Consider the following 525,453-nt stretch of genomic DNA (forward strand, 5'->3'; position numbering starts at 1 on the left):
GCTCTGTTCTGAAAATTGAAAGGAATCACAACTCTCCACTAGTTTTCTGCTCAACCCCCCCCCACCCAATGTGGGCATTATTAATATACATGTTTACATGCACAAGCAATTCCTTTGTTGGCTGCCTGTTTATCTTGCCTTCATTTATGCTACAGTCTATACTGTCAGTTTACTCAACAGGGATCCTGTGGGTAAAACTGGGTAATGATTGGTTGTCATTGTGGCCTTGCTGTCAAGTGATTATATAAGCCTTGTTTCTGGTCGTTAATTGCTGTGCCTTCCAGCCCTTGCTGTTTTTTAATCCTATCAGCCTGCAAACACCAGGAGACGGGGCCCTGTAACAGCGTCTCCTAACATCACCTAGAGATGACAGCCATTGCCGAGTTTCTCAACAATGCCAGGACATTTCATCTAATTGAAAACAGTATTCTCTGTTCTCCCCAGAGAAATGCCATCAGTTGATGTATTTTCTGGACGCATATCATGGATCCATCTAGGATGCCTTCTTGTCTGAGTCTTTTGATCACTTTCCTTAAAAACTGAGACAGTTCTAGCATCTCTGCCTCATTTCGTGAGACATCTTTTCCCCTCTTAAAGCTTACATAACCCCTTCCCAGCAGCATATCAGAAGTGTCTGTGTCCTGGAACCCTCGCCAAGGCATTAGATCCTGAGACGTGGGAGAGCACCCCTGTGTCAATACTCACTCAGCTGTACATTCCACCTTGGTCTGGCCCAGTGCCCTGAAGATCCACCCCCAGGTATACTGTCCTGGTTCCTGATGACACATTTTGGTGAGGTATTGTAGCTTCTTTGTAAATAATTCTGTTAGTCTGTTCACATTATTGGCATTACCCCAGTCAGGTTATCAGGAGACTTGGCGGTGTGCTAGTCTAGAGTTTAGGAGCAAAAATGGGGCATAAGCTGTAAAAGGCAGGTGTTGTGCTGGAAAGGTATGTGCCTCAGTTGAATTTCTGCACAGACTTCAGTAAGAGGATGATATTGTCTAGCAGGATGAGTGGCCAATATTGTTTAGGAGTCTTAGGGGGAATCTGGATTTTTAATGGTATCATGTTCATCTACACACAAGCCCCCACCACGAGTTTCAGGGTCCCAGTTCTCCCCCATTGGGACCTTCACTTAGGCATAGGAAATATTCTCAGACTGTACATACAGCATTCTCTGAAGTTCTGCTACTCTCACAATCATGTTCTGGGCCTGGTCTTTGGTAGTCTGCCCTCTGGTCACAAGAAAAAAGGGGTTTGGGGTTTGTTTTTTTAGATGCAATCATGAAGGCTTTCTGATTTTCACAGATCTTAAATTTGTCATTGGTTAATTTGAGTCTGTCACTTTCTCTCTTCAATTTCTCCATTTTGCACTATGGTCCTTATTACTACTATTTCCCCTATATCTCCTAAGTGCCAAAAATAACAAACGACCCAGTGCAAATCCTTCCATCCCTATTTCATCCCAATTCTCCATGGGTAAAAACTTTAGTTACAAAGCTATGACTTAACAGGAGCATTAAACACTTCATTTACCACCATTGATGGGGTCCATTTTGCTACCTGGTCAATGAGTGATCTGGCTCCTGAATTTCATTCTTAAATCTGTTTCCTAGAACGATTTCTAGTACCTACTCTCCTTCCATTAGATTCCCTGTGATGAAGGTTTGTGTGCAAGTGTTTCAGTGAAGTGTGCAAATAATGAAGTGGGAAACATAGGACAGGAAGGAGGGGAAATCCAAGTTAAGAGTGAAATTCCAGATAAGGTCCTATGGTGGGTAGCTTTAGCTGATCATGCAGAGAAACTCTGGGATGCAGTTACATCTCAGACATCTACCTGAGACAGGGCATAGGGATCCATGTTCTGCATCCCTTAGTCATTGGCTAAGGGCAACCTGAGTGGATATGAGGTCCTAGGTACTTCTGGTTCTGGGAAACGTTGCCCCACTAACCCAAGAGTAGTGTTTCAAGAAGAGACATAACTGAACATTGTCGGAGAACAAAACTCCACAGAACTCCAAAGCTGGGTTGGGGCACACAGAAAAACATACCAGACTCCCAACAGGGACTGCTATATGAAATTATCTGTTTTATCGTCCTTGAAATAAAAGGACAGACTAAGGTCAGCTACCCTGAACTCAAGGCAAGCTTTAAAAAAAACCTTTTAAAAAGTAAATAAAAAGATGAACTTTTAATTTTAGAGCATTTTTCTACTTATATTATTGCAAAGATGGTATAGAGTTCCCAAATACCTTACATCCAGTTTCCCCAATTGTTAACACCTTACTTGTATCAGTACGGTACTGTCTTACTGTCTTAGTTCTGCTTGTCCAGCTGTAACAAAATACCACAGACTGGGCCATTTAGAAATAGAAATTTTCTCAGTTATGGAGGCTGTGAGAAAGTCCAACATCTGAAGTTCAAGATCAAGGTGCTGGCAGATGAGGGGCCTCATCTCCTTCCAAGATGGTGCCATGCTGTTACATCCTCTGTAGGGGAGGAAGGCTGTGTCCTCACAGGGCAGAGAGGGAAAGGCAAGAGAACCCAACATTGGATGAGTCTTTTTTATAAGGTCCTTAATCCCATTTAAGGGAGGACCTTATGGCCTGATCACCTCTAAAAGATGACAACTCTTAATTCTATCATCCTGGCCATCAAGTTTCAACACCTGCATTTTGGAGGGGACACATTCAAAACATAACAGGTAGATTTATCGCAATTAATGGACTGATAAATTATTAACTAAAGTTCATCCTTTATTCATATTTCCTATTTTTCTTTAATGCCCTTTTCCTTTGCAGGATCCCATTCAGGGTCTCCTGAGGCTCCTCTTGACTGGGGCAGTTTCTCAGAATTTCCCTGTTTCTGATGATCTTGACAGTTTTGAGAATTGTTGGTCAGGTATTTTGTAGCACATCCACCAATTAGTATTTCTGATATATTCTCCATGATTAGACAAGGTTATAGATTTTGGGGAGGACGACTTTAGAAGTAAAGTTCCATTCTCATCGTACTGTAACAATGGTACACACTATCAATATAACTTGTGGCAATTGCTTTTAACCTTGATGACCTAGATTGAGACAGTGCTTGTCCGGTCTCTCCGCTGTGAAGTTATTCTTTATTCCTTTCTATACTGTACTCTTCAGTGGAAAGTCATATAGAACCCATACTTCAGGAGTGAGAAGTTGTATTCTACTTCCTTAAGGATATGGGGTTGCTACATACATTTAGAATTTTTCTGAATGAAAGATTTGTCTATTTTTCCCCATTTTTTACTCACTTATATCAATATGCACTTAAATATTTTGTAATTTAGATTATAATCCAATTTTTTAAATCACATTGATTTACCTTTGGACATTGAGAGCTCTATATAGGTTGACTGACATGTCCCTTTGACACAGTTTTATTGTGGGTTTTTAAAATATTTTGGGGGTTGTTATATGTTTAATATTGTACAACATGCTTTTTGTTTTTAAAATTTTTAGTAAACAAGTAAAAATTATGGTGTATGTTTTGAAGTATGTATACATTGTAGAATGGCTACATTGAGCTAATTAACATATTACCGAACATTTTTTGTGGTGAGAACGCTTAATGTATGTACTCTTAGCAACCTTTTTTGTTATATAATAGTACATGTATGTGGAGTACATGATATTTTGAAACATGTATACAATGTGTACTGATCAACTGAGGATAATTGGATTATCTGTCACAAATGCGTATCGTATCTTTGCATTGGGAATGTTCCAGTTCTTTTCTTCTAGCTATTTTGAAATATACAATAAATTGTTAACTATAGAGTTAACTATAGTCACCTTACTGTACTATCAAACGATGGAATTTATTCATGCTAACTGTATTTTTGTGCCCATAAAACAACTTCTCTTCAGCTCCCCTGCTCCCTACCCATCTCATCCTCTGATAACCACTATTCTACTCTCTTTCCATCAGATCCACTTTTTAGCTCCCACGTAGTATGAACATGCAATATTTGTCTTTTTGTGCTTGGCTTACTGCACTTGATATAATGACCTCTAGTTTCAACCATATTGCTGTAAGTTACAGGATTTCATTCTTTTGGATGGCTGAATAATATTCCATTGTGCATATATAACGCATTCTTTACCCATTTATCCATTGAAGGCAATTTAGATTAATTTCATATCTTAGCTATTGTGAATAGTGCTGTAATAAACATGGTAATGTAGATATCTCTTTGATATGCTGATTTTCTTTGTTTTGGATATATATACTTGTCTCTTTATAGTTTTTGACTTAAAGTCTATTTTTATCTAAGTATAGCTACTCCTGCTCTTTTTGGTTTCCATTTGCATGAACTATCTTCTTCCATCTCTTCACTTTTGGTATGTGTGTCCTTATAGGTGAAATGAGTTTCTTGTAGGTAGCATACAGTTAGCTTTTTTTTTAATTCATTTAGCCATTCTAAATTGGTCCAACCAAAAGACAGTCTATTTATATTCAATATTATTTTAAAAACTTACTACTGGCATTACTCATTGTTCTAGTTCTCTAACTCCTCTCTTCCTTGGTTCCTTACTGTCTTTTGTGGTTAAGTGATTTTTATCTGATATTTTATTAATTTTTACTTTTAGTCTATTATAGGTTTGTTGCTTAATGGTTACCCTGGGGCTTACAGAAGACATCCCATAGTTACAAGTTATTTTACATTGGTACCAACTTTAATCACAAAGAAAAAAAAATACCCTATGCACATTAACTCCCTTCTCCCCACACATTTCAAATGTTTGATGTCATGATTTATATTTTAATATTGCCTATCTCTTAAATTATGAGTTATTTTTTCAGTTTTTAGTCTTTATACTGAAGATGTAACTGTTTTATACACCACGATAACAGTGTTACAGTATGACAATCATTAGTAGTCCTTTCTTTCAGTTTGAACAAATGCCTTCAACATTTCTTGTAGGACAGGTCTGGTTGTCATGAATGCTTTTCAAGGTTTTGTTTTTCTGGGAAAGTCTTTCTCTCGCTTTCATTTCTGAAGGATAGCTCTGGGTACCGTATTCTTGGTTTGTGGGGTTTTTTTCCTTCAGCACTCTGAATATATCATTCCACTCCCTCCTGGCCTGTAAGATTTCTCTTAAGAAGTCTGCTGCCAGATATATTGGATTTCCCTTATATGTTATTTGCTGCTTCTCTCTTGCTGTTTTCAAGAATCCTCTGTTTTTGACCTTTGTGATTTTGATTATAATATGTCTCGGGGCATTCTTATTTGGATTGAATGTGATTGGAGACCTTTGTCCTTCCTGAACCTGAATATTTTTGTTTCTCCAGGTTTGGAAAGTTTCTATTTCTTTATATAAGCTTTCTATCCCCGTTTGTCTTTCCCAATTTCCCCTTTATCCCTTTAACATCCCAAATATTTGCTCTTTGCTGTTGTCCCACAGATTCCATACATTTTATTAGTTTGTCTTTACTCTGTTTTTTCCCCCCGCTATTTAAGTAGTCTTTGAGCTGATTCTTCTATTTGATCAATGCTACTGTTGATGTTCTCTTTTGCATTTTTTTTTGTTTTGTTCATTGTATTTTTTTTAGCTCCAGGATTTGTCTATGTTTTTATTATTTTAATCTGTTAGATTTCTGAGTTCATTGCTTTTTTTGAAGTTAGTTAAGCTTCCTTAAAGCAGCTATTTTGAAATTCCTGAGAGATCACATATCTCCACTTTGGGGGAGTCTCTGGCATCTTGTTTTGTCTGTTTTTAGTGAATTCCTATTTCCTTGAATGTTCTTAATGCTTGTAGTTGTCAACAGTGTCTCCACATTGAGGGATTAAATATTTATTCCAGTCTTTTCAGTCTGGCTTTGTTTGTACCTGTCTTTCTTCAAAGGGCCCTCCAGGGACTATAAGTTAACTGCTGTCTTTCCTGAGCCTGAGACCACTGCAGCCATCTCAGCACTAAATGATGCTCTAAGCCAGGCTTGCCAGGGCCTCGAGGGCTCCAGTCTTGTTGCAGCTCTCTGGCCCAGATGAACCTGGGGAAGACCTAAGGAATATACTATGTGGAAATGCTGGCCAGATGGGTATGCTTCCTGGTAGGTCCCTGCACAGGTGGAATGGGGGCTGACTGCAGTAAGAGGGGCTGGAATTGAAACTAGGCCCCCCTCGGGGTCTGCTGTGGAAAGGAGGCCAGTGGGCCCATCTTGTTGGCTCACATGGGCATGTGTCATCCCGTAGGTTCCTGCACAAGTGAATTGTTCCTTGATTCCAACAGGAGAAACCATAGCTATACTGGGTCCCCTTGGGATCTGCTTTGGGATGGCTGCTGGAGAACGCAGTCCCATTGGCTCAGATAGATGTGTCTCTCCCAGCAGGTCCCTGCACAGGCAGGATAATTCCCTGACTGCAATGGAAGGGGCTGGAACTAAGACTGGGTTCCCTCAGGATCTGCTGTAGTATGGAGGTTGGTGAGCCTATCATGGAGCTAACAAATCCTGGGCTCCAAGATATGGGCGAGTCTCCCACCAGGTTCTTGTGTGAGCAGCTCTGAGCTAGGATCTCAGCTGAGGAGGACTAGAACAGAATCATAAGGAAACTTTCAGGTTCACTGTTAAGACTGACCGTCTGTGGGCAGAGGAGCCTTTCCACCAAGGCATTAGTGTGTGTGATTTTTTTCCAGACCCCTTGGCAGGTAGTTTGGTTGCAGGCTCAAGGCCAAACAGGACTGTAGCCAAGCCACTTGGGGAACTGGGCCGTCTCTGGGCTTGAACCTGGGAGAACAACTGGCAGATGGGCCACTGGGGTGCCAGCTTGTACTCTCAAAATGAGAGCCCTCTTAAGTCTTGGGTTCTACTAGGGTTTCACAAATTTCTACCTAAATCCCAAGGCTCCTGCAGAGACACTTGGCTGTGAATCTGTGTAGGATTCTTGTTGTTGGAGTACAGATACGAGTAGGTTAACTCCTATCCCACCATCTTGCTGATGTCACTACGTGATGTTTTTATATATATATATGCATAGTAAAATGATTACTGCAATCGAGCAAGTTACCAGCCATCACTTCCCACTGTTACCTTCATGCTTTTTATTTTGGACACTTCTTTACTTTCTAACACTCTTAAGGTACTCCAGGCTCATTTTGTATATTTCCTACTGCAGTCCTAGAATCACCCATTCTCCAAGGAGCCTTGATTTTTTTCATTAGATAATGAGACTCTGCATCCTCACCAGGAACTGGTATTTTCAGGTTTATGGATTTTAGCTATTCTAACAAATGTGTAGCAATATCTCAGTGTACTTTAAATGGCAATTCTTATGGTTATTTGCCATCTGCTTGTCTCTGAGGTGTCTATTTAGGTCACTTATCCACTCTTAATTGGGTTGTTTTATCCTTGAGTGTAAGGGTTCTTTGTATATTTTGGATATAAGCCCTTTATCAGATGTGTTTTGTAAATATTTTCTCCTAGAATGTAGCTTGCCGTTTCAGTCTCTTAACTTTCATGTGGCAGACATTTGAAATTTAATGAAGTCTAATTTACCTTTTATGGATCATGCTTTTAATATCATATCTAAAAACTCACGGAAACCAAAGTCATGTAGATTTTCTATGTTTTTTTTTTTTTTTTTGAGACAGAGTCTCACTCTGTTGCCCAGGCTAGAGTGAGTGCCGTGGCATCAGCCTAGCTCACAGCAACCTCAAACCCCTGAGCTCAAGCGATCCTCCTGTCTCAGCCTCCCGAGTAGCTGGGACTACAGGCATGCACCACCATGCCCGGCTAATTTTTTCTATATATATTTTTAGCTGTCCATATAATTTCTTTCTATTTTTAGTAGAGATGGGGTCTCACTCTTGCTCAGGCTGGTCTCGAACTCCTGAGCTCAAACGATCCGCCCACCTCGGCCTCCCAGAGTGCTAGGATTATAGGCGTGAGCCACCACGCCCGGTCAGATTTTCTATGTTTACCCACAAGTTTTACATTTTATATTCAGGTCTATAATCCATTTTAACTTCTATGTAAGGTATAATGTCTGTGGCTAGGCTTATTTTTTTGCATATAGATGTCTAACTGTTCCAGCATTATTGTCAAAAATATCCTTTCTGCATTAAATTACCTTGCTTCTTTGTCAAGGTTCAGCTGATTATATTTGTGCAGGTCAGTTTCTGGGCTTTCTGTTTCTATTAATTTGCCAACACCCTTGAGTACTGTAGTCTTATAGCAAGTCTTAAAATTGGTTAGTATGAGTCATCCAATATTCTTTTTTAATATTGTATTTGAAATTCTAGGACCTTATATATAAGCTTTAGAAATACTCTGGCATCTACAAAATAGGGTTCTGGGATCTTAAATGGTATTGTATTAAATCTATAGATCAAGTTGGGGAAAACAGACATCTTAAAAATATTGAGTCTTCTAAGTCCATTAACATGGAATATTTCTATTTAAATCTAATTTTCAGTGATTTATATTTTTCTGCATATAGATCCTTTATATGTTTTGTTAGATTCATATAAGTATTTCATTTTGGGGATATTATCATAAGAAGTACATTAAAATTTCTGATTTCAATTGTCATTGCTGGTGTGTAAGGAAAACAACTTACATTAAAACCTTGTATTCTAAGACCTTTCTCTGATGGTCAGTTTTATGTGTCAACTTGGCTGGACAATGGTCCTCAGATATTTGGTCAAGCATTCTAGGTTTTTTAATGAGCATTTCTGAATGAGATTAATATTTAAGTTGGAGAACTTTGGGTAAAGTAAATTGTCCTCCATAATGTGGATGGGCCTTATCTAGGCTGAATAAAAGAAAACACTGACCCCACCCCACCACACAACCAAAGCTACAAAGAATTCACCAGCAAACAATCTTCAGATCTGAATTTAAATATTGGCTCTTCCCTGAGTCTTAAGCCTGATGGCCTTTGGACTTGAACCGCAGCTCTGACTCTTCCATGGGTCTCCAGGCTTCCATTCTACCCTGGAGATTTTGGATTTGCCAGCCTTCACAATCATGAGTCAATTCCTTAAAATAAATCTTTATACAAACACCTACGCTATCCAGTCCAGTGTCCCTAGAGAACCTTGATTAGTAAACTTGCTATGCTCATTACACCAAGAGTTTATTTGTTGGGATTTTCTACATAGAAAATTCATAACATCTGTGAGAAGAGACAGTTTATCTTCCTTTCTAATCTTCATACTTTTTATGACCCCATTCTCACTATAGTGCATGGACTAGGATTTTCTAGTACAATGTTGAATAGGAATTCTGCATTTTTCCCCAAGTGTAGGGGGAAAATGCTCAGTTTCTCACCATTAATTACAATGTTGGCTATAAGATTGAAGTTCTTCATCAAATTGAAGAAGTATCCCTTCGTCCCTTGTTTCCTGAAAGTTTTTAATCACTAAAGCATGTTGGACTTCATGAAATGAAGTTTCTACAATTTCTATAATCTTTTTAGTCTGATGTGGTAAATCCATACCTTAAATAAATCCCACTTGGTCATGATATATAATTAGTTTGATATATTGTTGGATTAAATTTCAGAATTTTTACATCTACATGTGTGGAAGTTTGCAGTTTTCCTTTCATATGATACCTTTATCTAGCTTCAGTATTGTCTGACCCTCCCCACTTCCATCTTCTAAAGTAGACTGGTGAATTGGTACCATTGTTTCCTTAAATGTCTGATAAATGTCACCAACAAGTCCATTTGTTTGGTACATTCTTTTCTGAAAGTTACTAAATTTAATAGTTCTAGGGATGTTCAGATTGTTTCTGCTTAGGTGAGTTTCAGTGGTTTGTCTTTCAAGAAATTTGGTCAAGTTCATCTACATTATCAAATTTGTGGTCCTAATATTCCTTTATTATCCATTTAATGTTAATGAAATCAATGATAGCCCCTGGTTCTAGTATTGGTAACTTTTTCTTGATTAGGCTGGCTAGAGTATTATTGCTTTTATTGAATTTTTCAAAGAACCAGCTTTTGGGTTTTGAGTTTCAATTGTTTTCCTGATTTTAATTTAATTGATTTTTGCTCTGATTTTTCTGATTGTAGGTTTAAGTTTCTCATTCATCTAGTTTTCTGAGGTATAAGAGTTCAGGTTATTGATTTTTTAGACTGCTTCTTTCTAATATATGCATTTAATACTATGAATTTCCTCAGTACAGTTTTTGCTGTATTCCCAAAATTGATAAATTGTCTTCATTTAGTTCAAAATATTTTGAATTTCCCTTGAGATTTGAGCTATGTGTTATTTTCCAAATATTTAAAGATTATGACTTAAGATGTTTTATAGCTCAGAATGTGGTCTATTTGGGTGAAGTTTATGCAATCTTAAGAATATGTTTTCTACTATTGTGGGAATATATATATAAATTCTGGTTAGATCAAGTTGATTAAAGTTGACCTGAACAGCAGTATCATTTTCTACTTGGATTTTTCTTTTACATTGAATCTTTGTCTCATATTTTGATGCTCTCTTGTTAGGTCAATCCATTATATGTCATCTTTTTGAATTGACCCCTTTACTATTATGTAATGTCCATCTTTATCCCTGATGGTTTTCCTTAAAGTCTACTTTGAAATTAACATACCATGCCAAAAAAGAAAAGCTGGAATAGCTATTTTTCTCTACCCCTTTTACTTTAGATATATAAATATATTGACATTTTAAAAGTGGCTTCTGGAATAATGTAGACATTATTTGTAGACAACCAATAGCTAGCTGGATCTCACTTTCTCTACTCTGACAATTTCTATTATTTGGTATATTTAGACCATTTACATTTAAGGTGATATTTGTAATGTCTTTGGCTCAGGCTGCCATAACAAAATACCACAGACTAGGCAGCTTATAGATGTTTTTCCTCACAGTTCTGGAGGCTGAGAATTTCAAGATCTAGGTGCCAATCAATTTGGTTCTTGGTGAGGTCTCTCTTCCTGACTTGCAGACGGCCATTTTCTCACTGTTATACTCACAGGGTAGAGTGAGCATGAGCTTCTTCACTTCCTGGTGTCTCTCCTTGTAAGGGCACTAATGTCCTGGGCCAAGGCTCATCTTTATGATCTCATTTAGTCTTAATTACCTCCCTTTGGACCCTATCTACAAATACAGCCATGCTGAGAGTCAAGGCTTCTTCAATATATGGATTCAGGGGGCAACAGTTAAGTCCATAGCAAATGTCTACCATTTTTATAACCTGTTATAGCCATTGCCAGAACAATTGTTTGTCTTCAGTTTTAAATAAGCATTTAAATAAGTCCTTTTTGTTTTTTCCCTTATGTGTATGATACTTTAAAAGTTTTAATGTTTGACCTAGAGTTTACAGTATACACTTCAAAATAATCTAAATGCACCTCCAAATGACAGTATTTTGCTTCACATATAGTGCAGGTACTTTGTAATATGTTAGTTTCCCATGGATGTTATAACAAGTTACCAAAAACTTGGTGACTTAAGTTTATTCCCATGGCTTTGGAGGCCTTTAAAATCTGAAATCAAGGTATTGGCAAGGCTACATTCCCCCTGAAGACTCTAGGGGAAAAATTCTTCCATCTCTGATGGATCCAGGCATTCTTTGGCTCCTGGCTGCATAACCCCAATCTCTGCTCTGTTGGTACATAGAAAAGATGCAGAGAGAGGGCAATCTGTTATAAGGACATTTGTCATTGGATGTAGGGCCCACCCCACCTGGCTAATTCAGGATCTTATTTCAAGATCCTTAAATTAATTACATCCACAAAGACAGCTTTTCTAAGTGAGGTAACAACATTTATGGGGTCTAGTGTAGTATACAATAAGACATATTGTGGCTATAATAGCCATAGACCCAGGCATCTCTCAGGGCTGACACTGTGTTGCTTGGCAGTATGATGCAAGCCCGTCTGGGGATTTCCAACCCTGGCCTGGAAATTTCCAGGAGCCAAGACCATTTCAGCACAGATGTAACTCTCAAACCTTAAAACAAAGCTTACACTTACAAGAATAGCTTAAACTCCCTCTATGAAAGAAACACTTTTTGACTGATCCAGACTAAGTACAGGTATAAGAAAGAGGGAAGAATCCCCCACACTCTGAGAATGGTCTCCAGATACCCTTCTGTTCAGGCAATCATCTGACCCCTGACCACATCTGACCCATGCCACTGGCCTTCTCCACTATGTCTTATAAAAACGCTGTCAGAATAAACTGTTTGATCATCAGATGGTTTAAGACTTATCTTGGATCAGAACTGAACTGAAGGAGAAAAATCACCCTTGGGAAATCTGATTAACAAGGACCAGCCGACACACCTGAACACATCTGGATAGGAAGACAAGGACATGGACGTACATTTTGGGAGCCACAACACAACCCACTCTACAGAATAGTCTTAATTCCTCCCTCCTATCCCTTGTTTACATTGCTTTAATTCATTGTACTTATTTCTATGCTATAATAACTCAATATGTCATCACTAAACAGCCAGCTATCTTTTAAGTAAATTAGAAACAAAAAGGTTTTACCTTCACTTATTTCTTCTGATATTCTTTTTTTTTAATAACAGATCTGAGTTTAGGACCTATATTATTTTCCTGCTTGAAAGACCATTTCTTGCAATGTAAGTCTGTGGGCAATGAATTCCCTCATATTGTGTTTGCATGGAAAAGTATTTTTCTTCACTTTTGAGGGATATTGCTAGATATTGGGAGATTTCACTGGATATTGAATTCTAAGGTTTTTTGTCATCACTAAGTGTTTTCCTACACAGGCCCTAGTCTGTTTTGTGTTGCAACAATATAGACCAGATAACTTAATTTCTCACTGTGATTCCATTTATCCATTTTTGCTTTGTTTGCCTGTGCTTTTGAGGTCTTAAGAAATCATTGCCCAGACCAATGTCTTAAAACATTTCCAATGTTTTCATCTAGTAGTTTTATAGTTTCAGGTCTTTAATACATTTTGATTTGGTTTTGTATATGGAAAGAGAAGGGGCTTTCATTCTACTGCATATGGATAACCAGTTTTTCCAGCACTATTTATTGAAGAGACTCCTTTCTCCAGTGTATGTTGTTCTTGGGTGCCTTTGCAAAATATGATTTGACTGTAAATGCATGAATTTATTTCTGGTTTTGCTATTCTGTTTCACTGGTCTATGTCTTTGTTCCAGTATCATGCTGTTTTGGTTATTATGGCTTTGTAGTGTAATTTGAAGTCAAGTAATGTGACATCTCCAGCTTTGTTTTTGCTCAAGGCTGCCTTGGCTTGGCTATTCTTGGTCTTTTGTGGTTCCGTATCAGTTTTAAGATTTTTTTTTTTCTATTTGTTAAAAGGCTTCTGCATAGCAAAGGAAACAAAGTGAAGAGCCAACCTATAGAATGGGAGGAAATATCTGAAAATTATTCAATTGACAAGGGATTAATAACCAGAATATGTAAAGAACTCAATAGCAAAAGAAACCAAATAATCTAATTAAAAAGTGGGCAAATGATTTGAATAGACATATCTCGGAAGACATGCACATGGCCAACAGGCATATGAAAAAAAATGGCCAACATCACTAATCAGAAATGTAAGTAAGAACTACAGTGAGTTATCTCAACGTGGTTGAAATGGCTTTTATCAAAAATACAGGCAATAGATGCTGGTGAGGATGTGAAGAAAGGGGGTAATACTCCTATGCTATTGGGAACATAAATTAATGTAGCTATTGAAGAGTTTGGAGGTTCTGAAAAAAGTTGAAAGAACTGTCATATGATTCAGCAATTCCATGGCTATGTATACCTCAAAAGAAAGGAAATCAGTGTATCAAAGATCTGCACTTCCATGTTAAATGCAGAACTATTCATAACAGCCAAGATGTGGAATAAATATAAGTGTCCATCAACAGGTGAATGGATAAAGAAAATGTGGTCTATACACACAATGTAATACTACTCAGCCATATAAAAGAATGAAGTCCTGTCATTTTTCAGCAACACGGATGGAATGGAGGATGTTAAATGAAATAAGCCAGGCACAGCAAGACAAATATTGCATGTTTTCACCTAGAGACAGAACGATGGTTCCCAGAGGGTGAGAAGGGTAGTAGGGAGGAAGGGATAAAGACAGGCTGATTATTGAGTATAAAAATACAGTTAGAAGAAAGAGATCCAGTGACTGATAGCAAGATAGGGCAACTATAATTCATTGTATATTTTAAAATAACTAGAGTGGAATTGAAATATTCTTATCACAAATGGTAAGTATTTGAGGTTGTAGCTATCCCAATTATCCTGATTTGATCACTCTATGTTACATACTTTCAAAATGTCATACATGCCTATAACTATGTGTGATTTTTGTGTATCCATAAAATTAAAAAAACAATTTCTCAATTCTGGAGTCTGGAGAGTCCAACATTAAGGATGTATCAGCTCAGGTTAAAAATCGAAAGGAACGCAGCATGACAGCAAGAGAATACTGAACTTGTTTTAATAACAAACTTATTTTCATGATGACAAACCCACTGCCACCACAGCAGCATTAATCCATGCACTAGGGCAGAGCTCTCATAATCTAATGAACTCTTGAGGGTCCTACCCTCAACACTGCATTGGGGATTAAGTTTCTAACACATGAATTTGCGAAACACATTCAAATCATAGCATTCTGCCCAGGCCTCCCAAATGTGTTCTCACATGCAAAATACACTCCTTCCATTCCAATAACCCAAAGCCTTAACTCATTCTAGCATCAACTCAAGTCCAAAATCCAGAGTCTTATCTGAATCAGACATGGGTAAGACCCAAGGCAGGATTCATCCTGAGGCAAATTCTTCTAGCTGTGAGCCTATGAAATTAACAAGTTACATGCTTCCAAAATACAATGGTAGGACAAGCATCCAGGGTGAGGAACCTGCAGCCTCAAGGCCACGTATTGTTCCCTTAACAGAATCCAAACTTCATAAACACATCCCTTTATTAGAAGGATTTGTTCTATAAAATTTGGATTCAGTCAAAAGGCCACACCCAAGGATCCATGAGGCCAAATGTGGCTCTAAGGCTGCAGGTTAAATTTTATCATTCCAAAAGAGGCAAGAAGGGGTAACTGGTGCTAAGCAAGTCCAAAATCCAACAGGGCAGACAACAATAAGTCTTAAGGCTAGAGAATAATCCTCTTTGACCCCATGTCCCAAATCCTGGGAATGCTGGAATGGGGGTGGTCAGACCCCAAAGGCTTCAGGAAAGCCCCATTTCTATGGCTTTGCTGGGCTCAGGTCACCAATTGTGGGGTGAACTCTCAAGGGTTGAATTTTATGTCTACACAGTTGCATATTGGTGGACCTATAGTATTGTGGTCTTGGGGGCTGATCCCCAATTCCATTAGGCATTGCCCTAGTGGGGTCTGAGGTGGCTCCACCCATGACAAGTCTTCACCTGGGCCTCCAAGGCCAATTGTGACATCCTTTAAAAATCTAGGTGGATGCCACCATGGCCCTACAGCTTGTGCATTCTGTGCTTCTGCAGAATTAGCACCACATGAATGTCACCACGGTTTATGGCTTGTGCTTTCCAGAGCAGCAGGTCAGCCACACTCGGGCCTATTTGAGCCACAGGTGGGGAAACCAGGTAGCACTGTTCCAGAATGCAGAGAGTGGAGTCCAGAGAGCTGACCCTGGGCAGTGGGCCACTGGAGGGCTTCCTGGGCCCACCCCCCTACCCCAACCATTCTGTCTTCCTAGAGCTGGAGGCCTGAGATGGAAGACATAGCCTGGAAGATCTGAAATGCCTTCAGGGTCATGCCCCCACTCTCTGAAGTAGCACCTGGCTTCCTTCTAGCTAGGCTGATCTTCTTAAGCAAAGAGCTACTGAACACAGCCTTGGTTTGTGTACCTGAAGATGCCTTTTCACTCTTTACATGGCCAGCCTGCAGACTTTTCAACTCTGTTCTGCTTCCCTTTTAATTATAAATTCCATCTTTAAATGATTTCTCTTTCATCTTACTGTATGATATTAAGTAGTCACACGGCTTCAATATTCTGCTTAAAGACCACTTCTGCCAGATACCTACCTAGTCCATTGCCCTTAAATCCCACCTTCCATAAAGGCCTCAGGCATGGACACAGTTCAGTAAAGTTCTCTGCAACTTCATAGCTATTGAAGAGTATCTAGGTTCCAATATCTGGTTCCTCATTTCAGAGAGCTTGGAGTTACATTCAACATCTGTGTTTCTACCAACATTCTGGTCTCAACCACTTAAATTGTCTCTGAGAAGATTTAGACTTTCCTGATAGCTCATGCTTTCACCAGAACCTCTTACTGCTCCCTTCATGACAATCTAGGATTATTTCTAGCCTCTGTCCATTACCCAGTTTCAAGGCTGCTTCCATGTTTTCAGGTATGTGTTACATCAGCAGCTGCCTCCTTGGTACCCACATACCATCTTAGTCCATTTTGTGTTGTCATAACAAGATACCAGACCTGGTAGCTTATGAAGTTAAGTATCAAGATGCTGCAGCTGCTGATGGGCCTTGCTGATTTCCCAGAAAGCCAAGAGGATGAAAGAGTAAGACAGGGCCAAACTCACTTCTGTAACCAACCTATTCCTGAGATAATGACATTAACCCATTCATGAAGGTGGAGCCCTAGTGATCTGATTACCTCTTAAAGATCCCACCTCACTTTTGCATTATGGAATAATTTTTCAATACATTGATTTTGGGGAGACATTCAAACCATAGCAATGTTCTTTTGCTTTTGTTTTTCCATAAATTTTTTTAAAGTAATTCTTACCACTGCCTCTCTATCAGTAAATTGTCTTCCCCTTCAGCCCCTCATCTTGGCTCCTTTTTATATTTTCTATCTTTGCTTTCCTGCAGTTATAATGTGATGTGCCTACATATGGTTTATGGGTATTTGTCATATTTGGTGCTGTCTGGGATTGCCTGGATCTGTTTTGATATCTTTTAGAAATATTTCAGACATTATTCAAGTATTTCTTCTGCTGTTCAAGTTTTGCAGTTATACACATATTGCATCTTACAGAAATTGTCTGACAGTTCTTGGACATTGTGTTCTTTTTTCATCTGCTTTGTATTTTAGTTTCAGAAGATTCTATTCACTCATCTTTAAGCTCATTGATCCTTGTCTTGGTTGTGTCAAGTTTGATGAGCTCAAAGGCATTAGTTTCTATTAGTGTTTGATTTTGAGCATTTCCTTTTAATTCTTAACTTCTATTTTTCAGCTTACATTATCTATTGGTTCTTGCATCTGTCTACTTTTATTAGAGCCCTCATTAGTCTACTTGGGCTGCCAAAGCACCACCACAGAGGGGGCGGCTTGAATAGAAATTTATCTTCACAGTTCTGGAGGCTGCAAAGTCCAAGGTAAAAGTTCTAGACAATTCAGTTTCTGGTGAGGGCTTTTTTCCTGGCTGGTAGAGAGATGCTTTGTCCTTACATGGCCTCTCCTCTGAGCATGCTGGGACAGAGCGCTATGGTGTTTCTTATAAGGTCACTAACCCCATTCAATCAGGGTCTACCTTATGACCTCATTTAACCTTAAGTCTAGGCCCTATCTCTAGGGACAGCCACACTGAGGGTTCTTACCACTTAAATATGAATTTTGGGGGGCACACAAACTTTCAGTTCATAACAGCCTATAACATGTTATTTTAAGATTTTTGATCATTCTAACATCTGTGTCATAGGATGAGTCTGGATATCATGCTTGTTGTCCTTTTAGACCGTTTTCCTTAGCTTTGTGCCTAGATTTGTCATCAAAAGCTGGTTATATCTTGTCAGGTAGTAGGAACTGAGGTAAGTGGATCTCTCGTGTGAGGACCTGTGTTTATCAGGCTGGCATTTGGGCTTTTGATTTTTGGTGTTTTTTTTTTTTTATTTCAGCTTATGGGGGTACAAAAGTTCACGTCACATACGTTGCCCATGTACCACCCATCCCCCCGAGTCAGAGCTCCAAGCATGACCATTCCCCAGACGGGGCGCAACGCACTCATCATGTAGGTGCCAAAGGCTTCAAATTCCTCCAGCATCTTTGGGGGCTTCCCTCTTGACTTTGGGTTTCCCTTATTTCCTCAGAGTCTGTCTTATAGCTCCTTCAGCTACCGTCATCTTACTGGAGTCCTGTTGATGTGGTGGTTAGATGTGGAGGAAGAATCATCCTCAATCTTTCAAATAAGTGTCATTTAGCAGGTTTCTCTGGTCTGTGTCCTCCACAAGTATTTCCTCTATTGTCTCCACCCTAGGAGGGACAGGGCAGCTAGAGGGGCTGGCAGAGAACATTCTTCCCCCATGGCTCTGGAGAGGTAGCCTCTGTTATGGACAAGACTCTGGGTTTATTTCACAAGGATTATTCTTCCACCTTCTTGCCAGAGCCAAGAAGAAAGTCTTTCTTGGATTTCACTTTGAAAACCTAGTGGGATTCCTAAAGATAAAGCCTAAAGTGTGGGGCTCCCCTAAGACTGCAGCCCCAAGAGTTTGTCCCTCTCATGCCAGTCCACCCAGTTCCAAGCAATTTATTAGAGCTATCATACAACTTAAGTGCTTGGGTTCATGGCTCCAGCAGCAAGTGGGCAGATCTTGGCTGAGACTCCAGATTCACCTGTCTCTCTAGGTTTCAGGGTTGCAGTTGTCCTGAAAATTTAGTTCTCTAACAGGTACAAGCCATTGATTTTTAGCTTTTTTTGGGTTAAGAATAATAGCATGAAATTCAAGATCTTTATGTGTTGGAACTGAAACCAAAAGTCACAGATATCCTTTTTAAGTCCCCACCAAATCACATTTGAGACAAGTCCCCTAGTATAAGCAATTGATTTGGGAGGCAATCTCAGGAAGCAGGGATAGTGAGTGAATGGGACAGGCAAAGACATTGTAAGTTTATAGCAACATTGCCACCGCCATAGTCATCAGGGTCTGGCTGCTGCTGTGATAAACTGTGCTTCGAAAGGAAAAATTCAATATATCACTTTTCAAATCTAAAGAGCTATTCATTCTTCCATGCATATGTACAAATTCATATATATTTCTGTTGAGTCAAGGTGACAAATATTGACACCTGTGTCCTGTAAGCCTCTTCACATATGCTATCTCATTCCATTCTACTGAGTGTGCAAGACAGCATGTGTTATCCACCTTCAGTGACGCTGTGATCTCAGAATCTGAGTGTCATGCTCAAAGCAACACAAGTAGCATAGAAGTCAGGATTTGAACCTGTGCCCTTTCCCAGAGACTGCAGATGGCAGTGATGCTTCCTCTCCCCAGAGTCGTGGTATACAGTCTCTTCCCGAGTGGTCCCCATGAAAGCAGAGTCATGGCATATGGCCAGAACTTCAGTGCAGAATAAAATCTAGCATATGAATATATTCGTATATAGACATCTGAAGGAACTGTATTTTAACGGAGATTTTCTTTCACACATGTGTTTGCCAAACTATCCATAAAACCTTGGCATAAATGTGGCCCATTTATCAGAAGCCATGTAACTAAGATTCTTTAGGACAGGAACTGTACATGTGAACATTTATCTCTAAACCCTCGGCATCTCTAACACGGTGGGAACTCAATGTGGGCTTATGGATTAGTGGCCCCATTGTGTGAAAACAGTCTCAGATAGCATTACAGTGAAACGTAGTGTGCACTCTTGGGGAAAGAGTGAACAACGGAATGAATGTACTCAGGCTGGGAGTTAGAAGTTCTGTGTTCAAGGTCCAGTCATACCCACCAGCAAATGTCTGAGCACCACACAGTTGACCCTTGAGCATGGCTTGAACTGCACAGGTCTGCCTACACACGGATGACTGTAGGATACCAAACCTGCCTATGCAGAGGGGCAATTTTTTGTATATGTGGGTTCCATAGGGTGACTGTGAGACTCGAGTCTGCAGGGATTTTGGCATATGTGGGGGGCCTGAAATCAACCCCCCATGTGTACTGAGGGATGACTTCACTTGATCTTTATGGTTTGTTACCTTCATTTTTAACTTCAACACTGCAACTATTACTAAGTTACCCAGCATTGTGAGAATTGCATAGAATGTAAGAAAAACAACCACATCATCTACTTCCGAGCGCCCTGCAATACCTAGTTCCCATTCTTTCACAAAGTAGGACCTCCTTAAGTATCTGTGGGATTAAGTTGTGAAGCTGGCATCAGCTCCTTCTGAGAATGAAAGATTCGGATCTTGTATTTGGCAAACCCAGGAGAGAGAAATGTGAGCCATCTCATAGAAGTTTTGTGCCGCAATCTGCATTAAGATTCCGGAGGAGGAGAGGAAGCCTGCATCTTCCATTCTGTACCCGAATTGAGACACTCCGTTACAGGCAAGGGAGCCGCAGTGATTTCATCTAATGGCAGAACGTGATAAAGACAGGCCAGCTATGCGACCCAGCGTAATAAGTTGTCTCCTGATGCTTAAAGGAAGCTCGGGTGTGCAAACTCTACTCACTGTGTCTTGAGCGCAACAGAACTCATTCTTCATGGGGGAGGAGGAAACTAAGCTCCATTTGTTATTGTACAACATTAATTTTGTTGTTCGTTTTTATGGAGAAAAAAAATCCCATTTGCTTTTAATCTCAGTTCTGTCACTTTCTAGCTATGTGAACTTTGGAAGCTTATTTCACTTTTAAAGAAAGGCCCCCCTTCGTGTTCATCGGCAGTGTTATAGATATCATATGAGCAGTACCTTGTACCGTGGTTGCCATGTAGTAAGAAAGTCAGTTATTTAAACAGGAACCAAATTCTTAACCTCAATTTCATCTGTAATTATAATTATTAACATCTCTCAAATTTAATGGGAAAGCCTATAATTAGAGCTATGAGTTTTGCTTATCTACTCACATTTTCATGCACCTTAGGCTCTGTAATTTAGAATGTTAGATCTGTAATATCTAAGGCTGCTGCAAGTAGGCTCAGATGTTTCAGAAGTCTTTGTTTTATTCTTAAAACCATTAGAAGTATGTTATCTCTCTCCACCATTATAGATAAAAGAGCTGAGTCTTAAGAGATAAGGTAACTTGCAGAAATTTACATAGCTCTTATACAGCTAGAGTGATTTTAATTAGGTCTAATTCCCAGGCTACCCCTGCAACTGCACTGAATTTTCCCCTTGGAGTAAAGATAGCTTTAATTGAAATTGATCTTTAGGTAATTTCTTGCATTTCACCAAACTGTCAGACAAATAAATTCAAGCCACTTCTTTCTGAGCTAGTAAGCTACAGAGAAAGGGTATCTGGTGTAGAGTTAAAGGGATCTGGAATCAAGCTGATGCTTTTTATGTGAGTTTCATGCAAAATACATTTGCAAGCAGCCTAATTCTTAATGACCCTATGTGTAAAATAGAAACAGTATCTTTGTCTTAGATTTGAGAGGATTTAATTAGATCTAGGAGATATGTTTTAAAAATTCTAAAATGTTTTAAAAATTCTAAAACGTTTTAGAGACGAAAAATGAGATGCTATTCCTTTCCTTCCCTGTCTCTCATTTTCTCCATAAAAGAATGGGAATGGTGTCTATGGATCCATTGTTAGTATTGGGTTGTTAGAGAAGGGCTAAAATACATGGTTGACTGAAATCACTTGTTTTTCACTCTCTACCCCTCCAACATTTGACAGAGTCAGAAGGTAAGAGTAGAACTCCTGGTTTGTAGAATGTAGCTCTCCAAGTATGTAGAGCATCCTTTCCTTCCTGTTGCTCCCACTAACCCACACCAGTCCCTACTTCAGAAGCTCAGAGCAGAGGTTACAGCCTCAGGAGGCTGGAGAAAATGTTTGCAACAGGGTGAGGGTTTGATTCAGTTTAGAAAACATATCGAGGACTCCGTTATTCCCATAATGAAACCACAATGTAACTGAGGTGACAAGCATATAAATGGGTAGTTAAGATGCAAGGCCAAGAAATATAGAATTATATAGAAGTTTTATTATGGACTAATCTTCTCCCCCAAAGGGTTAGGACAGACATCTAATCATGGCTCAGATACTCAATCCTCAATTGGAACAACTGTTCTTCTACCTATCTTAAACCTCCAGCGAGTATCACATTTTTTGGTTTTCAGGATCTATTCTACCTCTTGAGATTATTGGAATGTTAAACAGGTAAGAAATCTGGCCTCTTGCCAGCATTCCATTTGAGGATCCTGAGACATGGGAATAATAGTCATTAGGTCCTAGGAAATGACATTTCACAGAGACCCTCGTTATCTATGCAGAACATAGTTCCAAAGCAGTCGATTGCAAGTCATGCTTGGGTATCAGCTTTTGCTTGCTGACTCCAGCAAGACAGTTTTATATGTAAGAGGCTTGGAAGAGACTGCAGTTCCCACGACCCTCCAATCAGATGCTTAATCTTTTAGTCCTCTGAACATTTGCATATGTTCTTCCCAGTGTAGAACTGGAATGTCCAATTGGGAAGCTCTTCAACTTTTAAATTTCAACTCAAGCATCATCTTCCCTAAGTCCCAATGTGCTTGGCAGGTGTTTTTAATGAAGGATTCAGACAATATTGTGATTGTTCAGTCACTTGCTTGTCTGCCCCATGGACCTAACTGCTTAAAGATGTTTGTGTTTTCACTCCTTGGTTCACAGTAGGGGTTCAAGCACTGCTTAATGATATGATGAATGACTATGAGAAATCTGTTTGAAGTGCTCCAATTTAGAGTTACAGACTTACTCCAGCCAAATTCCCAAGTTCTGGACCTCATGTCACTCAATCTGATGTGTCAGCAGCAGAGTTTACCCAGCGTGGAAGAGTCGAACAGATTTCAACATGGAGTCAGAAGACTTGTTTAGATTTTGACTCACAAACAGGCAACTAAGCATTTATATTATTCCTGTGACTCTCATGATCCTCATCTGAAAAGACATGCTGCTCATGCCCACTGGCTGAACTGATTTGAATACTGGAGTATATGGAGTATGTAGGGCACCTATTGGCTCATACAAATCCAAATTGAGACAGGGCAGGATATAGTCAGTAAGGTTATAAGTTTATATATAATATTTAAGGGTATATTTCTATTTTGTGACAGTTATAATGATCAATAAGGCAAATCTTCTGCAAAATATGTTGATGATATGATGGTATGCAGTGCTGAAAATAATTGTATTAGATATCAAAATAGCTTCTGTTATCATCTAAGTTTTCACAGTATCATAAAACAACTATTAACCCATTTTTACAGGTGATGTGTTCGATTCGGAAGGATTAAGAGCTAATTCCAGGAAACACAGCCAGTATTTGATGTTGAATTCTTCTCTTTACACAGAACTCTACTTTATCCTCACCATCTACTCAGTGCAGGTAAGCCCTGGGTCACAAGAGCTTTGACAGACACCTGTGTTGGACTTCAGGTTCATTATCTTGTTATAATAAGTGTTACAGTGGGTGGTCTCGAGGACAAATTGAGTGGCACATGGAGAGTTGGAGAATTAAGGTTTATTTGCTGGTGGGCTCAGAGGGGTTTTGCCACTAAATTTTGAGCCCCGTCTACCCAATTTTTCCTACTTTTATTAAGTTGGGGTGGTCTGAGGGGGTGGGGTCTCAGGTGACTAATGCCTGCCAGGTAATAGGTTAGTTGATGTATCAGGTAATAGGTTAGTATTATGTTGTTGCATAAGGTAATAGGATAGATGAGGGGCCAGGTAATAGGTTTAGTGTTATGTTGATGTATCAGGTAATAGATTAGTTGATAGGCCAGGTGATAGGTTAGTGTTATGCTAATGTGGGTACTTCCATGTGTGGTGGGGATCTCAGGTGGCTGCTGTGCCAAGTAATAGATGGGGTTTTCCTTATCAATCCGAACATGAGACACTAGGCTTATATACCATGATTTCAGAAACTACCTGACCCAAAATCATGAATATCTGCTGGGAGTTTGGAAGTTTTGACAAAATTTACTCAATCTACCCAAAGTTGTCTAGAGTTAATGACATTCCCATCTAAGTAGCAATAAGGTGCTGTTCTACGAAGAGTTTGACAACAGATTCCACATTTATCTTAACTCTGTAGCTTAGCAAATAAGACTATAGAAAACAGTCCAGATTATTTTCTTCAGGCAAGCCTGGTTGTCTCAGACCTGGCAATGAGGTTCTCAACTAACTCATTGAGAAAACTCCAAGGATAAAGACATATCTGTGCACCGACCTGTTCCACACTATGGGGTGTCACACTTTCTTTGTGTCCTCTCTCACCTATCAAGGCCCAATGTCTTTCATTTCAAAGACATGCCAAGTGCTGCCTTTCCCAGTCTATGCCCAATGGCAAAGCAGTTGCTGCACATTTTGGCTTAAACAGATATGGGCCCTTTCAACCCATTCCTACTTAAGCATTGCTTCTACCAAGATTGTCTGCAGTTCCTTCATCCTGGTTCTGTTACAGTCATGAAAAAGCCTGTGTCCCGACTTTATTCTTCCTGTCACAAAGAAATACATCACAGCTGTGGACAGAGCTAGCCCCAAGGATTCCCGAGTCTACAGACTGGGCCATGTAAAACTAGGTGTGCCCAGAACGGGAAGTGCAAGATTCAACCCTCCACTGTTCACATTGCCACAATAGACAAATATTCAGTTTGTCTGGATAAATGACACTTTAGGTTCATTTATGCCAAAATAATTTGCAGGAGTGTCTACTGGGATGTCAATATTTTTGCATGCACTTTTTTTTGGTAAGCGTGGTTAGGAAATCACTGAAATTTCGGATGCAGAAGGATTCCCCCAGTCTATGATACAGTCTCTTTCAGGGACACCTGCTCTTCCCTCTTGAGTTTCTCAGTCTTGGAAAGCAACCGGATTCTATGAACCTGTGGTCATCCATACTTACGAGAACCTTGACATATAAAACTGGCTGAAAACACACCCTTCTATTCTCTCCATAAGCATTTTCTTTCTGGATGCAGAACTGTGGTATAGAAGGAGCAGGATTGGTTTTCTGGCCATGTTGCCTCTGATCTGTCAGCTCAGCACTGAGATGGTGGGAAACAAACATGAAGCAGCATGGAGGACTGGACTGGTTCCTGTCTCTGGACCACTTGGGGGCTCAAACTGGTAGTAAGTATCATGACCAGTAACAGGCGCTCCCCCCTTCCATGACTTTTCTATCTGTAATGGATACCTGTGCTCCACCCACAGACACTCAGGTTGTCCCCAACTTCATTTTGAATCAAAGAATTCGTCTCCAGAGCCAACATTCATGCATGGGTGGGGCTCACTCAAGTCCACTTATGGAAAAGGCATTATCCCCTTGATTCCTGTCATCCTGTCCCCCTTTTATTATTTGATTCAATAGAACTTATGTGAGAACCAACTGATTTTTCAATTATACAGCAAGTCACAGCTCATATGAACAAAATGTTTTTAACATATGTAATAACTTTGGAAAAGAAAAACCAGCAGCAAAAGCTCATGGGCATCTCTCCACAGAGCAAGTTCCAGATCTTAGTAGTATATGAAGGTAAGAAGAGAGCAACAGTATAAGACATCACCGTAAGTGCCAGTCACCTGTGCTTAGAGTGCCTGCTGCTCTGACTGTAAACATGGAACAAGCAGAAGCACATGGGAATGGAAGGATTAGATGACATGTGACATCACTTACATACACTGCTTTGTGCCTATTAAGCTCATGGAACAAATTTTGTACCCAGCAGTTTAAAGCTGACTTCTTGAAATTTTTCTAGCCATGGTATCTACACATTTGCTGAAAGTCAGGAAATCTTCCATGGTACATGGGCCAATTCATCTACCGGTTGGTCTCATGGGGCTTCATAAGCCCCTTCTCCAATGTGCCCACTTCCTAACACAATTCAGTTTAATTTTCCCCAAAGACCAATATGAGGTTTCTCTCATCTTCCAGCCCCCAAACCCTCCGATACTCTCCTATCCAAGATTCACTCTTGCTGGCATAACTCAGTTACAGGAGTCTCCGTGAACAACCGCCTTGCATGACCCAGAAGCTGAAGGTTAGTAGGGCTGTGTTCTGGACCACTCTATAGGGCCATCCCTGTGGGGAGTTAGCTATGCTCCCAGCAAAGAATCAGGTCTCTCAGGCGGGGGTCGTCGCAAAGGATAAGGAAATAGAAAATAGAATATAGAAATAAAAGAATACACAGAGACGAAGGTACAGTTTATAAATAGATTTGTAAAAAAAAGAGGGGGGCTCAGGAGATCCCACAATATCCTCGTAAATTGTGTGAGCCCAAATGAAGTTTCACATCAGTATTTATGGGTACAGTGATTGGTTGCCAGGGGTAACAGATTTACATAACAGTTCATTTTAGGTGCAAAGTCTCCCAAAAGGCTTCTAGCGATCCCTTCAACTCTATGTGAACAAACGGTTACAAAATCTTTCTAGGACAAACTTCTAAGTTCTAAGATAAAACTATCACTTTAGCAGAAAAGTTAAACAGAGACATAGTGGCTCCATATTTCTTTATCTAGTTATTGTGAATTGAGACAGGTTGTTAGGAGTTAAGCATGGACTGTCCCCTTGGGCTAATTTCTTTTAGCCACAGATGTCTGTCTCTCCGGATCAGCTCCCCATCCTGTGGCTCCATGCAAACCTGCTTTTGTCATTCAAAAGCAGGTGAAAACCACAGGCTTGAGACTGCAGTATCGCCTTGGAAAGCAGCTGCTACTGACCATTGAGATGCCCTCCGGAGTTGAGGCAGCTTTTGATATGCGAACTAACATATTCACATATTCCTTCAGGGCAAAGCCTTGCAAAACTCATAGAAGTCATTTCTGTCTCTAATATAGTAATGTTAATCTAGTGGCCAACACGTCCCCATGTTTCTAGTTTCCAGCTTTTGAAGAAAGTGGCTTGATTAAACCACCCTGAGAACATTAGATCCACCACTCAGATCTTGAGCACAAGAATTCCAAGAATCCAGGAATCTTGGAAATGGGTTTTACCCTCCATAGCACCTGGGCACTGTGTCTGAGTTCAGAGCGTGTGTAAGCATATTAGAGGCATTCTTGTAACTTCTGTTCTCAGTTCTTGTCAAATCCCCAAACACTTGAGATTCAGGTCAGGATTACACACACTAGTACGGAGAAGGTCATGCTAGAGGTAGAGGACTATTTTAAAGCTCCAGGAAGGTTCTAGATTAATTCACATGAGACTTCCATGAGAACCAGGGAAATGGGATCCTCACATAGCTTGACTGAGATGAGAGCCTCACCTGTTATTTTTAGAGTAATCACAAAGGATTTCATACAAAAAAAATTGTTTTCTCTAGGAAGGAGCAAAATCTTTTTTCTAGGATCAACTACTCATTCCTGCATTTTCACTTTCTGCCTTCAGGTCAACCTATCTGCACACATGTGCATGGAACTGTTACAGCAAGTGTTACCATGAGTGGTCCTGAGGACAAACCGAACTGCAAACGGAGAGTTGGAGAATCAAGGTTTATTCTGCGGGTGGGCTCAGAGGGGTCTCGCCACCAAATTCTGAGCCCTGTCTACCCAATTTTTCCCACGTTTATTAAGTTGGGGTGGTGAGAGGGGTGGGGTCTCAGGTGACTAATGCCTGCCAGGTAATAGGTTAAGTATTATGTTGATGCAACAGGAAATAGGTTTAGTGTTATGCTGATGTGCCAGGTAATAGATTAGTTGATGGGCCAGGAATAAGGTTAGTAGTATGCTTATGCGGGTCTTCCAGGAGGGGTAGGGATCTCAGGTGACTGTGCCAAGTAATAGATGGGGGTTTTCCTTATCAGAACCTGAGAGCTGTATCATTTTCCAGTATAGCCAGTGGAGCTTTCCTTGTGGTCCAATTATCAGAGGCAGTTTTAAGCAATAGCTCACCCTGTATCCAACCCCCGAGTAGAATAAGAAAAGGTGCTATCAGCCTATCACAGTTAATCTGGCCCTTGGCTTCAGTGCAGTTTAACCAGGAAGGTGCCAACAGGCCTCTTTGCAAGCAGCACCCCCTATCTCTTGTCATAGTCTGGTTAGTATTGCTAAAGGAATACTGAGGGTGGGTAACTTATAAATACATATGAAAAAGGACAGGGAGCTATGGGTAAACTCTAAATGGCATAAGAGATACATTACTGGAGTATCTGAAGACAGGGCAGGAGGCAGAAGATCTGAGATTGGCCATAATATTTCCATATTTAAAGACAACTGTAAGCCAACACACATAGAATTGACCTCAAAGTGTAACATATGCAAACACAGGAAATTAAGTCAATGAAGCAAATCATATTAGCAGAGACTCAAATTAAAGTCCTTACCTACTAGTCAGAAAAAGCCAGTTTAGTGTATTAGTGGAGTTTCACATGGCAGGTCAGGATATTTTGGCTCTATTAACCAACAAGAGCAAGCAGACAGTCTTGCCGTTTCCTGGTGGGAAGCAGGAAAGACCTACCCCACCCACCCATGGCACCACTGGCTCAGAAGCTTCCTGTGAAATATAAATTGTCTCTTCTGGGCCTTAACAGCTTTCATTATCTTCCTTCAAACCTCACATAAATCCACAGCTTCAGTTTTATAATTAAGTCCTTTGACAATGAAATCTATAGGCTGGAGAACTATCTTGTTAACTCCTTGGTTGAAGTGAGTGACAATGAGGTTTTTCTACTGTTTCTTGGCCAGCTAGAAGTCTCAGACCACTATTCTCATAGCCACCCTCATTTGAAACAAGTCTCTGCCACGAGGTAAGAACACAGCTTACAGCAACAAAGCAGCCTCCATGTTTTCCAGCTTCTTATCCAAGGACTTAACATGTAGCCCGCCACAAAACAATGTTCTTGGAGACATCAGATGACATACAGATCACCTGCATATGCAGATCACCCGGCCCAACATTCCTCAGGATCATGCCCGGCCTGCCAAACAGCATCTCTGTTGGGTGAATGTTCTTTCCAGCATGGCAAGAGGCCTTTTTCCAGAAGAACCTCAAGCATGAGGCCTTCTTCCAACTTAATTCTCATCTAATTTCTTTAACCTCTGCTGGGTCACCCCCAACTACCACCATGACTTTTCTCTGTTCCATTCCTCATCTAGACACTTGTTAAGTGCAGTGTCAATTTCAGACAAACCAACTCTGAGTAACTGGCTGTCAGGAATGAGGACAAAGGGGACCAAGTAAAAACTGTGGTTCTTTTACTTGTAATAAGTTGTTAAGGAGGCACTTGGCTATGCTAGCTCCCTCTCAACAGTAGCACATTTCAAGACAAAACTGTTTTGAAAGTGCACCCAGAAAAGCCACTAAGATCAGTGTGGATTGACAACTTGGAGGACTCCCTGTGAGCTTCTGACCATACTCCTCTGCATGGGGACCATGGGGTGGTTTGGAAAGAGTGTGCAATAAAGAAACATGCCCCACTGGCTTTAGGAATTAGAGCCCAGAAGGAGCAGGGACAAGTAATCTCTCCTACTCTCAGGTATCCGGAGGGAGAGACAACATAGACCCAGTCCTAGCCTGTGTCTAAGTTGAGGAAAAACATTTACTTCTTGAGAGGGTAGCATCCAAGACACAGTCAAGATAACTTCACCACCCTTGCCTTCTGGGATGAGCATCATACACGTGTTCAACAGCAGTGATGGGGTCAGAGGAGCCAACTCAGATGAAATAGTTAGCTTCAGTCAAGTAGTGGATACACTAGCTGTTATAAAAGGATTGAGGGCAGGAAGTACATCATCTGCACTATCTTTATCACACTCAGATCTCATGCCTTCATAGTTTTATCTCTGATTTCTCTGCTTTCCTTCATCCTGGTCTCAATGTAGTAATTAAAGAGTCCCTGACCTCTGACCTCATCATTCCCATCACAAAGAAGCCCATCTGGGGGTAGAGTTGGACCTAAGGCATGCTGAGCCTACTACAGACCTGGCCATGCAAACCTGGATGAGTTCAGGAAGAGTGGAAGATTCAACCATCCACTGGTAATAATGTTGCCACAGTAGACAAACTATCTAGTTTGTCTGAATAAGAATTTTAAAAATCTTGTTTTGGTTTAGTGGGCCAAAGCGTCCCCTGGGATGGATTTTTATGTGCACTTTGTTGTATGAAGAGAATTATGCAAATACTTATCTGTGGTAATCCTTCTGCAACCAGAAGTTCAGTCTATGATACCATCTCTTTCAGAGGTACCTGGCCCCTTTCTCCCAAGTGTCTCATTTTGGAAAGAACAGGGTTATAGGGACCTGTGTTGGCAGTCTGTAGCTATGTGAACCTTGGCATAACTGAAAAAGTACCTTCTACTTCTGTCTGTATATAAACAATTTCCCCCTGGACATAGAACTATGGTTCTGAAAGAGCAAGATTTTCTGACTATGTCATCCCTGATCTATTTCCCAGCACACATCCCGGAAAGCCAATGTCAGACAGCATAGAGGAAAAGCCTGGCTGCCTCTTGGGGATACAACTAGCCATAATGGTTTTAATCACAGAAAGGAGAGTGCCTGCTACACCAACCAGGATTTCATACTCATAGTGGACACTTGAGCTTTACCCACAGCCATCCTGGTTGTCCTTAGTTTAACAAATTTAAGCTAAAAATTCATCCCTATCAGAGCAATGGCCAATGGAGACTCACTGAAATTCTTCCACATCTGGAAAGATCAGACCCTCACTGGTACTGGTCCTCCTGTCTCGTTATTATGTGGCTGAACAGAACCCAGATGAGGACAAACCGATTCTTCAATCTTACAGTGAAATACATGCTCATGTGCAAAACAGTCCTAGTACATGTAGTAGTTTTGAAAAGTGAAATCAGGAACAAAAGCTCATAGGTTCTACACAGGGTAAGTTCTGGACTCAAATGTACTAAGCTGAGAAAAGTTTATCACCATTCAGTCACCTGTGCTTACCCAGAGAGCCAGTGTGCTGACTAAGCACACAGATGGAAGTACACAGGAGTGAAAGTTTTAGGTAACGTGTAGCATCATTCATGCACACCACTGGTGCCCTTAGAGTCCATAGAACAAGTTTTCCATCCTGTGGTGAGAAGGACCGTCAGTGAATCTTTGAAATCTTTGCAGCCATTGTATCTACATACATTTTCTGAAAGTCCAACATAGGAAAGCCTCAATCCCATCTCAGCCAATTCATTTTCTACTGGACTCATGGGTATTCTCAAGGCTTGTCACATGCACATTTCCTACCATAACTCATAACTCAAAGTTCTGAAAAACTGTGACTCAACAAAAACTCAATGCCATTTGGGGGATGGGGATTCCTAGGTCATGTCTATCCATGGGACTATTTCCATTTCTCATTCTCAGCTTTGAGGAAAGTGGTTTGGTCAAGCCACACTGAAGACATCAGAGCCAACATCCAGAACCTGGGCACAAGAATTCACACACTGAGGGCATGAGTTTTACCCTCCATAGCATGCAGGCTCCCGTGTCACTGAAGTCAGAATGACCAGACTATTTGCACATGTGTAACTGAGGCTCCCTGTAACCTTCTTTTCTCCCATAGTTCTGGTCTCATGCTCAGACATCCAACAATTGAGGCAAAGAAAACAGGCAGTGAAGGTCATGATATAGGATGAGGACGTCTGTTTCCTAAGTCCATGATGGTTCTATAGTTCAATTCACACATCAGGCTCTTGATTTTTCACAAGTGTGACCTTCACACAGCTTAACTAAATAAAAGCATCACCTGCTATCTAGAATGACAAGAAAAGACTTGGCAGAGAAGTTTTCTTGTAGGATCTGGTACAAGGATTATTAATTTTCTGTTTTCAGATCCCCTACATACCTGATAGTGTGCCCACAGGTTGTCAGCAATACACCCTGGCCATGAAGAACCAGTGGAACATTCCTCTTATCATTGCCATGAACACCTAATATCTACAACAGGTCATCCCATGTATGTGCCCCCAACTGGAACCAGAAGAGATGCTTCCAGCCACACAGGCCATCTGGCTCTTGGCTTCAACACAGTTCATTTTTACCAAAGAGATGCCATTGGGCCTCTTTGGAGGACCCTTAGACTCTTGAAATATTATTTAAGATACCACCCAGTGATTTCAGTCTCTACTGATGATTCTCCAAGTTTTTAGAGGGCCTAAGGAAGCAAAAATCAGTTTTAGGTTTTCACTGTACTGAAGTATTAGTCAGTACAGAGATCTGTATGTCCTACACTGGCTTTTCCATTTATAGAAATCAATGGACATTGGAATAATGGCTGGTTTGGTCTTAGGTAATGGCATTTTATAGGGACTTTTGTTCTCTATGGACGACATAGCTCCCAACAGTCATTGGCTCAGAGTCATGCTTAGGCGTCAGCTTGCCACCCTGAGTGAGGCAGTTTCCCATCTGCGTGGCTGTGAGCAGTCTGCCGGCCATGTAGCCCTCCGGTCAGATGCCTTGATCTTCTAATCCTCTGAGCACTTGCACATTCTTCTACATGCAAACTTATCACCTGGAGTGTCCAATTGAGAAGCTCCTCATTTTTAGGACTCCAAACACAATATTCCCTGAGAAGCCTTCCTTAAGTCCCATTTATGTTACATGTCTTTCCAATGAAGGATTAGCCTGTTGTGACCATGCAAGCAACCTGCCTGTTTGCCCCTATGAACTATGGACACCTTAAAGAAAAAAAAAAAAAAAAAAAAAAAAAAAAAAAAAAAATCACTCATGTTCTTAGTCTTTGGTTCATAGGAGCCCAAATGCTACTTAAGATGAATGACCCTGAAAAATTGATTTGAAGTACTTTGATCTAGAGTCAGACTTAACCCAGACTACTTTCTCAATGGTTTGTACCTTCAGTCATATGATCTGACACGTCAGCAGCATTTTTATACCCAGTTGAGTGGGAAAAATTCCAACAAGGTATCAGACTGGTTTAGATTTTTGACTCAAACAGGCTTCTGAGCATGTTTATATGATTTCCCTGAATTTTATGATCCTTATTTTAAAAACATGATTCTTATGCCCCAACCTGGATGAACTGATTTGAGTGTTAGATTACATAAACCTGAGCATCCACCGTACCTGGCACATAGCCTGTGACATACAAGGCATCCCGTGAATGCAAACTATCTGTTCATAAACATCCAAATTCAAAGACAGTAGGACTTAATTAGTAAGGTTATAAACTTTTTATATAAATGAGGGTGCATTTAATTTGTGAAGAATATTCTAATGATCAGTAATGCAGGTCTTTGGCAAAGAATTGACAGTATAATGATATGGAGTGACTAGAATTTTAGTGAACAAAATAGCTTCTATCAAGTGTTTATTCTATACTGAGCATTGACCTAAAAGGCTACATGAATCATTTTCTAGTACTCAGTATCTTAAGATTATTAGCCTGTTTTTGCAGGTGAGGTGTCAGATCCAAAAGTGTTAAGAATTTTGCACCAGGCAACGCAGCAGTGAATTACTGATGGGTCTCTGATGCTCCTATGTCCTTTATACCACACTTTATCCCTCAGCAGATTCTGCACAGGTAAGCCCATGAGGCACATTAGGCTCAGTGAGACAGTTATGAGTTGGTCTTCAGGTTCATTACCTGAATATGAGACACTTAGCTTAATGATTACAGAATCTACTTGGCAAAAACATGAAAATCTGAATTTTTAGAGTTGTCAAGATGTTCTAACTACTCAAAGTAATACAAAGATTCAATGCAAGCCCTATCAACATCAAGGGTTCTTCTGTGAGGCTAACACCATTCTTAATTCTGTAGAGCTTGGCCAAGTAAGGTACAAAAGGTAAGAGACAGTCTCCACATTATTTTCCTAGGCACACCTGGGTCAGTCTTGACCTGATGAAGATGTTACCAAGATCTTTTTTTTTTTTAAAAACAATAGTTTCATATTTTTTCCCCACCCCCCCTTTCCCGAGTCAGCACCTTCAAGTGTTACCACTCCCCAAACGGTGCGCAATGCACTCATTGTGTAGGCATACCCCCATCCCCTCCCCCACCCCCCACCTCAGTCTGATGTCCAATTGTTACCAAGATCTTATATCGAAGAAACTCCAACATTAAAGGCTCACATCTGCACTGATCTGTCCTGGATAAGGAAGGGATGCCACATTTTTCTCATGTTCTCTCACATATCAAGTCTTATATTGGCCTGATGTATGTCATTTCAGCAAAGGGAATGCCAAGTGCTACTTTTCCTAACCCATGCCCAGTGACGGCAGTGGGTACACATTTTGGTTTAGGCTGATGTTAATCTCATTCCTTCTAAAACACTACCCTCTCCTCTAAGTTGTCTGCAGTTTTCACATTTTGGTTTCTATGTAGTCATGAAAGAGCCTCTTCCCTCTGACTTCATTTTTCCCTTCACAAAGAAGCACATCTGATCTGAGGGTAGCGTTAGCCCCAAGGAGCCCTAAGTCTGCACACCTGACTATGCAAACCTGGCTGAGTCAAAAAGGGAAGTCCAAGATTTAACCTTCTACTTCTAGAGTTGCCCAGGAGACAGCATCCAATTTGTTTTGATAAATGATTCAAATTTCTCAGTTGTCACCATTTTTGCAATCCTTTTTCCAATTCTGATTACATGGCAAAACACATCTGTGTACATCGTGCCTTCCTCTGCAACCACAATTTCAGTCAGTGATATAGTCTCTTTCAGGGGTACCTGTTCCTCCCTCCCTGCCAAATGGCTCAGTTCTGGAAAGAAACCAGATTCTATGGACCTGTTCTGGTTGTCTGTAGTTGTGTGAACCTCAATATAAAACTGATTAAAAGCACTTTCTCATGCCTATTAATAGGGTTCTCCTTTTGAGCAATAGTTCCATTCCTGCCCTGTCTGCTCAGCTCCGAGATCCCTGAAAAACATAAGGCAAGATCAAGGCCAGGCCTGGCTGCCCTCTCTGATCCACTTGGGGATACAGCTGGCCACAAGAACTAGCAAGATAGGAGTGCCCGTACCAGCCAGTATGTGTGATAACTTGAAAAGGAAACCAGGAGCAAAAGGCTCACAGGTATCTACAAATGACAATGAAGTTGAGAAGAGAAAGAACAGTTAAAAACATCACTGTTAAAGCCATTCAATGGTACTTGGCCACGGAGAGCACCTACTGGTCTGAGTCTAAGCACAGAAACAGCAGCACACAGGAGACAGCTTTGGATAACATGTGACATGGCTCATACATCGAACAAGTTTTGCACCAATTTAAGGAATTGGTGACTCCATACTTCAATGGATGCAAAGATTCCATTGATTTGATGGAGGTCCTATAGAGAGAAAACCTCCATCACATGCCACTCATCTTCCTGGTGGTCTCATGGGATTCACAAGACTCTTCTCTAATATCCAAATTTTCTAACATGATTAATTCTCTTGGAGGATAGACCCAAGGTAAGATAGTTCTCTTGCCTTCCAGCCCCCAGACTTTCAAAAGTTCTATCCAAGGCTCACACTCCTGCTGAATACAACTCAACCAATTACAAACTTCAGTGAAATACTGTTTATGACTCAAGAGAAGCTAAATGTTAACGGGGGAGGTGTTCTGGATCATTCCTTTAAACAGTGATTTCCAATTAAGTTTTCAGCTTTTCAGTAAGATGGTTTGATCAAACTACCCCAAGAACATTGGGGCCAAAATTCACACCCTGAACATAAGAATTCTTTCATTCTGGGCACGGGTTGTACCCGCTATGGCACCCAGGTCCTGTGTCTTTAAACTCAGAATCATGAGAATGGGCATATGCATGTACATCCATGATACCTTCCTGGAACCCCTCCACTCTTAGTTCTTTGTCTCATATTCTGAACTCCCCAAACATTTGTCAAGTCAGGGTTACCCATGCCGGCGTAGAGAAGGCCACACTAGAATATAGCAATTTTGAAAATCTTTGGTGGTTCTAGGGTTCAATTCACACACAAGACTCCCATAATAATCAGGGAAATGGGACCTTAACGCAGCTTGAGCAGTATCTCTTGTTTCTAGAGTCAAGAGATTTTTATGGAGAATTGTTTTCTATGAAGGAGACAAACCTTTCTCTAGGATCATACACTACTGATTCTTGTATTTCCACTTTCTGCCCTCAGGTCAAGTCACCTGCACAAGTGGGTGCACAAGATCTCAGACTATGTCCTGTCCTCACCCAGCAGATGAAAATCCAAGAAAAATGTTCCAGTTAGCACAGGGTTTCTAAAACCACAGGTCACCTGTATCCAACCCCAAAGTGGAACCAGAAGAGATGGTATCTTCATTATCACAATCTAGCTCTTGGATTCAATATGGTTCATTTACATTAAGGTGCCACAAAGCTGTTCTGAAAAAATCATTCTATATTTCAAAAAGGAGTAGGTAAAATGTCAAACAGTGATATTTCTTTCAGTCTCCACTAAAGATGCCCCAAAGGTTTTTAGGGTATCTAAGGAAGCAAAAATCAGTTTTACGTCATGAAGTATCTGAACAGAAAGCTCCATCTAGTAAGAAGATCTGTATCTCCTACAGCGGTCTTTCCATTTACAGAAATCAGTAGACACTGGAATAATGACCATTTGGTCCTAGCTAATGCATGGTACAGGGACCTTGCTCTCCATGGATGACACAGCTCCAAATAGGCATTGGGTCTGAGAGCCATGCTTGAGTATCAGCTTCAGCTTCCTGGCTGGAACAGAACAGCCTCACACCTGAGAAGCTGGGTGCAGTCTGCAGGCCCAGTAATCCTCCAAGGGAACGGAAGGAAGATCAATATTCAGGCATGGAGGAAAACAATCAGCACAAAGACAACCAAGCAATGATCATGGAGAATTTCCCTGAGCAACATTCATCTTTGAAGTGATTCTAAGCCACATGCAGGGTCTTTTATACCGAGTCCTTAGTCCCATGCTTCAGTTAAGGCCAGCCCTAAATTCTAGCAACATCTCCATGTGGAGTGTCATGTTTCTAGCTAAGTTTTGTCACCTCAGTAGATTTGCCAACTCTGGATATGCCCATACTTTGTTTGGCAGATCCAGAGCTTGCTTTGAGTCAAGCATGTTGACTTAATCTTGGTGGTATTTATCGTTGGCTAGAGTCATGAAGACCCCAATAACAGACAGGTCCTTTATTCTAAGGTAGTACCATCTTCTGATTTTTATAAGTGACCACACATATTCCCCACTCCTCTGTGGAAAAGCCTCATTACACAGTCTTTTCTTTTTGTATCTTCATTGATTAATAGTGGGTGAGAAGAGATACTTGGGTCTCCAGCTACAAAGAGCCACACTCTTTCCTTAAACCCACACCTGGCTTTTCTTAAACCCACACTGTCTTTAAGTAGGCTGCCATTAGCCATGTCTACCAACTCTGTCTTCCCCAGTGAAGGGAGGCAGTGTAGGAAGTGCCACTTCATCAGTCTTCCCTGGTGTTCTTCAGCCAAGAGTCTCCAATAGTCTCCCTGGAGCCTGGCCATGCATATGGAATTTCACAAAGCTAACTTCTTGCTGTACTAGAAACTACTGAAGGCTCTGAGACCTATTCTAAGTGAAAAATAGGAAGTAAACTGGGACTCAGCCTTCTTGACACAAATGCCAGAGACACTGGGCCAAAGAGCTTTTGCCACCCAAACTTCTACATGAGGCATTAGAATGTTCCTAACTGATAGTTTGCATAACAATCTCTCATTAAACCAGATAGAAAGTCAGTTGAATTTCCATACCTATACATGTCTATTTCTGTAATTCTTCATAGCTTTTTCCATGCCTGTACCTGCAGGAATTGGAAACACCACTTTCTACACTGAGGTTTGCCAGTAATCTTGTTGCAGGGAGGGGTGGAGAAGGGGAAGAAGTTAGTACAAGAACTTGGGTTTCTGAATGTAGACTCCACACCCAACGGTTCTGTTGGGTTATTTATTATCAGCCCAGGTAGCAAAGCTGAAAGACCAGGACAATCAATTATACCTTTTCATCAGACAATATTCCAAAGTGGTGAGAGTGTGTGCTGTCATTTTTTAAAATTAGTCTCCAAGTCAGGCTTGTCTATTCTAAAGATAAGGACACAAGACTAAGCATTACCCCTATTCAGCTTAAAGCCTTCTCCAACTCATCTTCATTGCTGTCCATCTTTTTCATTGTCCTAATGAACAACCTGTCCTAATGAACAGACTTAAGGACAGGTAAGAAAATTCAGTCTATTATTGATAGAAACTAGACCTGGCATTTTGGGAAGTGACAATACCTATTTTCTTCAGGACCTCCTGTATTGCCAGCAATCTAGAACAGGTTCCTGAAAAGCCCAGTGCAGTGTGAGTTCATTTGATAGGAAAACCATTTCATAGGCAATGTCACCTAGAGTCTTCTCATATTGCTGATATTGCTGGGGAGAAGTTTAGACCCAGGACCCTAAGTTCTCTAATGCTGTAATAAGAGTGCAAACATCAGAGTCTCTCACTATGCAACTGCAGGAAGACATTATCAACATTCAATATAACCTATAGGTTCAGAGACAAGGCATTGCATTTTTAGACTTGAAGCCATTGCTCTGGTTCTCATTTTACCCATTTGGAAGGGATCTGTGAGGTGGCCCTGACATAGGTAAAGCTATATGGAACTCCAAACATCTGGAAAGATTTCACATAAATGAATAAAGCTGAGTATTCTCACCTAAATCCTGATTAAAGACATGTAATTATATGGCACTATAGGCTGAGAGTTCATGGATATGCAAAATGAAATGTTGTTCCTGTCCTCAAACAGGGGACTCATCTGTGACTTCTCCCAGGCCGATTGGACAATTGGATCAGGTGGTGACAGAGCCCAAGGGTAGAGTCTTCCATTAAAGACTAATGGCAGAGTTATGCAGTCTGAAGCTAGAGCCATGGAGCAGATGCCCAGAAACAAGGTCTGAGCAGTGAGTAGGTGGTGAAGCCTGTCAGCAATTCCCTTCCTCCTGGCCTCAGACTCCTGCCAGGTTCTCCCCTTGGCTGGGCCTGGTTGGAAGAAAGCTGGTATCATACCCGGGAAACAAGCACAAAAGGTAACGTCCTTATTTTGACAGAAGAGAAGGAAAGAATATATTAGGAATCAGACAAGAGCAATAGCCATATAATAAGTACAGGTAAGCTGCTCGGACTCTGAAGTTGTACTGCGTGCCATTTAAGTGACATTTACCTATAATATGCAGTTCCAATATGAGGCTGGGGAGGGCAGAGAAAAAGCATCCTTGTTTCTCTGTACTTACTTTGAATCTAGATTTCAGATTAAAAGGAAAAGTCCAACCCAACTGTCAACCATCAGAATGTAGGTGAACAGTCCCCTACGTGTAAAAGGTAAAGGAACAAGAAGTCAACTGTAGCCAGACAGATGCAGAGAAGAACGTTAATTACTTTGTTATAACTGTATTCCATATGTTGAGGAGTTATGTTTATGCAATTATTACATATTCAAACAGTTATCACTGGTTCCCATGTTCCTTAAGTTAGGATGTAAGAGAAAAACCATCCAAATCAAATGTGTGGAGAGAAAATCTTAAATCTTCCCACTATAATTTGTATCCTATATATTGACCACAAATTAGATTTACAGAGGAAAATATTGTCAACTTGGAAACAGCAATAGTTGTCCAAAATGAGACAGAAAAATTTAAATATACATAAAAAAAGGGAACACGAGCAAACCCCAAGTGGCCTGATAGATGAATAAATGGATTACCTGAAGAGGAAGTGGTAGAAAAACCTGAAGATACAGTGGTCAAATTTTCAATATTAGAAGACAAATCAACATGAACAGAGGTAAACCTACAAGGTATAGTATGCATCTTAACACAGAGAACAAGTTAACTGAATCAATGAAGTGTCTCTTAAGATTAGCAGAGACTCAGTTCCTGATACCTTCTCTAATGAAAAAATGCCAATTTAGTGTCAATTTAGTGTCCCATGGCAGGTGATGATATTTTGGCTTTATTTACCAAGACCAAACAGATAATTCTATTAGGCGAGGAGCAAGGAAAAACCAGCAACCAGCTCTGAGCACCCCTGGCTTATAAGCTTCCCCTGGAATGGAAGTTGTTCTTCAGAAGAATGGCTTATCATCTTGATACTAACTCCACCCCTCACATCACTCCACAGCCTTCAGTTTCACAATCACTTCCTTTGATAGTGGAGTCTATAGGCTGAGAACCATTTTCCTAATCCTCTGGTTGAAATGAGTCACAATGAGGTTGTGTCACACTCACTTGTCTGGCTAGAAACCTCAGACCCCCATCCACACGGCTGCTTTCATTAGAAATAAGTCTCTTTCATGAAGAGAGAACACAGCTCAGGGGCAGACAGAAAGCCTTCGTGTATCTCAGGCTCCCAATTCAAGGACTCCTACTACCTAGCCTGCCATTAAGTCACGAAACAATGTTCTTGGCAACATCAGATGACGTCCAGATCCCCACGTTCCATAGGAATAAGTAAGCCCTTGCCGGAAACTGCCAGAGAGCTTCTGTTGGATAGATGTCCCTTGCACGACGGCAGGACGCCATTTCTGAAGACTTAAGCACAAGACCTACTTTTCCCCATTCAAGCTCTGACCTGGCATTTCTTAATCTCTCCTGGTTCCCCTAAATACCATGTCTGTTTTCTTTCTATCCAACTATGTACTTGTTAAATGTTGAGTAAACTTTACACAAATCAACTTCAGAAAAAACTGACTGTTAAGAGCAAAGAAAGGGGCAAGTGAATTGTGTGACTTTTATTCAATAATTCAAGGAGGCACTTGCTCTGCTGCCTCCTCTCAGTCCTTTGAGGAAAAGTAGTTTCAAAAACACAGTTAGAGAAGTAAGATCAGCAGTGTTGACCAGAACATGGAGGACTCCCATGTGCTTCTGACCATATCCTGTAGGAGATCCATGAGATGGTTTGGGGAGGTGCTATATACTAAAACAGATGCCCCACTGGCTTCAGGAATGTGATCCCTGAAGGAGCAGGAAAAGCAAGCCTCTGCCATGCTTAGGGATCTGGAAAGAAAGCTGACGCTGATCAAGTCCCAGCCTCTGCACCTAGTGGGGCAAACAAGACTGCTACCTCAAGAGGCCAGCATCTCAGACACAGGCACTGAGAATAACTCGGCACCCACCTCCATCCTGGGACAAGCATCACACACATACAAAACTGGTGACAGTGTCAGATGTGCCAACTCAAGACAGAATAGGCTTTAATTGAATAGTGTATATACTGAGTCTCATAAAAGAAATTGAGGATAGTAAATACATCTACCATGTCTTTTTCTCACTGGGGGACCTAAGAAACTCACCAGTTCACAGCCGTCTTTGGCCTGTCACCCACACAGGGCACAGAGTGGCCACAGACAACAGCCAACTGAACATGGGCCACCTTGAAACAAAAATTTTGGACTTTCTCACATTTTGTTACATTCTAGCCATGCGGGCACTAGACCTGCCTGTTAACTTATTACTCCACAGTCAAGGGGAAAATCCCACACAACAGCATCTATTCAATGATGAGTCTGACACCACATTCAACATTTATCTTAACTCTGTGGCAAAGACAGCCACAGAAGCTGTGAGAAGACAGTCTAAGTTATCTTCCTGGGCAGTCCTGAGCCAGCTCAGACACGAGGAGGATCTTACCAAAATCTTATAATGAGGAAACTTCAATATTAAAGGCTCAAATACGCATTGGCCTGTCCCGAACAAAGCATATCACTACTCTCCCGGTGTACTTTTTCACATACTTTATCTTGTTTCAGCAAAGGTTAAGTGCTGCCACTTCCAGCCCCATGTCCAATGGCAGAGCAATTGGTGCACAGTTTGGTTAAGGTAGCTAAGACTCATTCGACCCATCCCTTCTTAAATATTTTCTCCTTAGGTTGTCTGCATGACCTCATTCTGTTCCCTAGACAGACGTAAAAGAGCCTCTGCCCTCGAACCTCATTCTTATCACATAGAAGCACATGTGAACTGAGGGTTGAGCTGTTCCCAAGGAGTCCCGAGACCACAGACCTGACCATTAAGATGTGGTTGAGACCAGGAAGGGAAGCTCAAGATTCAACCCTCCGTTGCTCGTATTGCCACAATGGACAGATGTATTATGTTTTACACTAAATGCACCATAATGCCCCTGGGCCGTCAGCATTTTTGTAAGCACTTTCTCACTTCTGTTTACATGGCAAGAAATATATGTGTGGAAGTCCTATTCCTCTGCAATCACAGTATCAATCTGACATGTTCTCTTTCAGGGGTATCTGCTCCTCCTTCCTGTCAGTTTTGGAAAAAACTTTTGGACTTGTGTTGGAGTCTGCAATCATATCAAGTTTGACATGTAGGAGTTGGAAGCACCCTCAAAGTCTGTAACTGAGGTCCCTCTTTCCAAACCACAGTTCCGTTTCTGCCTTGTCATCTGATCTTCCTGCCCGTCACCCTAAAATCAAAACTATACTAGAGGATGATCTTCAAAGTTCATGGAGGGTCTCGGGTCCAGTTCACACAGGACACTCCCATGAGAAAGAAGTGGGACCTTCACACACAGCTTGACTAAGATGAAGTCACTTGCTATTTCTAGAATGACCAGGAAATATTTAACAGTAGTTTTTCTAGGTAGGATATAAGTAAGTGTTCCTCTAGGATCAGAGACTGCTTATTCCTAGGTTTTTGTACTTTCTGCCTTCAGACGCTCCCTCGTAACGTGCATGTTTGCATGCACACAGAAACTCAGATATTCACTGGCTCCACAGGGCCAAAGGAACTTCCATCAAGGTCTTGCAGTTAGGACCTGGTGCCTCAAACAGTTCACCCTGTATCCAACCAGCAAATAGAACCAGAAGGGGTTGATATCAGCCTTGTGGTCACTCTGGCTCTTGGCTTCAACAGTTCCTTTCTGATCAAGAGGATGACATTAGGTATCTTTGTAGTAATCTACATTGAAATAGGATATTGAAGTGCCAAAGTGACGTTTTGGTCTCCACTGAAGATATATCTCAGAGATTTTTAGATGATCCAAAAAAGCATAAAACAAAGTTTTGGGTTATGTAGTGTCCACAGAAAGCCCATCCAGTCTGGATATCTGAATCCCTAACTGACCTCTCCATTATGGACAGTGGGAAATAGTAATGGCTGTTTGGCCCAAGGCAATATCAGTTTATGGATAACCCTCTTCTTTATGCAGAGCACAGCACCAAGCAGTTGACGACTCAGTCATGCTTGGGCATTCAGCTTAAGCTTGCTGACTGGAGTGGAAGAGCAGCATGTCTGTGTGGCTGTGAACAAGCAACCCTCTAATCAGATGCCTTGATTTTCTAGTTCTGAGCACTTGCGGATATTCTTGCTATGTGCAAATCCTTCACTTGGATTGTCTGAGAAGCTTCTCATCTTAAGTTTCAACTCAAGTATCACCTTCCCTGGGAATCCTTCCTTAAGTCTCAAAGCACCTTAATACATCTTTCCTTGGAGAGACATGCAGACTGTATTGTGATTGCTCAGTAACCTGCCTGGTAGCCCTTCTAGACTATGAAATCCTTAAGGGAAGATTATGTTTGTGTCCTCAATTCTTGTTCACAGTAGGGGCTGGCTAAAATACTGCTTAAGGAAATAATGAATGACCATGAGAAACTGGTTTGAAGTGTTTTGATCTAGAGTCATAGACCTAACCCAGCCTACTTTTCCCCAAATGTTTGCACCCTAAGTCACTCAGTCTGGTTGGTTAGCAGCATCATTTTTATACCCAGTTGGGAGAATGGAACAAACTCCAATATAAAGTGTCAGAAGACTAGTTCAGATTGAGACTCACCAACAGGTTACTAAGAGCCATGTTTATATTCATTCTTGTGAATCTCATGATCTGTATCTGAAAAGACATGCTGATGCCCACTGGGTAAAGTGGTTTAAAAATTAGAGTATATGAAAGTTGAGTATCTAGGGTATGTGTCCCATAGCCTGTGACATAGAAGGGATTCCACACGTGTTAGCTATCAGCTCTTACAATTCCAAGTTCAGAGATAGGGCAGGGGTTAATTAGGACTATAAAATTTATATGGACACGAGGATATGTTTCAATTTGTGAGAAGTACCATTTCCCATGATTATTATTGCAAATCTTTGGCCAAAGATGGTATGATGGTGTAGAGCTGAAAAGAATTAAGAAAATAACAAAAATACCCTCCATTTATTGAATGTTTACCCTATGCTGGGTATTAATTGAAAAATACTACATGAAGTCATCTTTTAGTACACACAATATCATAGAGACTAACCCATTTGTATAGGTGAAGTGCCACAGATTTTGAAGGATTGAGAATTTTGCTTTAGGCCATGCAGCAAGTGACAGGCTTCTCTGATGCTGAATTACGGTCTTTCCACAGTATTCTACCTTCTCTTCAGCATTGATTCAGCACAGGTATGCCCATGGGGCAGGAGAGCTCAGTATTTCTCCTGTTGGGTTTCAGAGTTGTTATCAATAATAGGGACATTTGGCTTAATGGCTTTAGAAGCTGACTGGCCTGAACACTTATCTCTTAAAATTTTTAGATTTAATGTTGTCAAAGTTTCCATACAACTCAATGCAATCTAAAGATTCATTGCAATTCTTATCAAAATCCCAATGACATTTCACAGAAATAAGAATCCTAAAGTTTACTTAGAACCACAAAAGATCCCAGATAGCTAATATAGTATTAAAAAACAGTTTGAAATTAGAAAATGTGATCGCTCTATTATAAAACTTAAGTAATAAGACTGTATACTACCGGCTTAAAAATAGATACAGACCATTGAAAAATAGAAAACCCAGAAATAAACTCATGAACATATGGTCAATTTTCTACAAAAGCAACAAAAATACAAGGACAGGCACAGTGTTGTACACCTGTCTGTAGTCCCAGCTACATGGGAGGCTAAAGTGGGAGGATAGCTTGAGCCCAGGGGTTTAAGACAAGCCAGGCAACATAGTGAGACCCATTCTCTAAAAACAAGACACAAAAATACAGAAAGGGGGAAGGTCTGGCTCTTTAGTAAATGGTTTTAGAAATTCACATGCAAAAAGTGAGTTGGACCCTTCTCTTATAACATGCACAAAAATCAATTCAAAATGGACATAAGACCTGAAACCACAAAACTCTAACAGGAGAAAATTTTGACACCAGTCCCATCAAGGATTTTCTGGATTTGACACCATAAGCATAGGCAATGACACAAAAATAGAGGAATACAAATTAATTCTTTGCACAGCAAACAAAATGATCATCAAAATGAAAAGGTACCCTACAGGATGGAAGAAAACATTTGTAAATAATGTCCAATAAAGGGTTAATACCCCAAACATTCAAGTGTATGAGCTCCTTAAACAGAAAAAAATAATCCCACGGGGAAAAAAAGGGCGAAGGACCTGAACAGACATTTTTCCAAAAAAAAAAAAAAAAAAAAAAGAAAAAAAAGAAAAACATACAAATGGCTAATAGGTTACATGAAAAGACATATAGCCTCACTAATCAGAAATGCAAATAAGAACGACAATGAGATATCAACTCATACTTGTTAGAATGACAATTATCAAGAAGAAGGTGAGTATGCAAAAATTTTTTCCCATTCTGTAGGTGATCTGTTTATTCTCTGGACTGTTTCTTTGGCTGTGCAGAAGCTTTTTAGTTTAATCATGTCCCATTCATTTATTTTTGTTGCTGCTGTGATTGCCTTGGGGGTCTTCTTCATAAATTCTTTGCCTAGGCCAATGTCTGTAAGAGTCTTTCCTACATTTTCTTCTAGAATTCTGATTGTATCACGCCTAAGGTTTAAGTCTGTTATCCACCGTGATTTGATTTTTGTGAGAGGTGAAAGCTGTGGGTCCTGTTTCAGTCTTTTACAAGTGGCTAACCAATTCTCCCAGCACCATTTGTTGAATAGGGATTCTTGTCCCCAGAGTATATTCTTTCCTGCTTTGTCAAAAATTAGGTGACTATATGAGGATGGTTCTATATTTGGATTTTCTGTTGTGTTCCACTGGTCTGTGTCCCTGCACTTGTGCCAATACCAGGCTGTTTTAAGAACCACGGCCTTGTAGTATAGTTTGAGGTCTGGCAAATTAATACCTCCCATTTTGTTTTTGTTGCTTAAAATTGCTTTTGCTATACGGGGTCTTCTTTGATTCCATACAAAGTGTATAATTATTTTCTCTATGTCTGTAAAGAATGATGTTGGTAATTTAATAGGGATTGCATTGAATCTGTAGATCACTTTGGGTAGTATAGACATTTTAACAATGTTGATTCTTCCGATCCACGAGCATGGTATATTTTTCCATCTATTTGCAAGTTCTGCTATTTCTTTTCTCAGTGTTTCATAGTTTTCCTTATAGAGGTCCTTTACCTCTTTAGTTAGATATATACCTAGATATTTTATTTTCTTTGTTGCTATTTTGAAGGGTATTGAGTCTTTAATTTGGTTTTCCGATTGACTGTTATTGGCATATATAAATGCCTCTGATTTGTGTATATTAATTTTGTAGCCTGAGACTTTGCTGTATTCGTTAATCAATTCCAGGAGTCTCTTGGTTGAATCCTGGGGGTTTTCCAGATATAACATCATATCATCAGCAAAAAGTGAGAGTTTGATCTCTTCCTTCCCTATTTGGACTCCCTTGATTCTGCTCTCTTGCCTGATAGCTCTCGCAAGGACTTCCAATACTATGTTGAAAAGTAATGGAGACAATGGGCAGCCCTGTCTGGTTCCAGTTCTAAGTGGGAGTGCTTTCAGTTTTTCCCCATTCAGTATGATGTTGGCATTGCACACCGTTTGGGGAGTGGTAACACTTGAAGGTGCTGACTCGGGAAAGGGGGGGTGGGGAAAAAAATATGAAACTATTGTTTTTAACTTGCACTGTTCACTTAATAATTTATCATGAATATTTCCCATATTATTTCATATCATTGTACAAGAAATAATGTATACATTATGAGGACATACTGTATCTAACAAGATATACTGTTAGACTCTTTGATTCTGTAAAATTAAATTGAAAAAAAAATAAATAAATAAATAAATAAATAAAAAAAAAAAAAAAAAAAAGAAGAAGGTGAGGATGTGGAATAAAGGAAACCCTTTTACACTTCTGGGGAATGAAAGGTGATACAGCCATTATGGAAAAAAGCCTGGTGGTTCCTCAAAACATAGAGGTAAAATTACCATGTGATCCAGCAATCCCACTTCTGGGGGGTATAACTAAAGAAAATAAAAATCACTGTCTTGAAGAGATGTCTGTAAGTCTGTTCATTGTGACATTCATAATAGCCAATATGGAAACATTAAGTGCTGGTCAACAGATGTGTGAAGTGTTAGGTTCAGAGCCCAGAGGGAGACACACAAAGCATTAGGTGTAGCAAAATGCCGTTTGAGCATCTGGGTGCAGATGGGTGGAGGCCAAAAGAAATCCACCATGAGGGAGGGGAAAGCCTTGTGTTTTTTCAAGGGGAGTAAGCAACACCTGCAGAGATAAGGGAGGTGGGTAGCTTCATTCTCATCAGGGGGAATAGGAATGCCAGCATCGTTGCAGCCATTTGTGGTTGGACATAGATTTACAACCTCTGGACTCTCCAGACTCCTGTGGCTTTTGTATCACAGGCTTTACATACACTAAGTTTTCCATTAACTGCATTATGTCCTATACATACTTTTCAGCTTCCTACCCCAAGCCAACCTAACATGAAGAAAGTGTGGTATACACACGAAGAAATATTCCCCTTTAAAAAATTCCTGCCATTTGTAATATGGATGTACTGGGAGGACACTATGCTCTGATATAAGCCAGGCACAGGAAGACAAAACTGCATGATCTCATGTGGGGAAGTAAAAGTCAAACTCTTAATACAGAGTAGACTTGATTACCAGGGGCTACAGTAGCGAGAGAGGGGAGACATTTGTCAGAGGGTACAAACATTCAGTTATACGATGAAAGAGTTCTGGAGATCTATAATATGTAGCATGACAACTATAGTTAATTACATACTCAATGAACTAAGGTCTCAAGTATACTCGCCACAAAGATGTGACACAGATGGATGTGAGCTTGACTGCAGTGATCATTTCCCATTGTATACAAGCACCAAAATACTTAGTGCAACCTAAATGCATGAGATTTTTGTTTGTTAATTTTACCTCAAGAATTCTGGGTGAATACAAAAGGATAGTCATCTCCTAGGCCAGGTCATTAATACAACTGGACAGGCTGACATCAGATTTCAAACTCATTCAGCTCTGTCTCTACGAAGAGTCCATTAGGTCATTGATTACATTGACATGAAAGGGATGAAGAAATTGCAGGAGTGCAAATGCAGTGTTTGAAGGGTTTTTTCAGTAAGGAGTCCAAGTTTGAGGATTTCATACAACCAGAGTCTGGGTGGAAGTTTTTTGTAGTCTGGTAAAGTACTTGGAAAAAGAAACATAGGGGAAAAAAAAAACTGTAGACTCTTCCTTGAACTGAGCAGCTCAGGAAGCAAGTCAGCAAGCAGACTTCTCCAGATCTCACGAGACTAAGTTTGGTCACAAGGCTTATAGAAAGTCTGCTTGGTAGCAAAATCTTGGTAGAACACTCTTCATTTTTCTTAATATGGAAGGATTTATCAAGCACAATCTCCAAATTCAGCCTATTACACTAACCTTGTAAGCTCAACACATGAACCTGGGAGCTCAGGAGAGCCTGGAAGGAGAGACCTCAGATGCCTGTCCTATTGCGTTTGCTAAGTAGAACCACAGTCCCAGTTAGTCTGTCATCTGCAGCCAGGACCCCTAGACATTTCTTAGGGTCACTTTGAGGAACAAGTATACAATTAAAGTACTGCATGAGGTCATCAAAAGCTGTAGTCAAGGACCAGGTACTGTCATTTCTGTAGTGTACTAAAGGCATCTGATACTCTAGCTTTCCACATTTCCTTCATGTATCTGTTGACCAGTACTTAGTGTGTTTCCATATTGGCTGTTATGAATAGTGTTACAATGTACATGGAATGCAGACATCTCTTCAAGATGAGTACGTGTCTCTCTTTAGGAGAGACGATGAGAGGCTGCAGGAACTGACAGCATAGGAAAGGATATAAGCAGAAGGTTCCTCACTTTGAGGGACTTCTGCAGTGAGCTCTGGCTTCCCCGTCTCTAGGGAGAGGCATTTGAGTTCTTACCACACTGTTTCCCTTTCTTGCTCCAGTAATACGAGCCCAGATGGAGAAGGAAGAAGCAAGGCTCAGATTTCTAGGAGGAAAGATGCTGCTGTCCCAGTCCTAGCCTTTGCACCTAGTTGGGGCGAGTGAAGCAGTCATTTCTTGAGAAGCCAGCATCTCAGACACAGGCAATGGGGATACCTGCAGACAGGATGAGCTGTCTGGGATGAGCATTATAAACCAGCACAAGTACACTGAGTGGGTCACATAGGCCAACTCAAAGACTTAACAGGCATTCATCAAATGTTACATTTACTTGGTTTCAGAAGATCTAGGCCAGGAAATACTATGTCTTCATCTCATTGGGTGACCTAGAATTTTCCCAAGTGCACAGCTTCCTTTGGCCTCACACACAGGGCACATGGAGTGGCCATAGGCAATAGCCAAGTCCACATGGTCACCTTGAAACAGAAGTTCTGGGCTCCACATCTCACACGTCTCTTACTACATTCTATCCACATAGGCATCAGATCTGCCTGTTAACATATCACCCCCTGGTCAATGGAGAGTACTACATACTACACACCAGGAGTTGTTTCATAAAGATGTTGCCACCATATTCAACATTTATCTTAACTCTAGATTGGCAAAGAGTCACAGAGCTGCGAGCAGACAGACCCCAAGTTGTCTTCCCAGGCAGGCCTGGGTCAGCTCAGATTTGATGAGAATGATCTTGTCAGTCTCTTGTAATGAGGAAACACCAATGTTAAAGGCCCACATCTGATACTGATCTGTCCTGGACAAGGGATGCCACTTTGTGTCTTCTCACATAGCAAGTCCTATTGACCTGATGTATTTCATTTCAGAGAAGGTTCCTGCCCTATACCCGATGGCAGAGCAGTGGCTGCATATTTTGGCTTAAGCAGATGTGACTCATTTATTCCATCCCTTTTTAAACATTCTCTCTCCCCAGGCTTATAGTTCACTCATCCTGGCCCCTGTGTAGTCAACAAGAGTCCTTCCCCTCTGCCCTCATTCTTCCCATCACAAAGGGCCTCTGAACTGAGGGTTGAGCTGGTTCCAAGGAGTCCTGAGCCTGCAGAGCTGACCATACAGACCTGGGTGTGTCCAAAAAGGGAAGTGCAAGATTCAATCCTCCACAGCTAATGGCACAGTAGACAAACTTACAATTTGCCTGGAAAAGAATGTTTTAAGATCTTGTTTTAAATGTACCAGAGTGTCCCTGAATTTTCAGCACTTTTGCAAGCAACTTGTCAGAATATATCAGTGGTAGTCCTCTCTCTGTAAACACAACTTCAGTTTTTGATAGTCTTTTCCCAGTGTACCTGTTCCTTCTTCCCTAATGTCAGTTTTGGGAAGAGATTCTATGGACCTGTGCTGGTTGTCTGCAGTTATGTGAACCTTGACATTTAAAGAGTAAAAGCACTTTCTTCTCATGTCTATAAATAGATTGCTCCTTGTGACTCTCAGTTCTGTTTCTGGCCCTGTCTGTGATACGACTCCCCAGCACTAGGCTCACAGGAAACTCATGCGGCAGCATCAGAACAGGCCTGTGTCTCTGGGCCAGTCAGGGGCTAAAACAAGCCATGCTATCATAGGTTGGGGCAAGGGTTGGTCCTTGCTACTAGCCAGAACTCTCATCACAGATCTTTGAGATCCATCCATTGTCACTCTGATTGTTCCTACAAGATACTAGAATGGGAGTTCATCTCCATCAGTAAATTTTGGACAAGCGACTCAAGGCCTTTCCACATCTATAAGTAAACCCAAGCATGTTAGGCCCTCCTTGAATTCTCCTGTCATCTTTATTATATGGCTGCATAGGTGTTAGTTTAGAACAAACCATTTCTTAAATCCTGCAACAAGACCAGGAAGCTTATATGAAGAAAGCATTTCTAGTATATGTAACAGCTTTGAGAATGACACCAAGAACAAACCTCACAAGGTCATAGATTTGCCGGAAGGACAACTCAAGGGAGACTTCCATCTCTACTAGGCTGATTCACCTTCCAACTGGACTTGTGGAAATCACGATACCTCTTCAACATGATCACCTCCTATCACTGTTCAGCTGACTATTCCCAGAGGAAGAAGGTGTGAGAAAGTTCTCTTGCTTTCCAGCTGCCAGCCCTTCAAACATTCTCCTAAGACGCACTCTTTCTAATACAACTCATAGCTATGAGAATCTTTGAGACAATGAGCTGTACATTAATTGAGGTGTAAGGAGTCCTGGACCCCTGTAAGTGAGCAAATTTCAGTAACTTTTTCAGCTTTTAAAGGTGGCTTGGTCACATTATGCTGAAAACTTTGAAGGCAATATTTAGACCCCGAGCACAGGAATTCACTGAGGGCATGAGTCTCACTTTCCATAGCACCCAGGCTCCTGTGTCACTCAAGTCAGGGTGATGAGACAACTTGTTTATGTATAACCTAGGCCCTCCTCCCCCATAGCTCTAGTCTCATGCTCGAACATCCAACAATTGAGAGCCACAAAGGACACAGGCAGAGCAGAGAAGGTCATACTAGACATTAAGGACAAGATCTGAAGTTCATGAAGGTCCCAGAGTCCAACTCATTCATGAGACTCCTGTGAGAACCAGGGAAATGGGACCTGCACATAGCTTGATTAAAAGGAAAGCCACTGCTATTTCTAGAATGCCCAAGAGGGATTTGTCATAGAAATTGTTTTCTCTGAGGAGCCAAACCTAGTATCAGACTATTCATTCTTGAATTTGTGTCTTCAGAGCCCCCACCTGCATGTGCATGTATAACTCAAGACACAGTAGTATCTCCAGAGAGCCAACTGTATTTTCCCCTTGGTCTGGGAATTAGCATTCAGTGTCTACAACCACAAGTCACCCCATATCCAATCTCAAGATAGAACCAGAAGATGTGCTATTCTCCATATCATAATCTGGCTCTTGGATTCAACATGGTTCATTGATGTTAAGATGCCATGGGCTTTTCTGTAAAAGTCATTCCATATTTCATTTCAAAAGAGGCTAGGTAAATTGACAAACAGTGGTATTTCAAGTCACCACTGAAAATGCCCCAGAGATTTTTAGGGTGTCCAAAGAAATCAAAATCAGTTTTACATCTTAAAAGTGTCTCTACTAAAACCTGACCTAGTAAGATCTGTATCTTCTACAGTGGTTTTCCCTTTAGAGAGATAGGACCAAATGGCCATCATACCAGTGCCCACCCAGGTAATGCATGGTACAGGGACTTTGCTCTCTGTGGATGACTGGCTCCAAACAGGCACTGGTTCTGAGAGTCATGCTTGGGCAGCAGCTTCAGCTTGCTGACTGGAGCAGAATAGCCTCACACTCGAGAAGCTGGGCACAATTTGCACCCCAGCAACCCTCCAATAAGAGAATAGGATGAAGATCAACATTCAGGCACAAAGGGAAACAGCAAGCATGATGACAACCAAGCAATGGTCGTGGAGTATTTCTCAGAAAATTCAGCTTGAGATCACATGCAGGCTCTTTGACTGGGTCTTCAGTCCCATGCTTCAGCGAGGGCCAGCCCTAAACCCTAGTGACACACCAGCATTATGAAGTATATCTTGTTCCTAGCTAAAGTTTCAGCTAATCAGAGCCACCAACACCCCTAAGTTGACAATCTGGCAGATCCAGTGCTGGCTGAGCCAAGTGTGTTGGTTTTACCTAGTGAATGTCCCTCACTGGCTAGGGTTACAAAACTTCAACAGCAGACAGGTCCTCCACTCAGAGGCAGGACTGTCTGACACGTGATCATACATCTTCCTCACCCTTCTTCTAGAAAAATCGCTTCCTATAAACACTTTCTATTTACTCACTGAATACTGAGCAGTTAGAAGAGATTGACTTTCCAGCCACAAAAAGTCACATTTCTGAGTTTGTCATACCAGGCTTTCCTTATACTTATGCTGTCCTATTAGGTCCCTGATAAGCCTTGTGTCTGTCAAGTCTTCCCACAAGAACAAGGGTAAAGTAGGTGGTCCAAGATGGTGTCGTTTCATCAACCTCCCCTCCCCAGCAGTAACGTGTCCCCAACAGGGCCCCCACCCTGCTCTTGTGGAGGGGCTCCCATCTCAACCCATCCTCTGCCAAATCAGAGGCTACTAAAGGCCCCTGGTAAGGGTGAAATATGGAAAAGAAACCCTCTATTCCTTGATTCACGAAGGCCAGCTCCCACCACACCAAAGAGCTTTTTGCTATCCATACTACCATGTGAGGCATTAGAATGTTTAATTGTCAGTTTGTATAAGAAGTTTACCCTAAATTCTAATTAAAGCTAATTGAAAAAAATCAGCTGAATTTCTGTATATACATGTCTATTTTTATAAGTCTTCATAACATCTCCCAACCCTGTACCTATAGGAATTGGAAACACTTCCTACACTGAAGTTTGACAGTAGCCTTGCTGCAGGGGTGGGGTGGAGGAGTCATTACAAGAACTTGGGTTTTTGAGTCTCGATCCCACACCCAACAGTTCTCTTTGGGTTTCTATTAGCCCAGGTAGCAAAGCTGAGAGGCCAGGACAATTGATTAAACCTTTTCAAACAACACCTTAAGAGGTCAGACAGGGGTGTGTACTGTGTTTCTTCTGAACAGTCTCCCAAGTCAGGCCTCTCTGGTCTAGGAGAACTGGACACAAGACTAAGCACTGGCCTCTGGTCATGGTTCATTAGGACCAATTAGGACAGACAGCAAAGTCAGGCTCAAAGACAAAGATTAGTAGGAAAATAGACTAAGTGCCCCACGTATGACAAAAACTAGACCTGGAATTTACTTTGAGAAGTGACAAGACCTGGTCTTCAGGACCTTCTGCATCAGCAGCAGCAATCTACAATGTGCTGCTAAAAGGCACAGTTCAGGCTGAGTTTACTTGACAGGAAAGCCATTTCATAGGCTAAAATATACATACGGCTCCAAATGTCACGTAGAATCTTCTGTTAGGAAACCACCTAGTGTTTTCTGGGGAGAAAACCAAGCCTACAACCCTAGATCTTCAAATGGGATAGATTATAGTGAAAAGCCACTATGTGATACCATGGAATATGGCGAGTATTGACAATAAGGTGTTTTATTTTAGTTTCAGAGATAAGACTTTTAAACCAGAAGATATTTTCCTGGTTCTCCAACTTGAAGATGCAAATGGTAGCCCTGCCACATGGGTAAGTTACATGGACTTCAAAAGAATTTCATATAAGGAAAGGTGAACACTCCCCTCACCTAAGTCCTGATTAAATATAGTAACACATGGCACTGCAGGCAAAGAGTTCATGGGGAGTTCTGTCCAAGCAAGACAGAACTCATCAGATCAGTCACAGGCTGAATGGGTACCTAGATCAGCTGGTGTTTTGGAGCCCAAGGGTAGAGTCTTCCATTAGAGACTGACACCATAGTTTTCCTGTCTGATGAGGCTGGAGCTATAGAGTAGACCATCAGAAATAGAGCTCTGAGCAGTAAGGTGGTGGTGGAACACATCAGTACTTCCCTCCCTCCTTAGCCTCAGTCTCCTGCGAGGTTCTTCCCTTAGCTTGGCTTGGTTGGAACCTGGTACAGTACCCGAGAAACAGGTACAAAGTTAATGTCCCTGTTTAACAGAAGAGAAGGAAGGAAAGCATTAGAAGTCAGACAGGACCAACAGATGTATGATCAGTAAAATACAGGGTAATCTGCTCAGACTCCAAAGTCCTGCTTTGTGCCATTTAAAAGACATTTACCCATAAGGATGTGGTTCCAATACAAATGTCTATCGAGGAGGGAAAACATCCTTGCTTCTTTGGACTGTCTTAGTTTGAATCTGAATTTCAGGTTGGTATAAGAGGTCATCCCAATATTCAACCAGGAGAATGCATTAGAAACAAGTCCCCTACATGTACAAGGTGAAGGAACACAAGTTGATTGTAACCCACAGAAACACACAAAGAACATTAGTTTTTATAATTGTATGCCATGTGTTGAAGAATTATATGGTTGTCTAATTTTTACATGTTCATTTATCACTGTGTCCCAGATGTTCACTAAGTCAGGATATGTATGAGAATGTTCAAGTTAAAATTTTAGAGAAGTTAATATGCAACATGAAAATTAGTGGATAGGATGAAAAATATTGAAGAAAACATTAGTGAACTTGAACGTGATAGAAAATGTCTAGAATGTGAAAATTTGAAACTTATATGAAAAGAGTAACAGTGAATTATAGGCAAATTCAGTGGCCTAAGATGCATAAATGAGTACCTAGAGAGTAAAAGCAAAAAATTCTGGAGAAAAGTTGGCCAAAGTTTTTCCATATTTAAGGACAACTCTAATCAATTTGTATAGAAGCCAATATCTAAAGAGCAGAATATGCATCTTGGGTACACACGGAACAAGTTAATTAGAATAATGAAGCAAACTAAGATTAGCAGACACTCATTAAAGTATTTGATACCTAAATAGTTAGGAAATACAAGTTTACTGCATACGTTGTGTCTCATGGCAGGTATTTTGGCTCTGATTAATAGACAAGGCCAATCAGACAATCCTGTTATTAACCTGGTGAGGAGCAAGGAGGAAAAACCAGCTCTGGGCACCCTGGTTTACCAGGTTCCTATGGAGGGCGAGTTGCCCTTCGTCCAAGGGAGGAAGGGCTTCTGTCTTCTTCCTCCCACCCTCACATGACTTCATAGCCTTTGGTTACATGAGTACCTCTCCCCTTTGATAATGGAATCTGTAAGGCTAGAGAACTGTTTTATTAGTTTCTTGGTTGAAATAAGTCATAATATGGGGCTTTTTCATACCATCACTTGCCTGGCTGGAAACCTCAGACCCCTCCGCATCAGCACAGCTGCCCTTATTGGAATCAAGTCTGCACCATGAAGACAGAACATGGCTTAGGTGCGGACAGAAAGCCTTCAGGCCTTCCAGGCTGCCGATCCAAGGGCTCTTACTTCCTAGTCTGCCATCAAAGCCAAACAATGTTCTTGGAGACATCAGATAATATCCAAGTCCCCCACATTCCTTAATAATTAAGCCCTGTCTGGAAACTGCAAAATAGCCTTCCCTGGATGGTCTCTGCACCATTGCAAGAAGCCTCTTTCCAGAAGAATCTAAAGCAAGAGACTCATGTTTTCCCCATACAAACTCTGATCTAATATTCCTTTATTCTCTGCTGGTTTGTCTAATCACCATGTCTTGTCTTCATCCTGTCCATCATCCATGCACTTCAGTGTTGAGTAAGCGTCACACGAATTGACCCCAGTACAACTAGCTGTCGAGGGCAAGGAAGATGGGCCCAGCAAGATCTGTGGCTTTTTATACACAATTAACTCCTTGAGAAAGTTCTAGGCTCTGCTTCCTCCCTCTCAAGTAGAACATTTGAGGACAATTGAAGTTGTTTGGTAATATGAACAGAAAAGTCACCAAGATCAGCAAGACTTGGCAAGAGCGTGGAGACTGACTACTGCTGGACAACATACTGCATGAGAACCACAAGATGGCATTGGGGGTTATAGATTAGTGAGACAGATGTCCCACCTGCTTCAGGAATATGAGCCCAGATGGAGCTGTGAGAAGCAAGCTTCTCCTACCTTGAGGTGTCTGGTGGTAGAGTTGTCACTGACCAGTCCTAGCCTCCACAGCTAGTCAGGAGAAAGTAGAACAGTTGCCTCAAGAAGCCAGCACCTCAGCCACTGGCACTGAGAATAACTTTATCCCCATCCTGGGTAGAGAATCGTACACATGCTCAACTTTAATGACAGGGTCAGATGAGCCAACTCAATCCATGCTTGATTTTAGTATAGTAGTATATTTTCCTAGGTTTTATAGAGGCTCTAAGGAACTATGTCACCTACCTCGTCTTCATCTCATTGAGGGACCCAGAAACTTCCTGAGCACATAGCGCCCTTTGGCCTCCCACCCATGCAGGACAGGTGGAATGTACACACATGGGTTAAATGCATGTGGGTAACCTAGAAACAGAAGCTGTGCATCAGGTCTTGCTAATCCATTATTATATATTCTAGCCACATAGGTACCAGGACCCGCCTATTAATGTATCACTCTGCACCCCGGTCAAGTGGGAGTCCCACCCATCAGGGGCTGTTACATGGAGTTTGACAACATGGTCCACATTGATCTTAACTCTAGCTTGCCATAGAAGCTGTGAGAAAACTATTCTTAGAGCAGGCTTGGTCAGCCCAGACATGGCAAGAACTTATCGAGATCTATTATATGAAGAAAGCAACTTTATAAACTCCCATCTGCCCTATCCTGTCCTAGACAGTGAGTTCACACTTTCCTCATGCTCCCTCACACAAAGCCTTAACAGTCTCATGTATTTTGCTGCAGCAAAGGAGATAAAGTGCTGATCCTCCAACCTCACAACCAACAGCAGAGCATGTTTTACCCCAGGCAGGCGTGACTCATTCATCTCATCTTTTTCTGAACACTACCCTCTCTCCAAAGTCGTCTGCAGTTCTCTTGTCTTGGTCCCAATGCAGGCATGAGCCTCTGCTCTGATTTCAGCCTTTCCATTACAAAGGGTACAGCTGAACAGAGGGTAGAGGTGTCACTAGGAAGCCCCAAGAGTACACACCTGCCCATGCAAACGTCCATCAGTTCAGGAGAAGATGCACAAGATTCAACTCTCCACAGCTAATGTTGCCACTGCTAATTGGATATGTTATAGATAAGTGTCCTTTATTCAGATAAATATTGAACACATGAAAGTACCCCTGGTTTGAAGCATTTTTGCACATGCTGTCTTAGTTTTGTTTACGTGGCAAAGGACATTTTTGTTGAAGTCCTTTCTCTGCAACTAGACCACCAGTTAATAATGCAATCCCTTTCAGGGATACCACCTATTCCTCCTGCCCAAGTGCCGGTTTTGGAAAGAAACCAGTTTCTATGGACCTGTGTTGGTAGCCTGCAATCATATAGACCTTGACATTTAAATGTGACTCCTGTCTATAGAGATTGTTCCTTCAGAACCACAGTTCTGTTTTTGTCTGTCTTCTCTTATCTGCCCAGCATTGAAATCCCAAAAGCAAACACAATATGGCTTGGCCTGGACAGGCACAGCAGCTGTTCTTTCTGGTACACTCGGGTGCTACAACTGACCATGGACACCACCATGAAGTGCCTGCATCCAGCCAGATGTGCAATAAGTTTTAAGGAAGCCAGAGCAAGTCTTTAGAAGTTTATAATCTGAGAAGAGAAACAGTTTAAGATATTAAAGCCAGTCAGCGGTGCTTGGCCACAGAGAGCACCTGCTGTTCTCAATGTAAGTGCAGAAGCAGCAGCACACAGGAGCCAAAGCTTTTAGATAATGTGAGGTGGCTCACATGTGACTTTGCCCACTGAGCCTGTAGAAGTTTTACACCCAGTTTAGAGAACTGGTGATTTGTACTTCAATGGTTGCAAAGATTTCATAGATCTGATGAGTCAAACACAGGAAAACCTCCACTGTATCTCAGATGACTCATTTTCCTGGTGGTCTCATAGGATTCAAAAGGTCCTTCTCAAACATCCCCATTTCCTGACACAATTTAGTTTTCCCAGAGAATAGAAGCAAAATGACATAGTTCTCTTGCCTTCCCAGCCCCTATTGCCGTCAAATACTCCATCCAAGATTCATTCCTGCTGATACAACTCAATTATACAAACCTCTATGAAAACCAATTTTTTATGACCCAGCAGAAGTGTTACATTAGTAAGTAGAGTCTCACAAGTCAACATGCCCAGAATAAAAATAGCGGGAGTGTTCTGGACCACTCCTTTAAAGCAGGGCCATTTCTACATTTCTAGCTTTCAACTTTGAAGAAAGTAGGGCTGATCAAACCACTCTAGGATCAAAGCCAAAATTCAGATTCTGACACCATTCATTCCATTCATCCTGGGCATGCGATTTTCCTTCCATAGCACATGGGCTCACCTTTGAATTCAGGATGACTAGAATGATATGTATGTGAGGGCATTCCTGTAACTCCTCAGCTCTCCCATTATTCTGGTCTCATTCAGAAGTCCCCAGACACCTGTCAGGTTAAGGATACCTTTGCTAGTGCAGAAATTACCATGCTAATGGATGAGGACAGTTTCAGAAGTCCTTGATGGTTCTAGAGTTCAATTCATGCATGAGACTGAGAAACAGGGGAAAGGGACCTTCATATAGCTTCACTAAGATGAAAGCATCACCTGCTATTTCTAGAATAATCAAGAAAGATATCACAAAATAAAATGTTCTAGGAAGGAGTCAAACTTTTTTGATCAGAGATTACTCATTCTTACTTTCTGCCTTCAGGTCAATCTACCTGCACATATCTGCACACAAAACTCAAGTTATGACCATATACCCAATGGAACTTTCCTCTTGGCCTTGCCTTTAGCACAGGATGTCTTCAGCAATAGGTCACTCCATATCTAACCACCACATGGAACCGGAAGAGATAGTATTATGCAATCACAGTAGATCAGGCTCTTGGCATCATAGGTTTTTTTTTTTTAAGTAAATAAGTTGACTTCAAGCCTATCTGCAGATATCATCTGCCACTTAATTCAAAAAGGAGTAAATAAAATGCCAAGTAGTGACATTTCAGTCTCCCTCGAGGATACAAGATTTAGGGAGTTCAAAGAAGAATCAGGTTTAGGTCACAAAGTGTCTCCACAGAAAGCTTAGCTAGTGTGAAGATCTGTATCTGTGAATATCTGTATCTTCTACAGGCCCTTCCATTTGTAGACATCAGTGGGCACTGGAACAGTGGCCATTTGGTCCCAGGTGATATCTTATGGGACCCTTGTTCTCTTTAGACAAGATTTCTTTAAAGCAGTAGCCAACTCAGTCATTCTAGAAGATCAGCTTTAGCTTGCTGACTAGAGCAGAACAGCTTCAATTCTGAGCAGCTAGGGACAGTGTCTGCTGGCTGGGAGACTCTACAAGCAGAGGCTTTGATCTTAGTTCTGTGCATCTTCATATACTGTGCAAATTCTTCATCTCTAGTGTCTAATTGGAAGTTCCCTTTTCTAAAATTTCCACTCAAGCATAATCTTCCCTGGAGGACTTCCCTATGTTCCAATGTACCTTAATAAAATCCTTTATTGGAGAGACATGCAGACTGCTGTGATTGCTTGGTAAACTGCCTGTCTGCACCTATAGACTATGGGACATTTAAAGAAAGATGTTTGTGTCCTCAGTCCTTAGCTCACATTAGGAGCTCAAACATTGCTTAAGGAAATGACAAATGACCAGAGCACTTGAAGACAATTTCTCATGATCTAGAATCACAGGCCTAACCCAGCCAAATTCCCAAGTTCTGTACCCTGTGTGTCACTCAATCTGAGTGGTCAACAGTTTATACCCAGTGTGGGAGGGTGGGACAAAATCCAACAAGGTGTTGGAAGCCTTTCATTCACAATTTGACTCAGACTAAGTCATGTGTATATTATTCCTGTGAATCTTATCCTCATCTGAAACCATGATTCTAAAGTTCACCTAGGTGAAATGAGTACCTAGAGTACCTGGTACATTACCTGTGACATAGAAGGCATCCCATAAATACTATCAGCTCACACAAATTCAAAGGCATGGTAGGATTAATAAGACTATGAACTTTCTAAATAGATATGAGGATGTTTGTTTCCTTGGGAAAAATAAGTTATTCTAATGATCAGTAATACAGGTCTTTGGCAAAGGATTGATGGTATGCATGCAATGCTGGGAAGGATTGTATTGAATAACAAAGTAGCTGCCACTTATTGAATACTTATTCTGTGGAGATTCATCTATAACATTCCACATCAATCTTTTCATTTTCAGTTGTATGAGGAGATTAGAAGTCCATTTTACAGGCAAGGCACAGATTCAGGAGCTTTAGGAATTTAGCTCCATTCTACCCAACCAGTGACTTATGAGGTTTCTGATGCCAAGTTGTACTCTTTTCCATAGAGCTCTTGGTATCCACATTGGCATCAGTGCAGTTAAGCCTACAGTCCAGCAGAGCTTGACCAGACATTTCCATGTTGGGCTTCAGTTTCACTACCTGAATATGTGACACTTAAGTCATTTTTTCAGAAAATCCTTGGCTTAAGTGAGTATCATCTGGGTACTTAATACCAATATAGTCAAGATATCTGTCCTACCATGGCAACCTAGAGGTTTCATTAAGTCTGTAAAATGTCATTCTGGAGCTGTTCTACAATTTGCCTCATACATTTTATTCTAGCAAAGGAAATGCCAAGGGCTGTACATCCCAGCTCATACCCAGTGGTAGAGTGGTTTGTGCACATTTGACCCAAACAGATGGGATACCACCATACCACCACTCTATTCCTTCCTAAATGTCACTTCAAGTTATCTGCAGTTCTTTAATCCTGGTTCCTATGTAGTTACATAGCAGAGCCTCTGTCCCTGTGCTCCCCAAGGAGCCCTGATCCTGCAGAACTAGGCTCAATCAGGAAGAAATAGAATTCCTGAACAGACCAATATCAAGTACCAAAATTGAAACAGCAATAAAAAACCAAAAAAAAAAAAAAAGTCCCAGACCAGATGGTTTCACCCCCGAATTTTACCATACCCACAAAGAACTGCTGCCTATCCTGCAGAAATTCTACAACATTGAGAAGGAAAGAATACTCCAACATGTTTTATGAAGCCAAAAAATAAAAAATAAAAAATAAAATCACCCTGATACCAAAATCAGGAAACGACACAAACAAACCACCACCATCACCACCAACAACAACAAAACAAGCTACAGATCAATATCCCTTTGAATATAGATGCAAAAATTCTCAAAATCCTAGCAAACCAAATTCAGGTGCTTATCAAAAAAATGGTCCATCACAACCAAGTGGGCTTCATCCCAGAGATGCAGGGATGGTTCAACATATGCCAACCTATAAAAATAATTCACCACATAAATAGAAAAAAAGACCATTTGATCTCAATAGATACAGAAAAAGCATTCAACAAAATGCAGCACTCTTAAGATAAAAATGCTTAACAAAATAGGTATAAACAGGACTTACCCTACAAGTGATGAAAGCCATACATGATAAACACAGCCAACATCATACAGAACAGGGAAAAATTGAAAACATTCCTACTTAGAACTGGAACCAGACAAGGTTGCCCTCTATCACTGCTTCTATTCAACATAGCGCTGGGAGTCCCAGCCAGAGCCATCAGACAAGGGAAGCAAATCAACGGTATCCAAATGGAGAAAGAGGTCAAACTATCAGTCTTTGATGAGGATATGGTCTTATACATCTAGAAAACCCCAAAGATTCTGCCATGAGACTGCTGGAATAGATAAATAAATTCAGCAAAGTCTCAGGTTACAAAATCCATGTACAGAAGTCAGTAGCATTCCTATACACCAACAATAGTCAAACTGAGAACCAAATCAAAGACTCAATACACTTCACAATAGCAACAAAGAAAATAAAGTACCTAGGAATATATTTAACTAAGGAGGCAAAAGACCTCTACAGTGAGAAATATGAAACATTGAAGAAAATAGAGGATATAAACAGATGGAAAACCACACCATGCTCATGGGTCAGCAGAATCAACATTGTTAGAATGTCTGTACTAACGAAAGTGATCTACAGATTCAATGCAATCCCTATTAAGAATATCATTTTTCACAGATCTAGAAAAAATAATTCTAAGCTTCATATGTAACTAGAGAAGACCCCGTGTAGCAAAAGCAATCTTAAGCAAAGAACACATTGGGAAGCGTCAGTTTACTAGACTCAAGCTATTGCAACCAAAACAGCATGGTACTGGCACAAGAACAGACATAGACCAATGGAACCAGACTGAGAAACCAGACATGAAACTATCCTCATAGAGCCACATAATCTTTGACAAAGCAGACAAACACACATTGGGGATAAGAATCCTTATTCAATAAATGGTGCTGGGAAAATTGGATAGCCACATGTAGAAGACCGAAACAGACTCTGCACCTCTCACCTCACAAAAATCAACTCATGGTACCTAACAGACCTAAACCTAGGGCATGAAACTAAGAATTCTAGAAGAAAATGTTGGGAAAACTCAATGGCCTAGGGAAAGAATTTATAAAGACGACCCCAAAAGGCAATCAGCAACAAAGATAAATAGGACTTAACCAAATTAAAAAGTTTCTGCACAGCCAAGGAAACTATCATGAAAGCAAACAGACAACCTACAGAATGGGAGAATATATTTGCATGCTACTTATCCAATGATGGGCTGATAGCTAGAATCTATGTAGAACTCAGGGAAAATCAGCAAGAAAAAAAAAAACCATTAAAAAGTAGGCAAAGACATGAGCAGAAACTTTTCAAAACAGACTAATGGCCAATGTGAAAAAATGCTCAACATCTCTGATCAGGGAAATGCAAATCAGAACTACCATGAGATGTAACTCCAGTGAGAATGGCTTTTATCAAAAAGTCCCAAAACTATAAATGTTGGCATGGATGCAGAGAGATAGGAACACTCATACACTGCTGGTGGGACTGCAAACTAGTACAACCTCTGTGGAAAGTAATACTGAGATACCTCAAACAGCTACAAGTACAACTACAATTTGATCTAGAAATCCCATTACTTAGCATCTACCCAAAGGGAAAAAAGACATTTAAAAAAAGACATCTGCACTCAAATGTTTGTAGCAGCACATTTCACAATTGCAAAGATGTGGAAACAACCCAAGTGACCATCAATACTTGAGTGGATTAATGAAATGTGGTATATGGATACCATGGAGTTTTACTCAGACACCAAAACAATGGTGATCTAGCACCTCTTGTATTATTCTGGGTAGAGCTGGAGCCCATTCTACTAAGTGAAGTATCACAGGAATGGAAAAACAAGCACCACATGTATTCACCAAATTTGTATTAGCTGATCACCACTTTATGTGCACATACAGTAGTAACATTCATTGGGTGTCAAGGCAGGTTAGGAGGGGAAGGAGGAGATGGGTATATTCACACTTAATGGGTGTGGTGTGCACCATCTGGGAGATGGATGTGCTTGAATCTGACCTGGGTGGGGCAAAGGCAATATACGTAACCTAAGTATTTGTCATTTGTACCCCTCCCCCCAGAAGTATGCTGAAATGAAAAAATATAAAAGGAGGACATGCCTGGCTGCCTTTTGTTGCCAACTTGGGGATATAGCTGGCCACATTGACTATTAGAGGAATGCCTGCTGCTCAGCAGGACTTTGCATGCATAATGCACACCTAAGCTCTGTTCACAGCTGTCTTGGTCACCCCTGCCATAAGTTTAAACTAAAGATTCATCCCCATCAGAGCAACATCCAATGGGTGCCTCAAAGCCTCCACACATTTGGAAAAAGTCATTACTTCCTTGATTGCTGTCCTTGATTCCTGTCCCACCACTTTCATTGCATGGCTCAGGATCCAAGTGAGAACAAACCAATTCTTCAGTCAAAACCAGAACTCATGAATAAAATATTTCTAATATACGTCATAGCTTTCAAAGATTAAACCAGGAGTAAAGGCTCATGGGCTTCTCCACAGGGAAGGTTTTAGACTTCACAGGTATAAAAAGCCAAGACTAGAGAGCAGGAGTTTGAGACATGCCAGTCACCTATGGTAGAGTGCCCACCTCACTGACTAAGCACATAAGTGGCAGCACACAGGAGCGGAAGGTTTAGCTAGTGTGCAGTGTTACTACTGTACACTATTGGGTGCCCTTAGAGCCTGTAGGAAAAGTCTTGCACCCAGCATTTAAGGAGTTCAATGATGGTAGATATAAGGGCTGCAGAGATTCCACATGTTCACTGAATCCAACACAGGAAGTCTCCCACCATCTCAGCTGATGCACCTTCCACCAGGTGCTCTCATGGGGCTCAAGGCCCCTTCTTCGATACGTCCACTTCCTAATGTTTCATTTAGTTTTCTTCAGAGAAAAGGCAGAGACAGGACAAAGTTCTTTTGCCCTGAAGCCACCAGGCCCTCCAATACTCTTAATCAAAGACTCACTCCTGACACAACTGTTTTGTTATATGTACCTCTAGGAAAGTCTGTTCAAGACCAGCAGAAACAGAATGTTAATGGGGTGGGGGGAGGGTTCTCTGGACCACCCCTCTGAATAGGCCTGTGTTGGTTAATTTTAGGTGTCAGTTTGCCTGTGTTAAGGAATACCTAAAACACTTATGAAACATTGTTTTGGTGTGTGTGAGAGGGTATTTCCAGAGAAGATTTGTCTGAGTTGGCAGAGTGGGGAAGACCCTATTTTCTTGACATGCACATACTGTCCAGCCACCCAGTTGGCTGGGATCTGGGCAGAATGAAGAACAGGAGAAGAATTGGTCTCTCTTGGCTGGAATGTGCCCTCTTTCTTCCCTTGAATCAGTTCCAGGTTGTCCAGCTCTTGGACTCTAAGACTTACACTAGTGGCCTTCTGGGTTCTTTGGCCTTTGCATGTGGACTGACCCATACTACTGGCATTTTAGGGCCTTTCACTTGTAGACAGCCAGTCATGGTACTTCTCAGCCTCCATAATTGCATGACCTTATTCTCCTGATGAATCCCCCTCATGTCTGTTTTTATGTGTCCTATTTGTTTTCTCTAGAGAAAACTAATACAGATTTGGATATCAGGAATGATTCTAGAGGAGTACTCTTTTATACATGGGTTTAATTGGTTTTAGGGTTTCTGTAATTGACTTTCTGATTAGACCTAAAATTGCTAAGGACTCAGAGCACTGATAATCCATGCCAGGAACTATTTATGAAAATATGAAGTAAATGTATTTAATTCTTCAAATTCACTGTAAGAGGCAAGAAACTTGGTGACTCTGCATATTTTTCAGACACTTATGGAAAACCAAAGAATATGTTGGTTCCTCCTAACATCACTGGAAAAAATGATAAGGATGAGTTCAGGGATTCAGTTTCCCAACTCCAAGTAAATATCCTAAGAGCTTCTAAACATGACCTAAGTCACTCTTTGCTCCTGTAGCCATAGAGCTGAAATCAGTTTGTGTGTGTGTGTTGGGGGGAGGGGGGTGGAGTTCAAATGTAAGCCCTCATGTGATTGGCTGAATTGTGACATAGGTGAACTCTCAACCTCGCAGGTTGTCTACTATTCAAGCAAGGGCATTGGTTGGGAAAGATGGGATCCTATAAGTTGAGATGAAGACGCATGTGAAGATACTGATAGAGCTAGGGATGTTGGGTTTCCAAGTTGTGAAAAGTCTTGTTTACCAGGGGAGGTGATCTCCCCACCCCTAGTGGCATCACCTTTCCACCTGAGGGGAGAACCTCTGCAAGTAGGTACTCCATGAGCAAGTAGTGATGGCCTCCCTAGAGACAGTTACCAGGCCAGGCAATGCTGACTCCCCTCAGGACACATCCTTACCACCATTTTCTTCTAGACCTATAACTAGACTCAGGTCCCAGCAGGCACCTAAAGGTGAGGTACACAGTGTGACCCATAAGGAGGTGTGCTGCACTCCACAAGTACTTGTTTTCTAGTTTATACAAACAGAAATCCAGGGAACATGTACGGGAGTGGATATGAAGGATGATGGTGAAAGGAACAAAGTTGGGTCAGGCCAAATTTATTTGTATTGCCCCACTAAGCAGAGACTCTACATGCAATGTTGTAGCTTGGAAAGTTAGAAAAGTCACCATTTTGTTGAATGGCCAAAACATGGATCAAAAGTGGTGCACCGTGGCTAAGTTGAAAATGCCTGATCTCCCTTGGGTTAAAGTAGAGGAAGGGATTGAAAGGCTGATGGGATTGCAATGGTAGAGTGAATTTGTCACTTAAAACCTACTAACTCACACTGGGGGCAGGGGCAGAAGACATACCTTTTACTAATACTTTGAGAAATAGATTTGTGAGGGGAGCCCCAGCATCCCTGAAGAGCTCATTTGCTCTTCTGTAGGACTATGCACTACAATGGGAATCAGTCACTTAATCAGAGAACTTAAATGCAACAGGCATTGTTAGATCCTGGGGTGGCAGGGACCAAGTGGCAACACTCAACCAAAGGTGAGATGGATGTGCTTATTGCAATGGATGAAAGCAAAGTGACCATCAGAATAGTCTGACTCATGTAGATCTATGGCATCAGGTAGTTAATCACTGTTTCTAGAAGTGAAATAGACAGGAACCCTACTGATTTTATATTTGGTCTGTGTAACCAGAAAGTTTTTAAGTCAAGTGAACAAAAATCCAATTCAAATGGTAAAGACAGAATCATGGTCCCTCAGCTCTCAGACTTGAGCCAGTTTATAGGCCCAGAACCCCTTAAGTAGATAGGGTCCTTCCTAGAAGAGACCTGGCCTCCTAAGTACAGCACTGGAAGTTTGTACTATTTAATCTTTTTCCCATTCTTCCCCAGAGAAACCTACAGCCTTTTACCAGGGTAACTGTGCACTGGGGAAAGGGAAGGAGACCTTACAGGAGCTACTGAATGCTGGCTCTAAACCAAAATTGATTCTAGGAGACGTGAAACATCACCATGGCCCCCCAGTCAGAACAGGGGCTTGTGGACATCAGGTGATCCATGGAGTTTTAGCTTAGGTCCAACTCAGCGAGTCCCTTGATCCATCCTGTTATTTCCCCAGTTCCGGGATGCATAGTTGGAATAGACACACTTACAGGCTGGCAGAGTCCCCACATTGGCTCCCTGAACTATGGGTTAAAGACTGAGAAGACCAGATGGAGTCATTAGAGCTGCTGCTACCTAGAAGAGTATTAAGTCAAGTTTATCACATCTTTGCAGGGATCACAGAGATCAGTGCCACCATCAAGGACTTGAGATGCAGGGGTGGCAATTCCTATCACAGCTCCATTCAAACTCTCTTCTTAGGCCTGTGCAGAAGACGCATAGACCTTGGAGAAAGACAGTGAATCATTATAAGCTTAACTAAGTGGCGATTCTAGTTGCAGCTGCTGTATTAAGGTTTGATTTCATTGTTGAACAGATTAATACATTCCTTGGTACCTGGTATGCAGCTATTTATCTGGAAAATGACTTTTTCTCCATGCTTGTCCCTAAGGCCCACAAGAAGTTTTCTCCCAGCTGTCAAGGCCAGCAATATACCTCTTTGCTGTTCCGTATCAGGGGCATATCTGAGGCAGGACAGTATCTGTATCTCCATCCCTGTGTTCCGATTTGGCTCATAGGGATCTTGATCACTTTTCCTTCCCACGGGATATCACACTAGTCATTACATTAGACTTTTGGCTGATTAGACCTAGTGAGCACGAAGTAGAGCTACTATGGATTTGTCGGTAAGGCGCTTGGATGTCAGGGGTGGGACATAAATCTAGGATTCAGGGGCCTTCAACCTTAGTGAAATTTATAGGAGTGCAGAGGGGTGGGACACATTGAGATATCACCTCTAAGGTGAAGGATAAGTTGAGGCATCTGTCCCTTCTTATAACCAAGAAAGAGGCAATGCCTAGAGGGCCTGTTTGGATTTGAGGCAACACATTCCTTAATTGGGCGTGTTACTCCTGCTCTACTGAGTGAATTGAGGAGCTGCTAGTTTTGAGTGGGGCCTGTAACAGGAGAAAGCTCTGCTACAGGTCCGGGCTACTGTGCAAGTTGCTCTGCCACTTGAGCCACATGATCCAGCAGATCCAATGGAGCTTGAGGTGTCAGGGGCAGATAGGGATGTTATTTGGAACCTGTGGCAGGGCCCCATAGGTGAACTGCGGCAGAAGCCCTTAGGATTTTGGAGGAAGGCCCTGATGTCATCCGCAGGTAACTATTTTCTGAGACAGACAGCTCTTAGCCTGCTGCTGAGCCTCAGTAGAAACTGAACACACTTGACCATGGGCCACCAAGTTACCATGTAACATGAGCTGCCCATCACAAACTGAGTGTTATCTGACCCTCCAAGCCAGGAAGTTGTGTGTGCACAGTAGCACTGTACCAAAATGTAGTATAAGTGATTGTGTCCAAGTAGATCCTGAAGGTACAAGTTACATGAAAAACTGGCCCAAAAGGTCCATGGTTCCTGCTCCATGAATACCAGCCACGTGTATAGAAGAGAACATCCTAGAGCAACACGCTGCTTTGAAGTGGTTCTAAGCCACATTACAATACTTGCAGCGAGTCCTCAGTTCCATATGTCAGTGAATACTACCGTTAGAATCCTAGTGACCCATCTCTGTGTAGAGTACCTTGCTCTTAGCTAGTATTTCTAGCTACACCCTCCCCTAGCCCACACCTACAGCTTCATGAGAGATGCCCCCTCATCAGTTGACAGGAGAGAAAACTAGGTCCTAGCTTAAACTATGTCCATGAGATAGCAGAGGCACCACTGTAAGTGGACAGCTGAGCACTATCCCCCTCTTTCTGGGACACTCCTGAAGGAGAATAGTGAATTCTTGATGGGCAGAACTCCAGGCAGTGAACCTGGCTGTACCTTTTGCTTGGAAGGAGAAATGGCTAGATGAGCAAACATATTATGGGCTGTAACCAACATGTGGCTGGATGATCAGGGACTGGGAACATGATTGGAAAATTGGTGACAAAGAAATTTGGGGAAGAGGCATATGGACTTGAGTGGGCAAAGGGTGTGAAGATAAGTGTCCCATGTTGATGCTCAAAGGGTGACATCAGAAGACTAATAGTCAGGTGGAGAGGATGACCCATTCTGTAGCAGCTACTAGTCAACCTATTTTCCTAGTCACCCCATCGCTCAATGAGTTCATGAACAGAGTGGCCATGTTGGCAAGGATGGCCATCATGCATGGGCTTAGCAACACGGACTTCGATTCACCAAGGCCAACCTGGCTGTGGCCACCACTGAGTACCCAGCTTGTCAGCAGCAGAGACCAACACCGAACCCCAATATGGCACCCATTCCCAGGGCAATTGGCCAGCTACCTGGTGGCAGGTCAATTATATTCAACCACTGCTGTCAGATAGGGCAGCATTCTTTCTTTACCACAATAGTTACTGTGGATATAGATTTACCTTCGCTGTAAAAGCATCTGCCAAAAATGCCACACGTGGACTCTTAGGATGCTTCATCCACCATGCTGTGTGAATGGTATTTCACACAGCATTGTTTCTGACCAAGGAACTCACTTCACAGCCAAAGTGCAGCAGTGGGCTCGTGTTCATGGAATTCATTGATCTTACTATTTTCCATCATCCTGAAGCAGCTGGCCTGGTATTTAATAAGATGGTGGAATGGCCTTTTGAAGTCAGTTATAGTGCCAGCTACGTGACAATGCTTTGCAGGGTTGAGACAAGGTCCTCTAGGAGGCCGTATATGCTGAGTCAGCATCCAGTATGTGGTGCTGTTTCTCCCATAGCCTGGGTTTACAGGTCCAGAAATCAGGAGGTGGAAACAAGAGTGGCACCATCACCCCCAGTGACATACTAGTTGAGTTCTTGCTTCTGTTCTTGGAAGTTTATGCTCTGCTGGCCTACAGGTCCTCATTCCAGAGGGAGGAATGCTTCCATCAGAAGACACAGCAGTGATCCCATTGAGCTAGAAGGCCACTCTCCTCATGACTCAGTCAACAGGTTAAGGGAGTCAGTGTTAGCCAGGGAGATTGATCCAAACTACCAAGGGGACATTGAAGTACTAATGCACAGCAGAGGTAGCAGAGTATGTCTGAATACAGAGATTACCTAGGGAATTTTACTATTACTATACCCTGTAACTAAAGTCAGTGGGAAATTCACAACCCAATCTATATAACTACCCAATCTAGGCAAGACTATGAATGTCCTAGGACTCTTCAGAAATAAAGATTTCAGTCATTCCACCAGGTCAAGAACCATGACCAGTTGAGGTGGTTCCTGAAAGTAAAAGGCATACAAAATGAGCAGTAAAAGAATTGTTATAAATATCAGCCATCACCATGTTACCAGTTACAGAAGCTAGGACTGTAGTTGTCAGGAATATTTCCTCCCTATTTTAATATACACATTAAACAAAGCTATTTTATCTTGTAAGAAGAGATTTGACTTCATGTCAGTATATATTGTTAATTATGTATCATAGTATTTAAGTCACATGGTATCAGAATAGTTACTCAAGGACTAACTTTACCTTCTCTGGGGAAGGTGTTATTGCTTTTCTGGTTGTATGCAGAACAGTTCTATCATGTTTGATGTAACTATGACCTTATTATATTTGGAGACTAAGTATGGTTTTAAGATGTGTACAGGTGCCAAGTTGATAAGGGGTGGGCTTGAGATGGTTTTAGGTGACAACCTGACTGGGTTAAGGAACACCTAGAAAACTTGGAAAGCATTTTGGGGTGTCTGTGAGGGCATCTCCAGTGGAGACTGGTGTGTGAGCCCAAGTGGACTCATGGCTGAGTAGAGAAGGTCCACACTCAATGTAAGAAAGCACTATCTGATCAGCTAGGGTCTGTCTGCACAGAATGGGAAGAAGAATGGCAAGTTGATCTCCTCCTTTTGGAGCTGGGATATACTCTTTTCCTGCCTTTGAACAACAGAATTTCAGGCTCTCCAGCCTTTGGACTCCAGGACTTACACTAGTCCCCCAGGATCTTTAGTTTGCAGAAGGCTTGTAATAGGACTTCTAAGCCTCTATAATCACATGAGCCAATTCCCTTAATAAGTCCCCTCCAAGGTATCTGTATATCCCCCATCAGTCTCTCTCTGGAAAATATTGACTAATACAAAGGCCATTTCCATTTTTCCAGATTTCTACTTTTGAAGGTGATTTAGTCAAGCTACCTCGAGGAGCATTAGAACATTCAGATGCTAACCACAAGAACTGATTCACTGAGGATGTGTTTTATCCTTCTGTTGCACCTGAGTGCCTGTATCCAAGTTCAGGATGAATGATAACATGTATATACACACACACATAGGCCTTCCCCTAATATCCACCCCCATACTTCATATCATTTGGAAATTCAAACACATTTGATATTCAGGTCAAGGATACCCATGCCACTGCAGAGAAGGCCACACTGGAGGATGAGGACAACATTTAAGGTCTAGGAAGGTGCTAGAGTCCAATTCTCACATGGGGCACCTATAAGAACCAGGCGAATGGGACCATCACACATGTTGACTGAGATGAAAGCATCACCAGCTATTTCTAGAGTGACAAAGATTTGACAGGATTTTTCTTCTAGAAAGGAGCCGAATGTTCTTACAGGATCAGAGACTATACCTATTTGTACTTTGACTTCAGCTGAACCTATCTCTGTGCGTGCAGAGGACCCACACAGCCTGTTGCCAAACAGCCCATGATGCTTTATTCTTGGCTTTGCACTTGGTAAAAGACATCTACAACTGATCATTCTGTATCCAACCCTCAAGTGGAATCAGAAGAGGTGCTGTCATCCCATTAAGATAAATTTGGCTCTTAGCTTCAACTGTATTTTTTTTAAGCCAAGAAAGTACCACCAGGCCTCTTTCACAGGAATTATCTCTAATCCCATTTCAAAAAGGGGAAGGTAAGATGCCAAACAGTGATCTTTTATTCTCCACAGGACTCCCCAAAGATTTTTAGTGTGTCTAAAAGTATCTCTACAGAAAGCCCAACTACCATGCAGATACATCTTTTGTAATGGCCTTTCCATTTATAGACAGTAGACACTGGCATGAAGGTCACTTGGTCCCAGGTAATGGCATTTTAGGGGAACTCTTTCTCCATGATTGAGATAGTGCCAAGTAGTCAATTCTGAGATCATGCTTGGACATCAGCTTTAGGTTGCTGACTAGAGCAGAACAGTTTCATGTCTGAGAAGTTAGGGACAGTCTGTTGGCCAGGCAACTCTCCACGCAGACACCTTGATCTTCTAGTCCTCTGCGCATCTTCATATGTCCTGTGCAAGTTCTCCATCTCTAGTGTCCACCTAGAAATCTCTCATCTTCCAAATTCCAACTCAAGCATCATCTTCCCTGGGAAGACTTCTCTAAGTGCCAACACATATTAATAAGTCCTTCATTGGAGACAGAATATTTTGATTGCTCAGTAAACTACTAGTCTGACCCTGTAGACTATGGACCCTTTAAAGGAAGATGTTTGTGTCCTTAGCAGTGTGTAAGCTCCTACTGTAGACAAGGACTAAAGTGATTAATGACCATGAGAAATTGGTTTGAAGTGCTTTAGAGTCACAGACCTAACCCAGCCTACTTCCTTGAAGGTTTGTACCTTGTGTCACTCAGTCTCATGGGTCAGAAGAATCATTTTTATACCTAGTGTGGGAAAGTGGGACAAACTCCAACAATGTGTCAAGGAGACTTTCAGATTGTGACTCAAACAGGCTAGAGGCATGTTTGTTGTTTCTGAATCTCAGACCCTCATCTGAAAAGACATGATTCCAGTGCCCACTTAGATGAACTGACTTGAGTATATATAAAGTTGGGTATCTTGAGTATGTGGAGCCTAGCCTGTGATGGAGGGCATTCCATAAATGCTCACTATTAGCTCCTACAGATACAGATTCAAAGATAGAGGTTTAGTTAATAAGCTTGTAAGCTTTTGCAGATATGAGGATGTGCTTTTATTTTCTTATAAAAGAATGCCAGTGATCAGTAATGCAAATCTTTGACAGGATTGAAAATATGTGGAATGCTGAAGAGAATTACGTTGAATAGCAAAATAGCTAGATTATCAAATGTGTACCATATGCTGGGTATTAACCTAAACATCCTGCTTGAATGTCTTTCAGTATTCATAGCATCAAAGAAACATCTCATTTTTATAGGTAAGATGTCATAGATTAAGGATTAAGAGTTTGGCACCAGGCTAGGCAGACAATTACAGAAGTTTCTGATGCTGAACTATGGTCTACACAGCAGTCTATTCTCAGCATTAATTCAGTGCAGATTAAGCCCATGGGTCTGTTGGTCAGCAGAATGCCTCCCTGCTGGGTTTAGTTTCATTATCTGAATAGGAGACACTTGATTAGATCATGATTTCAGAATCTACCTGGCCCAAATATGAATATCCCAGTGATCGTGATTATATGAATGTATCAAGTTATCACATGTACCCCCTAAAATGTATGTATATCTATTATCAATAAGAAATGTCTGTATTACCCAAAGTGATCTAGAGATTTAATGCAAGCCATATCAAAATTTCAATCAGGGGATGTTCTACGAGGCTGATATATTCCACATTTACTTTAACAGTTTCTTGGTGAAGACAGATATACAAGCTTTAAGAGGACAAACTTAGTTATTTTCTAGGCAAGCCCAGATCAGCACAGACATGACAAGACCTTATCAACATTCTCTTGTATGGAGAAGGAGAAAACTACAATGTTAAAGGCTCACATCTGCACTGACCTATACTGGACAATGGGATATCATTTCCCTTTTTGTTCTTTCACATAGCAAGCCTTGGCCTGATGTTTCATTTCAGCTAAGGAGATACCGACTGCTGCCCCTCTGTACCCAGGCCTGATGGCAGAGCATTTGGTGAACATTTTGTGCTTAGGTGGATGAGACTCATTCATCTCATGCCTTCCTACACACCGCCTCTCCCCAGGTTGTCTGCATTTCTTCATCCTGGCCTCCGTGTAGTCACAAGAGCCTCTGCACTCATTGTTTCCATCACAAAGGATGTCTAAGCTGAGGGTAGAGTTTAGCCACAAGGGACTCTCAGCCTACAGACTTGACCATTCACAGACCCAGGTGAGTATAAGTGCAAAATTCAGCCTTCCGCTGCAAATGTTGCCACAGGGAGACAAGTATCTAGCTTGTCTTGATAGGGAATTTTACAGATGTTTTAAGTGCACAAAAAGCATCCCCTGGGTTACAGCACTTTTGTAAGTGCTTGGTCATGTAACAGAATTGAGAAGGTGAATAGCTGTGGGAGTCCACCTGCACCAGAATCTCAGTCTATGATAGTCACTGTCAGGGTGATCTGTTCCTACCTTCTAAGTCTCAGTTCTGTAGGAAATAAGATTATTTAGTCCTGTGTTAGTATGCTGCATTTATGTGAGCCCTGTGTAAGACAAGAAGCACTTTTTTTTCTGAACATTGCTCCTTATGAATCATAGTTCCATGTCTACCTGTATCACCCCCAATCTCTCTGCCCAGCACTGGGATCCCAGGCAGCAAACATGAGGTGGCATTGAAGACAAGCCTTGCTGTTCTCTGGGGTCACTTGGGTACTATAACCAGCTATGACAACTATTATGGGAGTGACAGTGCCTGTAACCAGGTAGGGCACTCACATCCATCAGGGCATTTGAGTTCATCACAGACACCTGAGCTCTGTTCACAGCCATCCTGCTCATCCCTGCCTTAAGTACCTTGAAAAGAAAATTGTCTCCATCAGAGAAGGCATCCAATTACAGATTCTGCAAACATTCTTTTGAGTATCGAGTCAGAACTTGTTAGGCCCTACTCAATTCCCATTATCTCTTCCCACTGCGTATATCATGTAGTTAAGTACGTCCTAGATGAAAACAAAGCATTTCTCTTGAATAATGCAATGAGATTGGGGTTCTTCTAGACACACTTCTAGTGTATAATAGCTTTTATGAAAATAAAACCCACAGCAAAAACTCAGGCTTCTTCACAGGGTAAGTTCTAGAAGTCAGAAGTCTATGAAGCTAGAAGAGACAAGACAGTTTGTCACCATTAAAGCCAGTCAGCAGTGTTTGGCCACAGAGTGCCTGGTGCTCTGAATCTAAGCACAGAAACAGCAGCACACAGCAGTGAAAGGATCTGGCCAACATGTGACAAGGCTCATGAATGCTGCTTTGTGCTCATTGAGCCTATGCAGCAAGTTTTGCAGTATTTAAGGAACCAGTGACTATGGAATCTTTCTGGCCACTGTACAGATTCTATGAAAATTCAAACCAGGAACACCTCCATCTTATCTGTTGACTGATCTTCCGGGTGGTCTCAGGATTTTGAGGGCCAGTCCCCCACATCCCCTTTTCTAGCACAGTTTTTTTCCCCACCCCCAGAGAATAGACCCAAGACAGTTTTTGTGCCTTCCATCCACCTAGGCCCTCAAATACTCTTGGGTCCAGGCTGATTCCTGCTGACAGTTTACTTCTACAAACCTCTACGAAAACCTGTTTATGACCCAGCAGAAGCTAAATATTAATGAGGAGGGGGTGTATCCTGGACCATCTTCATAAACACAGCCATTTCTACGTTTATTGTTTTCAGTTTTTCAACATGGTTTGATCAAACCCACCCTGAGAACATTAGCACCAACATTCACAGATCCTGAGCATAAGACCATCCTGAGTGTGGGTTTTACCCCTTCATAGCACCTGGGCTCCCGAGTCACTGACTCCAGGGTGATCAGAGCTTGTTTATACATATGAGGTCTTCCTATAACTTATTGTCTCATCCAGAAATCCCTAAACATTGCAGTCAGATCAAGGATACACTCACCAGGGCAGGTGGTCATTCTACAGGATAAGGACAAATATCAAAGTCTACAAAGGTTCTAGAGTACAAGTCCCATGTGAGACTTGAGAACAAGACTCTAAGTGACAAAATGGGAAGGGGTCTGTCTTAGTTGCTTGAGTTAGAAAGGCCAGCTCCCACCATTCCGATAACTTGATACCAGCACTATCACATGAATTAAAGTGTTCTAGTTTTTACTAAGTATACATTTCTAATTGAAACATTTATGCAGAAATTACCTGTTTTTGTAGTTCCTTACAGTATATGCCAGCCCCATACATACAGGAATAAAACAACTTTCTACATGGGCATTTGCTGTGGCCTTGCTGGTGGGGAAGTCATTACCAGAACTTGTAATCTGGATCTAGATCCTATACCCAACAGCAGTTCTGGTCATTTACTATCAGCCCAGGCAACAAAGCTGAGAGAAAGACTGTAGACCAAACCATTTCATTGGAAATAAAGTGGTCAAGACGAAGTTTAAGCTGTGTTAGAACAGTTTTCTGAATCAGGCCCGACTAGTCTGAAAGAAACAGACTCGAGACTAAGCCTTGCCCCCATCAGACTAAAGCCTTTTCCATTCCCTGTTCTCACTGCTATGTTCATTAGGACAGAAATCTCAAAGTCAGAGTCAAGTGCAAGTGGGTAACTCGGTCTATTTCCTATTCATGATAAAAAACCAGACCTGGAGTTTACTTTGGGAAGGAATATAACCTGGTTTCAGGACCTGCTGAATCAGCAATCTAGAACATATTCCTAAAAGGCCCAGGGGAGCCCGAGTTCATTTGATAGAAACACTAATTCATAGGCTACAGATGTGTAGGGGCCCAAATGTCACCTAGAGTCTATTAATGGGAAAATTGCTTTCTGGAAAGCAAAAAGCCTAGAACCCTAAGCTCTCTTTGATAGGTTAAAGTACAGACTGAAACTGCAGTGAGCCAGTCCATTGTCAATACTCAATATAATTCATAGGTTCAGAAACAAGGCATTGAGTTTTTAAATGCAGAATCCATTTTTGCTGGTTATTTTACCTATTTGGAAGGAATGCAAGAGCTGACCTTGAACATGGATGAGTTTTGTGGAATTTAGGCATCTAGAATAATTTCATGTGAGTAGAAGAAAGCTTAGCATTCCTTCACCTAATCCTGATGAAAGGTACAATGTGACACTACAGACCAAGAATTCATGGAAATGCAAGATGACCTGCCTGGCCTCCAAGAGAACTCATTTGTGACCAATGCCAGGCTGATGGACAACTGCATCAGGTGGTATCATTTGAGCCACAGGGTAGAATCTTCCACTGGAAACTGACAGTTATCCTGTCTGGTGAAGCTGGAGTCATGGAACAAACTCCCAGAAATGAGGTCTAAGCAGTGAGGAGGTGGTGCAGCATGTTGTCACTTCCCTTCCTCCTAAGTCCCAGTTCTCCCCACCCATTTCTCCCATAGCCAAGCTCAGATGGAAGAAAGATGGTACCAAATCTGGGAAATGAAGGCACAAAGGTAATGGTCCTGGGATTGACAGAGGAGAGAGGGGTGGATTGCAAGTCAGGCAGTACTTATAACCTGTATCAGTAAATTCAGGTAAGCTGCCCAGACTCCAAAGTTCTACTGCATGCCATTTAAGAGCCAGTTACACATACAGGTGCAGATCTGTGGGGAGGCTTTGAGGAAGGGAAGCATATTTGCTTCTTTGAACTATCTTAAATCCATATTCAAACTAAGGCCAACCCAACACTCAACCTTGAGAATGCTTCAGGAGCCAGTATTCTGTATGCACAAGGTGAAGAAAAAAAAATTGTAACCACAACAGATGCAGATAAGAAAATTGAATTATGTTACTTGTTATAGTTTTATTCCATGTTTTAAAGAGTTATGATATGGTTATGTAATTCCTACATGTTCAAGCAGGTATCACTGTCATGTTCAGTAAGACACAGGACAAGTGAACTAAAGCAAACTTAAATCTTGACATACAGCATGAAGATTACAGCGGATGGAATTATCAAATTAGAGGAAAATATTAGTGAACTTGAGGACAGCAATAGAAGATATCCAAAATGACATACAGATAAGTGTTAAATATACATGAAAATCACAGTGAATGGTGGGCAAACTCAAAGTGGCCCAATACATGCATAGAGGGCTTATCTGGAGGGGAGGAGGCAGAGAAATCTGAAGTAGTGGCCACAATATTCAATGTTAGAAGATAACTCAACCTGCACAGGACCAATCCCCAGGAGTGCAGAATATGCATCTTCAGTTCACACAGAACAAGTTAACTTGATCAGAGGAGTCATAAAGGTTAGTAGAGATAGTTCTTAACATCTACTTTTCAAAAAAATACCAGTTTGGTATGTCAATTGATTGCCCTATGACAGGTAATCATATCTTGGCCATGATTAAAAACAGTATTGTCTGATTGATCCTGTCAGTTATTTGCTAAAGGGAAGATTGAGGAAAAACACCAATCAGCTCTGAGCACTGCCAGATTACAAGGTTCTGTGGAAGGTAAGTTGCCCTTCCAGGGAGGAAGGGCTTCTGTCTTCCTCCTCAACCTTCATATCACTCCATGGCCTTTGGTTTCTTGATTACCTCCCTTGATAATGGAATATGTAAGGCTGGAGAATTATCTTATTAGCCCCTTGATTGAAGTAGGATACAATATGGGGCTTTTCATATAGTCGCTGCCTATATGGAAACCTCAGACCCTTATCCACACAGCTGCCACCATGGAAACAAGTCTGTGCCATGGAGAGTGAACATGGCTCAGGAGTAGACTAAAACCTTCAGGCTTCTAAATCCAAGGACTCTTACACTATATAGGCTTGCCAATAAGCCAAAAAACATGGTCTTGTAAACACTAGATTTTCCAGATTCCCATATTGCTTAGTTAGGCTCTAGTCTGGAAACTGCCAAATAGCTTGTCTAGATGGATGTTCTTTGTACCATGGCAAGAAGTGTCTATCCAGAGGAATCTAAAGCAAGGGACTGACCTTTGTCCCCATATGAACTCTAATATCCTTTACTCACCTAATTACCATGTCTTGTCCTCATCCTGTCCATCATATCTGTGTGATTCTTAGGTGTTGAGTAAGCCTCACACAAATAGTTTCATAGCTGGCTGTCCAGAGCAAGAAGGGGACAAGATATGTGGTCTCTAATTCAGTGTTCAAAGAGGTTCTTGGCTCTGATGTTCACCCTCTCAGTGGCCCACATAAAGCCAAATAAAGTTGTTTTGAAAACGTAGTTAGAAAAGTCACCAAGATCAGCATGGGCCAGCCAGAACATGGAGAACTGCCATGAGTTTCTGGCCATGAGATAGTTTGAAGAGATATTCCACAGGCAACAGGCCCACCAGTTTAAGGAATATGAACCCAGATGGAACAGGGACAAGAATATTCCTGCTCTTAAGTACCCGGGGAGAGATGATGCTGACCCAGTCCCAGCCTCCACAGCTAGTTGGGGAAAGTAAGACAGCTACTTCTCAAGAGGCCAGCATCTCTCAGACACAGGAACTGGGGACAGCTTCTACCACCACCCTCCATTCCTGGATGGGCATTTTTCACATGCTCTGTACTCTGGTGACAGGGTCAGTTGTGCAACTTGGCTTTGAGTAGCATATTTAGATTTCATGATAGAATGTGACAGAATGTACATCTATGTTGCCTTCATCTCATGGGAGGGCCAGAAACTGCTCAAATATACAGGTCCCTTCAGATTCTCACCCACACGTGGCACATGGAGTGGCTCCAGACAAGACCCAAATGCTCATGGGTCACCTTGACACAGAAGTTCCAGGTTCCACATCTCAGTCACTTTCCAGCCATAGCAGGCAGAAGAACTGCCTGTGAACTTTCATTGTCCCCAGTGAAAACAGTTCCACACTTGAGAGGCTGCCCTGTCAGGATGCAAACATATTCCGTGATTGTCAAGTCTGTAGATCAGCAAAGACAGCCACAGAAGTTGTGAGAAGACAGACTCCAAGTTATTTTCCTGGGAAGGCCCTGGGTCAGCCTAGACCTGACAAGGAAGACCTTGTCAACATCTCACATGGAGTGAGATTCCAGTGTTAAAGGTTCTAATTGACACTAATCTGTCCTGGATGGGATGACACAACTTCCCTTTTGTCCTTTTTCATAGAGAAATTTGTCCAATTCCATTTCAGCAAAGGTTACCAAGGGCTTCCCCCCAATGCACATCCAACAGCAGAACCCTTGGAGCACATTTCAGCTTAGAGAGAGGTAATGTATCTAAAGGAATGGGATGAATGAGTCACATCTGCCTAAGTTGTCTACGGTTCTCACATCCTGGTGCCTATGTAGTCATGAAAAAGCCTCCGCCCTATGGTCTCAATCTTCCCATCAGAAAGTAGCATGTTTGATCTGAGGGTAGAGTTGGTCCCAAGGAACCCTGAGCCTACAGATCTGGCCATGGAAACCTGGATGAGTCCAAGAGAAGCATGGAATTCAACCTTCCACTGTGAGTATTGCTGTAGTGACTGTCTTTGAGCCAAGAATCAGGCCTGGGTTTCAACTTTAGGTTGCTGACCTCAAGCTAGACAAAGTCCACATACCCAGCAACCCTCAATCAGGGAAGGGAACGTGACCAGGCACAGAGTGAAATAGTAGGTGCAGAGGGCACCAAGCCACGAGTATAGAGAATTTCCTCAGAGAAACCAACTGAAGTTTTTCAAAGCCACATTCATGCTCCCTTACCGAGTCCTCAGTTCCACTGTGCAGTTAAGGTCAGCCCTAAAACCTACGGTCCTCTCTGTGGTGAGCCTTGTACCTGGCTAAAGAAAGTGATCACACCTCAGACTTTCACTCTGGATGTGCCCCCATTTGGTCATTTGGCAGATCCAGTACTCCCAGTTAGGCACTTTGACTTTATCTTGGGGGATTCCATCATAGCTACAGTCATGAAGTCCCCAGTAGCAGACAGGTCCTTCACTCTCAGAACTGTCCCAGTATGCCATGCGGCCACCCATTGTTCTCACCCTTCCTGTTGAAAAGTAATGCACCCAATGGGTGATGCAAGAAACCTACATTTTCCTCATTGTCTTCTCATGTTTCCAATTTTCTTTATCATTGATTTGCAGATCATTGTTAGAAGGGACTATTAATTCTCTGGTCACAGAATGTAATACTGCTCTGGGTTTGTCAAACCCAGTTTCCCTTAGACATTTTCTGTGCTGTTAGCCTACAGCAGCCACCCTGAGTACATCAGCTCTGTGCACCTTCCCAAGTGAGTGGTAAAGCAGGTGGTTGACAGTACCACCCCATTGCCTGCCCTGGTCAGCATAAATGTTTCCCCACAGGGCCTGCTGCCTTGTCTTGCCTCAAAACCCTGGCATTCCAGAGGGTCTCCCTTCACAAAACCTGTTTCATGCCAAACCAGAAAATGCTGAAGACCTAGACTCATCCTAAGGGTCCAAATGGAAAGGAAACTGGGATCTAAGCCTCTTAAATCAAAGAGTAGAGACACTGGGCTGAAGGTATTTGTTGTCTACACTGCCATACAGGCATTGGGGTGTTTGATTTCTCGGGTATTAGGAAATGTATGTTAATTTCTTAGACCAGATAATCAGTTTTAGCCTCTTTGCACACATTTTTATGACTATATCATTTACCAATCCTGTATCTGCAGAAATAAGAAACACCACTTGCTACAGTGAAGTTTGCCTGTAGCCTTGCCAGGGGTAGTCATTACAAGAATTTGGATTTCTGAATCTAGACCCTATATACCCAGTAATTCCCTACCGGGTTACTTACTATCAGCTCAGGTGATCAAGCTGAGAGAGACCAGGAAAATAGACTATACCGTCTCAAACATCCCAAGTGGTCAGACAGTGTATGTGCTTTTTTTTTTTTTTTTTTAAATTGAGTCAGGCTTGTGTCCATGTCTTTAGAGTCAACAAGACTAAGCACTACCCTCATTCAGTTTAGTGCTTTCTCTATCCCCTGGGTCCTCATTGTTTTCCATCCCGATTTGTCCTAATGAGCAAAGTCAGCCTCAAGGACAAGGATTAGTTGAGAAAGTTTCCTATTAATGATGAAAGCTAGACGTGGAATTTTTTAGTGATACTACCTGGTCCCTCAGAACTTCCTGCTCCATCAGTAGCAATCTAGAACATGCTGCTAAAAGGCCCAGCACAGCCTGAGTTCATATGATAGGAAGGCCATTTCGTAGGTTAGTTACATAGTGCCCCAAATGTCACCTAGAGTCTTCTAGTATTAGGAAATTGCGTACTATTTCTGGAGTGAAATACACACCAAGAACCCCGTTTTCTAATGCTGTAGATAGAAATACAGTCTCACTCTAAAACTTCAGTAAGACGTTTTGTTAATGTTTAATGTAATCCGTAAGTTCAGAGACAAGGCATTGTGTTCTTAAATGGGAAGCCCTTGTCCTAGTTCTTTGTATCCACTTAAAGAGGGATAAAAAATCTGGCCCAGACACATGGATAAGCCATGTCCAACTCCCAACACCTGGAAGACTCATGAGCAAATAGAAGAAAAACCTGAACACTCACCCAGCCCTGATTAGAGACAGTTATATATGGCAGTACGCTGAGAGTCCATGGAAATGTAAGATGTTGTGTTTTGCCTCCAGAACAGGCCTCATTTGTGACCACCCCAGGCTGACTGGACAGTGGGATCAGGTGACAGTACTAGACTCCAAGGGTAGAGTCTTCCATTGGGAACTGACAGCACAGTCGTCCTATCTGAAGCTGAAGCCATGGAGCAGGCTCAGAAACGAGGTCCGAGTATTGAGAAGCACACTGGCACTCCTCTTCCTACCTTCATCCTCCTGCCAATTTTTCATTGGGTGGCCCCAGATAGAAGGAAGCCAGTACTGTACCTTGGAGACTTAGGCTCAAGAGGTAGCATCATTTGTGATTGACAGGAGCGAGGGAAGGGAAAGCATTGCAAGTCAGAGAAACACAAGCCAAGAGCCAAGATCTGTAAACATACGTTATCTGCTCAGACTCCATGGCACTTAGAAGAGATATTTATCCATAAGGATGCAGTTCCAACATGAGGCTGTTGAGGGGAGAGAAAAAGCATCTTTGCTTCTTTGGACTGTTTGAATCTGTATTTCAAATCAGTTTGAGGAAGAGGCCAGCCCAACATTCAAACCAGAAGAATGCACTGAGAACTGGTCCTCAAGGTAAAGGAAAAAAGTAGAATAGATGCAGAGAACACTATGTAATTAGTTATACTGGTATACTATGTGTGAAAGGGTTTTTCAAACTTAAGACATTTTCCCAGTTACAAGTCATGTCACGAGTGTCTTGAAGTCTTATGGTTCCACTCGTGAAAACTAGTTTTTGTATTTCAGCTTATTTTAGAGGTACAAAATTCAGGTTGTATATATTGCCCATGTCTCCCCCATCCCCTGAGCCAGAGCTTCAAGCGTGTCCATTCCCCAGACAGTGTGCATCGCACTCATCATGTAGGTATACACCATCCCCTCCCCCCACTCCCCACCTCATGTACTCACCAGCAAATTGGTTTCACTGATCAACACCTAAGTGCACATTTGGGAATAACACCAATTGGGTATCGGAAAACTAGCACTCTTGAGTGACTATGGCAACCTATGGAGAACTCCAATCTTTGGTCATAGTGTTAGGAGCTCTTGGGTTTCACAGCCTGACAAAACTTTTTTGGAATGACCAATGGTTATGTGCATTCAATTATCACTGTGTCCATATGTTCAAGTTAAGACATGTATGATGTAAAAAGATCCACAAATTTTAGAGAAGGCCAGGCATGATGGCTCAATGCCTGTAATCCCAATACTTTGGAAGGCCAAGGTGATAGGATTGCTTGAGGCCAAGAGTTAAAAGGCCAGCCTGTGCAACATAGCAAGACCCCGTCTCTAAAATAGTGATAGTAGCAGCCAGGCATGGTGGTGTGCATCTGTAATCCTAGCTACTCATGAGGCTGAGGCAGGAGGATCACCAAACCCCAGGAGTTTGAGATGGCAGTAAGCTACGATCATTGCCACTGCACTCCAGCCTAGACCTGGATCCTGTATCTACTAAAGAGAACTTTAGAGAGGAAGTCTTAGTGTGTAGGGTGACAGTTACAGGGATGAGATTAGTAGAACTAGATGTTGTAGAGGCAAATGTTGAACTTAAAGATATGGCAATAGGAAGTATCCAGAAATGAGACAGAAAAATTAAGTACTATACATGAAAATGGAAGTGAGTTATGTGCAAATTATGTGGTCTAATAGATGCATAAGTGGTGTACCTGGAGATTAGAATGCAGATAAGTCTGAGGGAATAGTGGTCTTCCAACATAGAAAAATTGCCAGCTAAAAACATAACAGACTCAAACTCCAGAAGTGCAGAATATACACCTTAAGCACACAAAGTTAACTGAATCAATGATATGAACCATAAGATTAGTAGAGACTTTTTAGTCTTTGATACCTATTATGTAATTAGAAAATGCAAGTTTATCAATTGTCTGAGGTATGTGATATTTGGGCTCCAGTAGCCAATAAGACCAAGCAGACAGTCTAGCTGTTTCCTAGGGGAGGAAGGATAACTAGCCAGCTATAAGAACTGCTGGTTTATAAGCTTCCCCTAGAAGAAAAGTCATCCTGCCTTCCTCCCAACCCTCGCGTCACTCTATAGCCTTCAATTTCTTTCTCGAAGGAGGTGATCTTGAATCTGTAGGCTAGAAATCTTATCAGATCCTTGGTTGGAATGAGTCAAAATATGAGGCTTTATTCATGTCATTTTCCTTGCTGGAAACCTCAGACCCCTACACACAGATGCCCTCATGGAAATAAGTCTCTGCCATGAGGAGAGAACAGGTCTCAGCAGCAGCCAGCAGGCTTCAGGCTTCATAGACTCCTGGCCCAAGGGCTTCGAGTACCTGGGGTTAGTGCAGAAAACCATGCTCTTAGAGATGTCAGACATCCAGGATCCACCATTCCTTAAGGTAACTAAGCACTGTCTGGAAACATCCAGATACCATTTGTTGGGCAAATGTTTTTTAGCACAACAAGGCTTTCTCCAGAAGAATTTCAAAAGCATGAGACCCATTCTCCCTCATATGAACTGATGTGATATTTCTTTAATCTCTGCTGGTTTCCTCAACTACTTTGTCTTCATCGATGCTTCATGTAGGTACTTGTTAAATGTAAAGTAAACCACACAAACCAGCTTCTGAATAACCCCGTCAAGAGCAAGGAAGCAGGCCAAGTGAAATGTGGTTTTCATTCAGTCAATTTCAAGAAGGGGCTTTGGCTATGCTTCCTGTTTTGAGCAGCACAGTCCTCAGAAAGCTTGGCTGGAAAGTCAGTAGGAGCAGCAGGGTAGAGGACACCAATCAGTTTCCAACCATATCCCGCATGAGCGACATTAGATGGTTTGGGGGGAGACACTACACAATAGAACAGTATAGAAGGCAAAGTATAGACAAGTTGAAACAGCGAGCATTTTTGTGACTACATCTGCTCATTTCAGTTTGAGGGAGCAGTCAGAACACAGGAATTTTCACCTTGATGAGGACAGGCAGTGGTATGTGCAAGCCTCAATGACTAATCTCTTCCCAAACCATTTCAGTATGTCAGAAGTGATTAAGCATCTAGATCCTTCATAGAAAGCTAAAGATAGAAGCAGAATCCGATTTTGATTGAAAAACCACCTGTCTTAGAAGGCTCAGACTAGCTTGCATGAATTCCACACAGCATCTACAGTAAGTAGAGTTGGCAACTTCCAAGTCATACATCTAGGTATCTCCTCAGAAGACAAACAGGAGGATACAGATGGTAATGTCTCTATTAGATAAAATTATTTTCTATAGGCTCAAGAAAAGGCAGAGTTTACCCAGAATGCAGAAGCAGGAAGACTATGCCACAGCAAGTCAGAAGTGTGACTACTCTTGGCTAGTCACAGACGTGGAGGTGACCAGAGCAGTTAGACTCTGAAAGTTTGTTCACACCATGTGTTCTCTGTGGAAGGACCTGGATGGAGAGAGGCCTATTCACTTCTACTGGGAAGTTGGGGTGGGGGGGTCATTGGCACAGTCCAGGATGCAGAATTAGGCAGCTCAGAAATGGAGGCATGATGTTGACTTCAAGGAAAGACCCTTTGGCAACCCTCTGATGGCCTCCATGGACAGAACCCTGAGCTGAACAAAGTCTGAGGTCTTGACTAACCAAATCCCAGCAACTTCTGCCATACAATTCTAGTGACACAGCAGTCACAGCCTGGTCCAGGACCAACTGGGCAACTAAACTCATTCTGAGATGATCCAAGGCACTTTGGAAAAAGTGTCAGTGGCTGGTCAGTGTGACAGAAGCAAAAGACAAAATGTAGACTCTTTGGAGGAGGGGAGGGTAGTTTACCCAGAGGCCTTGTTCGGTGTGATGGGTCTTGCTCAACTCAGATTCAGTCGAGTTACCCAGCAGATTCAAGTTGCACAATTGCCAGAGATGATAGGATATACAAGTCAGCACTTGCAGTTGCAGGACTGAGTGAAGGCTGTCACTGTGTGCAGTAGGTCCTCCCCTGCCCCATTAGCAGGTGCTAACGGCAATCTCTCACATCCGAGGATGTGGAACTGAGTTCTTGGGTAAGATGGCATATCCTATATCTCCTCTATGTGGAGACTCGGGGACCTTGCACCCAAGGCTGGGTGTGACCTTGACAGGGCTACTCTCCCTCTCGGACATGAGGTGCTTGCTCCCAGGAGAGCAGAACCCGACAGTATCTGGCTCCTGTTTTCCCAGAACAGGATGTGCCCGTGGATGTCAACACCTAGTACCACAGCCAGTGGCCATTGAGATCCTGGGGCTTCCTAAGGCTTCAGAGGCATATGCAGAGCAGGCCAGAAGTGCTTAGAGTTAACAAGGCCCAACCAATGATGGCCTTGGTTAATAAATACCAAGTCACTCTTGATCAAGACAAGGATCAGGCGGGTTCCACAGTGTCAGTCAAGTGAGTGACTTCAGGGTGCATTAAGTGGTAAGTTGTTTACCTCTATGTCTCACTTCCCACTGTCCTATATGTAGATGCTTGCGGGATAACCTTCCGCAACAAAGCCACACCCCAGTCCTTGCCTTAAGTTCTGCTTTCAATAGCATTTGGCACAGACAACAATATAACTTGTCCTGGGACTGTCAGAATAGGATTCAGAGATTGGCTCCAAGGTCCCCATGGCTGGTGAGTGCTGCAGCATCACCATTCCTAAGATGCTCGAGGGAGGGTGACAGAGACATAGTACAGGCAAGGTGATGTACAGGTTTGTATAAGGCTTGAAAGCACTGTGTTGTGTGGCATCTCCAGCAGCAAGAGCAGGTGTGTTGCAGGGCAGTTCAGATGCTCAGTACTTATTGCAGAGCTCTGGTGGGCCGGCTGAACCTTTACATGGACCTGCACCACAGTTCAGCACCTCCCAGTCCCTGCTCCCCAACCTGCCCTTCATGGGCATTTATCTCTAATAAGCATATCATACTTTGAAACTTGCTATGTGCATCTGCTTCTGCCAGTGTCCTCGTTTGCCCTAAATACAAAGTCTAGACAGTCTTAGTGAAGCCTATTGTGTCAGCTTTGTGTCAGAAGGCCTTGAAAATGGATTTCCTTGTTGCACCGTCTTTTATGGGTACCCAGAGGAGACAGCAGAATGAGGTTACTGATCTGTTCAAAGCTTCTGATAAGAGTTAGGTTGTGTTTTCTTTTGGCTTCAGAGAAGCTTTTCCAGTGATATCTCAGGAAAGGCTCACGGACAATTCTTGCTTCGACTTCTCAAGAAGCTCGAAAGATGATCCTTCCCAATGGTCAGAACTTTTCTGCCTCTCTAGTGCCGTGGGCCACAATCCCAATCTTGGAAGTAAGTTCTTGAGCTTTCTGTCCTCTTGTGTCCAGAGCAACTCGGCCTATGCAGACTTACCTATGTGGAGGCCCTGAAAGTTTTAGCTTCTGTTCCCATTTCTCCCAGTCAAGTTCATTTCTTCCTCTTCTACTTGTAACCCCATTTCATCTTTGGCTATCCATCTTCATGATATAGATGTATTTTAGGATCTAGAACATTTTTTCTTGAACTTGTGTCTTACATCCACACATTTGAGATGCCATGAACTAGGCAGACCATAATAATTCATAGTTTCCTAATGATCTGGGGCCAAGTAGTTCTGTAGAGACCAAAGTTGCAAAAGACACTGGGGCCAAGCATGACAAACTTCTCTGCAGCGTCAGGCGTCTAGATTGGCTTGTCTCTAGAAGGAAAGACTTAGGATAATGACAGGCAGACCATCAGCCCCTAAACTAGTAACTCAGGAAAGGGTTCTCAGATTCACACACAAGCTTCTGGAGTGAGGATGGTACCTTAATGCTAGGATGGCCTGAGAAATGTTAACCACAGCCTTCGAGGTTGTTTCTGGATCCGAGGGTTACAACCGTTTTTCCTTCTACCCCATTTTTCTCCTGCCCTTGCCTCCACCTTGGGCCAGCAGCAGCTCAGTGGCAGGTGAACTGCTCAAGGTCTGTCCACCTTACCGTTGGGGCCTACTAATGTCATCATTGATGCCAATGCAGATGTTTGGCTTTCTGAAGGCTATCTAGCATGTAAGATTCTTTCATCATGAAAGAAAAGATCAGGCACTTAACTATTCACTTACTCCACATTTGTCTCGATTTTTAGATTGATGAGATTTTTAGACATTCAAGTGACAGTTGACACATACATCCGAGTAATTTACTGGAGTTTCAGTGGTACCAGGGAGGCTTACGTTTCAGGACAGCTGGAGAGCACTTAGTTCCTTAGGATTCACACCTTCATGCAGCAGGGACTGGTTATCAAGACAAGTCTCACACTTGTTCAGAGACGGAAGATAAACTGTAGCAGGCCATCACACCACCCATCAGTGTGGTCCTGTCCCATCCTAAGGATGCACTGTTATCTTCTTCCACTATCCCTGTTTATACCTTCTCTAAAGGCAGGCAAAAAGCCTTGAAACTCTAGTAGAAAAAGTTGTTCAGTCTAACCTCAACCCTGGTTTTATAGAATCCATGCCCATTGCCCATCTTGTTCTGGATGTGAAGATCAGGGGGACTATCATCAAGGTGAGCTAGGAGACCTTAAATCCATCTTGCTGCTTTGTCCGGGAGCCCAGTGCCAGTGATGTGAGCTCCGTCTGGGTCCCATTCAACTCACAGCTGCCCCTGTGATTTTTCTGTCTGTGATGCCCTGCTACACAGGAGATGTTTATCTTCCATCTCTGAATTTGGGATCGTTTCCTAACTCATCACCCCAGATTACCCTCTTCTTCTAAAGTCACTATAATGTCTTTGTTTACCTGTTATATGAGAGCCTCTAGAAATTATACAGCCATTGTTAATATAAGAATGCAAGAACAGTTTGTGGGAAATTGATGTAACCTGGCAGCCAAGGAATGGACTGGAATGGGCATGTGAACGACTTCACTATACTAGTCAGTGGACAGGGTGCTAGACACCATTGAGTGAGCATGTACTATGTGACCACATTCAAAACACCTGAGCAAGTACAGCAAAGAACTTACTTCAATTTTTGCGTTAAGCTTGAATGTTCTTCTGTAGGAATTACTTACAGGATTCGGAAGGCTTTTGGGACAATGCAATGAGTGCAGAGCAAATAAAAGCATGGCACAAACTCTTGGAAGATGGTCCAGAATCTTTGAAAGTGATTCCCATTCTGGAAGGCCTGCAACAAGTAGAATACCCGAGAATGAATGTGTACACGGGTTAGGAGATGCTAGGAGAACTGAGGTCCCGAGGTGCCTGCTTTATAGGAGACTGAGGCATCATTGTCCCGTGTACAATGTTTCTCATATCTTGTGTCTTAAGTAAATGTCCATCTTTCATATTACATGGCTGGATACTTTCTGAAACTCATTTGTATCAACTCTTAAGATTTAGACTTGATTTTTCCACCCGACTTAGTACGCATGTTTCTATTTTTGTGTTATCTTCCTATATCATTGTAAGTGTACTGGATCTTGCTTTATAGCAAAGTATTTTCATGCCAGGAGGCATGCATTCAGATCCCTGGGCCTGCAAGAAGTCCCTGAGAGAACAAATAAGCTGAACACATCTGCTACAGATGATGTGTGCCTACTTTAAAATTAATATTAGCTTTCTCAGTTCTCTGGATTCTAGCAGTTGTGTTCTCATGGCCAGACAGGCAATATTAGCAACCCCAATAATAATTACCACCAAACTATGAATGAAGGACTGTGACTCAGGAAGACAACATCCCTTCTGAGTCATGGTGCCAAGGTTGTGGCTAAACAACAATACTAAGTTCAGATTCTCTTCAGATATGCACTGTGATAGGTTCAAGTCAGCACTAATGTTTGGGTTTAGAATAAGCAAAAGCCCAAGACAAGGATGGTATAATTCTGTCTAGCACAAAGTTGCTCAGTTCACAGGACAGTCTGAGAATTACCACTTCAAGATATCCAGAAGACTCTGGAAGTACAGTCCAAGTTCCCCCACCATATACTGAAATCCTTCACAAATTGGCGGGGTGCTCTCAGTCAGAGACAGATTACACACTCTAAAAAGCACATGATCAAGACTTTGCCTAAAGCTGTTTGATCTGCTTATTCCTCACCACCCCTAGGACAGTTTCTCTTAGTGGTCACAAAGTAATGGGTGATAGCTCTTGCTCTGTCAATACTGATGGCATCTCAATGGGAGATGTCCACTGAGATTAGACACATTTATAAGATTTACAAGGTTTATAATATTTATGAAGACACATTTATAAGGTTTTCTTGTTGCAAGAGGAAATACCTGCAGTTATCTCCTCCTGTTTATGGGGAACCTTTTAACTACCAAGTAGACCTGCAGAGTTTTAGGTATAACTACCTTCTTGCCATACCCTGCACTCACAGGAAGACTGAGCCCTTGTGTGCTGAACTGCGCCCTTGCTCAGCACATGCTACAGTTGCATTGCTCCTTTGGGCTGTTAAACATTTGAAGCTGTTAAGCTACAGGCTTAACTGCTCTTGGAATCACACCTGCTGCATTGGCAGTCACAAAATGTTGATGTCATGTTACTCCCTCCCAGGTGTGTGTATGGTTTGACCATTATCTCATACCTTTGGCCTGGCAACACCACTGTCCTCAAAACAGGCCAAACAGTGTTAGTCAATATTCAAGAAACTTCAGTTTTACAAATTCCATGTATGGAAACAAAGCAGAACAGGTACCCCTAGGAGTTAAAACTACATAGAAGTCAAAAGTGACAGATACAGAAATGGCATAGTTACGCCATGCCGAGGCCTAACACATGCAGGCAATTTCAGAAGGAAGAGGTTAGAACAAGTATTCAAGATGACGGCAAGTTCTGTAAAACTAAGGATGCCTATTTAGCTCCCTGCCTTTAGTAAAAGTATTTGCCTGTCACTTTACCAAAAGACTAAGACAAGCCTCACACTCTTCATCAGGATCATCAAATTCAACTCTAATCAGATCCTTAAAGTACCTGGACACATCAGAAGCCAGGGCTTGCCTTCATATCAAGTTGAGGTCCTCCCAGTTCAACTGTGTTGCAACCAGGGGAACTCAAACTACCTTGCCCTGATGCTGGCACTAGGTCAACATCAGCACATGACTGGAGACCACCTATTCATGGGCCATGCCCTTGAGCATCCATTTCCAATCAGAACAAGCCCCAGGGTAGCTAATCATCTTGGCATCGAGTCTGGCTATGTTTTAAGACTTGAATCCTTCCTTCTCATTTTTTGAGGGGTACAGGAAATGACTCTTGCTTTTAAAGAAGGTACTCAAGTATTGGTCAACCCAAACATGCTTCCAAGAATAATCCGAGAACTTTCAGACATTTGTGCGATTGAAGATAAGTTGTGAGGTTCAATTTCAGGCACATGAAGCTTTGGAATTTCCCCAGAGGAAATTCAAAGCGCCACTAGAGGAAGAACAGATAAAGTTCCAGGAAGAATTCTTAGAACTTGAGATTGAGACAGGAAAGATGCTTCCAGGACAAATTATCCCCCTTCAAAGGGGTACATCCTGCCACCACCTAGGAGGTGCTGTCCCTTTGTCAGAAGCATGGAGCTTCTAACCAAACATGGCATGTTAACTCCAGTTCTCACAGGACTCTATGATTGTGACCATCCCAGTACACACCCTAGGCCAACCTCATCCATCTCTAGTTTCTCCTTTTATCTTTTCCACCTCAGTATCTACTACTTTACATCGAGTATTTAGTTGTAGGGAAAAAGGGGTCATATTCTGTTCAGAGTGGGAGACAGCTACCATTCTATGGAAGTGGAAGTGAATTCCAATGTCTGTTACTTTGTCCCATTTTGGGAACATGTGCTATGGGATGACGACATGCACATAAATAAAATCCTATCAAGACAGTGTCGTGGAGTCAGACTCAAGTGGAACAGGCTGTAGTGGTGTGGTAGCCACAGGCTCCTTGAACGGAACTGTGCAACGTGTGTGAAGGAGATAAAGCCCGAGTTTAAGGGAAGCATCTAGGAGCTAAGTGGAAAAAAAAGTAAAGCTTTCCCAGCCTCCCACACGTGCCCTATCCCGATCTGTCACAAAACTTCTGTCATCTGATGGCTCTATACCCAGGGCCTAGAGCAGTGCCTGCACCTGCCAGGCACCAGATTTGCAAGTAAAAGGACGGATCTACAGTGCAGTGTTCAGAAATAGATAGTGAGTGTGCAAGTCTGGGAGAGGCCAGTGTTAGAGACAGGAGAGGCGGTCAAGCTACACATTTCCACTTGGGACCGATTTCAGAAAGTGAGAACAGAGCCTAGAACCCTGTATTAGAGCCAGCAGCACCCCTAGTAGGGCATACCTGCTTTCATTTTATAGGCAGGGGAGACGAGACAGGAGGGGCAGAAGTGTTGTGGTTTCAAGGCAGAGCCACACATCTGCACATTAGAGCAGCTAGCAGTGAAGGCCCAGTCTGGGATCACACAGGCTTCCCTGCTGTACTGCCAAGGACAGACCTGGACACTGGTCACAGAAGCCCAAGCAGAGCCTCCAGTGTCACAAGTTCAGGGACTTAACTACCTACATACAAGCTGGTTGCCTCTTTGTGGAAGAGGCTGAAATGCTCCCATGACAGGCCACTCAGGCTGCCTTTCCCAAGAAGGTTCCCTCCAGAACTAGGGTCAATAGCTAACGTCTTTTAACATAGTCACACTCAAGTCATCTCAGATGATCCTCTATTCAGCATACCTGGGTCTACAGAGGAGACCAATTAGCAGCCTGAGCTAAGGTAGACACATTAGTGGGAAGTGGGAACTCTAGGACTCACCGATGGCCCTAGACAAGCACAGGGTCAAATCCTCTACAAAGTTACTTGTATTACACCTTGAGAAAAATTCAGCCAGGAAGCCCAGGTTAACTTTTCTTAAGCAGCAAGATACTGTGCTTAACATAGAAGAAACTATGGTAGCATTAAATTCCTCAGAAATACTGGGATTATGGTCATCTGCCTAATAAAGATTTGCTACAGGATATGTGAAGTAACAAGGACTGTTGTACACTTCTAGGTAAGGATTTCATTTCTCCAAAACGTAGTTCATGCCATAGTCTTGTAGGGGTAAGTGGACATTGAGATGACATGCAGGAAGCCTTGCCACATATCTAACGCCACTGTAGGATTAGGCACCAGGATGGGAGCATTTCAGGTCCCAGCGACAAGCATTCACCATTCTGTTTAAGGAATTGGAGAATTTTAGTAGAAGTTCAAAGGAATAGCAAAGTCCACTGCTAGCCTCCTGCATGCCCACAGGTGTCTCTTGTAATCTGTGTCCCATGTCTAGGTAGTGGAGTCTCATTTGTAGGGAGATACTTGAGGGAAACCACAATCTTGACAAGAACCCAAATTCTCTAAGACACCTGCAACTTCTCAGTTCTAGAGACATCTGCCACACTAGAAGTCATTTGGTTTTCATAGCTGACCACCACTCTGCGCGTTTAAAACATAAGCTCACTGACCTCTAATTCATGCAATGGTTTAAGTTTGAACAGCCCCAGCACCCAACCATTTCATCAACTACATCAGGCGTCATAAAGTGGTCAGAAAACACCTGGTGCTTGTTTTGGGCACAGGGATATCAGCTGTCACCGTTTCAGAAGATAGCACAAGGTTAGCCATTTCACCAATTCTTCCCATGAAGGAATTACTGTCCTAGCAACCAACAGTTCATTTACAGATGGCCCCCATCTTGTTTCCTTCCTCACTAGGAGAAAAGAAGCCTAGGAAGATTTTTTTCCACAGGAGTCTTCCAGTTCTGCCTATTGTCCCCCTTCTCTGCTACTTTCCATACTCTCCAGTGGCCCTTGGCCAACCCCCACCCCAGACTTTGATTTTTAGGGTAAATTGAGGACTCCTGAGATCTTGCTGTTTCTCTCTAGCATTAGAGATTAGGTCTTCATTGCCCGTTTTTAAAGAGGTGACCCAGACTTCAACATGTAGTATACAAGATCCTTTTCCTAACGAGAGGAGCTTCAGAGGGAGGGGACCCTCTCTGAAGGCTGGTCGAAATAGAGCCTACAGAGCCAGCGGACTTCTGAGAGGCTTCCATGTCTGCGCCTGCAGTCACGGGGAAACAGGAGCAGGAGGGCTGCCAGGGAGAGCAGGCCAGAAGAGGAAAGGAGCAGAGGGAAAGCACCAGGAAGAGGAAAATCTGTCTTTAGGTCACAGGGGCCACCACTCCCAATCTCCTTGAACATCCACCCAAACCCACCCCAAGCCCTGCAGCAGAGTCAGGCACCCCCAGAACTCCCAACCCCTGGTGAGAGGGGCTGCCAATGCAGGCCTCCTGGCAACCGCGGCCGAACCCAGTGAGAAGGGCCGCCTCCGTCTCCTCCTTTTGTACCCTTGGGCTTGCTCCTCCCCCACAGTGAGCAGGAACAATGCCCACCTGGGCCTGGTGCCCTTTGCCTCCCTCTGCTGGGGCAGCTGGGGCCTTCCGTGGACTCAGAAGGACGGTGCTTCAATCACCTTGGCCCACCTGGAGAGGCAAGGCGAGGGAAACAGGCCTCAATGGCTCAGCAGCTTATTTCAGTAAGCAAATGAGCACCTTCCAGAGTGTGGTCCTCAACTACAGCGAGCTTCCGTGAGCATGGATCCTGAAGACATGCCACAGCCTCTACCCCACTTAAAAGTGGCAGCACTTCTAGTCCTGCACCTGCACCCAGAGCACCTACCTCCTGGAGCACCAGGCATGGCACAGCAGACATTTCCCTCGGCCACCCCCTTGCTGCAGACAGCACGCAGTGTTGCCTCCTGGGCTGTGTCTGTGCTGAAGGGACACAGATGCAGTGGGAGGTCCTGCATCATCCACCTTGGCTCTAGCAATGGGTCCTTTAACAAGCCCATTAAGCTCAGGTGTTTGTGAGCTCAGGGACAAGGGCATGCTAGGTTTGGCCTCAGTAGCTGGGTGTGCATCCTGCCTCATGAGATTTGACACCCGAGGTAGACAGGAAGAAAGAGGGACCAGGAGAGGGAGAAGGAAAGGCCTGACAGCTGGCAGAGGAAGAAGGGACCACCTTTGCCTCTGACCCCAGCAAGTGCACGAGGGGTGGCTCTTCCCCCTCCAGGCTTCTTCTTGGTATCCTATCTCCCGATTGCAGCTTTTCAGCTCAGTATCTGGCTTAACTTTGTAGCACAAGTCCAGTGGAGGACCTCTCAGGATCTTTAGGTCTGGAACAATGTGTCCAGGAAAAACAGCTGGACTCACTTTGAGCAGATACACATGCCTTTGGATTAGGAACACTTCGTAGGCAAAACCACTAATAAAATGTGTAGCTTAATAGTTTTACTTTGAGTTTCACTGACTACTAGAGGGAGTACTTGTGACAGACTGACGCAAGTCCCTGGCTGGTTTGGGGATCCCTGTCATGATTAGGAAGTGCTCCAGAAGTAGCAGCATTCTGGACTGCACAATGAGTATGTAAGCGTGTGTAGACAGGGACACCGAGGTTAGGAGGGAATGGGGGGACTTCTGACTTAGCACAAAGAAAAAAAAATTGAACTGAGCTATGTCCCTGGCCATGAAGGGACATCAGGGAATAGACAGTTACAGGATTGCCTCTAGCAAGATAGAGGCGTAGGAAAGATTTGGAAACCCCGCACGCTACAGTTTTTCTCAAGAATATACACTGAGGGCCACATAGAGCTTCTCTGTACTTGCAGTTTCCCACCATGACCACTGGTCAGATAAGGTCTATGTAAGATGTTGGCTGTTCTTGTGGCAGCATGTCACCATGCCTCACTTACAATGCCTTCCCCAAACAGCGGTCAGTTCGCTAGCACATCTTAGGCACATTCATGCTCACTCCAGTCATCTCGGAGGAGCCTCCACGTGCAGCCTGCCCGAATGCACAGAGAGCAGGTGGTGTGAGTTGCCAGGAGCCTGGGCTAAGTTTGAAGGCCGATGGTGAAGCAGGAACTAAGACTCGCTCCCGTTTACAGGAAAGCACACCACTAAAAGGCTCTAGATTGACTCAGAAAGACTGGGTGAAAATCCTTTTAACCCAAAGTCTCTTGTGTTGCTTTGGGCAAATTACAGCCAGAAAGCCCAGATTGCTCTTCTTAACACAGTAATATACCATTTAACCTAGAAGATATGGTGGCACTTTGTGTTACTGGGGTCACAGTCACCTGCCTACCATGTGAGGCTACATAATATTAGAAGTAACAAGTTGAAACTTGTTTCCCCCAGATGGAGATTCTGGATGCCCACAATATATTTCACTCCATACTGTATTACAGGGCTAAGGAGTATGACTAAGCTCACATGAAGTGAGTTCACCAAACCTAATGCTGGTATAGAACTAGGCAACATGATCATAGCACTTTGGGTTCCAGGCCAATATTAAGTAGAAGAAGGTGTTTGCCATACTGTTTAAGGAATGAGGATTTTAGTTGCAAGAGCTTTGGGAACAGCAAAATCCTTAGTAGCCCCTGCATGTCCACAGGTATCCCTTGTAGTCTTACCATGCTTTACATAAATACCTCATTCCAAAAAAGACCACACTAAGAGGAACCAAAATGTTGAATTAAGAACCAAAATTCTCTACAAAGCCTATGCTCCAGTATTTTGGGACATCCACTACAACAAGGATCATTTAGCTTGCACAGAGGATTGGCTACCACTTTGGTGGCTGAGCTTGCAATCACTTAACCTCTTTAGTACAAGTATGTAAAGGTTTGAGAAGCCTCTGGTACCTGGCCATAGTCCGAGAACTACAACAGGTGTCACATAGAACAAGGATAAGGTAACACCTGGTGCCTATTGGCCCTGGGAAAGCAGCTGTTACTTATTATGAAGGAGAAGAGTATTGCCCCGAGTCTTCTAAAGAAGGAGTGTTATTAATCCTTTCCTTTTAGGCTCACTGTTCTTACAGAGACAGCCCACCCCTGTCTGGTTCTACACTGAACAGAGAAAGTTAGAGGTCTTCCCCACAGGGACCTGACAATTATGCAGACTGTCTCTCCCTGCTTCCCCAAATCCTATTTCCCACGTTCTCTAGCAGTCTTGGCCACTGCCCACCCCCATGCCACACCACCAGACTTTGACTTTAGGGTAAATTGAGGCCTCCTGAGACCTGGCTATTTCTCCCTGAGAAGGTTAGGGACGAGGTCTTCGTTGCCGCTTTTTAGAGTGAGGCGACCCAAACCTCTCCCTATGCGGTACACAAGGTCCTTTTCCTAAGGAGAGGGGCTTATAGAAGGAAGTGGCTCTCTGTGCGAGGACTGTAGAAGTAGAGCCTACAGAGCCCATGGACTTCTGAGAGGCTTCCGAGTCTGCCCCTCCAGGCACGGGAGACACAGGAGCAGGGGGACGGCCGGGGAGAGCAGGCCTGAGGAGGAGAAGGACAGAGGGGAGAGCACCAAGAAGAAAGAGGCAGACTTGTCTTAGTGAAAAAGGAGAGTCACAGGGCCCACCACTCCCGATCTCCCTGGAAAACCACCCGAACGCTCACCCCAGAGCGCCCAGCCCCTCGCGAGAAGAGCCGCCAGTGCACACCACTTAGCAACCGCAGCTCAGCCTAATGAGACGAGCCGCCTCCGTCTCCTCCTTTTGTACCCTTGGGCTCGCTCCTCCCCCACAGTGAGCAGGAACGATGCCCACCTGGGCCTGGTGCCCCTTGCCTCCCTCTGCTGGGGCAGCTGGGGCCTTCCGTGGACTCAGAAGGATGGTGCTTCAACCACCTTGGCCCACCTGGAGAGGAAAGGCGAGGGAAACGGGCCCAATAGCTCAGCAGCTTATTTCAATAAGAAAATCATTCATCTGGGAAATTTGTGGCTCCCTTATTGAGCAGATAAAAAGAGTGATTTCTCCTTTGCATGTTGTATGGGGGTTGAAAGGACAAACAATATCACCTTATTTTGAAAGAAAAACTTCACTATGTGGTGGTATACAAACTTGGCCCCACTAAGTTGACAGCATTTGTTGGTGTTATGTGGTCACACTCTAATAAGGTCTCACGAGCTTTGCTAAGGTACCTATTGCCATTTGAAAATTATCTTTAAAATATGCTATGCCTCTTCAAAAATATTAACAGAATTCCCACAACATTCAAGTCAAGCCATCTTTACCTTGTTAGTCAAGGTAATGTACTCATGAAATTTACATTTCATCATGTCCCTTGAGTAAATGGACAGTTTGATGTATTACTGGAAATTCTTATTCAACAGTTTAATGTGAACTTTATTTTTAATTTGCTTTTATTGAGATGTTGAGATTAATCTACTTTTCTATTTTTAATAGATGTAACTGTCATATAATATCAGCCAGGTGACAGTTTACATTCCAAATAGTTTTGTGTATCTGTATGCTTTCATTAATCCATAGGAGTCATTTAATCTCGTAATTGGCCCACTGGGAAAAGGGTATAATCACTGAGCTCCACCCAAACACGTTTAATTACCTTGACATTTGTTTCTCTATCTGGGATTCTAGGGAGAGGCTTCCACGGGTAAACCCAGAACGTGAAGGGATTCATGTGATTGGCATGTGGAAGGCAGGTGAGTGATCCCACCTGACTGGCCACTCTGATTTTGCTAGTTTTGGGCCCCTAGGTTACTTCAGTCTTTCTTCACCTAGTTATCATATCTCACACGACATGTTCTTATAGCACCTTTTTAGGCAATGGGCAGGGTATTGTCATCTCCAGAGACTGGCAAGACATTGCAAACACCTGTGATCATGTACCTGCTTGGAGAGAGATCTGCATCCTCCTTCCTGCAGGGCCCACTGATGATGCCTGGCAGACACGAGCACCTGCAAGTCAGTTGGGTTCAGCCCAGTTATTCCACCTGCTATTTCACAGGTGGTTTCTAGCCCTTATGAGCCCACCATTAAACTTGGGACACCAATTCTACCATATTCTAAGACTGAGCAAGGCAAGGGCCCTGGCACTTCTAGGGTATGTCCAGCACAGGTTTAAGAATGCAGAAGTAAAGGGAAGAGGACACTATCAAACCTCCAAGAAATGTTGCTTCCTGCTCTTGCACACCGTAACCAGTAGGAGCTGAGGAGCTCTTGCCTCTATTTATCCACAGTGAAGAACTCTCAAATTGCTAAGGGCTTTTCCTCCAGATGTGTCCTGAATACTGGTCAGAATAGGATGTGGCCATGGAGATGGATCCATTGCTACCTTCTGGCAGCTTTAGGAACAGATGAGTATAACTATGGGGCCCCTTTGATGTCAGAATGACTATATAAACTAATATTCTTTCTGGAGTGAATGATATCTGTGTAATTAATGTTTTAGTTTGAGAAGCCAAAATAAATAGTAGATTAACACAGCATCCAATTTTAATGTCACTGAGTCCCTGGGTCCTAACTCCAGGCATAGAGTGGCTCACCTGTGGTGTGATCCCAGGAAATCACACAGCTAAATATAGGTGTCCATGGAATTTGCTCATTACTGAGAGCTTTAGGAAGAATTCCACACTAGCCTCTTTCTGTGGACAACATATCTCACCTACTACTGCTGAGACTCCTTGGGTCCTTTCTGAGTTCAGGGTAGACAGAGGAATAAGGGCAATAAATGCATGTAAGCTGAGAAACTAAACAAATCAAGCAAGACCCAAGACAGGGACAAAGTGGCAACAAACCATGGCATTTGTTTATTCGTACAAGCGCTGGAAAATATCATGCACCACCCTCTTCCCTGCAGGGCAGCGTGCCTCTTCAGAGCCACAGGCACTTTGGAGGTTGGCTCATGTATTTATTGATTTAACACATTTTTTGATCACTGCAACCCAGGGACAATTTATCCTACGCTTGGATTTCAAAAATGGAGAACTTATAACTTTCAGAAAGATTGTCACGGCACAGGGTGTCCAGGTGTTGGTGCTCCTTGTGGGAACACACTAGAGATGGCTAGAAGAAAAGGACACTGGAAGACCGGACCTCGAGCCTGGTCCACCCAGACCCTGCCTTCATGGCCAGTGTGTGTGAAATGAAGCCCTGTGGCCAAAGCATCTGAGGTTCCAGGCCTTACATGCAGGACAATGGCTCCCATGTGAGATGAGAGTTGGGAAATTGAATAATAAAGGAGGTGGGAAACAGCTGTCTGGCCATTAGTTGGGAGCTAAGAGTCAAGAGCTATTGAGCTCCACTGTTCTGGGACCTTTCAGTGTGTTTTCGTGAAGGCAGCCAGAGCCAATCAGCACGAGTAGAAAGGTTGTGACCACACCCACTTGTGACTTCACCATGTCCCTGGCTCAGATTTCAGATTTCAAGGCATAGCCAGGCTCTTAAGGGGCCAAAAGTAAGGTGTGGATTGGGGTGTGTTTCCTTCTGGAGGCTCCAGGGGAGATGGGGTTCTGCCCCCCCCCCCACCTTAGGGCAGCTGCCTCTTCAGGGCCCATGGGAGACCGTGTCTGCGGCTTTCACATCTCTCTCACCTGTCCTTCCTGCCTCTTGGCTTCTCCTCTCTAGGGTGCCTGGGAGTCCATGGAGCCCAGCTATAATATCCAGGGTTATTGCCCCAGCCTGGGACCTGGGGCTCCTTGTAACATAAAACAAGCGTCTTATAAAATGAGAGGGTGGAGAACAAGGGGAGTGGGGACCAGGGGTGTTTCCAACCTGGATTGGCTTAGGACAGCCCCAGCACCCTTGGTAACCATGAATCAGGTTCATGCCACATGCAAATTATATTCACCCTATCCCAAATTCTCCCCCAAAACATTCTACAGCAGAACATCAGCTGAAGCTCAAATGGACTCTAATCTTGATGGGCTTCCAGTCTACAACATCAATCTCCCCCTCTGGGTGAAGATCTGGAAGCTCATTATCTCAGTCAGGTAACAGGCAAGGAGTAAGCCAGTGGGGAAGGCTCCAGCACACTCCCGCTCCACCACCCACTTCCTCCTCCTCCTCTCTCTCTCTCTCTTTCTCTCTCTCTCTCTCTCTGTTTCTCTTCCTCCTTCCAGCTTTCTGAAAGGGACATGACAAGTGATCTACTGCCAGTGGCACATGTTGAGACAGGCACCATCTCTTAGCTTCAGATATTCAGGTTGAAAGAGGGGTAAGCTCAAAGGGACAGAGAGTGTCTTATGCGAAACCACCCCGAGCCTATGTGGGAAGTGGCAGGAGTACCCAGGTTCAGGAAACAGTCTGGGGTCTCTGGGGGACTCCTGGGTTGCAGGCGGCCCCCCCCCGCCCCCGCCCCGGGGTCTCCGCCCTGCCTCCTGTGTTTTCTGACCTGGTTTGCAGACAGTCAGCCCCACCCACAGTGGCCTCTGGCTGACTGTGGGTAATCATGACACTGAAACCCTAAATATTCTTATCAGATGTTTGTCTATTAGAAAGTCACCCAATCTCTCTGGGTTTCTCATGGATAGGAGAAAAAGGAGGCTAAATTATAGCTATAGCTGCATCAGGCTTCACTGTGCATCATCAGAATTTGTAGACGATAGATGTTGGTTTCAGAGATCACTTGCAGAGTTCAGAGTTGTTTCCTTGTTACTTGGGATCTTTCATTCTCCTGGACTTTTTGGATGTTATTTGTTCCAACATAAAGATGTGTTCTTATTAATCACAAAGGAACACTGTGAGTTTTGTAATTTCATGTCTATGGAGGATGATACAATATGACGTCACAGGTCTTTGCATTACAGACTTTTGATTAATATCACCTGTTTAGTGTCCCCAGAACTTGAAACTGACTCATTCAGAATTTTTAAAGGTCACCCTACATTTGGCAGAAGTGATTGTGTAATGAAACCTTAGAGACAATTTAGGTTGACTGTGATGTAGTACGTTTTGACTAAAGTAGGTCATTTAGGAATGTATCAATCTTATTACCTTTCTCTTTTGCTCTACACTTTCCTGACACCAAAGTAGCTGAATTTTCGCAAATCGTTTTCCTTTTGAAGATTTCATTCAGACTGTTTATCCTGAATGGGATGTCGTTCTTTCTAACACAATATCTACTGGCTCACACATTTCAAGCCTTACCTTCACTTAACTTTCTTTAACCGCCTTCCCTCTTACTACATCCAGTCTGTAGTCTCAGGATGACCCTGAGGTAGTCCTGGATGAAGAAATGACTTGGAGTATCAAGGTAAAAGCTAAACTGTTACAGGCTCCTCTGGTTGCCCAAGGGAATAAAAAAAAAAAAATAAATAAGATAAGCTGAAAGGAGCTCTGACTTGAGATTCAGGAATCACAGATCCTACCCATGGCTCCCCAAGTGAATAACATTGCATTTTTGATAAATTGTTTAAATTCTCTGATCCTCAGATTCCTTATGTGTAAAATGAGTATCTGGGCTGTATGATTTCTAAGGTTTTCTAATTCTAGCTGTTAGATCCTATGAGTATTTGAAATTTCATAATAACACATGATTAGTATCGATTTCATTCTTCTTACAAAAATAAATAAAAATAGAGTGGTGATGAATATTTCTTGGTTATTATTTGGAAATAAGTAACTAGGAAAAGAGAGGGATTACCCTGATGAACAATAACCTTGGATGCTGGGTTTGTTGACAGAATGCTTTAAAACATTGTATATATATTTCTGAAAGGAGAAAGAAACACAGATAGACAATGTGCTTGCAGCATGAACGTTATTTATAGCCATGCCCAGGCTAGAGTCCAAAATGTGACTGAGTGGCATGTGGTCTTGGATGTGGTCCATCCTCACCCACCCCTGCCCCAACCCTTGCTGAGACAATCCCTTGTCTTTCTCCTTGTCATTTGGGGCCACCTGTGCCCTGCCCTCCTTACCCTCTTCACCATGGTTACACCCTTCATCCTATTGGCTTGCAACTTCTTGTGGAAGTCTTGCCAAAAACCCCAGCAGTAATGGCACAGGGAGTAGGAAGAGCTTCAACTGAGCCAACAGGGGCCCAGAAACAAATTTAGAATCCACCACTATTTATCTAGTACCTGCTGGGTTGCAGCCCTTAGGGAGAGCTTTAAATATGCTGTCTCACACAACCCTGGGGTATAGTCATGCATTGCAGACTGATAATGGAGAATAACATTTGCAGTAGTTAAATCTGGTAGTTTCCCAATTTATTTTTTAAATAGACCTTTTGTTTTTTCCAAATGAAGCCTTATGTGGATACATCTATACGCACCTCATTAACTCATGCTCTTACATTTGCTTTATAGGTAACCTACCCAACAATCAATCACCCACTCTGTCTGTACAGGTCAAGTGTCCCTCCCTGGAAATTCTTGGGACCAGAAGTGTTTCAGATTTCAGATTCTTTCAGATCTGGGAATATGTGCAGTATACTTAGCAGTTGAGCATCCCTAATCTGAAAATTTGAAATCTGAAATGCTCCAATGAGCATTTCCTTTGAGTGTCATGTCAACATTCAAAAAGTTCTGGGTTTTGGAGCATTTTGGGTATTGGGTTTTTGGATTAGGGATGCTCAACTTGTGTTAACAGCAAAATGTTTTGGCAAAAGTTCATCCTGCCCTGACTTCAGGGTGGTCGTGATCAGCTCAGGTAGTCAAGGCTGATGGAAGCTTCTGGGGAAATTTAGGAGAGAAGTCCAATATGAGATACTCTCCCTTTTTATGGATCTAGTGTTTGTACATAAAAGATGGAATTGTCACAGCCTAAGAATGAAGCCACACAGTGCATGACAAAGTGAAGGGAGAAGAAAAATAACACATTGGTTTTTGATGATATCATTGAGTTACTAAGTCAAACAACTGTGAGATCTTCTATTACCTTTGGACTTAAAATTGTATGCAGTAAGAAATTTCTTTAACAAGTCCTTCTGAGCTAGGAGTCTACACAGAGCCCAGATTATCCTCACTGGGAGGGCCCCTCTTGGTGACTATGAAGGCAGCTGTCCTCATAGTGGCTAGAGGCAGCTTGGAGGAACCCTAGGACTCCAAGAAGTGAAGTCTGAAAACTGAGATAGTCCAAATCTTCTATTACAAATGTAACAGGATGAATAAATGCTGTTTATGGAAATTCATAACTTTGATGAATTGACCATACTCCATCTTCAGTAAGATTATTTTTTAAAAATGGTTATTAACTTTCAGTTTTTCCCTCATGCAATTGGCATGAATGTGAATATTGATGGGAACCTTATAAGTCATGTTGTTATGAGTAGTTTTGCTTTGTTTTATCTGTATAGGTTATTTTATTCCATTTTATTTTTACTACTGGTGTACAATTTAATTTTATTGTAGTCAGAGAATATTGACTGTATTTCAATTATTTCGAACTTTTTGAGGTTTCTTTGTCATGTAGTACCTGCTCAAAATTCCAAATGTTTCATATATATATATATGAAAAAGTAATTATCAGATGAGGTATATATGTATATAAATGTGTGTGTATATATATATATGCAATATATATATATAATTATTATTAAATATATAATTAATTTGTGTCAGCATGAGAAGAGATTTAAAATCCCTGAGTGAGTCTTGAGAGAAGTCTGCAGTGGCAGAATGCCTAGTCCTTTTTTTTTTTTTAAGTTGTCAGCCTTAAATAATGAGATTCAGAAAATATGACTAGAGTTTACTGAAGCACAAAGCTTGAAGATGACCACCCAGAAACACAAACTCCAGAGGGACGTAGTCAGTGCTTCAAAGCGGGGAAGCTGAGGTTTCCCTTACACAGGCAGAAATAGTTTTAGCAGGGTTGCAACAGTTTCCATACAGGGCCGGGATGTATGTTACAGTGATTTGATTAGTACCACTTGCTACATTCCAAGGAGGATTGCTTTAACATTTCATGAAAAGGAGTAATGTTCAAGGGAGTCTTATCTCTGGCATAGCTTGGTCATTCCTAATCATTTACAGGAAAAAGCAGAAGTTATAATTGCATACTATCTGACTTAGGCTACATCTCTGTCAAGATTTAGAATAATTTAAAGTTCCAAAAGCGTATTTTTTTTTTCTTGGAAACACAGTCTCCCTCTGTCACCCTGGGTACAGTGCAGTGGTGTCATCATAGCTCACTGTAACCTCAAACTCCTGGGGTCAAGCGATACTCTTGCCTCAGTCTCCTGAGTAGCTGGACTATAGGCGCACACCACCATGCCTGGCTAATTTTTCTCTTTTTAGTAGAGACGGTCTCTTGCTCTTGTTCAGGCTGGTCTTGAACTCCTGAGTTCAAGCAATCCTCCTGTCTTGGCCTCCCAGAGTGCTAGGATTAGAGGCATAAGCCACAGTCTCCAACAGATTTAAGTTTCAATTATTTAATTTCACGAACTATATACTAAGAATTTATTTAATATATTCAATATTGTAAACAAATTAGTGTATTCAACAATATTGGTAAAATCTTTTTATTGGTATGTCTCACTATCAGTCAGTAATGGTCAAAAATAAGTAAGAAAAAATAAACTGTAATGAAAAATATTTCATTGCAGAAGGGAAAACTGATTTATGAACATTAAACCATGATATAATTGTGATTTCAGAGAGAGAAAGTGGTGGTGGGGGAGAGAGAGCAAGAACTGCCTAGAAGGAATAAAAGGGGCTGTGGTGGCTTCAGGGTGGAGGTGACACTGATCTGAGTCATAAAGCAGGAGGAGAAGGAAGAGATTCATGGAGCAGCCCTGTGGGGAATGAGGTGGTGATGGAGAGAAATCAGACTGCAGAGAACACAGGACTTTTGCTTTACTTCCTTTAGAAACAAATTGTTAAAGTTAAAAAAGGAAGAGGCATTAAGAAAATTAAAAGACAAGCCACAGAGCCACAGGTTGGGAAAAATATTTGCAAAACATCTATTTTATAAAGACTTTATCCAAAGTATACTAAGAAATCTTAAAACTCAAAAATAAGAAAACAGACATGCAATTTAAAAAATTGGCAAAAGATCTGAACAGATACCTTTTCAAAGATGATATACAGTTGGCAAATAAGCGTATGGAAAGGATGTGAAATATTATATGTAATTAGGGAATTGCCAAGCAAAATAACAGTGATGTGCTACAACATGCATATTTTAATGGCTAAAATCCAAAAAAACTGAAAGTATCAAATGCGAACAAGGATATAGAACAAAAGGACCTCTTACTTATTGTTGGTAGAAATGCAAAATGGTACAGCCATTTTGGAAGACAGTTTCTTACCATGCTAACCATAGCATTACCATATAATCCAAAATTTGTTCTTCTGGTTATTTTCTCAAATGAGTTGAAAACTTATATCTACACAAAGACTTACACACAGGTGTTTATAACAGATTTATTTGTAAATTGCCAAAAACTGGGACAGCCAAGATGTCCTTTCATAGAGGACTAGATAAGCGAACTGTGGCACATCCATATAACAGAGTGCTATATAACAACAAAAGGAATGAACTACAAAGCCTCAAGAAAACATGGAAAAGCCTTAAATGCATATTACTAAGCAAAAGAAGCCAGTTTGAAAAAGTTCCATACTCTATGGCTCCAATGCTCAACCCTCATACCTTTTTGTACTTTACAATGGTGCATTTTGTTTTTACATTGTAACATAGTTATTTATATTCATGGATATTTCAATCTGTCATTTATAGCATGTTGTAAGGTGTAGTATACTGGAGAAACAGCCAAGATACTTTTCAGCTGTTCCTATCAAGAGCTGAAGCCCAGAACTGTCACCAATGCCTAGTCAAAGATTGGACAGTGAGCATGGAGACATTCAAACAATCATTTCCAGCCATGGAGAAAATCAGCTGGTTATGGTAACTGGCCCAAATTCACTTATGAAGAAATATAATGAAAACTGACATTGGTGTGTGTTCTGCATCTAATAGTTAACCAAACTTCGGGGTTCCTGAGGCCATGGCCTGAGCCCCTTTGTAAAGTAACATATCTTGCTGCATGTCGGACATGTGATGCTGGCCAGAAACCAAGATTCCCAGTTTTGAATAGTGAAAAATATAGGCCAGCTAGTGAATACATGTAGTATTCACCATTGCACCATAAGAACAACCCAGTTCTTAAAACTGAAAGTACCACCTTCACCTCTTGGCTGCCAGAAGACAGGTGCAGAGGCCTGGTGGAGGTCTGCTAACAGGATTAGACTGAGTGGGAAGAGAAAGTCTGGGTAAGCAATCTTAGCTCAACAACAAAGCCAAGAAGATTATTATTCCAAGTGTGTCCCATGAACACCATACACGAGAATCACCTGTAGAGTTCAGTGGTTCTGGGAGCTCTGTCCCCAAAGGCTGGAAGTCAGGAGGTCTGAGGGTAGGCCAGGAATCAACCTGCTTATCAAACACTCAGTTGCTGTGCACACGTGAAGTCTGAGATTGCAAACACTCTGTCACAAGGCTGTAGAGGGAGGCTGTGCATACTCAGCATGTAACAGGTGCACATGTCATGATATGAAATCCCTTTCTTCACCTTCTCCACACACTAGCCCAGCTCTTAGCACAGGAAGAGATTTTTAGGGAGCCAAGGAGAGGGGATGTTGGGAATGTGCGAACTAAATAGCGCAACCCTCCAGGATGCAGTGCTGTACTCTACCAGGAGACAGTGGGCTTGTCTTCTCCAGAGGAAAAAAAAAAAAACACCCCAGTCCACGCTGGATCAGAGCAGTAAGGTATCTATATTAGTTTTCAAGGGCTCCATTAACAAAATACCACAAGCAGGGTGGATTAAGACAGCAGAAATTTATCATCTTATAGTTCTGGAAGCCAGACTCTGAAATCAAGGCCCTGGCAGGCCATGCTCCCTCCTAAGCTCTAGGAGAGACTCTGGTTCATGTTTCTGTCTTAGCTTCCAGCATCACTGGCAATCTTTCTGCTTGGCTTGTAGATGCATCATATCAGTCTCTGTCTCCATCATCACATGATGTTTTCCTTTCTGTGTCTCGGTGTCTTTTCTCCTCCTTTTACAAAGATGACCATCACATTGTATTAGGGCTCACCCTAATTCAGTATGGCTGTGTCTTAACTTGATCACATCTGCAAAGACTGCATTCCTAAACAAGGTCACATCCACAGGCTGGGGGTGAGGAATCCAACATGTCTTTTCAAAGGACACCATGCAACTCATAATAGCATCCAAGAAGCAATGGATAAGAACACATTGCACAGATCACCACTTTGATCAACAAGAAAAACTATAAACCCAGAAGATGAAAATTCCTTGTGGGGTGATTAAGTTACTCCTGGTTCTCTTCATGTGGTATTTAGAAGCAGGACTGGTACCTTTAGATTGCCAATGCCCTTGAGGTTCTTGCATGAGAATGGACTATGGAATTTTCTGGGATCTGGGTGTGCAAAGGCTAGAAAAGGAGTGGCTTTTTATACCTCAAGCTATTGAAAGGGGTCCCATTGCTTACACTGTTTACTTAATTTCTTTGTGTAACAATCCTACAAGATTTTGTTTCAAATATTTCTCTGAATCTAAGCCTAGATTCTTTACAGGGCACCATACCCTTATGGATCTTGTAGTGATAAATAGGGTTAAAAACTGATTACTAAAGCACATGGCGGAAGGAATAAGGCATTCATTAAATAACAGACATTTTTGTGAGCCTGACTATTCTTGGAACCCAAATGAGCAAATGGACACCTGAAAAACTCTGCCATCTGGTCAGTTCTGCACAACTTTGGAAAAGGTATTCTAGGTCATTTTTGAAGATGATTTCCTGATTTCCAGGGCAGAATTTATCCAGCAAATTAGCCAACTGCAGATGCACCAGAAGGGTTGCAATTGGCTGGGTTCCTGCTAAGGAGACTTTGGCACTGCTACCTGGTTTTTGCCACTGGCAGCAAAAGCTAGCTTTGCATGCTAATGATCCTTTTGCCAAATATGTAATAATTTCCAAATAATTTCTCCATCAATAATTCCACCTGTTAGAAACATTTTATTTTTCTTTAAAGTAGGGCATTATGTCTTCTTTGTATCTTTATTTGACAAATTAGATGGGAGATTTTAATCCTGATCTCCTTATAATAATTTCTGGTGTTAAAATCTGTATCTCTATTTACAAGCTGTATGACCTTGAGCAAGTTAATTAATCTTTGCTTGAATCAGCTTCCTCTGGTGTGAAATGGAGCTGATAAATTTGATAAGGGAGTTTAATAAGATAATTCATGAAAAGCACAGGCACAGGCCTGCACCATAGTGAGTGCTTAATAAATGAAAGCTTTAGTTGATATGGTAGAACCCCACGATGCACAAATCAGGATAAAATGAAATTAGCAATATGCCTCTCTTCTCCATAGCAAGTTCACCCTTGTCATTTCACTAACCTTCAAATAAAGGTACTTCACTTTTTTATGTAATTGTATTTTTTTAATCTTGCTTATAGGAGTTTAATGGTAGTTTATTACTGATTCAGTATGTGAATGGGATAATATGCTTGGAAATAGACACAAAAATGGACAAGCCATATACATGAAATTTAGCTTTATGATTGGTTAAGTTTTCTTTACATTAACACCCTAATATCTATATGGCAGTTATTATTCCACCATCAGTTGTTTTAATAATATTATCTAAGGACACAATTCCTCAGCATTCTGTTATTAGTGGATAAAGGGTGCCTCATTAAGATTCTTTCTTTAAGGTGAATGTATCTGAACTGATATTCAGAAATATTGGTTTCTGAAGACTCATGGCTCTCACCAGCCCTACTGCTTAAAGGCAAAGATCAGTACCACCCTAAGGTGATGGCCCCTTCCAGAAGGAGCCATGATCAGCAACTGACTGTGAAGGGATACAGATGCTTCAACTGACAGCTGAGTGGCATCCCAAATCCAGAGCTCTCCATGGATTAGCTGAGACCTCAGTTGCAACTACACTGTCGGTTAGCTTACTCCTTTGCCATATCCTAACTTCTCATTTCTGAAAGCTGTGCAGGCTGAGGACAATCCCTAATAAATCTTCTGCCTGTGACTTTCTATCTTAATTTGTTTCTAAGGACTTTGCTTTAAGACTTTCATGTTGATATTCCACAAAAGATCACGCTGGTCCTTTCAATGGATGATGTTATTCTAAACGTCCCTGCTGAGCAGGCTGTAGCAAGCACCCCAGGTGATTTAGTGAGACATGTTTGTGTCAAAGGATTGGTGATAAAAGCAACAGAATTCCAATCGTCTGCTACGTGAGTAATGTTCTAACGGCCCAATGTTCTGGGTGTGTATAAGCACATTGCTTTAAAGAGAGATACCACTTGCTGCAGTTTCCACCTGACAACCAAGAAAGAGACACAATGTTTAATGAGTCCCTTTGGATTTTGTTGGTAACAGATACCACATTTGATGCTCTGATACATTTACCAAGTAGCTCATAAGATTATTAAGTTTTATCCCAGGCAGACAGCCAGAAAATATTCTTAGCAGATCCCTGCATGGTGCAAACTTTTCTGTTGCTTCAGTCTTCTGCTCTTGATCTTAGCCAAAACACCATGAAGCGATGTTGCTTCAGTCCTCTGTTTAGTAAATCTGGCAGTATTGGAAGCATCTAGGGCAGATGAGGGTGATATATGGAACCTCTAGAAAGCCCCCATTGTGAATCTCAGCAGAGACCTTTAGGGTTTTGGAGTAAAGCATGACTTCTTCTGAAACAATTATTCTCCTTTTGATAAGCACCTTCTGGTTTGCTGGGTCCTGATAGATATTGAATGCACGATCATGGGACAAGTCACTCTGAAGCCTCAATCCACCATCATCAGCTGAGTGTTACCTGAGTCAGGAAATAATAAAAACAATGTTTTGGTTAAATGGAATGAGATCTGTGAGACCAGGCTGAAGTCCATGAAGAGGGCATGGGTAGCCTGCATGAGAAGGTTGTTGACATGCCAAAGTTACCTCCTCCTGTGCTGCATAGTGTCCTCATCCACTCACACCAACAGCCTATGAGCAGCTCCTTAAAGCCAGGCAACATGACTGGGAAGGACTGAGGGTCTTTTTCAAACACTGTGCACAGAAAGTGAATGGCTGCTGCAAGATAGCCAAGCAGGGTGGCCCTGTAGGGCAGTCATATAAAGAAGTGATCTCAAGGGGAAGAATGTGAGTAGTATCTTTGTATGTTCATTTTGCAATGGAAAAGACACAGCCTATAGTGATGACAAATGGATTGATTGGATTCTCAGGGATTTTGAAAAAAAAAAACTACTTGAAGTTAAGTGACATATTGAGTAAAAATATATGGATGAACATCTTCCAAAGGGCACAGTGAATAAATACTTATGAACAACCTAAATGAACACCAGGGGGCATACCCTACAGGGCAAACTCCTTAAGCAAGTGACAAATTATATCAGTTAGGGACCAAACAGGAGACAGAAACTATACAGTATCTTGAAAATGCAAAGTTTAATATAAAGAATTATTAACTAGAATAGGGGATTATCCACTAAACGAAAAAAAGAATAGGAAAAAAAATACAGTAATGGCAGATATATAGAACAGACACTAACATTCAGATTGAGGCAGAGCATCCAAGGGAGGAACAAATCTGCAAGAACCCCACTCCCTGGTCAGGGCTTAGTTCTAGAACTCATTGGGAAAGATGCAGCCAAAGTCCACTGGATGACAGAAAAGTTCGTGGAGGTGCACAGTGTTGGAGCTTACTGGGAATCTGCTTTCTGGGACACTGGAAGGAACTGTCCACAGGGAGAGAGATACCACAAACATCACTGAGAAGCCACTGTTCTGGGGTTTGGGGAAAGCTTCCATGGGAAGGGCTGCATCAGTGGAACTTGCTAGGAAGCTGCCTTCTGTGGTGCCAGGGAAGCCCTAAGCCTTGGAATTCGTAGGGAGGATGCTCCTTGGGTGGTGCCCTGGGAAGTCAGCCCCTGGATTGTTGGGTAAATCGACATAAGAAGGTATAGCAATCTGCTGGTTACCACGTGCTTCAAGAGCCTGGGAAGACAGGCATTCTGGAGCCAGAAATAGAGGCCTCATCCACATGCAGTATCCCTCTAGGGCTGGCTACTGACAGAGCTTAGCACCGTGCCAACTGACACACATATTTAAAGGGTGCATCTCCATTACTATAGAACAAGCAAGGAAGGTTGTGTTTGGGTCTGAGAGGCAGTAAGTTGAGAACTAGCACAGTCCCCCCCCTTTGGCTACTCAGCTTCCATAGTCACCCTTCTATAAATATTTTAATTTCCATATAATAATGAAACAACTCTATATTTCCACCAAACAAGATACAGATATCCTTCTTACAAGTATGGAAGTTCTCGCAGGATGCATATTCCCAATGGCCATTGTGTCCATAATTGGCTGTAATAATTACTTCTCAATTCTGTCAAAGACACACAGTAGCCTTGTAGATTCTGTTACTAGTTGATTCCACAATCATGGGCCCATTGGTATACTTTGTCGGTGTGAAGGAATTTTTTTTATCACAGAGAATGTTGTTTGGAATGACAAGATGATGCATAAGGCATTCTTTGAATTTACAGGTGCTGGTGCTTGCAGAGGCATTACAGACAGAGAAGGAGAATCTACATACAGAATATGTGTCTATTTTGGTGAATTTTACAGTAAAACTTTTATTAAATCAGAATCTGAAACTCCCTTCTCAGCATTTTGTTCTCCTATGATATTACCATTGTCAAGAAACACACTGTCAAGAAAGACAATGCATGAACTCTTAAACCCCTCCATTATGGAAGAGCACCGATGTAAACAACATGTCACCAGGTGGCTAGATGGTCCCCCCTAAGAAATTGTGCCATATTGGGGGCTCATTTATGGTCTCCTCTTTTGGCAGATTACTTAGCAGTAGCACTAGTCAAGTCACCCTAGATTAGCAAAGTCCAGTGTTGCACTAGCTGAACTCATTGGGAAACTGTCTTTTGAGATGCTAGACATGCTCCTATCCACAAGAAGATGCCAGGCCATGGTACTCACCAGGAAGCTACTTTCTGAGGTGCCATGGAAATTATATGGGAAGTATCCCACTGCTGTAATTCACTGGAAATCTGCCTTGTAGGGTTCCAGGACATGCCATGCATAGGGAAGTGCTTCATCATGGAACTCATTCAGAAACCACTTCTGGGGGTGGTGTACTGGGAAGCTACCCTTTAGAGTGCTGGCGAAGTCACCTATGGGAAGGTAGCCAGCTGTGCTGGCTGCTATGCACTGCAGGTATGTGACAATATAAGCACACTGGAACTAGGTCTAAGTGCAGAAGCTCCTTCCTCCTGCACTGTCCCTTCTAGTGGCAAAGCATGACATTGTGTCAGTTGCAGGCAACAAGGGTTAGTTTGGAAATGAGGCACAGTAAACTGTTGTGGTCACATCATTCTACAATGTGCTCTTCCCCATAACCAGAATGTTTGTATCAAAGACAAAGGAGAGAAGGCGGCCTTGGTCTCTCTCTCTCTCTCTTTTATTTTTTTTACCATAAATTTCCCCGAAAGGGTGATTTTATTGATGGCTCTAGTTTATTCCCTCCCAAAAGACAAACGGTAACCAAATGAAGTAATTAACATAACCTCAAGATTTTAATGTCTTCATAATAAAACAAAAGACACTCAGAACTGGATCACTTGGCCCTTTCTCTTCTTATCACCTGCCAGTTCGAAATGCTTGCATCTCTTAATAGCCAGCATTCTCTTAGATCTGCAGTTGGGCTCGACACACTCAAGCCTCTCAGCACAATCTTCTTTGTAGTTTTAGCCTTTTTCTGGAAAATCGGCTTAGTCTGCCCAGCATAGCCACTCTGCTTCCTATCATAATGCTGCTTTCCCTGGGCATACAGAGAGTCCTTGCCCTTCTTGTACTGTGTCACTTTGTGGGGTTGGTGCTTGCCACATTTCTTATAGAAAGTCCGGCGGGTTTTAGGAACATTCACCATGTTTGCATGCGCGCTATTAGCAATGAAAAAGGTCTCTCTCTCTCTTATTCCTAGTAGTTTTGATTCCTAGGTACTCAACCTTGTGCTTGGTTGGTTTAGATGGCCAGTGCCCAGGGGAATGATGACTTTGACCAGGATTTACAGAAAAATTTTTATTAAATCTGAACCTGAAACTCTCTTCTAAGCATTTTTTGTTCTTATGATATTACCATTGTCAGAAAACACATAATATTAAGAAAGACAATGCATGAAATCCAAGAAATGTGCTTGGATATTTCTTAGATAACTCATGCCCCAAACCATCAGTCAATAGGAAGTTGTGGCAATTGATAAAGAAAGATCTGCTAAGGAGATTTGGATCCTATGTGAACAAAGGCCTCAGTCATACCACCAGAGGCTGTCAGAGTAGCTGGGAAAGACAAAAGAAGTCGAAGTGGAAGAAGGCTGTGATTTGTTAAATTATTCCTTCTGAATAGCTACCTAGGCAATAACCAGAATGCATGTTCTGTTAATTAATTTAACTCCTTTTTTTTCTCCCTACTACTTCACATAAAAATCAGTTTGTTGTCAACATTTTAAGTTTCATGTGGGAATTGAAAAATATTGACATTCTCTGAATCTCTCACCTTTAAAAAACTTTGTAGTAATCTACAAAATATGTGGAGTTTGAAATTACCTGGATGTGATATGTTAGCAGCAAGAGCATTACGAGAACCAGAAGTATCTGTGGGAGGTATTAGAGGGCAATTCCTGGTTCCTGGGCCATCCCTGTTGCCCACAGGACATGAGTCATCCTGCTACTTACAACCTCTGTAGCCTAGAATAAATCATCTGCTTGGAACCTTCGTTTGCCAATCTGTAAAATAAATAAAGAGACAACACGCTGAATGGGGTTATTATGAGGCACACATGATAAAATGTCTATGAAGGAGTTGGAAAATATTAGAATAGTATACAATTGTAAGTAGTTATTGATTTTTCATTGGCTTACAAAATTCTTATGCTCGAGATAGTTAACAGAGAGGCTCTTATAAAACTCTCACCTTGATGTCTGTATAAAACAGAGTTCTTATAAGAAAAAGCAAAGAGCAACAAAAAAGAAAAACAAAACAAAACCCCAATGAATAATTGTTTTCAATGGAAGAGATCATGCCCTTACTTTAAATATGTAGAAATATGCACTGATAACCTCCTCTCAGAGCTTACCAGAGGCTCCTAACAGCATTTTGGCTGCCAAAGACCCTTGTTTTACCATTAGCTCATTCAAAAGATCCAGGTGGCAGTTTAAAATACATTCTAAACCTGAAGCAGAGCCTTATTTGTGCAGGGCCCATTGAAAACTTGCAGATGTGTGAGTAACCCAGGAAATGGATTTGAACAGCATTTCCCATTATGGTATATTTTTACCTCCCAAATCCAAAAAGACCTATAAAACATTGTACCCTCTTTTGCGCAGTGCTACAAGGTGAAGCAAGTTTTCTCTACCATTAGAAGACTTATTCCAATTTGTGCTGTAGTCTAGATCCCTAGAAACCTCATTAAAGCAGCAAAGCACTTGCCCTCCTGTGGGATAAATGTAAGCCAAAAATCTGACTGTCCTAATCCCAAACTAACTGAGAACATTCAGTGATGTTTGGTGCCCAGAATTAGTGATAGTTCAGAGCCTGTGTCTAAGAGAATTTGTGGAAATTTCCCTTTTTCTGGGACACAGTTACCCTGGTCAATAGCCAAAGGTTTTTCTGTGGCCATTTTGTTTGTAATAATAACTAATGATGTTTTTAGTAACCTTTAATTTTATTAACAAGTTTAAGAATATATTTCTCTATAATTTTATACATTTTTAATCTCTGGATCCATTATTATACACCCCCTTTAAATTGCCAATTTGACTTCATGTATTTAATTTTAGTTATTTTCTTCTGAAACCTGGGAATATTTTGCATATTTGTTATCTATATTATTTATTAGAATCTACACAGTTTTATACCTCCTTTTCTCAGTCTTTTTACACAGCTTACTTTCCCATATCATCCTGTTGACTTTTTGTCTTATATTTTTCTTACGTCATGGTTTTCTGCTTCACTTTACAGAGGCTCTGTCTCCTTGTATTTTTTTTTTTTTTGAAAAGCCAAACCATTTAATTCCCATTGAAATGCAATTGTATTTCAGAGATAAAATAATACTTTCTTTATTCATCATTGAATTATGTAATTTTTTTCCAGATTGTATTTTTATCAGTAGACTGTATGAATGCTTCTCTTGGCATGCTGAAGTGATAGTCAGAAACTCTTCTCAGCCGCAGGTAGATGTCACCTTGATGTGTTTCTAGCATGTATACTCACAGGGAGCTGTCTTGGGTAATGAATTTTCTTTTTCTTTTCCTTTTCTTTCTTTTTCTTTCTTTTCTTTTTTTTTTTTTTTTTTATCTTGAGCCTCCTTGGATAGAGCACCCCATCTCTGTGGAATTTATAAACCAAGATCTAAATGATTCCTGGTGGGCTAATTGCCACTGTAGTGTTATTGTTCCCAGTCCCTCTCACTGGAAATATATGTATGTGCATGTGTGCATACACACACCTTAAAATCTAATTGCTTTTCTTATACCTATTTATCCATCTATCCGTGTAATAAAACAGGTTATCAAGACATAGAGTCTATTTAGATATTTCTAAGTCTCTTCTTATTAGTAAAAAGCTGGCTCCCATACTCCAACTCCTGCATGACAATCTAAGCCCCCTCTACCCTGCTTCAATATTAGACCTCGCAGACTGCCATTTCTGATCACCACTGGATGGGCCTTGCAGCCTGGTTTTGATTCCATTCTATGATCAATTTCTTTTGAAAGAAATTGGAGGAAGGAATAAAGGAAGGGAAGGAGGCGGTGTAGGAAAGAAAGTTGGTCTAATGAAATCTTACCTAACTTTCAAAGCTCAGCTCAGAGAAATCCTCCCTAGTCATTGCTATTTACAGTAATGTCAGCAGCATCTGCCTCTACTGAGATCTCCAAATACATACTGTCTGCTGCACAAGATCTAGCTCTTCTTGATGCATCTTGAATCACTGCTGTAGAAAATTAACTTTTATAGAACACCTGCCTGTGTCAGACTCTGTATTGGTGTTTTTAAATGTAATTTATTTTATGTTTTTCTAGTCTACATCCCCAATATACAAAATACACATAAATTGTGCACACTCATAATTTTTGAAGCACAGTCTGCATCCTCATTTTACAGATGAAGAAACTTGAATGACTTGCCCGAGTGTACATCATTTTAACCGTCAGGATAAAATAAATGATAAAACAACACCTTGAAAACTTGCCTACACTTTCAAAGCTACAATTCTTGTTCATACCACTTCTCCTTTGCAAGTCAGTTGAAACCCGGCCTCATGTCATGTTCACCAGGACCTGGGTAGAGGGAGCACCCTCTGTTTGGAACAATCGAGTGGCAAAGGGAGAAGATAATGTGGGGAAACAGGTATTGGCTTGTAAAGCGTCACACAGAGAGTGCACAGTTTCCTTATATTTAGTTAGTCAAAGAAAGGGATATGGCCAAGTTGGTTGTCCACGGGGTTGGGAAGTACAATTCTTCTCCTAGGAAGAAGTAATAAATATTTTTGAACAATATTATTATCAACCCTAATGGTAAATAGAATCTGGAATTTGAAAATAAGTTTTTTTCTGTCTCTAATCAGTGCACATTTCACTATTTGTTATTTATTTTTGTTAACTTTTAAATGTATACATGTTAAATACTAGTACTAACTACACTCTCTCTGACAGTTTAAGGGCAAGTTCTGTGTTCCTCTACTCTATAAATCTTTTCTAACCACTCCTGTCAATATCAGTTATTTTCTTTGTCTGAGCTCTTATTATTTAAGATCTATTATCCTTACCTTTCCTGCCCTGAGCTCTTCAGTAAAACTTGTGCATTATTCAATAGAACAAATACTCATCATTTCAGATCCATCATCATTCTTTTTATGCTATTTTTTGAAGTTTATCTATACACATACACATGCACAATGTAAATAGTTGAATTACTTTTTCCATTTTTTTTTTTTGTATGAAGACTAAAATCCTTGTGTTGTCCTTCAAGGCTCTGAATAGTCTGGCTGCCCTCTGTCCCTCCAGCCTTATATCATGACTCCTGGGCTCAAGCACTAGGTTCGCTGGACTTCAGATGTATGCACTTGCTGGGCTCCCCTCCTCACAGAGCCCCTGCACATGTTTCCCTGATGCCTAGAAGAGTTTTTTTCCATACCCCTCACTGTCCATTCTCAGAGCATCCTGTATTTTCGCTTCTTAACACTTAGCCCTGGTGAAGTTCTATGTCAATTTTGTGACCCTCTGATTATTGCCACCCCAACTACATTGTCAGTTAAACATGAACAGATAGCATGCCTATTTTTCCCCACCTTTTCATCACCAAAGTCTAACACAGTGTCTGTCACGGTGTAGGCTGAAGTGAACACCTATTAAATGAATCAATAAAGCCTTTGTGGATTGTGGCTGTAAAAATAAATTCTACTATTTCTGAGACCCTACCGAAATTAGGGCCTTTTATTATATACTACTGTGTTAGGCCGAATAATGGCCCTCCAAAGATGCCCAAGTCATAATCCACAGAACATGTGACTATGTTACTTTACATGCAAAAGAGACTTTGAGGATGAGATTAAGAGTCTTGAGATAGGGAGAGTATCTTGAATTATGAATATTACGATGAGTCTGATGTAATCACAAGGGTTCTTATAAGTGAAAGAAAGAGGCAAGATAGTCAGAGAGAGATTGGAAGATACTACACTGTCGGCTTTGAAAACGGAAAAAGAAACTATGGACTGAGGAGTTCAGGTGACCAATAGAAATAGGAATAGGCAAGGAAGTGAGTCCTTCCTTACAACTTCCAGAAGAAACACAGCCCTGCCAACACCTCGATTTCAGCCCCGTGAAATCTACTTTGGATTTCTGACATCCAGAATGGTGAGAGAATAAATTTGTGTTATGAGTCACTAAGTTTGCAGTGGTTTATTACCAGAGTAATAGAGAATTAATACATTTAATTTGGTTGATATTTCCTTTTCTTATGACCCTCACTAGGGTCCAGACTCTACAAATAGGGTCAGTATCTTTGGTACTCATCTTTGAAGCCAGCATGTGGTTGCATCCCAGTCAAAATGACCTCTCCAATGATGTGTTCAAATTTTGAGGTTTTACTCTTTTTTTTCCAGGGGAGACCTTTAGGCCTTTGTATGAATTATAGATAAAGAAGTGATCTTGAGAGGGCTTCTTTGTTTTACTTCATTTTGTATTAATCTACGAAAATAATCAACATATCAAGGAAAAACAATTCAGTCCATACATTATCTTCTAAACATGCTGTGGGTATTTATCCCTCCATAATTTTTTTGTGATAGTTCCTCTGCCTAGAATGCCTGTCACCTTCCAACTTTTCCACACTTGCCACTGCTACCCAGAACAAAGATTAGCAGAGTGCTTTACTCCACTCATGCATTAGAACTTATTAGAGAAAGTTTCCAGGAAATCTCAAGGCTATAACCAAGGTTGCCTTTAAAATATTTACTGCTGACTGCAGGAAGTGAGCTCACCAAGGAAACTGAAGGACTATGAGATACTGGTGTACCTGCAAAGATTCCATAATAGTCACTCAAATTCCCTGTCATGAATGATTGTCTCCTAATAGGGTAGTAAAAATTATAATGGAAACATAAAATGCTTATAAGTCTGCACTAAGAAAAAAACCTGGGCTCATTTTGGGTAAAGAGGGACTCATTTTTCATCTCTGCTTTCCTACTCATTATAGTATGTCTTACAAATTCAGTAATATGAAAGTCAGCTTTTTCCATCATATTAAGGATGTATCAATGAATTACGGCTTTGTGTTGCTCAAGGATTATGTTTAATCAAGATTTGCTTATTAAAATAAAGAAGAAATGATGAACCAGCTTTGACCTTTAGACTCTTTATGTTTGGTTTCAAATTTGCATTCATGTTCATCTTAAAGGAAGATTTTGGCATTGAAATAAATTGAAATTTGAACAAGTTTCTCCTTCTGCTTCACAGTTCACACATTTTCTCCTCTAAAACGCCTTCATACCTTCCTTCTGTACTAATAAAGTATACTCTAAGGGGGCCTGGATAAAGTGTCACACCCTCAAAGGGAAGCAAAGTGGGGATGTGGAAGAAACAAGCATGTTTATCAGGCAGGCTTCTATAATTCTCAAACTCGGTTGCTTGGGCTTTTACTTAAGGACAATATTGCTATTTATGCTTTCATAAATGTTATCCTTGCATCAACCCTGCAAAAAAAATTAGTCTTTCCATCATTTTCATACATGATAACTTGAAGTTTATAAAGATGAGGTGACTCACCCAGGGTAACTGCTGGCTAAGGTAGTGTGAGACAAAACTGAAAACTGCCAATCTAATCCAAAGTTTTTCTTTTCCCAACAATAAGAATAAAGCCAAAAGATGAAAAGTAAAATTTCCCCAAATCACTCCACGAGTTATGATCAAAGGAAGTATTAGAATGCAAACTTTTAGACTTCATCATCAGTATATTTTTCAGTACTTATGTCAAAGAAAATAGATATGGAAAAGCAAAGAGAATCTTGAATGTCATCTCATTCCTATTTTTACTGTGTTTGAGACCATTGAGGCCCCCCAAAGGTAGTAGGTAAAGACACTCATACAACTAGTTTAAATTTCCCATAACTGAGCCATAATACCAGTCATCAATTCTAATATTTGGTTGAACTGAATAAGTCTGAACTCTATCTAATGTTATTGACTTAATGAGGAATTAAAAAAAATATTATGTTATACACCCTTCCCCTTTATATTTATTCTAATTTATTTTCAGATTTTAAAAATACTATACATAACAAAAAGTAAATGTATCTCTTTATTCCATACCCCAATCTTATTTCCCTAATTAGATTAATAATTTATAGGGCATTCGTCCAGATTCTGTTTTTTGTGTTTATGAACACACACATGTACACACATGCACACACACACACACACACACACAGAGTTGGTGTTTTAAAGTACAAATGATATCATAACATACATACATTCTATGAGTTGTTGCTTTCCATATCATATCATTGCCATCAATGTCAGTGTTGCATATCTTCTTTATTCTGTTTCCAATTCTAAGGCACAAAGAGAATGCATTAAAGACCTACCTGTGGTAAGGTATATCAATGCAAGAACTTAAAGGCCCACATGAAGAAAAATGTCGAGAGTGTTTGCTAGTCTTTCTATTTTTAATAATATCTTGGACTTATCCACTCAGACTTAGTGATAAGAATAAGGAATTTTGAAGTCAGGAGACTGAGGTTTGAATCTTTCTATGCCTGCCAACACTAGGCAAGTTCCTGGGTTTCAATTTCCTTTTCTGTACCATGGGAATGGTAATACTTAGATCATTGGCACTTTTGCAAGATATAAATGAAACCTAGCATGGAAAGTTCCTGGCACAAAGAAGCACACATTGGTACTAATACACTCCTCTATTTCTCTCACAGGCTGAGTTTTCCCCTTCCCATCAGGTCATGAAATGCAGAGAATAAGTGTCATTCCCCTTTTTCTCTTCTTTAGATAACCTAGAATGAGCCTTGGCAGATCTGTCTCCACCTCCTCTCTTTTCAAATGATTCTCAACCCCAACAATCATTCAACACATCCGAACCTACTACCCATTGGGTTTACCAGCTTTACATAGTCCTTCACCTCCATGAAGTCCTCTTTGGGGTACACCCAGCATACGCGGCTTGGTTTCCATAGGCAATTATTGTAATCACTCCCTTGCATAAGCCTACAAATTCCCTCATCCTTTTCTTTCTCCATACTTACAAAGCAAAGCCCCAGCTTAATTAAATCCAAATTTCTGTTACTCCACTCTTGTATACATGCAGCTGAAAGTGGCTGAAGGGAAAACATTCACACACCCGTAACTGTGGTGATTAGTGACAAATTTAATTCCAGACCATGGACTTCATATGAGTCATAGAACACCCCAAATCTCATCATGTTCCTTTTCTACTTACTGTATCACCCATATAAACATTATATCATATCATCTCCTCTTTTATCAAACCACAAACATCCACTTCATCCATCCTTACCCTCACATCTCTTTCACCAAGAAAAAAGAAACAATCAGAAGAAATTTCCACAAGGTCACAGTGCCACTGCCTACCCACCAGGCTCTGTAGCCACTACTCCGATGTCTCTCCTGTGACCATGTTTGTCTCAGTTCAGCTCCTCGTTTTGTGCCCATGTTCCCATCCATTCTTTCCTACTCAAGGGCAATGCTCTGTCATTTCTACTCCTTTAATCTTACATCATTACTTTCTCTTATTCCACTAGATTATTGCCATCAATATATGCAGACATACTCTTATTTTCATACCATAAAATGTCATTCTTGACCTCACTTGTTTTCAGCTACCACTCCATTTTCTGTTCTCATACACAGGAAATAGTCTTTTTTTAAGTGTCTATTCACTCATTGTCACCAATTCCTCTATGCTCATTCTTTAAACTCAATTCAATAAGGTTTTCATCATCACTTTCCACCAAACTCTTGTGTCAAAGACGTCAAGGACTGACATGTTGTGAAACCTAATGATTATGTCCCAGTGCACACCTTATTTTATCTTTTAAGCGTATTTGTTCAGTTAATCCTCCCTTTTCCTTAAACATCTTCTATACTTAGCTTCCAGGTTGCCATACATCCAGTCTGTCTGCCACACACATCATTGCCGTTCTCTTAACTACTTCTCAGTGTGCTTTTCTGTATTGTCCTAATTATGCAACTTCCAACACCAGAGTGCACCAGAGATCAGCCTGAAGGTCTCTTCCTTTCCCTGCATTATTTTATCTAGTCACAAGGCTTCAAGTACCACATAACACTGGAAACTACCAAATTTTATTCTAGACCATTCTATTTACAGTCCAGACCTCTCTCCTTGATGCCAGTCTTATATATAAAATGACCCATTCAAAATTTCCAATTGAACATCTATCAGTTTACTCATACATCACAAGTCTAAATCTGAACTCCCAATAACCCCCCTAAATACTAGCGTTCCATGTTTTCCCCATCTCAGTTAACACCAACTCCAATTTTCTAGTTATTCAGACCAATAATGTTAGGGTCATTCTAAGTTATATTTCCATATACCACATCCCGTATATCAGCAAATTCTGTTAGTGCTACTTTCAAAGTGCATCTAGAACCTGACCACCTCTTACTTTGCTGCCGCTCTCCTCATAGGAACTCCATCACCTGCAACCTGTATCATTGCAACAGGGTGTTCTCTACGTTTTTTCCTTTTGCCCCTGTGTCTTATTGGCTATTCTTATGAGTTGCCAGAGTGATCCTGATAGAAAATGAAAGACGATATTATCAATCTGTTCAAGCTCTCCAGTGTTCTGGGTAAAAATCAAAATTCTTTCAATAGTTTAAGATTGTCATAAGAAAGAGTGAGTTTTAAAGTTCCACTGAGAAGAATTTTTCCAACTGGAAGAGTCAGAGAAGGCTTTATGTAAAAATGGAGTAGTTGATTTGACTTTTAGGATGGTCCACTTTGGGGAGGCACAGATATTGACAAGTATGTGCATTCAGGGTAGAGGAAATTGTACATATAGACATTCTAAAGAACTATAGCATTCATGACTTTTTAAGAAAATAACTGACTGTAGACCAATGAATGGTTTACTCAGTGACAAGAATAAAGGGTATATTTGAGTGAAATCACGAAAGGTCATATAAAATATTCTGGACTATTTTTGGTGGGCTATAGGGCATCATAGAAACTATTTTTTTCCATAGAGGAATGATATGATTAGCACTGTGCAACGTAATCAGAAAGCAACATATTAACTAAAGTAGCATGGAAACCCCAGTGAGAATATTTCCACAATAGCACAGGGGAGGGGTAATGTTCAGTGGGGACAAAGAGGAGGCCATAGGAGATGATGCACAATACATGCGGAGAAGTCATTGATGACACCATGAAGCCGAGCCTTGGTTATGGACAGAATAGTGGAGAAGCAATTATAATATTTTTAGAAATAGATACTAGCCTTCTAAACTACAAATGTGGCAGTAGGGTTGTAGATTAGTAGGTGATTAGAGGAATTATCTAGGTATCCTCACACTTGGTTACTCTGAAAATGAGAATATAATAATTACAACGTCTTCTAAATCTTGCTTCCTTATACTCATCTTTAGAGATATAGTATATAGGGTACTCGAGTCAGAAGTCTATTTTTCTGACTCTGTTGCCATGAACATACTGTGTTCACACAGCATGAAATTCAATTAGAATCCTTGGTGGCAGAATTGAGTGAATAAGATGGGTCAAAGTGATGGAGGAGTGAAAGATGACTTCTGGCTTCTGGCATTCTAACATTTCAGTTCATCATTTTAGAAAATTCCTCTTTATATCTGGCTTAGACAGCTTTCATACACAAAATATTATACAGAAAAACACGACTGGGTATGTACCTAGCAGTTGTCATTTAGAATATATTTTTAATATGAAATAGATGTGTCATGCAATAAAGAATCCATAATTCAAGTCAAGATATATTATACCTGTCAATATCATCCTATCTCTAAGCACCATCACCCTGTCATGGGAGATTAGATTCATCAGGAAGAAAATGTTCCCTTAGAAAATCACTCAGGCTACTACCTAATTCTTTTCTGTGGTATCATGACTTTTTTTTCAGTAAGCATTTTGTGGTTATGCAAGGAGAGGGATACCTGGCTCACAATCAATATAGTTCCTAAAAATGGTTGAAATTCATTTAGAAAATATCTAAAAATATACACCTGAATTACAATTTATTACTTGAAAAATAGATCTTTTTTTAACATGCTAATTTTCAGTTGCTCTTTTTTCTTTCAGCAATTAATTATATCTTATTTTATTGGAATCATCTTTTCTTTATTTTTTCAGCTTTATTGAGGTATGATTGATATACCAAAAACTGTACATATTTAACATTTACAATTTGATGAGTAGGACATTTGTATACCATAATCAAGGTAATAGATATATTCATTATCTCCAAAATTTTCCTGCTGTCTCTTTGCTTTTGTTTTCTTTTGGTAGTAAGAACACTTAACATGAGATTTACCCTCTTAACAAAATTTTACGTGTGCAGCACCGTATTGTTAACTATAGGCACTACACTGTACAACAGATATCTAGAATTTATTCATCTTGTATAATGATAACTTTATAGTAATTGAATAAACCCCCATTTTCCCCTCCATCAACCATTGTCAACCACTATTCTGTTTTTTGCTTTTATAAGTTTGATTATTTTATATACGTCATATAACTGGAATCCCGCAGTATTTGTTTTACTGTGACTGACTTGTTCCACTTAGCATAATGTCTTTCAGGTATATCTGCCCAGTCACATATTCTAAGATTTCCTTATTTTTAAGGGCTAAATAACATTTTATTTATCCATTTGTTTGTCAATAGAAATTCGTATTATTTTCATATGTTGGCTATTGTGAATAACACTGGAGTGAACATGGGAGTGTAGATATCGCTCCAAGATTCTGATTTCAATTATTTTGGATATATACCCAGGAATAGGATTCTGGATACTATGGTAGTTGTATTTTTAATTTTTTGAGGAACCTCCATACTGTTTTCCATAGTAGTACTCCCCTACTACTATAGGGTTTAATGCAATGTACATTAATATAGTAAAGAAGAGAAATATATGAAAACTCTAATAGAGTAGAAAATCAATTGATACAATAAAACATCTACTTATAATTTAGAAAAAATTAGAAAATTAGGAATAGAATGAATTTGCTTAATTTTATCAATGACATGCAAAACCATAGGCAAAATTACACCTAATAACAAAATTTTAAAAGCTTTATGACTGAAATTGGAAATGAGATAGGGATATTTAATATCCCCTTTTTTATTTCAAAATATTAAGGGAGGCCGGGCGTGGTGGTTCACGCCTGTAATCCTAGCACTCTGGGAGGCCGAGGCGGGTGGATCGCTCAAGGTCAGGAGTTCGAGACCAGCCTGAGCAAGAGTGAGACCCCGTCTCTACTAAAAAAAAATAGAAAGAAATTATCTGGCCAACTAAAATATATATAGAAAAAATTAGCCAGGCATGGTGGCGCATGCCTGTAGTCCCAGCTACTTGGGAGGCTGAGGCAGTAGGATCGCTTAAGCCCAGGAGTTTGAGGTTGCTGTGAGCTAGGCTGACACCATGGCACTCATTCTAGCCTGGGCAACAAAGCGAGACTCTGTCTCAAAAAAAATATATATATATTAAGGGAGTAAAAATGTTTTAGGTTACATAGATTGCTTTTGTTATGTTTGAGTCCTGGCTATAGATGTGCCAATCACCCAAATAGTGTTCATTGTACCCGTTAGGTAGGTTTTTGACCCTTCTCTCCTTCCCCTGCCCCCCAGTTGATTTCCACTGAGTTTTACCTCCCTCTATGTACATGTATGCTCACTGGACAGTTCCAGTTTAATAGTACATGTGTTGTTTGTTTTTCCATTCTTGAGATACTTCAAGATACTTTGGACTTTAGGACAATGGTCTCCAGTTCCATCCAGATTGTTGCTGTTGCAAAAAGTATTACTTCATCTTTTTTTATGGCTGAGTAATACTCCATGGTATACATACGCCACATTTTATTAGTATACTCATGAATTGATGGACACTTGAGTTGATTCCATAGTTTTGCAATTGTGAATTGTGCTACTATAAACATTCAAGTGTATATGTCTTTTTGATGAAAAGTCTTCTTTTCCTTTGGGTAGATACCCAGTAGTGGAATTGGTCGATCAAATGGTAGGTCTACTTTTAGTTCTTTGAGGAATTTCCATAGTGTTTTCCATAACAGTTGTACTAATTTTTAGTCCCACTGACAGTGTATAAGCATTCCTTTCTCTCTGCATCCATGCCAGCATCTATTGTTTTTAGACTTTTTAATAAACACCATTCTAAATGGAGTAAGGTGATATCTCATTGTGGGTTAAATTTGCATTTCCTTGATGATTAGGGATGTTGAGTATTTTTCATACGTTTATTGACCAAAGCCAGGAAAAGACACAACAAAAAAAGAAAAATACAGACTAATATCCCTTATGAATATAGATGCAAATATTCTTAATAAAATACTAGCAAACTGAATTCAACAGCACATCAAAGAATAATCCATCATGATCAAGTGGGCTTCGTCTCCAGGATGCAAGTATGATTCAACATAGGTAAATCAATAAATGTGATTCACCACATAAACTAAAGCAAAAACAAAGACCATATGATCATCTCAATAGATGCAGAAAAAGCAGTCAACAAAATCCAGCATGTTTTCCTAATAAAAACTCTAAACAAGCTAGGCATAGAAGGATATATCTCAGAATCATAAAAGCATATATGACAAATACACAGCCAACATCACACTGAATGGGGAAGAGTTGAAAGCATTCCCCCTAAGAACTGGAACAAGACAGGTATGCCCACTGTCACCACTTCTATTCAACATAGTGCTGGAAGTCCTAGCCAGAGCAATGAGGCAAGAGAAGGAAATAAAAGGTATCCAAACTGGGAAAGAGGAGGCCAAACTGTCCCTCTTCACTGATGATATGATCTTGTATCTAGAAAACTCCAAAGATTCCACCAAGAGTCTCCTGGAATTGATAAATAAATTCAGCAAAGTTTCAGGATACAAAATCAATGTACACAAACAAGCAGCATTTTTATATACCAATAACAGTCAAGCTGAGAGTTAAATGAAGGGCTCAATACCATTCACAATAGCTACAAAGAAAATAAAATAGCTAGGAATATACTTAACCAAGGAGGTGAAAGATCTCTACAAGGAGAACTATGAAACTCTGAGGAAAAGAAATCTCAGAGGATACAAACAACTGGAAAAATGTATCATGCTCATAGATAGATGTTAATAGAATCAACCTTAATATCCCCTCTTACATTCAATTTTTCATACCTGTAAGTTACAAAAAAAGTTATTAAAATTAAATTAGGAAGAAATAAAGTAGCCATTATTTATCAACACTATGATTGTATAAATAGTTCAAAATTGTCTACAAAGAAATGATTAGGATTAAAGGGTGTTAATATAAAATCTGTTCATTTTTATATATAATCAACATTACATTAGAAAACTAAAATTTAAAAACCAGTGCCTTAAGAGAGTATCAAAATATCAACTATCTAGTAATGAATAAACTAATAGAATAGAATCCTCTACATAGAAAACTACGAAACATTATTGAAATAAAAAGCGAAGTACTAAATAAAAAGAAAATAAATTTACTTCCTTTTAGAATTAAGCTATAACATAACATACTCCCAGCATAACAATGACAAAAAGACAGATAATCTACAAAGTTATTAATTTTTAAATTTACCAAAGAGAAGAAGTTGCAAGGCTACCATGTAAGCAATTCCCAGGGATGTCTAACTCCTCCTCTAAAGAAGTACAGGGCACACAAATTGTTTTCTTTTCCTTAAACAGATGTGACAGCGAATATAAGGAATGTAGAAAGGAAATAATTGAGTTTTAACGAATTCTTTATGGCTGAGAAGGAGAGTAAAAATTGCTGGGAGTCCTAGACATACAGGAATTATACACATACTCACTCGTTATTTTCTTTGAGACTCTGATAGGTACATAGGAGAAATTCTGCAGGGCAGAGGTAGGGGCAGAGCTTGGTTTTCTCTGGTGGCACAAGCATGAAGGTGGTAAGCAGCTGTCACTGACGGCACAAAATCCTCCCACATCTTGGAACACCCTGTTACAAAGGTCAGTTGATGCCAACGAAGGGGTAGAGACAAAAGCTGTCTGCCACAGAAAAAGGAATAGAAGATTCTTCTATCCCAAAATCCCAGGAAAAATTCAGAAAAATAGAAGGGAGGAATAGAAACACCATCCCCACTTGGTACTGATACCAGGCAAAACTCATCTGTCACCGGCGGAAGGGAAGGAAACCTGCTGTAGTGGGCTGAATTATGCCCCCCGAATATATCAAGTCATAATCCCTGGAACCTTCAAATGTTACCTTACTTGGAAAGAAGATCTTTAAAGATGTAGGTAAGTTAAGGATCTTAAAATACAGCAATTATCCATGATTATCCATACGGGATCTAAATGTAATTACATGTAGTCCTTATTAAATAAAGGTAGAGAGAAATTTGACTGCACACACATAGAAAGGAAAGAGCAGGCAGTGTGACAATGGAAGCAGAGACTTGAGTGACATGGCCATAAGCCGAGGATTGCCAGCAGCCACCAAACTCTGGAAGAGGCACAGAGCAGATTCTCTCCTAGACCCTCTGGAGGGAGCATGGCCCTACCAACACCTTGATCTCAAACTTCTTGCCTCCAGAACTATAAGAGAATAACCTTCTGTTGTTTTGAGCCACTGATCTTCTGATAATTTGTTACAGCAGCTCTAGGAAGCAAATACATCTGCTCACATCCAGACTCTTACCAGGATATAAAGCAGAGGCCTGCTGTGTCTGGGGAGAGGACAAACGTTGGCTTCCATAAGTGAAGGGGCAGGAATGCGAGAAAGTCCAAGCCCTGAGGTCAAGGCACATAGGTCCCGCCTAAGACTGAGGCTGGATCAGGAGAGCCAAGAAGCAACCCCACCCCAGCACGATGCTCAAGCCAGGTAACAAGCAGCACCCATTTAACACATGTGGAGGGGGAAGGGAAAAAGCAGACACCCCCACCATGTCATGTGGGCCTGAAGAGGCTTCTGGCAGCTGAGGGTGAATAAGAATCAGGCACCACACCAAAAATAAGAGGGCACTCATTATTCTACCCTTACGGGAATTTGAAGTCTGTGGCACACTGGGTGTAACTATAAGGACATGAGAACTCAAACCCAGCTTAACTACTGACAGCATTGATCCAACCCACCAATGTAAATGCTTGACAAGGAAAGGTGTACCCATTTATGAACATAAATATTGTTTACTTCAGTCTTATCCTGTTCTTTTACATATAATGGATAGTAGACAATCAAAAATGACAAGAAACACATAAATGTTTGGGTAGGTTGCTGAGGAACTGCTGTCAAAAGATGAAGTAATCAACAAAAGCATACCCAGAGATGGCCAAGACTTTGAATTAATACTAAATGTGTTTCAGGAATTAATGTAGCTTCAAAAGACATAAAATAAAAACTGGTAGAGCTAAAAGGAGAAACAAACAAATGCACAATTGTAGTTAGAGACATCCACACTTTGTCTCTGTAAATGATAGAACAAGTAGACAAAAAAATCAGGTAGGCTATAGAAGACTTGAATGACACTAACAACCAACTTAAACAACATTATTACAACAGCAGAATACACACTGCTTCCAGGTACATATGGGGCATTTACCAAGATAAACCATATCTGGGTCATAAAACAGATTTTACAAATTTTATCAAATTTAAAATGGATTGAAATCGTACACAATGTTATCTGACCATGCATCATTTGTCATCTATTGCTGTGTAGCAAATTACTCCAAAATTTAGGAGCTTAAAACTGCAAATGTTCACCATCTCATACTGTTCCTGTGGGTCTGGAATCTGGGACTGCCTTAGCTGTGGGGTTCTGACTCAGGGTCTCTGATGAGGTTTCAGCCAAAATACAGGCCAGAGCTGCAGTCACCCAGGGCCCACTCCCACATTCACTCATGTGGCTATTGGATGCCCTGGTCAGTTGCCAAGTTGGCCTCTCTGTGGACCCTCCGAGTTCGCACAACACGGCAGCTGGCTCTTCTCGGGGCCAGCAACGAGAACCACTCTGGTAAGACACGAGAGGGATCACCCCAGGATGTGAACACAGAAAATGGAGGGCCACAGGGGATCTTCCTGGAGGCTATCCGCTATCACCATATCTGTAAATAAATACCAGAAACCTATTTAAATACATAAAAAATGCATTGTATTTAAAGATTGAAGATCTATGTAGTATAAAGATTCCAAGAACACCCAAGTATAAATTTACAGGTTCATCTAATTCCAATCAAAATATGTAGCAAATGTGTTTTGATTATGAGATAATAATTAAAATGAAAGTGTTTATATGAGAGGTAATCCCAAGAAACACAGATTGGCAAACTGTCTATTTTAAAGATGCCAACTATGAGCACCCAAATTAATCTTTAGATTCAAAATAATTCCAGTCATAATATGTGGCAGATGTACCTTGAGATAAGAATTGAGAAAAGAATTCAAATGGAAATAATTTATTTGGGAGATAAGTTTATGAAATGCAAGTACAGGGCCATAGGGAAATGGGAAAGAAAAGAGAAAGCAGACAAAAAATTGTGGGTTATTAACCAAGTTACCACTGTGGGCAGCCCAGGGCTTAATCCAGTGTGGAACTCTGAGTGCCAGTGTAGACTGCAAGCCTCACTCTCATCATCCAAAAGGGAAAAGCAGCTGGTGTTTCTATGCATCAACTTCTGCCAGTCATTGGTGGAGGGGTGCCCCTAGGGATTTGATAGCATTAATTATTAGGCATTTCTAGCTTGTTTACACTGGCAGAGTGGCCTGAGAAACCCCTCAGACCTAAAATGAAAACAAAAACAAAAACAAACAAAACACAGATGGATGCTAATGGAGGTGGGCCAGTGTGCATAGAAATAGTAAGTTCTAGGAACATGGGCAGAACACCAACAACCACTACAAAATACCTCCAGAGAACCTCGCACACCCTCGGTGGCATTAGCTTTAGATGCAGCTGCAATGAACAGACCTGTGTGAAGACTCATCCTGAGTGACTGGGCATCTTAGCTCTGCCTCTGGACCGTATCCAACACTGTAGGAGTCCTCTTGGTCCACGTGAAAGCACAGCTCAGTCCTCTGGGCCAATTCATTCATAGGGAGACCCTCAAGTGATAGCTGATGAAGCCAGTGAGTGTGCGGTCAGGCATCCTTTCAGGTGAGCAATTCTAGAAAGTTCTTTGTTCATATTTCAAGAGGTCCTGCCGGAATCAAGCCCCCATTTCACACAGTCAGGACCATAACAAGGTGCCGTTTTTGGGCTTCCTGCTCTCTCATTCTTCCTTTCTGAGATTCTCTCCCTACGCTTCTTTGATTGTCCATAACCAGAAATAAAAGTTAATATTAAACTAAAAGGGTCTAAGTGAGTGACCATCATATGTATAAAAGATTACAGAAGCACTTACAATAAGGTTACTATAAGCACTTACCGTAAGGTTATCAACCTCAATGTGATTGTGGCAATTGCTGAGAAACAGTGTCACTATTGGCCATCAGCATTATCCTCATACTCACCCTGTTGAAAATGGCCTTTATCCCCACAATAATACGTTTTGTCCTGTTTGAAAAACTGCTCTTGAATGACGCATATCAGTTTTCATCTCTTCAGAGATGTTATATAATTACTATTAATAATACTTTGTTTCCAAGAGACAAACATGTTGCAGGTCTTCAGAGAATTCATCCTGGTCTTTGGGGCTTCCATGGAGCCAAAAATTAGATTTTAGTCAACTTTCATGCACTAGAGAATATGAGGTAAGATAAAGACCTTCTCAGTGGCCTCTGTCCCCCCTAAATAAGAATAGTTTTTATTGAAAAAATAAAAAGTCCTGACCCTCTCCCTAAGTAAATTATACATGTGGCAGGACATCAAGTAGAAAGCAAAATTTTCTAATGGGAGTTTTACCTCCAAAGATGTCTAACATGAACATATTTCTCTAGAGATTTTTTTTATATATGTATATACACAAATACAAATGCATATAAACATGATTATTCTGCATGTATAATGTGTATCACCTTTTTCTAAGTTAAAACTGTATTAGAACTAAATAAAACTTTGTGTGTGTGTGTATATATATATATATATATAAATGTACTGTCATTATTTTTAATGACTGATTTAGCAGTGACCATACATAAGTGCATCATATGCTATTTAGCCAACTTCTTTTATTATTATTATTATTTCAGCATATTGTGGAGGTACAAAAGTTTAGGTTACGTATATTGCCCTTGCCCCCCTAACCTCTTCCCCCAGTCAGAGCTTCAAACGTGTCCATCCCCCAGACAGTGCGCATCACACTCATTATGCATGTATAGACCCATCCCCTCCCCCCCACATCTGAGGGTGGAAATGAGTAAGGCCTGCTCTAGACTGTAGGACTCAGACAGCTCCACCCCCCACATGCAGACTTTTCTGCTGAGAGGACATTCCAGCCCCTCCCTGGCAGCTTTACCCAGAGGCAAAGAACAGACCTTTGACCCCTGGCAGAGTAGCCAACTTCTTAATGTTAGCAGTGTGGATAGTTTTGACTTTGGACTGTCATGAACAATGGTCCTCCTGAAAAGAAAATCTTAAAACCTTCCTATATAAGGCACCTACTTAATTTCACCTAAATTTAAAGTATTTTCTTTATATATAGATATTTATTATTTAATAAAGTGTGTACGTTGTTAACACCTGAAAGCAATATAGTCATACTTTGGAGATACTGTGGGTTCAGTTCCAGACCACTTCAATAAAGCAAGTCACATGAATTTTTTTGGTTTCCCAGTGCTTATAAACGTTTTGCTTATGCTATACTGTAGTCTATTAAGTGTATAAGAACATTATAGATGAAAAAACAATGTGTATACCTTAATTAAAAAATACTTTATTGCTAAAAACTGTTAATGTTTATCTGAGCCTTCATCAAGTTATAATCTTTTTCCCAGTGGAGGGTCCTGCCTCCATGTTGGTGGTGCTGACTGCTCAGGGTGGTGTTTGCTGAAGGCTGGGGTGGCTGTGGCAATAAGTTTGCTGCATCAATTGGTCTTGCTCCCACAGATGATTTCTCTGTAGCATGCAATGCTGTTTGACAGCATTTTACCCATAGTAGAACTTCTTTCGAGGTTGGAGTTAATCCTCTCAAACCCTGCCACTGGTTTATCAACTAAGTTTATGTAATATTCTAAATTCTTTGTTGTCATTTCAACTATGTTCACAGCATCTTCACCAGGAGTAGTTTCCATCTCAGGAAAGCACTTTCTTTACCCATCCATAAGAAGCAGCTTCTCATCTGTTCAAGTTTTATTGTGAGATTGTAGCAATTCAGTCAAATCTTCAAGCTCCACTTTGAATTCTAGTTCTCTCACAATTTCTACCATATCCGCAGTTACTTCTTCCACTGAAGTCTTGAGCCTCTCAAAGTCATCCTTGGGGGTTGGATTCAACTTCTTCCAAACTCCTGTCACTGTTGATATTTTGACCTTCTCTCATTAAGAATCACAAATATTCTTAATGGCATTTAGAAAACTGAATCCTTCCCAAAAGGTTATCAATTTGCTTTGCCCAGATCCATCAGAAGAATTGCCTACAAAATGTATTTTGTAAGCTATAGCCTTACAAAATGTTATTTCTTAAATAATAAAACCTGAAAGTCAAACTTACTCCTTGATCCATAGGCTGCAGAAGCGATGCTCTTTTAGGAGGCATGAAAACAACATAAATTCCTTATGCGTCTCCTTTGGAGCTCTTGCATAACTAAGTGCATTGTCAATGAACAGTAATATTTGAAAGGAATCTTTATTTCTGAGTAGTAGTTTTCGACAGTGGGCTTAACATACTCAGTAAACCATGCTGTAAACAAATGTGCTGTCATTCAGGCTTTGTTGTTCCATTTCTAGAGCACAGGCAGAGTAGATTTAGCATCATTCTTAAGGGCCCTGGGATTTTTAGAATGTAAATGAGCATTGGCTTCCACTTAAAGTCACCAGCTGCATTAGCCCCTGATAGCCTGTTCTTTGAAGCTTTGAAACCAGGCATTGACTTCTCTCTACTTATGAAAATCCTATATAGTATCTTCTTTAAATAGAAGGCTATTTTGTGTATATTGAAAATCTGTTGTTTAGTGCAGCCACCTTCATCAATGATCTTAGCTAGATCTTCTGAATAACTTGTTACAGTTTCTACATCAACACTTGCTGCTTCACCTTGCTCTTTCACGTTATGGAGATGGCTTTTTCCCTTAAATCTCACGCATCAACCTCTTCCGGCTTCAAACTTTTCTTATGTAGCTTTCTCACCTCTCTTGGCCTGCATAGAACTGAGGAGAGCCAGGGCCTTGTTCTGGATTAGGCTTTGGCTTAAGGAACTGTTGTGCTGGTTTGATCTTCTATCCCGACCTTGCTCTTTATCAGCAATAAGGCTATTTTGCTTTCTTATCATTCATGTGTTCACTGGAATAGCACTTTTAGTTTCCTTCAAAAACTTTTCCTTTGCATTCACGACTTAGCCCACTGGTGCAAGAGGCCTGCTTTTGGCCTATCTCAGCTTTCAGCATACCTTCCTCACTAAGCTTAACCATTTCTAGCCTTTGGTTTAAAGTGAGATTATGTGTGACTCGTCCTTTCACTTGAACACTTAGAGGCTACTGTAGGGTTCTTAATTGGCCTAATTTCAATATTGGTGTGTGTCAGGGAGTAGAAAGGCTGAAGGTGAGGAAGAGAGGCAGGGGAACAGCCGGTGGGTGGGACGTTCTGAACACGCACAACATTTGCCAGTTAAATTCGCCATCTTACATGGGCGCAGTTTGTGGTACCCCAAGACAATTACAATAGTAACATCAAGGATCACTGATCACAGATTAGTATAAAAGATATAATAATGATGACAAAGTTTCCAATATTGAAACATTATCAAAGATTACAAATATGTGACTCAGAGACAAGAAGTAAGCATACACCGTTGGAATAATGACGCCCATAGATTTGTTCAGTGCATGGTTGTGACAAAACTTCAATTTGTAAGAAATATACTATCTGTGAAGTGCAATAAAGGCTGCACAAAATGAGTTATGCCTGTGTATTACCCTCCCCAAATCACTAAAATGGCCTCTGACCGGCCTCCCTGGCCCCCTCCCTTCTTGTCCCTATTCTTCACACCAGCCAGAATAAGCACTTAACAAAATGGAAACCATCCCCTGTCTTAAAACTCTTCCCTGCTTAGAAAATACATTTTATGTTCCTTAGAAAGCAAATAAGGCTTTACATACATCTTTTTGCCTACCGTTAGCTTCCTATGGCTGCTATGACAAATTACCACAAATCAGTGGATGAAAACAACACAACTTTTTTTTTGTCTTACAATTCTGGAGAGTAGAAGTCTGACCCAGGTCCTACTAGACTAAAACCAAAGTGTCGGCTGGGCTGCTTTCCTCCTGCAGGTTCTCGGGAAGAATCTGCTCGTTTGCGTTTTTTAGCTTCTAGAGGCCGCCGGCATCCTTGGTTTGTGACACCTTCCTCAAAACCAACGATCCAGCCTCCCTCTCCCCCCCCCACCCCCCGCCTCCACTTTCACTTATAAGAATCCTTGTGGTTGCATTGGGCTCACTCAGATACTCCAGAATAACCTCCCCATCTCAAGATCCTTCATTTAATTACAATTACAAAATCCCTTTTGCCATAGAAAGTAAAATATTTGCAGTTTCTGGAGATGAGGAAGTTAGAACATGGAAATCTTTTTTTTTTTTTTTTTTTTTTTGTGGTGTGGGGACATTATTCTGCCTACCCCACCTGCACACCTCTTGAGCCTTATCCATTTCTTCCCTCCCTTCTACATTCTGTATTCCAGCTATCCTGATCTACGTGGGGTTCCCCAAAGCCACTACCCTCTCACACACACCCCATATCTCCACACTTGCTGTTCCATCGGCCTGGGACAGCTTCTCTTCCCTAAAAGGAGCACTCCCTACTTCTCTAAGACTAAGCCCAAGTACGACTCTCTCCTTGAACACTTCCAAGTCATCCTGATGTCCCACCTACAAAATCCCTCCTTTTGTTCACACAATTGCCTCTTCTACCCTCTTATGGCAATTACTGCACTGTATTGCAACCATTTGTTCACCTGTCCTAGAGGTCTTGGAGGAGCAAACTCGGTGTCAGTCATCTATAAATCCCCCGTGTCTACCATGGTCTTGGTGTGAAGAGACATTCAATAAACTCTTAACATATAAATGAAAGAATAAACCAGCCTCGTAGTCAGGTAGGATCTAGTCTGGTTGAATTAAGGTTTATTTGTTCATTCATTGATGCAGATCAGGTATTCAGATGCACGTTATGTTTACTGGACATGTATAACTTGGCTTCCTATGTTTTCCACTGAATCGTGCCTCACTCATTAGCTGGGGGAGTGTGATGTACACATTGCCTCATTTGCTCTTTACTCACACCCTGTGTTGTTCACGTCGGCACCCTCATTTGTACAGGTAGAGAAACTGGAACACAAAATGATTAAGAAACTAACACGTGTTCATAAAGTTTGTAACTGTGGATCCAGGATTTGGACCCAGGTCTTGATTTTATCAGGTGGTCCTTCTGCTGCACAGAAGCACAGCACTGCCTTGGCCAAAGATGGGCTGCACAATAGCGTCCTCGTTTCAGCCACTCACCCAAAGAACATGTACTGATGGCTGCTCCGGGCGACACTTTGTAGGAGACACCTGGACGACTGCATAGTCTCTGGCCTTGTAAAACTTACATCCTAGTTGGGTGGACAGTTTAGCAGTTAAACACCATAAATATGATGCCAGTTATGGAAAGGAGATCTGGGAGGCTATGGGAGGACCCAGCAAGATGACAACCTTAGTTTGGCGTCCCCAGGAGGGCCTTCTAGAAGAAATGTAGAGTCCCAGAAGATAGGTAGAAGTAAGCTCGGTATATATAATCATGATGAATAACATCCACAATTTATTAATACTGTAGTTAAAATGTATACCCACAAGCTCACACATGAACACACACAGAAACTCTCTCACATACACATAGGCAAACTAGAGTGTTTTTCAAGGTAATCCCCTCTCACTTCCTGGATTCTTACCTGCTGCTCGAGTGGGAGAGAAATTTTTATGAGTGTCTAATTGGAAATTGCCAGAATCCTGAGATTTGACTCGTCTGTGTACTTCTTCAGATTTACTGGGACCTACATGCTGGTGGATAGTTTTCTAAATGACATTTCAAAAAAATGTGTGTACCCCCATAATATCCTGAATTAAAAAAAAAAGAGTCTATGGTATTATTTGCTTTCATTCACTTAAAAATTCCTGGGGTTTTCATAAAAGTGTGGTAGGTTCACAGAGGTGTGTTAAATACTAAAGCCCTTTTTGGGTCTGGCACATGTGTATGTCTCATAAGTAAATGGAATGTAGATTCTCCCCTGGAGCTACCCCAAATCCAGGGAGATTAAGTATTAAAGCAGGGGTTGTATGGACATTGGAATAAATCATGTTACTTTTATGAAAATGTTCCCCTCTTCTGTACATGGGCAAAGAAAATAATCCCTAACTCCTAGGGCTTGTGAGACGGCGTGCCTGATGGCAAGGGAGCCAGTGTTCTCTCCACCTCTGCATCGCCTTCCCCCTGCCCACTGTCCCTCATTGTTCTGTTACACGTGAGACCTGCTCCCATCACCACCCGCCTCTTTCCAGCTTATCTTTTGACACAGAACCACCTGTTTAAGCAGTGGGGTTCCAATTTTAAAAATCCAAAACATCTATTTAAAGTAGTGTTTTTCAATCCTGACTGCACTTGGAATCGCTGAGGGAGCTTTTTATTAACAAACAAAATCTGCCCACAGGAGTGTCTCGCTTGGTCTGGGTTAAGGCGTAGGCATCAACTTGTTTTCAAAGCTCCCGGGGTGATTCTAATGCACTCCTAGCATAAGCACCATTGCCTAAGGATGGTCTTTCTCAACTCGTGACCAGAACGCACCTCCATCTGTGCTGCCTGGGGTGCCAGCTCAAAAGGAGGGTTTCTGGGCCCCACCCAAACAGCTAAATCAGATCCTCTGAAACTGGAGATCATGAATGTGCATTGTCATCAGCTCTCCAGTGATTCTTACTCTCTATAATGTTTGAGACCCACAGTTCATGTTCAGACCCCTTATTTTTTTTAATATGAGTAAACTGAGGCTGCAAAATGGGAAGAAACTGACCTAGGACACCGTGCAGGATACAGGGTCTTATCCCAGATATTGGAGATAAAATCCATCATTCATTCCAATGATTCTTATTCAAAGGGGGCAAGAAAGTTGAAAATGTTATTATCATTTGTGCAGAAAATTAAGCGCAAACTTCTTGAGTCAACTATAAAATCAAATAAAAGTTGTAATAGAAATATAAACAAGCTCCTAAAGACAATAAAATTTCAATGTTAATGAGACATATAAAATTGTTTTGCTGAAATAGAAAAACATGGCTGCTTGAAACATTACATGCACATGGCAATAACCTCTAACTGGGAGGTGGTTTAGATTTTGATGTTTTCCTTCTTCTCACTACTATTCCAATTTCTAATATTGAACACACACACACACACACACACACACACATTGATGGTGCATCTCACCATGATACCAGTTTGGTTTTACTTGACTAGACACAAACACACCATTTACATATTAAGTCTTTCTTTTTCATTTTTTCATTAACCTGAAATAATTAAATCAATATAACTGGACATCTCCCTTATCAGTACCACAGAATTTAAATTATTTGAGGTTTACAATAAATGTGCTTATGACAGGACAAGCCCCCCTCCAATGGGCATCTTTTGTAAACTGTTTTGGATAGTATCCTATGTTTATTGTTTCAGATTTCCTTCAGAGTCACTTTCCCAAATAGTATAACATCACATTAAGATTTGGGTTAGAACTATGTTTAAGTTATAAATTAATTTGGAACAAGTCATAATTCTCATAAAAGAGAATGAGCCTCTCCAGGAAGACAGACCAGTTCTCCATTTATTTTTACAATTTTTATTTGTTTTCAGATAGTGGGTCTCTAAATTTTTCACTAGGTTTTTTAATATTTCTATTGTTGCTCATATGACAGATAGTGTTCTAATGATATCAAAGATAAAAAGTCGAGACACATTGAAGTGGACATTAATCAATATCACCAATTTCACTCAAACCACTGCTTGAGGTTCACTCTACTGCATGCCCACCTTCATTAGTGTAGTTCGTTTATCTCCTTTGTATATATTTGAAAGTACTGAACATGCACATTTCTAAGACTATTGGAAAATCTGAACTTTTACTCCATTTCATAATTGGATCATCACCATTAGCCCCATTGCCCTTAAATGCCAACATTTTTATTACCCAGTGACTCTTCTTCCCAGTTGGGAACGTTGAACCATTGAACAATTTGCAGCAGGGCCTATAGTCCCAGGTGGCACCTTCTGGCTCTTCTGCTGAATCCCGTAGAAATTTGTCTCTGGCTTGTCCATGGCTGCTGCAGTCACCAGTTCCTTTTCAGTCTCCTACTTGGTCCTTGACAGTAGATGTCCCTTATGCTCCTTGGCAGGGGACCTGATGATGCTACAACAGTGATTCAGGATGACTGGGACATTGGCAGTGAAGGGGCCACAGCCAGGAGTTGAAAGGGATGGTGACGCTGCCTCTCATCACTGTCTCCCGGCCCAATGTCCACGATGTCCCAAGGGTCCCAATGCTGCCTCAGGTACTGTCACTTTCCCCCAGGGGGCCTGGTGTCTTTACTAGTGACAGATTTTTCTACCTGATTTGTCTTCTTTTTCAACTGGGAAGACAACCTATTGCTCCTCTGTGCAGATAGAATACCCTCTCCAGGCACCTCTCAGGTGCAATCTTTTCCATTTACCAGATGGTGGTTTTCACTCTGTTGCTCCATAAGCTGGCATCTCAAACCATTTCCCAGGTCTCTCCCAACATGTCTTTGGCTCAGTAGAAGGCAAGTTCTTGGTGATTAATATGCTGTGTATATAAACTGGCTTTAAAAAAAATGAGTTATACTAATTTCAAATAATGCTTATCTTTTTTTAAGGCTGGTCACTAATCAGACTAGGCAACCTTTGGAGAAGGAACTTGGAATTGTTTTGGCATATAGATATTCATTCACGATTATTGTGTAAATTATTCATTCACAATTATTGCGGATGCTTAGCCTTGAGGGGAAAAGAGTCATTATAGCTGTGACTTCTCCCTCCAAGAATTGAAAAGTCTTTCAGATAATTTGGGGGAAATACTTTTTGGATACTACCTCAAAACTTTGGCTTTGGACTAAGATATTCAAGCATCGAAAGTGATATTTCTTTTTATTTCATAAAATAAATTTTATCTCAAGGAATCTTAAAAATTAATCTGGCACCTTGGGAGGCAGTGAGTTTTCTGTCAGCTTTGGAGTACGAGTAGCAAACGGATGGATACCGTATAACTCTCGAGAAAAGCATTTGTTTGTGATTCACCTATTTTATCCCTTATAGCGATGACCACACTGTCAGTCACTTTAGAAACGTTACAAAAGACAGTCAATAATTCAGTCACTGAAGTCAGACAAATCTGAACTCAACCTGAAGCTCCATCACTCACAAGTAATGTAGCCTTTACAATGTCCTCACCAAGCCTCAGGTTGCCCTTCCATAAAATAGAGGCTATGCAGTTGTCCTTTTGCTTTTGTTGACATGCAGAACCAATTTTTAATCTCTGCTAACCTGGAAGCAGCGCTCATCCTCTGAGAGTTTCCAGAAATAACCCGTCTGCCCCACAGCCTCAGTGAGCATGCCAGACTTTCCTGAAGTTTCCGGGTAGAGGAGGGCTCACATCACGTGTGCATACACAGCGAACAGTTACAAAAATGGACACGTTCCCCCAAACTGCCTTCTCACCCACCCCTCTGCGGGGGAAGGTTTGCTGTCTTTTCCCCTTGTTTCTTTTTCCACCGGCCACCTCATGAACACTGACCTTGTGAGCTCCTCTATCTGCCAGATCCCAGCCCTACACCCGTCTTCGCGTCCCCATGACACAGAAGGTTGCGACTGTACTGTAGCATTTCTCCTCAACCCGTATCTCAGACCTGACAGGTGATCTGCACACAAGGGGCTCCTGGAATGACAGAGGCTCCTTCCTCGGAAGCCTTTATACCAGGACATTCTTTGTGGTTTCATTTCTCTCTCAGAATGCTTATACGCATTTGTCTTAAGTAAATAAAATACTCTCTCCATAAGAACAATTCTGGCCAATGACATTTTCTCAGTCTTAAGTCAATGAGTTGTCTATGCCTCAATTGCCTCATTCATAGAATGATTTACGATTGAGGATGTAAAATATGTGGCGCCCACTGTGTGTCTTCGTAGAAAGAGATAAGAAAGGAAGAGGAAGACGATTGCAAATGCCCAAAAACTGTTTCTAAATGAAGGAGGAAATTGGTGAATGACATAAGGAAATTTCAAGTTCAGCCAAAGCGCTTGGACTGAGGTGTATCCCCCTCAAATTCATATGTGGAAGTCCTCACAGCTTCCAGTGTGAGGGTGTTTGGGGTAGGGCCTTTGGGAGGCAATTAGGTTGAAATGAAGTCATGAGGATGGGACCTTCGTGTTGGGATTAGTGTCCTTATAAAAAGAGGAAGAGAGACCAGACTTGTCTCTCTCCCCCTGTTATGTGAGGATTCAGTGAGAAGGCAGCCATCTGCCAACCAGGAAGAACCTGACTATGCCTGCACCCTTACCTTGAATTTCCAGTCTCCGGAAATGTAAGAATGGAATTTCTGACAGTTAAGCCTCCCAGTCTATGGCGTTTTGTTATGGCAGCCTGAGCTGACACTCTGGGGGCACAGTTCACGTTCCTGACCACCACACAGCAGGTCTCACAACCCAGGAGGGACCCTTAACCTCACCTGCACTGGCCATTCTATATCCAGTCTGCCCACGGGTCCATGGTCCACTCTTTGCTGCTATTCTTTGTGCTCTGTGAGGTCGAACCCTAATGAGCAAAATCTTCTGGGGTCCTCCCCCTTTCACTTTTCTTTGGGGTTGGCCGTTGACAGCACTTACAGATGATTTGAGGGCAGAATCAAAGAAGGACGGGTTGTCTTTGGCTGCTCATTCCCTACTTTGGTGGCATAGTCTGGAAGAGGCTGTCCCCTCCCTACAGCTCCTTCGGAGGGCCCTCTCCGCATATTCCAGCTCTTTTGGTGGTCTGATTACCACACAGTGGGGGCAGTACTCACGGCTTAGCATTGCTAGTCTCAGGGGGCCCCAGCATCCTGGACCCGTTCTCTTATCACTTCCCTCACTTCTGGAACTACTTCCTTCTGTGCAGGGTTTTCAGTTGAGCCATCTAGATGTAACTCTGTTTCCTAAATACAGTGCTGACCCTGACAGATACTTCACCCAAAGCATATCGGAAAAACATAAAAGGTTGCTTGTTCCTAGATTACAAATTGAGTGACCAGTTTATTAAACAAAAGCTAAGATGAATTATGACTGTGTTGGAGAAATAGATTCTAAATAGAAGCTGCTTTAGCTTGAGATCCACAGATCTCAGAGTTCGAAAAGGCATTTATGGGTCACTTAGTTCAAGTTTTCCTTCAACTTCTCAGATCACATGCATAATCTGGTGGAAACAGAATGGTCTATGGTATAGATAGTTTTGGTTCAAATCCCAGTCTACATACGTAACTACTGATCTTGGGAAATACTTAAGTCATTATTAGTCTCAGCTTTATCATCTTTAGAATGAGTATAATGTATGCAGGTCCAAATCCCTTATTTAAAACCATGGGCCCAAAAATATTTCAGAGTTCAGAATATTTTCTAGAAGTTTAATATAATACAGGTTTTTTTTTTTATTTCACAATATTACCAGGGTACAAATGTTTAGGTTACATATATTGCCTTTGCCCCACCTGAGTCAGAGCTTCAAGCCTGTCCATCCCCCAGATGGTGCACACCACACCCACTAGGTGTGCATATACCCATCTCCTCCTCCCCCACCATCTGCCCAACACCCTATGAATATTATTACATTGATCGGTTAAAACCAATTTGATGGTGAGTACATGTGGTGTTTGTTTTTCCATTCTTGTGATACTTCACTTAGTAGAATGAGTTCTAGCTCTATCCAGGATAATACAAGAGGTGCTATATCACCATTGTTTTTTGTGGCTGAGTAGGACTCCATGGTATATATATCTCACATTTTATTAATCCACTCATGTATTGATGGGCACTTGGGTTGTTTCCACATCTTTGCAATTGTGAATTGTGCTGCTACAAACATTCTAGTGCAGATGTCTTTTTTATTGAATGTCTTTTGTTCTTTTGGGTAGATGCCCAGTAATGGGATTTCTGGATCAAATGGTAGTTCTATTTGTAGCTCTTTGAGGTATCTCCATATTGCTTTCCACAGAGGTTGCACTAGTTTGCAGGACTTCATCAAATTAAAAAGCTTCTGCACAGCCAAGGAAACTATCACAAGAGCAAACATACAACCTACAGAATGGGAGAAAATATTCTCATGTTACACATCCTATAAAGGGCTGATAACTAGAATCCATATAGAACTCAGGAAAATCAGCAAGAAAAAAATTAAACAACCCTATCAAAATGTGGGAAAAGGACATGAACAGAAACTTTTCAAAAGAAGATAGACTAATGGCTAACAAACATATGAAAAAATGCTCAACATCTCTAATCATCAGGGAAATGCAAATCAAAACCACAATGAGATATCACTTATCTCCAGTGAGAATGACCTTTATCAAAAAGTCCCAAAACAATAAATGTTGGTGTGAATGTGGAGAGATAGGAACACTTCATACACTGCTGGTGGGACTGCAAACTAGTACAATACAGGTTTTTAATATTGTGAAAGGCCCAAAACAGGCCAAGGGCAAGATTATAATTAAATTCATTACTGTTTTGCAGGGAGATATGAATATTCATAAGAACAAAATAAATGAAAACTATAAATAGTGTCATGCTGTTTCTAGCCAGGTTTTCCTACCAAATGAGTTACAAAACCTTGGGTTTTTACCCAACTTCCAGAGTTATTTTGTGACCATATTAATTAATGTATTTCCAGCCAGTATAGCACAATGTTGGGGATATGGTATGTACTCAAGGAATGTCAACTGTCATCCCACCAACGTCATTGTAGTGGCTATTCTGCACTATACAGTGACACAGTATCTTACTTGTGTTGAGGAGCTCTTTGGCATATTGTCAAATTCCCCCAGGGTACTGGTGGGGGTACTGAAACTCAGAGAGCAATATTTACAAGTTTAGGTAGTTGGTAAGTAGGTTTGGAATATGAGCTCAGACCTTCCATCTCAAAGTCCAGGCTCTTTTCCCACATTTATCCACTCATTCAAATGAGGAATAATATGCATGGTATAATCCCATGTATCTGGAAAGAAAAGCACACTATGTAGGAGGAGGCCTGGGAGAAAACACAGTAAGCTGTGCATGGTGAGTAATGGGGTGGGGATTGCTCATGTGCCCCAGAGGAGGCACAGTGGGGCAGGGATGCACAAGGGACTTGACCTAGCCCATGAGCTCTGGAGACTGGGGTAAATTGGTTTGCAGACAACTTTACATCCATCACATTTTCAAAAATACAGAGAAAGGTACAGACATGACCTATTTGGAAACTGGGCTTTTGTAGGAAGCGGGTGTGTTGCCCCAGGAGGCTGACCTTCCACGATCTCTGCTGTTTCCAGGTAGATTTGATTGTGACAGTCCGTCCACAGCAGCTTCAGGATCCAATAATCAAATTATTCTGGCAGAAGGACATTTAATTGCTAATTAGCATAAGGAGATCTTCCAGGTTTCCAGGGTTGGGGCCTGGCAAATGATAAAAGGCCTAGGTCCTAACTGGTGCCCTTCAAGATATTTAGGTGGGTTTTAGAGGCAGCCTGTCACATCTCGTTGCTGTGATAATTAGATTATGAAACAGAGAGGGGAGAGAGAAGGCAGCCGATATAACCTGTAGAGTCTCTGCCAGAGGACTGGAGTGGGTAAATTGGCAAAAGAGGTGACCTCCAGAGGGTCACATTCAACGTGAACTACAGACCCAGAGTTAGGAGCATTGACTCACAAAATGTTTGATGTCTAAGGGACCCTTTGAGGGAGTCTTATCCAGTGGCTTCCAAACGTCAGTCATTTGGTGTGCTTGTTTTAAAATGCAGGTTCCCAGGCCCTGCCCCTGCAAATTCCATGTCAGTAAACTTAGGTTTTGCCTGCAGGTGGGAGCTGGGGATCTGTATTTCTCCTGGATGATTCTGATAGACACACAGTTCCATAGTCACTGACCCCATTCAACATTGACATTTTGCTGATGGGGCAACTAAAATATGGACATTTGCCTGAGATTGAATCGTAACAATAGCAGCACCCACACTGCACCAAGCATTTTATGTACTTTGTACCTGGTACTATCTTCCTGGGAAGCCATGCAATGGGGGCTGTATTTCCCAATTTGACATATAAGGATACTGAGGTTCTGAGAGGACCAGGGACTTGACCATGGTCACACAGCTTGTAAGTGATCAACTTGAGAGGGCATCAGTACTTCTCAGAATACCTGCTCCCAAAGGGTGAATGCAAGGGCTTCTTCTCATAGTCCTTGACATCAGCATGGTCTGACCCATGCCTAATCCTAACCTTATCTACAACTCTCTCCACCTCAATCATGATGCTCCAACACTCTGGTTTTCTTTCAGTTTCTCAAAGAAATATGGAGAGCTCTTCTGATCTCAGGCCTTTTGTACATGTCATTAGGACTACCTAGCTAGCTTTCCTCTAATTCTTTACACGATTATCTTCTTTTTCACCCATGCTACAGGCAGAGTAATATTTGTGTATGGGTGCACACACACATGTACAAATGCACATGTACAAATGCACACATATACAAATACACATATATACATATATGCAAATACACATATACACAGATATACATATATACAAACACATACAAATATACATGTATATACGGATATACACATTCATACACACATATACACAAATATACACACACATATACAAATACACACAAATACACACATACAAATATACACAAATTTACATATATACAAATATACACATACCAATACACACAAATTTACATACACATATACAAGTACACACATATATATACAAATACACACACATATATACAAATACACATATACACTTAAAGCTCTTTAGTGACCTCCCAATGCACAGAGGATAACAGCAAGAATCCTTACCAAGACCTGTAAACCTCACCTCTCTCCAGACTTCCCCCAAACCACACTTTTCCTCACACCTTGGCCCGGCAACCCCTTGGCCTTTCCATCCTGGAAGCCATCTCTCCTGCTCCCTGCTAAGCCTTGACACACCTATGACCTTTTGACTTTGTTTTGTCTTAGGGTTTGGGACGTTATTTGTACCTCTCTTCTTTGAATTGATTGCTACTCAGCTGTGAGCATCACTTTCTGGGGAAATCTTCCTGATCTCTCTAACTGCACATGCTGCATGGATTTCCAGTGAACCTGTCGTTCACCATCATAGCCCTTGTCATTTCGATTTTTATGGGGGAGAGGATGGGTGTATACATACATAACGAGTGCGATGTGCACTGTCTAGGGGATGGACACGCTTGAAGCTCTGACTCGGGGGGTTGGGGTGGCAAGGGCAATATACGTAACCTAAACTTTTGTACCCCCACAATATGCTGAAATAAGAATAAATAAATAAATAAATAAAATTGATTGTTTGTTTCTACTAAAATATAATGTCATATTTTACTCACTATTAAGTCCCAGAAAAGTGCTTGGTACACGGTAGGTACTCAATGAGTACATTTATATGATCAAATTAATGAGTCACTTAAGCATATGCTTAACTATCACCTCTGCAGAAAGATCTTCCCTGACTGCTTTATCAAGTAGATTTCCCTATTGTTAATTATTTGTCTCATTCATAGTAATAATGACAAATTATAATTATTTGGCAAACTTTTAACTTTCCATCTCGCCCCAAAGGAATGGAAGTTGCATGAGGGTCCAGATGATGTCTGCCTTGTTCACTTCTAGAGCAGAGTTTGGCATATATTTGGTGCTTAGTGTTTACTTGTTGTATGAATTGGTAGGAAGCAGATTCTCAGTTCACAGTTTTCTCCACTCAGCACACAGCATCCAGCCAGCAGCCTCACCCTGGTGGCATTTGGACCGATTCATACTGTGATACTGGGGACATGATTTCCACCTTCTGGATCTTTATTTTTCCATGTAAAGAAAAAAGGGATGCAATCACATGACCTCAAAGTGTCTTTCTAGTGTGGACATTCAGAAATTCTGAGATTCACTATTTCTTACAATGAATAGATGATATTATAACTTCTCATTACTTTTGAAGGGTGCATACAACCCAATTCAGAGGTGGAACTTTATTTTTTAGACCAGTGTTTAGCAGCATTTTTCCCTCTCATAATGCACATGACAACTGAAGTCATGTTCAGAGTCTAATCCCATGAGGTGACCTGGATTTTTACATAAAATATACCGGAAGATAAATCATCCCAACTTTTATGACTTCACATCCTGGCAGGAAAGAGGTAGCACACATATATTTAAGGAGAATTTACATCAGAACAGTTTAGGAAAAGAATCATTGCATCTTGTGGGCAGGAGGCAGGCAGTCCAGGAGGGAAAGTCCACATCCCGAAGTTGGTGATAACGGTGAGCCATGGCACCGCCAGGGCTGGTGCAGGTGCAGTGACTAGAACACAGAGAGAGGCTGAGCTGTGCTTGCTAGTCAAGGAACACAGCCAACCTGCAGAGATCCTGCAGGGAGAGAGTGGAAAGAATAAACACCTTGACTTGACCACCTGCCCTCCCTCCCATCCCCTGTTCCCTATCAGCTCAATCCATCCTGGATGCAGAGGGCAAGGGGTCTACTGGTGCAATCTGCTCTAGGTCAGCACAGGTGAGCTTGGAGCCTGGCAGAAAGGGAGAGCGTGCATGGAGGGGGTGGTGTGGGGGATAGATAGAAAATTTACAGCACACCACTTTAAGGAGACATCGAAATGCAATCAAGAAGAATTTTATAGAGATAACCTTGAATTGCTCTATTTATAAAGTATACCATTTGCAAACATCAGCATTTTAACAGTTATTAGTCTCAAATTACTTGTGACACATTTCTAAATCATTTGAGGTACATCAAATAATCCTCACCATGTTGTACTGGGAACATTAGAGAGGGTACAGAAAAGATCATTTAACTGGAGCGTATATGACGTGCTTTGTTCCTGACAATATTTCATGAATGTAAAGATGTCGATTTGAAAAGAGTAAAATTATCTAAAAAATAATTCATTTGCAATATAATCTGCATATATTCTCTTAGGTTCACCTTCCATTACAGGTAACAAGAAACAGGATATATGACATGTATTTACACAATTTGCAATTTAATGAATTCAAGGGTTTTTACCCATCAACCATATAAGCATCTGAGAACAACTGCAATCCTTATATTATCAGGAAAAGCACCATTACGGCAATGAATTTTTGTATGATCCAACCCACACTTTCTATGCTGAATGGACTAGATTAATGGGGCATAGTGTCCAATTACTCACAATACTTCAACCATATCATTCTTCTATGCTATTCACTGTAGAAGATTGTTCTTCAATGATATTTTCACCTCTGATTGTGAGAGGACCAAAACGTATTAGGCAAACACTCCCTTCAAGAATTACTATCTATCATATATATGAGATGTGTGTGTGTATATATATGTATGTGATAGATACACACACATATATAAAATTTCATTACACATTACAATTCTATGGACATGTAATAAACCACCTCAATATATGCATTCTAGACACATACACATATACATATGAATTCTATGAATGCATAATGAACAACCCTAAAATTTAGAGGTTTAATTTAGCCAAAATAATTTATTTTCTTAGGATTCTGAAATTGGAGCAAAGCTCAAGGAGGGAGGAACTCATCTGTGGTAGGCAGAATAATGGCTTCCCCAAAATGTCCCATTCCTATCCCCAGAAGCTGAGCGTATGGTACAGCCTGTTATGCACCATGATGTGAAGATGGGGGATTATCCAGGATTATCTGAGTGGGCCCAATGTAATCACCTCAAAAGCAGAAGAGGAAGACAGAGGGAAGGTATGAAAGAATCAAAGTATGTGTTGCTGCTTTAAAGATGAAGATGGCCACAGGAGAAGAAATTGAATTCTGCCAACATCCTACCTGCATGTCCTTGGAAGTGGACCCTTCCTGGAACCTCCAGTAAGGAACTTGGCCAACAATTGATTTTAAGCTTTTGAGACCCCAGGCAGAGAATCTAGCTGAGCCATGCTATGCCTCAACTTTTGACCCAGGTGAACTGTGAGATAATAAATGGTTTTTTTTTTTTTTTTTTGGCTGCTAAATGTGCAGCAATTTATTATGGTAGCAACAAGAAAGTGATGCATGGTCTCTGCTCCTCTGACATAAGCTGGAGTGGACCGACTAGGGCTGGAAGACTCAATACCAGGATGGTTTCCTCCTGTGGCTGGCATATTGCTGTTGGGAGCCTACCTGGGGCTACCAGCCAGGACCTTGGTTGTCTTTGATGTAACCTTTCCGTGTGGCTGTTGGGCTTTTCACAACAATGTGGCTGGGTTCTGGAAGGGCGTGTTCCCACAGCCATCATTCCAATAGAACATAACCCAAAGTACATGTGCTTATGAAACCTCTATTTGCAAGACTAATGTCATATTGGCCATAACTGGCCATGCTTAGGTTCAGTGTTAGAGAGGCACACACAAGATGTGGATCCCAGAAAGGGTGGCTCATTGTGACCAAAATAACAGTTGACCACAGAATCCACTCTGGTCCTGAGTGATTCAGCTCTCTCCCACGTAAAAAATAGTATTGCTTTTACCCAGAAGCCATCAAAGTCTCATCCCCTAATGGCATCAGTCTTAGGCTTATAGTCCAGGGTATTATAATCATTCAAGTCAGGTTCCAATGCTGGCAAGTTTCCTCGGGTACACCTGCTCTCAATCAGAATAGTTCTGTAAACTAAAGAGAAAAGTTATCTGCAACTCCCCTGACATATCCAATATTAATAATGAATCAAGGACAGGAAAACTGAAATAGACACTTCAATCAAACAGGAGAAAATGAAAGACACCTGGCAGTCATGTATCCATAGCAACTCTGCAATCCAGCTGGGCACATGGCACGAGTTCCCTGCTTAGAGCCACATGCTGCTCTCGGGAGGGGTTCTCGATGGCTCTGGGCTCTTCACTCTGTCCTGTGAGTCCTTATTCATTTTCTATAGGAAATGGCTCCTGTGAACAGCTGAGTAGCTGTCTCAACCTGCTTCTTGCTCATTGAACATGGGAGGCTCAGAGGCTTCTTTTCATATTTAAAAATTCTCTGTTTCTTTTATTCTGGTTTACTTTTTCTATTGATACAAATTTCTTAACTTCTTCATGGGTTTTCTATGACTCTAACTGGGGTTCACTTAATTAGATAAAAGCCACTCCCCCCAAAAATCTCTTAAGTCTCTGGCTACATTGTGCACTAGGTACTATGTGAAAATTCCATTAAGATTCTTAGTCTATTCTTTTGAAAAGCTTCTGTTCATGTCTCTTGCCCACTTTTTTATGGGGTTGTTTGATTTTTCTTTTCTTACTTTGTGTGACTTCTTTGTAGATTCTTGTTATCAGCCCTTTATCAGATGTATAGCATGCAAATATTTTCTCCCATTCTGTAGGTTGTCCATTCATTCTATTTGTTGTTTCCTTGGCTGTGCAGAAGCTTTTTAGTTTAATGAAGTCCCATATGTTAATTTTTGTTGTTGCTGTGATTGCCTTTGGGGACTTCTTCATAAATTCTTTGCCTAGACCAACATCTAGAAGAGTTTTTCCAACATTTTCTTCTAAAATTCTTATAGTTTCATGTCTCAGGTTTAAGTCTGTTATTCCATCGGGAATTAATTTTTGTAAGTGGTGAGAGGTGTGGGTCCTGTTTCAGTCTTCCACGTGTGGCTATCCAATTTTCCCAGCACCATTTATTGAATAGGGGTTCTTTTCCCCAGTGTATGTTTTTGTCTGCTTTGTCAAAGATCAGTTGGCTATATGAGGATTGTTTTATATCTGGGATCTCTGTTCTGATCCATAAGTCTATGTCTCTGTTTTTGTGTCAGTACCATGCTGTTTGGTTAAAGTCTCTAGTCATCAGGGAAATGCAAATCAAAACCACAATGAGATATCACCTAACCTCAGTGAGAATGGCTTTTATCAAAAAGTCCCAAAACAACAGATGCTGGCATGGATATGGAGAGATAGGAACACTCATATACTGTTGGTGGGATTGCAAACTAGTACTTTCTACAGAAAGTAGTATGGAGATACCTCAGAGAATTAAAAGTAGAACTACCATTTGATCCAGCAATCCCACTATTGGGGATTTACCCAAAGGATAAAAAGTCATTTCATCAAAAAGACACATATACTGGAATGTTTGTAGCAGCACAATTCACAATCACAAAGATGTGGAATCAACCCAAGTGCCCAACAATACATGAGTGAACCAATAAAATGTGTTATGTGTATACTATGGAGTACTACTCAGCCATAAATATAGTGAACTAATACCTTTTGTAACAACCTGGATGGAGCTAGAGATCATGCTTCTAAGGGAAGTATCACAAGAATGGAAAAACAAACACCACATGTACTCACTATTAAATTAGAATTAATCAATTAACACCCATGTGCACATATGGTAGTAAAACTCAACAGAAACCAAGTAGATGGGAGTGGGGAGGAGGGGACAGATAAATTTACACGTGACAGGAATAGTGCATGCTACCTTGGTGATGGGCACACTTACAACTTTGACTCAAACTGCTCAAAAGCAAATAATGTAATCAAAATGTTTATACCCCCATAATATTCTGAAATTTAGGGAAAAAAAGATTCTTAGAAACCCTTTTATCTAGTTGAGAAGTTCTATGAGACGTACATTTAAGATTCTCAGGAGCCTTTTTGCCAAGTTGAGTCTAACAGGCTCCACCCTAGTTTTTTTAAGGTTATAACAAAGAGTCTCGTGGTTATTCCCTTGAACTAATTTCGACCCAGAAGCCATGTTTTATAGACAGTTCCTTGAATTTGATTTTCACCTAGGGGCCATTTCTTACATTCCAAATCTTTTGCTAGGAGAGATGAGGGATGAGAACTAATTTTATTTTTAAATGCAGCAATTTCTGGCTCCTTTATATTCTCCAAATTCTGCTTGAAAACTGAACATTTCCTTATTTATATCACCTAGCTATACTTTATCACAGGCAGCTAAAAAAAAAAAGTCCGTTGGCATTTTGAACATTCTGCCTGGAATTCTCCAGGTCAGATCTACAAGATTATTAGATAATGTTCTTTCTTCCACATTTCCCATGTGACAGTTTCATTACTTTCTCTGCTATCTCTAGTGCATAACTCTGATACCCTTTCATGCAACCTCCAGTTGCAATTTCTTTACTTCCTTTGCAGCCTCCCACTACTCAGTCCTAAAGCAAATGCCAAGTTTGGGATTTTTATAATGTCAGAAACTCATTTCTGATACCCATTTCTATTTTTACTGTATATCACTGCATAAACAACTGCCCCAAATATCAGTGGCTCAACACAAAAATAATCATTTTCTCATGATTCTGCAATTTGGGCAGGGCTAGTAAAGGTAGCTCAGCTTCCCTCACAGAGTTCCAGTGGGGGAAACTCAGAGGGGGCAGGGGATTCATTTCCAGAAGGCTCACTCACACGCTCGGCAAGTCAGTGCTGGCTGTTGGGGGGACCTCTGCCAGGGCTGTAAGCCAGGTCTCCAGTTCCCCACATGGCCTCTCCAGGTGGCCAGGTGGAGCATCTCACAACATGGCACCTGGGTTCTGACAGGAAGCATCCCCAAAACTAGTGTTCCTGGTAAATCTCAGCACCCACGATGCTGGCTAAGTTGCATGAGCAGACGTCAGTCACATGGCCGAGCCAAAAGTCAGTGTGAAACAAAACTACAAGAGTACCTGTGGACAAGCAGCATGATACAGTGGGTGTGTGTGTGTGCGTGTGTGTGTACATAATCTACCAAGGAAATTTTAATTTGGGTACAAATCTTAGAGAAAATAGGGTGAACCCAAAATTGGATGGAGTGCTGCTTCTTTAACCTGAATCACCTTTATGTAAACGCAAATGACCAAGAATAGCCAAGACAATCTTGAAGAAGTAGAGAAAACATGGAGGCTTTCCATTACCAGAATTAAGATTCATATAAAGTTTTCATAATGAAGACAGTACAGCAAGCAGTACAAAAATAAGCCTATAAAGGAATGGGATAGAATAAAATTTCTACTAACACACACCTATACACACACACATGAGCACACATTAATGCAATAAATGAATGATTCTGGATCAACGGTATACCCATATTTTAAGAATATTAATACTTATTCCTTCTTCATTTTATACATAAAATTCACTCGGGATAGATTTTTAGATCTAAGTATAAAAGGCACGTTGTTATAAATTCTAAAAAGTAACATTGGACCATGGGCTAATGCCATGGTATAGGCAAAGTCTTTTAAACAGGAAAAACATCCACTAACCATAAAGCATTTTTTTTTTAAAGATAAACTTGTTTAAGATATAATTAAGGATTTCTATTCATCAAAATGCACCATTAGTAGAGTAATTGTATAAGCCACAGGTGGCAGGATGATTATCTAACAAAGGACTCATATTCGGAATAAAGTAATCTTTTAAAAGAATAAGAAAAAGAATGATAATTCAATAGAAAATTGAGTAAGAGATTGAATAAGCACTTTGCAAAAGATTAAATCCGAAAGGGCAGTATGTATATGAAAAAGTGTTCAATCTCTTTATTCAAATGTAAATTTGAACCACAGCGAGATCCCAGTGAATGCCCTCCTACCTGGAAGGAAGGCTGAAATGCAAATGACTGACAACACTAAAGGCTGTGCGGATTTGTCACCTTAAGGCTCATGCTAAGCTGGTACCAGTGTAAATTGCTACAGCCATTTTGTAAAACTGGTTGACAATATCTGTAAAAACAGAACAAATGAATACTTTATTGCCTCAAAATTTGATTCCTAGGTAATAACTAAGAACCGTAAGAACATTTGCTTATCAAAGCCATGGGTAAGAATTTTCACAGTAGCACCATTTGTAACAAAACTGGAAACAACTCAATGTTCATATTTGGTAAAATGGAGAAGTGTGGTCTAGTCACACAATGTGACATAAGACAATGAAAAAGAGCTAAACATTGCCATACCTAACAGCATAGATATTATAAATCTCAGAAAGATAATGTTGAGTGGACAAAACCAGACACACTGAGGTACACACTGTATTTTGTACCATCTGGGGGTGTGTATGCACATGTATCCTAAATACAGGGAAAACTCATCTTTGGTGAGAGAAATCAGGATATATTAATAAGTGTTGGTGGGTTGTGGTTATCTTTGGGGATGTGGGCTGTCACTCGAAGGAAACCTGAAGGAGCCTTCCATTTTTTTCTTTTTTTCTAGAGACCAGGGCTTGCCATGTTGCCCAGACTGTCGGGAACTCCTGGGCTGGAGTGATCCTCCTGCCTCAGCCTCCCTAGTGCTGGGCCCACAGGCGTGAACCACCGCCCTTGACTTGGAGGTACCTTTGGGGTGTGTCACTGTTTTTAGTTTTCCCTCAACCTGGATGATGGCTAAATAGGTAATTTTTATTTTGTGAAAATTTACCCAACTGTTCATTTTTTATGTGAGCACTTTGAGATTTGACTTTATGCTCACATAAAAAGTTTATTTTTAAAATGATTTTTAGTTATGAAATATGTGATCATAAACTATTTCATGGCAATCCAATTTGGGGATGCTTCTGATGCTTAGGCTCCTTCATAAGCTATGTTTTGCCATCATTTCTTTATTCAGTCATCAAGTATCTACTGACCTGCTACGTACAAGGGCCTGGCTTCTACCCCAGGGAGACCTCAGCAAAGAAAACCAGCAGAAATGCCTTACTCAAGGGGCTTACATTTAATTCTAATGTGAGAGGACCTTGATAAGTGTGGGGTTGTTTTCAGTTGAAAAAACTTTGAAAATCATCCCTTTATAATACCTTCGTGCTCCACATACACACCCTGTCCCCGCCCCGCCCCAGTATATCAACTCCTTTCCGCCCATACCTTGAGCAATATGGTTATGGCTCCAGAAGTGACCCCAGGAAACAGACCTACTCGGGAATTGGATTCTGAAATTTTAATTGATTACATATTTAACACATGAACATCTAATCTCTTCACCAAGGAACAAATGGGACATTGATGAGCTATTGTGTACAGCGATGTGACGGGTACTCAGACCTCCTCCGCAGCTCACGTGATGTGTGCAGGTGGAGGGCGAGATGCTGATTCAGGAATCGGCCATAGCGCTCAGTAGCTGAGACTGAAACACGGGCTGGCAGCATCTGACCCACCGAGAGAACATATCTGGAGAAAATGACAGCCTTAAAGCCTTGAATTCTCAACACAGGTTACAGATAAAAAATCAAAATGTCTCTGTTGCAATTCCAAAGGAATCCCTTTTCTCCTGGAACTGCAGGTCGGATGTGAATGTGGCATATTAAGTCTGTTTGTAAAGGTCATTGGATTATAGTGACAGTTAGACGGATAATTCTGTCGGGTCTCTCTTGCCACGTCCAGGGATAGGATGGGGAGAGAGAGACCCCAAAAGATGGAACATTTGGGTGGATGCATGCAAGGTGGAGAATTCTCCACCCCCTCTGAACATTCCTTGCAGTGAAGACAGCCCTCTCTCATGTGTGAAGGAACCGGCCTCTCCCTGCGTTTAAAAAATTTTAAAAATTTAAATTAAATTAAAAGTATATTTATATGATTTTAGTTAATAATAATGTATTGTAACTCTTGAAGATTGCTAAAAGAGTAGATTTTAAGTATTCTCACCCAAAAAAATGACAAGTATGTGAGGTAAGGCATATGTTAATTAAGTCAATTTAGCCATTCTACAATATATACATATTTCAAAACATCATGTTGTACATAATTAGTATATATAATTTTTTATTTTTTACATTTTTATTGATAAATAATATTTGTACCCAATTCCCAGGCCCAGATCCCCTCCACAGCGGTAAGCCAGTTCCCTTTGAGAAGGAACCTCTGTGTGCGGCCACAGGTGTGTGCTGAAAATTGTCACCTAGACAGTCTTCTCGGTGGAATGAGTCTAGCAGACAGAAGCGTGCTCATGGATGTGTTGTGTTAAGGGTTTAGCTTTTACTTTGTGGGGAAAGGGTATCCGCCTTAGGATTTTGAACTAAGTGCAATGGCCCTGTCTGTGCTTTAGACAGTTATTCCTGCGCCCAGTTAGAGCGGTGCCTCTGAGACAAGGTACGTGGAGGCTTGAACTAAAGCAATGATTCTCCATATGGAAAGTAGGGATCGAATTAAAGAAACATTTAAAGATAACAATTGTCAAGCTTTTGTGTTTGGTTCGGTGTGAGAGGCTTAGAAAAGAAGCCAGAGATAAAGAATAAATTCAATGATGAAATCATAAAGTGTCAAGGGCCCTGTATATGCTCAGAGTTGCTTGAAATTTGAGAGCAAAAGAGAGTCACTGAATAATTATGAATAGGAGAATTAGATAAAGATGTCCCTGCAAATGGCAAACGATTCAGGATAGTGGTTACTTCAAGGTGGGGAGGGACGAGGATGACTGAAGGTGGCCCAGACAGAGGTCACTGTCTGTCTGCAGAGTCTTGATGCATGTGTATGTTTTTTAAGAAAAGGAAATGTGAAGCAAAATGGCCAAATGTTAATGTGTTAAGAGCTGCTATTGAATGCATTACATTATTTTTAGTAATATCTATATGTTTGAAGTACTTACAATAAAAAAGCAAAAATACATAAACAGGTTAAAGAAAATGTCTAAATGGCACACAAGAGTACACAGTGAAATGTGAGTTTCCTGTCCACCTCTAACCCATTCCCACCTCCAGCTACTTGCAGAAATTCACAGAGATATTCCTTACATAAGCAAGCATTTTACTAAGGGAGGTATACGAGGTGCACTGTGCTTCCCCTTGGTTTTTATTCTCACTAACCATTGAACCCCATCCGTCTCAATACTCAGCAATGCTTAGCAAGGCAGGGCAGGTGCCTCTCCTCTTCCTGACGCATTGAGGCCCTCCCCTCCCCGGCAGCAGGCTCCCACCCTGCCCCTCCCGTCTGCCCTCCAAGCCCCAGCTAGGCTCATCTTTCTAGAGCAGACCTCTGACCAAACATCTCTGAAGGTGGGACTTGGAGTCAGAGCACCTGCGTTTGACCCCTTACCAGCTGTCAAACCTTGAATGACAGGTTCCTGTGCCCTGCATTCCTCACTTCACATGGCCTCACTTCTCTCCTCTTCTCCAGGTTTGTTCTGAACCACGGTTTAATTGTTTGCTTGGCTATCTCTCTGGAAACCTCTGACAGCCCTCTGGCCACAACCTCCTTCTGTTCACTGATTCCCAGTATCTCCACCCTCACCTGGACAGTGACTTGTCATCAGACCTGTCTGCCTCCCTGGCTGCCCCTGCCACTCCCTGCAAACCTGTTGCCCCCGCACGTCCCTGCTGGGTCTCTGCAAATGGTGCCCACTCCCCCCCGCCCCCGTCCTCCTCACCTTATATCCAGCCTATCACCTGTGAATTATGCTACAAATCACACCACTTCCTGTTAATTATGCCACAAATATCTCTGTAATTATAATGAAGATATTACTAATAGTTAACATTTAATCAATAGTTAAGTATTTGGCAGACATCATACTGAGCACTTTACATGGATTAATTCATTTAGTAACAACTTTATGAAGTGGATACCATTATTCCTCCCCATTTACACATTAAACGGCAGAGGTTAATGTGCAGAGGTTCAATTGCGTGCCTGGTGCAGTAAGCAGCGAAGGCCCTTAATAAAAACTCTCCCTCTCCAGCTCTCACCCAGCCTCTGCACTGCAGCCCCCAACGTGAGCTTCCTAAGACAAAGGAGAGCTGCTGCCTCCCTAGTTAAAAGCATCCTCGCCAATTCAACACTCATCTCTCCAGCAAGACACAGGTGATCCTTCATCATCTGCATCATGCTTCCCCGGCCAAGGGGCTGCTGATACCCCATTTTCATGCCCAGAAATTCCTTCCCTGGCAGCACCTTCCTTCACAGGCAGGCCCGCCACTGGAGAGTACGACACCTGTGCAGCTCTTTGCTGCCCCCTGCTGGCCGGCCGGGGGTATTGGGGCGCCGAGGGAGAAAACCGACAAGCAGCTCCAGCCGGTCCTTCCACGAATTTTATACTGCGCAACATTTTCCTGATGCAGCTTAGTTGAGTGTAACGCTTTCCAAACTTAATCAGAATTCTCAGAGGTGGCACCCTAAATTCTGTAACTTCAGGGGGGGCCTCCACTGACTTCCGTTCCCAGGCAAGTCGGAAGAAATCAGGCACAGCAGCAGATAAGGGAGCCTGGGTTTGGGGAGCAGACGTCGGGTTCAGATCCCAGCTCGGCCTCGGAGCAGATCCGCCCGACAGACATGTCATCTTTCCGAGCGTTGCTCTTCATCCAAAATATGTGATTCATTGGGAGGTTTTGTGGCGTTTAAGATAATGTTGGCCAATTAACTCGGGTTTCTTTCCCTTTTTATGTGTAGAGAGAAAAGAGAATAAATACTAAGCATGATCAAAAAAAAAAAAAAAAAAAAAAAAAAACCAAAAAAACAAACAAAAAAAACCCCCAGCAAAACAAAGAAAATACAAATTATATAAAAAAAAAAACAACTGGCCATTATTTAGGCTTCCTCAGACTACTTAAAATTTCTTTCTTGTAACTGAGATGTTCCTCCTCCTCTGTTGCCACGCACATGTCTTGAGAAATGGTTGCTCTATACAGCAGAGCCCTGCTGCCTTGGTGAGGCTCTAGGGCTGTTTGGTGGGGAGGTGGATACCCAGGGCCGCTGGATTCCTGTGGGGGAGAAAGAGGATAAAATCCCAGAGGATGAGAAGCCTCGCGAAAGCGCAAAGGGCGGGTAGCCAAGGACCCCCAAAGAGGATCCTCCACCTGTTTCCAGGGTGCTTCTGGCCTGCAGCATCCGGCTGTCACCTCCCAGAGCTCCCCCCACCCCCCACCCACAACGACTGCTTCCTCCTGCCACGCCACCCTGACCGGGTCAGTTCCCAAGCAGTCCAGATTAAATTCTGAGAAAATGACTTCACCTCCAGTGACACATCATCACCTTGAAATGAGAAGAAAATTGGCCAGGAGATGACCCAGGCAGCCCTCCCTGCTTGGCGCCCTGCCTGCGGCTCTCATTTGCAGCACTGAGATTGCCTCTCTGCGCCTCTGCCGCCCACAGCACGACCTCTCCCCCTTCCCTGGGCCCAGGCGCTGGCCCAGAGGACCCCTGCGGAGGGGGCCCAGCCCTGGGCTCCTCTGCCGCCCTGTCCGGCTTCCCCTCCCTCTCTGCAGTAGAGCAAGGATGCTCAGTGCGACTGGTGTTTTCTTCAGACGAGCAGGCTCTGTGTCTTGTCAAGCCCAGGTCACAGGACAGTCACCTCCCAGGAGACGTGGGGATATTTCTGGGCTGGGTTCTAGCCCTGCTCCCTCTCCTGGTCCTGGGATTCTGGGCTGGAAAATACCATAGGGGCCTCATGCCCTCACTTTACTTCTCACACCTGGGTCCCTAAACCTTCCCCGTGCACTGGACGTCTTCTCACAGAGCCCACCGCACTGAGGATGCAGAGGCCCCACCGCCCACATGTGGGCCTTGCTGCAGGCAGCTGCCCACCCTCACCCCACCTCAGCCTCCACCCCCTACCTAGGGAGCAGGCTGTGTCTCAGAGAGAGGTGCGTAGGCATGAAGTGTTTGGTTGGGTTTCATTATTAGACAATTTATTATAGAAGACTCTGATTCTTACTCATGGACATCAGTTAATATTGCTGTTGTTATTATTATACTATCGTTATTGGTGTATCTACTGTTATTACTTTTAAAAGAATTGTATAATTACCTCATCTGCAAAGTGACTGCAATTATAACTACCTCAAAATGTTTTGATCAGCATTTAATAAGTAAGTATTTATATATTTATACGTGTGTGTGTATATATAAGCACCTGGCTCATAAGTGCTTATAATTATAGTGATTATTATTGAAACAACCCTATATGGTGGAAATCCTTAACCCTATTTTGCACGTGACAAAGGAAAATTACTCATTAAATACACACAGGCATGCACACAGCAGAAAACGCCGCTGGCCTGTAATTTGCGACCATCTCAGGCACACCCAGCTGTCTTCTTGCACCCAAGGGTAGAGATACCTCATGCAGGGGAAGAAATCTGGCCAGGTGAGGAGTATGGAGACCTTCCCGGCCCACTGCGCACTGGGGGGCAGTCAGTGCCCCTCTCTGTCCCCCAGTCAGGCTCCACCCTGGGACGGAGAAGGAGATAAATGACAATCACTGAGGAGACCTGGAGAGACTTACATTTGGGATCTGTTGCTTTATCCATAGGCTCCTGGTTCTGGTCTCAGCTCTGACAGTAGCTGTTTGACGACCACAGTGGCCACTCTGAATCTCTTCATATGGGAGTAAGCGCTCTAGGCTGCTTGAGCCCAAACAATCTTCCAGCTCTGTTTTCTACCTCAGCTGGAGCAGTTTTCAAATCATCCCAGTTAGGACCACGATGCCTCACTGTAGCAAATTTTCTGTTGGCTCTGCTTGGAATAACCCTCCCCCTCTATCTATTTCTGCTGGTTATTCAAACCATAAATTAAATTCACATCTGAGTTCATCCTGCGTTGCAGAAGTGCATACCTCCTTTTGTTCTCACTTTTTTGCACATACTTCTTAACAGGACATCCTGCTTTGGAAAACAGCACAGGTTGGGGTAGACAGGTGAGCAAAGCAGTTCACAGACCCCTCTCTGGAACAAAGGTGCTAACATGAAAATCTAGATTTCACAGTGAGCTAGCAGTGTGGCGTTGAGCAATTTTCTTAATTTCTCTCAGCCTCAGTTTCCTCTCCATAAACATGCAGATAGTCACAGTGGCTGCTCTAAGAGCTGTGAAGAGCAAATACAGGACAGCATGTGAATATCTGAGCGCAATTCCTGGCCAAGAGGCTGCCCTCAGTTCCTACCCACTCCCACCATCAACCTCACCATCATCACCATTAGCAAGACAGCATCTCCCCTACCATCATCATCATCACTATCACCATCAACATCACCATTGTCATTCTCTGTGCTCCCAGATCTAGTTTACTTCTTAGATTTTGGACCTCCCTGAAAGCCAGTCCATGTTTTGTTCATCTTTATGACTGTTGCAAAAAAAAAAAAAAAGTGTCCAGCCCTGTAGACAAAAATGTTACCTCATTCGGGGGCATGCAGGTCTACTGTAATTTATCCCATTTTATAGATGGGGAAATTGAGGCCCAAGGGGTGAACTGACTTCCCCAGAATCCACAAGTCATGTATAGCATAGCCGCGCTTTGTGTGCAGGACCCTGTCATTACACCACTGCTCTGTTTTGAAAGATGTATTTACAAGACCGGTATTATTTCTTTCCTATACATTTGATATAATTCGCCAGTAAGGCTACCTCAGTCTAAAGTTTTCTTTTTGACAAAGTTTTTCTCTTTTTCTGAAGCCTACACCCAGGGATTCCTCCTTTTTTCCCTACATTTTTACTAACAAGGCTTTTTTCATATCTAATAGATATGATTTTTAAAATATTTTGCCTGATTATATTGTTTTTTGAGAGAAAAACTAATATGTATTAACTGTCTACTATGTATTATGTGTGTTTATAGAAATACCTTAGCTTTCAGTCATTTGTTTTTAAGAACAGTTTTTGAAAATCTTGCATGGTTTTCTCTGTCCAAGTTCTTGTTTTTAATGTGGTAAAATATGTACAACACAAAATATACCATTTTAGCCATTTTAAGCGTACAAGTCAGTGGCACAAGTGCTTTCACACTGTTGTGCAAGCGTCGCCACCACTCGTCTCCAAAACTTCTTCATCTTCCCAAACTGAAACTCTGTCGTCCTGAAACAATCACTCCCCATTCCCCCTTCATTCTGTGTCTTCTTAATTCACTTAGCATAACGTCTTTAGGGTTCATCCAGGATGGACCATGTGTCAGAATTTAATTCCTTTTTAAGACAGGATAGTATTTCCTTGTATATACATACAACATTTTCTTATCCATTCATCTGTTGATGGACATTTGAGTTGTTTCCACCTTTTGACTATCGTGAATAATGCTGCTATGAATATGGATGTACACATATCTGTTTAAGTCCCTGCTTTCGGTATATACTTTGGGATATATACCTAAAAATGGAGTTGCTGGGTCACATGGTAATTCTGTGTTTAATTTTGGGGGGGACCTTAATTGTTTTCCATGGCAGCTGCACCATTGTACATTCCCACCAGCAATGCATGAGATTTGCAATTGCGCCACTTCCTTTGCCAGGCATTTGTCATTTTCTGCTTTGTTTTTGTTTTTTTATTTTCAGTAATAGCTGTCCTAATGGGTGTGAAGTGGGATCTCATTGTGGTTTTGATTTGCATTTTCCCCAGATTAGTAATGTTGGGTATCTTTTCATGTGCTTATTGACCATTTGTATATCTTATGTGGGGAAATGTCTATTCAAGTTTTTTGTTCATATTTAAATTGGGTCATTTTCTTGTTGAGTTGTAGGAATTTTTTTTATATATTCTCGGTATCCAATATTTGCAAATATTTTCTCTCATTCAGTGGGTTGCCTTTACATTCTGTTAATAGTCCTTTCATGCACAAAATTTTTAGTTTTACTGAGGTCCAATCTATTTTTTCCTTTAGTGTCTGTGTTTTTGATGTCATGCCCAATAAATCATTGCCAAATCCAATGCCATGAAGCTTTTCCCCTATGATTTCTTCTAAGAGATTTGTAGTTTTGTCTCTCATGTTTACATCTTTGATCCATGTTGAGCTCACTTTTGCATATGATGCAAGTTAAGGATCTAAATTTATTCTTTTGCATGTGGATATTCAGTTTTCCCAACACCATTGTTGAAAAAGATAGTACTTTCCCCATTGAATAATCTTGGTCTCCTTGTTGGAAATGATTGAACCACATTTGTGAAAATTTATTGTTGGGTTCTCTATTCTATTCCCTTGGTCTGCATGTCTGTCTTTATGCCTGTATCACAGTTTTGATTACTGTAGCTTTGTACTATAGAAAGTTTTGAAGTCAAGAACTGTGAGGCCTCTAACTTTGTTGTACTCTTCCATTTCTTTTTTCTTGGTAAATCTTGCTATGGAATTATTAATTTTGTTAACTTTTTCAAATCAAGCTTTGGTTAAGTTGACATGATTGTATTTCTCTGTTATATTTCATTGATTTCTGCTCTTTTTCTTATTCTCCTACTTAGAGTTTAATTTTTTTATGTTCTTAAGGTAGAAGCTTAGATAATTCATTTTAAACCTTATTTCTTTTGTAATATTGGCATTTGATGCTAGGCATTTTCTTCTGAGCATTACTTTTGCTGCATCTCAGCATTTTGAAATATTGATTTTTTTATTATTGTTTATATGAAAGTATTTTCTAATTTTCCTTGGATTTATTCTCTGACCCACAGGTTATTTAGAAGTTTATTGCATAATTTCCAAATAGAGCTTATAAGATATATTATTGTATTGATTTTAAATTTAATTTTATTGCAGTCAGCCAAATATCTTCTGTATGATTCTGAATCCTGTGATTTTTATTGAGGGCTTTTCTTTTGTAGCCTAATATTTGGTCTGTTTTGGCAAATGCTCCATATGAAGTTGAAAGGAATTTTTTTTCTGCATTTGTTGGGTGCTTTATTTCATAATATCAATAAAGTCAAATTATTGATCATGTTGCTCAAATCTTCTATATTCTGACTTATTTTTCTCATTCTTTAATCAATTACTCAACTACTGAAAAAAGGATATTAAAACTCCAATCACAATGGTGGATTTATCTATTTCTGCCTTTCGTTCTATTGTCATTTACATCAGTGGAAGCTCACATTATAGGTGCATATGCATTTAAGATTGTTAGTATTTATAATGAATCGATCTTTTTCATTATAAAATATTCCTCTTTATCTCTGGTAATCATCCTTATCTTGAAGTTTCCTTTCTTATATTAGCATAGCTCCATCAGCTTTCTTAGGTTTCTTAGTGATTGCATGGATACAAACTGTTTATATCTTTAGATTTAAATTATATTACTTTCAGCATATACTTGGATCTTGATTTTTACACACTATCATAATTTTACATTTTACATAGTGTGCATATTCATTTACATTGAATGTCATAATTGCTATGTTTAAGTTAAGATGCTCCATTTGAGCATTTGTTTTCTATTATTCCCATCTGTTCTTTGTTCCTGTGTTCCTTCTTTTGCATTTTTGGCTATTTATTGATATCACATTATTTCTGTGTTATGGATTGAATCCATTTTTCAACAGGGTATAATGCAGTCCTGTCCCCCACTTCTTGTGAATGTGACATTATATGGAAATAGGGTCTTTGTAGATACAATTAAGTTAAGAAAAAGTTAAACCAGATTTGGGTGGCCTCCAATCTGATGATTGATGTTCTTATAAGAGGAGGATATTTGGACACAGAGACAGAGACACAGAGAGAACACCATGTGACGATGGAGGCAGAATTTCTACATCCTGGCTGGACGCAGATGCGCTCAGAATGGTCACATCCTTATCTTAGTCTCCAAAGTAGGATGGCTCTTTCTCTAACCAATAACTTAGAAAATTAATCTTGGTTACACTTTCAGACATTTAGAAAATGCATAGTCTGGATTTATCATGCAGAACTTGCTTTGTTGAGTCACCAATAGCAATATGGGTTGGTAGTACTGAACAGACTCCAAGAGGTCATCAAAAACCAGCCCCCTCACATTTTGGAGTATAGAAATAGTGCCCAGAGGGCACAGAGGACTAGTCAAGGTCACCTGGTTACTTAGGTACAGAGTCAGAACTTCCACTTTCCACACTTTGATCTTTCCATTTTTAAGCACCTGACTCTTTGAGCTTCAGTTCCCTCATTGGTAAAATAAGCGACTTGGATTAGATAAATGGCTGGTCCCTTCCAGCATCATGATCTATTTTTTCCTTTTCCTTGTGCCTGCTGAAGCTTTCAAGGATGTCAAGGACACAATCCATGTTACATCATCAGAGGACCTTTTCTATTTCTGCTCACAAGTTTATCTTTAAGGCCATGCCTAGATCACAATTCTGGGGAAAAAAATAATAGCTTCTTGTTAAAAAAATAAACCAAAATAAAAATGACACAAATGTTTAAAAAAATTTTCTGATAAAATCCAAATATGTTTATATAAAATATTCTTTTGATATTGTCCAGTATAGCAGAAACACTGTAGTTCCCTAGTTATTTCACTCCCACAGATGGTCACCATCAAGAGCTTAATATATATTTCCCACAATTTTTATGGGCTTATATTACACTTTTGTTTTTCTCTCTTAAATATATATTTACTGATTTTCTCCCCTGTGCTAGAATACTCTGTTAGATACCAGGGCACAGCAATAACAAGACAGACAAGGTCTCTGCTCTCATGGGCTTTACCTTCCAGTGATGGAGACAGACAAGCAGCAAATAATGACTAAACCATAGCATCCCACAAGGAGAGGTGACAGAGTGCCTAGAAAGAGGGCTGCCTAGTCCAGAAAGCAAGTATCTCTTAGAAACTGAGGTCCAAATAATGCAAAAGAATCAGACATTTTAAGAAATGATATCCTGACTTAAAAAAAAAAAACAAAAACAAAAGAAATGAGGTAAATGTGAGCTGGTGAGAAAATGCAAAGACCCTGAAAAGGATCAAGTTTAGTGCACTCAGCCCCCAGCCAGAGAGGCTTGAATGTGGAGAGAGGGGGAGCGAGATGAGATACGGTGGGGAGGAAGGCAGGTGCCACGCCATGCAGAGCCTTGGTGGGTCAGTTTCCATATCTTTTAAGTGCAGTGCAAAGTAACTGGATGGTTTTAAGCAAATTTTCAGAGACTTACTCATAATTTAAAATGTAGTTAAATACGGACACATTTATAAAGCATGCTTATACTAAAATAGTATATGTTTATATATATATATATATATACACACACATTTTATTGAGGATATAATCCCTTATTGTTTTAGAAGAAGAGGATTTTCTATACACATTCTTCTGATGCATCTTCCAGTTAAAGTGTTGAACATCTTTGTCAGCTTACGGAGACCGCTCACAGTTCTTTTCAACAGCATTGCACAATTTTTAATCATCTTCTCTTTGAAGAGGTATGTTGATTTAAATGGTGCCCATATTTGTGTAAGTTCAATTTGCTCACTTAAGTTATTAATTATTCACTTCCTCATTCAATTATCCAGCAAACATTGTTTGAGCTTTACAAGGCCTGCCATGCTAGGCATTCACAGAAATATGAATGAGGTTCCTTGGCCTCAAGAAGCAGCAGCCTGGAGAAAGGAGGTCAGCTGTCTGCGACCCAGTGCCATCAGGTTCCATGAGGAGGGGGGGAAGTTTGCCCAGGCAGCAGGAGGGGAGCTCAGCATGGGGAGGAATCAAGCCACGAGACACTGGGGCTCAGGGGAGCAGACAGAGGGTCTGACTCCCCAGGCATCCTAGAAGATAAGAAGGAGTGGTCTGTAGGCAGAGGGTGGGACATTAACAGAGAGGCCCAACAAGTTGGAAGCACAAGGCACTAGGCCAAGCCTGAGCTAGACCTTGTCACCAAGCCACAAGGAGACACCATGGTGAGGAGGGAAACCCACAGCCCAGGTGGTTGGGACAGCTGGGTTCCCACCTTGCTTTTCCCACCAACACCCTCTGTCTTCATAGGTAACCCCCTTCCCCTTCTCTGTGCCTCAGAGTCCACATCTCAAAGAAGTCCTTTGGCTCTCGCATCCTGTGACTGTCAGTAAAAAGTCTGACATACCGTGGAAAATTTATTTGCTTTGACCGATCCTGAGCTCTGAAATGCTGCCAAATCTTTTTCCCGGCAGACAATACTGAAACAATTAACGTAATGAGAAATGCTGATCTCAGGGAGGGCATCTTCAACCAAATAAAGGGACTAATTCAATAATACTGTGGTTATAGATTCAAAGTAACAAGGAGGCGATGTGGTCCACAACCTGTGTGATAATCTGCTAGTCCCCCACAGCGCCACCTGGTGGGCGTCTAGCCTGGCTTGGCTGTCTACAGTGGAGCGAAGCCCCCCTTCTGCAGGAAGCGAAACTTCTCTCTTGGGTGGTCAAGACCAGCCCTTACTATACTAGAGACGATCTGCTTGTTCTAGAAGATTTGGGGTTGGTATGCAATCCCACCCTAAGCTACAGGGGTGTCTAAGCCCGAAAGACTACTTCCATCCTTCTCACTGTGTTGATTAGCCTAGGCCAACAGGTGCTTGAAATTCTCCTAGCCACAGTGAGCAGCGCAGGAAATCCTGAGAACCAGGCCCTTCAGCCTCTGTATTTATGGCCTGCAAATACAAGGCTTGTAAGCTGGAGTACTGCCGTGTTTCCCCACTGTGAGAAAAGGCAACATGAGAAGGAAGCAGATATAGGGGAGGGGCAGAGTAAAGAGAATTGCAGAGAAACAGAGATAGATCTGTTAAACCGATCCTAAATCCCACTTCTTGTATGTCTAAGTCAGTTTGATTTGGGACTTCTGTTACTTACAGAAAGATGTGTCCTAAAAGCTCTCAAAGAAACAGAGGCATGGTGTATGTGCCACATCCCTGTGGGAACCCAGCTCCTGGTCCAGGAGCTCCTGGTGCTCGGGGCTCGATGCTCTGGGTCAGATCCTGAGGCTAACTGGAGTCCAGAGCATTCTGGATCTGTAAAGTCTGCACATCTTCCATCCTCCCAGTTGGGTTTGTTCCACAACCGCCTCTGGGTATCTTATTTCACTACATGCATCCAGTCTAGCCCCCACCCTGAACCTGCAGAAAGGCCCTGCTTGGTCTTGTCCAGAGGCTTATTCTCTAGTCTTCCTGACCTATGCTATGTCTTTCTAGAACCTGACTACTCTGATCCACCCCCACCAGACCTCCCCCGCCCCCCGCTCCAATACAACCGTGCACCTGTCACCAGCTCCTGGTGTGCCATGTGATTCTGCCGGAGAGTGTGTTTCCTGGCCCCTGAGTCACACCCCAGAACTGCTTTTGCTTACTGTTGCCTGCAGGCCCTGACATAGAGGAGAAGGGCAGGGAATGGGTGATGCACGAATGGAAGGGCCATTCCTTGCCAGGCCAAGTCTCTGCACTGAACCCTTTCCATCCATCCATCCTATGATATAGAATCCCCAGAACCATGAAGTCAGATTCAGAGGTTTGTCCAGATGGTGCATTTCTTCAGAGACTGAGAAAAAAAGCACATCTCTTCAGTGGACAAGTGTAGGGCTCCCTGCTCTGTGATGCCTTGGGGATTGGCAAGTCATGGAGTTATTATTTGTTACAGTGGATTTGGGAAGAGACATGGCTGACACACTCCAGTTTAAGAAATGTGTCTAATTGATTTCAGGGGCATGGAGTAGCTTTTAAAGAATGCATTGCCAAGCCCTAGAAATAGATGTTTATATGCTTTTATGTCTCTATATTGAAGTGATGAAGTCTGCTGTGTTTCCCAGGACAGCTTTTATCACCTTCCTGGAGGGATGGAGATTATGCTAAGATGCAGGTTGCAACAGTGATATGCCACTGAGCTGTGCAGCTAAAATCTTGGGTTTTAAACTCAGCTTTACTACTTGGGAGCATAGATTATCAACATCTAAATGTGAGTTAGTGCTGAAATTAAAAAAAAGGGAAGGACCAGCTGGGCCTGGCTGGGTCCGGCTGAGTAGCCTGGGAGTGGTGGATGGGAGGTAGCATGTACTTACAGCTCCTGGGGCTAAGGAGAGGCCATTCCTTCTGGTGGCATTTGAGGTTCCTCTGGGAGGTCACCCTGTTAGATGGTTACACATAGGCTGAAGTGGCAGGCTGCACAATGGCCCGCAAAGACATCCAGACCCTGATCCCTGGAACCTGTGAATGAGACCTTATAAGAAAAAGGAGATTTCACAGATGCATTTTAATTAAGGATCTTGAGATGGGGAAAGTATCCTGCATTATCCGGGTGGGTCCTAAATGCAATCACAAGTGTCTTTTTCAGGAGGGAAGCAGAGGGTGATATGACACAGAAGACTGCAATGTGACACTGAAGCAAAATGCTGCTCACTGGCTTTGAGGACAGAAGAGGGATCAGGAGCCGAGAAACAAAAGGGATGTAGCAGCCCTGGGGGCTGGAAAAAACCAGGAAAATGGTCTTTTTCTTGGGCCTCGGAGAGAGTGTGGCCCTGAGGACACAGGGATTTGGGGCCAGTGAAGCTGATTTTGAGCTTCTGATCTCCAAAACTGGAAGAAAATGCATCTGTGTTGTTTTAAAACACCAAGCTTATGAGAATTTTTTACAGCAGCAATAAAATACAAATACAGCTGGCAATGCTGTTCGCCCGTAATCTAAAGCCTGTCAGAGCAGGTCCCGTGTGCGTGGCAGGTGCAGGGGTATGGAGACAAAGGGAGCCATGCACAGAAACTGAGCCTGAGAAAGAGCCAGCTTCCTGGGTCTGCGTCCTGGCTCCGCATACAACAGCTGTGTGCACCTCGGTGAACGACTTATCTCCTTTCTCCCTTTGCTTCTTCATCTGTAATGCAACGATAACAAAAGCCCTAGCTCAAAGGCTCATAGTGAGGATTAAATGAGCTAATAGAGGCAAAGCCCTTAGAACAGTGCTGGCTCCAAGTTAGTGCTAGATACATGTAGTTATTATTTGTTAAAGCTGGGAGACCGAGCTCATATGGGCAAACTACCATCCCAGGAGCGGTACAGGGCAATAGTGTGCAAATCAGGAGCATGTGACCTGCCCAGATTGGGGTCAAGTATAAGGGGTTCTGAGTTCTCCCCAACAAAAAATGCCTCCCTTTTGGTGGAGGCTTACAGCCTACCCTTGTGTACGTTTATGTCATGAGTTCCAGACACCCGGGGTCTGAGTCCAAGCGTTTGCCAAACAGGAAGGAGTGGAAGCAAGCTTTCATGCATTTGCTACATCGGCAGACATCAGGGAGCGCCTACTCTGCACCTGCTACTCTGCAACATAACACTTAGCTCCTACTGCCAAGGGCCTCATAACCCACCAGAATACAGAAGAAATGTGTAGAATCATTGTAAAGAAGATGGTATTTTAACATGGGACTGACTCCCCTAGAGCCTAAACGATGGGGCCAGTTGATGGCAGGTCTTTCATACCATGTAAGAAATTGTGAACTTTATTCCATAGGTCATGGGGAGAGATATTCAGGTTTGAAAAGGAGGGTGGTGTGTTTCCACTGTGTTTTATTTGCACGACTCTGTTAGAGGTGAGTTAGATGGTTCAGAGAAGACACACAGGGCACCACTCATTTGTTTATTTAAGATATGCTATTTCACATTAACTGTGTGCCAGATACTTACCATACCAGGTGTGATGGTTAATTTTTTGTGTCAACTTCCTGGATTCCAGGTCCAGGAATCCAGGCTGGAAATGGGAGTGGCAGCATCACCGTCACCCCTAGTGACCCACTAGCAAAGTTTTTGCTTCCTGTCCCTGTGACCTTGTGCTCTGCTGGCCTAGAGGTCTGTGCTCCAGAGAGAGAAATGCTTCCACCAGGAGACGCAGCAATGACTCCTTTGAACTGCAAGTGTAAGGGAAGGATGATATTCCACTCATCACTTTTAAGATCTTGCCATGTGGTTGCATGTTCTACTGGTTTGCTGCTTCTGACTGCTGTATATCTCGCAGAATGTGTTCACACCTAGTATCCATTTGCTACTCTATTGCCAGGCACCTGGGTCTTTCTAACGCCTGCTGCCAAACAAAGCTGAACTGAACATCCTTACATGTGTTTCCTGTACAGCAGTTCCTCTGCCCGAGCATCAGCTGTGCACCCCCTTTTTCGCACCAGTCACACAGTCTGCCCGGCTGGCCCACAGCGGTTCACGTGTGGTCCTCTTTTCCCACATCCCCGCCAATATCCTACGTTGTACTTTTTTGTAGTTTTTGTCATGGTATATAGTTGTACCTTTAGTTGTTAAAAGTGGCATTTTTTAATTACTGAGTTTAAACATTAAAAAATTTTCATTATTAAACATTTTAAATAAACATCCTAGTAGTTCAGACCTCCCCATCTGTCAGTAGGCTGCGTATAACCTCAGCTCATATTTCTACTCTGTTCAGTGTCTCTTATTTTTATTTTCAGGAATTCTATGTTTTATTACTGATATAAATCATGTGTCAGTTTCAGAAGCTGAATCTTTTCCTGGCTTGTCATTAATTTAATTTCTATAATTTTTAAAATAGGAATTCTGAGTTTTCACGCGGTGAAAATAATCCCTGCTTCCCCTGGGGTTGGTGCTTCCTGTTGACCTACTCTGTGGCTCTTCGCCTTAGTTGATAGCACCATCTCAGCTGAGCCGAACAACACTCGTCATCACAGACTGCTTTCTCTCCTTTTCTGCCCACCACCCACCACCAACCCTGCCAGCTTCATGGCCTGTGGTTGAATCTGTCTCCCCTCACCCTCACGGTGGCTGTCCTGGTGTGGTCTGCATCAGTCCTCCCCTGGACCGTCTATGCACAGCCTCTGACTGGTCGCCCTGCCTTCAGTCTCCGGCCTCCTCCACTCCATGCTCCCGAAGTGCTGGCTGCATGGTCATTTCAGACACACTTTCCAGCTGTAACTTTCTCTCTCCCGGAATCCCTCAGTGGGTCTCATGGCTAGTGCCATCTCCCCGATACGGCTGAATATCAGAATCACCGGGTGAGGCTTTTTTTCTTTCTAATCAGAATTCGTAGATACCAACACAGAATTACAGAATGACAATAGTAGGGGATATGGTTTGGGGAGCTACATTTTCAGTAGCTGAGTCTCATGCAGAGCTGTCTTTCCACTGTGCTCCATAACCTCTGTCCTCCAAGTCTTGAAGGTGGCATGCTGAGCTTTCTAGAACGTAGTACCAGACTCCTTGCTGACATCTCCTGCAATACCATAATAAATAATGCTCCAAGGCCATTGAGGGAATGCTGGGATATTTATTCTTTTATGCACTAAACCTTGAAAAACACAGGTTTGAACTACATGGGTCCGCTTATATGTGGATTTTCTTCCTCTTCTGCCAGCCTTGAGACAGCAAGATCACCCCCTTTCTCTTCCTCCTCCTCCTCAGTCTACTCAGCGTGAAGACAAGTATAAAGATCTTTATGATGATCCATTTATACTTAATGAATAGTAAGTATATTTTCTTAAAAACATTTTCTTTTCTCTAGTTTATTTTATTGTAAAAATGTAATATATAATACATACAACCTACACATTATGGGTTAATTGACTGTTTATGTTATCAGTAAGGCTTCTGGCCAACAGTAGGTTATTAGTAGGTAAGTTCTGGGGGAATCAAAAATTATACATGGATTTTTGACTGTGCAAGGGTTGGCACTCCCAACCCCCACATTGTTTAAGCGTCAACTGCATTTCCTGCTTCTCTGACTTTGCAAGCTTTGTGCTGTCCTTTTGGGATTATTTCCCTTGGATTCAACTTACTTTAATTCTTCAAGGGTTTGTTGAGCCCAGCCCATCTTCAGGAAGTCTTTTTCTGATCACTCATGGTCACACTTCCATTTCCCTCCCGTGGTGTCCCTACAGTGTGTCCTGACTCCACCTCCCTGGACACTCACACTTTTCGCTTTGCTTTTTAATAATTCATCTGTATGCCTGTTGCATGGTGTCTGGGTTCCAAGAGCAAAGGTCTCAAGAAAGAGAGAGTCTGCGCTATGGACTGAATGTTTGCATTCCCCCAAAATTCATATGTTGAAATCTAATCCCCGATGTGATGGTATTTGGAGGCAGAACCTTAGGGAGGTAATTAGGTCATGAGGGTGGAGTCCTCATGAATAAGATTAATGTCCTTATAAGAAGACGCCACAGAGCTAGCTGGCTCTCTTTCCACCATGAGAGGGTACAAGGAGAAGTTGGCAGTCTGTGTTAAGGAAAAGACGTAGACTATTCTCACTTATACTAGAAGAAGGTTTGTATATCTCTCTTCTTTATTATCTTATTATGATATCTCTCATACTCACAAATTTGCTCCAATAAAGAACATCATCTATAACATTTACAAATTTTATGAAAGAAATAAATATAGGGCTTAACTATTTATGATGTGATAATTTATGCTTATATACCTAGACCATTGACTAATGCAATGACTGAATATAATCATCTACTGCTTTTGTAAAATCACAATGATTTTATAATTATTGATTTTAATGATTGATGTCATTGATTTTAATAAAATCACAATGACAATTTATTCAGACATGACTGAATAAAAGAATATATACATGTGTAAACATCCATACAAAGAATATAGGTACCATATGTGCATAAGTGATAAATAAAAAATAAACCCATGAACCTAGCACCATAAGCAACAGCAGGAGCATTAGGTTGACCCAACGTGGATGCCACCACTCCTCTTACACTCTGCCTCCCCCAAAAGTACATTTCATTTTGAATTTTAAATTTGCTATATTTTTGCTCTTTTTAAAAATACTTTTACCTTGTGTGTGTGTGTGTGTGTGTGTGTATATATATATATTTATATTTTAAAAAATATGGTGTTTCATTTTGCTTATTTGGAGACTTTAAAAATAAGTGCTTTCAGGAGCAGAGTGGATAATTCTGAAATGAGGCCTGGAGAGAAATTACAGAGCAGTAACTATCTCAGAACCCTGGAGCTTAGGTTATGTCCAATCTCAGCTATTCGAAGTCAGTTAAAGGTAACAACAGCAGCATACATCTTGCCATGTAAAGTGGACCTTCAGGCTGGGCCTCTAGGCCTCCAGCTTAAGACCTTTGGCTTTGAGAATAAATCTGAACCCCAAGGCAGGGATGCAGAGGTTCCTATATGCTGTCCCCAACTTGCTTTCCAGCCTCCTGTTTCACTTGTGATACTAAGGATGTGGATCAACTAATTCTTCATATCCTGTCAATAGAGTTATAGATTTGTCCAAACACTATGGAATACTAAACACGATGCCACCTTTAGTAGTTAATACTAATTACTCAAGCTGCCATGTCAATGCTCTATGACTGAATGATTCCATTACAGATTATATGTACTCAATGGAAACAAATGCATATGGTATCTACAAATATGCACATGAATGCTTTCTGTATATTTATTTATAATACCCAAGCCAGGAACAGCTCAAATGTACATCAGCAATAGAAATGATAAATAAATCAATTGTATTATATTTGTTTAATGAAATACTAGAAAAATCATGACCCAGTAGTACCCTGGCATTTTCCATTACTGGCCACAGCATAATACATTCCATCCCATATATTTTTCTTATGAGATGTTGACACACCTGCACTGAGAGATGAATTTTTTTTTTTTCTTCCCTTGAAACTGGGCAAACTTTTGTAGTTGTCTCTATCAGTATAATTGTGTGACTTCCAACCAGTAGGCTAGGTCAAAAAAGGAGACAGGGCTTCTGCTTTGCTCTCTCACTTTCTCAGTACACTAAATTTTGCAACCCAGACACCATACTATAGGGAAGCCCAACACACATGGAGACCCCACACATAGGAGCCAAGGTCTCAGCTGTTAGCTGGAATTAACCACCAGACATTCAGTCGTCAGTGTAGAAGACTGAATCTTCCCGCTGAGGCCTCCAAAATTGTGGTGTTTAGACAAATATTCCATACTATGCCATCCAAAGTACAATGAATGGTTGCTTTAAACTACTGAATTTTGGGATGACCTGTTATACAGCCATTGTAACTGGAACAATGACACACAAAAAGGTGAATGGATCTTGCAAACATAATGTCGAGTGAAAGGAGCCAACAGAAAAGAATACCTACTGGATGAGCCCATTGACGGGCAGTTTAAAGTCAGGACAACGCATCTGCGGGGGCTAGAAGTCAGAGTGGTGGTTACCCTGGGGGGTGCACTGACCAGGAGGAAACATGAAAGAGGATTCAAAACGTGCAGGAATTTCCTGTATCTCAACCTGGGTGTTCGTTTCATGGGTATGTTCACTTGAAAAAAAAAAAAATTCATGAATCCTTACACAGCAGATCCAAAACTATTTCTTCAAAACCAAAGTTTACAAAAGCAAAAGCAAAAGCAAAAGTTTACAAAAGCAAAAGTGTCCTGACTGAGGTGGGCATGGAGCTCCTGGCGCCCACTGGCTCCGCACCCTCCTGTCCCATGAAGAACCACACAGGACTACAAGGGCTCCGTGTGGAATGCGGTTTGAAATCCTTGTGAGGAAGGTGTCCCTCATTCTCCACATTCCGTTGTCTTTGCATCTCTAAGATCCAGCATAGTGTCTGCTATGCAACCGCTGTGTGGTAAGTGCTGAGTTCATGAACAAATGAGTGACTAAAAAATAGCTTTTATTTTTCTATGGCCCTTACAAGGCTCCTTTCTGGTGGACTGAAGAGAAAAGCCTTTGGAAAACTTCTGGAACTGCATTAATTCTTTTAGACATTTTGGGAACACTTTCAAATCATTTGACAAATTACTGCCCATTTTGAAAATTACTATCTATTTTGTAATTTTCCTTCTTCCAAGTGGCCTCCCTTATTGTCTAATGGAAGCTTAGATTGTGGTTGTTTCCTGCTATTAGTCCAATTGCTATTTATGCAGCGATATTTGAGGCAACATCCTTGGAGGAGTGCTCAAAAGAGACACCAGTTGCTTTTAGGGTATTAATAAACAATTATGTTCTGTACATATTCTTTCTTTTGTTGAAATCCTACTGATTCTCAAAACTTGAATCAAATATCTCATCCTTCTTAATGTTTTTTTTTAAAGAGACAGGATTGGTGATCTCCATTAAAAATACACACACATATATGTTATTCTGCTAAGAAGAGGGCAAGAGACCTTAAAGGGAACAACCATTGAACACCTCTTATTCCCCGGGTATTGCATTAGATGGTTGAAAGCATTATTTATTTTATTACTACTGAAAAGCTTTCAAGGTAGATGAGATAATAACTATTATACAGAAAAGAAAGTAAGGCTGACTGTCCAATCAGGCCAGACCCTAAAATATGGATAAAATATACAAAACAACTACTTACAAATAGTTGAGCCCAACAGCGCAGAGCTTCTCGTTCGCCCACGCTTTCTCCCTGGAAACCACCTTCAGGCCATGGCACAGGAACGTGAAGTCCAAGTTGGAAGAGGCAGCCTCACTGGCAGAGGGGCGAGTGCAGAGGGGAGATGATAAAGCAGCTGGGACTGAAGAGCAGAGTTCCAGGGAGCAAACATGAAGAGGAAACCCTGGAAGTCTGCACAGAAGTTCCCCTCAGGCTGCTGTATAACTCATACACCACTACTCATGGGGAGTGACCCTGAGTAACTTGGAAATAGCTGCTGCTGGGAGGCTGAGAAGTGAATGGAATTTCTGAAGATCAAATACTGTTGAAAAAAGACTCTGGACCCAGCTGGAGGGCCAAAAATTTACCCAAGAGAAATGGAAATGTATATCTGCACAAAGATTGGTGTATGAATGTTCAGAGCAGCTGTATTTATAGTAGCCAAAAATTGGAAACAACCCAGGTGAATGGGTAAACAGAGTATGGTATATCCACACAACGGAATATTTTTCAGCAATAAAACTGAATAAACTACTAATGGGAGAAAAACAACATGGAAGAATCTCACAATCACTGTGCTGAATAACTAAAGCAAGACACGAAAGAATGCACACTATACGTTTCCATCTATTTATAATTCTAGAAAATGCAAACTATGGTGTCATAAAGCATATCAGTGGTTGCCTATGATGGGTGGAAACTGGTGGGTGGATGGAAGGACAGTCAACAAAGGCATTTTGAGGAATCTTTTGAAGATGATTGAAATGCTCTGTGTCATGGTTGTGGTGCATGTTTTTGTGGGTGTACAAAACTTTCAAAACTTATTAAATTATACATTTCAAATGGTTGTTATTTCTTTTATCTAAATTGCCTGTTAATAAAGTTAAAATAAAAAATAAGGAATAAAGGGCAGAATAATGGGTGAAAGAACATATGGGACACATAAAAAATAAGTGGGACATATAAGCAATATGGTAGATTTAAAATCAACTATATCAGTAATGACATTAAATGCATATAGACTACACACTCCAAATAAAAATAAAATTTGTCAAATTGAACATAAAAAACAAAGCTAACTATATGCCCTTTGCATGCAGCACACTTTAATACAAAGACATATATAAGTTGAAAGTAAAAGAATTCACAAAAATCAATATGCTATCACCACCCCCCCACAAAAAAAACTAGACTAGATATGTTGATATCAGACAAAGTAGATTTTAAAGAAAAAAAATTAGAGAAATATTTTATAATGATTAAAGGGTAAATTCAGCTGGATAGACAAATTATGTCTATAATAATAATGAATTTTATGCATCAGATTGCATAGCTTCAAATATATGGAGCAAAAATGATAGAATTAAAAGGTGAGCAAAAAATCTGCCATCACAGCTATAGACTATATAATACACTGTCTCAGTAACCCACAGAAAAAGCACCAATAGAACAAAAACACCAGAACATCTAGAGAAGATTTCAATAATACAATTAACCTAAAGGATGTTTATCAAACATGACATCTTCTGTGGTTTAGATATCTGACACTCAAAGCCTCATGTTGAAATCTTATCCCCATTATTGGAGGTAGGGCTGAATGGGAAGTATTTGGGTCATGGGGGCAGATCCCTCATGAATCTCACAGTAATGAGATTCTCACTCTTAGTGCCCACAGGAGATGGTTATTAAAAAGAGCCTGGCACCTCTCTCCTCTGTGTTGCTGCTTCTCTCATCATGTGATCTTTGTACATGCCAAGTGCCCTTCCGCCATGAGTGGAAGCTCCCTGAAGCCCTCTCACCAGAAGCAGATGCTGGCACCATGCTGTGCGTTCAGCCTGCAGAACCAAGAGCCAAATAAACCTTTTTTCTTCATAAATTACTCAGCCTCAGGTATTCCCATATAGCAACACAAAAATAGTGTGAGACATATCTAACAACTGCATTTATTTCAAATTGTCACGGCATATTTACCAAGATATAAAATAAATTTCCATGCATTTCAAAGGACAGAGATAACGCAGTGTGTATTTTCTGGTCACAAGTGAATTTAATTATAATTCAAAAAAGAGAGATGGTAACGAATTTCAAAGTATTGAAAAGCAATGCAATTCAAAATAACTTAGAGATCAAAAAATGGTAGCAATATATTAGAAAATGTTTTAAATGACATGATATAAAAATCTATCAAATCAAAACTCATGTTATACACCTAAAGAGGGGCAAAGAGGGAAATGTATGGCTTTAAAGGTATAAATTAAAAAGAAAGAATATTGAAAATTAATAATCTAACCTTACAACTCAGAGATCTTAAAAACAAAGTCAGCAAATTAAACACAAAGGAAGAATTAAGGAAATAATAGCAAACAAAATGATAAATTAACTAGAAAACAAATGAACAATGGAGAAGATCAACAAAATCAAAAGTTGGTTTTTAAAAAGATAAATTGTTAAGTCTCTAGCAACACCAGTCAAGAAAGACAGAGAAATACCAATATTGGGGAAAATACCAATATCAAGAATTAGAATGAGGAAAGCACAACAGATCCTTCAGGCATTGAAATGATTTTAAAAAAACAGGTTATTATGAAAAATATATGCTAATACTTCTGAAAATTTAGATGAAATAGGAAAATTCCATGAAAAAAACAATTTACTCAAAATGGAAGAAAAGGTAATAAAAACATAAATTGCTCTACACTGATTAAATGTGTTAAATCTGAAATAGAAAATGTTTTCACAAAGAAAACTTCAGGCTCAGATTGCTTCACAGGTGAGTATTTCTAAACATTTATGACAGCAAATATATTAATCTTATACAAACTCTTTCAGATAGAAAAAGTAGAAATACTTCCAAACTAATTTTATGCAATAAGAGTAACCTTAATGTGAAAAACTGACAAAAATCTTACAAGAAAGGAAAATTACAGGTCAACATCTCATAAACATTGACACTAGAATTCTACAAAAGATATTGTGAAATAGAATCTAGCAACTTACAAAAAAGGTAATGCAATTTGACAAAGGAGGATTTATTCCAGCAATGCAAGTTTTGTTTAATATTAAAATTCTAATCATTTTAACTTACACGTTAACTGAATATAAGAAAAAAATTATATGATCTTCCCAATAAACATATAAAAAGCATTTGACAAAATTCAATACCTATTAATAAAAAATCATCAGCAAATGTGAGTTAAATGTCACTTCCTTAATCTGATATAACATATCAGTGAAAAACTTTCTGCTAACCTTTTACTTAATGGTTAAGTATTGAATGCTTTCCTTCTGAGGAAAAGAACAGAAAAAAAGGATGTCTGCTATCCTCGCCTATAGTTGACTTTGTGTTGGAGACCCTGGCCAGTGCAATCATGCACAAAAAGTAAAGAAAAATTATAAGGATTTGAAAAAAATAGAGCTTCCTTTATGATGTAGAAATCACCTGCAGCTAGAATTAATAAGTCAATTAAGCAAAGATGCTAGAATCAAGATCTACATAAAAAAATTATATTTATATATTCTAGCAACAAAGAAGAGAAAAATAAACTTTATTTGCAATCACATAAGGATAAAAAAATAAATTAATTAATTAAAAAAAGACTGTTATTGAGAATATAGGAATAACTCCACAGAAATATGTGTAACATTGAAAAATATCAAATATCTAAGAATAAATCTAAGAAATGATGTGTAAGAATTCTATACAGAATAACACAAAATACTGCTGAGAAAAATTAAAGAATACCTAAACAAATGGACAGATAGTCTATGTTAAAGGATTGAGACAATATTATTAAGATTGTAACTCTCTTCCAACTCATTAATAGATTCAATATAATTCTAATCAAAATCCCAGAATATCATTCTTTTTATATTAGTGTTATGGATACCGATAACCAAATTCAAAAGTTGTATGGAAATGCTGTGAATATAGAATACCAAGGCAATATTTAAAAAGAAGTTCAAAGATTTTCAGGTTTCAAGACTTGGTTTGAAGGTGTAGTAATTAAGTCAGTGTGTGTGTGTGTGTGTGTGTGTGTGTACTCACACAAGACAGATTAATAGAGCAATAGGTTAAAATAGTCAGGAAACAGACCCCTACATAGACAGTCATTTGATTTGCAATGACACAGAATTTCACCCGGAAAGTCTTTTCAATTAATTTTGCTCCCCTCAAAAAAAAAAAAAAACTCCAGTGTCTATATGGAGAAAAATGAACTTTCCACCTTATCTCACAGTAGACAAACATTTTTAATAGGAGGAAAACCATAGACATAAGTCTGAAAGTGAAAATAAGCTTTAGAATAAAACAGTAGGATATCAACGTGATCTTGTTTTATGCAAATATTTCTTAAATAGGCTAGAAAGAACTAATAAGAGAAAAACAGGATAAATTAGACCTGGAGAAAACTATGAATTTCTGTTCATCAAAAGCCAACATTATAAAAAGTGATTAGTTAAGCCATGCCCTGCTGAAAGCATTTGTGATACATTCATGTCTTGTGTATCTCCATATCCCAGACCCAGCTCAGAGCCTGACACCCAAAAGTGCTAGGAAAAAGTGTCTTTTCTCCCTGTCCCTCTTCCTTCCCCCATCTGGTGGCTGTGTGCTTGTCTTACTGGCGTGAATTTCTGTACCAGCGAAGGGATCAAAGTTCCACTGCACCTGCTGTGAAGGTTTGAATCAAGGTCTGCTGCTAGTTGTGGATCCTTTATTTTGCAAATGTTCAAAAGGAACCTCTCAAAAGAACAAGGATGGAGGATGCACCTTGAATGCTCAAATACATGCACAAACCAAAATCCATGTAGCCAACAAGGTACATTCATCAAGGGAGCATGGACTTTGGAACCAAACAGATTAGGCTAAAATTCCAGGGATGGGATTTGTTGACTTTAGACAAATCCACTTGCCTCCTGAGTCTCATTTTCTTATCTGTAATAGGATGACTGTGCAGTAGGTTGTTTTTAATCATTAAAATACCAAAATATATTTTATGAAAATACCAATTCCTGTGAGGCTAATAGGTATTCTACATATAAGCTATTTCATTATTGAATATGTTTCAACAATTCTGAATGTAAATTATTTTTTTCAACTTTAAGACTCTAAAAAATAGAAAACTAGAAATATGAGATTTTTTTTCTAGTGAACACTGTAATTCTCCAAGCGGACTAGAGTATTGAGAATCTCTGACCCATGGAAACATTTTTCTATGATAAAGGACTAGTATTGTATGAACATACTTGGGGAAATGACAGTATAGAACAAAATATGTATTCCAAAACACTATTTGCTATTATGATTATTATAACTGTTAGTACCATTATTATTGTGAATATAATCATTATTAGGTTATTGTTACTTTGCAGCAACAATATTGCAATAGGTCTAAATCTAAATAAATCCAAATCTCATATCAAAATTCACAAAGCATAATTTTCCAAACAAAATTTTGCATGTTGAATTTTGCTTGCCTCATCTCTGAATTCTACTTGTTTTAGAATAAACAATATGGAAATAGACAAATCCCTTCTCCCCTTGCTAATTAGTATGATGGATTGTTTAAATGGGATTGTTTCACTACAGAAGAGATAAGGCCATTGCTTTTAATTAACAATATAGGGATTTGATTTGATGTAACAAAAAAAAAAAAGAAAAGAAAAGTCCTCAACTTGCCCATTTACCTGAGTTAATGACTAAAGAAGTCCAAGAAATAGCATAGCTATGGGCTCACATTTTCTCTTGTGTTCTTCATATGACAACAGATTTATACATACCACTTTGCATATTCATAATTGTGTTTTCATGACATGAGGCTGTTAAGAACGTGGACAGAAAGTGGTAGAGTCGCAAAATCCTGCAGTGCCAACCTTTTGTCCACTGCCTTCTTGAATTATGCTATTAATTCCTCAGAAAGTTTGAATCATAATAGTTGCTAGGTGATGAGTCATTTTCCATTATTCATGAGTGCATTTTTGCACAAAAACAACAGCTTCAAAGTGGCAGCATTTGTTTTACTCATTGTGATAGAGGCCCCAGACCACCACACTTCTGGCTCTATCTAGGCCTTGCACCATACCAAAGGCTGAAGGATGCATAGAGTCCCACCCAGCAAGAAAGAACCCAGGTCTGGAGGCCTGCCTTTGCATGCTTGTACGGACTCCTCCTGCTGTGGGAGCTAGGGAAAGGCCCTCTGCCATTCTCTTCTCCTTCCTAGCAGCATGTCAGGATGGCCTCAACACCCTCTAATTGCAACATTGTGAGACTCCATGATTTCAGTTTAACATGGAAATGAAACCACTGGGTTGGATGAAGAACATGAGCATATTCAGTCTGTCATGAGCCCTGACTATTTTACCTCTATTCAACAGGCATTTGCTGAACTCCTAGCTACCCAGTCCTGGGCTAGCCACTGGAGATTCGGAGAAGCTCACAATTGAGTTAGGGAGATAAACATATGCAAATAAATATAGTATCACACATGCAATAGTGAGTGAACATACTGCCAAAGAGATCAGAGAGGAGTGGCCAGGTCTTGATTAATACCGTTGGCTTCTTAATTTTCCCTCTACTTTCAATTTATGACCAACTGGAGAAAGGCAAATATTCACTCCTGAGCAATAACATAGGATGTCCTGCTTGTAGTTAGCCCACCCCACCTCCGGCTTTTCCATGCCACCAGCCTTCAATCAGGGTGCACTTGAAACCTTCCCTTTTTTCCATTGTAAAGCTTTCCACTCCTCTGTCTGCCAAATGTAAGAGACGGTAGCTGACTCCTTTGTTATAACAAGCCTAAAATAAACAGCCTTTGCTTCTTCTCATTTGGATTAAATTCATTTATTTCCATGGTACAGAGGCATACAATCATGTGTTTTGCGTAAAGAACTAAAAGGTGTGAGTATGTGTTTCTGTAAATGTACACATGTGAGTTGAAAGGAGAGTGATGCTGATGAGTAGGTGACTTTGGAGAAATAGGCAAGAATGAAGTCAAACAGACCTCTGCATGATGTCCTACTTCACTGATGCTGTACAATACCATTACCACAATCTTAGCTGCTTCAAACAGCACACACTTGTTATCTCAGTTACTGTGAGTCAGGAGTCCAGGCATACCTTATCATCAATCAAGGCATGAGCCAGGGCTGTGGTCTTCTTTGAGGCTTGACTGAGGAAGAAATAGCATAGCTATGGGCTCACATTTTCTCTTGAGTTCTTCATATGACAACAGATTTATACATACTACTTTGCATATTAGGCTATTAATGTTTCTTAGCTTATATGGTTGTTGCCAGCATTTGTTTTCTCATGGGTTGCTAGTCTAAGGGCCACAATTTCTTCCTGGCTACAGCTGGAAGTCACTATAGTAAGCAGAATATTAGCCACCGTCCCCCCCACCCCCACCCCGCCAAGATGCCTATTCTCTAATCCCCAGAACCTGTTACTTTATATGGCAAAAGAGACTTTGCAGATGTGATTAATGTTCAGGATTTTGAAATGGGGAGAGGATCCTGAATTATCTCTGTGGGCATAATCTGAACATATGAATTCTAACAGCAGAAAAGCTTTCCTGCCTATAGTCAGAGAGAAATGTGAAACAACAAAAATACAGTCAGACTGTATTTTGAAGATGGGAAGAAAGGGTCTTGAGGAAAGGAATGCATGAAGCTCCTAGAAGCTGGAAAAGATAAAGACCATATTCTCCCCTATGGCATACCTGAAGAACACAGCCTTACCAACAGCTTGATTTTAACCTTGTGAGACTCGTGTGGGACTTCTGACTTCCAGAACTGTGAAACAACAAATTTGTGTTAAGTCACTAAGTTTGTAGTCATTTGTTACAGCAGCCGTCAGAAACTAATACAGTCACCCTCAGTTCCTTGCCATGTGGTCCTCTCCATAGCGGTTCATGACATGGCAGCTTACTTCTTCAAAGCCTGCAAGAGAGAGAGAGTATCCTTGCAAGGTGGGAATTATAATCTTACGTAACCTAGTCATGTACATCCCATCATCCTTGCCAAATTCTTCTGGTTAGAAGAGAGTTCACAATTCTTGTCCACACTTAGAGAAGTGGCCACACAAAACCATTGATACTATGAGGTAGGGGAAATGATTTCTTGGATATGACCCAAAAGCAAAGGCAACAAAAGCAAAAATAGATAAATGAGATTATACAAAACTAAAAACTTCTGCATGGCAAAGGAAACAATCCACAAATTGCAAAAGCAACTGACAGGATGGGAGAAAATATCTGTAAATCATATATCTGATAAAGGGTTAAAATCCAAAATATATAAGGTACTCACACAACTCAATAGCAAAAATATAAATAGTCTGATTTTTCAAATGGGCAAAAGATCTGAATAGACATTTCTCCAGAGAAGATACGCAAATAGCCAATAAGTTTATGAGAAGATGCTCGCCATCACTAATCATCAGGGAAATACAAATCAAAACCACAATGACATATTGTATTACAACTGTTAGGCTGGTTGTTATATTAAAAAACAAACAAACAAACAAACAAACAAACATAAGTTCTGGGAAGGATGTGAAGAAAAAGGGAACCCTACACTACTGGTGGGAATGTAAATTGGTGCAGCCATTACAGAAAACAGTATAGTTGTTCTTTGAAAATAAGAAACAGAGCTACCATATGATCCAGCAATTCCACTACTGGAGTATATTCAAAAGAATTGAAATCAGGATCTCAAAGAGATATCTGCAACCCCGTGTTCATTGTCTCCATCCTTCCAGGCCAATCACAGCTCACTCCCTCCAGAGAGCACTCTCTGTCCTCTGCAGTCTCGGGTAGCTCTCCCAACTCTGGACTCAGAGAGCCTGTTAGCTGCAGCAGAGCCTTGACAAGAGATCATCTTCTGCCCTCTGGGGTTGCCAAAGGCAGAAACGTGAACAAGTGATTATAGTGAACTGTAAAACTATACCAAACGCAGGTATGAAAACGAGTCATTCTATGACCAAGAAGGGACCCACTTGGATAGGTGTGGGTGGGGGGTGATTGTTCACAACAAAAATCAAATCTGAGACTCATGAATGTTGGATAGTGCTGTCAGGGAGAAGGGAGACCACCTGGAGGGTACAGAATGGAACAAGAGCAAGAGCATCAACATATTCCAAAACCACAGCAAGCAAATGTCACTCACACTATAGAACGCCCAGGGCAGCTGCTGCCCAGGGCACAGGAGCCAGGGCCCAGTATTTCTGAAGCTGTGTGCTGGGGAAGATGACAGCACAGTTTGCAGAGAGGTCAGGGTGAATCCTGCATCATATAAATGCAGGAGGCATCGAGGATAATTAGTCAGCAGCGCTGGGCTCTCTACCTCCGGGCTGTGGCTCACACTAAGTGGTCTGAGCAGCCCAGGAGGCCGAGGACAGCCAGGCGGACAGGCAGCCAAGAGGCTGCAGGGAGCAAGCAGATGTGAGCAGCTCTGTGTTCTCACTGGGCCAGACCTTGGCCACTGTCTGGAATTCACTTTAAAACTTTGCTGGAAGAGCGTCAACTTTGTCAGTCACAGTGGACTTATGCAATGGCCTGCAGGTGGCTCCATATGGGGGGACTGGGGACTGGCATTCTGCTAAAGCTTTGGAGAAAAGGAATTATAACAAACACAGTACAAGAACAGCCAGCACCTGGTAGGTCTGCCTCAGCCCTTCTCCCAGCTCCAAATGTGAGCCTGCTCGTGTAGTTTACAGCTGAAGCATCACCAGTATGCATGGCCTCCCGACCAGCGGTGGCTATAGTACTAAGCATTTGACGTGCACTGTCCCATTAATACTAGTGAAAACCCCACTAGGGAAGTCCTGCTGCAGTCCCCATTTCACAAATGAGCAAACCAAGGCTGGGGACTTTCAGTACTTGCACATGGTCACACACTGTGAGCTGTTTTTGAACCCAGACCTAAGTGACTCCAAATCAGCAGCAGAAAGTCTGGGGGAAAGAGGAGAGGTCAGGGACCATGGAGGGCACGGGGGCAGGAGGGGAAGGAAACGTTCCCATACGGAAACATCAGCCTAGTCGGAGCACAGGCCAAGGGCAGATGGGCAGCTTCACTCTTCATGCTGGCGTTGGGCAAACCAGCTCACCCTTAGGCCTCCCATGTCCAGGGTGGGAACAGTAGCCCCTACTCTGGTTATTGTAAAAGAGAAAGAGGGAGAGTATGGTGAATTCCATTTGAAAACAAACGTAATACTGCTGTGTGCTGCAACATGGACGAACCCTGAAGACATTATGTTAAGTGAAGATACAGAAGGCCATCCTGGGCCATGTCATGCATGTGAAATGTCCACAATAGGCAAATCTGTGGAGACAAGGAGACAATAGTTGCCAAGGCTGGAGGGAGACGGAGTGGGGAGCGACTTTTAATGGGTGTGGGGTTTCTTTTGGGGGGTGATAAAGATGTTCTGATATTAGATGGTGGTGATGTTGCTCATCCCTGTTAATATATTAAAACCACTAAACTGTACACTTTAAAATGATGAATTTTGTGGTATGTGGATTATATTCTCAATGAAAAAAAAAAGTTCAATCTATTTTGCCGTGTCCCGGGCTCCAGATAGCTTTTCTGTCCTGGAGGAGGTGCTTGTAGCTTCCAGGGAAGGAGGAGGGGGAAGGGCACTCATGCTGTTGGAACCTGGAGCTGTGCCAGCACTTTGACATTCACGAAATCATTAACTTTTTGCCTTGTGTCTTTGAGCATGTATGATCATCCTAATTTTACTTACAGGAACCTGAGGCTTACAGAGAGGGTGACTTCAGTGGAAGGAAATGGGAAGATGAAGCATTCTGCAGCCCTAGTAAAATAAGGACTGTCAAGAGAACAAGGTTGCCGACCACTATTGCTATTAGTACAAATAATGACAATGTGGATAATAATATTGACTCCCAGACATGAAGAGGGTACCATGTTCTAAGCATTTCACGTGAGCCACTTGAGTCTGAACCAACTGTATGAAGCAAGTATTGTTACTCCCCTTATGGTCCTAATCAGTTAGGGATGCTCTAACAGACTACCATAGGCTGGGTGGCTTAAACAACAAACATTTATTTCTCATCGTTCTGAAGCCTGGGAAGCCCAAGATCAGGGCTCTGGCAGACCCGGAGTCTGATGAAGTCTTGCTCCCCAGTGTGCAGAGAGCTGTCTTTTTGCTGTGTCCTCACATGGGGAAAAGCAGACAGAGAGTCTGGCAGCCCCCAAAGTCTTCACTCATTCTAGCATTGGCTCTAAAGTCTGAAGTTCAAAGTCACATTTAAATATCATCTAAATCAGAAATGGGTAAGACTAGAGACATGATTCATCTTGAGGCAAAAATCCTGCCCAGCTGTGAACCTGTGAAACCAACTAAGTTCTGTGCTTCCAAAATGCAATGGTGGGACAGGCCAAGCATAGACGTTTCCATTCCAAATGGGAGAAATAGCGGAAAAGGAAGAGTTGAGCATCCCCAAGCATGTCCAAAACCCAGCAAGACATATCCCAAGCAACCTTAAGGCTCAAGAATAATCCTCTGGCTCTATGGTCTGCCTTCCCGACCCACTGGGTGTCAATGCCACCCCTGGGCTCAGCAGCAGGTGCCCACGTCCTGGCGCTCTGCGGGGCCCCACCGTGCTGTGGCTCTGTGACTTTCGGAGGAGGCTGGGAGGAGTGTAAGGTCACAGGGCCACTTGAAACCTAGAGGAATCCGGGGCAGTAGTGCCTGGGAGGACCCTGGCTTCAAACATGGGATCTTCTCATTGTCAGAGCCAAGACTAGGGTCAGGCAGCTAGCAGGTAAAGCCAGCTATTTTCCTAATTTTCCTGCAGTGTGATAAAGAGACACACTCTTTCTTAAGGAAATCAGTGATTATCCTCCACAATACAATGATAAACAGAGAACCGGTTGGTGGATTTGCCCGTTGTTCTGTGCGGCCTGTGAGGGCAAGCTGATTGTGTGTATTCATTCTCTAAATTGTCCTCCGCAGCTTGATAGGGGATTAAATTGCAGCGAGGTGCGGCACTCGGAAGGGAAGATGGGTCAAGGCCCTCTCCTGCACTCAGCCTCACGAGGCTCCCACTCACATCTGACTGCTGCGTCTGTTTCTCAGACATCTCCCTGGGGACAGAAGTCTGTGTGGAAGCTCTCCCTGTCTTCCAGAAAGAGAAGGAAGAGGACAGCTACTTAGTTGGGAATAGCTGTCAAATCACTTACGTTGTGACTAGAATTCTCAGTGTCAGAATTCTCAGTGTGTCTATCCTGTAGTCCTCACCAGGGCAGCACTTCGACACCAATGCCATTGTGACAAGAGGAGACAACAGGGGTACAGCCACATCTCGTATCTGCAAGTCGTGCAATGTTCACAAGGTGTTTATTCCATTCCTTATTCGACCACCCATGCCCTGCCTCATCTATGACAGTGGCCAGTAGCCACCTGTGCATATGAAATTTAAAATGAAATAAAGCCACAGATTCAGTCCCTCAGTTACACAAGCCACATTTTAAGTGCTCACAAGCCACATGTGGATAGTGACCACCACAGTGGACAGCACAGGTCTAGAACATTCCCAGGGAGTTTCCACAGAAAGCTCCATTGACTAGTACCGCCATCCACCCTGATGCAGCCAGAGCAAGGCTCAGGAGCCCCAAGGACAACGTCCCTGGCATAGGTTGCAAACCATTCCCCCAACCCATTCATTCCCAGTGCTAGAAATGTCAGCATTCAGAAAATGGTTCACTGCATCCCACCTGGCTTGGTGGTGAGACCCCCACCCTCCACACTGTGTACCAAGGCCATGGAGGCAGACCCCATGCATGGTCTACAAGGGTGGCTCCTGTCTGTCACCCTCTTCTCCTCCATCTACCTCCTCATGTCTTGGCACAAGCCATGCTGCTGGGACCTTTACCCACATACTCCTCCAGCCGGGCCAGCTCTTTCCCAGGGCCTGGCTGATGTTCAGTTATTTAGCCTAGAGAGAGAGAGAGAGAGAGAGAGAGAGATGGAGAGAGAGAGGGAGAAGGGGAGAGAGAGAGGTCAAGACTGTTCTCTGCTGCCTGGAGCTAACAAGCTCCTGGCTGTCCCAAACTTAGCTAAGGCCCAGTTGGTCTTCAGAGCGCTGCTTAATTGTTTCTTGGATTGGCCCCAGGGGCATCTGGCTCTTTGCTGGCTGTTTACAGATTTTCCACATTTTCTAATTGTGTGGCTCAACCTCAGGAAAGTAGCCCCAGACTCAGCATGGTGGCTGACAAGCAGCCAGGAGGGCCTGCGTCAGGCGCAGAAAGAGCCTATCAGAGCCGCGGTGAGGGAAGAGGGAGAAAGGATGAGTCGGGTAGCCTGGCCTCCACTGCCGTGGACAACAGGGCGACAGTTTATGTTCCGTGCATGGTATGCCGGCTGCACCTCAGGCCCCTCCCCTTCTCCCCTTGCTATCGCAATCCGCCCTCACAGTAACCATGGGTTGGGCGTTGCTATTTCCCCACTTTACAGAAGGTGACATTAAAGCCCAGAGAGGTTCATGTTTTGCCCCAGGAACCACAGTGTTTAACTGTCAGAGCTGCCCGAGTGAGTGACCTCGGTGACTGAATGATGAGACGCTGCAGGACTCTGCACAGACCCTCCCTTCAGCATCCCCGGGGTTTTAGCCGCGTCATCCCTGTGGTGCCTCTGGTCTCCCCCAGGCTGCTCAGCCAGGTACGGGTGGGCGAAGGTGCAGCAGTTGCAGCCTGGGAAGACCTGGGGTCCAGCCCGGACACTGCCCGTCACTCACTGGGACCTGGGGTGGCCCACTTTACCTCTCTATCCTCTCCCCAGCTCACTGATTTCTGCTTCATTGTTTGTTATTTACTGAACATTCAATTTGCTCTAAGTTTCCGAGCTTCTTAACATAGAAGTTTAGGTTATCGATTTTACAATTTCTCCCTAGTATTTGCATTAAAGCTGAAAATTCTCCTCTCATCACCGCTTCATCTACATCCTGTGACGTTTTTCTTGTTGTATTTTTCTTAGTACTTAGTGTAAATTATTCTTCTAATATCCTTTCTGACTTCTTTCTTTCTTTTTTAGGACCCACAGACTACTTATCAAAGCATTGCTTAATTTACCAATATTTGGGGATTTTTCTAGATATCTTAATGTTACTGTAATTGATTTCTAACTGAATTCCATTTTGTTCAGAGAACGTACTATGTATGTGTTCAGTACTTTAAAGTATTATTTAGACTTGTCTTATGCTGTGGCATGTGTTCCATATCAATAGTTCCCAGATGGGGACGATATGCCCTGTGTCTCCTATTCTCCCTCTCACTCTCCGGACTTTTTGCAATGTCTGGAAACACTTTGGTTATCACAACTGGGGCAAAGGTGCTACAATTATTGGCCAGGGATGCTGCTAACATCTTACAATACACAGAAACCGCCCCTTCCCACTCCCCCACCCACTGCCACCGCCGCCACCACCAAAGAACTATCCAGTTGAAAATGTTGATAGTGCTGTGGGAAATATCGTTTCAATATTCTATATCTTTATCAATTTCTGTCTATTTTTTATCAGAGAGTAGTATTAAAATTTCCAGCTATAATTGTGAATTTATCTTTTCTTCCCTTTTGTTCTGTTTTGTTTTATATGTTAAGAAGCTCTGTTCTTAAATGCCTGTGTATGTTGAATTGTTATGTATTCTTGATAAACTAAAACTTTTATCATTATAAAATGTCTCTTTTTATCTCCTTTTCTTCAACTAACTACTTTATCCAATATAAATAAGTTTTCTTAGGCTTACTGTTTGCATGACATATCTCTTCCGACTCCTACTTTCAAATTGCTGTGTCTCTATTTTTAAAGTATGTATATTATAAACAGAATATAGTAAGGTATATCTTTGTTTAATCTGGTTGGACAATCCTTGTTTTGTTTCTGGACTATTTAAATCATTTACACTTAGTGTAACTATTGCTATGATTTTCTATCCTGAAATTTGCCTTCCCTTTATCCCACATGATTTTTTATCCTCTTTCCTATTTTTCCTGCCTTCTTCATGCAAATCTGTTTTATCTTCTACATCGATTTTGTAAAATTTGCTTAATTTTATTAATTTGTACTTAGGAGTTCTCATATAACAGAACAGTTTCACATATACATTGTAAAGCACATTTATTTATGTCTACATATCATGGAATATATTGTATCATTGTTTCCTTATATTTAATATATTTTTCCTCTGGCTTATTATTAGATTTTTTTTTTTTTTGCTATTTTTTTTTTCAGCATTTTGACTATGATGTATCTAGGTGTGTTTTTCTGTATACTAATTCCGTTTGGAGTTATCTTGCATTTGTGGTTTGATAGCTTTTAGCAATTCTAAAAATCCCCAGCTAAAAGCTCCTATTTTTTCTCTGCATGTTTCAGTTTTATACATGTGATTCACCTGTATTTAAGTTCATTGTTCATTTCCTCTGGTATGTTGCCCTTAAGCCCTTCGGCTGAGTTTTTGTTTCTAATTTCATGTTTTTAATTTCTAGTATTTCTACTTTATTCCTTTTTAATAGTTTCTATTTCTCAAAACAATTTTTTCAACTGCTTACTCATGTCATAATTTTCACCTTTGACATATTTTTATATATTTTTTACAGTATCTGTTTTACAGTTTTAAAAGCCCAGCATCTGGGCAATCTCTGATCTGTTTTTATCAATTGTTTCTACTCTTGACCATGGGTCAAGTTTCTTGCTTCCTTATATGTTTTATACTTTTTGACACAATGTTTAACATTATCTGAAAATGAATAGTAGAGATGGAACTAAATGGTATTTACCTCCAGATAATGGCATATTCTTCATGACAGACTGCCAGTAGGAGAGGAGAGAGTGCTGAGTAGACCTAACCTCTATGTAAACTGAGATTTTTTTTACACTTTTATTTAGATTTAGTGCACAATTGGCTTCAATTATTTCAAAAGGGATAAGAAGACATTTCCTTGGACTCTGGGCACTGAAAAAAAAAATCTCTAGAAATCTCTTTATGCTTTATAGCCTAGCTGCCGTCTGTCTGTCTGTTTCTCTCTTTCTCCCTCTCTTTACTCAGATATCAGCTTTTGGGATCTCTTGGAGTTATTTTCTTCCGTCAGTCTTGTCCCAGGGTTTCTATACCTCCGGAGACCTCCCTCTGCCTTGCTGCCCTGGCCTCAGCCTCGGGAGCACTGCAGTTAGTGCACGGCAGCTGGGACTGCTTCCAAGGGGTTTCTCTCAGCTCTGTTTCCCTGCCTTCTGTCTTTCTAAGTCCCACCTTCAACTTTCAGAGGGTCTCTGCAGTGCACTCTATGGAGACTTAGTGTCACACTCAAAGGGGTTTCTCTCTGCTCTCCTGGCCTGCCACTGTGTGGCAGAGAAAGCACCAAATGAGTGTGAATTGTTGCTGTCACTCCGTGCATTGCTGCAGCCCCTGCAGTGCTCTCCCGTGTCTGCTGCATCCTTCTAGCTATCTCCATGCCCCAGCCTCATCACTTAGAGGCTCAGCTTGGTTCTCAATGAAGCTTCCTCTGTACTCCCAGCCTGGGATATCATCTGATGATTCTTTTAACCAGTCTCTTAACATTCTACATCTTAATCAGATCTGCTTACTTCTACGTCTCTTCCCAAAGGTGCACTTTTGAAAGACAGGGGCTGTGTCCGCTCGTCTATGTGCCCCCGGTGTCGAGAGCGGTGCCTGATGCGCGGTCGGTGTTCAGGACGTGCTGAGGCTGCGTTGCTAGGAGTTTAGTGCCGGATGAAGTCATCAAGGATGTCAGAGCTTCAGATTTATGTAGGCTGCTGAATCATCCTCCCAAACAAGTTTAACAAATTGGTTATCTTGGACATTTGAAGTAAAATTTAATATCCTTTTTTTTTTTATTGAGCAAGAAGAGAATCATTATAATGACGACTAAGAAAATCCTGGTGAGGTGACATTTAAAGGACATTGTCAGGAATCCAGCCCCCAGATCAGAGCCCTGTCATGTGACATTATCAAATTTGTAGCCATGTGGCCTCACAGAACTAAATAGGGCCTTGAAGTTGGTTCTACTGAATCTCTTCATTTTAAAGATGATGAAGACCAGGACCTAGAATGGTTTTTTGATTCTTTTCTTTTCTTTGTTCAAAGAAACACAGAAATTTGGTAGAAAAGCTAGGTCTGGAAACTGGAATCTTGTTTCTAGCCTATAAGACAATGGCTCAAAATATTTAGTGCAAAAAGTGCACTAATTATTAGTGCAACAATTCCCGCTGTACCCAAATTCCTGGCCATGCCCCAAGCACACATACTCTTGCCCTCCTGGGAGTGTCTGAGCTTGCACTGCTACCTGAGTCACTCTCCTGCCACCTTGCTCTTTGCATCCATTCCACCCATTCCCCACGAAGAATGCCATTCCCCACCTCTTCTGAGAAGCCCTCCCTGACACCCCCGTTATCAGTCCCCTCCTCTGGGATCCCACAGCCCTGCCCTTAAGTAGGCCCAGCACACATTATGCCAACCCCAGTGTCCATTCTCACATCTGTTTCTGCGTGGAAAACAAGGTCCTTAAAGGCTGAGAGGCTGCCTTTATCTCTTTATCTCTGCATCTGGGGCCTAGACCAGGGCCTGGCGGGCTCATGGTTGGGACTCAATAAATACTTAATAATAGAATAATCCAGCTCCTGCTCTGCATGAGGCATTAGTCCAGGCTCTTTACTTTCATTATCTCTAATCTTTATGAAACTCCTACCAAGAAAAGATTATTATACCGCTGTTACAAGAAAGGAAACTGAAACTAGGAGAGTTTGATTAACTTGCCTGAAGGTCAAACAGATAAAAGAAGACCATATTTGTAATTTGGTTCTTTTGATTCCATATCTGTTGTTCTTTCAATTATATCATAAGGGGACAGAGAGAGAGAGAGGGTGGGGAAGAGAAAGGGAGGAGAGAGAGAGAAATGTGAGGCACTAGTGTGCATATTGCACTAATGTGTACAGACGCCCATTTTGTCAGTCACAGGCCAACATTGTTTGCTGACTGTGTATAGGCAAATATATGTGCACCTCTCTGAATGTCAATATATATATGAATACATGAACGTGTCATGTGTGTACATACATACACAAACGTGGGATGTTTCTTACACATGTCTACATAAGAAATACCAGCCCTATTTTGATACCAAAAACCCTGCATCTTTCTGCTCAGTGAAGGCTGCATGTGCAGAACCCTGTGCCTATATCAGGAGCAAAGCGGGCACTCACACTCTCCCAGGGTCCACCTACTCAATCCCTCTCACACTGTCCTTGGATACCTAAGCAATGGCCACTGCAAACTTTCTGGTTTGGAGCTGTTCTTGATCAGGGCTGGAGTCCTTTAGTCTGACCTTCTGTCTCAGCTGCCACTGTGGAAAGCCATTAAAAAGAACTGAAATTAAATGACTGGTCAATTTAATTAATAGAACTGAGGGGAAAGTCAGTAAGCACCGGGAGGACAGCCTAGGCTGGGCACATTGTGCGTCATTGTCCCGGGCAGACAAGACTTGGAGTCATTTCTCTGCAGGAGGCAAACTCTGCACCCTTGGAGGACGGAAGTCTGCGGGGCTGGATTTGCCCGCAGACCCTCAGGAATCTGAGGCCACCGACACTCAGAAAAGGGGATGCACAGAGAAGTCAGGAGTGGTACCGCAATCTGAGCAGCAGGAAGAGGCAAGCCTGGAATTTGCAGTCAGGACCATGGGCCCATCTCTCCCCAACACACATCCTCTTCCCGTTCCTTCATTCGCCTCCAGAGAGACTGGGACAGCACCACGGTCACCCTGTACTTTTTCTTGCAGTCTTTCAGGGACACTAGAAAAGCTCACTTCTCAATCAGAGGGCCCGGGTGTGGCAGCCGTCTGCTGTATTTCAGGGATTGAGCAGTGTTCTCTTCTGGTCTTGCTTCAGTGAACGCCTCCCTCAGTCTCAGGCCTGCTCTTCCTCGGCACAGAGATCAAGAACCAAGAGACAAAGATGTTGCCTTTTCCCCTGAGTGTGGGAAGCACCTGGCTGGGGCTCAGAGGGCAGGTGTGCACTGCAAGTTTACTCAGACTTGAACTCGGTGCCTGGGAAGGAGGGGTCACGTTTCATGACCAGCAGATGTAGCCCAGTGACGCCCTCATGGCCACTTGGCAGACACTGAGGCTCCTGGGTCCTAGCACCCTCAGACCATCTCCTTCCTCATCCTCAACATCCCACCACCATCACTCCCACAGGTGATGCCCTATGGGCTCTTCCTCTCCCAAATATCCTGCCCCCTTGTGGTCTCCTGGCCCCTTCCTCCTTCAGTGTTCAGCTTCTTTGGAGCTTGTCATGTTCTCACTCACGTTTCTCCTGTGACGCACGAAAAGTGACCCTTCTTTCAAAGATGAGGAGATGGGAGTTTACAGACAAGAATGACCTGCCCAAAGCCACACAGCACGTTTCTCATTTGCTGCTGGGAAATCCAGTCAGGCAGGCCATGGGGCCCACTTATTTCTAACAAGACCTAGGGAAGTGCCTGCTTAGGCCTGGGCTGGGGCAGCCGGGAAATTGAGGCAGGTGCTGGCAGGGAACCCTGGCTTCCTTCTGTTTCTTGTCTTTTGAGAATGTGATCCCAGGACTTGCAGACTTCTTCTTGCAACTCTGAAGGGAAGATAAAGAGAATGGCAGAGGAGCCCACCCAAAGAGCCTATGCCAGGAAGCTGTAGGGCCAATTCTTCAATAGCCACCTGCAAACTCCTTAGGAAATGGGAATTGTCCTCTGGTTTAGCTGCAGGAGAAAGTAGTTCAATGATGCAATGGTTTTGCAATAATTTTTCATGATAAATAAATGAAATCAACCAAAACATTCAGCGAGTGGGGAATGATTTACTAATATAAAAAATATTTATATAAAGTAGATTTCTACACAGGGATTTAAAATAATATTTAGGATATATTTGTAATAATATTGATAAAGACTCAAAATTAAGTGATCAAACCATGACATATTAATTTTTAATGACATATTAATATTTATGTATTAAGGTATATTCTCAGTAATGTTCAAAATAGCTTTTTCTTAATTAAAACAAAGAGAAAAACATATCAAATTATTTGTTTGGAGTGAACATTTGTGAAGATTAAGTTTTGTGAAGATTTTAATTTTAACATTTAAGCTTTTTAGTGGACTTCAAATTTTCTATGGAACCTGTTTTGGAAGAAGAGAAGAAACAGAAGTATATACATATGAGAAAACCAAAAGCAAATATGTTCCTGTATCCACAGTTTCCTGGATTTCTTTAGGAGACTTTATAAATAAAATTATAAATATAAATTAAGTAAATAATTCCTGAAGAAGATTTAAGTATAAGTAAAAATGTGGAGGAATCAAATTTCATAACTTCAACACAAGATTAACCGTGCCTGCTGGTCGTTGAGAGAGGTGAGATAGTTTTTGAGACAGGCGTCCCACGCTGTGGGGAGGTCACGTGCAAAGCCTCTGGCACTTGTCGTTAGCTCACCTCCCTGACCTCTCTTCTATCCTCTCTAATTTACAACTGGTGAATTATGATCAGATTTGTTATGCCGTTCAGGAAGCAGGTGGTTTTCCCACGGAAAAAGTCACTCTATAAAACCAAGTAACTGGCGTCCCCCCAGGATCCCTGCCAAGGCCATCTCCCCAAACAAGCTTTCCTGACAGCTCTGCCTCACCACCCCGCTTTCTTCTTCTAACACATGAGAAATTATTATTTATGTACTCATCACTGACTTCCGCCTCCTAATAGGTATGTCCAATTAAAACCTGCCTAACAGATAATGGGGGTTCAGCAAATATTTATTGAATGAGTTATTCCTCGGAGGCCCTCTGTGCCCAGTCCCAGTGTTAGGTGCTGGGGATAAGAAGATGAAGATGATCCACATCCTATTTAGCATGGATTTGCTTGAGATTTCAAAATGTGAAGCATTTGGGCAGCAAGTAGTCACCAGACTGATGGGTGCACAGGTGAACTTGGAATTTAAGTTTCAATTTCATCCCTGTACAGAAGACTATACCCATATCACAAATGTGCTGGCACGTGACATATATACAAACATGCCCACATGTGTGTACACCCACTAATTGTCTGTTGCTCAGAGACCATTTCTGCTCATGGCCTGAGCTGAGGGGGAGCAGCCCCATGCCCATCGCCACCTGTCACAACCACCACCTCAACCACAGCCAGTTGGCCATGATGGGCACCCGGACTGGGTGTGGTCACCTGCAGGAAGCCAGCAACCTGTGGCTAATGCAGCTGGCATAGCAAATGAGCCAGCCAAGTAGCTTCTCCCTCTCAGGGACCCAGTAGGGACTCAGCAATGGGCTACTGGGACCAACACTGACGGTTGTGTAGAAAGGGCACCTTACATACTCCGCAAAGCATGGCGACGTGGTGTTGGTAATACTTCTGGGTTATGGTAGTTAAATTATGTGTCTACTTGACTGGGCCATGGTGCCCAGATATGTGGTCACAACAGCACAAGGAAACACCGTTAAACACAAAACTTTGCAAATATATTGTTGAAAACTCAGACAATGATGGATAAGGAGAAAGAACTGAGACTTTCAGTGCTACATGTAGAGAAAATGCCTCACCAATATTGACCTCCAAACACAGCACTCACATCCTCCTTATATGATGTTCCTGATAAAGAAGTTATGAGGAAGAGTAACCATGTTCTAAATAGCACAACCAATTAAATATTATCATCTTTATCTTAATGATCCTATAAAATTCTAAAACTCATGTTACCATAAGAAAAAAATATGATTTGTTGATCAAAGTAGACTGCCAGTAGATAATATAGAGGGAGGGAAATAAAAGAAGAAGAAATATTTCTTTCTGAAATTTTGATGATGAAAGAAGTAGAAGAGACACAATGATCCAGTGTATTGTTGCTGTTTCACGGTTCAGAGAAACAGAACCAATACGATGGTGATATATCTAGAAAGAGATGTGTTTCAAGAAATTGGCTCAAGCAATTACGGAGGCTGGCAAGTGCAAAATCTGCAGGGTGGGCCGGCAGCCTGGAGAGACCCAGAAAGAGCCAATGCTGCAGTTCAAGTCCAAAGGCCGTGGGGCTGCAGAACCCCCTCTTGCTCTGGGGAGGTCAGTCTTCTGTGCTATTCAGGCCTTCAACTGATTAGATGCGGCCGGTCCATCCACGTCAGGGAGGGCAGTCAGCTTTACTCAAAGTCCACTGGTTTAAATGTTAATCTCATCCCAGAACACCCTCGTGGAAACATCCAGAGTAATGTTTGACCACATATCTGGGCACCATGGCCCAGTCAAATAGACACATAATTTAACCACCGTAACCCAGAAGTATTACCAACTCCATGTCACTAAGCTTTGCGGGAGTATGTAAGGCTACCCTCTCCTTCAATGTTGGTTCCAGTAACCCATGGCTGAGTCCCTACTGGGTCCCTGAGAGGGAGAAGCTACTTGGCTGGCTCATTTGCTATGCCGGCTGCATTAGCCACAGGGTGCTGGCTTCCTGCTGGTGACCACATCCAGTCCGGGTGCCCATCATGGCCATCGGCTGTGGTTGGGGTGATGGTTGTGGCGGGTGACAGTGTGCACAGGGCTGCTCCCCCTCAGCTCAGGCCATGAGCAGAAATGGTCTCTGACGGGACAGGTATGAGCAGACACAAGAAGCAGTGAGTGTCATGACAACCAGGTGGGGGCAAAGTGCCCCATCTTCCGAAAACAACGTGCCGTCATCAGGAATATTATGCCGCACACTCACACAAAAGAGAGTGAGTCAGACGTGGGCTGCTCGTCAGATCTGCTGCCCTGGGACCTGGATGTGCCCTGAGCCCACCTGTGACTCACTGCTTAGCATCAGACCCCAGAGCCCGGAGTGCAACCGAGCTGGACCTCCCTCTGCATGAAAGCAGGGGTGAGCCGGCCCACAAGGGTGGCTTTCTGGGAAGAGTCCATAATGACTCAAAAAGCCTGGGGTGGGAGGATGTTTAGGTCTTCAAAATACTGCTAATTAACCTTCCCCGCTGCAGTTCACGGCGGCTGGATGTACCTTTCCCCACCATTCATAGTCGTGCGTTTGCTTTGGGGTTTACGTGAGGATGTTTGCAGACCTTAGATGGCAGTTCCTGCAACCCAGGCCATAGCCCTGGGCAGGGACCATTACCCACACAGCCCACCAGAGGGCCCTCTCCCGTCAGGAATGAGCCCGGCACAGGCGCTGGACTGCTGCTCCTCAGGCTGGACATCCCGGGCCCCCCAGCCCATGTGTCCTGTCTCTACCGGCCTTGGCTTTTGCATAAGTCCACGGAAAGAGCCCCATCCTGGGAGGCTGAGTCCACAGTGGTTTCCCTGAACCGCAGTCCCCATCAGCCTCCATTGGTAAGTGGCCAGGAGAGGCCCTGAGGGCCCTTCAGCAGGAACACTTCTCCGCCTGATGCTGGAGTCCCCTCCTTCACACCTGTCCTCTGAGCCTTCCCGGCCTCCCAGGGGCAGCTCACCGCACGCAGAGGCAACTCCATCACTTGAAAAGTAATTTGAGCACACTTGGCTTTTGCTGGGCACCTGCCATCTGCCATACGGTGCCAGGCACTTCGCTTTCCCCAGCGCTGGCCCTCCCAGTTGCTGCTATTGTCAAGTGGTGCTGACGTCTGCAGCAGGACAAACGCTGCGAGTTAACGATGAGAGATGCATGAATGGGGGAATAAGCAAATGAATTGATTGCAATCTACATTTTGCAGACAAGGACAGAGGATATAGTTGTTGAGTAAACTGCCTTCGGCCATACAGCCAAGGAAGTGAAACTCGGGGACAAACATTTATCAGACCTTCTCAAATTTGCCAGACTCTAAATCCAGGATTTGCACTCTGGCCTCTGAGATCCCTTGTTCAAACCCTTCGTGATTAGAGTGCTTTCTTCTTCTGGGCTGAAACCTGTCTCCCTGTAGCTTCCATCAACAGGTTCAAGGTTCTCTCCCTTGGTGACTAGGCAAAAGAAACCTGCCAAATGCTTTCCATATTAGATTCTTATTTATGTGAAAGAAGTGGCAACCTCAAGTGTTTTGTTTTTCTACATACAGACTCTGAGGCTCAGAGGAGGCAGCAGTCTTCTTAAATCACCTGCAAGTTCTGCACTTGAGTTTGGAACATTGAGAGCAGTTCCCTGGTCCCAGTGGAGGAGAAAAGGCAGGATTTTTTAAAGAAGGAACGGGCAACTCTTGGGCTGTTCTTGTGGATAACAATATCGTCTGAAAGAGGTTTAGGCTGGGACAGGGTAACTACTCCTCTCGGCAATGAGCAAGAGGACATTTGGAGAAGACGATTATGGCATTGGACGCACTGATTTTGCACCAAACTTCTGGGCAAGCAGAGCTGGGTCTCAGAAGAGCCTGGAAAGCTGAGGGACAAGAGGTACTTGGCCTTGGGGAATGGGCCAGCCTGGCTTCTATCGGGCACGTGGGAGCCAGCAGTGGCCCTCCTAGAATGCCCTGCTGGCTCTGGTATTTTGGTGCCTTCATGGCCCCCTTCCGTGAAAGGCCAACAACTACCTGTAGTAGCACAGCAGCAATGAGATGTGGCATTCTGGCCAGCGTCCTTCCTCCAGGACGGCTGTGTGCTCATGTCTCACCTCCCTTCCCTTGTTCTTCTCATGGTTTCGGAGCTCTAGGTCCCTTCAAGGAGGACTGGGAGGCTCTAGGTCCCTTCAAGGAGCACTGGGAGGCTCGGCTGTCCGGCCGGCCCCACCCCACCCCGCAGGCAGTCACAGCAGCCTCTCCGGATCCCTGTGGTGTCAGAATCACTTAACTGTGTTCTGTTGGAAACTGTGTTTCCAAAGTGATCTGTGGAAAATGGTTTAGGAGACACTGCCTGGGGGTCCCGTGCTCAGGAGAATATTAATGCTGCTGCATTTTCCCCTTACAAAGAATCTCTGGAAATTTGCTTAACTTGGTATTTCCCAAATCTTCATGTTGTCGTCATTGTTCTTCTTCTCCTCTCTGCCTCTTTCTCTTGCCCCTCCCTCTCCCTCTTCTTCCTCTTCCTCCTCTTGTTTCTTTTTTCCATGAAACATCTACTTACATCTCATAGAAGACAATTTTGGAGGCCCAGGGCTGGGGGTAGACGCACTCTCGCCAGGCAGGAGTCTGGAAGTTGTGGCATCCTCGTGCCTGGAATCTGGGTGCTGGGGACTGTTGGGGGGATGAGAGGGCATCCCCCTCCAGGGGCTCAGCTGGAGGGGACTGCATGGAGGGAGCCTCAGGCCTCTGCATTCCAAATCCATGGCCTACAGCCTCCATCTTGTTGAGAAACTGAATTTCTGCCTCAGTTTCCTGTTTGGTGCTTGAGCTCCTGTCTAGGACTGGGATCCAGAGTCCTTGACTGGGTCCCTGTGAGCTGGGTGGTCCCTTGAACTGCAGCGGCCCTCTGACCCTGTTTTAAACCAAATATTTGGAGCCACACCCATGCCTTGCTGGACTCTAGGCATTTCTACAGCCAAGGCCCCCTGCTGCCGTTCCTACTCACCTGGCTAGAATCTCTTATGGTAATTATTAAAATAAGAGCTGCAGTAGGTGCTAGATAGTCTACATGTCTTATTTAGTTTAATCCTTATAACAACAATGAATATTGTCCAGTATTTGCTTGATTTTCCAGATGAGGAAACCAAGGCTCAGAGCGTGCAAGCCACTGGCCTGAGCTTGTCCAGAGCAGGTGGATGTGTGTGTTCTTGCTTTGTCAGCCTGTGTGGAAGACTCCAATTTGAGCAGAACTCAGTGGGCGCCCCCGCAAGGTGGGGTCACCAGGAGTGGCAGGGAGGGCGACTTCGTGGTGTGAGGCTCTGCAGTCACACAGGGCCAGGCTCAGGGATCTGGAACTTGGTTTCCTGCTCTGCTGTCCCTGTCTTGAGATTCCCAGCAGTTTTGTCATTGAACTTGTGTCTCCTAAGTGAAGTCGGCTGGGACACTGGGGCATGCATGTGAACACAGATATGCCCAAGTTTCAACCTCCCCCTTGCCATTTAATTTGCATATTACTGGGATGTACTGTGAGCACAGCACTGCGGTGGGGGACTGGGCTCCAGGGGCTGGGTGAGCTCAAAGGGAGCATGAGGTATGTGCTTTATCCCTAGGACCAGGCACTGGTGGCCCCACAGGGTCATGCTTTCCTTTGGAACCAGAACTTGCTTTGGACAGGAAAAGGTGGCAATGGAGGTCTAAGAAACCTGGGCAACCAAGGGACCTGATGGGATCCTTTCTTTTCCTACCTGTTTCAGTCACCTACTTAAGTGGGAAATATGGCATAGAAGGCAGAGAATCAGTGGGGTAGCTCCCACTTGCTTTTCCATTCTGTCCTTCCCTACTGGTCAGCAAGACCAAGGTAGAGCATGTGTGAAGTGTGTGCACATGAAGATGTGAAATAAAAGCAATTGAGTTATTTTAACGCAGCACTTCTCCTGCCTGGTAAGAGCAAAATACATAGGCATGCAGCAAGCTACGAAATACACAGTGTGATTTGGGTAATTCTGTATGCGAGTTAAAGGCTCTTATATCTGCATTTAAAATTGGCATTGCACAATATAAGAATAGACAGTAACACTCATGCTAACAATGTAAAATTGTAATTTTTCTTTACTTAGAACAACAGTAAATAGCATATATAAAGCATGGTGATGACTGGAGAGAGAGAGAGAGAGATTGTGCCAGAAAGGAAACAAAAACATTTCAGTACATTTGAGATTGTGCCAGAAAGGAAACAAAAACATTTCAGTACATTTAACAGCATTTTTTTCCCTGCATTTTGGACAAGGCACCCTCTTCATCTTGCACTAGATGCCCTACAGTTTGTAGCTGGTCCTGGACAGAATATTTTGAAGTTGAAGAGAATTGGAGAGTTTTTCTTTAACCCTCTCATTTTACAGATGTGGAAACTGAGGCAGGACCAGAGAGTCGGTGTGAAGGTGGGCTGGCTGCCCTGGTGTCCTTCCTCACCCTGCCCTGGCCCCACGTGGCCCTGCCCCAGGCCTGCAGGGCCCACAAGCCCCCACCAGCAGGTTTCTTTTTTCAGAAGCAGTTGTGGGCCCAGCACCCAGGCAGCCCAGCATCCCCTAAGGGCCTGCTCTGAGGCTGCCTTTTCAAGTGCTTTCTGAGAGAGTCCCAGAAACCCCTGCCACTCCCCCACAGTGTCTTTAGCCATGTGAACCCCCATGCTGTGAGGCCCGTGGCCCACAGAACCTCTCATTATGGCTGACACAATGCACCAATGTCCCACCCAGCCTGAAATCCCGGGCTCATTCACAGTATTGTACCAGAGAAAGGAGCGTGCCTTTAAGTATGGAGAAAAGAAGGGGGCACGTCTTGCCTTGAGCATGGGGGAGGTGCCCACCTTGTGGTTCCTGGGGCCTCTGCTTTCCCACGGCTTTGGCCTCATGCGACTGGCTGTGAATCCGAAGGGCATGTCCGAGGCTGACCCGTTCAGGGCATCTTGGGTCAGTAGGAAAGAAAGGTGCTTATGTGGAGAGGGGGCTGGCCTGTGTCTACAGATGGCTGAGCTGGGGCAGGCTGGGCAGAGGGTGCAGGGTGGAGGGTGTGGGGTGGAGGCTGTGGGCTGGGCAGCAGGCCTGGGAAATGCACCCAAGGGCCCACTTTGGGAGCAAAGCTGTTGACTTTCCTTTAGAAAGATCTTTCCCAGCATGGCTATTTCTCCCAGATTAGAAGTATTTCGTTTGTTCAAGCCCCAACCAGATCTGCCCCTTCACCTCTTATAACTTCCCCCGCCTTCCTCCCACCCCCGCCACCTCTCTGACTGGCCTCCTGCTCTTGACTGGACGTGACAGTGAGAAAGCCCCCAGTTATCCCCAGCCTGCCTGGTTCCAGCCTCCACCTATCTCTTCCTCTGCCCCTGACCTCCTTGCAGCCTGGGCTCAGCACAGGCCTTGAGGCTGCTCCTGACTTGAGGCTGGAGGGATTTCTGCACAAGGAGCCTTGAGGCTCATCCTCACCCTGACATTGGGCTCACCACTCATGGGGGTCTTGCAGCCACTTCATTTTTATTTATTTATATTTTGAGGGGTGAAACTCCCTCCTCAATGTGTGCACCAGCCTCCTGGTGTACGAAAGGACTTAGATCTCATTTCAGATTCTGGCTTTCCACTTTCCGGCTGTGGGAATTTGGGTGAGTGTCTTAACCTCTCTGAACCTCCCATTCCCCCTTAGTGTTATGAGGATTAAGCGAATCAGCCTCTCTAAATTGGAGTATCTGGGGCTGGAGGCTTGGAATCTCTCTTTAATATCCCAAGGTGAAGACCAGACAGATTCTGGAGCCACCAATAAAATACATCCACCAATAAGTAGCAAAGAAGGTCAAGGGAGGAGCATAATCCTCAAGTTTAGGTCTTTGGTTACCAAGAAGGCTTCTTGTTCACAACGAATAGTGACCCAGGCAGGACCGCTGGCCCATCCTCTGGGAGCCACTGGTGCTGTAAGGAATGAGGAAAGGGCAGTGGGGGGAGGTGGATGGATGTCCCAGTGCCTCAGAGCCAGAAGGAAGGAGGAAGGCCCAGACCTGCCCTTTGCAGACCCAGACCAAGCTCTGCTCGCAGTGTCAGCTGCCGCTTCCAGGCCCTGTGACCTTGGAGCGGGCACCTTCCCTCTCCAGCATCGGCGTCTTCATCTGAAAAGTAAAAGGATAAACTAGTGAGGTGGTGCCTCCCAGTGTGGTCCAAGGACCGATGAGTAGATCAGAATCATGCGGGGACTTTGTCACAGGGCAGGGGATGGGCTGTACCCCCAGAACTCTGGGCCAGAACCTCTGGGCTGAGACTTTTTAAAGCTGGAAAGCGAGTCACCTAGAATTACTAAGGCCTTTTCTAGTGCCGATGTTCTAGGACATTGTTCTCCAAAAGGCACCTCATCGGTGTAGGAAAATGTGGAGCACGTATCCCAATGAATGTATTTTATTTTGTGAAGTATGTATGAGTGTGTCTCTAACTACTAACATATTTTGTACATCATAAGACATACAAATAAAAATGTTCTTATAAAAAAGAAACAGAAATTCAAACACAACAAAAAATCCACCATAAAGAAATAAGTAGGGACCTAAAAAATTTGATCATGTAAAATATGGAGTCATGTGAAAACATAGTTAAGGAAAAGCAGTGTTTTAATTGGTCTGAAATGTCATACTCAAAAAAAGCAAAACTTACATTATATGCAATGGACTGGGCACAAACAGAGAAAGTCTGAACCCTATGAGGTTGGTGGTCACTTTCTAGTGCACACCAGCCCCAGCCCAGAGAGGGCAAGAACTGCAGGTGCCTTGCTGAGAGCAGGGGCGGGGCCAAGAGTCATCAGGCACTGGCTTGGGGCTGCCCTTTGTTCTCTTTGTGCCCCTTTGTATCTTCTCACTCCCCCCAGGCTGCCTGAACGCCATGTGCAGATCACTCTCCCAAGACTGGCTCTGTAAGAGGGACACTTACGAAGTGCCAGGACGTGTGGCTACTTTCACATAAGGGATCTCATTTACTTTTGGAAAGTACATTGTAGAATAAGCATCCTTGAACCCATGTTACAGGTGCTGCTGTGTTGTAGGACCAGAGATGGTGGTTATATTGCCCAAATTCACATAGCCAAGTAAATGGCAAAACAGGGATTCAAAGAGAAGTCTCTTGACTCTCTACTCTGTATCCTGCAGGCGGGTGTTCTTCTTATTTAAAGAATTCTCACCAAGATTTTGCACGGTGGTCCCCTCCCCTGCCCTTGGAAGCAGAGTGAGGCCCCATCTAACCCCTTCTTTGTTCAGATATCCTAAGGTCTGGGTTGGTCCAGGGTTTGCAGCCTCCCACCCAACTTTACTTTCACTCTGCAAGAATTTGTCGGGAGTCTTTCCCACCCCCAGCTAAAGGAGGGCGCGTGAAAGCAGGGCCAGGCGTGCGAGCACAGGCAGTTTGTCAAAATAATTGATACTGCTAAGCAGAGGGCCGGGACAATGGATGCTTGCAGAGCAGATGGGGGAGGATGTGTAATCCCTATAATACAGACAGAGGCATGTAATTTAGGAAAGTGGATTTATTTTTCTTGAACAACAGGGATGGATAATGCCACTCCATGTAGCCAGGACTGTCTCTGGAAATTTCAGACGTTATTATTTCTCTGTCCTGCTTTTCCAGCTCTCGCTCTACAGGGGTCCATCATAGGATGTGACCCTGCAAGCCTGTCCACACTGGCCCCCTGGCCCCGGGCCCCTCACCCTCCACGATGCTGGACACAGATCCACCCTGGGCATGGAAGTGAGATGTCAAGCAAGTCTTCAACCTCTCTGGGGTTCAGTTTTCTCACTTTTGCAATGGGGATAAGAGTACCTACCATATACTCACTCATCGGTTTATTTCAAGTATATTTATGGAGCACCATCGCACGTCCTCTGAGCAATGCCAGAGGTGATGTGTGGACTGAGTATAGCAACCCATGAAAGTGCAGAGCAGGCAGGAGATGCTCCATGCTTGGGGCTCCTTTACTTGCCCTGTTTTCCTAAAACACCAGTTTATAAATCAGCCTCTCAGACCCAGAATCTCCCTGTGGCTTTTGAACTGCCCAGGATAAAGTCCATGTTTCTTTGTCAGACTCTAACATTTAAGATATCCAAGAAAAATATACCTATCAAAATCTAAGTTGTGCACACCTTTTGACCACATAGGGCAACTTTTAGGAAGCCCCTAGAACAACACAAAGTTCTTTATCGCAGCATGTTTAAAGACATGGGAATAACCCTCCATCAGCTGAGGTATCATGAAGCCAGTTGCAATTCTTCCATACACCAAGCTCAGAAAGCTCTACCTGGCGTGGCATCTGGCATATGCTGGGTATTTAATATCAGTGGAATGAAAGTACAAACAAATGCAATCCAAGGTGACCATGAACAGAATGAGGTAGATCTACGTGAAGTGACATTGACAAGTGCCCAAGATATATTATTGGGTGAAAAAATCAAGCTAGACGATAGGATGTATAAAGAGTATGCTCCTATTTTATAAAAAAGAATAAAATAGGAGCATACTCTTTATATGCTAGAGTGTCTATACTAGAGTAAACATCTTTGAATGCATAGAAAATGTCTGGGAAGCTATAAAAGAATTGCTTCAGCAGTGATTTTTTGAAAGATAAATGAGGACCCCTCCTTTGCTAATCTGCTTTATTTTTCCCCATTTAACAATATAGCATGGACATCTCTATATAATCATGACCATTATCCTATATCGCAATTTAAGTAATTTTCCATCTCTTTCTTAAAGCCATCCTCTAGTGTTGGACACTTTGATTATAGCCAATTTTTCACTCTTAGAAACAATATTGAGCTGAACATTCTTGGGAATATATCTTTGCTCATGAATAATACATTCCTGCAAATATAATTGTTGCCATTTTTATGGATGCTACTTCTGGCTGTCTTTGATCACTGCACACCATTTGATTGATTTGAAAATCAGAGGAGGGCTCAGCTTTTTCCTAGCTCTAAGACACAGTAAGTTAACCTCTGAAGCTCATTTTCCTCACCTGTAGAACGGAAGCATATAACTTGAGGCACTGCCAGCTAAGATGATGGCAGATGCCTGGGCGTGTGTAGTCACATCATTCTGCGGGTGGCCAGGAATCCTAGAAGGAGACTCAGAGAGGGCAAAATTGCTGATGTTGATATAACTCATTCCTCTCCTAAAACAGGGAAGCCCAGGGCATAAGGACCCCATGCAAGGGGAGAACCTGATCCAGGAATGAAGGATCATACCATCAGTCAGGGACACTGTTTCTTTGGCTGAATTATTTTGAATAGAACATGAGGCAAAACTCCGTTGTAACTAACTTTTCAGAAATCAAAGAATCTCAGTGCTAAGAAGGAAAAGTTTAAGTCATTTTTCAAGCTGGGACATATTATAGAAGATAGTGCAAGTCTCTGGAAGACAGACCTAGATGTGAAGTCAGTTTCTGCCCCTTCCAGCTGAGCAACTCTGGCAAGTTTTTTTTTTTTTTTTTTTTTTTGTTGAGACAGAGTCTCACTTTGTTGCCCAGGCTAGAGTGAGTGCCGTGGCGTCAGCTTAGCTCACAGCAACCTCAGACTCCTCGGCTTAAGCGATCCTACTGCCTCAGCCTCCCGAGTAGCTGGGACTACAGGCATGCGCCACTATGCCCGGCTAATTTTTTCTATATAGATTTTTAGTTGTCCATATAATGTCTTTCTATTTTTAGTAGAGACGGGGTCTCGCTCAGGCTGGTCTCGAACTCCTGACCTTGAGCAATCCACCCGCCTCGGCCTCCCAGAGTGCTAGGATTACAGGCGTGAGCCACCGCGCCCGGCCTCTGGCAAGTTTTTTAACAGCGCCCCCCACACTCTCCCACACCCCCGCCACCCCCAGCCCTGCCACCACCTGCACTTCCACATTTATGCGAGGAGGATGTCACGATCATCCTGCCAGGTGTGACGCACGTTAGAAACAAGACACGCCATACGGGGTCTGGAGAGTGTCTGGCACACAGGCACTTAAGCAATGGTGTTGGTATTGATATCATTGATACTATGATGTTGCTTTCTTTCCTGGAGAAGTTAGGGAGCCCCAGGGGGAGACATCAAATGCAGTCATGCCACAGTTCTTCCTTGCCCTGGGACAGGCCCTGTCTTGGGGACACAGATGTGGCAGAACGTCTTGCTCTCCTGGATCTTTTTCTGGCTGAGGAGACAAAGAATAAACATATCAGTATAAAATCTGAGGTCAGACAGCGCTAAGGGCCTTGAAGAAGAGAAAAACCCCATGAGAAGCAAAGAAAGATGAGGGGCTGGGGTAGAGGGGGTGGTTGGGGGGCCTAACTGTGGGGAGGGGCCTCACTGGGGAGGGGCCTCCACCCAGGCCCTGTGAGAGGAGAGGACAGGATATCTAAGGAGGGCTCCGGTCAGAGGGGGATTATGGAAATTCAGAACCGGAGGCAGGGCTGCTGGGGGCTTGAGCGAAGGCAGGGAGAACATGGTGGCTGGAATCACATTGTGGGGTCCAGCCACAGGCAGTAAGGTGGGCAGGGGCAGCAGACGGCTGGGGAAGGAATGTGGAGGCCTGGGCTTTGCAACTTCACTCTAGGTGTGAGCCACAGGAGGGTCCCAGCATCAGGGCAGGGAAAGATTGGACTACTTTGGGGGGCTTTTAGTTAACTAAAACTGAAAGCAGAGGAGACTTCCTCACTGCTGCCTGAGGAAAACCCACTTATTCAATTTTCAGTCATCACTGTTCTCACCCAGACACCTGCATCTGAAAGCTCAGAAGTGCCTGTCCTTACGTGGGTCCTCCCTCCCCTGGGACGTCGCTGTGGGACGTGCAAGCTCAGGATGGCTGAGCCCACCCAGGGCCCAGGTGTGGAACAAAGGCCAATGTTCTGAGACCAAGTGTTCCAGGGTGTTGTGATTATTTGCCCCATAATGGAAGAATCTGGCTTCTAAAAGCCCAAGAAACATTGCAAATCTTATTTTATGATTTTGCTAAGTACTGATGTGGGGTTTTTTTTTTATAAAAAATACATAATTTTATGGAAATAAATGGAGTATTTATTACGATAAGTAATGTGCTCTACTCTTGAAGGGAATATGTAACAAAACCGAAGGCAATTTTATTAAGTAAAATATTACAGTATTATATTATTTCAAAAACATATCATTATATTAGGGAAACCTACTGTAGTTTTCATCTCTGTGAAATGGGTGTGAAGGATGGTCGAACAGATCTCTGAGGAGCGTAAAAACCTAACACTTAATGATTGGACAAGAACAGACAAATTCTTAGCATTTATCACGCTGCTTCTGTGAGCATGGTAATTTTGCCAGATACTGTGGGAGACCCACATACCCCCGGCCCCATAGAGTTATACGGTCTAACTGAGGGAGACAAAATCCAAACCCACACAGAGCCAGCTGAAAACCCAAAGCACTACAGGCTGTCAAACAGGTGCACACTCCATTTCTTCCCTTCGCCAGACACGTATTGACATTTATAGGAGTGTGGACCAAGTATCCAACAATGTTTCAGGCTCTGGGCGTTTAACAGTAAACAAAGCAGCAACAACTGCTTCCTTCATGGAACTTACACTTCAGGTCAGGTTGAGGGTGAGGGTCGGGGGGCTGTCAGATAATTAATAAAAGAAAAATGTGATGGAAGGCGAGGTGCCCGTTTACAGAGGATAATGTTTATTGAGCACCTGCCTAGGTCGGGCTCTGTGTTGGGTGCAGAACGTCCACAGGGGTCAGGACAGGGCCCGTGGATTTTAGAAGCTCCCAGATGTGTAGACACGAGGCCTGAGGGGTCTCAGAGAAAGACGACATGGGACATTCTTATGTGGTTGTGTCGAAACGCCGTGCTCAAAAGAATGGGGGGTCATTCATGCAGGTGTGAACAGAGAGGAGCCAAGCCTTGAGGGACAAAGGGCCATGGCCAGGTAGGGGAAAACGTGATGCCGGAGGGGTGGGGTGTGGGTTTGGTTGCACGGCCTTCCCCTGGGCCTTCCTGGAGACAGCACAGAAGGGAGCAAAAAAATCTGTTCTTGAGACTCAGGCCAGCATTCAATTTGAGGGGAGCCATTTTACGTCCCAGGTTCTTCATGGGTAAAATGAGAAAATAAAACCTCGTGGGTTCTAAGCTCTTTCCAGCTCAACATCCCGTGGCTTCTGCGAGAAGTCTGCGTTTGCCCACTCCCAGGCCTGCCTCCCAGCAGGGCTCTCTGGTTCGCAGTCTTCATGGGTCCTCCCATTAGAACCTTTGCATAGTTCCTCACCAGCCGCACCTTTCTCCTCTCTGCAAACCTTTCTAAAACTTGTGCTTCCTAAGTTCCCTTCCCCTGGACTCCGTCAAGGATCTTAAATGTACCCTAGAATTCCTTTCCTAATGTAAGTGTGAGTTGCTAACGACAGTCGATGCCAGCTCCTGAGGATTTTGAACAATTTCCATTCATCCTCAGGGAAGATAAAACATACACAATAAAAGGCTTGGGGGCAACATTGAAAAGTGATGTAAGTCATTTTTCTTAGTTATATTTTATTCATAGAAAACAATCTGGAAAAATATATGGCAAGCGTAAATGATGATTTTCTTTTGGCAATAGGATTGTGAGTATTTGTCTTATTTTGGCTTCTCAATATTTTCATGTTTTTTTCACAATGAATATGTTTTCATTTTGAATTAAAAGAAAAAGTTCTATTCTTCCAGGAGGCTTCCTACACCACCTGAGCCAACTTTCACATTCTTTTTTTTCTCACAAATTCTTAGGAGCCCACACGCAGCTTGCAAAGTGTCCTCATTGTGCAAAATTATGTCTGTCTCTGTTGTGTTTCATATCTTCTTTCTCCCAGTGGATTATAAGAATCCAAGGGACGGGGAAACACTGTCCCTGTGGCTGCCTTGATGGCACTCGGAAGATCCATGTGACAGTCTTTTAGTGAGAATCTGCTCTCTGCCAGGCCTGGGGCACATGCTATGTCTTCGCCCTTCTGCACCTCATCTTTAAGAGTTGAAAATAGTAGTCCACACTTCAAGATGACAGCACTGAGTCTCAGAGCAGTTGAGAAACTTGCGCAAGGCCCTGAAGCTAACTCAGGGCAGATTAGGGCCTCCAGCTCTTACGCAGATAGTGAGGGATTCCGGGTCTCCTAGGGATGAAAGTGAGCGCTGTTGCCCCCATCTTTGTCCTGCCCCACCCTAATCTTGTCTCGAGCAACTGCCATACCTGGAGAGGAAGGAATACCCTACCAATCCACCAATCAGAACTTGGTGCGCCAGCTGCAAAAGAATGCAGAGGTGGCTCAGGCCTGTAAGCCTAGCACTCTGGGAGGCCGAGGCAGACAGATTATTTGAGCTCAGGAGTTCGAGACCAGCCTGAGCAAGAGCAAGACTTCATCTCTACTAAAAAATAGAAAGAAATTAGCTGGACAACTAAAAATATATAGAAAAAATTAGCCAGGCATGGTAGTGCATGGCTGCAGTGCCAGCTACTCGGGAGGCTGAGGCAGAAGGATTGCTTGAGCCCAGGAGTTTGAGGTTGCTGTGAGCTAGGCTGATGCCACGGCACTCTAGCCCAGGCAACAGAGTGAGACTCTGTCTCCAAAAACAAAAAAAAAAAAGAATGCAGAGGACTCTCTAGCCCACAGGCTAAGCAGCATAGGTACCATAGAGTCCAGAAATTGACCTACCTGCATGCGTAGTTAAGACTCAGGTCATGTGACACCCAACTATCCAATCAAAGTGGTTCCATGGTGACCTCTGAACCACAAGGGAGGTCCCAATCCAGTCACTATAAAACAAGATGCAGACCGTAACCAAGCACCCTTCCTTTTGCTCTCCCTTTGCTGCAACAATGGGGCCGGTCTTCATCTGTGGCGTATGTATCATGCTCTGTAAACCTGTATCTTGCTCTTGCCCTGCATCTTTCTTTCCTCAATAAACCTCATTTTCATGCTTGCCTAACTTTGGTGTGTCTGGTCATTCTTCAGCCATGGGCTTGCCAGGAACTGACATTTCAGACTAAAACCTGACACAGCTGTGAGCTTGTCCCTGGCCCCTGCTACCTCACAGCACCCCAAGGCAGGCAGCTCATGAGTGTTTGGTGTTTGAAACCCCCATCCGCCTGGGGGAGTGGGTCGCTTCCAACCATGTCAGTGTGGTCCTGTCACTGTGGTGAGGCTTCTGTACTTTTTAACCTCTCAGTCCTGCGCACCTTAAGATGTCAATCTGATACCTGATTGGAAACCTACAGCCAGTCATTTAGAGTGTGGCTTTCTCCTAGCCAATCATCGAGTCTTTTGTTCATTTATTTGTACATTTAATGAATATTGCTGATATTTTCATGCTAGGTGTAGGGATACAGCAGTGAACAAGAAGATACGCTTACTACCCTCGTAGAGATTAAAGTCAAATTGGAATGCAGAAAACAATATGTTTTTTTTGAAAAAGAGGAAGAAAAACAATTACCAAATTTGATAAGTGAGGATTTTTTGGAAGGGTGTGTGGTAGATGGAATTATGGGTCTCAGGAAAAACCCCACCACATTCACATTTCAGAATGTGAAGAGATTTCACCCATAATTGTGTTATATTATATAGCAGAAGTGGCTTTAAAATCGGGAGATTATCCGGGTGGGTGTAATCACGTGAGCCCTTAAAAGCTGAAAACTTTCTCTGGCTGGTGGCAGAAGAAACCAGCAAAAGACAACAGAGCCGTCCTGCAGTGGGCTTGGATCAGGAAGAAAGCGAACAGCTACCTGTGGGCAGCTGAGGAAGCTGAGAGCAGTCCCTGCCCACAGGTAGCAAGTACGTGGGGACCTCGGCTCTGCCATGGCTGGCGGGGGCCTGAATGAGGGGTACCAACAATCTGAGGGAGTTTGTCAGCAGGTTCTTGCCCAGAGACTGCAGAATGAAACATAGCCAGGCCAACACTTGCCAGCAGCCTTGGCAAACCCTGAGCAGGCTACCGGTGACAGACACAGGGGTTTCTATTTCCACAAAGAAGTAGGAATTGTGGCTGGCAATTACTTGGAAGTTATTCTGTTATATTACCCATGACATTAATTATCACAGTGATAGAAATGAGAAAAAAATTACATTATGGGGACTTATTTTTACTCTCTGTAAAATGTATATCCACCAATTCTTGTGTATAATGACATATATATGCAGATTTTCTATTCCTGTTTAATACATCTTAGAAATTTGAACCATTTGTCATCCTGGCAGAGAAACGGTCCCCAGGGGAAGGAAGTGAGACAGAGAATGTTCAGGAATCGTCTTTCCAGAGTCCCTGGCCAGCCTGACCGTTTGTGGAAGAACAAAGTGAACGAATGGCTCCTAACACTCCTCTTCTTTGTGGCGGAGCATGATGTTTTCAAAGCATGGATCCATTTTAATGAAGAGATTTGGTTTGAGGAAGCAATAGCAGAGAGTTGCTGGGAGTCAGTTCTCACACTCGCACTTCCTGCCTCCTCTCTGGAGCTTGTGCACTCAGGAGTGAAGGCCACTGCGGGGGAGGCCACCCATCTACGGGGCTCACCTGCACTTCTCCAACCCTCTGGGGTGTTTATTCCAGGTTCCTGGCAGTGGCAGCAGAAGGCAAGGCAGGGTATTGAGGAGCTGCCTGGAATGGAGTGTGGGGTGGAGAAGAGTAAGCTCGGCCTATTAGATAGATAGTTAGGATCTCTGGCTCTTCTAGGGATAAGGGTGCCCTGCTTTGGTGCTGTCTCGAGGCATTGCTCCACCTGGGAAGAAGGCTAAGGGTGGGCACTCCATTTTGGTGCTGCTCCACCCTTAATCCTATCCCGAGCAACTGCTACCCCTGGGGAAGGAGGGAATACGTTATCAATCTGGGAATTCCCCAGCCCAGGCATGCCAGGATTTGGAAAGTGACCTAGAATAACCTAAGGGTAATTATTATATCATTAGCTTAAATCTACATTGTGGTTCACCCCTGCTCCCCACGTGGGCTTTCTTAGAGGGAGCCTGTATACACAGATGGAATTTTGAGGACACCTATTGATCATCTGGTAATATCCCACTCCTACTGAGAGCCCACCCCCAGACTGGGTGGATAAAAGGAAACAATTTGAGAATGCAGTGAGTGAGTGGGCTAGCCAGTCAGAGAGAGTGAGTTGGTCTGTCTCTTTCCCCTCGTGGAGACAGACCCATTTTGTTCTACAATAAAGAGCTGCTCATGAGAAACTGCTTCCTGCCTGGGGTTACTACCTGGCATGGGTCCTGCTGGTGATTTTTCTAAGATGATAGTCTGGACTTGGCACTTTGGTGTGTCTGGTCATTCTTCAGCCAAGAGTACACCAAGAAGAGAGGATAGACCACCACCCTGACATGCCCACTGTGGGCAATTCAAAGGTGGTCGCAGCGGGCCTGGGAGCTGCGGTGAGGGGTGTGCTGGGCCCCGGGCAGGCCACAGTGCAGGGCCCACAGCACAGGGCAAATTCCCACCCTAGATCACAGGGTCCTCAGAGGGGAGAGGGGGTTCTGGGCACCCTGTCGTGGCCACCCCTCAAATGTTCCCAGCTCATTCTCATAGTTCTCACAGCATGTGCCCTGGCTGTTCCACCCCTGCACACTCTCTTCTAGTCCTGCCAAAATCTTCTTCCCTCATTTCATTTCTCTCTCTATTCAAAGGACACCTCCTCAAAGAGGCCTCCCAGACTCACCCCCACTTTATCTAAAGCAGGACGGATCCAGGGCATCTGCATAACACTGTCCGTTGTCATCACCCAGATGTACAGGACACATTGTGTAATTACCGTCCCCTTGTATGTGGTAGCCACCTTTGGTTCATCTTGTCACTGTTACTCCCCCAGTGTCTGGCACACACTGAATGGCACTGGCCGAGGGAAGGGGCCATGTAGGACCAGACAGAGATGTGCCCTGGGCTGTGATACTCAGGGGCCTGCCCAGGCTGAGGAATGGCCTCAAGGACGCCATGTCCAAACTCCTGAAACCTGTGACTATATGCTCCTTCACGTGGTGAAAGGGACTTTGCAGAAATGATTGAGTCAATGATGGCAAGGGATCTGGGTCACCTGGCAGTCCGAATGCCATTGTAAGGGCTTTTACAAGAGGGAGGCAGACAGAGATTTGGCTGCAGTATCTGGAGCTCTGATAAGGAAGCAAGAAGCTGGAGCGGTGGGCGGAGGGTCCACAAAGCATGGAATGCTGGAACCTTCTAGAAGCTGGAAGAGGCAAGGAACAGATTCTATCCTGGAGTCTCTGGAAGGAACCAGCCCTGCCAGCACGTTGGTTTTAACCCTACATGACTTCTTTTGAAGTTCTGACCCCTAGAACTGTAAGATGATAAATGCACTTTGTTTGAAACACACACATTTGGGGTAATTTGTAACAGAAGCAACAGAAACTCAAACCTAGACCTGAGACTGTGGGGCCACTTGGGAGTCACAGGGGCAGCATTCTCCTCTCACTGTGAAACCAGAGGTGGAGCCACAGTGGCAATGGGGGACCTGGCACACATTGGTGCACCATCAGCCCATGCCGTGGACACAGGTGAAATGAGGTGTCCAAAGAAAAGGAGGTCAGAAGAGAATTCCAGGTTCCAGCCAGACCTGACCACAAGGTTATTTTTTTTTTCCAATTTAATTCAACATTTATTGAGAACTACTAATGTCAGGTATCAGAAATGCAAAGCTGGATCAAATATAATCCAGACCCTAAAGGAAATAAATGTCTGGAGGGACGGAATCAGCTTTTAAAATTAAGGAAAAATACGTCGGCCATGGTTCCGGCAGCTGGATGGGAGGCGTCCGCCATCAGGAAAGGGCTCTGAGCTCCCAAACGCCCAGCACAAAACCTGCCCCTCCACAGAAGTCTGTCCCCACAGTCTTTCAGGGACCCCCTCGTGGCTGGGACTTGGCAGTTGGATGGGACTTGGCTGATGCACCCCACGTGGATTCCCGTGGGGCCACCTCAGGCGGAAGCTGCTCTTTTGGACCCAAGCTTCCTCCACCTCATGAAGATAAGCGACTTGGGGAATCTGCTGGCTGCTCTCTACTGCACGAGTATTCTAGTTCCCTCTCTCTCTCTCTCTCAAGTCCCAGAACTCTCCTCCCCACCTCCTCCCAGATGCCAGCAGGCTATACAAGGCCCCACACTGGCTGTGCCCCACCCTGCCAAGGTGCTTCAGTGACTCCTGAGCCCTGCAGGACCACTTACCTGCACAGCCTCAGCAGGCCCCGCCAGGCCCCAAGTCAGGGCTCCACTCCCCAATCCAGCCTCCCCAAGCCACAGCCCCTGGGAGATGACACCCAGGCCACAAGGATCCTCAACTCTACGTGGTCTCAATCCTTCGCTTGCCCAGGGAGGTGCAGCCCCTGCTGAGCTCCTGGTCCCCTCCCAGCCCTGACTCCCAGGCCTCCTTCTCCCCTCGGGGGTCCCTCCCACTCCTCAGTCCTGGGCCTCGGCAGCAGACATCTCCTCTATACTGAATCTAGAGTTTGTGCGCCTCATTTATTCTCCGACTCTTCTGTCTTCTTTGTGTCCTTCACAGCTACCTAGCTGGTGCTGGGCACCAAATGGGTGCTCAGTAAACACGAGTGGGATGATTTGCCATGAGGGGGGCTGGAAAATAAGGAAGGAGAGGGAGGAAGGGGTGGGACTGTCAAGAGCTCCCTGGTCATAGTCACAGGCCAGCCCCAGGCTGCCTGTTTATGAAACCGTTGCTACGCAGCAGGCAGCCATATAAAGATGCCCTAGAGTTTAGGACCCATCGGAGGGGGGGTGGGGGAGGCCACACGGATTAAGCTATGTTCTCATCCAGTTCAAAATACCCCTGCCTGGCTCATTTTTAGGAACAGTGCTCAGGAAGAAAAAGTAGAAGGGTGCCCTGAGCCATCACCTGTTCATGCTCTGCCTCTGGGGGCTGGGAAGCCCATTAGTAAGGGAGTGTCCTCACCAGACCCACATGGGCTGCCACGCCTGCTCTGCTGGGGGACGCTGGCAGGAGAAGAAGGCTCCCTCTGAGGCTTCCATGTCCTCATCCAAAAATTAGGACACAATCCATCAGCTCTCCCAGGGCTGTGACGGCCAGTAAGCAGGGCTAGCTGGAGAAAGAGCCCTAGTGCAGAGTGTGTGCGGGTCACCTGCGCTCACCTGCCCTGACACGAGTGGGGCTCAGCCCTGGACAAAGAGCAAAGCGCACCTCCCTCCCCACCTTCCATCCCCCACCCGCAGCCCCTCTGCCGGCTCCAAACTTTCCAAACTTGCAGGCAGCTGCCGCACTAGTCGGTGGGCTATTTCAGAACCTGCTGTAAAAGGGACCAAAATATCTGGTGAAGTCTATAATTGGACAGAGCTGTCAGCCCCTCTCCTGGGGCAGCCTCTCGGCTGCCTGGCACCTAACGTTGGCCTGGTCCCCCAGACTCCTCCGGAGGTCCCAGCGCACCTTCCCACCAGCGGCCTGGCGACTGCCAGGCACATCCCGCCTCTCTCCTTTCGCCTGGGGACCGCCCCTGCCCCGCGGGCCCCGCCCTCCTCGCTGTGCCCCGCCCCCGCCCCGCCCCGCCGGCTCCCCCCGCGCCGGCGCTTGGCTCTTAGCGGGGAATCCCGGCTGCGCGGCCAGTTTGCCCCTGGGGAGGCTCCAGACAGCTTTGTTCTTGGGCAGCAGCAGGGCTGGCTGAGACTACTGCATTTCTCCCCAAGGAAGTGTCTCCCCCTCTTTCTCTATTTGTCTGTTTCTCACACACTTCTTCTTTTATTCTGTAACTTCCAAGTCTTACCTTCTAACTGTATGCATTCAGTTACTTGTTTCAAAGCCAGCTCTCTCTCTTCGACCCCTGGCCTGGGGGAAGCCTCCAGACGCATTGCAAGTCTTGTCTAGAGATTAAGTTTGTTTGAGTTTGTGGGAGACGGTGGGTGGGCTGCTGGCAGGTGACCCCCAGGAGGGGGCTGCCTGGGGCTGGCGTCTTCTCTTGGAACTGTTTCCAGTGGACCTGGGCCCAGGACTGGAGCCCCAGCTGGCATTCCTGAGAACTTCTCCCTGACAGGTAAGACCTGGGCGCTCTGCTGCAGGTGTTGGAGGTCACAGGCTTCAGCTTTCACTGTCTTCGCAGGTGACAATGAGGGAATGAGAGGTGGGTGGATGCAGCCTGGAGAGAGTGTTCTCTCCAAACACAGATCATTTCTTTCTGAAGCCTGGACACACTTAGCTCTCTGGAGAGAGGCCACAGCTTAGAGTGCATGTGTCTGTGCTTTGCCTAAACTTTAGGGTAAAGTGGAGCAAGGTCTGTGAGAACACACCTGTTTGATTCTAGCTGAGCAGCCCCAGAAGGCAGGGGCCCAGGAATGGCCGCGGAGTCAAATGCCAGAGCTTTTCTTGGGGTTGCTACTTTTAAAGTTATTGAGATATACTGGCCTTTTTCGACTTTGCAGTAAGGAATCTGGAATAAAAGGAGAGAAAGATGGGGGGAAATAGATAGGGTTAGGGTTAGCCTCCCTTCAGTTTTACATTTACTCTCAAAGAACTTTGCCATCTTGATCTAAATGTAGATTTTTTTGGTATGTGAGTGTTTTACCCACCTCCCACACCCCTCTAGGTCAGAGAGGTGTTTTTGTTTTCCCCTTTCCCCCCTGCTTATCATATTCTGTAGCAGATCAGAGTTTCTTGTGTCATTTATAAAGCATAATTTGTATTAGTTGTGTTACTGGAAAATGTGCCTTCACTTCTCCCCACTCAAGGCGAGACTCAGAGATGACAGGTGGACACACTTATCAGGCACCCGCCGAAGGAGGCACCACCACTAGCCCGTCCGGGTGCTCTGTCCTGGGTCCCCCCTCGGAACTTGATTCCATTAGTTGTCATCTTTGAGAGCCCCGAGCTGGCACATCTGTGTCCACATGGCTCATTCCAGCTCCTAATCTATCTCTTATTGATGATTTACACAGGGCAGATCCTAGAAAGCTGAATACCACATCTTCAGACCCCTTCTAGTTTAGTTCAAGGGGTTGTTCCCAGGAAGTTCTAAATTGCAGGGCTTTGGTTTCATAGAGGCTTCTGACTGGGGAGCACTGCCCAGCTGCGTGCAGTAAGGTGCAGTTGAAGGGTGTGAGCTTTGCCGTTAGTCTTGGCTTCCAAGCCTAACTCTGTTGCTTTATCTAACTGCCTTGAGTCAAGTGACTGTGCCTAGTGAGCCTCAGTTTCCCCATTTGCTGAGTGCAGCTGATGGAAGGGACAGGCAGGAAACACGGGAAGTGTCTGGCACATGGTCAGCGTGCCTATCTCAGTTTGCTTCTGCCTTACAGACCTTGGTACTGTGGAAGGAAGCAGCTCAACCCCATCCTAGGTTTCCCTGTGGCTCTGCCACTGAGGGGCCACACAGCTGTTGGAAATTGACACCTCAATGTTGTTGGGCTTCTCTTATTAGGCAAGAGGTGGGATCTGATGAGAATATCCTTTCCCTGGGGATCTGGGAGAGGCCCCAGGGGATACATGGGCCCTTTACAATCTTTGGAGCAGAAGATTGATTATATCTGGTTTTTCTGTGGTTTGTCCAAATTTCATCAGAATCTGCAAAGGTTTTATACCTATAAAATGATTAAGCTCCCCACAGACTGATCCAGCCCATGGTTTTAATGCTTCATGGGTTGTTTTAGTTATTTGCCAACATAAAGTGTTCAAGAGACTTCACATACGAATCTTAACCTCTGGTTTTTCTTTTGGCTTGAATCCCTGCAAGGCCATCAGCAGCCGGGGTTGAGGGACAGCCACCCACTTTAGACAAGGCCTGTGCTCTCTGGTCATGCCCCGTTGCCTGGGCATCTCTAGGCTTGTTCTGGGCTGGATGATCTGGGTTATCTCTCTCTCTGACTCCAGCGTAAGAGGGTCACAGATAAGTACACATGCATTCGGAAGAGAGAAACCAGGATGTCCTGGGATTAGAAGCCATGGCTTTTTTTGAAAGACAAATACTACCACTGGAGGGTCCTCTCATGCAGAGAAGACAGTGGCTGTGGCCATCTAGAGGGCTGACCTGTGCGAGGGGCAGCTGATCAGCTCTCTTGGTCCCTGAAGGGTCCAGTTAGGAGGACTAGTGGGGAAGTATCACTGGACACTGGGTTCCAGTTCAGTTGGAAGAGCTGTCCATGGATAGGAGAGATGGACTCATTAGGTGGTGAGTTCCCCACTGTAAGAGGTATTCAAACAGAGAGTGGTTGGATGGCCATTTCTCTGGAATATTGGAGGGCTGATCTGAACCTGGAATGTTTGGGCCAGGTGAGATTTTAAGGTCTTTCCTTGCTTGAGATCCTGCAATTTCTGAGAACTTCCTTTCCAGTCTTCAAAGTCTATTAGCCCCTCTTGCCTCCTTCTCTTCCCTCGACAATGCTGATGGTGGTTATTGTAGAGGTTAACACAGGTTATGTGGTTCCCATGGGCCAGAACCTTGAACTATGTATGTGCATTCACATCTCAGTTTTATAAACAAGGAAATGAAAGGTCAGAGAGTTTGAATGACTTACCTGAGGACAGGCAGAGAGAATAAAGAGGAAGCAGGAATCAAAGCTCATTTTAATTTTAATAAAGGCCTTTTCCTTCATGTTTGGAATGATGCAAGTCTTCTGAGGAGAACCAGAAAATGAGAAAGGCCCAGAGGGATATTTTAGGGTAAGAAAGGTCTCTGAGGATTTATTTTAGCCAATCTCCTATTCAAGAATTGAAGACACACTAGGTAACCAGAAAAATTACTGCAAAATCAGGGAAGAAGCTTGGGAAGATGGGAAAAGTGCAATTCCCCATTTCATAGATGAGGGAACAGAGTCCTGAGTGTGGGAGTGACTTGCCTGATTTAGACTTGGAGTCAGAGCTGGTCTCAAACACAGGTCCCATGAGGCACCAAGACACACAGGGGTTGACCCTCTGGTCTCCCACATAGTACTCAGCATTATATGTGTGTGCACATGTGTGTCTGTGTGTACATGTTTGTGTGTGTGTGTGCACATGTGTGTGTGTTGGGGGCAGGATGATGCCTGAGATAAACAGCCCAAGGTTGGAGGGACCAGAATGATACCTCCTTTGCACAGGCCTTCTTGAATCAATGAGTGAGTGGATAAATGACCACATGCATGAAAAATTGAATGAATGAGTAATATGCTGTGACCATTCCTCAGCTTTACTATTTAGCTGATTTGGTCACTTGCTTTGTGGTTTTATTAAGTACTATTTTGTGTCGCTTCTTAACATTCCTGCAGGTGGGTGAGCCATGATGGGTGAACCATTCTCTTCATGCTGTTGCAGTGAGCATCTTTGTTTTTGTGCAATATTTCCCCCACTTGGCAATGATGTACCTCAGATTATTCCCAAGGAATAGGACTTCTGGGTCCAAGGCATGGGCGTTTTGGTGGTTCTCAAGAGGTATTAGGACTGAGCATCCATGAGAGGCTAAAAGCTGGGGTAACATCACAGCACAGAGAAGGGAAGTCCTGGCAGGTGCCCAGGGAATGTGCAGGGTGAACCCACCAGCCTGCTGTGCTCATGAAGATGCCCAGCTGGAAGCAACCCAGGCCTCCTGTGACAAACCCATGTGATGCTAGTTTCCTCCTGCTGTCCACTTGCCTTAACTTGCACACTCCCAGTTACCGGAAGCTCATTACTTCTCATTAACTCTGGCTAAGTTCTGGTAGAGATGAGAGTCTCTTTAATTTTTTTTTTTTTTAAGTTTGGCTTATGATACAATTTTTGAAAAAAAAAAAAAATACTGGCTCTTTTGGTTGGACCTATCGCTAAAGAGAAGCCTTTGCTTTAACTGCATGTTAGCTGGTCTAGGCCAGCAGGAGTGGGCCTTGGCTGCCTGGGAACTGAGTGGTGCACACTCTGCTCTTGATTCGACGAAGAAAAGAAAAAGCAAGCCAACCACAAAGATGAATTAAACAAACTCTCATTTAAAGAATGAGTATAAAACTTCCCTTATGCAAGGTTAAGTTCCAGAGATCTGCTGTATAACACTGTGCCTATATAACAATACTATATTGTACACTTGAAAATCTGTTAAGAGAGTAGATCTCATGTTAACTCTACTTACCATGAAGAAATAAAACAAAATAAAATAAAATGAAACATAACCACAAACTTCATTGTGATTATAAATTAAGAGTGACCACATGGGGTTTTGCCAAAAGATCATTATTTCATAGGCTCTTTACATTTGAAGGCTGTAGAATGACCATGGCGGGCACCTTGTCCAGTTCCCTTATCTGATGCCTGAATCCTGTCACCTCTCTCCCAGGTTCTTGCCCACATTCTCCTTGCCCACCTCCAGTGGCAGAGGGATTGCTACCTCCTAAGGCAGCCTACAGTGTGTTGTTGTATATCTGGTTAAAAGTTCTTTCCTTGATCCAAATGAAAGCCCTCTCCCTGCCACTTCCATCTCTTGGTCCTTATTTCATTTTTCCCATGGCATCTTCTGAGCTCCATAAAAACAAAAATAATGTGGCCCCTATCTGAGATTGAGTGCCAGTGGGTACCAGGCAGTATGTTGGACATTCTCACTCACGTACTTTACTCCTGTGAATTAGCTATGCTATACCCCCTTTACAAATGGACAAACTGAGGCTTATGGACATTTAGTCCCACAGCTAGTAAATGGTAGAATTGGGATTTAAACCCATATCTTAGTGCAAAGCCCATGCTTTTAACAAAAATTACAGACTGTCTTAAGTGAATAAGGTAAATGTATATAATTCCTATAAAAAATAGAATGTACTATTTGGGCAACTTTTTTTGTTTGCTATTCCTTGTCAGAATGTTTTAAATTATAAAAGTAATCAAAGCATATTGTTACAAACGGAACAATATCAGCGACCCTCCTGGTCCTTACTCTGCAACGTGACCAATAGTAACATCCTGGCAAATGTGCTTCCACAGCCTTTTCTGTATCCAAACATAAACATCAATCAAAATCCAGCATTTGAACAATTTGGGAACAATAACCAATGAATACTAAAAAACATGTTATTTTGGCACAATGTCAGGCCCCTAGGAGGCACCCATAAATAATTGAAGGGTTGTATTTTTATATATATTTTTTCTGGTTTAATGCTTGCTGTGAGATCCCATTGGGGGTGGTGCTGTGGTCCCTACTATTTGTGGCACAAGTGTGCCTTTGGGTGGGGGAGGGAGGGAGAAAGAAAAGGAGGACAGAAATAAATGTCTGTGTGGATAGGCAGGTGCTATGGTTTGAATGTGTACCCCCAAAATTTATCATCCCCAATGCAACAGTGTTGGGAGGTGGGGCCTAGTGAGAGGTGATTAAATCATGAGGGTAGAGTCCTCATGAACAGATTAATGTTGTTATTGCAGAAAGCAGGTTAGTTATTGCAAGAGTGCATTGTTATAAAGCGAGTCTGGCCCCTGGGGCCTCTCTCTGTCTCACGCGCTTGCTTCTGCCTTCTGTTTTCCACCATGGGGCGGCCCTCGCCAGATGCCTGCGCCATGCACTGGGGTTTCCCAGCCTCCAGAACTGTGAGCCAAATAAATCTCCTTTTATAATAAATTACTCAGTCTGGTATTACAGCAACAGAGAATGCACAATGGGCGGAGAGTGAGCAGACTAATGAAAGAATGAATGAGAAAGCAAATACATGAATGGATAAATGGATGAGTTAATGGATTAGCATCAACAAGTTTGATCAGCTTTTCCTGGATGATTTTTTGGGTGAAGGAGAAAGAAGGTGGGATTGCAGTGGTCCTTTGCTCAGATAGAACCTTTCAGGGGGCTGTTCTTATGTCCCTCTTGCTGAATTCTCCCTCCGATAAATGCTCAGACTGTTTAAAAACCCAACTTGGCTGGACATGGCAAAGCACGGGGGTAATGAGCAGAGCTCCCTCCTACATGCTTTCTTTTGGGGGACAAATCCAGGAGCTTCTTCCCAGCTTTGGCCTGGGAGTCCCAGCACAGTGGAGCCAAAGCCACAGGCTCCAGGAGGAAATGGGCTGGAGAACCCCATGTCGTGATGGCTGAGAAACTTCTCTTGCTATCTCTGTATTGGGCACATTTGTGACTCAATTTCCTGGGAAGAATATTCATCCGGCAGAGCCTCCCTGCCTGGCCCCTCCCTGGTGCAGCCTGACCTTGTCTGTGTGCTCATGCCCATGGAAAGATGGGGTCCTTGTAGGGTCGGAGGCTACTTCCTGGAAGAAAATAAGCATCCTTGGTGACTAGGATAAGAAAGTAAGTCTTGTGCCAATCCACATGCTTCCTCTGCTCTCAGAAAATGGAAGTTTCAACATTATTTTTTAAAAATTAGAAAAAATAAAAGAAAGCTCCTTCTTTCTAAGTTAAACATACAGTTCAGATACTCAACCCATTGATTCATTTCTCTCTGTTACACTGATAAATGGAACACCTGTTCTGTGCTCACCACTGTTCCAGGCACAGAAGGAAGACAGACTAGAGACATAATCCCTAGGTCTAAGGAGCTCAGTGGAGAAGACAGACCAATGAATAGATAACCTTCAATACAATCTGTGAAGTGCTAAAAACCAAGTGTCTATGGGAGCCTAGAGAAGATAGTGGCACACTTCCTGCCTGGGAAATCAGGGAAAACTTCACTGAGGGGAAGGCATGTATACTGGGTTTTGAAGGATGAGTAAGAGTTTGCTTGGCAAGGAAAAGATACCATCTCTGAAATACCAGCAGAGGCAATGTCAGAAGTTAGGAACAGATAATGCTGGTGTTTGAGGAGGAGAGAGAAGTCTTTGAGGTTGGAGAATAAGGTTTATGAAGTGGGGTGTGAGGTTGGGATCAGGTTGAGGCCAGCCTTGGGGAGCCAAGAGGAGTCCAGAAGCTGGGGTAGAACATGAAGAGACCAGTTTCTTCAGTGATACCTTAGCTTGGGGTGAGCAAGGCCCTTTGCAAACTCACAGAGTACAATAAACAGGGGATTTATAATCTGGCACAGACGTAGACATCTCACTCTCAGAAAGGAAACTGTCCTCAGAGCGTGTGTGGAGTGTGTGCCCCCAGGGGCAGACATGGGAATTGTATTAGAGTCTACAGGGTCTTGTAAGGCAGGGGTTCCAAATAGCCCAGTTGCCTGAGGTTGCCTGGAATGAAACAGAGTTCTAAACTGGGAAAGGGCATCTCAGGCCTGGGCTTAGGTCAGCCGCTTGGTCCTTCTTCAGCCTCCTTCCCGAAAGACAGCCGACCTCTCTGAAGCTCCAACATTTTAGGATTCTGAAATGCACTTAGGGCCTTGCAAAGTAGTGAACTCCTGGTTCTGGAAACATCCAAGTTTGAATGAATACATACAGGGGCAGAGAGAGGACTCAAGCATGGGCTGACGGAGAGTGTGGAGGTGCACTATGCTCCCTGATAGAGTTTTCTATATGGAGGTGCAGAAAGTACCATCAGCATGAAATAAGCACTAAAAAGGATTCTCTGGTAAGGACAGCTTTCTTTCATCAAGTGCTCATAGTTTATTGTCGATCCATCCATCTATTTAGAGATATTTTTAAGGCTGACATTGATATTTTAACAGCAGGACTCTAATCCTGCAAAGCAACCAATGAGGCAGATTAGTACCCTCTTTTTACAGACAAGGCAACTGAAGCTTAGAGAGACTCGCTGGGATCACACGGCCAGAGAGTGGGGAGACAGGGACTGTGCGGTGTCTTTGTGGCCCTGTGGCCTGTAGCTCTCCCACTGTGCCGTCTGTCTCACATGTCACAGGGGGGCACTCATTATTCTCCCCCAGAAAAAGGGGCACCTGCTGGGATGGCACCTCCAAAATCAGTGTGGATGCTGGAGCACTATTTATAGGTATTGCTTCAGCAGACCAGACGCCACTCAAAATAAATTAAACAGAAATATCTTTCTGTGTCCTCAAGACCCTGTAATCTGAGACAATCTCTTATGAAATGAACTGAAACATTGTACTGGGGGGGGGGGCAGGGAGAAAGAAGAAAAAATTGGGAAGAATTAAATACTGAAAATGTGAAAGAAATAAAAATGGGGTAATCATAGCTCTAAGATGTTCAAAGAATCTAATATAACAATAAAGAGATTTTTTTTTTGCACTGGTGGGTGGGGCCATCCTGTGAGGCCCGGTTGGCCTAGGAAGGATGCAAGGGTGGGGTCCCTGGGTGAATTTTGGAAGTCAGCCCTTGGAGGTGGAGGTTGAATGGGGTAATTCTGGGATAGCAGCTCTAAATGGAGTTGTCAATCAAGGATGAAAGGAGAGAAAGAGGAGACAGGACACAGCCGAGGCAGGAGTTTGAGAGGCACGGTTGCCCGCTGGGAGAGGCCGGGTGAGCTCCACAGATGGGGGGCTGCGTCTGCCAGGCTTTGCCAAGTGCAACAAGTGCCTGCTCCGTGGTTTTCAAGTGGAAGAACTCCAGCTTCCACTGGCTTAAGTTTAAGAAATGAGGGTGGAGAAACGTTTGTCTCATGTGACACAAAAACTCTGGGTACCTCTGGACTTTGGGCAAAACTAGGTAAAATGCTTAAGGGAGGCATCTTGTCTGATACCCTTGTTGTGCAGTTTCACCCTCCATCAGGACCCCCCATGTGATGGCACGTGGCCATCTGCATCTTCAAACTCAGCAACTCTAGTGGACAGGTCCCTCGCTACCCAGAAACCCATCCTCTTCTGGGGGAATGTGGAGTCCACGTTGGCTCAGTCTGGTCCCATGCCACCCCTTAGCCAAGAAAGCAGGGTGCAGTCACATGGACCACATCGACTGAGAGTAGGAGGGAAGTTTTCACCAAAAGCAAAAGATGGGCTCTGCTACCTGAACGGGGGAGGCCCAGAAGGGAAAAGCAGTCATGGGACCAGGCAGGAAGCAACCCCTGGGGTGCGGGAATGCAGAGGGGGACCAGGTGGAAACGGTCTCTGCACATTCCATGTCTGCACACGAGGCTAAAGTGCACAGCTGTTCTTGTCCGACCTCACTTAACACCTGTTAGACTCAACACCTTTGTGGACTGAAACATATGATTCACAATTTACTAGCGTTTTTGCTACATGTCACTTAAAACACAAAACTCAAACCACAGCATTCAAGGCTCCACAGTCTGTCCTGGACTGTACTTTCCATTTTTAACTTTATTCCCTCCTGGAGGCAGCTGCTAGTCCTCAGAGTGAAGCAGCACAGAATGTGAATCCAGCTTCTGCCATTTAATAACTGGATGGCCTTGAGCAATGCCCTGGCCTCGGGGGTTCAGTCTGTGAAAGGGGTCAGTAACCAACCACGGCAGGTGACTGTGGGCATCCATGTGGCCGAGTAGATAAATATCTTGGTTCAGTACCTGCTGCGTGGTCTATGCTCAATAAATCTTAATTGAATTCATGGATAAATCAGTTAATATTTGCAATGCCACAGACCTTGAGTGGATCAGTTGGGGGGGGGGACATTTTTCTTATTTACCTGACAGTCCTGTGAGCCTGATCCAGGGGTGGTTAATGGTGCTAATGCTAAAGTCACCACCCTGAACGACTGAAACTCAGTGGCATAAGAGAGTGAAGTAGTTTTTTGTTTCCCTGACCCCTGCATTCAACCACGTTTAATCAAAACCCCCTTCCCTGTGCCTTAACAAACTTTGACCACATCCTGCAACTTTTTATTCACCTTCAGGCATAGCAGAGACCAGTCCAGTCAGCTCCAGTGTAAAAGTGCAGTCCTGTGTTCACTGTGAAGCTCTCTGCCCTCCCATCACAGTGGAGGCTGAACCATTGTCCCGAGGGACCTGGTGGGGTTGGGGGAGGAAGTGGGCCCTTTCGCTCCTCCCTCTCTCTCCCTCTCTCTCTGTCTCTGCTTCAGTGGCTGCAGTCCTCTTTCAGTTGTCTTTGCCATCAAAACTTCACTATGTTTCAGGCCTCCAAGTGGTGGCTCTCTCATGGAACTTCCTCAGCTCCCCAACTTGGGGGGTCTCCTCTGGTTAGAACGAGATCTTCCTCTTCCATCCCTGCAGTGCCCTCCATGGCTTCTGACAGCTGGAGTGTCCTTGTGCAGACAGTTATCTCGGCTGGGCACTGACCCAGCAGCTCAAGCCTCTCTCCCCTCTGTGGTGTCCGTTCGACTCACGGGAAACCTGTTCCCCCTTGCCTCGTGGAATCGGGGCAGTGCAGATGCCCCCCTCTGCTCCCCTGCCCTCTCACCCCATCCTCCTCCCCATTGTTGGCACAGACCCAAGTGGACGTGCAGTCCGGCCACAAAAGGTCAGGCTGAGAGGTGGGCACAAGCCAGTCCATGGAGGTCTGTGACGAGGACTCCAGACTTTGTCCAGAGGCAGTGGGGGTTTCCTGCAAGATTCTTCTGCAAGTCTACAGATCACATTTGTGTGTTAGGGGCCTCACTGGGTCTTTGCAAGGATGTGTAGAAAGCCTTGGCAAGCTTGACCCTCAGGCAGGAGGCCGTGTCTGAGGCTCTTGGTGGCAGGGATCCAACAGCTGACGGAGGCTCTTTGTTCCTCCCCTGTTCCGAAAGGCTGGCTTCTTCCCATTCTCCAGATCTCAGTTTAACCATCCCCAACTGAGCGGAGACTTTCCTTTTACAAAGTGTGAAAAATATCCCACCCAAGTCACCTTCTATCCTGTGACACTGTTTCTCTGTGTTCAAATCACCTATTGCTCTCTAAAACTGTCTCCTTTGTTTGTTACATTGTTTAATTTCGCTTTTCTGTCTCTAGAAAGTAAGCTCTATGGAGACAGCGACATTGCTGCACCCAGTGATTAAAACAATGCCTGGCACACAGTCTGGGACTCAGTACATGCTTGTTGACAGAATGAATCAATGACAGTGGAGAGAAGTGAGGAAGTTGGTGGCAGCTTCAGAAGGAGGGTGTGCCTTTCACGTCACTTGGGGCTCAGGTTAACAATTCTTCATTGTTTTGAGAGTGGGCATTCCTAGCTGGCCACTGTGAGAGACAGGACTGGCAATCGGCCTCTTCTTAGGGAAGTGATAAAAAGTGGGAAAAAATAGAAAATGCTTTTGAATTCATAGCATGAAGGAGTTTAGGAAAACACATTTCTCACTTTTTCCATCTCCCCCGTCAATCAAATTAATCCTACTGCATTTTGGCAGCATAGGACTTAAGCTGATTCTATTTAAATCATCAGGATGTCTGAGTGGAGAGGAAATAATCACTGAATGGATGTTGTTGCTCATTAGCAGGACCAAGGACTCCTAGAGCCCGAGCTCTTTCCTTTCCTCCCTTCCTTCAAGGCACCTGATCAAGTACTTCTATTCTGCAGAGTGACAGAGACCAATCCTCCTGATTAAATGAAAAGAACACAGAGTTTAGGGTCATAATGGCCTGGGATTAAATCCCTGTTCTACCACTTCCTGGCTGTACAATTGGGCACATTCCTTAACTTCTCTGAACTTGAGTTTACTCAACTGCAGTAAGTGCTTTGGCAGCCCCTTGTGAATAAAGCAGTGTGAGTGAACCCACCAGCCCAGTTCTGGCTACTATTTATACTGTCCGTGTCATCGTTTGCTCACTATAACTGGGACCTCACAGTTGATTGCATCAGTTGCTGTTTTCATTTATTTACTCAATGAACAAATATTTTTATTAAGCATCAACTTCGTGTCAATGATGAGTGTCAGGGATCATGATAAGTTAAGGCCACTTTTGCTCATCGAGAAACTTATCATCCAATAGCAAAAAAATATTGATGCACGCAAGACCAAAATTCCAAGGGGAATAATAGCTTGCGAATCTATTAACAGTCAGCACTGACTGAACACTTGGGGGTACCATTTGTAACCATCCCTGGATTTTCCTGGCTAAACCTCATCTTCCTATATTCTTCCTGGTGTCCTTATAAGCCATTGAAAGGTCCCAGCATCTTCTCAATCTTCTTGTCCATAAACTGGCTGAAAGTGAACATACTCACTATGCTCGTGTTGGGCATGCGAAGGTGGCAAGGGAAGGCCTTGGCTTCTATGAGACTCACAATGTGACTGGACAATACAATGTGCAAAAATAAATGAAGGCTAAGAAGAAGAGAGAGCAGAAGAAGGAGGAGGGGGAGGAAGAAGAATAGAAGGGAAAAGAGGAGTAGAGCAGGAAGAGGAGAGAAGGAAGGGAGGAGGTAACAGTAGCAGAATAGGACTCACATTTGAGATTGATGAGAACAAGTAGCATTTCTAGCTCATCCTTGGGTCTAGCTGAGGCTGTGCATATAGCTGGGTGAGGAAGGCAGTAGGAAAACATGGAAATAATCTGTGACTAAGTATTAGGGTTTTGTTAGTTTTTTGTTTTTAAAAATTACACTGTCTACTTGTAGAGGATCTAGTGTAGAGGGAAATGAGAGAGCAAGAAAGATGAACAGTTAGGAGGTTTGCACAGTGCTCCATGCAAGAAAGGAGGCCTGGTCCAGGCTGACAGTAGTGGGCAGGGGAGATACCGACAGAGCTGTGCTGTGCTGGGGGGAAGAGCTGATAGGGCTTGGTGACGGGTTGGATGTGGGTATGAGAAGAGGAGCCGCAAGTGTATGAGGAATGCTTGCCCCAATCCCATGGCCTCTGGAAAGAGACAGGTGGACCTCCGGGGAGAGATGATCTGCTTGCTATCCATCCTGAGCAAGCTTTGCTTTTGCTGGAGGGAATGAGAATTCATGTTTCCCCTCTCTCCCTCTTGAATATTTGCTGGTGATTCATTTTTATGTTTGTGATGATGAACAAGGGGCTGTCAGGATGTTTCTAATTCTGGGTGAGTCAGAAATTCACAAAGATAACCCTGGGATAGGGCTGCTGTAAGGAGTTTTACCTGTCTGGGAACCTGTTTATTATGGGCACGCAGAGGATTCTTGCAGGGGCTGCAGTTCTGCCCTTCACTGTGGACTGAATGTGTCCTCCCCAAATTCACATATTGAAATCTAATCCCTAATGTGATGGGATCTGGAGGTGGGGCCTTTGGGAGGTGATTAGGTCATGAGGGCCCTAATGGGTGGGATTCGTGTCCTTGTAAGAGAGGCCTGAAAGACCCCCTCGCCCCTCCTGCCATGTGAGGATGCAGTGAGGAGACCACCCTCTATGAACCAGGAAGCAGCCCTCACCACACTCCAAATCTGCTGGCACCTTGATCTTGCACTTGCCAGCCTTCAGAACTGTGAGGAATAAATTTCTGTTGTTTAAAAGCCACCCAGTGTATGCTAATGTGTCACAGCAGCCCAAACAGACTAAGACACTATCTCTAGTTCTACTGTATTTTTTTTTCCAGAATGATAAAGGATTTTATTATTCAAAAATCTGCTCATCTGTTGAAGCTGTAAATTTGATTTAAGGGGAAATAAGTCATTGATTGATTCACTAGTTTTTTTTTAAACATATGTTCTATGGGCAAAAATGCTGAGCAGCAGGGACAAAGCTTGTTCTGAGGGTCCTCAGGACAGCCTTGGCTTTCAGGGACCCATGTCATTAAGTTGGTTAACAACTGGGGAAGGGTCTGGCACAATGCAGGGAAGGTAATAAGGTATATTGTAAACATTTCCCTTCTCCCCCTACCTCTTCAGCCAGGCCTAGGTTCAGATCTCCTTTCTGTTGCACACTGGCTACGTAACCTTCAGCAATTAATTATATGGCCTTCTCAGTCTTTGTTTCCTCATCTGTGAAACAGGGGTGATACTAGCTGCCTTACAGCTGATCGGCAAGGTTCCTTATGCAACTCATTTGGGGGACCGAGGGGCCTGGATGAATAATTGTTGAATGGATTGGATTTTTAACCTCTTTCATGCACTTTGCTCTATATCTTGTGCTTTTTTAAGAAAGGGATAAGTTTGCCCTTTTATTATTTGTTTTCATTTTGTTCATAAACTTCCTCATTCCTCAGTTTCCATTTTTTGCCTTCTTGTGAATTACTGGAATAATTTTAACAATTCCATTTTGATTTATCTGTAATGTTTTTGAATACATGTCTTCAAACAGTATATTTTTAGTAGTTGCTATAGGTATTGCAATGTACATCCATAGCTTAGCAGCCTACTGGTGTGGATGTTTACCACTTTAAGTGTAGAAACCTTTTATTTATTCAGATCCTGTGACCCTCCCCTTCAAAATACAAATAACATTTTTAGAATTTCCTCTATACACGTTGAGCACCGTATCAGATGATGTTATAAGTTTTGTTTTAATCATTTTTTTTTAAATTCATGAAAGGCATAATCTGTCATATCTACCCTTATTTTTACCCATCTTAGTGTTCCTGTTTCTTCCTGAAGTCCACCCGTCTTTCTCTTATCATTCATTTCTGTTTGGGAAACTTTCTTTAGTGATTCTTTAAGGGGAAGTCTGTGAGTGGCAAATTATCTTAGTTTTCCTTCCTATAAGATGTCTTTACTTCCACTTTATTCCTGAGTGGTATTGTTGTGGATGTAAGATTGTGGGTTGACAGTTCTTCTCTTTAAGCGCTTGAAGAATGTTGTGCCATTTTCTCCTGGTTTCTGTGGTTTCAAGTGAGAAATCTGTCATTTGTGTTCCTTTGCCTCTCTAGGTAATGTGTCACTTCTCTGTAGACTTTCAAGATATATATTTTTTGTCTTTAGTTTTCAGAAGTTTGATTATGATGTGTTTTGGTACATTTTTTTTAGGTTTATCCTATTTAGGAATAAACAGGATCTATAGCTTCTAGAATCTTAGCAAATTTGAGAATTTCTCATCCATTATTTTTGAAGTTTTTTTTTTTTTTTATTCCCATACCTTTCTCCCCTCCTTCTTGGACTGCTGTGATATTAAAGTTATGTACTTTGTTATTTTCTTAGAGATTCCTAAGGCTCTATTCAATTTTTTTTTTGTCAGTCTGTTTTATTGCTTTTGTTCAGATTGGGTGAATTCCATTTATTGTTTTCAAGTTTGCTGATTCTTTTCCCCGATTTCTTGTCTCCATTCTAGGCTTGGGTCTGTTGTGAGATTTTTAAAATGTTGTTTATTGTATTTTTCTGCTCTTTCATTTCTCTTTGGTGTTTCTTATATCTTTTATTTCCTTGCTGAGTTTCTATTTTTCCCATGTGTTTCATAAGTACTTGTTATAGTTCATTGAAGCATTCCTATGATTGCTGCTTTAAAAAATAGTTATTTCAGTGTTGGAATCAGTTCATTGGGTTTTCTCATTTAAATTGTAATTGTCCTGGTTCTTGGTGTAATGAGTAATTTTGCAATTGTATCCTTGATACTTTGGGTATTAATCTGTGAGACTCTGGATCCCATTTAATGGTATTGCTTAGCAGACAGTCCCCTGTTTAGGTGTAGAAGGTGCCCAGGTGGGGACTGGTGTTCAACTCCTTGCTGGTCTTTGCTAATCCCACCACAGCAAAATACACAGTTTTTTTTTGTGTGTGTGTGTGTGTATGTGTGTATATGTGTGTGTGTTTAAGGTAAAAGTATACCTCCACATAGGACTCTCTACCATAAAAATCAAATCTTGGATCAAGGTAGGAAAACTGAAGATACAAAAGTGCTATGGCATGCCACTTATATTACTAAGTGCAGTAATTGAAAGTAAAGCTTACTCTAGTGTCAGAGATGGTGTGTGTGTGGCTTCTCTCCCTGTTCTGACTGTTGCCTAAGCACTGATACCACTCAGAGCTCTGTCTTCTACTCCCTCTACACCTTTCCAGGAGTATCTCCAGCCCCAGCTTCTCTCCTGAGCTCTGGACCCCATGCCCATGTGCCTTTGGACTCTCCATCTGGCTGTGTTACAGGTGCCTCAAACTCACCTTGAGGTGTGTGCAGCCTAGGCTCATCATGCTGCCCCTCACTGATGGGCTCCCTGGTGTTCACACTGGAAATCGAGGCTTCCTTCCAGACACTGTCCTCCCTGTATTCCCCTGCTCCCTGCCAGTTACCAGATGTCATGGAATCTGCAGCTGGACCACTGTGGCCATGGCTGTCGTACGGAAGGTTGTTGCCATTTCTTTGGGATTGTTGCACTAGCCCCCTCCTTGGTTCCTCTAATCCATCCTTGTCAGCAGGGTTTCCTGAATCACATCAGTATGTGCCACTCCTGTGAGTGCTAACATCCACTGGCCCCAGGGGATCTCTGAGCAAATTCTGAACCCTTTCTCTGGGTCACCGCACAAGTCTCTGGGCTTCCTTTGTTAATGCTCTTTCTTCACACTTGAATGCTCCCTCCCCATGAATCCCTACCTCTGCTGCAGCCTGAACTTCCATCATTTTCTTCATCCCTTCTCCAAGCCACGGTGCTTCTTGCTCACCCCACGAGTGGTAGCACATGGGAGACGGGCTATTCCTGGTGAAGGCAGCCTTATCCTCCTGCCTACTCCCTACCCATCTTTCCAGACTCAGCTCAGGCATCACCTCCTCCAGGAAGCCTTGCCTGACCTCCCAGGCTTGAATGAGGAGCTTGTCCTCTCAGCTCTCATGATACTGTGCCCTCCCGTCTATTAGAGCACTGACCACATGGAAATATATGTACTTACTTGCTTGTCGTCTCTACCATTAGGCTGCAAGCTCCTTGGACAAAGTGTTATGTAAAAGGCTTAACATGATTTAGGGCAGGATTGAATCAGAGACTGGAACAATGAAATACCCAGCACTCCTATCCAGTCAGCATCCACTGAATTCTGTGAGTAGCACAGATGGACAGGTCTCCCCTCGATAGCAGATTATGACAATAATGGAAGCATTTTAATTTATTAAAATTACATACACACATCTCTGAAGTACAGGATATTTCTCCCATTTTATAGTTGCAAAAACTAAAGATTGGAAAATAATAGTGTGTCTTAAGTACCTCTTATGGCCAGGTAGGTTGTAAGTTTTTACATAGAGTAACTCATTTAATTAACTCCAACAAGCCTGTGAGATAAGTATTTTTATCCCCACTCCATACATGAAAGGGCTGAGGTCCAGAGAGGTTGAGTGAATTCCTCTGGTTTGCACAGCTAGCAGGTGGCAGGATCAGCATTTGTACACAGGGATTCTCATTGAGAAGCTTAATCATTGTGCTAGCTGCCCCAAGAGAATTCAGACACCTGTGACAGGTCCTGGCCAGCACATAGAAAGTACTTGGTTTATATTGTTGACTGAAGAACATTTGCTCCAAGTCACACAGAGTTGAGTTTCGAATCCAGGACACAGACTCTGCAATGAGCTTGGTTGGGCTCCTGGGCAGCCCCGCGGAGACAGAAGCCACCCCGGTCTATCTTCCCTGTCTGACCAGCAAGGACACTTTGTGTCTCAGGCAGCGCAGCAGGGCTGTGCCAGAGGCTTGGAGCTCAGCCCGTGCTCAGTGGTCTGGACACGGACGCACCACGCTTTTATGTCCCGACCAGATTCCTCCCCAGAACATCGCTCATCACCCCAGCAACACATCAGAGGTGCCTCATTCCACACGGCGCCCACATCCACGGGCAGAGGCCAGGCCCTCTGAGTCAGACAGAGCTCAAACTCTGTCCGCGCTGCCCTCGCAATGTGCCGAATCTCATTTTCTCTCTCTAAATTGCTTTCTGCTCAGTGTTTTTCCTCCCCCTTCCTCTGGGTCCCTGAATGGGAATGCTGGTTACCATGGCAATGGGCGGGCTTGTGGAAGGAACTCAGCTCAGTAAATTAATTGCCGGACTTTGGGGAAACTAATGGCAGAGCTCTGCCTCCCAGGGACAGGGGCGTGGCCTGCATCCTGCCAGCTTGGCAGCTAACCCCTGGACACCGCTCAGGGCTGGGTGAGGGAGAGACGGAATATTGGTGCCCCATGCTTGCTGGGGCTGCGGGCTGGGGTGGCTGGGGAGGGCGGAGGGCAGGGGCTGCCAGAAACCTCACATTTACTGAGCACCTACCCTCCGCCAGGATGTCTTCCGCATACAGAAATCATTTCTCCTGCAGAAATCATTTCTCCTCCAGAAATCATTTTGTGTAACCCTGCGCTCCTCCCTGATGGAATAGAGATCATCATTTTCTTATGGTTGAAGGGACTGAGTATAAGAAGTGCTCGTTCATGCTGCTAAGGAACAGAGCTAGGAGTCCACACCAGGCCTGCCTCACTCAGTGGATATTTTCTTAGGACCACTCCGTTTATTCCTGAGTAGAAGGCCATCTCTTCTCTATAATCTCCTTCAGAAGACAGAAGCAGAGGGAGCACTTCCTAACTCATTCTATGAAGCTAGCATGACTGTAGTACCCAAACCAGACAAAGACATTACAATACAAGAGAGCTACAGCACTATCTCTCGTGAATATAGATGTAAAAATGCTCAATAAAATATTAGCAAATCAAATCCAACAATGTATAAAAAGGATTATAGACCATGACCAAGTGGGATTTATCCCAGGTATTTAAGGCTGGTTCAACATCTGAATATCAATTAACATAATCCGACACATCCACAGGCTGAGGGAGGCCATTTTCTTCCCTCTGGGGTATTATCTGACAGTTTCTTCCCCATTCCCTTCTGATACCCTGCCTTCTCCTTCCTGTGAACTGTGTGATGCATAGTTTGGCTTTTGACTATGTCCTTTGCTTGTTTCCTTCATTGTTTCTGTACTTGAGAAATAAGTGTTTCTCCAGCCAGATTCTAGACGTCCTGGGAGAAGCAGCGTTGCTGAGTGATTGTGAGTGCGGGCCTGTGGTCGGATTGCCAGGGATTGAATCCTGGCTCCTAGGTGTGGAGTTCTGGGAAGGCTACTTAGACCCTGTTCTCTTCAGTTTCTTACTCTTGGGGCTCTACTGTTCAGATGAAGTGAGTTATTATGTACGAAGCCCTCAGAATGGTTACTGGTACTCAGTAAGCCCATAATACGCCAGTGGTTAGTGCTGCAAAGAGCATGGGCTTTGGTGTCCTGCAAACCTGACGCCAAGGCCAGCTCTGTCGACACCAGGGGTGTGTGCTTAGGAAAGTTATCTGTGCATCCTGACCCCCAGGCTGCTTTTGTAAAGTGGGAATACTGGGGCTGACTTGCAAGTTTACTGTGACCCTTGTCTATTTCTAGAACTTTCATCAGCCCAAACAGGAACTCTGTCAACTATCAAGCAATGACATGAGATAGCTTTTCATTTCCTTAGGTCTTCCTGAATTTTCGTTCATCAGTGTTTTGTAGTTTTCAGTGTACAAGCCTTGTTCCTCATTGGTTATATTCATCTCTAAGCATTTTATCCTTTCTGATGCTATTATAAAATGAATTGCTTTCTTAATTTTCTTTTGAGATTATTCATTGCTTCTGTACAGCAACAATCAATTTTTGAGTACTGATTTTGTATCATGTAACTTTGCCGAATTTATTAGTTCTAACAGTTTTCTGTGGATTCTTTGGGTTTTTCTGTGAATGTATAAGACCATGCCGTCTGCAAATGGAGATGGTTTTACCTCTTCTTTTCCAAGTTGGATGCCTTTTATTTCCTTTTCTTGCCTATCCGCTCTGGCTAGAACTTCCAGCATTATGTTGAACAGAAGTGGCAAAGAGGCATCTTTGTCTTGTTGCTGATCCTAGAGGAAAAGCTTTCAGTCTTGTACCATGGACTATGATGTTAGCTGTGGGTTTTCACATATGGCCTTTATTATGTTGAGGAAATTTCCTTCTAGTTTTAGTCTACTGTTTTCTTTTCTTTTTTTTTAATCATGAGAAGGTGTTTGATTTTGTCAAATGCTTTTTCTACAACAATTGGAATCACTATATGTTTTTCCTTACATTCATTTTATTGATGTATTACATTGATTGATTTTTGTGTGTTGAAACACCCTTGCATTCCCGGGATAAATCCCACTTGGTCATAGTGTCTAATATTGTTAATATGCTGCTTAATTTGGTTTGCTAGTATTTTGTTAAATATATTTGCATCTATGTTCATAAGGAATATTGGTCTGTAGTTTTCTCTTTTCTTATGTATTTGGGAAGATATGACAAACGTTCCTCTAAAAATTTGGAGTACAACTTTGATAAGGCCCAGTTTCTGCCATAAGGGAAATTATCAAATATCTTGAGCCCTGGGAAATACTGAACGATTATGGATGTTACCATTTACCTACCTGTCCATCATCTTTCTTATTTCACAAAAACATGATGGCTTAGTAGTTGTAGTTAATATTTGGATTTGTTGCATCATAGAGATTATGGGAGGAGTGTGGGCTTTGTGCCTGGCGGAGGAGGCCTGGGTTCAAGTCCCAGACCCTCTTCTAACTTACTGGGTCCCCTGGGGAGAGACAAAGGTCTTCTCTCCATCTCGGGCCCCTTCTTCTCCCAGTGGAAATGACGATGCCTTTCTTGAAAGGTCACATGAGATAGTGCAGCAATCAGACAGTGTCTGCCACATGGTATATAATGAATAGTAGTTATTCAATTACTTTCACAGCTCCTTGATGATGTCTATGTTCTTCTAAGGAATGACTCCTAGCCACCTCAAGATACATGACAGCATCAGACAGCAGCAGAGGCAGATGCTGGCCATTCATCATTACCCTTCAATCTAATATCTATGTAGGGGCCCATTAAGTGCTGGGAGCTGTTCTAGGTGCTAGGCAGCAGAATGGACCAAGTGGACAAGTCCTTGCCTCCAGACAGCTGTGAGGGCTGAGAGGGTTGGGCAACGAGCTTGACTAGCTAAGATTTTCTGTCCTTCTCCTGGACCCTCTGATCTGTGACCTTGGACTTCCAACTGCCCCTACAGGTTCCATCTGGGAGCAGTGCCTTTCTTCTTGTTCCTGCAGCTGCCTCCTGGGGCTCTGAGTATTGTCACTCAACTGTGCTCTGTGCTCTGGCAAGGTGGCCTTTAGTGCCCTGGTAAGAGGAGTGTGCTTTGCCCTCAAAGTGTCAGGGACCAGATTATAAAATTCATGTATCTGTCCTGAGATGAACCCACATGCCTGTACTCCATGAGGAAGTCCCCTAAGTACCATGCTCTGGCTCTCCCTCTGGGGCCTTGCAGATGCTGTTCCCTCTGCCTGAAATGATCGCCAGCCTTTTGTCCAACTGCATCGTACCCAGCCTTCCAAACCGGCTTGGAGGAAAGCTAGGAAGTCTTATTTCCCCTTGAAATGTTTAGGAGACACCTTCCCCCAGCCCCATGCTCCCCAAACTCCCTGCACTTCTTTCTCCCAGCGCTCATTTGATCCTATCCTGCTCTGGTGTGCATCTTACCTGTGTCCCAGTCAGCAAGAACACCTGCCTGTCCAGAGCAGACTCAGTGTCTTCTATCTAGTTCTCAGGCAGAATGGAGACAGGAATGGTGCCTGGATGACACTGTGCCCAGCAGCTGCTAGTGTCTGGGTTCTCTGAGTTCAGTATTCCCTGGTGGCAGCCCAGCAATCAGCCTCCCCTTCTTTCCTTCCTTCCCTTCTCTCCTTCTCCTTTCTCTCTTCCTTCCCCTAAAATGTGATCAGCCACCAAGCACCTGCTCTTTGCTGATCCCCAGGACTCCAGAAACCTATTCAAAGAGCCTCCAGTCTGCTGGGGGAGACAGACCGTGGGTGGATGATAGCAGCACGGCACGACACGGGCCCCAACTGGGACCCGTGCCAGGCCCCGTGGGAACAAATAAATGTTTCAACCTCAAGGGAGAAATGTGGCTGGTCCAGTCATCTGCTCATTCATCAGGGAGGTGGGGAAGGGTCAGAGGAGAGACAGGATGTGAGAAGCATCCAGACGTAAGCCCCCAGGCCTGCAGAGTCCCGGAGGTGCGGGAGACATGGTGGGATTCTGCTGGCAGAGTCTGGAGGACAGAGACAACCTGAATGGGCCATGAGCAGATAAAGGTCATGGACGGAATTTGTGAGTCATTTGATATTAAACGCAGACAGGGTCATAAATCTTTGGTAAAATGCATCTAAAAGGTGCTGTATTAAAAGCTGTGTTATATGTTGGCATTTGGTAAATACAGAGGGTAGGAGGAATGTTGGGGCATGAAGGCCTGGCTCACTGGGAGACGGGGGCGTCTCTCCAGGTATGGCTCTCCAGTGGCTGAGGGGTCGCAGGTGGGTCAAGGATGTCTAGACTCAATGTAGAGCAGGGGTCTGACTTCCCTTGGAGCACTGTGTTGGCTGCTTACAGGGTGTCCGATCCCTGCTCCACCTCTGCTGGAGTGTGACCTTGGGCAAGTTACCTCTGGCTGAGATCAGTTATACTCTGTAGAACGGGAATGACCACAGCTACCCCACAGAGAGTTGTAAGAACTGATTGAAACTAGATGGGCTCTACCTCCCTGAGGCCAAGCTGGGGAAGGATATGCCAGGACAGGGCTGCAACCTGCACAGAGCACAGGCGGCAGAGTGTGTCCTGAGAGCCACAAGAAATTCCAGTGATGGGAGGGTGGGTGTGGCATGAGGGGGAGTGGGTGGGCAGGGTCCCTGCAGGGGAGGAGGCTCAGGTAGCTGATTGCAAACGTGCACGTGCCTTCAGCTTGCTTCCCTTGTGTGTGTGTATGTGTGTGTGTGTGTGTGTGTATGTGCGTGCATGCACCTGGGTGCATGTGGTGGGGGAAGACAGACACACTGGCTCACATGTGTTTGTCATCGAGCGCAGCCCTGTTGATATCCAGGTTTGTGGAGGTTCTCTTCTGAGTCACTGGAACATTTTAAGTTCTTTTAGATTGCCGTTGATGAAAAGCTGAAATGTCAACATACTTAAGAAAAATGTCATAACAAGAGAGACACACAAATACATACACAGACTTTCACCCATGAGCTCACTCTTCCTCCTCTGTGATTTTTAAGTTTGCGAGTCCCCTCCTGGGCACTGTGGTGGCATGTGGTTCTGCTGCAGTGGACATGCCCATCCATGGGATGCAGTTCCATGGTCCTCTGTAGTCTTCCTGTTGATCATTGTAAATGCCTGCATCAGGTTGGCAATTTGAAAACAGAGAACAAATAAGCTTGCTTTCAACTTACTGCCTTGCCACCTGCTTAATATTTTTTTCTGTTTATTAAACTCTAAAACAAGTATTCTCTTATTATTTGAATCAGAATAACCCTTATGATGATTGCTTGCCTGATTGTCTTTGAGATAACGTCCCGACCGCTGCAAACACTGAGGTTCAGGAATCCTTTGGCCAATTCAATTCTTCATTCTTTCCCTTCTCTCATAGCTAGTTACTGACCTTGCTTTAGGTCCCTGAGTGAAGTCAGCTTGGATCACGCAGTTCCCGGGGCAGACAGTAGGCGAATGGACTATGAAAGTAGCAGCCCACCGCTAACAGAAGGGGCGCTCAGGCTTCCTGTGGAGACAGCAGAGGGGCGGCCCCTCAGCCAACAGGGCAGCAGGGGACAAGGTGTCCAGGAAAGACTATCTGCAAGGGGACATCTGAGCTGAGCACTGCAAGGGGCACTCAGGGTGGGTGTGGAGACTTCAGGCACAGGGAAAAGCTTCCATGAGGCAAGGACGTGTTGCAGATCTGGCATCAGTGGGAAACTGCTAGGAAGTGCAGGCTGGTGGGGCAGTCGGGAGAGGTGAGAGGTCGGGCTGGACAGGACTGGGCAGGTCATGGCAGGCCTGTGTGCCAAATTCAGTAGGGGATGAGGACGGCATTATGGAAGGGCTTCAAGCGGGATGGGGCTGCGGCATCCTCAAGCCCCAAGCCCCTCTCCTAGTCCTGTCTGCAACCCCACGTGCAACCCCAGGGCCTGGCAGGTCCTCGATACACACACTGCCAGCAGGGAGCACCGAGGGGTAGATGGGTGAACAAACGGAGGGGAGGTGACATTGGGCTTGCTCTTTAGAAGGTCACCCTGTTGGCTGTGTGAACAGCCGAGTCTGAGGAAGGAAGGAAGGTTGGGGCCTGAGCATGGGGAATTCCTCCCAGGAGGGGCCCAGAGGTTGCTTCTTATGGCCTTTCAGCTTGAGAACCTCTCACAAGAGACGTGTCTTTCTCCACACAGGCGATGCTCCAGTAGACCCCAACGGCGTTTCTTCCTGGCCTGGAAATGCTTGTCCCCAGGAAGAAGAGAGCCATGGCCAGCCTCCGAGGGAACACTGTGGCCTGCCTGCTCTGGATGCTGCTGCTGTGGGCTGGGGACGGCGGCTGCCAGGCCCAGCGGGCAGGTGGGGCCATCGCAGGCTGTGCCACTCTGGGGGCTGAGCAGTCAGTGTGCCTGTCCCTGCGTGTGCGAGTGTGGGGTGTGGATGTATGCCTGTGGGTGAGCTCACAACTGACCGTGTGAGAGAGGGTGTGTGTCAGGAGTCCGACAGTTGTGTGTGTGATAGCCAGCCGTCCAGCAAGGGCCTGTGTGAGTGAGAGTGTGAGAGAGAGTGTGTGAGGGAGAGTGAGAGAGTTTGTGTGATAGTGTCATTGTGGATGTGAGCGTGTGTATGTGTGTGTGTGTGTGAGAGAGAGAGAGACAGACAGAAAGAGAGAGAGAGAGAGAGAGAGAACGACCTGCCTTAACACACATCCTGATCAGTCATGCAATGTGTTCTCTGTGCAGGGTTTGGGCCTGGGGAGAGGGCAGGGGTCAGGACCTGGTTGTCTTGTCCTGCTCTGTGAAGGCTTTGAGACACATTCCAGGGAGAAATAGACACACTATAGTTCAGCCAGAAAAGGTGTCCAGGACAGTGAGAAAAACACGCCTGCGCAGTAGAGCAAGGAGCTGGGAAAGTTTCCTGGAGATGGGGAGGCCAGGGCAAGGTAGGGTTGAGACGTCACAGAATGGCTTTACTCTCCCATCTGTGGGTCCCTGCTGTGGGGGAAGGCACCAGTCAGGGCTGAGACGTGAAGGAGGAGTCCGGAACATAAGCCAGTCTGTGTGGCCAACACCTAGCACAGAGCTTGCACACTGGGGACCTCAGTACATAGATAGACAGGACACTTGTGGGCTGCCCACAGGGCGGCAGGGAGAGTACCCTTCACTAGATCTAGAGTGTAAAATGATGTTCCCATTTTACAGATGAGGAACTGAGGTAAAGAGAGGCCCAAAGCCCACGGCAGGTGAGGCTGGCAGAACACAAGATATGATGGGCTAAAACTTTTTTCCCTAGTCCTCAAAAAAATTAACACTATTTATTTATTGATTTTACAAAGTTCTCTCATGTGTTTTTCTTTGCCTGAGTCTCTCAAAGCCCGGCTGGCTGGAATAATTGTTTACATGCAAGGAACATGGGATTTCTGTGTCCATCGAGCCAACCCCAAACACACCGTTGATGTACAGGATTACCAAATTCACAAGTGGACAGGCCCTAGGGCCGTGTCTTCCATGCCCTCATTTCACAGAGTGGAAAATGGCAGCGGAGGGAAGCAGTCATCGGGCCCTGGTGCAGGTCTGTTCTCTCCATGTCACACTCGAATCCAGTCTGTTCCCTGGCCTCTGGGAGAAAATGTTCGCAGTGCTCAAAAGGGCCTCTTGGTGAGGCCTCCTGAACAAACGAAGCTTCTGTAGCCTTAAAACAAATTTGCTTTAGGATTACAGCCCACAGGCTGGGGCCTGTCTGGCCCTCAGTGGCAATTATCCTGAACAGGCTGGGACATTATTGTCCCAAGGACAAAAGAATGACCTTTTGTGTCAAGGAGAAAAACTCCCCAGGAATTATCTCTGAGTCCACACATCTGGGCAAACACACTCCAAAAGCTCTAATCCTGTTAGGGAATCAGTCCTGCTAAGGCTGGGATGTCACTCAGGGCCTAACATGCAGAGTGTAACTTGGATTTCAAAAACTAGAGGGAAAGGTAGGTGTGGAATATTCAAGAGTGGAATTGGCTCAGGCCAGATAGGGAAATGTTTGTGTGTGTGTGTGTGTGTGTGTGTGAATACATACAGCTTTAGTGTTTTTCTTTTTCTTTTTTTAAACTTAATTTATTGCTTGCACAGATAAAAACAGAAAACAGAATAATAAAACCCACTCATAGCTCTGCTTGCCAGAGGTAAACAGTATTTCCCTTGTGGTTTCTCTCATGCATACACAATTACACACACAGATGCACAAGAGCACAGGTTTCCTTTCCAGAAATTTTATCATGTTATACGTAATGTTTTATAAACAGCTTTTCCTATGCAACACTATATTGGAAAATGTATCCATGTTGATAAATATGGATACATATTTACAGCAATCAAGTTCAAGGCTGCCTAAGTTGTGCTCTGTGAATACATAGTGATCTTTCCTTTAATTCCATGTGGGTTGTCTCTAGGATTTTCTTGGTCATGCTACTGTGAACTTTCCTATATATCTCCCCCCCCCCATTTATCTGATTGATTACTTGGGGTAAATCACTAAGTTTGAAATTGGTGGATAAAAAGATTCCCTCCGAGATAAGACTCTGAAGCCCCTGAGAAAGAGTGTGACAAATCCCACCACCACTGGTTGAGTAGACAAATGCATTCTCTTCAAACTCTCATGCACCCTGGCCACCGCCAGTCCCGTTCACCCTTTCTGATCTGATATTTTAACAAAGTGGGGCTTTTTGTGTTTTGTTTTGTTATATTTTATTTATGTTAGCCAAATATTTGTGCCAGGTGTTCCCAGGGGCCTAGGAAGCTGCTACTGTTGGTATTCTGGAAGTGTCAAGACTAGAGCTTCTCGATGGTTTCCTTGTATATTTGCACAGCACTTTGGAGTTGGGAAAACACTTTTCTTCATATTATCTAGTTGTAAAATGGATGAGTGGCTCCTTGCACACGATTGCTGTGAAGATGAGAAATTAACTATATGGTGCCTTATTTGGTTTAATCAAAAGCATCATATATTAATAGTTCATATAAAATTTATATTATACAATTATATATATTCATAAAGCATATAGAACATCTATGAATTTATATTAAAATACATTGAATGGGATATATTTCATATGATTTTTCATGGTAAAATACTGTGAGCTGTTTAAATATTCAACAAGTGGGCACTGGCTAAGTCAGTCGTGTTCATCTAGCATATCACTAGATGCAGGGAAAACAACATATAATCACCGTGTCTGGTACAGTCCCATTTCCATCAATAACTGTATGGAAACAGAAAATAATCAAGTGTATACCCCATGGTTTAACAGTGTTTATCTCTGAGTAGATGGGAATGGGAGCACTGAAAACATCTTTTGATTGCCTTTCCTGAAATGAGCATGCATTATTTGTACTCTATTTAAAAATAATGAAAAAAAAATGAAGTGACTTTTTAATCAAAATGAAAGTAAAGAGATTGATGCATAACCGTGTTACTGAGGCTCAGACAGTTCAGGCAGCCCAAGGTCCCCAGGCAATGAGAGGCAGGGCAGGACCCTGTGACCACGGCTTTAGGCCTAAGGACAATGCCCTTTCCATGCCCATGTGCCCTACCCACCCTTTTTGTCACCCCTGCAGGTTGCAAAACCGTCCACTACGATCTGGTCTTCCTCTTGGACACCTCCTCCAGCGTGGGCAAGGACGACTTTGAGAAGGTGCGGCAGTGGGTGGCCAACCTGGTGGACACCTTCGAGGTGGGCCCCGATCGCACCCGCGTGGGGGTTGTGCGCTACAGCGACCGGCCCACCACGGCCTTCGAGCTGGGCCACTTTGGCTCCCGCGAGGAGGTCAAGGCGGCCGCGCGGCGCATCATGTACCACGGGGGCAACACCAACACGGGCGACGCACTGCGCTACATCACCGGGCGCAGCTTCTCCGCGCGGGCTGGCGGCCGCCCCGGGGACCGCGCCTTCAAGCAGGTGGCCATCCTCCTGACCGACGGCCGCAGCCAGGACCTGGTGCTGGACGCGGCGGCGGCCGCCCACCGCGCCGGCATCCGCCTCTTCGCCGTGGGCGTGGGCGAGGCGCTGAAGGAGGAGCTGGATGAGATCGCCTCGGAGCCCAAGTCCGCCCACGTCTTCCACGTGTCCGACTTCAACGCCATCGACAAGATCCGCGGCAAGCTGAGACGCCGCCTGTGTGAAAGTGAGTGCCATCCGAGGGCAGGGGTCCGGGGCGCACGGGGCAATGCAGCCCCTCGGGGAGGCCCAGCAGGTGACAGGTGCAGAGGCCACGAGCCCGCCCTTTCTGGGTTGCGCTGCACAGTGAACCTAGTAGCACGCCCACTCGCGGCACGTGCCTGTCATCAAAGGACATGGCTGTCTTCTACCTTCCTGGGGCAGAGGAAGGGGGCAGATGTGGAAAAGACTTTGGGATTACAGAGAACTGGCTTCTAAACTCCCACCCCACCTGTGAAATACTTGGTGACTACACGTCTCAGAATCTCATCTGTGTCTCAGATGGGAGCATCCTCTGCTTACAGGCCAGAGCTGTTGAAGTTAGCGCAGTGCATGCAAAGCTCTCCTGCAAGAGTCTGGCACATAGTAGTGTCTCCCAAGGGGTTGCGATGAGAGATCATGTAAGAAAACAGGCACTTACGGCTCTGTGAACTGTACCTGGCAGCTAGAGGCAGTCATTTAGAGATGGTCAGAGGCTTTTTGTCCCAGAGGCCACGTGCTGTGACCCAGTGCCCTCTGAGATAACCTGCGGTCTCTAACTTATTTGCCTGGAATCTGTTGATTGTGCCTGGGGATGGGGGAGGGGAGGCAGAGAGCCCATGGCCTTCAGGGCTCTGACCTGGAAGCCTGACCTCCAGGCTCCTAGTGGGTCATTCTGAGGACAGCCCTCTCTCCAGGACAGGAAGCATGGAGTGGGTTTCTCATCTCCATCCTTTCTCTAGCTTCTGCGTCTGCCCATTGCATTGAAATGCCATTTGTCGGTCTTGGGTGACAAAGGGATTACCCAGTAACTTTCCCCTCCAGGACCAGCAGGGGCTGTGCTTTGAGGGAGGTGGGGGCTGGGAGCAGAGTCTCAGCCTCTTGTCTTGCTCATCACTGCGGGGGACTGAACAGCCCTTGGCTGGGTGACAGCTTGGCCAGGGGCAGGGAAGACCTCAGGGGCTTGGTGTGGTGGTGGGAGGGCTGGTGGGGTAGGGGCAGCTGCGAGTGACTCGGCAGGCAGGCAGGGGCCTGGTCCTGGGGATGGGCCTGGCTTGCAGCCCAGCGAGAAGACGGCTAAGCCATTCCAGGAACCAGGGTGGCTCTAGGCTTCTGTACCACAATAGGGCTCTTTTCTCTGTGTCGACTCTTTCAATCTCCACTTGTTTATTCAACAGATACTTATTGGGGATCTACTTTTTGTGTGGCCTTGTGCTGATTTCTGGGGTTATAGAAAAAGAGAAGACATAGCACCTGCCCTCAGTGTGCTCATAGTCTAGAAGGTAGGATGCATAAAAGGAATGTGATGCTGTGCAGGTTAACTGGAATAAAGGTACCGGCAGAGTGTCATGAGCCGGGTCCTTGTGTGCTTGTGGTGGCTGGTGATGCTGAGAATGAGGGAGGGCTTCCTGGGGGTGGTGCTTAGGCTGTTAAGGAGGATCAGCAGAGCAGCCAGACCTTCGCTCTGATTGGACTAGGGTAGGTCATGTGACTGTTCCTAGACCAATCACTAGCCTAGGAGTAGAAATAGTTGAATAGTTGAACAGCAACCTCGTCTAACGGAGAAGTGGAGTTAGTTACCACCTCAGCTCCCTCGAGGAAAGGGGTTTGGTACGTGGAGGGGAACTGGGTATTACCAAGAGAAAGGGAAACCGATACAGGCCAGCCCACATCAGCACACATCCATCATGATAACATCAAGAACAAAATGGATTCTCTACAGCCAGGCTTCTTCAAATGCCCAAAATAGAAGTAAGAGTTAGCATTCAGTCATCTGAAGGGAATCCGTTTTGTAAATACAGCTGTGAGAGGAAGAGGGCCTGGTCTATTCTGGTGACAAATGCAACGAAATCCCCTCACAAGGGCTTCAATTAGAAACAAAGCAAAACAAAAGAGCTAACAGTAACATTGGAAAGCAGCTAGCAGGATTAAATCAACACCAGAAATCTCTTGGCACACAGAAGATTCCTGTGGGGGCCTCGCCTGAGTAGGAGCTTCTCTGAGTAGGGGCTTCAGACTGGCGACCTGGAAAATCACGGGCTAACGCTATCAGACTTTTTTGATGTAGTAATCATTCAGTTTGGTCCAACCCATTTATTCTGTTATTCATTCATTCAACAACTGTATGTTAATATAGCAGTCATTAGATTCAATCTAGTTCACTCATTCATTCAACGACCATGCATTGTATCAAACATCCATTCAATTTGATCAATCCATTCATTCATTCATTTGACAAATACACACTGAGTGATTTTTCTGCGCTGGGGCGCAGGCCAGGTGCCCAGGATGCAGCGATGGTTCTGACATTCTCTTTGTCCTTAAGAAACTCTTGTCTACTTAGTGCTGCAGGAATGTGGCAGACAATTACACAACTGAGTGTGTAATTTTATATATATATAAAAGTTTATGTTCTTCGTGTCTGTCTTTACACACAAGGATATAGCTTCACGAGTCTATTCCCTGTGGCCCTCAGTGCCTAGAAGAGGGACTAGTACATAGGATGAGCTCCTACATAGTGTTTAATGGAAATCAAGGGCAGTGCCTGACAATCCTGTGCTTCTGTTGTGATGTGCATGTTAGAAGTACTTGGCAGTCTATAGCCATACCACCCTGAACACGCCCGATCTCGTCTAATCTCCGAAGCTAAGCAGGGTCGGGCCTGGTTAGTACTTAGATGGGAGAAATACTTGGCAGTGACTTCTTTCACCCCCACAGCTGCAAAGAGTAAGAACATTGAGCAAATCTGAAATCATAGCCTACAATAACTGAAATACTTAAAGTGTCCATATTCTGATGAGCAGAGACAAATGGTCAGATTTGGAAGGTTGCTACAGGTCCAGAAAAGGCATATTGGCTGGGATAGGCTGAGTCATGCCAAAAATATCATCTCTAGTGGGATATGGCAGTGCACACCTGTAGTCCCAGCTACTTGGTTGGGAGGTTGAGGTGGGAGCATCACTTGAGGCTAGGAGTTCTAGAGCAGCCTGGGCAACATAGCCAGACTCCATCTCTTAAAAAAAAAAAAAAAAAAAAAAAAAAAAAAATCCCCTACCTCCTATGTTGAGACAGATGGGGAGGAGAAAGACCCTGACCTGACTCTACTCGAGATGAATAGAATTGAGGGAGTTTGCTGTTTGCTGGGCACCACATTGACAGCACTTGGGATTACATAATCTCACTCCATCCTCATCCAGCCCTGTGAGGCGGTTTGGACACTGACACTTTACACGCAGGACGCAGATGCTCTGGCCTATGCTGTCCAACATGTATGGCTATTGAGCACTTGAAACAGGGCTGGTCCAAAGTGAGAAGTGCCACAAGTGTAATGCACACACTGGATTTTATAGGAAGTGTAATAGGAAATTTTATAGAAAATCTGGAAAAAGAAAATGAAACATGTCATAAATAGTTTTATATTTATCACTCATTGAAATGATCATATTTTGGAAAAAATAGGGTTAAATACAATATATTAGTAAAATCAGTTTCTCTTGTGTTTTTTTTTTTTTTTTTTTTTTTAATGAAAATTTAACATTACCTATGTGGCTCCCATTTTCTTTTGGCTGTTGCTTCCCTAGAGGTGAAATGACAGCTGCAGGTGTGTCTGGCAGCCGGGTGGGGTGAGGTTGGAGGTTGGTGGTGTAAGAACAATGCATGTTGAATCTCCAATTCTTAGCCCTTAGACTTATTATTATCTGTATGATTTTTAGCACATTACCTGATTTCTGTGAATCTTAGCTTTCTCACATGTGAATAAATATCATTTCTATCCCTGGACACATATAGCAAAGCTACAATTAATATATGCAGTGTACCTAAAACAGGATGTGCTTAATCGATAATAATAGTCATTACCACTTCTCACGCTCCCCTTCCTGCCTCTCCTTATTCCTCTCCTCCTGTGATGCTGAGTTGGCCATGATAAACTGAGCTCTGGCTGCTTCCAAAACCCATGCACCTTCCATCTAGCTTGGCCACAGGAGGGAGGAAGGATAGCTCTGAGGGCAGCAGGCTCCCAGGTGCTACCTTCAGAGGCAAAGCTGGATCCAGAGCCAAGGCATAGGGAGTGAGGGGCAGCATCTGGTGCTGAGGTCTGTGAGCAGAAGCTGATCTGGTCTGGAAGCCCAGCTGGGAGAGACCAGATGAGCAGGGAAGGGTGTGGCATGAAACGGGAAGAGGTCTGGGGTTGGGCTGAATTTCCCCTGCTGTGGCCATTGCAGAGAAGCCCTCCTTTGTCAAGATGCTCCTGGGCCACCCGCAGGCCTCACCCATCCTTCTGCTTCTCAGGACCTCAGGGTGCCTCCATTCCACAGTCTGCCTAGAGTTTTGTTAGAACCGCAGCTGCACATTCTGCCCACCTAAGTCAGGACTATGGATAGGATAGCTTAGTGCTAGTGGTTTATCTTCATCTCGCACATTTACGACTTACTCTGTGCTTACACATGCCAGGGTTAATGTGTGTGGCACTCCTGTGTTGGAGCTTGCACGGTGATGCTTCTGGTTCGTCATTGAGGTGACCACAGTTAGAGGATTAGAGAACTTGAGCTGCTCCCCAGAGATGGCCCAGCTGGCAAGGAGCAGAGCAGGAGTTCCTCCTGCTGCTTTTGACCCTAGGTTCCAAGTTCTTACTGGGAAGTTATGATATTTAGGAGGCATCTTCAAATCCATCATTTTGTTGAAGTCTCACCATGTAGCCCCTCTAAGTGCGTTTTCTGGTTCTTCCTATTTTGTGACTAATAGTACTGAGGTATGGAGGGGCTAAATTCCCCATCCAGGATCCCAGAGAAATCATTATCCTCATTTTATAAATGAGAAAGGATATCTGCAGACATATGAGGGTAGTAACAAGGGCAGCAACAAGGACACCTGGTGATGTTATTAGAGATGCACTTCTGGTGTCCTGCTCTCTGTGACCTCCACAGTGGCCTCCCCTAAAGTCTTTCCTGGCACCGATGGCTCAGTGTCCCCTTGGATTTGGGCACATCTGGGGAAGTGCCTCCATGCCAGGGTGTCAGCTCCTGCATCTCCACAGCCTGACAGAGGTCCCTGGGGGACTCAGTCTCAGCCTCGGCTTCCTGCAGCATGGGGCGGAGGCTGCAGACAGGGCTCCACCCCACAGCATCAGCTGTAATTAAGAGCTTTCTCCACCCCTGGCTCTGAGCTGGCCACAGAACAACCTTTATTTAGCTTATCGGGCCACTGTTAAGTGAGTCTGTGGAATGCCAGCCGGCCGCAGCTGAGAAGGCCTCCACCTACTTCTATTTTGGGGACACTCTATGGTGGTCCGCTCTCCCCTGTCTCCACAGGAAGGCAGCTCTTTGCTGGATCCTGTCTTTTAGCTCTTGGATGTTTGGGCTGGGATGTTGATCTGGATTAGGGCAGAGAAGGAGCCTCGCCCAGCCCTCATGGTGTTTTTATCTCTCCTGGCCTGGCACACGGCCTTCCTCTCTCTCTCTCTCTCTCTCTCTCTCTCATTGATGTGTTCATAGTTAGCTACATTCTTGTTCTAATGAGAGTTTTGACTACTGGACACTACACTTTTCAAATAGACCAATTATAAGATCACTTAAAAATCAGTTTTATACTTTTTCTTTTTGTAATGAAAAGAAAAAAGTAAATCATACAACTTGTTTATGAAATTGGGTATGGACCAAATAAACATTTATAGATAACATCTCACAACAGGGGATGTTTTTACACATTCTTTATATATGTTACTGGGTTATTTTTTCAGTGCATATTTATTGAGCCCTAGTATATCCCAAGCATTGTTCTGAGGCATGAGGGTTACAGGACATACATGATACTACTTTTAAAGTGACACTTTCCAGAAAGGAAAGGAGGTTGACAATCAACCAAGTAGAGCAATGGGCGAGCTAATTTCCTACTGTGGTGGGTATTTGAAGATCAGCCAGGCCGTGGGACCAGGAACTCAGGTAGGAGATGAGTGGAAGGCCTGCCTGAGGAGAGAAAGATTCTCCAGCTTGGAATGTCAGGAACAACCCTGCAAGCCACGATGTATGGGCAAGCGTTCCAGGCGGGGAACAGAGAAGGCAAAGGGCCTGAGGCCAGGGTGGGGTAGGGGAGGGAGGCCAACAGCTCCAGGGCTCAGCAGGGGCGAGCTGTCCCCAGTTGTAGGAGGTAGGACTTGAGGCTCAGCTGTTGGCTTTCCTCTCCCTGGTTTGGTTCTCACAGCCAGGAGGGAGGTCCCAGGCCAGCCAGAGGCAGAGTCCACCTCAGGTCCCCTGCAATCATCTTCCCCTTTGAAGACAGCCCACAAGGCCCCAGGGGAAGGCTTGTAGACTGCTGCTGGCAGCTCTGGGTGGCACGTCTGGCCTGGGAAATTCTTAGGCACCCTCTCCCTCTGAAGAAAGTCTTGTAGAGTCATTGAAGAGGGCACAGCCCTGCTGATGGCATTGTCCCCAGGGACCATGCCTTCTTGACCACACTCCTGCTGCACTCTCCAAGTCCCTCTGCCTGGCTAGAGGCTCCACGGTAAACTCAGGATGCACACACCCCCTCATGCACACGCACCATGCACACCACACACACCATGCACACCATACTCCCCACGTACACACACACCGCACAGCACACACATTCACCACACATCACACACCTGTACACCCTCCACATACACACATACCCCACATATTATCCTCCATACACAATCCCTCACACACACACTCCACACACATTTCTCACACACCACATGCATGTACATCACGCACACATGTACACCCCCCACATACACACAGGCACCACACACACGACACACAGACACACCACACATGCACAGACGCACACATTTGGGAACATGTATGTGACCACACAGTGACCCTCCCAGCCGTTCCCTCTGGATGGACCCAAAGGCCAGGGAGGAACCGGCAGCAGCAGCAGCTGTGGGTTTGGAGCCGCCACGTCGATGCCTGTGGCTTGGCACTCGGGACCACGTCAGCTGCAAGAAGGAGTTCAGTCCGGGCCCCTTTCCCTTCAAGGTCACTGGGAGTTCCTCTTAGGCAAACTTATTATCACCCAATAGAAATAGTAATTGAATTACTTAATTCTAATTCTGTGCTATGAAATTTTAGGTGAAAATTACTGAAAATGATGGAAAACTAAAACCCACCCATCATTTATTTTTAATTTGTATACCTCAAGGAAGAAAAATAGTCTCCCAACTCTGCTCAGTGAGACCCAACCCTGGAGATGACCCTTGAAGCCATTTGGTTACTGTCCCTGTCTGAATCCTGTCTCTGCCTAAAACTATACGACCCATGTATTATAGCCAAAAGGAGCTTGTGCAGCACGAATGCTTGTGCTGTTGGCTCATTTCAGACCAAGGTGTGCAGCTCTAGCTCATTCTCTATAACAGACATGTGTGTCTCGTTTGGCTGGGGGGACCAGGGGCCATCATCTCTCCCATCACTCCCAACTTGATGAGCCTTTATTTTGCTTCCAGGCTGTGGTTTATTATGACAATACAACATGGGACTTTCTCATACTGAGCTATTCATGAACCTGTGAAGCTGCTTCTGCAGGTGGCTTCCTAGAGGAGGTTTGCACTGTCAAAGTAGCTGTGAATCACTAAGCGCACCTTGCAGAGTCTGTGAGGATCTAGCGAGCTGTGCCAGGAAGGCCCTTGGTATGATGATGGCCCTGAGCACATGCTCTTATTGTGTACATTTACACACACACACACACAATTTATTCATGTATGTATGAATGTGTGTGTGTCATGTATATATCACACAAGAAAAGTGACTAAGTACCTTTTACTTAAGGGCAGTGTTTCTGAACTTTATTATTATTATTATTATCGCTGCCCAAAGGAGCCTGTGTAAACATTTTTTTAATTGCCCCCCCCAACTGGAATTGCAATGTCACACATACACTATATGCACCTGTGTATGCTGTCGGGTAGGGTTGCACTATGGAGGGCCACAGATCATTGTAATGTCTAACAATAATCTCCCTCTGGCCCCTCTAAACTGGTTTTTGCACCCTTGGAGGTGACATTGCCCACACTGAGATGCCATGAGAGGCTCCCAGGATGAGACCTCAGGGAAGGCAGGGGCTGGAATCCTGTCTTCTGTCCCACAGAGGCTGTGTCTTTATAGCATTGGGTTCAGCAGGTGGACTCAGGTCTAAAAGTTTGGGCTAAATCCAGGCTTCTCTGTTTATTTTGGCAAGTTACTTTTCTGAACTTTAATTTTCCCTATAAAAAGAAGACGATGCTAATACTACTTACTTTCAAGAACAGAGGGGACACGTGCATACATGCTCCCTTTTTGGCTAGTGCCCCTCGCACATTAACTCTTGTTATCAGGCAGCATCGCTAAGACCACCAGGCTGACATCAGAGGGGCTGGAGTGGACCCCACCTCTGCCACTGCCAGCTGCAGGGCCTCGGCCAGGGGCTTTGCCTCTCTGAGCCTTGGTTTGCTGATCTGTAAAATTGACGTGATAGTTACCAAGCTGGTGAATAACAGATCGTGGTTCTTACTGTTATTATTGCTAAGATCGTTATCATACTTAATATTTTCATGATAAGTCTATATAAAAAAAACATGCTAAAAATCAATGTGGGGAGTTGACAATAACACGGTTGGATCTGAGCTTCTTATCCCAGGAAGGGAGTCAAGCAGAGTCTAGAAGTTCATCTGTCTTGAGTTCTCTACAGGGAACTGGTCTGTTCTGGAAGGAAGAACTTCTGTGATCTAATGTGTTGGACCACAAATGACAGCTCACTGGCCAGATCCAGCCAGGCACCAATTTTTGTAAATCAAGTTTTATTGGAATTTACATATTGTCTACAGTGCTGCTTTCACACTGGAGTGGCAAGTTGAGTAGTTGGAACACAGAGCACATGGCCCAAAGGCTAACGTCTTCACTCTCTGGCCCTTTGCAGAAGTTTACTGGCTCCTGATTATGTATTCTGATGTGATGACTGAGAAACTGGAGTTGCTGCCACTCCTGAGGTGCCTTTGGATATGTTTCATGGGGGCCTCGTGTCATGCCCAAGCTTCCCAGGTCCTGGAGGTCTGACTGTGCATGTCACATGGTGGTTTTAGTTTTTAGTTGATAAAGGGATAAGCTATAGTGGCCACAACTAAATTGATAGTTGCAAAAAGTATATATATGTAGACACAGACGATCTATATATACCTATGTCTCTTTAGAAATATACATCTATATAATTAAATTCATGGAGAAATTGTGCATTTCTGAGCATCTCTGATGTCCTGCAGCTAACCCTGTCCTAGCTGAACTTGTCTTACACTTGTGAGAGAGTGAGTGGGGACACAGGGTTACACAATGTCTCGGGACTTTCCAGAAAATGTAGTTGATTAATTGCGATGTTTCTGATACAACCTCATACTTACTGGAAGACTGAGGGAAAACAAGTGTCAAAACTTTATATTTTAGGTGACTTGTTTTGATGTGAAATATGTGTCTTGCCTTGTCCTTTTGTTTACACTGACTCTGGTTTCTTTGAATTTACCCACACACAAACACACGCACAAACACACACATAGTCATATGGGCACACTCACCGACATACAAACACACTCTCACACAGACACATGTGCTCACATACACACCCTGTAGATGTCCTCTCATTTACATGTATTCAGAGAAAACACATACATGAGCATGCACACACACACACACACACACAGACACTACCAAACCTAGAAAGGCATATTCAAGACAATGAAGACTCCTTCCCTCTGCCCCTCACCCTGGAACAGTCTCCTTGCATTTGCCCAGAAAAAAATAACTTTACTAAAAATCTGCATGTGCATTTTGAGTGTAATACCTACTCCGATTTTCTGGAAATCTGACCAGTCATTTTTGCTTGATGTGGTTTCAGACACATAGACAGGAGGTCTGCTCGTTTATTTATAAAAGGTTCTTATTTACATCAGTCTAACAACAGACGTGGACATGAATGGCCAAGGGGGTGGAAGGTGATTAGAGGTGCTTGTTGGCGCTGCCTTGAGGGAGTCTGGCAGGAGGGTGCTCAGGGCCTCCTAAGGGGCAAGTTATGGCACCCTCAGCACCTGCTAGTGTGTGTGTTTTCTGCTGCAGACATCTTCTGTCTCAGTCCCCCAAATCCAGGGCACACAAAGACGTCTTCTTGCCTCGTGCTCAGATTGGATTGAGAGTGAGACACTCCCAGGCTGAGAAGGGCTGAGCTGGTGGGATGTGAGGCTGAGTGTGGAGCTGGGCAGCTCTGTCCACCGCGTCTACGCATCTGGGCTGGGAGAGCTGGGGCAGACTCGCTCCACACTCTCCTCTGCCCTAACCGCGAGTAGCCTGGGACAAGAGAACATAGTGGGGCTGCATGCTACGTGCATTGCTATTTGTAACTCACAGATCAAGTTTAAAAAACATCCTAGCAAATATGTTCTGTCCTCCTAACTTGACAAATATACCCTCATAACAGCCTGGGAGGCAGGTTGGAATTCAGAATCCTTGGACTCCTTAAAGTGACATGGAAGGATATGGTGGCCCAAGGAGAGTCACACCGAAGCAAACGGAACAGAGACAGAGAGGAAAAAGCCTAAAGAGATGTCTATTCACACTGAACTGTTGACATTATTACCCAAGGCTGTGAACTTGGATCAAAGGTCTCATCAAAGACAGAGGCAAAGCTTTGTGGGAACGTTTCGGTGTTACAGCACCAGAAGCCATGTGCTGTCTTCCCAGGACAGTTTCCCACCGTACCTGGAGAAGCTCGTGAGTCTGTGTCCTGCAGCTGGTGGCGTCCCTGGGCTTGGCTTTCTGGGAAGGAGTTGGTGAGGGGGGTAGGGGTCAGCACCTGCGGCAGGCGCCGGGCTGGCCTGCCTCAGGGGGGCCTCCCTGCAAGGCAGTTCCTCTTTATTGACATCAGATTCCTTGTCTGTGAAACAAGAGGACTGGACTACAGGGTCGCTCAGACTTTCTCCTGATCCTGAAGTCTGATTCTGTGTGTCAGAATGTTAATTCCAGAAAGAAGTGCCCTCCTCTCTTGACCCTCACAGCTCACTCACTGCCAGCCTTTCCTCCCCGTTCACCTGCACCTGCCAGACCTTCAGGATGGGATGGCAGAGCTTCTCTGTGCCCCAGATCTGCTGCTCCCCTCTCTGAGCCTCGGGTGTCTCCTCTGTAAAATGGGGAGACTGCAGGAGCCCGCTGCACAGATGGCAGGCAGCAGTGGACGTCGGGGGAGGCCGTGTCTGGTTAGGGCCGGGGATGGTGTGGGCATGTCAGGGGCCCCAGAGAGAGCAGGAGGGCCACACTGCAGTCCTGCTTGGCACTGCCCGGCCCTCATGCCTGTCCTTGGAAACTTCTTACGTGAGCTAACCCCAGGGGGCCAGAGCTGTGGGGAGCTCTGGGTTTGGGCACTGCAGTGAATCTTGGCCAGGTGCCTCTGGGAGAGGAGGTAGCAAGACAGAGGTGAGCACTGGGTCAGTGGAGAAAGGTGGGGACAGGCGTGGGCAGAAGTAAGGGGTAGCCTGGGTGAGAAGGAGGGAAAGGGTGTGGAGACCATGCAGGAGGCAGACAGAGATCCAGCGGACAGAGAGGCTGTCTCAGATCTCTTATCAAAGAAAGGGGGCCAGGCGTGGGGTGGGGGAGAGGGGATGGCCACATGCAGGCAGACCCACAGCCGGCTGCCCCGGGCTTAGCCTTGGACAGGGGAGCAGGCCCCCCAGGCCTGGCCTCGCCTCCCAGCACTGGGCCTGTGGGCCTGGGCTCGCATGCCTGCCAGGCCAGGCCCTCTGCCCTGTCGAGAATGTGCCATTGGCAGCGTGCCCTAGAAAGCCCTGGCAGGGAGGGACCCACTGGGCCATGCTGGGAGTGCATCCCACATGCCACCCACACAAAACCTCCCCTCTCTCCCTCTCTTTCTCTTTCTGTTACTGTCTTCCAAGACCAAGTCCCCCACTGTAGAAATGCCCAAATACATTCACGTGCACTTCACACATATGCACACAGGGGCAGGCACACAGTGAACACTGCAGACACGCACACACACAGAGACACAGAGGAGCCCGCTGGAAATGCTCGCACACAAATGCAGCGATGAGGCCACGTCTCGCTGTGCTCTAGGGAACTGCGGGTGTCAGGTACAGCTGAAGTCTGCACAACTGCGGTGTCCTCCTTGTTTGGTCACCTATTCATAGGTGGAGGCCCTGGGGCCGAGTTTGCAGACCTCTTCTCTGTCCTCTCTCTCTATCTCTGAACCATCTCACCCACTTCTGGTGCTTTAAACACCATCCATGTGCCAATAACTTACACACTGAAATCCCCAGCCAGGACCCGTGTCTTGAAATCTGAAGGCCAGGCAGGTAGCTCTGGGTGCTTGCTGAATATCTATCTGACATCTCAAATGTAAAACGTCTAGAACTGGCTCCTGTCTTCCGGTTGTGCAGGATAAAGTGTTCTCTGTCCCAGACACTCCACGTCTGATCTGCCACCAAAGGCTGCCTAGTCTCTCCCCAACCCAGCACCACCACCACCGTTGTCCCCTCCCCCTGGACCCCTACAGTGGTGCCCTCTGGTCTCTGTCTCCCCCCTGCCCTGGCACAGCCAGCCCCCAGCAGCAGAGTGACACATCTTGCCACGGCCTGTCAGCCCCACCTGGCTCTGAACCCCACCTCGTCTCACCGCTGCTCCTCCCGATACTGACTGTCCCCCACTGTGTGTCTCTGCTCCCCCTACCAGGCCCTGGTCCAGACCTCCCGAGGGTCACTCTCTCCCTTCCTGCCTGCACCCTCCACTCCCCCTCACAGCCCAGTGACACCCCGCCCCTCCGGTCACCTGCAACCCCACCCTCTCATCCCCCCTGCCTCAGCATGTCCCCTGCCGGCATCACACGTGTCTGGGACACCTCAGGGCCTCACTCGATCAATGTCCCTCTTTTCCACTGGACGGCGGTTCCCTGAGGACAGAGGGCTGTCATTCTGCCCATTATTTTATGTCCGGTCCGGTTGAGGGCCAGGTGCCTAGGAGGCCTTCATTAAACGTGGAGTGAAAGGAGGTTTGGTTCCGGCAGGTCTGCTGGAACCAACGGGCTGCCTAGGGCTCTGCTGCCCCTTGGGTTCCCCTGTGCTCCCATCGCCTCCCGCACTGTCCTAGAGAAAGGTCCTCACAGTCTCTGGTGATACCTGCTGGTGCTCGGTCCACAGGCCATTCCCCAGGAGGGAAATGAGGTGGAGGGACCCCTGGGACTGGGAGGTTAGAAATCAGGGCTGAGGGGTGGCCGCTCACAGCCCTCCTCGGACAGTAACTGCCTCGGCCAGCCCCTGCTGCTCTCTGGCCTCGGTCACGTCCACCCTCACTCACCTGGGCAGCGGGGTCTCCTCATCGCTCTGAACTCCAAACTGGGCCCTGGGCCACGAGGCTCTCCACAGCCTGGCGTCCTCCAGTCTCTCTCCTCTCTCTCCTCCCGCCTCAGGGCTTGGCACTGCCCTTCCCACAGCGGCCAATCCCCCTTTTTCACTCTCAGCTCGGATGTCACTCACCTCAGAGGCCTTCCCAGCCCAGGGCCCATCCAGTGCCCCCCACTCCCGACGCCCCATAGCGTGGGTCCCATGGGATGGCCAGTTGCTTCTCTGTGTTGGCCTCTGTGTAGCTCCGTGTTGCTCTCTGCCTCCTCCACCTGTGCGTGGGCACCACAAGGAAAGGAGCCACCTGGCCCGTGTGTTCATGTGTTTGTACTTGTTCCGCACACTGGGTCATACATGCCAGGTACTTGGCAAACGTGTTGGCTGAATGAACGAATGCATGGGCACTTATTGGGTGGCAGACATCATGCCAAGAACTTCCCATCCACAATCCCACCTGATCTTTAGGACAACTGTGGGTGGGGGAAAAACACCAGCTCTCACCCCTGTCTTTGGGTTTGGAAACAGACACAGAAGGGGCAACTGGCGTGGCAGAGGTGAGGTTGGTCTGACTCCAGCGCTTCCTCCTGTCAGCCCCAGGGGCCAGGGTTCCCCTGCTGGCCTGGCCTGTTGCAGCTTCTCCTCAGGACAACGTGCAGCTCCTGCTTGGCTGGGAGAGGAGATGGCACTGGCAGGGCCTCCCTTGTCACTATGTCTTCTGACTCGCTAGTTCCCAACCAAGGGTCCCCAGCTGACTGCGGGAAGGGCCCAGCTGAGCTAGAGCTCTGCTCTTCACCCCTCCCACTATGCTGGGCAAAGAGGTGAAGGAGGGAGATGACCCTGGTGTCAGGAACCAGTGTTTGCAGTTGTTAGCGGGTCCAGGGGGAGGTTTTCTTGCTAGCAATATTTTCTCTACCAAATGTTTTACCAGACTTCCTCTAAACACCTACATAAACATTCCCACGAAATACTTGGCACCTGACCACACCCTCTCTCCAGCCCAAAGGAGCTGGGAGATGCAGATGGGCAAACCAGGGGATCTGGGGCTACTTGGGAAGCAGCTGGAGATCATATACTTTGACCTAGAGGAAAACTGTGAGCCAGGAATCTCCAGGAAGTTCCAGAACAGGTGGTGGAGGTGGACCCGTGCATAAGAGCCCAGTGTCTGGACCCTGGGTCATCTCCTTTTCATCCTCTCCCACAATCCACTTCCTTGCCCTGAGATGTGGTCAATTACAATCCCCTAAAAAAACCCCCCAAAACTAGGAATGCTATTTGTTCACCTATAAAATATGGATAATTGTAGCTACCCTGTAGGATCATGGAGAGGATTAAATGAAAGCATGTGTGTAGTATGTGTGAGACTCTGACACAGTGTAGCCACTCAGTAATTGGCTGGTTGTTATTTGTTACACCCAAGGTGCTTTCCGACGCTGAGATTGTGTGGATAGTGGTTGAGTGCTCAAATGTCCAAGTCTGACTCCCTTGGTTCTTGTTAGCTGTGTGATGTTGGGTAGATTACTTAACCTCTCGGAGCCTCAGCTTTCCCATGTGTAAGCAAATTAATCCTATAGTTGCACAGTGGGAAAAATCTTTCTACAAATATAAACTGTTCAAAGGCAGAATGGGCTTCCTCAGGAGGTGGCAAGCTGGCCATCTGCTGGTGTAGGCTTTTGAGACAGACTGGAGTCTCTATTGGCCAGTGACCTTGGCAGCTGACGAAGCCCTTGGAGAGGCTGCATCGTGCAGTGGCCAGGGACTGGATGCTGGAGCCATCGTGCTGACTTGGCCTTTGCTAACTGTGTGGCCTTGGGCGATTGACTAACTTTTTTATGCATTTCTTTCTACATCTGTAAATAATAGCACCTACCCTGCAAAGCTGTGGTGAGGATTCCATTCAATGTGCTAATGTATTCAACATGCTCGATACAATGTCTGGTGCACAGCAAGCCACCTACATGTGTCTGCTGGTCGTGGAGATAACCACATCCCCCCAGCAGAGCTGTTATGAGACTCAGAGACAATCAGCATAGCACACCAGGCATAGTACCTAGACATGTGGGCACTCAGTCCCTGGGAGCCATTAGGATTATAATCCTTATTAATGTTATCCCTAGGGACCTTGTGCCTGATGCAGTGTCTGCTGCTTCGCTAAAGTGGAGATGTGTGGACCATTCTTTGGCTGGCCTTGGAGCAGCAGAGGAACCGGGCCATGTGCCTTCTGGGCGTTTGATTCATTGCTCCCCTCCTCCGCCTCTTCCCCTGCCCACTTGGATGTTGTACATCTTGTCTGTGGTCAGCTGCATTCAGCAGCAGCTGCCACGGTGATGTGATGAATGAGCAGTGATTTCTCCCTGTCTGGTACCTGGCAGGGCTGTCCCAGCATCCTTCCCTGGCTTCTACCAGTCCTGCTGGTCTCTTAGTCTGGGGCAACATCTCTCATCCTAGATGCTAGATTCAAGTAGGCATTCATTCAAATGCAGACACTCCTCCTATCTGCTGAGTTTCTTCTCTTAGTTTCAGTTTACATCTGAGTGATAGGAACAAAATCTGCCTTCCAGGATGCTTATTGTAGGTTAAATCCAAAGCCAGATGACTGGCACACAACGGTGCTCTATCATTGCAGGAACCCTCTTTTCCCAACTGGAATGACTCTTGGCTGAGAGCCAGGGGATGGAGCATGGCTGTGCTCTGCAGACAGAACTGTGTGTCAACACAAAGCATGATGACATCAGAGACCATCTTGTGCAAACCCTTTCCCTCCCCAAACAGGCAAACATGCGTGCCCTTTTTGCCATTTGGTAATGAGGACAAGTAAGTGGAAGTGTTGCTGGTTTTGGAGTCCCTGTTCCCTTGATTCTCCTGCACAGTCCCACAGATATCATGTCCCACATTCAGGGGACGAAGAAGGGAAAGTAAAATTGCCAATCCCATCTATCTATTCTTACATCAAGAAAACCAAAATCTTTTTAAATTCCTTCCTTCCCCCATTCATGACAAACTTCTTTTACTTCTTTCCTCAGTCAGATCAGGATCACATGTCCACCCCTAGCTGCAAGCAACTCTGGAAAGGCGAGGAGCAGAATAACCATCATTGGCTTGGACCAACTGGCCGCAGAGTTTCTTCTTGTGCTGAAAACTCTGCCATTCTGAACTAAAGTGGCATTTCTTTAGCAAGGAAGGAGTAGGAAGCGGATATTAGGTTGACAGCTAATAGTGTCTGCTATGCCTCTAGGGCAGGAGCCCAGGAGTCCATGGAATCTCACTGGCTCATCAAAATCATGGTACATTCCGTGCCTGGAAGGCTCCCCAGTCCACTGCCCAGGGTTGCTTCTTAGCTCAGGTGTCGGCAGTCATTTCTGCTCAACATGAACTGAAGGCCTGTGGTGGGCTCGGGGCTGGGACGACAGTGGCCGTAGGGAGGTGAGCTGAGACCCAGCCAGGTCAGAAGGCTCCCACTCCCTGGGGAGATGGACATACCAGTCAATGACTTCAGTATGGTGCCCTCAGCTCTTGGACGCTGAGGCCCTGAGCAGGGCTCCTCACTCAGGCTAGCATGAATGGGAACAAGGCCCTAGGGTTGCAGAAGGCTGACAGAGTCCCTAAGATTGAAGAGGAGGAGCCCTGGGGAGCAAGGAGACACAATGATGTCACAACACTCTGACACTTTATTGTGCTGACGTGTGTGTGTGTGTGTGTGTGTGTGTGTGTGGAGGCTGCCCCTACAGTCATCCCAGGAGCCCCCTGAAGGCAGGGACTGTGAATTTATCTATTGTCTATTTCTGAGACCTAAAAGTAGCTCAGAGCTTGCAGCGTATCTGGAGCTTGGTAAATATCTCAGTTTAAACAAATAAATGCAGATCATTATCCAAGATGTGGAGCTATCCTGGCCAAAAGGAATTGGAAAATGGCTTATAGTTATAGGCTAAGAGAGGCTTTGAATGCTCATCCTACCTCCCTGCCAAGCAGGTGAACCCTGAGGGCCCCAACGTCCCTGGGAAGCCCGGCTGGAGGGGACATTTTGGAAGCCATTTGTCTTGACTTAACCAAGTCAACTATAAATCACTCCTTGAACTTCTTGAATATATGTGGCTTTGTGATGGTGCTACAGGGAATTTGTGGGTTGTTTTGGGAATGATTTTGTAAAGAAATTTGGACAAATTCTACCATTTTCTCAAGGAATCTCTGTCTTTTCTGTGTTCGTGGTCCTCCCCTTGGGATATTTGCGGAGATGTGACTCAGTGTAGCAGCCTCCTCTGAGCTCCAGCCATCAGCCCCCAGAGATTTGCTCATAATCGAGGAGAGATAGAACCTTCTGAGTCAACTCATTTTAAATTTTAAACTCATTAAAATGACACACAGTCCCCAGCCTGTCTTTCTGGTGGGCTGCCAACGTGAAAGCAATTGATCGTCACCCCACAGCTGCCACTGGCCTGGGTGGAGCTGTCTAAATATTGCGCCGTGCCTGCAGCCTGTCTTGTACGTAGTCCTAGACAGACGGCTTGGTGCTGTTTCCAAAATAACCCCCTCCATGGGGCTTGTCAGACCTGCTGGTGCCATTTAGGATAAACATTAAAAATACCTCCTCCCAAGTCAGGAAAGATCACATGTGTTCCCCTCACTGCTGATGGATAAGAGGGCCCACACCGGCCCTGCACTGAAACATGCGGGCACGTGGAATTGATGGGGTGCTGGGACCGCCTAAGAATGTGCGATTGTAATAATGATGTGTGATAACTAAAGTGCTTTGCAGGCAGGGCTGGCTCTCAGGGAGGAAGTGAGCTGCCTCAGGTGCGAAGTTTAAGAGAGTGCAGTCCCTGCTTACCCCAGCCCCCGTGCTACTGTGGATTTCATCTTGCCCCGTCCTCACTGCAGCCCTGTGACACGTGAGTGTGCTGAGGTCTCCTGTGCCACCGATGCCTGTGCTGAGACCTGGAGGTGGAGAGACTTCTCCAAGCCACTGAGCTCCTCGGTGGTGGGGCCAAGGCGACCCGGCTCCTTACGCTTCAGTTAGTACTCTCCCCGAGATCGTTAGAGAGACTGAACGAGCTCATTTTCCTTCCGACTTTTTAAAAGCGAAGATCCCTGAAGACTTTAAGATCACGCTTCTGTGTAACTGAGAAGTTTTGCTTCCCCTGGGGTTTGAATTCTTCTGGAATTGTGCCTGAAGCTCCAGAAGGTGACATATGAGACATCTTTCTGGTCTGTCCCCGGCATGCAGTTCCCATTCCATTGCCACCCCGCTGATGTGGAGTTTTCACATGCATGTACACGCCTTCACGCATGAGGCTCCCTCTGCCTGTGGCACCTTTTGGTCTTTTGTCTGTCGGGCTAAGTCCTACAGGTCCTTTAAGAGGAACCTTTTCGGGAAAGCATCCTCCTTAGCCAGGTTAGGTGCCCTCAGTCCCCCAGCAACCGGCACACCTTGCTATCGCTTACGACACTGGGTTGATAATATTGATTTTTGCATCTGGCTCCCTCTAATGGACAAGGTTGTGAGTTCATTGTAGACAGGGGCAGAGCCGTGTGCATATTTCACCCCCAGTGCAGAGCATAGTGTTTGCAGATTCAATGCTTAAAAGTAAACGAGAAAACAAAAACATGTGTGACGTGCGGCTTCAGTGGCTTCTGGATCTGTTCAAGGCACCTTACGTGCTGTGGGGGGAGGGTCCGTTTGCTGTCATATGTCACAGGGTGTCTGTGGGTCACATTTTCTTAGGTCTCTATCCCCTCTTGCTTTTCTCAGACGTGCTGTGCCCCAGTGTCCGTGTGGAAGGAGATCGCTTTAGGCACACCAATGGCAAAACCAAGGAAATCACAGGTAAGAGAGAAGCTTGCTTTGGGGTACTATTTTCTGGACCTAAGCATGACCCTAGTAGATTTGGGGTGGCCTCACTGACCCTGTTTCATTCCCACCTTTCACCAAAGTCCTGACAGAATGGCAACTGCACAGGTGGCCTCTCTCACCAAAGACCCCCAACAGTGAGGAGCATGCCCGTTGGTTCTGTTTGGCAGACTGTGGACTTCCTGTAGGAGCCACTCAATACTGCATTGCAATGAATGAGTTTGCAAAGGAGCCGGTGAATGAGGAAGCAAATGATTGGCAAAGTGAGCAAAAGGGTGAATAATAAACGTGTTTTGGAGGAAAGGAGCGAGTGAATCAGAGTTATAAATGTAGCTGTGAATCAATGGGTGAGAGAACAAAGAGACACGGGACTGCAGACCCAGCGGCAGAAAGAAAGACTGCAGAGTCTCCTCAAAGGCTGTCTTGGCTATGACAGAAAAGAATTGCTGGGACAGTGCTGGGGGCGGGGTTGGCCCCGAGTGCTGATAACCTTGAACATCAATTTAGTCCTCCCTGTGGCCAGGCGTCCTGCCAAGCACCTTCAGTGTGTGATCTCAGGGAAGTTTTCCTCTCCTCCCACACCCAGGGAAACAGCTGCTCCAGCCCGGCTCCTCTGTTCCCGGGTTGGGCACCCGTCCCTCCCTCCTCCATTGTCCTGGGTCCCCTTCCAGCCACATGGCAGTGAGCCAGGGGAGGTCAGGACCAGGGGAGGTCAGGACTAGGTGTTGGGCAGGTACTGCCGGTGCCCTGCCCGCATCCCAGGGACCTTGCCATGTTGGTGTGCCCTGCTGACTTAAAGATGCCAGCATCTGCATCTTTGTGCCCGAAGGAGTTTTCTAGAATGGTGGAAGGCTGCTCTGCCTGTGTGCACAGCAGGCAAAATGTGCCAGGGAGTTCACACTCCTCAGGAGCAGCCCTTAGCCAGTGACTGTTGTTGTAGAAACACCCCAGTTCTGCTGCTCCCTGGGTCGGATTATTCCGAGGTCTATGCATGGCTCCATGTCCCGAGTTTCTCAGCACAGCCCAGGAACGGTCTTTCCCCAAGGTACCTGGCTTCGCACTATACTCTTCATCAGCTGCTTTCTTTGCCTGCCTCTTCCTCCTCCTCCCCATAGAGCACCTCCCGAATGAACTACCAGCGCTTTCAGAGAGCCCAGACACAGGCAGTGTTAGTCACCTCTCTTCTCTAGGTAGGGCACCAGGTGGGCAGGCAGTGGTCAATGAGGTGCTGTCATTATCAGGGTTTCTTTGTGCAATGCGTGAGATAAGGATGACTTTCATCTTCTTCACTTTGTTAACTCAATTAACTTGAAATAAGTGTAGCTGAGCAGTTTGCCCGGGGTGGAGAACTGTTGGGTAGTTTGACTTAGATGTTCTGCTTTTTGCCTTAGTAACCCCCAGCAAAGCTCTGGCTCCTGGATAATCTATTGCCCATTCCTGGAGCTCAGCTGTGCCTGCCCAGCTCTGCCCCCGACACCTCCCACTGACGTCCCTCTGCAAAGTAAGTTCTCACCTTGCTGCGTTACCTACAGGTGGCTGGGTGAGCCCTGAGTCCTCTATTCCAGCACCCCCCAGTCGTTCATTGTTCCAAACATACGTCCAAAGGAGGGAATAATTATGACAATGATGCCGTTCATAGCAATGATGATAGTAACAATGAATGCTCACTGAGCGCTTGCTGGATGCCAAGGGATCTGCACTGGTGTACATTTTACAGTTGCGGAAACAGACACAGAGAGATTGGGTCACTTGCCTGAGTCCGTGGGAGAGTCAAAGTTCCCATCCAGACTGTCATCCAGCACAGCCCACATTCATAAACGTTCTGCCACATGGAGTGGCCAGTCTTGGCCTTCGAGCTGTGCAATATTTATTCCGAGGTAACTGATTCGGCAGAGTGAAGAAATGAAAGTCATGTTTGTCCTAAGAATTGAGCACCCTGACCCTGATCATCAAAAGTTACTCTCTTTTCTTGCCATAAAAAGGCAAGAATATGGAGATTCAGAACTCTTTCCGGAGACTGGCCACCCTAGACAGGCAGCCATAGAAAGGGGACATAGCACTTTGGCTGTCGTGGCATCCACCTGGTGGGTGGCAGAGTTAATTTCACAAAAGCTGCCCTCCCTTGCTGCTGCCAAATCCATCCGGCCTACCATTTGCTGTCCTCTGGAATGTTGTCATATCCCTGTATCACAATGCCAACCTCCAGCACTGCCCTGTTCCCTCCCCTTCACCAAGAGCTGTCTTTCCACAACTCAGCTTGCTTGGCTCTTAGAATCTAGTCCATGCTCCTTGGCCCTGCATAAGAGTTTCTGCTTCTTCTGCCCCAGCTTATTCATGGGCCTATTGGAAGGCCCACCAGCACCCAAAAATGCAATGCTCCCCTTAGCTGATGACATTTTCTCTTGTTGGTGTGCCCATCCTCACCTTGTTCCCATAGTGAACTCCTACTCATCCCTCAAAGCCCAACTCAACAGTCACCTCCAAGAAATCACTGTAGACTCCATAGGACCATTAGTTGCTGTTTTAGCATTATATTCTATCCTGAGAACTCCAATCGGAAGGTGTCATAATTATTTGTTTCTTTGTCTACCTCCCCAGCAAGCATATCCACTGTTTGAGGGCAGGACCTGTCCATACTTTGTCATTCTTCTATGTGTCCTAAGGGCAGAGGGCAGTACCTGGCTCAATAAATGTTGAGTGAATGAGTGGGTATAGGAATGAAATGAGTGAAAGTAAGAAGCATGAATCAAAGCATGAACAAATGAATGATTGGGGAGTTGGATGAACAGACAGATAAAAAGATGGATGGGAGGAAGGAAAAAAGGGAGGCAGGGAGGAAGACAGGTAGGCAGGCAGACAAATGAACAAATGAAACTGCCTGCATCATCTGGAACTTAGAATGAGTCTAAAGTTGTCCTGTCATTCTATAGACTAAAGAGCAGTAAGTAGTTTTTCTACCTAAGAGTAACTGATTCTGGTCAGGAAGATTCAGAAAGGATGTGTGTGCGCGTGCATGTGTGTGTATGCACATGTGTGTCCATGTGTGTGCACGTGTGTGTGTGCATACACACATGAATATGCAGAACTTTGCACACAGTTTTAGCCCACAGCATGTGCGGAGGGTCCTGCTGAGGAATCTGTCTGGTGATTGGGACCCTTTATCCTGAATCCTGCTGTGTCAGTCCTCAGCCAGTGGGTCCTGAAGCCTCCCCTCGCCCCTGTGGGGTCTCCCAGGAAATGAACTCACCACGCCAGGTGGGCAACACCAGCGTGCAGAGCAGATGCCTGTTTGTGCCGCTCTAAGTGCATAGAAAACCTGCTTTGTCTACCGTCTGCTCTAATTATAACCAGCCGTGAACAAACGTCCCAGCCCTGTTGAGGCTGGAGAGGGGTTAGGGAGAGATGGAGCCTCCGACTTGCCAATTTAAATACAATGGGGCAATCGGAGCAGCTTTTGTATTCTGGAAAAAAAACGCACTTCCCCGAAGCCTCACCTCCAAATTTTTCCTTAAATGACTCTGGCTATCTTTAGGCCTTATCTGGGCTGTGAGGGGGAGGATAGGATGAGAAGAGAGGTGGGGATGGGAGGCCTGGGTCTCAGACGGCCTTGAGGCTCCACAGCATGGTGGGTCAATCTCCCAACATCTCTGAGCCTCGGTTTCCCCACCTGTGTGACAGTGGATCTTACAGAAGGTCCCTGAGAATCGCTCTCAGTTCTAATAACCAAACGTTCTGTAAATTCTAGTGACTAAAAGTGTTATCCAGCTTTCCTGGGAGGTTAGCTAGTTAATGCTTAGAGAATGTTAGGCAGGGTCCAGGTCTCTCGCTCGGCCACAGACATCCTGGCTGTCTCTCTCCTCCCACCTGGGCCCCCACATGCAGATAATCACCAAGTCATGCCCACGGCACCTCCCAAATAGCTCTCCCATTCAAGTTCTTCCAGCCCTTCCCACCAGCCCATCTCAGCAGCCTGCTCCTCACTGGGCTCCTGTCCCTCTGTCCCCCGCTGCCAGAATGACCTTGGAAACCAGAAGCCAGATGGTGCTTCTGCCCCACTTTTAAGCCCTCATTGGCTCCTCATTGCCTGAAGAAAGAAATCCCAATTCCCCCGTGGTTGGCAGAGCCCGGCCTGCCCTGCCCCGTCCGCCCCAGGGTAACCCTTGCCGTGGGTCCCGACATCGCCAAGAGGCCCCGATTCTGTTCCTTGTTGGGATCTGAGCAGCCACTAGGCGTCTAATACCTCGGTGCCCCTCTCAGTTCTGCAGGGACAGCTGCTGCTTTATCTCACAGCGCCTTGGGTCACAGTCCATTTACCTCGGGAACATTCTTCATTTCCCCTCCCAGCCCTTACTTATGTTGGGCAATTCATCTTTTCTTTCAGTGCCCTTTGCTGCCACCTAATTACTTCCTTGTTCTTCAAAGTTTTGTCAGGTTCAATCTTTGTTTTTATTCACCGAAGCCAAAATAAAAATGAAACCAGAAAGTAGAGCATATGTTTGCTTTTGAAAACCTGTTTTATTTTTTTCTAATTCTCCCACATATGAAAGCTAAAGGGAAAACCCAGGATGAGGTGGCAATTTCTAGTGACAGTGGACAGAGCTGCGGATAGGACCAGGTCCGCACGGCAGCCCCTGGCCCCGACATCACATGGGGCGGGTGTCGGGCACATGTCCACCCGGATTCTGGATTTGCTCTCTGGCTCTCACGGAGAGCATGGGTGTCCCGTGAGGTCACCTGGGAGCCCTCTCGGAATAAGCCACCACGTCCTGTGCACCTCCAGGCCTGACACCCTGGGAAGTGGCTGCCGCTATCCCCTTTGTGCAGATGAGAGGCAGAGGTGTAAGGGGCTGGGAAATTGCACCCACGTCTTGGAGCAGGGCTGGGAACCCAGGGGTGTGTGACTGCCTTGCTCCCCTTCCCTCCATGCCGTACCCGCTTTCACTCCCTGAATTCACTGCAGGCTTTCTGGTGCAGCTACCCCTCCCCACAGCTCCCACCCCACACCTCCTGGGTGCTGTCTGGGGTTCCCCAGGGCAGCCACCCTGGGAGGCCATCCTTCCTCCTGCATCCCCAAGGAAGAAGCCACCAGGACACCTGCCATGCCCCTGGCCAGTGCTGGGCCCTAGGAAGGGCTGGCTCCAAAACCTATTCCCTGCTATCCTGCCTTTGTCTGGAACAAAATCCGATCCTAAGCAGCTCTGTGCCCTTTACCTTTTGGTATCAGTTCCACGGAACCATGGAACTGCAGGGCCCTCCAGGGTTGTCCTGGTCACCTGATCAAGCTCCTCCATCTGCAGACAGCATCCCCACCCACTGCTGAAGGTCCCCAGCCCTGCTGGGACACTTCCAGGCACACCGGACCCCACACACGCACGCGTGGCCCTGTGGATTGTCAGAAGGCCCCTCGTTCGCTGGGACCCAGTCAGTTCCGAGAGCTGCTCTTGGTTGGGAGCCCAGAGCTGGGGGGAGACCTTACACCTTCTGCTACCGGGTGATGCTTAAACCACAGCTTCTGCGGCTTCCAGTCCCTGCTCACAGTGGTGCTGAGGAGAGAGGCTGCTCTGCATTCATTCAGGGGGCGCTTCCCAACACCTGACCCACTGGTACCCCCACATTTAGAGGACCCCCAAGGGCTCCCCAGGACTCTGGCCTGGTTCTTTCTGATCATGGCTGGCAGTGGTGGGGCTCTGGGAGGGAATGGCAGAGCTGTCGCCAGGGCCTGAGGCCCCTTGTGCCAGGGGCTTTCACAGCAGGCCCCCACCGTGGTCCCCAGGAAGGGCTAATGGCACTAACTGGGCTATGGGACTAACGGCTGGGTGCTGGCTTTCCTGCAGACACTTCATCACATCATCACACTTAGTCTCATGACAGCCCTGCAAGAAATTACTCTCTGCATTTTCCCAGTTGAGGAAACAGGCTCAACAATGTCAGATAACGTCCTCAAAGCCACCCAGCTAGAAGTCTGTGTGGGGGCAGAGTGTACCTTGGGCTGCATTAAACACTGCAAATGCCTGATGCTCACTATACACTCACCTGGGGTTAACTCCCTTGCTCTGCACGGGACTCCACTTGGCGGCAGCACTACCGTTCACTCCCCTCCCCCCACACACTCCGAGAGATGAAGGATTCTTCACTGCGTAAACACTGGACATGCAAACTCACTGTTATGCAAGAGATGAAGCTTCATTGGAAGATAGATCCTTTCCGGCCATGGTGAAAATATGATAAGTAGTTATGGATGCTAAAAACACAAAAGATGACCAGATTGTACCTGTTCTCCCAGTTTCTAGACAAGGACCTGATGCCCAGGGAGACAGAGACTCAGTGAAGGTTGGCTCTCCTTCCTCCCATGCTTGTCCAGAGCTTGTGATGGGACAGGGACAGTCACACCCTTATTCAGGGTGAGGGATCCATTAGAGCAGGGGTTCCCCAACTTATGGTGAGTTGTACAATTATTTCATTATATATTACCATGTAATCATAATAGAAATAAAGTGCACAATAAATGTAATGCACTTGAATCATCTCCAAACCATTCCCCCCACCCCTGCTCCCTAGTCCGTGGAAAAATTATCTTCCATGAAAACGGTCCCTGGTGCCAAAAAGGTTGAGGACCACTGCATGATTAGAGCATCTGGCGTTGACTGAGCACCTGCTGTGTCCCAGGCGTGTTCTTACCTACTTTCTCGTTTAAAACTCAAAGTGATCTTCCGAGATGTCGGTGCTTAGCAGCAGAGTCAGAATGCGTTGTCAGTGGCAGACAGGGACACTGTGGGCTGTTGCCCCCATCAGGCCTGATGAGCTGGTGTTGCCTGATGTCCCGTGGGCAGATGAGACCTTACCTGAGAGAAGGCAGGTAGGGAAGGGTGGGAGCAGGGGTTTGAACCTGAATATCTCTCATTCCAGAACACTTACTCTTCCATTACCCTGTGCTCTCGGTACCCCAATTTCACAGAAGTACAGAGGAAGTAAGCTCAGAGAGGTTAATACTCATGCTCAGGGTCACACAGCTCCTGAGTAGGACTCCACCCATGAACGTCTGGCCCATGTGCTGGTGCCTTCCCCTCTGCACAGTCTCTCTCAGGGGTCAAGGGCACATCGCCTATGAGAGTGAGGCCACACATTCAGTTTGTGCCACGGGCCAGGCCCTGCTGGTCCTGAGGGTGGGCAGGCCGGGCCCTGTCCTCCAGAAGCTCAGCTGGTGGGCTCAGCCTGGGCCCAGTGGCAGCCTCTCTCAGCTGGCTCAGCCCACACACCTTAGTGGGCATTGGTTGGGGGACCTCCGGTGTCTTTCCCCACAAATCCCCCACCTCCAGAGTGGCAGAATCGTTCACACCAGTGTGCAGAAACAGCGTGGCTTGCAGGTGTGCTCTTTCCGTCCATGCTGGAACTTCTGGATGCATGTTTTCTATCTTCAGGGTCAAACATCATTTGACATTATGTCATGAATTCCATTACATAGTCGGCATGTGAAGTGCTACTTAGGAATGGCAATGGCAACTCTTAGTCATTTTTGGAGAACTCAACAACCTCAGGATGGCCAGGGGTGGGGAAGGATCCGGTACGAAAATCACCCAGGGCTTCAATCCCAGCACCGCCTTGCTCTGCTCGGAACCCTTCCCGGATCACTGCAGACCTGCTCCAGACTGGGACAGAGAGCCTTCCCTGTCACCCCAGCCAGTTCCTCTCAAATTCTGGCCCTGTTTCCTTATTCTTTCCTGCCTGGAATTGCATGGTGCACCTGCACTGTGCGTTTGTTTATCTTTTGGTCTCCCCACTGGAGTTCCAGTTCTCCTAGAGCCATGATTTTATTCTTCTCCCTGCTTCAGCCCCACAGCTCACAGTGCTTGGCATATAGCAGGGTCTCAAAAATATATTTTGAATGCATACGGGACATCTTGGGACAGTATTTAGTGGTAGAGGATACTGTGATCATTATAATGAGAAAATAAACAATATAAAAACTATTTCGTTGGCTGTTCACTGCATGTCAGATTCTATAAGAAGAGCTTTGTATCATATCATTTAAGTGTCACAGCAATGAGGGCTATGCTAAAAAAAAATCTCCTTTATACAGATGAAGAAATCAATGCTCAGAGATGTCAGGCAACCTGCCTAAGGTCACACAGCAGAAACATGGTGGCTAGGAACACAACCCAGGCCTATCTAATTCTAATATTCAAACTCTCCATCAGTGCTAAACCTCTTCCCTCCCTGACATTTTTTACACAGGACTTGGCGGGGAATTGGCTCTTAAAAAATGTATTGAATGAATAAATGATCTCTTTGCACAGAATTTAGTGGTAGAAGAGGCGTTAATCGTTATAATGTGAGTCCTACAAATTCATTCCGTTTTTGGCAGTAGTGCTGTGTGATGTTGGAAACAGTGAAGGACTCTTCCTAAAGTCTCATGGCTGAGGTGCCACCAATACCAAGAGCTCTGTTACCCCAGAGATGCAGAAATGAGTTAGACCCGGTGCCTGCCCTCGACTGGCTTCCCTCTAACCTGCCAAGAGCTTTCCCCAGTCCTTAGGGACACAGTTTCAAGTCAGTGACGTATCACACTGTCATCCAGAACACCGAGGCCCTGCAGCAGTCACAGCCAGGATACCTTCTGTTTGTCTTGCACTTGACCAAGATCCAGGACTTTCTCAGCACATGTCTGAGAAATCAGTGAACCCAGTGTCTCTGTTCTCCTGCCCCTCTGTCCTGGAGCTCATTCAAAGCTGTAGATCCCATCACTCTGTTGCTTGTGTTTCCCCCTGAACATGTATCTGAAAAGTTCCCTCCACACCCGGTACCTGGGCAGGGTGGGCAGGCTGCCTTTGCAGGGAGTGGATGTGCTTTTCCTTCATCTCTCAGGCTCTTTCTCCAGCAAACTCACCCCAGCTCTTCTTTTTGGACAGGTTTTGACCTGATGGATTTGTTCAGTGTGAAGGAAATCTTGGGGAAGAGAGAGAACGGAGTGCAGAGTTCCTATGTACGGATGGGATCCTTCCCCGTGGTGCAAAGGACCGAGTGAGTGGTCACTTCTCCTTCCAGACCTGCCCTGGATGCCTTGGGAAAGGGCAGGGGAGGGGCCCATCAGCCGCAGTTGCACCCTCAGCACCGAGCCGGGCTTTGACCTACTCAGTGCCTGGCAAGGTCACCCTAACATGAACTGCACCACTGACCTGGGAATTCAACCTGTTTTGTAGCCGATCTATTATCATTGACTTCATTGGTTCTCTGGTCCTTTTACACTCATCACTCCATCCAGATTTGGCGTTAGTCATTCACTCATACGTGCATTTTTCTGTTAATCCGTTAAATAGCAAACCTTGATGGATCTCAGCACACAGCACCTACTGTGGCCCAGCCTTGCATTGCATGGCAGGTGTAGCACCTCCAGAATCATGTAGTGGTTTTGGCGCTTGGAGATCCAGTTTCGGTGTTGACTGGGTGCCTGGACCAACACAAGTCATTGCAGGCCCCGGTGCCGCAATTTTCTCACGTTTTCAACCCAGAATGAATGTTCCTCCCTTGCAACATTGTTGAGAGGATATGAAGTAAAGATTTGTCCAGTGTCTGGCACTTACTGTGTCTCTAGTCATGGGCTAAAGATGATAGCAAAATACATTATCCATGCTTTTCACCATGGGTGGACAGATCTTTTGAAAACAAAAATGATGCTGCATCATGCCACTTCTCCCCCTCTTCAAACTCTTTAATTGCTTTCAAATATTCTTAAATTAAAGGGCTGGAAGAGAAAGGCCCCCGTGTGACCTGGCCCCGTCCTGCCTTGTGGCCTCCTAGCTCATCCCCAGGTGTCCCATCTACCTCCTCTGTCTCCGTTTGGGGGACCTGCTAGGCACCCACCTCCCCCGCCAGGCCTTTGTTTATGTTCTTCCCTCTACCTGGGACACCTGTTCTGCTCATCCTTCAAAGTATGCTCAGCTGTAATGTTATGCTCTCAAGGGTGCCTTCCCTGAACTCTCGGACTACACCAGGCCTTCCTCTTACCTACTCTCCTCACAACCTGTATTTCTGCACAGAACGTGGCAAAGCTGAAGCTGCCTAATCAATTGCGCAATTACTTTTCTCTGCCCTGCTCAGTGAGGAGCCCTAGGAAGGAGCCGATCCTTGGTTTTGCTGCAGTCTCTGAACTGCACTGAACTAAGCCCTACTCAGAGTAGTGGATTATTAAATATTTGCTGAATAAATGAATCAATCACTCATAATGAGGGAAAAGGCTCTGTAAGATATTAGCCTGGCAAAGATGGGCTTTGAACGTTAGGTCTCAGAGCTTAGAATTTTGCGTGTGTGCAGTCTTTTTATTTATTTTAATTCAATAACCATTCTCTGAGTGCCAGTCATGCAGCAGGCATTGTGTCAGACTCTAACGTCTTCTCATCCATGGTTCCCAGTGCCTAGGTTTGATGAGATTTTACAGAAGAAGGAGACAAGTTGCTTTCTCTCTCTGAGCCTTGTTTCCATGGGATGGAGACAGTAGTCGCTGGCAGCTGACTCTCAAAAGAGTCATGTGTCTCCAGACAGTGAGGGTTGCTCTTTCTACAAAGACACGGAGAATCTGGGTGATACTGTTATTAACCCCTTGGTTGTCTGGTCAGACAGATTTCACCACCTTCACAGAGAAGTCAGTGCCATGGCCATCACTTGGGGACGTGCAAGGAAGAACAGAGTCTGAGCTCCACTTCCTACTTCCCTCCCCCTTACTCCCTTGGCCTAAAGTGCCCAATTCACCATCCATACCACTTATAAGCAGGAAAAATCACATGCAACTCCACTTTAAAGAAAAAATGCAAAAGAGAAAGAACAGAATGCAGGAAGGAAAGCAAAAGTGACACAAATCCAGGGGAGGGACTTACCAGAGGACCCTCCCACTGCTAATGGTGTGTCCCCCTGGTGAGATACGTGGGTCAAACAGTGGTGTTGGTTTGGGCAACGCCATGTGGATTGTGGGACTGGACGCTGTTTCTGGGTAAGGGATGTGGGCTCACGTTGTGCTGGGAGTTGCTCTGAGGAGGAATTTCTGTCTGTTTTCACATTTGTTTTAATGACAAAACACCTGAGACAATTCAAAACAACAGAGCTCTGACATTTCAAGAAAGATCATCATCCTTTTATTTCTAATGCTTTGAAATTCATATACACACATGTACAATTTTAATTTGTGGGTTAATTTTGTTCATAATGAAAAGGCATGTCACTTTCAATATTTATATTGTTTCTCACTTGTTTAACATTTAAAGGGCATTTTACATATTTTATCTCTCACTACGATAAAATGAGGTGAAATATACTATTCTTCTCATTTATCTGGTGCAACATTTGAGACTCATCATGGGACAGTCACTTGTTCAACGTCTCACAGTTCAGAGGAAGCAGAGGTCAGCCTGGAACTCAGGTCCTTTGACCTGAAACTGTTTACCCTTTCCACTGTAATCTCATAATCTGCTGCATTATTTGTGGAAAGGGTTGAATTGAGGCATTTTCTTTCTTTGGATGTTCTCTGTTAATGACTTTTACCCTCCTGATGATAATATATATTATATATACATATGTGTGTGCATATATATAAGTGTGTAGGATACATATATGCACATACGTATATACATATATGTATATATGGATAGATAGATCTCCTAAGAAAAACATCTTTAGGAGAACAAAAAGGTCATTAACAGAGAAAATATCTATCTTTTCTTAGGATGCACGCATACACACACACAGACAATGTGTGTATGTATTTCAAAGGTATAAGGAGAATATGTATTAAGAAAAAAAAAGCAGTAGCATAATTGGACTCATTAAGGAAATAAGCAGAGAAACAATGAAATGAAATATCAGTCTGTGGCTAAAAGCCTGTGTCTGTAGACCTAGGTGGGAAGGTCCCATCTTCCTCCCACATGGTCCATGACCAGGGTATCCCTGAATCCCCAGGGATGCCCGACTGCTTTGGGGTATGAGCTCTGCTCCGACTGCCTGGATGTGACCCTGGGTGAAATCCCAGCTTGGAGAATGACTTTAAACAGCTGGGTCTTCATCTGCCAGCCTGGGTCTGTGAACTGAGAATCCGAGAAGACCAATCTTCGCTCACAGGTTCTTTAGCCAAATGAAGTCCCTGAGGATCTGTCAGTCTGAGAACCAGGAACCCAGACGCCTCCCCACTTCCCTTCCTGGCTGTCTGGCCAGACGGATTCCACCTCCTCCAACAGAGAAGTCAATGCCATGAACATCCCCGAGGCAGCCCCCCGCCCCCAGGGCAGGATGTGGCTCCACCATGACCAGGCTCTACAGAGTCAAGGTGCCGTCAGCTGAGGGTTAGGAGAAGACATGGGAAGTCAGCCCCTGGGTCACCAGCCATAGCGTATTGAGTTAACCCCTCAGATCCCAGGTGCCCTCGGCTATAGCATGAGGATCTGTCTAAGTTCTTACAAGAAAGAAATGAGATAATATGTGAAAAGTTAGTGTCAAGCTTGTATTAAGCCCTCAAAAAGTACTTATTTTTTGTATCTTAGAATTTTATATCACATGAGATCCTATGTGTGAGTACTTTACTGGATCTGAGAAACACTATGGAAAAGCAAGCTAAACTTCATTCTGATAGAATGTAAGTCTAGGATAGATCGATGGTTCTCAACCAGGAGAGATTTTGCCTTCACCCCCAGGGGACGTTTGGCAGTATCTGGAAGCATTTTTGTTGTCACAGCTGGGGCTGGGGGCCAGAGGTGCTGCTAGGCATCCTACAGTGCACAGGACAGCCCCCACGTCAGTATTGGCTGGGAAGCTTCCTCCAGGAAAAGTAGCAGGCCCTGCACTAGCACTGGGGAAAGAAAAGTTTCTCTATGGAAACAGTGTTTTGACAGTTTTCAGAGTTCTTCATTTCTTTGACGTTTATACTGTGCCTGCCATGCTGCTGGCATCCTGGTGGGTGCTGAGGAACAGGATTTGTCAGTGTTTCCTCACTGGGGACTTCATGAGGATAATGTGGGGAGCACAGAGGGACAGAAGACAGGTGGCTGTGAATTGAAATGCGGATAGATGGGGAAATGAGAGAGTGATGGAGATAACTGTTTTCTAGCACCCTATTGGGGAAGGGACAGAGAAAGGGAGAAAAAGGGAGATTGCGCAGGTGCTGGCTGGGGACATGGATCAGGGGAGGCTTGGTTTTGGCCGTGGGGTGCGGGGTATGTGCTGACTGGAGAGAGGCAAGAGGAAGCGCAGGTGCCTCTGATCATGGTGCAGAGGAAGATGGCAGCTGGCCCAAGAATGCTCTGAGGACAGGAATGGGATTTTAATATCTGTGGGAGAATCAGTCCTGCACAGGAGGGAATTAGCAATTTTCAATCCTGAATTTGGAAGAGAAAGGGCAGTTCCAGGGGTGAAGCAGCAGGGGGCTGACGACTGCACAGATGAGGGGCTGGCTCCACAGGTGTGGTGGGAACCTAGGGCTTGGTGGAGAGAAGACACGCCCCATGTCTTAGTCCATTCCAGCTGCTATAATAAAGTCCCACAAACTGGGTGGCTTATAAACAACAAAAATTTCACACAATTCTGGAGGCTGGAAGTCTAAGATCAAGATCCTCATAGACGCCATCTTTTCATGGTCACCTCACATGGTGGAAGGGGTGAACAAGCTCTCTGGGGTCTCTTTTATAAGGACACTAATCCTATTCATTAGCGCTCTGCCCTCATGATATCATCACCTCCCAAATGCTCTACCTCCTAATACTGTTACCTTGGGGGTTAGGATTTCAACATACAGATTCTGGGGAACACAGGCATTCACACCATAGCATCCTGGAGCATGGGGCAGGATGAAGGCATAGCAGTTTGGCCTTGATGAGAAGAAATGGGGCAGGGGGAGGTGGGGCCAGGGAGGCTTGGCTGCATTCGATCTGTGGAGTGGGCATGTGTCAATTTCTTGTTGAGTTTTTTGGTCTCGGTGGTGGTAGAGAGAGGAAACTGATGCACACCTGGTGGGGGGGAGGTTTGGAGGTGTTGAGGGTGGCTGCAGGAAGACAATGAAGAGGCCATGGACGATGGTCTACAGAGGGTCACTTTGTGGCCCTGCCCTCAGGAGAAGGCAAGAAAGGGGGCCTAGAAGGTGGGCTGTAGACATGTTCAGGAGGTCACATTGGCAGGACGTAGTGACTTAGGATGTGTGGGCTTCCTTTGTTGGCTCCCTGCTCTTAGTGCTAAGCCCGGTGTGTCTGTCTCCATTTTTCTCCAGGGACGTGTTCCCCCAAGGTTTGCCTGATGAATACGCCTTTGTCACAACCTTCCGGTTCAGGAGAATGTCTCGGAAGGAGGACTGGTATATCTGGCAGGTCATCGACCAGTATGGCATCCCACAGGTACGGGCGCCTCTGCCTCCTCTCGATGGTCCCCAGCGTTGTTTCCCTCTCGCAGGGGAGGGCACCACCCCCTCCCCGTGTTTTCTCCAGGGCCCTTGATCCTGAGCCTAAAGAGATGGAGAGTCTGGTGTGTGGAAGGCCAGAGACCCTGTAGTTTTCTTATGAATGAAGCTCTGGGTCCTGCCTTCTCCCACCTCTGGTGTGTTCCGCCTTTCGGATCCCGAGAAGATAGAGCAAGCCTCCAACAGTATGTAGTGCAGTGAGGAAAGACAAATCTTCAAATTAAAGCCATCACTACAGGCTGTCCCTTTGTGAGGAAAGCAACACTACTTTTTTTCTCTGCCAGATCCAAATCCCCTTGTTCTCAGAGTTCATGGACCAACCATATCGTTGTCATCTGGAAAAGTACTGTGAGGAGACATTGCTCACCTTCCACGTGAAGACACTGTCTAGATTTTCATCTAGGCTTGAAATAAAATAAAAACATGCTTAAGCAGTTGGACTCCAGCAACCACATTCATGGCCTACCCTCTGAGGAAGCTCCTCCAAGACAATGAGCTCACTCTCCCGGGTGCAAGCCAGACCCTCGTGTGACATGCACTTGCTTGTCAACATACATGCTTATAGCATGAGCTAAGGATTATCTGAGTGCTTTATACATTTTAACTCCTTTAGTCTTCATAAAAACCCTATGAGCAGGTTCTACTGTTAGCATCTCCCAGAGGAGGAAACAGCCACAGAGAGGCTAACAAATTTGCCCATTTTCTCAGGTAATAAGAGCAAGAGTTGAGATTTGAACCCGGGCAGTCTGGCTCCCACATCTGTGCTTTTAACCACAGGCTCAGCTGGCTCCTGTTGTAAGCAGGTCCAGTCAGTTGGCCTGTTGGAATAGTTTTCTGTTGCATGCCTGGTCATATGGAGATGCAGAGATCTTTTCAGGCCTGACTGCTGAGAGGCCTGATTTCCTAAGTGTGGGAGGCTGAATCAAGGAGTAGGGGTTCTTCTCCAGAGGCTACTTTTCTGTAGGGCGGGCAGCTCTTTGTGTTCCTTTCCAACTCCCTCTCCGTTTGCACAGGGCTTCCTTCTCCAGTTTCTCGGGGTCTGGTGCAGCAGGGCTGGGCACCTGCCATGACATTCCTGTGGGGTGAGCCTGCACCACCCCCTCAGTCTGGGTTCTCTTCCTTCATGGCATTTGCAGGGCTGTGTGTGCTCGCTGCTGCCGTGTCTGTATCCTCCCTGTTTCTGGCAGAATGAGCCACGGGTTGAAATACCACAGAGCCTGGCAGAGACTGAGTCTGCCCTGAAAAACGAGGCGCATGTCTGAAGAAGCCACTGACAGTTCGCTTTCATCAAATCAGCCATGGTTGACGGCCCTTCACTGGAAGTGCCCGTGATGGTCACCTCCACACCGGGGGGAAATGCTGGCTATTATTTCTATGCAGGAAAAAATGGATAAAGGCCTGCAAGAAGGTGATCTGTGCACAGAGTGGTGTTGGTGGCGTGGCCACACACTATGCCAGTCATCATGGCTCTGCAAATAGAGATGTTAATATGCAGGTAGAGATGACCCTGGTTTCATTTGCTATGTGCCACCACCCATTTGCCGTCTGGGGAAACTGAGGAGCATTCACTTATTCCAGATGTGACAAAGGGACAGGAAGGAGGCTGGTGTGGCTGAAGCAGAGGGTGGGGTGTGTGTGTGTGTGGAGGGGCAGCTAGCAATGAGGTTCCAGAGGTGGAAGAAGGCCAGATCTCATAAAGCCTCGTCAGGCCCGTGTAGGGACTTTTTGTTTGAGAACAGCCTATGTGGATATACACAGGTTTGAAAACAGGGGGGCTAATTAGTAGAATATGGTAGTAGCCCAGGCAAGAGATGATGCTCTCTCAGACCAGGTAGGAATAGTGACATTGGGAGAAATGTTCAGATTCTGGAAGTATTTTGAAAGCAGACCCAACAGAACTTGCTGATGAATCTGAGATATGGAGTGCCTTCCCTGAGACCACCCAGGTGGCATTGGTGGACACAAACTTCACAAGGGTTCCACCCCTTGCTCTATATCATGCCAGAGATAGAAACATTGAAGGGAAAGCCATGTCCCTAGGAAGCTCCAAAGATGGTTCAGGGACACATGGCTCAAACATAGGAAACTATTCTCAAGAAATAGAAGACCACATCTTTGCAATTGTGAATTGTGCTGCAATAAACATTCAAGTGCATGTGTCTTTTTGATGAAAGTCTTCTTTTTCTTTGGGTACATACCCAGTAATGGGATTGCTGGATCGAATGGTAGGTCTACTTTTAGCTCTCTAAGGAATCTCCATACTGTTTTCCATAGAGGTTGTACTAATTTGCAGTCCCACCAACAGTGTATAAGCATTTCTTTCTCTCTGCATCCATACCAGCATCTATTGTTTTTGGACTTTTTAATAAAAACTAACCCAAGTGCCTATCAATACATGAGTGGATTAATAAAATGTGGTATATGTATACCATGAAGTTCTACTCAGCCACAAAAAACAATGGTGATATAGCACCTCTTGTGTTTTCCTGGATAGAGCTGGAACCCATTCTACTAAATGAAGTACCCAAGAATAGAAAAACAAGCACCACATGTACTCACCATCAAATTGATTTTAACTGATCAACACCTAAGTGTACATACAGTAAGAACATTCATTGGGTGTTGGGCAGGTGGGAGGGGAGGAGGGGATGGGTATATTCATACCCAATGGGTGTGGTGCATACCATCTGGGGGTGGACATGCTTGAAGCTCTGACTTGGTTAGGTGAAGGGCAATATATGTAACCTAAACATTTGTACCCCTGTAATACATATAAATAAAACAAATTTAAAAAAAAGACAATGAAACTAGTTAGGCTTTCTGGTTGGTCTCAGGACTCAAGCCTCTCTGCGCCAGTTGCCTTGCAGTCTCACCAAAGCTCTCTTACCTGCATAGCCCTCCAGGCATTGAGTTTTGACTCCTGGGTTACTGTATAAATTAAGTTATTCTATTTAATGCAAAATTTAGAACAGCCTGCAAGGTAGACATTATTAACGCCATTGCAAGACTCAGAGATGGAAAGTGATTGGCCCAAGATCAGACAGCAGGTGACTGACTGGTAAGAGTCACGGCCAGGATCTGACTCAGGTTTTCCAGGTCTGACTTCAGATTCCTCCCTCTCCCCACCTTGGTCCTGTGCAGCTCAAGAGTGTCTGGTCCTTTCCTCCCCAGGTCTCCATCCGGCTGGACGGCGAGAACAAGGCAGTCGAGTACAACTCTGTGGGCGCCATGAAAGATGCCGTTAGGGTGGTCTTCCGAGGTCCCAGGGTCGACGACCTCTTTGACCGGGACTGGCACAAGATCGCCCTGAGCATCCAGGCCCAGAACGTGTCCCTGTACATCGACTGTGCACTGGTGCAGACGCTGCCCATCGAGGAGCGGGAGAACATAGACATCCAGGGAAAGACCGTGATCGGCAAGCGCCTCTACGACAGCGTGCCTATCGACGTGAGTACCCAAGGGCCTTCTGCAGCCAAGGTGCTGGGGCCCCCAGGGTGGAGCCTTGGGAACTAGGTGTCCCACTGTCCCCAACACCTGCATGCACCATATACCAGGCATCACCACGGACTGTCATAGAAGGGAGGTCCCTGACTCAGAAAACTGCCATGTTGGCACCGAAATTCACCATCACCCCTTCTTTCACTCACTCGATCATCCAGCCCTTCCATCAGTCACTCATCATGTATGTGTGGAGCATCTACCATGTGCCAGGCTCTGTGTCAGACACCAGTACCCACAGACGAGAGCAAGGGTACTGGTGCCATGGCTCTGGCTTCATAGGTAATTCTCGAGAAAGATAGCTCCCAGGTCTGCAAAGGTCACATACATGCACATATGTATTTATGTATGTATGCATAATAATGCATATATGTAGGTAGGTGGATAAAGTTTCATGTAAATTTAAATAAAGACATTTTTTCTTTCCTCTGATTATAGAGAATTTGAAAAATACAGGAAAGCATATAGGAAATAAATGACAGTCATCCTCATTGCACCAACCAGGGACAAGAACTGGTGATAACTCAGTATCTTTCCTTCCACCATGATTCCATCAATGTTCTTTCCTTCTTTTATTCTTTCTCTTCCCTCTTTACTTCTTTTCTCTTTTCTCCTTTCAATATTTCTTTCTTTTCTTTCTTGTAGAAATACATACCCACATCTATACCCACAGAGACACATACACTGTAGGTGTGCACACACATAACACATACACACATGTAGATGGTCGTCCACACGTGCTGTCTTCAAGCTGAAGTCACCCTTGGTGACCATGCCCAAGAGCATCCCCCGCTTCCTGAGAAATAATAGGAAACGACTTGGGATGGCTCTTTCCAAAATGATTTCTTCTATTTGTATATGCATAACTATAATCAAATACAGTGTCATTAGGTATAGGTATATATTTTTTGTTTCTTTTTTTAAATTTGTTTTAATTCAGGACATTATGGGGGTACAAACATTTTGGTTACATGTAATGCTTTTGTCTTGCCCAAGCCAGGGCTACAAGCGTGCCCTTCCCCCCATACAGTGCGCTGCGCTTTCATTACTTGTGGGTTTACCCCCCACCTCCCCACCTGACCGGCACCCAGTGAGTATCACTACCATGTAGGCACTTTAGTGCTCAATTGATATGAATAATGTACTGTGTGTATAGCTACATCTTGCTTTTTATCTTATTTACTCAAAATTGTGTGTCTACGCTTTTGTTCCTTCTTTTATCTAATTCTTAACACTTTATTTTATCTTTTGTTTATTCATTCTCCTGTAAGTGATATTTAGATTGTTTGCACTGTATCACTGTCATAATCAGCAGGCTTCCGGCCTTGAAAAGGGAGGCAGAGCTCCATGCACTTTCCTTGTGAGGAAATGTGGGTAACACCTGCCCTTTAGGCCTGAGCGGCACATGAATTGAGAGCATTTTTCTGGGGTATGTGTCTTCAGGGTACATGATTGGGCTGTAGGGTATACAATTTTCAACTTTTCCACATATTTCAAATTTCTCTACACATCGACATTTATATATCTGCCTGTAATGCATGAATATCTTATTTTCTTAAATCCATACATATGTGTATATATATGTGTCTATGTATATGTGTGTGTATATGTATATTATATATATAAATGCTTTGTTGTTGTTTTGCCAATCTGATGAGCTTCCAGGGGTATTATTGTGGTTTTCATCTGCATTCACCCGAGGAGGCGTGGATGAGGCTGGAAATGCTTCCATGTGTTCACTGATGAATGCCAGATCATACCCTTTGCCTATTTTACTGCCGTGCTATTTTTCTTTTCTTCATGATTTCTAGACAATCTTTCCATATACTAATTGCTTATTTGTTATATATGTTGCAAATATTGTTTCCAGGTCTGTTGAACATAAACCATAAAGAAAACATTAAGTTTGAGTAAAAAAAAGGTTTAAGAACTGGCTTTATAGCAAAGACATCATAAACAAGGTTATAAAATTTTTATAACTCGCTCTGTTAACTAAGTAATAAGTCACAAACATTTCCTGTGTGTACAGATTTTTAAACATAAGACAAGAGTGAGCTGGGCGGGTGGTAGGTGGGAAAGAGTGTGGGGTTGGGGACAGGGCAGGATGTGACACTCAGGCTCCAGCCAGCTGCTGCGGCACTGTGGATGTCACACGCTGCTTGTGTTTTTCAGGCTTTGTTTGTCTGCTCATTTGTTTAATCTCTGAAATGGGAACCATTTGTTTTGTTTTTATGTGCAGTTGCTGAGGGATAAAATAAGATAATAAATGTGGAACCAAATTAAACAAAAAATTGTAAAAATCAAAGTAAAGCTATAAAAATCATTATTTAGTCTGCCTAATTCTGGCTCATTCTGCCTAATTAGGCACAGACTCTGTGCCAGGCATTGCACCAAAGTGCTCCTTTACCCTAGTGCTGCTCAGCTCTCCTCCACAACCTTAGAAAGTAGACACAATGAACATGCTCGTTTCACGATGGAGAGAGGGACGCTCCTAGAAAAGTGAGAGGTTCCTCTAGAATCACAAGCTGGCCAACGGTGGTTGTGGTGGTCACTCTCACAGCCTGTCTCCAAGGCCCATGTGCAAACCGCCCCACGGCTAAGATAATGCCCACGGGAGCTGGAGAAGATGGAGCTATAGAATATTCATGACAGACACAGGGATCATTATTATCTCTCCAGAGTCACAGGCATACTTCTCTTAATCTGCAATACAGGCCAGTTCAGTGGGAGATTCTGACTCAGAAACATTCAGTGGCTGGCTTAAATTCTCCCAGTGCTGGGCAGCCAGGGTGGGATGCAGCCCGGTGGGCTCCATGGGCTCTGCTGTCAGCCCCTGAATGACAGTCCCTGAAACTGATGCCCGCTGAGCTGTGAGGAACCCAGAGAGCAACCCATCCAGACTGACATTTACTTTGCAGATAAGCTTACTGGGGCTCAGGGGGAATAACACACATATCCAAAGATACAAAGCAAGATTAGATCCTTCTAACGCCTGTTCCAGAACATCCAACAATGATATTTCTATTATTTTTCTGTTCAATGTACTAGGAGACTATGTTTGAGTTAAAAGTCTCCTGAAAGCAGGAGTCCACTTTAGCAAGTAGTCCCACATCCCTTGAAGATGCATGTCCCAGACTTTGAGTTAAACAAAACTGTTTTGGAGTCCAAGCTCCACTCTTGCCTCCTTGGTCCTCAGCTGGAAGGTGGTAAAAATTAGTGCTCACTACGCAGGGTTGTTATGATATTAAATGCCATATCATAGAGAACTTCCAAGAATACCATGAGTTTTCAGGAAATGCTAGCCATCGTTAAGATAATGAACACACACCGCCACCATCTTCATCACGCAGTCATGGTGGTATCGGGAGGTTTTGGAAACAGGAAAAGGATTAGATTCCACACCTTCTAAGCTGCCCATCTCTGTTATACAGTTGATCACTAAGCAGGGGACTGGCAGTCAGACCTGAGACGTGGGCAGTGCCTCTCGTTCATCCCCCCTGGGCCTCACCATTGCAGGGCAGGCCGGCTGTGCGGCCGAATGCCTGCACCTGCATCTCAGCCTGAGGACTCTCTCTGGCTAGAGAGACAGTGCCACCAATGGCACTGACCCCAGGACAGCCCCTGGCCCAGGACTGGGAGTGTCAGTACCCCAGCTCCCCCAGCTCTGGCATCCTGACTCCCATTTTCTTTGCTGGCTCCAGACTTCCCCAGCAGGTGTAAACTGCAGACGCCCACAGTGGTAACAGCATGGATAGTAACCCTTTGCTGGCTGGCTTCCTTTCCCTGACTCCTTCCCAACTCTTGGTACCAGTGCTTCTCAAATAAAATAAATATCCTACTTTCTCTTAGATAAATATGTCTGGGTGTCCTAAACTAAAACACCTGGGCCAGTGGTCTCATCTCTCTGAGGCTCCGTCTTCTCATCTGTAGAAAGGAGGCTCAGACTCATACCTGTCAGTGCTTGAGTGCGTTAACTAATATGTGTATATAGCCAGCAGTGCCTGGCACATGGCAAGTTCTCAGCTGTGTTAAAGGCAAGAGAACACATTGATTAAGAAGGTGGGCCATGGAGCTAGCCTGCCTGGATTCAGATCCTTGTTCCATCCCTGTGTATCCTTGGAAATTTTACTTAGCATCTCAGATCCTCAGGTTTTGTTGTTGACACTGTTCTTTTATAACCAAGACTGAATTGCAGTTTGTGCACATGAGTATCATGTTTGTTGCTAAAATACAGAAATAGTTTCATGCAGGTTGGTAAATAGCAGCTTCTGTGAGCTCTCAGTTCCCCATCTGTATCTCAGCAGCCCTGGTTCTTATCCTTTCCTGGGGTGACACAGACTGTCCCATTCCCCAGCAAGTGAAGGGTTAAGGCAGCCACAGGAGGCCCCTTCTGATTGGTCAAGCCTGTGCCTCCTGGTTGTTAAGATGCTCACTGTCTCCCTAGCAGCACCATCAGATAAGGAGGTTGTGAGGACCATCGGAATTATCCTCATGAAGTTTCAGAACAGTGTCAGACACACAGGAAGCCCATGAAGAATATTAGCTATTCTGAAAAGGAGAGAGAAGAGATGGCCCCTGCATCCACACCCACACAGTCTAGGGGGAGAGGTGGGCTGGGAGCCCAGGTGCAGGTGCACACACAGACGCAGCTGCCCGGAGCCCTGCCCTGGGGCTCCCACAGAGCCCGGTGCCCTCTGATCCCTCAGATGCCCAGCCCCTGCCCATCTCACCTCCTGTCCCATAGCTTCTGTGCCAAGTCGGCCCTCTGACTGTGGATGGCACCAGCCATGGGCCTTTCTGTTCTTCTCGTTCACCTGCAGCCTGTGCAAGCAATGAGTGCTTGGTGCCTTGGAGTCTTGGTCACTGAGTGGGAGCAATTTCCCAGAGACGGCATTCCAGCTTAGCCAGGGGCCCGCCCTTGGTACTCAAGTGGAGGAATGTGGAGGGATGTGGAGGGCAGGAGCTCCACACTCTTAGGAATAGAGGGCCTCCCAGAAAGGTGACTTTGCCACACCTGGACTTGTTCTGGGTGAACAAATAAACAGAGGTCAGACTTCATCCTGCCCTGGGGGTGACTTCTCAGAGACTGGCCAAGGGGAAGGCAGGGGCTGAGTGGGTGGCAAGATTGGGTCCCCAAGGGCGATCTCAGAAAGGGCTCAGCCTTGGAGCTGTAGTCTCCTTGTCTGTGAAATGTGGCAGTGGATTCATTATTGATAAGAGTAAATTTATTATTAGCAGGATAAAGAGATATAGTCTAAGTAAAACATTTGGAAATGCTCATTATGCACATTACATATTTAATAAATAGTAGCAAACAGTGTTATTATAATTGCTTATTTGTATAATTGTAAAATAACAGTTGTTGATATATTAATACTAATGATATGTACACCTACTTTGATCTGGACACTAAAATATAGTTTCTAAACAGTCCCCATTTTTTTAAATAAAGAAACTTTGGCTCAGTGAGGCTAAATTAATTCACTGAATAACTTTTATTTTATTCCTTACTGAGGTGTAATTATATGTGGTGTAATGCACAGATCTTAAGTGGATACTTTGAGTTCTGTCAAGTGTATAACTCAGATAACCACAGAATGTTTTAAGTGGCCCCACATTATCCAGCTAGCCAGGGATGGAGGGGATGTGCGTCGAATCCCAGCTCCCAAAGCCCGCGTCCTCTGCACCGCAGCCCGTATCAGCGGCGTCAAGGGCACACTTGCTGCTGCCTAGCGGTTTGTGCGGTCAAGTAGCCACTGACGGTCTACCCTGGGAGAACAGTGACTGTTGTTTTTATCTTGTTTGTCACTTCATGTGTCTGAGACACAGGCTCTCAACAATGTTATGCTTAATGAGTAGGAAAAGATCTCTGATTTTAAGGAACCTGTAGTCTCCTATGGCAGAAAGGCTCACGCTGAGGTCATTTCAGTCTAGTTAAGTGAGCGCCACAGAGAAATAGGCATCGGCTGATATGGGACTGGATAGATGAGCAGGGTAGGTGTATGCGGAAGGTAGGAGGGGAGGCAGGGTGGCTTCCTGGAGGAAGTGACTCCTGGGGTGAGCCTTAGAGGACGACTAGGACTTGTCTGTGCAGAGCTAGGAGCCCTGAGGTGGAAGCAGCCTTGTGAGGGGCTAGAACTGGAAGCACAGGTGCAAGGCGAGGCAGGGAGGCCAGTAGGGCCAGGGGCTTCCAGCTGTTGCACTCTCGGTCGGTTTCCACACTGTGGCCAGCACAGCCTCACTAATCATCACCAAGCTGCCAACAGGGGGGATATGAGGGAAGCTGGGGACCAGGGCGCCCACCCATGCAGTAGTGCAACCCAGAATGGTGGAGGCAGAAGCATGAGTAGGCTCTCAGGTGGGGCAGAGGATGTCAGGAGGTGGAGTCCTGGGCCGTGGGTGAGGGACACGGGAGAAGGGAGCAGGACAGCTTCGGGCATGGTGAGATTTCAGGCACCTGGGAAGGGCCCCTCCTGGCTCCTGGGCTCAATTTCCCCACCTGGGCGTGTGGGCCAGCCGGGCCCTGCCTGGGCAGCCCTGCCTCTTTCTTCTCCCTCCCTGTCCCTGTGGCCCTGCCTGGCGGCCCCGCCACCGGAGTGTGTGTTGCTAATGTAGAAAGCAGGATTGGCTCTGACAATAGGCTTTATTCAACATCACGACTTTGCATTCTGTCATTTCCCCCGTTTCTGGCTGGTGTCTCTACAGGAAATAAAACAGACGGATGAATGGAATTATTATTGTTTCTGCTGAATAAAGGCGGTGGGGTGCGGGGTTGCACTTCAAGGGGCACTTCATAAAGCCAGGAGGATGAGGTGGAGCAGCTGACCGTGTGCCTTTTCCATGTGCTGAGGGGCCAGAGAAGAGCGTGGGGTTGGGCCGGCCTGGGCACTTGGATCAGTGTTCAGCCCCGTGAGGGTCCCTCATCCACTGCCCCAGCTCTCACTCCACCTGCTAAACGTCCACCCACTCATTGGCTCGTCCACTCAGCCACGGATGCTGTGCTAACAGCACATCTGCTCCGTGTCAGGAGCTGCTCCAGTGTTGGGGACCCGGGGAAGGAGAGGAGAGCCTCGCCCTCACGGAGTTTATGCTCTAGCAGGGGAGATGCTGTAAAAAGTGAGCTAAGAAGCAGACAGAACGATCTGTTGTGTCAAGTGCTGTGACAGGCGATGTGCAGGAAGCTGGGGGCAGCAGAGGGAGGAAGTGTCATTCTGGCCTGGGCACCTCTGCAAGGTGCAAGGGAAAAAAGCCCAGAGTGTTGCAGGGTGTGGGTCAGGAGGGGCTGGAACCAGCCTGGCAGATGAGGGGTGAGCTTGCACGGGGCCTGGGAGGAGCTGTGGTTTGTCTGGATCCCCTGTACTGGGCCAAGAGCCTCCGTGATGTGCTTAAGAAGGCAACGGTGCCTGGGAGTCAGTCCCTGCTCTCAAGAGTCCTGAACTGGAAAGAAAGTGGACGTGCAGACACATAATTACCCTGTAGTCTGCCGTGTCCCGTGTTGCTGTGCAGACAGGGCAGAGAAGAGGGGCTCATCAACGCTTCTTGACAGCGGAGGGAGGTGCACCTGTTACCTGTGGCTGTGTTACAAATGGCCCCTGCCCCCCAATGGATGCAGAGCAAAACAACAGATGTGCACCGTCTCTCAGACTCTATGGTTCAAGAACCTGGGGGTGGCTTATTCAAAAGTTCTCAGAGTCTCTCGGGTGTGACGCTGCTGTCATTCTGTTGGCCAGTGCTGCCGTTATCTCAAGCTCAGGGGGGCTGAAGGATCCAGCCCCAAGCCCACCCAGCTGGCTGTGGGCAGCTTCCTGTGGGCTATTGAACTGAGAGCCTCAGTTTCTTGCCAGTGGCTTGTTGGAGCCACCCTGGTTTTTCTCCACATGAACCTGTCCACGAGGAGCTCCCAACATGGCGGCCGGTGTCCCCAGGGCGAGTGATGCAAAAGAGCGGGCACGTGTGTGAGACGAGCACACCAAGGCAGAAGCCAGTCTTTTGTGACCTGATTGACCTTGGAAGTGACACGCCATCAGTTGCACACAGGGGAGGGAACTTAGCTCCACATCTTGAAAGGAAGAATGTCATAGAAGCTGTGGGCAGATTTTAAAAACAACCACAGAGGGGGATGTCTGAGCATGGGATTGGGTGGTGACTAGGAGATTGTTCAAGGCTTTTCTAGGAGAGGGACCACATGCCAAGGCATGAACGTGGGGACCACATGGCTTCTCTGTGGTTCAGCTGAGGTTAGATGTTGTGGAGTGCAAGTGCAGAGTGAAGAGAGGTACACGGGGGGTGCCAGGCAGGCTGGGCTTTATTTTAGACTCTGTGTGTGTGTGTGTGTGTGTGTGTGAAAGAGAGAGAGAGAGAAATGTGTGCATGTGTGTGGTGTATATTTAACACCACAGCCCCTTTAAGTTTTAATTTTTTTATGTTTTAAGTTTTTAAGTTTAAGGGGCTATAATATTAAAGGTGGTGATAGTGGCAAGTGTTTGTTTCAGAAGTATACTTCACTGCTTAACCGTGTAGAGATGTGGGCGAGGTTGAAAACAGGGATACATAGAGTGCGTGGGGACTACTGCCGCGGTGTCCCTAAGGGGCTTTACTGACTGCAGTGAGGATGGCAGATAGAGAGGGTGACGCCTGCCTCGTGGGCATGGCTGAGGGTGGAAGCCACAGCACCTTCAGAGTAGAATGAAACCCTGGACTTTATGACCTGAACCCCCTTGCTCGGGGGCTCTCACTTCTCGAAGGGATGGGGAGAGTGAGTAGACGAAGCCCGGCTCCGTCTGAGGTCCAGCCGTGGGGCCCAGGTGGGAGTGGCTCAGCGTGGCACCAGGAAGGTGCCCAGGGAGGCAGTGGGACCCAACACCTGGGCAGGGTCTGCTTCAACCACGGAGGTTTTAGGCTCCAAAATCCCTAAAACTCATCTCCTCTCCTCATTTTCCTTTCTAGTTCGACCTGCAGCGGATTGTGATCTACTGCGACTCGAGACACGCGGAATTGGAGACTTGCTGTGATATCCCCTCGGGTCCGGTAAGCAAAGATTCTTGCACGGAGAGGCCAGGAGGAAGTGGGTGTGTGGGCTCCAGAGAGGGGCTATCCAGGGCTCCAACAGTGGTTGGGGTCAGCGGGACGTCCACCATCAGAGCGTGGCCTGAGAAGGAGACTGGTGGTCATGGCTTGGGTTCCAATTCCTGGCCACACAGAGTGTGGGTTTGGGGTGAGCTCATGCAGGTTCCCAGGGGACTGCTGCAGTCCGGGCTGTCGTTAGTGTGACCCCGATGCTGCTGGCTGAGTGATGAGGCCCAGCTCTGAGTGGTTGTCCCTGAGGAGCACTGACTGTCTGGCACTCAGGGGGAGGAGGAAGAGGCCCTGGGCTGGTCAGTGACAGCGGGGGCAGAGCATGGACAGCCCGAGAGACCAGAGTTTGCCCCTTCAACCCTCTGTGCAGGGTCTGCAGCCCCCGGGACCTCTCCACCTCCCTTTTTCAGGCCTCTCTCTCAGGCCTCTCTGCCAAATCCTAGTTGCAAGGCTTGCTTAAAAGTTGGGAATCATGGTGGAGCTTGCTTTCTGGGGCTGAGGGATGGAATCTACATACAGCGCTTGGCTCGCCCAGTCCCCGGGACACAGTATGCACTCAATCTGCGTGCCCATCTCAGGACTCTTAGGGGATACAGGTATACAGCAGGTGCTGAGGATTTGGAATCAGATGGACCTGATTGTGGAGACAGATGGTGGGGGGAAGGAAGAAGAGGAGGTGAGGGTGAGGAGAGAAGGAATTCTTGAGCTCCTACTAGGTGCCAGACACTGAAGTGGAATTTTTCCTGTTATCTCATTAATAATGCAAATGCTGTTGTCCCCACTCTACAGAGGTGAACATTGAGGCCCAAGGACTTCAGTGGTTCCTACAGGTGGCTGAGCCAGCCAGTGAAGGGGCTGAGCCCGGGCTGGCAAGGCCTCTCTGCTCCAAGATCACCTATGACCTCATCCCTCCCTCTCACTCGGGCATCCTCAGGGCTTTCCAGGTCCCCTTCACCTGCTGGGTTCCCAGGAAGCCCCAGAGACTGCGCCCTGCACCCCTCCACCAGGGCATGTTTGCTGGGTGAATACCAAGTTCTCACCCACTGGGCTTTCCTTCCAGTGCCAGGTGACTGTGGTGACAGAACCTCCACCTCTGCCCCAGCAGCCTCCCACCCCAGGCAGTGAACAGCTTGGGTTTTTGAAGACCATCAACTGCTCCTGTTCAGCTGGAGAAAAGGTACCATCCGCAGTCCATGCTCAGCTCCCAGCCTGAAGCCCAGTGCTGGGCGGGGAGGGCTGGTCGGCACCACCGCAGGCAGGGGAGGCGGGAGGTTCCCGTCATGCTCGTGGTCTGCCAGGGCAGGATGGCCCTGGGCTCTCAACGACTTTCAGCTCAGCACATTCCTGTTCCTCGGACTGCCCGTTTCCTGACTTCTGTGTGCACTGAAAGGGGAGATCCTCAATCCCATCTCTAATTAGTATTTTCCTGAAGTTGATAATAATGTCTTCCTGAGGTATATCTGGCTCCTACCTGTATCCTCTACACTCAAGTGCAACCAAATCAAACGAGATTTAGTTTGAGAATAAAACTCAGATGAAGACTGAGCGAGGATTTAGACATGCTTTGCAGGAACACACCCTCATTGCTTTCTTCTTGACATTTTCTTTAATAAGCCACACTCTATAATCTCTCTCTCTCTCTCTCTCTCTATATATATATATATATGAGTAAAGTTTTATGTATTTGTTCCTAAATTTAAAAAGTTGTGCATTTCTGTGAACACCACCACCACCGTCCATTAGACTAAATGTCTCATCAAGTGCCTGAGGCTCTGATTTATTCTCTTTTTTGTAGACCAGAGGCCCTTGAGAAGAGAAAAAAAATCTTCCCTATTTGAGCAAAAGGAACATAAAAATTAGCACAAGGATGGCAGGGAGTAGAGTGTGCTGGGAAGGTCTCTGTGAAGTCTGCTGGGCTGACGGTCCCGGGACAGTCGTCTCCAGCGTGCGGCATGTCCCCCTCTGCCCCAGCACGAAGAAGGTGCTCAGCGACTCTGCTAGGGATGAGGAGTGTGCAGACAGAAAGCTGAAATCGTGTTTAGAGTTGGCTGGTGTGGACATTCCTTAGTTCTTCCAGTGACAGTTTCCTTCCACAGCATCCGGTCTTGGCATCGGACTTGCTTCCTTCCTCCTTCCCGCTCTGTCCTCCTTTGCCTGGCTTTCCTCCTTGTGTTTTGTCCCAAGATCCAGACATAGGAGACGGGAGCCCTCAAGGAGGTCTCAGCCACCCGGGGCATCAAAGCCTGCCCCCAACTTGCTGGAGGTTGGAACCAGAAGCTGGCTCAGCTATGCTGTGAGCTGAGGCTGTCTTTGGGCAGTGGGTGATGGGAAGACGCCCCCAGCCTGGGGCCCGGGTTAGGGATGAGGGAGGAGAGGGGGGAGCCAGGGCAGGCACACACAGCGTCTGGCGACTGCCTCTCCTCCAGCCACCCCTTTGCAGGCTGAGGCCCGTTGCAGCCAGGCTGTTGATCCATTTCTCACATGTCAATAAAATAACTGAAGCAGCTGTCAAACCCCACATCCTTTTGAATCCATGTTTTCGGTTAAGAATCCCAGACGAGAAGGGTAAGGGGTAATGGTGTTGTCGGTTTTTCGATCACCAGCCACCACACACACACAGACTGCACCACGAGCTGCAAATCTAGCTCTGCCCAGTCCCAGAATTTTCCTCAGGGCCAGTCCTGTGTCCTGGGTTTGTCCTTCCTAAGGTTCCTGGGGCCAAGCTGCCCCTCCACCATCTTCCACACACCCGTGTCTCTCTACCACCCTCCTGGTGTGGCTTAGGCACATGCTCTCTCCACTCCACCCTGCCTGACCCATGTCACATCCCAGCTGCCCTCCTAGATGAGTCTCACTCCATGTCCCTTTCTAATGTCCAGGCCAGGCTAGAACTTCTGGCACCTTGGAGGATCAGGATCTTTCCTGCCTCCTGGTATTTGCACCTGTGGCATCCCCCCACCACCATCTCTCCCCACCCCGCCTCTTTTACCTCCCTGATGCCTGTTCTGCTTTCAAGACATCCCCAAGGAATTCTGTTCTGAACACGTTATCATTGTGTAATTTCCCTCTTCTCTCCTTGCTACCCTCTCCTCTTCCTCCCTCCGTCCCTCTCTTCTTTCTTTCCTTGTATTATTCACTATCCATCCATCCACTTAATAACTGTATATTCAGCACCTGCTGTTTCCAAGACACAGTGTCCCTTTTCCCTCCTGTGCGTCCATCTGCCATAACAATTATCACATTGGATTGAACATGTCTCCTTGTCTTTATGTCCATAAAATCCTAAGTTCCAGATGGCAGAGATTGAATCTTCACATGTCTGTATTTTCAGCTACTAATATATAGCCTGGCACAGAGCAGACCGTTAAATAATGGCTGAATTGATGGATAAGCCAATCAGGGTAGGAGGAGATGGACAGATGGACAGATGGGAGGAAGGGATAAAGGAACACACCTTTTCTTCCTCTTGACGGGACACAGTCTGGCTGTTGAAGGTTATCAATCAACATCCTCAGCTTCATGCCCAGCGTGGCATTATGCAAAAAACCACTCCATTCTTCACTCTGCAATTCCTTATTTCTGACCATGGATATTAAGCAACTACTGTCTGCTATGCAATGTGCTGTACATCAAGGTTTTATAACAAACAGAATATGGCCCTCAAAAATCCTGTAGTCTTCTCTCTGGTTAGGGACCTAGGAGTTCTGAGCCTGGCTCAGCCCCAGGGAGCTTGGATCAGGCTGTTGGAGGACTTCCCAGGCATGAGTGGCTGGCAGAGTGGCCTACCTCTCCTCTACCCCGCAGAAGTCCATCCACGTAGAAGATCTTCACAATGACCTCCTTAGGCACATGTGGCTTCTTTTCTTTAGAAAGTGTGAACTAGGGGCCCAGGAAGTCCCAGAGTTCTTTCCTAGGAGGCAGAACTCTGGCCACAGGCGGACTTTGTTTCCAGTGGCTTAAGTCTTCCGTTCAGTTTGTGGAACATTTTGATTATTTGGCTAGGTCAGCTTGATGCCTTTTGGGTCCAGGCTTACATCTCTATAACCGAACATGATGGTGAACCTGGACCGTGTGCAAGGCATTCTGGTGAGCACCCTGTGAGGTCAAACACACAGGCACACATATTTACCTTCATTTGCATGTGCAATTGACATCTGTGAGTGCATTTAAAAAAAAATATATGTTCCAAAGTAGCCAAGTGTGCAGCTGTGGAAACAGGGTAGATTGTTGGTAGCAGTGAGTATGTAAATGCATGCAGTGTCACTTTTCATTAATGTGGTGATATTTTTACACCTTTAAAATTATGTGAATCATGGTTGCTTTTGTTTTCAGCATGGCCATATGTACGTGTATTCACAACTTACAGATCACATTTTTAAACACAGTAACAAGATCTTTGCACATTTTAAAACCTGAACAAAGTTTACATCTTGAGATAGCTTATAGGCATGGCTTGTTTTGCGGTTTAGTGAACAATAATTATGTGAACCAATGGCAGGCAACAATTTTCTTTTTAATTGAAGTTATGGTATATTCTGGTAAAAATAGCCCGAAGATACCATTTTGGGTTTTTTAGTTTTATTTATTTATTTATTTATTTACATCAGATATTGACAGATTACGATTACATATATTTATGGGGTACAAAGTGATGCTATAATATATACAATGTGGAATGATTGAATCAAGCTAATTGACACATCTGCCACCTCAGGTACTTGCCATTTCTTACCCCGTCTGACTTCAACGTATACTCTTTGACATGTTGGGTTAGCGGATCTCTGGTTCAGATCACGTTTGACCCCCATGTCGGCACCCCGGGCTCCGCGGCCCCTTGTAACCACCGCTCTGCTCTCCTCTTCTATGTGTTCGACTTTTTCACTTATATAAGCAAGAACATGCGGTGCTTCCCCCTTTCATCCGCCAATAGCAGCATTTGGAAGCTGTCAAAGCTGCCGGGACGTTTGCCGACAGGAGCAGGGCTCTTGGCTCCAGGCAGCCACTTCCCTCTCGCTGTCCCACGGGCAACACTGGGCTTACTAAAGTGACAGGCTTGTGAGCAGTGATGAGAGGAGAGGGAAGGAATTCAAACTAGAGCCTTACTTGCTTTTTTTTTTCTTTTGTCTTTCTTCCTTTAGGGTGAAAAGGGCTTTGATGGCCCCATGGGACTCCCTGGTCCAAAGGTCAGTACTGGCTCCATGGTCCTTTGCTTTGCTCTCTCTGTAAGACAAGACATGGTGCACTGGGCTTCTTCAGAGCTTGCTTCAGAGCTTGCTGAGATGGAAGAGTAAGAGCAAGTGGCACCAAGTCCAAAACCTGCGAGTCTCTTAACAGTGCACAGAACCTCCACTGTTCAGTCTGAAAATAGGAGCAAGAAAGGGCTGGGTTACTAGAGCCCTGGCTCAGAGCTTGTTTGTGCCAACAGACTTAGCTTTCCATGGTCAGTTAATTTTGTAGCACTTGGTTCAAGCTGCTGTATTCCAGAAACTTTCAGAGGTTGGGCTTTTATAATTTATTTAAATTGTATGCAATTTTTTTTACACAAAATTTCCAAACTCATTAATTGCACATAGCCAGGTGTTCCCTCAGGGGGCCCTCCATCCTCAGCCACAGAGCAGTCTCCTTCCTCCTTATCGCTCCCCAGGTTTATAGTATTTATAAAGGTGGAGTGGAAGAGTCCAGCATTAGGGTGTGGCCGTCACCTGGTCTGGTGTTTGAAAGAGGGGCTGAGTGTGGGAAGGGAAACACTCAGAGACAGGTGGGCCTCTTTCTCCCCTCCCCCCTCCCCTCCCCTCTTCCTCCACCTCTGTCTTTCTATGTCTCTGTCTTTCTCTGTGTCTCTGTCTCTCTCTTTGTGTTTCTATCTCTCTCTGCCTCCCCTTCTCCCTCCCACCACCCCCTCCCACTGCATTTCTTGGTTTGGATCCATTCATTCAGCACATCATTGTTACACACCTGGTAAAGGCCAGGCATGGAGGTCACCACCAGGGTTAGAGGATGGTTTAGGCAGGGCCCTGCCCACTAGTGTCTGAGGCAGGTGGTGCAGAGAGACCATTGAACAAGTGGGATCCATTTCTTTTTGCCCACTTCTATCCCATCTTCCATCCTTTCCCACTGGATCCCAGTGACAACACTGTGCACCTGCCCTGTGCACCTGCCCAGGCTTCAGGCTTGGGCTGGGCGCCCACCTGTGACATAGACAGAGAGCGCCGTGGGTTAAGGACTGCCTCTGCTGAGCTCACCGCAGTGAGCATGCAGCTCAGCACAAGAGGTCAGTTCTTGTTGAATGAATGATATATCACCCTGCATGAGAGGCGGTATTGGTCCCATTTTTCAGATGAAAAGATCAAAGGCCAAGATGGTAAAATGCCTGGGGTTGTTTTTCCTCTCGTCCACCTTTGGGCGGACATTTTCTCCCCTCCTGTGTGTTCTTCCTTGCTTCCTCTCTCTTCTGTCTGTTTCGCCTCTTCCCTCTCCCTTTTTTCTTTCTCTTTTCCCTCCCCCCTCATCTCACACCCTCCTCCACTAGCCCTCTGCTAAGATGGACACACAGACTCTCATACGCATGTGCATATACACACACACACACACACACACGCACGCACACACTCACTCCTCCGCAGCTCCCCTCCCCTGGGAGTCCCCTCTTTGTGTTGAGGGAGAGCAGCTCAGAGTGGTCCAGGGGGCTGGGTGGTCACTGCAAGGACAGCGGGGATTTCTACATCACTGAGCACCTCTTGGCAGCAAGCTCAGAGTCTCGGCTGTCAGACAATGTAAAAGAGCAAAGACAGCTGGGGGTTTCGTGGGCTGCTAAGTAGAAAATGTTTGGCTGACCTAGTGGCTGCTTGGTGAGGACCGTGCCCCTGCTGCAGCTGAGCAGATCGGGTGGTGCAGGAGGCCCAGCCCTGAGCCTGACACAGGAGAGAAGACACAGGTGGAGGTAGAGGAACGCAAAGGAGGGAAACAGACAGGGCCGCCTGGAGCCGAGCCTGGCGCCCTCAGGTTTTCCTGCAATCCTGACTCTATAGCGTCACCAGGCAAGTTTGCAATGGCTCCGTGTACCAGCTAGAGCTTGGGCTCTGTCCACAAGCATAGTCTGAGGTCTCCCGGTGCCCGGGCCCAATCTTGATGCAGGAATATAAAGGGAATAATGGAGAGCCCTGTCCCCAGGACTCCCTGGACCGTGGGAAGAGAGATGTGAAAAGAGCGTGGAAGGCAGTGTGGAGAGTCGGGAGGGAGGGCGGCCCGAGGGACCAAGAGGAGAGGCCCCTGTGCCACCTGGGGAGGGGTCAGGACACCTCCTGCCAGGGGCCCTGTCCTGCTGGGGGCCCTGTCCTGCCGGGGGCCCTGTCCTGCCTGGGGCCCTGTCCTGCTGGGTCCAGTAAAGCAAACAGGAGCTGCTCAGACCCAGAAGGCAGGGAAAGGCTTCACAGTCACAGGGAAGAGCATAAACAAAGTGGCCACGTGTTCCTGAAGTGTAAAGAATGAGGCAGGAGCAGGAAGAGATAAAATTCCAGAACCAAGAAAAAAGAAAAATAGAAGAATCAAACCAAGGGCTCATGTTTTTTGCATGTAACCCTGTCTTGGATCAGCTCATGAGATGGCAGGAAATCTGGGTTCCAGTCCCACCCTCAGCCAGAGGTGAAGCCTTCCCCCCGCCTTACGGACACTGTTTTCCCCTCTGCCTGTCCACTGTCTCTTCCCAGGCAGTCGTGAGGGTCCACGTGCTCATGGCACTGACTTGTTATGGAAATCGAATGCCCAGGTGACCCTGGTTGACACCTGGCAGTTGCAAAGCACCTTTATGCTCTTAAGCGTGTGTGCCCTCATGACGACATGCCCATTTTATGGAGCGGAAGCCTGAGGCTCAAAGGCAATAGCGGCGTACTCGAGTCATGTGGCACAGCTGGCATGTGAACCTGGGGCCCTGGCCACGGGGTCAGGGGTCGGACCATTCCCAGGGTTGAGTGCGGTGCTTTCATGCACTGGCTTTCTCGAGAAGTCCCGAGTTCCTGGAATTGTGATGTTGGGCGATGACTTAGACGCTTCCTCCTCCCCAGGGCTGGGGCATGTGCCCTCAGGGTGCAGTTGGCAATGACGGAATCAGCTGCTTCCGGGCACTGGAGCCAGTTGGCCATGGCAGCCTGTGTGGGCGGGAGCTCTGTTGGAGGACCTAACCTGAAGCTTGTCTCTGGTTTCAACCCCTCAGGGAGACACAGGAGCCATTGGGCCTGCTGGCGCTCCTGGACCCAAGGGAGAGAAAGGTGACGTGGTGAGTAGAGTCCAGCTCCTCTGTGTGGCTGAACCACATGGCTGGTGTGGGAGACCCAGGGACCCCCTATTGTGCAAATCAGCAAGTGGGGGCTGAACTCCTGGTGGTACCAGGCACTGTGCCCCTGCCTCTCCAGGAATGAAGCCCAGGCTCCTCTCCACAGGCATGGAGGCCTGCTGGACATGGCCCTGGTGCCTCTCCAGCCTTGTCCCTTGTCAGCCCATCCCCAGAACTCTGTGCTTCCAAATCAGCGCAGTTATGATTCCCCACACTGGTCATTTTGTTGTGCCCTCCCTCACCCTGGCCACTACACAGGCTCTTTCCTCTGCCAAGAATAATCCCTTCCCCAAATCCACCCCATTCTCCCCTCCCCACCCCTTCATGCCTGGCTCACATGTCTCCATCATTCAAGCTCAACTTGTGTCTAACTGTCCAGAGCACCCCCGCCCCCAGCTCTGTGCCCCCCCCATTGCCCGCACTCCCTCCACTCCAGCATCGGGGGCCTCCCGGGAGTCCTGGTCTGTGGTTCATCATCAGAGCCTTCCCAGCGCCTGGCCCAGCACGGCTGTGTTCATGGCTCCTCATGAGAGAGCTGGAGAACATTCTGAAATCACAGAAATCACTGAAATTAGAGAACAAACATGGATGTCCTATGGAACCCTGAACTCTAGGAAGTGGTCTGTGTCGTAATTATGACCATTATTGCCTGCCTGACACCATCAGCACGAGATCAAGGCCAAGTAGTGCTGTGGTTGAGGCAGCGCCGGCGTTACACAGCCTACATTCAAATTCTGGTTCCACAACCCAGCTCTGTGGACTGAAGAAGTTGCTAGAACTACCTGAGTTTCATTATTGACACTTGTGAACCAGATATAAAAATAATACCTACAGAGGTTCTACTTCTGGAATGGCGGCATGAGGGAAGAACTCTGTAGATCCACTCCCCAACAAAAGACCCACGTCTAGTGAAACACCTTCCAAATCTCGGGGTGCTGCTGCCACAGGGGCTATCACGCCATGGAGACGCTCTGTAGTAAATGTTTGTCTTTCTTTCTCTAGGGCAGAGGACCTTTTGTCCAAGGAGAAAAGGGGGAAAAGGTAAGCATCTTCCTTTTGTCATATTCTTTCAAAGAAACAGGACAAGGGGGCACAGGCGTGGGAGAGCTATGTGCTTCCTCTATGCTGCTCGACAAGGACTCGGGTGGGTGAGAAGAGGTTTCCCTGACCAAGTGCCCGGCCTCCCTGCGTGTCCTTCCCGACTCAGGCGGTTGAAGCATGTGCAGTGCTCAGCAGGAAGGGAGAAGGTGGAGACAGGACGTGGTGTTTTTGGAGAATTGAGAAGTAGGACCATACATGTCTTGGGGAATTCAGGAAATATTCTGTTAGAGAAGTTGACATTTGAGCTGCACCCAGGAAGTGCAAGTTTTTGGCCAGGGTCTCCCAGGCAGAGCGAAGAGCATGAGGAGAATTTGTGGGTGGCCTAAAAATGATCCCCACAGCTATGAATGTCGCACCTTCTCGCACCTTCATCAGAAGGTGCACTTGCCCCCACAGAACCTGGAAGATATGAGATTCCCCTGTAAGGAGGAAAAACAAAGCAGGGAGTCACGAAAAATGCCATTTTCTACTGACATCAGCCATTAACACACAAACAAAAACCTCCCATGATCCTGGAGAGGCAGCCACAAGACTTTATAGTGCACATGTATGCTGATGATTTCATTAGAGTCCAGGCACTTGTAGATTCGGTGTGTGATGTCATTGGACCCTGAAAGGGCATCCATTGCCCAGAGAGCCACATCAGCCCCGTGCGTGGGGCTGACTTAATGCAGGTGTCGCTCCCGCAAGTTACAGTGCAAACAGCGTTCACGCGGCCATTCTCTCCCTGTATGTACCCTTACATGTCTAGATTTACTCTATAGAGGTAAATCAAGGATAAGTACAAGTACATACCCAATTGTGTATAAGTATTTATAAGACAGACTAGAAACAAACATAATGATGTGCAGTGGGCAGAGGGGAAAATAAGTTATTGTACTGAAGTTATTAACAGAACAGCATTTGGTGATGCAAAATAGCATTTGCGAGAATAATTAATGACCTGGAAAGTGTAGACAATATTTTGTTAATTTTTAAAACACATTGTAAAACCTATGTGCAGTATGATCCCAATTATGTGCGTGTGAGTGACAGGGAGAGAGAGAGAGAGAGAGAAATTAATGTTGGAGAAAAACCCCTGTTATTAACCACTGGTTATCTGTGGATGGCAAAGTTGTAATGGTATTTGTTTTCTGCCTTATCCGTCTTTGTGTCTTCATTTATTTCTCAATGAACTTCCTCTCCATCAGAAGCACAAGCACACAGTTAACATTACTACTATGCGAGAATAGAAAGCGGTGAGAGAGACAGTGTGACACACAGCATAATGTGAGCTGTACGGCCGGGCAGATCTGGTTCATCTCCACTATGCCACTCTCTAGCTCTGCCATCAACTTTTGAGTCTCTGTCTCTTGATACCTAAAAACGGGCTAATGGCAGCCACCTTCCATGACTTCTAGTGGTTTGAAAGAACAGCACCTGGAACCTAGATGCTCAAATTCAGCAGCTACTTTTTGTTTTAATTTTTAATTTGTTTAGTTTTATTTTATTGTTGTAAGAACATTTAACATGAGATCTGCCCTCTTAACAAAATTTTAAGTGCACAATACAGTATGTTGACTACAGACACAAAGTTGCACAGCAGAACTCTAGAACGTGTTCATCTTGCTTCACTGAAGTGTTACCCCTACGGGTTAGCAAATACCCAACTCTTCCTCCCTGCAGCTCTGGAAACCAGCATTCTACTCTTCCATTCTACGACTTTGACTATTTTAAATACCTCCTGTAGTGGAATCATGTAGTATTTGTCTTTCTGCATTTGGCTTATTTCACATAGCATAACGCCCTCCCGGTTCACTCATGTTGTTGCAAATGGTAAAATTTCTTTCTTTTTTAAAGCTGAATAGCATTACATTGTATTCCGTATTTTCTTACTATTCACCTGCTGATGGACATGTGGGTTGCTTCCATACCTTGACTATCATGAATCATGCTGTAATGAACATGGGAGTGTAGGTATCTCTAGATATCTCTTTGAAATCCAGATTTGACTGTTTTTTTTTTTTTACTATATGCCTAGTAGTGGGATTGCTGGATCATACGGTAGTTCTATGTTTAACTTTTTGAAGAACCTCCATACTGTTTTCCACAGTGGCTACACCATTTCCCATTCCCACCAACAGTGTTCAGCAGCTTCTTTTGTTGTTGCTAGCATGCTTGGTTCCCGTGGGCACAGATCCAAGCACAGGGTATTAATGGGACACCCAAGTATTCCTGTATCAGGAACTGGGGCTTCCAGGGCCCTTAAAGTCAGAACACTTGGTCTCGGTGGCACTTGCTGGGCAATACTTTGTGACTCTGTGACCCCCTTCTCATGTTCCTCCTGGACCAGCCTTTCCTCTGACTGATGTGTTCTCCTTTACGTGTGTTCATGTAACCAGGCAGGGGCTGACAGCCTCCCTCTCTCTGTAGGCAGCAGGTGCATCTCTGCCTTGTCGGTTCTGGGTCGAGCTCACGATGGGCAGCTGTGGTGGCCTAGTCTCCTCATACCTGAAGGCACCTCCCTGGTGCCCAGAGCCCTGCCTGCAGCAGCACATCCAAAAACTTGGCACTTCCCGGGGAATAGCTGCGGCTGGGGGGCCCTCCTCACTATTTGGTGCTGGCAGGAGAGACAGAAAGCTGAACAGGCACCTCCAGCTCTGTCCTTGATTGACATTTTCTTCCAGTTGGCTTTTTAATCAAAGTCTGAGTCTAGATTTTACCACACATTAGCTGTGTGATTTGGAATGAGTCACCTCCTTCTCTGGGTCTCTGCTTCCTTGTCTGTCAGGATGAGGGGGTGGGATGAGATGATGCATAAAGGCCCTTTCAGGCAGCAGCTCTGAGACTTGGGGCTCAGCCCACCCCAGCTCTGCACTCTGGGGCTCTTTGCTGTAACTTGGAGTCTCTGCTTCCTCTCCAGGGGTGAGGAGCCGAGGGTGGGCCATGGGGACAGATGAGGTACACAGAGGGGAGAAGGCCACCTGTGACTCATGCATTTGACTGGGCTTAACAAACTGGCTTCTTCACTGAATATTGTCTCAAACGTCATTGCCAAGTGCAGGGGGATTAGATAGACTGGAGCCCGATGCCCCAGGGGTCATGATACTCCTATTCTTACTGGCTGTGTTGTTAATACTGTTGGTGTTGTAATTAACTGCTGTGACAATGTGTGTCAGCTTCCAGAGGCACCTGCTGAGTGCATTTTGCGTTATCTCTCCTTGTTCAGACCGTGCTTCAGGGAAGACGCTGCTGTGCTCATTTCATAGATGAGAACATAGTATCAAGGTCAAGCGACCTGCGTAAGGTCACACCGTTAGTGAGTGTCTGGGAAACACAATCACTGGTTATTACTAAAATGCCGGGGAGCTGGAGAGTGGACAGAACTGCCTGTCCTGCAGCCAAGGAAACTGAGGCTTAGAGAAAGCGAGTGATCAGCCCAGGGTTGCACAGCCGAGAAACTGCTGGAGAACTTGGTCTCCTGACCCTCCCAGATCCCTCTGCTGCCTGTCCTTGGCATTTCCCATCAAATGCCCAACGCCGTTCTTGGTGCTCTGGGGGGGCCTCCTCTCTGGTGCCTGTTCCACCTCATGTGCACCACTGGTTCCTGGGCAAATGCCCCTCAGTGTTTCAATATGCCTGTAACTGAGGTGAGAGAAAGGGAGGCAGGCTCTCAGGGTGCCCCAAGAACTACCCACAGTCTAGATGTTGGGGATGTGAAAGGACAGAAAGAGAGGGGATGGGTCCTTCAAAGGGTCTGGGACACAGCTGGCACTAAATAAGTGCTTGCCAAATGAATGGATTGCAAACCTCCATACATCCAGGACCAAGAGCCAACTCTTCTCAGTAGAAGGATCACAGACCCTGGGCTTGAATGTACCCAACTTGAAATTCTGTCTCTACCTCATGTTAACCATCTGTCTACCCATGGGCTACTTTAAGCCTCAGTTTCCTTTACATGAAAAAGTGAAAATAATAGTTCCTGCCATATAAGGTTACTGGGAGGATTCAAGGAGAAGATAGAAACCTATGGTTTGACCTGGTGGCTGGCGCAGCAGGTACTTGATAACCAGTGAAGCTGTTCTGGTGACGCTATCATAATTTCCAGTACTATCATGGTGATGATAATGATGACAACATACAGCCAGCGCTGGAGTCGGGAACAGCGGGGTGGAGGGGATGACTTCCAGTGACCCTGCAGACCCTTGGTTCTTCCGTCTTGAGGAAATTAGTTAGCACAGTGGAGACACTGGCATGAGATTCCCTTTGGGTGGGCAGCTGAATGAGACCCCATTATGGCAGTGTGGTCTGCAGAATCCACTGGGCCACGAACCCCACAGGTAGTGAAAGATTTAGAAACAGCAAAGCAAGGGGAAAGTGTGTGGTTTCCGATGAACTTCCTTGTGGCACATCTTGAGGATCCTTCTGCTCTGGGAGGACCAGAGCCTTCAAGGGAGGAGCCCAGTGGTGCTACCGCGTCATTGCTCCTTCCTGGGCCCACAGTGCCCTCTCATACCCCGAGTGTGGAGTGTGTGCTGCAGTTTCCTCTGAGCATATGTCTGTGCTGTTCTGGCTTATCATCTATTCCTGGGAAACCTGGTGTCTGGAGGGCAAAGGGGGCCTTGGTTTTGGCTCACATGTGAGCTCAGGTGGTAGAAAGAGCAGGTGTGGGGAGTTGGGCGGATCTGGGTTAGGATCCCAGCTCTGCCAGTGGCCAGGTGACCTTTGGTCAGTGTCTCTCTGGGCCCCAGCCCTTCACCTGCATGGTGCAGCCGCCCACACCTGCCTGCTGGGTCTGTTGAGGGGATGACAGGATGTTGATAATGCCCGTGAAATCACCATGCTCAGTCCCTGGCACACTGTAGGTGCATGTTAAAAATCTGTCCCCTTGCGTTTATTCCTTTTCTTTTTCTGCTAGAAGTCATTGCTAAAATCCATTAAAGAGTGGTATATTTGTGTCTTCAGTAGCTAGTATTCAAGTTCCTAGTATGTGGACGAGAGCAGTGGCCTCGCAGAGCTCTCAACCTGGCATGATGCTTCTTCTTACTGGTCCTTAAGTGAGGTGGGTTGTGCCATCTCTAGTATTAGCGCGCTGCCCCCCCATCACACAGGGAGGGGCGGGCAAAGCTATTAAGTAGCACTGGCTCATCCACAGGGTGTGCTGGGGGTAGATCAGGGGACAGCGGTCACACCAGCAAAGTGCCAGAGGGTTTTCCAGGGTACGTGGTACTGTACTTCTGGTGGGGCAGGTAAAAAAATGAAACCCCAAAAAAGAGGTGACATTTGACTTACCAATGCAGATCTAGAAAATTACCCTAAGCGCAATTCCTATGAAGGGAAAAACTAAAACAGAATCAAGATGACCCCAAGCAGACTTTGTTCATTATAAGTATTCCTAATAACTGCAACTACAACCACAACAAAAAATGGAAATAGCCTAATGAAAAATTATATTACCTCAACCAGATGGACAGAAATAAAAATTAAAATGACCTTATAATATGGAGCTATGCATGCCATGTAATACAGACGAAACAGTAGAATAGAAATCTATGTACGCTTACATGCAAAAAGCTGTGTGTACAATGAAAACAACCAATGCATTAAGGTAGTGGGGTTTGGGGTATTTTATATATCATGGTAATTGCTCTTAATGGTGCTAGAATATTAGTACAACTGCAAACATTTAACCAAAGATTAGGTTTCATCTTACATGATGAAAATCTTTTAAATATAGTATATTCACAATTTTTTATTCATGAAATAAAAAAAAAACCAGTACAATTTTGAAGGAACACACTGCCTCCCAGGATGGATTTGTTGGCTACTGATTGGAAGGTGTGACGGCTGACGGGCCCAGGTGCAGAATACGACAGTGGCTGAGGCTTTGGGGACCTGCTGTTCCCTGTCCTGCTGTATAACCTTGGAAAAGTCATTACAATTCTCAGTGCCTCAGTTTCCACACCTGTACACTGAATATAATAGTAACAACATCAAGCCTCTCTCGAAAGGGTGATGTGAGGGTTTCATGAGTTTATCCACGGAAAGAACTTAGCAGGGCTCTAGTGATTAAAGTGACTTCAGAAAGCATTGGCAAGAGGCAGTCTACACCATCCGACCACTGGATTCTCCGCATCATGATCCGTTCAGGTGCATTATCCAAGTTCGTCCAAACAGAACGGACTCAGTACTTCTGCTTTGAAGGCTGGGGACAGATGCTCTTTTCCCTCTGGGTCTGAGGCTATGAGGATGGAAGCCTCTAATTTCCTGAAGTCGTTTTGCTGCTGTGAAAGGAGCCTGTCTGAGGAGGGTGAGGTGACACTGAGAAGAAGCTTGGCCACAAAACAGATCCGTGGACGTGAGGCTGCTGGACGGAGTCCAGGCCCATCTGAGCAGTGTCCAGCATGCTCAGATCCCCAAGGGCATGCATTTCTTGCCAAGGGGTTTGCTTTCTTTAGGAGTAGGAGTGGTTATTAATATTAGAGTTGGGTTGGGATGTCGATGGTGGCGCTTTAGGCAGAGACTGGCCCAGACGAGTTGCTGAAGTGTCCCCGGAGTGGGCAGGAACAGAGGACACAGGAGGATGAGGGGTTGACAGACCTGAATCAAGCCTGGATCACACCTTAGAGAGAGTTGTGGGCCCTGGAGACCCACAGGGAATGAAATGGGGACAAAATATCCCATGAAGCCACGGCTTGGGTCAGCAGCTAGGTACTCAGCATTTGGTAGAGGGGAAAAGCAATAGCAACACCAAAAGTTCTTTCTTAAGCATTTTTGCAGAAATCCATATGGCAGTAAATAAAACTTCATATGGATTTTCTGTTCAGATTTCACAGTGTGGTGCACCAGAAAAAAAAAATCAGCAAGTGAATATAAGAAACTCAGCTAAATTTTATTGGCTTTGTTGACTCAGCAGCAGATAGGATTTTGGGTCACAGAAACGTCAGTTCATTGTCTTTTATGGTTTTCTTCAATTTTTACTGGCACTGTAAACCTGACGGGGGATGAGCATGGTGAAGGATGAGTCTCTGAGCCAGCAAGGAGCCGAGGCTGTTCCGACTGCCTGGGATGGAGACTTCTCAGAACCTCAACTACAAATTCTGAAGGGGGTACCAGGGCCGCATGAAGCCCACCTGAGTGCTCTGAAACCACTGTGTAGGAGTCTCTGTGGGCTGGTTCACCATGAAGTGAAACAAACAAGGTGCTAATTACAAACTGGAGCAAGCAAGCCCAGGCCATGGGGGTGAAATTAAGAAGGGTTCTTAGGCAGGTTCACTGTAGTCAGCTGGGTGGCTTGGTTCCCAGGTCTTTTGGAGCCTGCTGTTCCCTTGTCCTCTGATGATTTGAAATGGGACAAAGCAGCCTTCTCCACGTTACTCTGGGCTATGGTGGCCTATGAAGCAGTCGGCCCTTCAGGTCAGCATGCCTGGAATTCCTCAGCTGCAAATGTCTTCCTTTGGTTTAAGCCTGTTTGAAACATACAGGTGCACATGAATTTGTGTTTGACCTTAAATTGCTTCTGTTGTCACACTGCTGTGTTACTTGGTAGATGAAGTCCAGTGTGTTTGGAGTGTACAGCCTACCTGATGTGTTGGGGCCCTGAGTGATCCTCCCCTGATATTTGTCTCCTGCCGATTGTGGGTTTGTCTTTCTCAGGACACCCTCAGGATGTTTCTACCTCCCTGCCATTGACTCTTCCCCCATAGTCATCGTCCTCCTCTGCCTGTTGAAATCGTCAGGATGCTTCTGAGCTAGGGAACTTGGAGGTGTCAAGCATGGAGCCAGGAGGTTCCATAGACACTGTCCCATTCATTCCTCCGAAGTATTGCAGGTGGAAGGCACCCTTATCCCCATTTCACAGAAAAGAGCAAGGAGACTTAGAAAGACACACACACACATTGATATGATTGGTTCTATGGTAAATAGCTGTAGAAAGAGCACAAAGTAGTTTATAATAAGCTCTGGTTTGTTCAAAATCATAACAAGTACCTGTTGAGAGACAGGCATGGGGGACCAGACAGGGACAGAGAGACGGGGGTGTGATTAACTCAGCAGCCACCCCTGCAAATGAATGGAGGGAGCAAGGTAGAGACGTAAAGTGTTTAGAAAAATGACCACTCTGACCACTGCATGGCCAGGAAGGCAGAACCAGGGAGAGAAGTGATGCTCCTGCTCAGCTCTGCTTCCGATTGGATGGGGACCCTGCAGGTGACAGGTCTGCTCTCACAATGACACCTCTCTGCCCTCAACATGGCAGACACGACTTGTGCTGTCCACGTGGTAAAAGAATGGATCTTTCTGACCTGAGCTGGATTCTTTTTTTGGTGTCATTCAAAGGCTCTAATTGAAATTGTGAGATGAGAAGACTCCTTGGAGGTAGAATTGGACTGGTGGGGAATGATGAGGAAGCCCTGCTACATATGGATTTTCTTCTGAGGGCCTCCCGTCTAGGGCAGTGACCAGGAAAGGTTCCATAAACCGTAAGACACTTTGACATATCAGGGGAACTATGGTTTGAATGTTTGTATCTGCCAAAATTCATATGTTGACATCCTAACCCCCAAGGTGGTGGTATTAGGAGGTGGGGTTTCAGGGAGGTGACTAGGTCATGAGAGTGGGGCCGTTATGAATTGTATTGGTGCCCTTCTAAAAGAGACCACAGATAGTTCATTTGTTCCTTCTGCTATGTGTGGTTACAGCAAAAAGACAACCACCTGTGAACCAAAAATGGGCCCTCACCAGACACCAGATCTGCTGGGACCTTGATCTTGGACTTTCTAACCTCTAGAACTGTAAGAAATATTTTTCTCTAGTTTACAAGCCACCCAGTTTATAGTATTTTGTTATAGCAACCCAAAAGGATTAAGACAAGGGGTACCTTATATAGGTAAAATGCATGGCCTAGCAAGGGATAACATACGCACTTTCAATTTTTTAAAGTTCTCTCTGAAAGCATAGGATGGGTGTTAGCAATAGCAGCCATGCAGGATTCACTGGACAGCCCTGGTGATTTTATCTGGAATATTACTTTATCTGAAAAAAAAGTGCCATGTAGTGGGAAGAACCATGGCATCAGCCTTTTATTGACTCTTGATGTTCCAGGCTATTTAGTTTATAAGCTTCAGCCTCCTACAGCCCCTTTAAGAAGGTTGGGCCATGCCCAAGGTCACAGAGCTGATGAGTACGAGGAGCGAGGGAGGAGCGGAGGCTGAGTCTGCCAGACACAAGACACAAGAGGGGGATCCACTGCATCAGCCAGTGTCACTCCCTGCTCCTCCCTGAACGTGATGCTGGTATCTGGGAATTCTTGACCCTCAAATACCATGTCTCTGATAGGAACCAGGTTATTTTATATAAAGGCTGCATTATGGAGCCTCTGAGCCAGCAAATGTAAATAATATGTTTGTGTTTATATGTGTAAAACTTCTCAGGTCTATTTATGCCATTTGCCTTGAGCTCTGGGTCCCTTCGTCTTTGTTCACAACTGACTTAATCAGCACCCTCTATCTCCTATTCTTAGCCCGTGCATTAATGTGCATTATTCATGGTTATTGAGTTGGGTAACTGTGGTTGAGTGCCTTCTATTTTTACAATAATTAAAGGGCTTAGGGGAAAAATTAGTGTCGCTGCTTATGTGCCCTCAAATAGTCTTGTAGGTTAGGGGCAAAATGCTGAGAGAATAAATAGAGGTGCCACTGGCCCTGTCCGTGGTGCTGATGGACGTGGAGAAGTTTTGCATTCACGGGATCTCACAGCCCCGGGCAGAGCTGGGAGAAGAAAGTCTGCACTTTTCTTCCAGCTCCGTCTGACAGTTGGGTGCTTTCCAAGTCTCATGGAGCAGTTGCAAGACTAAGGGCCTCATACAGGAGGGAGAGACCACTTATGGGAAGGATAAGTGGACTCCTGGACTGGGAGGGCAGGGAATGCTATGGGCACAGACCCTGGACACAGGCTGGCTGGGCCCAGGCCTTGGCTGCACCACTTAGCAGCTGTGTGACAGTGGGTCAGTTACTTAACTCCTGTGACCCTTGCTTTCCCCGTCTATAAATTGGTGACTATGATAGTAGTATTTGCCTCAGAGGGTTGCTGCAAGGATTAAATGAGCTAATGAAATTAAATGACTTAAATTTGTCAAAAATGCTCATAAATGCTAAGTATAATTACCATTACACCAACAGAGGGTCCGGTTTTTTTTTAATACACCAAATGACGTCTTCTGTGTTCTTAGCATTAATGAGGTCTTATCCCCAGAGGGGGTCAGCAGCTGGGCAAAATCAGAGCTCTTCCGCCTCCCTTGAGGAGCACTTCCACAACTCCCAAGGACTTGGGAAGCCTAGAGAATGTTGCTAGAAAGCATGTCCCCAGTGAGCCAACATGGAGGTCCTTTCCTTTCTTTAATTCATCTTAAATAACTCACAGGGCATCTAGAAGAATAATAGCACCCAGTATTTACATGCACTTGCTGTCTGCTAGGATTTATGCACATGCTACTTAGTTTAATTTTCAAGGTGGGTATCGTTGTCCTCGTTTTACAGGCTATTAACTGTGGGACCAGGCTCAGGTGACTTTACCTCTCTAAGTGGCTGAAACAGGAGTTGAGCTCATGCTTCATGACTTCACATCCTGCAATTGTCTGTGCTGAGAAGTGGTTCTCAGACTGAGCATCCAAATCCCCAGGATGACCTGTTAAACCAACATGCTGGACCCCACTGCCAGAGTGTCTGATCCAGGGGGTCTGGGGTGGGGCCACAGAGGTTAACTTTCTAATAAGACCCTGGATGGTGTCCATGCTGCTGGTTCAGGACCCACACTTTGACGACCACTGCCCAGGGTATGCCTGAGACCCTGCCTAGAGAAACTACTGTGTCTCCTACCAAATGGATGAATCATATAGTAACAAAGCCTCTCTGGCAAAGGAGCAATCTCTTTGTCAACATTTATAAATAAGCCCTGAAATTTAATTAACCAAAAGAGCAACAGAAATATTTGTTTTCTCATTTGACTGTATCTTTCTCAGTGAGACAACAGCAGGATCCCTGGGGCTCTGGCTGCCGATGAGTGGGTGTGGGTGGGTGGATAGTTTCCCGCTAAATGGCTGCCCTCCCATGTGCCTCCAGATGGGCTCACAGAGGCTGTGAATGTGGGGGGGGGGGATGGGTGGAAGAGGGTCAGAGCCTGGACTTGGAGTTAAGCCCCGATGAGTCAAAGACTGTGTGTGACCCGACTTTGAGTCACACACAACTGCAGCAGGAACAGGAAGGAAGGTCCCGCTTCTTTGAGCCTTGGTTGTCTCTGCATTGGGTTTCACGTGTGTTTTCTGTTGCTATCCTCATATAACCCAAGTGTTGATTTTGTTTTTATAGGTGGAAAATGAAGGCTTGGATAGTCTGCTCAAAATAATAGTACCTGCTGCTTGTTTTGAATTTCCCTGTATACAAAGCATTTCCCCAAGTGTTGCCTCCAGGCACCCTAATAGTGGGCCAGAGGTGCTACCTCTCCTTGCACCACCCCTGGGCATGTGCAGGAGCTGAGACCCAGGTGGGAGAGTAAGCTGTCCTGCTCCGCTAATGTGGCAGGGGCTACAGGCCACCTGGACTTTCTCCCTCCAGCCTGGGCTATTCCTTTCCTCTCTTTCTCTCCCTCCCTCCCTCCCTCCCTCCCTCCTTCCCTTCCTTCCTTCCTTCCCTTTCTTTTGTTTTCCTTTTTTTCTTCTGTATTTCGTTGTAGATCCTTAGCTACCCATATACCCTTTAAAAGCCTTCCTGTGCCCGACCTTACCAATTAGGCGGCACCTTCCCATCTTTGCCCACTTCTCAGACTGACGCAGCCCGTGCACTAGGAGGAGTATTTCTATATAACAGTAGATGCAATAGAAAAATGAGCACTTTAATAATATTATAAAGTATACAAATTATGTCCACATTTATTTCTCATCTGAAGGCATTGTGAACCTCTATTTAACAAATGATGAAACTTGAGCTCAGAGAGGTTAAGTGACTTTCCCGTTGGGATGTGAACAGGCAGCCTAGGGCTGTAACTGTCTCTTTTCAAAGCCATTGTAAGCAGCTGGCAGTGAGAGCAACTGGGAAATTTTGGAAGGTGTGTCAGAGGTGCATGGTGGTGTTAGTAATGTTTAAGATTAGGTGATGCTAATCTCATGGGCTGCCCAGGTCTCAGGATGTCTTGGGGTAAATGTTTCTCTGAATGTGTCTATTTGCATTGCCAAGTTGGTTACCTTAACCACATAAAAGAAGATTCCAGAAGAGATGTCCATAAAAGAAGACTCCAGAAGAGTCACTCTCTGACTCAGAAAATATTTACTTCTATGGAGATCTCTAGTTGGGTTCTTCGATTACAAACCAGAGGTGGCCCCATCCCCTAACACAGCAGAAGTAATTGGTTCCACTACTCCAGCCATCTGAGCTGCTGTGCCCCATTGCCCACGTCCTTGGGAAGCACAACTCCCGAAGCTAGGTTGGCTGTCCCTACTTACAGATGAAGAGGGAGACTTGGAGCATGTCACTAACGTGGCCAAAGTCGTCAGCACTGAGTGAGTGGGACCATTTGAGGCTGTGTCTTGCTGGCTCTTGGGACCATTACTTTTCCACCACACTCTTCTGTTCGCTTTCTTTCTGGGGCTTACACACCCCCGAGACTAATTTTAAAGCAGGAGAGGCATCCAGTCTCTTCCCTTACCAGCCCACAGGGCTCTAGAAGGAATCGAGGTCTGTGGCGCATGTGTGAGGCCCTGCGCCAAGCCAGGCACTGGAAACATGGAGGTGACCAAGTGTTGCCTCTCATCTCACGGGGCTCCCATCTTGTGGACCAAACAAATTCACGCAGACACCTGCTGGGCACCTATTTGAAAGAACCAGTGGGGCTAGGAAAGTGACAACTGTGTGGGAAGGCAAAGGTTCCGGAACTCTTCGGAATTCTCTCTGCCATTGTCCCTGCCTCATCCCTGACTCCCTTAGGTGGACACTCCTCAGAGCAGCAGTGCTGTGGTGCTCCCACCTTCATTCCTGAGGGAGGAGTCCACCGGGTCATCCCTTCCCTGCTGTCAGCCGCAGGATTTCCTGACCTGCAGGAGTCAGAGGACAGACTGGCCACTCAGGACCAACCATCTAGAGTGGGTGGCCAACACCTCAGGCAAGTCGCCCAACAGGCCTGATTCTGGAGGGAGGTGTCATCTAGGACATCCCCCAGAGTACATCCTTATTCTTTTGTGACATTCCTCCATTTTGGAAAATAATTGAGTTTAGACCTAGGGTTGTAGGGACATGGTGTTAAGGGGGCTGGTGCCCCCACCATCAGGACGTGCAGAGGCCACTTGCCCAGTTAATGCAGGAGAAGCTGGGGGACGGGACCCTGGAGACAGGTGGGGCATGTGGCCTGCTCCTCACCACCAGTCACCTGGCTCCAGGCAGAGCATCTGCGTCCTGGGAGGCCATCGAAGGAGCATTCCTTCCCAGTGCCCCAGGGGAGCAGGGCTGGCTGAGGCCACAGGGGAAGGCCATGGCCTCTGGAGAGGGAGAGCCAGGCTGGATTCTCTGGCATTAGCTGCCCCAACCTGCCTCCCTCTGCCACACTGACTCCTAGTGGCCCTGAGAAAGTTGCCCTCCCTGTGCCCCTGTGCCAAGATGTAGAGTGAGGGTGACAACACTTGGCTCACAGGACCGTCTGGTTCCGGTGAACTGACGTGTGTGTAGGCGCTGCTAAGTGTCGTGAAAACATTGAAATGCACGCTCTGGGGCCCCGAGCCTGACTCTTCCACACACAAACACTGCAACTTTGGGCAAATTACTCACTCTGTCTGTGCTTCAGCTCCGTAAACAATGAAATGGAGATGCGTCTCCCTTAGAGAACTGTCGTAGGGCTGAGTTAAATGCAGTGATGATGTGACGCGCTCAGCGCCTAGCACATTGCAAATGTGTGATAAAGACGCGCTATCGGCAACAGCATGTTTAATATTACTTTAATGTGTCCTTGCTAACATGACTTCACTAGGACTGTTCTGCCATTGTCATCCCTGACAGGAACAGCACGGACGCGAGTCTGTTAATCAGTGCTCTGTACTTCAGAACTACCTCCACCTGTATGGCCACTCTTTCCATCTCTGGAGAGTTAAGTTTCAAAACAGCCAAATACGGAGGTGGCCCCCAAGTTGCTGATGTGTAAATAGAGGCTGAGAAGCCACTTGCCATGCAGCCCTCTGATTATGACAGCTTGACCCATAAAAGCACCTCACTAACCCCCATTTGTCCCAGGAAACAGCTGGCCTTGGTCACAGGACAGCTTCCCATTCCCGCGGAATAATCCTTTCTCTTGTGAAACATCCCCAAACTGCTCATCTGCCCCCTTGGATTCAGCCAAGGATGGCCCCATGTACCTGAATTAGACTGTACCCCCTCCAAAAATTCCACCTAAATATAATACTTGCTAACCTGAGACTATCTCAGTATTTCCTCTTTTTTCCCTATAAATAAGGTTGACTCTCTAACACCTTTGAACCTCCTGCTGAAATGAAAGCAATAGCAGTCTGGTCCCCACCACAAGTTAAAGAACAAACAGCCTTGGTTCATGTTGTCTTGGACTCCGTTTTGCCCTGGGGGAGGCTTTGAGAAGCAACAGCCCATCTCCCCACCTCCGCTCTGAGCCTGGCGGTTCCTTCACACATCCGTGACGAGGGTTCCTAGGTATGGATGTCTTCCAGAACCACCATCAGCAAGGGCATATGGAAGCCTTCAAGAAAACCTGCCATAAAGGAACCTGTTTTGCAGAGTCTAACTCTGCATTTCACAAAGTCATTTGAAAAAAGGACCCCCCAATCTTCCTCCCCCCCCCGCCAGGATGCATATCAGATATTATATAAATCAAATTGGCATCACCCAGAGCAAACTTTGAACATGCTCCACGAAGCACCCTAGAGAACTTTCATAGTTACAAAAGCTTTTTACAGTGGCTGTGATTGTTCTCACTTTACAGAAAATGAAAACGAGACTCAGAGAATAAATGATTTGCCCAGAGATACCCACCCTCCTCTAAGCAGGGGTCACAGGATCTAGTCTGCAGGTCCGTGAATGCCCCTGTCCAGGCTGCCTTGCTGAGAGATGTCCCCTCTGCAAGGCTCCACTGACATGTACTCTTCTGTTCTTCTCCTGGTCCCAAGTCTGAGGACCCTGTACCACTTACCAGCACATCAGTGTTCTGTCTGCTCACGGTGTCTTTGTCTTTACCACTGAATTGTTAGGTGACAGCGACAGAGCAAATCTGTGGCTATCCCAGCAGGCTTATCATGCATATGGCAGCTGGTAAAGACATCATTTCCCAGGCCATGGGCATGCTGGAGTGGCATGCTTCCATCTGCTGATCCCATCACCCACCATGGGCCAAGGTGGCCGGGAGAACAGGCGGCACCAGGAAGCCCAAGACTATCCCCTCAGCAGAGCGTGGGTGCCCTCATTTCTCAAACCTCGCCTCACCTGCAGCCACCCCCACACTGCACCCCTAATGCTGGTACAATGTGGGGCCTTCCAGGGTGCATTTAAGGTCACATCACCAGGAAGCAAAGCTGGGATGGACTCACATCCATCTGATAGCCGACAGGGGCAGAGACATCTGTCGATGTTTCTCTTCAGTACCACATTGACTTATATTAGGATGCGGAGGCCATAGAAGGCACTTCTTAGAAATTTTAAGTGCGTGTGTGTATGTGTGTGTGTGTGTGTGTATCTTAATTTGTAACTAAAAACTAGAACTGTATAATCTCTGGTGTGCCTTTGAGAAAATAATACCTATCTCACAGGGTGATGACGAGGACTAAGATGATGTTTGTAGTGATATACTCCAGCCCGTAGTGTTCTATAAACTTTACACACAGATCACTGATGTCTTTGCTCATTGAGTAGCCAATGCCCTCACTTTTCAGATGGAAAAGCCCAGAGAAAGGCGCTGCCTTCGTGCTGGCGGGAGGGGGGTGAGGCAGAAAGTCTCGGGCGGATCCTCTGACTGGAATCGAGGTGTTGGGGCTAGATAGGAGGGCAGAGGTCCTGGGGTCTCCTTTTTCTAAATTGCTCTCCCCAGGTGCTCTCTGGAGAATTGTGTGGAGAAGGAGGAGGTGAGGCGCCTGGCTCCAATCTCCCCCTCCCCACAGCTCCTACGTGGTTATGCTTGATGGCTGTGTGTGATTCTCTAGAACGAAGTTTGTCCAGCTTAAATTAAAAAAAAAAATCAATACCTGTTCTACCCAGTGGTTCCCACTAGGAGTGATTTTGCCTCCCAGGAGACAGTTGGCAACAGAAGAAACACTTGTGGTTGTCACTGCTGCCATCCACGATGCTGCTGAAGACCCCACAGAGCACAGGGCGCTCCCGCAGCAAAGGCGTGTTCAGCCCGACGTCTGTGTGCCGAGATTGAGAACCTTGCCCTGGCCCAACCCCCAACTTCATGCATGTGATGTCCAGCCCAGAGCGTGAGTTAGGGGAGTGTCAGGTGCAGGGACCAGATGTCAGGGCCATGTCCCCTGATTCTTGGTTCCCAGTACTGAAGAATGCTTACTGGTACTGAGTCGATGGAGCAAGTGAGCAGACCAAGCAGATGCAAGCAAGCAAAGTGCCAAAGTTTATTAAAGCATAGCACATTCCAGAGAAGGGACAGAGGGAAGAAGACCCTAAGTTTAACAAGATTTCTCCCATTTATAATGATTCCCTAATTCTGTGCTAAGCGAGGGGTGGAATACTCATGGTTTTCCTTGGAAAAAGGTGGAGAATTCCCAGAATGGCTAATACTCCCCTTTTTTATCCTTGTAAGGCAGTTTCTAGGGGTTGCCATGGTATTTGTAAACTGTCATGGCACTGGTGGGTGTGATTTTTTACTATGTTAATGAGGGTAGGTCACTTGAGGATACTGTCACCTTACTGTTTTATGCATGCTCCAAAGACCCTCTTTTGTGGCCTTGGTCATATATCTACTTTGTGGCCTTTCTACCTCTTTTTGGTTGGTCAGTCCTTGGAGACTCCCTATGGTAGACCAATATCTGTTCAATCCTTGGAAGCCCCCTTGCCATGTCATCTGTTCCTTCTTAGAAGCCCCCTCTGGTCCATTTGTTCCTCCTATTGTAGACAAAGCATCTCCTAGTGCCATCTGTTTCTCAATGGAAACCTCCTAGACAAGCATCTGTTCCCCTCCTCCTTGTCCCTACCTAACAGGAAGGTGTGGACCAGGGCTGTGCACTCTCGGTAAGGTGCACACAGATCACCTGGGACCCTGCTGAAATGTAGACCCTTACATAGTAGGTTTGGAGTGGAGCCTGGGAATCTGCATTTATCACACTCCCCAAGTGATGTGCAGGCCAGAGGACCACATTTGAAGTAGCAAAGTCTTGGCCACAACTTCCTTCCCTTCTCAGGGCTTTGTTCACTTCACCAGCATTCTGAGAGCCTGTCTAAGATTACACTTACCCTTTATTAATGGCTGTTCTCTTTCTCCGGTTCTAGGGTTCCCTGGGCCTGCCCGGCCCCCCTGGGAGAGACGGCAGCAAAGGCATGAGAGTGAGTTCTATCCCTACTGCCCTGGCCCATGAGGCTACACTGGGCTGGCCACCTCCTGGTCACAGCCCTGTGTCCTCGAATGGGGTGTCCATTGCCAGGCCCAGGCCTGTGTGAGGGCTGGTTTGTACCAGGATCTTCCCAGACCCCTGGAGTTCAGCCAAATAGTTATAACAAGACCACAGCAACTGTTTCTACCTGAGCATCACCTGCCTGTCCCTGGAGCGATTTTCTCAGTTAACAATCAGCTCTGCACAGTGGTCTTGTTATCCCCAATGCCTAGACTTGGAACCGGCCTCTGGGAAGTGAAGGAGTTGCCCAGGCCCTCAGTTTGTAGCTAGGGTAGTCGGTGAGCCCCAGGCAGTGCCGCATACCCTGCGTGGCTGGCCGGCTGCGCTTCCTCTTACTGCTACCCTGGACTCCAGCTCTGCATCCTGCCTGCCTCGGAGCCGAGACGTGCTCCAGCAGCCTGAGCAAAGAGTGACCTCAGCTCGGTGGGTCAATCTGTTCTTCACCAAGAGCCCAAATGGAAATCGTGCTGGGTTCTGGCTGGCTGTTCCCTTCATGGTTTTCAGTGATGTGTGATCAGGCCTTAGTGTGGGAACCTGACCCATGTGCTCCCCACGAGGCCACAGCCTTTTGGGGCAGGTCGGAGGGCCTGAGCTCAGGAGAGAAAGGGGAGTTCCACAAATCCCCAGAACACTCTCACTCCCCATCCAAGGGCCCAAACCCTTCTCCATGGAGACAGTCATCACTGTGACTCCAATGGTCACACTTTGTCCCCGCTCTGCCCAAATCGGATAGTGTTGACCTCCAGCGACAGGAGCGAGTGGGAGTTGAGATCTCGCCCTGCGCAGGGCAGGTCGACTCCTTTGCTTGTAAAAAGAGTGTCTGAGGGGGACCTGGGCCCTGTCACTGGTGGCTGGTTACCTCGTTCCTGTGACAAGTGCTGAACTGCGGGGAATGGAGGCTTCGGGGTGCTCTGGTGTGCCAGGGCCCGTGTCCCTCCAGGCTGTGACCATGTGCTGTTTTGTGTATTCAGGGTGAGCCGGGAGAGCTGGGGCTGCCTGGTGAAGTGGGCATGCGGGTAAGTGTCCTGTGAGCCTGGGCTTCTCACGTTCCCAGGGGACAAGTCCTGATGCAAAACCAATGGCCTTAGGTGCAGAGGAGACACTCAGATGGCTCCCTGTCTCCCCTTCTCACAGGCTTGCATGCACCTGTGTGTAAGTATATCCGCACATGCAGGATTTTCCCTAAATTCTTACCAAAAATGGATCATATCATCCTTGGCCATTTTTGTTTGCCATCTAACAAGAGATTATAGACACCTTTTCATATCAGTACAGATAGGCCCTGCCCATTCTCTTAATCAATGCACTGACCCCCGTGATAGGGGCCCATGGTATTTTATGCAACTGTTCTCCTATTTATGCCCCTGAAGGGTGTTTCCAACTTCATTTGTTTTCCACTAAAATCAGTGAATCAATAAATGCATGCATGTGCCTGTGTGTATATCTCCTTGTATACTATATTTTTCTTGCAGTAGGATAGTTCATGAAAATTGAGATACCACAGGCTGAATACATGTACATTTCTGTTAAGTAGTAGGTTTAGTAGATTTTAATAGGTATTTACAAATTAGTTGCTCAAAGTTTGTAGCAGTTCATGGACTGGGCAGCAGAGAAGCCTCCAGGCTCTGCAAACTTGCATTGGGCTCTTCGTTAGGACTCACACGGGCTGTGCTGACCCTGTGGCACAGTGTGAAGCATGAGCCACAGGCATCAGCTGTCATGTTTCAGAAGCTGTGAACGTGTCCAGTCCGGATGGAGGGGAGGCCGAGGGACTCTGGGTGAAGAGAAATGGGAAATGTTGCATTTGGCCTCATGACGTCTCAGAGGTACAAGCCATTAGCTGTTCCTTGAAGCCGAGAGTACTCCGGTGTGAACCGGGCTCCAGCGGGCAGCAGATGGCATGAGCTCTCACAGACGAGGGACGCAGTGGCCACGGTGTCCGCTGGTGTGACGCTCCGCAAGTGGCACAAGCAGCACTTGGTGGGATGACGAGAGGCAGATCTTATCATGGGACGTGGTGATTAGCTGAGTAGCACCTCCATGCTGGCCTTTTCTTCCTGTCCCCAAACCTCTTCTCTGTGAACGCTCTTCTGCAGGGGCCCCAAGGACCACCTGGACTGCCCGGACCTCCTGGACACGTCGGAGCTCCCGTAAGTGAAGGCACTTGCCTGGGCAGGGGTTCTGTCCCTTCTCCGGGGATCAGGAATCAGCAAGTCCCTCTCCCTGCATCTAGATAATTAGGGCCTATGTGCACATATTGACACCAATGAAGTGTTGGCCTCTCTTCTCTCGGGCCAGGAATCCTTAGATGTTGTGGTGCTTAAGAATCCCCTGGAGAACAGGTTTAAGTTCATGGTATTTGGACCCTTTCCCAGACGCTGAAGCAGGGTGGATCCCAGGAACCTACATTTTCCCAGCACCCCAGGAACTTCTGACACTCGGTCTAAAGAAGTCATTTTACCAATCTGCCCAGTCGTCTGTTCCTGGAAGGGGGTGGAGTCTATTGAACTTGTAGCCCCGGGAACAGCGCCAGCTGAACAAACAGATACGGTATATAGGGAGCAAAGTGACTTCTTGGACATGGAACCCCATTCTTGATTCTTACTGAGAAAGATTTGAGATTATCTCCAAATGAAAGAAGCAGTGTAAACAGTCATTTTCAAAAAGAGCAGCTTGCATTGCCTTGGGGGCATTGAAGATCTCTGATCCCTGTGTGTATGGCCGAGATATTCAGATGGAATTAAAATAGCAGGGATGTCCAATACCCTGGTCAGCCTGGGTGGTCCTGCAGACCCTCTGCTCTTTAGTACAGCATCTTGTGGCTATGGCCCTGAACTTTTCTCTAGTTCAGGGATGCATGTGTTACTCCTGGAATTGACAAGTAGGGCAGTATCTGCCACCTTTGACATCCTTTCCATAGAATGTCCCAGGATCTCTTCAGGAAAGGAGAGGAGAATGAGGGGATCACACAGGGAGTTCCCATAGTTAGTAGGACAGATTTCTGCCTTTCCAGCAGGGCCCTGAACCTGCAGGCCACTGCCCGGGGGGCTCTGTGCTTTCATCAGCTTGTGCCGGTGGCCCCAACATCTCACTGTGAAATTTATGCATCTGGGAAGAGCAGGGACATTCTGCATCTCAGTGTGGGGAATTAGCCTTCAGGCAAAATCTCTGCAAGATTCATGCAGTAAACAAGTGATCAGTGCTGTCACTCACCGAGTCCTTTATTCCTTCAACAAATGTTTATTAATGCCTACCAAGTAGGGGTGCCGTTCTGGACTCTGGAGATGCCACACTGAAGGCACTGCCCTTGTGGGGCTTGCATTCTGCTTCAGGGAGGCAGAAAATGTGACCTCTAGGGCTGAGAGCTGTCAGAGAGATAAAGCATAGGAAAAGGATAGCTTGACCTTGGGCAGTCAGAACAGGGGCGGGCAGGAGGGGTTGTATTTTGATCGTGCACTCAGGGACGCCCACGTCCTGGCTGGCATTCCCACCAAATCTGCGCACAGACGGGCAGGGGTCCATTGCACGGTGGCCAAGTGCTCTAGAGGAAGGTGGAGTGCGCGCAGGGATGGGGCCGTGGAGGTGAAGGATGTGGCTTAAAAGAGCCAGAATCTCTGGGTCAGTGTTCAGGCCTCTCCCTGGGATCCATGGTCATGAGGAATCACAGCCTCCGGGTGGCAGTGGGAACTGACTCCGAAGCCACATTTCTGCCCTCGGCCAGGTGAGCTCAGGAGCGAGGCAGAGTCCTAGTTTGTAGCCGTGAGGACCTAGATAGCCCAGGCCAGGGGACAAGCCTTCTGAGCTCACCTGTCACTCTGGAAGTGGCCCAGGCCCAGCCCACGTGGCGGCCACTGTAGCATTAGACTACATAAGGAGACGGCGTCCTCACTGCCCCCATCCCCTGCACCCTGGGCTGGAAGCTGCCAGTTTCTCCACGAGCTTCCCATAGGGAGCACAGAGAAGCCTGACTGCACTGTTGGGTGACTGCTCTTTCTTTTCCTCCAGGGTCTCCAAGGAGAACGAGGTGAAAAGGGGACTCGAGGAGAAAAGGTATTTACAGTCCATGCTAATCAATCTAAATAGCTTCCATAGAAAAGAGGGGGCGGGTGCCTGGGACCATCCACTCCACTCTGTGTATGCATGTGTGTGCATGTGTGTGCACACGTGTGTGTGGCAGGAAGGACCGGTGCAGGCAGTGTGTTAATTTCCCACCCTAAATGTAAATCTGCCAGGAAGGCCATGGCCTTGGTACCCGGTACCTACAAGCATTGAAATCCTTTCTGCCAAGGCAGAGTTGAGGGTTTCCCAACCAGACAGGCTTTATAGGAGCCCTGGACTGGGGCATCAGAGGTCCTAGCTGCTGCCGTGGGGGACCCATCTCTCTTACTCAGCAAGTTACGTAACTTATCTGCTCTCAACCAAAAGGATGGGTTACTGGTGACAGGGGTGGCATTGGTGCCCGGTGTCTGAACCTCATTCTGCATGTGCCGTTAACTGGCCTGTGCTCAGGCCCTTAACCGTAGGTCACCATGGTGACCATATCTAGGCTGGTCCTGGCTGGTGTTCCTTCATTGCCATGCTGTCAGGTGACAATGAGAGAATTCTCAGATCTTGTTCTACCATGTGTACTAATGTCATAGATTGCTCGAGGTTCAACTGGGTGGGAACCAAGCACTGAAAATCCCACCCACGCCCCTTCCCAAACAGCATCTAGTGCTGAATTCTCAGTCTTCTCTTCCAAGCCTGCTCATTGAGCTCCTCAAGATCCAAGGCAAAGTGTCCCGGGAACTGGGGCTGGGCCCTGAGCTATGTTCCAGACACTTTGTCAGGGTCTACCACATTCTATCTTCTCACAGTACGTGTTTCTCTAGTTTATAACAATTCATTTTTCATTATTAATTTAATTTATTTCTATATATTTGAAAAATATGAAAAATAGCCTGTCATCCTACCATTCTGATACAAGCCCAGTTGGAACATGTTCCATACGACGTACCCTCATAGATCTGATGTCTTCTCACACCGTCACACGTGATATATTCACTTGCGTCTCCTGTCTGTGGTTCCGACGTGCAGTGATTTCTCCATGTGGCTGTAGAGTTTTTAGAACTTTATTTAAATGGCTACACAACATTCAGTTGAGTGAATAAACCATAACTTATGTGCTCGTTCCCCTGGTGTTGATCATTTAGGGCTGTTTCTAGTTTTTCACTATTAAAAAAAACACTTTGGTAGACAGTTTTAAAACTATAGCTTTATTTATTTATTTGTTGTCAAATTTATGATGATTTCCTCAGGCTGCTTTCCCAGAAGCGAAATTACCGGTCAAAGAAAATGAACCTGTTTGTGGCTCCGAAAGCACATTGCCGTGTTCTTTCCGACAGGTTCTTTATAATTAAGGGAGGCAGGGATTAGCATCGTGCCCCAGCTCAGGCTCCAAAACATGATTTTTGTTTGTTTTGAATATTAAATTTTAATCATTTCAACTTTAATAAGCAAAACTCTTACCCCCTGGTCATTAGGATTTGCATTTCTTGGTTCTTTTGAGAGTTTAAACACGTTTCTATGTATTTGTTTACCGGTTAGAACTCCTCTCTGTGGGTCTCTGTTCCCTGAAAGTGGCATTTTTAATAATTGAGCATCTGGGCGCATGGAGGCGGGGGTTGCTGGGTGTTCGAGGGAGCAGGGGTCTGATTTACACACCCTGTGCAGGAGTGAGCAAGGTTTGGGGACCTGGCCCTGCAGCAGGGCCGGGCTGTAGAAGGAAGAGGGAAGTCCAGGCTGCACGTCCCAAGTGTGTGGTTGGCTCCACAGAGATTCAGGCTGAAGGCCCAGGCCTGTGGGGTCCACATACTGGCTGTCACCTGAGGGTACAGTCACAGGTGCCTGGCCAGGTGTCTGGAACAGACCTCCAGGCATTCAGTCTCCCCTCTGTACCCACAGAGCGCCTATTTCAGGCCTGGTCCAGGGAAGACTGAGGCACAGGCCCTGCTGCCAAGGTCCCCAGAGTTTAGTGGGCAAGACAGATGTTTATGAAGTCAGCTGAGTGCGTGGCTGCAGGTGTACAGTGCTTAATGTAGTAGAGCTTGGAACATAGGCATCCCCTGATAAGCACTTGCAAAATCAATAAATGAATAAGAGATGACTCCGTACAATCACATGGCCTAAGACCAGATCCCCTCTAGGAAGGACAGCTGGTGAATTGAAAGTGCAGAACCAACACAAAGAACAGTAGTGTGTGCAGAGCCAGATGTTGTTGAGATAAGAAACGGCTATACTTGGAGGGATACAGACCCCCAGGACCCGGGCATCAGACCCAGAGCCAGGACCAACATGGGGCCTCAGGGGGTAGAAGCCCAGGAGCTCTGATGAGCCGGGGACGGTGCCTCCCTCAGACAGAGGGCCACGGCCATGGCTTCTCTATGTGCTCGAGGCCTGGGGCTGGGCTGAGACTGTCCTGGGGGGGGGTATCACAGGATCTGCAGGTGGAGCTCATGGAGATCATTCCAGGGTCCCCGAGGGGCCTGCTCACAGGGGCTTTGGTTGGCCTTGTCTGGGGTCAGTGTCCCCACGTGTCCCAGGGGTCCAGGTGATGTGGGTTCACATCACACAGCACCGATCTGAAGTGTGGAAAGGAAATTAAATAAGAAGCAGCCTCCTCCTTGCCGGGTCTCAGCTCTGCTTGCATCGAAAGGTTCCCTGTGTGCCCGCTGGTCCAGCACCACGGTGTCTTGTGCCTCATGAAAGAATATTGAAGAAAGCCTACAAAATTCAAAAACTATGTTTTAGGTGCTTAGTTTTTTTAATGTTCCATAAAAAATATCCACAAAAGTATATGCATAGTCCCTCAGCCAAGAGCCTATAGTCTGACTAAGAATGTATGGAAAGTTAAACTGATTGATTGATGCATTCATTCCTTCGTCTCCTCATTCCTTCAGTCACGTCCCCCACCCACCCAGCCAGGCAGCCACAGTATCTGCATGAACCTTTTTAGCTCTTTGTTTATGCTTCACTCCCTGAGAAGCCCCCCTGTGTTTCCAGAACCCGTACAGTTTTCACCCCGATTGCCTCAGTCACTTGTGTGGCATGTATTTGTCTTCTACTCCACCCTCCCCCCTGCCCCGACACATGCAGACCCTTAGCTCTTTGAGCACAGCACCTTACTCATCCCTGGGCCTTCCCTGCTGCAGGTGGGACCTGAAGCAAAGCCCACGGTCGGTCCTCACCTGTTCACACGTCGGGTGCGCTGGGCACCAGGTGAAAGGTGATGCGGGAACCAAGATCGCACTCAGCTTGCAGAGGACCTTAAATAGCAGGGGTATAAATGTGGACTTTTTGGAGATGTGTGGGGTGGGTTCAGACAACAAAGTTTGGAGCTCAGTCTTAGACGAAGCCCAGGAGCAGATGAAAGAACCAGCTGGAAGCTGCCCGGGCCACGCCGCATGAGCTAGGAACTCACAGAGAGACAGCACCCACCACGGGCTCGGGGCAGGGGCATGACTCCATCTGAAAGCTGGTCTTGAAACTGCCTGGCTGCTGTGGCTTCAGCTGAGCCTCTGAGGAACGGTGAGATTGGCTTCCCAGAGAGGTTAGGACCGGGTGAGCAGACGGTGGCTCCCCCGAGGCCTTGTGGGGCCAGCTCTGCCGCTGACAAGCTGAGACAGCCACGTGGGCTGCGGGGCCTCTGTCTTCATCTTCAGAGGGGAAGTATTAATGTCTTCTCCAAAGCTTGCTGGAATATCAGACGACACAGTAGGAGCAAAGTGTCCAGCACATCACTGACATAGTCGCAAATATTTATCTCCTCTTCCTTTTTTCGTGAGAAATGCAGCCTATACTCATACGGTGCTTTGTTCTTGCCAAAACAAAGCACTGCTTTGAAGCAACAGCCTTTTCCCAGGTAGCGTTGGGCAGCTTTTCCAGCGAGCTTTTGAAGTCTTGTGTTTAGACTTTTCTCCAGTCAAGAAATGCTACATTTCTATCAAAATCCCAAGTTATCAGCTCTTGAAAGGACTACAGAGAAACCTGGAGGGCCACTCCTTATTGTACAGATGGGGACACAGAGCAAAGAGGCGATGTTTCCTGATGCCCTGTGGCCTGCTCTAAGGACAGCAGATGCCAGAAACTCTTCACCCCCCATCAGGCTCCCCCGTGGCATGCTGGGCCTGAAGTGTTGCCACAAGTGCAGCACGAAGCCTGCTTCCCCCGAACTGTCTCTTCGGGTTGGCCCACAGCCCTTCCTCCTGCAGGACCCACTTCTGGGGGAAGCTCAGGAAGTGGATGGAGGGCCACCTCCAGGTGAGGCCTGGGTAACGGGGGAAGCTCAGCAGGGGGCCCCTCGAGTCTGCGCCAGGAAGCACAGTCGTGGACAGGGCTGCACCGTGGCTTTGGAGTCTGCACGGAATTTCAGCTCTGGGCTCTGTAAGCAGCGTGACCTTTGGAGAGTTATTTGACTTCTCTGAGTCTCGGATTTTCTCAATACAGAGAGTAATTTTGTCTACTGCATAAGGTACGATGAGGATGAAATGAGTTAATATTCGTAAAAAGCTTAGGGCGGTGTTGGGCAGCATGTACAATACGTATGGGGCTGGAAGGTGACAGAGAGACAGAGACAGAGAGAGACAGACAGAGACAGAGAAGGGGCCGAGTGTGAGCCTAAGCTCAGCCTTGGGCGTGCCTCCTGACCCCTTGCTGATGTGCTGGGTGACTCGGAGGGGGCTGGTCTCCTCTCTGCACCTCCATGTCCCCATCTGTCAGGCGAGGCGCCTGGGCTGCATGATGACTTTTCAGTTCTTAGTGACTTCTTATGACAGGTTATTTTCTCAAGAACCTCTCCTATTTATTCTATCAGCAAGTATAAAATTTCCATCTTCCCTCCAGAAAGGCCCTTCTAGCTGCCTGGCTGTGCCCAGCACTGCCTTAGCAGAAAGCAACGCGGCCCACCCCTGGTGGCCCTAGGGCAGGATGTGCTCTGTAAAGCCAGGAGACAGGCTCTCCTTTGGGGGTTTTCCAGAAGATGTCCCTGCAGGCACGGCGAGGTGACCGATGGCTTTGCAGATATGAGGAGGTCCTGGTGATGGAGGGACAACTAGACCTGCGTGATCGCCTAGGGGCTTCTGGGCTCGGGGTGGTCAGCAGACTGTGATGTGCGTGTAGCTGGGCAGAGAGAGGCCACTCATGAAAGGGGCCAAGCGCTGGGTGCCGTGTGCCCCAGTTCTGCCTGGAAACCACGTCTCCCTGACTCCATTGGGTGCCTATTAACATTCGAACTCCCGAGGCTCCCCAGGCATCCTGCCCTGGCTGGGGATAGGGAAGTTCAGGGCAAGGGGGCCCTGGTGACCTGGGAAGAGCCCTGGCCTTGGAGTTGGGGGAATGAGAGTCTCACCCTGGCTGAGCCTCCACCAGCTCTGGAACCTCAGATAAGCTTTTAACCTCTCTGGCCTCTGTGTCCTTATTTAGCATTTAGGGGTTGATGAAGCCATCTCAGCAGGTGGCTGTGGGTATCAAAAGATCTGTGAGAGCACAGACAGCCTTCGGGCCTGGCAGGTGCTACCTGAGTGTTTAACAAAAGGGAACTGGCATTTTGAAGGGACTAATCCATCCTGTGGACACGGGTACACCTCTGTCTCTTCCATTCAGACCCTGACTCTGCCTTACAAGATGTCATCAATAAGTCTGTCACCCCCAATTGGTGCTGTCCACTGGTCTCACTGTGATAAGTACGTGTTGGGTGCCCACTGTGTGCTGGGTGTGTACAGACGCACACATTCACTCGTGCATTTGGTCAACCTTTATGGAGCAAGCGCCCAGCAACTTGAGACCTCAGGTGCCAAGGTCCTAAGTGCCCTCCAGGACTCATCCCCTGGCAGCTCTAGGGTGGGTTGCTCTGAGAACTGGATGGGGGTAGCGACTTCACCCGAAGGACTAGGCAGCCCAGTGGGTGGAGGACCCTGGGAATGGATGTCATTGGCTTGGAGGTGTCGGATGGGGAAGCCAGGGTGACTTTCTGCTCCTGACTGCCATCTTCACCCCTCCCAGGGGGACTGGGCTCCCCCCTGGCCACAGGGTTAGGGCGTGATCGCCTTAGTAGGTGAGCACAGTGACATAACTGGGTGGGTAGGAACTCCCTGAAGATAGACTCGTCTTCACTCGTCTTCATAACCTGAGACCACATTAGTTGGTCTGAGTGCGGCAGGTGGTCACCATGTGCTTCTGTTTTGACTGTTGAACTGTTGAAGCAGAGTCCCCAGTGCAGCACACGTGTTCATTCATTCGGGAGCATCACTGTGTGCCCCGTCCTGTGGGGACCATGAGAGAAAGCAGATGGGGGCCATGCCCCTGACAACTCACAGCCTAATGGAGAAGGGAAGCCGAGTGCCGCCGTGCAGGACAGAGCGAGCCTACATGTCACGGCGAGGAAGAGCTTGGGGGTAACCGGATTCCGGAGGAAGGAGAAATGGCTCTGGACAGGGCTGGGGGGCAGGAGGCACGAGAGTCTTCATGGAATCTCCTTGAGTCAGGTGTAATGGCATCATCTCCCATGGGACCAGACATTTTACCTGTGCTACTTCACGAATTCTGACCAAAAAGCAAACAAATGAAAAGTGAGCCAAGCTCTTTAAATATTTCTATTTGATAAACGAGCCCATCATGGTTGAGAGGCACTGGAGTTCTTGTCAGAGGATCCCTTCCCAGCGTTCTGTGCCGTCTCCCGACGGGGGTGGGCAGAGAGAACGGAAGGTGGGCTTTCTGCACAGAGGCGGGCAGGGGCAAGAGTGTGCTCCGGTGACAGAGAGCAGTGGACGTGAGTGCACTTGTGCCAGGCAGGAAGAAGGACGCGGGTGGTGCTGTACCCAGGCTGAGGGGTCAGGACGTGGTCCCGCAGGCAGCGGGAGCCGTCAGGTCTGGGGAAGCAGGGACGCCCAGGGCTGGATCCAAGGAAGGCCCATGGAAAGGCGATGGATTGGAGCAGTGGTGGGGGCTGAGGGCTAGGAGGCTGCAGGGGGCACTGACGCAGGACAGAGTGAGGTGGACCAGGCCTGTGAGAGCAGCAGAGGAACACTAGGCTGTCCTGTGTCACCGAAAGCCCCAGGGAAGGCTGCAGCTGAGGTCAGGGGACGACTCACATTCAGCTCTGGTGATGGTTAGATATTCCACCGATTTGATATGAGCTCTTCCTTGCATGTGAGGGAGAAGGGGAAGAAACACACCATGTATCTCCCTCCCATGTTAAATGTGTGTATCAAAACATCCAGATTTCAGAATCCTCCAGAATGGGCGGCCCTGATGAGGGATGCCAGGCTTTGAGTGGAGCGCGTGCGCCCTCTGCTGTCGGAGCCTTGGGACTGAGGCCGTGGCTTTAGCGGGGACAAGACGGAGACGCCCAGTCCTCCCCTCTGGAGCTGTCTGAACCGGAGGATGCAGTTAGTCTCCTAGACTCAGTTTTCTTTACTGAAAATAGGAACACTACATCATACGGTTGCTGTAAATTTTAAATGAGATAGTGCCTGTTTCAACTCCTGGTTCTCAGAACAAAGGTTGAGTCCCTTTAATTTGTGTAAACGTGCATGTCTCCATCAATTAAACAATACAAAAGTCAGAGATCTTAGAGTTCTTGTAATGCAGCTGCATTTTCCCTTACATCTCATCATCTCAACCCAGTGAGGAAATGGAGACCCAGAGGCAGGTGGTTTCTCTGCCTGCAGCAGCTGGTTGTCCAGAGAATCAGGATTAGAACCCAGGTCTCTCTCCACCCTCATCACTCTCCTGGTCCCTTCTGTCCCACCCTCCATGCCATTCCCTCTTTCAACTGATTTACTGTTCTATCCCCCACCTTGTTCCCCACACTTTGTTTTGCTTAACTAATTTTAATATATGCTTTCCCCGTGCCAGGCATTGTTGAAAGCTTTTTACATAGATTAGCTCACTTAACCTCACAGCAGTTTTATCAGGTAAATATCATGCTTCCTGCTTGTAGGCGGGGAAACTGAGTCCCAGAGCTGCTGAGGAGTTGGTCCAAGATCCTGCAGCTTGAGTGTGGGAGAGCTCGGGTCTGGGCCCGCCGCCGGCGTCCAGCTCCATCCGCCAGCCCCGGCCCCGCTCTCAGTCTGTGCAGCAGCCCCATGAGCCCTGTTCGTGGCTGTGCCTGGGTGGCCAGTGCAGTGGTGGCAGAAACCCACCAGAACCCAGGTGACAGCAGCTCTGTGTGCAGAGCCCTCAGGTGGGGAGTGGGCCCTCCAGGGTGGCTCAGGCCGACCCTGCCCTCCTGCTCCACTCACCGCCCAGCGGCTACCGGGCATTTCAGTTTGGGACCCTGCTCTGTGTGCTGTTCCTCCTGTCTCTCCCTGTCCCTGCCTGAGTCTGTCTCTCTCTCAAATTCTCTCTCTGTCCCGTTTGCCGCTCTCTGTGTCTGTCTTTCTCTCTCTGTCCCTGTCTCTCTGTTTCTGTCTGTCTGTTTGTGTCCTTGTCTCTGTCTCTGTTTCTCTCTGTCTCTACTGTCCCTGTCTCCCTCTAACTCTCTCTGTCCCTCTTTGTTTCTGTCTTTTTCTCTCTCTGTCTCTGTTCCTATCTCTGTCTCTTTCTATCTCTATATCTCTCTCTCTATCTCTCCATTTGTCTCTCCCTGTCTCTGTCTCTCTCTGTCTCTGTCTCTCTCTGTCTCTTTCTATCTCTGTTTCTGTCTCTGTCTTTGTCTCTCTCTGTCTTTCCCTGTCTCTATCTCTTTCTGTCTCTGTCTCTTTCTGTCTCTGTCCCAGTCTCTGTCTATCTCTCCCTGTCCCCCCCGGCTCACTTCCTGCCCTCTTCCATCCTCTCATGCTCACCCCTCTCGCTCCTGCTCTCAGCGCCTATCTGCCAGCCCTGCAGCTATGGCCCTCCTGGCTCTCTTCTCTGTGCTGACTGGCTGTATAGACTGCTGGTGCCATGTCCAGCCAGACCCTCTCTGTGTACCTGCAGCTGTCCCGAGTTGCAGCTGGGAGAGATCTTGGCCCCAGGCTTCGCTCCTCTTGGTCTGCAGGAGGAAGGTGGCAGGAACTGGAATGCGGACAGAGCCCTCTGCTTCGAGGCAGAGCTTGGTGCATAGCTAGTCGGCACACTTCCCTTTGCTCTGAGCCCTGTGGAAGTGCCAGGTTCCAGGGTGATATTTAGGAGGGTAGCCTACTGCCCTCCTACCGTGGACAAGGTGCACCCCTGAGACTGTCCGTGTCCTCACTTATCAGTAGGAGGGTTAGATTCTGTGGGTCCTGAGACCCAGACCAACTCAACCACTTTGAGAACCCAAGGGAGAGCCCATGTGTTCTGCCAGGGGCTCTGCCCAGACCCTGTGGGGCAGTCAAAATGGACCAAGGATTAAGGGTAAGGAGGGCTGTTCTGGGCCAGTGCTAGCATGCCCAGTTACAGTTAAGTGGCTTCACTTCCCTGGGCCTCAGTTTCCCCACCTGTTTTTGGCCCTCGGGCCTGCCAACCTCACAGAGCTTGGAGGAGAAGATGTGGCCACAGATGTGGAATTGCTTAGCAGGGAGACAGGCACATGCAACTCTCCTCCCATGAGTCCAAATCTCATTTGATGAAAGCAGTGCTTGAAAACAAAAATGTGCACATCGTGTTCCAGAATTTGTAAACAACTTCTGAGAGACAGAAAACCTGACGTCTACATAGCTGCAAGATGGGGGGACTACAAACCAAACTGCAGAGCTGAGAGAGGTGCTGGACAACCCCAAGTTCAAATCAATGACTGTGGGGAGTCGGGGGTTTAAAATGGGCAGTCAGCAATGACTTTGAGGCCCTGCGTGGGGGAAGCGGAGTCAGGCAGCCCTTCCCTGCCCCCTGCTTGAACTGGGCGGTGGGAAGGCAGTGTTTGTCCACAGAAAAAGGAGAGAACCAGGTCACCAGCAATCTCTAGAAGGAATAGGAACACCTGCACAAAGAAGTAAAAATACTGCTGCACCCCCAGGCAAAGTGTCCCCCCCCCCCCCCGCCAACCCTGCTGTCACCAGAGATGGGCTGTGGCCAACACAGTAGACATGCACAGGCAGACCACCCGGGACACGCATGAGCACAGCAATGGTGAGCAGAAAAACAATCTTCAACCACGTCGAGAGAAACGACATCCTGAAAGAAAGCCACTGACATTAAAAAGAAAAAGAAAACAGAAAGAACAACTTGAGAAATAAAGTTACAGACAAATTACATTTCAAATAATTTTTGTGTGTAATCTTCTGGTCATTCAATAAATGCCACCTACGATCACTCTGGGAGGCTGGCTGGGTGCTGGGGACACAAGGATGAAGGAATGAGCACACGGCACGTCCTCATGTGAGTGAGGAAGGCAAACGCGATCCAAAATGCAAGTTGAATTACAGGAAGCGAGGGAGGTGGAGGTGAGGCCACACCAGAGAAGAATATGGTGCTGATTTAAATTGAAAAGTCAAGGGGGTGACATTCAAGCTGAGCCCTGAAGGGTGCCAGCAGAAGAGCCAGCAGAGGGGACATGAGGCACAGTGTGTGGAAGCAGGAAAGAAAGTGCTGGACCTGGGGACCCTGAGGAGGGAGCCGCACTGCGGGGCTGCCCTACGAGAGCTGTTCCTGTTGGCACAAACCTACCTGGGGAGCGCCTGCCTTTGTACCCCCCACCGAGTTCCGGCAGCCACCTGGACGCAGGAGGCCAGCTGAGCACACCAGACACTGAGTCAACCTGTGAGGAGAACACAGGGACGTCTGTGGGTGCAGCTGGGAGAACACGGGCATTTCTGCCTGCCTGTCATGGCAGGTCTTTAGACATGTCACCTCATCACTTAGCCGTAGGTGTCTATTGAAGAAGGGATATTCTAGTACACAGAACAGTCTCAGAGAGGTGAAGTGACTTGCCCAAGATCCCACAGCTAGTAAGAGATTTGGCCCAGCTCTGTCCCGGCGTAAGCACGTGGATGTGCCAGGGGCGGCTTCTCTTAGCCAACTCCTGGGTCTGTTCCAACCACTGGGAACATTGTGGATGTTGACACGTACTTACTGGATAAATGAATGATACATAAACTTCATTACAAACTTCACTTGTCCATTGCTTCACCCCCAAAAAGACCCATGAGATGAAGGCACTGTGTGGCTCATGGAAGGCACATGGCCATCCCTTGGTCACTGATTTGAAAAATGAAAAGCAGAGGTTAGAATCAGGTTTCTTTGACCTTTGACCCAGGTTCCCTGGCCCCCACCGTCCATCCACAGTAGGGCTGCTGTGTGTGTGCATCCGGCTCTCCTGCATTGAGAGGTGACCCTCCCTATCTGTGACAGTGGCCACAGGGATGTCCAGGTGGCTTCTCCCTGGTGATCACTTGCTTGTTCTTTTCATTTCTTCATTTTCTTTCTTTTGTAGGGGGAACGAGGCCTGGATGGATTCCCCGGGAAGTCTGGGGAGACAGGAGAGCAGGTAGGTGGGCTGGACCCCGGCACGGAGCCCTGTTGGCTTCAGTGCCTGGGCTTCCTTCTTGCTCCACTGGAGGCTCTGGGGGCTCAGCGGCCAGACCCCAGCTGGACAGCCACACTCTGACCCCCTGCACGCCAGAGCGCCAGGGGTCCCAGGGCATACACTTCACATCCATTTTGCATTGAAGATATGACATGTTGTCGTCAGTGTAGAAGCTGTGGATGATGTGCACGTGTTTACAGTGATGTGTGTACAGGGGTGACCATGGCAATGTCGTCCACAGAGTAAAAGATTAGTAGCAACCCAAATGCTCATTAACAAGAAGCAAGTTGAATAAATCAGGAAGCTTTGAGTCAAGCAATGATATAAAGCTGTGGAAATTCAGAAGAAACCCTTACTGTGCTGATATGGATGGTCTATGAGACACGTTGTTCATTGGGAAGTGATGTTTTGAATGATGTGGAGAAAAACATATTTGTGATTTATATAGACATGGGCCATCTCTGGAAGGATAAATAAGAAAATGATAACTTCCCTGCTAATTTGCCCCCAGAAGAGGATTTTAGGTGGCTGGCAGATAGGGTGGGAAGAAAACTTTTACACACTTAAATTTTGAGCCATCAGAATGTACGATCTATTCCAAAAGTAACTAAATTTAAATATTTCAATGGTTAAAAAATTAAAATTAAATAAAACCTAAAATCATACATCTATATTAAAGCCAATTAGGAAAATACAATATCACATAGTACAATTTAACATAATATATTAGTCAATTAATATGTTCATATAAATATAAAAATTGAATTATAGGTTAAATAATTAAAGTATACAAATTAATTATATTCAACATAAAGTTTAAATATACTATATTATTATCATATAAACTAAATTGATAGCTAATCCCATCTCCCAGAAATAATACCTGGATTTCTGTCTATTGTCATTTAACAAATAGGAATCATACTATTTTGTGTCTTGTTCTTCCACCCTCAACATTATATCATAAACTTGTAACCTTTTTCTTAAATATTCACCCAAAGCGTGACTCAAATGACTGATTTGTATTCTATGGTGTGAGTTTGCCACAGTTTATTAATTTGCTTAAAACTATCCATTGAGTGCTGCCTCTGTGCCCGGCCTGGCTCTGGGCACCAGGAATGCCCAGTTGGTGAAGGCCAGGAGGGAAGAGGCTCTTTCCCCAGGAGGGTGTGGAGGAAGAGTCAGCCAGCAGGTAGAGAAGTGCTGATGGCGCAGGGTGCGAGGGAGCAGAGTGAGCCGCCCGGGGAGGTGCTGCTGTCCTGGGCCTGTAGGTCTGTCAGATCTTTGCTGTGAGAGCGAAGAGGGGTGCGGAGGTGCTTTTGCATCCACCTTTGAGTGCATCTCTAGGTATGTCTTAGGATAAATTGCTGTAAAATTCACTCTGCCAGTGGGATGCGTGCTGACTCCATAGCTGTCCTGCAGACTCTGTGTTTCTGTGCTGAGGCTGGCGTGGCGACACTGGTGCAGGGGCTCCTGGAGCCTCTCCTAGCATCCTGCTCCCACAGGAGCTCTGAATGCTCAGCCTTCCTCTTGGCCACTCTTGGAAGGCTTCCATATGGGGACATTGGAGAGCAGGAGGGACATGTCCTCTGCGTCCGCTGTGCGAGCTCTCTGGGACCTTGGTTTTCCTGTGGCAGAATCTGGGTGGGCCTTTCCCTTTTCCCTGGTGCCTGGAGCCTCACTGGCGCTCAGCATCCCCAGAATTTCCAGGCTCCATCAGGCTCTGCCCTCCATGCCCCAGGGCCCCTGGCAGATCTCAATTACTTGCTTCCTCTGCCTCTTGCTCACACCCTCACACCCCTAAGGAAACAGGCCTTTGCATCCTCACAATGCATCATCCACGCTACAGGACCAGCACGATTCCAAAGAAGAAACCATGGAGATGTGGAGCATGGGTTAGTTGGGGAAGAGCTTTTTAGTGCTGAGCACAGTCCAGAGAGGCTGGTCTAAGCGGACCTTGGCTTCTGAGGAGGAGCCCAGCTCCACACAGCTCAGAGCTGCAGTTGCCCTCGGACCTCCTCTTCCCCACTCCACCATGGTGTCCTTAATGCTTGTCCTAACCCACCTTTTCTTTCTTACTCCAGGGAAGGCCTGGCCCTCCTGGCATGGCAGGGCCCCAGGGAGAGAAGGTAAGCAATACCCGGGGTATAATGACTCTGGAGGCTGAACAAGCAGGTGTGTGAACTGCCCACCTGAACAGAGCAGGGAGAGGGGCCTGGGATGCCATTCAGGGAACAAAGTGCTCACAAAGGTGGTGAGTTGGACATCAGGAACTCAGACATTTCCAGCTATCATATTTAATTTTTTCCTACCTCTAGGGATAAAAGGCCATTAGAAAACAAAAATAAAATTCCTATTCTATAATATTCAGATGTATTAAAATTTTATGCTATGCAAAATGCTTTTTGGACTAGGAAAAGGCTATGAGTAAATGGAAAAATAATCTTATAAATACTTCTTTTTCTCTTCTTCTTCCTCCTTTTCTCCTTCCCTCGGGTCTACAACATTTTACAGATTCTTTTTATCAGAATATGAGTGATAAAATATACTAGGTGTTTAATAAACAAAAAACATAAGTTATATTTTATCATATTGGTCATCCATTTTAGAACATCTTCCAACAAGGCTTAAAACTAAATAAATATGCTGCTTAGAATTTCTGTATCTCAACAGAAATAACTGCATGCAAAAATTCTTTGCAAATGGTGAAGTATTTACGAAGGTGTACATGAGAATAATGACCTTCCTGAGCATGCAGGGTAACAAGAGAAGGTGTGATGTTGAATTCTAGATTGTAGTGGGAGCGTAATGAGACACAGCCTGTGTTTGAGTACAAGAGGGCGATGTTCCTCTCGGGTCCTAGACAGGCCCTCAGGAAGACATCAGACATGGGCTTGGAGGGGGCCGAGCCAGGAGAAGAAGCCCCACTGGGACGGTGAGACCCAAGCAGCATCGCTTCTGCTCAGCATGGCTGACTGCGGGGTTCAGGTGAAGCTCATCGTCTCAGTCAGTCTAGTTCCCAGAATATGCTCAAAATAAGGAAAAAAGGCCGCTCAGACTCTTTGTAGAAGCAGACAAGGTATATGTTATAAATAAATAAACAGTACGGGCTGACACAAACATCAGCTTAGGAGTGCGGACTGGAGAATGTTAATGTCCTCCACATCCGCTCACTCAGGCTTCAGTTCCCGCTGAGCTAATTAGTCCCTCTCCTTCTAAGTATTTTTAGAGTTGAGATGTACATTGTTATATTATCCTAGTGTCAGGATTTTAATATATTCCTGCAGTTCCTTGACAGGGGATGCTAAATCCTAAAATAGGTGGTTTATTTCAAGTCACTAAGGGGGAATGATCCTTGAAGTTTGGATCTAGGTGATGAGTCTGTTTCCTGCTGCCGTCTGTGTATGCGTGTGCATGTGTGTGTGTGTGTGTGTGTGTGTGTATTATAAATTCCAACTTCCGCCTCACTTATAGATCTGGTTTTGCCCCTTGCATTTGGGAAATTTCTGAGTTATCATTGCTTCTGATGATGAATGCAGCAGGAGTGGGAGGACAAGGTAAAAGGCCGTGGCATGTTCTTGGGGGGGGGTGTTTCTGGAATAATTAAGAAACCCAGTGAGGCTCAGGTGATATGATGCCTCTCATCTCATTCTGAGATGGCATCACTGGGATAGATCTTAAGATGCTATACAGTTAGAGAGAGACATTAGAACCATGGGAGGAGATGATATTTTTAAACTCCCTCATTTTACAGATGAGAGTTGCCCCCCAAATAAGGGTTATCTTGCCCAAGACCCTGCAGTGGATCTGATTATAGACAAAGGCCTGAGGTTCGTATTAATAATATCTATCTGTCCATCCAGTGATCTACTGCAGATCTGACTGTCAGAGGATGCATTTTTATGCCATATTAACAGTTTTACTGGATTGACTACATGGTTGCATTATTATCTATGGCTGTGTAACAAATGATCCTGAATCTTAGTAGTTTGCAAAAGCAATCAGTTATGATCTTACACAGTTTCTGAGGGCAGGAACCTAGGGACAGCATGGCTGATTGTTCTGGCTTGGGGTCTCTCCTGAGGTTGCAGTCAGTCTGTCAAGTGGGATGTAGTTATCTCAAAGGTCCCTGGGGCTGGAGAAACCACTGCCAAGCTCACTCACACGGTCATTGGCAGGCCTCAGTTTCTCAATGGTTGTTGGCCAGAGGCTTTTCTGCCTCCTAATGTGGGCTTCTCCAGAGCGCCGCTCACAAAGATGGAAATTGCTTCCCCACCATTGAGCAGTGAGTGATGAGGGTGGGGGCACAGTCATTTTTATAATCTAGTCTTGGAAGTCACTTTCCAGCACTTCTGCTGTTGCTGTGGTCACCTAAGCGGACACTGGTCCAGTGTGGGAAGTCACCATGTAGGACCTGACTACCAGGAAGCAGGCACTGCTGGGACCATGGTGGAGGCTAGCTACTGCATGGCTGAAATTGGTCGTTATAAAAGCGTGTCACCCACATGCTGGAAATAAAATGATTGTATGAAAATCTTTTGGTTTTATTACTTTACTAGATTTGTGACCTTGAATAAATTACTAAACATCTTTATGCCCCAGGGTCCTCATCTTTAAGATAGTACAGATGGTATCATAGGGAAAAAGAGTTAATCCATGTCAAGTCCTTAAAGAAAGGCGTGGCAGATAGAAACTCTCATTGTAGCAACTGCTAGCTATGTATATATAAAAGATAGCTATGCCAAAAAATACAGTGTAGCTCAGAATGTCTTCTAACATTCATATATTACCAAAATATTAATAAAGTTTGTGGGAGTAGAAGAACCACTCACTCTGCTTGGAGCAGTCAAAGATGCTCATGCAGAAGTGGAGACAATCTGTCTGGGCTGGATGCTGAGTACATGGAGATCTTCATGTGTTGATGTCATGGAAATGCCTGGAGACATTATAGAATGGTAAAAAAATGTAGTGTGTGCACACACATGTGTGTAAAGCATGTGCTCACGTGTGTGCACACATGTACAGGAAGTGGCAGCATGGAGATAGTAAAGTAGAATTATTATATATACATGTATATATACTCAATTATTATATATGAGAAACAAAAAGGAGGTATAGTAAGAAAAATTGACACTTGAGGTATCGGACCTAAAGACATGATTAATTGGGATTTTTAGAAAAAACACTGTTGAAAAACAAGATGATTTTTCCATGTCTTGGGCACGGATGGGAGACAATGGATTTGGGAAGAAACACTTGAATGTATCAGATTGGTGTCAGAGAAAACACTTCTTGTCCATGTGATATAATCCCTGATGGCAGGTGGGTCCTGGGCCATCTACTCTGACTCCTGAACCTTACGATTTAGCAGCTGCTTTCATATTTACTCAGGACTCATTCATGCATTTGCCAACTTATTTAATGACAGGTTTTGAATGCTCCTATGCTCCCTGAGCTAGGCTCTAGGTAAAAGGAGAAGTCGTGTCCCGAGGCCATATAGGGGCATGTTGGCTGCAAGTAGTCTCTTTGCTTGAGCTGTAGGGCACTAGAGTAACAGCACTAAAGGTTTTCCTGTGGTCACAGTTGAAAAACATGCCCCATATAGAACCAAAATGTAACTCGCATCCTGGGAAATCTGGTTGATCCACAGTCACTGGAACCCAGGTGGCCTGGGGTTAAGGAGAAAGAGGCACAAGACTTTTGTATGAAATGACTTAATGAAGATGAGTGGGGATTGTCATAGCATTTTTTAGCTATTTATCTGATAAAGATTTATTGAATGCTGACCATGTACCAAACCACGAACTTGAGGTTCATGCCAAGAGTTCATCTCTGTTCTCACTGTGCCTAACACAGTGCCTGGTACAAGCAGGTGCTCACTGAAGAGTGGACCAAGGGCTGTTCTCAGGCAGCAGATGGTTGTGAAAGGCCACGAGGTATTCAGGGAACACCAACCAGATCTAGGCACTGGCCTGGATGTGCACAAAAGAGAAAATCAGACTCCTGCCTCAAGGAGCCTGTGATCTTGACACTGAGATAAGGACAGACACTGAGGCTTTGTGAACATTATGAGAAGGGGACAAGCCCAGGCAGAGCAATGACTTGTGTAATGGAGCAGAGAGGACATGGTCCCCTGGAGGTAGGAGACAGCAGAAGACAGTGGCATTGAGTCATCATGTTGAAATGTTCATTATTTCTGTGCAGGGTGACGTGGGGCCTGCAGGACCTCCTGGAGTACCGGGCTCTGTGGTGAGTTACCGGCGGCTGGGACCAGGGACCCGGCACAGGACTCCTGTGTTGATAGGAGCGGGCTGTTGGCAGAGTCCATACCTCTAAGAATAGGGCAGAACTCTGCTAATGACACAGTTGGATAGAAGGCTTTCAACACTACAGATGGCATAAAATCAGAGAAAAGTCAGGCCTGCTGCCTTACAGCATGCCATGTGAATCCCCTGAATGGAGCTGAGAGATGTTGACTACTGTTGAGAAAATGCCCACACCTTGGCTAACACTTGTTTGTCTCTCAGGTGCAGAGAGAAGGCCTGAAGGGAGAGCAGGTAAGGGGCGTGCAGTTCCTCCCAGTGTGGGGACTTAGGGTGCAGCAGCAGTAGAAAGGCCACGAGCACACCCACACGGCTGAGCTCACATGGAACCTTGCAGAGACTCTCAGCTTGGCTTTCTGCCAGGAACGCAAATGCCCACGCTCATACCTCTGGGTTCCTTTTGGGAATTCGAGAAGTAAACACTGGGTCAGGAAAGGACCGTGGTGGGTGGTGGCCCTGGTCAGATGTTGAGGAAGTTACGGCTCACATGTGTTTGATTTGTGTTACCAGGGAGCTCCGGGACCGAGAGGTCACCAGGGCCCACCTGGTCCACCAGGAGCTCCGGTAAGTCATCCCTCCCCAGTCCAGGGTTTGCTCTGAACACCTCCAGGTCTGGAAAATAATATTCCCACTGCTGAGCACCATGTTAGCTCAGATGCTTCCATGTCACCCAGAGTGGTAGGTGTCGTCATGGTCATCGCTTATGTGGGGGAAGCTGAGCCTTCAAGAGGAGAAACAACTGGCCACAGATCATGCAGTCACCAAGCATGGAGCTGGTATTGAAGCCTGTGCACCCTGCTCCAGAGGCCCAAAGGCCATCACCGGGGTTTCTAGGCATTCAGTCTGGGGTTTTAGTTTCCTTTCAGATAAAGCAGAATAAAAAACACTGGACATTTAAATACCAATTGAATCACTTCCAAGGCATGTTCACTTTTCCCATGTTTCTGATTGATTCTGACTTTGCAGTGGCTTGGAACACTTTAGCCTTTGGTTTCTCCATCTGTTGAGAATTTAATGGTGTGTAAATAGCCATTTGGAAAGAGGCCATTCAGAGGGACCCTGTGATCATTTTGTGATGTGAGTTCAGATACTAAGGACAATCAATAAGAATACAGCAAACTCCATGGGGGTCCGTGCTTTGACATTGCTTCTCCTGGCAATGTGCTGCTGCTGCTTTCAAGTTAATACAGTTTATTGAAGGAAACAAAAGAACTCTTGTTTATAAATGTCCATAAATCAGATGTATATTAAGCTATTGAACCCCACTCCTTATTAGGATAAATGTATATGGTTTTGCTGGGGTAAACCTAGAAGAATCTTAGATGATACTTAATTCCATTATACTTAGAACAATTTTATATCAGACATTTTGGATCAGAAAAGCTACCTTCTCTCTCTATAACCATTCCAAGGCTCAGCTTCTAGAGCTGCCCACTCTTGTTACAACTGTTATAACTTTTTATTTAAAGACTATAATGCAGGTGATGTAGTGTGCTCTCAATATCTAGCTCTCTATGCAGATACACATACATAATTCAGATCCCTTGTCAGCAAGTATTGAATGTCTATATTACAGTATATTTTCTTATAAAAATATAGGCATATTAAGTCTACAGGGGTGAAGGTGTTACTTTTCATCTTTTACTAGTGCAGACATTGTTGACAGGAAACATTGAGCTGCTTTCACAAACTGACATGGCTACTAAGAAGCAAAACTGAACTTGAACCCAGGTCTGTCTGACTGTGCAGCCCACGCTCTTTTCCTCACTGAGTGCACAGTGCAGCAATCCTCCCCCTGAGATGTGTAAAGGGGAATGACTTTACTTCATGGCGCCCACTAAGAAATAAGGAGCTACAGATGCCTGGCCCTGCCAAGAAGCAGCCTTCTTGGCCTCTTTCTGGGATGAGCCTATACGGATAGTCCTCACCCATTATGCAGATTATGTTATGGTAAATGAAGGAGGGAGAGAAGGAAGAAACCCCAAATGTTTGTGATCACCTACTTTATATCAAGCACAATATTAAGACTAAAGATATAGGGATGGAATAACACTTGGATCAATCTCATAATCTAATAAAGAAGCTATGTAAACAAGGAAATAATTTCAAGTGAACATTTGCAACCTCTAGATGATTAACGGGAGTTCCCTCCATGTCTCCTTTCTATAGTCCTATATGCAGGATGCAGGGGCAGTCTGGAATCTCCCTACATCCAAGCAACCCTGTTGCCCAACAGAGTTGTCCATGGTCCTGAAGATGTTCTCTAGGCTAGGTTACTCCCAATGGACTGGGATTTAGTACAATACATGGTGTTGGGGATAAGATTCCCTTGGGCAGATTTCAAAAAGCAAACAGCCTAACTAATGGCCTTGTTGAAAGGGGGCAAGTAACCAGAGGTCCAAGATTCTCAAGGCCAGGACCAATATCTCTGCCATCTCTAAATCCACAGAGTTCATCACATGGTGGGAACTTAACACGTGCTTGTAGCAGGATGGCCCCACAACAGGTATTCAAGAGGGGCAAGAAAGTGGAACCTGACTCCAAGTGTGAGCCTAGAAAAAGAAACAGGGCCATGGAAGTCACTTGGGATTAGGAGACAGAAATTAGGACATCTGGTTTTATGTCCCAATTTTTCCAAGTAATTTTGTCCCTTTGGCAACATTACTTAATATCTCTGATCCTCATTTGATTCATCCCTAACTTGGACATTGTCATTATCACCATCATCATCATCTCCTGTGTGAATGTACTAGAGGGTGAAATGAACTAATATCGGAAGCAGTGCTCTATGAAGCTTTATTAAGCCCAGTGCTGATATCAGTTGTCATTTCTATCTTCTTTTGTGTCCCCAGAAGCACCTAGCTCAGGGCCTTCTGCAGAGGAGTCGCTTCCTAAATATTCATTGGATTGAATTGAATTGAAAAGTCGGCTTCAGTGACTTCTGTTCAGAATGGAAAATTTTGAGTTTGTGTTCAGCAGTTCCCAAGACAGGAAAATGTATCCCCTTCTCTAAATGGAAACAGTGCACAGCATTCTGCATGCAAATGCTGGCATCTTTCATCCTTCCCCAAGATGAAACAGACTCTGGTGATTTCACCGATGTCTGGTGGAGCCACCAAGGGGCCAGCTGGGCAGATCAATGCCAGGCATGTCTTCCTACCTAATGACAACTCAGGACTCCAGGGTCTTCTCTCACTGTGTGTCCTGAGCTCAGCAGAATCTCCTGTGAGGAAGGGAGATTTCAGACTCTTGATTACTGCAGCCTGTGCCTTCATTTATTCATTACATGGTGTTATTAAGAGAAATGACCTTGGACCTAAATGCAACTTAGACACTTAATGTTATGCAAATTTTGGCAAGAGTAGCAATTAGCGTGATAATATTTATTGAGGATGAGGAAATTGAAGTGCAGAGAGGGCATTTTTAGACAAAAGTCACCCAGAAAGGGCACTAAAACTGCCACTAGAGCTGAGGGCTTCAGTTTCTGCTCACATTCTGGGTCTTGCTCTATGGTAGGAGTCAGGTGCTGTCAGGATGCTCAGGTGCCAGGTCACAAATTTAGGATCCATCCTTCAGGAGAGCCTCATGGTTGCTGAGGGGGTGGTATGTTAGTCCCACACCAGAGAGGAGGTAACAAAGTTCAGCAATGGCCAAGTGACTTGTCTCAGGTCATGAGCAGATACAAGCCAGGTTGAGGGGGCACGATTTGAATGAGGTCAGCATGACCCCTCCTTGCATGGATGCTCCTTGTTTAATTGAAATTGGTCTTTCCTAGGAAATTTCCCTTATTTATCTAGACTATCACATTTTGCATATCACTGTTTCCTGAGAGTCAGGTAACCCAAGCCAGTTCTTTCTGAGCCCGCAAGCTACAGGAGAAAGGACATTGGACATAGAATTAAAGACACTGGGTTCTGGAAAATTCTTCTCTGTGTGCCTTATGCAAACCACAAAGCAAGCTGTCTAGTCCTTATTGTACTCATGTGTAAAGTGTGAATAATGTCACCTACATCCCAACTATTAAACATAATTAGATCAGATAGGTGCACATGTTTTAAAGTGATACAGATTTGAGGGAATGGGATGCCATTTCCCTCCTGACCTCCCAATTTCCCTATTGGAATGGGATGGGGTTGCCCTATCCAATGAGAGTGAGACGTCCAAGCATAATGTATGCCGTTGAACCCTGCAGTAACCATTCTCTCTCTCCCTCTCTCTCTCTCTTTGTCTCTCTGTCTCCCTTTCTCTCTCCCTTCTCTTCCTCCTGAAGGGTCTAATGGGCCCAGAAGGCAGAGATGGACCTCCTGGTTTGCAAGGTCTGCGAGTAAGTAAACTGTGTTTTCTTTCAATGTCCTACCTTGTCCACACAGGTCCCAATTTTATAGGAAATGATGACAGTTTTAGGGGCTTGGAATGAATATTAGAAGTAGAATGAAGGGTTGGATTCAGTTCATCAAATGTGGTTGAGATCCTGCCATGTGCTCTGTCTTGAGTTGGGTCCTGGGACATGGAGTTGAGTGTGGTGTCTGTCTGGAGTCATGTCCGTAGAGACAGGGCACCCTGTGTGATCGGAGCCCCAGAGGAGGGAAGCCCAGTGCTACGGGAACACAGGGAAGGGGCAAGTGACCCAGCCTGGGAGGGCATCCAGGGCTTCTTGAAGGAGGTGACATTTGAGCCAAATCTTGAGAAAGTAGTGAGAGAAAAACAGGGTGAAAGGATAGGGGTCTGCATATAAACATCCACATCATTCTATCATAATATCTCATAACATTCCATTTAACTTCATTTAATTTAATTAAGCAACAATCTTTTTATCTAGATTGTATACAATTTACGGGTCCAATTCACCAGTAAGTGCAGCTTCTGACACAATGTCATGTGTTGTACCAAGGTGGGGGGGGAGGTGGAAGCACACCTGGGTGAGATGCCCACCTGAGTGCCCTGCAGCAAACAGATTGGGACCCAGACTCAACTCTGAGTCCAGTTCCTACCAGGGTCCCTAGTGCTGAGAAGGGACTCAACTCACATGTGTTGAACTGTGACCCAGAGCTATCCAAGGGCACAACCCTCCAAAGATGGGATGGGCAGCTCTGCAGACCAGTGAGTTTACTGCCCCTGGACATTTCCATTCACAGGCCAGGTGGCCACTAACAGGTGGGTGGGAGTGGAGGTCCTGGAACCTGGTAGAGGCATCCCCAGTCCATTTGTGGCTTCTTTTAGGCTGGAGAATCTGTTGCTTGGTGAAGTGAATGGTGCCGCATATTTGCTGCGGGTTGACTCTATCTATTGGGCTGAGATCAGGACCTGCTCTTACCACTCAACACAGGCTCCAACCTGTCCGTACCCACCTGTGAACTTCAATTTTTGCTTTTCAAACAACTCTGCCTCCTATAACTACCTTGAATCCTCAGAATTCTATGAGGAACTTATTTTGAGGGTTAGGTGAATAGGCATCACCAAGAGGCATTGCGGCGGGGGAAATCTCTTGTCCTGTCCTCCCATTCGGCATCCCCAACCCTGCCCTCAGTTTCCCTGTCGGTTAAATGATCAGGTGGTTCCAAGCCAGGTTGCTTCCTCCTCTGTGCAGTGGGAGGACCCCGGACGTGGGAAGGAGATGCTTGGGGTTTGAAGCTCCGCTCCACCTCCCACCAGCTGTGTGACCTTGCACGTCACCTCTTCTCTCCACGCCTGTTACCTTCTTGTGGCAGTGGGACGGCATCACCACGGGCAGAGTTGTTGTGAGAAAAAGTGCCCAGAAAAGGGGCTCGGCCCCAGGGTGGGCAGCAAGTCACGCCAGCTATCGTGGTTCTCATTCTCTCGACATGCTTGTGCACAATCTTCAGCGAAAACAGCAATCTTCGTAGGTCTGCGTAATTAATGTTTGTGTGAACCTTGCTTCATTTTGCGTTGAACTGAAGCAAGTGTTACTTTTCCTAACATAGCATTAGATGGTAGGTGGAACTGTCTACATAAAGATGACTGCAAAGGTTTTTAAAAGCTGCATCATTATCTACTTTACTCTTATTTATCAGGGGAGGGAACTTGCTTGGCGCTTGCTGGTCAGGCCCACACCTTCTTGGATGTGACTTCCTGGAACTTCCTGGGTGTGCTTTCCAGAGATGGCTCTTGTCATCATCAAAAACACTTTTTACTCCTGCAAACAATACCAGTCACCCGTGCCTTGGGGCTTGCCTTGGTCCAAGCTTAACATAGCCCAGGGGCCTTAGAAATTGGGAAAATATAGCAAGTCTGGAGATTTGAGCACTAAAACAAGGAGACCCAGAGAAGGGAGCAGGGCAGAGGGACTGGGTGGTGCCAGGACTGTGGTAGGTGGGATATGGTACTTACTGGGCTCCGACCATGTGCCACCCCTCTCAGCCACATATCCACAGATGAAGGGTATGTGCCAGTGTATCACAGCTACCCGCCACCTCTGAGGAATTCATACCTAGGACTGCCTGTCTCTGAAGCCTGACTTCTCCTTTTCTCCTTGCTTTCCTTCTGTGTGTCAGTCTGTCAACAAAGGTCACGTTGAGTTCTTATGAAGCACAGAGACTCTGGGAAATGCTTTGGGATTTTCTGAAAAGATTAAGGTCTCAATGACCAGGAGCTCACAGTTGACTAAGGGACTCGATGCGTATGAACAGATGACCCAAATGCCTCCGTGGAGACCATGGGTGTCTGGAGGAAGAAGGGATCTCAGCCTGGGGCAGCTGGAAACCAGGACATCCCAGGGAGAGGCTGGTATTTGAGGCAGCCTTGCAGGAGTGAGTGGGTTTCAGCGGGAGCTGATGGGAGCCTTGAAGTCAGTCACCTGGATACAGGAAGTGTCCCCAGAGAGGGCTGCCTGCCTCTGCACACTGACTGTGCCTAGGCGCTTGGAGCTGGGCCTCTTCTCCAGTCTGGAAGTACAGCAGTGTAATTGAGGTGGCTGTGGACACAGCTTCTAGTTCACTCTCTGCCAACACGGTATTGGGGACACTTGCCCCAATCCCTCTTCTTCTTGTTCTTGTGTTTCTCTTGTCCTTTCCTATCTTCACCAATTTTGTACTTGCCCTTCTTGCATCCTGCCCCTTCTCATCTCCCCTGTCCTTCCTTCCATAAATGCATCCGTTCAACATATATTTCTTCTGTATCTCCTGGGTTCTAAGCAAGTGAGTCGTTCAGGAAGAAGGAGGAATGTCCCTGCCCTCATGGCGTTTGTATTCTGGGAGGCAGGGAGAGAAATAGCATTGGAGTAGGTGATGCAGGAAGACCCCGTTGAGAAAGGCATACTTGATCAGGCCCTTGGGAGGCGGGGAACTGGCGGGGCTGGGGGCTGGGGAAGAGCCCACAGGCTGCGGGTACCACAGAGCTCAGGCCCCAGGTCAGACACAGGCCTGGTGGGTTTGAGCCCAGAGATCCCTGAGGCTGGAGCCAGCCAGGAGCCCGGCAGGAGGAGACGAAGTTCACATCAGGCATGTGGGCCATTGTAAGGACTTTGACTTTTACTATGGGGGAAATGTGGAGCTATTGCATGTTTTCAAAAATATTTGAGGATAAAATATATTGATCATATACAAAAGTAGAAAGAACAGTGAAACGAACCACTATATACCCAATACCCACTCAACACTCATCAAGTCATTGAAAAATCTATTTGATCTATACCAACACTCACTTCTACCCGCCACTGGGTTAGCTGAAAGAAATCCCCCAAATCATCACATCATTTCATTTCTAAATATTTCAGTATGCTATCTCCAAAAGATATGGAGCTGTAAGAGAAACAAAACCATAATACCATCATTCCACCTAAATCTATAAAAACTACTTGATGTTCCATCAAATATTCATTCAGTGTTCAGAATTTCCCCATCTCATCAATTCTAGGTATGGTTTGCTCACATGGGGCTTTGAGTACAGCTGTGGCAGGGCCCTGACTACATTCTAAACACATCCATTTGTCTTCTGTGCTGAGAACAGACTGCAGGAAGAGGCCACTTGGGAGACTCTCACCCTGATTCAGTGAGAGAGCCTGGGCTGGGAACAGCAAAGGCTTCTGAGCACCTGTCCTGGCCCACATCATGGGTTGGGTACTGGGAGTACTGAGAAAGAGGCAGAAGTCATGCCCTGAAAGGCCCAGCATCTAGCAGAGGAGAGTGAACCAAGAGGAGGCAGGATGGTGATGCACATTGAGATGGCGTGCCGTGGAGCACAGGGGACTGCCCCCTGCTTGTCCTGCCTCCTCTAGTGAATCAAGGGCAATGACCAAGACCAACTGGGTTTTTGCGGGCCCTTCCAGTATCTGTCAGTGAGCCTGTTTCAGGCTGTGCTCATCCTTTGGATGTTGCTAGTTCGGTGCCTGCACCTATGGAAAAAAGAGTAGAAGCAAATTGTGATGCTGTGGGCTTGGAAGCAGCTTCCTGTTCCCGCATCCTCCAGCTGAGTCAGGAAAACCTGAGACAGGATGACTTATTCAAGAAATTACATCTCTCCTTCCCTCTCCGCGACCTGTCATTTCCTCCTCATCAATTTCAATTGAAACATCTCTCAGAAGAACACCTGAACGTCCCAGCACATGCTCAGGCTGTACAAAGGGAAAGCACAGGAGGATGACAACATGCAGGAACCTGCACATTGAGATGCAGATGCTAAACGCAGGGCGTGCAAAGGAATCCAGGCCCTTTATTTTAGAGATTAGCAACGGGCAGACAAGATAATCCTCGGCGAGGTAAATACATTTATTTTGGACAAAGCCGCTATTTTTCCACAATGACATGGTGAAAGGAGAGAATTGGGAGATAAGCGCGCCCCACGCCATCCCGCAGAGCTGCGGAGGGTGGAAGCTTTCATCAGACAAAGAGGTGGAGAAGAACTGCATTTCTCTTCCGAGGCTTTAATTTCCTCCTGGTTGTCTGAGCTAGGCAGTAAGGAGGTTGATGAGGGAGCACTGTCACCTAGCTGAAGTGAGAGATGCTGCAGTTGCTTCTGAATCCAGAATGTTCCGGCAGGAGAACCAGCCCAACTCAAAACCACTGCAATGCTTTTCCAAAAAAATTGTCATGCCCTCATCCTCCACCTCAAATAGGCTGTCACTCTCATACCAGCCTATTTTAATTTTCTGCAAAAGACTTATCTGACATTTTTCTTATTTAGGAATTTGTTTATTTTTGTTTTCCCCACTAGAATGCAATACTGTGAGCACAAGAGCTTTTTTGGTCTTTATTCTTGTATCTGCTGTACCGAGAAGTATGTCTCACACCTCTAAAACATAGAAAATATATAAATATAATGTGAATAAGCATATAAAATATGCATAAATATATACTGGCCTTAATAAACATCTTGTAGGATTAGGGTGCAGGAGTGAATGAGTCACACTTGGATTCGGCTCTCTGGGCAGCAGACACAATTGTGTGGGGTGAGGTCAGCAACAGGACCCAGAACTGGTGCTCTAGTCACCCGGGTTCTGAACCTAGACAGGAAATGTCTAATTTTATTTTATTTATTTATTTATTTTTTTTTGAGACAGAGTCTCACTTTGTTGCCCAGGCTAGAGTGAGTGCCGTGGCGTCAGCCTAGCTCACAGCAACCTCAAACTCCTGAGCTCAAGGGATCCTCCTGTCTCAGCCTCCCGAGTAGTTGGGACTACAGGCATGCGCCACCATGCCCGGCTAATTTTTTCTGTATATATTTTTAGCTGTCCATATAATTTCTTTCTATTTTTAGTAGAGATGGGGTCTCGCTCTTGCTCAGGCTGGTCTCGAACTCCTGAGCTCAAACGATCCGCCCACCTCGGCCTCCCAGAGTGCTAGGATTACAGGCGTGAGCCACCGCGCCTGGCCGAAATGTCTAATTTTAAAGAGATTGTGGTCCCTTGTTATGTCTGTTCCTTGTTCTGTGGCCCAGCTGAAACAGCCTATATATCTTCTTTCCTTTTCTCTGGACAACAAAGGGGAAAAAAAGTGCTTTAAAAAAAATGTAGTGTTGTGAGATATTTCAACTTAATGTAAAATTTGGAATGTCCATACTATAGAATCATCGTGACAAAGGTATTCTTGAAACTGGCAGTGAGAAGTTTTATGTCCAGAAAGATGAAATGACCTTCTCAAGGTCACTTAGATCTTTGCCGTTGCTCTTCCTGAGAGCTGGTGGCAATCTCTTCGGGGTTTTTTTGATCATTTTCTCATTATCTTCTGGTTTCTATTCTCTCTCGTCAGCAGTTGAGAACAGAAGACGTGATCCTATCAGCTATGACACCCGCTTGTTACCAAAGCCGACAACATCCCCCGTATACCGCAGGCTGTTCTCAATCGTGGCAGTTGCTTTAAGAACACATTTTTAAAATGTGATCTGTCTTTACAGGCGTAGAACTGAGAGAAGGTAGAGAGGGAATGACATTGAGCGAACAGTCATTGCATAGCAGGCACTCACTAGGTAACGATCTGCAGTCACAGTTCTCTCTCAGTTCTCATAAGGGTCCTATGAGGTGTGGCAGTTTTAGTTGCATTCTACTAATGAGGAATCCAAGACTTCAAGGTGTAAACCAAATTACTGAGTGTCACTTTGGCTGTGAGTGGTGGGAGCAAGAATTAGCACTCAGGGCTGTCTGACTCCACATCTTGCACTGCCTATGCTTTAGTATGGTGCATGTGTGCAGGTGTGTGTGTGTGTGTGTGTGTGTGTGTGTGTGTGTCCACATACACATCTGAATTCTAAAGTGGAAGTTAGCACTCCTTGCTGTGGATGGCTTGACTAGCTCTAGGACCCTTAATAACTGACCGTGCCTGTCCTGTATGATGCCCTGGACACACATTGCATTCTCTGCCTTTCTCTGGGAGCTGAGGGTCTCACTATTGCTGAAGGCTATCAGGCCCAGCAACTCTGATTTCTAGTAGAGTTGGGGAAAGAAACACAGGCAGACCTTTTTCGGTGGAAACCTCAGGTTGAATTTGTTTTACTTTTTCATTTTTAAAGCGCCTTTTCTGCTCTACCAGATGGTAACAGCATAGTTTGGATCACAGGATACTGTTTGACTCATTCCATGGCATGGAGCCAGGGTTTATGCCAGGACACCCTAGGTTTTCCCTGCGCACCTGGTTTCAGCTCTGACCAGTAGAAAATAATCATGTTTGATGTTTGGGGCCTGGAGAACAGGGACTGAGCAAAAGACCATACGGCACATATTAGGATCAGTTGCACAAGCAATCCTTTTACCTGCTAATGGACCCTCAGATGGCTGTGTTAACTCATTCTGGCTGGGGAAGAATTGATGTTCTGAATTTATAGCTTCCCTCCTCTCTCTGGGCATTCAGGCAACCTTGGAAATGCCAGTTCCACTCAGCATCCTGGCATTGAGAATGGCTTGAAAAATCTGCCTTCATGATAAATTACAAACACTTACCCAGATATTGTGTTGGGTAGCAATTTAAAAGAGAAGAAAAGAAAACTGACAAGAAACAGGGCTATTGTTAGTGAAACAGCTCTTTATTGCTGCAAAACTTGTCTTTGCCAGCATTTCTTGAATCTTCACAGTGAGTTATGGGGCAAGAAGCAGAGATAACATAGCCGCTGCTGCATCTACCACTACTAGATCTACTATCACCATCACTACCAATACTGTTAGCACCACCACCACCACCGCCATCTCACTGTCACCATCAGCCACCATCACTACCACCACCACTATCACCATCATCACTGCCACCATCACCACCACCACCACCACCACCATCTTACCATCACTATCATCATCACCATCACCACCAACACCATCTTACCATCACCATCACCATCATTACCGCCACCATCACCACCACCATTACCATCACCACCACCACCACCATCTTACCATTACCATCACCACCATTACCACCACTATCACCATCACCATCACCACCACCACCATCACATCACCATCACCACCACCATCACCATCACTACACCACCATCACCATCACTACACCACCATCACCATCACTACACCACCATCACCATCACCACCACAACAACCATCATCACCACCACTATCATTATAACAATCACCATCACCACTACTGCCACCACTACCATTGTTACCAAGCACTTTGTGAATATCGTCTCATTTGCTCTCCATCGTACTGCTAGGAGGTAGGGATTTTGAAGCCTAATATGTTTGACACATAGTCTATCGCTCACTACAAGGAGACAAAAAGTGCCAGAATACTGCTGTTACCATTTCTTTTTTTTTTTTTTTTAATTTCATCTTGTTATGGGGGATACAGAATTTCAGGTTACATACGTTGCTCCTGTACCGCCTTTCCCCCCAAGCCAGAGCTCCAGGCGTGTCTGTTCCCCAGGTCGTGCGCATTGCACCCATCATGTAGGTATATATCCCTCCCTTCCCCACCCCCCCTTCCCGAGTCAGCACCTTTGAGTGCATTGTGCACCGTTTGGGGAGTGGTAACACTTGCTGTTACCATTTCTTTTTCATCATAGTCATCATCGTCTTCCTCCTAATTCTCTTCATTGTCTATTACAGTTGGGTGATGCTTCATTATGCCTTATAAATCACTTCCCCAAGTATTAAATTATTTCTTCTACTACTATCTTTTGAGATAATTACAATGATTATAACCTTCCATGTGGGAAAACTAAAATGCAGCAAGTTAAATGGCATGCCCTTCCCCATCTATCTTAGATTTAGAATTCTTTTCCTTACAATGTCACAGAGGAAAGGGATTAGGAGAATAACACAGAGGATTCCTTTGATTGCACTGACTGACCAAGTCCACTGTTACTGGGAGCTTTGTGCTCCACCCATGGCAATTACAACTCATTAGCTCTTGGGTGGCACCAGGGAATCTATATCTTAAATATGGTTTCTTTTCATTGTTTGGCTATTATTTCTCATTATTTCTTAGGCTTCATGAAAGAGGTGGCACTGGGCTGGAATGTGATTTTCACCAGTTGAGATGTGGAGGGAATATTACAGGTAGAGGCAGCAGCATGGGCAAAATCTCTGAGGCCAGAAGTCCTAAGCGGGTATTTGGGGCTGAGCTAAGTAGTCCATTTGAGTTCTTGCTTAGGGAATATGGTGTGAACACTGGACACATAGCCAAAAACGCAGAATGGAATCTCAGGGCTGGCAATCTCCAAATCAAACAGCTCTGGCATTATGTCTTTGAGATAACGAGGGGCTTCTGACTGTGTTAGAGGTGGGAAATGACTTGGACAGAGCTTTACTCACCATTTCAGAAGGATAACCTACTGGCACAGGTTGGCCAGGAGGGTCTGAAGAAAAGAGACTAGGCCAAGGGCCAGGGCTGGCTCCTCACCTGTGCCTGCAGGAAGGCAGGCAGCTCCAGGAGGCACCACGGTGGCTCAGGATGCTGGGGTGTGGAGGTGTTAACACAGGGGCAGGGGCTGGCTGGAGAGATGTGGCTCTGATGCTCCTCTGGATGACACTCCTTCATGGCTGTCCATAAAAGATTCTGCCTTGTTCGAGGCCGTGGCTGCCTTATAACACCATTATGATCACAAATTTCTGACACTTTTCTTGCTCTGGCATCTTGCCACCATCTTGGTTATTTTTTTCCCTCTTTACTTAAAACCTAACCCTTGCATGTTTCCTTCTGTAGCTGCTTTCCTTTGCATTTTTCTCTTGTTTACCACGTGGTTCCTACAGCCTCCTAGGTCTGCCCTTTCAGATCAAATCAATTCAACTTTCTTGGCACAGGAGCACCTCTTGAATCCATGCCTTTTACAAATCCCGTTATCATCCTAGGTGTGCATCTTCCTGAGCATTGGCAACATCCGTACATAACCACCCCCCACCACCAATTTGGCTGAGGAAGCAGAGAGAAACTGGGACCTCATGGCATCCTCACAATGGTGGTGGTGGCATCCGGGAGAGGGAGAGCGACGCCTCCTCTCCTGCCAACATCAGCATCTTAATGAATAATCCTGCTCAGTCACTGCCCAGACTTTTGCATCCCTTCTCCTCTTGGGTCCTTTCCTACCAGCCATTAAATGTTCCCAGTTCCCATTTCAGTCTTTCAGCAGAGCTGCTCTGCTGCTTTGGGTTCTGACCTTGAGGGAAATGGTTTATTCATCTTGTAAATAACCAGTGACTCTCTGTGGAACAGCCTGGGTGCAGTGGGAGGGGTGTCTGTCTAGATAGAAAACTAAGGTGTCTGGTTCCCCTTCCCTGAGGAAAGGGAGCTGGTGAAGCTCCGGTCTCCTGCGACGAGCTCCTGACATCGCATTAATCAGAGCAGGAGTGCGCAGATGCAGAGACCAAATGCCTCCAAGGCCTGGCTCTCTTCTGAGGGTATCTGTGATCACATTTTGAATTTTACCTGACGAGGATCAAGAAACTCATTCTGCCCTAGACCTCATCACACCCTCTAGCCTGATGAGTTCCAGCTCGAAGGGCTTCCAGAGATCCAGGGGCTTCTGACTCACTCTCTCTGCAAGTCAATAAGTCACAAAGTTGTGGCTTCCCTTCCTCCCAAGTGCCACTTTTCTCTAATTTTTCACTGCCATGCCCACTGCCACTGTCATGGGGACCACATCAATGTCAGAGGGACAATTTCTGCAGCCACAGATGTTTACTGAGTGTCCACCATGCGGCAGGTGCTGCTCTAAGCCCACAGACACAGCATCAAACAAAAACAGAGCCAGTCCCTGCTTCCAGGAGGCTTGTGTCCCAGAAGCGGTAAACAGGCAATAAGTAAACACAGACATCGCTGGTGCTTCTGGTGGTGGGTGACACAGAGGGAAACACAGCAGGGAGAGGGGACATGGTGGGGCAGAGGGGACATGGTGGGGCAGAGGAAATGCTATTCGGGTTTGTCTGGTCAAAGAAGACATTCAGAGAAGGGGGCATCTAAGCAAAGACCAGATTGAATTGAGGAATCGATCCCTGTGGATACCTGGGGAACAAGCATTCCAGGCAGAAGGAAAAGCCAACAGGAAGGCCTTGAGTTTGGAATGTATCTGGTGTGTTCAAGGTAGAGGAGGGAGGCCAGAGCAGGTGGAGGTGGGGACAGAGTTGGTGGAAATGGAAGGGGTGGAGGGCATGAGGTCACAGAGGGCAGGCTGGAGGCCGTTCAACTTTTGTGCTGGGTGAGCTGAGAAGCACCACAGTGTTTTGAGCAGAGGTGACATGCCTGATGCATGGTTTAATGATACAGTCCTGGCTGCTTGAGGGGAAAAGCACATAGCTGAGTGTGAAGGAGGGGGCTGTTTAGGAGGTCGCTGCAGTGGTCCAGGGTCTTCTTCCAGAGTAAATTAAGTGAGAGCAGTGTGGGGAGAACCAGAAAGAGAGTTTGCCACAAAATAGGTACTCAAAAAATACGGGTCTTATCCAAGATCGTGTTTTACTTTCAATTTCTGATTGCGGTGTTTTTATTTAATCAAGAAAACCACCAGGACATAAACAAAAATTCCTGCATTCCATCCTTCAGATAACCTCTATTATACAACATATGCCATTATCACATCGTACAAACTAGACTAACCACGCACCTCACCCCTAAAGAGGTGGATTTGGGGGGGTTTGGTGATGATGAGGTCACCCCACAAGATCACTCCACAAGATCGCTCTGCTGGGCATGGGGTATGCACTGCAGCACGGATTCTAACAGAAGAGTGGAAATGGCCCAATTCACCACCCTGTCCATGAGGAGGGGATTGTTCAAATGCATCACGTCTCATCCTTAGGGTGAAAACTGTAGCTGTGAAAGGACCAGAGAAACTCTCCATGTACCAAATAGGATGCAACCTAGATAAACTACGTGGAAAAAAGCAACGTTTGTTAACAGATTGAATGGCATGCTGCTGCAGTTTGTGAGGATGAAACGGAGGCAGAAGTGTGTGTGTGTGATTCTATGCTTATCAGTGCATAGAATCTCGGGAAAGATTAACCAACATCTGGTAAATTAGTTGCCTCTAAGGAAAGGAACTGAGTGGCTGAGAGTGGGATAAGAAGGAGATTTTTCTCAGGTCTACCTTTCTGTACCTTTTGAATCTGGGGCCATGTGTTAGTTACCAAAAACATCAAAGTCACAGAGCTGGGATCCCAGGCTGAGCCCCCCTGACCCCAGAACCGGAGCCCTTTCCTGCTCCAGGGCTGCTGCTCTTCAGAGCACTCCTGCGGGGACAGTTAATCAGGGAGCTACTGAGACCGGAATTTCTACCAGGACGTGTCACTGGGGTGGCTATGGGTCATGACTGCCTGCCTGTTGATTGTGGCTTCTTCTTTTGCACTCAGGGGAAGAAGGGTGACACGGGACCGCCTGGAATCCCTGGATTGCTGGGACCGCAGGTAACTACTGTCTTTTAAATTCTCTTCCACAGCAACAGCACTTTTTCTGATTAAATAAATGACCAGCTAGCAACTCTCAGGTTGGTAACTAGCATCCTGCTAGTCACCTCCTGAAAGCATTAAAAGGAATGATCGGTGGGTCATTTGTCTGTCCTCTCTGACTCCCTCCTTCCCCCTCCTTCTTGATGTGGAGGAGCTGCTGATATGGGCAGAATGGCCACTGTGTGCACTTCAGAGGGAATTTCAGTCTACAGGTGGGCCGGCACGTGATGACAAGAGTGATGGCACCAGTCTTACGAGAAAGGGAATTGGTGGGAGGTGGGGTGGGGACCCCAGGACGAGGTGGCCAGGAAACCTTCCAAGAGGAAGCTCCCCGCCCTTGACAGACAAGGCCCAGCCAGCCAGGCAGGGGCGGGCGAGGCGGGGCCTCCCTGGGGCACACAGTGTACGTGCAGGAATCTACCAGAGCTGGTGCAGCAGGAGCACCAGGCCCCCAAGCAGAGAGTGGTGGGAGAATGACTGGAGTGAGAATTGTGGGGGGGCCTGAAATTCCTGGGAGGCCTGAAAAATCAAAAAGAGCCCTCACTATCGTAGGGCCAGGATACCTCCATTCAGGTCTCAGTCTGTCTTCCAACACACTGGGTCAGGGGCCAAGTCCTTTCCCCTCTTTGAGCCTCAGTTTCCCCATCTGTAAAATGAGGGAGTTAGGCCCCAATCACAGGGGACTCTGTTCCCAGACGGGCACTGCTCTCCCTCCCTGGATTCCTGGTCTCTTCCTCCCGCTCCACCTCTCCTAACTCCTACGGGACTTTAAGGCTCAGCTCTGGCGTAGCTTCCTGGGCTGTTGCACTTCAGCCCAGCCTCCTGCTTTGACACGGTTCCAGATGTGCTGTCCCTGTGGATCCTGACGACCACTTGGCCAGATGGGCAGATGTAGGGTCCCTGTCCCCATGTCACGGATGAAGGGTGAGACTCCCAGATGCAGAGGGATCTGCTCAGGGCCACCCTCTGCTAAGTAGACACCTGGCTTCAACTCCAATCCCTCTCTCCCCAGGTGACCTTGGCCTTCAACTCTCTTAGTCCCCCTTATTTGTAAATACAGCATCACTGCACGACCCCCACAGGGTACCACAGTGTGGACAAAACGAGGAACTCCTGGAGACCCGTGCCTGGCACTTGCAGGAGTTCAGACTTCCTTCATTCTTCCTTGCCCCCCACATCAAAGTCCCAAGCCCTCCCATGGCCCAGCCCTCCCTGCAGATCAGTGCAAGTGTGTCATGCTGAAGCAGCGCCAGGGGACAATGTGCAGAGTGAGAGCCAGGGAGACGCAGGCCCAGATCCCAGCCCACACCACTTTCTGGCTGAGGGGTCTCGAATAAGCTACCCAATCCTTTGAACTTTGGTCTCATCATTTGTTAAAAAATAATAATAAAAATAAAAGGAGGGCAATATAAAAATAAAAAGAGGTTGACGAGAAGAACGGGACCATGACAGGAGATAATGAGGTCCCCAAAGAACAGGGAACACCAGGTAATCAAACGGTGGCTGTCCCTGTTCTGGACATGTTGGCAGCAAGCAGTGGGCACAGGTCGTTTCTGGGCTCTTCTGCCTGTTCCTCCCAGGGCTGCGGTAAAGCAGCCGGCTTCAGCATGGCCTGGGACTGGGCACCTCCACCTCCACCCCAGCCTCCCCAGGGTGGTGGTCGCCCATCTACTGTGCATTGGCAGGGAGGCACCCCCCTGGGAAACTGCCCACTGCACTTCAGAAGCCAATGTTTACAGTTGCTGACATCAAAGTGTTGCATGAATGATGGGCACCTTGGATGCAATCTGAGATTCATTTCTACACCTCTCATTTGGGTCGGGATACGGCAAGGAATAGGAATGTATGAGCCATCATAATTCACAGTTTTCTAAAGATTTCACATTGACTGTGGTACTTCACTGTTAATAATGAAAAATGGAATGGTTTTTGTCTTTGTTTTATGACCTTGCTTCCTAGTGAGCAAAGCTTGTATATTTTAAAATTCACTGTCAGTGTAGCTCTATCAAATTATTTTAAGCTACAATTTTTTTTCTACGACTCTTTGTTTGTTTCCCTGGAAAATATATTTCATTCTTTCATTTTTAACTTTGAAGTCATTTCCATTCAGAAAACCTTTACTGAATGCCAGACGTTGAGCTGGGTGCTGCAGATACAAATATTGCCAGGCTTTTCGTGACCAGGGTTTGCTAGTAATCATGCATCTTGATGTATTTGGGGAGCTCAGTGGTTCAGAATCAGGCAATATAGAGTTTGCATGTGTACCACCTGGTACCCTGGGCTGGATCTTATGCGATGGACTCACAGCTGTGCGTAGGCCAGCCACCCCTGAACTAGGAGGCCAGGTTCCTATAGCCCTCTGCCATTCCCTCTGCTTCATGCTTTCTGACATGCCCATGTGCCCACTGCTCCTGGGCTTGGCCCTGTTTTTTCCTGCTCACCATCCATGTATTTGTTCACTTGTTCATTCATTCATTGGTTTATTCATTCAATGGGTATTTGTACCCATGGTATACCAAATTTGACTCTGGAGATGTAAAATCTGAGTAGCTACAATGCATGCCCTGAGGATTCATACATTAGCAGGGCAGAGAGAGGAAGAAGGTGTTTTAATATGGGCCCTAAATTTTGGATTTATTCAGGAAATATGAGGCCAACAGATCAGAGGACAAAGGCCATTGAAAAGAGAGCTCGTTACTCACAGTTCCTGGAGAAGGGGGCATTCCATTCCTGCAGGGCTGCACAGGGCAGTGCCAGGGTCAATGTGGAGGTAGAAGGAGCGAGAAGACAAGGTGGGCATGAGCCTTTATCATGGTCTTCGAGGGCAAGAATGGGCGAGGTGGGGTCAGCAGCTGAGCAGGCACAGCCTTGGATAGTTTGAGTAATTTCAATAGGCTTTGGGCACTAGGGGTGATCTCTCATTGCCTGGTACCTGGTCCTGGGGTGCCTTAGGTCAGTGCGAGAGTGTCCTGTCCCAGACTGTAGGATCCTGACTGTCCGAGTCCATTTTGAGTTGTTGTAATTGAACTAATGGAGCGAGAACTCACTCATTACCACAAGGACTGCACCAGGCCATTCGTGAGGGATCTGCCCCCACAATCCAAAGACCTCTTGCTAGGCCCCACCTCCAATACTGGGACCACATTTCAACATGAGACTTGGAAGAGCCTAACAAACTGTAGCCAAACCTTAGCACTGATTAAAGGCAGTGGGAGAGGTATGGATTAGGGCCTGGCTGGTTTGCATATCATAGTCTTGCTCTCCAGAAAGTTGCTGCCATCTCTAGGAATTAGCTAACCCTAGGAGGGAAAGGCCCTCCTTGGCTCCACAAGACCTCAAGATGTCAAAGCATCATAAAACAAAAACACATAATTATATGGAAGGCGAATCCACTGAGCTGTTTTGGGAGAGGAGTCAGGGCTCGGCTAGATGGAGGCCCAGAGCAGGACTCATGTGCTGATATGGAAAATCAAGACCGATCCCACAGAGGCCGATTCCTGAAGGGGCAGTTGGAAAAGAGGAAAGGGAAACGTGCCTGTTTAGTTTCTGCTAGTGTCAGACACTCTCTTTAGTTTTCATATATAATTGCATCTATTCTTTATAACTGCCTGTGAGCAAAATATACTTACCCCCATTTAAAATCCAGAGAAACTGAGCTGAGATTTTAATTAGCTCCACATATTATGGGAAGAGCCAGTACTTCAGCCTCACAGTGTGCGAAGCCCCAGTGTGGGCTTTTGATGTCTCTTTTTTAAGATGAAAAATTCTACCTGCTGAAAAATTTTATAATAAATATATGCATCCTTGATAGCCTATGTGGTGACTCCTATATCCTGGCAGTCTTTTAGGAAAGATGAAAATCTCTGTTTAGTGTGGCCAAGTAGTTTTGCAAAGGCAGTCCTGCTTGGTGCTGTGCTTGGGACCAAGTCCCTTGAATTGGTGGGAACACAGGCAGGGGCCTGGGCCCAGGTGTAGAAACTTCCTGAGGTGTGCAGTCATTAGAGTTGTGCTAATTTATGCAAGTAATTTCCATGCATCTTCAAACTCCATCTAACTTCACAAATCTACTCCAATTGGAACTCGGTGGTTATTAGGAATAATTATTTGCCTTTTCTTTATTAATGATCATTAGATTAACTGGTTATTTATGTATCAACATTATAATTACTAATCATATTAAAAGTTGTTTAGTCACTGTAGTATTAGAGGTATCAAATATTTCATTAATAATTGGACTCATTGGTTAATTAATAAGCAGATTAGTAGTTTTCATTAGTAATAGCAAAATCAATCATATATTCTGTTAATAGCTCGATTGGCTAATTTGTTACTCTCATTCATATTTACATTAATTGGTTATTTAGATATTTTGTTAATGATTAAAAATGAAGAAAGAGAAGTGACATTTGTGAACTCCTCCCATGTTTTGGGGTAGTTCACACATCTTCTTTAATTCACATATAAAAATCTGAACGTTTTGTTGTAGTTGGGGAGATTAAGGCTCTGAGAGGTAAAGTCCATGGTCTAAATTCATTAACGTAGCATAAGGTCACCTAGGATTTGGCCAGATCATTCTAAACCAAAGCCCTGTTTATTCACATAAACTCCTGCCTGTCCACTGCTCGGCCCAAAGAATAACAACTTGCCCACAACACTTTGGAGAGTTTCTGACAGTGCTGGATCTCACATTTAAGCCTTGATATTTTTTAGCTCAATTTCTTTCTTGAAACCCTACTATCCTCATGTATAAAAGGATAATAATTAGTGGAATCTTTGGCTTTCCAAAAGGGTTTTGTTTTGGTGGGGTAGAAAGGAAGTGCAGGAGAGGAAAGGGGCTTCCTATTCCCTAGAAAACCCAAATGCTATTCAAGTGTATGTAGGGAAAAAAAAAAAAAAGTGAAAACAAGGTCAATGTTGCTTTTCTATGATTTTGCAACTGGTCTTCAAGTTTCATTTGGAAACTTACCTGTGAGGTAGCTCAAATGGCAGTTCTGTTTGGGGTATTGTTCAGCTTGATTTTCAAGAGGGGAAAAAAAAAAAGGGCATAAAATGAGGGTACTAATTAAAAAGTCAATCAAAGACCAAAGTAGTTTGTTCTAATCTCAACAGTAGTTGATGAGCTTCCCAGTAAGATCCCCAAGGCCATGGGAGATGCTCAAGTGTCATACATGTCATCTAAGAAATTTGTGACGATGTTCAGCCTCTGTTAGAGTATTCCCTTATCTGGAAAATGCCAATGACAGCATGGGTATACCAGCACTCTGTGTACATTCCCAGTGACCCCAGAGAAATGTCTCTCTCTCTCTGACTCTCTCCCTCCCTCTGTGTGTCTGTCTCTGTCTGTCTCTCAGGCCCTGCACACTCTCAAACTCAACACATCAAATCTGAACCCATCATCCCCCACAGGGTGGGGAACTGGATCTTTGAGTGTGGCCTTTTGACTAATTCCCAATTTTACTGAACAAATCCTTTTAATAAAGGGACAAGATCCCTTGTTGTGTGTTGTCCATGATCTGCAGAGGAAGACAGATGAGTAAAAGACAGGTTTCCATCTCCTCTGGTCCTTCAGATAATTGGGCACAAACCAACCATTGACTGACAATAAGAAAGCATAAGTTGTCCAGTGAAATACCTAGAGTCCCTTCCACACGTGGATGCCCAGCTCCCTCCCTGCCCTGGCCACTCGCTGGAGAACATCCTGTATCAGATGCTGCTGGGCTGTGTCCACAGTAAACACCACACATCACACAAAAGCCATGCATGGCCTGCGTGCAGCCTGGCCGGGCTGTCCAGAAGTCTCTTTGGGGCTACACAGCCCCGTCTCTCGGTCCCAGCCTGGGGCTGAGTGGTCATTTGGTGTCTGATCACTCACACCCATGTCCCCTCCTACCCTGGTCCTGACTGGTCCCCTCTCAGCTTCCATCCTCCCCAGAAAGGCCAAGGAGCTTCCGTCTCCTAACCCTGGAGCCAGAGAAGGTGTGCCCTGTCTGTTCTCCCTGGGCCATGCTGACTTAACCAGGTTGGCGTCAGCCCCCTTCTCCAGGGTCCTTCCCATGTGAGTTCTGATTTCTCCTCTCCTTGGGGCCTCCGTGGCTGCCTGGCCCACTGCAGAGGGAGAATCTGGGCCTTGGAGACTCGCACCGCTGGGTCTGAGGCTGGTCTTGTCCTTAGGATCAGGGTGGTCTTAGAGGAGTTTCCTCACTTTTCTCTCTCTGTGACTTGGTTTCCTCAGCTTTGATGTTGTATTAATTATTCAACTTGAGTCAAGAAATATTTATCAAGCATCTCCTTAACCCCATGATGGGCCAGTGTCATCGAGGAAACCAGAACAATAATGAAGCCCACGCCTGTGGGTCTGCGCCAGCCCAGCCTGAGCCTGTTGTCTTGCAGTAGTGTCCTGCTGTGTCTTCCCTGATATGCATGAGGGATGTAGGATTTGGAACCATCCTGTAGAGACCAGGAAACTGCACCTCAGTGAAGCTACGGAGCTTGGCCATAGCTAGGAAGTGGCCAAGAGACTTCAGTTTGCTCCCTGGAGTGTGAGGAGCTCTGCAGCCCCCAGCCCACCCCATCTGGATCCTGGGTACAGGGACTTGCACACAGGTGGGGAGGCAGGTGCTGTCAGGACATCACAGGGCAATATGGATAAAGACCTTGTATAATAAAATGCCAGCTATATATATAGTAGGTGCCTTAGAAAATTGAGTTTTCTCCCTTCCTTTTTGGGGAGTGCCCAGATATAATTGGCTGTCCCAGCCTGTGGGCTAAGGGCTGGTGCATCCCAGTCCTCCCAGGACGCTGCCTCTGCCCCATGGCCCTCCTCATGGCTGGCCCGAGGCTGTCTCAGAAAGGCTGTATCCTGAGGTCTGAGCTGTAGGAGCTGTCTGATAATGAGGGTGAGACCCGATGGAACCCATGTGGCAAGGCGGCTGCTGTGTTTCCAGTTTCTGTGGCCTCTTCCTGTTTCTCGGTGGCCTAAAGAAGGCAGAGCATGGCCAACACAGCAGGGACTGGTGGGTGGGCTGGCGAAGACTGTATCCTGACAGCTGTTCCCTCTTGCCACTGCCCCTACATGCATTGTAGCTGGAGTTGCAAGATGGTCCCCTGTATATTGGGAAGGAGGCTGGGAACAAATCACCTCCTCATTTTGTGATGGCTCCTAGAAGCGGTTTCTGGATTTTCTGACAGCTGGCTCCAGCTGCTTCTGGCTTCTCTCTGTTTCTCTCGCAATGGCTACCGCAGTTGTGAGGTTTAATTACTGCGTAGGATTTTACTCTCATTTCTGTGCATACAGCATCAAACAAGCAGGCAGTTATTAAACCTCTCCTGTGTACACAGCAGGGAAGCAGGTGCTGTGGTCTTACTGGGGAGGTAGACTCAGGGATCTTCAGACCTGCGTTTAAAGCTGTGAGTTCTAGTCCTCCTTCATGTGAAGAGAGTCTTTCAGGAGATGGAATCGTTCAAAGGCGGACGGGGCTGGAACAGGAGGGGTGAGACCGCACCCCGAGTCGGGACTGTGCAGACACTTGCCACGGGCAGGGGCTCGGCAGGAGTGCAGGGCCCGGGCGCTGCATCTGAATGCCAGCGTGCTCTAACATCAGGCAATTTTCCTCCAAGTCCCAGTTCCTTGTTACAGAGTGGGATGAACGAGACCTGCTTGCCATGACCATTGGGGGTCTCAAATGCAGTCAGTGCTTGAAGGTGGAGGTTAGGTGGCTGATTCCCTGCCCTGCTCCCGTGGTGCTAGTTTCTCCTCCCTCCCCTTGTTATGTTTGCATGATTTTCATTGCCGCTGCTGCTGGTGTGTGGAGGTAGGCTAATGACTAATTCCCACACCTGCTGGCTCATCAGAAAGCCACTGACCTCTGGGACCTGCCCTGACCTGTGGTCAGCCTCTGAGTCTAAACAAGGAGCCTGTGAACCTGTTTATGATGAGCTTTCTAGGTGCTTCTGCAGCAGGGGCCGCATATCTCTTCCCACTGGAGATGATGGCTGTGTGACCTCAGGTGGGGTCTTGACCCTCTCTGGGCCTCAGTATTCTTCATTGTCAATCAAGGAGGTTTAATTTCCACAGATGACCATTAAAGATCCATCAAATCTAACATGCTGTGAGACTCTAAAACCAGCAAACACGGCATGCCAGGGTGTTTGCAAGAGGTGAAGACGGCAGGGAGGCGAGGTCAGAGTGATGGCCAGGTCAGGAGCCTGGTGTCCTGGGATCCCTATTTTGAAAGAGCACAAAACACCCCAGGGGCCACGGCATAGCTGGGGATGGAAGGAGACAGGAAAACTAAATGCACCCAAATTGCTAGCAGAGGGAGGGCTGGGCCATTGGGGAGGGTCCTTGGATAAGCTCTATGGTGTAGGGAGTTCTGGGAGACCCTCGAAGATCATACTGGAGTCAAATTAGATTGCTGGAATGTGCCTCTGGAGTCGGGGGAGCTGATGGTGTCACTGCAGGGCTCTTGCTTTGGCAAGAGAGGGGAGCAGAGCCAGGCTGGAGCGGCCCCGTGTGCTTCACAAGGCTGAGCGCTCAGTGGGGTTAGGTGGAGTCTTCCTTGGGGCCTCCCTCAGCCCTCATCCATCAGGGAGGACCCAGATCGTACCGCCCAGGGCACCCTGCAGCCCTGCCTGGGCCCGCACTTGCTCCGGCTGTGAACAGATGATTCTGATGAGCGCAGATGCTACAGGACTGAGTGCGCTCCAGAGAAAATTAGGCCCAGATGCTGGGCAAAGTCCTATTTGGTTAACGGTCCCTTTCAATGCCTGTTTTGCTGCATCTGTGCCTCCAGAGGGCGCACAGGGAACAGTCCCCGGATGCAGCCTCCTGGGCCGCTTTTTAGTGTTTATCGCCCTCTCGCGGCCACGTGGTCGTATTTCTTCTGAACGCAGAGCTCAACTCAGGTGAGCACCCGCTGGCGGCCTGTCCCGGGCTGTGCCAGATGCAGAGGGAAGGAGCCAGCCGGGCCTGCCCTCCCGGGTCTGCGCGTCAGGGGAGCAGGTGTGCGGCCTTGAGCGTGAGGAGGGGGAGAGTCATTCCACCTGAGGAGGTGGAGAAGCTCTCGGAAAGGTGGCGACATCCGAGAAGGGAGGTGTGGTGTGGGGAGGCGGGGAGGGCGTGTCCGGAAGCCGCCTGAGCAAGCAGAAGTGTTCTGTGACCCCAGGATTGGGTGGAGCAGTGGCAGGCAGTGATGGAGGTGACGGAGGTTGTGAACACACCTGGAAGGACATTATCCCTTAGAAAACGGGAGGCCCGAAGCTTCTCCAGCTGTGGAGTAACTGGTTGCTCTAAAATGAGTGGTCCCTGGGTGGGGGATGTTGGGAACCTATAAATTCTCAGAACACCGAACCCGTGCTCCCTCCCTCCTGCCTCCTCCTGACTACAGCCACCTTTCTAAACACACGTGTGACCAACACGTGTCTTCCTAGGTGCCTTTAGTTCTTCCTAAGACTACATGGGAAGTCCCAAATCCTCACCCTGGCACAGGCCTCTGTCCTGGCCCTGGGCAGGCCCACACTGTCCCCAAACGGAACTACACCACAATACCTTGACTGGCAGCCTTCACGCGTGAGGCGCCCCTGCCTGTGTCTACCTGGCCAGTGGGTGATTTCCTGGGCTGTCTTAGGACTCAGGTACCTTCTCTGGCCCTTGGCTCCCTCCCTCCAGGTGCAGGGGGTCCCTCCCTGCTCTGTGCTTGTGGGTTTACTCAGGCCCTTCTCCTGTTCTAACGTCGTGACCTGTCTGGCTGCTTCTCCCCTGCCCACCTCTCACCCTCACCCAGGACCAAAGCTGTCCTACATTTCTGTTGACTGACAGTGGCTGCTTCTGTTCCTGGACATTGAGGGTGCCCCAAAGTATAAGTGCAGGTGATGGATGATTAAAATAACGCATGAATCTAGGTCTGGCAAGCAGCTGTCGTGACTGGTCTGCATAGAATCACCAGGAAAACGTTCACAAGTACAGGTGTGGGGCCCCACCCACCCCAGGCCCAGGCCTATGGAATCAGAGGGTCTGGGCTGAAACCCACACTATTCACCCCAGGTGATTCTGACACTGACGTCAGCTCCGGACCATGACTTGCGATTGGGAACCACTGTTCCAGGAGATCTTTGTTAAGGGGTCAGCCTGTCGTGTGTACGCATGCATGCACGAACATATGTGTTTACTTTAAATGTTCAAATATTTTAAATATATAGCAGAATAGATAATCCACAGACGGTTATATATCCAAATATGATGCATGTCAGCATCTTGCAAATTTTACTTCAAATCTTTTCTTCTTGCTTTTGTTTCTTGCTGTTTGAAAAACAAGACATTACAAACAAAGCTCCCACCTCGTCACTGTGCGCCCTTCCCTTTGTGTCTCTCCATGGCAGCCTGCGTGGCTGGTCTGGGCACTTCTGTAACCCCCCAATGTTCTTTCTTCACAGGGCCCCCCAGGACCACCTGGTGTCCCAGGCCCCCCTGGACCTGGGGGTCCCCCGGTAAGACTGGTGTTGATTTCTTCTCACAAGAGCAGTTAGATGGTGGTTTTGTGGTCTGTGGGAGCTGGGGATATCTGTGTGTTTAGCCACTTGTCTTCTCTCTGCCTGGGTCTAGTGCCAAAGCACAAGCAGGAGGGCCCCCACATGTGGACACCCCAAGCCTTGGACTCTCCGACCTTTGGGCCCCATAGGTTATAATATCACTCTGGCTCATGCAGAGCTCTGGTCGGCTGTTTCTGGAGACGTGGTGTGGGATGTGTATCATTCTGGGGTTGCCCTTTCTAGTGTCTTTTAATAGTTTGTGGTTTGGCTTTGAGGCAAATCAGAGGACCAGGGAAAGTGGTTGTCAACATTTCCCCCCCCCCTCCTATTTCTCAGAGGGCCACTGGGAAAATGTCCCCAAAGTAGGCATGAGGGGCAGGGGAGAGAAACCACCCTGCCCCCTGGGTGGGGCACACCCAGCAATCAGAAGAGGGAGGCAGTTCCATCCATCCTACCAGGCAGCAGTAAATATGGTGGGGGCCCCTGGCACAGACCAGATGAGCCGTGGACGTGCCAGCCTTGCAGGTGCAGCCACTCCTGCTTCCCAGTGGCCGGAGTGAGGACGGCAGAGGCCCCCGGGCCCTCCTCAGCGCCGGAGGCCTGGGCCTGTGCCAGAAAGACACTGGGCCAAGGATCTGACCTCCAAATAGGTCAGACTAACAGTTTTCATGTGGTCCCCTTTCAGGGTTTACCTGGAGAGATCGGCTTCCCGGGCAAACCTGGGCCTCCCGGGCACGCGGTGAGTAGCTCTGAGCATCTTCCTGCCCCTCCGTTGCTCAGTCAGGAATGACAGGGCCTTGCAGCTGGCTCAGGGCTGCTTTCCCAGACCTGATGGCTCGTTAGTCAGTGGGGACCAAGGCCCAGCACTCAGCCCCCAGAATCGGGCCTTCTGTGGAGGTTTCCTTGTGCCCTGCCTGCTGGGATGCGTCCAAAGCCCTGGCTACTCTCCTCAGGCCACTGCCCTTGCTCTTGTCACCCAAAGACATATTCAAAAGTCCTTTGCTATTGAAGGTGGGCCCAGTTGTCCTTAAGGGACACGGAGGGACCAGAAGCAATGTGCAGGGAGGTTGAGGAAAGGCCGGGTGTGGCAAACTCTTCCGCTATCATCCTGATTGTGTTTCCTCTCCCAGCAAACTGAGAGACCCTGGGTGTCTCAGGGGCCTTTTAATTTCTTTTAAGTCTGGTGAGTGGAGCTCAGCAAACTTTAGTGTCTGCCCACATGGGAGGGACAAGGGTGCAGTTAGATATGTCCCATTGCCGTGGTGGTATACAGCTTGTCAGGGTGGAATGGCAGGGTGGCCTGTGAGCACTCTGGTGCCATGTGGCTGAGTCCTGGATGGACCCCATGGTCCGCCCCCAGGGAGGCCTCTGCTCCAGTTTCAGGGACTTCCTTCCCCTAGTTCTCCCTTGGGGAACTCCCGAGGGGGAAGACCTGGCTAGGGGAGGCCTATGTAACCCCCAGAACTGATGGAGAATGCAGATGCAGGAGAAGGGTGTCAGACATAAGTCCAGGGTTGTGATGGACGCTCAGGTGAACTGACTCACATCCAGAAGAAATGCCACACCAGGTGAATGCACCGTTACCTACAAACATTCCCGGGACACACAGTCAACTGCATTGTCACCAACAAATATTTTACGCAGGTGATAGGGCCGTCTGAAAGTTCAAACACATTGACAATCTCTTCTGAGCTAAAGGGTTCATTGAAAAGTATTTATATTAGTGTGAACATTTAGAAGAGGGGAGGGTGTTATGAGAAGAGAAAAAGATAGTCAAAGGCATTCATGGTCTATCAGGATGAGGCTGTAGCCAGGGAAGGCTGGAAACACCGCTTTTGACTTTGATATTCACTCTTGGTCAAGATCATGCTTTCATGGACCCAGTGGCCTTAACCCCCCAAACAAGCCCTTCCTCCTACCCTTCCAGAAGCCTTAGCTTCCAGCATACCAGCTGTATGCAGGTGGGGCTCTCCTTTCGATAGTCACCAGTTCAGGCTGGAGACACAGAGTGACATGAGTCCTAAATTGGGTGGCAGCAGTTTTTGTGGGTGAAGAATCACCAGGATATGAAAACCATTAACTTTTGAATAGCACTAATAGCTGTTAAAGCAATAGCACATGAGAGACTCTATTGGGGGGAAAGGATTTCCCTTATATCAGTCTGGGCGAGTGTGTATGTACCCGATATGGCATTTAAGGAACATGGAAAAAGGAGAAGATCAAACGGAAGGAAGGGGCCTGGAGGTGGGGCCAGGAGGCCTGGGTTTAAACTCTGTGGGTCCCCAGCACTCACCCTGTGACCTCGTGTAAGTCACTCGACCTTCAGAGCCTTTGACTCCTCACCTGCAAACAGCGGCAATGACACCTGTCCTGCCACGTTGTAAGGATGGTGGTCGAGGAAGCACCTCGTATTGGAAGAAACAACACAGAGCTCCTGAGTGTCGTCAGAGGAAACAAAAAGCAGTCATGCCAAATCATGCCAGCTGGTTGAATTCTTGCCTTTTTGAAGGACAAGAGGAAGGGAGCACGGTAGTGGGAGGGGAGACAGATGGCAGAGAGATTCTGGAGAGGAGAGAGTTGGAGTAATGTGGACGGTGTTGTCCCCAGGGGCCTCTTTGAAGCTTAGGGTAGAAATGAAGCCATCAGAAGAAGTTTTGGAAGGTGTCCTACCCCCCACCCCGTACCACACCCTCCACGTATGGCCAGGGTACTGGAAATTGTACATGAACCAGATAGTGATATTTGGTTCAATCACAACAGAATGTGTAAAGGAAATATGGTCCAACAGATACCACAGTCACCCTGGAGAGAGGCAGCAGCTGATGAGCAGGGACCTTCCTGGCCTCCTGGTTTCTGGCTGCAAAATCAGCTCCTGGCTTGAAACAACTTGATGCAATGCTTTCCTAAAAATGCCTTTGCATTTTTATTTTATGTTTTCCCTCTTGGCCCAGGGACCACCTGGAAAGGATGGGCTGAATGGACCACCAGGCCTGCCAGGATCCAAGGTTGGTCCTCCTGGGTTGGTGTCTGCTTGGGAACCCAAAACACAGAAGCAAAAGAAATTCTTGATTGTTGGTGGATTTTAAAATAAGCTGATTGCCTGAGCCTTGGATCAGGACTCAGCCGAAATGTTTGGAGTTACAAGGTCGGATGTGGGAGAGCTCTTTATTTCTTCTTAGATAACTTGGGAAGGATTTGGAAGCCTTGGGCTTTAGAATTAATCTGCTAAACTTACGTATTTTATTTTCAGGAAGGGAAAACTTTCAGATAGCCTTACCAACACAATAAGAGACCTCAATTTTAAAAATATTCTAGCGGGGCTTATTAAGGTAAAAGTCAGAGGTTAAATATCATAAAATTGGGAAGCAAATAGAGTTTAAATCCTTCAAATGTGCAACTATAGAACTATACAACACATTTTAACAAATGAATGTTATTCTTTCATAGCAAACATACAGGGCTCAAATATGCATGTCAACCGTCCTTGAAAGGCAGCCATTACAGGAAACTTTTGAGTATTATGGGAACTTTGCTGTCCTTTTCAATAAGCAGACTTAGAAATTCAACTATTTCGTGACAAAATGCACATTAAATATGGATTTAGCTTAGTCGTATGTAAATATTCTATATCCTTCTCTCTTATCTTTTAAGACAAAGGATAAATGGCTAACCAAGAATTTCGTGTCCTCATAAACACTTATGCAACATCTTCCTTACTCTAAATCTCTCTAGAAGAAAAGAGTGCCAATTCTGCTAAATTACATTTTTATAAATCAAAGTTAGAGCTGCTGAATAAAGATCTGGGAGGTGGGATGAGCTGCTACGTGTGACAACCGTGGTTAGGAGATCACGCAGCATTAAAGGAGTCCAAAACCACCAAGTACAAGTAGTTCTCTTCCTTAACCAATCTGTAACTAGCAGTGAGTATGTTTAGTCCACTTGTGGCCCTGTCCTGTAAACTATGCTTTGTATTCCTTCCAGGGAGAGCCCGGAGAAAGAGGGGAGGACGGTCTGCCTGGAAAACCTGGCCCCAGGGTATGGACTTCTCCTGTTAAGCTGGTTATTCCAGATGTGTGTTTGGGACTGTGTGTGAGCCTCAACTTCTCACAGGCAGAGTCTGTATCAGCTGGAACCTGGCAGAAAACAGATAGGAAAATTGAAAGGGGGCTATTTCAACACCTAAGAGTACATGTAGTAATAACATTAATCGTGTGTCGGGCAGATGTGGGTGGGAAGGGGATGGGTGTATACATACATAATGAGTGTGATGCGCACCATCTGGGGGATAGATATGCTTGAAGCTCTGATGGGGGTGGGGGGGGAGGCAAGGGCAATATACGTAACCTAAACTTTTGTACCCCCATAATATGCTGAAATAAAAACAAAAAAAAGGGGGCATGGACAGGGTTAAGGGGCTCTAACCAGGAATGGCACACACTGGCTAGAGCCATGACCATCCCCAGGACATAGGGGCAGGGGGAGGGTGTGGCTCCTGGAGCCCAGAGAGATCTGGAGCTGGGGAAGGGGCCCCATTCCTGTGAGAGCTGTGGCCTTGGGGAGAAGAACATCATCACTGTCTAGGTCATCCTGGCGGGCAGGGAGCAAGGGGGACAGGCCCACTGCACACTCTCTCGCTGGTGCACGCTCTCTCTCTCAGCTCTGTGCTGCTGCCCGTGCTCCCCAGTGCATGAACCCACAGCCAGCCAGAAGGCAGGGACGCCTGGCTGGTGCAATCTGTACAGCTCAGCCCTCTTGGGCTTCCAGTGGGTGGAGACGTGTGAGAAACAGATCCGAGGGAGAAATGGGGGCTCCTCAGCATGTGATTTGGGGGAGGCACCCCCTGACAGTGGACAGCCCCGAGTGCCCTGTGGTGACGACTGCCACTCTGCACAGGCTCCCTCCAGGAATGCTGTGTCCCTATGAAGCTTTCCTGATGCGCTGCAGCCTCATGGTTTGCCTCGAGGCCCTCAGCTAAGGTTTGGCCTGGGCTCGAATGCAGCGAGCACAGACTACAGAGGGCTGGCCCGTGTGTGGTGTGTGTGCACATGCATGAGCGTGTGCACAGGAGCCTGGGGTTCTGGGGAAAGCTGGTTCTCCAGACCATCCACAGGGATCCCCCTCTTCCGGAGGATGAATGATTCAGGGGGAGTGACTGGGCCTTGCTCACCCCTGCATCTCCCACTCCTCAACCACAGTCAGGCCCTGCAGACGTATTCAGTAAGGGCTTACTGGATGGAGAAGCGCAGGAGCGGCCTGGACTCCACACAGTGGCGGTGCTGACCTCATGGAAGGGCATGTCTCAGGTCACCTCTTTCTGGCCAGTGAAGGTGCTGGTGGGCAAATGTCCCCTGTCGTTTCACTTTTCATAAAATAGTCATTCTTTAGAAGACAAAATTAAAATGGAGCTGCAAAAGCACAGATTACATTGCACCCAGCTGACTCAGGCACACCCAGGTTTTCTCAGACTGTGCAGAGAGTGTTGCCTAGAGCCACCTGCAGACTCTGGTTCCCTGGGCTCTAGGTCCTCGTGCTCCCAGTCAGGGCACCAGCGAGTCCCCAGTCACACCTGCAGGCACAGCAGCCTCCTATGTTCAGGTTCCATATGGGCATTTAAAAAATATTTATAATGATCCCCAGATCATTAAAATGTAATAATATGCAATTTGCTGTGTTTGTTTGTTTTCATGCATATCCTGAGGTGGTTGTGTGTAGGGGGCATGAATCACATGGTCTTCAAGGCACTCAGGCCATCTTTTAACGTTTGATTGAATGGTTGAAATTCTATCACTTTCCAGAAAGAATTTAAAGCATTTGTGTAGGTTTGCTGCTTTTTTGCATTCTGGACTTCAAGGATTTTATGGAGTCAATATCTTTTAGTTGTGTTTTCTCAAATTTGTGAACTGGCAAGTCCTTCTAGGTTTATATTGTATGAATTTCAACTTTCTATTCAGTAGTGAAGAAATCTGTTCCCATTGAGTTTGCTACGCAGGGTCCTGCAGATGAAAATGATTGATTATGAGAATTACTGGGATAAAATTAGAGGTACTGTTGGGGATTTCTCTAGTTTTTCAATGTACGTGTTTTATATTTCAGATAATCACTAATGATCGAAAGATTCAAACAGAGAAGTTTATGGCTACATCTTGCATGTGTCATTTTTGCACAATTGTAGTGCCCTGTGTTTGAAACATTTCTCTGGAAAGTTTAAAACTGAACATCTGCAGTTATGATGCTTTCATGACGCAGTCATAGTCCCAGGAGAGACGTGGCATAGGGTCCAGTTACCTCATTTAGGTCAGGTGCCAAGTGAAGATACAAATTCTTTTCCAAGATGGTTGTGAGTAAGTCACAGATGGCAGATTTGCAAGAGTCTACCCACGGAGGACTGTCCACAGTGCTAGTGGAGGCACCAGTGTTTTGGGGCTCACGTCAGAAATTCAAGATGCCCACCCCCCTGCATTGTGCCTGGGGGTTGGGGTTCACGACACAAATTCAGGGGACACTTCAGATAGTCTCCAGCATTTTTTTCTAACCAAACTCAGCCACTTATCCTGTCTCAGCATGTAAGAAGCTCTGCAAATGTGTTGCCATCCTAGCAGATTTAAAGCGGCAATTTGAGTGACGAGTATTTGCACAATTCTGGTTAGAGCAATTCTTGCTAATTGTGCTTGTAAACACTGGGAATTGATGGGAGCATTGGAGTGTGTCTAGCATCTCAATATGTGCTGATTTCAGATGCCAGTTACTGTTATGGCACCAGAGCTACAGGATGAAATTTGTGCTTATGCTAAACAACGCTATGGGTTGCTTTTTTCCCCTTGTCTTCCACTCTGATAAGTGGTGGTGCTGGACTTCACTACCAGCATAGCTACAGAGCTCCAGGGAAGATCCGTATGCGCATGCACACCACCTGCTCATTCATTCATTCATTCGTGTGTCCACTCACTTCTCAGAAAACTACATTTCCTTATGAAATCTGCACCAAAAGCTTTACTCAATGGCAGAATGAATGTTAGAAAGAAATTGTCATACAAGAAGTTAGTGATTTTAAAGATACACCATTGGTTAGAAATTATAATCTCTGACCACTGCCTTGTACTTCTGTTCCTGGATGAATTCTAACTTGGTAAGCGCAGCAGCCTGATGCCTTAGGATCAGGGTAGTGTCCCTTACATCAACCTGACCACACAAAGTGCTACTTAGGAGCTGTCTTAGTCCCTTCAGGCTGCTATGACAAAATACCTTAAAAGCAGCAACTTATAAACAATATCACCTTATTTCCTATAGCATTGGAGGCTGGGAAGTCCAAGATCAAGGTGCCACCAGATTTGGGGCTGGTAAGGGCTCTCTGCTTCATAAATGGCACTTTATATCAGTGTCCTCACATGGTGGAAAGGTAAAAGGGCCCCCTCAAGCCTTTTTTATAAGGGCACTAACCCCATCCATGATGGTGGAGCCCTGATGAACTCGTCACCCCCAAAGGCCCCACCTCTTAATGCCACCACATCTCAGATTATGTTTCAACCTATGAATTTTGGGGGATACATTCAGGCCATAGCAGGAACCTCATGGCTGAGGACAAAACTTCCAAACTACAAGAACCAGTGTGTACTGCTTTGGGGCACGCTTAACATGAGCTTGGATGTTTAACAGAATGTCACCCAAGACTGACTTTCATTGTAACACACCATGGGAAAGGAGAAATAAAATTGTTACCTACCTCTGAGACCGCCTGTGTTTGTGCATGGAGACTGAACAACAATCTCAGGACACCTAGTCAGCTTGGACAAGTTCATTTCCAGCTTCCCCTTTGTCACTGGATCTAACATGGAGTCTCAGTTTCCCTAATATACAGCAAGACTCAGAGCTGGGGTGGCTCTGGGAGTCATATGTTTTGAATTGTAAGCACTTAAGCTCCAGGCGAATGGATTCAACCTGTATAAACTCTATGGGGCAATCCCAGGAGTTGTTTCTTTTGGGGGGAGGCAAAAGACAATATGGGGAGTGTGGACCCCCTCTCTCCAGAAATACTAACACTTTGGTTTTCAGAGCCCATGACTCTTGACCCTGTCACCAGGCTACATACTTGAGAACTAAGGGCTGTGCCTGGCGGGGGCTGGGAATATGTGGGGCCGGCTGGGGAGTGACAGCCGTCTCCATAGGTGTGAATGAAAGGTAATGGAGTGTCTGTTATTCCATCTCCAGGGTGAAGTCGGGGAGCAGGGCCTGGCAGGCCGACCTGGAGAGAAGGTCTGTTCATGCCTTTATTCATTCATTTTTCATTCATTCATTGTTATACGCTAGGTCTCGTATAAATTCTTCAAACACCAAGAGCAATAAATCCTGTTCTTTGGGAGCTCCCTATATTAATTTTACACATTCATTTATTTACTCAATAATCATCAGTGTGTCCTATGCATCAGTGGCTGTGTTAAACATTGGGTCACAGCCATGAACCAGGATAAACTGGATGTTGAAGGACAATTGAACAGGTGTAGTGAGTGGTGACAAGCATGTGTGGGGGCACAGGAGAGATCTTTGCAGACTCAGGAACTGTCAGGAACAATGGCGAGGAGGTGACCTTGTGGCTGAGTCCTGAAGGATGAAGAGGATTTAGACACCAAGAAAGGCAAAATAGGGGTTCTCGGGGAAAGAACCAGAGTGGACAAGAGCTCGGGGCCGCCATGGACAAAGGCTCTGGAATCTACCTTTCCCCACTACAGTGCTTTCTATGTGACTTCCACAAAGCCAGAAGATGCCAGGGGGTGGGCAGCAGGGACTGGAGAGCACATGGCCTGGCCACAGGAGCGCTTTCCCTGGGGAGAGCTTTCGCATTGATGCCCAATGGACATGTTGTCTTCACAGGGAGAAGTGGGCCTCCCTGGTGCTCCAGGCTTCCCGGGTGTGCGGGGAGAGAAAGGAAACCCCGTAAGTGTGGCAGCCTCCCCCCACCCCCCACCCGACCCCTCACCTGTGCCCATGGAGAGCGGCCCCCCTGGAGTCTCTGCCCCTTGTGGGGAGGTGGTGGGTGAAGCGCGTATTCCCCAGTGTTGATAGAAGGGGGGCGGGAGGGGAGTGGCCTGCCTGGGTCCATGGGCTGCAGCAAAGGACAGTGGCTGGGGGTGGAAAGGGCGGAGCATCTTCGGATGGGGTAGATGGGAACACGCAGGGGAGGCGCCATCTGTCAGATGCCAGGAGGAGAATTAGGGGCTTCCCACTCAGGGACAGGATGGCCCTTGGAGTTAGGCCTCACTGGGGCTACTTTTCTGATCAGTCAAGGGCGGGTGTGTATATATCTGTATCCCAAGGTCATGTGGCTCTTACCTGGAAAGGGCAGAAATTAAGCTCAGTTTGGGTTCTAATGTTTTCTAATTTTATCTTTTACTATAGGGAGAAAAAGGTGAACTGGGACTTCCAGGACTGAAAGGTGACCGAGGTGAAAAGGTAGGAGCTACTTGCTCTCATCCCCGTCATCAATTATCATTAGTTGCTTTTCTCTAAAGTAAGAGTTTTTCTGCAGAATGTATTGTGTCCTGCACATTTCTGCAGGACGTATTTGTATGCATGACTCGAGAGCTCCTTTTTGGAGAAAACAAGTTAGACATAAACCTCAAACTTTCTTGTTTGCAATTGTTGTAAAATTAAAAAGGAGACAATGGTGTCAGAGATGACACATCCATCTGACCATTCGTCCATCCTTTTGTTCCTGTAATGCTTGAGCACCTACCCTATGCCGCATTCGGCCTGTTTATGTTCGGTCTCTCTCTGAGCACTGCTACAACTCTAGAAGGTAGGGATTCCTGACTGTGTTTGTTGAGGGCAATGGAGGCTCAAAGGGAGCATAAAGAACTTGCTGAGAGTCAAACCTCATGTGCCCTACGCCAGTGTCAGTTCTCCTGCATCATACCTGAACCTGATATGTCCCTGCTTGTGGGGAGCCAGCCTCTGTCTCGGTCGAGAGGAAATAACTGCATTCGCTGAGCCCTACTGTGTGCTCTGCAGTGCACCGTTTTCCAACGCCCTCTGCAACAGGCGTGGTACCACCAGGAGCAGCACGCACAAAGTGGGCAATTGAAGAGGGTTTAATGAAAGGGTGAAGTGCAGGGTATGGACAGTGCCCAGGGGACAGATGGGTTGTGGGGAGGCCCTCCAGGGCTGGGGACAGCAAGAGGTGGGAAGGGCCTGTCCCCAGCAGCCAGAGAGGCTGCTGACTGTGGAGGAGCCTGGCAGCCATCCCGGTCTGGGGCAGGAGAATTGACACATTGAATCCCTGGCCTGGCACAGTCCCAGTCCCTGTCAGCCCTCCCTTCCCTGTGCCCCAAATCTCCTGCCAGACCACTGGACGCCAGAGGGCACGGGCAAGAGACCACTGAGGTTGTCTCTTGGGACAGCTGGCAGGATGGAGAAAGGTGCAGGAACAAACAGGAAAACCCACAGGTATCCATAAGCACAGTTTGCAGATGTAGAGGACTGACACTCAGAGAGGTTCTGATGTGAGCCGAAAGCTACAGAATCACGGTGGAGCCTGCCAGCCCGGGTGTCTAACTTTGATGGTTTTGGAGGGAAGCTCCAGATGGCTACTCATCTTGAGTGACACACTGGCAGATGCCAGGAGGAGGGTGGCACTTTTTTTTTTTTTTTTTTTTTTGAGACAGAGTCTCACTCTGTTGCCCAGGCTAGAATGAGTGCCGTGGCGTCAGCCTAGCTCACAGCAACCTCAAACTCCTGAGCTCAAGCGATCCTCCTGTCTCAGCCTCCCGAGTAGCTGGGACTACAGGCATGCACCACCATGCCCGGCTAATTTTTTCTATATATATTTTTAGCTGTCCATGTAATTTCTTTCTATTTTTAGTAGAGATGGGGTCTCGCTCTTGCTCAGGCTGGTCTCGAACTCCTGAGCTCAAACGATCCGCCCACCTCGGCCTCCCAGAGTGCTAGGATTACAGGCGTGAGCCACCGCGCCCGGCCCAGGTGGCACTTTTAAAATCACACAAAGGGTACGAATGCCTACCGTCTGGAATGTTCTTTCACCAAAGCAGGACTGAAAATATGGCGAACCCTAATTTGGCGTGCGTGGTCTGAGAAAGGATATCCCCCATGATTTCCACCTCCTAAGGATCAGGTCCAGCCCTAGTCCTTTCTCAGAAGGGCAGCCCCACTTGGAATCCAAGCCAGCATGCAGGACAGGGCCCGGCCTGGAGCCCCCAGTAGGTGCTTCATCTGTTGCAACTCATGTCAGAGCCCTGGGTAAGGCTGTGCCGATCAGAAAACATCACGGCATTTTTAGAGACCTGCTCGGGAAGAGAGCCCTGTGATTACTGCAGTTACGTGAACCCCTGAGTCTGTGGACTCCAGGGTGTGATGAGGTTTTGTCACGGGGCTGGTGTAGACTGGAGTCAGCACGTGGACCCAAGCCGGCATTTGTTGAGAATTTGTCAACTGGGAAACTGCTAATTAGTTGGGCACCTGAGTGAGGCTGTCATGAAGCACTATGTGCGTGAGAAGCTTGTGGTTTTGTCTGTCTAAAATTCAGAGTCCAAGCAAGCCCTTGCTAAAGCAGTGTGAGCTTGAACCACGTGTGAAGCCCTGGGTTCCATACAAACGATCTATTTTGCAAGTTGCAGTTTCTTGAGTTTCCCACTTCTCATTCTGGCCATCCTCATAATGGTGCACTATGAAGTCATTTTCATTCTGATCCCCATTTTACAGATGAAAGAATGAAGACACAGAGAGGTGTAGGTCTCTCAAACTTGTAGAACTACAGACGGACAGGACAGAGGGCGGGCGGCGTCCAGGCAGCCGGGCTCCAGAGTACACAGCTTTAACCATGATAACTGACATCCTTTCAATGGGGTTCCAACTTGTGCCCCCAACCCTAACCCTTTCAGCCCAGTAAAGACACATCCATTTGCTCCGACAGTCATTATTTAACAGAGACTAATAGAACACTTACCCTCTGCTAGGCCATCAGAAAAAAAAATGACGGTGAACAAGACATGGCCTAGTCTTCAGAATCTCAGACTCTAGAGGGAGCTGGCGGATGTGGAAATCGCAGGGGACCCCACCGTGAGCAAGGCATTGTGTGAGGTGCTCTGTGCTCAGCCTCTGACCAGATAAACCTTGAGTCCCACAGCAACTTTATAAACAGACCCCACCAGAAACAAAACAAAACAAAACAAAACAAAACAAAAACCTTCCTTATGTGTTTACGTGTGTTTGCCTGCAATTTCGTAGAAAGAGCACCATTCTTGGAGTCAGAACCGTGGCCTGAGTTATAACCTGGCTCTGCCTGCTGTGCTGCATCTTATCTGACCTTCCTGCACCTTGGCCTGCTAACCTGAAAATGGTTCTGCTGCCCCCGCTGCAGAGGGTTGCTGTAAAGTGTAAATGATGTCTGCTTGCGGAATGACCTGGGGCAGACTCATTCTGTGCAGGGCTGTCCTAAGCACCGTCCCTAGAGGGACTCAGGTGATCCTCAGGACAACACTGTGAGGGTGACTTATCAACAGCCCCATTTCATAGATGAGGAAACTGAGGCACAGGAAAGCGAAGTCGCTTGCCCTGGCTGTGTGAATAGAGCATGACGGAATCAGGATCTGACCCAGCCAGTGGAAGTCCGGAGTCCTGGCTGTCATAGTGCGATGCCACACGCCAGGCCTGTCCCCGGGCTTTCTGAGGAAGTGGTGCTGCGTTCTTCCTCTATAATGACAAACATGATGCTTGTCAAGCTGCCTCACTCTCCCAAGTTCACTTTCTCCCCTCCAATTCCCAGCTCTCCTTCTGCCCTGCTCCTTTCTGGGCTCCAGGTGGAAGCTCCCATCCCCCTTCTCTGGGGCTGGAGCCCGAGGGCTTCGCTCTAGGCAGATGTTCAGTCTATAAATAGAGGCCTGGATGGAAAGGGCTTTGCGTGGATAAGCCATTCAGGCCTGCTGCATTCGTGGACTTTTCAGAAATGTAATTTCTATTTGAGAAACTCATTTCCAGAATGCAAAGGCTTAGCGAGACCATAAAGCCCTTTTGATTACTTGGGCAGATTTGCAAGGGCCACAGCAGCATCACATTCGAGCTTCCAAAGAATCTGGTTTGCCTTTCTTTTCCTCCAGAGAAATATGTAATAATGGATGATCTTGGTTAAAAATATCCAAAATAGGACATTAAAGCAACATTGCCCTCTTCTGACTACAGGCTGCACATCCCTGCCTCTGTTTCCCTCTTTGCCCCCAACCATGAGCATTTACGCCCCACAGCCTCTTGGAAAGTGGGCATGACAGTGATAAGAAATGATAATGCTACTGAGAGTTAAACCACTCGTGGAGAAGCTGGGATTTGAACCCATGACTGTCAAGTTAACTCCAACACTCACAGATATTTCTTAGCCAAGCCTCTTTATCAAGGTCAGAGAGACCCCTGAGGTCTAGCCCATCAGGCCCACTTTTCCTTCCCTGCCCCCAGCTGTCAGCATGAGGAGGCTGTTTCTGGAAGGCAGTCTTCACGTTCTTCATGTCTCAGGGTTGGAGGACATCTCTCCTCTGACTCCCTTCTGGTTTACACCCATCCATGTGTTCAGCTAGGAGAACACTCAACTTTGATCATTTGTGCTTTTTAATGGAGAATACATTGGTTTCGATGAGATTGGTCCTAGAGCATGAGTTCAACAGCATCAGGAAGAGAATTGGGTGCTATCAGATAAGACACAGTAACGCCGAGAAAGCGTTTTTCTTTCTGAAGCCTCTGGAGCTTCAGTCAGGGTAATGCCACACAGCCATTAAGAGCACGGATTCTGAGTTTAAAACCAGACTCAGCCATTGGGTGATTGTGTGACTTTGAGCAGGTTAATTGATGTTTTTATTCCTCAGTTTTTTCATCTGTGAAATGGGGATACATAAATAGCTTAGGGGCATTTTGCAAAGATTGGATGAGTTCATGCATGTGAAATACATAAACTAGTACCTGGAACTAAATGCTATATGACAATAGGAATAATGGTAGAAAGTGCAATAACAGTTTTGATTATAGTATTATTAGTATTATGATATTACTAAGAGCAGCCTTGTCCCTCTCTAAGCCAACTTTATTCATTGATTTGTCCATCTAGTGACCATATTTGGAAGGCCTGCGATAGACCTAACTTTGGGCTGTTTCAGGAACAGATCTAGGCCTAGACACCTGTTCCTTGGCACCATGTGGCACATGTGAAATGACAGACTGTGGAGACTGAGTTCACTCACTGTGGGTCCTCCTACGTGGAACAGCTAAGACTCCTTTCCCCAGGTCAAATGTAACAATAGCATCCTCCTTACTGTCTCCTCCAGTCCCTACATGATGCTATGATGTGTATGTATTATATTATTATTATTGTTGTTTTACAAAGAGGAAACAAGCCAAAAGAGGTAAAAATAACTTGTAAAATAGTAGAGTTAGGGTTTCAAGCTCAGGTGATTGAACCCCCAAGGCTATGCTGTTTGCAGGAAGGTAATACTGTCCCCTGGGTTCCCTGGGAACAGCTGCTCCTTTGGAGGGTGTGGGCAAGGCCCACTGGAGTCTCCAAGGGAGCGCCCTTCAATGCAAATTCATTGTGCTCCAGGGCAGGTGTTGGGGAGTGATTGCAATCAGAGGGAAGTAACCTAAATGTCATCAACAGGAAGATGGAGGATGGATGGCTTCCTTACCCTATGCACAATGCAATAGCATATAGCAGTGTAAATGACCCACGGCTACACGTATCAGTATAAATACTTCTCAAAAGCACATTTTCATTTGTCTGAAATATTTTATAATTTGGAATTCGTGCATCTACTTACCAATCGATCTGTCTGTCTATTAAGGAAGGTGCAGGATGGGTGACCCTGTTGCCTGGGGCCAGCAGTGTTATCAGACTTGTCCCAGCATAAGCCCCGAGTTGGCAGAAGGATTAATGGTCATTTATTTTTCATTTCTTCATCTAGGGTGAAGCCGGCCCTGCAGGTCCCCCTGGGTTACCTGGAACTGTAAGTTACTCTGGTTCTAGTCTTTTCTCCATTTCTGAATTCCTAAGGTATTGGGATTCCCCTACCACCACTTAGTTATAAATATCTCCTTATTAGAATTTGCTAATGGCCTATTCCTAGGTCTCATAATCCAAAAATATATAAACTTCTCTAAGATCCACACAGTGCTTATTGATTTATTTTAGTCAACAAAGGTACATGATCTATAAGGACATGTGCTAAATACTGAGAATACATATATGTTTGTTACATATGGGGAAACTGACAAACATATCTACTTGTCTTCCAGAAGACAAGAAGTAATTTGTCCAGGGTAAGATGGAAACCCCCTCAACCATGGCCGGGATTCGTTCTCCCACCCTCTGCAGGTGTCAGGGCAGGTGTGCAAGGTGGTGTTGCATGTCAGTAAGAGCGTGGGCTTGGGAGCACAAACAGCTGGCTCCTGGCTCTGCTACTCACCAGCATTGTGGTCTTAGATATGTCATTTAATTTCTAAAAGACTCAATTTTCTCTCCTATTCAAAAAAAATATCATCAGCTATCTTGTACATGTGTAGTGAAAATTAATTGAAATAATATAACTTAGCAGAGTTCCTGGTACATAATAAATACTAAATTAAAAAAAAACTGATATTATCTCACTCCCAATAATCTACAATGGGGAAATTTTTTGTTTTTTTCCCATTTTAATGTTTCTTGCTGGCCTTGAAATTCTCTGTCTTGACTGGCTGATTTCAGGGAAGTTGCACATGGCCTCGTGTGCTGACCCTGACTGGCAAGTATCTCGGGGATCGGTCAGTTACTGTCCAAAGCAGAGGACTTCCTCAGCATAGATGCCAGGAGAGGAGAGAGCCTGAACATTCAGAAATCCCATTTACGATGTGGCAAAGAATCTTACTTTTTGTTTTTTATCAAAGTTAAATCATTATTCCACAGCTCCATCTCCTCCCCGCATACATCCATCAAAATGAGATTCAGACATTCCACAAGGACTTTGGAAGAATCTCAGAATCATAAATTTAGTCAGACTGGTCATATCAAATTGTTTAAGATCGATGGCATCGTGTTGGCAAGTGTGCAGGGAGACACACACTCTCACACCCTTCTGGTGTGAGAGCAAGTTGGAAACAGAGAAGTTACTTGGCAGTATCAATACCTCACTAAGTGTCTGTTCTTCAGCTTAGATATTCCATGTCTAGGCATCTGTCCTAGAGACATATTTGCATGTGTGCACTTTGACAAGCATGTATAAGGATGTACATCATTGTGTCACTTATGACAATGAAAAATTAGAAGCAAACTACAAGACCACGAGCATAGAATTAAGTGAATCACGAAAATACTTATATTGTGGAATTCTATTTTCTAAGTAAATACACACCCACACAATATGCATATGGTCTTGAAATGATGCCAATACTCAAATTAAGTGGAACAAGATAAAATGGTAAAAAATCATTTAGAGGGTCGTTGTGTATTGGAAGATAAAGAATATAGACTTCTCAGCTCATGCACATGGGCGCCGATGCCTGTCCCAACCCTCACTGGCAGCACGAACGTCCCTCAGTGCATTGCTTTTCTGTCCTCCAATTTTGTTATTCATAAAGCAGGGCAGAGACAGATAATCTTGTTCTTAGAGTCACTATGAAGAATACATGAGTTAATGAATGCAAATCACTGTAAGTAACAATGTATTTGTTGTTACTGTTTGTATAACTCTCACAAAAGTTTTGTATATCTACACATTCATAATTGTATGGAAATATTAATATATAGAAAAGGGTCTAAGAATGTGCTAAACTGAAAAACAGTGGTTTCTCCTGGGGCAGTTTCTGGGATTGGGGACAGGCAAGGTACAGGAAGCTCCTTTTCCTCTTCTACTTTGTATTCATTATGTTTTAGGACCAGCATCCACAATGTCCTCTTGTTCGTTTGCTGTTTCTTTGGGGCTCCAGCTCTGCGCCAGGCCATTGGCATGGTTCAGACCTGATTGGGCTTATAGACCAGTGGAGGAGATAACTCTAGTCACATAGTGGCCAAAATAAACATATATGACACATTATAGTTAATGCTATTGAGGAAACAGTTAAAAGACTAACAAGGGGACCTGATTTACGTTAGAGTGGTGGAGGGAGAAGGGGTTCTTTGAAGACATGACATTCACAAGAGACTTGAAGGGTGGGCCTTAGTCAGATGCAGGGAGAGAAGAGTGTGTTCCAGGAATGAGGAACAGCATTTGCAAAAGCTTCGAGGCTGGGAAAAGCATGACAACAGGGAAACATTAAACCCAGCCTGGTGGGGTAGGGAGTGAGTGGGGATAAGGCTGGAGGGCCCAGCAGGGGGTTCGTGAGGGTCTTTGAGACCTGGGCTCTCTGTGAGCAGAGGCTGTGTCCCCACCCTGGCCTCCTCTGCACCCGCATGCCTGCCTGGCACCCGGCAGGTGGTGATAGTAACAAGGAGACGTGGAGGCACAAAGCCAGTGCCTCACGCACTGCTCTGATAGCTTGTGTGCATTGAAGAGTTATTTCATTCCTCTCCTCGGGGGAGAATGTTTCTTCCCCATTTTCCCCATGGGATGTAGAAGCCGATGGATGATGTCCAAGGTCACACAGGATTTGGAAGCCCAGGCCATGTGACTCCAGGTCTCCCAAATCTAACACTATGCTCTTAATAAATGCTCTGGGATTTTAAAGAAAGATGTGATTCTAATTGTGAAAACTAACAATAATTAAAGGAGACTTTGTGGCTGTGTTCTTTCACTTGGTAAATCTCTCAGAGGCAGGTTTTAAAATGAAACATCAGGTTCCATTGGTTCCCGTCTTTCTAATTTCTGTGGTTTCCTTTTCAGACACCACTGTTCACACCACACCCAAGAATGCCAGTAAGTAGCAAAGGCTCCTTGGTCCCTTCCTGGTGTCCCTCAGCCTGGCTGGTGATGTCCAGTGTGGTCTGGGAGCCGGGACTAGGTGGTTTGACAGCTCTCGGTCACAGCAGCAGATGGGAACAGGGCCTTGCAAGGCACTGGCTCCAAGGTCAGGCAGGATGGTCCGGGGGGCTGGAGGTCACCTCCCAGTAGCTGAGGGCAAAGGCCAGACCTCTCTCTGTGTAAAGTTAATTCTTCAGACCATAAGGAGCTGCTGGTGGTTTTGAGGCCAACTGAGTTATTTGAGATGCCAGAACATTAAATAGTCAGAGGGTGGCATAGACATTCCCCGTGGATGCTGGCAGTGGAGGAGGCCAGAGACAGGCGTATCTTGCAGCACCTGGGTCTCAGGCTGCTCTTATCCACCTTGGGCTGCAGCAGGTGGAGGGGGAGCTTGGCTGACTTCCTGTAGACCCTAAATCGCTTGACAGAAAATAAAGCTTATCATCACTGCAACCTCTAGAAACCCCTTTCCTCCTCTTTTCATGAATGACTCTTCTGAAAATAAGTGTTTTCAGGATCTCTTTATGCTGTTGGCAGCATTGCAGCCAGAAAATGTGTGTTCGTTTGTTTCTTTTGCTCTTGGATGGACTTGACCTGCGGCTGCAGAATGCAAGCAGCTGCGAGGCCTGGCTGGAGCTACGTCTCAGTGCTTGCTGTCTCCATCTGTTTGGTATTAAGTAGTGCAGTTTTAAAAGTTTAGAAGAATCCTCTATATAACAGAAAAGAATGAAGCAGGTAGAGAGATTAAGTCATGTGCTGAAATCATTGAAGAAGGAGAAGGATTTCAAGCCTGGGAGGTGAAATGGGGAAGGTGGGAGGCATCGTAGGGCAGCGTGGACTTCAGGAGAAGCTGTGGGGAGATGCCTGCGTGTCTACAGGAGAGGACAGGTGCAGGGGCCCAGCTGTGTCCCCGCCCTGGAGGAGAGAAGGCCCGGATGTGAAGGAAGCCCTTTCGGTCACTGAGTTGTCGGCCACTAGGGGGCGCTGCCCGACTTCCCTCCATCCTTAGGGGAAAAACGTTCCCAGCCTGTTTCTCCTCTGAGCTTTTGTTTTCTCAATTATAAAACGGAGACAATGAAAACTCATTTTCAGGATGAAATGCAAATGATGATATATTTGCTCTTTTCTTTACATAAAACACTTAGAACTCTGCTCGGCCCTTAGAGAGCTGAGCACTCACTGTGGGATGTACACAGCACATCTCTGGACTGTCTGCCACCATGGCGTTCCCCTCCTCTCTGCAGAGAGGGGCTGAAGGGAAAGAGTGCTGAGCAACCCTAGGGAGTAGCACCTATGTCCACTTCCCAGGTGATAACCCTGTGGCTCAGAGATGCCAAGCAGCTTGCAAAGGGCCTACCTGGGAGATGGGACTCAGGAGCTAGTCTGTTGGCCATACCGTGCCGGCTGGGGTGACTGTCCTGTTACTGCAGTGCAAGGCTCACCCTCACGTGGAGGCAGGCTCCTGGCACACTGCCTATCCTGGACCCCCTCTATTACTGCTCCCCCTGCCCAGGACCTGCGGTTCTCCCTCCTGCAGGTCCACCCACAGCACCCCAGGCCCGAGAGCAGCCTGCATGTCCAGCCTCTCCCCAAAGGAATTGCTCCCTAAAACAATGACTTCCAGAGCATCCCACGCACACTGGCGGGTCAGGGGCCTGACCAAACCTCCCCTTTGATTCTCAGCGCTGACATCCTTCCTATGGGATCTGCAGCTTTGTGGGAGCCAGGAAGCCACTCTCAGATGCAAAACAAGGAAATTGTGTCCATGGGGGGGAAGAAAGTTTCATTGTGGGCAATTGCCTGAGTTTCTCTGGTACTGGCTTTGTCGCCATGGCAACTGTGTTTGTATTGATGGATTTGGAAAGTGTTATTCGGTTTGACTTCTCCCTGCTGTCCTCCAGCATGTGCCTTTGAGTCTCTGCTGTGCAGGAAGAGGGAGTGCGGAGAAAGATTCAGAGGGATATTACAGTGTGCTGCATAATTAAGGAGAATAGAAAGAGGAAGAAGAGGTGGGGGGAAAAGCCCAACTCCTTTTGCTCCCTCCTCCAGGATGGAGGAGGCTGGTGGGAATGGCCGGTGGCCGCACATGTGGAGGTGGCCTTGTGATGGCTGTGTGTAGGCTATTAGAGGGTGTGCAGATCCCTGGGTCTGGAGATGTCAGGTAGGAGAGGAAGCCATTCTTTAGCTGGAGGGAAGAAGGACAGGCAGCCCGGGCCTGGGGGAAGTTACAGTGGTGAACATAGAAGGGCTTTGTAACTGGGGTTAGTGAGTGGTTCGGAAGCAGCCATCTCGGGAAGGCTCTGGGGCAGCCTGGTTCCATGCCTTCACCTGTTGAGGAGTCTTACAAGATGCCCAGACAATGCCTGCAGCCTGCAGACATGAGGCCGGGCCCTAGGGATGGTGTTTGACTTGGCTGAGGTCACTTAGGGCCCACTGGGAGGAGAGAGAAGCCATCCATGTTCATTCAGTCACTGTTGGCACAGCCCCCTGACATGAAGGTCCCTCCCAGGTCCCTCGCAGGTCCCTCCCAGGCAGGGATGTCTTGAGCATCTTGGTTCCTCCTCTGGCCTGTCCCTACCAGGGCTTGGTCCCCAGCCTGTCTTCCTGACACCTGCAATCCCATTCTCCAACACTGGCAGAAAAAGAGTGTGTGCAGACTTCTCCCCAGGTATCACCCGAAACAACCTCATGAGTTCTTTTGTCTTCATGAATTATATTTCCAATGACCAGAGGACCAAAGGGTTTTGAAAATCCCCACCAAGGAAAATTGCCTAGGAGGAAAACGTGCTAGAAATAATGGTCCATGGGGAGTGGGCTAGACATGCCTCCTCCTGAGCTCATTGGCCATGGAGATTCTAGGAGATGGGATGATCTGGTGTCTGTCGAAACCTCCTGTGTGTCACCACAAATCACTTTGCAAAAGCAATCTTGTTTAATCCAGGTCACAACTCTACAAGGTAGACCAGGTAGATTTCACTCAGTAGATGATGCTGAGAGGGTCAGGAAGCCAGCCAAGGCCATGCAGATGTCAGCTGGGGTGTCAAAGATGGGGCTTGGGAGAGGAGAGCAGGCAGGAGCCACTGTGGCGAGGTCCCCAACGATTACCCAAGCACGGATGGAGAGCATAGAGTCAGGAAACCCTAAACGGCTCGTGCCTTTCTTTGCTGGCTTCTCCACCAAGTAAACATTTAGGACTAGCCCATGCCAGGCCCCGTAACTTAGACATTGGGATTTGCCTTTAGGGTGTGTCCCGGGTGCTCCCCACACCTTCTGCTCTCTGAGGACTTTGCTGTAAAGCCCCACCTAAGCAGGGCTCCCTCTGCACTCAAGGCTGGTGCTCATCCCAGCTCTCCTGGGGCCTCTCTGTGGAAGGGGAGCCCCGTGTCTCCCTAAGCAGCCCATGGGAATTTTAGGCAGTACTAAGTCCTGCCCCTGGAGAAGGGTTCCACGCAGCCTCACTGGACATACGTGCATCAGTTATGTATGTGCATCGGTTGTTACCTGCTATCCTGGAGAACCACACAGACCTGCCCAGTCTCCCCAATGCCTCATCTCTGTTGCACCTTCTCTGGCCACTGACCTTCCCCTATGTGAAAAGGAGACTACCTGTTCATTTTGCAGATGTGGAGCCTGAGGTCAGTATGGGCACCTATTCACCCAAGGTTATGTGGCCAGAGAGGCACAGAGCCAGGGCTCCAGGCCAGTCTGCACGTTTCTAAACCTGAGGCTGTTTCCATCGTGGTCCACTGTCCCACTCCTCTCCTGCAAGATAGTTCTCCACCTCTCGAAAACACACACCTGAGTCCGTCGAGCTCTGCCTTGAGCCCAGCTCTGGGCTTGCCTTCTCTCCATCCCCTGTGAATTGCAGGGGGAGGACCTCATGTCCCTTCAACCTTCCTGGGAGGTGTGCTGGGAACTGAAGGGAGTGGGCCTGCCCCACCCCTGCATCATGCCCTCCTGGGCATGCTCAGGGCATTGCTTTTCCAGCCTGCGTCTCATCTCTTCTTCAGTGAAGTTAGACATGTTGTTCTGGCCGCCCAGGGTCTAGCGTTCAACCCCAGCCTGCCCGCAAAGGGCCAGGTCCCCTTGGCAAGTCACCCTCCCAGCTTCTCCGTCAGGAAAGGACTTGGGCTAGGCAGAGCCTGGAAGATCCTCCTCTCAGAATTCTTCCCATCATTAAAAACTGATGTTCTGCCACATGCCAGCCCCTGAGCTGGAGGGCATGTGAATCAAACCACACAGCTAAGTGCGTGACTGCAAAGAAGGTGGGCAGAGGAGGACAAAGGCACTGTGTTCTGAGAGTCTGTAACAGGAGGGCATGGCCCAATTTGGGGTTCAGCTTCCCTGAAGAGGTGATTTCAGACCTTAGATCTGAAAGATGAGTCGAAATCAGTCAGAATCCAAGGGGGGTGGGAGGGACGACCTTTGAGGGGCTGTCAGGTGCACAGACGGGACTTGAGGTGGCTTGTGTGGCCAGAGCTGGGGGGGGGCACGCACACTGGGGGGTCCACTCTCCAGTCTGCTGTGCCCTGTGCTTCCCACCAACAGGGAGAACAAGGGCCAAGAGGAGAGAAGGGCGACCCGGGTGTGCCTGGAGAACCGGTGAGTGCCCCGCGCCCCTGCATCCCCGCTGGTTGCTCAGAGACTGGAGTCCAAGGGCTGACCAGCTCTAGGTCGGAATCCCACAGCCCACCCACAGGAGCCCCCCTCACCTGAATGCGGCCCCCTTCTCCTTCCTCAGGGCCCCGGCGAGCCTCCCTCTCTGGCTCTCACATATGCCCATGACATGTGTTTCCGCCCAGCTCCATCCACTCAGCCCTGGGGCGATGAGCTAGTTCACTGATGACGACTTTCATTGCAGGGACCACAGGGCCATCCTGGAGAATCAGGGCCTCGGGGACCCACGGGACCACCGGTAAGGAAACCCTGTCTCACCTGTGGGCTTTGAGATTGGGAAATCCCTGCCCGCCACCCTCCTGTCCCTCCTGTCCCTCAGGCCAGCCCCACTGGCCCTCTTGCCTGGCATTTCAGGAGTGCCCGCCAGGGGCTGCCATTGCCACTGCCATGGGGTGCTGCAGGGGCTGTGTGGCCCTCACAAAACGCCCCCAGACACAGCCTCCAGGGCCAGGGCCCTGCCTCTGTCATGAAAGGGTTGGCTTAGGTGAGCTCCGGGTTCCTGCCAGGCTCTCCTTGTCCCACGCAGCGCGATGTGAATAGCAGTGGTGTTTGGCATGCAGGGCAGTGCTTGGTTCTCAGAGGGTTCCAGAGTAGGAAGTGGCTCCCCAGCCATGGACTGGCAGCTCTGGTTTAAATGACACGTGGTGCGCACTAGCATTTTATTTTGTTATTTTCCTCAGTTTTGGCTTCTTCGCTGGATCCTCCTTGGTTCTCCGGGAGGCTCTGTGCGGTTGTGGGGTGGTCCCACTGGAGCGACGGCCATGTGCCCCGGCAGTCCTGCCTGTCTGAGCTTCTAACCCTGCTCCCTGTCCCTTCAGTTGGACCGACTGATTCTCACAAGCATGATGTCCCCGACACTATCCTGCCACGCGGGTGAGGACAGCATGGCCTGCGGCCGCTTACCTCCCCACTTTTGTTTCCTGTGCAGGGTGCCAAGGGGCAGGAAGGCGCGCACGGGGCTCCCGGAGCAGCTGGAAACACTGTGAGTCCTGGTGACCCGCCTGCCTCAGGGGGCCTGGCAGAGGGAGGCCCTGCCCAGCATCTGCTCCTGGGCCCACAGCTCTGGGCTACCCAGGGGACACAGACAAGAAAGTACAACCTGCATTTGGGTGGCTGGCCAGGGCCAGCACAGAGCCAGGTTCTGCCCTCACCATGTTCTTAGCATTTCCAGGCTTTGTTCCCGTGCCCAGCTCATGAGAGCAATCTCCTTCCATGCATACATGGATGGCACACACACACACACACACACACACACACAAAGACACACACATACACACTCACACTCCCAGATGAGTTTCCTACTCTGAGAAGTGTGCCCATGTGCACATCCACATACACACATTCTAAAAACCCAAGCACACACATCCTACAACAGACACACACACACACTCACGCTAGCACATACAGGTGTATATAACCCCCCAGTCACACACGTAACCCTCCATGCACGCACCTCTGGGCTCTCCTGCTGCTGCTCCTGGCTGGCCTGTCCTCAGGCCAAGTCCAGGGCTTGCTTGATCTCAGCAGGGTGGCACTTGTCCCTGGGCTGATTAGAGCTTGGTCTCATGGTCCAGAGCCGCAGAGCTCTGGCTCGTCCCTGGAGCTGGTGGGAGGCAGGATGTGCTGGCCCCCTGGGTCTCCAGGAGCAGCAGCAGCAGGCGTCCACGTGGACTGGCTGGAATACACCAACGTGACTAGGCCACTGACTGAGTGGGAACCAGGTCAGTCAGGGGTAGTGACCAGCATGGATGCCACAGAGGGGGCAGGTGGCAGCTCCTCCCTGCTCGTGGAGAGAGCCCTGGGCCCAGGCTGCCAGGCAATGGAGGCAGAGTGTCGGCAAGGAGGTGGGAGCATGTGCCATGATCCCTGACCCCAAAGATGTACCAAACCACATGACAGTGGCAGCAAGGCCTGAAAGAGACATGAACAGCCGCTGGTACTGTGGGAGTACCTGCGTCCCCCTCCCCACGTGGCAGACCCACCTGGAATGTACTCACCGTTTCCTCTCACGGAATCCCTGCCCAACCATCAAGTTCTAGTTCAAGGCCACTTCCTCCAGGAAGCACTCCCTGATTGTCCAGAGCCAACAAACACACACACACACACACACACACACACACACACCCCTGCTCCCCTCACAGGTGCCTTCTCTCTGTGAGTAGCACCATCTTCAGCGTGATCTACAATGATAACAGTTTCGAAGTCTATGCAGAAGTGCTCTCCCCTGAACTCCTTCCTCTCCCTCCAACATCAGGTGATCACCAAGCCCTGCTCCTTCCTCCTTGCACCTTCTCCGGGATGTTTGCTCCTGGCCAAGCTCCTGGTCAAGCTCTGGCCAACCCTCCCCAGCCCTCATCGTCTCTCTGTTCCCCAAGGCTTGTCCAAGCCCTTACAACCAACCTTCCTCGTTCTACCAGAGTATTGTGTCTACAGCTCACCCCTGGACAGTCTCTTCCATTCTCAGTGTTTGCCTGCCCACAGGATAAAGGCCAAACCTCCCTTGAGATCCTTGCCTGTGGTCAGGGCCTGGCCTTCCTCTCTGTCCACCCCCAACGCCCCCACTCTCTGCTTCATCCTAAGGACCTTCCCAGAGTCCTTCTGCCCTGCTCTCCCCATCTGTGCCAGGAGCCCACTCACTGCAGAGGGGGAGGGTTCCTGTCTGTGGGGTGTCAGGTTAGAAACGTCCCTTCACATCACAAGGAGCTGAATCTGAGGTGGGGTTGGAGAGTGGGGACAACTACTTGCCGTCAGTACATTTGGCCTTTCTAAACTGTCTCTGAACAGGGTGCTCCTGGACTTGTCGGTCCCCCTGGCCCCAGTGGCCTCCCAGGAAGTGTGGTGAGTAATGGAGACAGGACAAAGACACAGCACTGGGTGTGGGCCTGCAGCACTCCCCACCGGGCTAACTTGGTTATCCTGAAACCCAGAGGTGCAGGCATCCTTACACCCATTTCACAGATGCAGACACTGATGAGATGCAGTTAGCAAAGCTGAGGCTCTGGGCGGCTCGTCAGAGCTGCGGGTAGTAGATGGAGTTGTTGTAACTGCAGGAAGTCTGCGCTTTCACTGATGCTGGAATCAGAAGTTTGCCTTGGAAGGAACAAAATGAACCTGAAGAAGTCCATGGTACCCTGACTGGCTGTGAAGATACCTGGATTTTAATCCTAGTTCTTCCAGGACTGGGTTTACAACCTCAGCAAGCCACTCCTGGAAGCCTCAGCTTGCTGGTCTGCGAAATGGAGACAGTGGCTGGGCTGGTTCCCCATTAGGGTCCCGCCGCCCTTGACCTGCTGAGATCCTGCCTCTCCCATGTTGAGGCCCAAGGTGTCTCTGCTAATGGACCAACTAGCTTTAAGATTCTCCGTAAACATTCATTGAGACTTGAACGTTGTTCAGTAAGACACCCCATGACATCTTGTCAAGGGCAGCGGAGAATTTATCCTCCACAAGAGATTTAGGTCTGTCCCATTCATCCATCAAAGCTTCACAGGTGATAATCATAGTAGCTTAGAGGACTGAGTATTTATACATGCCAGGCACTGTTCTAAGCAAGTTACATGTGTTAATTAATTTAATCCTCACAACAACCATGTTAGAGAAATATTATTGCCTCCATTTTACATAGGGGGAAACTGAGGCACAGGGAGACTGTGTCATGCAATAAGTGGTTGCAGTAGATGCTACTTGGACCTTGCCCGGTAGCCTCACCCCTTCTGGTTCAGTGCATGCGCCGACTTCCACAGTCGGAGAGCACGTTGTGCAGCCACATGGCAGGTGGCCAGTAGCTCCACCAGAAGCAGCCCTGAACGGACGGGCACATAAGCAGCTCAGCTCCTTCTTCCTCAGCTGTGGTGACTCCGAGGGCATGTCCTACGCAGGCCCCCAGAGTCCCCAGCACCACTCAGCCCCTGTGGCTCACAGATGTTTCCAGCTGCCTGTTCTCCCCTTTTGCGCTTCCCTGTTTCCCTTCTGGTGTATCCCTGGAATACTTAGACTTGAACCTTGTCCCAGAGTGGACCTCTGGGGGACTCTATAAAGACATGGTTGGAGCAGATGCTCCCATGCTAAGCCTGTGTTTGGAAGGTCGTCCCCGTCCTCCCTGGGTGTTCATGCTACCTACCGGGCCCTGCCCTCCGAGAGCTCACAGCCCAGAGGGGAGGCAGAGCTCCGGGCAGACCACACCTGCTGCTAAGAGCTCTGATGTGCAGAGAACTTCCAGACCCAGGGGGAGCAGGTGTCACAGGCAGGGAGGAGATGGGCCTTGGGGCATTTGAGTCAGGGATGGGGAACAGGTGGGAGCTGTAGTGTTGACTGAAGGGGGACCTGGGGGCACAAGCCATCAGGTGTGACCGGTAATCTTGAAATTCACCATGTTAATAACCTTTCTTTCTTCAGGGCCCCCCTGGCCTCAGAGGACCCCCTGGGAAAGATGGGGAGCGTGGTGAGAAGGTAAGGCCAGTGCAATGTCTCAGCACACAGCCATCTATTCTCAGCCTCTTAGGGACAATGAAGGAGGAGCTCATGCTGCCCAGGCCTGGCTTAGGACCCAGGATTCAGAAGGGGCTTCCAAAGTAGGAGGGAGAGAGGAGACCCTGCCTTCTCGTCCATCCTTTAATCCTCACAGCAGACCTGTGAGTCAGACGAATGCCCATTTGGCAGATGTGCAGAATGAGGCTCTGAGATGCTAATTAATTTGCATCTTGATTTTCATTATTAGGTCTATCTGACTCCAATTCCTGCTTTCTCTCCATTCAACGTACCAGCTTATCCACTCCACACCTATGCTTGCACAGCTAAACCTTCCCAAGCTATGAGAGCTTTAATTACTTCTAAGAAGACACAACACCCTCGCCCTGATTAAAAAAAAAAAAAAAAAAAAAAAATCCCAGGGGCTGAGGAGGAGAATCCACACCCTTTCGAATCCCTCTGACCTAGCCTTTAGGAAGTGGCTCCGAGGTTTATTGATATTGAGCCAGTGCTCAGGAGGTCGGAGGTACTTATTTGAATGATTCAGGTGAGATTCCTGGGATTCAGATCTGAGTCAAAGGCCAGCTCCCACGTCCTAGTTGTGTGGCTCTAAAATAGGGTGATAAAAGTTCTCACCTGGGGGTGATTTGCCCCTCCCACCAGGGACGTGTCTGAAGATATTTTGGTTGTGGCCACTGGGGGGAGCCACTGCTCCTGGTGTCTGGTGGGTAGAGAGCAGGGATTGTGCTAGTAACCCCACAATGCACAAGACATCCTCCCACCAGGAATTAGTCTCCCTGAATGTCGGTAGTGCCAAGGTTGAGAAACCCCAATCTAAATAGAGGGCACCGGTTGATCACGAGTTGTGCAGATCAGCCGGAGCATTGGGAAGGTGCGTGCAAGGGCTCCCAGAGCGCAGGTGATGAGGGCGCGATCGTGGCTCCGTCCTGCCCTACCTGCTTGAGCAGACCTCGTGCACAGGTGTGGACAGGTGCCTCATGTCCCGTCCACTCCTGGCAGGTTGCCTGCAGAGTTCCCCTTGCACACAAGTGTCCAAATTCTTAATACAAATTCTTTCAAGTCTACTTCGCCTGGAAACTTTTAAAGGCGTGATCGCTCTGTCTTTTATATTTTTTGTATAATTTAACAACTGTAGATGTAGTTTACCCTTTGGCAGGAACGCTCAGTTTCAAAACACATGTCTCAGATTAACAAAAGGATTTGTTGCAGAGAAAAATGATCAACCAACCTTTGGAAAATATCTTGGGTTTTTGGAGTGTTAGTTGAGCATAAGATTAATAATAGGCCTCATGTGATGCAGATGCAAAAATTTTTTTGAAAAAAATATAATGCCACCTTAGACTGCCCAAATTAAGCAAGAGAACAAACCCCGGACCATTGTACTATTCCTTGATTATACCGTGTCTCTGAAGGATGGCACATTATAAGTAGGGCATTGGCAACCTAGAAGGGGATGGCCCAGGTGTTAGAGATTTCACCAGGGCCAGGTGTACATTCTAGAACCAAAAAGCCAGCATGCTATTGGCACATTGAACCTCTAGAGGGAGCCAAACACCTGTCCTTGGTGGAGCAGACGCCAGGCTGAGGGCCCAGGCCGGGACTTCGCTTGCAAGGGAATTTCCAGTGCTGGGCAAGTAATGAAAATTCCTGACGTCACAGCATGGGTCTTTCTCTCTGGCACCAGGTCCAGTGGCTGGCCTGGGGCTTGGGGAAGCTGGTCCTGCTTTGGGGTTGGAGAAGGCCCCCCGCCCCCTGCTTTGCCTGTCCTTGGTTCATCTCACCTGTGCTCGGCTCTATCACAGAGTGTCTGGACATTCAGATGGCAGCTTAGGCCCAAGGGAGCCCCGGCTGGTCTGGGAGGAGTCCCCCTGGTTCATGGGGTTCAACCCAGTGTTCCACAGCCAGGGCTGCAACAAGGGGGCTGCTTGTAGCCTTGTGGCTAGAAGAGGTGAGCATTGGCCTGGAGCAAGCTCTAAACCCGGCTCTCTGTGCACATCTTGGAGTGTGCGTTGTGCATTCTCTCTCCCTCCCACCGCCCCAACCCCCACCTCCTTTGGAGCCATGAGCCAGTTGTCTTATCACTGAAGACCTCTGTAAAGAAGGATTAGCTTTTTGTCTACATAGTTCCAGGGAACAGACTGAGTGTCAATTGCTGGGAAGATTTCAGAGAGGGCTTTCTAGGCTGAAAGTAATAAGTGCTATATGACAGCCCCACCTGATCAAGGAGTGAAGCGCCTGGAGGGGTGGTGAGCTCTCTGTTCCTAGAGGCATTCAAACAGAAAGGGAGGCTTGTCTTAGACACAGACCAGATGGTTCCCCACACTGGGTGGAAGGTGGCCACTAATGTCCTTTCCATTTCCATATTCCTCATTGGATTAATTTACTAAGGCTGCTGTAACAAAGCATCACACACTGGTCGCCTAAACATCACAAATGTACTTTCTCACAGTTCTGGAGGCCACGAGCCCTGAGTCAAGGTGCCGGCAGGTTGATTCCTTCTGAGGGCTGTGAGGCAAAGTTCTGTTCCAGGCTTTTGTCTTTGGCTTATTGATGGCATCTTGTTCCCATGTTTTCACATCTTCCCTCTATGCCTGTCTGTGTCCAAATGTCCCCTTCTTCAAATGACACCAGTCATATTGGATTAGGCCCCTGGGAGTGTCAAACTCCAGCATGACCTCGTCCTAACTGAACTGATTACATCTGCACATTGCAGTGCCAGGGTTAGGACTTCAACATGTGAGTTTTGGAGGAGACAATTCACCCCTCCATTTCTGTGCCCCTGGAAGGGAAGGGCTTTCTAGAATCATCAGGGCAGTCCAGGCAACCTGCCAGCCCACCAGCCGGTTCAGTGTGGAAAGGCTTAACTGTGCATGTCACTGATCTGGGAACATCTCCTTTCTTTCCAGGGAGCAGCAGGTGAAGAAGGGCGCCCCGGGCCAGCTGGCCCCAGGGGAGATCCTGGGGCTCCAGGGCTTCCTGGGCCACCTGGAAAAGGGAAGGACGGAGAGCCGGTGAGTGGCAGGTCGGGGGTCTTGTGCTTGCAGGAGCCAGGCTAAAATTAGAAATGAAAAAGGGAAAAATAGCCTAACTGTCAAACTGCAGAAATTGCGTCAGAGCCAGCGAAGTGGGCCTGGCTGGGAGGGGGTGGTGTGTGGGGCGCACAGCATGCTCTAGGCCGGTGCCCCACAGCCTTGGGGACGGCTGCTGCAGGCCGGGCCTGGGGCAGGTGCTGGGGATGTAGAGACACATCAGATGGTCTGTGCCCCCAAGACACTCACATTCTAGTGGGCAGACAGTCATGTAAACACACAAACACAGCTCAGAGCAGTCCTGGGTGTGCTCGTAGAGGAGGGCTCCTGGCTCCACTCTGGCTCTCTCAGCCAATGCTTCCAAGAGTGGAATTGCACGTCTAATTCTGGCCCTGAGTGCTATACCCAGCAAAACCCTTCAGCCTGGAAGTGACAACCCCCCTGGTGAGCTACCCTCAGACCTTGATAGCGTGTCAAAGAACAGAGAGAGCAGGTTTGGGAATTAGGTGAGTTCTACTTTGAAACCTGGCCTTGTGGGGGCCTGTAAAATAAGGATCTTGGATGGGAAAGCAAACTGAGATAGCCTGAGGGCTTCACTCAAGGCCACACAGAGGTGGTAGGTGGCGCAGTCAGAATTCACACCCAGGACCTTGTGGCTTAAAACCAGAGTCTGTTTCTTTCGTGCAAGTCAGGCCATAGTGAGAGCCCCCATCTCCGAGTGCCCCGGTCAGAGGATGCACACTGCCAGGCATCTGGTCAGTGCTCACCCACAGTTCCATGATGGTCCTGGTATTGCTTATTTCCCCAGGGACTACGTGGATCACCTGGACTGCCTGGACCCCTCGGAACCAAGGTAAGTGCATGCCCAAGTCAACTGTGGATGCCACAGCTTGCAGCTTAGGCCCAAGGGAGCCATGGAAATTGTATTGTAAGCATTTCTGGTTACCTCAGTCCACTTCCACATTTCTTGGCTCATTGCTTTCTATTTGAACAAAGGTTCTATGACTTTTAACTGTTATATTGAAGTAGTTGCCACACAGTGTATAGTAAATACTTGCTGATTAAATGAAGTTGCAAGAGATGCTGGCTTTCAACCTGCAGAGCAATAGGTACAGGCAATCTTGTATTATTAGTCTAATTGTGGTAATAGATGATCCCAAATTTCGAGGCTTAATGCAATAAAAGCTTGTATCTCATTCACATTGGGTCTAATGGGGGTCTTGATATGGGGTATTCTGATCCACACAGCCACCCAGGGACTCAGACTAATCCAGTGGCTCTTTCATTCTCTGAGGTTTCAGAATCTTCTACCAAATCCTTGGTGTGCAATGATAAATGAGGGAGAAGAGAATGGAGAACCTTGTGAGAAGGTTTTATGGGCCAGGCCTGGAGATTGGGCATTCATTTCAGCAACACACACTGACAAGTCACGACATGGGGGCCAGGCTATGTCATCGGGCAGTGCACCCAGGAGGAACAGGGAAGCACTTGGAAAATACCAGCCAGTCTCTTCCTCCATTCACTTGTGCCCGCAATTTAGAAAAGATGGCTTTTCCCATGAAGAAGTGTTCTTAAGGGAAATTGCCTGAGTGGGCTGGGATGTTCCCTTTACACTGAATTATTCATTCATTTACTCATTTGTGCATTGAATACCAATGCATTCATGATTTCATTCACTGCACATCTATTAAGCTTCCTACTATGTGTAGGTTTTTAAGGTGGACTGTGGGATGACAATAATACATGTGATGTGTTCCCAGTCCTCCTATAGCTCAGGGTCCAGAGGGGGAAACAGACATGTAACCAGGAAAAAGCAGACCAGTGCTAGAGGAGAGGGAAGCTCAGAGCACACATGAGCTCAGAAGAGACTCTCTAACCCAGCTTGGTTTTATTAGGGGTGGCTTCTTGAAGGATCTTTGTCTTGACTTTAAAGTGCACAGAGCAGTTATCAGGGGAAAAGGTGAGGCAGCAGTCCTTGGCAGGGGTGCTGACAGGGAAAAAGACTCTGAGGCATGAGGCAGAATGTGTTCAGAGAAGAGCATGGACTATAAACAAGCCCACGCCCAGTGAAAATGATTTGACTAGCTCAAATGTATCAACTTTAAAAAATGTGTGTGAAACAGTTAATTACTGACATTACAATGTTTATATTTTTTGGCTTTAATTTGACATACATATTCAAACTCACATAAATCAAAGTGCTATTGTAAAATTATGCTACTACTTTTACACTTGCATATATTTACAAAACATTTTTTTTAAAGTTCTTAAGTGCCTTCAATATCATCCCTCATCATTCCTCAAGCCACTTTCTGAGCCAGCTAGCACTTTTACAAAGCGTATCACCACCCACCCCACCTGAGTTTTTAAAGAGTCAGCACTTTTGGAATCCGAAATGCTGCTATGGCTGGAAGTATTATTCCAATCCCAGAGACCATTCAGCTAACAGTAGGAGGCCTTTCTTTTTTCCATGTTTTCCTTTTATTCCACACCTGCATCTTTGGGATCTAAGCAACATAACCACGGAGTATATTGTTCCAAAATTGAATGTAAAAGCCTTGCTTATAATAATATTCAGTATATGAAAATTTGGGGCTCCAGAAATAGTGTATCTATATTAAATGTCTTTGCTTCATGATTTTCCCTGTATTCAATAGGTGACCTGTTTAAGCATCCTAAGCTTGCACTAATTGAGGTCACGGTAGGCTAATGTGCTTCTCCGTAATAGTGTTGTTGTTGTTCATGATCAAAATTAAGAAGGAAATGGGAGAATTCTTGGTGTGATGTGACTAAATATATGGCCACTCCATATTTTCAGAGGAAATAAAATTGGGCAAACTGTGCCTGAATTTGGGAGCATAGAAAATAGTTCCATGTGCTCGAAGCAGCAGGTGTGTGTGGGGAGGAACAGACGACAACCCTCCTGAGGATTTGTCGAGGCCCCTGGGTGTGTGGAGCCCAGCCCAGGCCGAGCTGCCGTGCTCAGGTGCTTCCACTTCCTCCCTCTTAGAGCAGGAGGATGTTGGGGACCTGGGGGAAACTGACAGCCTCTTGGAAGGAAGGAAAACGAAGGTGCCAGAAATGGTAGAGCAGCCAAGTGGCTTCCGCTGTGCCCTCTCTGTGATCATTAGACCTTTGGTTTTCCTTCATTCTTTTTATTCTGTAGCTGTGTCTTAGGGATCTCAGCAACATAACCACAGAGCACATTGATAGCTGTCTCCCAGGCGGAGCTTGGCAAAATAATAAATGCTATCATATAATTAAAAATAGTCACTTAGCATGGTGCTTGTCACAGTCTCATGTTCAGTAAATGTTCGTGATTTTTATTGTTAGGTCACCTTGTGGGATCTACTTTAGGGTTGCAGCAAGAAGGGGGGGTCTAGAGAGAGGGCGTCTACCTGTGCAGGTGTGGTGGTGTTGGAGAAAGCCCAAGGGAGGTGGGTGGAAGCAGTGCGGGGGAGCAGAGGCAGGTTGAGACTCTGGGTGGGGAGTGGTGGTAGGAGGACTGAGGAGACCACCAACGTGGGTCCAGTTGACCGACCAGTCCCAACTCCATGGGTCTCAGGGTAAGTCAGACAGATGCACAACAGGAGGGCAAGGCGTTAAGATTAATGAAGATCTGTACAAACATCTGCAGAAAGACAGAAGAGGAGGGCAGGCAGAGGCAGCTTGATGAAATGGAAGGATTAACTGAGTCTTAGTTGATAAGTAGGTTTTAGAAGCTTAGAACATGGATGGAAGAACGTCCCAAGCCAAGGGAAATGGCATGTGTAAGAAGCAGAGGTGTACATAGGTGTAAATAAATAACATGCAAGAACACAAGTGAGGTTCTTGGCATGACTTAGCTTGTAGCAGTCGGGGTTTGCTGATGTTCATGGGACATGGCCTTGGGACAGGAAGGGGAACAGGGCTAAGAGAGAAAATAGTAGCAACAGGAAGATCTGCATTAAAGTGTTTAAAGCAAAACCAAGATACAAAAGGATATGGATTTCTCTGACATTTATATTAATATGTGTTTAGGTAATTTTCTGTCTTCTAACTCTGCTGATAAAGTAATAACCATGTAACTGCAATACATGATGTATTACTTGACTTTATATAGCTGTTTGCCTTTTAAAAGAGTCCTCATAAAATACATGGGAATTTAGTAGAATTTTTTTTAATTGACAAGGATCCTAAGATACAGAGAGGTGATGGGACTTACCCAAGGTCACAGGACTAGACTGGACCTACAGCACCTGACTACCAGCTTGAAATCTTCCTTCCTGATCCTGTGCTCTGTTGCAGTGAGCTGGTTACAGATAAATCATGGCTCATGGTCATTCTTAGTTCATTACAATTTTGCCATATTTGTCTTGTTTTTTGACTTCTTCCCTTCTTCACCCTCCTTATACAGACTAATCAGATTTTCTAGTGATCTCAAGGTTTGTGCACTTCCAAGAACCAGTGATATCATATTATTCTAAAGAAACAGAATATGCTAATTGGGAATTTGAAGAAAATTTGAGGAAAGGGCTATTGACAGAGGTACAGGTGGGGCAAGGGATGCTATGGCTCCCAGGACCAACAACAGCAGGTAGGGGGACCCCCATGGGCCTGGAGGTGCAGGGCAAGAAATGATGTACAGGGAGCCTAGTGAGAGATTTGGACTTCGGTTCATATCTTTTGTGAGAACTTTGCAAGCCCTGTTTCTCCCCACACCTGTGAACACCCCTTCTCTTCAGAACTTAGCACCGAGTATTGACAATGGACAGGCCTCGTGGCTGAGTCAACTTTTGGTTTTGGAACCGAGATCGTTGCTTGCAATGGATGAACAATGAGCATTAGTTAAATGAATATTTAACTCACCCAAGTGACAGTCACATGTCAGGAGAAGCAAATCATCTTAGAAGCATTTCTTTTCTTAAAGGCCCCAACATGCAAAACTTTCCAATTGAAATGATGGGTAGAGAGTGGATAGGCTGCTTATTAAAGATTTTTTAATGCTTAAAAAAATAAACCTCAAGAAAGCAATATGTTGTCTAGCAATATCGGGTTCTACCTTAAATCATTTTGCTGCGTATTCTCTCGTTGGCTCTCCATAGCAAGCTTCTGAGGCTTTTTCCATTTGTCATACAGGCCAACTCATCCCAGAGATGTTAAGTGGCTTGAACAAGGTTGCCTGCCACCGTGGCCTCAGGCTTGGCTGCAATTCAGCTGACCTGATAAGTTCAGAGGCACAGTCCTTTACACAACATTGTCGGGGCCACGTGTGTTTCGGATCAAATTTAATTTGGACCTTGGAGAGGTAGTAATATGCAAAATACATCCATCACAACATTTACTGTGGTGTCGGCAGCAGCACTCCTAATCAAGCTCATTAATATTTATGTGAGAAAAATGTGTAAATATCCAAACAAGGTGAGATAACTAAAGACGGTAAATAGCCTATGTCAGTACAAGTTAGGTTTTGCTGCCAATTGAGTTTGGATAAACACTTGATTTTAGAGGTGGAGGATTTTGAAATTATGAATAAGGTGTGGCTCTGCCTCAGCTTGTCTCTGTAGGAAATGGCAAACAGAATTTCTTCCTTTTTTCTCTTTGTTTTTTCTTCTTTTTCTATCAAAGTCCAGAAAGGCAGGAGGATGAGAACAGCAACAAACACAGTAGCTTAACTCACATTGTGTTCTGTGCTGGGCCGGGCTGGGCTCTGAGCTCAGGGCTCTCTGCATAGTCTCCTGGAATGAGCACAATGTCTCTGGATGTGGCAGTTGCTGTTCTTCACTCCTTAGAGATGAAGAAACTTAAGCTCAGGGAACTTGTCACTTTCTTAAGTTAACGGTTAATAAGTGTTGAGGCTGGAACTGAAATCCAGGCCTCTGACACCCAAGGCCACAATATTAACCACTATGTTTGAAGGCAAAGGTCTTCTCTCAATCATCCTTGGGCCCCTCACCCCAACACCCACAAAAGTGACCCGTAAAATGTAGGTACTTGGTAAATTATTGGTGAATTGATGAATCAATATACTGGTGATTTGGGATCAGAGTTGACAAGGGGGTATGTGTTCAAATCTGGGGTGTGATTGGGATGGAGATCTGATGAGGTTTGGAGAAAGCAGGCTTAGACCCAGACTGTAGTTATATTATTGGGGTTATATTGTTACAATCACATTTGGGGCTGTGGTCAAGGTCAGGGAACAGCCAACCCTGAAAGATACCTGATCAGAGTTGGTGGCTGTGGTCCGCCCAGTGTGGGACTGAGCAGGACAGTGGGGGGACCACAGCGGGGCCCATGGAGGCCAGGTGGCAGGAGGAGCCTTGGATGTAAGTACAGTCAGGATCCTGGAGGAAGCATGTCTCCTTTTGTACTCTGGCCCTATCCTTGTTAGCACTGATCTCTTGATTTTATTTTTCTCTTTCTAGGGGGACCGTGGTGCACCTGGGATCCCTGGTTCTCCTGGCAGTCGTGGCGACCCGGGCATTGGAGTTGCAGGCCCTCCCGTGAGTCCCTGTTCAGTCAGTTCTTACTTGCTCTCAGGCGCATAGCCATGCCCTGGTCACTCCTGCAGGAGTGCGCAGCCTCCCTGCAGGGACAGTCCTTGTCCAGCTGATGGGATAGTGGTCACTGGTCCTCAAGTCAGTGCTTAGTAGGTCTGTTCCTGTGGCTGATGCTGGTGTAAGGCTTGGGTACTTCCTAGGGGAACACGGCTTTTGAAGAGACCAGAACTTGTCTGATTCAAAGAGGAGACAATAAAACTCACTAAAATTAAAAAAGAAACAAAAAAGACAAGCCAAACGTTGAGGAACTCAGTCATAGCCAATGACCCTGAGCTGGCTAGGGAAGGGGCGTGATATGGAAGAAACTATGTGCTTTCGTGCATTTCAAGTGGGAAAAAAAAAAATAAGTTATCCCACTTTCTGTAAGTAGCACAGGTGAAAAAATAAATGGAATCATGTCTCCAAAATAAAATTCATGAGGTGTTCCTCAAATTGTCAGTATTAATGAACAATTAACATCAATCTACTAGGTGTGAGACTGCAGACTCCCTAGAGGTTGTAGCTTTAAGAATTGCTAAAACCTCTGAGTTATAAAACCTCTGATCTTCGGGATCAATGAAGTCCAGGCCCTTGTCCAAGTTGAATATTGCTACCAACATCCCCAGCCAGCCTTGACCTGAGTACCTCTGGAAATAGAAGGCACTCTTCTTTCAAAGCCAGTCCACCTGGCTCTGGAACTTAAAAATGTATTTCCATACAGAATATAAATTTAGAAGAAATTTCATTGAGGATAGAATTATGATCTTCTGTATCTTTCCCCTGTTGCTTTCAATTCTCCCCTTTGTGTCATAAAGAGCACATCTTTTCTTTTCTCCTTTACTGGACAGATAGCCTTTAGAACTTAAAGTCAGCTTTCAATCTTGAAGTCTTATCTTCATCTGTTTAGTCTCTTACTTGCTAAAGACACCATACCCTCTTAATGCACCTTAAAACTACATTTCCTTTTTTCTTAATAGCCATGTCCTACAGTTACTTAAAAGAATCTCAAATACCCAGTTCTTTTCAAGTGCCATTGCTAAGCCTTGGACTATCCAAACTACTCATGTATCATTATCGTTGTTATTATGTTAACCCAGAAGCACAATCTAACTCTGCCCTTATTAAATGTAACCTGAATATACACCACAGTCACCTGTGATCCAGTCTTTGCTTGGTTTTGGCTTCTAGAAATGAAGCCCACAACCAAGACTAAGAGTGATGCCATTCTTCATATATGACTCTCAAAGAATAAGAAGGGAAATCCTTATTGTTGTGATATTATCCACAATGTCACTTGCAAAGTAAAATAAAATCCCCCTTTCCTTTCTTCTGTGGTCCTCTTATATCCCAGAATAGTTATTAGGCATCCTAGTCTCCCCCCCAAATTCTCTTTTCTGTCCCCCGACTCTCAAGTGAGCCCCATTGCCTCCCCACCAGAAATGACCACCTCACTTCTACTCCCACCCGCTAGCAATGAGTGCTCGTTTCAGGGTGGTAGGAAGGTGTGTCTGTGTCTTCCTGGTTGTCCCCGAAAACCACAGAAGGAGGCATGTGGAATCCTTTTAGGAATGTCTAGTTTGGTTAAACTGTTTTGCTTAAAAGAAATTCTCATGAACACAACCCTCCACTTCATTTCATCAATTTTATATTTTTTCTTTGGATATTATTTGTCAGTCTTTTATAACTGGAAGGAATAGTATGCTAGAAGATGCAGTGAGAAAACACAATAGTTCAGACTTTCTTTATTCTGAAATCTTCATTTGCATAAGGTTTATTCTGCTGGAGCTAGGATTCTGATTCATGTGGGAATCGCCTCTTAGAACAGAGAACTGACCATAAGTGATACTGCAGACCTGTGATCTGGATGTGGCACCCCCTCCCCATCAATTAACAGGGTTCTGCATGTTCCCATCTGTTCCTAAGGATTCGCTGTGTCAACCCTTAATTGCACAGCCAGGCAGTAGAGGTGGAAATGTTCACCATACCTCCCGCTTCAGAGCCAGCTAAAATCACCCAAGAAAAAATGTTTCTGCCTAAGTGATTCCACCTGAAAACTAATTGGCCAGCTCCAGTGAAGAGGCTTTAAATCAACCCTTAGTGTCTTTGCTACCACTTGGACTTATTAAAAGCTTCCGTGGTGGATAAAACGTTATTGAATTTTCATAAATCCGGTCCTTGGCTACCAGCCCAGGCTGCTGATGGCCTGGGAATCTGCATGGAGGGTTCAAGGATATGCTGAGCACAGGTTTGTGGAGGAGGAGGAGAAGGTTTCTGCTTGGTAGCAGGGGCAGGTGGGGGCATGCCAAGTTCATTGAGGATACAGCGGCCTCTTTATGGGAACATCGCCATTTGCAGAGCCGTCCTGCGTCTGGTCCTGTGCCAGGTCTCGGAGCATCCACAGCCACCTCCTCATCCAGTCCCGTGCAAGGTGGTTTTAGCCTTTGGCTGAGGCTGGGGTCCCATGAAAGCAGCCCCTGGGAACAGGACTCAAGGGCAAGTTTATTTGGGAGATGATCTCAGAAATCGCCGCTTAGGCAGTGACAAAGTGAGACAGAACAAGGAAGAGAGCCAAGGGACAGTGCGTTAATGTGCAGGTGGCAGCTGTGGGCGATGGGACTCACCTTAGCTGATGAGAGCCCTGGGTGACAACATTGTCCAGTCTCAGAGGTGTTCTTCAAAAGAATCAACAAAGCTGAGATGTTTACGTACCAACTCCTGTCTGTCTCTGATTGGAGGCTGCTCTTGGGTGTTGACTCCCAGGAGCTCTCAGCCTGCCCTGTGTCTGGGCCAAGCATCCTCCTGGGGCTGAAGAAAGCCCTTGGCAGGTGCTTGCAGCAGGGGAGCCGCTGGGGTGGCGTGTGTCCAAGGAATGTGGGGGAGGGGACTGGCATGTCTGCTACGTCACTGCTTTCTAGAACAACCTGAGTCCAGAAGGTGAAGTGACTTGGCCCGTGCCACCTGGCTAGTCCAGGGGCAGGGCCAGGACACAGACCCACTTCCCACACCCTCTGAAACCAGTTCTCGTTCCCCTACATCACCTCACTTTGCAGCTTCGGCAGGGTGGGGAGGATTTATTCGTTTCCATTAAGATCCCTCAGAGGAGGTACGTTAAGGATGGATCTGGCTGTAAGTCACTCTCCATGTCCTTCCTCCCTGGTGTCATGCCTCAAGACCTTTGGCATCCAGGGCAGCACTGACTCCCTGGAAGGCAGCCCGGAGCTCTACCTGCCAACCTCTGCAGCATCACCGGGCAGGGGAATGGATGGAGAGGCAGTTGTTTGGGGGTTTAGCTTCCTGCTTTAAGATATTAATGAACAAACAAACCAAAAATGCTTTTAATCTTCAGGTTGTCTCTGATCTTCCTTCAGCAAGGTTTAAAATGCTTAAAGCATGAGCTGACTCAGGCCTTGGGACAGATCAAAGTTCCAAAGAGCCTTCTGACAACAGGAGCTTGGGGTCTGTAAGGACGAGGTTCCCACTGACAGCCACATAACCCAGGACCCGTTCCTTCCTACCCTGGCCATCAGTTTCCTCGTGGATCAAGTGCCAACAATTTCTGCAGCAGCACTGGGGAGCTGGGAGGATTCCAGCATGAGAATGTTGGGGGGATACCTGTTCCCAGCCTCTGCCCTATGACACCATAATAATCCTCTTCCCCTGTTGTTTGTCTCAGCCTTTGCGGCCTGACACGACCCTTCCCCTTTTTTAGCCTCTCACCCTCCTCCTCTGGTGTTATTTGCGCCAATGCCCTACTTTGGCAGGCACTGAGTGTGCACACACACGGGCCAGGCTCGCCGGCCTGCTGTGCCCTTGTGGCCTAAGAGCAGCAAGGAGCACAGAACCCATTCTGTGCAATAAAATAGCTCAAGCGCCCTAACAGAGGGGTTGGCTTTTTTGCACCCCCTCACCTTGCAAGGAGTAATACAACAATAGTAGAGATGGCAGCCACTGAAATGTACAGTGATAACAATCACAGCCAACACCAGCTGTTGACTTGCAGGGGCCAGAGTGAGCAAAGGCTCCGCGCCAACCTCTCATTTGTCTCACGGACGTGCTCTCCTTTGGTCCTCCCAGCAACCCCAGAAAGCAGATTCTGTCTTCATTTCACAAATGAGGAAGCAGACCCAGATGTGAAGCCACTTCCCTGATGTCACAGTCAGGACATGGTAGAGCTGAGATTGGACTTTCAGCATTGTGACTCCAAGCAAATGCCCTTAACCACTTTCCCAGCAGGGGGACAATACAGCTGACCGTTGAACAGCCTGGGAGTTAGGGGCACCAACTCCTGAGCAATCAAAAATCCAAATATAACTTTTGACTCCCCCCAAACTTAACTAATAGCCTCTGTGGGCTGGAAGCCTTACGAATAACATAAACAGTTGATTCACACACATTTTTGTGTGTTACCTATGTTACATACTATATTCTTAACAATAAAGTAAGCTACAGAAAAGAAAATGTATTAAGAAAAATCACAAAGGAGAAAATACATTTAGAAGACTATACTGTATTTATCAAGACTGTGAGTTTATGTTGTCTCTTTACAAGATGAATCTACTGTGTGATACAGGGGCAGCCGCAGCTGCTGACCTCAATCTATGATACAAATCAAGCAATTCAGTCTTGTCTTGTAATGTCATGACTTTTCTCTGCTTCTTGGAAGCACTTCCAGCCTCATTAGTGGCACTTTGGATGGGTCCCATGATGTTATTCAAAGTTTACGTTATTGCACTAAACATGAAAAATACGGGAGAATCATGAGAGATCACTTGTTACTGCCATACGCAATTTACTGGAGAGGCGAACTGCTCACGCAGAGATGATCGGCGGAGCATGGTGATTTGAGCAAACTCTCGCAATGGTTGAGCTCATTGCAACAGCAACAGCAGGTGGCCAGGAAATTAGTACAGTAGTGCAGTACGGGCTGCAGTTAATTTTATGCCGTTACGATTTAACACTGCATCTTTACATTTGTTTACATTTCTCTCAGCAGCAAATGGCGCTGTGTTCAGTCTGTTTTTGTGTGTGTTTTGATAAATTTTAACTTTTATGATAGATTTGTGTATATTATAGGGTAGTAAATAAAATGGCTAGTATCTACATGAATTTTATGCATCCATGACATAACTAACCTTTAAATATTTTTAGTATTTCTAGGCTAAGTGGGTTGTCTGAGTTTTTTCAAATTGTCACAAATCCCTCCTAAGTTTTCCAATACTGAAAAAAATCCATGTGTAAGTGGACCCACACAGTTCAAGCCTGTGTTGTTTGAGGGTCAACTGTAGTAACAGAAGTTCACGTACACACAGTCTTTACACTTGCCAGTGGCTTTTTATGTAGATTATTGTTCCTGCATGATTGAATTACATGTCTAGTCAATTTTTTTTTTTAATTCATGTCTTTTCTGCCTGTTTTAGTCCAGTGCCTTTGGCTGTAAGAACCAGAGAGCCACTCGGGCTGTCCAAGAGTCAGGCACCCCTAGATAGGAGTGTCACAGCCAGAGTACCGCCGTGTGGTCTGGTCACCGCTTGGGAACACCAGGCATTTGCCAGTGGTGACCCCAGCGCCCGGCTCCCAGAATTGTCCCAAGGCCAGTGCTCAGGAAATCGCCTCTTGGGCTTTTTTTCTTTGTTGGAAGATTTTTTATTACTGTTTTGATCTCGCTGCTCATTATTCAGGGGTTTTATTTCTTCCTGATTGAGTCTTGGGAGGTTGTGTGTTTCCAGGAATTTTTCCATTTCCTCTATGTTTTCTAGTTAATTTTGCATAGAGATTTTCATAGTATTCACAGACTTTTAAAATGTAACCATAATTTCATTATCACATACCCCCTCAAAAAAATCTATAACACCATCAAATACCCAATGTTCAAATTGCTAATTGTTTTATCTATGTCCTTCTTCTATAGTTTTCTCTCATTTGAATCAAGATCCATATAAAGTAAACAGATAGCAATTGCTTGAATTTTTTAAAAAAATATTTCATTAATTTATAGCTTTACCCTGCATTCTTTTCTTTTTCTTTCTTTCATAATTTATTCATTGATGAAGCTGGGTTTTTAATTTTATTTTTCTGGTCTCATGGAGTTTTCCACCATCTTGAATTTGCTAGTTTAATAGCTTAACATGTACCTCTGTCCCTGTAGTTCCTATAAATTAGTACCCAGGCCTGGAGGCTTGATCTGATTGAGGTTTGTTGTTGAGGAGACTTCACAGGTGGCATGTTCTTCCATCAGGAAGCACAGGATGGCAGTGGGGGTCTCTTTCTATGAAGTGTTCACCCTTTGATGTCCAAGGCTCCCACCAATTAGCACATCAAGGGTTGCAAATTGGTGCTGTTCAAGTTCTATCAGTTTTTTCTGTATTAGCTGAAACACTTTTGTATAGAGAAACATTCCCTTGTTTACTATTTGCATACCCAGTGTTACAGTACACATGGTAGGCAAAATATAAATGCTGACTCTTTCCCTTTCATTGTTTTCAAATAATGACTTGGTTCCCTAGGATCTTGCAAAGATGAACAATTAGATGTCTGTTTGTTTGTTTGTTCTAAATATAATTTTTGAACACATGGATATAACACATTTGATGTGTTTTAATACATTACCAGGATTCTTCCTTTTGATGCTCACATTTTCTTACCTTGTGCCAATAGAAGGCTTTCAAGTTGACACAAGCCTAGCATTCTAATAGTTTTCTTGCTCTCTGGCATGACCGGATGTCCTCAGTTTGTCATGTACATTCCTTGTCCAGATCTCTGATCAGTCATTTCTTTAGGGAGTAGTAGTATTTCCTCTAAGTAGAAACTGGTATTGGAGTCCAAACTCTGGGTATTAGGGTAAAGTGACTTATGAAAACACATCAGAGGGCATAATTTTGAATAAGAGGGTTGTAATTGTTGAAAACATATTTAGGCTTCAGATATAAGAATTATATTAGAAAGTCATTGTACAATCTCCCTTCCTCCTCAACACACCTTTATATTTCTTAAAAGTAGGCTAACAAAATAGCTGTAGGAATGCCTTTTATGGGTCAGGCAGTGCCTGCTTCTCTACTTACAGTTTCTTCTTTTATTTCTGATAACACAAGGCAAGGCAATACTCTAGCTTTGTATTGTGATGGAGAAAAGTGAAGGTCAGAGACTAAATAACTTGGTTATTAGGTCAAATAGCTAATAATTGATAATGCTAAGATTTTAAATGAAGACATTTGATTAAAAAATCCATCCTTCAAAGTGGATTTTAGATTAAATGACTTCAGAAAGGAATTTGGAACCTAGTTTGATAAATAAGTTAAGTGCTTAAGGTTGATCATGGAATTTAATTTGAAAACAAAGGGTGACTCTAAAATGACATAACAACATTGCCCATGTAACACACTGTCTCTTATGCCCTTTCCTTAAGGATTAAGAGTACAGCTTCATGGGAGCAACTTTGAAAGGAGCACAGGTCAGATGCTTGTATGGGGTCCACCTGTGCCACTGACGTCCACCTTGACAGAAAGCAGCAAGATACGATGGAGGGAACAGTAGCTTCTGAGTCAAGTAGACCAGAGGGGGGACTCTGAGTCCACTATTTTACCTGCTTGACTTTGGCTAAGTTATTTAATGGTGTTTAGCTTCAGTTTCTCCATCTTTAGCGAAGGGATGTTGATTATAACCAATTCACAGGCTTCCAGTAGGGTTTAAATTGAAATTCTCTGTGCGTGAAGCAGCTAGGACCACTCCTGGCATTTAGACCAATAGCTGGTAGCCCCCTTATTTTTGTACTTGTGAGTTATTTATCTCTGAATTCCCTTAGACAGTCCTTCCTGTGTGTGCATGACTGTTTGAATCATTTCTGAAATGGGATATAATTCTAACAGACAGATATAGAGACAGAGAGACAGGAGTGGGGGTCGGGGGAGGGGGGAGAGAGAGAGAGAGAGAGAGATGCTATAATATCCAGGTACTGAAAGTGCTGAAAATGCTTTGATGTTCAGGCTATTGTTTAACACAAAATAACATTTGCCATGTTTTTTAAAGGCAATTCTTCCTGGAAATTCCCATTTTGTATTACTTGCAAATTTATTTAACCTAGTATTACATTTTTTTATTTTACTGACTTTGTGTTTCCATTTCTAAACTTCTGTCTCCTTTTGATATCTGCCAGATCATTTTTTATAATGCCATGTTATTTTCTCAGTGTTTTATTTCTTCTTTTATAAATTTAGTCTTTTTAAGTAGATCTTGTTTATTGCCTGCTTTTGACTACCCCCTACCATCTGAAGTTCATGGGCACACTCATTCTCCTACTTGTTATGTCCACTGACACTCTTGTGGTGAACAGTTTTATAATTTGGAATTGTGAGTCCTTGTCCTTTGACAATATATCTGTGAAAACCCTGTAGTCTGCTATACTCGGGTGATTTTCTAGGCATCCAGAAATTTATTTGTGTGTAGATGTATTGGCTCTGAGCTGAAACTCTGCAGGACTTCCATCTTAGAGCTCCCGGATGCCTGTGAAGGCAGACCCCTGAGGGTGAGTCCTCAGAGGAGGCTTTTCTTCATTATGCACCTCTACCCTAGACAAAGACACATGCATTTCTTTGACATCTTTTCTTTCTCTACCCTTTCACTTTACTATCCATCCCTTTACAGAAAAAGACTATGGACCCTGTTATAACCTATTGAAGATCCTGCCTTTACTTAGTGTTCTAAGTTTCATCTTCTTGATCAATGAGCCTCCCACACCATTTCTTTTCTCTGCACAGCCCTCAGAACCTGCTTCCCTCCAGGACAGATCTTGGTGGATTTAGGGCACTGCTTCCCAGTGGTCTCTTTCTCTAAATCTTTGGAGATTCTCCTACTTTCTTTAGTGCTCAACTATTCACTTAAAACAATGCTTGCTCTATTTTGTCAGGCACCTCTAGGGCATATTAATGGGCAGGCTTTTAGGTTACCTGCAAGAACCTTGGCATTGGTGTGAAATTCTTTCTTTCTTTTAGAAATACCTGGGCATATTCCTGTGGGCCCTGCTACAGTGAGATGCAGGGAGCACTGAACTGAGAGCAGGAGGTGGGGCTATCCCCACCTGGTCAATGACGCACCCTGCCTGGCCAATGACTCCTGGTGTGGCTTGAGCAGGTCTCTGTCTCCTCTGGGCTTTGGTTTGATCATCAATGAAAAGAAGTGATGATTACAATTAATTCGCAAGTTCTTCTTGTGCTTTAAAATTTTAATTTTGGTAGAATGCCATTTGTTGTGCTGTATCTGTTGTGTTCTCACAATGCACAGGGCACTGGCTAAGTGCTGGGGAGAGCATGGTAAGAACACAGACTCGGTGCCCACTGCACACAGCGTGCAGGCCATTCAGTGGAGAGGAGAGATGGGCCAACAGGCAATGGCAGTGCTGGGCATTCAGCTGCCCTAGGTAGGGTGTGTGCAGGGCCTGAGGACTGTATCCAACAAGCACATTGGGAGAAACCAGGGAAGACTTTCCAGGGGCAGGGAAATCTAAAGTGAGAACCAAAGTGTGATAAGAATTTTGGGTAGAAAGGCAGGACAGAGTCTTCATGGAAAAGCACCAGTGCAGCAAAGGCTCAGGGCAAGGGTCAGTTCTGCTCACTGCAAGGCCTGGAATTGTCCATGAATGCCTTCCAGTCAGTCAGTGAACAGTATCTTAAGTACTATATCTAGAAGCCACATTCTGGCTGGGCACAGGGCTGGGCACAATTGCAGGCTGGCAGACCCGTGTCTGGGGGGGGGCACCCCTTGCAGGAGCAGGGAGCAACACCACTGTGGCCTCAGCCACGAAGGCCACGGCCGGGGAGCCTGGCCCGTAGTGTGCCCCTGGCCCATCCTGATGCAGGGAGAGCTCATGCATCTCCAAGGGGTTGCAACTCGGGGACGCTGGGACTGCTGGGTCCAATGCCACACCAGAGCTATAAACGAGAGGTTTCAGGAGCCACGTGGGGACAAGGATAGCATGGTGCCAGTCCAGAGGCACATGGAGGAGGTTCCAGGTAGATCCCTGTGAGCAGTGTTTGTAGGCAGGCAAGTGGGGCAGAGTGTGGCAGCCCAGCCTAAAGATGGGAGGAAGTTTGCTGCTCCTCTAGGGCAACCAAAGACCTGGCTTAGAAGTAAACACCATAACATGTTTAGATGAATGTTTTATCCCAAATCTGCTTACATGTTTGTTTGTTTGTTTCTTAGGGCCCTTCCGGACCACCAGGAGAAAAAGGTCCCCCGGTACAGTATGCTTTAAAGAAAGGGCTGGTTGCTATGGGAGGAATCCTGCTCTGATCAAAGCAATTTTAAAGTGGAGATGCCAAAAGCTAAAGTAGTTTCTGAAAATTCCTAACATGATTAAACAGTGCAGACTCTCCAAAATGTGAACACTGACCTATGGGGCAGGATACGATGGATGTGGGTATGAGTAGCAAGGGATGCTGAGGGTTATCCAACCAGGCGTGCCCATTTTATAGTTGGGCAAACTGACACTAGCATTGCACTGTGGCATGTCTCCATCACAGAAGGACAGCCGTGGTTTAATGAATTTAATCAAATTGCCAGAAGAACTGATTTTTGAATCCTGGCTTCACCACCCCAGCCACACAGCCATGAACCATGAGATGATTTCTCTTCATCTGTAAGGTGGGCATGGCAAGACCCACGAGCTATCGGGCAGATCTGCGAGACTAATTTTATGCTAAAGCAAAGGAGAGCCGTCAGCAAGCATTTCTTCTTAGGAGCTGCACCATTGATGATGTGCATGTGCGTGTGTTTACCAGGAAATGTGAATTCCTATAAAGTCACCCTGTTGGAGGAGGGAAGGCGTATTAGCTGGGATGATATTTTGCCTCATGCCACGTGCACATATTTTAAATTAACTCCATTCATATCATTTTTGAATTAAGGACAGGGATTTTTATGCCCATTTTTATAAAGAAATTGAGGCTCAGAGCAGTGAATTGATAGACATGAGCTGTCAGAGCAAGTTGTTGCAAAAGAGAGGAAGGTAGCCAGGGCTCTGAGAAGGGTTGGTGTGAGAGCAGGTGTGTGAAGGCCTGGAAGAGGCAGCTTAGCTGCCGAACACCAGGTGGCACAGTCCCACACCTACTAGGACAAGCAGTCCCCACTTGCAGATCTATTTAAGGAAAAGCGTTACAGGAAATGAGATCCATAATGAAAGATGTCTGTGCCATTTCCTGATGTTTTCCAGAAATTTTCAACAGAATGGGAATGATTTCCTTATAAAGAATAGCAAATGTCATGTATGTGCTGAGCGTTGGGTAGAGTCTCCACAAAGAAACTTACTTAGCTTGTTATCCACAGGCAGGAAAGGGGTGAGCTGGGGGTTGAGCTCGGGCCCGTCTCACCGCAGGAGCCGGTCCTCCCACTCAAGCAAGGGGCCTACAAATGGGGCCTGAGTCTACAGGCTCGAAGTGCAGGTTTTCCAGAGCATTCTGTCTCTGTATTAAACACATCCACCTCCACAGAGCACAGGGAAATGAGTGAGGTCTGAGGAGGGTGATTTTGGCAGAGGCATTGCATCAGATTCCTCAGAGCAGCAGGCGTTTGTGTAATAAGAGCCAACTATTGCCAAGGAGAGAGAGGTCTTATTTGTTCAAAATTTTATGGGGTGGCCTCTCTGATTTTTCTTCAGGGCTCGCGAGGCTCACCTGGATTCCCCGGCCCCCAGGGACCAGCTGGCCAGGACGTAAGTACAGAGAAATGGTGGGCTCAGTGGAGGTCCTTACATTTACCCTGGAAGCCCACCTTGCACATCTCCTGGCCCCCCTTGACCATGCGGCCAGCTTCACAGCTCAGTGAAGGATTTCCAGGAACCCCATGGGCATGATTTTCATTCTTACCCTTCTATTGATTGTAGCTTCTGTTATCTACTAATAGTTTTATGTCTTGTGCTTTTGTGTTATGCTTTTAGGAACTTTTAAGCTCCTGAGTATCTCATACAATGTTTCCTATTTCTTGGTCAACTTTGTACATACCCAGCCAGTTAGCTCTGCTCAAATCAGGCATGACCTTCACCATGGACTTGTTCTTGAACCATCCCTGGAATGGCTGTCTCCCTTCAAGGGAATTCCACGGACTTACCTGATGCTCATTGAGCATGCATTACTTCCCACCTTGTGACAATGACAGTCACTGCTTATCTCCATTATCTCGCTTTTGCTCAGATGTGTCTGAGCTCCAAGAAAGTAGGCACTGTGTGTCTCATGCCTCTGTAGGCCCTTGGTGCCTGCCAGCATGCCAGGGACATAGAAGTTACGTGATCCATACTCACTGACCAAGTGGATAATTGACAACCACAAGTACCTACAGGGCAGAGGTGTCTGGCACTAGTAAGCCATGTATTTATTGCTTAGACATACCTCTTTCCACCTCTATAGTTTTAGTTCATTATAAACAGGAACGATAAAAACTCTTCCCTTGCTTGGAGTCTGTCTCAAAAAAGAAAGTCACCCTCTAAATCCTATCTTCGAATATTCAAATTTAACTGCTCCACATCACATTCTCATAGCCAGTCCAATAGAAGTACTCTCCTCATATGCAAAGCTATCCTTCCATTTGTGTTTGAAGAAAGATTGGGAAATTTCAAGACAGGTGTATGCGTGTGCATGCGTGTGCGTGCTCTGTGTGCATGAATTGTTTTTAGCTTTGTGTTTAGGATATGAGTTATGGAAGGGCTAGCTACTGTTCTAAGCCTTTCCCACTGTCACTTGTCTCCTGGGAAGCCTTGGGCATTCAACTGAGATCGGAGAACATGAATTTTTATTGGTGTGAGTCCTTATGGTTTGACGATTCGTTTCCCGCTGATTTACACTTGGCAGACATAGAGGCTGGCAGAGCAGGTGGGTAGAGTGGATCAGGATTTTGTGCTTATCGTAGTTGATGCTCTCTTTCTTTCTTCTTTTAGGGGGCACCAGGAAATCCAGGAGAAAGAGGGCCTCCTGGCAAACCAGTATGTCGTCTTACAGTTCTGGATGAATATTGACTATCAGTCAGGGCTGCAGTGAGAAATAAAATGCAACTCAGATGGTTCAAGAGACTTTAACAAAGGGACTTTTTATAAAGCTGTGGGCAGGGGGAACTAAACCGGGGTGGTGTGAGACCCAGAGACAAACCCCAGTGGGCATCCGTTGCCACCATTGCACCTGTTTTCAGGGCCCAGTCAGAGTAGAATGGTGGGAAAGGGTCTGCAGGTAGGAGCTTAGCTGTGGGTTCAAAGCCACTGCTAGAAGGACTCCTCTGCCCTCCAGTTCCCTGGCAGTGCCCCTCATTGACCCAACATAACTGCCAGCCAGCAGGCAGTGAGCCCAGGATACATTGCAGGGCTCCAGCCTCCCAGGGCATGGAACAGGACAGAGAAGGCTAAAAATGGAGCTGGGCTGAGCAGCTTGACAATAGCAGCATCTGCTGGAAACTCCTGCCTCACCCAATTCCTACCCCTGCTCTGGGTAACATCAGCCCTCCCAGTCACCCACTTTGTGATGTGGCAGAAACGTTCGTTTTTGCCAGGCCATGGTGGGCCAGTGAGGGTGCACAGGCTGGGGGCTGGGAGACAGCTGTGCAGCTGTGGGTGATGTCAGCCCATTGCAGGGAGCTCCCTGAGATGGAAGAGATGGGGTGGTCAAGACCGGGCTGTCGCCAGCTCACGAGTGAAGCCGTAAGTCTGGTTTCAGAAACCGAGATGCTCCCCTAGCAGGAGCCTTCACCTCAAGGTGGATCCAAGAGGCTCCTTGTCTCCTGCGCAAGCCTGGCCTGCTATAAGTTCCAGACAAAGACCCCTGCGCAAGCCTGGCCTGCTATAAGTTCCAGACAAAGACCCCTGCGCAAGCCTGGCCTGCTATAAGTTCCAGACAAAGACCCCAGGCACAGAGGCCTCTGTGGGCTCGGGCTCCTACCCCTGCCCTATCCGAGTTGGCAGGTGCAGCAGAGACCTGGACCCTGGTTGCCTATGAGGGTCCTGCAACTTTTCACTGAAGACCCCCAATGGGAGGAGTGTAAAGTCCTGTTAGAGATTAGGACAGCTCATTCGTGCATGTCCCCCCTCTGTGGAGTCAGCTTTGCAGCAGCCAGATAAGCCTCCCAGAAGCCACTTCATCGTCCAAGTGCAAGGCCCTCCCTAGTGAAGGGGGCAGAGGAGTGAGGTTCAGGCCAGAGGTCAAATGGGGGTTCACATGACCTCTGCCAAACTGGACTTTGACACCTCCCTTCAAAGAGAATAAAATCAGCAGAGTAGAGTCTAGCTGACAATGTGGATAATTGTGACTGTCTCTCAGCTGGTCACCAGCAGAACAAAGAGCTTGAGAGAGAGAGAGAGAGAGAAAACAGGTCTATGCTGGCCCAACTGTAGATTCACTGAACATACTCCTCCAAGTGGTCCCAAGGATGGCCTGGTGGCTATCAGGGTCTCTCTGATCTCACTAATCAGGTAAGTCATTGTGTCAGGGGTTCTCTCATGCTCAATGATTTGCTAGAAGGACTCACAGAACTCAGAAAAGCTGTTATAGTTATGATTTATTACAGTGAAAGGTTACAGATTAAAATTAGCAGAGGAAAAAAGTACACAAGAAGGAGTCCAGGAGAGACCAGGTGCAAGCTTCCATGCGTCCTCTCCCTGTGAAGTTGTGTAGAAACCACGTAATTCTCCCAGCTACAGTGTGTGACAACATGCACAAAGTGTTCAGCCAGAGAAAGTCACCTGAGCCTTGTTGTCCAGAGATGTTATTGGGAATCGGTTGCCTAGGCGTGGAGTCGCCAGCCTCTCCAGAGGCCAGACTGATACTGTGTGGCCCAAAGCCCCCACCATGAATGACATTGTTAGCATCAACTATCTTGCTTGGCCAAAAGACCCAAGTAAACAAAGACTCTTATCAGGCAGGGCATTTCAAGGGCTTGAAGGTGATCCCCAAGGAGCCAGGCAGGGGCCAGACCTTTTTTTGGAACATGCAGGATGTGACAACCCAGGCCTGCTGAACTCTTCCTTCACTGCACGGTCCCATCCCTCCGTGGGTGGACAGAGCCCCCTAAAGTGCTCCTCCAGTGCTCCACACACCTGGAGAGAAGCATAGAATTCCAGTCCAGGAATCCCCCTGTCTCGGGTTAGGCTCTGGAGGCAGAGCCCACAGTGGGGATGTTTGTGTCAGTGGTTGATTGAGGGTGTGCTGTCAGGGGAAGCCTGCAGGGGTCGAGGGAAGCAGGACACGACATGGGAAAAAAGCAGCTGAAAATGTGGGTTCAGCTCAAGGCAGCCTCAGCCATACCCCACATGGAGCTCTAGAGCGTGAATGGGACCACCTGTGCCACCTTGGGGCCAAGGCTGGCCCTTTCCACCCCTGCTTCGGCCAGTCTTTGGCTGTGTAATCTCTCTGGCATTTTCACCAGGTGCCCGGCATTGGGGGAGTGATGCACCAGGAGGAGGGGGTCTGGGCAGGGCACAGACTGTGCCATCTATCCCAACGTTCCACCGCCATGGGTTCTCTTAACCCCTTGGGTCTGACAGCAATCCACCATCAGTGACCAGCTCGTCGGAGGTGGAAATGGCAGTTGTGCACCCTGTGTCCATCTTCATGAGGCCACGCCTCCACACAGACCCCCATCCTCCATATCTCCTTAAGCCCTGTTTTGTGAGGTATACAGAAATGGGTCAGAGCAAGATCTTAGTGAAATTGACCCCAAGGCCACACACTACCGAGACTGAAAATCCACTCCTCATTCTCTTTCTTTGTGACTGACGCCAGCCACGGCATCTAATATGGCTCACTCTAATTTCACAAAGGGCTCGGACGTCAGCATAAAGATTCCCAAATGATGCAATGCCAGCAGCATAAAAATGCCCCATTTGAACCCTCTGAACCCCCTGCTATTATTAACTTCTCAGGGAAAAACATATAAGATTTCAAAATAAAACACTTTTCCCTTTTTCAATTAAAGTTTTAATAAATTACTATTGCAAAGGCTGCCCTTCCTCCAGAGGGTCTCGCTCAGATAACTAGGGGCGTCTTGGCCTTGGCTTTAGCAGCTGCCTCCTAAGTGAGTTCTCACTGCCCTGTTGTGCCTCCAAATCTGAGTGACCCAACCCTGGTCTCTCTGAGGCAGCCACTCTTGCAATTGCCCAGAGGGTGGGTTGATTGAATTTCTGAGCATATCAACAGAGAAAACAAACAGACACCACCCAAGCCTCTACAGCAGTTATCCTGTGCGAACTTAAGTCACCACTCTCCCAGGGCTTTTGTTAGCCACAGGACCGGACAGAAACCCCATGGGTCAGGAAGTGGGGAGTAGCCAGAAACATTGTCTTGGTTTCAGCCCCTCCAAGATGACAGACTGGATTTATAATTCATACACTTAAACATAATTACAAGAAGAAATCACCTGCCACACATTTAATTGTTAAATCTATCACCTTGCCTCTGGCGAATGCAGCCTCCAGTACTCCTTTGCCATTGCAAAATTTAGAAGTTTGCAAAGTAGCATGCCAAGGTCTAATTCTTACCTAAGAACCCCGTCTTCCCTTTTAGTGTCTGCCTTTTAATTTTCATTTTCCATCCTCCTCTTGTGTTCCTGGGACCCAGATGTGAACTAAGCCTCCACCCCAGCTGGGTTCCAGGCCAGCCACAGTCACGACAGGCACAATTATAACTCTAATTCACAGTGCATTGGGGTGTGAATTCAGTGATCTGCAGATTCCCAAATACCTTCAGAGGCTTTATGCTTACTTCTGATTCCTGGAATATCCTTTCCAGAATTACAGACTTTTAACTCATAATGAAAAATGAAATTTAAAATGCTCTTTCACCTGGGGGAGCTGAAGATGTGGGTTTAAATTCACACTAGGTCGTGAGTGACTGATAGAGAGAGAGGATTGTCCATCTGGGGGATCCATGACAATCCAAGAGAAGAGAAGGGGCCAGTGGAAGGAAACTAGGGAGCAGAAAGGCCTGAAGTCAGCCAGACTCGGCAAGGACAGGCAGCCTGTGCAGCTGCTGCCTTGGAAGGTTCTTTTTCCTGTGGCTCCCACACTCGGCCCACCCAAGGCTGTCTGTGTCTCATGCATGGCACAGGTGTGTTACAAGTTACAGCTTACACTCTGAAGGCCTCTCACCTTTTGAAGGTGCATGGAATATACTGTCTGTATGCATGTATGTATGTATGTATTTCTTTTTACTTTGACAGGGCCTCTCTTCACTACTGTCTCCAGAGGACATAAATCTCTTGGTTAAGGTAAAAGCATGCAATAAATGTGCATGAGTTATGAAAACGGTGATGATGTGCTGGGCGTGGTGGCTTGCACCTATAGTCCCAGCTACTCGGGAGGCTGAGGCGGGAGGATCATTTGGACCCAGGAGTTCTAGATTAGCCTGAACAACATAGCAAGACCCTATCTCTGCAGATTTTGTTTAAAAATTAGATGGGCATGGGGGTGCATGCTTGTAATCCCAGCTGTTTGGGAGGATTGCTTTAGAGGCAGGAAGGGGGGGGAGGGAAGGAGAGAGGGAAAGAGAGAAAGGAAGGAAGGAAGGAAGGAAGGAAGGAAGAAAGAGAAAGAGAAAGAAAAGGAAAGAAGGAGAGAAAGAGAGAAAGGAAGAGAGAAAGAAGAAAAGAAAAAAGAAAAGAAGAAAAGAGAAAGAAGGAAAGAATGAAAAGAAAGAAGGAAAGAAAAGAAAGAAAGAAAAAAAGAAAAGAAAATGGTGATGGGGGATTGGATATCTCAGTAATAAGGGGGTTTTTTTTTTGGTCTGAATAAGTATGTGGTAGTATTAACAATAATAGCAGCAACATTAGTTGAGAACTCACTCTAAGCCTGGTGATATACTAAACCCACACTGTCCAATATGACAGCCACTGGCTACAAGCATCAATTTAAATTTAAATTAATTAAAATTAAATACAATTAAAAATTCAGGTACTTGTTCACACTAGCCACTTTGCAAGTACTTAATAGCCACATGTGGCTAGTGGCCGTCTTATTAGGCAAGGCAGAAACAGAGCAGAAAGTTCTCCTGGACAGCACTGTGCTGAGTGCTTGATGTGCATTTCTTATTTAATTTTCACCATTATTCTATGGGGTCAATACTATTTGTGTTCTTGTTTTGCATATAATATAAGAAATCTGAGACATGGTAAAAGTCAATGAATAGAATAGAAAGAATAGACTGGAATAGAATAGAACATTCTAAGAATAGAATCCAGATCTCCCTGACTCTAGAGGCTGGCATTTAACCCCACACCGGACTAAATTGTGTTCTGAAAAGAGAGCCAGAGGTGAAGCCAAACAGCCTGGGTGTGGGTCCTGCTGGTGCCAAGGTCAGAGCACAGGCTCAGTGGGGCTAAAGCAGCTGTTGGGCACGTTAGGCAGGATGAGTCCGGATTTGGGTGCACACTCACCTGGTTTCCAGAACCATGTCCGATTTTGCCAAGAGTGGCAGAGGCCCTGAGACGGTGCGTGTAACTGGGCTGTGAGAGGGCAGGGCAGGCTGGAGTTATACCTGAAGGCTGAATTGTGGAGGTGCCCAGGTGCCTGGCGAGGGGCTTGGGTCTTAAATGGTGGAGAGCTGGGAAAGGCTGTGCACAGGAGGGAGGTGGCGTGGGATTTATGTGTCAGAAAGAACAGCCGTGCTTCAACGAGTGTGGGGGACCCCTTTGCTGTCTCTACTTCAAGCCTTTGCAAACTTCACTGGTTTGGCAAGAACTTTATGTGATGAGCCCCTTCCTCACTTCTCGTATTCTAAAACACACTTGGGTGATTTCAGACAGTGCCTGTTCATGTGTGAGACCGAGGGAGGGGACTGAAAGAAAAAGAAAACCTTCTCAGAAGCTTGGGGGGAACTTTTAATCTTGCCACACATTGAGATGTCTTGATGGAAAGTTATACATTTTATTAAACAATAAGTAGCAGAAAAATCTTTACCAGATTTTGTTGACAAGAGAGATAGTTCTTTTTTTTTTCTTTTTTTTTTTTTTCCCCCACGGTCGAGGACATGACAAGCAATCATTATCTATTGATTCAATTCCTTGTTGATTACAGGCAGTTATTAGCCTTATAGTTCCCTTGCTCTGGAAGGATCTGGGTTTGCGTCAGCCCGTTCCTCCCACACCCTTCCCCTGAGGATTTCAACCTCAAGATGTTCTGATCTTTATGCCAGTGGTAAGAGTGAGTGCTGTGAGGGTTAAGCACCACGGCTCGTGGTCACAGCATTGAGACAGATATTTAGTTAAATCAATATTTCCTAATTGCTAAACGATGCAGCTGTGTTCATCAGGGCATCTGGGAACCCCAGAGGGAATGTCAGCACCTACATTCAGGTGGCCTGTGAGACTCCCTGGTCCCACGAAGCTGTGCTCTGCCTGGAAACCAGTAGATAATAGCTTGGACTGGGTGGGTTTGGCCAGGTCTGCTGAGCAGACCATCTTTACCTCCCTGGTTTTGTCCAGTCAGCGGCTGCTGCCCTCCTGTTGCAGGTTAAAGCCTGCTGGTCTAGTCTTGGTGGCTGATGGCAGGTGCCTCCCCCGCTGAGAAGTCATCTTGTATTATAGAATATTTGTCTCAGCTCAGAGAGTCTTATAACCTCACGTATCTCTTTCTGATGGTTGGAAAACCTGGTAGAAAGTTCTTCTAAGAGTCCCTGTTAAATGAACTTCTGTAGTTGGACTTGTGCCTAGGAAGCTTATCTTCAGATCATCTCCATTACTTGACCCCCTTGCATAAATATTTTTCACCTGATCCTCACAAAAATTCCTGGGAGTGGGTTCTGTTACTATCTGCATTTTGCAGATGAGGAAGTTGAGATATAGATAGATAAGTCACTTGTTGAAGGCCACAGAGCTGGGCAGTGGCAGAGCCAAGACTCAACCCCAGTGTGACAACTCCAAAACCCTTATGTGTAACGTCTCTGCTACCCAATTTCATCTTTGCATGAGCCAGAGCTTCCTGACAGCCATCTGTTGAAGTACATGAAGCTAGTGAGTTCCCTGCCTGTCACCTAGAGATTGTGAGATGTCTGCTATACAACCCTTTGGAAGGAATATGCAGTGAGGATTCAGATATTCCCCAAGAAGTTGGATGTGATGACCTAGACATTATTTCTACTCCTGGGAAGCAGTGATTGCTTTTTAAATATAGCCAAGACTGCAGCATTCCTCCACATGGCAGGCATTTTACTGAGCACTTATTTGGTGTGTTCTACCACACTCGATACAGTATTGCATATGATGACATAGTGAGCCATCCATTCATCCATTCTTCCTTCCTTCCAGCAATCCATCCTTCGTTACAGTGTTTCATGGATGCCTCTCATTTTAAGGTACTATAAGATGAGATCTAGGAATAGGGCAGTTCCTCCCAGCTCTGCCACTCTTCCAAACAGACAAACAAACAAAAAAACCAGCAGCCAAAACACCTTCTATTATTCACCTTTGCTTCGTTTATTTCAATATTTACCACTCCCTATTCTCCAAAAAACAAAAACAATCCAATAAGCTTTTCAAACCACCCACAAAGGGAAGATGGCACAAGACACCAAAAAGTCAAGTGAAGAGTTGGTTGGTGGATCGGTCGGTTGGTTGGCTGTTGTCTGGGCTGCCTGGTTCATTCATTTATTGAGCTCATGCTCTGGGGAAAGCTGTTGGCTATGAATTGGACGTACAAAGATAAAGTGACTCAGCCCTGTGCTCTGAGTGCTTACACTTTCTATTTGTCTGCTGGGAGAGGATGGCGCTAAAAGCCAATCATTTCAACAAGGAGACAAGTACTTCAGGACTGGGGAGTCCTGACACCTGTGAGAGCCAGAGGGTCCTGTCCCCACCCCGAGGCCATCAGGGACTTCTAACGGATCTTCAAAAACTGAGTAGGTGTGAACCAAGTGAAAGGAAGGTGAACCATTCAGAGTTGTTTTTGTGGAAACACTTCGCCATCCTGAAATCAGAGACCAAGATGAATACTAAGTCACCTGAGACCTCACCTCATTGAATGTGAACAGTGTAGCTTCCATGTGTTTTTGCAGGTCCCTCTGGTGGGGCATTCAAAAAACCATAGTTAGTGCATTTATTTATGTCAGTTGACACTCGTCGACCATGAGCTCTTCAAGACGCACACTCACTGTGGTCTCAAGTTCAGCACAGTGCCTGACACAGAATAGATGCTTTGCCAAGTATTTTTTCAATGAGTGAGTGACTGAGTGAATATATGAATTAATAATAATAGCTGCATGTACTGGGCATTATCTATCTATTTATCCTGACACTATTCTAAGTGCCTTATGTGTATTGTCTCATTAAACCCTTACCACAAGGGATGGAAGAAAGGTAGGGTTAGAGAGGATGACCGGGGAAGAATCCAAGAGACTGGGCATATGAGGTAGGCAAGATCATGCGTGATCAAGTGAGTTTTATTTGGTACATCATGTGCTCCAAACTGCAGCACCTGGAGATGACACAGACAGATCAGAAAACACATTCCCTGGGCTGACAGAACTTTGAACGTACTCCAGAGGCAGCATTTACCTGCCTTGAAGAAGTAGAACAAAGCTCAGCTCCAGGGATCATTTATTAAATGCTTACTTAAAGCAAAGGATAAAGCTAAGCGTGGCCAGAGTTGGTTCGTGTCACAGAAACAGAGTCCTGAGGGGATGCACCTGTTGTCTCTTTTATTCTGCTGCTTGTTCAGAAACCACTTGACTTAGGCAAATGCAAGACAGAGAATCCAGCTCCCAGCTTTGTCTGTCTCTAACCTCAGGGACAGAGCATGCTCTTTTTAATAATACCAAGTGTCTGTATTGAATCTGCACTGATTTAAAACAAACGTATGTTAATTATTAATTAATATTAATATTTTACATGCATTTTGGACCTTCCTTTTCATTTGGACTCATTTTCTTAGGCTACACTCCCAGCAGTCTGGCTGGCTGGAAATAGAAGTGGGGTAATCCAGATAACACAGTGCTGAAAACTAACTTTCAGTTCAGAGAGTGCAAATGCAAAGTTTTAACACAAAAGTATCTGGGTAATGATTCAGTTTACCTATGTGCTTTTCCATTTTTGCTGGTATTTAAAAACAAAATTTCCATCTGGAGAGGTAGGAGGCATAGCCACTGTGCTTTGCTTTGCAACTGTCTTAGTCACTGATGATCTCGCTCTCTCTCCTCTGCCCCAGGACGTGTGCAATGACTGCCCTCCTGGCCCCCCGGGCCTCCCAGGTCTGCCGGGTTTTAAAGGGGACAAAGGTCTCCCAGGAAAGCAAGGGAGAGAAGGCACAGAAGGGAAAAAGGTAAGACGAAAAGAGGAAACTTGGTCTTTATCATTGCAATAAAAAAGATCATCCCTGAGATCCCAACGTTGCCCCTCCTGCCTCTGGAAGTAATCGGTTTTGAGGGTTAACAGGTGAAAAGGACCTGGCTGTGGGGACACAGCTGTGGAAATGGTAGGACCCGGGCATCTATGAGTTGTTGTCCTTTTAAGAAGATGTTCAATGTGACTTTCTAACCCATGTTGATGTCTAGAGGTACATACTTACTCAGGTGACTTTGCTTTCCCCCTCTCTCCCTTCCTTCCTTCTTTCCATCCATCCAATACATTTTGGCTGTCTGCTCTGTAGTAGGCACCAAGATAGGCACTTCAACTTCACAGGTGGATTGATGGATACATCTACCCATCCATCCATCCACCATCCATCCAATCTTTTGTCATTACCTGTTTATAACACCCCACTAAGTATGTTTTATGTGTCAGTCAACACAGAGACACTGGGGAGGCCCTGAACAAAAAGTCTGTGACCCTGTTCTCATGGAATTAGTGGTCTGTCTTGGAGCAGATGGGGGAGAAGGAGTTGCATGGTTGTTGGGGAAATATAATTAAAACCAAAATCTCTTCCTAACCCAGAGAACCTCTCCACAAACGCAGAAGAGAAAGAAAAAATTTTATTATTGAGTAAACATTAAACCAGAATGTGATGCACATAACAGACAATCTGTTAAGAGATGGTAAATATAGAAAGAAATTTCACTCTTTTATGTAGCCAATCAGCTAGAGCCCATTACATATGTGTTCTCCAGATAAGCAATAACTAGTCCTCAAGTAAGAGGTCATGACAGCGCTGTTTGTCACACGTGTTCATCCTAGATTCACCCGGCAATTGTGGTGGACATTTGTGTAAGCTAATAGGCTTTATCCTAAGGAAAAAATACACTTTCAGCATCTTTATGATGAAAGGTAGTTTTGTAACTTGGAGAGATACTGTCTCCCAGAAACTGGGAGATACAGGTATTAATTTCCTTGCTGATTGTATGTCACAGAGATGGTTTCTAGCTCCTTCAGAAAGACATTTCTGGGTCATAAAACTAGCAAAAGACTTTTTTTCTTTAAGAATTTATATACATTTAAAAGAGACAGAGAATGCACAATGACACGTTTTCTGCAGTAAATACTCTAAGAAAAGGGCTTAGGTAAGAGTCTCTTCCCTTAGTTTCAAAAGAGAAAATTAAGTCCCTTACTTGCAACTTGTATTTGCCCTTACATGAGACAGATACAAAACAGATGTAAAATGTCACCTTTATTCTGATTTTCTTGGCCCTGAGCAACACCAGTTCACTTTCTGCAGCCTCAGCGGTGCAGGTGATTTTGGTATATGCCCTACGAGTGTGCCACAGTCTCCGAAATTCCTCCGCACACTCTGGGACTTTGGAAGGGGACAAGGGCCAATTCTAAAACTCATCCCACAAGATTACTTTTACTTCATTAAATTCTCCTGATGATCAAGTTATCAAAAATACTTTGATTTGATTTGATTTTCAGCATTTCTTATATTATTAATATATGGGATAATAAATAGGCATGTTTGACTATTTTTACATCCATGTTATGGGTCTTTCCCACTGACTTACTTTTAAAAGACTCAAAAGATTTTTGATTTAATTAAACAGATGGCTCTTTCAGGGTTGATGTCAGGAGTCTTAACCTCAAAGATTCTCGACATCAGTTCAGTGGCTCTCAGGTGGCATTTCCAAACCACTCAGGGAGATTTTATATCAATCCTTTCCAGAACTCTGCACCACAGACCCTTTGCATCAAACCCCTGGGGATGACATTTGAATTCTGCATGTTTGCTACTACTGCACAAGCACTTCTGAGGTTCAGAACTACCCAGTGCTCCCCACCTCCTAGCAGGACGGGGCAGGTGGCTGAGGACCCCCACCCTCCTCTGGGGCAGCCCTCCTCACAGTCAGGCAGCTGCCAGTGCAGGCATCGCAGAGCAATGACAATAAGCACAAAGAGATACACTGTGCATATGTGTAATTATGCATTTATATGTGATTTTAAAGTACACACACACACGCAAAATGAGATGCTACATTATCAGACTCCATTTCTGATTGCATCAAACCTCCCCTCTCTTCTCACTGTGTTAGTTCTCTGTCACTTCATTACAGATCTCTCCAAAACGTAATGGCTTAAAACAACAAACATTTATTATCTCACAATTTCTGAGGGGCCAGAATCCAGGAGTGGCTTAGCTGGGCGGTTCTGGCTCAGCCCTGAGTGGCAGCAACTCCAGGTCTATGTGATGGAAGGCCCCCTTCCACCAAGTTCCCTCTGTGGCTGCGGACTCAGGCCTCAGTTTCTTACCACCTGGGCCCCCCGAGGCCTGAGTGGGGTCCAGACATGGCAGTTGTCTTTCCCCAGAATGAGCGGTAGGATAGAGAAAGTGCAGGGGTGGAGGCGGCAGGCTGAGGTGGGAGCCAGTGACTTTTAAACCCCTAGTCTCAGAAGTGACATACCATCACTTCTGCCATATTCTGTTGGTCACAAAGACCAACCCTGGTACACACGGCAGTGTGTGGGGGGGGGGTACTCCAGGATGTGACTGTGGGAGGCAGGGGTCACTGGGCCATCTTGGGGACTGACTACCACACCCACTAACCACATTAGTAGCAGGTTGAACCGGTGATCTTATAGCCACACTCAGTAGCAGCCCTGGCCTACACCGAATGCTCAGACCTGCTGGGGGTAGGGGGTGGGTGCTGGGGAGCCCCAGTGGGAAATCGGTGAATAGAGGTGCAAGGCCGATGGCTTGGTGATGAGTCTGGATGTGGGACCCACACGCTCATTCTTGCCTTTTGTTTTTGTCTTTCTTGTGTCCTCATTACAGGGAGATGCTGGGCCTCCGGGCCCCCCCGGCCCCCCAGGAATAGCTGGACCACAGGTCAGTGCGACTTTATAAACGTGTGTGTGGGTGCATCCGCTCACCTCACTGCTTCATCTGAGTTTAAGGGAGTGTGACGGCCAGCGTAAAGAAACAATGGTTTTAAAATCAGAAATCCCGTGTTCCAAGTCTCATTGTGGCACTGTCTTAGTAACCTTGGGCAGATCATTTCAACTTGTGCAGTCTCAGTTGCTCATTCACAAACACTCGAGTGTTGGAAAGTGTGAAATGAACAAGGGAATTGTGGTACTGATTGGTTAAGACATGAGCTTTGGGGTCAGTCCCCTCAACTTCACCCTCCAGTAATAATAAGAATACAAACAGCATCAGAGATCTGTTAGAATTTGATGATATAATGCATAAAAAGAACTTGGAAGTAAAACAATATATATTAGGAAATTGCTTTACAGATGCAAGTGAGCATTATCACTCTCACGTGAAGGCTGATGCACCCCCTAAGGTGGGTGGCGTAGCTCTGAGCTTTCACAAAGCCAGGGAGACCTATGTGGAGGAAGCGGGTGTGATCTGACCCGCAGAACAGGCAGGGAATCTCTCTGGCCCTCAACACAGGCCTTCTAGGACTAGGGCTCCTTAAGCTGTTGGTGGTGATAGTCTATAGCTCTGAGAAGAAACTGCACCAGTGCTGGCCTGGCAGCAGGGAGCTCCTCCCCATGCCCTGCCATTGGTGCTCCATGGGGGGTGTTCGCTGATCTCCTGTGGCCTCTTTCCTGCTGGAAATTGTGTGTCTTACCCCTTCCCCAACACTCAGGGTCAAGTATATCCCTGCGTCCCTTCCTGTGTCCTAGCTGGACATAGTGTGGCTCATCGGATGGAAGAGGTGGCATAAAATTGTCACTAGGAGAGAGTGCTCTGAAGCCAGACCCAGGGATGGAATCCCATCTCAGCTGTGTGGCCTTGGGATAATTTCTTAACCTCTCTGTCCTCGTCCTAAAGCAGAGAGTATAAGAGCTGAGATAACACAGGCTTTTGTTATGACAACTGCAGGTAAAATGCTCCCATTGGCACCTGGTACATTGTGAGGACTCCAATGACATTAGCTCTCACAGCCCCCAGGGTCACAGCCAGGGGCAGTGCCAGACTTAGGGTGAGGATTTGGGAATAAAATGAAAGAAGAAGGCAAAACCCCCAGCAACCAAGATAAACAATACTTTAATGTGATATTTTATTTAATTTAAAATGAATGCAAGTGATTCACAAGGAATAAAATATCAAAATTTAAAATAAAGACAGGACCCAACCCTTCTCACGAACAACCTCCCCCATGGGCTTCTGCCTATTCCCAACAGGGTCACATCCGTGTATTTATTTATATTTGACTTTTTTTCATCTTGTATTCTTTTGGACTGATTTTGACTTTTTAAAATATCGCATTGGAATATTATTTACCTTGGCCACTGAGGTATTTGTTACCCCAGGCCAGTGCCTCACTTGCCTTCCCCTAGACCCTGCCCTAGAAAAAGATGCCAGAGCTATTATTATTACCATTAAAAGTAAACAAACAAACACAGGAAAATATTGTGGTTCGATAACCACGGGGGACTTGTGGTGTATCCAGATGGAAAATGTCCCGGTCTCCCAGACCCTGGCCAGCAGGGTAAGAAGCCTCACGATTGTGATCCACAGACACTGTGTAGATTTAGAGGGTTTTGAAATGGCCAGGACTTGTGCCTCAAGAACTACAGATGTCAGGTTTCAGCGCAGATGGAGCAAGAGATTTTGGCTGGGGCAGTGTTAGGTTGAAAGACTTCAGGAAAGTGTAGCATCATCAAATGTCTGAGCCGCTGCTCATGCGCTGGCCTCCCTTTCTGGGGTCACCAGAGGAGGCTGAGCTCCTCACCCCTGTAATTTCAGCTGATCCTGAAATAACCTTTGCTGCCAACTTGCTGGCTGCTGGGCTTAGCCTCTGCTGAAGAGGAATTGCCTTTTCTTCAGAGAAACCAAAGCAAATCAATTAAACAGATCAGGAGCTCCCGCCACCGCCACCGAGTGTGGACTATTTTCTCTGTCAGCCCAGCCCCGAGTGAACTGCGGATGTTTTGAATAATGGCCCTGCCTTTCTTCCCTTATAATTTGCTTCCAGGGAGGGTTTGCTCCTTTAAATATTCTGAAAAAGATAGTTTCTATCCAGAAAAAGAGCAAAAATTAGTGCTGCATCTGAAAGACAGGGTTCTGGCGTCTCTACTCGGGAGTTGGCAGTAACCTTGAGAAGTCCTTGGGGCCTGGGGTGGGCCCTCCATCGCAAGCCCCCAGGCAGTTGCTGTGGGCGGAGTGCTGAGTGCTCTAAGGGTCAGGTTGCCTGCATAAGGTATCACCTCCTGCAATGGCAGCATGGTCCTAAGAGGTAGAGCTATTGCCTAACTTTACAGATGGGGAAATCAAGGTTTAGCGAGATGAAATGCCACTATTACAAGACTAGTAGGTGGTGTAACCAGGGTTGACCCCTGCTAGTCCAGCTTCAGGACCCTCACTAGTTGGTGTTCTGTTACTCTCCCAGTAGCACTGATACCAGCCCCAGCACCCAGGACAACTCACCATCTATACCGTCTATAAGAGCCATCTGTAAGATCTTTTTATCACCACATATTTTTGGGCAAATGAGTCACTGAAGGGTTAAATGTCTCCTCTGAGGACTCTCAGATTTGCTTTGGTTCTTGGTTTCAAACCCAAGCCAGTTTCTGTGCTGTCCGTTCACCCTATGCTACTTCCCGGAAACTGAACAAGTAAAGTGATGAAGTGGCAATCTCCCTGTAACAGAAGCTCCTGGTGGGCAAGATTCATATCTGTTGTTCTGATTGTTGTGTCTCCAGTTCATAGAAAGGTGTCTGACCTAGCTCAGCATGGTCGGACAGCCTTCCTGATCCAGTGCTCTTGACATTGTAAGACCAGAGGGATGAGGCATCACGACCTAGGAAAATAGCCAGGAAAGTAACTTCGGCAGGGAAAGCCAGCTTGGATGTTTGATAATCAGACAGACAGATCTGGATTAGATTCCGGACCTTGCTTTTTGTTGGCTATGTGACCTCAAGTGAATGACTTAACCTGTCTGGTCGTCAGATTTCTTACCTAACACTCTGAGGATAACCTCTACCTCCTAGAGTAGTCTTACTGGCTAAATTAGATATCAAAGACATATTAAGTACTTTTTGGATCCGCTCAGGATATAAACAAAGAAATACATGTACTGGGATATCACGTGGGAAGCCTTGGCAGAGCGCCTGGCAGAGTAGGGGCCCTGTAAATGTCAGTCCCCTTTCTGGAAGGAAGTGAGTCAGGCATGGGGGTGGCCGTGTTTGCTTTGATCCCTGGCTACGTTGGAGTGGGAGGCAGGGACAACTGTGGAGATCTTTGAGCTGCTGACATTCTCACTGTTGCCAGATGAATGTTGAAACCACTCTAAACCCAGACCTAGGACTGGAATTTGAAAGGAAACCAGTTACTTTTAAGGCAATTGTCCTAAATGTCAAGGAAGTCATGTGCTAGTCTATGGCACTTCTTTTCATTGATTACAAGAAGGTCTGCAGACAGTGTGCTGGCTGTATAGATTTAGAAACTGTAGAAATAATTACATGCAAAAACGTTGGAACAAAAACATTTCCTCTCTGAATCCGTTTCTTCCCTCCTCTAAACAATGATATTTGGCACTTATAGGCATTAACTCACCTCACCCTCCCAGTATACCCCAGGAAGAGGAGGAGGGAACATCATTTTGTAGTCACTGTCATCAGTGCACTGCTGATGTGGTAGAACAGTCTGGATTGAAAGAGGGCTGGACATGATGTTCGAATGAGAGAATTGTGGGCTTCTGGACCTGGAAGAACCCTCGTAGATTGGCCTGCCCCCATCTTCCTTACTGGATGAACAAACTGAGACCAGAAGGAGGACATGATCTGCTTAGGGATGCAAAGATAAGGCATGACAGGCATGGAATGAGAGCCAATATTGACTTATTGCCACAAATATACTTCTGCATAATGCATTCTTTTAAAGGAATTGAAGTGGTTCTGTTTAATAACATTTTACTGAAATACATTGTTGACACAATAAATGCAGAGCCAAGATGGGTGACAGTAAAGATATTGCAACCTTTGGATGTTATTTTCAGCGTTAGTCTGTAAAAAATATTTTCACTAGGGTGCATATTCTGGATGTTTTTATGACCATGGTAATGATGACAATGATGATGATGATGAGTATAATGAGGAGGAGGATAACCGTCATGGTGGTGATGGTGATGATGATATTGACATTGACAATCATGGTGATTGATGCTGATGAGAGTGATATTGATAATGATGGTGAAGATGAGGATGATAATGTTGATGATAGTGGTGATGACGCTGATAATTCTGGAGGTGGTGGTGATGGTGATGGTGACAATAATGATGACCATGAGAGTGATGATGGCGATGATAGTTATGGTGGTGATAATGATGATGGTAATGATGATGAGGATGATAACCCTGGTGATGAAAAGGATGATAGCTAATATTTATTGAGAGATAGGACTGAGCCTGAAATTAGTCTAAGTATTTTGCAGATATTAGGTCATTTAATTCTCACAACCACCCCATGACAAAGATACTGTTATTATTGTTCTCATTTTGGAAGAAAACAGATAGTTGAGGCACTTTGCCCAGATGACCACAGTTAGTAAGAGACAAAGCCAGGATTAAAATGCCAAGCAATAAAGATAATAATTATAATTAATATTTATGAGGCTCTTAACTGTATTCTGAGCTCTATGTTAAGTGTTCTCCATGTGTTATTTGATTTTATTCTCCAACAGTTATTCCCCAAAATTCCATAGGGTAGACATCATTATTTTCTCTTTTCTGTATATAAAAAAAACTACCACCACCACCAACAAGCTCAACACAGAGATTTTTCGTGACCCCTCAAGGTCCCACAGCTAGGAAGGGAGGGAGCAAGGAACACATGGACGGGAAATTTTCCCTCCTGAGCCCCGTGCAGAGCTGCTGCCGTCTCCACTTCTCCCCCCCCCCCGCCCCCACCCCCTCACGCTGTCCCTGCAAGGCCTGCAGACGCAGTGGTGTCTGCTCTGCCTCTTTCCCTCTCACACCTGGAATACTCCAGTTTCCTCCTGCCAGATCCTCCTCTCTTCAGCCTGCACCTCTAGCCCAGCCCACACGGCAGCCACAGCTAAAACTCAAGGCAGCCACATATCCTTTTAATGCTTTCCAGAGCCACAGCTCAACCAAGATTCAGGTGTTGACATACAAGGCTCTCAAAGAAATAGGCTCTGCCTACCTCCTCAGCCTGTTTCCTGCTCCCCTCCCCGGTTCCCCGAAACCCAGGTAAGCCATTTTATCAACCATTTCTCAAGCAGGCTTTGTTTTCTATCTGCTGCCTCCATGCCTGACCTATCACAGGAGCTTGGTAAGAGATTGTTGAAGAATGAATTCATGGATGAATGAATGCATGATCTTTTTTTTTTTCTTTTGCAATGCAGTGCTGTTAAAATTTCCAGTGACCTTTTTTTCTTTCTTTTGTGTTCCCTCCCAGGGAAGTAAAGGAGAACCTGGTGCAGATGGTGAGGTTGGACAGAAAGGTGATCAGGTAAGAACAGTTCATGATGAATGATTCCCCCTGACGAAGGGTCACTGTTTCTCCTGTAGCTTCCCCTCTGCTATTTCGATGCCATTCCTTGGCTCTTCCTTGCTTGCAGTAGGAATTTTTTAAATCACATTTTCATGGTTTCCATCTTGATATCTCTAGTTCACTACCAGTCCCCTCTCTCTCCCAGTTATCTGAGGAGCCTGCCTTTATTTTTATTTGCCTTTATTTTTATTTTGTACTCTTTCACCTTGGCTGCTGCTTGTTCACTGGAACAGTAGTCATTCGTTACAAAATGCCGTTCCTCCTCCCACCATCTCTTGGGTACCCACTGTCTGACTCTAATGGTGCTGGTTGAAACACTTCACAGACACCCTGTGCTTTGGTCGGTGCCCATCCCGCCTGCTCACTACAACTCCCGATGTGCTGTGGAATGGCGCTGCCAAGGACATGCTGTTCCCTCTATGGATCAAAGCCCTGCCCCCCCATCTTCTGTCCAGCGCTGTCAGCTGACCCTGCCCAGCCCAGCTCCAGCAGCCTTCCTGCCACTTAAAATGGCTTGTGCTTCTGCTGTGCTGCCGTCATCCTCTCCTCCTCTCTCTCTCCCTCCCTCCCAGCCGCCCTCTCCTCTCCTCCTCCCTGTCTCCTGCATGTCGCAGCCAGTGCTCATTGAGAACTGACTCCATGCCAGGCACTGCACTCACTCTGAGGTCTAGAATGCATCAGGGGCCAATCCCTGACCTCACTGGGCATGCAGTTCAGTCGGGGGATGGGGAGTGAGGTGCATGAGCAGGTGACCAACAGGCCATGAGACAAGAGCTGTGCTCAAGGTCTGGATGAGGTCCTTGACTAAAATTCCTTTTGTGGTGGGAAATACAAAATGTGCTTGGGTTATACTTACAAGAATGACTGTTGAAAGACAGTGCATTCTACACTGAACATTGTAGCTTGTGCTTCCCAGTGGCGGGAAATGAGGTTGGGTGGCAGAGAAATCAATTGTTTTTTGGTGATTTGTTTAGTGTTATTATTATACGAGACTAAGTGTTAGATGCCATACTTAGCTCTAGAACTTTATTGACTCAGTCTGTGATGCACAATGGACTGCTTTACACACAGAGAGATGAACCTCTTTCTTAAAATCACGGTAATACTACCATAATTCAGTTGACCCAACAATTTCCATTGTGTACATATTGTGTATATGCATTTGTTTTTATGTTTTTATATTTTTAATGTTTTTTCTGTTTCTTGTTTTTATATTTTTATTATAGAATACTGCAAACACATCTAAAAAATAAAGAGTGTAATAAAACCAGGCCCTGTGTAGCCTGCCTTCAGCCACAACAGCTGTCAATTGTCACAGCCACTCTTGTTCTCATCTGTACCCTCAGCCACTTCCCCACGCCCCTCACCACACATTGTTTTGAGGCAAATCCAACTTCAGGACATATTTGTTTTTTATAAATATTGTCAGTTTCTCAACCTATTGGTAAAAAAAAAAAAGAGGTCCCTTTTGTTGTCATTGTCTTTAACTAAAATTGTTAGTGGGGTCAGAAGGTGGATTCTAGGTTACTTCCTTAAATTTGGTATTTGCACAAAGTAAAAAGCTTTTTATGAGTCATTTTTAAGAATTGCCTCTCATGTTTTCCTAGGGTCATCCTGGAGTTCCAGGTTTCATGGGGCCACCCGGAAACCCTGGACCACCAGTAAGTAATAATCTTTAATCCTTTCCTCTGGCGGCCTTGGCATTTGAATGCACATCTCTCCTCACTGGGCATAGTATCACACTGGACCTGTCCCTTCTTTTAAGGTTTGGGCTGACATTCAAAAGGCACCCAGGAATCAATTGAAAGTGCAGGTCCCAGAGGCACCTGGGGGGAAAATGCAGAGGAATTGAGCAGCCTTGACAGACAGTGTCGGGGCTGGAGGACGTTGCCAAGGACAGACAGACCTGTTTCTTCTCTTCTTCATTCGAGCTTGGGTGGGTAGGAAGCCAGTATCTTACAGTTATGATCTCAAGTAAAGAATGTAGAAAATGAGAAAATGTAGAAGCAGCTTTCTCCATTTCATGGGAACCTGTCCCATTGGTGAGAAGCTCTGGGAATCAGAGAGTGCCTGTATAAACCCAGATTTTCCTGGATTTCCTGCAATCAATAACAATAGTACTAACTACATATGATTTTTATTCATTATTGCTATTTTAACAGTCCATTTATTATTATTCAAGTTACTTTTTATCATTATAACTATAACAACTATTATTAATATCATCTCAATTATATCCCCATTGGCCCTCTGAGCAAATACACTCTCTGCTCTTGTAGTAGTTGTAGTCTTGCTGTTGACTGATGCCTTTCTTTTTTTTTTTTTTTTATTTCATCTTATTGTTATGGGGGATACAGAATTGCAGGTTACATACGTTGCCCATGTACCACCTTTCCCCCCAAGTCAGAGCTCCAGGCGTGTCCGATCCCCAGATAGTGCGTGTTGCACCCATCATGTAGGTATATATCCCTCCCTTCCCCACAACCCCCTTCCCGAGTCAGCACCTTCAAGCGTTACCATTCCCCAAACGGTGCGCAATGCACTCATTGTGTAGGCATACACCCATCCCCTCCCCCACCCCCCTTGATGCCTTTCTTAGTATTTCTCTCTCCCTTCAGCCTGGGCTGCCACAGATTAGTGATGTTACTCTTCTGATCAAGTCCAAGGCCACTACAGCCCACATATCCATTGTGGTTGCCATGGCAATGAGCAGTGGGAATTACTGTCCCTTCCAAGCCCAGGATTAGTTCCCTGGGACTTCCCACAGGCTCTCCGTGAGACTCAGTCTCCCAGACCTTGCAAACAGAGGTCACTGAGATTAGCTAAAAGACGACCGGAAGGGAACACACTTCACATGGAAAACAATCTTCCACCATAAATAGTGAAAAAGAGGCTCAGTTAAAATGATGTAGTTAAAATGTATGGAATTAAGTTTGCTTTGTCATCTTTTTTAACAACTTCTAACTGACTTCTAATTGTTACTGTGTAATGTCTATTAGAATAAAGTTGTTTTAAATGTATTTTTTTTTTCAACAAAATCATATAAGAACATGAAACAGCATCTTTCACTTCAGGATTGACTTTTACAGCAAACTTATAAAAGGTAAATCTCCCACAAAAGTACTAGAAGCTTTCTTGGTTTCTCAGGAAGCCTACCTTAAATCTTTAATATTCAATACATTTTTCCCCCAAGTGCCTTTGACATTAATATTCTTTTAAATTTCTCACCCTGCTCCAACTCTGCCTTGTGCCCATTTGTGGAGGAGATTGTAAGTGACTGATCAGTTTGCTGTCGTTTAACCTCACAAAATTCTACAGTTCTTTCAAGATTTACAATTTCACTTAGTAAATTGTTGTGTATTTTATTTCCATGTGTTATTGGATTTTGCAGCATCTGCCAATCCGGTGATAAAGGTGGGGACACAATGAGTAGTGTAGAGACGTGTTAGTGTTAAGCAAGGAGGGACATATGAGAGGGAACTAATTTTATTAAAAAAATAGTTCACTCATGAAAATATTATATTACGATCACTTTAGCATCCCTGAGGACTCAGAAACTGAATATGGGGTTAAAGCCCCATCCCCACTCCATCCTGGTAGTTCCAAAGCCTGAAACATGTCTCCAAGACAAATGAAACCCTGGTGTCTCCTCATTGGAAAGTACAGTATCTTAGAACTCTGACAACTGCGGGAAATGGCTCCTGGCTTATTCTTCTCATGCTAGATGATGAATCTGAGGCTCAAAAACAATCATAATCAGAAGCCAGCTTGTCTGTCTCCAGCTGATTAATGCTTTCAGTTCACTTGGCAGATGTTTATTGAGCTTCTGTTTTGTGTGGTGCCTTGTGCTGTGAATTGCCTTTGGGAATGGATGCTAAGTCAGCTGCCCACATAGGTTCAGCAGCCAATCGTGCAGAAGCAACTCAAGAGCAGAAAATTAGCCCCCCTGGTCTTGTATGCATTGTTTTGTCTTTGCTTTTTATTGTTGCTGACTGTCTGTTTTTGATTGCTCATTGTTTGTCAGCCCCTATCCAAGGTGGGGATATACTTACCAAGCTAACAAGACTCTTTTTTTCAGTGTTTATTTTTTGGTAATCAGTTAGCATCCTTCTTCCATATAACCATCACCCTGTTTCCAGTATGCAGTGAGGAATTTTATTCCAACTTACCAAGTTTTCAGAGTCTAGGATGTCAGAAGCTTTTGTTGAAGTTACGTAGAAAAATCCAGATTGAAGTAGAAACTGCATTGTTATGTTAGCTTTGAAGTACACATATAATTAAAGTATGAACTTTAGGCTATTTGTTTAAATATTATCAGTATCCCTGTATTTCATGAACATTTACTGGGTCCCTACCTAGTAAAATAGGTAGAGATAAATCAGACTGCATTCTGTCCCAGGAATTTGCTGGACATTGAAAATAAGACAGATCTTCTACAGCTAAATCAAATTTCCTTGAGGGCCAAGATCATGATGTAGTCATCTTTATATCCCTAAAACTTGGCTAGTATCTGGTACAATACAGACACTCAATAAATGTGTGTAAAATAACTAAATAAAGGCCGCTAGAAAGATACTAATAAAGTACTGTGAGAACTTGTTTGTTTATGCTTCCTTATTTAGTTGGTATGTGCAGTGTTCCTGGTCTTGGTATGAACAATAGACACTTACATTTATTAATGGAGGATCCTTTTGGGAGAGCCCTTAGCATGATGTGTCTGGTGCTGGCTAACTCCTTATGTGTCACTCGTTCAACTCTCTCTACAACCCACAGGAAATAGGTGCTGTTTTTTTCCTCCATTTTACAAAGGGACTAAGAAGCAGAGGATTGAAATACTTTGCCTAGGGTTACACAACTAGCCAATGCAGAACTAGGATGTGGACCCAGGAACTCTGACTCTAAGAGGCTGCATCCTAACCGATACCCTTTATTCAATGTGATTACCTTGTATTAATAAGCATTGCCTCACTTAGCCCTCATCTCTGTAGGGTGTGGGTAATTTCTAGGCATTCACTGCTAAGGAAACTGAACATTATAGATCTTACATGATTCCACCAAAGCTAACAAGAGGCAGAGGTGTGAATTAGCCTGAAGAACCAGTGGCTTCCTCACCCGGCCAGTTCAGCTCCTAGTTTATCCATTGATTCAAGAATATTGAGTGTCTGCTATATCCCAGGCACTGTTTTAGTTCCCATGAGGAAAGAATAAAAAGAAAGTCCTTGACTTCATGAAGCAGGATGTGTGGGAGAAGGGAGACAGACAATAAACAAATAATAAGTCGATAACACGAGCATGTCAGACGTTGGCAAGTGCTACAAAGAAAGGACAGAAAAGGCACCTGACTGGGGTGGTGATGGACAGTGGCTTTCAATTTTGGGTCTGGTAGGGAGAAAATCTCTAATTAAGAAACTGATATCTGAGCTAAGACCTGGAGGAAGGGAGGCTGTGGCCTGTGGATGGGTGGGTGATGAGAATGCAGAGGAAAAAGCACATGGAGGAGTCTTGAGGCAAAAGTGTTCCTGGGGCTCACTTTGTGCTGCTTACTTACCTGCATAGAACTCTTCTTCTGTTATCTATGCATCTATCCATCCCTGAGTTGACGCAAGCAATGGCCTTCATAATCTCTTGAAAGTTATATCCAGTTGCTAATTTATTGCCTTCTGTCCTGAACTGTTCCCTGATATTAGCCAAAAATGTCCACCCTGAAGTTACACCATTTACTGTTTTCTTAGGGATAACTGGATGGTTAATGTTTTAGCCCTTCCTAAAACATGGCTGCTGTTCTCTCAACATCTTGGATTTCCAGAGAATAGTTCAGCCTGATGAGGAAGACAGAAGCACATTTGATATAATTATGGTTCAGGCAGCTGGAAGAGGGCACAGAATTTAAGATCCAACCATTGCTTTAAGTACAAAGTGAAAGGTGCTGATGACCTCTTTCCAGGTGCACAAGAGACTAGCTTTCTGTCTTGTCTTTTCTAGGGTACAGATGGAATTGCGGGAGCTGCTGGACCACCAGGAATCCAAGGGCTACCTGTAAGTTCCTTAGGGGACAGGATCTGCTTTCTGTCTGTCTTTCAGCCTTTCTAGAACCTTACATGTTTGCCAACACTGCCCTGGTCCTCTGCACTGTTGCAGCTCACACACTTCGAGATTCTATCCACTGCTACAACTTTACATTGGAGCCCTGATTACTTTGCCACTAAAGTAAAGGTTTGGATGAAATGACCTGGCCATCTGTGATTCCAGAATTCAGTTTACAACCACCAGTGTAAATAGACCCTAGATTTAGACCACATATGTCCATTTCTTGTCAGTGTAGTTTTCATTTTGAGCAGGTTCAGGGGTGTGGAAATGCTCAGAGCTAACTCACTCTGAGCCTGTGGTATGGGCCAGGCGAATGCCAGACAGGAGGTAGCCACTGTTGTCCTGACTATTTGAAAGAGGAGAGTGAATTTGAAAAAGAAGTCAAGGTCCCAGAATTACATATGGTGGTGATGGCATTTGAACCCAAGGCTTTTACCTCAAAAGCCAGATTATATTCATTTCATGAAGCTGCCAGAACCACTCTTGGTTTCAGTGCCATAAAGCAAGGGATGGACCACAGTTTAGTAGATATTGGAGTAGTAGCCACTACCTACTAGATGCATGGCATTTAAAGGAATATGCAGTACACTGATAGCTCATATCTCATCTGATTGTCCTTCCTGCTTTAGCCCTTTAACTTAAAAAGGTCCTGAATCATTTCCCCATTTTATAAATAAGGAACGAGTGAATTGGAGAAATGAGATGATCAGTTCAGGGTCACACAGTGAGGGTATATCAGAGCCAGACACAAACCCCAGTCCACAGGAATCTCACCAGCGTATTCCAAGGCTAGCTAGCAAGCAGGTCACCCCTAGCCTGGTATCTCTGGACTCATGCAAAGGTCACCTTAGGATTTACTTAGAACAGCTTCCCCTTTTTTAAATAAGGAAGACAAAGTCCAATGGGGTTAAATTACTTTTTCAAAGTCATACAAGAAATTAATGTCCAAGTTGAGAGTTAAGTCAATTGGAAAACTCCCAATTCACTCTTCTTTCCACTATTCCACATTGACCTACTGTGTGGGGTGGATGGAGTTGGGGACCAGAAGGACCCTGAGATTGAAAAATCACAGCCACATGGTTCCTTTTAGGGTAGTCATCTGTTTAATCCTTTTGGAAGCAACTTAGCTAGAAATCCCAGGATGAATATAATATAAAGCCATGTGCAGGCAGATTTATACTGATTCTCAGATAGCAAAAGATTTACCAGATAAAAACCAATGGCCTGTTTGCCTGGGTTGAATATGACATGGAGCACAGATGCCAAACCATTACATGTCTAGGAATTAAACTATATTAAATAAGACGTCGATTCTGTCATGGGGCCCTTGGCGAGTTATGGTAGCACTTGGAGCTGTCCGTGGTTCTGATACTTTACCATAAACATCAAACCAGAATATAGGCGAAGTTTTCCTTGTTCAAACAGTGGCTATTGATAGTTACAAAAGAGAAATTTAAAAAGAAAAGCTAAACAGGACATAATAATAATAAAAAGATGCTTACACATTTAAAACGTGACTATTGTATTTTGAATTAAAACATAAAACCATTTGTTAATCTATTTGCCATAGGATGAAGGCCTTTACTTTGATTTTGGATAATGAAAGGAGTCCCTTGTCATTATTCTTGCAAAAAGAATATCCACTTATCATTTTTTGTTGCTTTTTTAAAAAATAGTTTGAGAGTATACAACATATGTGAAGCAATATAAATGTAGAGTTCTAAGTTGTTACGATTTTCCCCTAATCTTTCATAGCTATGTAATAGCTATCTATTTAGACAATAAGTGATGGATGACTCATATTCATCAAATATTTTCAAAGCCCTAATTTAACTAGCATAATTAAGTCTTTGTCTCAGGTTGACAAAAAAATGTCTACTTCATGTGCTTTTGTGTTTGTGGTGTTATGATGTAGGGGAGGGGTGGATATTTTGTCTTATTGTGGCTATAATTTTGCACTGGTCTAAGTGACAATATGTTTAGGATCTCAAATGTCATGCAACATAGTAGTATAGAGATGTATTTCACAGGGGCAAGAGATACTAAAAGCAACCATTGGTGGTAAAAAGTTTAGGAGCCTCTGAACAAATGATGAAAATAATCAAACCTTCTGTTATGCACACCCCCTGGTCAGCTGTCCACTTGCACAGGCTCCTGTATTCATGACACTTTGAGGTGACAGTGCTGTGGTCTGTGCTGTATGAGTGGAGAACCTGAATTTCAGAAAGGTTGGGCACAAATGCAGAGTTGGATCTGGACCCAGGCTTTGAGGACCCAAAGCCCCAATAGCTTCTTCCCACTGGCCTTCCAATCACCAGTTTTCCCTGAGCCTATGTAATATGGCCAGAATGAGTCCTGGTGTGCACACCAATGGGGGTAAGCACGTCCTACTCCAGGGCGCCTCACTGCTTTGTGCAAGGCAAAGCAATGAGGCTGCAACAGAAGCACTCCTTGCTTCTAACCAAACACTTGTTCTTCCAGCCTATGAGACAGCAATCATTTACCTCCAGAATGGCAAATAAGAAGTTTCATGGTGTTTTTATATCTCGGATCTTTTAGGGAAAAGAAGGTCCTCCTGGTCCTGAAGGCCCATCTGGAATACCTGGAATCCCAGTAAGTGGTGTTTGGTTTTGTTTTAGAAAAACCTAGTGTCTCTTTATAAAAACAAGCGAACAAAAACATATTCTACCATTGTTACTGCAAGGCATGGCCACTATTGGAATTTTGAGTGTTATAGAAAATTAGAATAAAAATAATCAAAAAGATCACTAACTTGTTTATCAGTCAAAGTCAACTAAATTTTTGGTGGAATCACTCTTAATCTTCTTCTTTTATACCGATATTGGCCATTGCTTATTTATTTACATAGTATTTTTTCCTTTTTCTCTACATATGTATGTATATATATAATTGAAACAATCAGCACATATACAATATATAACTATTTGTGATAATATAAACATTTTCCATTTCTCATGCTAGTGTTAATGTTCATAAACTTTATGTCTGACATATCCAGTGAAAGCACCACAATATATATGATCATTCTTCTGTAGCCTCATAAATCTTAGATTTAAAAAAAAAAACTGTAATGGGCAATTTTATCCATAGAATTTAAAAATTTCTTTATGATTTCTTTAAATGTGATTTACTTGTCAGAGTACAACAATGTCTAAGTTTCTTGATACATACTGCAAAATTACTTTCCAAAAATGTTGTTCTGAACTTTGCAATTTAATATACTTCTCAGTAGGGTCAAGGTCTCCAAGGCATTTGTAATAAGGTTTCTCCAGAAAGGCCACACATTGCCTTCTGCACTGAGAGTGAATTTTCTGTGCCTCTGGGTTTGGGCTGTGCCTACTGCTGCAGCATCTGCTCACTACAGCCCCCCACACGCCTCCAAGTCTCCTCTTTTGTTCCAGCCACGCTGGATTCCTTTTGGCTCCTAGAACAGGCAGTGTGCTCTCCTGCCTCACTGGATCCCGCTCCCCCCCCCCCCCCCACAGGCTACCAGGATGTCTTTTGTTTTCTTTTACTAGCGGATCCTTCAATTCTTCCCTTCTAGTCCCGGGCATCACCCATCCCTGCCCCAGGCTAGGATGTATCCTGTCTTCCTTTCCTTCCGGGTGTCCATCTTAGCTGATAATCACATTTCTATTGGTATAATGGATTCATTAGTCATTTGTTATTCTCTGATTTGATTAAATCACTTATTCAACAAACTCTAATCATGCACCTACTGTTGGCTAGATCCAGGGACATAGCATTGAAGAGTGAGTGGCCAGTAATCAGGTGGTTCTCTTCTGGGCTATGGATTCCATGTCAGCTGGAACTACATCTGCTTTCATTCAGCCTTGAGTCCCCACCATAGTGAGCACATGGCAGATATTAATTAATAAAATATGTGTATGAATGAGTTGCTTTCACAGAGCCTTCCTCCTGGGATATCTGATGTGTGTTGTCCTCAACTGAGAGGGCATTTCCCAAGCGCCATCAGCCGCCCTGTCTGAACCCTGCAACCCAGAGGTTAGGTAACCTGTCCAGGGCATGCAGATCTGAGGGGCATGCTGGGATGTTGGTGTAAATTGCAGCCCTGGAGGCTAGTGTGTCATAGCAACTAGGAAACATGCATTGATTGAACTCTAGCAGTGGCAAAGCTAAGGAGAGAAAAGCCCAGTTTAGATTTTGCATAAACCCTTTATCCTCTATGTTTTAGAGTACTGCAGAAGAGGAAAATAGCCTCGTATGTGATGATGTCATTTTCTTCATAATATCAACTCCTTTCTCCCACCTTTCCTTTGTCTCTCCCTCCCTCTCTTCCTTTCTTCCAGTGCAACTCCCATCATGTCATTTCCCTTCTCACTCTTGTGCTTAGGCTTAAGCCAATGCTGGGCCCCATTATGTCTCTGACGCCTGGTGGATGAACCACTGCTTTCTTCCCTTTTATCTCTATCACGCCTGCCCCCTTAACTCCACCTGCCCATACCCCTCATTCCCAGCTACTCTAACCTACCTTGTCTCCCTCCCACAGATCGTTCCTGCCTGGGTAACTCTTCCTCTCCCTTTGACCTGGGCAATAGGAGTCACAATAGCTCTCGTGTACATTGTGCTCACTGAATGGAAGGTTTTGTGCAAAGCGCTTGCTATAAGTTAACACACAGCACCCTCACAACAGCCCCACCAAACTGCTCTTCCCAAGGTCTCCCCTAGAAGTCATTTCCTCCCAGGAGATACCCTTGAACCTCCCCAGAGGGATTAAGTAGGAACCTGAGCTGTGCTCTAAGACAACTCCTTTCATCCTGCACCATGGCAGTTAGGGTATGAAACCATGCGTGTCTGCTGATGTTGTGTCTGCCTTCACTCCACCCCCTCCCAGCAAGCTCCCGACCTGTGCCAGCATCCGAGGTGCCAGACACACCCAGATGTGTCCCAGCCCTCAAGGAGCGGTTTCGTGGAGAAGCCAAACAAGAAAGAAACAGACTTTGAGGGGACACCTGGGGCTTCCTGGGGGAGGTGACACTCAAGATAAGTATTCAGGTCAAGTTTTCTAGGTAGAGAAAGCTGAGAAGGGTTGGGAAGAAGGTATTCAGGTTGAAAGACCAACCTCAAAAAGACATGGATATATTATTCACTTATGTTAACATAAGAATTTTTTTTTTTTTTTTTTTTTTTGAGACAGTGTCTTGCTCTGTTGCTCTGGGTTGAGAGCAGTGGCATCATCATAGCTCACAGCAACCTCACACTCCTGGGCTCAAGTGATCCTCCTGCCTCAGCCTCCTCAGTAGCTGAGACTATAGGCATGCATCATGCCTGGCTAATTTTTCAATTTTTAGTAGAGACAAGATCTCTCTCTTGCTCAGGCTGGTCTTAAACTCCTGAGCTCAAGTGGTCCTCCCACCTCACCTCCCAGAGTGCTAGGATTACAGGCGTGAGGCACTGTGCCTGGCCAAGAAATGTTGATTGCTTTCATTTCTGCTAGATTCTGGGAGAGATGCAAGACCCTATAAACTTTGACTGACATTCGAACACCAACATTAACTTCCATGAAGTAAAACTATGAATCTCTCCATTTGTTGAAGGCCAACTGTGCGCCATGCACGGTGCAGGAAAGACCCTTTATATGTGGGTTACCACATTAAATCCTCACTCTGCAGTGTATGTGTGAGGATTCCTATTTATTAAAGGTAAAAAAAATGGGGCTCTGAGAAGTTAAAGACTTGCTCAGTAATGCACAGTTAGAAGGGCAGCCTTCCTCTCTGACAAGCCACATTTATTTCTCAGATTATTCAACAGGCCTCAGCATTTTCTCAAGTGATATTCTTGCTGCTCCCAGGGGACCAGGTGTCTGCACCAGGAGTTCCCCAGTTCTTCCCTCGGCCTCCAGCCTGGGTTTGCTGGTCTCCCTCTGCTGCGTGTTTCATCCTGTGCCACTGCTTTCCTTTCTGTGCACTGCTCTCTCAGCCATCCTCCCCGCTGCCTCCATGCACAGGGAGAAATAGTTTTTGGAGTTAAACTTTTAATTGAAGAGGATCAATACAAAAGTTGGTTTATTTGGTATTAACACATTTATGCCAGGAGCAGCATTCATGAGGAGTTACAGGTGTACATAGAGCATTGAGACTGTAAGCCAGGTCAGTAAGTTTCGATTCCTGTCCACAGTGGCTTCTCATCCAGGCCAAGGTGCTGATGTTGAAGTCGCTGGCAGAGAATAGAGCATGATTTCATTAGCAGCTGAGGCAGCAGGGGCAGTCTCTTACCAAGGCCTGTTTTGTTGAGCATTGCAAACAGAAGCATTGGCCCTAAGCCCCCCAGTGACTTTGCAAGGTGGGCTTATCCTCTTTCTTCAGGAGAGGAGGCACTAAGGAGCTGAGAATTTCAATAACTTTCCCTAGACACATGCCCAGTACGTGCGAGCAGGATTCAATCCTCACTTGGTTGGACCCAGTTTCCTTCTGGCTTGGTTCGTGCTGCTTTCTTTGCCCAGCACCTGGGTCCAGGTGGCCCAGGATTGGAACCTAAGTCTGCTGATGTCATAGCCTCATCATGCAGAGCTATCTTTCCCATCTTCGTGGACTCCTGAAGAAATCATCGTCTCTTAGATATAAACGTGAGGAATGTAGCACTCTGTCTACAGCAGGAAGTGGGCTAGTCAGGGTGGGGAACAGGTGGGGGAATCACAGAGTCATAGCTTGAGTTCATGGAAAGAAATGAAAAATGCCCATGGCCTTTCTGTGACGCAAATAGCTCCTTGCAGTCATTCACTGAGCCCTCATGTGTCCCAGGCCCTGCGCTAAGTGCTTTCCTGCACGTTTTTGAATGTCCTCATCTTCATCAGCACATGCATCTCCCTCCCCACCATCTTCATGTTCAGCCAGACATGAGGCCCAAATGTTCCCTGCTTGACCTCATGAAAATATCCAGGAGGAGCTTCCTTAGATCAATAGTGATAATAATGACATTATTGCAAGATATGTTGCTTTTCCACTATGTGCCGGGTCAGAGTGCAGGTCAGAGACCCACAGCCAGAATCTTGCTGTTGGGGAAGAAACCAGGAAATCAGAGCAATTCCATCCATTGAGATGCCCCCTTAACTGCGAACCGTGAACACGGCTGCTGGAATCTAGGCAGCAAGACATGCTGAAACTGCATCTGCCGCTCCCTCTGCTCTGACTGTCTTTGACCTGATCACCGACTTGAGTTTCTCTTGCAGGGAGAAGAAGGCAAAGAGGGCAGAGATGGAAAACCAGGTCCCCCTGGAGAGCCGGTAAGGGGCTCTGAACTTCTAATCATCTTACGTTCCAAATTCATAATTTCTCAGTAACAACCAACTGCTCTGTGATGAGGAGCTGTTGTGAGCCAAGCACCAATGTAGGTATTTTCTATGCATTCTTTTATTTCCTTAACCCAACAACCCTGTGAGGTAAACACTACAGTTTGCATTTAAGGCTGAAGAAAGCGAGTCTCAGGGAAGTGAAATGATGGCCCCAAGGTCACATGATGGGCTGGTGACAGAATCAGAACCTGAGCCCAGGGCTCCTACCCACCTCTCCATGGTTTGTCTCACTGCCCCTGGCAGCCTCAGTCCTAGTGCTGTCGGAGGGGATGCTGGGGCAGATCGCACGGCCTGAGTAGAAATCTAGTGTCTGAAGAGACCGTGGTACCCACTGAAAACTTGGCGGCACCTGCTGGCTCCAGGCCTTGTGAGTTTGCCTTTTTTTATTTTTTCCTCTGGCATAGAATTTTTGTTGTTTTGTTTTTGTTTTTCTTTAACGTCAACTGTCCAGGGACACATAATGAGACGAACCAAGTTCCCATAAGGACGTCTCTGTGGCCCCAGTAGCTGTTTGTTGGGAGCATGCAGAGATTTCCAAAGACCCGTATCTGTGACCTCAGAGCTGTGCACACGGAGGTTGCCTGTGGGTCGGGGATCCGTGGTCATGAAGATTCCTCAGTTCCTGGAAGCTCTGGTGTCTTCCCAGAGCCCTTTTATAGCCACTGCACCCAGGGGACAATGAAGGATGACATTGGTGGTCTAGGGACTTGGGTTCTCTAAATGTCAACCAGTTAACTCATTAAACACCAAGATGTCCACACAGTAGTATACCAAAAGCTGCTGGAAAAAATGACATTCTCTAGATACTGACACAGGGCTGCTCCATGACTGATCGTTAAGTGAAAAAGCAAAGGTGCAGACCTTGTGTGTAATATCATATAACATTTTTCCTAGTGTTTACATAAAGGAATTCTGGGAGACTCCATAAAACCCTAGTGAAAGTAGTTTCCATCAATGGGAGAATAATTTTTAGCCAAATGGATAGAAGAATGAGAAGGCAACTTTATACTCCACAGTATTTTATTTTATTGTTATCTTTTTAAATTTTTGGAGCCATGTGTATGCATTACTCATTGACAAATTAAGTTTAAAATGCAGTGATTAAATAAAAATACTTTATGCCAAAATTTCAACCACAACAACAACAATAATAATAAGAGTAATAAACTGGCTCTGGATACAGCCACGCTCCTTACAGGCTCTGTGTCCTGGGGCGAGTCAGAAGGCATCTCCGAATTTCAGTTTCTTTTTAAAACAGAATGAGAAGAATACACCAACTTGCCAGAGTTGCTGGGGAATCAAAGGAGGTGAAAATTTTGTTCAATGCATCAGGCTTATCTGGCTTTTAATTATTTTAGTAAGTTACTTTTCCCCACTGCCCCAGTTTTAAGTCCTGGTGAGGTCAGAGCTGCAGAGCCTTCAGAACCACTAAGTGGAATTACATAAAAGTTTCTACAGTGAGGTTGATGTTCCATTTAATTTGTGTGGTCATCAACTATTATGACTCATTCTGAATCTGATGCATCTTGCTGGAAGCACCTCCTTTATCATTTTACACTGTGCTCCAGATGCTGAGACCAAAATTCACTGCTGAGAGGAAAAGAAAGAGCTTTCAGCAGCCGAGCAAAGTGAAAAGTTCCCGCTGAGTCGCTGCAGGCCGACGTCTAGCAGAGCTGCCTGGGGTGGGCAGATGGCAGCCAGCCTGGGTGACAATGCGGCAAGTGGGGAGAGAGGCGCAGATACCACACAGTGGCTGACAGCTGCTGTGTGTGCACCTAGGGCCAGGGACACTGAACACTTCATTGCATTTTCCAACGTTGTCCCAGAAAAACCTTATGGGGAGTGGGCACCACAATTGCCCCCAGAGGAGGACACTAAGGCACAGAGAGGCTGACAGCTTGGCCAAGGTCATAGAGCTGGTAAATGAAGCATCGAGGACTCACAGCCCCAGAGGCTGGCCCCAGAGTTAACTGCTGCAGAGCAGGGCATCTGCCTTACTGCAACGGGTGTGTTACCCTGAGAGGCTGTCATCTGTAGTGCAGGATAACTGAGGACACTGGTCTTCAGTTGCTCTGCTTATCGAATGCCCATGAGGCTAGGAACTGGGCATCTGCTGACTTAGGATCAGGCCTGTTCTGGGTAAGCAATGGTCAAAGCAATGGGCAGTGAAGGAGGAGATGGGGCTGGTTCCATTGGACAAGGCAGGACTGGCCTTGGGTGCCCATTCCAGAGTTACCCAGTTGGCTCATTCTCATGTTTCAGTGCACAGCCATCCTGATGTTTAATCACTCCAAGGAAATTGGCACAGGAATGGTAGAATCTGGTATCCGTAAGATCTCAGAGCAAGGGTTTGGATGCAGGTAGAACATTTGGGAGGTGATCCCGTGAAGCACTGAGGGAGTGAGGGAATGGAGCTGGAAAAGAAGGGACTCATGAAAAACAGGCTGGCAAGTGGTGACTCCAGGAGCAGCTGGGGCCCGACCTCACTGGGACCCTCTGATTGCTCCTGGGGACATTAACTCCCACACACTTGGGCCTTCCATACTTCAAAATCAAGCACCTGCTAAAGTCAGGGAACATCCTCCTTCTGTGCACACCCTTCAGGTCACCTGTGCAGAAGTTGTTCAACAAAGGTCAGGCGCCCTCCTGGTTGAGCCCAGAGGACTTGGTTGGGAAATGGCAACATCTGCTACAGGTGGTAGGGGGTCCCTCTTCACTTTCACTTGTCCCTTCAATTCCTGTATGTGAGGAACACAAATGGACAGACAGGCAGGTAGACAGATAAACAGTACCTAGATGGAGACCTAGATGAATGAATGGATGGATAGATGCACAAATAGATGAATAGACAGTGTTGAGTTGTCTGTTGCTTAAGTTTTATTAAGAGAGATTTGAGCATTAATTACAGTGTAGATGAATTTCAGAGACTCTGGAGCCAAAATGCCTGGATTAGAAGATTAGAACTCCAGCTGTGTGATTTTGAGCAGATAACTTAACCTCTCTGTGCCTCAGTGTTTCTTCTGAAGAATAATGAGGGCACATCGCCCATTGCATTGCAGTCAGGCTTCATTGATATCATAGTGTAAAGCACTCAAGTTGTGCCTGTCACACCGAAAACCTGCAGCAGCTGCTGGCTGTCCCATTTTTCTGCTGGCTGTCACAGTTGACGATGGGGCAGAAGCCAGGCCAGGACTGTGCACCCTCCACCCTCAGTTGCAAAGACCTATGAGGGAGAATTGTCCCAGATTTACAACTATGTAAGAGATGCAGAGAAAGGAAGTGACACCCTAACATCACACCGCTCGAGTTAGAAGAGCTGGGATAGAAGGATAAAAACCAAAGAAACCTGGAAATCAAAGCTTTGTGCCCCACTCTTCTCTCTGTAATTTTTTCTCTAAATCTAAGGATGTTCCTTTCCTTCTACTGTCCCCCTAGTGGGCCCAGGTGATCCTCAAGGTTCATAACCTGTAAAAACAAGATGGACCAAACATTTGGGGGGTGGGCATGTCCTGCAGGCCCAGCAAGCTTCCCCCACTGGCCGTCAGCCAAACTTGCCCTTCCCCCGATCTCCTCTGCTCCCCCCACCCCACCCCTGCCCGCCCCTGACCCCTTTATGTGACTTGAGCCCCCAAGGCTCTCATTGGCTTTTATTCCTGGCTTCCTCCTGTGCCGGGCAATGCTGAACTGCAGGCAGTGAAGAACTGTAAACAGCAAGAATGTCCCTTAACTTCTGTGCATGTGAGAGGAGTGGAGAGAATAAGATTGTGTATGTCACAGGTGCAGCTGCTGTCCTGAAAGCAGCGTCCCACTCTCTCTGGGGTGTGGCACTCAGCTGGAATGCAGTCTGGCTTTGCTATTTAATAACTTTCCAGACATGTGACTTCTTTGATCCTCAATGTCGCCACATATCAAGTGCAAGAGTTAACAGCTGCCTTGAAGTGTTTCTGTGAGTAGCTATAAAGTCATACAGAAGCAAGATGGGCATATGATTTCTCACCCAGACCGGAGTGCTTCTGACACTGACAAGGGGAGATGAAACATATGTAACCAGTGCCACATGGTGGAGAGTCGTGTGGACTAAAATGGACCAAAATTTCAGGGGAAAGGGCTGGCAAGGTGGACAGAGACGGGCTTGTAGAAATAGGACAATATGAAGCACTGGCAGCCAAGAGCAGGAAAATCCTTACCATGTTGTCCTCAAACTCTTCTGTTTTTGCTTATTCTCAGGGCAAAGCAGGAGAGCCGGGTCTACCAGGACCAGAGGGTGCCCGAGGCCCACCTGTAAGTGCTGAGCATATGTTGTCAACCATAGCGTCAAGCTCCTGGCCACACAGCTCATGGCTGCGCCACTGTGGGCAGAGCCAGCTGAGACTGCCTGACCCCGGGTCCCAGAAGTCCCTCTCCCCGAGACAGTGGTATTTCTGTATAATCAATTCATCTTTTTTGTATACCATAGCTGTAAAACTCATTTTCAAAATTTCAAACCTCATTACCTTGTTGTTCTAAACTTTCTTTGTTCTTATTCCATTTATTATAATTTCAGTGGGTTTTCTCTGGAGAATAGAACCTAAAAATGAGTCTTAATTTTAGTTCCAAAAATTTTCCATAGCTGAAGTTTTTTTCCAGTTATAAAAATAATCCATTCTCGCTGCATAACAACAGTAATGATGATGATAATAATAAGAAAAAGAATAAGAAAAAATTGTATAAAGAAGAAAATAAAGTTACTTCTAATTCTACAACACAGAGGTAAATTTCTTTAACATTCTAGTGTATTTTTCTAGTCCTTTTTTATGTATATGAATTCCAACATCTATATATTTCAATCTATATCTAGCTATCATACATATAGATCTACACAGACACTATTTTTTTCCATAAAAATGAAATCGATGTATTTTAGAGCTATTGGATTATTTTTTTTTGCTTAATGTTTTATCTCTTCATAATTTTAAAATTATTTACACAATTCCTTAAATTGTTTTTGGAAAAAATATGATTTGTAACGAAAATCCTAAAATTACTTTGCAAGACGTAGCAGATCAAAATGCTAGTTCTGTTTCTTTAATGTTATTTTTCTTTAAAAAAAATCAATAATTTGGCTAGAATTCAATAAAGAGGAAATAAAACATAAAAACATAAAAATCAATTTTCTTTGCTCCTAAATTCCCTTCTTTTTCAAGTGATTGCCCCAGAAGAAACCTGAGAATGAGGAACACTACCTCTTCTGGGGATTATAATAGTGGTCCTTTGTGAGAGGCAGGCCTAGGTGTGGCCGAGGGAGCAAGGAAGGGGCCCTGGGACCCACTCTGGGTGGAGGCAGTGTTGTCTACAAGGGACCCTTCTGACTCAGCAGCCAGGCAGGCGGGGGCAGTCCAAGGTGGGGAGATCAGGAGGAAGACACCTGGAGCAATGCCCAACACCCTGAGGCATTTACAGGACAAGCCCTGGCAGCCTCGTCCACAGCGCAGAGGGAGCCAGGGGAAGAGCTCTCGGTGTCCAGTCACCAAGCAGCTGGCACTGTGCCTGGCACAGGGTAGGGCTCAGTGCTCTGCAACTGGTAGCAAATGTGGGGGGTGGGGCGAGCCAGCGTGAGCCAGGGAGGATGCAGCCAGGTGGAAGTGCCCCTGTGCCTTTCCTACCTCATCAGCATGCTCTTTGGTGGAATAACCTCATTCTCTTTCCCCAGGGCTTCAAGGGACACACAGGTGATGCTGGCGCACCTGGTCCCCGGGTAAGTGAGCACCTCACTGTGGAGGTGATCCCAGGTGAAACGGAGGGAACGCTTTCTAGGCAGAGGTGTCCTGGAAGAGGGACAGGCCAGTGCAGCACCTTCCCTGAGAGAGGACAGTGGGCACACCAGCACAGCAGCACTACGGCAGTGTCACCCCCTCTCTTGGTCTCTTTCCTCTGGGTGGCTCTTCCGGGGGCCAGACCTTGCTGTGCAGCCAGCCAGTGTGGCCAGAGCAGTCTGGACTCAGGTGTGGTCTCCATCATCTGTGCCATCACATTGACCTTGAGCCCTGTGAGGCTGGTGCTGTTGCGAGGCTGATTTTGCAGAGGAGGAAACCGAGACCCAGAGGACAGGGGTGATGTTCCCAAGGTCCCAGAGCTTATATATAGAAAGCATTAGCTTTACCCCGGATGGAAAGACCTCAGAGCCTTTTTTTTTGTCCTTTAACTCCTCTCTTCTGAATGCCCAAAGTGGAAGTGACCCAGAGGTCAGTGGGTTAGTCCCCTTACATGTTCTAGATAATGAGGAGAAAGCAGGTGTGGAAATGGTCAGCAGTAAGGAGGCAGAATTTCAAGCGGGTGTGCCAGAACCTTCTTCAGTCAATATTCTTTCCCATCTGCGCTGCTCAGAGAGGCAGAGTGTGGCCCCAGGCACTCGCAGCTGGCCTCAGATACCCCGCAGCCCCCAGCTCGGGGCCAGAGCTCTGTGTGGAGAGGCTGATGGTCCTCTGGGTCTCTCCAGCTCTCCCAGGTCCTCAGATGCTGCTGTGGCTGAGGCAGCCAGTAGCCGGAGCATCTTCTTCCCTAACCTCAGACCTTTTTGTTCCTAGGGAGAGCCTGGTGCCACAGGGCCCCCTGGCCGGGAAGGGTCACCAGGAAAAGATGTAAGTGTGGGTCCTGTGGGGACTGGCTGGCCCAAGGGGGTGGAGGTATCAGGGAAGTGACACCCAGAAACTGTGCCACAGTGGCTGGTGGCAGCCCTGCCTAGAGGCACACACAGACGTCACAGAGTCAGTCGGTCTGCACGAGACTGTGGCTTCCAGCCTAGCAGGTTGGCGCCTGTGCCTTGCAATTGATGCAGAGGCTTTCCTGGATCAACCGTGATTGGTTTGCCTGCTGGTACCAATGACAGGCCTGTTGGGTCTGACCGTAAGTGGGCTAGAGAGGCGTTTCAGAGTTTCTCCTGGGTCACTTCTCTTTCCTTGTGAACTCTTTAGTGCTCAGAGCAACCATGCATCCAGTTTACACTGCTCAGTGGCGCTCGCTTTTATTTGGTTTTAGGATCTGCACAGAACAAGGACAGTTTCCATCTCAGTTTACAAATGGAAAATCTGAGATCCAGAGAGGTTAAGGGACTCACTGGAGGCTGCACAGAGAGTCAGAGGCAGGCAGAGCCAGCCTGGAGTCCTGGGTTTGCCAGCTCTAAATTCCTCCTGGGGATCAGCCACTGCATGTTTATCCTGTAGGGTGGCCTGACATGTGGGGTACTGCCTGGCCCCTTGGGAACAAGTGCTTGTCAGAAGCGTGGGCACAAGGTCCTGAGGTCCAAAGTGTCCTCATGCTCGCCCTGTGACTCCCTCAACACCTGCCTGTAAACGCTGATGGACTGGACGCTTCCCCAGTGGCCCTTGGTGCACAAGAGCAAGTTGGCTCTTTGGCTGATCTGGAGCGATGGAGCTGGAAGGATCCTTAGGAGAAATCTGATCTAGCTCACGTGTGTTTTCTTAGCAGTAGAATCCGTTTTGTGGCACCAGTCTAGCATGTGGAGCCCCAGGCATACAGCTAAAGACAGAGCCCACCCCGGCCCTGCCCCAAAAGGGTCCTCTCAGACACTGAAGGGCAGTTTGAAAATCCTAGTTTAGTGCACCCCCTCACTTCAACTTACAGAAAAGCTACGCAAGGCGCCACCCGGGCAGGAATGTGGCTGAGCGCAGGAGCCCAGCATGCCAGAGGATGGCAACGCTTGCTCCCTCCATCTCAGCTGTCGGACTCCTTCATTTTACAAATCCATTTTCTGGAGTGTTTTACAGCCTGCTTTATGTAGGAGCTTGTCCAAGTTTCTGCTTTTTCATCCATCGCAGAGGGAGGAATATGCACAGGTCATGAGGCTGTTTGGAAGACCATGTGAGGTGGTGTGGTGTATCACCACTACCTTGCAAACTGTAATGTGCTGTGTACCTGGCTGGTGTTTTTCTTACTGTGGTGACTCCAGCATTGATGGTTCAAGCTATCAGGAAACGAACTTCAAGAAAGCTTCTCTGACTATTTAGTTAATAAATAAATGGATGCATGGATGGGGCTTTCATGCCTTTACTCGCCACCAGAAGTGAGTTTGTCCATATTTGGGATAACTGATGATTAATGATGACACATTTTGGACACAGGTTGTTGGTTCTCTTAGATAATTTGGTGAAGTTTGGCCCATATTTCTTTATGCAGCAACACTGTCATAACATGACCTCTCTCTGTTTATTCCAGGGTGATACTGGACCCACAGGGCCACAGGGCCCCCAAGGACTGAGGGGCCCACCGGTGAGTTTTGCTTTGAGACTAAGGGGCTCCATGTTTTCACGGGGCCTGTCACCGCAGTAATATTTGGTTGGTTCACTCTGGTGCAGCTATAGGTGCTGTTAAAAAATGGCGATATGTCTTAGCAATTGGTATATAGCCACTGCCCTAAGCCCCCTCCCCCACACACCCCAGCTTCTTTTCTGGGACTACCCACCCACAATACAGAAATTAAAAAGGTGACTTAAACAACAGAAATGTGTTGTCTCGTGGTTTTGGAGGCCAGAAGATCAAGGTGAGATCAGCGTCAGCAGAGCTGCTTCCTTCTGAGGCTGTGACACAGAACCTGCTCCATGCCACGCCCCCGGCTCCAGGGCATTGCTGGCCAGACTTGGCATTCCTTGGCTTGTGGAAGCATCACCCAATCTTGGCCTTCATCTTCATGTGGCGTTCTCCCTGCCTGCACGCCTGTCTCCGAGTTCCCCCGTTTTGTAAGGATACCAGTCCTTACTGGATGAGGGGCCCACTCTATTCCAGTATGACCCGGCTTTAACTAATTACACTTGCAATGACCTGATTTCCAAGTAAAGTCACGTTCAGAACTACTGGGTTTTAGGACTTCAGCAAACTTTGGGGCTGCACAATTCAACCCATAATGGTTCAATCCATATGGTTGATAAATATGTTGAATATTATACCTGCCTGTTTTTGCACTGAGGCAAATCCTTCTCTCAGCTAAGAGCAGCCTGAGAGAGTATGAGAGAAGAGGTAGAAAACATGTTTAGGTGCCTAGTGCTGTGCGAAGAGAGAGCCTACATTATCCCATTTAAAGCCAGGGCCCACCTCAGAGAGGCCACTGTAATGCATGTGTCTACACTTATCATCATTCACGGGACCCAGGCTAAGGAGAAAATCCCCCCTTCAGCCCCACTCCAACCCCACACTCCAGAGGGAGCCACTGTTAAAAGCATTTTAAGTATCTTTTGAAATATTTTCAATATATCTACAAGCATACAGAATACATATTTTTTACACAGCATTTTACCTTTTGTAACTTGCTTATTTTATATAACTTGTATGGGTATGTTTCAAATGCATAATGGAATAAACAAATGCATGAATAAACCTACCAGGTAGCTCTGTTGGCCTCCTAAGTGGAGGTTACACAGCTCCACGCCACACAGCTTTAGATGGGTTTAAAACTGAGACTTCCTGACGCCAGATCCTGTGCTCCCCCCCTGCCATGGGCGTGCCATATGCTTTGTCTTCCAGATCCTAGAGGGGGAGTGTGTGGCAGATGCTGTGCATTTGGGTGTCACACCTTCTCTGAACTCACCAGGGGAAGCTGCGTTCTCCCCTGATGGGGCCACAGTGACTCAAATGACCCTGGGACATGGATCCTCAATGGGATGATATCACCCCCACGGGTCAAATGCTGGTTCTTGGGGTGTCAAAAGCTTTTATTCTTTATGTCCCCCACATAGGTGTGCATACAGTACCTAAGCAGATGCAGAGCTGAGCTGTGGTATTAAAATTTCATATGGAGAATTGGGGGGAAAAGGTCTAAAAAGGCAGCTGGGGTCCCTCTTGCTCTCTCGCTGAGCTTCTGCATCCCGCTCTGCAGCGAAGCCATCTGGGCTTGGTTTCTGCCTCTCCCTTGTTCATCTTGTGGACTAGGTTTGTTTCTCCACTGCTGCCGGGCCTCAGTTTTCTCATCAGTCAAGTGGAGACAGGGAGCTATAAGAATACAGCAAGTTAATCCACCTAAAGGACGGAATAGTGCCTGGCTCCTGGAATGTGCTCCATGCCACCTCTGTCCCTGGAGAAAGGAGGGGGCTGTATCTCTGCCTCTCTCCAAGGGTCTCTGGACACAGAGCATGGCTCACATCCTCCAGGCATGCAAACACCTTCAAAGGCAGAAGAGGGAAAGGGAAGTGACATTTGGGGAACAGTGAGTGCTCCGGGACAGGTGTGTGAAGTGGAGTTGTGCAGCTAGCCCAGGTGAGCCGTGGAGGGCTTCGCATGCCACGTGGAGGTAGAGCTGAAAGCCCAAGGTCTCTGAAGGCAGCCTTGTGGCTCTAGTTTGCATCCATCAATGCTGAGGTGCATTGCAAGAAATTTGTCACCAACAATAAGTGTTAAAGTTTGCCAAATATTTTTTAACACATTAGAGCAGTTTCCAGTTATTTCTCTGACAACCTCACTGTCAGCTGGAACTTATGTGTTTTCCTGGGTGAGGAGAAGGTTCCTAGCCAGCCCAGCAAGTTCACACAACCTTGAACTGGATGCTGAATATTTACAGGGTGCCTCCATTCATAGCTGTGGTGACTGTGAATGAGTGAACGGCCTGAAAGCTTTCGTTCTGCTTTCTTTAAAACCAGCAGTTACACAGGGCTAAGACTAGCCCATACAGTGACCACCCCACAGCCACCAGCCTCCAACAAACCTTGGCAGAGGTCACTGATGGGGACTGCATGGAGCATTTACATGATTCATTCGTTGAATTCTCCCCAAACCCTGTGAGGCAGGTGCTACCACTCTCCCCATTTATAGACGAGAATGGAGGCACAGAGAAGTCTAGTAACTTGCCCAAGATCCCACAGAAGTTAAGTGGCAGAGCCAGGATTTGGACTCCAGCAGTCTCCCGGCCTGTGCCGGTGCCCTGGGCTTCTCTCTGTGCCTTGGCCCTTACCTTCCCACAAAGGGAGCATTAGAGGAAGAAAGAAGAGAGCTATCACTTCCATAGGGATGAGCCAAAGCACATATTTTTAGAGGGACTCAGATGGGTTGGTGGGTGGAGGAAGGCACAGGGAGAGTGTCCTGTGGCATCACGGAAGGGCTGGGCGGGGTAAGCAGTCCACAAATACAGGCTCTCGCTCCCATCTCAGCCCTTACTAGCCCAGCTATCCCAGGCGGGTCCCGCACTTTCTCTGTGCCTTGGTTTCCTCATCTGTGATACAGGGATAAAGACATCTACATTATATGATTCCCAGGAGGATCTGGTGCCATGAGGCCTGTGAATTACCCATGATCACACATGGGTATTTACGATCACTGACCACAGGTGTGTCCTTAAGGAGGGCAGAGGACTAGGGAAGGGGTCTGTGCTGCCCAAGTTCAGACCTCAGCTCCCTTCACTTCCCTCGCAGGCAGGTTGTTTAGCATTTCAGTGCCTCAGTTTCCCCATCTGTAAAATGGTGAAGATGTTTGTATCTGATGTGAGCAGTGAGTTAATGCACGTGAAGCCCTTTGAAGAGTGTCTCGTATGTAAGCAGCATCCGGTCAGCATCATCGCCTTTTTACTGGAACATGTTTCCGTGGAGCCGACACATTTGTGAATACATGATATATTATGCTTCACAGATTATAAGGCATTGGCACCTTTTGGTTGAAGGATCAGTGGAGCGTGGTTCTCTGTGATGTTCTTAGTGCATTATTTATAACAGCAAAGAGCCTCCTGTGTCTCTGGAGCCGGTCTAGATACTGGGGTAGAAAGAGCAACAAGGCACAGACTCTGCCTTTGGGTAACTCACAGCAGAACAGGGAGCCAGGTGAAGACACGGCGTCCAGCAGGAGTGCACCTGGGCGGGGACACCTGGTGGGCAGAGGAAGTGGCCAGCACAGCCTGGGGAAGTTAGGCTGTGGCTTTTAGGCTGAATAGGAATTTGATGCTGAAGGGGGTAGCTACAAGCATCTTGAGCTTTCTGATTTTCACTCTACTGGGATCTTATTGGTTAAATGTATTTGCAAAAACTACGAATGTGCACAAAATATCCATCAAGTTAGAGACTGTTGGAATTGCGAGAGTCAGTCCTAGAATCTGGAGTGAGTGGACCTTCCCCACAAGCCATTTTTCTTCTCTGTGCCTCAGTATCCACATCTCATAAATGAGGCATAATGGTGCCCCAGTCAGCGAGTAAAATGCTGTGAGCACCTGGACATGCTTCCTAAGCTGAGAACAGCACTGCGGCAATGTGGGCAGTTATTTGTAAGCCAGGTTGTGTTAGATGCCTTCTCTGTTCATAACACAGCACCCGGGTTGAAGGATGAATGGGTGAGTGGATGAATGTGTCACGATTATTTACTGTGCCCAGGCTGTGGGCACCAATCCCTGAGCTAGGCTCTTTCGTGCCCAGGGACTCATTTAATTCCACAACCATATTATGAGCTAAATATTATGAGCTCCTTTTACAAGCTGCAAAACACCCTGTGAGGAATGGGGCAGTGTACTGCGAGCCACCCTGGCTGGAGTAACGATGCTGTGTGAAATCAAGCCCTCCGCATCCATCAGTCTCTCTGTCCCACTGTCCTGCTCTGTTGCCTCCTGGCAGAATGTTGATTCCTGTTTTTTCCACTAGGGTAAGAACGGCTCGCCGGGATCTCCAGGTGACCCTGGCCCCCCAGGGAACCCCGTGAGTACCTTCCAGCTACTGTGTGACGGCATCGGGGCAGGCTCTGCGGGAGCTTGTGGCTCATGTCACACGTTGTTCAGTCTCTATCCGGGAAGCATTGGTGGGGAATACGGGTCTGAATGGTAGAAATGGGCTGAAGGCAAGAAGATTGGAAGGAAACCTCTTTCAAAGTTTAAATACATGTGATCATGTACGTGGCTCTCTGTTGACTACAACCATAGGCATCTAAAACTATTAAACACTAAAAAACAAACTGTGTAGAAGGTCGTAGGAAGGTGTTTGGTGCTTTAGGAGGATGAGAGGACAGGGTCAGGCTGAGCGACGCTCACCATCTCAGATGGCAGGGTGAGCATGCACCGTGGGGTGCACAGGCTGCAGGGAGAGTGGGAAGGATCAGCGGGAGGTAATGGAGACAAGGCCCAGGATGAGCCCGCAGGGTCCTGGTCATGAGATAGCACATGCAGGATTTGGGGTTCAGGCCTAGCAGATGGGGAGACATGCTGGGGAAGATGGTTCTTTGCTGGGTCCTAGGGTTGAATAAGATAAAGTCTGGACCCAAATCTCCTCCCAGCACAACCTGCTTGTATTTTTATTTGCTAAAACTGGCAACCCTATTTAGAAGGCCACCTGCAAGGTGTGGTGAGTCAAGCCACAGTTTCACTGGGCAGAGGGCCGACCAGTCCTGGTTGGGTGTTCCCTGGCACCATGGGGACCATCTTATCCAGGTTTGCTGGGAGCCTTCCCAGGTGGAAAACCCTGCATCCCGGGAGCCCGCCAGGCCCGGGCACACTGGACATTTGGTCACCCTAGTGGAGACCATCCTCCTGTCGAACCAGGGATAGCTGTGCAAAAGGAACCTCTCGAGCAAACCTAGTGACCTCCCTTGGGGATGAGCTTGTCGCTGCTGGTGGACAGAGCAGATGGGGTGGGATTGGGCGGTGAGGTTTCCCCTACCTCCACTGCCCCAGTGCACAATTGGCCCCAGAGGAGCCGACCTACCTGCAAAGGCTTCTCAGAATCCTACAGACCTTTCCCAAGGAGTGATTCTACCAAACCGTGAGCCGTGGCAGCCTTGTGGAAAGAAGTGTGCCATCTCACTAGAGGACTCCTTGCAGGGGCCACACACACATCTGTCTGTTTTGTTAAATATCTGTCCCATTTTGATTTTGTTGCTTCGAATGAATGGCAAGACCATCGACTGTTTACAGGGACATTTCTCATCTCCCTCCACTGCCCTGTGACAACCCTATCAGGAGTCACAGGACCCCATGTCTCTTCCTGACCCATTCCCTCCATTGCAGGACAGAATTCTGTTCTTCTCTTCCTCCTCCTCCTCCTCCTTCAGAAGGGGTCTGGCTGGGGTGCTCAGGCTGGTCTCAAACTCCTGGTCTCAAGTGATCCTTCTGCCTCAGACTCCCACCTCTCTTCTTCCATCTTGTAGATGTCTCAGGCCTTCAGGATACAGAGTGATCAAAAAGCTTCTGAATCTGCCTGAGCCGACACATGACCTTAAAGAATTAATTCCCTCCATTCCCTCTGCAGGGCCAGAAAGGAAGCAAAGGAGAAAATGGCAGCCCAGGACTTCCTGGCTTCCTGGGTCCTCGTGGGCCTCCGGTAAGCAGAGAACCCCAGTGGGGACCCAAGACACTTGCCTCTGGGTGTGACATTCACATTTAGTACCTCGCCTGCCACCTCCTGTGTCTGCAGGTGCATTTGCTCAGGCGGTGATGACCTGGTGTGGGGTCAGAGTTGCACCGTGATTTAGGAGACAGTGTAGTGCTCAGAGGTCATGCCCGCGAGGGACTCTCAGCGCGTCACCCCCCAGTGGTGAGCTCGTAGGAGAGTCTCCTAACCTCTGTGTGCCGCAGCTGCCTCCTTATTAGAATGGGGATAACAGCATCTGCTTCCGAGGATTAAATGAGATAATCCCTGTGAAGGGGTTGACAATGGTTCCCAGCCCACTGCAGATGCTCAAGAAATACAAACAATTGCAGTGGTGTCTGCGGTGGGATAGTGGTGGCAATCGTGATCCTAGAACTTAGAAACCATTTTAAAGATGAGCAAGTTTGGGCTGTAGTGTCAGGACACTTAGGTGATTTATTCAAGGGCAGACGGTCAGTTTGTGCTTTGCTGGCCCTAGTCTGGTCTCCTGACTTGGCAGCTGGATGCAGAGAGAAGCTGTAAGGTGTAAGGTGATCTCTGCCAGGTTTGTGGGCAGGGGTTGGGGAAGGATTCAAACATTTCAAACTGGGCCGCCGGTGCAGTCTGTATGCTCCAGCCCACACCATGGATTGCTGACTGATGAACAAGGGCTGTTGTGTGTCACATGCAGGAAGAGAGAGCTCACCTGTGTTCCTGTCCAACCCCGCAGCCGAATTCTCACCCCTCGGGATGCCCAAGCCCCTCTTTGACCCTTTCCTACCACGCCGCCTAAGCCCCATGTGGTTCTGTCCACCGATCTTCACTTGGGCCTAGTCACTCAGTGGCTCCACTGTTGAAGGCGAAAGCCTCCCTCTCCATCCCCCTGTTAAATATCTGCTGCCACTGAGCACCCAGGAACCCAGCCCTCTGGACGCCTTGCAGCACTTATTCCTCAGTCCCGGTGAGAGTGGGTCATGTGTCCGGCCTTCCTCTGAGCCTGCCGCTGCTCTGAGTGTGTTACGAGTGCTAACACATGTAAACCTCATGGCGACCCTCTGGGGCGGGTGCAGCTACTGTTCTCCTTTCACACATGAAAAAATTGAGGCACGGAGAGCTTGAGGAAGTTGTACGGAGGTTGTCCGAGGTCTCAGAGCCCAGGAGTCGGGGAGCCCCGTGTCTCATTGGTGTCTCGTCTCACACACTCTGAGCCTGATTCTCAGAGAAGACTCCTGGCCACGCCTGGACATTTGGAGAGTTGACAGCCCAGAGGCCGCCTGGTGCACTCACGCCCGTCCCATGGACAGGCAGCCCAGGACCAGGGGCTCCCCTTCCCACCCTGCTTCCCTCGCACCGGCTGCCCAGAGGACCTTGTCTGGGATGTCCTTGGTCAGGTGGACCATCGATCGCTGTCTTTGCTGAGACATGACTTGAGTGAAAATGTCTGCTTTGAAGACAGTAGTGTCACTTGCATTGGGCTGATGCTGCAGGGTCAACTGATGCTCTGTTCTGCTTCCCAGGGAGAACCAGGAGAGAAGGGCGTCCCTGGAAAGGAGGCAAGTACCACACCCTGTTCTCCCCTTGGTGCCCCTGTCCTGCAGGCAGGTGGCCTGTGCAGTCTCTGGCCCTGAGCTCAGAGGGCCCTCCCTGTGCTTCAGTGCTGTGCTCTCACTGTTCTGAAACCCTTCACGCTTTGTGAACAAGTGGCCCAGGTTTGAATTTGGCACAGAGCCCCACAAATTATGTAGCCCACCTTGATATGTCTGTTTCACTTTAGCCCTCAGCATCCGAGCCATCATCAAGTCCTGTTGGTTCTGACTTCAGAATGCCTCTAAGTTCTGCCCAGTTCTCTTTAGCTCTACCCCTGGGACCCTAATCCAATCTGTCATCCCCTTTCACCGGACTATGGCAGTGACCTTTTAACAGGACCCCTCCGTCTAGCCTTGCCCCTCCACGGTCCTCTCCCAGCAGCCAGGGGCTGCGGGACATAAGCTGGCTGTGACCCTGTGTGCAGACGGCAGCACTGCCCTCCCATCGCACTCTCAGGGGATTGGGCAGCTCCGGCCACACACCTACTGCCCTCTTCAGAACGCCCATGCCACCTTCCCCTCCACCCTCCCATGCCTATTGCTACTCATCCTGAGGTCTCTGCTGCAATGTTGCCTTTGCCAACTTTCCTTGACCCCCAAAACAAAGCTGATCCCCTGCTACTCTCTGTCTTGGCACCTGTCTGTTCTGCCATAGCTCAGGAGATCGGCATAGAAAAGGTACCAAAATATTTGATGAGAGATGAACAGGAGGATGGTTGGGTGCGGGGAAAGCAGTCCTGTGGAGATCAGCATAGCCTTTTCACAGCTGAGCTGTCCATCTGGAATGAGGAAGACCCATTTTTGCTCTGTGCCTTTGGGTCACTTTCTTAACTGAGGGGAGGGGAGTGACCTCCTCGAAGCTGGGTCTGATGGCTCCATAGCTGGGAAGCGATTGCTCCTCTGCCACGCGCTGGGCATGCCACTCACCGTGGACCAGTCACTGCTTCCTTTGCTTCCTGGATGTGGGGAGGGGAAACACCTCCAGCTCCCACCTCTGAGGGCCGCATCGCCTCACGTGCTTGCAATTGGGCTGCTGCCTACCCTCCTTGTCTCTGGCTCCCTTGCCTTTCAGAATAAAGTCCAGGCTCAGCGGCCCCAGGGGCCCCTGATCTGAGCCTGCTCTGCCTTGGGATGGAGCTCCTGCCTCCTGCCTCCCAGGCACATGTGTCCCCACCTTCCCCTCTCCCAGCTTGGTCTTCTCTCTTCCACCCACCTGCATCTTCCCCACCTCCTCTCCCTGTTAAATTGTATCCAACCTTCAAGGCTTTGTGCTTCCCATCATGTAGAATCGTGCTGTTCCTCCTAGGGCTACTGAAGCATCATTTAGTTTGTATATCACAAAAATCAAATAGATCTGTCTTATGTTAGAATCTGTCATGCCCATATACACCTGTTAGCCAGGCCGGAACTTCCTGTCTTGTTCCTCCCTCTGCACAGGTCTCAGGGCTGGGCCTGGCACCAGGATGAATGGGGGCCAGTGAAGGACTCTGGGGCTGAAGTGACAGATTGGACCAGCCTCAGAGGAGCTCACACATGCTCTCTTGACCAGCACAGGCTCCGTCAACCAGGAGATGGGACAAGAGCCACTGGGCTGCCCTGGCTCCCCCAACATCCAGCCCTGTAGTTCCTCTTTCTTGCTTACCTACCAGTGCAGGGCAGGGTTTGGGGTGGGAGCGCAGTGGGAAGAGTGAGGTCCAGAGGTGAATGAACACCCTGCTTCCCAAATGCTCGTTGTCTACGGGGAAAGCAGGCACACCCTGGACGTCCTATCTGGAGAGAGAGAGTTAGGTGTCAGCTGGCGGGAAAGTACTGGTATGTGGGGATGGATGCTAGCCAGGGGGATTCGCCAGAGCTTTGGCTGAGGAGGTGGCAGAGGGGCTGTGGGCAGAGAAGGAGGGAAGAGGCATTCCAGGTGGAGAGAATGACAGAAGCTGGGGCTTGGAGGGGATGGTCTCAGCAGTGGGGACTATGAAGCTATGTCCCTAGTTCCCTGATGTGACTGCCCTCCAGGAGGGGGTGGAGACTATGGGAACACAGAAGAGAGCCACTCCTCTGAGTGCTGGGTAGTCAGGGAGGGCTTCCTGAAGGGCACACCTGAAGGCTGGGTGGGCATTAGTTATCTAGACAGAAAAGAGGGGAGCTGACTCCAGGCACAAGGATGGTGGCACAGTGGGAAGAGTGAAGTTCAGAGGTGAATGAGACAGCAGAGGCCATGGGATGGCGGAACTGTGTGTTCCCTGCCTTGGGGACCTACAGTCATTTGGTTTGACTGGGTTAGAGCCAGCTGGGGCAGCTGGTGGTGAGAGATCATCACAGACACCAATTCATGCGGGGTCTCCTGAGCACGTTCGAGGGAGAGGGAGTACACTGAGAGGGCAGAGGAGGAACCTGGAGGGGCCCGGCTATAGGCTGTCGGTCACGGTGGGCAGTGGCCAGAGGAAAGGAGAGGAGAGGAAGTAGACCACCCTCAGCCCCCACGGTGTCCAGACAAATCAGAAAAGAGCCCTCAGGGAGTCTTATCTATTGAGGATTGCTTGTCCAGGGGACGCGGGGTTGTGGAGTATACTCAGAAGGGCAAAGACCACCTCCCTTTGGATCTCATTGCAGGGGGCCCCTGGGAAGCCCGGAGAGCCTGGATCCAAAGGAGAACAGGTAAGTGGGGGGGGTCAGGGGCACCTCAAACATGCCGAGTGGGACTTCTCCATGGGCCAGGGGCCTGCGAGGCTGGCGTTTGTCCAGGGCAAGTCTCGGTGGCTCCGCCTGGAGCCCGGAGCACCGTCTCCTATGGGGGCTGTCACTGTGCCCCACGACGGGAGCTTCTTTCCCCCCAATACTGTTGGTAGTTGATGTTGTTATTTTTCTTTTGATTATTATTTTAAGGAGTAAAATCATCACAATTGCAAATTCAAAGGCAAGCGTCGCACGTGACAGATTCCCTTGTCCATGTGTGAACACCCGCTGTGACGTGCTCACTCCCAAAGTGCCAGTTTGCCAGGAGCCAGATTTGTCGCTGGGGGTGACAAGGGAACAGATTTTTCCATAATGAATCTCCTTGGCGCTACACTCGGAAAGCGTTTCTTTACATTTCATGTCTCCACAAAACAACAGGGAGAAAGTCTTTTTTTTTTTTTTTGCCGTGAGTGTGGGGGGAACGTCCTCACGCTCGTGACTGCTACTCCCTCTAAACGTCTTGTTTGCCCACAACCTGCGTTTGGTCAGCTTCACGCTGTCACACTGTTGCACAACACGGACGTCCCTGCAGCCCCCACCCCACCCCCGCTTGTTTTCCGTGGTCCTGCAAAGAATTTGTCTCGGCTTTCTTGGCAAGTTGGATGGATGGGGAGCCGGCTGGCTTCTCCTGCAGCCGGAGGAGAGAGAAAAATGGGAGCAGAGAGTCTCAGGGGTTCTACCCTCTCTGGGTCCCTTTGCCTCTCCCCTTCCTGTGACTCCCATTCCTCCGTCTTGTGGCTGTTGGTTCCTGGGTGACGGAGCTGGGGGCATGGCCGTGGCTGAGAAGGCGTCGACGGTCCCCCAGAGTGTCAGGTGTCATGGGAACTGTTGCTGCAGGATGTGGGCTTGAGTGTTGGTTGAGAGCCAAGGAATTCAGACCACAAATAGGAATCTCATCTGTAATACCTAATCAATAAGTGGAGAGCTTGCCTTTCCCCTCTTAAGTGGCTACGTGGCGCATTGCCAGGGAGCCATTAGACTACCCTTTCCTTTGTACTCCTGGGAACATTTGAAATACGGGACAAGTCCTCCCACCGCAAAGTGATTGCGAGACCTTTAATGAATAGGAAATGCTGCGCCACGTGTGACGGGGCCTTGGCATCCAGCTTTGTGAGGAACCAGGACGTGTATAGACGCCCGGCCAAGATTACAATGCCCCGTGAAATGAATCACACTGGAAAATTGAAGTGACTCCCTTGGATCTGGCTAAATTATTTTTTTTTTAATAATTTAGCTTTTGGTTATTGTTGAAATGTCAAAAGCAATACAGGCACATAGTCGAACAATGAAAATTGCAAACAAAGGAAAAGTGAATGCAGTGAAAATCGCCGGCCCTTCCATCTCACCCAGCCCAGCCTCTGCCCAAGGTCCATCACTGTCCGTTTACTTTTTATCTTTCCAGAGGAGGGTTTGCTTGCAGAGCCATGTGGGGGACGTTACAAAAGCACATGTACCTTTCATTTAACCCTGTCCCCACCCTGAGCATAGCATACTTCATCCATTGTTTCACTCCTTGCATGTTTTGTTTAAGCACATGCTGGGCTGTTGGACATGGTTTAATGACTGCACAGTCTTCCTTTTCTGTAGCTCTGGGTCATGCCCGTGGCCATGCCACATTTACAGTTACCATCTTGATACCTGTTTCTCCCTCTGTCTGCTACATCCCAGCAACACAGTGGAGTCCCAGTACACTCTGAGGCCATTAATGTGGCCACCATACTTTCAGACCCACCAACAACTGGGACTTGTTGGTGAAACATACAGTAGCACACAAGGGCAGAGGAGTAGACTGTCCTGGGCTTGCATGGTTCCAAAATCATTGGTCCAGCACTTCAAACTGGGTGGGCTGTGGGGAGAGGAGGGCCCCAGGCAGTGGGGCTGTTGGATATCCTCTGTTGACTCACTATAGCTAAGAGAAGGGAGTGGGAGTCAACCTGCCAGAGAGCCCCCCCTGTTGAGAGAGTGCCGCAGTCCCTCCAGCTAGCTGAGAGTAAAACCAGGCCAGGAAGAAGCCAATGGCTTCACCCTCACTCTCAGTGACCAGGGCCGGCCTTGTCCAGGCAGGCAGAGGAGCTTCACTCTTGGGGTGGAGCACTTTGGAAACCAAAGTCTTCATCCTGTTCTCTGTGACTCCCTGTGTGACTATGGGCAGGTGGCTTTCTCATGTCTTCATCTGCACAATCAGGACAGTGGATGTGACAGATTCTGGGACCCCTCTCACCCAAAGTCATGCATGGATTGGCCAGGACTGAGGTCTCCCTTCCAGTGGCCCAGGAGGCAGATTGGGGAGTCCCTCCTGAGCTGCACTGGCCCTGTCTGCACAGGGTGCACCTTCGAGCCCTGAAACACACGCTGATGTGCTGCTTCTTCCTTAGGGAGATCCTGGCATCAAAGGTGACAAAGGACCTCCAGGTGGAAAGGGCCAGCCAGGGGACCCTGGAATCCCAGGCCACAAAGGCCACACAGGCCTGATGGGCCCCCAAGGACCACCTGGGGAGAACGGACCAGCTGGGCCCCCGGGGCCTCCGGGCCAGCCAGGATTTCCAGGACTGAGGGTAAGGGTGCTGACATGGCTTCGGACTCGGGCCCCTCTGGGCCTGGGGGAAAGCCAGGGAGGTATGTGGACTTCAGAGGAACCAGGTCACAGATTGCAGTCTTCTAGTGCCTGGCTATGTGACCTGGGAAGGTTACTTCTCCTCTGGGAGCCCCCCTTCCTCATCTGCAAAGAGAGATAAGAAAGTCTTTTGGTTTGTTATGATGATGAAGGGAAACCACATGCATAGCTTAAGAAATGCTGACAATAGGAGTCCCTCTTCTGTTCACCCTCTGTCTGGGAGGTAAAGAATCCCTAGGACTTCATTCCTGGTGCTGTAAACCCCCCTGCCTCAGGACCCTTGCGACGCCACCCAGCTCTCAGTGTTCTGGGCTTTGCCATGGGATAGTCCATCATCCATTTAGTGCCTGGCTTTGCTACTCTTCTCCCTGCTTGCCTGGAATATTCGTTTCTCTCTCCGCATCTCTCTTTTCCCAAATGTAAGAAGACAGGCTTGTTTAGAGTGGTGACTTTTCCTTTCTTGTAACATATTTCATTCTAGCGTCAGGACTCATCTTGCACAGCCTTGGGCATAGGCACACACCGGCTACACAAACGTAAAAGCAGAGCTATAAGAGGCTGCCCGTCCCTGTGCCATCCCCTCCCCTGCAGCAGCCCACATGGTCCTCTGGGGACCTTCCTATTCCTCAGAGCACGGGTTTGGGTGACCGCTGCGTCCCTGCCAGCTCTGATGCTCTGCAGTCGGTCACTCTTTGGTTGCTGTGGGCAGCTGAGCTTCAGCCCCCCTGAGAGAGGCTGAGCCACCAGAGCCTATTTCTCAGCCAAGCCCAGGGGCAGGGGGTGGTGCTGGAGGATTCAGTTGGTGCCCTAAGCCCTCCTAGAACCTTGCCAAGTTCTGCTAGTCCTGCTACTGCAGGCAGTGATAGAATCCTGGGATTGTCATAAAACTTTCTAGGTCAGGAAAGAAGGGAAATAAGGAAGTGCAACCCGCCTCATGCCAGGCCTGTGCTGGCTGCTGGAGCTACAGAGATGAGCACAGCAAGAAGCACTGGCCTGGAGGCGTGATCACTGCCCTGAAAGAGTCAGACTAGAAGGGGATGAGCCCGACAGGGCCTGAGGACAGCTCCCCGAGCTGCTTCGAGGAATCGCATGCCTCTGAGTGAGCGTGGAGACAGCACCTCTGCTTCTCTGGTTGACGAACTCACCAGCTTCTGTGTACCCAGCACCTGGACTTGGGCAGACACTTGTGGACCCACAGTGGACCTAAGCAGGGAAAACCAGACCCTGGGAAACTGAGTGGCCAGCTGGCCAGGCAGGAGAGATCAAACGTGATTTCATGTAGGAGGCTTCCTATAAGCTGTGTCCAGAAGGTGGACAGGACTTTGGCAGAGAGAGAGATCAGGCGCTAGAACTCCCAGGTCCAGTGCTGGGAAGAGTATGTGGGTAAAGTTCATGGGCACAGTGGTGTGTGCAGGAGGGGAATCAGTAGAGGAGCTGGAAGGGTGTGGGTGGAAGGGCAGCAGTGGCTCAGAGAACCCAGAATCTAGTTTGCTACATAGAATGATGCAGCCTGCATAACAGAGAGAGGGGGAAGGGATTAGAGAGGTGGAAAGGACTGGGCTAGGGAGGTGTGCTTCCCCGTGTATATGCTGCCCACGGACTCCTGGTTTCCTGAGGCCTCAGGGGTCTTTGGTGGCAGGAATTACTGGGAAGATAAGTAACTCCAACTTCCCTCCTTCCCAGGGAGAGTCTCCATCCATGGAAACCCTGCGGCGGCTTATTCAAGAAGAGCTCGGGAAGCAGCTGGAAAGTGAGTAGCTGGACTTTGTTATAGCCTTATAGAGAAGAGCCCCAAGAAGCAGTCTGCATTCGGTACTTTTGCAATCTAGCGTGAGAAAAGTGCCCTGCTGGCAGCTTGAATGTGGAATAGCAGGGTTGAGGAGTACCTGGAAGGCTCTGGTCCAGCCCTTATTTGACACATGGACTCCCTCTACAGATGGTCCTTCAGCTTCCACTTGATTACCTCTAGTGTAGGAGAGCTCATCACCTATAAAATCATCTCTGCTATGATCATTCATTTATTCTGTGCCTTCAATCATTTATCCAATCAATAAATAATTTTGGGAGGTCTGCTGTGGACCTCATGGAGCTCAAGTTCCAGGAGAGGGAATAGACAAGCTCACAGACAAGATGATTTCAGTGAAGTAAGCAAAGTTCCGTGATTTTGTTTGCCACAGAGGGCATTGAAAGGGGACAGATAAACGTACCTCAGGTAGCTCAGAGGGAGGAAATGGATGACGGAAGTCTTCCTGAAGGAGGGGTCCCATGAGCTGTGAGTTGAAAGATGGAGTGAGTCCCCAGACCTGTGGAACAACATGTGCCAAGGCCCTGACAGGAGCAGGCACGTGTAGTGCTGCTATTAAGGAACTGAAATCCTTTTAGTTCTGTTGCATTGATTTATTGTCATATCTCCAAGTCCAGCGTGTGCCCACTGCATGGCAGGTGCTCAGGGAGGGAGAAGGGCGGGAGGGAAGTAGCAATAACACCAGCATGTCAGGCTTGCAAAGTCAGGTGGCATTCTCGCCACCTGCAGATGTTAACCCAGGCAAGCCTCCCAGCGATCTTACGAGGTACATGTGACTGCTGGAAGACCTGCTATGAGCAGAGGTGCTACGTAACTTACCTGAAGCTGACAAGCTGGCACGTGTCTGGCAGGACCTGCAGCTGGTGGCCTGGCTGCAGAATCTGTGCCCCTCACCACCACACTCTGTCACATAATAGCCATCCCCACTCCTGCAATGGGAAGTCAGAAGAGACAATCCCAGATGATCCTGTTGCAGGAAGAAGAGACATCCATAACTGTGTTTCAGGCATGAAGGAACAGGAGAGGAGAGCACATTTATTCACATGGTCGTGTCTCAGTTATTTCGCATCTCCCATGTGCCAGGTTCTGGGCTGGGTATAAGGATCCAGCCATAAATAGTATGTCCCTGTCCTCTTGGTATGTCCATGTGAACATGGTTCATCTCCACACACAGGAGGACACAAGGCCATTTCCTGGAGCAGAGAACAAGGAGGGGGTCCTGGGTGGGTGAAGGAGGTGGAGGAGGGGAGGAAGTAAGGCTGGGATGGGGGCGGGGGGGGGGGGTTCCTGCTCAGCAGGAGGTGTCCTGGGATCTCCAGTGTGTAGATCCCTGAGTCCTGGCCTCTGGGTGTTAGATTCATCCGATGTTGCCCTCAGGGAGTTTCCAGCCCCAAATCAGAGACAAGACCTGTTTCAAAAGGGTTTGGATGGCGCCTCTGCTGGGTGAGACCCTCCTTCCAAACAATCCATTGAGGAGGAAGTATCGACTGCACTTTAAAGATGAGGCAATCAGGGCTCACAGAGGTGGAGCAATTTGTCAAGGTCACAGAAATAGGCCGCGGGCCCCCTGCCGCCTTGCAAGAGGAGTGGGGGAAGCAGCGCCCTGGAGAGTGATCAGCCGGCAGTTGGAAGGCCCTGGCTCCACCATGGTGTCACCTCCAATTGCCAGGCCTTTGGGCAGCCTCCTGGCCTCTGGCCTCAGCCACACTGTCTACAAGACGGGGTTTGGACTTGACTATCTGTGATGGTATGGCAGACACAGAGGGCCCCCAGTGGCCAAATCTTCTATCCAATGGAAAGACAGGCCCGGCCAGCATTGCACCTCTGGGTTTTTAATCAATTCTGTAATCTTAATGTTTTAGACGTAAAAGGATATAGTGACCATCTTATCCAGCCCTTCAGTTTACAGATGACATTCAGAGAGGAAAAGTCACTAAATAGCCTGTGTAAGCAACTTATCTCCCCCAGCCTTCAATTTCCCCAAGTGACAATGACAATATCTGCTACTACTATTGCCACCACTACTGTCTATACTACTGTGGCCTCGGTCAGTCCTGTCCCTCTGTGGCAGCCAGTGTCTCCTGAGTACTCACCAAGTGCCAGGCACTGTTTCACACGCGTTGTCCCATGTACCCCATCCTCACACCAGCCTGGCAAGGTACACGTTGTGTCACGGCTTCCATTTTGCAGAAGGGGAAACCAGGGCTGCAAGAGGTCAGGTAGTTTACCCAAGGCCACATGGCTAGCAGTGGTTGCCCTGCGATATTAGCCAGGGCAACCTGGCTCCAGGGACAGTGAGGGTCACCACTGATCGGATCACCACCATGGCCAGCCCCAGCCACAAGATGCACACTCAAGTGCTACAGCTGAGCTAGGTGGTGCATCCTTGGTTTTGCTTTTGTAGTTGTTATTGTCTCCCTGGTTATGAGCTTTGCAGTGAGTTGCCATCCTGTCTTTGTCTGCTATCTCTTCTTCATGAAATGCCTCTCTGTTTTTCCCTCTCCACAGCCAAACTCGCATACCTCCTGGCCCAGATGCCCCCAGCACACATGAAGTCATCTCAAGGCAGACCTGGGCCCCCAGGTCCCCCTGGGAAAGATGGACTTCCAGGCCGGGCAGGCCCCATGGGGGAGCCAGGCCGACCTGGGCAAGGGGGTCTGGAAGGACCCTCTGGACCTATAGGTCCCAAAGGTGAGTGAAGACATGGAGGAGATTGTTTCGTAGACTAGAGAGGCTGAGAAGGACCCTGGATGTGAGGTGACACTCCAACCAAGCATGCATTATTCATTCCATTCTCATTCCCTGTAGCTTGGTAACACCCTGAATTTTGGCATCATATAATTTTTTCATATGTATAAGAGGTTTTCATACTTGACATTTTTACAAAATTATGCTCTGCTGGGAAGATTGAATCCGTTGCCTCCTACTTTCTTGTTCTCTCTCCATCTCTGCTGCTCAAGTTTCAGGGGGGTAGACCACATGCCTCCTTCTTCTTCCCCTACCTAGTTTAGAACTAACTGAGGAATAAAACATGTAATCTCCAGGCAAACAGAGATGAAATGCAAGCTTTAAAATTGGGTAAACTTTGACCTGCAGCTAACAACAGTGGCTAACTGTCCAGCTCTCCAGTGGAGTGACTTATCTGGACATGGAGCTCTGGGCAACAGTTAACTCAGCACACAGTGGCAGGTCAGAATGCCCGCCCCGCTCTCCATGGGACAGACAGGACAGAAAGAGGGGAGGGCCCTGAGGTCAGACTCACCCACTGCTTGATTCACTCCTTTCTGAGGAGGACAGCACCACGTGGAGGAAGAAGCGTGTGGTATAATTTTAGCCACCACTGGAGGACTTCAAGTTCAGGAAATGGAAGCTCCCAACATCTTCCTCTTTTAATCTCCAATTTCCTTATCAATTATTCATTTATTTATCCATTTCCTATAATGTTTCTCCTATCTGAAAGGCTTTCTGTTAAATTTGTATATTCTAGTCCTACCCATATTAGTTCACAAAACAAACTACATGAAATAAATGTCAATACAAAAGCACACAGCTTAGAGAACATCAGACTAGACTATGGCAGAATGCTGACCAAGTGTAACAGTAAGAATTTTACTATTCATTCTTACAACAGTAAGAATGAATAGTCTAAAATCCCCATGAACTTGTAGAATTTCAATTGGGATTACAAAATAAAATATAATTTGTGGCATACGGAAAATATTCTGGAAATAAAATAGCCAAAAAAAGAGATTGATTTAAAAAACAACTTGTGAGAGACAGTTTAATCAAATCAGAACAATCTTAACTCAGATTTGAGCTCATATATCATCCCAGGGAGAATGGACCCCTTTCTCCTCTGCACACCTGTAGTGCTTACTAACTCCTGTGACGGTCGTATCACAATCTGTCTCATGTTAGAATGTTCTTTGGGCCCTGTTTCATCTATCTTCTTAAAAGTCAAGCGTTTTGAGGATAGAGCTAAGTCTTGTCACTGTATATGCCCTTATCTCCTAACATACTGAATTTGTTTATTTGTTACCCAGTTCCTTCTTGATAAAGATTCAGGCAAAATGCTTTGAGACCACAGGCAGTGTAGACATGTATGAGGGGATGTATGTGGACTTGTGTATATGCAGTATGCAGGAGAGAGTGTGCAGGTATGTGCATTTGATTGTCTGAGTGTGTATGTGTGTATGAGTATATGTATATATTTGTCAACATGTGTGTGAAGGTGTATATGTCTGCATGGAATTGGGCAGATATGTGCTGGCCACATGTTTATGTGCAAATACCTGTATTTAAGCATGGGTTCAGGAGGGAGTGTCCATTTGTTTTGGTGATCACATGTGTGTATTTCTGAATGTGAGGGTGTGCTTGAGTGTGTGTAATGAGTGTGTGCATGGGAATTGGAGGTACAGTGTGAGTGAGTGTGGGTGAGCCAGGACTTCTTGTCTCTGCCCTTCTCACGGGTCTCCACCACAGAAGGTGCATGTTTTTCTCACCAGGTGAACGAGGAGTCAAAGGTGACCCAGGTGCACCTGGAGTTGGCCTTCGAGGCGAGATGGGACCCCCTGGAATCCCAGGTATGAATAGTGTCTGGAGTCCCAGGGAGATGGAAACAGCAACACTCCTGGCTGCGGCACAGAGTCAGGAATGGATGGGGAGGAGGGGTTAGGTTCAACTGATGAGGAGACAGAGGTCACTTATTTGTTTTATTAAATATTTTCTAAAATGCAAGCTTCTTGACCAATTGGGTATCAGACAGAGGTCGGGGCTGGGTGGAAGGGATGGGTGTATACCTACTTGATGAGTGCGATGCGCACTGCCTGGGGAATGGACACGCTTGAAGTTCTGACTGGGGGGCATGGGGTGGGGGGAGGGGATGGATGCACACCTACATGATGAGTGCGATGTGCACTGTCTAGGGAATGGACACAATCGAAGCTCAGACTCAGGGGGATGGGGAGGCATGGGCAATGTATGTAGCCTGAACTTTTGTACCCTGATGATGAGCTGAAAAACAAAAAACAAAAAACAAAAAACAAAAAAAAAAGAAAAGAAAAAGAAAACTATAGTGTATCCCATGAATTCTTGATGTGTATCCTGTGAATTAAAATCCTACAAAACTGTCCTGGGCGGGGAAAGCTGACTTGGGCAAAATAAGTCTGGGCAATGCTGGGGACCACATCTCCCTTTCAGACATTCCTAGCGCATGTTCATGCTATTAGCACTAGTGTGATTGTGAGTGCTAAGGAGCCTCACATGAACAAATAACGTCTACTTTGTTTAACTTAGCATTTTCTGAACTCCCTTGAAGGATTAGCCCTTTTCCTTTCACTATGCACTTGTTATAGCCCCTTAGTATTTCCCAGAATATACTTTGGGGAATGCTGGTCAGGTGGTAGGATAACCACCCCACCAAGTCAGCTCTCCTAGGCCTGAGGGGGTTCGTAAGAACACAACTGAGAAAACCTGGACAAGTTGGCCACCCCACCCGGTGGCTATATTGGAAGATCTCTAGAATGCAGGAATAATCACATTCCAAGAGAAGGTGCAGATGTAGTAAGTGGAAGAAATTCGACTGTATATTGACCAAACTCCTCCTCATGGAAGCTGCATTTTTTTTTATGTAATTCTAATTTATATGTTTGCCTGAGGTCATTTCTGAATATTGGGCTTATAGAGACTTTAAATTTTAGTATTTATACCTTCATGATTTTCCAAATTTCCTATAGCGGGCATCTATTATTATTTTCATTAGAGAAGATAATTAGAAATACAGTGCAAATATTTATTTTTATAACTTGCCTACTTTAAAGTAACTTATAATATTAAGAATATGTCTTTAAATGAGGCAATTTCAAATAAAGATAAAAAGACAAGGGGATAAACCATTTTGAAGGGGGAAGTAATTATGCCAATGTGAATTTGAGATAATGACCACATTTCAGTGGTTTCCAGCCAAAGGAATGAACAACATTGCTGGTCCCAAAATTTGATCTAGGTAGGACTGCAGATTAAATAATGATTACCAAAGCATTAGTAGAATTCAAGAAGTGTCTAAAGATCCTTTCAAGGGAAAAGTCTACTTTTTGTTTATTTTATAGGTGCCTTTCTAACAAAGTAATTACTAAAACTTAAGAAGGAATGTCACTACTAGGGATAATCACAAAACCTAACACTGACCTTCCAAGCTGCCAAAGATAAAAAGGGAGATAGATCGATTATATATGATATTATGATGCAGTAAGTGGAGGCATAGAAGGTTATCTATAGGTAATATTTCCTGGATCTAGACTTCTAGTTACATCCTGGATGTTATCTTTGGCTATGATTTTGCAGAATAGGTTAATGTAATCCAAGTTTGTGGTTCAAATGTAACATGTAGATAAAGCTGAGAAAATAGACTATTTGGGACAAGTTGGATATCAGATAATGGAATGTCATCAGGTATCTCTAAGGACATGTGAATTGGGGCTGATGGTTAATGATCAGTACTTGGTGTCCTACTCTCAGTGTAGACACATTTCCCAGAAGAACCACATAAGATCATAGAAGGCCTGGTTTCTCATCCAGCTCTTGAGTGGAGAACACACCTGGTCTGGATTTAGCCTTGTTTATGTCTCTCCATTGGTACCCGGATTACTGTCCCAGGTTATACAGTTAAGGCAATCCTTCCTCTGCATGCTAAGGTGCCCCACCTGGTGTCCTGTGCACCATCCTAATCAGACCGTGGGGCTGTTCTCTGCGAAGATGTTTCAAGTCCTGAGTTCATATTGAATGAAAGCTGTAAGGGCAGGGCCCATTTGCTTCCAGAAAAAACTTGAACCACCTTCTGTTTCTTTTGTCCTTGGGCCAGGCCAACCTGGGGAACCTGGCTATACTAAAGATGGACTCCCTGGGACCCCTGGCCCTCAAGGGGAGACAGGACCAGCCGGACATCCTGGTCCCCCAGGCCCGCCTGGCCCCCCTGGCCAGTGCGACCCTTCCCAGTGTGCCTACTTTGCCAGCCTCGCTGCCCGGCCGAGCAATGTGAAGGGCCCCTAGAAGATTCCGGAAAGCCAGACTGCGGTGGATTGCTGAAACTTGAACTCAGAGCCTGCTGGGAAGCCAGAGGTCTTGAAACATTTCAGCCATGTGTCTCTTTTGTTTCCTTTCTTTTTGTTTTTGTTTTATTTTCTCAAGAGACCTCAAAATTATTAAATCCAACAGATGCTGCCGGTCGGTCAGATTATTATTAATATTATTATTGTTAATTATTATTATTATTTCATATGCTGATGCTTTGTGCATTGTTTCCTGTTCCTCTAAAGTTGGGAAAACTTGATTTGTGGAGCAGGTGATTGTTTCTTCCTTCTTTTGTCAGCCGCCGTCTGAAATGTAACTGCCCATTTTAAGGAAACTCTTGGTGCTACAAAACTCTGACCGGACACTTGACAAATTTACCTCTTTCCTCAAAAGAAAACTTTAGAAAAATGAGCCAACGGGCTTTGATTCTCAGTTGTGACCAGAGATAGCCCAGGGAGAAATAATCCAAAAATCACCACTTCCCGGGAGAGGGAAATGAAGCAGGAAGGGAAAGAATTTGCAGCCAGGAGGAAAGTTCCGGGCTCCTGATGGAAAGCGCACGTGGAGAGCAGAGAATCTCCCCCAGGGAGCACGCAGCCTCTGCAACGTTTCAAGCTTGCGGAAGCAAAATAATGACTTTGTGGGATCCGGTTTCTGGGCCAAAGATGGGGAAACCCGAGCCGAAGAAGCAGCCAGAGTGTTAATTTGGCTTCTAAACAGTGGGTAGGACTCCTCCATGTTCCTTTTGTTGGTTTCAATCATGTTAATTATAAAACAAGAGGATCTGGTGACAACTCACTGTGTTTCCCTAATGGTGGGCAGTTGGCCAGAGCACTGACCAGCGGTGGGGGAATATGGGTCTCCAGGGCTCCCTCTCTGCAATAAATCGCATTGGTTGTATGTGTGTGACGTGCCCTGCTTGAGCAGGTGCTCAATAAATCCGAGTTTCCTTCTCCTGATGATTCGTTTCTTATCTCCACATCCTCCAGAATGCGAACTCCCCCAGCACTGGGAGGAATGAGTCTTTTCCTTCTGGGAACCCTAGCGCAGAGTCCACGTGTTCGGTCCATGTGCAGAATGAACACGGGAGTGCACGCATGTGTGTGGCTGAGCTAGTCTCCATTAGCACGCTCTTCATGGAAACGGCTCCAGATCTGACTTTATGGAAGGAGCCATTCAGGTGTGTGTGTGATCCTGCCTACACGGGATCACAGTTAGGAGGGGAGTGAAGCAGGTTGGAAAGTTGTTTGCAGTAAGGACTCATCCTGCCAAACTGCATCTAGAGGCTGGTAATTCGCCAGTGGCCTAAAAGATGTACTCTGTCTGCGTTTGTTCTCGAATAACTGACTGACTGACTGACTGACCAACTGATTGGTTCATCCACCCATTCACTTGTCCATTCACCCACACTGTCCACCACTCAGACTAATGCAGCGTGTTCATCAAGCACCTCCTTTGTATCACCCTATACTCAGTGCTTCTAATTGATTTACAACCCAGAAGTATAAACATCCAAAGAAGTTGGAAGGGAATTTCCATGGGTAGAGAAGTGTTATTGTAATGATTTAAAAGTAAGATCTGATACCTGTTTCTCTTGTTCAGTTAGCTAGTGCTGACTCTGGGGACAGGGCAGGTCAGGGGTCCGAAGGAAGCAGAACCTGTCAGGGCAGAAGGAGACAACCTCCTTCTCAGTGTCTTTCCCATTTGCCGTGATTCTCATAACCATTTAGGACACAGGAGTAGTATTATAACACCCTTTTTCATTTGAAGAAACAATCTCAGGGACCTCAGGAATGCTCTCATCCAATGACTTTAAAATTCTTTGACCAGGACGCACAGCCAGAGGTACAGTTTCTTTGTGACTCAGCACGTGCATCCATACATATAAAGCAAGAGTTTTGTAATAAAATATTTACCTGACCAGGCACAATGCCCTTAAACACTAACTCTTCTATCTCATTTTTAATGTTATTTTTTAAATAGACTAATTGTTAGAGCGATTTTAGGTTCAGAGCAAAATTAAGAGGAAGGTACAGATTTCCCATATGCTCCTGTCCCCACATACATGAAGACTGTCCCACCATCAAAATCCTATGCTAGAGGGGTGAAGTTGCTGCATTATTTGCATTACTGTTACTATCATTTGTGATGAAGCTATGTTGACATATTGTTATTGTGCAGTGTCCATGGTTTGCATTAGGGTTCACTCTGGTGTTGTACATTCTATGGGTTTAGACTAATGTGTCAGTCACAGCATGTATCCACCAGTATAGGACTGTACAGAGTAGTTTCATTGCCCTAGAAAAGCCCCTGTTATCCCTCTCTTCCTCCTAACCTCTGACAACCACTCTTCATGTTTTTTTTGTCTCCATAGTTTTGCCATGCCCAAAATGTCATCTAGTTGGAATTGTAGAGTCTGTAGACTTTTCAGTTTGGCTTTTTTCACTTAGTATTATGTATTTGAAATTCTTCTATATCTTTTCGTGGCTTGATAGCTCATTTTCATTTAGCACTGAATAATATTCCATTGTCTGCATGTTCCACAGTTTACTTACCCACTCACCTATAGAAGGACATCTTGGTTGCTTCCAAGTTTTGGCAATTATGAATAAAGCTGCTATCAACATCCATGTGCAGGTTTTTGTGTGGGCATAATTGGTCAACTCCTTTGGGTAAATACCAAAGAGCATAATTGCTGGATCACACGGTAAGAGAACATTAAGTTTTGTAAGTTTTGTAATTTTTGTTCCTGGGTTTCAGGAGTCCTCTGTATGTTTTTGGATAACAGTTCTTTATCAGAATCCTGGCAGTCATTGGGTCTGGGATTGTCAACTGCTGCTATAGGGCGAGGCATTCACCGTCCCTGCCAGGTGAGGCCAGGGACCACCAGGTGAGCTGAGCAGAAAACCAAACCACAAGTGTCACATTTAAAGAGTGGTCTTTTGTTCTGAGACTGAGGTCTGGCTAATTTCTAGATTTTACAATGTCTCATACTGTAAGAAATACTGATGAGAGAAAGAGACAGGGGGATAACATTTACTTGTTTGTTTTTTACAGCCTTACTCGACAAAAGAATGATCTGGCTCAACTCTCTTCAAATCAGTTCCCAAGATTTTTCTCTGATTCAAAGTATCAGTTCAAAATCCCTACATCTGGGAATGCCTGGTGAAGTCCAAATCCTGATTTTTTTTTTTAATCAAATGGGGCAAACGAGGCTCAGAAAGACATAGGGATTTTCCCCAAGATCATAAACCATGGAGCCCAGTACTTGGGTATAAAGGGCTCATCCCACTTCTTTAGTGAGTTTCTGATATGCCTGATGATAACAGTTTATAGCAAAACTTTATTTTTAACAATGTATATTCTAGGTAACTGCTCTTAGGATCTTTGAATCAGGATCTCTGGGGGACAATATTAAGTAATCTGTATTTTGAAGTCTCCCTGGGAGATTTTGGAAATCTCCCTGCTCCTCTTGCTGCTCCCTCCCTGGATGAGCAGGCTGGAAGGCTCTTGTGCCTCAGTTTCCTAGATATTACTCTGGGAATAAATGAAATGTCACTCAACCCAAGCCCTGGGGCTCAAGGTATAGGTAAACGCAGAACTTGGCCAGACTCAGGTCCCCACACTTTTAAGACCTGCAAAGATGAGATACTTCATCCTTACTGTTGTGAGACCTAGATATTGCCCTGTGTTGGGAAGAGACAGATAATGCCTACAGGTTGCCCAGAGCTGGGCTCATACCTGCAGTCTCCAGCATTTTCTAGCCAACCATTCCTGCTTGCCTCCTGCCAACTGGAGGATCCATGTCTGAAAACTTCTGTTCTTTCCTTGGAGCACCTGGGGAAGGTGCAGAAAGAGTTGATTTTGTGCCTCAGAAGAAGGGCCTGTGCCTGGCATAGTAAATACACAGAAGATGCTCTGGAAGTGACGGCTGAGACCAGGGGCTTCCCAAAGGCTTCCAGGGTGTGCTTTGGGATACCTGGGTCCATATGAGGCTTCTCCTATACGGGGTAGGTAACACAAACTCATTCCTCTTCCGGCTGGCGGAAGAGGAAAGAGTAGAATCCTGCCATATTGACATTGGATTGGGGATCACTCTGTCCTCTGCACATTTTGTGCTTTCTTGGTAAGGGCACATTGGGAGACCCTCTGATTAGCATCTCTGACTTCTGTGGGCCAGGATTTGGAAGAACTTCCCCAGATTGAGTGAGGCCAGGCTGCAGAGCTGAGTGACCACCATTCCTTTGATAATTAGCCTCCCTCTGGTCCCTAAAGAGCTGCCCGGCTGAGCTGGCTTTAGAGTGGCCCCTACCACCCTTGCTGCCATAAGCAGTCCAGCTGTGCAACACAGGGGCCGTCAAAGGAATAACTGAGCAACCTCAATTTCCTTCTCTGTGAAATGAAATTAACCACCTTTAATTCACCAAATTTTTGTAAGGATTAAATTTTTAAAAAGTAGGGCAAACCAAACCATCCTTCATGTTTCATTTGTCATCTTTGGAGAGCAATTGAGTCAGCTTTGCTCATTTATTTACTTTAATTCAAGCAGAGAAGGTCTTCCTTTCAAGCCGGCGGTTGCCTTACATATTTTTCACAGCATGTTCCTTAAGTGTTATCATTCATGTCTTGCAGCATGACTGTGAGGGGCTGGGCATAGATCTTCACCCCTGCAGTAATTAGGAAACCGTGTCCGAGAGGTGAGGCAATTGGCCCAAAGTCACACACACAACTCAGGTCTCCTACCTCCTGGAGAATGTCCCCATCTCCTTGCACTGGGACTCATCATGTGGAAGCATCCTCTGAGCCAGCAAAATGTAGCCTTGATTTGGGTCGTCTGTTTCCTGCTAGTGTGTTCTAATGAGTCCCTGGGCACTCCTGGCGAGGTGCAGAGGGCCAGACTCCAAACGTGTGTTTTTAAAAAAATGCTCTGGAGGTCAACGGAGATACTGTTTGTTAAACTGTTAAAAGGAGGGAGGGTGCATTTCTGGCTATATCTTTGATGTGGTTGGGAGGTGCTATTTTAGGGCAATCATTTTGTTTCTCTACATTCCCTTTTGTTACCAGTTGTGAACATTTGTCTTCAGGTTCCTTTTATGGTGCTATTTTGTGAAGCCAGGGTTATGAGTGTACTGCATGTGGTTGAAACAGTGGGCTATTCATGGCACTCGCCAGGAGGTTCATTTGGGAAGAGAGGAAATGTGGGGTAAGGGATGTATCCGTTCTCCAGACACTTGAGGCCTGAAAAGGCACATAAAACAAAGCAGCACCAGACACAGACCATTTCCAGACCAATTCCTCGTTTCTACAACCACTCCTCCTCCAAAGGCATCGGCAGTTATTGTCTTCTATAGCCCTGAGGTTCGAAAAAGAGGGAGTGCAATGGGGAAGGCTAGCCTTGTTCTCAGGGAACTGCTTGGCAAGGAGGCTTCAGGCTGGACAACTTGACCTTTGACTGTATAATCAACCCGAGGCCTTTGTGTGTGATAGAACAACCTGTTGCTATGGAGACATTCATGAGGTTGTTTGGCCTGGCCTCACCTCAGTTCCCTTCTGGAACGTCCCATCCCCTGTAGTCAGAGAAGAATAGAGAAGTTGGCAGGAGTGACTGAGCTGGCAGACAGTTGGAGCAGGTCTTATTCTTCAGTGGTCTGAGTGGGTGGATACAATGGGCAAAGGGAAGTCCTTGAACCTCGACAGACATGGCGCCAGGCCCTGGGGATACCACAGTGAACAGGATGCAGTCCATGCTCAAGGAGCTCACAGTCTAGGGAGATTTAGTCTATAATTAAATCCCGAATAGCATTCCTGGCAACACACAGGAAGACAGACACAAGTAAAACAGAATCTTTGCAATTTAATTTGATTAGAGCTATGAATGATAAAATCTATAGATATTATAGATGATGATAAAAATAAAAATGATATCACCTGCCAGTTATTGCGCCCACTGTGTAGCTGGAGGCTCACACGCTTTAACTCATGACACCCCTGGGGGGGGGGGCAGGTATTTTTAGCCCCATTTCTATAAGTAAGGACAGAACAGCTAGAAGGGGAGGCGCCCACAGGCCCCATAGCTGTGAGCAGTCGGATCCTGACTTAGAACGTGGAGTCTCCGGTCCGAGTTCTCCTGCCCGCCCACCCCACGTGATTGGACATAGGGCAAGGCTGCAGTGCGTTTGGGGCCTCTCCTCATTTCCACTTATTCAGCAAACATGGAGCACTTCCTCTCTGTGACACCCTACCCTGGGACCCTTTGGTTCTGTTTTATAGAGTCATGTTTTCAGGGAACAAGAGTTGCCTGAGTTTCGCAGGAACCTGTTGAGATGACTCGTTTCAGGCCATGCGGGAGCTCTGCCGAAGGTGAAGCCTCCTCCTCCTCCTCCTCCTCGGGATGGGTGCATGGGGTCCCACAGGATCCGCACAACCTGGCCCCACTCCCTGCCTGCCTGCTGCACTGGGGGGTTCTGGGGGCCACGAGGGGGAGTTTGGGCCCCGGAGGGTACATCCGAGAACACTGATCTGGATGCGATCGGTGACACACGCAGAACTGTGGTGTTCCACTTGGAGAAGAGAATGCCGGGGCCTCACAGCTGAGTTTGGACACCTGAAGGAAGATTTCAAGAAAGGAATGACCTTTCTTCTAACAGTAAAGGTAGAAGATGACAGCGCTCAGCGTGGCATCTGCGAAAGCATTTTATCAGAAAGGCCAAAGGCAGTGAGCGCAGCCGTGGGGCATCTGGGCCCCACCAGGAGAGGTCTTCAAACAGAGAATGTTCCAGGTGCTGCAGGGACTTAGGTCACACTGTTAAATGGGGTCAGGCTAGGGAAACTGCACCAGCTTTGGGGGATTCATGGTTTGAGGTTCAGGAACGGGGCTTTGTTCCTGGGAAGACAATGTGAACAGGATGCGGGACACCAGGAGGTTACCAAGAGCAACACTGGGAAGAAACAGGTCACAGGACTTGAGTTAAAAAGCATCTTTTAGGTCCCAGTTGAGGAGGAGCAGGGGTAGGGTGGGAGAGGAGAGAACTGACAATTATGAATCACCTTCTAAAGGGCAGTGGGTAGCCCAGACATTGTGCAAACTATTTCATGTGGCCCTCGGGGTCAGCATCTGAGGCAGGTATTGGTGCCATCTTCATCTGAGAGGAGGGGCACTGTAGGCTCAAAGTGGGGAATGACTTCCCTAAGGCACAGCGGCCGGTGAGCAGCAGAGATCACAGTGGAGCCTACATGCTCTCCCTTGTTCTCCTGGGCAGGGGGGTGCTCAGGGCTCCCCTTGAAGGAGGTTCAAAGGCAGGCACCACTGGGATGCACATCAGCTGCCGCTGCCTGCAAGACATGGGGAAGATGGGCGGACCGAGGCACAGTCCTTTCTGAGCTCCGGGGGAACTTGGACCAATTGCTGCACCCACTAGACTTGAGGTGAGGGGTGGGACAATAGGCTGGGCTGTCATCGTCCCAGGGCCTGGGTGGGGCGGAGCCCCCTGGGTATTGCCAAGATTGATACTGTCCTGGTGAGAGCCAGGAGCACCCAGGACTGAGTAAGCAGTCAGAGAAGGGGGAGCCAGAGCCTAGGGCTGTCCCCGGTGCCAGCCTGCTGGGACCCCTGAGTAGACACGGGTTCTTGAGAGAAATTAAAGGAGACAACAGAGAAATGAATCCCAAGTCTAAGAATGCCTAAGCCTCAGGGTGGCTCAGAGACCATTCATTCTACAGTTGAGCCAACCAGGGTTCAGAAAGGTGAAGTGACTTGCCCAAGGTCAAACAACCAGAAAGTGGCCTCAGACTCCAGATTTCCACCATATCCAAGAATCACCTTGCCCATTTTTCTTAATTGAACAACCTGATTTTGACCTTCATGATATTTGGTTTCCTCATAAGTAATATCTATGAACTCACAGTTTAATATGTTAATATATTTTTCTATCACAATTTAAAATGCAAATGTGATTACAATGAAAATCACGTTCGTCCGTGTCCACCAGTGGGCTGTGAACACCCTCAGGAAGACACCAGTGGGAAGAGCGTGTGTGCGCGTGTGTGTGTGTTGGGGGGACAGACAGAACCAGCCTCCTGTCACTTCCCACCAGGGGAGTCACTTGGCTTCTCTGCCTGTCGGTGGGGAGAGGTGATCAGGACCCCCAAAGGTTTTGGTCTGCTTTATGGGAGATACTATAAAGAACACACTTTTATGTTAATAAGAGAGGAACAATCAGGGGCTGTGCTGAGCCGTATTTGTGCCCGAGGCAAAGGGAGAAATTGGCAACACTGATTATTTAAAATTTGATATTTTGTTCATTATGGATTATTTTGCATTGATTCTGATTTTTAAAATACACTGCATTGAAATATTATTCATCTTGATTACTGAGATTTATAGCACCCCCTATAATTCTGCCCCAAGGTGAGTACCTCACCTGCCTCTCCCCTAATCCCTGCCCTGTTGAGGTGGGCTGGTGAAGGGCCAGGGACAACCCATTTGGCAAGAAAACCAGACTGTCCTGTCCCCAGGGATGGGCTAGGTTAACTCTAAGACAGCACCAGGTAACACACAAGTTTCTCTTACCAGCAGACCAGACTACCTGGGCCCAGAAGCCAGGAAAATCAGACGAATATGAGAGGGCTGAGGGGTGGTCTCTTCCCACCTCCTCACAGCACAGACACGGAGCAGAGGCCCAGAGAAGGGAAGGGCTGTCTGAGATGACAGATTTCAGAGTCGTGATGGATGGGAAACCTAATTGAATCAGTTGGGGACACATCAGAAGTGAGGGTGTAGAGACATTAATACAGAGAGCCCCTGTAAGGCATTTTGCTGGGAAGAAGAGCAGAGAGGGATTCATATCTATATATCTATGTGAATATATCTATATCTATACAAACATGTATATTTAAATCTAGGATCTAGGAGCACAAATTCACTTCCTTCATCTTTACCATTCTTTCTTTTAGCCTCTTCCCCACGGTGTGGCACGTGTTCCTCCAATATTGCTCTTACTATCTTTGTAGGACCTGTCTCTTGGTAGCCTTGGTTCACACACCAAGGCAACACGAAGAAGGTGGGTGCACAGAGTTTAGGTCTCTTGCAAAGTGTGGCAGCGAGGGGCTTTTGAAAGGTAGATGGAGCCTGATGATGGAGCACTGGATATGAGACTAATGTGAGGTTTTTATTCTGTAGGGGGTAAGTAGCCAGTAAAAGCTTTTTAAGCAAGCAGGTAATGCGATTTGGTCTGTGTTTTAGAAAAACAGCTACATGTTAGGTAATCGAGCTAATGACTGAACAAGGGGAAGCAAGATTAAGAAAGATTTGAATAATTGAGAGAGACGAACACGTGGAATACAGGCAGGACAGCAGAGCATTCCAAAAACAAACCAGGAGGCTGAGCAGAGGGGAGTGGACCAGAAGCCAATTGGGAAGCTCTTGCGAGAGGAAAAAGGAGCCTGGGATGGGAAATTCGTTAGGATTGTCTGAAGAGCAGGGAGCTGGAGAGGAAGAGGAAGCAAGTCCTGATCACGAAAACCCAGAGAAAGCAGCCACAAGCCACAAGCAGTGTGGCTTTTTGGCTCCTGCCTTCTCAAGTACTGAATAATCACAATTCCACAGTTGAGAAAGATCTGTAAGAAGATAAATAGCATAATTACCTATGTGTCAATCCACATGACGTTATTGCACGATGCAAACATTAACTTGAGCTGCTGCTGCTAAAACAAGATTAAAATCTAATCAGGATGTTCAAGAACTACTTGTCCTACCTCCAATTTGTGGTATGAATCATGGTTAATATTTCTTTTTTCTCCCCAATTGGTCATTATAACGTGCGCCATTCACTTCAGAAATGCAATTATCCGCTACACTAGCCCCAATCGTAAGGACCAAGTGATATTTCACTTTGGTGTGAGTGGAGGGGTTAAGCGTCTTTTTATAGCTCCTTTTGAGAAACTTGACCTAGAGTTGTCCTTGGTCCCATCCAGGGACGTTTTCTCGTGCAGAGTGAGCAAGAAGAAAGCAGTCAAGGAAAATCCCTGTGCATCCTATCCATCCAGAGCTATTGGTTCAGAAACAGCACTAGGACATCTGCACCAGGGCAGGGTCGGGAAAGAAGCTCAAAGGGGACAGGCATCTAGGACACCAGAGTCCTGCAGAGCATCCTACCAAACATGCCCCAGTCTGAGAGGAAAGGGCACTGGTCAGTCCAGAGTCCAGGGCCAGCTGGAAGGATGGAAGCTGTGACAAGGCTGAGGCGAGTATTCTCTCAACAAATCTTGACTGAGTTACCACTCTTCATAAGGCCTTACTTGTTGCAGATTTCAGGATACATGAGAAATTGACAGTTCCTGCTCCGATGGAGTTCCCCTTCCATAGAATAGAAAAGCCTGGGACAAGTGAAGGTAAGTGTGTTGAGCATTAGAAACTTGTTGAGAAGTAATTCTCATACAGCTCAACTTTTGACACCTCTCTAAAGATTCCAGGATCCCTTTTGCCTGACTTTGCTTTTGGGTAATATAGGAGCATTCCAGATATATGGCCCCACCCTTCACCATGTAAAATATCCCCACCATCCTCAACTCAGCCCTTCTCACAGGCATGGACTACCCTGTGCAAACTGAGACAACGCTCTTATTTGTGCTGCAGGTGCCCACCTCACTCAGCCTTCAAAGTTGCTACTTCTGAAAGCAATTTGTGTTTTTACTTTGTCCAGAAACTTTCTTTAAACTTTCGTAAGTAAGATCGTGAACATGATTTCTCGAGTTCTAGCTATTTTCTTCCCTCCCTCAAATGCTATGTGGTACACTACACTTGTTCCATTCTGTTGGTCTATCTATCCATTTATCCATCCATACATACATCCATCCACCCACCCACCCACCCATCCATCTATCCATATATCAGTCATCCATCTTACCATCCATTCATCTTCCCTTTCTTCCTCCCTTCCTTCCTTCTTTCCTCCCTCCCTTCCTTCCTCCCTTCCTCTCTCCCTCCCTTCCTTCCTCTCTCCCTTCCTTCCTCCCTCCCTCCCTTCCTCCCTCCCTCCTTCCTTCCTTCTGTCTGTCAATCTATCTACAAGATGTTTCCACATTTTATATCTCACTAGATCAGTATAACAACCTCCCTAGCAGGGCAAGGAAGGACAAATGCAATTATGCTCATACCATGAAGGAAGCTGGTATTTCCAGGCCATTTCTTTGGAGAGTCATTACTAAGAGAAGCAATTGCAGAGAGACTAAGTCAGAGGCTGGAGGAATATGTAAGGGGTTGTTTCAATACTCGAAGCTTAATGAGGAAGGTAAATTGGGCCTTCATGAAGGGGCAGATGGCACCTGGTGAAAGTGGACAGATGAGATATTTAGGAGACACAAAGCCCTGGCCTTGTGGTGGATCAAAACCTTGAGGGTTGTGGCCGCTGGGGCACAGACACAATGACAAGGGAGGTAGCAAGGACAGGACTTGGTGGCCAAGTCTTATTTTCCCAGAGCCCACGTCCTGCCTGAACTTGCACCATTTCACTCTGCACTGACCCCTCACCACATGGCCCGCAGGCCCGTGGGATCTGAGGGGACCTGGCTTCCCACCATCTGCGCTGAGTTATGAATCCATCAATAAATAATGTTCCAAGAGCGTGATCTTGCTGGGAGACAAACTCTCAAACACTGCTCCTTCACTACTGGGCATGGGTTTGAAGGTCTGAAAAATGGTCCCCACTCCTCAGCAAGGACCTCACAGGCACAAGATGTGAAAAATGGTGACAATAACACTAGGCCAACAAACGGGAGCTGTGTTTCTACTCACTAGTTGTGTGACTCCAAACAATTCACTTAACTCTTCCAAACTTGTGCTTTCTTCATTTGAAAATAGGGATAATGATGCCACATCACAGCATTACAAGGAAGATTGTGTAAGATTTTTTTAGTGACACTGTGTTGTACACAGATCTCTCAGTCTCCATCCCCTTTCCTCTTTCTCCTTCCCTTGTCATTCCAGTGCTCAGCTCTGCTAATCTTGGTTCCACGCTAATATTAGCCCCAGTTCTGATTCTGCAGGACACCGGGGAGAATGCCAAGGCCACCATCCTATTTGTCAATACAGAGTATTGATTTGCTTAAGGTCAATGAGGATGTGCACCAGAAGAAAAAATAAAAATGAAGGAGTAATTCTTTTTTTATCAGAGCCACATTAAATGTATAGATTGCCCAAGGGATAGTTTCAATATAATGTTGATTTATTTTCTATTCAAGAATATAGTACGTTATTAATAAAACTTTCTGAGCTTCTGTGTGTGTTTATGTCCTTCAGGAGTGTTTTAAAGTTTTTACACATTTCTTGTTAAATTGATTCTTACATACTATTTTGTTGCCATTGTAGGTAGGATTTTTGTGTGTTATGTTCCCCAATATCTGTTGCTTGTATTTTTTAGGATAATTTATTCCTGAATGTTCATCTTATACATCAATTTCTAATTGAATTGTCTTATTGCTTTGTGATTACTTTGTTGATTCTCTTGAAATTGCCAGTTTTATAAACAACTCATCTATAAATAGTAATAAATACATTTCTTCTCTTTCAAATGTTATACACTCAATTTATTCTTCTCTAATTTCAATCAATAATATCTCCTTATATAACATGTTATCATGTTTAAGAATGTCCATTATTTTACATGTTATCAAGAATGAGTGAGAAATTTTTTCAAAAGTCCATTTATAATTTATGGAGAAGGTGATATAATTATTATCCTTAGTTCTAACAATAAGAAAAATATATCACTAAATATTAAACTATCCTTATAATGTGAAATAAACTTCAGTAAGTCATAATGATTAATAGTATTTGAATGCTCTGCTGAGTCCTGTTGACTAATATTTCACTTAGAATTTCAAATTGATACCTATAAGCAAATTGTGCAGTATTTTTCTTTTAAAGCACAATTTTGTCTGCATTTGATATCAATGTTACAGTCACATCATAAAAATAATGTAAATTTTTTTCTTCTTTGGAATACTTCCAATGTCATTAGAATTAAATGTTTGTTATGTCTTCTAAAACAATGGATGTTTAGATCTTCTATTTGCTATTTATAAATAATATTTACCTAGGAATATATTCACTTCATCCAAATTTCAAATTTATTTCCATAAAGTTAGAAAGGAGTTATTTGTGATTGTTTTTAAATGTCATCTGTTTCCTATGGTTATTTTGCTCCTATTTTTTGTTTTGTTTTGTTTTTAATCTTGAGATCGTGATTTCTCTCTCCTGTTTTTCATTAGAATACCTAGTTGTTTTCTACATTAATTACCTAGACTTTTGAATTTATTCATTAATTACATCAATTTTCCACAACTCTAAATCATAACTTTTGTTTTAACTGTCATACAAATTTAAGGCTATGGCTATTCCTCTGAGCAGTGCTTTGATAAATCTCACAAACTCTGAAGTTTAAAAATTTCAATGTAATTTTCTTCTAAAATGTTTGCTGTTTTCTTGTTTATATTCTCTTTGACCCGAGAATTAAGAGAGTTTTTCTTTTCATTTCCTATTGGCAGAGATTTTTTTAAATGATATTGCTGTCAATCTGTAGTTTTATTGCTCTCGATCAGAAAATGTTTTTCTACTCTTTCTACTTTTGGGGACTATATTTAAATTTTTCTAAGTAGACAGTTAATTTTCATGACTGTTCCATGGGTGTGTGGAAGGAAATTGCATGCTCAATAAGCTTCATCAGAGTGATGGGCTTTACTAAGTGACTAGGGTCGGGGGGGTCTGTGGTGGTGGCAGGAAGGGCTCAACTTGTTCAGCCCATCATAAACAATCTCACAGTACATATTTGAGTTCGAAAATAGGATCTTTGAGCATCTTCCCTCCAGAAATTCCTCTTTAGTCCATGCTTCTCCTAGTACGGATATTTCTGGGGCCACTGAAGGCCGGACACTAGAAGCTGAATAAACAGTAAAGAACAAAATAGGCAGGATTCCCCTGTTCAAGAAATTTACAATATATCTTAAGGGACAGATTTTAAGGATCACATAAATAGCAAATGCAATTATAAATGTTAATAAGTGCTGGGGAGAGTTCCAAGAGTGAGCAAAAGCGCACACGGTCTCTTAAAGTCTAGGCTCAGGAGTACCATAGCATTTCCACATCATTCTCTCTTATTGCAAGATCAGCCCAGATCAAAGGGGTAGAAAAATTGGTGTCACTTCTTGAGGCACCAGCTGAAAGCCTTACTGCAAAGGGACTGGCTATAGGAAGGTAGTGGAGAACTGGGTAGATGCCCTGGAGTAGCTTCCTCCTCACCCAAACCAAAGGCTGGATTGCCCCAAAGAGCCAATGATAAAATGGTGGCCAATTCTGAGGGGTTTGTAACAGGGAAAATCTATATTGTGTCCCATATGGAAGCGCCTTATCCCAACAGAGCTTTGGGGGAGAGTAGCTTGGTAGCAAGATCAGGCAGAAAAAGGAGGAAGGACCACTTTCCTCATGTTTCCACTCCCGAGAATTAGAGAACTGGACTCTACCCATGCACGGGCCCCAGAGTTTGGGTCCAGGATGGTGTGAGATTGGGGGTTTCAGGCAGACTGAGGACCCCCACACACGGAGCTGAGAGGAGCTTGCAGCAGAAACACAGAGCACATCAAGAGGGGCAGCCTTCGGAGGGAAAGCAGGAAGACATGCCTGGTTGGGAGGGAGCCCTTGCAAAGGGGGTGCAGGGGAGCCCATGTCCACCATCACCCAGCCCACCGGCAACAACCCATCACAGGTGGCCACTGATGGTGCTCTCATCTCTGCTCTCTTCTCCAAAACGAAGGGCTGAGACTGGGAAGGAGCTGAGAGAACACCACATTCCCAACTCTCATCATTGTATTTCTAGGGCCACCAATTAAGCACCAATTAACTTGCCTAGATATTGGGGTGTCAGAGTGGGGAAGCCAGGAACCTTGAGTCAGATATGGAGCAGAAATATATCATAGAAATGAACAGGGTGAGTCTTACTAATAATAACTTAAACAAGATGGCTTCATAACCAAACATGACTAAAAATATCATTGAACCTTTCTTAGGTGCTTAAAACAAAACAAAACAAAACCACTGTCCAGTTGGAGGGGACACTTTTAACTGGAAAAAGTAACTGCTTCATGCTTCTGCCTCCAGAATATTCTTCTCCCCCAAACAGCAACTTGATGATTATAATATTGATTATCATAATAATGATATGTGAAGAGGATCTGTTGGTTAATATCAATCTCATATTCTTTTTCTTTTGAAAGTATTTCTAAATATCATCTTTAAATATCTATAGATATAGACTACAGGGAATGGACGAGGACGTTTGAAATGGAGTTTTATTTTTTCCCTTATATCTTTGCTGTTGGTTTTAAGTTATCACAAAGTGCTAGGGTTAAAGCATCTTTTCTTCTGACTTTTTATCATTAAACACAAGATCCATGGATGTCTTTCTGGAAAGAGGAAGAAAAATACTAACTTCCCAGCCGCAGAAGAAATTAATGAAAAAAGTAGATGAACGTCAAGGGAAAGATTAGTTCTGCTGGAAACAAAATGAAACGAAACAAAAACATTTAGAATACAGACACAGATAAAAGGCAATCCATGCCCTTGTGAGAACTTTCATCTGGTTCTCACAAAGGGATCAAACTAAAGAAGAGTGAAGACTAAGGGCGTTCTTAATGAATTCATCACTTTCTGTTCATTAAAAATTTAAAGTTGATAAATACCAGCGAGTTAAAGTAATAAGTGAAATTCATTATGTATAATAAACTGATACTAGAATACTTGATGCATAGTGAATCTGGCTGGTGCTGATTTTCTATAAATACCAAAATTTAGTGCTTGTCCCCAAGCTGTTCATTAAACTTCAAAAATCAATGAATAATGAATAGAAAATCCATTTGTTCATTAACTTGGAAAATGAAAAATATCTCCCTCCCTGTTATGCCTCTGATTACTTTGGCTTGGAGACAAGTTAGCAGGTCTGTAAACATTCCCCCAGGGCTGTGTCTGGCCCAAGAGCCTGTCTATATTCAGTGTGTTAGAAGCAGACATGGCACAGGTGGGCTACCGAGGGCCTAATCCAAGTGGGTTTGCTACACTAAGCAGCCAAGAATCATCTTATAAAAATTGCAGAATGTGCAGGTCCAACAGTGTTTTAGTGGAGCCTGGTCACTTTCTGAGAAGCATTTGCTGTCTTTAAGTCACTGTAGGAGGAGAAATCCCCACCTGGACAGGGAGTAGGAGTGTCTTCCAGCTAAAGCCAACAGATCCAGATCCAATCTGGATCAGCTCTGTGGACTCCCTTTACATTTATTGCTGCATTAGGTGCTACCATCACTTTGACCTGGTTTAGTTTCATTAAAAACCAGCCCTTCCATTCGTGCATAAATTTATTGATTCACTTATCCATCTAGTCAATAAAAACAAGTATTTGTGGAGCTCTGGCCATGTGCACACACTCTTCTGAGTACCATGGAAGGGCCAAGGACAAGGCAAAGTATTTGTCCCCAAAGAGTGTACATTCTAGTGGGGAAAATTGACCAGAGAAATAAGCCAGACAGTTGTATATGGTGGAAAGTGCACAGAAGAACACAAACAGGCAACTGGGATAAAAGGGCCACTCTACAGAGACTTCAGGGCTTGTGAGGAAGAGCCAGAAGCCTAGAAATGGGGAAAAATTCCAACCAGAAATCAGGCCAGTCCCTTCCTCCCCTCTCCAGCCAAGCCGAAGGGAGGTAGAAAAAGAGAGGGGAGGGAAAAAGAGAAAGAGGGAGACAGAGCAATAGGAGTCACAGGGGAAAGTTTAAAAGAAAGGAAGGGTGATGAGAGAACAGAGATTGAATGTCCTCTATGATTAAGTGTTTAACACACTATCCCCTCTATAATTACAAACTAGAGAAAAGAAAATTGAATCTCAGAAAGAGAAAGTGGTGGTTACTCACGGCCAGTCAAGTAAGTAGGAAGGAATCAAAGTGGGAAATGGATCAAAGTGGGAAATGGCTTCGGTGGAGGCGGAGGCGGAGGGGGGGGGAGTGGGGGGGTGGGGGGGTGGGATTGGTGAGAGGTAAGGGAGGGAGCAAGAGGAGCAGGGAGGAAAGGGAAGTGGAATAGGTGGAATAGTGGACAAGGGGTTGAGCAGAAAAGGGAGGAGGAAAGAGGGGGCAGAGAGAGGGAGAGGAAAGAGAAAGGGGCAGAGAGACAGGAGGGAGGGAGGGAGAGAGAGAGGGAGAGGGAGAGGAAAGGTGGGGAGAGAGAGCGGGATCATGAGTGCACTGGAAGAGAGAGTGTGAAGGGAGAGATTGTAGAGAAGGAATGACAAGGAAATGTCCTAGAGAGGAGAAGAGTTATTTGGATGGGAGATGAGAGTAAGAGAGGAACACATGAAAGAGCAATAGAAAGGGAAAGAGAGAGTTGATAAAATTAAGGAAGAAAGAAAATTAAATAAAAACAAAAAACAGAAGTAGCAAAGGAAGCACTGGGAATTAGGCGAGGAGGAGGGAGAGTAACTTAGGGAGAGTGTTATAAAGGGGACATAGAAACAAAACCCAGAGAGCTGGAGGATCAGAGACAGTCAAGCCAGCGGCGTGCTCAGGAGCATGAGGCCACCATGAGAGCTTCCTGGGGAAGTTGGGGATGTTAGGACCATTACCAGATCAATTTCTGTGCACTGTCTCCCACCAGTGCTCACCTTCCTTTGCTCCTGACCCCTTCCTCTCCCTAGGTTCCTTCCGAATGCCCCATCACAGCCTCTCCTGTGCACCAAGCATGGCTCCCCTCACCTCCTTGGCCTCTAGGTGAGGTTACCACTCCGGGCACCCCTGGCCCTGCTGACCCTCCCTGGCTGCTGTGAGGTGGGTCAGGCACTGACCACAGGAAAAGCATTTGGAAACTTAAGGCGCCAGCCCAGCTGGAGGCTTCCTTATGACGCAGTTAACCCTTCCTCTAGCTGCAGTGATTCTCTGTCCACACCGGTGAGCCAGCCCAAAGGCTCACCCAGCCTTTTTGTGTGTTACTGTCTTTCTCCACCCACTGGGATTTCATTTCATCAGCCCTCTGTTCACTTCTATATCCCTAGCACCAAAACCACTACCTGGAGTGTGGAATCAACAGTTGAAAATCCCTTCCACCTTACTTCATCTCTAAAGAGAAAGAATTGAATAAGGTGGTCTCTAGGGTGACTTTCAGCGGGACTGTTCCATCCCATAGCATCCCACCCCATTTGTGGTGGGCTGAATTCTAAAATGAGTCCCCACGACTCCTTGCCCTATACAGTCTGCTCCCCACCCTGAGTGTGAACAGGATCTACAACTCGATTCCAACCAGTAGCATATGGCAGAGGTGATGAGACACCAAGCTGGTGACCATGTCACATCACCTCGCAGAGGTAAACGGGTTTCACTAATATGATGAAGGCCCATATTCAGTTGACACTAAGCAAATCACAATGAACGTTATCCTGAGTACACAGGAGCTAATCGAGCGAGCCCTTTAAAAGAATGTTTCGAAATTAGAGACTTGCTCTTCTGCTAACCTTGAACCGTGACTTCTACAGCTGCAAGGACATGAATTTCCCAGCAATCTGGGAGAGTTTGGGTATGGATCCTTCCAGAAAAGAAGGCAGCCCAGCCCAGTCTTATGGACTCTGAGCTCATGCCTATTTTCCTGACCCATGGATAATAAATGGGTGTTATTTTAAGGATCTACATTTGTGGTAATTTGTTATGCAGCAATCAAAAAGTAATACACCATCCCATTCCAGCCCTTCTGTGATGGACTAGAAAAGGAGAAGCCCGTTTCCCAGTGTGGGTAGAAGGAAGGGAGCCAGTTCCCAGATATTTCACGGGAGGCTGTGTCAAGCTGATGGCAGGTGTATTTTATACCTAATCAAATCCAATGACACATTGATGACCAATAAACACTACAGACTGATTAAAAACACAGGTTGGTATCTGGTAATAGCTGATAGGCCTTGGATCTCACATTTAATTTTCCTGATCTTCAGTTTTCTCCTAGGTTTTGAATAGAAAAAGAAAAAAAAAATAAAAGAACAGTGTAATATTTTCCATGGTTGTCACAACAAAATTACTTCAAATGTAGTAGCTTAAAATAACACACTTTTATTATTACATATCTGACATTTCTGAAAGTTAGAAGTTACACATGAGTCTCTCTGGGCTAAAATCAAAGTGCGGGGCCAGAATGTGTGTTTTCTGGAGGCTCCAGAGGAGAAACCATTTCTTAACTTTTGAAAATCCTTTGCCAGCTTTTCAAAGCTGCCACATTTCTTGGCTCATGGCCCCTTCCAACATCTTCGAAGCCAGCAACAGCAGATGGCGTCCTCCTCCCATCTCAGCCCCCTGACCTTGCTTCTGCATTAACGTCTCTTTCTCCCACTCCCTTTCACGTTTAAGAACTATCGTGACTACATTGGGCCTACCTGGATAATCACCTTTTTAAAAGTCAGCTGATGAACAACCTTAATTCCACCTACAACTTTAATTCCCCTTTGCCGTGTAATCTGACATATTCACAGGTTGCAGGGATTAGGATGCAGCCATCTTGCGGGGGCGGGGAGGGGGGCATATTCTACTTCCCACATCCTGCAAAATTGCGACAAAGATCAAGTGAGCCACTGAAAGCAAAATGCCTGGTATAGCACCTGGCACATGTCAGGGGCTTAATAAATTGTAGCATTCATTGCTGTTTATTGTTTCAAAATCCCATCCTCACATTGAACTTGGGAAGTGGGCTGGGCGGGAAGAATATATTGAAGCTCAGAGAGGTGATAAATCTTGTCCAAGGTTACCAGCTCGCCAGTAAATGGAAAGGTAGGTTTTTTAGATGCACCACAATAAATCTTGCCTTAGAATTCTGGGGCAGGATCAAAGGAAAGTTCTGAATGACAAAGCAGTTTCTGGTTTGTAAGAAATGACTTCAAAGCCCCCAATTGCGCCTCTCTGCTGGGCTGTGCCAAAGCTCTAATGGAAGACATTAGTCAAATTGCAAACAGGCTGTTCTCATTAACCACAGAGCAAACCCTATTTCATGCCCAGATGGAAAGCATCCCACTGTCATTGTCAAACCCTGCTCCTCTTGCCTGCAGTGTCTTTGGGATTTTGTCCCTTCACCCCTTACCTCTTGTTGACCTAACTTAGGGACACACAATTTGATTTTGGGAGGTCCTGGGCAATACAGCAGGGCTGAGTGTCAGTTCCTCAGGGTACCCTCCCATACCTACAGCAAGTTCTTGGAAGGGTTTGGAGTGTGGGTGATGTGCTCAGGGCAGGGGAGTAAGAACTGGAGTTTGCTGACAGTGAGATGAATGGAGGCACCCTTCTTACCACAGACGCAGGGAAGGAGAATAGACAGAATCATTGACTTTTTCATCGAGCATTTCTTGAGAGCTGAGCACTGGGGATGGAGAGATGTTGGGACCCTATCTTGGTCTTTACGGAGCTCAAGTTCCAGTGGCTCACAGACTTGCAGGTAAGAAAGCTCAGGGCAGTGTTGCTGGCCCTGTAGCAAGGGACCAGCCATCAGTTCTTCTTGTACAGGTCGGGGTGGAGCATGCCAGGAAGGCAAGAAAACATGCTGGACCTACCTCTAGAACAATGGGTTGCAGCGCCATTTTGTCATCTGAATCTCTAAACTCATCGTACCTAAAATGGTAAGGACAGCATACGCCTGCAACACTGGGTAACTGTGACAGATGAGAAGTTATGTACAATCTCTCTAGAATCTTCTATGATCCACGAGACCAGAGACTTTCTCCATCTCATTCTCTGCTGTACCCTGAATCCTAGAGCAGTGCCTGGTATGTAATAGATGCCAAACAAAATAAATATGTCTCAAATTGTGGAATAAAATGAATCCCTTTGCAAACAACAAAATGCTCATCAAATGCAAAGGATTTCCTAAATTTTAAAAGAAAAACTACATACAGAGATGTTCACTCTATTGTGACTGAGTGCGATGAAAAGTGGAAACAATGGTGACAATTAAATAAAACCTGGCATGTACACTTGGTGAGATATTTTGCAGGCAGTAACAGTTATGTTCACCTAAGCAAAGATGGAGAAAATGTTTATCTCAAAATGTAAGATCAACAAAATATAAAATGTTAAATCCTATATACCATACTATCATTGCTAGGTAAAAAAAAAAAAACTTGCAAAGTATTTTATTAAAATCTATAAAAGAGGAAAACCAAAACCTAAAGGGAAAAATATTAAAATGTTAACTGAGTATGTTTCTGGCTGGTAGGTGAATAATTTTATTTCCTCTTCCTGCTTTGATGTAATTTCCAAATCCTTTTAAATGAATATATATCACTTATGGAATGGAACAAATAATGAACCCATTAAAATCACTGTAATGCTTCCTATTATGGCGTGTGTAGTGAATATTTTCTTTTTGCTTGTCTAACTAGGTGTGTATATGCTCTGACTCATTGAAGATTGTTCCTCCTTTACCAAGAAAATAATTCTACTCTATGTCACAGACGCATAACCACTCAGAGTTAGAATTCTAATCACTAGTGTTTGTTTGTCACTGTACAATAGCTGTTCTACATATTTCTTCATCTGAGTCACAATTTTCCTGCAGGTTTAGCCTTCTTTTAGTACCACAATAACTGCCTTATTTTGAGCCTTTCTTATGCCCCAGGCCCTGTACCAAGCGTTGTTTGTAAGGCAGCAGTCCTCAGCTAGTTCCTAAGTTTCATGGGAGACATTTTTTTTCCATAGACAGGGCAGGGGTGGGTTGGGGGGGTGGGGTGGGACTCAGGCAGTGATGCACAGCCCAGTTCCTAACAGATCACGGACAGGCACCCCGCCACAGCCTAGGGCTTTCGGGCTGCAGTTGTAATGGATTATTGTGATTCTTAGAACACAAGTGGTATATAGAAAACAGAACTGATGCTCACAGAAGTTAAGTGACAGAGTCAGAGTCATTAAGCTAATAGTAAGTTGCAGAATGAGGATTTGAATACAAACCTTTTGTCTTCATCCATTCATTTATTTGACCGTCATTCATTCCTAAACAACTAATGCATTTTTCCCCCTATTTTAAAGGGTTGAATGCTTAGCATGCTGAGAACTGTGTGAATTATATGATATACTCATGGGCAAGGCTTTGGTGAAGTGCCAACTGCCGTCCCTATGAGATTCTTGCTGCTCGGGTTAGTTCCGCAGGTACTAGAGCAGGGCTCTGCTGAGTGTCACAGGAGTCCCGCCTCTAGAGACTTTCATTGTTGAAATACACCTTTAGTAAACACAGAGGTCACACAATGGGATAACTTTGAGTCTCACAAAGAGGTGTGGCATCTCGACACAGCGCCATCCTAGGGCTCTGCAGTCTGGGTCCTTAGGCAATCCTGGGGCTCCCTTAGAAGGAGAGCTAGACTCAGCAAGGCGTTCGCACGTTCTGGAGCAGGAGTTCCTCATGCCTACCTTGGGCTAGGTACTGAGCTAGCTCCTTATACCCACTCTCTTGCTAAATTCTAACAGCCCTGCAAAATAGGCCTCATCCCCTTTTCATGGATGAGGAAATCAGGTCTGAGAGAGGCAAAGTGACCTGTGCAGGGTCCTGTGGTCATTAAGGATCAAACTTGGTATAGGAGCCCAAATCTGCCGACTACAAAGCCGCCATTTTCCTTGTACCACGTGGCCTCCACCAAGCACTGCTCCAGGGAACACTGACTGCTGAATGGCCAAGAGGGGTTGCTGAACAACTCTCTAGGTAGCCTAGGACAGCCTTGGCTTTTATTTCCCTTTTTCGAGTTTCCTGAGATATAATCCTAATACAATGCTAGAGCTACTGCTCTCTGCTCTCCGCTCTGCTCCTGTCGGTGTGGCTTTCATTGTTGCTAGTGTTTGTTTGCTTCTTGAGGGGGCACAACTGGAGGCCTTACATGGGAAGCTTTTAAATTTAATCTTGTTTCTTTGTCATCCTGGAATTTGCATCTGTCAAGACCTGACTCTGTTATACAACACATAACTGTAGCCCTCTCCACTCTGATATTATGACCATAGCTCTGGATGAAGACCTTGGAAGGTTGTAGGCCCTGAAAATATTATAGTACCTCATATGGCATTAAAATAAAAACAGTAATAAACCATAACAATAAATGGAGAAAAGTCCCATGTGTTCTAATTCTGCTGCTATTTTTGAGCACTCATCTTTCCAAAAGGGCTTTTTTAAAGATTATTTTTAATGTCTCTGCTTTGCTGGCATCCCCAGCCTGAGGATCAGCTAGCATCATTTATAGTGAGTGATTCAACACAAATTAAAGATTTTCAGTATTATTGTTCAATTGATTATTGTTTCACTTGTCACAGAATGTATTAATAGATTGATGTGTGTGCAAACACACACAAACACACACATTTTGGCCAGAGCTTCTCCCCAAGGCCTTGCTAAAACCCAGGATGTAAGGTCTACTTCCCACCCCAGTGGGCAGTCTAAGGATCCTGTAGAAGAAAGACATGAGATTATCTGTGTTTGCTTATTCTTTACCATCATACAAGATCCATTTATTGGGCATATGCTATAATATGTGCCAGTTCTGGTATTAGGAATTTCACACCCCTCTGCTCATGCAATCCAGACAACTTGCATTAAAGGATGTTTTTATGATGCTTTTTTATAAGTGAAAAAATTGCAACTCAGAGAAGCAAAGTAAACTGCCCACCCACAGAGCAAGTCCGTTGCCCAGCAGAGGCCCTGGGTGGGGCTTTGTCACACTAGGCCCACACACTTCCCCCTGGTCCAGTGAACTCCTTTCAGCCCCCTGGGGTCACAGCTTCTTCTCCTAGGTTCTCACACTTCATGTCTTTGGTGATTTCTTCTACAACACTAAGCAGGAGCGTTTTCCAGAGGCCTTCGTCCCTTTCTTCCATAGTATAAGGGGTTGGCAAACTTCTCCTGTCCAGAGCCAGAGAGAAAGTAGTTAGGGTTCTGTGGGCCACACCATCACCATGGCAACTCCCTGACTCTGTCACTGTAGCAGGAAGAGCAATAGGCTAGGCAAGCCACAAATGACTACATGTGGCCATGCGCCAATAAAACTTTATTCATAGAAACTAGGCTGCCAGCCCATCATAGCTTGGCTTGGCTGACTTCTCTCTGCATGGGATCATGAGATGTGAGTGGGAGTCATGGTGTCAGCTTCCTGCACTCCTCCTTGGAGAGTGCTGCCTCTTGTCTTCCTCTGCCTCCATCCTGCTGCCTAGAATCCAAATGTCACCATCCTGTACCCTGTGGACAATACCCCACCTTCATGATAGTAGCTAGAGTGTGAGCTGGGAAGAGCTTGGGTCCCTGAGGCCTTTGTGAATCAGAGCCAGACCATAAGCCCTAGAATGTTTTCCTCATTCTAACTAGTACCTGGTGACACCAGGATGACAGTGCAGACGGTCCCCGACTCATGATGGTTCGACTTAAGATTTTCTGATCTATGATAATGCGAAAGTGATACACAGTTAGTATGGTCCTCAGTTTACAACGGGGTTACATAAAATAATCCCACCATAAATTGAAAATATTGTAAGCCGAAAATGTACTTCCCTGAGTCAAGGAGCATCTGCATGTGTTTCGCAGAACCCACTACATTCAGATCTTCTAAAAACCTGGGCTGCTGCTTTAGCCATTTCTGCTTTTCAAGCATCCTCTTCATGGTTTTCCAAACTTCAGCTCAGCAATTGCATTTGCACATTCTCTCAGTGTCTTATAATATCCTTTCTTCCTTCCACTCTTGGACAAATATTTATAGAACAGCTCACGGCGTCGGGGACATAATTATAAATGAGATAGGCACGATACAGACTCGCACAGAGCTGCATCCCAGCAGTCTCAGGAGTGGCTCGTTTCACTCTCTACCCCTCATAAGCTTGCAATTTATTTATTTACTTATCTTTCCTTTCCATTTTTTTTTTCTGTTCCCTCTTTTGAAAAGGCTTTGCTCTTTGACCTGGGTTTGGCTCTGACTTGCTTCAGTGCCATCCAAGGACAGTCTCTTTATTCCTCTTGGCCCCACTCCCCCTATACCTGTGATCTCCATGAGGCCAGACACTGTCACTCATACTGTTTAAAGCCTTTCAAACACTTCCCATCACACTAAGAGTAAAATTCCAAAATCCTGCACCATGGGCTATAAATGCCATGCAGTATTGGGTTAGCATAGTGTCTGGAACATAGTAGGTGCTCATTAAATACCTACCAAATGTCGATGAGGTAATGACCAGCTTGAAAAAGATTATCACCAGCCCTAGAAGCTGAGATTCTCTTTTCCTCTCCTCTCCTTTCCTTTCCTTTCCTCTTCTTTCCTTTTATCCTCTCTTCTCTCTTTCCTCCCTTATTTTCTTCCTTCTTTTTCCACTCTCAGCTCATGTCTGTATATGAAAGAGGAATAATGTGATGGAAGAGGATAACTTTTGGCTGAGACACTCACTTCTCAGTTGATGATTAAAACATAGGGTAGTGGTAGTGGCAAGATTCTAAACCTGGGGGCCGGAGATAGAGATTCTACCCTTCAAGTCTGAGTGCCCTGGGCAGGCTCCTACACCCCTGAGTCTTGGTGTCTCATCTGCTGAATGGGTGTGGAGGTGTCAAGGAGGTCTTGCCTGTGCGCACTTAGCACAGTCTCCAGCACAAGCAGGTCCTGAGTGCACAACCTGTGTCTTTTCTTGCTCCATTTTCTTCCCCAGCCCTTTGAAGCCGAGATGCAGCTGTTCAAACTCTCTCCAGAATGCAGCTGCAGAATAAGCTCCTCTCTGACTCACCAGGTCGGGAGTAGGATGGTTTGGAAAGGCCTCCTCACTCACCATGGAGCGTACCCTGAGTACCAGACCAGCCTGAGGGAGAACTGGGTGTGGGAAGTGGCACATCCACCACAGGGCTGCAAAAAACCCAGGAATCCACAACGGTTTTTCACCCCCTTGAGTTCCTTGGGGAAAGAACTGTTTTACCCATCTTCTCATCTCTATTGCCTAGCATGGTGTTGATGCTCGTGTCAATATTTCTAGGCAAAGCCATGTAGGTTAAATGCTACCCAACTCCAAGGTGCCCTCCAGAGCTGTGCAAGTCACGGCCTCTGTGACAGTATGCTGCATCCCTGAGGGAGTGGCTATTGCCTTGTTATTCCCAATTGCTGACAGCGCCTTAGGTATGGGGGATGGTAGAGTTGAACTAGAACTTGGGTTTTACTGAGATGTCATGCTGATGGCATGACTTACTGTGGTCCTGGTCAGTTTCTCCCTCCTGCCCCCTCTAATCAGGTCTGGGCTTAGGGCACCTTTTCCTGGCACCATCTATCAGGAACATCTCTCTTATATCTTATTGGCTTTCAGCTGTGGTAAAAGGAGTACATGAAGTTGTGTCCTAGTTTCCTGTTGCTCCTGTAACATGTTACTGCAGCTTAGCATCTTAAAACAACACTAATTCATTCCTGTACAGTTATGGAAGTCAGAAGTCCAAAATGGGTAGGCAGAGTTGTGCTCCTCTTGGAAATTCTAGGAAAGAATCTGTTTTCTTGTCTTTTCCGGTTTCTCAAGGTCACCTGTGTTTCTTGGCTCATAGCCTCACGTCAGTCCATTCTCTGCTTCCATTATAACACCTGGTCTGACTCTGACTGTCCCAGCACCCCATCACAAGGACCCTCAGCATTACACTGGGCCTAGATAATTCAGGATAATCTCCCCATCTCAAGATCCTTCATCACATTTGCGATGTCCCTTTAGCCGTGCAAGGTCACGTGTTCAAGGGCTCTGGGAATTAGCATGTGGACCTCTTTGGCAGAGGAATGGATTGCACAGACCCAAAGGCAACTGCCTCTGTCCCTCTAACTCAAACCAGACTGCTCCACTTTGTCTGTTTCCCAGGTTTAACTTCCAAGTTAGATTTTGGTCAAAGAAACAGTTTTGCAAGGAAAAAAGCAACCTTTGTTTGAAATGTTAATTGTCAAGGTGACCTACAGCTCCAAGAATGCACATGTCTCTTTGATTCAGAGACTCAAAATTGTCTCTTCCATGAAAGTTTCTGCAGACTGAGCACGGCCTCTTGCTCAGGCCTCTCCTGTGGACCTATGGAGAGTGAGAATGTGCTTCAGTGTATCTGGGATGAAGCACGGGACATGCTCATTTGCTTTTTTTCTCTTGATACAGAGTCTTGCTTTGTGCTTTGTATTGTGGAGCTATGATGATGCCACTGCCCCAGATGGAGTGCAGTGGCATCACCATAGCTCACTGCAACCTCAAAGTCTTGGGCTCAAGGGATTTTCCTGCCTCAGCCTCCCAAGTAGCTGGGGCTACAGGTGCTCTCCATGACACCAGCTTATTTTTCCTTTTTTTTTAGTAGAGACAGGATCTTGCTCTTGCTCAGGCTGGTCTTGAACTCCTGAGCTCAAATGAACCTCCTGCCTCAGTCTCCCAGAATGCTAGGATTACAGGCGTGAGCCACCACGCCTGGCCCTCATTTTCTTTTTTAATAAGTACTCAAATGGTACCCGGAGAGTTTAGAGGACACCTCTCCCCACACCAGGCATCCACATTCCTCTTTGAAGCCCACTCTCCAGCACACAATAGCCTGGAAGAGGAAGGGCAGGGATGTGGGGATGTAGTTACTAGGAAGCTGCTGGATGCTGAACACTATGTCACACATAGACAATTTCATCTAATTCTTATAATAACCTGGGATTGCTGGCGTTGTTACCTCCACTCTACAGAGAAGGGACAGGAGGTGCATGGATCTGCCCCTGTGCCACAGCTAGTAAAGAGCTGGGGTTAGACCTGGATCTGTCCAACTTAAATCACACTGTTTCATTCCACAGGCAGCATGGCAAAGACTTCACTGGAATCTATTCCTGGGCAAGTAGATATTGAACTGAGACTCATATGTCATGCACAATAAAGTCACTGACTAGATAACCCACTCGAGAGAATCAATGTAATAAATCATTAGGGTGATGAATTTGACTGATAAAGATAGCCCATTTGTATAATGTCTGCTAAAACATGCATTATTTTCCACTCGATTATTGTTTTCTTTTTAGCCTAAATTTTCTGGATAATTGTGCCAATTTTCCACTTTACCCATTGTGTTTAAACATAGCCGTGGCTTGCTGTTGCTCTCAAAAGAAAATTGGACAACACACAACCAAGCAGAGATTGGGCCAGTTGTTACTCAGAGAAATAGAGGGGCTGGTAAATGATGTAATTTCAGCCAAACCTGGGACCTCGGTTTCCACTCAGAGTGAAGCAGCTTAATTGAAAAGCCTTACTTGCCCACGGACAAAGGGAGAGTAATAGGTAGGAGCCTGATCAGAAATAATGGCAGGGAGTTGAGTTTCTCAACCATGTACTGGAAATTTACTTGTATTTTCTTAGAAAATGAAGGGAACAAATGGCATAATAATATACCTTTAAAGCTAGCCGTTACACTGTCTGGATGGATTTCAAAAGAACCCGTGGCGCGATAAAACTCTGTCAATTCAAAGTCTTGCAAACAAGGAGTATGATCAGAAAATAATTTTTCAATACTTATAAATAAGCACAGAAAAATTGTACATCCCTTCAGGATCATGCTGGAACCTTGTCTAACAGGCACACCAAGGGGTATTTAATTCTCTAGAGGATGTTTTCTTTGGCTTACTAGTCACTATTGATTAGTGCCAAACTCTGAAAATGCATGTTAATTTGCAGGTTTGTGCCCAGTAGAAATGTAAATGATTTCTTTCTGGTAAGGAAGAGAACCACAAAGCTTAAGGTTTTATCGACCTATAGCACATTAACTAGTTTTGTTTGTAACTTAGCAAGCTTACTTAATATGAAATAAGTTTATTCATACACACACACACACACACCCAGAGGAAATAATATCATTACATTGTGTGTGTGTGTATATATATATATGTGTATGTGTATATTTGATTCTGTTCCTTGGTATCTTATTTGAACAAGCTGTATTATCTTGCCAATTTCTACAATAATGAGCTAAATACAGCTTTGACACATGCTCATTTTTATATGTATATGAGATTCATGTTTCAACTTTTTGAATATAATATTTTGAAGATAGGAAACTTGTAACTTTATAGGGCTAGGTAAGTGAGTAAATGCAGGAAGTAGGGTAATGCAATGGAGAATGGGGTACTATTAGGAGGATGCAGAGGGTATTTCCAATCTAAAAGTCAGCCACTATCCACTCCAGCAAATAGCCCAAGGAAGATTGCCATTCAAATACTAACAACTCTGATTTTTCAATAGAAGACAAAAATATGAATTTTTTATGTGAAATTTTCTTTGCAGTTCAAAACAACCTGTCAGTTGGCCAAATTCTTCCTGTGACTTACCAGGTAGTAACCTCTCATCTAGTTATGCTATGCCAGCTAAATGCTGTTCCTGCCTGGTCTTCATGTTTGTCCTCAGGGTTTTGTAAGTTGGCCCTTTTGCCTTTATCTCCACCACCACCCTATCTGTCCATCCCACCATTCTAGGCTACTGCAGCTGCTTCCTACCTGGTGAGGCCATAGCCAACCTTGGCTTCTTCCAATCTTTTCTATATAATAGACAAACTGTTGACTTCAAAAAGCTCAGTGCTAAAACCCTCAATGCCATCCCATTGCTTTTTCAGATAATGAACAAAACCCTAGACTTGACCTGACTGGGCCAGCCCTTCTCCAGCCTCATTTCACGCCAACACCCAGGACAGCTGTGCTCCAGAGGTGCACTGACCTTCTTTGTGTTCCTCACATTTGGCAGGATCCAGCCCACCAAGAGGCCTTTGCACCTGTTCTTCCCATTGTCTAGAATTCGCTACCCTACCTGCCGGCCCTCACTGACTTATTTTATACTCATTTTTTTAGACATAAGTTTAATAATCACTTTCTTTACTGAGCCTTTTAAATCTACTAAATGCACAATAAATACATGAGACCCAGATACCTTTGATCTAGCCTTGGTTTACATTTTATTTACAACCAGAAATCACAGTTTTCTTTACAAGTTCATGAGAAAATTTGAAAGATTGAAAATTCAAAGCACTTAAGCCATTATTCTTACTTTAGATAGATAGAGAGAGTCGTAGAATTTTAGTACATATCTTGTCATCTTAAATTTTAATTTCTGTCTATTTTCTAATAAGACAAAAAATTTCTGTTATATTTCAAGATTTAGTTTTAAAAATATCTTCATACCTATTGACTTGTAACGTTTAGACTATAAGAGTTTATCTTATGAAATTAAAATCGTTAGAATTTTTGTTGTAATTATTCTTGTTTATTTAATATACCTTTAATATTTGTCAAGCGGTTACATTTTCTATCCATTCTTATAATAATTAACCTGCTTACCCTGAACTCACTGATCTTAAATAAATTACTCAACACATATGAATTGCTCATTTTAAAATGACATATGAACATTATTTGAAAGCTTTCTTTCTTGTGTGAAGACTAGCTAGTAAAAAGTCAATAAAGGTCACTAACAGATTAGTAACAAAATCTGACTATTGTACACTGAATGATTTTTTCATCATAATCTTTCATTGTGCTTAGACTTCCTTGTCATAGCATTATAATCAATAAGAAAAACATATCCAAAACTTGGAAATAAGGCCAAGAGAAATCAGGCCAGCAAATCCTTACAATGTGAGACTGGGGCATTGTTTATAAAGTAGACTCAATGATTATTTAATTATTTAGGGGAATGGACCTCAGCTTAGTTTTAAAATTTGATACTTAAGGCATCAAACCCTGTGTGGCATTTCCTGTCAACCTGTTGACCTTTTCTAGTAATGATGCAAATTATTTCTGTCCAGCAGAAAAGATAATTCCAAAGGTTATGGGTTTTTTTTTTTTTACACTGCAGAACACTCACCAGTTTTATTGCTACTGCAAACAATTTATTTTAAGCAGGACTTCCAGGGGACCATCTTGCCCACCCCTTGAGGGAAGTCTGTGATCCATGTGGCTCACTATTAACAGAAACAAACAGAAATAAATCAAGAATAATTCTTTTATGGGCTTCATCATGGAATTTTTCAGTTATATGAGTCAAAATATTCTTATCTGTTTGTTATTACTTTTTCTTTAAATTTTGCATTAATTATTTTAAGTTGGGTACCTATAATGACGACTTTTGATTTTTACAATGTATGGTAAATATGGCAGGAAATTTTATTGTTTGGCTTTTTAAGCAAGACAAGTCATCAGCTACTTCTCAGCAATAGTCTGAGAGAAAAATTACATTGATTCAGGTTTTCATTGTTCTGCAAAGAATCACTTGACTGTTCTCTTTTAGTCACAGAAATGCAAATGGAATAAGTGTCCTTTGTTGCAAGGGAAAAACTGTGCAAAGCTAATCTCTAGGGAAGGGGCCTAATTATCTGGAGAAGCAGTCCAGGTAAATGGGGGCCCTGATCAATGGGAATGCAAGGAAGGACCACTGAAGAAATGAAGAAAGCAGTCTTGATTCCTGGTCTTAAGAGGAAGGCTCATTGAGGGGGGTTGTGATGGGCTGATTGTGTCTTGGTCCCGATTTGTACATACCTCCCTTGGTAGTGCCCTTCTGCATTGAATCTGAACTTGGCCATGTGCCTTGCTTTGGACAAAAGAATGCTAGCAAATGTGACATATCAGAACTCCCAGAAACAGAGCTTTGTAGCTGATCTACAGCTGATCACAGATGCATGAGCGAACTAAGCCAAGAACAGCAAAAGAGCCATGCAGTTGAATACAACTTCCCAACTCACAGACCCTCATCAGCTTTAAGCCTTGAGTTTGGGAATGCTTTGCTATACAGAAAAGTTAACAAATGTAGGGCTGCTTGTGGTTTATGTGTGACTGAGGCTCGAATACCCCCATGACAGAGTCACCCTGCCACAATGCTGTGCCTCGGGAAACCCTGATTGTGAGCAGTAACCATGGAGACTGGGGCACCAAGATGGCCTGGATAGGGTCTGGTCCAGAAAGTGTATCTCAACAATAATAGACAAAGCTTCTGTGCTACATGGTACATAAAGGCCCAGTCTTCATCGGCTATATCCTCTAACAGCATGAAATAGCTGCGGGCTAATCAGATCCAAGTTCATTCTCCATTTAACAGTTACATGCAGGTTTTAAAACCCTTTGGGCCCAAGTAAACACATGGATGTCTGAATTATTCAACTTTGGATGAGGCAGGTTCTAATTGGACATGCAAGTATCTGACCAATAACTGAAATATATAAGAGATGTAACTATATCTATTCCCTGAGTATTTGGAGCATGTCATACTGGTCCCAATGCTGCTATTTCATTGCATACTTGGGAAATTAAATCTTGGGTGAGATAAAAAGGGAGATAAAGGAAAGACCAGCAGAGGCTTTTAACTATAAATGAAAAACAGTGGGGAAGGAGGAATGACTTTCAATGTTAGCAATTAATACCAGCTGTATACCTGAAGGAGGAAGGAGGCTACTTTATAAATAGCCTGAAGCTCTGGAAACACAGGCTGATGTGTATTAAGAAGGTGGTGGGGTGCAGCGGGAAGAACAGAAGGATTTAGATTCCAATCGAAGTTCAAGTTCTGTCATTTCTGATCCATGTGCTATGGGAAAGGTAATTAATCGGTTTGAGTCTCCAGTTCTCCATTTGTAAAATGGATCTTAACTATCTCAATTGTGAGGATGTTACAAGTTTAGAGAAAACACATATGAGTGTGTCACCTGCAGAATGCGCGACAGAGAAACTGTTCAGTAGATTTTGCTTGGAGCTGCTGCTGAGGGAAGGCAGGTGCACCAGGCATTTCTGCAGCAGAGAAAGGGAGGGTTTGGTGCACATAAGAGAGAGAGATGAGTTTTGGTCTGGGGCCTGAGCCAGGTAACAGAAACTGAGAAGTCAACATCACAAATGGAAAATGTATTCTTGAGGTTTAAAATGTATGGGTCAGAGAACATAGGGAAAAATAAGCCTAAAGAAGACTTGACGATTACAGGTGTGTGGTGGATGGACTCTAGTGACCATGATCTCTATTTTCTAGTCCCCTTGGGTGTGGGCAGGACCTGTGACTTGCTTCTAATCAAAAGCATATAGCAAAAGTGATGGGATATATGTAATTACACCCATGTGGTTTCACTACAGGAAGTTGCAATGCCTGCTCACCTGAAAGGAGACTGTCTCTCCCTTGCTGACTTTGCAGAATGAGTTGCCATGTTGTGCACAGCCTGTGAAGAGGACCACGTGGCAAGGATCTGAGGGCAGTGTCCAACCAGTGAACAGTAAGAACTGAGACCGTCAGTCTGATAATCTGCAAAGAACTGAATGTTTCCCACAACCTTATGAATGTGAAGACAGGTCCTTTCCCAGGCCAGCCTCAGGTGAAGCTGCAGCCCTGGACAACAACTTGGTTGCAACCTTGAGAGACTCTGGAGCAGAGAACCTAGATAAACCATGCTGGGACTCCTGTCCCCACAGAGAGTGTGAGATTAAATATACATTGTCTTAATCCATTAAAGTTTTGGTAATATTATTATGCAATAACAGATTAAGAAGTACATATTTTGATATCTAAAAGTGAGGTACTGCCACAACAAATATCTAAAAGTGGGAGTGGCTTTGGAATCAGGCAGTGAGTGGAAGTTGCAAGAATGTTGCAGAACATGATAGAGAAAGCCATGGCCAGCTTCCTTTTAATGACAGACAAAAAAATAATTCAGAAGCATGTTGCCAAGAAAGGAATCAGGGTGCACAGGTGGTGGCCTTCCCCTCAATTATGAAAATTAGCATGCCCTATTGAATGCCTACATTTCTGATAGGCCAGTACTTCTCACTGAAATACTTCTGTATAGCAGCAGTCCTCAACCTTTTTGGCACCAGGGATTGGTTTCATGGAAGATAATTTTTCTATGGACAGGTCGGGGGGTGGTTTTGGGATGATTCAAGTGCATTACATTTATTGTATATTTTATTTCTATTATTATTACATTGCAATATATAATGAAATAATTATACAACTCACCATGCTGCAGAATCAGTGGGAACCCTGACCTTGTTTTCCTGCAATGAATGCCGCCACTGACCTGACAGGAGGTGGAACTCAGGTGGTGATGCGAGCAATGGGGAGCAGCTGTAAATACAGACAAAGCTTCCCTTGCTTGCCTGCTGCTCACCTCCTGATGTGTGTCCCTGGTCCTGATGGGCCACTGACTGGTACTGTTACACAGCCCGGGGGTTGGGGACCACAGCTCTATAGTTTTTTTATTGTTACTAAATAAAAAAGAAGTGTACATAAAAATAACAGACATGGAGGCATTCTCCATGCAGGATTAACAAAGGTCAATATTTTACCATATTGGTTTCAGTTACCTTTTTAAAAGAAATAGCCATCACAGCTAAATTAGCAGAAGCCTTAGCTCCCACCCTGTCACATCATCTGCCTCCCTAAATGTGACCGCTCCTCTGAAATTGTTGTGTCTCATTCCTATGCATGTTTCTGGACTTTTCCACTGTGTATACATTTAGTTATACGCAGTGTCTGTATTGGTTGGTGAGTTTGCAAAGTTTACATAAATGGTATCATACTGTATCTATCCCTTTACAATTTCTTATTTTTCCAAGCAATAGCAGGTAATCTAAATCAATCATTTTAGCTACTGTTTTTTTATTATTTAAGAATAACCTACAGTTTATCCATTCATTGGCTTTTTTTTTTTTTTTTTCTGTTACCAACATTGCCTAAATCAATATCCTTGTGCTCTTTGCAAGGCTGGTAGGAGTGTTAAAAGGCACAGCTACTTTGGAGAGCCTTTGGCAATACCCAGTAAAGATGCATGATCCCAAACAACCTGCACTCTACTTGCAGGTGTCTACACATGTCCCCAAGGAGTTTTACTTCCACAGACGATTGCCCTTTGAGAGCATGGATTGATTAATTCCACAGAGAGGTAGCACCACAAGGCTTTCTTTTTTCTCCCATTTTCTCAGTTCCCCTTTCCTCAATCCCTCCTTCCTTTCCTTCCTAACAGTTAGTCAATCTTCAGGGCTCAGTGAGTAGTAAAGGACAGGCCATGTGAAGGCACGTAAGTTTTCCTGCACCACATCCACAGTCTGCCATAGAGGAAACTAGAGGCAGAGAGGCAGGAAAAATGTGCTGCAAATCACAAACGCTGCAAAGCGCATAAACGTTACATGTAGATTTCACATCCACATGTGCCTGATGGGAAACCCACACTTAGTCCACTGTCAGTTTTCTAGCTTTTCAAAAGATGGAAAAGAGCTGGCTCACTGTAAATGTTCAACAAATGCTATTCAGTATGTTGTGCTTCTATGTTTATATGACACATTACCTCCTGTTGTGTAAATGTTTGACTATACATAAATATACATACACATATATACATGTACATATATATACATTTGTGTGTCTATCTCTCTATATGTACTTACATATATATCTTTTCTTATGAATATGTTTTCAATCAATTTTAAGTCTAATTCTTTTTAGTTGGGACTTGATCCTTAAGACTTTTAAATCTTGGGGAAAAAAAATTACAGCATTTTATTGAGGAGACAGGAAATGGTAAATGTTTTTCTCTTGCAAATGGATTATTTTTAGTTTTCCAATACTTCACCTGACCTCAAAGAATTCAGCACTTTAATGCCAGACTCTCATGAAATTGTTTAATACATACCTTTAGTGTGACACTGTTAACTGGTAGGATGAGGTACCATCTCTATTCTGTTGCTTTTGTGCTACACGCACCCCCACACGTCCACACTTGCACTGCTGACATCCACATATACACAGACACACTTTGTCTTTGCCTTTTGAATCACTTGCACCATCAATTTATTGTGCAGTAAAATTACTACGTGGAGTGCACAGTGACACTCGCACGTTCCACACTTGGGACAGATGTCACTAATAAGTCAAGTTACTATTTTTCAATTAACTTTCTGAGTATATCTTAAGATTTAAAAAGTTAAATAGAACAACTAGTAGCATAATACTAGTATGGTCATTATGAATAAATTAAATAAAATCTTTGACATATGTTCACTTTATGTTTGCATGAAAGCATGATTTTATCATTTTACAAATAATATCCTTTTACGTTTTGGGAAGTCACCCACCGAGATTGTTGGTGGGTTCACCTGACAGCCAGTAAACCAAGCTGCCAGAGATGAACAACTTAAGCCCAGATGCATCTTTTCTTGGCTTACAGAGGTGAATTCTAAGTGCAATACAACTTTGCCAACCCTTTGTTTTGTTATTTTATTTTCCTTTCTTACTAATTTTGTGTTTTCTGTTGGTTCATTGGCAGCTGATAAAGTTACTTCTTATTGATAGTAGGAATGACTGGGAATTTGGTTTTATGATCTGACCACTTGGTCAGATGGATTAATGGAATAGAGAGGTTTATTCCATGTGAGAAATGACAGAGAATATGGTTTCTAGTCTTTTTTGTTTGTGTGTCTATTTGTCTATGTAGGCTCAGATTTCATTAAGAATCTTGTGCCCCCTGGGAAGGAGAACTGCTCTTTGACATCTGGACCTGTGAGCTTTTGTGTTGCTCTGTCTCTACGTCCCTTGACCTGTGGCTAAAGTAGAGCTCAAAGCTCTGTCTTTGAGTCTATAATTCAAAAAGGCCTTTACTTTTCATTATATGAGTGGGTGATGCTTTCCTATGTGTAGATAGTTTAATAAATCAGATTATGAAGTCTCTTAAATTAAAAGTATTCTGTTCTGATTGGCCTATAGAGATGAAAAGTGCTCATATAAACTGACTATTCCCAAAATTCTCAGAAAATAAGAAAATTGAACTTCAAAAACTTTAAATGTCCTAGAATTAAAATAAAATCTTACTGGAGCTAACTCAGAAATGTCCTAAACATACAAGGAAACATAGTTTACCATGAACTGCCACCTACATTATGAGCTCAGTGTGAATCTCCAAATATGTTTCCAGAAAATGGTATCTCCTTATGATTTTGCCATAGGCTAGAACTCAATTATTGTCAGGAATATCAACAATTTCTTAAAGTATATTAATGAGATTTGGTTTATATTTTAAGTAACAGTAATATTTACTACTTTATTATTATCATCCAACATCTGAAGAAGATGCCACCACCTTCAAAATCAAACTCAAATAGAAATATCTCACTTTATAACTGTTTGAGATTCAGATCATGATAGTTTACTAAGAACTTCTTGATGAAAGGATTACTTAAATTTTTCATAGGGATTGATTACAACTTTCCTCTAAATTGTGTCTTTTCTTTTATTTATTAGGTAGTATAGCAACACTGAGTATTTGAAAAATTAATGTAAGATGTCACCTAGCATGGGAGCCGTTCAGTTGCTAGTAACAAAGCCCTGAACGAAACTGGTTTAAGCAAAAAGGAGCCTCCATTGGGTCTGTCATAGGTAAGTCCAGGAGATGGAGCTGGCTTCAGTCAAGGCCCAATTCGGGCTCTGAGTTTTGTCAGCAGGTCTCTCTCTTCATTCTCAGACATGACTTCTCTGTGTGGTTGCAGAATGTCCCCAGGAGTTTTAGGCCTGTGATCCTTGGGGTTCTAGGTCTCAGAGAAAGGGTAAACGCCTTTGCTGATTGTTCTCTGATTGGCCTGAGGTCGGTCACGTGCCCAGCCCTGGGAATAAGCGCAGTCCCAAGCAAACCTCCTAGACCCAGTGGGATTAAGGATGGAGGTGGGTGACTTTCCACAGGGAGGAACCCTGGGAAAATTTAAATTTTAAAACCCTCTGTCTAGCACACCTCATTCCTTCTTTGAGTCATAGCTGAATTCCCCTCTTCTGTTAAGAACTTGCTCTTTCCTCAGGGATCCTAAACAACTGTATCATTTTCTCACTACCTTGTGATTATGAGATCATCTGTCTTTCTCCATGAATAGAAAATGAGGATGGGGTCAGAGAGGAGTAACTAGCTTTTGGTGCACATTATTTTTTAAATGCTCACCGCATTTAAATTAACCCCTAACACAACCTTGCAGACAGCTTGTAAGTGGCAAAGCCAGCATTTGAAATCCAGAGCACAGGCTGTCTCTTGGGGGCTACAGCTTATTCATCTTTATAACTGGACTTCCCAGTGCCTGGCCCATCGATGATGTCAATAAATATTTACTGAATGGGAGGGAGGGAGGGAGAGAGGGAGGGCAGGCAAGCCACAGGGAACAACAGAAGTTAGTTTTACTTTTCCAGAGTCTTTGTGTTTACCCTCTTCCCTGAACACAGGTCAAATGAGTTCACAGTGTTTGTGTCTGTCTCCTGAATCTGGCTGTTCTTTGCACTTGCCCTCTCATCGGTATTCCTCATGGGTATGTGGCAGACACTTGGATTCCAGGGCAAGCCCTTATTGATCCTGCCAACTGGCCATGACGTGCTGTTTTGGGATCTGTGCGGAACACCCGTAGCTGCAAAGGCAGACAGAGCCAGCTGCAGATGGCACAGGGGCCTCGCAGCGCAGTGCTCAGGAGCCCACTCTGCAGGGAGGTGGCTCTGTGTCCCCCTGGTATAGATCACCAGATAAAATACAGAACCCCCAGTTACATTTGGATTTCAGATAACTTTTCAGTGTAAGTATTTCCCATGCACTAATTTGGAGCATACTTTTGGTAAACATACATATATTCATTCTTTGCCTGAAATCCTGAAATTCAAATATAACCAGGTTTTTTTTTTCTTGCTTTTTTTTTGTGATTGGCAACTTCATTCTGTTGAGAAGCCTGGCTCCCGGGGCTCCTTGGGGTCCCTCAGACTTCTATCTTTGGAGAGCCTTTGACGCTTTCCAGTTCTTTAAGTGCCATCCCCTGCAGCTAGCCAATTTTGGAGCCCCGTAGGAATTACTCCTGAGATAACTCAAACCTTGCTCAGGCCCTTGGTCAGGCTCTGACTCTGGTGTCACAGAGGGAAGCAGCCGCTCGAACCTCCTGCCTTCAGTGCCTGCACTGCGCTCCTTCCCCATGAGGACGAGCATGCACCGGGCTCAGAGCATCTTGTACTCACTTCTGCTCAGACTCTCTGAAGGCATCCACGTTCCCTGCCAAACAAGGTGCAGGCTTTTCCAGGCCCTCTATAACCCGCTTACTTACAACCCACCTTTCAGGCAAACACGTGTGTACTAACCATCCCACCTGGACGACACAGAGACCTTGCTGCACGCTCCTGCCCCCATCTGGAATACCGTCCATGCGCTGCTTTCAGCCCGGACCCTGCCGTGTCCTTCACAGGCCATTTGGAATTCCTCCTGCTCCGCGGAGCCTTTCTCAGTGCCCTGTCACCTGAGGCTGCTCCTACTGGGAACCTTTGAGCATTTCTTCTTCATAATTCATGTGAGAGGCACCACAGAATGAAGCAGTAAGTGGACATTTAGATCCGTATGATTCTCTTCTTGATTCTGTAACCTGTGTTCAAGCAAGGTGAACTCATCTTGCTGTGCTTTACTTGTTTTAAGTGTAAAATGGAGCTAATGATACCTAAGGAGTATTGTGCTGAGCATTAAACAAGTTTATATATTTGAAGTGCTGTTCATAGTTGATCCTTTAAACTCTTTTTTTTTTTTCTTTTCTCTTTTCTGTGGGCAGCCTTTTTCCCCAAGGATTTTAATCTAGGTTGTATCAGAATAATCGGTGCCCTCGTCTCACGAATTTTGAGCTTCATATTGGCAGGGATGTCTCCCTGAAGATTGTAAACTCTGCAACAATCTCTCGTTGCATACAGCAGGTGCTTAATATAATAAATAACAGGGGATTTGGGTTAGATATTTTCTTACACTCCTGGCTGAATAACAGGCCTCTTACTTCTGAAAAGAAGCATTGGAACAATCCATCACATAGTTTCCAATCTGTTCCACACACTCCATGGGAGATGCAATGCTGTATCAATTAAATGGGTAATTATGCAACGAATATATAATTTTCATATTCATAAAGCAATCATCTATTATTAAGATTTCTTTTCCATTTAAATGGAAAGGATCCTTTATGTAGAATGTTAGTAAATTACTTTTACATCAGAAGAGATGGTATGCATTTTCTTTTAGACATTAAAATCTTAATTGCAGCCGTGAAGGCTCCAATATAGATGAATTTATATGAAAACTGTTGTTTTGGAGATGGTTTGGGTTTCTGCAAAATGAAGTGGCTAAGCATGAAACCTGCCTGGATAATAAAAATCACAGGTTATGCATGTAGGAAGCGGAAGCTTTGAATGGATGTCGCATCTGTTAGTCTTTTTGCTCCTTAAAAGAACCCTCAAAGGCAGGCACAGCTGAAGTTATTGTCCCCACTTACAGACAGGGGTTGAGCTGTTCCTTGGTGGTCAGGACACCCGTGAACAGTGCATTCAGCATCAGTGGGATCCCAGGAAGAGAGGTGGGGATGGGGGACCTTGTCAGGGCTTGGCCTCCCAGGTCCTGGGATGCATGATCTCTCTGAGCTTCATTTTCCTCTTCAGTATAAATGAGGCTTGCGTGGGACTAGCTGGGGAAGGTCAGGGGCCTGCATCCTGTAAAGGCTTGGCACAGTCAGTGATCACTGTCCAACCAGCTCCTACTTCTGAGATTCATCTAACTGTCTTTCCATGGTCATCTGACATTTCCTGAGTCTCAGTCCAGGGACTGACTCAGAAATCATTCTGGACCTTGCCCAGCATGCCTGTGGCCCACTGGTCCCACCTCCTGCCACTCTTGGTCTTGGATGCTGCTGCTTGACATGCTGGAGCAGAGCGGACAGTCCCTGTTCATTCCATGCTAGGGCCCCCAGGTCTCGATGCACAGCAGAGAGGGATGTGGAGGGAGGGCCTCTCTGCAGTCCCAGCATCTCCCCCGCCACACCTGCAGATTTCCATTACATCCCAGGAGTCCCAGGAGGCAGGGCTGACGTGCAGTGCACAGGGGTGTTCCTAGGATGGATGAGTGGATGGGTAGATGACTATGAAAACACACGAAAGTCTACAACACAAAAATTTGGGTCATTTGAATCAAAATGATTAAAAAAAATTAAACCACATTTATTTTTGCTTGAGTTTTCACATCTGTTTAAATAACAATTATAATTATAATCATTACCATTATAAATAATTACAGAATGCCTATGTTTAAAGGATATTTGTCACAATAACCCTGCAGAGTAGAAATATTACTACAAATATTTAAAAATGAAGAAGCTGAGGCTGAGAGAAGTTCAGATCCTGTTCGGGAGCATACAGCTAGGAAGTGACTAAACCGCAATTTAACCCGGGTGCTTTAACCCAAGGGGTTAGAATAGCTGGTCAGTACAGTTCCTCCCTGCTGTGACGTTTCTGAGCACTAATGCTGATGTCTGCCTCTGCTCTGTTTTTTCTATTCTCCAATGTCACACCATTCTTTTTGCCCTGCAGATCTTTGAGGATTTATGCACACAGACTTCCCTGGTTCCAGAGCCCCACTGCCTGATGCTTCAGGTGGATTCTGAAGGCACTCATGGTTTTCTCTTTAAGTCCTACTGAGAGTCCAATTCCCTGCCTGGCACTGAGAGCTCCTCAAGGACAGGGACCACAGCTAACCTGAAACCTGTCTCCCTTGGGACTCCTGTTCTCCTGCTGCCATCTCAGATGAATGAGGCTCTCTCTGGATCCCCACAGCCCAGTTTTCCATGAAACTCCAGGTCCCTGTCCTCATCCTTCAGCAGAGGTCCTTGGAGCCTGCAGCAGCTGTTCCCCCTCCCTCTACCTGTCTTCACACTGGCATTTGCTGGCTCACAGGGCTTCTCCCTACCCAAAGTCCTGCTGCTTCTCTGGGAGATGTTAATGACTCACCCACCTTCTGGCCTCTCTAGCAATGTGGGATACTGGTTAAATGTAAAAACTGTGGGATCAGAAAGACCTGGAATTAAATCGCATCTCAGAAATGTCCTAGGTGAGCCTGACCCTCCACCACTCTGAGCATCAATTTTCATCTTTAAATTGGAGATAATATTAAAACCAACATCATCCTGTTGTGGGGATTAAATTACAAAATATATGTAAATTCCTTAACACTCATGTCACTGCTGATGGTTCTACACAGCCCCGACTTCACCCTCTATTGCCACGATGTCTCCTTCTGTCCCCCTCCATGCTGTTCTGAACATTTGCCCCAACCTTAACCCAACCCCAAACCCGGAACACTTCACCCTGACAAGCATAAGCTCAGGCTTGTTCTTTCTGATCACAACGTCTGTGTTCTGGCATCCTCGTTCCCATCCACCCTTTGACTATACCTTTTTTACGTTAACTTCACAGACATCTCTAGACCCCAGCTGCCTCATCCTTTCTCAGTCTTTCTGGACCTGTCTTTTCATCCAGCGTCTTGTGATCGCCATTCATTCCTGGAGCCTGAGCTCTCTCCATCCCTGTCTTGCTACAGCCCTTCTGGAATCCAACCCATAGCCCCGTAATATGTTACATCAACCCAACATCCTGTCCCTGATCACCTGCTCTTCTCCTGCACCAATCCAGATTTCCCATCTCCCTCAAACCCTAACTCCAAATCTTCCTCTCTGGAAAGTCAAGCTCTTTCTTTACTTCTCAAATAACGCAGGAGTTCCTTCTGCCCCCAGCCCTCTTGTACCCTTAAATAAATCCCATTCTCCTTTCTTTCCATCCTGCCTCTGCAGAACAGAGCTGGCTTCCCTGGTCTGAGTCTGCCTCCCCCACCCCCAGAGCATTGGAATCACTGCCTCTTGCCTTCTTTCTTCTTCTTCTCTCTCCCTTATCTGCAGTATCACCCTTGATGGTTATTTCAGTTTATAAACAGGCTCAAGTTGTTTCAATCCTGAAAAACATCCAACTCTGGAAGTCAACCCAGTAACTTTATTTTTCTATTTAGCAACTGAATCAATAAACTCTTCTTGCCAAAAAAAAAAAAAAAAGAAAAAAATTAGACCTCCAATGATTTTACTGTTAAGTATCCAAGAAACAAATATTAATATTTCAAAGAAATGAAAAGGAGGGGAGACTGCACAGCTTATTTTAGCAAAGTGGTACAGCCTTCGTTCTGCAACCAAGCAAGGTTGGAAAAGGAAAATTATGTTCAAATCTCATTCATACACATAATAACAATGTTCTAAAGAGAACATTGTCAGTCTGAATAAAACAGTATTTGCAAAATGATGGTGCATTACGACCAATTGAGGTTTATTCCCAGAATGCAAATTTACATCAAGATTATGGAACACATTAATGTAATCTATTCTATTAACTGAAGTAAGGAGAAAAATAACCTCCTTATCTTAACAGATGTAAAAGAGAATATGTGATAAAATTTCAATAACTATTATTTAAAACGTTCAGTAATATAAGAATGAAATAAAACTTTCTTAAACTAATAATGAATGTCTACAGATAAAATAATGGACTAATGTAGCCAATATTGAATTGTTCAGAAGCATTCTCTTTAACATAACAATCCAGGCAGGACTGTTCACTGTCGCTTTCTCTAGTCTATGTTTCTCCAAGGAACTCTGACATGAAAGAGAAATAATTTGTATAAAATATGAAAAGAAAAAAATCACAACTATCATTGTTCACAGATTACACAGCTGTCTACATAAGAAAATAAATGAATCTATAGACAAATTATTAGCATTAGTAAGAGATTATAGGAATATGGCTTCCATGGTCTGAATGCTTTTGTTCCCCTAAAATTTTTATGTTGGAACCTAATCCTGATGGGCGGGATTAAGAGATGGGACCTTTGGGCGGTGATTAGGTCATAAGTGGAATTAGTGCCCTTATAACAGAGGCCTGAGGCAGCCTTTCTGTCCTTCCTCCACATGAAGATGCAGCAAGGAGACTTGCATTTCTGAAGAACAGGCCCTCACCGGACCTGCCATCTCCTTGATCTTGGACTTCCAAGCCTCCAGAACGACAAGAAATAAATTTCCGTTGTTTATAAGCTATGCATTCTATGGTATTTTATTAAAGCAGCCTGAATGGACTAAGACATAAATGGAAACCCAGTGAAGATTCTTCAGAAATGTTCTTCTGGCGGACCTGGGACAGCAGGATGGAAGGCAGGGGCCAGAGTCCAGGTGAGGGTGATGGGGCTGGGACGAGGGAGCAGCTGGGGACATGGAGAAATGGGATGTCTGGGGACCGTTTCTGAGACGCTGCTGAAAGGCGTTGCTGATGCAAGCTGTGGGGAAGGAGAGAGGGCGCTGATGCTTTGGCCTGAGTGTAGGGTGGGTGTTGGAGACATTTTCTAAAACAAAGAAGCTGTGAGTGTGGGAGATTTGGGGAAGTGGTCGAGTGGGGAACCAATAGGGCTGTATTAGGAAGGTTAACTTGAGATGTCTGAAGACTCCTACCAGAGTCTTATAATCCAGGGAATCGGATATATTATGCATATCTGGGGCTCAGAGACAAATCCAGCTAAATATGTAAATTTGAGATATTTTAGCATAGAGATGGTGCTGTGGTCTACATTTTTGAG

At 45.3% G+C, this 525,453-nt stretch overlaps 1 protein-coding gene and 1 pseudogene across 1 annotated transcript; one reads left to right on the plus strand and one right to left on the minus strand.

Moving 5' to 3' along the window:
* Positions 1 to 114,272: 114,272 nt before the first annotated feature.
* LOC138381615 (large ribosomal subunit protein eL42-like) lies at positions 114,273 to 114,595 on the minus strand (annotated as a pseudogene).
* A 129,630-nt stretch (positions 114,596 to 244,225) lies between these two features.
* On the plus strand, positions 244,226 to 480,983 carry COL22A1 (collagen type XXII alpha 1 chain). The gene is made up of 66 exons (XM_069465956.1): positions 244,226 to 244,316; positions 247,562 to 248,128; positions 267,264 to 267,338; positions 276,269 to 276,380; positions 281,599 to 281,722; positions 284,956 to 285,231; positions 294,229 to 294,309; positions 295,418 to 295,534; positions 299,496 to 299,540; positions 302,567 to 302,629; positions 303,689 to 303,727; positions 321,262 to 321,315; positions 322,355 to 322,399; positions 323,480 to 323,533; positions 325,389 to 325,433; positions 336,751 to 336,804; positions 338,928 to 338,972; positions 343,048 to 343,092; positions 343,371 to 343,400; positions 343,677 to 343,730; positions 347,437 to 347,490; positions 359,404 to 359,457; positions 369,931 to 369,984; positions 370,712 to 370,765; positions 372,978 to 373,031; positions 374,008 to 374,061; positions 378,232 to 378,276; positions 378,892 to 378,954; positions 379,417 to 379,470; positions 384,972 to 385,013; positions 387,861 to 387,893; positions 392,487 to 392,540; positions 392,800 to 392,853; positions 393,544 to 393,597; positions 395,400 to 395,453; positions 397,011 to 397,064; positions 400,010 to 400,114; positions 400,941 to 400,989; positions 402,893 to 402,912; positions 403,704 to 403,733; positions 404,072 to 404,083; positions 406,537 to 406,614; positions 416,842 to 416,877; positions 418,295 to 418,348; positions 419,567 to 419,611; positions 423,829 to 423,876; positions 428,804 to 428,917; positions 431,795 to 431,848; positions 437,393 to 437,446; positions 439,096 to 439,149; positions 443,471 to 443,524; positions 446,135 to 446,188; positions 450,786 to 450,839; positions 455,136 to 455,189; positions 456,598 to 456,642; positions 457,472 to 457,525; positions 459,120 to 459,173; positions 463,508 to 463,561; positions 465,104 to 465,175; positions 466,720 to 466,755; positions 469,396 to 469,440; positions 471,894 to 472,073; positions 473,816 to 473,882; positions 476,445 to 476,627; positions 478,442 to 478,519; positions 480,796 to 480,983. The coding sequence occupies exons 1-66, from the start codon at positions 244,226 to 244,228 to the stop codon at positions 480,981 to 480,983; spliced, it is 4,872 nt and encodes a 1,623-aa protein (XP_069322057.1).
* The last annotated feature ends 44,470 nt before the right edge of the window (positions 480,984 to 525,453 follow it).

This window comes from Eulemur rufifrons, chromosome 3, assembly GCF_041146395.1.
Source record: "Eulemur rufifrons isolate Redbay chromosome 3, OSU_ERuf_1, whole genome shotgun sequence".
NCBI classification, from domain to species: Eukaryota; Metazoa; Chordata; class Mammalia; order Primates; family Lemuridae; genus Eulemur; species Eulemur rufifrons.

Coding starts and splice junctions, on each gene's coding strand:
- COL22A1 (XM_069465956.1), top strand. CDS start 244,226: ATGGCCAGCCTCCGAGGGAACACTGTGGCCTGCCTGCTCTGGATGCTG. Junction 379,471..384,971: donor AAGGTGACCGAGGTGAAAAG/GTAGGAGCTACT, acceptor TTCTTCATCTAG/GGTGAAGCCGGCCCTGCAGG. Junction 385,014..387,860: donor CCCCTGGGTTACCTGGAACT/GTAAGTTACTCT, acceptor TTTCCTTTTCAG/ACACCACTGTTCACACCACA.